Source organism: Xyrauchen texanus, chromosome 21, assembly GCF_025860055.1.
Source record: "Xyrauchen texanus isolate HMW12.3.18 chromosome 21, RBS_HiC_50CHRs, whole genome shotgun sequence".
NCBI classification, from domain to species: Eukaryota; Metazoa; Chordata; class Actinopteri; order Cypriniformes; family Catostomidae; genus Xyrauchen; species Xyrauchen texanus.
In genome coordinates this window covers 10,026,549-10,603,264 of record NC_068296.1, presented here as the reverse complement: position 1 = coordinate 10,603,264, position 576,716 = coordinate 10,026,549, and the positions used below count along the sequence as shown (strand labels likewise).

General features: G+C 39.3%; 1 protein-coding gene and 1 pseudogene across 1 annotated transcript; both read left to right on the top strand.

Moving 5' to 3' along the window:
* Positions 1–258,656: 258,656 nt before the first annotated feature.
* LOC127661993 (kin of IRRE-like protein 3) lies at positions 258,657–504,565 on the top strand. The gene is made up of 16 exons (XM_052153000.1): positions 258,657–258,876; positions 410,615–410,764; positions 424,425–424,574; positions 444,436–444,593; positions 453,362–453,512; positions 463,999–464,104; positions 472,115–472,263; positions 472,387–472,514; positions 473,319–473,445; positions 487,979–488,079; positions 489,216–489,414; positions 493,148–493,255; positions 494,789–494,872; positions 495,323–495,432; positions 496,085–496,171; positions 502,166–504,565. Exons 1-16 carry the CDS (start codon positions 258,834–258,836, stop codon positions 502,634–502,636), a joined length of 2,322 nt encoding a protein of 773 aa, XP_052008960.1. The 5' UTR covers positions 258,657–258,833; the 3' UTR covers positions 502,637–504,565.
* A 27,477-nt stretch (positions 504,566–532,042) lies between these two features.
* LOC127661292 (uncharacterized) lies at positions 532,043–538,308 on the top strand (annotated as a pseudogene).
* Positions 538,309–576,716: the final 38,408 nt, after the last annotated feature.

Sequence of the window (576,716 nt, the reverse complement as noted above, 5' to 3'; positions counted from 1 at the left end):
AGTGTGTTTTGTCACCTGAGAACTAACAGTCCATGGTCTCCACCTCTTTTTTTTTTCCTTTGAAAACCACATCTTTCAGGTGTATTTAGTAGTAACTGTAGTATGTGGAATGTAATTGTTTTCTTTTGCCAGCTAATCAATGTGCCCAGAGATACCAATAAAGACTAAAGGTGACCCATGCAAAGTTAACACACATCATTGCAGTCTTGTGAATTAAATATATGACTCTCTATCCAAACATATCTATACATGTAATCTCATGTGCTATCTCTTTTTCATAAACACAAAAGCATTAGCTTGCGTTTTCCTTATTTGAAATGACCTGGCCCGTGAGGGATCTCTGAACCTGCAGGTGAAATTGTTGCCCATGTGGCAGTTATGTCAGCTTATTCACCATAATCTCCGAGACTAATAATAACAAACCTCACATAATATGTTTTATGAAACTCTGAAAATAACATTGACAGCATCCATCTTCAAATATTATATTTTAACAGGGGAAACATGCCATTGGGTTTAACACCAATAGAAGCTCAGAGCATATATATATATATATATATATATATATATATATATATATATATATATATATATATATATGTACGTACATATATTCTTCTGTATCTTCCTTAGATCATTTTGATGATATTCTTTTGCATTCCTGTCCTTGGGTGGAATGACCATACATTTTTTCTCAGAAGGTAAACCGAAGTCCAACTCAGAAGATAACAGGGAAACAAAATGTTCAGCTCAAGTTTTTATTGAGCCAAAACTTTTCCTTTGTGAAACACATATGAAATTACAATCAGATACTAATGCCATCTCAAGATATGCGGTGTTAATCCATTGGTATACAGTGGATTTGAGTGTGGAGAGCTAATTTCCCTCACTGTAATAGATGAAAGAGTTTGAGCGGCACCGTGTCACAGGCTGGGTGATGGAGTGTTATCGTCTCAGCGTGACTGGAAATCAATCACCCCATCTGACATCCAAGGCACACACCATTGGCCAACAATGGGACAGCACAAACTTGGGGTGGGTTTGTTTATCTGTAACCATTTATCAATAGCATGACATGTTTCCTGTAGTTACGTTTTAATGAGATCATACCATATATGTTATTGTATTTGTATTTTATATTTTTTATTATTACATAGTAACTTATGTCCATTTTCCATCATCTCTCAAAAATGTGATGTTTTTGCTGCTGTGACCTTAAGATTCTACTGTATGTAAACACCATTTTCTGCATGGGAAATGAGAACAGTGCTCACACAAAATCTCTGGGTTTTCTGTCAAGTCTAATATAGTTTGCATTGTCCTATCGTACAATAACAACTTTGACAGGACCCAATGTAAAAAGTAGTAACCTACAATTGCTACTGCCTGATATAACCCTGAATTTATAAACCTAAACCCCTAAAATAAATCTAAGATAAACCCTTATATTTGTTGGTGAAACCTAATGTGAAGCACATTCAGAACAAGCCATTTTTTCAGCTTGGTTTCATAAAGTGCTACATTTCTGAATGCTACAGTATGTTTTCATAGTACAATGAATGTACTATTTTATCTCAATTACTATCAATATTATTTTGATGAGCCATTTAAAATTGTCTTGCTCCAGATGTGGTGTCCTGGTACAATATCTCTAAATTTTGCTATATCTGGGGTTAAACATTATCATCCTTTCTTTTTACTGATTGACTAATTCATAATTCATTTTTATTTTGTAAAATTTTGAATGAAAGATCATTACTTTGAGTTATGGAGACCCTATAAATATCTCCATCATCAAAATAAGTGCACTTATTGCAAGCTATTTAAACAGTTTTATGGCTAGGGAGAATGCAGGGCTAAGCGTAAATCCTTTACCTCTTCCTGTCTCTCTTCTGTTTGTTTGTCAGCATGGCAATTAGGACCTGTGCTAACAAGACGGACAGCAAGTATGAAAAAGTATGACTTTTTAGGCGACACACTAATGGACATCCCACTGGGACAAAGTGGATCTGTGCCACGAGGGGGAGGGTGTCTGAATAATCGGCCTCCGCCTTGGCCTTGCTGAGAGCCTGGGGAATGAATCAGCACAGCTGGGAAGCAGGCATCAATGGACCACTCTAGGGAACCATTCCTTCCTCTCTCAAAACCAGAGATAAATACATGCAAGTGAGAGTACAAAAATGAGAGGTTGAGGCAGATGAGAGGAGATAAAATGGATAAATGCTTCCTTGATTTGCTTGTTTATTCTTTAATGGTTCTTGCTTTGGAAGGAAGCCGAGTTTTTTAATTTGTTTTTCCCTACCTAAATTACTCTTTAGTCTTTTAAAGAAAAAAAAGCACTTTACCTAGAACTTTGTGTGTAATGTAAAGGCTGTGGTTTATCTACTAATATCTTTGTAATTACATTATTTTTTTGTATTAATACCAAACATATTTCCCCCTCATACCTGAAATGAAAGAAAATTACTCCCCTCAGGATTTCCACTTTAAAAAAAAATTCAGCTGCTACAGATTCAGGTAGTTTACGATTCCTTTCATATTTTATGTCTTATAATACATTTCCTGAGGGGAAAAAAAATGTTCTCCCTTAGTGTGCCGACAAACAACCACTCATGTTATAAGTTATTCCTAATATCACAAAGACAACATTCTGTTTAAGTTGTATGTTTAAGTTCTAAGTTTTGTCACAAACAAAATGGTACACCTTAGAACAAAGGCAATGAAGCATATTTATTGGGGTAAGTTGTCACATGAATATCTTTTTTTATAACTTTTTAATTAAATTGACTAATATATATATATATATATATATATATATATATATATATATATATATATATATATATATATATATATATTATATTATATATATATATATTATATTATATTATATACAGATTAGTTCCAAGTATGCAAACTGACGCCATTAGAAGAATACGGTGACTTAAGGTTTGTATAACTTTCTCTTGGTTATAAACATGAGTAGTGTCTTGTTAAATGTCGACAGCTGAAAATTGCCCATTTGTAGAGTGTCCTGATCATTAGCTTTATAGCTAACCTGGCTGACTGAATGAGTCTGCTATTTTAATTTTAACAAAGTTTCTTGACTGAAATGTATCATCAAAAACCTTTACTCTTAATGTTACATGGTAGATCCAAACAGACACACTAATAGACTCTACAAAAGTTCAGTAGTACAGATAGTGTCTTTATAAAACATGAATCATATTAGATGATCTTAAGTGCACAAACCATAAAGTAATACCCTATATTACACAGTGTACACGATCTGCTATGCCAATAATTTGGTGTTATGTTAATGTATTTAATAAAAGCAGTTGTAAGATAATATTTATTAGAATTTTGCATTTTAGCACTTTCGTGTGAATGTTTTAGGAGGTCCCTTTCTATAACACAGCATCATGTTTTGACAGTGATAATTGACTCATTGGTTATTGCTATCTTATTCAGATGTGTACTGCCCGTCAACTTTGAGCACTTGACTCACCTGCTCCAAAACTCAGTGGTTCCAGCTCCAATACAGGACACATTTTAAAATGTGTTATATGAGATTGTTTATTTTTCTGTCATGTCAGATTTCTTATAAGTTACAATGTCATGTCTTGAAATTAAAATGCAATACAAAATTTAAATAAACCGTGAAATGAAATGAAAATTCTGTCATTTAATAAAGCTCACACTCATGTTTTGTTTTAAAAACCTGTGCTATTTAGTTTCTTCTTTGGAATATGAGTCTGTTGGCTTTAAAACAGGCATGATTTTTTGGTTATAAATTACAGGTTATCATGCATGTAACTAAAAAGACAATACATTTGAAGAGATGAATACATACACTGGAATTGAACTGGAGTGCTGGCATTTTGTACATGAACATCCTCATTACCACGTCATGGTGTTGTGTCAGTTGTCTGGGACGGATACGCCTAGTAAGGGTAAGAGTATTCTGCACAAATTATTGGAAAGAAATAACAGTTACACGTTAAAAACAAGTCCATTACAGTATAGAAGAGAACATGTTACACAAACAAGTTTGGTTCATGCAGCTTTGTGGTGTCTTACCACCAGTAGCACAAAAGTCCCACAACTGTTTCCATCTTTTTGTGATGTGGAGCAGTGAGCACCAGTTCCCCAGTATCCTCGTAACTCTTTTAATATTCTTATTATTACTATTATAATTGTCCTCCTGTATCTCACAGCCCATATACATCCTGAGTAAATATGTGAAACATGCATTGTTTTACAGGGTTAAACTTAAAAGCAGAGTCATACTTTATAGCTAGAAAGTAGCTATAAAGCTAATGATCAGGACACTCTACAAATGGGCAATTTTCAGCTTACAACATTTAACAAGACACTACTCATGTTTATAACTGAGGGAAAATTATACAAACTTTAGTCTTTAGTAATGTGGCCATTACCATTACCATTCAGTCCACTTCGTGTGTACATCTTTACACTAGATTTGTTTCAAAATTGACAAATGCACAAGAAGCGATCCACAAATAAATGTGCACGATTCACACATGTATTGTACTGGACCGAGTTACCTTTTTTTTATTTATTTTTTTATTTGTAAATCTCATTCTATTTATTTGTGAATTGACATTATTTTTGTGAAACTCCTAACATATATTTATAAATCTCATTATTTGTATTTGTGAAACAAATTTCTATTTGTGAATCTCTTTCCATTTGAATGTTAATAAGCAACAGTTCTCAGAACGCACACACAAGCAATGCAATATGACATATAATTATGCATTAACCCCGGGAAATAACAATGGAAATGTGAGAATACTTTGGATAAAAAAGACTTCACATTTTATGCCTATACAGAAATTTACTTCAAAAAATAAACCATGTAAAGGCCAGTATAATGGTGTAAGTTGTTTTCAAAGAGAGTACTTTGAAACAAGGAGCAACTGATGATATACTGTAAGCAGCATTTTCAGTGAAGGAGAGAACGATGACAATGAGGAGTTAGGAACAAGGACAGGTACAAATCTGATGGTAATCTGATGCTTCTCTCCTAATCATCCTGTCTGTCTAAAAGATAAATGGAGAGTGGGAGATGATGGACAGCTCCGTGACTTGATGTTGCTTAATGCTCTTTCATTGTGCGGCATGTCTGCATTAACTGACGAGTGTGCTGACATTCTGCTGATTAAGAGAGTCTCTGTATAAAACTTTCTCATCAGTAGGAACAGATTTGCCCCACTCTGTCACCCATTTAGAGAGTTGAATAAACTCTGAAGATTTACTGGCTCACTTTGAAATCTATTTGACATGCAAAATGTAATTTTTAAAAAGCTATGAAATGAATGTATTGTAATAATCACAGCAATTGCTAGAGTTGCTGTTTTCTCTCCCCCCAATTAAAGTCCTACCTTCATGGTTACATTGACATTTCTTCTCTTATTAATGTATAATTTATATAACAGATAGATTTGACCGTAAATTCTGATTGGATAAGCAGTGTTTAAAGCCACTTTAAAATATATGAAATATAAGGGGACATTGTACTATGAAAACATACTGTAAGTTTCAGAACTAAAAACTTCCTCCTTAATAGAAAAAGAGCATTTATTTAAACCAAGCTGCAAAAACAGCTCATTTGGAATTTGTGGAACTTGTGACGTCACAAGGACCAAATAGATCTGCATATGACTGCCTCTTCAGCAAGACATCAATGCAAATTTTTCGTCATTGCAACTTTGACCCTGCCCACTGGTGCTCTGTCAGTCTCACAGGTGAAGAGGAGAGAGATGGGCCTTTCTTGGGAAATTCAGCCAAAAAGGACTTACACCGGACACCTTCACGTGCCTGTCTGCATTTAAATGTTTTTCTGGTCTTTTGAAAAAAATGCACTACATGGACGTCTTCAATCGTTTGCGAGTGCGCTGCATTTTAACTGAGGTACAAGTGCAACTTTTAAAAATTGGACGTAAAACAGTAAGTACCCATTTCCACTGTTTTTTAAATGCCATGATTATTTGATAGTTTATGTTGCGCTTAAGTGTACAGTTTGATACGTTCAGGGTAAATGTTTTGGGCGTACGTTAAGTATTAACACTGGAATTGTAGTTTTATAATGTTGTGTTGAGTTTGTTTATTTTCTTTGGATTGAGTTTCAAATAGAGCTGTGTGACAGGGTGGAGGGCAGGGCCGGTCAAGCCTCCAAGAGGGATAAAGGCCGACTGCGGACGGTGGTGCGAGAGAGAGAGAGAGAGAGAGAGAGAGAGAGAGAGAGAGAGTTTACAGGCAGCTGTCCGTCATATGTGTGTCTTTGTGACTTTTGGGTTATGTTTGTCATTAAATATTATTTATATTGTCTCGCCTCCTCATTTCCATTAATTCCTTTACAAGCTGCTGTTAGCCAATCACAACAGTTGGTGTTTGCATTGAGGTCTCAAGCCCAAAATATACTTTTGGTGTGAATGCTCAGCGTCTGCATACAGTCGAACACAAGCCTGAAAAAGTGTACTCCATATGTGTGCATATACAGGCGTTTGGCACATGCAAGCTATGACTGCTATGAGATGCCGGACAATTTCTCTTCAGGAGTTTAGACCCATAAAGATGTCTTTATATTCCTTCAGACTCAAGTTTTACAAATGTAGGTATCTCCTGACCTCCTCACATACACACTCTTGACGTGCATATCTACTTTTGTTGTTTTTACCTTCATCTCCTGTTATTTACTGGTGATTATGTCTTCTTCTACACTCTAACTAAGATGGTTCTTCAAAGGTTATTTACTTAACTTAATAGTTCTATTTAGAACCATGTCTTCCTGAAGAACCCTTTTGTGCTGATATGGTTCTTTGTGTTGGGAATTAGGGGTTATTTATTCCTGCCCTTTTGGTTTTTTAATATAACAGTCAATAAGTTCTTTCAAAGCCACCATGTCAATGGTTGACTTACAGCACTGAAGTCCAGGCAGCTCAAAATACTGCCATAATGTTCTGAAAAAGGGGGTAATTTGGGATTTTGTGATTTCAGGTATCCCACCTGGGGTATGACCAGTTGTCTACTCTGATAACTGCATATGTCTGCCTAAAAGCTATCAGATTATCTATGTTCGCTATTAATTAATTAAATGTAATTTCTTTGCGTCATAGTTTTACAGTTAAAAAGCAGATACACTTTGTCTTCCATCTGTGTTCAGTGACGATTCTTCTTTCCGCTTCTCCACTAAGCATGTGAGGGATAAAGACTGAATTTGTGATCCATATAGAAATGTAAACCTCATTACTTGCATAGAGGGGCTGCCACTCAAATACACCAAAATACACAATGATTGACATTAATACATAATGGAGGATTGTGCGGATATTTTAGTGAAGCCTTCAGTTTTGTTTAGCCTTCGTTACATCTATTTTGTGTTTCCATAGGATGTTGTTCTTCCATGAAGGATTGGTTGTTAGTATGAAAAGCAAATACTCTCTATATAAAATATAAAATATTGTAGAATTTCTAGCTCAGCCTTAATGTGTGGAGCAAAGTAGGGGTCTGCTTTTTCATTTGCATATACATTTATTGACTCTTTCACATTATATATTTGTTGATGTATTTATTAATGTGAATGATTTATGTATTTTGAGATATTTAATCACAATAATTTATTAATGTATTCAGCTAATGTTTGCTGTAAAAACATTGTCATTTTTTCTATAATTTTTAATTGAAATTTAAATTAAAAGCTTACATCACTGAATGTCAACCTCGGACACCTCATTGCTCTAACTTAAGTTGTACATCTTAATTTAAATTTATTTAGGGATCAGTCATGCCTGTTCTTACTAAGCAGTGTTTACAGATAATAAATAATAATCTAATCAACATCTGCTAATGAATCAACAACAATTTTAAAGGAATAGTTAACACAGAAATGAAAATTCTGTCATAATTTGACCCATATTACTTTTTTATTATACAGAACACAAAAGGATGAATTTTGATGAACCCCCCCCCCCCCATCTATTTCAATACAATCGCAGATGATAGATACTCATTTCAAAGATTAAATAGACCCAAAAGTATCATCAAAGTTGTCCATGTGATCAGTGCGTCATATTCCAAGGTGTCTGAATTTATACGATAGGACAAACAACTGGGAATTTATTTACTTATTTATTTCAATGTTGGCATCTGTTGCATGTTAATGAATGTATTAGATAAGCTTGTTTAGTTGAGAACTTGTATTGTTTTTTATCAAAACAAGTTCTCGTAAAAACACGTTTGAGCTGCTGTGAATGAGCTCTCTCATAGAGCTCATGAACGTGCAACGGACACTGAGATTTTGGAAACTTTACTTGGAATATGAAGCACAATTGGCATAAACTTAAGATACTTTTGTGCACTTCGTTTGGCTTTAAAGTAAGCCACTGCCATTATACTGAGAAGACAGTCTGAGATATTCATTAAAACTTTTATGTTAAGCAGAAAAAAGTCATACAGGTTTGGAACGGCATGAGTAAATTATGAAAATGTTTTCCTTTTTTCTAAACTATCCCTTTAACCTGCCACCCTGCTTAAACATGCATGGACATAGTATTTTGGCATTGCTATGCGCAACGCATAATTTAATTTAAACTGATCTCAGTTCAGGAGACTCTGTGCTGTTAGTAAATGATAACATTTTACATATGGAATCATGTGACAGAACAACGTGGTGCCGAGTTTGGTACATCTGGTAAGAAAGTCTCTATAGTTAGAGTCTTTAGTTTCATCCAACATGCCATTTATAAAATTTTACCTCCACTGAGCTGTCTGTCTGCACTGGTCTCAGAACATTTTGAAATGCATTTTGAAACACCACACCTCTAAACACAATGTACACTAATGTGTACAATGTGTTTTCATTAAAAATCCCATATTTACTGTGTATTTTCATACTGATAATGTGTTTTCTTTCAGTGGCTTTATATGGATTTTGGATGAAAAAAACTGCATTTCAAACTGTTCTGAGTCCAGTGCAGACAGACAGCTCAGGTTAAATCATTCACTAAACAGGGAGAAAGGGAACATCCTATCCTGTAGCTTTCCTATTGTAATGATTACCCTGTCTTGTCTCTCTGTTGCCCCCTTGTTTTCCATCTTGTCACTTTTCACTTCTTAAGTTTTCACTTTAGTCCCTTATTTAATTCCATAGTCCACCCTGTCTCGTTTCACTGTTGCCCTCTCGTTTTCCATCTTGTTGTCACTTTAGTCCTTTATTTGATTCCACAACCCTCTGTTAGCGTTCGTATTCAGTGTTCCCTGCCCAAGTTCTCCGTTTGATCCTTCGTGTTTTAGTTAACTGTTTTATGCTTTATTTCCCCATCGTGGGTTGTTTGTTTGTGTTTATCTTCTGTTTATTCAAATAAAGCCTCAGCTGCGTTTGGATCCATAACTCCTCGTCTGCCTCGTTACTCCAACATTACACCTATGAAGCCAAGTGCATTCAATCCAAACTTCCAATCAAAAGTTAATATTCAGGTTGCAGGTGGTGTTTCAACCATTCAACATTGTTGGCAGACATGGGACAACTGTAGTCAGTAGTTAGATTCAGCATGTATAATGTATAATTTTATTCTAACATGGTTGTCAGATATTATGCTGGCCATTACTTGTATCATAATTAATTATGCTGATTTTGATTAGTAAAATGCTTCAGCACTGGCTATCACTTTCTTGTTTGACAGTGCAAAGAGAGAACAGTGAGATTTGGCCAAAGTAGAAAAAACATTTTAACATAAAAGTCAAATAAAGACAAATTATTTTTATTTGTATAGATTTTTATTTGTGCTCTTCCCAATACACATTGTCCAAAAGTAGATTTACAGAAAAATCAACTGTTATGTATGTAACGTCTCAAAAACATGAATAGCCAACACTCCTGGAAACATAATTAAAAATGACTCCCTATAGGTTGGTATTATTTAAAATTTCAAAACTTAGTCCTGCTGACCAAGTATGTTGACATAATATTTTAGGAAAACTATTTGCTAAAAATTAAAAACATTTTTTTAAAAGAAAATCACTTTTATTATTATTATTATTGTTGTTGTTGTTAACCTTTATTTAACCAAGAAAGCACACCAAAGAATGTTAAAAAGTTATAAGTTCAACACAACAAAAACAGACATAAGACAAAAATAAGACACATTAATGAAAACAATGGGCTACAATTACATAATCCAGCTTATACTGTGCACTCTTCAGTCACACAATATTTTATCATAGATCTTAATTCTACCAGGTAAAAAAGTGATTTAGATGTAATGTGTTCTGGAGGGAATTCTATGACCTAGGCGTAAAATAAGAAAAAGCAGTTTTACCAAGATCAGAGCAAATCCTGGGTACCCTGCAGAGTAGCCATCTAGAGGAGCAAGAATCATAACAGCTATTGATGAGTGACGAAAGATTGCACAAGTAAGGAGGTTGCTTTTTCCTAGCTGCTACATTAAGACAGGCCCTATTTTGATAAAAACCCAGTCTAACCTTCAGCTTCTTCACTATGTGTTCAATATGTACTCTTAAAGAGAGTCTATCGTCCACCCAGATACCAAGTACTTATAAGATGATACTTTTTAAATTGAGTCCCCTTCTGAAGTATAAATGCCAACAATATCTGAGGTCTGGGAGTGAGCTGTATAAAAGATCATACATTTGGTTTTCTTAGCATTAAGTACCAGCTTAAGATCATACAATGAGACTTGTAGCTTTTGAAAAGCAGGCTGAAGATCAACAACAGCCTGGTTCAGAGAAGAGGCAACTGAGTAGACTATTGTATTGTCTGCATAAAGATGCACTTTCTGACAACACTGTTGTGGTGGGCCTGATCTCTGATAATGACGAGAGGGCCTATCTGTAGGAGATCAAAGGTCTGGATGACTGGTGCCAGGATAACAACCTCCTTTTGAATGTCAGAAAGACAAAGGAGCTGATATTGGACTTCAGCACAAAGCAAGCAAGGAACTACGACACCATTATGATCAATGGGGCCACAGTGAAGAGAGTGGACAATTTCCGATATCTTGGCATACACATCTCACACGATCTGTCATGGACCTGCCACATTAACACCCTGGTGAAGAAGGCCCATCAGCGTCTCTACCTCAGGCACTTAAAATAATTTAAACTGCCCTCTATGGTGCTAAAAAACATTTACACCTGCACCATTGAGAGCATCCTGACAGGAAACATCACAGCCTGGTTTGGAAACTGCACAAAACAAGATAGATTGGCTCTACAAAGAGTGGTGTGATCAGCTGAGTGCATCACCCACATTCAACTACCTGACTTGCAGTCCATCTACAGCAAACAATGCTGGACCAAAGCTAGGAATATCATGAAAGACCTTGGCAATCCTAATAATGGACTCTTCTCTTTGTTGCTTTCAGGGAAACACTTCCGTTCCCTGATGGCCAAAGCAGAGAGAATGAGAAGGAGCTTCTTTCCCCAGGCCATCTGAGTCCTGAACCAAGGACAACACCAGGAATAGTTCCACTATACAACACCACACACTTGAAGCGATATTACACTTAGCATTATCATATTATATATGATTATTATTGTACATATAGAACATCACCTCTATAACATTAGCCTGTTGCAGGTCAACATTACAGCACAATTGCACTTTACCTTGCACAATGTACATATTAGTCAAACTGTTGCTTCTACCACCTCTACACCTGTCATTATGCTCTATTTCATATGCATACAGTATATATTTATCATAAACTGTGGGGAGAAAAGTCATACCAATAATTTTACTACATATCTTACAGTGTATAGTTATGCATGTGACCAATAAAACTTGAAACTTGTTGCCAACATAGCTGCAGATGTTGTACTATGAACTGATCTTTCACTTAAAATAGTATTGTTAGCCAATAATAGTTTAAATTTAGAGTTTTTTCTTGATATACTAGAATCTTGGCAAGAGTAAAAAGTTGGATACCTGGCGATAGTAGTTTAAATTCGAAGGGTCTCCACCCTTCGGTAAAGGAAGAACATAGGCAGCTTTCCAGATTTTAGAGATGGTATTAGTCTGGAGAATCTGATTAATAATTTGAGCAATCGGCTCAGCAATAAAATCAGCTGAAAGCTTTAGAAGATAAGGATCCAAATTATCAGGTCCAGGCATTATTTTAGGATCAATAGCATTGAAAGCTTACAGATCTCCACATTAGAAATAGGTCTAAATACAATGGGGTCCCTAGGTAAATCAGTACATGATAAAGATGTTATAAATTTAGAATTAGAGCTCCCGATCCTGCTACATATGCATTAAGAATAGACCCAGCTGATATAAAATGTTAATTAAAATGCCTAACAATTTCATCTTTACACTTCATTTCAGTTGAATTAACCAAAATGTGTTCAGGGAGGCCTAGAGTGGAACTGAGACATGATAATGAATGTATCTGTTTCCAGGATTTAGTAGGATTGTTTACATTTTCAGAAATAGATTTTAAGAAATATTCTGACTTTGATGTTTTAGTCAGACTTGTACATTTATTTCTCAGGACTCTAACGGAAGTCCAATCAGCAAGGGAGTTAGTTAGTGATTCTAGCCTTGGCCCATAAGACGTTTCTTTCCCTGATCAGTTAAGATCATTCAACTGTGAACCAAAGGTTGTCCCTCCCTGAGATCCTACATTTCGTTATATTGGCATGCTTATTACAAATCTACATGAAGGAACTGTAAAAAGGTTTCCAATATCTCTATTGTATAAATTATGCTGAAATGCTTGTTCTTCAAATCTTTTAAAATACCTTTAAAACACAACAAGGTTTTAACTTGGGTAATTTTAAGTTTCTTAAACAGGCAATGGCACAATGATCACTGACATCATTACAGAATACTGCTGTTGAGGTATATTTGTGAAGCACATTTGTAATAATGAGATCCAGTAGAGTGGGTTTATTAAGATCTTTTCAACTGAGCCTAGTAGGAGCATTAATACATTTTGTGAGATTTAAAGAATCACACAGTTCCTTAATGCAATCAGAAGCAGAGGATAGCCAATCCCAATTTTGATCACCCATGAGAATGAATTCAAAGTCAATTAGACTCAGGCATCAGAAAGATAAGATAGGGCTTCTTTTGTTGCTGACGGTGGTCTAAAACAGCCAACAACAGTAAAGTGAAGATCTTTAGATATATTCACAGCAAGCAGCTCAAACTGACTGGCTTCAGTTATAGACTGTGATATAGGGCTACAAAATGTAGATTTAACATAAATCGTCACTCCACCACCTTTACAAACTCTATCAGATCTATAAGCATTGTAATCAAATGCAATCACATTTATTTAACCAAGTGTCTGTGTGGCAGGGCGGAGGGCAGGCTGGGTCGTGATCCTACACACCCGGTCCCGTATTAGGCTAATTATGCCTCCGTGAGGTTTAAAGGTCGACTGCAGAGGGCTGTGCGGGAGAGAGAGATCGTTAGCGGACATGTCCGTCATGTGTGTTTGTGTTGTCTTTTAAGTTTTCCATTAAACTATGATTTATATCGTCAAGCCGGTTCTCGCCTCCTCCTTTCCCATCCTTTAACTGTTTTACATTGGTGCTGAAACCCGGGAAGGAGGAGGGATACGCCGTAGTAGAGTTCTCGCCACTACCATCCACCCCAACGGAGCAGCCGCGGCCATCTGCCGGGGACGAGGAGCCCAGCCACCTGAGCGAGGACGATGGCCGCCGACCGCGAGGGAGGAGGCGCTCCTAGCCGACCGCCTGGAGCGAGAGAACCGCTGCCATGGGCGGAGGAGTCGCCTACCGGCCGCTGAAACGCGGCGGGGTTTAAGACCGCCGACCGCGAGCGGGAGGGGCTCACTGCCGACCGCCTGGAGCGAGAGAACTGCTGCCAGGGGCGGGGAGACCCTTCTAGTCCCCGAGAACGCGGCGGGTGTTCCGTCCGCCAAGGGCTGGAGGACTGCCTCGGATCCGCCCGAGAGGCGCGGCTGTCGTCCGACAAAGGGTGGAGGAGTGGCCGAGGAACAAGCTGCGGCGTATCTGAGAACTGGCGAGTAAGTTTTTTTTTTTGCATCTCTCTCTCTCTCTCTCTCTCACTGTCGCTCTGCGTTGGCCTTTATCCTCTTTTTAAATTGTATAGTTTTTTGGGGGGTACTACACTGTTACAGGAGTACCCTCCCATTTTAATCATTTCTGTTTCCCTCCCTTGTCCCTCCCTCGTCCAGGTAGATGGGGATGACCTGCCGGCAGTCAGCGTGAAGCGCGCCCTCCCCAGGGAAAGGGGGATGTACGTCAGGCCGGGGCTCCCCAGCCTGAGAGAACAGGGGAGGAATGTGGCAGGGCGGAGGGCGGGGCTGGGTCGTGATCCTACACACCGGTCCCGTATTAGGCTAATTATGCCTCCGTGAGGTTTAAAGGTCGACTGCAGAGGGCTGTGCGGGAGAGAGAGATCGTTAGCGGACATGTCCGTCATGTGTGTTTGTGTTGTCTTTTAAGTTTTCCATTAAACTATGATTTATATCGTCAAGCCGGTTCTCGCCTCCTCCTTTCCAATCCTTTAACTGTTTTACAGTCTGATAAAACCATAATATCCATATCCGTTGTAACAACCCAAAGCTTTATCATGTACATTTTGAGAAGAATGGTATTAGGTACTGCTAGCTGAATATTAAGAACGAAAATAGAAAATGCACACAGCAGTCACATTAGGGTCTCAGAGGGTTCAAATTATATATATATATATATATATATATATATATATATATATATATATAGTAGTTCAGGTCAGTTTGTCCAGATACTCTAGCTGATCCCACAAAAGCTCAATGGGGTTAAAAACACTCTTTTCCAATTATCTGTTGTGCAATGTCTGTATTTCTTTGCCCACTCTAACCTTCTCAAACTATACAGTATATATATATATATATATATATATATATATATATATATATATATATATATACCTGTACATGTGACACTTTAAAAGCCCAAATTAAATTTTAGACATCTCATGACCGCAGAGTTCCTTATTGCAGTTGTTCCTTTAGTTTCTGACACTTTCCACTTTGGGAGGTTCTTACAGAAAAATATCTCATTTGTGTATTCTCCCACTCTTATTGGGCTGTACTTCACAAACACTCATGCTAACTAGCTCATTAAATAGGAAATATGTGTCGCAGGTAAAGGTAAAGTGTTATTTTTATAACAACATATGCAGAGTTTCTTCTGAACACATATTGTAAGAAATAGTCTTTACTATTCTCACAACTTCACACGTCAAAAACCTCAAACTCTTTTGGTATATTTATATATGTTCATTCCAGATGCATTGGTAGAGTTGGGTTATGTCTGTAAATCACCTAGATGACACTGATTGATTGACACAAAATTCTTCCTGCATGATCTAAACATGTCACAGAGCCTGTATTAAAAAATATATAAAAAAATCACCAGTCCCCCAATTTAATATTTTGTTTTTCAATATATATAATATTTAATATAAAAAAGTACACAATAGGTATGAAATAGCTGTTGATGTATGTTGAATGAAATGCTTAGCTTTATGTATTTTACAGTATTTACATGCCCCACAAAAAACTTTGTAATAATAATTGTTGTGAAGAGCATGTCTGGAGGAGCTGTCTGAGGAGGACCAGGAAGAAGGAGGAGCCTAACTTAATCAAAACTTATATATACAGTAGCATTGAGTTCAGGTGTTGAGTTTACTTACCTGCAGCAGAATGTTTGAGTGAAAATGTGAGTTTCTTTATGTTCACAGTATCTTAATGCTTGAAATAGTTATGTTAAGTTAGTATGATTATAGTTGTTGTACATTGTGTTAATTATTATCGGTTAAATCTTAGAAATATATATTTGCTTCCTATGTATTCAATTTAATGTATAGTGATAACACATGATATATATTCTCTGTTTAGGTAAAAAACAGTATTGTTTGTTGTCAGCCTCCACGGCCTAGACCAGCTACCACCTGTCTATATCAGCTTTATAACCTGCCATTACTTTGCACAGAGACTACAATAAACCACAATTTGATTGGGTTCGATTCTTCTGGTGTTTAATTTTGCCTGACCACATAGTGTTAATCGTATTACCTGGAAACCATCATACACCCTCTTACAGTCCTAAATAAGCAAGTATTTTACAATAATGCAATATTAAAATACTCAATAATCAAGGACTCTAATCAGATATTTGGTGTGACTTCTGGGGCAGTCATTCTTATGTTCAGTCACAAGGATAAAAAAATGTGAAGGAGCATCCATAGAAATTGGACATGCATCTTGTATTTTGGCACATATTTAAGCTAGGCTTAAACACATCATACCTCGTCCAACACAGCAACATTTTTTGTATCTTTCTTCCAATGTTGTAATTACAACTGTTGTAATCCTGATGAATTCAGCATTTATCTGTAAAGATATACAAAGACACACAATACAGTTCAAGACAGAGAGACAGGCATAAGTACCACTGTATGGTACTTACTTTGTAATCTGTGAAGCATGGGGTAGCAGCATCATGTTGTGGATGTGCTTTGCTGAAGGAGGGACTGGTGCACTTCATAAAATAGATGGCATCATTAGAAAAAGTATGGGGATATAGGGAAGCAACATCTCAAGACATCAGCCAGGAGGTTAAAGCTTGGTTGCAAATGGGTCTTCCAAACAGACAATGACCTCAAGCATAACTCTAAAGTTGTAGCAAAATGGCTTATGGACAACAAAGTAAAGGTTAGAGTGGCCATCACAAAGCCCTGACCTCAATCCGAATTTGTGGGTGGAAATTAAAAAGCGTGTGCGAGCAAGGAGGTCTACAAACCTGACTCAGTTACACCAGTTCTCTCTGGAGGAATGGCATAAAATTATTGTGCAACTTATTGTGAGAAGCTTGTGGAAGGCTACCCAAAAAGAGAACCAATTTGACAATATAAATAATAGTTTTAATATAAAATGTAGATAAAAAATACAAAAGACACAAACACACACGACAGTCAGCTAACCGTAAATGATCTCTCTCTCTCGTTACACCACCTTCCGCAGTCTGCCTTTATCCCTCTCAGAGGCTTAATTAGCCTGATAAGGGACCAGATGTATATAATCACGACCAGGCCACGCCCTCCGCCCTGTCACATTCTTCCCTCGTTCTATCAGGCTGGGGAGACCCCGGCATGACGTACCCCCCCCCCTTCCCTGGGGAGGGGCGTGCCTTCCACCCCGTCTGCTGGCAGGTCATCCTTGTCTACCTGGATGCGGGATGGGACAGAGGGAGGGAAACAGATATAATTAAAATACTTCCTGTAACAGTGTAGTACCCCCCAAAAAAACACTGTAAAATTTAAAAGAGAGGGCAAAGGCCAACGCAGAGCGGCAGGGAGAGAGAGAAAAAAACACACTTGCCAGTTCTCCGATACGCAATAGCTTGGTCCTTGGCCACTCCTCCACCCTCTAATGGATGACAGCCGTGCCTCCCCGGGCGGATCGGAGGCAGTCCTCCAGCCCCTGGGGGACAGAACAGGGAAAAGAAGGGGTCTCCCCACCCCTGGCAGCGGTTCTCCCGCTCCAGGCGGTCCGCAGTGAGCCCCTCCCCGTGAAGGAGGAGGAGAAAGACTTCTGTTTCTATGTCTCTGCTCATGTACACGACCACGCAGGTTATTTCCAAGTCTCTGTCCATGTTTACGAACACGGAGGTCGTTTCCAAGTCTCTGCCCATGTTCACGACCACTGAGGTCAGCTCCAAGTCTCTGGCCATGTTAATGAACACAAAGGTCATTTTCAAGTCTCTGTCCATGTTCATGACCGCAGAGATCGTCTCCGAGTCTCTGTCAATGCCCACGACAACAGAGGTCGTTCCCAAGACTCCGTTCATTCCCACGACCATGCCAGAGTCTTCTCCATACCATGTCACCGCCACGCATGAGCCTGCTCCATCCCATGTCATGCCTCAGCTTATTCCACACCAGGTCACAGCCATGTCTGAGTCTGCTCCATGCCATGTCACACTTCAGCCTGCTTCATGCCATGTCACAGCAACACTACAGCCTGTTCCATGCCATGTCACAACAACGCCTCAGACTGCTCCATGCCATGTCACAGCCATGCCTCGGCCTGCTCCATGCCATGTCACAGCCATGCCTCACCCTGCTCCATGCCATGTCACAGCCATGCCTCAGCCTGCTCCATGCCATGTCACAGCCATGCCTCAGCCTGCTCCATGCCATGTCACAGCCACACTTCAGCCTGCTCCATGCCATGTCACAGCCATGCCTCAGCCTGCTCCATGCCATGTCACAGCCAATCCTCAGTCTGTTCCATGCCATGTCACAACTAAGCCTCAGACTGCTCATGCCATGTCATAAGCCTGCCTCTGCTCCACAGTCCAGCCCCGACTCTGCTCCACGGACCTGGCCAGCCTCTGCTTTATGGTCCAGGCCTGCCTCTGCTCCACAGCTCTGCTCGAGCCTCTCATGGCTCCGCCCCCATGGGCTCTGCCCTGATCCCATGCTCAACGCCCTGTCATGCCAGACCACGCCCCACACCTTATTTGTCCCATGTCAAGTATTTAAGCCTCATGTTTGCCATTGTCCATTGTTAAGTATTGTATGTGAGTGTAGCTGTTTATGTTAACAGCTTGTTATTCTTATTAAATAATATATTAATGCAATACATTTTCATTCTATTTGTCATTTTAATATTTATAAATGTTAATATAAAGAGTAAAGATGTTTTATCAAATGTACATTATTCTCTTTATTAGTTATACTTTAGTATCTTTAAACTGCAATACAAGTTGGGTTTCGTTTTTCGTCCAACCAAATTATCATAACCTACTGTACATGTTATAACCGCATATTTAAATCATCCACAGAATTATAATTTCTACTGTGTGCAGTCTCCTGAGTTAAAATAATATCACCTCGGTGAATTATTTAGTAGCCTAAATAAAGAATTATTCAGCTTAATGGCAAAATTCTGAATACATATTAATAAAGAGTACATTCTAAAATGTATCTGTATGTTTTGCCTCTCTATATGTTATGATATTTTAATCAAGTAATGATTTTTCAAAAAGTAATTTAATTCATTCAGCATTAAATAAAGCATTGCTGGAGTGAATAATGCAGGAGTGAAAACTGGTATGTCTCTCTCGCCTGACAAGAAACCTTAAAGGGATAGTTCACCCCAAAATTGTAATTCTCATTATTTACTCACCCTCATGAAATCACAGACGTATATGACTTTCTTTCATCTGCTGAATACAAAATGAAGATTTTTAGAATAATTTCTCAGCTCTTTTGGTTCTTATAATACAACTTAAACATGTGTGGGTGTGTGTGCTACATAGTTTTGACTTGTCCCAGGCTAGATTTAGAATTGTTTGTCTAGTGTGTGTAAAACAGTGTTTCACTTTTTTATTATTTATTTCTAAAGTTTAGCATTGTTTGTTTGCAGTGTACTGAAGTTGTGTTTAATTTCGGTTGCCCACATGATTATCTTTGTTGCAATAAGCAGCATTAAGTGTGTCCAACTGTTTTCACTTAATGGCTCGTTATATATTATGTATATATTTGACGTGAATGCTGATGTGGAAGCGGTAGCCCTTGTGTAAAGCCTTCCTGTTGTGAAGACCAACTTGTGTAAAGACCAGCGAGTCTACCTGTGCAAGTCCACCAAGCAAGGACACTGACAAGACCCCCCTCACCATAGCACTTAATTATCTTTTAATAAAAAAATGTTCTCCTATATTATCCTTCTACATTCTAATATGTTTACTTTACAAATAATATGTGCCTTCAAGCACATCCCTGTTATTTGTTTCAGACAGTTTATATGATACAGACACAAGACATAATCAACCCACTCAACCTAATGTAACACGCCTCGTGGCTAGAACACAACCCCACTCTCAAACTACGAAATATGCAGATGAGCATGAAGGTGGTGCACCACTCTAAAATTTGGACCAGCGATCAGAAGACTAGACTCGCTCAAGAGACCGTGTGAACAACAAGGGGAAAGAATCAAGGACACACTTGAACTGCGTTAGAACAGGTAAGTATATTTCGAGGAATTGATAAATAAAATAAAGCAATATAAGAATAATAATAGGATAAGACAGTAAAATTTCAGAATCTTATCACAGAACTCAAAAGAGGGGAAAAAAAACAATAACTAATAAGAAAGACGGCAAAAAGTTTGTTCTGGACAAGTGAAAGTGTGACTTCTTTACACCTTCATCTATGTAGAGTTAACTCCTATTTAGGTTCAAGCTAATAAATTTATCTAATTCACTTCCCTTTTTTTTCACTATCTATATAAGATAAGGCTAATTTGACCTATTTATAGTATAATAATTTAATTTTAGTAGAATAATAGAATAATTTAATTCTGACTACAGTTAAACCTAATTTTAGCTATGTTTAAATCTAATTCTAGCTACAACTTTTTTTTCACCCAATTACCCTTTAAATCCTCCTTTCAACTCTCGTCACCTTAGAGACAAAATAGGAAACAAATGAGAAAAACCAATACAATATTCAATCAGAAATATGAAAAAATATAAAAATGAAAATGTAATGAAAAAAAAACCAAAAGGACTTGAAACAATCAAAAAGAAATAACAGCAACGGGGAAAATTGAAATCACACTAAGTCCAATTTAGTGCTCAACCAACAGTGTCAGTTTATACCAGGTTACAGAATTTCAGCTTCAGTCTGATGGTTCTTCCGCGAGATCCTTCTCCCGCAATTCAGGCTTAGTCAATACAGAAAGAACCGTGTGCACAGTCCTACCACTCAGCTCATTTCCTTGATCAAGACTCGGTCCTTATATGGGCATGGCTCACCAGTTCCCGCTCACAATGGCTTCCTTTCTGATGTGCAACGGGAACAATACACGATCGAAATCTTCGTCAAACTCGTTCAGCATCCAGGAATGTGCAACGTCCGTCTCAGCAAATGGACATGGAAAGAGGAAATATAATAAAAGTGTCCAAAAAGAAAAAAAAACAAGGGAAAGGGGGAAAAAAAATAAAAACCCAACCAAGAGTACTCAATTTCTCGATTATGAAGGTTTTCAAAGGCAAACTCCTACTTTAGGCCCGAATCCTCTGCAGCCTAACGTGCAATCAGTCACACGTTCACCCGTACTCATTCAACGATAAAACTCAATCCTCACTTTAGCTTCAAAGTCTCTCAAAAGTTATTTCTCCAATACAACTGATAGTTATTCTCGGTTCTAATTCAAATTTCATCTCTCCTCAGAATCAAACCATCCGCTTCTCGAGATCGCGCCATCTGCTCTCTCTCTCGCAAGGAGTGTTTTTTTTTCCTTTTTCCGTTTTGGCTCCACCCATTAAGGCGGGGCTCATTCTCTACTCATCAATTTAGAATAAAATCTAAATGAATTTAAATTTATGCACCCTCATTTTTCCTCTTTCAAGATATTTAATAAAATAACTTTACATATATTCATGTTAAGTGTCAGTGTCTTCTTTTCTTTCTTTTTTTCCTTACGTCAACAATGTCTCTTTAGTAACCTGGGTTACACCCTCCCTCTTGAATATATGCACGTCCCGCTGCATCTGCATATTTTGGGGTTGAATCACAACCACAGGCGCATCATCAATAGAAGCAGCATTCCTCTCCTCCAAAGTACTACTGAATGCTACACTCAGACCTTGCAACAGAGATTGAATCACTACGGTAAGTGGATTCCCTAACTGTGGATACTCAAGCCTTTTTGCAGGCCGTCGCTCTCTTTGCGAACGCCTGGGAATAACTCCTTCCTCGAACTCTGTGTCATTCTCTCGTTCACTCTGATCAACTCCAATATTCACAGTTCCACTCAGAACTGTATTCTCTTTAGTTCTACTCTCAACCTCACAATCAATTTCTGTTTCAGCCTGCTGAGAAGGAAACTCAGAACAAAGATCAAATCCTGGCTCTTCCCTCACCGGAACCTCTGAATCAACACAACCAGGCTCCATCTCAACAAGAGGAACTTCTACTTCTTCAGATTCGAGTAAGTTCTTTCTCACAGATTCCACTGGAACTTCCTCTGAGAATCTACAGGTAGGTATACTTTCTCGTACAGGTTCAACGACAGGTAAGTCAACAGAGACATTATGAGGATTGCGGTAGGGTAAGTGTCCAGGGCTCACTAGAACTCGGGTTTCAAAATTCAACATATCCCCAAATGCAGGATTAAAGAATTGATCAGTATCAGACTCATATTCACATTCAGACTCTGGTTCTTGTGAATCATCGTTACTCACACAAGCTCTAGTTCTGGGCTTGCAACCCTTTTTCTCAGATTGCTTCTCACATTGACCTGGTTGCAAAAATCCACAGGGCAACAACAAATCACGATGTACCGTCCTGAGAGGACCACTCTGCCCAACAGGTCGAATAGTGTACACCGGTAAGTCTCCCGCTCTCTTAACCACTACTTGAACACCTTGCTCCCACTTGTCAGCGAGCTTATGCTTCCCTCGCAACCTAACATTGCGCACTAGGACCCTGTCCCCTTCCTCCAGAGAAGAAACTACCAAGCGTTTATCGAACCTTCCTTTGTTACGCTCTGCTAGCTTAACAGAGTTCCCCTTAGCTATCTCGTAGCTCTCTCGCAGTCGATCTTTCAAATCTTTCACGTATTGAGAATGCGATTTGACTGGAACTTCTGCCGGTAGACCAAAAGCTAGATCCACTGGTAAGCGAGGCAATCGCCCAAACATGAGCTCATATGGAGCGTACCCGGTCGTGTCGTTACGTGTACAATTGTATGCATGCACTAAGGGCTTCACGAACTCTTTCCATTTAGACTTCTTCTCATTCTCTAGCGAACATTTGGAGAAGCGTCCGGTTGAAACGCTCTACCGGGTTACCCCTGGGATGATAGGGCGTGGTACGAGTCTTATGAATACCTGCTACATGACACAACTCTTTTATTGTACGAGATTCAAAATCAGGTCCTTGGTCACTGTGTAGCTTCTCAGGGAACCCATAGTGCACCAAGAAGTTGTCCCACAGACATTTTGCGACGGTACGAGCTGTCTGGTTCTGAGTCGGTATCGCAACGGCGTATTTCGTAAAATGGTCCGTGATGACTAATATATTCTTAGTGTTACTTTGATCTGGCTCTAGCGACAAAAAATCCATGCAGACCAACTCCAGCTGCCTACTGGTCTTGATGCTGACCAAAGGAGCTGCTCTGTCTGGGGTCTCTTTCTGCGCACGCAACGCTCACATGTCTTAATCTTCTTTTCAACAGTCTGAGACATCCTGGGCCAGAAGAATCTGGACCTCACCAAGTCTAAAGTTCTCTCAATACCTAAATGCCCCATGTCGTCATGAAGACTGCACAACACTAACTTCCTGAGTCCAGCTGGCAGCACTAACTGATAGTGAGAGACTCCTTGTTCCTGTCTTCTCCTGTACAGCACTCCATTCCTTAGTTCAAGTCGACTCCATTCCCTCAACCACAATACCATTTCAGGTGTTTGACCCCTCAAAGTAACTGGCTTAGTCCCACTCTTCATCCACTCAATTATTACTCCAATCTCTGGATCTTTCCCTTGCCACTCTGCTAACTCCGCCTCTGAGAGATTGGGAAGGTCAGGTAGACCATGCTCGGCTTCGTGTCTTAACTCATTCGGCAAAGCATCGACACAATGAGTGAGGGACTCAACCAACGCAATTGAAGAGTGTGTCAACCCCAAATCTTCAGGTAAACCAATCACTTGATGTCGCTCACATATGGCTTTTACTACATCTGCCATGAGAACATCAGACTCGTTTCCAGGATCCGCAAGGTGGTGAAGTGTAAACTGCTCGATCCTTTCTCTTTCTTTCTGAGAGATTAGATCATCCAAGAGCTCACCATGCGGACGCCGGGAAAGACCGTCTGCATCCTGATTCTGACTCCCAGCCCTATATTGGAGCTTAAAGGTGTAGGTCGACAAGCTAGACAACCAGCGGTAACTGGTAGCATCAAGTTTCGCGGAGGTCAACACGTATGTTAGGGGATTGCTGTCTGTTACAATGGTGAAGTCTACACCATACAAATAATCATTGAATTTGGCTGTGACAGCCCACTTTAGTGCCAAAAATTCAAGCTTATGTGCTGGGTATTTTGCCTCACTTTTTGTCAGTCCCCTACTGGCAAACGCTATCACTCGCATCTGCCCGTCCTGCTCCTGATAAAGTGCCGCGCCAAGCCCCGTAGTACTGGCATCGGTGTGGAGCGTATACAGGAGCTTGGGGTCAGCAAATCCCAGGACAGGAGCAGAGGTCAGTTTAGAAATGATAACATCAAAGGCATTCTGACATGCAATAGTCCAACGATCACCGAACTGCTCTTTAGTGTTAAAGTACTCGCCCCCCTCTTGTTTCCCACTGTGGCCCCTATGAAGTGGAGGGTACCCTTCAGTGAGTCCCGTGAGAGGTTTGACTATCTTCGAGTAATCACACACGAACCTTCTGTAATACCCTGCGAAGCCTAAGAAAGCTCTCAGCTCTTTCAAATTTGTGGGCCTTGGCCAAGTCTTTAGAGCTTCGATCTTAGCCGGGTCAGTCTTTACCCCGTCCCTCGAGACAACATGCCCCAAATATTTTACTGATGTCTGGAAGAAACGGCATTTCTCAGGTGCCAACTTCAACCCATACTCTTTAAGCCGATCGAGGACCTGTACCAACCGCGACTCATGCTCTTCCAAGGTCTTTGAAAAAACTATCAAGTCATCAATAAAGACTAATACCTGCTTCCTGTGGAGATCACCCATACACCGCTCCATTAATCTTTGGAACGTACTTGGCGCATTTGTGATTCCCTGAGGCATCCTATTGAATTCCCAGAAACCAAGAGGGCACACGAAAGCAGTCTTGCACTTATCGGCCTCATCCATCTCAATTTGGTAGAACCCAGACTTTAAGTCAAGCACTGAGAACCACTTTGAACCCGTAAGTACCGAAAAGACTTCCTCTAAGTTGGGTAGAGCGTACGCGTCCTTGATCGTCTGGGAATTCAGTTTACGAAAATCGATGCAGAGCCGTACTGAGCCGTCTTTCTTTCGGACTACCACTATAGGCGAAGAAAAAGGAGATTCAGACTCACGAATGACTCCAGCAGTCATTAACTCTTGAAGATGCTTCCGGACAGCATCGATGTCTTGGGGGTGAATCGGACGTGCCCTATGCTCGTCAGTTAATCTGATTTGGTGCTTCACTTGACCCGTATGACCAAAATCAAGATCGTGTAAAGAGAAAACTTCAGGCATGGAATTCAACCGGTTTGAAATTCGCTCCTTCCAGTCTGAAGACAAAGGAGAATCTCCAAAATCAAAGGTAAGATTAGCAAAGGTAGGTGCTGGTGATTCTACTCTGATAGGATTCTGGGCTGCGTTCTCTATCACTTTCTCTACAGCATGTATCTCCGCAAGTACAGCTTTAGGAGGGATCGTTATGTCTGTCTGAGTATCGTTCTTAAGCAAAACTGACAGCTGAGGAATTCGTCTAGACGGCAATGTGTGTACACAGCTTGCAACTGAAAGACCGCTTAGTGATGGGGTTGATGGTGGTTCAAGAGTTACCCATTTCTCCATACAAGGCTCCCAAAGCTGAACATAACCATTCAGGACTACTGTGTTCCCGGCAGGCACAACCTCGGGGATACTCCCCATCAATTTCACATGCCCCAATGGCTCACTGCTAGCTTGTCTCCATCTTGCTTCAAGGACATTAAGCACTGCCTGATACCCATGGAGATTCAAACAAGGATTATTCTGCCTTCCTCTAATGCAGTGGCCATAAAGTACATCCAGGGAGTTGGTACCTACCAGAACTTGCGACAGACTTTTTAGATCCGGAACTACCAAAGCTAAAACTTCGACTTCTGCACCTACAAACTCTTTCGGGAACTTCAAAGCCAGCTCGATGTAACCCAAATACGGCACGGCTTGCCCATTGGCCCCCTCTACCTCCAACAAATTTTCCAACGACTTCAGCGGGTGATCAGATAGATGTGACTCGTAGAACGACTGAGGAACCGTAGTAACTTGAGATTCTGTGTCTAGGAGACAATTTACTACTTTACCGCCGATAACGATCTGCGCAGTGCACTTTACTCCTACTAACCCCTCCGGCAGGTTCTTTAAAGGTATCTTAAGCTGATTGTTCGTGACAGGTGCTTGCTTACAACACTTAGGGCGGGTTCTTTTACATCTCGTCTCCGTATGCCCCACTACAGAGACATCCCTTAGTTTAAAGGCAAAGAGGAATTCCCATGCATAGAGTCCCACTGAGCCTGTTGCTCTCTCAACTTACAGCGCTTTTCCTCAAATTTCAGGCGATTTACCGGATTATCGCAGGCAACAGCCAAATGACCATCCTCTCCGCATCGAAAGCAATATCCGGGACGAGGTCGATTAGTCGTTGGTTGGGCCCTTCTAACATCTCGGCCAGTATCGGGTTTCAACAAATTCTGAGGCGGGAAAATTTGAGGACTACCGGCCGCCCGAAAGTGATCTCTAGAATTCTTTGGAGCAGCATTCTGAGCTTGCAGTTCAGCTACCTGTCATCGTAAGTTAGCGACTTCTGAACTATCTGAATGTTCGCGCTTTACTTCTTGAGTCATGGAAACTCTCATGGCGGCTACCTGAGCGCGCAACTCTTCCACTACTCCCCTCAAAACGTTCAATTCTGCTTTCTCAGAGCATCCGCTCTGGCGTTTCTGATCTGGATTTCGACTTAGAGTAGCAAGTTGAACCTGAACTTCTGCAAGTTGTTGTCTTAGAGAATCGCTTTCAGAAGTGCTAGTATTTGGTGTCTTATGTGAATATACGACACTTGCTGAGTGGCCGCTCGTGGTTTCGGGTAAGCAACAGGAGTTTTCGACAACCCAAGGTGCTTTCTCATTCTCTCTTCTTTGGAGGTACGCTTACTCTCCTCTGCTCGGATTAACACAACCAATTCAGCGAAAGTGGGTGGCCGGGTTCCGCTCTTCCCTAACTGCAGGCTGTCAATGAGACCATTATCCCAACATCCACTCATAAACTGTTTCAAAAGACAACGGTCATGATCTCTCTCCGCGATGCCTCCCCTCTTAATCGTCGAACTAAGAAGAACTTGCAACCGATGCAAGAAATCTGACGACTTTTCACCTTGGTTCTGCAAAGTACCCATGAATTTGGCCAACAGTTCGTCCCCATCCTCTACGGAACCATACACTGATTCTAGAATCTCTAGGTATACCGCAAGCAAGGCTGGAGGTCGCACATGCTTCACTACGTCTGCGGCAGGAGATAATAAGCTATCTAAGATCCTATGTACTCTTTGTAAATCGGAAATAGCCGGGTCACTTAGCAGGAGTTCTACACTTACTCGCCAAGTGTCAAAATCAGGTTCATTTGGAGGGCGAGGGCACCTCCCTGAGAAATTCCTAAGGCGAACTGAGGTTTGTTGTAACATTGCAGCATCAGCTGACTTCACTATGTGCTCTACTACCATTCTTTGAATACCCAGTGGGTCTACAACATTTACGGGGAAGCTCGAGCTAGTAGTCACTGTGACACCATCAACGGTGGTCTCTGGATCTGGGAAGGCCATATGGGCCATCCGTCTCTTGGTTGGGTTTTTGGATTCTAAAATTCGCATTCCTACTGTTTCTGCATTGGACGACAAGGGTATCGGAGAACGACACGCTTCTACACTACTGAATTAATCACAGCTCACGTTTCGTGCTCTTTCTGGAGTACAGTTAGTAGAGCTGGTGCTCCAGCTTGGTAGTTTTGAAGGTTGGCTCTCTTAGTGGACCTGTAGCTTTGTGGTGTTGCAGTGTTGGCATTGCTGTATGTTCAAATGGAAATCTCCACCCATGCCATACCAATGAAAACTTTGCCACCCTAACGTCTTTCCTTTCCCCAAATGGCCAGACTGTGGAGGGTTATGGTAAGCTTCTAACACTTCTGCTTGCAGTCAGGATGGTACGAGCAGCATCAAGGAAGGGCTGAGTCCTCCAGGTCTTTCCCAGTGGTAAAAGAGGACATCTTGATGTGATTCAATTTGGGGCCAACACAGCCAGTATTTTGTCACTGCTGGACTTTGAGTGTGACTTGCTCCTTTGTGGGAAGGATTCTGCTATTTTACAGGATGGAGAGATCAGGATAAGCTTTTTGTTCTTGGGCCAGGCATTTGTGGGTAAGATTTTCTCACCAGTTCACATGTGGGGCGCTGGACATCTCTGTAGCTGTCCTACATTCTTCACCTGTGTCAAAGTTCTTAGTGTCATTGTCTTTCTGTGTTTCGAACTCAATGTGTCTTACTGCAAGTGGTACTACATCATCCACATCTTCAAACTTCTCCCACTGTTCATGAAGCCTTTGGAAATGAAATGCTCATGGTAAATCCAAAACACTCATTGAGGGTCTCACCATCACATCTTGACATTGCATCAGCTTTCGAATGGTGTTTTCCAGCACTGTGCTCAATGTCAAAATTGTACAGGTTCAGCTGTTCCAGCCAATGGGAATGTTGTCCTTCAGGGAGTTAAGGCTGTTTTGGTTGGTGCGTAAAAGGAACTTCTGGCCAAACAGTTAGTGTCTGAATTGCCTGTTGTAGCAGACAATTGCTAAAAACTCTCGTCTTGTTACACTGTATAGTTTCTGATCAGCGTAGACCCCAGGCTTTGGATTGTCATCCTTGCCCCACTCTAGATATTCACTTTATGGTGGTAGCATGGTGTTTGTCTCAAGGACCACTTGTGCTATGTGATAGCCTGTTCCATCACCCCCTATGATCTTGGAAGGAACTAATTACTCATAAATGAAGATTAAGCCGCTAGTGTGAATCATTGCATCAGGCCCAGCAGGACATGGTCACGTATTGGAGCTACAAAACCTTCCCATTCTGTGCTCAGGTACCAATTCAGAATTTAACTTTTTGTCCACCTTGTAGAGTATCCAGGTCAGGTTTGGGGAATGTACAATTAATTTCAATGATTGTAATCAATGATTAATCATACGGTTTGACCCGGATAACAGTACATACAAAAATGCCCCAAAAAGGGCTTATGTAGTCCAAGAGTCTGCTTCAAATGTATATAGATAATTAAACACAACAAATTATAATTAATTAGGAATATACATTATATGCAGACAGGCTATATTAATTTTAATAACACCTTAATGGAATTGACCCGTAGGCTACCGCAATCAGTCAGTTCGTCCAGCGAACTGCTTTGCTAAATACTCCTGATCAATTCCCTTGAAGGTTTATTCTTAGTTATAAGCTACTCATCAAAGCACGTTAACTTACTTTGATAATATCAGCTCGTAGCTTTAGATCGCACATTAAAGAGGATTTGTTCTATGACCAACACACACAGACAACCAAGCATATAATTGGGTTTAATACAAAGAACTAGGATATATCACAAACTCAACAAACAAACATTTAACATAGAATAAACATAAAATACGCAAGATAAACACAGTAAAAGCAATAAGGAAAATAGATGGATTATTATAAGGATAGCCAACTTATTACAACAATTAACCCTTTAAGAGCCAGCAAATGGAATTACACACTTTAACGCGTTTGGATTTCAGATGAAATAATACTTGCAAAATGGACCTTAGTGTGGCTGAGCAAGACTGCGTGTATGTCGTATCCTCGTGGCGTTCTTGAGACGGAGGATTTCGGTTCGGTGTTTCCAGAGCGTGGAGTTGAGACTCACTTGAAGAGAGAGTTGAAGGGTTGTTCCAGAAGTTGCAATGTTCAGCAGAAGAGAGAGAGAGGGGTGCCGGGGGGAGTCCAAGGGGAAGGCAGGAGAGATGAAGTAAGTTGGGAGTTGGGAGCAGCCAAGAAGAAGGAAGAGATAAGAGAATGAAGGGCCAGTGTGGATGCAATTTATAACCTTAGAAAACGTGTCCCACCTTTCATTGGCTCGACCAATAAGATGGGTGGAAGTTCCAGGCGGGAATTTGGTTTATTGCTCTTTGTTCTAAGGGTGCTCCTTGGTGTGCACCCTGGAGGGGTGGTAGCCAATGAAGAAACTAGGAAATATTCTTGTAATACTAATATGTTGTTGTTATCGACATATCATGTACACAGTCATTTCGATCTTGAAAATACCAAGTTATAGAGACCAAATGTGCCACACATATGATTTCGGTTAACCATAGTATGCAAAGTCTGAAACATTAACCCATTAGAGTTTGCAAGAAAACATAGACCAAACAACATAAAGGGAAATCATGAGATGAAACATTAGATACATGTCAATACATTTATCACATGGATATATATATATAGAATATATAGGATTAAAAGGGTTCATTTCTCCTTCTCAGTAAGAATTAAGTGAGAATCAGTAATCTCTGCACATTCCTTTGGAGGTCGTAAAAGTCTCCCTTATTTTGGGCATGAGATGGTCCCTTTGTCCCGTCAAGGCTCATTTGCATGACCGGGTCATGCAAATGAGCTTGAATAACTCAAGCATAACTTGCATAACTGCATAACTTGGCTTGAATAACTCAAAAGATGGTAAAACATAGCAGAATACGTTTTAATGTGACCATATATATATATTCAGCTAAGTCGTAAGGTTTAATTTGATACCAAGAAACGTATATTTAATACACTTAAAAGTGGATATACATTTTAAGACCCTTATTTAAAGCTCCAGAGTTTAACTAACACAACTAAACAAACTTTTACTAGTTTAAACTAACATCAGAAATACACAACATACAGGGATTAAACGTATTTACTTAAAAATAAACCCTTCTAGGTTTTAAAATGAAAGACACACATTCTGTTGCCAACTTTCCACGTGCCTTTTCTCACATGGTAAAGCACGCGGTCCCTCTGTCAATAGCTGGAGTGTCTCTTTGTCAATAGCGCATTGTGCTCGTGGAGACTAGTTGGCGCTATTTCCGTGATTAGGAGTTTTAACAGTGGGTTCTTTGTTATTCAGAATCTGATGGGTTAATGATTATCCTTCATACGCTACAACCTTTACTGTTCATGTCTTTCCCTAATTATGCATTATGGAGACATGTCTGTGTTAGGGCTGTCTGCTTACTCGGGGGGAACTGCTTATACAAGGTCTCTGAGAAAACTATTGCTTCAGCTCCTGTGTCTATATCGGCTTACACTGGAATGCAGATCACATTTGCATTGAGAAGTAAGCTTGGGCCTCTACTCGCAGCACATCCCACTTGTGGTGTGGGGGACTGGCTTCTCCAGTTTGGCCTTGTTCGAAGCAGTTATATGCTTTGACTGGGGTTGTGTGGCGGGGTTGACAGCCTCACATACTGCAAAAATATCCTTGTTCGCCACAGTGATCACATGAACTTGTTCCAACATGACTGGGGATTGGGGAGTAGGATTTAGTCTATGTTGCACCATGATGTGTGGGAGACTGTCCTCACCTCCTTTCCCGATTTGCATCCTCCAGCTTTCTTGGTTCCATGGCCACAGAGCTGTCTAGCTTTGATTGCAGCTGCTCCATCTTTTTCATCAAGAGGTTAAACTGGTCAGCATTTACATAGTTCTTGCTAATTCTTTTCACTGTTTCTGATAAGAGTGCAGTCTTCTGGGAGAGAAGGGCAAGCTGATTCGCAGTGACATAACTTGGACTGTGCACCCTGCATGTGGCTGCTGGAGTGTCAATGGGCATGTCATCATCATCTGGTGGCTCGATAATTGTGCTCGTGGACCTCTACAAGTCGTTGTGTCTTCACTAATGAGTGAGGATCCCTGTTCATTACTTCATAAGCCACTTTCTGGTCACTCTTTCAGGAGAGGGTAGTCCTCTCGAATATTCTCAGGAAGTGAACATATGTACTTTATTACTGCCCTCCTCAGGTATTCATGTAAATAATCCACACTATGGGCTCTGCTCCAACCATACTTTCTGGCCTGCCATTCAAATGGTTCAGGAAAAGATTCCCAGTCTCCACTTCCATCATTTAGCAAGTTTTGCTTTAGGACCTTCTTGAGGAATGGGTTGGCCCTGATGATGAGGAGTACTAGGTCTTTGCTCAACAGCATAGGTAGGTTGCAATTGCTGGGAGCCATGCTCACTGCTTCAGAACCTCGTACCTGTCTCTATGGAGGGGGCATTTCTGGTGGGACCCAAAGTACACACTCTCTGTTGTATGACTTCTAGCTCAGTAGCAAATGGTCCACCAGTGTTGCATGACCTCTCTGAAGCCACTAAAGGAAAGGGCAGATCAGAGTAAGGCACCCGTCTCTCTATCTTTGACTGTAGTTTGTAAGCGCTCATGTGTATCCCACCTGGGTGCAGTGGACATGGATATTTGTGGGGCTTTGGCAAAACTTGCAATATGGTTGAATATTGGAGCCATCATCATTTGCAGTTGCTCATTATACTTTTCTTGATTTTCGAGCATTGTTTTTAGCCAGTCTGGAGGTTTGTCAGGATCAGAGGCTGCTGCCATTGCTCCATGGTGTAATTCTTCTACTTTTTAATTATTTTTTTAATTCTATGGATTTTTTTTTCTTCTTTTTTATTTTAAGTCAAATATATTAATGGACGTCCTCATAGGAGTATTTTGATGATTCTCATCTGGCATCAGCGTTTTGGAAGAAGGGTGAAGCCTTTATGCTGGTTTCACATATTCTCAGTGAGCGGGACATGAGCGGGCGCGAACAGCGTATTTTCATTTCGCCGCCCGTATTAACAGATTACAACCTTCACATTGCATCGTGAGTTGCAAGGTAAAGCATCCCAGAAGCATCCCAGAGCAGTGAGCGGAGAGTTTCGGCGGCGAGCCTATTATTTCTGCACGGTTCATGCTGAACTCTGGGTGCAGTAGAAAACCAAAATAATCAGGAGATTTTAGAAAAGAAATTTGAAATTTCAGTCTTTCCCCAATCAAGTAGATAGGAGCTGTACTTTTATGCTGCTTGTTTAAAAAGAAAATATCTACCCAGCCTGCCAAATAGCATTCCAAAAATGACTGCTAAGTGGACTGGCTTGTAGAAAATGACTTTGCTATATTAATTAATCATGACCAAGTAGACTGATAAACAAGTGACATGACTGCCCACCATTGCTGTAGGAACCTAGAAAAGAGATGCGGCCAATGTGAAAGCCCAAACGCAATTGTTGCTCAAACCTCGTGCATGCCCCGCTTATGGAGTATGAGTGAATCCAGCGTTATCAAGCTATCTTTGAACTGCAATATCCACCACTGTCATATAAGTATACTTTGTCAATGCCTGATATACCTCTGGATTAATTCATGGAATTGAAAGCGCATCCAGATAAATCCTGGCTTCTGACTCCAGTTGTCATGCAGTTTATTCGAGTAAATAATGTGTGGAAACGAGCCACGACAAGAGGATACTTTTACAGAATTTACTGAACTACTTCTGGCATGGATGTAAGTCACAGTTTACAGTACACTCACCAACAGTATGACGTTCAGTTATACACACTGTGTATTAGGTTGATGTGTCTAATGGGCACTCTTGGGCAGCTTTTCCAACCGTGCAATGGGCATGCAAGCAACCTCAATAACTAAACGTGAATGTGTAACTTTTCACTCCACTCTAAGAATAGTGTAACTAAGCCAATAAGCAGCAAGAACAGGAGAGCGATAGATGGGGGACTTAAAGGGGCCCATGTTCTCTTTACGGCTACAACAACAAAAACATTTAATGTGGTGTGTAATTTCTGTGCTACAAGAGTCACCAAAATAGATCTGACAAACAGATAGTCCCACGCAAAGTTCACTGTTTCTATGTTTGGTTGGTTGGGATGTGCAAACAAACAGAAAGCTATGTTGAATATACCACAGTTTACACTTTTCAGGAGAATCAGCCAACCAATGCCTTACTTATACAGTAGTTGTTTCTGCATATTATGCTGCAAAAGTATTCATTATTGTAGTAACAATAAAAGAAAAATACACACATTACCTTTATTAGTATTTCCAATGACAATGATGCAGACTATCATGAATGGTGGCTATTTCACAGAGACAGAATGTTACAAGAAGATCCCTCAGTCCAGAATCCTCTTCAGGTTTATATTATTTTGTCTAAATGCAACCATTTTGTTGATTAATTTTAATGTGGCTAAAGGTAACAGGTGTTCAACAGAGTTAAGTGGCAAACTTACCAGCCTTAATTTCAGAAGAGTGTATTGTGCTTTGAGTCATAAACAATGTTTCTATTATCCTCTTCAGCACTATTTTAAATAGCTCTTATTAGTTTAATTGTTTTACTCAAAAAAGAGAGGGTAAGAGAATGAGAGAACACGATGGTTTAATAATGCTCTGTAGCTCAGAAGGTTCTCCCTGGCAAAAAAACACCAGAAACCACAAACCCATACTTGTGCTGGTCTATCAGCCTCTATGTCTCTCTCCATCCCTCATTCCTTCCCCTCATCCCATATTTCCTTCAGCAGTATATTACTGACTCCCCTCTCTGCACTGTAGTCCAATATGAACATATATTAAAAAGGCAGTTGCCCAGGTGAGAGCCCCTTAGCAGTGGTTCGGACTCATAATTCCTCACATCGCAACATGTCTGCATTGCCACTGTGAAACTGAGCCTTAATTACATTATACGTCATCTTTGGCACCAAACTGCCACCCTTGGCTGGCGCTGTTGGCTGGCACCCTTATTTTGCTCGGGGGGATGAGCTAGAGGGCTTAAAGAATATTGAAAGAAAGAGAGAGAGATAGAGAGAGACTGGATGGAAGGGAGGATACACTCCCACATATTACTGACACTTTCCACAAATAGGGTAATTGAAATGGTCTGGAACTAAAAAAAACTAAGTAAATAAATAAAAGTATTCCTTTTTATTTTTCAGCACATGAGGTTCAATAAACATAAAAATTAAACAGCCACATTTTATAAATGTAATATAAAAAAAAAACTACCACAGCACTTAGCTAAGCACCTGTTTGTCACTATGCACTAGGGGTGTAAAGGTTCTCAGTAAAAAAAACGAACCGTACGGTTTGCCACCCATGTTCGGGAAGCATTGGCACCGCGGTCGGCTCACCTCAAGTTTAATGACGAATCTGGAGCACAAGTTTTGGTCAAGAAATCAAAGCGTCAAACAGACAACCTCCACTAATGCACCTGAATGGATCTGTAGATGGACACGCTCCGCCTGTGTTTCATGTGGGTCAGCTTGCACTCAATTACAACAGCGATGGTCAAAAGATATTTACAAAACAGGCATTGTTTTTAGACATTGCTCGACATGAGTGCTGTAGTTGCCAAGTGTGCTTATAATACGCAACATTTGGCTTCTTTTTTTTAAACAATCTTGGGTCGAGGGTTGTGTTTTTTGGGGCTTGTTTTAAAAAATAAGGTTGCTTGTAAGGAAATATTATATATAGGGCAATATTTTTACATTTATGGTCGCTGTTTTATCCAGTGCATTGATTGACACTGTCTTCTCACAGCCTCACAATAATATGAGTGCTGTAGTGTAATTCTCCCCCCCACAAATACACACGTGGACCTATCCCGCCCCCTCATTGGAGAAAAATCAAACGATGATAGTTAGTAGAGTAGACATAGAGACAGAAGTACATTTCCACAAACAATGCCACCAAAAATGTAGTCCAACTATAGCAAAAATAACAACAAAAACTGGGAACAGGATAAAAGCCTAAAGACTGGATAGGTCAAGTGGTCAGTGATCAAAATAAAGATATGTGCAGGTACGGCCTACCACGGCTCCACCCCCGAAGTCATCCATGGCTCTGCCTTCCACGGCTCCGCCCTCAATGGCTCCGCCACCTGAATCTTCCATGGCTCCGCCTTCCACGGCTTCGCCCTCGGAGTTCTCCATGGCTGTGGTCCTGTGGCCACCTCCCAGGCCTCCTGACCCAGTCCCCGTCCTGTGAACACCTCTCAGGCCTCCTGACCCAGTCCCTGTGACTGCCTGTTTGCCCCTTTTGCCCCCCTTGGACTGCCTGTTTGCCCCTTGTGCCCCCCTTGGACTGCCTGTTTGCCCCTTGTGCCCTCCTTGTACTGCCTGCCCCACCCCGAGCCCCCCCTTCACTCCATGGACGATTTGTTTTTTGTTTTTGTGGGGTTTGTTTTTGTGGGGTTTTTTTGGGAAGCGTCTAGAATCCGCTCCTTAAAGGGGGGCTATGACACGATTCACTGTTGTCTGCCCTGTGTTTCTTCCTTGTCATCTGTCCCGGACTACACTTCCCATATTCCCTGCCCTCATCACTGCCAGAAGTACTTCATTGTTCTCACCTGTGTGTCATTTAATCATTATCCTTTGTGTATTTAAATCCTATTGTTTTATCATTCATTGTCAGTTGTTGAATGTATGTTCTTGAATGTATGTTTCTGCCCGTGCCCTTCGTGGATGTTTTCTCTTGTTTATATTTTGGTTTCCCATCGTGGATATTTTATTTGTTCCCTGTGTTTTTGTTATATACCGAGTTACCTGATTTATCGTCTAGGTTATGTATGGAGGGAACGAGACGTTGTGTCAGAGAAGCGACACTAGGGGTCTCTCTTGAGCGCCGATATTCACCTCTGGACTATGAAAAAAGGCCAATGAGAGTTGGCAACCAGTATTTGCATGTCCCGCCCCCGGACATACGGGTATTTAAGTGGCGCAAATACGGGAGTTCATTCAGGATTTTTCTGAGGAGCCGGAAATGGTCCGGCCACAACAGTGGCTCGGCTCAGCGACGTGGCAGGGGAGACACAACGTCTCGTTCCCTCCATCAGGGAACGGAGGTTACATACGTAACCTAGACGTTCCCCTTCTGTCGCTCTCTCCACGTTGTGTCAGAGAAGCGACACTAGGGGTCCACTTATAAAAGTGCCATGCGCTGAGCCGTGTACGTGAACTGCTGATACGGGAGCGAGCAGGTATTCTTACGTGCAGGACGACCAACTGTATGAGGCTGCACGTACCCTTCCCCAATGCCCCATTTAAGCCTTCAGGATTCCTTATCGTTACCCTGGAGGGGAACAAGGTGCTGGCCGCCAACCTGGGAACGGGCCAAGCCTGGCCGGGCCTCTTTTCTCTCTATGTTTCTCGCATAGAGCAACTAAGGCCGGGGCCCTTACATGCATTGAGGGAAGGGGGTCTTAGCCCTTATTCAGGGCGGAGAAGACCCTGCGGAGGCCACGTCTACCCGAGAGGGGAGGCAAGTTTAAGTGGCAAAACCATCAGAGGCCTGCTTAGGGCCTATGTGGAAAAGTCGGTGCAGTGGTGGATCCAGCCTCATAGAGGGGGGAACATACAGCACGGCAGCCGAGGCAGCCATGACTGCCTAAGGGAAACACGGGAGTCAGCTCGCCAGAGGGGACAGAACCGTGGTGTTACACAAAGGGGGAGTCCGAAGGAGGCCTTACCTGTGGAGCACCTATACCAGTACAGGGTAGCTTGCGGTACCCGCAGTGGTTTGGGTCAGCGAGTTCCTCCGCTGAACTGCGACCCATGAGGGCTAGGGAGGAATCGACCAGTGTCCCAAACCTGAGATCTCCTGGGAATGAAGGCGCACTGTTTCCCCTGGTTAGGGGGAAGGGCGTTGGTGCAAGCGATTCACCCGGTCAGATCGTGGGCGTGCCACCGAGTTCTACGGGCTCGGTACCTGAGAAAACACGGGACGATACTGACTCAACTCGGAGATTGTAGAATCTCGCAAAAGTGTTAGGTGTTGCCCAGCCCGCTGCTCTACAAATGTCTGCTAGGGCAGTGCCTCTAGCCAGTGCCCATGAGGACGCAACACTCCTGGTGGAGTGAGCTCGGACCCGCAAGGGGGGGGCACGGCCTGGGTGTGATAAGCCAGGGAAATGGCGTCGACAACCCAGTGGGCAAGTCTCTGCTTGGAGACAGCTTTCCCTTTCTGCTGTCCCCCACAGCAGACGAGAGCTGCTCAGAGCGTCTGGTGCTCTGTGTGCGGTCCAGATAAATACGTAAAGCATGTACTGGACACAGCAGTGAAAGGGCTGGGTCTGCCTCCTCCCAGGGCAGCGCTTGCAGGTTCACCACCTGATCCCTGAAGGGGGTGGTAGGAACCTTGGGCACATAGCCCGGTCACGGTCTTAGGATCATGAGAGTATCTGCCGGACCGAACTCCAGGCAAGCGTCGCTAACAGAGAATGCATGCAGGTCCCCGACCCTCTTGATGGAAGCGAGCACGATCAGCAGGGCAGTCTTGAGAGAGAGGGCCCTGAGTCCAGCTGAGTCAAGCGGCTCGAAGGGGGGTCTCTGGAGTCCCGTAAGGACGACCGAGAGATCCCAGGAGGGGAACAGGTTAGGCCGGAAGGGAGTTATCCTCCGGGCACCTTTTAGGAACTTTTAAGTCGTGCTTACCAAGAGACTTGCCGTCTACCGTGTCGTGGTGGGCCGCGATAGCGGCGACATACACCTTGAGGGTGGAGGGGAACAGCCTCCTCTCCAGCCTCTCCTGAAGAAACACGAGCACTGACCTAACTGCGCACTTCTGCAGGTCTTCGGCTCGGGAAGAACACCAGTCCGCGAACAGATGCCACTTTAGAGCGTAGAGATTCCTGGTAGAGGGGGCTCTGGCTTGATTGATTGTATCTATGACGGTCGGTGGTAGGCCGGCTAGATCTTCTGCATCACGTCCAAGGGCCAGACGTTGAGGTTCCAGAGGTCTGGGTGTGGGTGCCAGAGCGTGCCCCGTCCCTGAGAAAGAAGGTCCTTCCTCAGGGGAATTCACCAGGGAGGGGCTGTCGTGAGGAGCGTGAGGTCCAAAAACCAAGTCCGGGTAGGCCAGTAAGGGGCTACCAGAATGACTTGCTCCTCGTCCTCCCTGACCTTGCATAGCACCTGTGCAAGAAGGCTCACTGGGGGGAATGCGTACTTGCGCAGCCCCTCAGGCCAGCTGTGTGCCAACGCGTCTGCCCCAAGGGGAGCCTCTGTCTGGGCATACCAGAGTGGGCAGTGGGAGGTTTCTTGGGAGGCAAAAAGGTCTACCTGAGCCTTGCCGAACCGGTCCCAAATCAGCTGGACTGACTGGGGGTGGAGCCTCCACTCTCCGCCAGGCAAGCTTTGTCTTGACAGTGCGTCCGCTATCACATTGAGGTTGCCGGGGATGTGAGTGGCGCGCAGTGACTCCAGTCGCTGCTGACTCCAAAGGAGGAGACGACGGGCGAGCTGTGACATGTGGAGGGAGCGTACTCCGCCTTGGTGGTTTATGTAGGCTACGACCGTGGTGCTGTCTGTCCTGACTAGGACGTGTTTGTTCCGAATTAATGGAAGAAACTTCTGCAGGGCCAGAAAAACAGCCAGCAGCTCTAGGCAGTTGATGTACCAGCGCAGCGGGCCTCGGTTCCACCAGCCTGCGGCTGCGCGCCCGTTGCATACGGCGCCCCAACCCAATTTGGAGGCGTCGGTTGTGACCAGAACGCGTCGGGACACCTGCTGTAAGGGTACTCCTGCCCTTAGGAAGCAGAGGTCTGTCCAGGGTTTGAAGGTTTGGCGGCAGGCAGAGGTAAATTTTATGTTGTGCGTGCCATGGTGCCATGCTCGTCTCGGGACTCGAGTCCGGAGCCAGTGCTGAAGTGGTCTCATATGCATCAACCCCAGCTGCGCGGCCGCCGCTGAGGATGCCATATGCCCCAGGAGCTGTTGGAAACATTTTAGCGGGACCATGGCACCTGGCTTGAAGGAAGCGAGGCATTTCAGCACTGACTGAGCACGCTCGTTGGAGAGACGTGCTGTCATTGGGACTGAGTCTAACTCCAGACCGAGAAAAGAGATGCTCTGGACCGGGGAGAGCTTGCTCTTTTCCCAGTTGACCTGAAACCCCAAACGGCTGAGGTGGCTGAGCACCTGGTCTCTGTGTGCGCATAGTAACTCTCGGGAGTGGGCCAGTATGAGCCAGTCGTCGAGGTAATTGAGTATGCGTATGCCGGCTTCTCGGAGCGGGGCAAGAGCTGCCTCTGCGACTTTCGTGAAGACGCGAGGGGACAGAGACAGGCCGAAGGGGAGGACTTTGTACTGATACGCCTGGCCGTCGAACGCGAACCTTAGGAAGGGGTGGTTTTCAACATTTTTGGGCTTAGTGGATATTTCGGATTTCAGGTTTCTCCCTGCATATCCACTAAGCCCAAAAATGTTGAAACAATCGTGACAATACTAACTCAGTTTCTCGGTCTTGATTTCAAGAAGTGTGTAGGCATTGGAACCGATGGCTGTAGTACCATGGTTGGAAGGAAAAAATCAGTTTATACTCACCTTTTCAAAAAGAAAAACTTCAACTGCTTAAGTGCATGTGTCATTATTTTCAACTTTGTGCCTTTGAAACACTGCCTTGCAATCTCAAGCTTTTAATTTCACACTCGCAAAACTGTTTTGCAAAATTTACCAATTAATCATTCCCGGTGATGTACCAGAGACCAGATGTACTGTGATCCTGTGAACTAACTGTACCTGGAGTTCAAATGCCCATCTTACATTACTTTTCTAGAGTAACCATGTTGTCCCAACTCGAAACTGTCAATGCATTCTAAATGCTGGATGACGCAGCCAATTAACTTCCCCTGTGTGCTGTTAATTTTGGGGTGCAGTTTACTATTACTCTTGGAGAAGCAAAGCTTAACTGCACTATTACAACATACATGAAGAACAGATACCAGAACTTCCTTCTGGAAGCAGCAAAGCAGGTTCAGAATTGGCTCCCAGAAAATGTCAATACCTGGAAATCAATGGCATCATTTAGCCCATCGGTGATTCTATCACAGAACAAACAGTTAGTCACATTATCCATGCTGAAAATGTACAGAGGTGATCTTGGGGCCCTAGATGCAAAGTATCAGACAATCAACTTCCAGGAATGGTAAATAGTAAAAAACACTATAGAAACAGCAATGTCCTCGGCCATTTTAAACAGTATGTATCCAATGTGGAACCTCCGATAAAAGGTAAGCACTTGAGTTCTGTAATAAATCAGTCTGTTGTGCTCTCAGCATGAACCTTAATCCTGAAGTTGTCCGTTTAAAGCCATTTAAAGATATTTCCTAGTTTTGTTAATGTATTAGTTATACGAGCGATCACTGAGCACAGTTCTATGTAAACAATGACGGATTCACTTTATGTCATCAACTGGCTCATATCATATTATATACACACAAAAATTATATTTTGCCACCACCTGCTGGCTAACATATGTAATTTCAAAAATAAAGCAAGTAATTCCTAACAGATAAACTTTAGTTTAGAACAGCATGAACGTGGAGTGATACACACACACAGTAAAGATATATATATATATATATATATATATATATATATATATATATATATATATATATATATATATATTAATCTATTATTACAGGTTATAACAAAAAAACAAGCATAACATACTCATATATACTAATAGTATTTACATACGCGTCTCACACAAGTACAAAAACAAAACATAATATTTTAGAATTTATGTGCAGAAATCTGCAAGTTATAAGCTCTAAATCTTTTATAAAATAAAAATATAAATGACAGAAGCCCGCAGGGCACAGCATCATGAGCACAGCAGCATGCATAAACTGCCGCCGGTGTCCTCTCTTCTCTATCACGTCCAAGTCATTCTGCCCTGTCACTACACAAGAAATGTAATACTCTGGTTTTCTGCATATTTCATTATATTCTGGAAAGGAGCTGTTCAGGTATGAGGGAACCGTCTGAACACATTTATCCGCTATCAAACTTCACTTATTTGTAAGGTAGGCAATGTTTTAACTGTGTCAAACATTTAACACAATGTAGTTTCACCTATATTTGCGGAGATCTTATTTTCTTACTACAATATGCTACAAAGGTACATGTTACAAAAACAAACTTTTGAAATACCTTAGAAAGATACAATGCCAATAGTGTCTGAAAATAATGGGGACTCGGGGCAAAAATGCCACCAAAATTGACAAAAATATAATTGAAATTCCAAATATAGGGACAAAAAATTCACATTCAACAAGTTCCCGTATTTTATTTATAATATCTGATAGAGTTACAATTATATACATGGTGATCTTCTTTTGATTTTTCACTGAACATAATTTTTTTCTGTTCTGTCTTGCCCTGGAACCATTAGCAGCCACGATAAGAAAGGATGATGATTTTCCAGGGTTGGTGGCGATGGGGCGGTCATCAATTTTAATGACTATACACATTAAAAATTGGGTTCTAACCAGTGTAATGATCACCAGGCAAGCCAATTTAAGGGGATGGAAGTTGGCTGGAGTGCCCCCATTTCAGGAGTGGTACACGGAGATGGGGAGGGTGGAGGCATTTGAGGAGGCTAGAAAAGTGGGGAACTTGGATGCCTTTGTTGGGATATGGGGCAACTATTTCATTTTCTTTCTTTCGGGGAGTGGGAGTGAAAAGAGAGGTATAGCTGTAAACATTTGTGATTATAATTATTTATTTATTTATTTTGTGTGGGTATTCTCATGTGTGACCACAGGAAAGTTTATTGGGGGTCAGGATTGGGAGGGGTAGTGGTGGGGGTTAAATGTTGATTATGTATATACATTTGTTTATTGTGTTAATCAATAAAAAACGTTAATCAAAAAACTTGAAGTTAAAAAAATCAGTACTTTTTCCACCACTGTGTAACAGGCAATTATAATATTGGGATTATTTTTGAAGCTGCGGTTGTTTATTTGTCTTGCGAGAGTTGGTAATACTGCTGTATAGGCATCAAGGGTTCATTTAAAACGTGCATCCAAATTCTGGATGATAACCATCACTTGGTGATCTATTGTGTACATATCTTGTGTAACATATTTGGCGCTTATGCAATCTCTGAGATAGGTGTCTGGTCCATTGGAAATGGAAAACGTAATTGAATTTACATAAACAATATAGAGCTTGACTTTTCACTCAAAAAAAGTTTTTACTCCACTAAAAGTTAGGTTTAAAGTTGGGGAGTAGTGTTATTGTAATGTCAATGTCAACGTCAATTTTATTTATATAGCACCATTAAACACATCCAGGGTTGACCAATGTGCTGCACAATAAAGAACAGAACAATTACACAATACAGTATAATTACTAAAATACAGTGCATTAAAACTTCGTCACTGGTTATATGCTAAATCAAAGCGATGTGATGGTGCAGATCTAATACAGAGGGCCAGAGCATTCCAAAATCTAATATCATTAGAATTCATTTAAGATCACGTTCCATTAAGGTTGAGAGTTCTGTAAGTTTACTGTCATTGACATGCGGCAGCTGACTGAAAAAGTTGCGGCTATGTGCTTTGGATGAGAGGACTGTTTTACCTGCTCTTTCTTATGGTTCTGGGGTCTGAAGAGAGAAGGAATTCGTTTTCTGGCATGTACAGTAATAGTTTTGATATACTGCATTTAGGCTAGATCTTGTTTTGTTGGTGTGGGTTGCGGCCATAAACAATAACACGTGTTCAGTTTCTATGTAAAGATCCTGGTTAATTACAAAGATGCCTTGTGCTTCATTTAATATAGAAATGCTACAATATGCATTCCTGTTACTGCTTCTATTACATAATATACTAAAAAATACAACTTTCTTTTGGCACCACTCTCTGGATATTTTTTTCTGGAAACTGGAGCTCACATGCAACCATATGTTCAACAATATTTCCAGCTTCGGTCACTGAGTAGTTCGAATTTCAGTAAGTACAGACAGATTTCAGCACCAGACATTTCGGCCTACTGTTTCCGAATTTGCAGTGGGTTCAGTCTGAATCTAGAGTTCTAGTAATGGTGATAAATAAAACAAAATTTTCACTTTCAGTCATAAAATGTCCACATTTGAAAATGTTATTATTTTTTTAATGTAAATAAAACAGAAAAGGTGTATGCCGTTACTCTTATTCATTTAGTATTCACTGCTGATGAAACCTAATCCACAAGAAACCTTAAGGTTTCCACAAATTCTGACAGCTCACCTAGTCAATGTTTGACAGTGAATCAAGGACTGATTCAATACACTAGCAAATAATTGTACATACAGTGCACACATGATCGTTGTTAAAATTCTCTGATATCTTCAAAAGAAACTCTTTCTCCACTCCGCTAAATATGATTCCTCCATGCTGGAAGTGCAGTTGTCAGAGAGATTACCCCACAAGTGACTCTATACTTGCCAAAGGAGATCATCTGTCTACCTTCCTCTTCCTCCTCCCATCTGTACCATCATCTATTTTTACTCTAATCTTCCCTCTGTCCTTACAAATACCCTTACATTTCAACAAAAGCGTTGCCACATCTTCCCTTGCTTCTCTCCTCCCTAACCATGGTCCTGTTCTGTAATAATGTGAGTGGGAGGTTTGAGTTGAGTACTGTATTTACCGGCGACATGCTGCCATTGCTAGCTCACTAGCAGGCTGTGTGGAGCACTTAATCCATTCTCTGTAATTAGCCATGATGTATGTTTGTGTTCTGGTTCGGTCACAGAGGACCCCTAAAAATACAGCGAACTAGAAAACTGAGCTAAAATGGCTGCTTTTGGAAGAGTGAGTGTGGCTGAGAGCTTTTGTGTTGTGAGGGAGCGATATTGTACTGCTGTCTAAGTGGATGTGATTTTGTCAGACGGGTTTAAAGGTTAGGGTCAATTCCTCTCCAGGTTAATTGAGTTCTGTGGCATCTGTTTTCAGTAGTGGACACGATTCAGGCTTTGAGACAACAAACAAACCTCTCTGTTGCAAGTGTTACCTAATGGGTTTTGTGAAAGTAAAATTATTAATAGTCATCTGCTACAGTGATATATATTGCTTTATATAACCATATATTACATAGGGTATCCAATGTAGGAAATTAGTGACTTTGCAGCAGTGCATTTACAACTGCCACCATTCATCACAATTAAAATGTAATGATTGAAAACAGAACGCTAAATGTAATGGGCAGATTTATATATTCCCACATTTATCCACCAGTAATATGTAGGTAATTATATAATTGATTTAGCTGCGTTCGACCACCCAGGTGGCAGCTGTGGCTCAGGTGGTAGAGCAGGTCGGCTGATAATCGCAGGGTTGGTGGTTTGATTCCCGGCCCACACGACTCCACATGCCGAAGGGCAAGACACTGAACCCCAAGTTGCTCCCAATGGCAGGCTAGCACCTTGACTGGCAGCTCTGCCGCCATTGGTGTATGAGTGTGAGGGTGATTGGGACACAGTGTAAAGCACTTTGGTAACCTCTAAGGTTAGCAGACTTTTTACCATCTTCTAAGAATTATAAATGACAAATGATCAGATTATAAATATGAATAATAATGATCCACCATTAAATATGTAATACAACAGGATTGTTGTATCTGCTCACAGTTTATATGTAAGGCATTTTCTTAATAAGATTAATTCACTTATTGAAATAATTAAGGTGATCACTCGGCTATGCTGAGTTGATATGGCGCGTTTGTTAACTCTTTAGGGTAATACTATTCTCAAGGCCATTGAAAATAATGTCAATTGCTCTTTGAAAACAAACAAGACTTTATTTCTAATCTACAACATAAAACTAACACAGACAAACATGAAAATCAGGTTGGTAAATTACTAACTGTAACTGAGTAAATTTAACTTTCTGGAGTCTATAGACAATGCTTTGAGAACAATCTATACTTCATTTAGTATACCTCGATTTGCCATTGGGTTACCCAAAGTATGTAAATAAAACACTAGCACTTATGAAGTATGTAGATGTATTTGCGTTTCGTTGTCTTTACTTGCATTGCTTTGATTCTATGGCTGTGTCAGTAGAATGTTCTGGTTATTCCATCGATCTTTTGGACCTCTGTTAAGATCGTGGACTGGAATGATGAGGCAGGGTTTTTAAGCCTCCAGCAAGGGAGACTTGTGACTCCCGTCACATGTGAGAGTAATAGAGCAGAGAGGGAGAAGAGCTTCCTCAGCACTTCTGAGCTTTCCTGGACTCTACATTTACATTACTCTACATTAGAGCCCAGAGCCAAGAAGGCAGAGGTGGAAGAGATGAAGAATAAGAAGAGAGGGTTTGTCCTTGGCAGGGAGGCTTTGTACTGTTGAGGTTGGCCGCACCCCAAAGATGTTTTGAGCCAATCAGAAGTGTCTTCAGATACCATGTGATCATATCCTTGTATGTCTTTCTGAAGATGATTAATGAGTCTTTGTCTGTGAATATTCCTGTTTCGTTTTATATGTCGGAATCAACTGAATATATCAAAACATAATTAACTTAAACATTCCTGAAATGCAGAAAGAATCTCAATAGTAAACATGATGTGCTTCACCATAAATGGTTACCATTCTAGTAATATGACATGAATAAGACAAGATTAAATATTATACATATTTGAAAGGTTACATCAGGCTACACTCATTTGTTTAAGACAACATTTTACTATCAAAAATAGACTGTGTGTTGTGCAGTGTAGAACAATACAATAAAGTATTTTGATAGTATAATACAGAATTGTCCCGTATAATACGTAAATGTTCTACTTTTGAGGGAACAAAATTGCGTTCCCTTTGAAACCTGTACGGGTCTCCATTTGTTATGTATTTAATCCTCTTATACCCAACACCCATCTGCTGAGAATGTTTCAAAAACTGAGAGAAAAGGACCTGAAACACCGGTGTTTCAGTGCGAGTTGTGTGAGATATCAGCTGTTGATATGTTACACACAAAAAAGTATGTTTCTGGTGTATTTGGTGGAATACTGGAAATAGTCTTATGGCTTGATTGTAATGCTGTCAGAAATATCGTATTAACCTGCATAAAAAGTGTAATGCTTTCATTTTTCTTAATCATGCATTTACCTTTAATACAAAATAAACATTGATGTGAAGGGTGGAACCTTTGTCATTTGTCCGCCTGGTGTCATTACACCGACACAGATTTCTTCTACCAAGAAGAGCCTACAAGCTTAGAAAAAAAAAAAAAAAATAAATAAAAATCAGAAAAACTCTCATAACACGCTAGTTTACTGTTATGCTCTCTCTAATGATAGTGCCGTGGAGATTATCTCAGCAAATAAAAGAATCTCTGACAGCACTTCCCTGTCAGTGATAAAATGACAGAGAAAGGAGTTTGATGTACAAAACAAGCCCAGATGGGACTTTTGATAGAAATCAAGTATTTTTCATCCTATATAAGACACATTTTTGTTTGCAAGCATGGTGAGTTCAAAGCAGTGAATCGATGCTGGCATTGATGCTCTGAATGAATGAATGAATTAATTAATGAATATGCAACCTATGTGGGAACTAGTTCTTTCAGTTAGTCAAACTCACACTTAGACTTTGGGAAACATTTAATGTTTCTTGAACTATCACAAAATTCCACATTATTGTGGAAGGCTTTGTTTAAAAAAAAAAAAAAATAATAATAATTTGATTGTACATATTGTTTTGTTTTCTTTCCTAAGATGGAAATAAGTGAATTTTGACAAGAAAAGAAGTATATATAGTAACATTTCAGCACTTTTAAAATCTGCGATTAATCGTGATTAACTACAAAAACAATTATGAATTTAATCGTGATTAAAAAATGTATCGACTGACAGCACGACTTAATTGTATTATATTTTTAGCAATGTATGACGATGAGCAGGTCGCAACAGTTTACCAATCACTACATATATTTTAAAAGGTACGTTGTCTATAATAATTAATTTGTCAGTTATACAAGTGATCACAGGTCATAGAGTCATTTTCAGAATTATCTGGCAAGGCTAGGCATGGTGTATATTTTATATGGTTAAATCATAAGTACTGGGACTGGGGTAAGGATCTCATGACTAATTATCGTCCGGAATAAAGAGTCATAGTAGTGGCATTGTTTTATTCATTGTAAATCAGGAGGATCTCTCAAGGGAAGCTGGTTCACTCTGTCCTTTATTGCTTGTGACCTCTGCACCCAGGGGCCTCTTTGCAGAGATGGTCTCATATAATAGCAGTGTCAGGCCAGAACCATTAAATGTGGGGGTATTTCCTCAGAAGCATGAAGTTCTGAAGTTACGTGCTATCTGGACTCTTTTTTTAGTTTTATTGGTCAACTCTGTCATTACAAACCCCCTAGTTTGATCTCCTTCGGCAATTTAGACACCATGGATGAGTTTTTATGACTCTCTAATGGCTTGGTGGGATATCACTCTGATCTGTGGAATGTGACATTGTGTTCTTTTGATGGCTTTGTTCGTGGATAATCCTAATCCAGTAATAATCAACAATATGCACATACTGAATTGCTTTATTTAAATTGATTTTATTGAATGTGTTTTTGCATGTATTCCACAAAGCTGGGGAACTAGCATTATGTAAAGTGACGTCATTACACGATGATGTAAAATAACTGCTGAATAATTATTTTTAACTGATTAATTAAAACAAATCGTCTGAAAGAACCGGTTCATGTAAAAAATCTGATTTCCCATCACTACTTGATAAACTATTTTTTGTGTGATATGCATACATGCATGCATGGAAACAAAAGTGTGTACACACAGGTTTGTAGACAGCATACAGTAATCACAACATAATCTCATGACAATTCGTAAGAATACTATGACATGGCAAATTTGTAAGTACAGGTAATTGTGCAAATTTGTTCATATGAAATTGTATGACTTATACACCAACCAATTACATACGCTTCCCTCGTCTCTTTCAAAACCCTCATATTTATTCTCCCGTCATACACAAAATGTTTTTATCAATACAATTATGGTCAAAGGTTAACATTTATTGTTAGGTTAAGATATGCAGTTTGGGTTTAAAATTACTAAATATTTCACAAATGCACATTCTGAATTCAGAAGTTTTGCATTCATCCGTCGTACACAAAAACAAACAAACATCTGGGTCTACAAGGACAAGATTATGTGATAGTGTATAAGTTGCCCATTTTTAGTGTATAATGTACAATTTATAACACATTCACCATCTCGTACTATGCTTATGAATTATCATGAGTTTGGAATGGCATTTTGATCATGCTATGGAGCTGCAAAGCATCATGGAATGTGACCAAATACATCTGAAAATATGTTGAGATATTAATTTTTGATTTGTAGCTAGAGGCAAAAGTTTTCTTATGCAAGCGTGTAGGCTGATCATTTTTGAATAATCACTTCATTACAAGTCCATGCCTCCAAGGTCTACTGCATTTCCTCCAAGTAAACATGTTTTCTAAGGGGACTATTCTAACATAAAATGAAATATGAAACTTCATTCTGCTTTGACAATAACAGCAATGTCAGGCATGCAAAAATAAATAAAGAAATACCTTCTTGAATAAAGTAAAACAAAATATAAGAAAATACAGAAAAATAAAAGCAATATTTATACAATTAATATATATGAAATATATTAATAATAAATGTTAGCTGAAGCTCTCAAGCAAATGCAGCATTAATGGAAATGTTCTAAAGAAAATGAAATTTACAGTGGCTGACTGTGCTTATCAAAACATGACATTAACAGCTGGAAGTTTGGTAGGTTTGTTTCAGCACAGCTTCCCATGGATAATCTGAGTAGTTGTTCTCATGTAACATGCATTATGTGTTATATAGCACAACATTTATTGAATAAAGTATTTTTCATTTCTGCATTTCACTGTTAGGTAATGTGAAAATTGCAAGTGTAAACCATCTTTACGCTCACCATCACATTCAGCCTATGGAGTTTAAAAATCTAAACACTGGTTTATGCAAGATGGCACCGATAATAAATCTGATATTACTCTTTCGTCACAGTTTGGAAGCTTTGAGAGTATACTGCAGATCCAAGACTAATATATATATATATATATATATATATATATATATATATATATATATATATATATATATATATATGCGATTAATTGTGTTATATAGTGCGATTAATTATTAAAAAAAAACAACGGAAGTAATCATGTCCCCAGACCGATATATTCGTAATATTCCTTCCATCAGAGCAATTCAAGCGGTTATACAGAGAACAAACCACACTCACTGACAAGAAGACAAAACAAGATGAGAACACGTTCTTGAGGTAAAACACTGCTTGATGGAGAGCAAATATGAACGCAGGGATATCAAAACGTGTTTTTCTAAGCTTCAAACTATGTTTAAATTGACCCAGCGACCTAAAACAGTATGTTTATGACGCGATGCGAACGAGATGCTCCAAAAGTATCTGACACAGGTGTGTATTGATGCGTCCTTAGAAAAGTCCTCATAATAAATGTGTCACGGACTAATTGACAAATTCAGTTGCAATCTGGATTGTGTGAACTTTAGGCGAATGATAGGCAGATGACATAAGTTCAATAATATGGATATAAACAAAATATTGCATACTAAAGGCACTTTCTGGTAAAGGGTCTTTTTGGTAACACTTTACAACAAGGTTCTATTCATTAACATTAGTTAATGCATTAGATATCATGAACAAACAGTTAACAATATATTGTTTACAGCATTTATTAGTCTTTGTTAATATTAGTAAATAAAAATACAATTGTAAGTTCACATTAGTTCTTAATGCATTTACTAATGTTAACAAACACAAATTTTGATTTGAGAAATGAATTAGTGTATGCTGAAATGAACATGAAATAAGATTAATAAATGCTGTGAATGTATTGAGCAATGTTAGTTCATGTTAACTAAGGTTGTTAACTAATGTTAAAAAATGGAACCTTATTGCAAAGTGTCTTTTTTAACAATATGTGCCATATTGGTGTAATGCATTTTAATTATCTATATTATTATTTTTTAAGAATATATATTTTATTTATAATTATTTAAATATAACTATTTATAAGTATTTAATCATTATTTATTGAATTATTTTTATTTGAGTGGCTTTGAAAGAAAATATTTATTTATGCTGAACAATTGCGAATAAATTTTAATCGACTGACAGTCCTAATATATATATATATATATATATATATATACCCCCTATTGAACATCAAGTCAATCTTGGATTAAATTAAGAGATAGAAGCAATTGAGACAGCCTAAGCAAATTTGGAACAATTTGATGCTTGGCACATCCTATCTGCCATCAACCAAGAAAAACTGTGTTCAGGAGTACCTAGGAGTATTGGTGCTGTTTTGAAGGCAAAGGTGGTCACAACAAATACTTTGTTTACTGCACTTTGCATGACATTAATTGATAAATGAAAACTATTTATGGCAGACTGCATTACATGCAAAATTTTTCACCAGTGCCTAAAATTTGGCACAGTACTGTGTGTGTGTATATATATATATATATATATATATATATATATATATATATATATAGATAGATAGATAGATAGATAGATAGATAGATAGATATAGACACACACACACACACACACACACACACACACATTACATAATGCAGCTTAAAATAACCTTATATACAGGTTGATTTAGTGATGTCAAATAAAAATTTTTACTTTGATATTGTAATATTTTTAACAGTTGGGAAAAAAACATAATTTAGATGTGAACACATAAAGCACAATGTTGGTTAAAGAGGTCATGTCATGCGGAATCAAATATTCCTTGATATTTTGACATATAGGAGGTTGTTCTACTTTAAAAACATAATGTAAATTAGCTCATTTATCTTCTCTGTTAACCTAACTAATTCCTTACATTTATCTCTTGTGAATCCTCACTGCTGACAGAAGAAGCAATAGTAAACATGTGGCATGTAATGCAGGAAAAAATAACATGAGCTGATGCCACATCTTACCACAGTTGTTTGTTGTTATGGTTGTTCTTGAGCGGTGAGGATTTGAGATCAAAATGGTTCCTAATCAGCAGATGTTTGAGATTGATGCAATAATCTGTGTAAAACACAGTATAGAAAACACATGCACGCAGTCGAGATGCAAGATGTAGACAAGTGGAAAAAAGAGGGAAAAAAACTAGGGAAACGGGTGCGCGCGGTATAATAAACATCAATTAAACAGTAGAAAAGTGGAAAAACCTGAAGTACGATGAAGTACAAAACAATGAACATATAAGAATAAGAATAAGCAATGCTAATCAGGCTAGCAAGCTGCAAACACTCGTGTAGCATGCCGTCAGCAACAGAAACAGGAAGTGATGTAAATAAGTGAAAAGTCAACAACCATCAGGAGTGGGTCATATCGTATATGATGCTATATCAAAACAAAACTGTGCCCGTCACAAAAAAGCTCAGACCCATTTAATTTTCAACTTGACTTTTGCATTTCTTAGTAACCTGATGTTTTGCTGTACATTCCCGTTATGGGTGATAACAGTAAGCCCATTTTCAGAGCACTTGTTATTGTAGCTTGTCACACTATGACAACCCACTGTACATCTCAACAACAAAACTGTCCGTTTCCTCAAGGTTTAAGTGTTGCCTTCATCCAATAGATGCTTCAAGATCTCGACAGCTTTTTTAACGGGATTTGTGTCAAGGCTCTTCGACAGGCAATTTCAAGCAATCCCATATTTGTTGTTCAATCATTCTGTGTGCACTTTGGCAAGTGTGAGAATCTATTATTCCATGGTAAGATGTTTCAGTTGCAGAACAATGAGCAGAATATTTTGCTAGCTTTGTGGATTTCATGTTGCCCTGGACACATTTAAGCCCCATAGTACTAAAAATGGCAATTGAATGTTGGCTTTATTTTTGGCACCCTGTTTGAGCTTTATTTAAATATGAACAGTGTAGGGTTTCTTGGTTCAGGTTTGGGGAATGTACAATTAATATTAATGATTGTAATCAATGATTAAACATACGGTTTGAACCAGGTAACAATACATCCTAAATTGCCCCAAAACAGGAGTTATATAGCCTAAAAGTCTGCTTCAGATATATATATAGATAATTAAACACAACAAATTATAATTAATTAGGAATATACATCATGCAGACAGGCTGTATTAATTTTCAGAACACCTTAAATGAATTAACCCATACCGCAACCAATCAGTTCATCCAGCAAACCACTTTGCTCGATACTCTTTATCAATTCTCCAGAAGGTTTATTCTTAGTATAAGCTTACTTAATCAAAGCATGTTAACTTACTTTGATAATATCAGCTCGTAGCTTTAGATCGCACATTAAAGAGGCTTTGCTTTATGACCAACAAACACAGACAATCAAGCGTATAATTGGGTTTAATACAAGGAACTAGGATATATCACTACACTTAAACAAACATAGAACACATTTAACAACAAACATTTAACATAGAACAAACAAAGTAAAACAGTAAGGAAAATGATACCAAACTTGTTACAACAGTTAAACCTTAAGAGCCAGCCAGGGACTTACACACTTTAACGCATTTGAATTTAGATGGGATAATAATTGCAAAATGGACCTTTGTGTCGCTGAACAAGACTGCGTGTGTGTGTGAATGTCCTCGTTGCGTCCGTGAGCTGGAGGATTTCTGTTGGTGCTTCCGGAGCGTGGATCGCTTGCTGTGATTGTGTTGAGCTTTGTCCGAAGACAAGGAAAAGACTGAGATAAACGCCAAATAAAACAAAAGACATGTCTGACGAGAGTCTGAAGAGAAGTTGAAGAAGACTTGAAGAGGTTCAGAAGAGAAAACAAGAGAGAAGTGTAAGAGAGACAAGAGAGGACAAAGAGAGCACAAAAGAGAGAGTGATTTCACACCAGATCCTGACTTTAAGGTAGGGAGGTCACGCCTCCTTTGGGAGGAATGTCCCAATGAGGCTCCTCAGTTTTGGCGCGAGAAGGTTCCCTTTGTCTTGTCAAGGCTGGTCATTTGCCTAATTTATGACAGGGTCCTGGATGTGGTTTGAATCACTCAAAAGATGGTAAAACATAGCAGAATACATTTTAATGTAACCTTATATATATATTCAGCTAGGGTGAGTTGTAAGGTTTAATTTGATACCAAGAAACTTGTATTTGGTACACTTAAAAGTGAATATATATTCTTAGACCATTTATATAAGCCCCCAGAGTTTAACTACACAACTAAACAATCTTAACTAGTTTGATATAATAGCAGAAATACCCAAGCATACAGGAATAAAACATATTTCCTTAAAAATAAGCCATTTTGTGGTTTTAAATGATATGAGTGTATAGATTTTCAGTGTGTAGATGGCGATATCACGAGTGTCTCTGGAGAGGCTCTTTGGGTTGTAAAAACGTCAAGAAGCATTCTAACTCCCAGACTTGCTGGCACTACCTCGTGATTTAGATGGGGAGTCACAGGGTGTGGGGGTTTTAGGATCCTTCGCAAAAATGTGTGCACTGCATTCATAATTAATGAGTTCATGATTTTCCGTTCATACTCTACAACAGTGAGATGCAAACTTCCACAAGAAATTGGCTAAAACATATAATAAAGACAATGGTCATCTAGGAGAATGTGGTGTTCTGTAAATATTCAATACAAGATATAAAGTCACTGATTCAGACCCGCCCATGGACAGTTTACAGGTCTTCTGATGGATATTGTCCACATAACAGCAAGAATAAGTTTTAAACACTGCATTAGGAAACAATGATGTGTTTTCAAGAATGTTACTACAAGCAATTCTAAAATAAAGGGGCTGGATTTGTTAAAGTTTGTGAGATTCAAGGTTTAACTGTGTGTGGTTAAACCAACCACATACAGTTTCTTTCGAATTGGTTGGTTTTGGGATGGAATAAGCTGAAACATAGACAAAAATGTATGTTGATACTAAATAATCTGGCACTACAAGATTACAAGACCTCTAAATTAAACCAGGAATGTATTAATTTTGGGGCTGTGAGTTCTTCTAAATTTTAGAATGCTAAATATAATCTCAGTTCCCCTTCTGTCACTGTCTCCACGTTGTGTCGAGAAGCGACACTAGGGGTCTCTCTTGAGCGCCGATATTCACCTCTGAACTATGAAAAAAGGCCAATGAGAGTTGGCAACCAGTATTTGCATGTTCCGCCCCCGGACATACGGGTATTTAAGCGGCGCAAATACGGGAGTTCATTCAGAAAATTTCTTCGGAGCCGATGGTCGTGTCTGCAACTGCTGCATACTACACACCGAGTTCCTGTCATCCCTCTGCTGCATAAATGTTGGATTCCACGGTGCACAACAGCGGCTTTCTCCTGTTTGCACGGCTGTGCATTCCTGCCCCTGGGCGCATCGACAGTGCAGATTTAAAAACTCTCACGAGTTTTTCCCTAAAAGAGTGATTTTATTTAAAAGAGTAATTTCCTCTAAAAGAGCAAAACACAGCGGCGTTGAACGTCCTTCTAAGGGGCGTCTTTATAAAGATGCCCTTCCGCCCCTGTGTTGTTTCTGGATGCGGTATGTCTAAAAAAACCCGTCCCTTTGGTGCCCCTAGCACGGAGTTTAGAGGCATGGCTTTCACTGCCCAACCCGTCACGCTGGCTGCACCGGACCATTCGACTCGGTTACGCAATTCAGTTTGCCAGGTCTCCGCCCCCCTTCGTGGGCGTAAATTTTTCCGCAGTACACAGCCAACATGCCCATTCCCTGCGCGAAGAAATCGCCTCCCTTCTATTAAAGGACGCGATAGAGCCTGTCCCTCCAACCGAAACGAAGAAGGGTTTCTACAGCCCTTACTTTGTTGTACCCAAGAAAGTCGGCGGCTTACAACCGATCTTGGACCTTCGAGTTTTCAATCGGACCTTGTCCAAACTCCCGTTCAAAATGCTCACCCAGAAACAAATTCTATCTGGTGTCCGGCATCTAGATTGGTTCGCAGCGGTAGACCTGAAGGACGCGTACTTCCACGTCTCAATTTGCCCTCGACATTGACCCTTCCTACGGTTCGCGTTCGACGGTCAGGCGTATCAGTACAAAGTCCTCCCCTTCGGCCTGTCTCTGTCCCCTCGCATCTTCACAAAAGTCGCAGAGGCAGCTCTTTCCCCGCTCCGAGTAGCCGGCATACGCATACTCAATTACCTCGACGACTGGCTCATACTGGCTCAGTCTCGAGAGTTACTGTGCGCACACAGAGACCAGGTGCTCAGGCACCTCAGCCGTTTGGGGCTTCAGGTCAACTGGGAAAAGAGCAAGCTCTCCCCGGTCCAGAGCATCTCTTTTCTCGGTCTGGAGTTAGACTCAGTCTCAATGACAGCACGTCTCTCCAACGAGCGTGCTCAGTCAGTGCTGAAATGTCTCGCTTCCTTCAAGCCAGGCGCCATGGTCCCGCTAAAACGTTTCCAACAGCTCCTGGGGCATATGGCATCCTCCGCGGCAGCCGCGCCTGATGGGGTTGATGCATATGAGACCACTTCAGCACTGGCTCCAGACTCGAGTCCCGAGACGAGCATGGTGCCGCGGCACGCACAACGTAAAAGTTACCTCTGCCTGCCGCCAGACCTTCAAACCCTGGACAGACATTTGCTTTCTAAGGGCTGGAGTACCCTTGCAGCAGGTGTCCCAACGCGTTCTGGTCACGACCGACGCCTACAAATTGGGTTGGGGCGCCGTGTGCAACGGGCGCGCAGCTGCAGTCCAGTGGAACCGAGGCCCGCTGCGCTGGCACATCAACTGCCTAGAGCTGCTGGCTGTTTTTCTGGCCCTGCAGAAGTTTCTTCCGTTTATTCGGCACAAACACGTCTTAGTCAGGACAGACAGCACCACGGTCGTAGCCTACATAAACCGCCAAGGCGGAGTACGCTCCCTCCACATGTCACAGCTCGCCCGTCGTCTCCTCCTATGGAGTCAGCAGCGACTGGAGTCACTGCGCGCCACTCACATCCCCGGCAACCTCAATGTGATGGCGGACGTGCTGTCAAGACAAAGCTTGCCCGGCGGAGAATGGAGACTCCACCCCCAGTCGGTCCAGCTGCACCCGCACCCAGACCTCTGGAACCTCCATGTCTGGCCCCTGGACGGGATGCGGAAGATCTAGCCGGTCTACCATCTGCCATCGTAGATATAATCAATCAAGCCAGAGCCCCCTCTACCAGGCATCTTTACGCCCTAAAGTGGCGTCTTTTCGCGGACTGGTGTTCTTCCCGAGCCGAAGACCCGCAGAAGTGCGCAGTTAGGTCAGTGCTCGTGTTTCTTCAGGAGAGGCTGGAGAGGAGGCTGTCCCCCTCCACCCTCAAGGTGTATTTCGCCGCTATCGTTGCCCACCACAACACGGTAGACGGAAAGTCTCTTGGTAAGAACGACTTAATCGTCAGGTTCCTAAAAGGTGCCCGGAGGATAGCTCCCTCCCAGCCTAACCTGTTCCCCTCCTGGGATCTCTCGGTCGTCCTTACGGGACTCCAGAGACCCTCCTTCGAGCCGCTTGACTCAGTCGGACTCAGGGCCCTCTCTCTCAAGACCGCCCTGCTGATCGCGCTCGCTTCCATCAAGAGGGTCGGGGACCTGCATTCGTTCTCTGTTAGCGACGCTTGCCTGGAGTTCGGTCCGGCAGACACATTGGTGATCCTAAGGTTCCTACCACACCCTTCAGGGATCAGGTAGTGAACCTGCAAGCGCTGCCCCGGGAGGAGGCAGATCCAGCCCTTTCACTGCTGTGTCCAGTACGTGCTTTACGTATCTACCTGGACTGTACACAGAGCACTAGACGCTCTGAGCAGCTCTTCGTCTGCTTTGGGGGACAGCAGAAAGAGAATGCTGTCTCCAAGCAGAGACTCGCCCACTGGGTTGTCGATGCCATTTCCCTGGCTTATCACACCCAGGCCGTGCCCCCCCCTTTGCGGGTCCGAGCCCACTCCACCAGGAGTGTTGCGTCCTCATGGGCACTGGCTAGGGGCACTGCCCTAGCAGACATTTGTAGAGCAGCGGGCTGGGCAACACCGAACACTTTCACGAGATTCTACAATCTCCGAGTTGAGTCAGTATCGTCCCGTGTTCTCTCAGGTACCGAGCCCGTAGAACTCGGTGGCACGCCCACGATCTGACCGGGTGAATCGCTTGCATCTAGCACCCTTCCCCCAACCAGGGGAAACAGTGCGCCTTCATTCCCAGGAGATCTCAGGTTTGGGACACTGGTTGATTCCTCCCTAGCCCTCGTGGGTCGCAGTTCAGCGGAGGAACTCGCCGACCCAAGCCACAAGCTACCCTGCACTGGTGTAGGTGCTCCACAGGTAAGGCCTCCTTCGGACTCCCCCTGTGTGTAACGCCACGGTTCTGTCCCATCTGGCGAGTGGACTCCAGTACTTCCCTTAGGCAGTCACGGCTGCCTCGGTTGCCGTGCTGTATGTTCCCCCCTCTATAGGCTGGATCCACCACCGCACCGACTTTTCCACATAGGCCCTAAGTCAGGCCTCTGATGGTTTTGTCACTTAAACTTGCCTCCCCTCTCGGGTAGGCGTGGCCTCCGCAGGGTCTTCTCCGCCCTGAATAAGGGCTAAGACCCCCTTCCCTCAATGCATGTAAGGGCCCCGGCCTAAGTTGCTCTATGCGAGAAACAGAGAGAAAAGAGGCCCAGCCAGGCTTGGCCCGTTCCCAGGTTGGCGGCCAGCACCTTGTTCCCCCCTCCAGGGTAACGATAAGGAATCCTGATGGCTTAAATGGGCATTGGGGAAGGGTACGTGCAGCCTGATACAGTTGGTCGTCCTGCACGTAAGAATACCTGCTCGCTCCTGTATCAGCAGTTCACGTACACGGCTCAGCGCGTGGCGCTTTTATAAGTGGACCCCTAGTGTCGCTTCTCTGACACAACGTGGAGAGAGCGACAGAAGGGGAACGTCTAGGTTACGTATGTAACCTCGTTCCCTGATGGAGGGAACGAGATGTTGTGTCTCCCCTGCCACGTCGCTGAGCCGAGCCACTGTTGTGGCCGGACCATTTCCGGCTCCTCAGAAAAATCCTGAATGAACTCCCGTATTTGCGCTGCTTAAATACCCATATGTCCGGGGGCTGGACATGCAAATACTGGTTGCCAACTCTCATTGGCCTTTTTTCATAGTTCAGAGGTGAATATCGGCGCTCAAGAGAGACCCCTAATGTCGCTTCTCTGACACAACGTCTCGTTCCCTCCATCAGGGAACGGAGGTTACATACGTAACCTAGACATTTTTTCTGTATCCACAGTATTTTATAACTGTTTTGTAAGTTTGTGTAAATGCAAATAGTAAATACACATTTGCAAGTTTTGTGATCCAGAGTGTCCCTGTAGTATGAGGAACAGCGAAGGTATCAGTAATCATGCTTAACAAATTACAACCAAAGGTGGGTAGAGTAGCCAAAAAATTTACTCAAGTAAACGTACATCTTCAAAAAAATTATTACTCAAGTAGAAGTAAAATACTAACATAAATAATTACTTGTGTAAGAGTAAGAAAGTATCCAATTAAAAGAGTAGGCCTACTCAAGTAGTGAGTAACTCGTTACTTTCACAAATGTCATAATGGACGTTATTTACCCTATATTCCATTACATAAAACACATTTAACATGTATTACAGAATTATTATTTTTATTATTATTAATGGAAATTCTGTCATCATTCACCACATATAATCCACATAATACAAAGTGTCACACTGGTTTGGAACAATATGAGGGTAGAGGAATGATGACAGGATATTAAATCATGGCTGAGCTATAACTTTAACCCACTGGGGTCTGAGGGTGTTTTGGGCCCTGGAGAAGTTTTGACATGCCTTGACATTTGTGCTTTTTTCAGTTGCTTAAAAACATATTAACGTCTAACAGCTAATGTCTGATAACACTGTATTCAGCAGGGCTACAATAATATGTGAGCAACATGTGTGTACATGTTTGTATTTTTGAGGAAATAACGATTATGCATGGTTTTTTGAAAAGACACATAATAAACATTTGTCCACAAACCTTTTGAAATTGAAATGTTGTAGCCTAGAATTTCTGCTACAAAATGATGTGAAAACCATCCTGATCACTCATTCATACAAAACAATATAGTAATTTAGAAACTTTTAGTGTTTGAAAGGTCATATGCGAGGAGGCGTGAACTATCATGAATATTGATTGTAATGTGAGGAGACTTAAAAGTTTTAAATTTAAAGAAGAAATCTGACTATACATTTTAGACCTACATTACCGTTAAAAGAATTCTCTTCTGCTCACCAAGACTGCATTCATTTGATCCAAAATACAGTAAAACTAGTGATATTATGAACTCTTGTTTACAATTTAAAGGAACAGTTTTCTATTTGAATATATTGTAAAATGCCATTTGTGATCAAAGCTGAATTTTCAGCATCATTACTGCAGTCTTGATCCATCAGAAATCATTATAATATGCTGATTTTCTAATATGGGCATATTTAAAGTGCATTTTACTAATTTAACCTGAACACATATTTGTAAGCACAAGCTTTGTTGGTGATAATGTGGCAGCATAAACACTAGTTAAAATATAATCTAAACATTCATATTATTTTTATACCATATTACATATCATATTTATATTATACAGCATACAATTTAAATACCTGCTTTAGCTTGAAACAGCATTTAAATGTAACTAAAACTTGCTTATTAGGACATATTTCAAATTTCAAACAAATTACTTACTCATCCGATATTGAATCCTCAGCTGGATCAAGTCTCTCTTCAAAATGCAAACTTTCATCGGAATCCTGCTCTTCTTCTGAGGAACATGTTAACGCTTCGTCACTATCCAGGAGCTTTCTCACCTGTGTATCATGCAATCCTCCAAATGCACAGAAAAGTGAATGAACTAGATGTTTTTAAGGCACAGTCTGGGGCGTTTACCATTTGCATTGATTGCCTCAGCACATTATTGTATGTAAATAGCACCATCTGCCCGTGGCTGTGATCACATTAGGGATAATTAGCTGAGGTCGGGGGGCCTGGGAGGAGGCCACTGGGCAGGGACTGGGTCAGGAGGCCAGGGAAGAGGACTCAGGACAGGAACAGGGGCAGGAGGCCTGGGTGGAGGCCACAGGACGGGAACAGGGTCAGAAGCCCTGGGAGGAGGCCACAAGACAGGGACCGGGTCAGGAGGCCTGGGAGGAGGCCACAGGACAGAGGCCAGCTTCGGTGGCCTGGGAGGTGGTCATGGGCCAATGGCCGGTTCAGGGGACCTGGGAGGTGTGGCCACTGGGGAGCTGGCGGAGCCGCGTGAGGCGGAGCCAAGGAGGACCTCTGAGGCGGGCAGTCGAAGACTTGGGTGGCGGCGCCAAGAGGAGGCATAGGCAGGGCCGCAGGAGACCCTGGGGGCGGAGCAGAGGCAGGCAGAGCCATGGTGTACCCTGTGGGCAGAGCCGTAGAAGGCTTGGGAGGCGGCGCCGTGGAAGGCTGGAGGCGGAGCCAAGGGAGGCTCGGGAGGTGGAGCCGGGGAGGCGATGGCGTAGAAGGCTCAGAAGGCGGAGCTGAGGGAGGCTCAGGAGGCGGAGCCGAAGGAGGTTCTAGAGGCGGAGCCCTAGAAGGCTCTGGAGGCTCTGGAGGCGGAGCCGTAGGAGGCTCGGGGCTAAGCCCTGGAAAGCTCAGGAGGCGGAGCAGAGGGAGGCTCTGGAGGCTCAGGAGGCGGAGCTGAGGGCGGTGGCGCCGTAGACAGTTCTTGAGGCGGAGGCCTGGAAGGCTCCGGGGACGGAGCTGAGGAAGGCACAGGAGATGGAGCCAAGGAAGGCTCAGGAGACGGAGCCGCTGGAGGCTCTGGAGGCGGAGCCGTAGGAGGCTCTGGAGGAGGCTCGGAAGGCAGATCCGTGGATGGCTCGAGAGGCTTGAAGGGTAGAGCCCTGGGAAGCTCGGGGGGCTTGAGAGGCGGAGCCCTGGAAGGCTCGAGAGGCTTGAGGGGCAGAGCCCTGGAAGGCTCGAGAGGCGGAGCCCTGGAAGGCTCGAGAGGCTTGAGGGGCGGAGCCCTGGGAGGCTCGAGAGGCTTGGGGGCGGAGCCCTGGAAGGCTCGAGAGGCGGAGCCCTGGGAGGCTTGAGGGGCGGAGCCCTGGGAGGCTCGAGGGGCTTGAGGGGCGGAGCCCTGGGAGGCTCGAGGGGCTTGAGGGGCGGAGCCCTGGGAGGCTCGAGAGGCTTGAGGGGCGGAGCCCTGGAAGGCTCGAGAGGCTTGAGGGGCGGAGCCCTGGGAGGCTCGAGAGGCTTGAGAGGCGGAGCCCTGGGAGGCTCGAGAGGCTTGAGAGGCGGAGCCCTGGGAGGCTCGAGAGGCTTGAGAGGCGGAGCCCTGGGAGGCTCGAGAGGCTTGAGAGGCGGAACCCTGGGAGGCTCGAGAGGCGGAGCTCCGGAAGGCCCGAGAGGCTTGAGTGGATCGAGAGGCGGAGCAATCGGAGGCTCTGGAGGCGGAGCCGTAGGAGGCCCCGTAGGCGGAGTTTCAGGAGGCTCGAGAGGCTCTGGGGGTGGAGCCGTAGGAGGCTTAGGGGGCGGAGCCCTGGTAGGCTCGAGAGGTTCAGGAGGTGGAGCCCTGGGAGGCTCGAGAGGCTTGAGGGGCGGACCCCTGGTAGGTTCGAGAGGCGGAGTCCTGGAAGACTCGAGAGGCTCGAGAGGCGGAGCTCTGGAAGGCTCGGGAGGCGGAGCTCTGGAAGGCTCGGGAGGCGGAGCTCTGGAAAGCTCGGAAACTCGGATGGCTGAGCTCTGGAAAGCTCGGAAACTTGGATGGCTGAGCTCTGGAAAGCTCGAAACTCGGATGGCTGAGCTCTGGAAAGCTCGGGAAACTCAGATGGCTGAGCTCTGGAAAGCTCGGAAACTCGGATGGCTGAGCTCTGGAAAGCTCGGAAACTCGGATGGCTGAGCTCTGGAAAGCTCGAAACTCGGATGGCTGAGCTCTGGAAAGCTCGGAAACTCGGATGGCTGAGCTCTGGAAAGCTCGAAACTCGGATGGCTGAGCTCTGGAAAGCTCGGGAAACTCGGATGGCTGAGCTCTGGAAGCTCGGGAGGAGGAGCCCTGGAAGGCTCGAGAGGCGCTGGCTCTTGGACGGTCACGGCTATTGGCACTGGCACTGGCTCTTGGACGGTCATGGCTACTGGCACTGGCTCTTGGACGGTCAAGGCTTCTGGCACTGGCTCTTGGACGGTCGTGGCTACTGGCACCTGCTCAGGGACGGTCGTGACTTTGGGCACTGGCTCTTGGACGATCGGGGCCACAGGCGCTGGCTCAGGGACGGTCGAGGCTACAGGCGCTGGCTCAGGGACGGTCGAGGCTACAGGCGCTGGCTCAGGGACGGTCGAGGCTACAGGCGCTGGCTCAGGGACGGTCGAGGCTACAGGCGCTGGCTCAGGGACGGTCGAGGCTGCAGGCGCTGGCTCAGGGACGGTCGAGGCTGCAGGCGCTGGCTCATTGACGTTTGAGGCTTGCGGCACTGGCTCATTGACGTTTGAGGCTTGCGGCACTGGCTCATTGACGTTTGGGGCTTGCGGCACTGGCTCATTGACGTCTGAGGCTACAGGCTCTGGCTGGGTTACCGTGGTTGGCGAGGATTCGGGCTCGCTCACAGTGACATGCGGGTGCTCTAGCTCGCTCACCGTGACATGCGTGGGCTCTAGCTCGCTCACCGTGACATGCGGGGGATCTAGCTCTCTCACCGTGACATGCGGGGGCTCTAGCTCGCTCACCGTGACATGCGGGGGCTCAGGCTCGCTGACCGGGGCTGGCGCGGGCCGGGAGGCGGAAGCCCGTCTTCTTTCCCTCCTCCGGGCAGACGCAGTGGGCCGCGCTGGCTCATGGAAGGCGACTGGCGTGGGGGCAGGCTCGCTGACAGGTGGGGCTGGTGTGACAGGGTGCGGTGAGCTGCACGCTAGTAGGGTCATCTCCAGGTAGTCGCGGAGAGTGCTGCCGGGCGTTGCCTGTGGGATTTAAGCTATCCCTGAAGAAGACCATCAGCGCAGAGTCCGGGAAGTCAGTAGCGTTGGCCAGGAGGAGGAAGTAGCAGCGTGGTCTACGAGCGGGTAGTGCTCTTGCTGCAAATTGAGCAGCCGACATTTGGCTCGGATAGCTGCTGGATCCATGTGCGGTCGATCGTTCTGTAATGTTGGAGTAACGAGGCAGACGAGGAGTTACGGATCCAAACGCAGCTGAGGCTTTATTTGAATAAACAGAAGAGAAACACAAACAAACAACCCACGATGGGGAAATAAAGCATAAAACAGTTAACTAAAACACGAAGGATCAAACGGAGAACTTGGGCAGGGAACACATACCGGGTTTACACCAAACAACGATCGACAAAGACAGAACAAAGACACGGGGTATAAATACACAAACATAGGATAGGTGGCCAATGAAAGAACAGAACTCAAACAGGATAACAAGGTGATTAACAGAAACCAAAGGCAAATTAACAAGTGCAGGTGTAAACAATGAACAGTGAGCACGAACACTAACAGAGGGTTATGGAATCAAATACGGGACTAAAGTGACAACTAAAAGAGATAAGGAAAACAAGAGGGCAACAGTGAAACAAGACAGGGTGGACTATGGAGTTAAATAAGGGAACAAAGTGAAAACTAAGTGAAAAAGTGACAAGATGGAAAACAAGAGGGTAACAGAGAGACAAGACAGGGTAATCATTACAGCTACAAAATGATGTGAAAACCATCCTGATCACTCATTCATACAAAACAATATAGTAATTTAGACACTTTTAGTGTTTGAAAGGTCATATGCGAGGAGGCGTGAACTATCATGAATATTGATTGTAATGTGAGGAGACTTAAAAGTTTTAAATTTAAAGAAGAAATCTGACTATACATTTTAGACCTACATTACCGTTTAAAAGAATTCTCTTCTGCTCACCAAGACTGCATTCATTTGATCCAAAATACAGTAAAACTAGTGATATTATGAACTCTTGTTTACAATTTAAAGGAACAGTTTTCTATTTGAATATATTGTAAAATGCCATTTGTGATCAAAGCTGAATTTTCAGCATCATTACTGCAGTCTTGATCCATCAGAAATCATTATAATATGCTGATTTTCTAATATGGGCATATTTAAAGTGCATTTTACTAATTTAACCTGAACACATATTTGTAAGCACAAGCTTTGTTGGTGATAATGTGGCAGCATAAACACTAGTTAAAATATAATCTAAACATTCATATTATTTTTATACCATATTACATATCATATTTATATTATACAGCATACAATTTAAATACCTGCTTTAGCCGAAACAGCATTTAAATGTAACTAAAACTTGCTTATTAGGACATATTTCAAATTTCAAACAAATTACTTACTCATCCGATATTGAATCCTCAGCTGGATCAAGTCTCTCTTCAAAATGCAAACTTTCATCAGAATCCTGCTCTTCTTCTGAGGAACATGTTAACGCTTCGTCACTATCCAGGAGCTTTCTCACCTGTGTATCATGCAATCCTCCAAATGCACAGAAAAGTGAATGAACTAGATGTTTTTAAGGCACAGTCTGGGGCGTTTACCATTTGCATTGATTGCCTCAGCACATTATTGTATGTAAATAGCACCCTCTGCCCGTGGCTGTGATCACATTAGGGATAATTAGCTGAGCCAGGAGAAAGTGTACATCGCTTTGTTTCATACAGATTACATTGCAGTAGGATATTTGTTTTAAATTTGAATTGTTTTATTTAAAAGTAGACATTTTAAGCTTTCTTTAGACATATGTTTCATGTTTGTGTGATAAGTATTTGCGGATTTTCAGTTCAGATATATGCTCGCAAACACGGAGACTGCTGAAAGTTCACCCTTTTTAATTTCTTTATTTTGCAAAAGCACAAGGTTTTGTTGTTATTGTGAGTGTACACAAATAAAAGTAGACCCTTTATAGTCTCTAATGATGTCTTACACTTATCTGTATGCCCCAAAATAATGGATAATTTTATTTTTTGTTTCCGCTGTAATGACAATAAAATCCAGCAGGATGATTTGATACTCCAAAAAGCACATAAGGCAGCATAAATGTAATCCTTAAGACTCAAGTGGTTAAATCCATATCTTCAGAAGTGATGATAGGTGCGGGTGAGAAACGGATCAATATTTGTAATGTTTTGCTAGAAACCAAGTGGCGATATGCAGAGAAGAATGTGAATCACAAAAACACAAGTTTTCTTTTCTGAAAAAGAAATCTGTTTCTCATCCACACCTATCAAATCACTTCTGAAAATATTGATTTAACCACTACAGTCTAATGGATTGCTTTTATGCTGACTTATGTTTGTTTATTTAGCTTTAAAATTTTGCCACCCATTCACTTGCATTGAATGGACCTAAAGAGTTGAGAAATTATTCTAAAAATCTTTATTTGACTTCAGCTGATTAAAGATAGACTTACACATCTGGGGTGGCAAGAGGGTGAGTAAATAATGAGAATTGTAATTTTTGGGTGAACTATCCCTTTGAGGGCTCTTGTCAGATCTGGATGAATTTGTCAATAAGAAGAGAGGCTTGGAAACATTTCTAGCAATTATTACAGTGAAAATGTGAAAATGTCCCACAAGGACATAATATATAATCCTGAAATATAAATCAAAGCAAGATCAGTTAATTTCCCACAATCCACCACGGGGAAGACATGCAAGCTGGGAGTTTACTGCTTCAATCCTGCAATGTTTTATTTCATGCTGAATAAATTAAATTACTTTTTGACAAATCATAACATGATTAAATTAACATAATAACATATAGAGAGACAAAACATACTGATACATTTTAAAATGTACTCTTTATTTGATAAAATGTGTTTAATATTTATAGTAGCACACAATATATATTAAAAATGACAAACATAATGAAGATTTATTGTATTAACATATAATTTAATAAGAATAACAAGTAAGGCCCAAGTTTTTTTACATTTCTTATGTGATGTTGTTTCTACGACAGAGCTCCGACTCTCACCTCCAAATTCACTAATTTTGTTTACTTACTGCTGAGATACAGTGCACTAACTGACATTCACTATATAGAAAATAGTAAATGAGTGAACGATTGTGCACACAGCCAGTCCGCCTGAAGTAGCTGTGATAGTTTCCAGTACCCCCCCCCCCCGAGGGCATAAATAACGTTTATGACATGCGGGTCGTGGGATAGAGCGCACTGATATATTGCTGCACTGATTTAAAAATGTACTCTTAAAAATGTATGTCTTAAAAGCCCAGTTACGGTGACCAAGAAATGCCCATCCCATTAGACAGAAAAGCCCATGTTAGAATTAGAGCCAAAACTTACCTAAGCGTGCAGCCTTAAGTTGGAGCTGTGATTTTATTCTTGAAAAATCAGCTTGTCTTGATGTTAAATGAAGGCATTGCATGATGAAACTATTCTTTATTTCACTGTGTGCAGCGAAGAAATTGTTTCCCTTTGAAGAGTTTGATGCTGCTGCACTGATGACTTGAGTGACAGTCTGTGATACCGAACTTCCGCTCACGTAAAAATCCCATTCAATAATCTCCCAATAAATTACACATCAATTAAAATTAAACCCAGTAATATAACTACAGTAACGCCACCCATTCTAAAGAAGTAAAAGTAAAAAAGAATCATTAGAAATTTACTTGAGTGAGAGTAAAAAGCAACCACATTTAGCACTACTCTAAAGTAATTTTTCCCCAAAAAGTTACTCAAGTAAATGTAGCACGTTACTACCCACCTCTGATTACAAGTCACAAACATCAACTACTGTATTTGGTCTTGTAAAAAACACAATATACTGTATATTCATTTAGAAGTGCTACTTTTTAAATAGGCATAGGCACTAAAAAACTATTTATGATTCTGAGTTAATCACAAGGCTCACTCTCACATCATCTCCCCTGAATAGTGTAGATGACTTAGTCACTCAGCTGGCTTATTTCTCCATGCTTATCTGGAGATATTCTCCTCTCAACTGACTCCTTTCCTATCCTAGTAGACTGACATGAAGATATTAATATGAGAAGCTTTCTATTTGTTGTCATGGTTAATAGTAGTGGGGAATGATTAATTCCTGTCATCATGCTCCATCAAACTTCCCAACTTCTTTGAAAAAGTTGGAATATCCACAAAAAAGGCAGACGGGCAGCCATGATCTGCCTTTATAATCTGTTACAGAGGGAATACATTTGCCCAAACGCATACCATAACTTTATTAGCATATCTCAGTGTTTGATTTTCAGATACTGATATTGCTGGGTTAACTAAATGTGCCTCACTGAAGCTATCAAACGTTATTCTCTGTCAGAACTGCTGTAAATTTACTAACAGTCAGTAAGTAAGTCAGTATGTTTTTTCAACATCTAAAGTACTTTCTGATAGATCTACAGGTTCTGGTCATATAATTAGAATATCATCAAAAAGTGGATTTATTTCAGTAATTCCATTCAAAAAGTGAAACTCAGATATTATATTCATTACACACAGACTGATATATTTCAAATTTTTATTTCATTTAATTGTGATGATTAAAAATGACAACTAATGAAAATCCCAAATTCAGTATCTCTGAAAATTAGAATATTACTTAAGACCAATACAAAAAAATAATTTTTAGAAATGTTGGCCAACTGAAAAGTATGAACATGAAAAGTATGAGCATGTGCAGCACTCAATACTTAGTTGGGGCTCTTTTTGCCTGAATTACTGCAGAAATGATGCGTGGCATGGAGTCGATCAGTCTGTGGCACTGCTCGGGTGTTATGAGAGCCCAGGTTGCTCTGATAGTGGCCTTCAGCTCTTCTGCATTGTTGGGTCTGGCGTATCGTATCTTCCTCTTCATAATACCCCATAGATTTTCTATAGGTTTAAGGTCAGGTGAGTTTGCTGGCCAATTAAGTACAGGGATACCAAGGTCCTTAAACCAGGTACTGGTAGCTTTGGCACTGTGTGCAGGTGCCAAGTCCTGTTGGAAAATGAAATCTGCATCTCCATAAAGTTCGTCAGCAGCAGGAAGTGCTCTAAAACTTCCTGGTAGATGGCTGCGTTGACCTTGGACCTCAGAAAACACAGTGGACCAACACCAGCAGATGACATGGCACCCCAAACCATCACTGACTGTGGAAACTTTACACTGGACTTCAAGCAACGTGGATTCTGTGCCTCTCCTCTCTTCCTCCAGACTCTGGGACCTTGATTTCCAAAGGAAATGCAAAATGTACTTTCATCAGTGAACATAACTTTGGACCACTCAGCAGCAGTCCAGTCCTTTTCATCTTTAGCCCAGGCTAGACGCTTCTGACGCTGTGTCTTGTTCAAGAGTGGCTTGACACAAGGAATGTGACAGCTGAAACCCATGTCTTGCATACGTCTGTGCGTGGTGGTTCTTGAAGCACTGACTCCAGCTGCAGTCCACTCTTTGTGAATCTCCCCCACATTTTTGAATGGGATTTGTGTAACAATCTTCTCCAGGGTGCGGTTATCCCTATTGCTTGTACACTTTTTTCTACCACATCTTTTCCTTCCCTTCGCCTCTCTATTAATGTGCTTGGACACAGAGCTCTGTGAACAGCCAGCCTCTTTAGCAATGACCTGTTGTGTCTTGCCCTCCTTGTGCAAGGTGTCAATGGTCGTCTTTTGGACAGCTGTCAAGTCAGCAGTCTTCCCCATGATTGTGTAGCCTACATAACTAGACTGAGAGACCGTTTAAAGGCCTTTGCAGGTGTTTTGAGTTAATTAGCTGATTAGAGTGTGGCACCCGGTGTCTTCAATATTGAACCTTTTCACAATATTCTAATTTTCTGAGATACTGATTTTGGGGTTTTTCATTAGTTGTCAGTTATAATAATCAATTAAAAGGAATGAACACTTGAAATATATCAGTCTGTGTGGAATGAATGTATACATTATCCAAGTTTCACTTTTGTTTTAAATAAATCGACTTTTTGATGATATTCTAATTATATGACCAGCACCTGTATATCCATATTGTTGTATTTTAATTATGAGTTGGCATTGTGAAATTGTTTTTTTGTTTGTTTTTTGTTTTGACCTTTGGTGGGCAGTTTAATCAGCTCATCAGTGTGATAGGGTAACATTTTTGCTCTTCGCCATGAGCGGCATTTTGACACCAGTTGCTCCCGGCAGCATAGTGGTTCATCCATTACTGCCCAGAAACAGAAAAAAAAAAAAGTTCAGTTACAGAATGATGACTATTTGAAATCCTTTTCATTAATGAAAATTCAAGGGGCGTGTTTGTCACCATATTTTGATACTGACCTGTCTATCTATTAATTTAGTCCATATAGTTGTGTAACAAGTTAACAGTTGTTAGCAGGTCATTATCGCAAAATACACCTGCACAAGGTGACTGTACTTCATACCTTATGTTAACCGTCTATAAATATTGATTTATAAAAGGTTAATGTGTTAATAAAAGTGACAGTTAAGGAAATGTTCTTCCCGCTGAAGTACTGCCAAGCCATATTGTCAGCTACCGCGAATGTGTTGTCTTGTCCAAAGGTTTCACCTCTTCTTCTTATTCTTTCTATTGTACAATACTTGCTGTTCATTGTGCCTGTGTGTTTATGTTTTGCATGGAGGCAGTGCTCTTGATTTTATTTCCACAAGCTTCAGGTTGACTGGCTGCAAAAATGTTGCATGACAGTGAAACATTGGGAAACGTCAAAGGCAGTCATTAAATGTGACATCTTCCCTCAGTTTATAACCGGTCAGTGTGACAGGCTCACAGTTAGGAGGGAACGATCAGCAACAACAGTCACTGAGTGTGCCACCCCCAACCAAATCGAGTTGTTCTGAGTCTGCTAGTGTGAAACAAGCTTAAGTAAAAAGTGTATTTTAGAGAAAAAAATGCAACCTTTAAATTGCTCTGACCATTATTTAATGCAAACACAATTACTTTCTGGTTCTTACAGAACTACAACCGATGTCTCGAAGGTTGCTTACACAACACGCTATCAGTAGCGCACTTTAAAAGGTGTTCACATTCAAAATGATGCAAAAATGCAGAGGATGCTGTCTGTAATTATTTTAAATTTTCTCTGTAATCATGTTTCAGTGGTAAATGTTCATGTATTGCTCTTTGCAGGTTTGAATCTGCAGAAATGTAATTACCAGAATAGAGCTTTAATGAGGCTACACAACACCATAATTTTCAAGTTGATGCTTTGAAAGTGTATTTGCATTTGTGAATTAGAAATAAAGTGCTATGCTTTTATAAATTAATTGTTAGTTTTGTGTTCAGCTCTACCACAACTGTTTCCTGTGGTGAGAAAGCTATACCCCCTTTTTTTCTGGCATGGTCTGACAGGATTTGTGTTGACCAAAGAAGACACATCAATTAACAGTGGACCTTGTAATTAGGTGTATGTTGTATTGCTGTGTCTATCAGCAAGGTTGTGTGTGCATTGGCCTCTTACTCGTGCTTGCTTAAGAGCAGTAGAACTATAACACGTTCAGATCAAACACACAACAAGCTGACTACAAGTCACATATTGTGCATGCCTCCCCCTGTGACTCATTACTCAATCCACTGATGCATTGCCACCTGTTGAATGTTTAAGCACCATAAAGAACCAACATGGGTACAGATCATCCGTGTCAATCGAAGGTAGCAGGAGACTCCATTGATGGGTCTGGACTCTGTTTAGAGGATGGGCTCCCTTCTAAAAACCATGTTGATATTCAATTGCCTGCATGTGGTAGTGACGTCACTCTGCTTACATTTAATATATAATTTACCATCTATAAATATAATTAATGTTAACAAATGATATATCTTTTCAAAGGTCTAAGGGTTCAACATTGATATTAGATCTCTGTTTCACTATAGCAATGCTCCAGAAACAGCAATTTAGTTATTTGTGCCAGGAGTACAAATTAAAACATTCAATATCAAAATGGGACTTCATAGCTTTGTTATGAAAACACGATCGCCAGATGAATCCAGTTCGCCACACTTGGGTCAATTGTCCATAACAAGCGTTCATTGAAAAACATACAATAGCACTTTTTGTCCAAAAAAGTGATACATCTGAGAAATATTGATATATTCTCCATTGTTTACATGAGATCTTGCCTGAATTACCCTTTGTCATCGTTCTTCAACAAACTATGCAATCTGAGCAGCATTAATGTTGTAAAACTGCTTATGATATTATATATTAGAGTCTCATAAACAAAACGAGCCTGTCTCCAAAGTCTATTTTTAAAAATGGGGTGTAGTTTTATCAATAATAGGCAAGCAGTGCAGTTAGATTTTATGTTGACTTGAAAAGCGGAGCCTTAATTTTACTCTGTATGCCGCCACTGATTTTACAGGGAAAAAAGCTTGCAGGAACCTAAATTTTTGATAGATCATCATCAAATTTGAAACATAACTTCTTTAGACTTGTGGCTTTGAGAACATTGTATTTCTGGGCTGTCTTGGGACTTTTATTAATGTTTTTTTAGATTAAAAACAAGTTCAGCACAAATATTTCCATTACTATAAACTTCAGCTTCTCTAACTTTAAAAAAATAACTACATACTTTATATGAATTCTGGGAAATAAAGACCAAAGTGTCTTCTTTCAAAAGACACTACAACTGAGTCCATACTCCACAGGGTCCAGTAAATACAACCATTTAAGTTCAGGTATAAAAGGGTGTGTGTCACTGATCTATATATATATATATATAACTGGATTGCGCATGGCATCGCCGCCATCTTTGTATTCCCTAACATTCTGTATTCCTATCTCAATGGGAAATCATCTGTTTTGGTGAGTAATTTTTACCCATCCAGTCACTTTAAAAAAATTAAAATAAATAAGTCTGAATATACAGCATCACAATGCAATCTTCCTATACATGTAATTGTTTTTTTTAATTTGGACTCCCCCTGCTTCATTCATTTTCATTTTCCCCCTGCTTATTTAAGTGTGAGCGTGTTATGTTACTCTTTATTGCAGCAGCATTACGTTCAGTGGCGCATGTGTTACTTCAATAGAAACGAGTTTAAGAAAATGAGGTAAGATATCAGTAGACATTTTCAAACATATGTTTTGCAGGCTTTAAATTTGTTATTTTGAATAAATAATTATGCTTTGTAACATTTGTTTACGTTGAACATTTATTGTGGTTATTTTCTTAGGCTAACTGAATATGAGCTATGTAGCTAACGTTAGCTTAGGAAAGTAACCACAATGAATAACAGTATAACTCATCAAGTTAGCTTTTTTGGTCAAGTTTAATGATTATTTGCATATCAAAACCAGTGATACAACTGATGAATATAATGTGGGCTTGTATTAATTGTCTGTGTGTGTGATTTGTACATTTTGCAGTGCAGGCGTGAATATGGCCCTGCTCACAGGCATCATTTCTAAAGTGGTCAATTTAATTGACAAGGAGCACATGGATATTGTAGAAGATAAACAAGGTTAGTTTTCAGCTTGGATTTCAATAATCATCCAACTGAAAAGCTGTATGAGGAGACAGTTTTCAGCCTGCTTCACTGAAGTGCTGTTTTAACGGAGTAAAAAATATTAAACTATCTGTTTTTAATTGCAATGAATATACTTTTGCAACATGCAGTATAACAATAGTTGTATAAAATGACTGTGTTTCAGATAGTTATAACTTTTACTGTTAATAAAAAAGTTGACCCTAAAATATATGTAAAAATCATATACTCAACCTCATGTCCTTCCAAATCCATGTTAGTTACTTTTGCAGAACCCAAAAAACGGTATTTTGTATTCCATATAAGAAAAGTAAGTGGTGAGCAAAATAGCTTCTTTTAGTCACCATCGACTTTAATTATATGGACAAAAACATTCTTTAAAATATCATATTTTGTGTTCCACAGAAAAAGACATACGGGTTTGGAAGGACACAAAGTTGAGTAAATAGCTGTGTGTAAGTTCTTACATAAGTTGGGAATAAAGTTCATAGTAAGGGCTTAATAACAACTAGTTAGTTTGTAACTAAGACAGTGCTTAATATGGTTGCACTACCTGCTCTTAACTAGTAGGTCATAAACTCTCCATAAAGTGTAATCGCATAATATTACGTTTACCTGTATTATCCAATAAGCAGCCTTCATATTTGTACATAGAAGTGTTAAAAACCCATGAACTTCAATTTGATCTTGTTAAGGTTGATGTTCAAACCTTGTTTGTTCACATAACTGTCAGCTGTAATAAATTATATTCCCATTAATATATGACACATAATAAAAGTGATTTAATAAATAGTATATTTGCCCTGTGTAAATAACAATATATAGGAACTGTATCTAAAATAAATAAGGGGTGATAGATAAATAAATACTAATACAACAGGCTGGAAAAACAGACATTTATTCAGTTCATATCTTATATATTTTTAATGTGTTGAAACTTGACACCGTTCGACTCACCCTGAAAACTGCACCGTTAGAACGGTTTCATACTGAAGAGATGCTTAAATGAAAGGTTTTTTCTCTCTCTCGTAAATGTCAACTTCATACTGTATGTGGAAATGGTTGATGCCTGTCACGCAAAACATTAGCTCATTGATGTCATAAAATATCAGTCTGCTTTTTTATTCCAACCGTTACTCCTGGTCAGAGTCTTCCGTAAATATTTAGTTCATACGTAGGGTTACGTTCTACCTAAGTGTCATGGTGCACCATTCAAATATTTAGTAGTGCGTAAATGACTTAGTGCCCATTTATGCCACAACTAAGCTAAGTTGTAATCTTTATATCATACCTTTTTTTTTTTTTTTGCAGTACAAGCTTGAGTTTTCCTAAGCCGTTTGGAGTAAGATGCAACACATGTTTCCTTAGCAATGAACTGGAGTTTGATGTTTGTGCAGCTTTCTGCAATACACTTTGACTATGAAGATGTTATGGTTGTATGGTTCTAGGTTGAACAAGTTTGCCTCAAGTTCCTTGAATGCAGAACCACCGTGGAGTTCCAGAACCTTTGTTGGGACAGATATGGGCCTTGTGAGTGTGTGCTGTTGAAGAAATCTCTCAGCTGTCCTGCAGAATTTCAGGACGCTGTCTGATGGTCTTATAAGTCCACCTCAGGACTTCATGTCGATCAGTGTGTTCATCTTGGGAGGAGCTCTTGACATTGAGTGCTTATAAACAGGTAATGCACTGAATGTTCTTCGTAGTTGTTTTAACTGCAAAGCCTGCTATGTACACCACCACAGCCTCTTTGAACATGGACAAGCTGGGAAGACTTACAGTGATGTTTTCCTCTGTGTCTTCTGTTTCAGGCTGAACGTCACTGCCTGAAATGCCAGGATATCAGAAGGTGTTGCCTCCACAGTACCACTGTGCTATCCAGTGGAGAACAGTTACCACTAGCTCTGATGGCATGTCTTGCTACCATTGTTTTGAAAGCTGATTTAAATTGTCTTGCTGTGGGATTGTTGTTAAATCCATAAGCAGATCTGTCCCCACATATCTTCACATTTTTATTGTATTGTTCAGTTTAATAGTCCATTTTTGTGTGTACTTGGAAGTTTTTGTTATTGAACAAATATACAGTATATGTAGGATTTCCTTAAGTGTGCATATGTCAATAAACCTATTTCTGTCTATATTGATTTAATAGATCAAGGGATTGTTGAAATAATTAAATGTTCACAAGCTGGTATGTACATATTCCAGAAATGTAAGCAAATGCATGGATAATTCCATTAAGTAAAGGTAAATTCATGTATATACTACATACTGCATATGAACTTGTGTGTGTATATATAATACATTTTTATTTTGAAGAGGTACTGTCTAGATTTTTGTCGTTTTTATTAACAATCACTGATTTCAGTGATTATAACTTTAAAACCTGTTGATGTGCATGCACCCCTCCCCCTCCCGGAACTGTTGTCACTTTGCTATATAGTCTAGTAAAAAAGAGTTAATAATGTTGACAAATTATACAGATGGGTGGCATCAATGAGCATCAACAGGTTTAAACTATGAAGGCAGAGAAACATTGCATCCTGTAACAATCTATAGATGTGGCTATTGCATACATTTGCTTTAAAAAAGGTCATTTATACACTTTGATGTTGTAGTTTTACAGTTGATTATTAAAGATTATAATCGTTATGCCCACTCTATATGGGGATAATGACTCATTTGTGCTTAATTTTTACAGTCTGTATAAATCACAACCTGTGGGCACTTTTGCCACATCATTTAGTGAGTGTTGTTTCGCGGTTAAACTCTGCACATCGGGTCCTATTGAGAGTTTCGTCTATTTGCGGTCGATGCCCTCTGTCAGTAGGGAATAGTAAAATGGCCACCAGAGCACTTCCGGTGGCTTCCCCTACTGCTGGCAGTTTAGAATTCTATGAGCAATCCAGTTATATATAGATCAGTGGGGTGTGTATCAACAGGTCAATGACCATTTAGATTATGTTTTTCGTTGCGAGGCAGTATAAGGATTTAAAATCTACCAGGGTTGGGGAGGTAATACTTATCAACTGGCCAACACATGCTATTGCATGTTGTCTTTAGTTCATTTTTGTTTATCTAATTGTTAAAAGGTTTGTTTAATAGCTGCTTTCTGTTGTTTGGAGAGGCAAACCTATGTGTCATAAATTATAGTTACTATGGGTTACTGTGGGCCAAAGTGAATCATGCACCCTTGGAGTTTCTATATACACAAATTTAAGTTGGTGTGGCACAGTGGCTGCTAATCAAATGGTTGCTTGTTCAAGTCCGAAAAAGAGTAAGCCATGATCCATGCTTGCTTGGCAGGAATTATTGATGTTCAATGTATTGATGTTTCTTCCATCAAATTAATACTAACCTGAAGACTTGAATTAATAATTTATTGGCTTGTAGACAACTGAATCATTTATTGGTGTTGGGGGTTTATTTCTGGTCTGTGCAATCTCCCCACCCATCCATGCAGCCATACAGGCACGGAGCAGGTAGAACTACGAATAAACCCCCCATGGGTAAGAGATCAGATCCAGAAAATTTACATTACAAAATTGTAGGGTTTTCACATTTCTTAAGTGAAATATGGTACAATAGATAATTTGCTTAATATAGATTAGATAGACCCTTGATAGAACTTCAAATATAGCAAGCTGGTAAATCAAGAATAAGCCAAAAAGACATTGAGGATAGACTACAATAGATTGTCAGCCTAGGTTTACACAGCACACAGAATAACAAGAAAGATTTTTAGATAACTAAATGCAAAGTTATCATACAAGAAGTGGAGTTGGAAATGGTGGAGGGTGTTAACTGTAGCTTGCATCCATGCAAAGTAAAGCCAGTTAAGAGAAAGAATGAAGGGATGACTTAAAAACAACTACTTTGATTGGAGACTGAATTGACTTGCCTGACCTAAAGCTATGCTTGATTATTGAACTTCTGGAATGAATACAAGCCTGAACATTCTGACTCCATCCAGAGCTTTTTTTATAGATAATTTCAGCCTTGTGTTATGATGTGGTATATTTGTTAATACAGTTTTTTCAGTAGTGCCATGGGGTAATATAAACATGTTTGAATTAATGACAAAGTGTCTGATGGGGATGGTGCTTGTCAGTAATTTGACAGAAGGGGTTGTATTCAGGGTACAAGAACATTTTGCAGTTTGTCGATTTCCTGTATAATCATGTTGTATATTTTCCCATTTATAACTGCCTTTACACTACATGGTGACTGCATGTTAACTTTTGTGTGCAGCCAATTGAATATAATATACACAATGAGTATAATGGCAATGGCAAAGTGGCTCTGATGCAATATTCCATTGAAACAAACTAAAGCCTAAAACCTAAACTTACTTAAAACGTCAACACTATTTATTTATTTTTTGCTGACTTTCCTGATATTTCTTTAAGGGAGTGCAAATCTAGTTTTGTATGATTCCTTATCTTTTTAGAGCATAAAGGCAGTATGAAAACAATGCATTTGGTTTCAGGTCAGCCTGCCATTCCATGAGCAAAGCTTTATAATTTACTTTTCTCTGTGAAATCAGTCCTCTGGGATGTCTTCCATGACTGACAGAGTCATCAAGAGACCAGCCAGAGCACAGAGCCAAAATGGCACTGCAACATTATTGAAAACCTCGAACCTGCTGTCATTTTTTGACAGAACCTAAAAATAGCATCAAGACCAGCATCTAACTTTTGATTCCCGGTTTCACTGGACATGGCGCTGATGAGCGAGTGACATTTGAGAGCAATTTCCTTTCCCTGCTAAAGTTCAAGTGCCTGCATTACAAATTTTCAGAAACTAATAGCATTCAAAACCAGCCAGAGAGTGTTAATCTACAGCAATCTGATGGTGGAATAGTGACCACCCAGATTAGGGGACCACTAAATTTAAGGCTGCATGATCAGCATTTGAAAGTTATAATAATAATAAGGTATAGCTAAAACACATGCACTTGACAATCCACAAACACAGCCAACAGATCCACAAATGCACACAGTAAAACACAAATGAACTCAACTGATTCACACATCTGTGGTGCATTTTTGGATTGCTGTATACGTATGTGGATCTTTTGTGGGAATTTGTGGATTGCTGTGTTTCTGTGTGTGTCAGGGGTGATTCTAGACATAAAGCTCTACTGGGGCACAGGCCCCCCATTACTCTTATTGTTTTTTTTCTTTCTTGAAAGCCTACTGTGTGCAAGAAGTGTGCAACACAATGCACTATACAAAACCTTGCATAACCCACTGAATAGTATACTGCAACAAGTACTGGGAAAGGTAAACATGTAGAGATATTAATCTTTATGAAAATATTTATTTAAGTATCTTCAACATATTGTACATGAACATTATCAACATGTTTTATGGCATAAAAGGCATACACTGTATATGCAAATAACAAAACCAGAGAAAACTTTCTTGCACATTTGCATTCTTCTATATTACACATTAAACACCAGGAAAACCTCTGTCAAGTAAGTCTATGGAATTGCTTTATCCAACGTCAGGCAAAACGGCCTCAGACGAAATGGCTTTAGACAAAAAGTCTCAGAATGAGCAGAGTTGTTCGCTAGGCAGAGTTGGTAGCTAAACTGGCTGAGTTTATAAATGCAGAAGTGTCATTTCTATAAATTAATAACTAGCTAGCTAACATAATTGGTGTAAGTTTAAACTGATGTTTGAAACTCATTAAGTTTACTTGCAACAACAACTCAAAACAAGCCAAAATATAGTCCTTTTATTCGCTAGTTAATTAGCACACAGCAGTCAAAGTTACTGCCAACTTTTTATGTAGTGTCCTAAACTAGCACTAGTGAATTAAATTAATTTAATATCAGAAAGATTGATCAAAGACAGTACTACAGAACACAAAAATGTGTTTATTTTCTCTGCAATTCCATTGACCTTGTTTTCCTGAGACTTGATGCTTTTTCATCTGATGTCTGAAACCTGACCCTGAGGATGTAGTTTGTTTATCATGTAGTTTGTTTACCTCCCACAAACTCATCTCTCCTTTCTGTTTCCTATCCCTGCTTCATCCAAATAATTTTCTGATGTCCATCTGTATACAGGAGCCAATAATGTATGTCAAAATATGACCATCGGTTTTATTTAGAAACTTACTTTAGTTTCATCATGTTTTCATAGTCTAACTCAATTCTGACTTGTGTACCGACACCTAGGTTGGGTTGCACCAGCTGTGCGTAAGTTCTCACGTAAATTAGAAGGTAAAGTTCACATTAAGGGCTTACTAGTTAGTTTGTAACTAAGACAGTGCTTAATTTGGTGGCACCACCTGTTCTTAAGGTAAGTCTTAACTAGTAGGTTGTAAACTCTCCATAATGTAATGCATAGTCGCATAATATGACGTTAACCTCTATTGATCCAATAAAAAGCCTTCAAATTTATACACAGAAGTGTTAAAAAGCAGTGAATTTAAGTTTTATCTTGTTACAGTTAATGTTCAAACCTTGTCTGCTCATGTAACTGTCAGCTGTAATAAATGATATCCCCATTATAATATGATACGTAATAAAAGTAGATTTAATAAATATTATATTTGCCCTGTGTAAATAACACTCTCATAAGTTGCATGCCAGACAGCCAAAAGACACAATATTACACGCAGCTTTATGTTCTTTATAGATTCTGCACCAGCTTTGGTGGGATTATCTGAAAACTCCTCTGAAACTACTTTTAAGCATTTTATTTAGGGAGAAACTCAGTGGGTATAAATATTTATGGTGGTAAATTAGATTGTCCTCTAAGGACAACTAACAAAGTACTGTATATTGCATGTGGTTGCAATTGAAAGAATATGGATTGTAGCATACTTTAAATAAGTGTTTGTATTTAAATCCACTAATTAGACATGTTGGTTATTCATCAGCACATACACACGGGTGCACACTAAATTACACATGCCACCCATAACCAACTGAACAATATCATATGAAACAAATGAGTCTGTTGGCAGACTCTATAACCACATCCATACATCCATAAATTAGTTGTACTGGTTGGATCCCCTATTATGAAGATGAAAATATTCTGCTTATTTTTTTAAATCATTATTTTCTTTCTGATTCACATTCTTTCTGAAACACTTGATTCTGATTGGTCATTCACAGTATTCTGCAGTTATGTATAACTATTATTATTTATTTATTTATTGTATAATGACCACTAAACTGTATAATAGACTACCTGACAACCAATCTTTGCATTTTCTGAATGTTTAGGGTTCTGTACATTTTAACAGCTTTCCTCATCCTTGTAAAAACTCTACACAGCTTCCATGACAAAGAAAATGTATGTGTGTCTCACAAAACTTCCCAGACAATTCAGCTGCATGATGCAACTTTCAATTTCCTTCCAATAAGTGAAATAATCGCACCCATTTCCTGATATCCTGCACCATTTATTTTACCGTCACCCTTATTGTCCTCTTCACTTGGCCCAGTTTGAGTCTTTCTTTTAGTTGTCTTTGCAGAGCATATTCTGCATGCATTAGAATGAAAATGATCTCAGAACTAATATTTAAAAAGTTATGCAACAAAGAGAACTGAAATTCATACAACCCACTGAGAAGCACGCAAACTCAGATGGAGTCTGCATGTTGATATCTATTTGTATGGGGGGGATGTGGTGCATAAATTACCCTCTTAACTATTTCTTTAGTTTTGTTTTTGAGAAGGCAATGCAATTAGGCTGAGTTGTTTGTTTTCCAATGTGATTTCCAGTATTTGGTCAGATCCAATCACAATAGCCTTTGGATCAAATCTACATTAAGAGACCCTATCCATAATCTGATCCATCCAAATGCCTAAAGGACATTTAGAGTCAGAACTTCTGACTGTGCAGTTGAATCATTTGCAGAATGCATAAAGCTAGAAAGGAATGTACTTGTTCAACCAGAGGTGTCACTAGACTCTTTGGACTGTAATATTCTGATATGTCCCAATACAATATATGATATATTAATGATAAATCTTTGTTTGATGAGGGAGATTACCGTATACCAACATGTAAAAAAAAAAAAATATCCTTACAATATTTCAACAGTCTTGTTGTGTGTCCTTTATTTTCCATTGGCTGTTTAGAATCAGAATGATCAATGCCCTTTGAGTCTTGAGTCAGTTATTTTCAATGAATTGGTAAAATGGTTTAACAAAACGGTCTGAATCGGTTCACAGTGTAGTCTGAGTCATTCAGACAGCTCATCATTTGAGGTGGTTTCTCACTTTGTAAAACATCAAAGGATATTTTAGGACACAGAGAGCAAGCAGAGTGCAGGATGAAGTGGCATATCTACAGTATCTTCAATTTATTAAAACAAAACCTGCACCTGCATCCTTTCATTTGTCAGCAATGAAGAAAGTCTTTATGAAATTGAACAACTCTGTGTGCAATATGTGGACATCTCTATTCTGGATGTAAAAACATTTTTGAACCAAAAGAGTCTCAAAACACTAACACAACATGACATACATACACTTTAATAAAATAAAACAAAAGTACCATTATAGAGATTATCGGAAACATAAGCCTACTTTTGACTACCATGGTACATAAATAAGGTTAGCATGTATCAAGGTATTACCATATGATACCATTACTGATAATTTGAGAAACTTCTGAAGAAAACTATCATGTGGTTAAGTCTTTAAAGTTCAAATTTGCTAACTGTGTGAACAAATATAGTGGGATATGCAGTTTTTGCTAATCTGTTTATGTATGTTTGCTGGATCAATGTGAATGTAAAGTTGTACAAATGTGTTATGTTAAAGATATGCAAATAATACATTTAACAAGTTAAATCATCTGTAGCCCATAGATATATTATTACAATACAACAGTACTCAGGAAAATGTGAAAAGAAAAAAAATGACTGGTCTTCACTGAACGCTTTGGTGGTGTATTAGCAAAAATAATAAGAAAAATCTCTGGAAGACCATTAACAAGGCACCCCTAAAAAATGCACCTACACTTTTTGTTTTTTAACTTGATGGGGGGCCTGTGCACCAGTACTGATAAACGGCTATAAACATCTTAGTCAGCATAAACTATAGGCGTAATGCATTGTGTAGCCTTCTTTAAATTAGAAATTCAATAAAGCTTTAAAGCTTTAATTCCAAAATGATCTTATTATTCATAGTATTTATACATATGGTTTATATATATGGTTCTAGTTCACATACATTTTCATACATATGGAGTGACACTAAACTGTACAATATCAACATACCAACAGTGTCTAAAATAAACACTCTTATACATTTACAAATCCTTTGGGGTTCATGGAATTAATTGATTGACATTAATTAAAAACAAATATTGAAGCAGTAATGTCATTTTCCTAAATTATCATTATAATTCAGGAATGTAAAGAGTTCAAATGACTGTGTATGAGTCAAATGTATGTGACTTAAGAAAATAATTCATTACCCTTACTTAATTGAATCTGAGAAAGTTTTTACAAGCCATTTAATTTTGTTTATTCAGATTAAGTCATTTTCATTCCAATTTTTAATTTCCATTTCCAATTTTCATTTTACATAGTTCAATTAGGTCAAATCAATACACTATTGTAGTTTTAAATCAACTTTATTAGGTTAGTCAAACTCAATTTAATAATGCTTAATTGATGCTTAATTATATGTCAGGTAAGCAAGATTAAGGACAGTGAAACTTTTGCAATGCCAATTTGATAGTAACTGCTTATGGAGATAAGCAGCACTAAAATCAAACATCACCTGGAGCTGTATGTGTAAAAATGATCAGAAATGCTCCTAAGAATAGGCTTAAGCTTTGACTTAAAGTGTCAAACAATTCTTAGCAAAGGTGTAAGAGTGAGAGCTTTTTATAAAGATGCTAAAAGCAACTTTCAGCAAAGTCTAAGATTGATTCATAGGTGCTGACTGAGGTGACACTTAAGTGTTTTAAAATGTCTACAGTGATGTTGACCCAAAATGACCGCTTTTAAAGTAATTATGTCTTTCTTGCACTTTTGGACAAGTTGTTTTGCAAACTAGGAATGCAAACTTACATGACATAGAGTTTATAATATTGACAAATAAGAATAAATCAGTAAAATGTAAGTTATGAGCTGGAGCTAAACATCTCTCAAGCACACAGCAGAAGGAATATGTTAAATCACCTGACAACTCACACAGAAATATGAGCTTATCAAAAATGTTATATAGTGCTTGCGTCGGGATCTTTTCAGATGCATCACTGTATGATTTTTCAAATGTCTTTTTTTTCCTATCAAAATATGTTTTTACTACTGTAAAGTGGCATCACAGATGGGGGTTTGTCATGCAAGTGCAAAGATCTTCAACTAATCATAATTTAATTAATTGTAGATTATTTTCATCATTGATTTTTTTTATTTTTTATAATTTAGTGATTTTTAGATTGTATTATTTAGTTGTTGCAGCCCCCTGAAAGCTTAGACTGGTAACCCATAAATGTTTTCAAATGCTTAATTCACATCCATGAGATTCAGTGTATTCATTAAATAAAAAAAGACCTCTCCCGCATTCTTAAACAATTTAGGAGCTGAGTATCTTAACACTTATGAATCACACATATTCTTAAATCTAGGAATAAGAGTAAAATTATGTAATTCTCAGAATTTCTACACAATTAAGATAAATATTTATGCTCTAAGCGCCTTAATACATACATCCCCTGAATGTCAAATTCCATCCTCAACCTCAGCACAAGCACCAATCTTCACCCCAATGGTAGGCCACTCTATTTAAATACCAATATAACATTAAACATTAATAAATCTCCTCTTATTCTAATTTTCCTCAAATGCATAAACTAACATACAAAGTATTTACATACAAAGCATGCTGGGAAATGGAGCTGTCCTGCCCAGTTTCATCAAATTCACAAAAGTTTATGTAGTCCAAACTCAAATGGATTAATTAAATGTAAATTTTACAAATATAATTGTATAGAACCCTATGAAATCAAGTTGTGACAATGTTCTAGAATGATGTTGCTTTAGTTCATTTGAATTAGGTAAATTGAACAACTTGCAAAAATCCTTTTTTTTAGTGTAATAATGTGAAGGAGATTTTCCTGGAAATTCATACAAACCACTGACAAGTACACACACTGGAATATGCATTGGGGACAATTTGATAGATAAATGATCCTATAAACAATCTATTTTGTTTTGTTGAAGAGAAAATAGCAATTTGTCTGAGTTATTTGAGTCTCTGTGTGATTTCCAGTATTTGGTCAGATCAAATCACGGTAGTCAATGGAACAAATCTACATTAGAGATCCCGTTTGCAATTTGATCCATGCATTTGTCTACATGGGAGCAGGATCTGGGAACAATTCCAGTTTATTTCATCTCATAGTATTTGCTTTGATATGTTAATAAAAAATGTATTATTACTGTAGTCTAAAATAATAACATGCATTCAATTTAATTACGAAAGTGAGAAAGGTTTTCAGTCTTCTTTAATATTCATCACAACATAATATTGATGCTCCCTTGACAATCCTTTTTTAACTAGGCCAATTATCTGTCCAGAAAAAGTCATTCACAATGTATTTAAAAGCTTGAGCCTTTTCTATACGAACAAGTGTATTTTGATTGAAACTGCGGAGTCACATCCACAACATTTGAGTTTAAGGGGTCCTGGGTAGCTCCGCGAGTAGTTATGCTGACTACCACCCCTGGAGTCGTGAGTTCGAATCCAGGGTGTGCTGAGTGACTCCAGCCTGGTCTCCTAATCAACCAAATTGGCCCGGTTACTAGGGAGGGTGTAAATTGTGGTTGTGATTAGTGGTTCTTGCTCTCAATGGGTCACATGGTAAGTTGTGCATGGATTGCAGAGGGTAGCATGAGCCTCCACATGCAGATTCTCCATGGTGTCATGCACGACGAATCACGTGATTAGATGGATTGACGGTCTCAGAAGAAGAGGCAACTGCGACGTGTGCTTCGCCACCTGGATTGAGGTGAGTAACTGCACCACCACAAGGACCTACTAAGTAGTGGGAATTGGGCATTCCAAATTCCAAAGTTAGGATCAATTCTATGTTGCTTCTTCAAAAGTAATTAAATCATTAATGGATTTTTTTTAAAGAAACCACAATAGTAATATGCTCAAAATAATTAAAGGGTAACTAAACACCTGCTCAGAGTCTGACTCCACCCACTAGAAATATTTGAAAATGCAGGAAAAGTGGGCAGACCCGGCGGGATAGAGGAACGAACCGAGTCTGGGGCTGAGCGGGGGTGGGGGCACCTGAGACTCGTAGTGACGGATTAATTGACAGCTGCTGTCAGACTCTATGTCATTATTATTCCTCACACGGTCGCAAGACGACATGTACATGAATCTGGCGTGGTGAGCTGGAACCTGCTTACGTCAGCTGTCACCGCTTACATCACGAGTACCGCAACAGCCAATAGGAAAATTCAACTGCAGTAGCCACCGTTCAACCTGAAGAGGGCAGCACTCAGACGTTTTTACACCATATATTGTAGAATTAAAACACTTTATACACAAATGTCAAAAAAATTACTTGAATCAATGACCAGTACTAATAAAGCCCCATGCTTACAGATCATTAACTAAAAAAAGTTGGTTTAGGGTTTAGTTACCCTTTAATTGTTTTGATTAGGTAAAAATGATATCATACAAATTAGCTCAAATAAATTAACCATGATGAGTATTTTATTTTCACAAAATATACACATTTTATGTAACCTGAATTGTTTAATTGATTTGATTCTAATGAACTTTAAATTTGGAACTTAAATATAACTGAAACTGGGCACTTTCCCATCATGCTTTGCATGAAATGCAACAGGGAGAGTACATTTAAAATTAAATGTTGTATATTAAGTGTATTTTGCTAGATGAGTGTAAAGGGGGGAGACATTTTAGTGTTTAATGTTTTGTTGTGCTATTTAGAAGAGTTTGTTATTTTGGAAAAAACACTTAGGGAACCAAAATTGCTTAAAAAATCTGGAGAACTGTTCTATTTTTGTATGATGAGTGCTAAAAAGTATAAGTGACAGTTCCCGATTGGGGTTACCATTATTGTGAATGATGGAGTAAAAGGTTGAGGACATGTTTCAGATTTTCAACCTAGGGCTGTTAGATTCCAGAAATTTGGGAATCGACTCTGATTCCAATTCAAGACTCATATTTTTGATTAATTTTTGATTCTGAAAAAACAAAAGGTAAAGTTAAATCTCAAAATAAACAGCTCACCAGCATTCTTTGCACTGTTTATAATATCAGGAATGACATTTACTATTAATAGGTCCATTCTAAAATTAAATCAGGGCCTTTATGCACATACCAAAGAGCAATACCTCATACTAGCTCCACAGTACTTAAGTGACCTTCTACCACATCTCTTCTATATTCCATCATGTTCATTATTATCGCAAAATTCTGGTCTGTTAATAGTTCCTAGAATATCAAAATCCACAAAAGGAGGTAGATCCTTTTCATATTTGGCTCCTAAACTATGGAATAGTCTCCCTAACACTGTTCGAGATGCAGACACACTCTCTCAGTTTAAGTCTAGACTAAACACTCATCTATTTAGCCAGGCATACACCTAATTTATCCTTCAACTCACAATTAGGCTGCTTTAGTTAGGTCTGCCGGAACCAGAAACAGTGATCATGATTTATAAATCTGCAATAAATTGAATGGCATCTATGCTAATATTATTTGATCATATGCCATTGCCTGAACCTAAGGGTCCCATAATTAGCATTCCTCATCTTTTGTGCACAGACTAGTCCCCACTGTGCACTGATCAAATCAGTCATTACTTCATATCTGTAACTGACATGTAAAGAATTCTGATGAGAAAGATCACAGTTCAACCTAATGATATTTCTATTCATTTGTCTGAGAACATTATCCTAGAGTCTCAAACCAGTGCACATTCTGTGGACATGTTAATTGCATGTACAGCAAAAGTCATTTATGCGATATCTTGGAATGTCGACAGTAGGGCGGTATTCCTTTATAAATGTATTTGTTCAGTGGAAGATGGGCATAATTCAGTTTTAATATTGGTTATAAATGTAAAGGAAAATGTACAGTCATTATCACAAAATAAACACCAGGGTGATTAGGACGACAATGCAATGTAGAGGAGCCTTTATTTTGCGATAATGACTGCACAATATCACGTATAATGCTGCTACTCACTAAATATATGTGTTAATGGACATGAACTATCGATTTGAGTTGAAATAATTGAAATGATCACTTGTACTTTTTCGTACTCATCATACAAAAATAGAACAGTTCTCCAGATTCTTTCAGCCATTTTGGTTCCCTAAATGTTTTTTCCCCTATTATTTATTTTGTATTTATTTATATAAAAAAAATGTCACGTTGTTTTCCTTGGGATTTCAAATCCTTCATAAATGTTGTATAAGCTTTAAACCAAACCAACCAGATACGTGGTGAATAACAACATCATAATCTTTGATTTGAAGCAAAAAGTATTTGAAAATCGGACAAAAAGAAGAAGGTAAATGACTGTACAATTGTGGTGAGAAGCAGAGCATCTCAGAATGTTATTCTGTGATGCGGGTTGGTGCTGTTTTAGCGGCACGAGGGGACCTACACAATATTAGGCAGGTGGTTTTAATGTCGTGGCTGATCGGTGTATAAAACTATTGATTTTAAGTTGTTGGATATAAGTATAGAAACAATATATTTAAAACCAAATTGTATTGCAAAATATTCAGATGTATATAAATAAGTAGCTAGAGTGTAGAGGGTGTATGGAGACATTCACCGTGCATGATGAAAGTGGGCGGTTGCTGCTCAACTCATTTGGTGCGCTTTGTTGGCCACAATTTTCTGTTTGGTGGATCTTTTCTTTTTGGGATCATGGAAAGTGTAATTCTGCTCCAAGAATTCCACTATTAAACACAATTTTGTTACAAATAAAGTTGCAGACTGATGGCTTCAACAGAAGTACAGGAAATACTATCGATTTACTACCAACAGAGCACATGGTAGGTTTGTATTTAAAGATGTTTTAGTTGTTGTTAAAAATCAATTCATCAGAAAATTAACAGGATCTTTACCTCCTGAGACAGAAATGTTCTCTATATTGACCGCAGAATGCTGTAATTGGCCAATCAAAATCAAGTATTTAAAAGAACCTTGTAATGATTTTAGTAAACGTAGCAGTCTATGTCAGACTCAGCATCAGCTACTGTATATCACAGATATTTACGTTTGATAAAATTATCATAAGTTGTGGTTTAAAAACAATGTCACTTACAGGATTATAATGGACTAAAGCCTAATGCAGCTCTTTGTTAAGATAAAAAGGTAGCAAACAGTTCAAGGGAAAAAGGAAATAAGATTTCAAAAGTAAAAGCCCATCTAAAAAATGTACATGCAGACACACAATCATGCATAGAGTGTACACTCACATTGCTTCACACATAATGACCATTGTAAATCTAAAGACTTCTGCTGTGAAGAGCTGAAATTCTATCTCTCCATGGAAGAATGACCCGATAAGCCTGTGGAGGTGACTTATTGAACACAGCAGGAGTTGGAACTCAATATTAATCCATTCATCTTTACAAGGACAAACACAAAGTGAGAAAGAAGAAACTGCATTTTTGTTACCTGCAAAATACTTTCACATCATGTGATATGATAGTAGAGAATGAACATTTGGTTTTGTTTTTCACAATATTTTAAAGGAATAGTTCACAACAAAATGACACTTTTGTCTTATTACTCTCTCGCATAATCCAAATGAGTTTCACTTTCTTTTTCTGTGGTACACAAAATATGTTAGAATGTTAGGGACCACCTTAGACCCTATTCACTTTCTTTTTATATAAAAATAATAGTCAACAATTTTTCAGCAACCAAAAAAAAAGAGAAAGAAAGGATCAAGGTGAGCCAAGCTCATGAATGGGTGGGTGGCCGGTCTGCATGGTGTTTATATTCTAAAAATGCCCATCCGATTGATCATTTTCTCACTTATTACAACACAATTCAACAAATAAATAAATAAATTGACATAAAATATTGATTTTTGATAGAGGCAGCTGTGGCTCAGGTGGTACAGCAGGTCAGCCACTAATCGCATGGCTGGCGGTTTGATTCCTGGCCCACATGACTCCACATGCCATAGTGTCCTTGGGCAAGACACTGAACCAAAAGTTGCTCCCAATGGCAGGTTAGCGCCATGCATGGCAGCTCTGCTGTCATTGGTGTATGAGTGTATGAGTGTGTGTGTGAATGGGTGATTGGGACACAGTGTAAAGCGCTTTGGTAACCGCTAAGGTTGAAAAAGGCGCTATATAAGTGCAGACCATTTACCATTTGAGTTCAAATTATTTGATTAGCCTAATGGTAGAAATTGCAGAGAATAGTGCAAAAGATGACTCACAATACCTGGATGTCTGGTCTTATATCATATTATTGCCAGATAAAATATCAGACCGCTGAATACTATGATTGACCAATTCGAATCGAGTATTCCAAAGCCGTGTATTAATAAAATGTTATAACTTGTTCTGCCTCTGAAACAATCTACTTTTTCAGCTGAGGTCACAAAATTCCTCTTTTCATCCTCTCTCCTCCAACAACCTATGCTCCATTCTGGTATATAATGCCCATTTATTCACAAGCCAGTCAATTCCAGAAGGGTAAAATATAAGAAATAGTTCAAATTATAGAAGTAAAATGGGTTGTTTCCACGTTGACTCTAAGTTGCTGAAGCCTCTACCAGTTTAATGGCTTGACGTCAACATCAAGAAAGTGAACGTGAAGCTGAAATAAAATACTTTGGTTTGTATAACTGCAACTTTGACACAGATAAGAAAGTCTGGAACATGTTTTTTTTTTTTTTTTACTATTACATTTGATCACTGTCAGTAAAGTTTTTGGTTTGTTTTCTCCAATTTTCCCATGGAACAGTTCCAAATGAATTGCAATGATATGCTCTTTAGTCAGTCTATTTAGGGCTAGACTGAACTAAAACTGGCAGAATCAGCAAAGAGATCAGCATTCAACTCTAGCATCTATTTATAAAAATCAACTCATCTTGTTCAGAGTCATGATGCGTGTAATACTGGCAAACCGCTCGCTCCTATTTCAGATCCCTTCACAGCAAGCGTCCTTCTGAGCCCTAATTATGCCTGGAATCCAGAGCATACATTGTTTTTAAATACAATCAGAATGCAGTGTAGCCTGTGAGTTCCACTGCTATCTCTCAGTTGGACAATCAGTGTGGGTGCAGATGCTTAGACGTGGATGGATGGATGGGATTTCTTTTTTTTTTTCAATTCGTCCCAGACGTGAGAATTGCCAAGTTCAGCTGAATGACAACAAACCCAGGGCTTCAGAGGAACACAATGGCTGCATTGTACTGCAGTCAGCCCCTGCTACAGCACTGGGGGTCTTGCCAATTAGGTCAGAACTGTGAGAAAGCTACCTCATCATGATTAGCAAGCTAAATCACCCCTCCTAAAACTATTAGAAAAGACATTGAGAGGGAAGAGGATTTCTCATAGGAGACATTTCATCTGTGAAAAGTTGAAAAAGTTCACAGCACTAGATTTGCTTATGAGATTAATTGTTTAGCTTTTCCATGCAATAATTTAGTCTACTAAATTTAGTTAGATCATGTATTTCTACATGATCTAACCCTTAAAATTATGTTGGTAGGTTAAACCTATTAGATTAGAGGTCTGCTACCCTGTTCAGTTTTATATTTAATGAAAAATAAAGCGTGCAAACAGATAAGTTAGGGGCAGTTTACACCAAACCTGTTTTTGCGGGCATCTGCACGGATTTTCTTTTTACATCTCTGACCATTCTTATATATATATATTAACATGTGTCTTTGTATGGATGTCTTTATTTACAAAGCACGCTTTACTGTAAGCGAAATGCGCTGCATGTTCTGCAGACAAACGAGATGGTCTAACATGTAGCTACATTCATTTAAATTGTTACAAGCCAACATTCTTATGAACTGAATGCAGTACCGCTCACAGGCTGACAGATATTTTAAGCAAGTGGAACATGAACATTTTCTGTACTGTTTATGACAATGCAGGCAGCATTAATCCAGCAATTGCAATGTATGCATTTTTGTTATTCCTGTTTCATGTCAACTGCTTGAATATTGTCTCCACTCCCATACTCTCCATTTACATAGAATTGGACTTGTCATAAACATCGCTGGACAGTATATTTTGGGTAATTTCATATGGTAAAAACTGACCTGCCGTATACACGTTCAAGCCCATGAACAAACCTCCCACTCTCGTCTTCAAGACAATAGCCTGCATTATCATCCCTATTGACCGTTTGATCTACTTAATACAAGGCCAAAATCCTTACTCTTTACCATAGCACTGGTAAACATTCTTGAGAAAGTATAAGATGCAAAATATCTTGTGCTCTTTTCCTATTTGCATACCTATTATGAATGCCCTTTATATATGTTCGGAACATGACTGTAATAATAGCCACTACAATACATACTGAATACAGCAGAGTATACACTGAATTCTCATTACATTTTATTTTAATATAATATTAATAAGTGAAACAGTAGACAGTATTCTGGGATAAATATTCAGAATAGAATGCTAACTGAATATTGTCAAATACTGCATAGGGCCTATTTATTTAATTTTATTTTAACATATATAAAACAAATGTTTTTACATATATAAAACAAATATTATTAAACGTGTTTCGAACAGCAGTATGCTACATTGCGGTCTGCTCTTTCACTGCACACTTTGGCAAATGTAGTAGGTTGTACATTACAGGTATATTGTGCACAGAATACATACTGTAGGATACTGCAGCAATAGTTATAGTTGTCTGCTATTTTATTTTGAACATAGCCTATGACACATTGTCATTTTCATGCTCACATTTTAAATTAAGAAGTGACTGTATCACACTGATTATTATTACCAACTGTCTGTTAGCTCAGTAAAAATATTATTAATTATGGACCTTATTAGCCTCATGTTAAAAGTGGGTTAACAGAAAGCAATGATTTGAAAATTAAAGAATCCTTGGAGATGTGCTACAGTTGCGTTAACAGACATGTTCCGTGGCGTATAAAGTGCCATAATCACAATGATAGCAGCTGTTAACTTGAGTCATTAAGTTGCCAGTAGATTAATGAAATGATTCATGTTTGTTGGTCCAGTGATTCTGCTCAAGAAAATTTATCTCATTAACATTCCCTATACCCCATATTTCGTGATGACCACAGAGAAATTAAATTAATTCTGAAACTTTCACAGAGAATAACTACTTTACAATACTAGAACTACTAGAAATTATAAATAGAATAAAACTTCATAAGATTTACAAAGTTATTGATGGCAAAGAAAATAATAAAAAAATCATTAGACAATGGCAAAATTGACAACTGCAGAGAGAGAAAAAAATACCCCCAGATATTATTTATTTATCTTTGCTTTCTAATCAATATTTACCTTGGGCATATGTCACTTATAGCTCATATACATTGCTTTGGACCTCGGTGTATCCAAGTTAAAAGGGAACACAAACACACATACACATATATTGGCAAAGCTCTAGACAGCAGAGCAAAGGTTTGTTTGCTTAACTTTCATTCAATGGTTCTTGTTTTTCTATATATGATATTCTTGGTTTTATAGATATAATCCCTGAATAAAAAAATAAACTATTCAAGACATAACTTTTACAAATCTAAATCAAGGAAAATTCTGTATACAGCAATCAAATATTTAGAAGTGTCATGTGTGAATAATCCTGATGAAATGCATCAGTATATCTGCCATCTACAAAGAAAACCCAGATAAATATGGCTAGACGTGTAACCTGATATATCATCTGGACACCTCCTTAAGGTTATATTCTAAAACTACATTGATGTAAAAAATAAAAATAACCATATATTGGGTGTGGGTGGCTAAATTGCATCTTAAGGAATGAGTAGACTATTTTTTTCTTCATGTGAGTGAGTGAGTGAATGGTTGAATTAATTTATCATTAGAATTTACATTATACATTTTAATTAAAACAAATGTATTTTAGAGCAGATAAAAAAAGGAAAAAGACTATGACTATAGAGATTTCCATGACTTTCCCTATAAAGCCGTGCATATAAAATGTAATACACACAAAGTTTGATGGCTCCTTTTTCACTCTCTGTTCCAGCTAATGAGCCAAACAACCTATGATATGTAAGTTTCACGTGTTTATGGCACCATCTAGTGGTTATTTGTGAAACAAATTTGCTTTCAATGTTTATATCAATCTATTTAAAATTTAGGCGACTTGAGTGAAAAGTGAGTCTTATTTTGGGATAAATAACAGCTTATTTTTAATAAAGTTAAAGTAACCATGATGATCATATTGTTACTGATATTTTCAAAAGAGTATTTGAGGAATATAAGCAATTTATGCTTGGTTAATTTTTATATTATTTTATTGAAACCCCCCCTGGGAAATCCATGTATCAAATCTGACACAACAGGTTTTTGAGGTGTCTCTCAATCACCATTACATTCCATTCATTCCCACAACACATATAATAAAATAACAATAATAATTCACAGACCTTTGAAAATTCTGATATATACATTTTAAAATATATATTTAACTACTAATATTATTTACATATATGCAGCCTGCTGTCATTATACAGTATATTTCTCTTTTATATCTCTTTTTTTCTATTTTACAAGCAATTATGATGTCATCTTGGTGGTGGCATAGTGGGCTAAAGCACATTTACATTTACATTTATGCATTTGGCAGATGCTTTTATCCAAAGCGACTTACAGTGCACTTATTACAGGGACAATTCCCCCGGAGCAACTTGGATTAAGTGTATTGCTCAAGGACACAGTGGTGGTGGCTTTGGGCTTCGAACCAGCAACCTTCTGATTACCAGTGATGTGCTTTAGTCCACTACGCCACCACCACTCCATAACTGGTAATCAGAATGTCGTTGGTTCGATCCCACAGTCACCACCATTGTGTCAAGGCACTTAACTCCAGGTTGCTCTGGGGGAATTGTCCCAGTAATAAGTGCACTGTAAGTCGCTTTGGATAAAAGTGTCTGCCAAATGCGTAAAGGTAAGGTAAATCTTACCATAAGTTCCTTATACAAATCAGAAACAAATATAGTGTTTGGTGCAACCAAACAATTTATTTTTATAGTTTGTCTAATGGTACTAAAACAGTTTTATTACCATTTTTATGAATTTTTTTTCATATGTTTACAGGGTTAATATTTTAATCATGATTCTCCAAGCCTAAAAATCACAAATTTAAATTCCCTGACATTTCCAGGTTTGCTATGACAGTGAGAATCCTTAATTAAATTAGAGGACTAGAACTAACTGTAGACTAAAAATAGATTGAAAATGTAAAGTTTAGTTAAAAATTAATTCATAACTTGTGTGATAGACATATGGCACCTAGCAATGCTGAACCTTAGTAGTCTGTATTATTGCCTCGGAGAGCAAAGGCCTCTTATAGTCAAGGGAGAGAGATTTGTACTTATATATTCAGCTGTATTGATTTTGCTTGCACTATAGCTGCTTATTGATATATCCCATGGAGAGGCAACTCAGACAGTCCTTACTGGGGAAACAGCAAAACAGCAGTGTCTAAATCTAGAGATCAAGCATTCTGTGATACTGAACTTTAGGGTGCTTTGACACTAGCACTTTTGGTGCACACCAAAATCCACTTGAAAAGGTGGTCTGGGGTATGGTTCATGGAACTCCAGTGCGGTACTTGATTATTGATTATAATTATTGATGACGTATAATTTGTGCCTTTGCAGGCTTCAGATCACATTTATTATGGTATAATGCATTTCTCATACCAGCTTGTGTCAAAATAAATCACCTTCAGAGAGCAGCTCACAGTCTTCACATCTCTTGCAACGCATCTGCGGGCTCGCGGCAGACAAACGCTAATATTCTTCACATCATTGCAGATTCAATGCATCCATGGCAGGCAGACAGACATAATTTTCGTTTTGTGCATGTAAAGTTTTGGTGGTAAATCCAAAGAGATGAATTATTCAATAACACAGCGAAGCTGACTTCTTGAGTTATTGCCTAGTTACAGTAGTAAACAGCTGCCGCATCATCAACATGAGTACAAACTCATGTTGATGATGTAATCGGACTGCAGTTCGGACCCAAAAAATATGTGAACAGAGACCAGCGAGGGCAGGGAGATGGGGAGGAAATGAACTCGGGTTCGGTCCACGCATTATAACAAATTGTGAAAGCACTTTTAAACTCTGCGGGCTACGACACTGTATGTGTGTGTGTTTGGCTTGTTTGTGAGATGCCTGTATTCTTGCTATAGGCCAAAAATATGATGTGCTATGTAAGCCAGTAGGTTAGCCAGATATTAGCTGCTCTGTGGAATATAACAGCAAAATGACATACAGCAAATAATAATTCTATCTGAAATTGCTCTGTTCAAAAACCTAGTAAGCTGCTTATGGAGGCAGAATTTTAAGGCATCATAAGCATGCTACCAAAATGAAAGTTATCCCATAAGGTAGCCATCTTCAATGGAAATGTTGATTACAAATCTAATTATATTTCTTTCACTACTGAAAAGTATCAACAAAAAATGCAGTATTTAGTTTAATATTTCATTTGAGTGGTGGTGGTGTAGTGGTCTAAGCACATGACTGGTAATCAGAAGGATGCTGGTTCAAGCCCCACAGCCACCACCATTGTGTCCTTGAGCAAGGCACTTAACTCCAGATTGCTCCGGGGGGATTGTCCCTGTAATAAGTGCACTGTAAATCGCTTTGGATAAAAGTGTCTGCCAAATGCATAAATGTAAATGTAATAATAAAAATAACCAATATGTGTGTGTGTACTATGTATTTGTATCATATCATCCATGCTCTGCTGGACCTTTATGCAGCCTTTGACACAGTCAACCATCAGATTCTGCTCTCCAACATTTCTTTGCTGGGTATCTCTCAGGGTGGTCCTTAAAGGTAGCCTGGAGAGGTGAGGTTTCCAAGCCACATCAGCTACTTCAGGGAATAGTGCTTGGGCCACTTCTCTTCTCTCTATACACAACATCACTGGGACCCATCATTCAGGCACATGTTTTCTCATACCACTGCTATGCCAATGGCACACAACTCTACTTGTCTTTCCAGCCCAATGACACCACCGTGACTGTTCGAATCTTGGCCTGCCTGGCAGACATCTCAGCCTGGATGAAGGAACACCACCTGCAATTCAATCCAGCCAAAAACGAACTCCTGGTCTTTCCAGCCAACCCTGATGTTGAACACAACATCACCATGCAGCTGGGTTCGACTACAGTAACGCCTTCAAAAACAGGAAAATCTAGGGGTAACCATTAATAACAAACTAAATTTCACGAACCACATCTCAAAGACCGCAAGATCATGTAGATTTACATTCTACAACATCAGGAAAATAAGACTCTTCCTATCAGAACATGCCACTCAACTGCTTGTTCAGTCACTTGTCATAACTGGACTACTGTAACGCTCTCATTGCAGGCCTCCCTGCATGTGCAGTTAGACTTCTGCAAATGATCCAGAATGCAGCAGCACGTCTGGTCTTTAATGAACCAAAGAGAGCACATGTTACACCACTCCTTGTCTCTCTCCACTGGCTACCGGTTGATGCACGTATCAAATTCAAGGCTCTGATACTGGCATACAGAACAGTCACTGGGTCTGCTACAACATACCTAAAATCATTTCTGCAGAGCTACACGCCCACTAGAAGCCTGCGGTCGGCTAAGGAATGTCGCCTTGTTGTACCAACACAAAGAGGCACCAAAACACTTTCTCTGACTTTCAGCTTCATCATACCGCATTGGTGGAATGACCTTACAAACTCCATCTGTTAAGCAGACTCACTCTTCGTCTTCAAAAAATTACTTAAAATGCATCTTTTCCAAGAGTACTTAACTAGTCACTAAAAAAAGAAGAAAAAAAAAACATTTTGCACTTGTATGTTTTGAATACTATTCTGACGCTTGTGAAACTTTGTAATATGGCACTTTTGTACCACTGTCTCCTTAAGATGATTTGCTTATGTTTTCCTCTTTTTTAAGTTGCTTTGGATAAAAGCGTCTGCCAAATGAATAAACGTAAATGTAAAAATGTTGTATACCTAATAGACTATAGATCCATTAGCTTAGCAACATGCTAACGTCAAATTCCCTTGAAACTGACTGCCACTTGAGTCTCCTGTGTGGAGTGCTATTTCTGTGACTTGCTGCCTATGTAAGGTGCTTTAAATCGGTCACTTGAGATTTCATGATGGTTAGGACACTGCCTTAAGTTAGCTGTTTATGTAGGCAGCAGAGAGTAAGGCAGCGGACTAGGTTTTGGAATAGTACTAATGTGTTGGTTGACTCTGATAATGTGATGAACCAGGAGAAAGCAAACAGTTGCAGGCTTTAGTTTAAGAAAGCAGATCACTCTGTCCTCTTGGTCCAAGGGTACAAAACAGTGCTTGAATCTTGCATGATCACTGCATTGCATCTGCATTTGTAGATTAACACAACTTTTTGATTCCTCTCATTGAAGGTGTGCTCTTAGCACGTTTGCGTTGGTTGCATGTGAAGTCAGCTGGAACATGCAGCAGTTAAACTGTAGAATCAATAGCCAGGGATGTGAGCTGGAAAATAAGGCTTCTGTATAAAACCAACAAAAGAACTGGAAAAAAAAAATAGTCTGATTTGATGCATTGGCTTTAATTATGAATTATGTATTGCAGTGGTCCCTTTCAAGTCAAATGTCCTTGTTTTGCTGTCTAAGAGTTAAATTGCATTAATTAAACAACATTAGGTATTCAAATGCTTTTAAGTTTTGGTGATAATTAGTTTGTCATAAATTACATTGCTTGTAATTGGCACTGTGGTGCATGTGTGGAGGGAAAGGGGTAGAGAAGTGAGAATGGAAAATGTATTATTATTAGTATTATTATTATTATAGTAGAGTCAAGTACATTGCTACACTTTAACAACAAATGTTAACTGAAATTTACCTGCTAACTGGTTAACTGTAAGTTACCTTACCACACTCAGTGAAAAATATATTAGATTTTACAATAAAAGGTTGTTCAAATTATGTTTGTTTTCTGTAAGAATACTATCTGCTATGTACATTGGGGGTTTAGTGTTACATTTCATATTGTTTATTTTTTGCATTATTTTAGTGTCACGTTTGTCTCCCAGATAGTTTTGTCTTTGTGTGAAAAGACAATTAACATCATACTAAGTCCAGTAAAAATAAATAAGTAAAATAAAAGTTATATAAAATTTTGGTGTGACCACTGTTGCCTTCAAAGCAGCACAATTCTCCGTACACCTGGACACTGTTTTTTCTTGGTTGTTGGCAGATAGGATGTTCTTGGAGAATTTTCCACAGTTCTTTTATCTATTTAGGCTGTCTCAATTTCTTCTGTCTCTTCATGTATACCCAGATTAACTCAATGTTCCGTGGGGGGGCTCTGTGGGGGTCAAGCCATCTGTTACAGGGCTCCCTGTTCTTCTATTCTATTCTATTTACAAAAACAATGTTCGGGAGACAAAATTTGGATATAAAATGCTGCCATTCGCAGTCTTTTAGTCTTTTAAACACTAATCAGTTAAGGCTGATTTCTACTTCTGCATCGAAGCTACGCTGTGGGCTACGCCGTTGTTAAATAATTCTGGAGAAAAGCATGGCAGGCAACATGCACAATAAATAATATGTTCCTTAATACAACATACTTTGATGAACTTGTTAAGTCTGGCCAGCAAATAAGGTGCATTAGTGACAGTATTGGCTTTCTGTCAGTTTTCACTCTTCATATTGTAAGTGAATCAGAGCCATTGTGCTTGTTTTTTCGTCAACACTTTTATGTCATCCAAATCTTTTTCTACTTTCATGTCATCAATACCACTGTTACTTTTCTCCTGCCTGCATCCTTTTTTTCCCTAGTGTCTCCACATCACCACGTCTATCTGTGTCTTACACTGTCTCCACAGTGCCAGGTTTCGTGAGCAGTATTCTGGTGTGAGGGGTCCTGCATCTTGGGATCTGGGGAGCTACTGATCAGCTCTTTATCACAATGAAACAGATTCCTCCCTCTCGCCCAGGGCTTTTACTGTGGGGCTAGATAGAGAGAGAGAGAGAGAGAGAGAGAGAGAGAGAGAGAGAGAGAGAGAGAGATTGGGATATGAGACCATCCTTAATTTGTCTCTAAGTCACAAATTCCTTCTAAAATGCACTTATGTTAACACCTGCATGTGCACACACTCATACAAAAACACATTAACATTCACACACTCTCCCTGGTTCATGAGTCACATATCAATGAATTTAAGTGTACCTTTACCACTCGCCGGGGAACTTGTTTCTGCTTTCATCTTTCTGTATTTGTATAAGGATGAACATGCTGTCTAAAATATAAACTTCATCTCTTATTTAGCTCTCCTCAGCAGGGCCATGCACAGACAATTTAAATCAGGCAGTGGCCTAAACTTGACTACAGATAATCAGTTTAACATATATGTTTTATCAATATTCAGTTAACTTTTTAACTAGTTATTGGTTAATATCCAGTCTAACATTAAATGTCACAATTTGGTGGGACTCTATAGGCCCTGATATACTCTTGATGAAGTCATTTTTAGTTCCCCATCATGTGTCGAAGAAGTGACACTATTGGTCTCTCTTGAGAGCCTTTTGCATCTCTGATCTATGAGAAAAGGCAAATGAGAAATTGGCAGACAGAATTTGCCTGTCACGCCCCTGGACATACAGGTATAAAGGGAGGGAAATGCGTCTGTTTCATTCAGGATTTTTCTGAGGAGCAGACAACAAGGTTCGGCCACAACAGTGGCTCGGTTCAGCGACATGGCCGGGAGGACACAAAGTCTCATTCCCTCCATCAGGGAATGGAGGTTACATCCGTAACCTAGACGTTCCCCGTCTGTCCCTCACTTTGTCGTTGTGTCGAAGAAGCGACAATATGGGTCCAATTTAAATAATGCCATGTGCTGAGCCCTGTACGTGTACTGCTGACACAGGAGCGGGCAGATGTTTTACGTGCCAAAGTGACCAGCTGTGCCAGGCTGCAAGTACCCTTCCCCAACACCCCATAAAATCGTCAAAGCCTTATGGTTCTTTCCCCCGACAGGGGAGAACAAGGCAACGTGCCAAGCATGAGAGAAGGCCGTGCCAGTTGCGCCGTTTCTCGCATAGATTTAAAGCAGCTGGGGCAATCTTAACGCTATCATACGCACTCGTGGAAGCCGATCTTTCCCAGTTTTCCTATTGTTTCATGGGGGAAAGGGGGGACACAGCTTGGGTGCGATAGGCCAACGTAATGGCTTCCACTACACAGTGGGACAGCCTCTGTTTGGAGACAGCGTTCCCTTTCCGCTGTCCACCAAAGCAGACAAAGAGCTGCTCAGAACGTCTAAAGCTCTGCATGCAGTCCAAGTAGATACTCAAAGCATGTACCGGATACAGCAACGAAGGGGCTGGGCCTGCCTCCTCCTGGGGCAGCGCTTGCAGGTTCACTACCTGATCCCTGAAGGGAGTGGTGGGAACCTTGTGCACATAGCCCGGTCGCGGTCTTAGGATCCCGTGAGTGTCTGCCGGACCAAACTCCAGGCAGGTGTCGCTGACAGAGAATGCTTGCATGTCCCCCCTTTTGATGGAAGCGAGCGCGATCAGGAGGCCCGTCTTCAAGGAGAGGGCCTTAAGTCCGACTGATTCTAGCAGCTCGAAGAGGAGTCTCTGAAATGCCCGAGAGGACCACTGAGAGATCCCAGGAGGGGAACAGGCTTGGCCGGGAGGGTTTTAACCTAAGAGGGCCTCTTAGGAACCTGATAACTAAGTCATGATTACCCAAAGACTTGCCGTCTACTGTGTTGTGGTGGGCTGCGATAGCAGTTACATACACCTTCAAGGTGGAGGGGGACAGCATCCCCTCCAACCTCTCCTGCAGGAATGAGAGCACTGACCTAACTTCCCAGGAAGAACAAAGTTGCCTGGTAGAAGGGGCTCTGGCTTGGTTGATTGTGTCTACGACAGCAGGTGGTAGATCAGCTAGATCTTTCGCATCCCGTCCAGGGGCCAGACGTGGAGGTTCCAGAGGTCTGGGTGTGGATGCCAGAGTGTGGCCTGTCCCTGAGAAAGAAGGTCCATCCTCAGGGGAACTTGCCAGGGAGGGGCTGTCGCAAGGAGTACGAGATCCGAGAACCAAGTCCGAGAGGGGCAATAGGGAGCCACTAGAATGACTTGTTCCCCATCCTCCCTGACCTTGCACATCACCTTTCCCAAATCAGCAGGACCAACTGGGGGTGAAGCCTCCACTCTCCACTGGGCAAGCGTTGTCGTGATAGCGCGTCCGCTACCACGTTGAGGTTGCCCGGGATGTGAGTGGCACGCAGCGACTTGAGTCACTGCTGGCTCCAAAGGAGGAGATGACGGCGAGCTGTGACATGTGATGGGAGCGTACGCCGCCATGGCGATTTATGTACGCTACTATGGTGGTGCTGTGTGATCGGATCAAGAATTCCCTGAATTAGCAGGAGAAACATCTGCAGGGCAAAAAGTACAGCCAACAACTCTAGGCAGTTGATGTGCCAGCGCAGCGGGGCCCGTTGCACACGGTGCCCAAACCTAATTTGGAGGCATCTGTGGTGACCAGGACGTGCCGGGACACCTGCTGCAAGGGGACTCCTGTCCGCAGAAAGCAGAGGTCTGTCCAGGGTTTGAAAGTTTGGCGGCAGGCGGGGGTGATGAACACATGGTGCGTGCAGTGGCACCATACTCGTCTCGGGACTCGAGTCTGGAGCCAGTGCTCGCTTTTTCACCACTGAGAACTGCTGGCCGTACCACTCTCCGATGCAGCGGTGAGCTCATCTGGCCGTGAGGCGAGCTGTTGTTACCTTGAGCCCGGACGGAAGTCAACGAGCATGCCGGGGGGCGGGCTGTTCGCGGGGACGTACCCGGTGAAACAGTGTCCGCTGCCATCCCCAAATCGCCTCCATCGCCAGCTGGGTCATCCTCAATCCCGTGGTAAGAAGGAGTGACGCAGGGGGCGGCTGGAGTGGCATTCCTTCTGAGGAAGGAAAGCCGTGACCGCAATGGTGCCATGGTCACGTTCTCGCAATGAGAACATGGGCCATCCACAAACGTTGCCTCGGTGTGATCGCTGCCCAGACACACGAGACAGCGTCTGTGGCCGTTTCTCATAGATCAGAGATGCAAAAGGCTCTCAAGAGAGACGCCAATTGTCACTTCTTCGACACATCGTCTCGTTCCCTGGAGGTTACTTCCCTAACCTAGACGTTCTTCGCTCAAAGCTAAACAGAAGTTCAAAACAGTCTGGCACACTGCTGGGGAAGGTATTAAGAGGAGCATTTTGATATGCGAATGTACAAAACTACATCAAAGTATACTTTATTCGTCCCCAAGGGGAAATTTGATTTGGAATCCATGTTGCTACATTTCACTGAACATTAAAAATTACACACAGTCCACACAAACACACAATAAAAAGACATTCAATCAATGTAAACTGCTATTAAAAATTGCACTGATACAGGCACAGATGAGTTCTAAACCTATTTAAATTACAATGTGGAACTCTGTATCTTCTCCCAGAAGGAAGCAATTCATACTGTGAGTAAAAGAAGTGGAATGGATCACTCAGAATTTAAGTATGCACTGCTCATATAGAGATTGGAGGATGTGGTGCTCTTTCTGTCCCATCATTTTCATTGATGTCTGTAATAAATGTGTTAACTTAGATTTCAGTGTCATAGAAAGATTCCCAAACCATACAGATATTCTGTACCCTGCAATACTTTTTAAAAAGAAACAATTTTCTTATAAACTCCATAAAAACAAAGTCTATGTAAAAATACAATCTCTAATGCAGACGAGCACAAACACAAACCTATTCAATGTGTGTATTCAAATTGAGTGATCTATTTATATAGACACCCAAATACTTCTAGGAGACAAATAAACTAACAAGTCATACCAACATTTAACAGTTAACAAGCATTGATTAAACAATACAAACATAGTTTTTAAAAGGGCAATATATTGTTTGAATCATTGGCCTGCAATTTATCAATCTGTCCGAGGTAGATTTATCATAAGGTCTTTTCTAATGATGCGTCTATGTAAATAAGCCTATGCTTTAGATGGACTAAGAAGGATAATTTAATGTCAGTCAGTCATTCTTGCAAATGAACCCCCTTCGGTGTAAAATCTTGATACAGATTGACCGTACTGTAAATTCAGTAATAGTAAGTCGAATGTTTTGCTAATGAAATTGGTCTACACTTTACGAAGTTCAAACAACTGCCCGCAGTGGCTGAAGCTGGAAATGTTGTTGTGCATGTGAAATCTCCACTTTCTGGGTGTAATGTTCACTGAGATGTGGCAAAAGCGAGTTGCAATTTTAGTTCTAAATTATGTAATACACATTTTTCTTTCTCAATTTTAATGGTTCAGCTCATTTTGTGGCAACTTTGTACTGAGTTTGAAAAATATGTTTGGAACTTTTAAACAATGCTTTATCCTTTAATTTTTGTAAAATGTCATCCTCCTATATTTGCTTGCAGTTTAATTGTGATCTTGTGATTCTGATTATGTGATTTTTAAAGAAAGCATACAATTAATTTGTTCCCACAGCAGGTTTAAGGTTTAAGACTACCACATATGAGTACTGAACAATGTGAAGTCCACAGCTTGGGTCTTTTTGCCTGTACAGACACCACCATGGGAATAAATTTGGAAGGATACTTGTATAACTTCCTCCATAATTGCCTGCAACCTACAGGGACTGTTATTTCTAAGATTTAGCAAGAGAAATTTGACAAAGCATCAAGAGTGAGCATGTTTTTCACCATACAGCTTCTTTGCCCCAAACAGGCATTACATTTTAATTGTATTTTTAACACACCAACTTAGAAACTCCACAAATGCACAATATCTTTCATCTACCTGAGATCTAAACACAGGGATGGCAGACCTAAACTGCAATTAGTGAATGATAAAATATATTTTAGTTTTGACATGTGGGTTTTAGTGTCCGCCTGTTTTTTATCATGGTTTCTTGCCATGGTCCCTGAGGTCTCTTACCATCTGGTCAAGGTCATAAGGCTTACAGCATAACTTACTACTGGACTGTTTTACTGGGACACTGATACTTTGGAGACATTACATTAAACACATGATGCTGTACCAACAGATGTGGCATACTCTACTGCCAGCAATACAACCCTGCACTTCAAAAAATATTTGTATTAATCATAATTTGTGTTTTTTTTTCCAGTTATAACTCTTAGAACATTCTTAAAACAAGACAAACTTAATTCAGAATTGGTGCTATTTTAGTGCATTTCTGTCTCTATACTGTAGAAGCCATTGCTTGGAAAATGGTAAATAAATTGAGGGAAAAATGCATTACATAAAAGTATACATATAATACAGTATATAATATACATACATATATATACATATATATATATATATATATATATATATATATATATATATATATATATATATATATATATCAGACCAAGAGAAACCAGATGAGCTAAGACGATATCCCTGTGCTGAACTGACAGTTCTTGAGACTGCTAGTATCAGCCAGGCGTCTATGTAATTCAGAATGCGGATTCCCCGGAGTCGCAAAGGTGCCAGTGCTGCATCCATGCATTTCGTGAATGTGCGGGGTGATAGGGCTAGGCCGAATGGAAGAACCCGATATTGGAAGGCTTCGCCCCTAAAAGCGAACCTCAGGAACTTCCTGTGTTGTGGCAGAAATTTTATATGAATGTATGCGTCCATGAGATCGATCGTGACCAACCAATTGTTATGTTGGATTTGGGACATGACCGTCTTGATAGTTAGCATCTTGAACTTGAACGCCCTGACTTAGCGATTCAAACCTCGAAGATCTAACATCAGACGTAACCCCCCACCCTTCTTGGGAACCAGGAAGTATCTGCTGTAATAACCTGACTCTTTCTCTAGAAGGAGAACATGTTCTATGGCCCCTTTGACCAAGAGATTTTGCAGTTCTTTACACAGTAGAAATGCTTGCTCCAGTTTCACGGTAGTGGAAACCACGCTGTTGAAATGCAGTGGACGGCGAACGTATTGAATTCTGTAGCCTTTTTCTACTGTTCTTAGGAACCACATAGAAATACCTGGCAAAAGTTTCCACACTTCCAGGTTCTCTGAGATGGGTATTAATTTTGACATTTCCTGTTGAGGGAATGTCGAATGTTCCGTGTCCTGGACTAAGGCAGGAAGTAACGGTACACCTAACACTCTAACTCTCGAAACACCAGAGGCAGCGGTAATGGAGAGGATTTGTGTGGGTAGTGGAAGTGGATGATACATGCGCCCCGTCCCTAGGCGGCTACCCCCACAAGGTTAACAGAATTTTTTTAATTAATTCAAAATTGAACCGGTAGCCAATGAAATGATGATAAATGCTAATATGATCATATGTCCTGGTTCTAGTCAGCACTCTGTCTACTGCATTTTGAACCTATTGAAGTTTATTTATTGAACTCTCTGGACATCCTCCCTGTAATCATTACAATAATCTAGTCTTGAGGTCATGAACACATGGATTAGTTTTTCGCCATCAGCAAAGAATTCTTGTATCGTAACTTAGCAATATTTTTAGGTGGAAGAATGCTGTTCTACAAACATTGGAGATTTGATATTCAAATGACATATGGGTATCAAACATAACACCTAAGATCATCGCTGTTGAAGACGATGTAACAGTACATCCATTGAGAGTAAAATTATATATTTTTTTATATTAAAAATAAAGGTATTTGGTCCAATAACTAGTACCTCTGCTTTGTCGGAATTGAGTAGTAGGAACTTTCTGGCCATCCAATCTTTGATTTTAGTGATACACTCTGCTAATTTGGAGAAATATAAAGTTGGGTATCGTCGGCATAACAATGGAAACGTATTCCATGATTCCTTGTGTGTAAGTGTGTGTGTGTGTGCGTGCGTGCGTGCATGTGTGTGTGTTTGTGTGTGTATGTCATTCTTTGACTGTGTGGGAATGCAGGGAGAATCCTTGAATTATATGCAGAAAACAAATGTAATCACATTTCTGCAGGTTTGGGTCCAGCCTGATTATGACTATTAAACTGCACCTCCTCTTTGTCTTGTTAACAGCCAAAGGCTTTCATGAAATATTATAAGCGGGTGGAAATTTAACAGACCTTTCATTACTTAGTGTGTTTTGGCTAGGGAGCTGTAAATCATCTGCCTCCTTGAATAATAAACAAGCACGAAGAGACGAATGGGCCAAACAGGGCACATATCCTGGGATGTGTGACAACTTGGGGGACCCAGACTGTAGCAGGCATAATAAAAAAAAGAGAATAAACCAAACCATTTTCATTTTCTTTTAAGCAATTGGCAGTATCAGTGGAAAAGTATCCCATAATAAATAAATTATATTGGAATGTGTGTGTGTGTGTGTGTGTGTGTGTGTGTGTGTGTGTGTGTGTGTGTGTGTGTGTGTGTGTGTGTAAAAGTTTACTGTTATAAACTGCAATATTGCTGAGCAATTGGAGGATGAGAAGAAACAGAGGAATAGGAATAGCTTCTATTTACTCATCACGGCAATGGCGTACACAGAAGGGGGGCAGCTCTGCCACATTACTGCTGTAAAGTCCTAAATATTACTCAAAACACAGTAAAATAATATAACAAGTTCACTTTATTTTACATTACATGGTACTTTCAGTATATTTACAGTGTACTAACCCAAGTAAGTACTGAGTAATATTAGGTAACTACATGTACTTAATATGGGTTAAGATTAGGGTTAAGTTTAAGGTTAGTACTTACTAGTAATTACTATAGTTGTTGTAATTATATAGTACGTAAATGTAGAACATTACTGCCAAATACTTTTATTCATATTTCATGATATTTTCATGGTACTCAAAGGTTCTTCTACAAAAATTATGGTTTTACCAGGCACATGTCAAAAACATGGTATTACCAAGGATCATGTCTTAAAAATAAAAAAATAAAAACATTTAATACCACTTTGTATTTTATACTACTTTTTGTGAGAAAGATAACATAATAGGCTATTAATTGTGAATTAAGCAGTGGAAAAATCAAGTAATACTCACAAAAAAATTCCTTAGCTATGAACAATAAATTTCTCATATTCTGGCAAGTACATAATGCTATGTATTTAATATGATGTAGCAAAATTCTAGAGTGCTCCTATGTCCTATGTTTAAACCTCATTATAGGGAGGCAGATTGCTATGGCACATGTAAAAAACGTGGCATTACCATGGACCATGTCTAAAAAAAACCTTTCAAAACCACTTATTGTGAGAAGGATAACATAATAGGCTATTATTTGTTATTAAGGAAGTAGTGGAAAAATCAAGTACAATTCATATGAAAACCTCATTCTAGGAAGTTTGCTTGGCTTTGAAACCAGAGCAAGAAAGTTACTGAACCGAATGAGGGCATGTCAATATTGAGACATTTGAGAAACTCTGAGAAAAATTATGATTAAAAGAGGTGCTACTATATCTGAGCAGGAGAACAGAACATTATTGTCATTGTTCAAGAAGGTCCTCCTTGGTATGGAAAAGCAGGTCTATAATACTTAGAGAGAGGTAGGCCTATCTTTTAGCATTCCTTTTTTCTGAATGGCAGTAAACCCTCCAATTTCTCAAGTCCAGTAAGTAGAACAACTAACTCACCTAATCCTTGAAACAGTATTTTCTAATTTGATCAATTGAAAATACAAACACACACACACACACACACACACACACACACACAAAATCCTGGCATTCTACGGTCATTCTGCATGTGGAATCAAACTTGTGTGATTACACTAGGCTGGGCTTAGACCTGTACAAACCAGTGCGATCTGTTTACCAGCAAAAGAGGCACTGAAGCGGAAGTCATAATAAACCAGCTGCTCAAATAGTCTTTTCAACATCACAATATCTTATTTTTTTATGTTACAAATATTCAAATTATCACCAAATAAAAGTTTAAAACTGTTACTATCGGAACACACTGTTTTGATGCGGCCATGTTTTGTGTATGTTGTCAAACAAAGAATTTACAAACTAGTCAGTCCACTTTAGCCTTCTCCCATTGTATCCATCACTCTCATTCTAATCACTTCTGGTGCTGGGAAAGTAGAAGGGCGAGGTTTTAAGAACCTTGTATGCTTCTATGACTCACTCAGAATCCTATGCTGCACTGCAGTGCAAACAATATGTCGGCATTCACAGCCGGCAGGCGCATTACATCTTATCTATCATTAGCAATCGTTATAAACATCTAAAAACCATATCAAATGTTTGATAATATATAAATTGACATTCAGTGCACCTGCTGTGATATAATACAGTATGTCCTCCAGTGCATCTGCTGTGAAGTGTAAATTAAGATACTTTTTTATTTATTTATTTTTTATTACAGCACACATTAAAGAAATCATGCTGGGGGATCCGTCAGTACAGGTGAAACTCACATACGAAAAGGTTAATCAAGTATAGAAATTACAAATATGGTGTATTTTTTCAGTAGCTTAGGTATTAAGTATACTTGCATGTCTTGCAAGTCACTTTACACTTGCAAATTAAATGTTTGTTGTAAAAATTGCCAAAAAGAAATGATATTCAGTCTATCGTACTTAATAACCGAGTAGTGCATGGAATAAATGGAGGTTATTCCATGCACTACTCGGTTGCTAGAAGGAAGAAAACTGGATCTTACCAGGGCAGAGGATGAAGTGGATGGCCCAGATGCACAACAGCAAAAGGGCAAGTACATAAGCATCTCTAGTTTGATAAACAGAGCTCCTCCCAAGTAAAACTGGCAGCTTCTATGAAGAGTGCATGCCAACACAAGTTTAATCTGCAATAGTAAAGAGAAGATTCTGGGTTGCTGATCAGAGTTTCAAAGAAAGAAAGAAATCTGCATCTGACACCAGCAACTAAGAAGAAAGGAGTAGGATAGGCAAAATAACGTAAAGGAATAATTAGCTAAAACCCTCATATCCACCCTCATGTCCACCCTCATGTGTTTTAATACCCGTATTACTTTCTTTCTTATGCAAAACACACATACACAAATGGAATTTTGAATAATGTGACTGTTTTAATTTCCATACAATGGCAGTTGATAGTATCTCACTTGAATGCAGTCACAAATGCATGAGTGAACAAGCTTCTCTCATGTACTCATGAACACTGAAATGAGAGCTGTGGCGGAAGTCAAGATTTCCATTGTGACACAACTTAAAATTATCAATGGAGAAGGAATGTAATGCTCTTGGTAAATTATGACAGACTTTTAATTTTTTGTGAACCATTCCATTGGATACAGTAAATGATTAACAACACCTAGATGGGATGTGTTATGGAAAGTATCGGATGCCTAAGGTTTACCTAGCTGTCATTGCTGCAAGTGTGGGTGTCTTGGATGTTTTGGTGAATACAGTTTTATTTGAAATAGTAATTTGTAACAAATATCTTTACTATAAATTCTATCAATATATAATGAAAAATTGGTGAATAAAAGTATACATTTCTTTCAAAAACTTAAACATCTCCTAGTGATTTATAAATGTTTTTCAATGGCCATCAATGAGAGCAACGGCCGTGCATAGAACTATAGGGTTACACCTTAGAAAACTGTTTCATTCTTTATACGTAGCTGGTTTATAAATATGTCTTATGTTAGTTACTCCTTTTTGGTGATTTGGTTATATGTTTCAGTGATTCATTTGAACTCCTGATCTCTCTCTCTCTCTCTCTCTCTCTCTCTCTCTCTCTCGCTCTCTCTCTCTCTCTCTCTGAGCTGTAACTCAGATTGCTCCACTGCCTCTGCATAGTGAATTTGTTTGTTGCTCTTAAAGCATTTAATCCTCTCTCTTTGAGATGGGGGAGCAGAGAGCAAGGAGAATGCGCTGATTCATTACATGCTGCGCTACAGTAACGTCTGAGCACTTTTTTATTTTTTATTTACCCAGGGTGTCAGAGATGTGCCATTTCCACTTTGAGGTTTCCCAGCTCTGATTGTGGTTCTTTCGTCAATTGTTTGTGTGGTCTGATGAAGTGCTATATGTATGGTGGCTCCCTCTCTTACACTCTGGGGGGCTGTGGAAACCTCCTCACTTCCTGTTTCTCCACTTTAGAATCTTAAAGGGTCAGTTCACCCAAAAATGAAAATTATCCCATAATAATTGACCCTCAAGCCATCCTAGGTGTATATGACTTTCCTCTTTCAGCCAAACACAATCAGAGTTATATAAAAAAATATCATGGCTCTTCCACGCTTCCACGCTGAATGGTACCTTCGATTTTGAAGCCAAGAAAAGTATATCCATCCATCAAAAAAGTAATCCATACAGCTCCAGGGGGTTAATAAAGGCCTTCTGAAGCGAAGCGATGCATTTTTGTAAGAAAAATATCCATATTTATAAGTTCTAAACTATAACCACTGGCTTCCGGTAATGGCTGTCCGCGTATTCACAAGAGAGTCGAGTTCCAGCATATGACGTAGGAGTAGCATAAGCTCTGGTGAACGCTATGCATATGTCATATGCTGGAAATCGACTCTTTTGTGAATGCGTGGATGGCCGTAACACGAAGCCAGTGATCCTTGAATTTCCTTCACTGTTTAAAATGCCGGAGGAAATTGTGGTTTCTATAGTGATTGACTCTACTGCAAAATAGGGAGAAATACTCCCGCTTGGACATTATTTTTCCACTGAGAAAGCTGATCTTCAGAAAGCTGACAGCATCTCTGCTTGGGAGTGGAAACAAGTAATCACTCCATGTCTCTCTCTCTCTCTCTCTCTCGCTCTCTCTCACTCACTCACTCACACACACACTCATATCCATCCTTGTTTATCCAACAAATACTTTTTTATTATTATTATATATTATTATTATGAGACGGCTGTGGCTCAGGTGGTAGAGTGGGTTGGCCACTAATTGCAGAGTTGGCGGTTCGATTCCCGGCCCACACGACTCCACATGCCGAAGTGTTAAGACATTGAACCCCAAGTTGCTCCCAATGGCAGGCTAGCGCCTTGCATGGCAGCTCTGCCATCATTGGTGTGTGAATGTGTATGTGAATGGGTGAATGAGATGCAGTTTAAAGCGCTTTGAATACTGCTAAGGTTAAAAAGGCACTATATACTGTAAGTCTAGACCATTTACCATTTATTTCTGAAGTTATATTTTTTAATTACTAATGGAGGCTTGGACGCATCATTTGGTTTGAACCAGCAATGGTTGTATATATATATAAGCAATATCACACGAGCAAGAGTGCGATATGGCCCTACATCAGCACTGCTGTGATTCGCAGCCAGTAAATTGCCCCTTTAGTATCTTCAATGTACTATTTGTCATTAGCATGTAGTGAAGCTAACTTTTTCACAAGAGCAGCTTGGCTGAAGCTTTACTACTATAAATTATGAGTATCTTGTACAAAGCAGCTTGCCCAAAACTAATAAGCACACATGTTTAAAATCAAAGAGCTACTGCCCAATCAAATACAGTGAAATTAAATTAAAAGCCCTGAATAAAAGAGGATTTAATGCGTGACCTCATTAGGACTGTTTTCTTGTTTGTTGTGTCATTTTTATTTGTGTATTAAAAGATCTTGACAGTTAATCACATTACCATACTTTTACTTGCCATCCTTAAACTAAAAGGTTTTAGTCATTTACAAGCATGGATGCATTTAAAAAAAAAATCTAATAATACAAAAAATTCAAGGCCTACCAGACAAAACTTCCCCAAATGTTTGCTCCTAACAAACATTAATTTTTGTGCTTACAAAACTGCACTTAAAATATAAGAGTTGCTGGAATTAATGGATGTCAACTGAGTTGACATGCCTTAGTTTAAACAGACTCTCTCTCACACAATTTGGCTGCATTATTTCTTTTTGATTTTGACTAACAGGTTAAGAACTACTGAGAAAATTGTGTTTTCATTCAAAGCTTTTACTTAAGTAAGGTCAAGTTCTGCCACAATTTAGGATGAAAATTAATTGTGTTAAAAAAGAGGCTCATTAGATACAGTATCTGTATGCATGCATATATACTTAATGATTCAAGGTTGAACATGATAATAATTCTTTATTAGCTACAATGAAGCAGGTGCTACAGTTAAGAGACTGTGACACACTTCGCAGATTTTGGCTGTAAATCCTTGAGCCATTACTGAGTACTGTGTATTTGCAAGTAGTTTTATAGGAAAGTACTAAACTGCTTTAACTAAGATAAACAAATGCTTCTTGCAAACTAAAAGATAAACAGTTACATATAATCTGTCATAGTCTGAGCTATGCAAAGCTTAACATTTTCCAATATGATTGGAAACGAGGGTAGACCTAACCTATCTATCCAATGATATGCTATGGTGGTATTTCAGGTGTAATGCAGGTTTTAAATGTAATGCAGTGTTCTATTAATTTGGTCTTATTCACAATGATTGGGTGCAAGTGTTGTCAATTATGTGTGGCAAAACGTTTTTATTGAATAACAACAGACATTTGTTTTTTACACTCATTCTAATGATGAATCTGGATTATTCTACGGGAGGGCTGGCCACATGCCCATATTAAGTTATTAGCATAATACGTAGCCAAACCATTTTCATATAAAGGCTTTAAAATGGTTTTACATTTTGTCATAAATTTAGAAAAATAAAAGTGCCAATTTTTTTTTAAACCATAATTTCTGCATGAAAATGTTTGCATGCTGGATTTTATGCACACTATGTTGTGCTATTTTAATCCATTGGAAACATGATAAGAATATGCTAAATGCACAAACCATGGTGGATGATGTTACTTTTGTTTTAAATGTGTGAGTCTGAGGATGCAATAGCTTGTCCTATGTAGAATCACGGCAGTGCTGAAGCCTATCAAAGTTGTCTCGGGCCGAAGGCAGGGACACACTCTGGACAGATGGCCAGTCCATCAAAGTGCTAACACACACACACAGACATACACATTCACACTCTCACCTAAGGGCCATTTTGAGTGTCCAGTTCCCTTAACCTGCATGTTTTTTGGACTGAGGGGGAAACTGGAGAACCCGGATGAAACCCACTTCAGCACGGGGAGAACATGCAAACTCCACGCAAATGGGGTGATCCGAGATTCGAACCAGAGATCTTCTTGCTATGAGACGACATTGCATAAACATAAGCTCATAGTGTCAGCCTAAAAGAAAATAAATTGTAAATATGTTACCAAACACAGCCTCAAATTTCACCACACAAGACCAAACACATTTCCTAAGCAAGTACTGATGACAGCAACCACAAACTGCTTATCCGCCAGGGCCTTCCAAAACACACATATGATAATGCACATCTCTCAGATCACTACAGCATGTAATTGTCAAAAAACATAGAGGACAATCAAAGCTATCCTCAAAACAAAGTGTTACGACTCTGTAGAACATATTTTATTGTCATTTCTTTTTTCTAACAGCATTATATTGGAGATAAATATCTATAGTCGTATTTCTAATTTCCATCTTATCTCCAAGTTTTAGTTTGAGAATTTCTCAGGAAAGAATTGCATCCAGTAATTACATTGACCTTCTACATCAATGTTCCCTTTTTTACAATATTTTTATGATAATAAATGGCACACAGTTTTAAAAGAGTTTGCTGACATCTGAAAATTGCCCTGTCCTTGTTTCGAAGGGCTCTGCTACTCTGCTTTAATAAGTGAAATACATAATTACATTCTTCAGTTACAAAACATTTTGCCCCATAATGGTTTTTCATATCTTATATTCTCTGGCTGAGTAAAACCTTGATGTAAAGATTGTTAAAGTGCATCAACCTATTAATTTATAAGGGAATGTACACTGGTGGCCAAAAGTTTGGAATAATGTATAGATTTGACTGTTTCAGAAGGAAATTGGTACTTTAATTAACCAAAGTGGCATCCAACTTATTACATAGTATGTAAAAACAGATGTAAAATAAACAGAACCATCACTATTTGAAAAAGTAATTTTTGATCAAATTTAGACAGGACCCATTTCCAGCAGCCATCACTCCTACATTTTATCCTTGAGTAATCATGCTAAATTGCTAATTTGGTTCTAGAAAATAATTTGCCATCATATAAAACACAGTTGAAAGATATTTGGTTCATTAAATTAAGCTTAACATTGTGTGTGTTTTTGAGTTGCCACAGTATGCAATATAATGGCATGTCTTAAGTTCAATATTAGGTCAAAAATGCAAAAAAGAAAAGCTTTCACTAGAAACTCATCAGTCAATCACTGTTTTGAGACATGAAGGCTACACAATGCTTGAAATTCCAAACATTGAGTGGACAAAGAAACACAGATATTGGACATCAGTTAATTGGAAAAGAGTGTTAAAGATCTTAACCCCATTGAGCTTTTGTGGGATCAGCTAGAATGTAAGGTGTGTGAGAAGTGCCCGACAAGACAGCCACATCTATGGCAAGAGCTACAGGAAGCGTGGGGTGAAATGTCACCTGAGTATCTGGACAAATGACAGTTAGAATACCAAGGATCTGCAAAGCTGTCATTGCTCCATGTGGTGGATTTTTTGATGAGAACTCTGAAGTAGTTTAAGAAGATGTGAAAAAAAAAATCAAATTGTAAAAGTAATTTTTCACGTTATTAATGTCCTGAATATATTGTGATCAGTTCACTTTGGTGATTAAAAATACCAATTTCTTTCCATAAGAACAAATTCTGTACATTATTCCTGCCTTTTGGCTGCAAGTGTATATACATTTTAAGTCTTTTAACTTGTCAAAACGTCTCGGGTTACATGTGTAACCCTTGTTCCCTGAAAAAGGCGGAACGAGATGTTGCGCTGCTAAGTGCTACGGGGAACAGCTTTCGCTGTGAGCCGAGCTGAATAATGTGTGGAACACGTCAATGAACATTGACCGGAATTTATAGCATCGGCTGATGTAATCATTAGATGCACCTGAGGCCAGGCTATAAATGGATACGTCACAAGGTGTCGTCAGATACTTCTTTTTGAAGAGCAGTCCTGGGACGTCCCAGTGCGGCAAAGCATCGCAACATCTCGTTCCGCCTTTTTCAGGGAACAAGGGTTACACATGTAACCCGAGACGTTCCCTTTACAAAAGGCTTCACTACGATGTTGCGCTGCTAAGCGCTACGGGGAACGCAATACCCACGCCGCCACACTTGGGGCTGTCCGGACACCTACGGTTGTGCAGTGTACTCACAAAAACGCGAGAGGTCTCAGACATGAGCTTGAGATGTCGACTCAAGGGCATAAGAGCCCAGAGTAGCAAAGCATCTAACCCACAAAGTTCGATGAATGTGTGCGAAGAGAACCCTATCGCAACACAAACTTGTCATAAAAACTGATGAATGTGAGCGGAGAGGACCAGTCTGCCGCATCACAAACTTGTTCAGGCATGAGCTGAGATGTCGACTCAAGGGCATAAGAGCCCAGAGTAGCAAAGCATCTAACCCACAAAGTTCGATGAATGTGTGCGAAGAGAACCCTATCGCAACACAAACTTGTCATAAAAACTGATGAATGTGAGCGGAGAGGACCAGTCTGCCGCATCACAAACTTGTTCAGGCATGAGCTGAGATGTCGACTCAAGGGCATAAGAGCCCAGAGTAGCAAAGCATCTAACCCACAAAGTTCGATGAATGTGTGCGAAGAGAACCCTATCGCAACACAAACTTGTCATAAAAACTGATGAATGTGAGCGGAGAGGACCAGCCTGCCGCATCACAAACTTGTTCAGGCATGAGCCGAGATGTCGACTCAAGGGCATAAGAGCCCAGAGTAGCAAAGCATCTAACCCATAAAGTTCAATGAATGTGTGCGAAGAGAACCCTATCGCAACACAAACTTATCATAAAAACTGATGAATGTGAGCGGAGAGGACCAGCCTGCCGCATCACAAACTTGTTTAGGCATGGGCTGAGATGTTGATTCAAGGACATAAGAGTCCGGAGTAGCAAAGCATCTAACCCATAAAGTTCGATGAATGTGTGCGAAGAGAACCCTATCGCAACACAAACTTGTCATAAAAACTGATGAATGTGAGCGGAGAGGACCAGCCTGCCGCATCACAAACTTGTTCAGGCATGAGCTGAGATGTCGACTCAAGGGCATAAGAGCCCAGAGTAGCAAAGCATCTAACCCACAAAGTTCGATGAATGTGTGCGAAAAGAACCCTATCGCAACACAAACTTGTCATAAAAACTGATGAATGTGAGCGGAGAGGACCAGTCTGCCGCATCACAAACTTGTTCAGGCATGAGCTGAGATGTTGACTCAAGGGCATAAGAGCCCAGAGTAGCAAAGCATCTAACCCACAAAGTTCGATGAATGTGTGCGAAGAGAACCCTATCGCAACACAAACTTGTCATAAAAACTGATGAATGTGAGCGGAGAGGACCAGCCTGCCGCATCACAAACTTGTTCAGGCATGAGCCGAGATGTCGACTCAAGGGCATAAGAGCCCAGACTAGCAAAGCATCTAACCCATAAAGTTCGATGAATGTGTGCGAAGAGAACCCTATCGCAACACAAACTTGTCATAAAAACTGATGAATGTGAGCGGAGAGGACCAGCCTGCCGCATCACAAACTTGTTCAGGCATGAGCTGAGATGTCAAATCAAGGGCATAAGAGCCCAGAGTAGCAAAGCATCTAACCCATAAAGTTCGATGAATGTGTGCGAAGAGAACCCTATCGCAACACAAACTTGTCATAAAAACTGATGAATGTGAGTGGAGAGGACCAGCCTGCCGCATCACAAACTTGTTCAGGCATGAGCCGAGATGTCGTCTCAAGGGCATAAGAGCCTAGAGTAGCAAAGCATCTAACTCATACAGTTCGATGAATGTGTGCGAAGAGAACCCTATCGCAACACAAACTTGTCATAAAAACTGATGAATGTGAGCGGAGAGGACCAGCCTGCCGCATCACAAACTGGTTCAGGCATGAGCTGAGATGTTGACTCAAGGGCATAAGAGCCCAGAGTAGCAAAGCATCTAACCCATAAAGTTCGATGAATGTGTGCGAAGAGAACCCTATCGCAACACAAACTTGTCATAAAAACTGATGAATGTGAGCGGAGAGGACCAGCCTGCCGCATCACAAACTTGTTCAGGCATGAGCTGAGATGTCGACTCAAGGGCATAAGAGCCCAGAGTAGCAAAGCATCTAACCCATAAAGTTCGATGAATGTGTGCGAAGAGAACCCTATCGCAACACAAACTTGTCATAAAAACTGATGAATGTGAGCGGAGAGGACCAGCCTGCCGCATCACAAACTTGTTCAGGCATGAGCCGAGATGTCGACTCAAGGGCATAAGAGCCCAGAGTAGCAAAGCATCTAACCCATAAAGTTCGATGAATGTGTGCGAAGAGAACCCTATCGCAACACAAACTTGTCATAAAAACTGATGAATGTGAGCGGAGAGGACCAGTCTGCCGCATCACAAACTTGTTCAGGCATGAGCTGAGATGTCGACTCAAGGGCATAAGAGCCCAGAGTAGCAAAGCATCTAACCCACAAAGTTCGATGAATGTGTGCGAAGAGAACCCTATCGCAACACAAACTTGTCATAAAAACTGATGAATGTGAGCGGAGAGGACCAGCCTGCCGCATCACAAACTTGTTCAGGCATGAGCCGAGATGTCGACTCAAGGGCATAAGAGCCCAGAGTAGCAAAGCATCTAACCCATAAAGTTCGATGAATGTGTGCTGAAGAGAACCCTATCGCAACACAAACTTGTCATAAAAACTGATGAATGTGAGCGGAGAGGACCAGCCTGCCGCATCACAAACTTGTTCAGGCATGAGCTGAGATGTCGACTCAAGGGCATAAGAGCCCAGAGTAGCAAAGCATCTAACCCACAAAGTTCGATGAATGTGTGCGAAGAGAACCCTATCGCAACACAAACTTGTCATAAAAACTGATGAATGTGAGCGGAGAGGACCAGCCTGCCGCATCACAAACTTGTTCAGGCATGAGCCGAGATGTCGACTCAAGGGCATAAGAGTCCAGACTAGCAAAGCATCTAACCCATAAAGTTCGATGAATGTGTGCGAAGAGAACCCTATCACAACACAAACTTGTCAGAAAAACTGATGAATGTGAGCGGAGAGGACCAGCCTGCCGCATCACAAACTTGTTCAGGCATGAGCTGAGATGTCGACTCAAGGGCATAAGAGCCCAGAGTAGCAAAGCATCTAACCCATAAAGTTCGATGAATGTGTGCGAAGAGAACCCTATCGCAACACAAACTTGTCATAAAAACTGATGAATGTGAACGGAGAGGACCAGCCTGCCGCATCACAAACTTGTGCAGGCATGAGCCGAGATGTCGTCTCAAGGGCATAAGAGCCCAGAGTAGCAAAGCATCTAACCCATAAAGTTCGATGAATGTGTGCGAAGAGAACCCTATCGCAACACAAACTTGTCATAAAAACTGATGAATGTGAGCGGAGAGGATCACAAACTGGTTCAGGCCTGCCGCATCACAAACTGGTTCAGGCATGAGCTGAGATGTTGACTCAAGGGCATAAGAGCCCAGAGTAGCAAAGCATCTAACCCATAAAGTTCGATGAATGTGTGCGAAGAGAACCCTATCGCAACACAAACTTGTCATAAAAACTGATGAATGTGAGCGGAGAGGACCAGCCTGCCGCATCACAAACTTGTTCAGGCATGAGCTGAGATGTCGACTCAAGGGCATAAGAGCCCAGAGTAGCAAAGCATCTAACCCATAAAGTTCGATGAATGTGTGCGAAGAGAACCCTATCGCAACACAAACTTGTCATAAAACTGATGAATGTGAGCCGAGAGGACCAGCCTGCCGCATCACAAACTTGTTCAGGCATGAGCTGAGATGCCTACTCAAGGGCATAAGAGCCCAGAGTAGCAAAGCATCTAACCCACAAAGTTCGATGAATGTGTGCTGAAGAGAACCCTATCGCAACACAAACTTGTCATAAAAACTGATGAATGTGAGCGGAGAGGACCAGTCTGCCGCATCACAAACTTGTTCAGGCATGAGCTGAGATGTCGACTCAAGGGCATAAGAGCCCAGAGTAGCAAAGCATCTAACCCACAAAGTTCGATGAATGTGTGCGAAGAGAACCCTATCGCAACACAAACTTGTCATAAAAACTGATGAATGTGAGCGGAGACGACCAGCCTGCCGCATCACAAACTTGTTCAGGCATGAGCTGAGATGTCGACTCAAGGGCATAAGAGCCCAGAGTAGCAAAGCATCTAACCCATAAAGTTCGATGAATGTGTGCGAAGAGAACCCTATCGCAACGCAAACTTGTCATAAAAACTGATGAATGTGAGCGGAGAGGACCAGCCTGCCGAATCACAAACTGGTTCAGGCATGAGCCGAGATGTCGACTCAAGGGCATAAGAGCCCAGAGTAGCAAAGCATCTAACCCATAAAGTTCGATGAATGTGTGCGAAGAGAACCCTATCGCAACACAAACTTATCATAAAAACTGATGAATGTGAGCGGAGAGGACCAGCCTGCCGCATCACAAACTTGTTTAGGCATGGGCTGAGTTGTCGATTCAAGGACATAAGAGTCCGGAGTAGCAAAGCATCTAAACCATAAAATGTGATTAGTGTGCGCAGAGAGTGCCAACCTGCCGCACCACAAACTTGTTCGGTGTCAACTCAAGGGCGTAAGAGCCAAGAGTGGCAAGAACATCCAAACTATAAAAGTTTAATGAATGTGCGCGGAGAGGACCAACCTGCCACACCACAAACTTGCTGCAGAGGGAGACCTCTAGCCAAGGCTTTAGAGGAGGAGAGCCCTCTGGAAGAGTGCACCCTAAAACCTACTGGCGAAGCTTGAACGCGCGCCTCGTAGGCCCGGGCAGTAAGGTCCCTCACCCAAAGTGACAACCCGGTCACGGCTTCAAAGTGAAAACTGCTGCCCTGACTTTATGCCACTAGCAAATGCGGTGGACATAATTCTGAAGGGCACAGACTGGACAAAGTCTGAGTAGTCTTTAGCTGCTCCGGCATTACAAACGGCAGGGAGCAGAAGGCTTAGAGAATGACTGGCCAAGGGTCGAGAAAGGCACCTTGGGCAGGTAGTCAGGGTGAGGGTGCAATGAATGCTCTTGGTCCTACCTGGGGCAACTCAAAACAGGCCGGCAAAAGAGACAGAGCCTGTAGGTACCCAAGTCTCCTTAGAGACGTAATTGCCATATGAAAAACCATCTTGAGAGTCAGAAGTCTACGAAACGCTGACTCTAGAGGTTTTAAAAAGGGGGGTCTTACCCTATGAAGAGGTCCTAGCAAGGATGCCTCTTAGAGGGCACCCCGCCCACTAAGGCATGGCAAACCGAAGTGGAAGCCACATAGAACCTGGCAGTGGCGAGGCAATTGCCCGCTGACAGTTCTTTCCACAGAAAATCCAGAACTGAAGCAAACTGGCAGTTAGCTGGTTCTGTAATTTGAACTTATTAGAAGGAAACGCATGCAGGCGCATTTGTGCCATGTATGCGCCACCACGATAAGCATCCCCGAGGGGGGGGGACTGGGTGACTCGGGGAGAAGTAGAGGAGACATTGCGCTATCAACAGAGGCGAAGCGGTCCTCTTCTGCCCTGTAAAATCTATCCAGATCAGTTCCAAGGGAGGGAGCCCTAGCACTTGCAATGGTCTCGATAACTTCAGGAGAAAGCCCTGTGAACCTCAGTTGGTACCCTACAGGGGCCAAGCATGAAAGGTTTCACAATTCGGGCTGGGGATGAATATGCCCCCTGAGCCTGAGAAAGAAGGTCCTACCTGTTCGGAATCGCCCAAGGCGAGCCGTCGAGGAGAGATATTAACTCCGAGAACCATATCCTGTTTAGCCAGTGCAGCACCATTAATAGGAGGCAAGACCCTTGCTGGTGAACATTGCCAAGACTCCCGGGAGCAGAGAAACCGGGGAAAGAAACGCATACAGACGCATTCTGGGTCATGTATGTGTTTTAACGTCCAGACCCAAGGGGCTGGGTGATTTCAGGGAGAAGTAGAGGAGACATTGCGCTATTCATAGAGGCTAAGAGGTCCTCTTCTGCCCTAAGATCTCACCCAAACTTGTTCCAAGTGGAAAAAGCCCGGCATTTAAAAGGTCTCGATAACCTCAGGAGAGAGCCCTGTGTCCCTCAGTTGGTACCCTTAGGGGCCAAACATGAAAGATTCCACAATTTGGGGCAGGGATGAAATATTGCCCTGTGCCTGAGACAGAAGATCCTTCCTGTTCGGCATCGCCAAAGGCGAGCCGTCGAGGGAAGAGATTAGCTCCGAGAACCAAGCCCTGTTCGGCCAGCGCGGTGCTATCAGTAAGAGGCAAAAACCCTTGCTGGCGAACTCTGGGCAACTACTACCTTAGGGTGGAGTTCTTAACTCCCCCGTTGGTATGGACCATAAATCTGCTCCCATATACGGGCATCCAGGGATATAACTGACCTGAGTGACAGGAGCTTGCCCTGGGCCCTAAAGAGAACCCAACGTGTCAGAAATACAGCTGACAAGAACGTGGGTCTCCTTGATGATTTATGTAAGAGGCTACTGCTGCATTGTCCACCCGCACCAAGACATGGCAGCCTCAGGAGGAGGTATTTCAGGGCCAGAAATACAGCCATCAACCCGAGACAGAGACTGTGACAACCGAGCTGACGACCCTCCTATCCCCTTAAGCTGGACGACCACTTAAGGCCGCTACCCCGCCCATCAGGGAGGCGTCTGTCGTTAGCAGCCTGCGACAACAAGACGCACCTAGAGTGGGACCCAAGGCAGAAAACCGGGGTCTGAACCACATAGAAAGGGAACGAAGCCTGAGGCACGTAACCCTATTTAGCCTAGGGGTTTTGGCCCTTGGAAGAAATCCCCTGGCTTTTGGCCACAACAAAAACGGTCTCATGAGCAGAAGGTCCAGAGGGATCACTGTGGACGCATTCACCCTGAGACCTGGAAATCATTGATACTGATAACAGTGCAACCTTGACCTAGCCTGACTTTGCTCAGGGTGATCTAAATGGACTCGATCCTAGCGGGAGACAGTTTTGCCCGCATTGAGATTGAACTCCATACGATGCCCCGATAGACAGTGTTCTGAGTGGGAGAGAGGACGCTTTTCTTGGCGTTGAGCCTCAACCCCAGAGAAACAGATGAGCTAAGACGATGTCCCTGTGCTGAACTGCCAGTTCCTGGAACTGCGCTAGGATCAGCCAGTCGTCTACATAATTCAGAATGCAGATGCCCCAGAGTCACAAGGAGCCAGCGCTACATCATGCATTGTGAATGTGCGGGTAAAAAGGGCTAGGCTGAGTGAAAGAACCTGACCCTGGAAGACTTCGCCCCCAGAAGTGAACCTCAGGAACTTTACATGTTGTGGCAGAACTTCTAAATGAAGTATAGAAGTGCGTCATAAGATCTATGGTGACGAGCCAAACGAGTTGTAGGGCTTGAGACACGACCGTCTTGACAGGCATCATCTTGGACTTGAACACCCACGGGTAGTTCAAGCTTTAAGATCTAAGCCAGACGCCACCCCTCACCCTCCATGGGAAACGGGAACTATTTAGTGTAATAACCTAACTCTCTTTCTGGAAGGGGAACACATACCATGGCCCCTTTAACCAGGAGATTGAGTTATATATTTTTTTTTACATAAAAAGAAATCCGGTTCACGGTAGTGAGAACATGCCGTTGAAACACGGAAAAGCGGCGAGTGAATTAAATCCTGACGCCCTTATAAGAAAATAATATATCCAGCAGAAGTTCCCACGCTGCCAGGATCTCTGAGATGGGTATTATATTTTAACACTTCTTGTTGAGGGGTTGTCGAGTGTTTCGAGTCCTGAATAAAATGCAGGAACAGCGAAAACACCCAACTGGGAGGAACAGCATAGTGTGCAGAGCAGCATAGTGTGCAGAGCAGCACCAGCCTGACCTGCTGCTTGATAAGCCCTTCCCACTAAAGTGGAGGTTGTCCTACAAGGCTTTGAGGGAGAGAGGGCTTCTTAAGTGACGATGCCGAGCCCGGCGAGAGATAGCCCATAGCGTCTCTTCGACCGGCGGCATCACTGAATACCGCCGTGCCTCAGCACCCACGACAGTCGAATATAATGACGTCGAGGGTATGTGAACACGGGAAGAAAATATATATATATATATATATATTTTTTTAGGGGTTCTCCATGAGCAAAAAAAGCTCTTAATGGAGGTTTATCAAAGAAGGGAAGGAACCCATGAGGCGTTCCCTTTCTTAGACTGGAAGATAAAATCTATCCCCTAATTTGGAGCGTTTGGGGGTCTCTTTTTCGCGTGGCCAGACCAATCTGGCAACCGCACGAGTAACAACATCGAGCAGTTCCTCCGTAGATTTTTTATCGCGGACGGAAAGCTCGGAGGCGGGAAGAGAATAGCGATCCACCTCATGATCCGAGAAGCGTCGAGATCATGTGAAGAAACAGCTGGGTTTGGGGAGAGAGTGAGAGAAAGGGATCAACCCGTCTCTTGCTCCTCAGCCAAAACCATGCAAGAGCCCCACGAACGATCTTCTTTTCGAGAGTGCTGACTCCCGGAAGCAAGCGAGGCGAGCACGACGCACTCTGCCTGTTAAAGCAAATCGCAGTGCTCGCACCCACCCTGCTGCAACACGAGAGCAGCGTGCTCCCAAACAAACAGTAAAAACTGATGTGCGTCGTCAGAAGAGGGGAACACGCACCGTTTGCGGCTTTCAGTCATTCCCTCTTTTTTTTAGAAATATATATATATAATATTTTCTCAACAGAAGAGAAAAGAGAACAAAGAACAAAGTTCACTGCACACTGTCTAACTGATTCTAACTCCTAACAGAGGAAAGAAAGTTTTGACAGGGTGTGTGAAACACACAGAAACAGAATCGCTCTGAAAAAAGAGTTTCTGACGACTCCTGGTGACGTATCAATTTATAGCCTGGCCTCAGGTGCATCTAATGATTACATCAGCCGAGGCTATAAATTCCGGTCAATGTTCATTGACGTGTTCCACACATTCAGCTCGGCTCACAGCGAAAGCTGTTCCCCGTAGCGCTTAGCAGCGCAACATCGTAGTGAAGCCTTTTGTAAAGGGAACTTAAGTTTTTCACAAATTTGTAATCATCTTCTTGCCCTCACTAGTTCATTTAGGTCCTGCAGCATGATAAATACATTTTTAAATGTACAAATACTGCATGAGCAGTGTTGGGAGTAACGGAATATATGTACCGGCGTTACGTATTCAGAATTATGAGTATCTGTATTCCGTTACAGTTACACTTTAAATAGTTGGTATTTAGAATACAGTTACATTGTTGAAATCAATGGATTACATGACGATACTTTTCTGTTTCACGAGTTTATTCACTCTCTAAATAAATTAAGGCAACTCTTTCCCAGAAGCCCCAACATGAAAACCAAAAAAAAAAAATGCGCGGTTTGCCGCTTGCGTGCGTGATCAGTCAATGGAGTTGGAAGAGGATCAGCAGGAGCTAGAGATGGACCCGGAACAACAGCAGAGCAAGAATGCATTTTTATCTTGGAAATTTAAACAGCACTTCACGTTAAAGAAAGAGAAGGGAGGGGGACGAAATATAACTGTGCAGTGCAACCTCTGCTTGCCAGCAACTAACCTCCTTTCAGCATCCAGAGACTCCACCTCCAACCTCAAGAAACATCTTAAAGTAAGTTTTTTATTTTTATTTTTTTTTATCAACGTTAGTCGTCTGCTGTAGTTTTACTGGTCACCTTGCTATTTTATAGTTATATCCGGTAGCTACCTGCTTAGTTGACGTGCGCGACTTACTTCACATTCTCCTATGTGCTGATTTACTAGCCCCAGAGCCGTTGAAAGACTGACTAGCCCCGTTTCACATGCTAGTTAACATTAGGGTGACCATACGTCCTATTTTTCCCGGACATGGCTTCTTTTTTTACCTAAATAAATGCGTCCGGCCGCCCATTTCTAGATCGCCCAAAATGTCGGGGATTCGGCTTTTGCTTTACAGTCGCCATTCATTATGTTTACACCTTTTGTATCAATCGGACTGAATTCATTCAGATCGATGAAACTGAATGTAGTGTTTACATGAACGCTAAACAAGTGATTGGTTTGATAGCGACCTAGAAGCCCACATAAGGAAAGTAGGCCTATACAAGAGAACATCAGAAGCACTGAAATCTTTTTTTTTTTTTTTTTTTTACTGAAACAGTTTTTTCTGTACATTTTTTAATTTTCTTTTAACCAATGGCCAAGAAAAGAAACTGTGTCATGTAAAAGGTGTTAAAAGCTAGACTTTTTTTATTATTATAATTTGTTTGTCATTATTCTATTGTTGCAGGCAAAAAGTTGAATGGAAATTATAATATAGCCTAGTTGCAAGGTCGTTAATGCATTTGTCAAGATATACATAACGTGTTTAAATGCTTCCACGTGGTTTTAGTTGCATGCATGTAATATGCATGCTTCTGTTGTTATAGCATACTCATACCACTTGGCTAGTAAAATGGGTTCAGGATAATGCTACAACAATTTCAGTGTTATTAATTTGTGCTCTTTCTGTCTTTCTTTATTTCAGAGGAAACATTCCAGTGTCTTGCAAAGAGCAGAAATGGCATCAGATGATGGTGGTGAACAAAGTGCCATGCCAACCCCACCTCCTCTCAAACAAGCAACACTCAGCACCTCAGCAATCACCCAAAGGAAAGTAAACTCCTTGGTTCTTGTGTTCATAATTGCAGATGTGCAGCCCTTTTCCTTAGTGGAGAATGCCTCATTCCGTGAGATGATTGCAGGAATTAGTGGGGGTAGGACACCAATGTGCAGAAAAACATTGATGCAGCGCATTGAAAGGGGATCTCAAAATATGAAGGAGGCACTTACTGAAACACTTCAGGATGTTCAAACCATGTGCACAACAGCAGATATATGGACGGCTCATCATAGGAGTTTCATGGGAATCACGTGTCATTGGATTGAGCCAGAGACATTAGATCGAAAGTCTGTTGCTTTGGCATGTGAAAGGATAAGGGGCCGCCACACCTATGATGTCATTGCTGCCAAAGTTAGTCAGATTCATGCAGAATTCCAGATCCAAGGCAAAGTCAGTGCCACAGTCACTGACAATGGTAGCAATTTCGTTAAGGCGTTCACTGAATATGGAGCGTGTGAAATGGATGATGAGATGGATAGCACAGATGATGTGCAGTTTGCTGATGTCTCTGCAGTTCTTCAGGAGGAGCAAGAGGAAGAAGAGCTAAACTTTTTTTTGCCACCTAACCATCGATGTGCTGCGCATACTTTGAATCTTGTTGCCACGACTGATCTTGACAAAGCTGCCTCACAGGGTTTTTCTCGAAAATTATACAGAAGTGCAATGTCTAAATGTGCGGCAATCTGGAATAAGGCTCATCGCTCATCAGGTGCTGCTGAAGCAATTGAGGAAATTGCCCAAATGAGATGTTTGGTACCTTCAGTGACTAGGTGGAGCTCAGAGTATCATGCAATCGAGAAGTTGATGAGTCTCACTGAGAGTCAGCTCAATGGAATCTGTGACCAGCTGAAAGTGGCCAAACTGCATCCTCAAGAGACGATGTTTCTAAAAGAGTATATAGCCATTCTGAAACCTCTTGCCTACTCAATCAACCTGCTCCAGGGAGAAAAGAACTGTTACTTTGGATACATAGTTCCCACCATTGTCAGCCTAAAAGCCAAGTTAGCTGAAAAGTTGACCCAAGTGCAGTTCTCAACCCACATCCTCTCAGCTGTTATAAAAGCCATTGACACTCGATTTGGGCAGGTGTTGGCCTCCCATGAGGCAAGGATGGCAGCTTCCACCATCCCAAAGTTTCGACTGTGGTGGCTTGCTGATGAAGAGGGGGGAGCCATTAAAACAGCAATGGTCCAAGAGACTCGTCTTCTTCATACAGAGCCTTCTGAGGATGCCGGCACCACTGTAAATGCAGGTAATCCAGAAGATGACAACTTCTTCACTTTTGAGACAACACAGGTGACAAGTTCATCAGCGGAGGAAGAGGTGCGGAGGTATCTCCAGGATCCAGACAAGTCATTGGCTTCATTGAAGATGTATCCACGGATCAGATCCCTCTTCTTAAAGTACAATACTACTCTGCCATCAAGTGCTCCTGTCGAGCGGCTTTTTAGCCAGGGAGGACTTATTTTCACTCCACATCGTAACAAAATGACAGATAAGCACTTTGAGCAGGCTCTCCTGCTGCGATACAACCGACCCTACTGGAGTGTTGACATGTAGGTAGATGGCTCAAAACATATTGGTCTTTAGGTTCACAGGCATTAACAGGCAATGCATGTCAATTGACAGTGTCATTATTCTTGTAAAACAAATTGTCTTTTTTTCACCTGACATTCATATAAAATCAACACCTTACATGTGAATGTTATGCAAATGTTATGTTCAACTTTGACATTTTGGCTAGGTTTTTGCTGCTAGCCTTTGTTGATACATTACCAATAAGTAATGTTGTTTTTTCAATATAACATGGTTTCATGTGGGTAAAATTGTATTTGGTGGCGTAGTTTAAAAAAATACAAATTATTTCTGGTGCTTTTATTTAAAGGTGATAAGTTGCAACACCTATGCGCTTAGTTGCTCAGTGGGTTTTTTTCTTTCTTTTTTTTATATAATGGCAAATTCTGTACAGACAGAATATTTTATTTGTCTATTTTCACACTTTTAACAGCTGAGTAAATAAAGAAACTAAAAAGGTAAAATTGGACAATTCTTCTCTTTTTTTAACCAAGCAAAACATATTTTGCATAAACATACCCTTATAGTCTTTGTTCCTACAGCAAATTATAATATATTGCACTTTCAGGGAGACTTGAGCCTAACACATTCAGCCATTTGGAAAAAGAAAAACACACCAAATTAGGCCTGTTTAGTAAGCAGGATTTGATGGCCGCATTCCTGCACTTATATAATGCAATTCAATGTAGAAGTAATCCAAGTATTCAGAATACAATACTCAGATTGAGTAATGTAACGGAATACGTTACAAAATATATTTTTGGGCATGTATTCTGTATTCTGTAACGAAATACATTTTGAAAGTCCCAACACTGTGCATGAGGTCATAAAGATGCATGTAAAATATTTATGTAATAATTCAGAAAATGTGGTAAAAATAGTTTTAGAGCGTAGAGTCCATCCACTTTGTGCAATGTTTTGTTATTGATAAAGTGAACATGTGTATATTTCCATTTAAATTGCCTTGTATTGATAAAAATGGTGTGCATGATGATGTCATGCTTAAAAAAAAACACTTTGTTGCGTAAGTTTATAAATCTGCCCTTAAGCCATTTCCATAGAGAAATGTGTGTATATCGCTATTTGTGTACCTTTCGCCTTCCAGATGTCCCCAATTTATTTCCCCGAAGTCTTTGTAAAATGGGGAGAGTATTGACACAATTAATTGAAATTAGCCTGCTTGATGTCATTTTTATTTAATAAATAAATGCAATCAGAAGAGGAGGAATTGCAATCAAAAGGGAGAAGTTGCCCTTCTGATAGGACTGTAATATTGGTCCTAATGTTGCACCTATCACAGGCTGCCACCGGTTCCAACCCTAAAGCGAATTGTCATGGCCCCGTTCAAGCTGGCAACCTGCACCAAGTAGTGGGGAAAACTTTCATTCTTAGTATAAGGACCATCCATCGATGTGTATATGATGTGTGCACAGCTATTAAAAGAACAACTGATGCTGTGTAATATCAGGGTTTACATATGATACATTCCTAATATTCGATAGGCCAATTTGAACAACCCTCTAATCTAAAGCATCGCCATCACAACTGCATTATGTCCTGGATATTTGTACAGCAACTTTTAATGACAAACTGAACTTGATTGTCATCTAAAATGTATTTAATGTCATTATGCAATTTACAGTTTCTGAAGAAGCTCAGCAAATACGAGGTTAACGAGGGTTCCCCGTCTGTCGCTCACTTCGACGTTGTGTCGAAGAAGCGACACTATGGGTCTCTCTTGAGCGCCGAATATAGATCTGATATATGAAAAAGGCCAATGAGAAGTTGGCAGACAGTATTTGCATACCCCGCCCCCGGACATACAGGTATAAAAGCGGGGAAATACGTCGAGATCATTCAGAAATTTTCTTCGGAGCCGATGGTCGTGTATGCAGCGAGCTGCGAGTCACACACTGGTCGTCCAACCTCTGAGTGCGATTGCTGTTGGATCTACGGCGCATATCAGTGGCTTTCTCCTTCTCTGCACGGCAGTGCAGTTTGCCCCTGGGCGCTTCGACAGCGCAGTTAAAAGAGTTAGTTTCTCTAAAAGAGCAAATACACAGCTGGCGTTGAACGTCCTTTTCAGGACGTGTCTTTTTAAAGACGTCTTTCCGCCTCTGTGTAGTTTCTGGATGCGGTTGATTTCTCCCCACCTCTGACGGTCATAAAAGCTGCCTCACGTGCCTGGGCTGCGATCACACGCAGGCAGCGTTTTATGAATGGTTCATGTTCTCAGTGCGAGACACACATGTGATCCTATGACCACGACCAGGCTACGTGTCCAAGGTTCCTACCACGCCCTTCAGAGACCAGGTAGTGAACCTGCAAGCGCTGCCCCGGGAGGAGGCAGACCCAGCCCCTTCGTTGCTGTGTCTGGTACGTGCTTTGCGTACCTACTTGGACCGCACTCAGAGTTTAGACGTTCTGAGCAGCTCTTTGTCTGCTTTGGTAGACAGCGGAAAGGGAACGCTGTCTCCAAACAGAGGCTTTCCCACTGGGTAGTGGATGCCATTTCATTGGCCAATCACACCCAGGCCGTCCCCCCCAATTAATTTGTTCTCCATGATACGAGATATTTGCATTGGCACTGCTGAAAGTGTCATGACACAGATGTGTTTGCACCATCGGATCTGTGCAAGTATGCCATTAATACCAATCCATAACAGTGCGAGTAATGCTTCTCATACAATGAATTGGCTTTCATAGATGTATACCTTGTCGTCAAGATTAACACAGGCCAAAAATTGGGGTAAATTCTGTCATATGACACTATTTTGGAATTAATGCAAATTTTCACAACAAAAACTGTTTCCAAACCAGTTTCTTTTGCAAAATGTTAAGGTCAACATAGAGTTCATGCACTAAAGTTAAATGGAAAAATATTATGTTGACACTATAATCGCAGGCAAATTGATTACAAGGTGTATCATCATCTAGTTTTTAGTGTCAGCTTGTCAGTAAGACTAACAAAGCAGTCCTGTTATAATACTGTCATCTGTGTGCATCTTGGGAGACGGAGCTATTTTCATATTTCTCTGCAATAGCACACTGCCTCTCAATTTTTTCCAGCCTTGTCTATCTCTTTCTGCTTTCTAATATTATTTGTGAGAGCTTACTCAGTTTCCTTAATTGGCTTGTGCTGGCCTGCATCTCCATGACTTATTGATCTCTGCTCCGAGCTTCCACTTCAACTAATCATTTAGCAATTTAAATGTTTGTCTTTGACCAGAAGGCTACATCTCAGTTGAGGCATCACTTCAGAGTATAGGCCCAAAGGACCCACGTACGTAAAATGTGGAAGTTCTGTTTTTAATGTAAGGACTTGGCAGAAAAATGCCATCCAAGACCTCTGGCTCCCACGAGTTGGAACTCATTGTGCCCTGATGGAGTATGCTTTCTGTGCTAGCGAGCCCTGAGTTGAACTGACCCTAGTGAATACTTTATTTCCAGACCTACTGGCCCAGATGATGGGTTTTTCCAAATGGCTGCATGTAGTCACAAAAGTGCAGTCCAGTACGAGCAGGCAGAAATCAGTGATGAGTCACCTTTTTCTGACACCTCTATGTTTTCTATCTCTCCTTGGCATCTCTCATGAAACGATGCATAACTGAACATGTATTGATGAGTAGCCAGGAATATCTAACCAGGCACTAATGTTGCAAAGTGGTAGGTTCAGAATTAAATACTAGTATATTGATATCACAAGACCTATCAAAAGATATTTGTGACATAGCCTCATTGCTGCATGTTTATTTAAAGAAAGAGGAAGGAGACAGACCACTCAAATAAATGTGAGAAAGTGTAATGTTCAATACAGCTGCTGTAGGAACAGAAGTCCTGCTTTCCCTTCAAGGCGCTTAAAAAGAGGCATCACCTGTATGTTTACTCTAGAATTCTGCAATTGCAAATTCTATTTTTAAATAATATTTAATTTTAGATGGACAGGGAAAATAAATAAGCTGTAGTCAGAGGATTGTTAGTTAGCTGAATTGGAATTAGCCTCATTGACGCTGCCATAAAAACGTAGAGCGAGCCTCTTCTCAGAGAGCCGGCTTCTATCTCCTTGTGTGCAAACACACTGGCATCCTTGCAGATCCAGGAGCAGAGCAGGGAGGGTCTGGCCGAGTTTAAATGCATGCCAGACCCACACCCCCAGCACGAATGAGATTCTACGCCAGGGGATTGGAGCATGCGTAGCGGAATGATCCACCTCTCCCTCTCATCATTGTAGCCCGTCTCTTAGGGACATCCTTCAGCGAGGCTCACGAAGGGAGTTGGGAAGGAGAAGAGGCACATAATTAATAAGCCTCATTGGGACAGGGGATGATGAGGCACACCTGAATTGGATGGAGCCTCATCAACGCTACCATAAAATCAAAGGCCGTCTCTTGCTCATCCTGCCACAATATTTAATTTTAGATGGACAAGAAAATAAACAGGCTGGAGATGCTGTACAACACAACATAGGGGCAGCATTTTAAGTCCACTACATGTGTCACATGCACGTTTAGGGAGCTACAGTATCTGGTTTTGTGCAGTCTAGATTTGTTTTTTGTGTCAAACTTGCCAGAACTCGTTTTGACATCTGCTCTAGGCTTGCTCTTGATATAGCCTAGTCTAGAGAAAGAAAAAAATTATAATCTGAAGCTACACTTTTAATAAGTTGCAAACTACATTGAAGATATTTAAAGAGGAAAATAGTTTAAATAAAAGTCAGTGAGAATATATTATTTATTTAATTAACCTCGTTACTGGAAAATCTACACCATTGTGAAATAGCTGAGCTATTTTAGAATACCATAAACTACTGAAGTATTAAATAACATTGATAGATTTAGTTAGTAACTCCCAAACACTGTTTATTACTTGTAGACTGCTACTGATGGTGCTACTACAGTATATTATTTTAAGTGTTGGATATTCTTTGTACAATTGTGCTTTCCACCATTAAATAATGATGTTAGTAATTAGGTTACTCGAGAATGTTGCCAAACATATTATGAAATAATATGCCTATTGCAAAATGTTGTATTCGGGCTTGCATCTTGTTTGTGAAACGCCTACAGAATGTTGTGCTTGTATGTGTCAGGGATTTAGGGGCCTTCATAAAAAACCTTGCATATTGGCCTGACTTACTATGCCACCGCGAGTACACTAAAGATAGCAGAGGTCCGGGAATATGAAAGAGGGTTGCTGAAACCTGTGTCAACATTTGCACTTATGCTCTTCGTGAGATTTGACTCAGTGATGATGATGTGTCCCTGAGCTCCTTAAGAGGCTCTGGGTTAACAGGCTGATGTCTACAGCATGCCCTCAGAAACATAGCTGCTGCCTTCCATCTTATTACTGTTAAATGCATTCTGTGCTCTTCTGTAGACATCTCAGAGCCCTGTTTTAACCTCTCCAATTATAGGGTGTTCATTAAAGAGCAGGTTTTCTGTTTTTCAGACTGACCTGGGAGGAACTGGGTCAGTTGGGAGCTTTATGGCCATTAAACTGTATATGATATGATAAAGACAGAAAATAGCACTTACCGAATGAAGGCGAGAAATGAACTGTGATTCACATGCTGTCCCTTATTAGGGACATAAACTGAGAATGATGGTGGAATAAACAAAACAAAATTGTAATTGTCTATTACTTACCAATTGATTCAAATGCCCCAAGCACTCTTTATTTATTTATTTATTTATTTTAATAATTTTAATTAGGACAGACCATTGTTACAATGGCTAATTGTCACACTCTTTACTCCAGTGACTATTTCTAAATGTTTTTTTAAAGGGAATAATTCACTTATAAATAAAAATATTTAATTATTTACTCACCCTTGTTTTTCCAAACACGTATTACTTTCTTTCTTCCATGGAACACAAAAGGAGATGTTGAACAGTGTAATTGCTATTGAATAGTGTTATTTTCAGGAAAAAATTAACAAATAGAAAGTTAATTGAAAGTTAATTGAACACAAATTATGCCATGATCTTTTGTGAAAACCAATTATGGTGACTTTTTATAGCCTATTATATGCTTTGTCACAAAACCAAACAGTAAAACAATTATGAAACACAAAATTCATGAAACAGCAAACATGTAATATCAAGCAATTGCTTTAGCCAAAATACTGGAAATACTGTAAAATTATGAAAAATACCCTTGGCCTACAAATGTATTTCAACTTTTCAGTAAAAATCAACCTTTATAATATAGTTGACCCTTGCCATGGCTTAATGTATGCCAGTATGGTTTTATTGTGTCCACTTGGGATTTTATTTTAGAGTACAGAATTTAAAACAAAATTATGACAGCTTTGACTTTGTAATGACTTGTGAGGGACAGGAGGAGCAGGCAGACAGGTGTGTCAGATCCAAACGCAGTTTATTACAGAATTGACAAGATAAACAAACACAGGAACAAATAAAAATATCCACAAGGGGAAAAGGAAACTAAAATACAGGCTGGAACACAGGAGGGGTGCAGATAGCGAACATCCACGGAGGAAGGGGTATCCGCGAACGGGGAAACATGAACAGCAGAGAAATCCGTGGAAGAACTGGCAGACTGCAGGGAACATAAACAAGAGCGAACAGAGAATTACACAACGTAACCATGAAACATGAAACGTTAACGCACGACAAAGGGAAGGGAAAACAGCGGGGTTTAAATAATGAGACACGGTAATGACAAAATGATGGACAGGTGCGGACAATAACACAGTGATGGGGCCGGAAAGGACGGGAAGAAGGGAAGTGTAGTTTTTCACAGAGACAGTGAAACACGGGCGGACAACAAGGAAGACATGACAGGAAGCGTGAGCGGTGAGACAGAAAACACAGAGCAGACAACAAGGGAGCGTGACGTGGACGTGACTAGTGACGGGTGAAACAGAAAACATGGTACAGACAACAAGGGATCGTGACACGGAACGTGATGAGTGACAACGGAGAACACGGACAACACGGGATCATAACAGACTTTGAGTTTGAAACTAACATACAAAACCAGGCATACACCTAATTTATCCATCAACTCACAATTAGGCTGCTTTAGTTAGGCCTGCCGGAACCAGAACCAGGTATCATGATCTATAACTCTGCAAAGCAAATCAATGGCATCTACGCTAATATAATTCTATTATTTTACCTGTCTCAACCTTGGGATTCCTATCCAACTCCGTTCCTATTTGTGTCAGACTCCACTGTGTCTCTGAGTGATCAATACTAAATGCAGCCGGTGCCAGCCAGACATCACTTCAGTCTATTATGATGGACTTCAGGGGATGCACTGATGCCAACTCCAACCATAAGTCATGGGATACTTCATATGCCACTGCATGAACCTTGGATTTAGGATAGACCTCACCGTAATGAACTGCCGGTTGAACTGTGATGAACCACACTGATCTCTGCCTGCATCACCTTTTATAATTATGGACTTCTATCTTAAAATGGAATACATAGACTAACAATTAATTGCCAACAAAACCCTTCATCAGCCAATTAACAAAGGACAATGCATCTAAAGTATGTGAACTTCTGCTGTTAGTCCAGTATGAACTTCAGAGACATTAGTCATTAATATTACATTTCATACAAAATCTTTGTTTAAACACTGGCCTTTAACACTTACTTAGTTTACTAATTTTAAACCATGATACATAAGTAATATTGGCATTATATGCATGCTGGTAGCCAGAAGGAACTGGTCCCCACAGTGAGTCTGGTTTTTCACTAGGTTATTTTTCTCCATTAACCAACATCTTATGGAGTTTTGTGTTCCTTGACACAGTCGCCTTTGGCTTGCTTTCTAGGGTTCTAAATACAATTATAATTTAATTGTAAATTGCATATAATAATAAATCATCATATTTAATCAAACTACACAATAATGCCTCTAAGACTTTATAGATATTACAGTTTTATTTTGCATTAATGCATGAATTTCTGTAAAGCTGCTTTAAGATGTGTGAGGTGAAAAGCGCTATACAAATAAAAATGACTTGACTTGCTACAGTACCAATGAAATATATCACTTTAAACAATGTCCCCTTGTGACTATTACGGTAACCCACCTGGTCTCTATCACAATTTTATGTTGTCTTACTTTTTATGTTTCACTCTTTAGGCTTACTGAAACATGTTACCACACACACAGCAATGATTCGAAAATCAGAAACAGTTAATATAAGTTAAACCATGATGAATGATTAAAAACGGCTCTAACTGGAATCATAATTTTTCAAAGACTTACTAAGATCTCATGCATATGAGATTTGTATATCCTAATTCCCAGCCTCTGGTGACAAACATGGGCAATTTAACAAATCAAGCCTTACTGTCTCTGCAAATGTTTTGACTTGTAATTACCCAGACATCCTCTCTTTTCCTCACCCTTTATCCAAATGTTGCCAATATTTCACCCAATTAACCTCAGCACTCGCACAACAGCGTTTTAAGTGTGTTTATCAGTTTGAAATATGAGAGTATAATAGACATGTATGTGTGTGTACAGTATGTGCTTGTGAGTATGGGTGCTAAATAAAAGAGCATATTTAAATAAACCATGCCTAAATTGTTTACAAATAAAGTGCTTGATTGATGGCTGCAACATTTATAAAAAAAAAAGGTTAGACGCCATCAATCATACCTGCTCAAACTAGAGTGGACAGACAAAAACAAATACATACATACAAACTGCCTCTCTCTCTCTCTCTCTCTCTCTCTCTCTCTCACACACACACACACACACACACACACACACACACACACACACACACACACACACACACACATGTTGTGTTTCCATGTTTTATGGGGACTTTCCATAGACATAATGGTTTTTATACTGTACAAACTTTATATTCTATCCCCTAAACCTAACCCTACCCCTAAACCTAACCCTCACAGAAAACTTTCTGCATTTTTACATTTTCAAAAAACATAATTTAGTATGATTTATAAGCTGTTTTCCTCATGGGGACCGACAAAATGTCCCCACAAGGTCAAAAATTTCGGGTTTTACTATCCTTATGGGGACATTTGGTCCCCACAAAGTGATAAATACACGCTCACACACACACACACACACACACACACACAGAGAGATATAAAAGCTTTTCATTTTTAAATATCCACCCCAAATCCTTCCAAAACAGTCTACATATAGCCGACTTCAGTTATTTAAGGAAAATGGTTTACTCGATAAACATCAAATTAATTGCTTTGAAATTTTCAAGGGACATGAATCAAAGGCAGGAGTGGATACAAAGTAAATTAAAATCACTTGACTGGATGAAATACTAAATTAGCCTGAAACACAATGTTGTAACACATTTGACCTTTATGCCCCTGAGCTATGAAAAACGGACTTCAGTCTATGCAAAACAGGGTATCATCATCACCCTAAAAGGGTGGGAACGCAATTAATGAAGCTGACAACCCTATCTAGAGTCTTATGTAATTATGTTCTAAATCTGCTCCCTAAAACAGACTGCTATTTCTTATACATATTTTTATACTATAAAATACACATATGCTCTCACCCATGAACAGTAACATTTTCAAATGTAGTATCATCTGAAATGGAACACTAACATTTTTATAAAACACTGCCTTTTGTGATTCACAGAGATATCACAAGTCTTCAAGTGTCTTTGAATAACATTCATGAGTCATATGAACTACTTTAATTGTGTTTTTATGGTTCTTTTATGTCATTTTTTGAGCTTGACAGTAAGAAAACGACTAACACACAGTATTGGATTTGGATCGGACTCGTCGGACCGATACCCGATCCGTCTAAAGGATTCAGTCTCGGAGCGGATACCGATCCTGGTATCGGATCGGTGCATCCATAATTATATTTTTAATGAAACTGCTCAAAGAGTACTTTAAGACATTACACACTTTATAATGTTCTGTAAAGCTGCTTGAAACACAATACAAATAAACTATAAACTATACACTACACAAATAAAAATAAAAAACTACCATTTATCATATTTAAAATACTTATTTTTGCACATTATCATTGCAAAGCTCATTCTCCAGGTGTCCAGCTTCAATGTGTCAATGCCACATCGAAATAAATTTCTTAATTTGGACGGTCCAGGTGGATGCTGCACACTGGTGGTGGTTGAGGAGATTCCCCCTATACTATGTAAAGCGCTTTGAGTGCCTAGAAAAGCGCTATATAAATGCAAGAAATTATTATTATTATTAATTTGCATCAGAAGTTCACATCAAATCATGCAAAATCAAAAATACTAAAGTTTTAGTATGTAAAGAAGTGCACACACCTGTTCAATCATACAAACTCTGCTGAATATCACGTCAGTGCTTCTATTAAAAATATCTATTACAATTTTTGTCAAAAGTTTCCACATTTAGAAAAATGTTGATCGATTCTCATATGTTTACTAAAAAAAAAAAAAAAATCTTTCATGTTTTCTGGTAAATTATGCCTTCGGAAAAACATTTAGCTGTGAAACTCATATGTGTGTTGTATAATTGGGGGATCTTTTTGGGGGTTAAGAACACAACAACGGGTTCCCCCACACAAAGTTTTGCTTATGTACACTACACAACTTTCAAAGACATCGGATTGTGGTACTGTTCATATAACACAACAGTCTCTCTTGTCATGGAAGTTTTAGTGTTTTCAAATTACACGAGGAATCGGCAACAGGGGTGAACACATTACAAAACATTTCACTATTGACGAATCCCCAACGACTCTGCCTGGACTCCAAATTACATTTCACAAAAGAGTACAAGCGAGAAGTGATACGAGAATTACACAAGAAAGAAAACAAATGCATGATCATGTTATGCATTTCAGAATATGAAATGTATGTTTTTAATCACCTAAAGGCTTATTGGATACAATATGAATAACTACCTCCTACTGACAAATTTATCTATTTGCTTACCTGACTGTCCAAGAGAATTGGCTATTTCTCTCCAACTCTTCTCTTTCTCCACCCGGTTGTGGTACAGTTCAGATGACACATCAAATCTTGTGCTCCTGCCAATGTTTCACAAATTGTTCCTCCATTTCTTCGGTCCAATGAGACTTTCTTGATACCGTAGACATGCTAGTTGATGTTCTGTTGCAGGTACATCATGACTCCTCCCACTGAAACTTCCAATGACCCGTTTCTTGCTCTCTCATTGGCTGTAGGTCAACGCTGCAGTTGTAGTCAGTCAAAACATATTTCACATAGCACAATTTGGAATCGCAGACAGGTCCAGATATTTAACATTCTAGATATCTCGCTGACATTGTTCATACATTGCGTTCGTCGCTCCCGTGATCGAGCTCTGATTTGCCTACGATTTCAGGCTTTTGTCGCCGATCTCCACAAAACTGTCAGTGAGCGAAGATCAGGCTTAAAATCGTGTAGTGTAAACTCGGTATTAGGGCCACCAAAACACTAGGACTGACACTGGTAGTATCCAGGGTGGGTTTACGATTTCTGAGGCCCTAAACAACAGACAAAGCTGTGGCCCCATTTTGAAAAATGTTGCATAAAAATTACATAAAATTTATTTTAAATCATCATCATTTTAAATTCATCCTATCAACCATTGTAGCCAAGTACATTCAAAATGTTTAATGAAATAAAAAACTAGTTCAAGATAAATTGGCTCTGTGGCTTACACTTCTTAAATCATAATCAGTGGTGTCCAGAAGTGGGTAGAGTAGCCAAAAACCTTACCCAAGTAAAACTACAATTACTTTAAAAAAATTACTCAAGTAGAAGTAAAAGTAATAATGTTAAATATTAAGACAATATTCAATAAAAAGAACATTCAAGTAGTGAGTAACTAGTTACTTTCACATAAATCGTAATGGATGTTTACTCTCCTATATTCCAGTACATGATACAAATTTAACATGCATTTCAGAATGAATAATAATAATAATAATACTATTAATACTATTGTTATAATATTATATTATGAATGGAAATTGTAATCATTCACCACCATGTTGTTCCAAACCCATATGACTTGTTTCTTCCAAGCATCAAATTAAAGGGACAGTTCATCAAAACATTTAAATGCTCTCTCAACCTCATGCCATCCCAGATGTGTATGACTTTCTTTCTTCTGGAGAACACAAATGAAGTTTATCTTAACTCTGTTGGCCTAGACAATGCAAGTGAATGGTGACGAGAACGTTGAAGCTCCAATAAGCACATAGAGACAGCATAAAAGTAATTAATACGACTCGCATGGCTGCGGTATCAAGAAAGTCTCATTGGACCGAAGAAATGGAGGGAAAATCAGTGGATCATTAGCAGGAGCACCAGATTTGATGTTTCATCTGAACTGTCCCACAACCGGGTGGAAAAAGAGACGAGTTTGAGAGAAATTGCCAATTTACTTGGATAGTCAAGTAAGCAAATAGGTAAATTTTTCAGTAGGAGGTACTTTTTCATATTGTATCCAATAAAAGATATGATGCCTTTACACATTAAGTAAAAGCGATTAAAATATCTCATATCACTTCTCGCTTGTACACTGTATGTCTAATTTGGAGTCCAGGATGAGTCGTCGGGGATTCGTCAATTGTGAAATGTTTTGTAATGTGTTCATCCCTGTCGCTGATTCCTCATGTAAGTTGAAAATGCTACGACTTCCTTGACAAGACAGACAGTCGTGTAATATGAACAGTACCACGATCTGACGTATTTGAAAGTCATGTAGTGTGTAGGAGCAATAACAGAATAACAAAAAATTGTGTTAAGCAGAAAAAGGGATGGCATGGGGGCATATTTGATGTGAGAATTTTCAATTATGAGAAAATTATTCCTTTTAAGACGGTTCCTCTGGAACCTCCACGTCTGACCCCTGGACGGGACATGGAAGAGCTAGCTGATCTACCACCTGCTGTTGTAGACACAATCAAACAAGCCAGAGCCCCTTCTACCAGGCAACTTTTCACCCTAAAGTGGTGCTTGTTCGTGAATTGGCATTCTTCCCGGGCTAAAGACCGACAGAAGTGGGCAGTTAGGTCAGTGCTCTCATTCCTGCAGGAGAGATTTATCCATCAGGGAATGGAGGTTACATCCGTAACCTAGACGTTTTCAGCAGCATGTATTTTAGACCAGTTCAATTGATTCTGAATACTCAAGCGATGTCTTCTGGATTCAGTTGATCATACAATTGCTCAGGTGGTTGCTGGGGTATGCTGTCAGCTGTGCCGTGCTAGTCACCTAAACTGGTTAGAGTGTGCTGTCAGCTTGCGCCATGCTAGTTTTATCTAACTTGGTTTAAGCCAAGGAAAAAAAAAAGCGCAAATTTGCTGTCCAGGTGCCGCATCTGCAGCATCTATGGGTCGACACTGCAACAGCACAAATGTGCTGTCAAAAAAAAACTAAAAAAAACTGCAAGCAGTGCAAATGTTCTTTCCAGGTGCTGCAAATGTGGCATCTTAGGGCTGAGCAACTAAACCTAACGACACTGCAAGCAGCGTAAATGTGCTGTCCAAGTGCCTCAACTGCAGCATCAACAAAACAAGTTAAAATACAATTTTAACAAATTAAAATAATACTAAAAACTAGATAAACTAGTCAAACCCCAGTGGGAACACATTTTTAACACTAGGGATACACTGCTAGCTACACGTGACTGAAATTCACCTCGCTGCAGCCCACATGTCTGGCAGTCAGATCTGCTTGTTGGGGGGAGGGATCATTTTATCTGCTTGTCTATTTATTTTCTTTCAAAGCAGCTCGGGGGATTTTATGTTTGGTAAGTAGAAGCAGCATGCTTCTCTATCAGCAGCAGCAGCCGTGCAACAGCAGCATCATATTTACTCATGTCAAGTAGAAGCAGCAGCTGCAGGTAGAGCAGATCAAGAGCAGCTTGGTCTCTGACAAGCCATATATGTATATATCATGCCATATATGTATATAGAATAGCATTTGGGGTAATTACTTTACCTGCAGTGGTTATTGTTCAATTAATTGTGCATCAGGGATAAAGGAAGCTATCCTACAAAGCTAAGCATAATTTCCAAAATGCTAATATGCTCTACCTGCCTCTCTCATTATGCAGATTACTGAGGCTAATCTCTTGTCAGGTCTTTCAATTCTCAGCTCAATCCCTCAACCACCCATCCTCTAAATGTATAAGCTGGGTACTTCTTTTGAAGTTTCTTAGCTGAAATGTGTGTCATGTGAGTAAAATACTGAAATATGCTGTGACTGCCACTTTTCAAAGACCTGCAACTATCTTTGTTAAAAGGTATTTACTGTATTTTTTTTTTTTTTTTAACAAGTGTTTACCTGTACTAAAGATACTTTTTCTAAACTCTTAACACAGCAACACACCTATATCACACAATTAGTCAAATAGTAAATGTTCTGCTCAAAACCAAATTTTGTTCATTAAATACCAACTGTACATATCAAAATAAAAAAATTAAAACCTTTCTCTGCATACACTAACTCTATGGCAAACCTGACTCAATTCTGTCAAAATAAGCACGTTTTCAATCCAGCAGGTCAACCAGACCTTCCTTATTTGTATTCAGTAAAAAATGTCTCTGTAAGCACATAAGTCATTAAACATTTTCAAATAATGCCTTAAAAATTTAATTTCTAAATTACCTTTATTTACTTTAAACATGTCATCAAACATGCCTCTACAAGTGATAAAACATGTGCGTTGGCATGGAAACTCACATACACGCAAATTTGCGCTTTTCAGATTAAACTGGAGCCGAGTGATACAACCCAGAAAGCTTTTTCAACTGTAGAGTTTGTTTGAGTACCTTTATGACAATAATGAAAACATGGACTGAACCAGGAAAAATACTGCAGGTAAAAGTGAAATTCATAATGGTTATTTAGTTGTCTCCGCGGAATGATTATACTGTAGATCTGAAACATTAATAGGTTTCTGATTAAATTATATCAGACTTTGGGTCAGTAAATTAAATGAGCAATTTCTCATACTTATTTTGTGTTCAGTTTTAAAGGGCATATTAAGTTATCCAGAAAAGAGCAGTGAATGTTTTTCTCTTTTTCAGTGTTGTTGCTTTTTTAAGATTCCATAAAATTTTATATGTACAAATAAAATGCTATATAAAGGACTGTGGTTATTTATATAATAATTTTTATATTAGTAGATACCATGTGCCCCCTTTGTTTTTCCTTGATATATGTAAAGCATTATACATTTTATCTGGACTTGAAAAGCATCAAACGATCATGTGTTGTGCATGCACTCTTTATATGTACAGCTAGGTTTAACCACAGATTCAAAAAATAAAACATATTTGTCCTGCATAAAGTGATATTTTGTCCAATATATATATATATATATATATATATATATATATATATAAATAAAAATAATAAAACACAATTCACTCAACGGTGCTGTGGTATCACGTTATTAGATTGAAAAAGTTCCGGGTCAAAAGCCTACTCGTTGTTCTGGCGGTTCTGGTTGTTCATCACTTATTTCAGGCATATGCAAAATCTTAAAACAGATAGGTTGACATACGTTGTATGCCTGCTTATGCCTTAGACTACACGACCAGAAGCTGATTCTCTGATTTTATAACACTAACTCTAAAAGGCACTGATCCCTCTTGTTTGAACAAGTCTTGTGATGGCGCAATCACTTATCTGCTTGTCTTTCAGCATTTATAAATGTTTAAATTTACTCACATGAGCAGTTTCTTGTTTTCCCCAGTAGAGACAGTCTAATCATTCAGACCACTTTTTAATTTTTTTTGTTCAGTTCAAAGGAATCAAATTTAAAAGATTTGACTCAAATGGTTCTTTCAACGTATCACACATCATTATCGCCAGTCTGCATCTATTTTTGCACATACTGCTGTTATTTATTTAGAATTTTTTAAGGTGTTCAGTCTCAAAAGTAATGAAAGGGTCTGACAAATTTATAGGAGTATAAGTTTACATTTTTTCTTCAAAATGTAGTCAAGTGAAAGTAAAAGTCCAAAGAAATATTTATACCCAATGAAGTACAAATATTAAAACACTGTACTTTTGTACAGTAACAAAGTATTTGTACTTTGTTACTATACACCTCTGCCGGCTAGTGAGATGCCAGTTTTAATACAGTATACAGCAATAAGAATAATTTTAGGCTCATTTGTTGAAATAGAAACCATTTCAAAAATAGAAATGCCTGTCGCTCGTCGTGTGTCACAGCTGGTTTGGACAAAAACTCTGATCAACATGGAAAAGATACCTTTTATTGCATGTCGTGGCGTCATGTCGTGTCTGATTAGGACACTGTGTTAAGTAGCCATATTTTTCATTACGCAGGGGGCAGCCACATTTGGCTTTTCAAATGGCTTTTTGGCACATTGATCTTTCAAAGTTCTTAAATTTCAGTCTGTTCATCACACAAAGTGATTGTATAACTTCAGAAACTTGAAGAAATGTATTGGAGTCGCATTGACTACTTTTACTGTCATTTCATAGTGTTTATTTTATTTATTTATTTATGGAGCTTTGCAGCCTATATGTCACTATTCACCTCACAAGTAGTCATCTTGTATTGTACCACACTTGTTCACATTCTAAATATAAAAGGAGATAAATGGTGAGTAGAGAGAGAGAGAGAGAGAGAGAGAGAGAGAGAGAGATTATTAAGATCACATATATAATGTGTTGCCACAAATGTGTAGCAGAAAGGAGCAGGGCCTATAAAGTAGGGAAAGATAATTAAAAAAATAGACAAAGAGATAGACCCAAAGAAAACTCCAAAACCAATACCTCAAGGGCCCTAGCAATCATACAAGGGATTGTCAAGACACCAATGACAACAAATTTACAAACAAGCCCACAGTGCAAAATGCCTCTGCCCATGATGGATTCCTCCAGCTGGACTGATAAGTTTGCTGTGGTCGGCATTCTGTGAAAAACACAGCATTTTTTAAAGGGTGATGAGAAAATACAATCCAGGAGTCTGATGCATATTGCTGGAAATACTCTAGTCTAAAGCTAGAACAGTGAGAGGGCTTTATTTATATAATGAAAGATACTCAAAGTGCGTGTTAAGGCATGATCACATTATCCTTTGCATTACTTAATTCTGCAGGCAAAGAAGGTCTGAACAGATGCTAAGCGAGTTTAAAACCCCCCAAAATGACTCGGCAAGCATCATCTTTATGCTGCTCTGAAAGGCCGTCTGCGTGTTCACGAGAGTCAAGTTCCGGCATATGATGTAGGCATTGTTTAAGCTCCGGTGAGACGTGACGATTTCAAAATCGCAGCAAATACAGCAATATTACTGTATTTTGCCTGTGGAATTTCATTGTGAAAAGGAAAATATGGCCATCATGTATTACTTATTGTACGCCCAATAAGTAAATTAATAAATATTTAAAAAATTATTATAATAATAAAATACAAATCTTAACCCTTTAATTTAAAACAACAATTTTGTTAGGGTTATAAAAAAAGACTAGCTAGTACAGTAGTTATACTATATAGTAGATTTTTCACACTAAACACAAGCTTTTTAAAATGCATTTTAATTTGGAAAGAGTGCTACTTACATATCAATGGTGGTACTGTTATATTTAAGTAAATATACAGTACATAATTCATTTTGAGTAAAAAAATTCAAATAAAATCCTGTTCACTTTCATTAGAAATGTCCTCACACATATCTAGGAATCAGGATCAGGGCCAGTAAGCAACTATTTAGCAATGTCTTAGCAACCACATAGCAACACCTTAGCAATGACCATTATTAATCCAAAACAAACTGCATAAATATAAGCAAGTATTATACAAATGCAATGCATTCCTTTTATTATTGATATTATTATTATTATTATTATTATTATTTACTTATTATTTTATTCATTATTGTAGAGAATCCAAAGGCATTTTGACCACATACACAATTAATTTCAGACCTTTTTGTTTAACTCTTAAATGGGTCACAAATGACCCAAACATCACTGGAGGGTCAATATTGCTTGTCCTAAAAATCAAAAAATCCTTAAAACAAGCTAAATTTACTTGAGAAGCAAACTTGTGTAAAATAATTAGACATGTTTTCAGAGAAAAAATATTGAATTCAGTTTTATTTTTCTTACACAGTTGGAAAATTGACATTTGCTTGTTTTAAGCATATCAAATATAATTAGATTTATGCCAACCGACTACCAACCAAAGAACAATAAACTTGAAGACAAATTTCCTTCATGCACCGGTTGTTCCTTTTGTTGAAACTACAGAATTAGGCCCTTTTGCACCTATAACAGTTCTTACTCAAATGCACGTCACCATGGACACTCCAAAGTAGCTTCAGGTATCCAGCACACAACCAAAATTTGTGTACTGTCTCCTCTGAGACAAGGACACGCTTGGGCAAACAAATATACACAATTAGGAGATAGACTGCAGACAGAGCAACAGAGAAGTGTGGATCTCTGGGAAGGAAGTGAAGGTGTTTTTGAGCACTCATTATACTGCTGGCAGACAGGGTCAGATCATGTGCAAGAGTGTGTGTGTGTATGCCTATGGTCCGTAGAAGCTCATTAGCACAGACAGGAAGGCTTCAGTATCGGGCGGGGTGTACACGTTATAAGGTGCTCATTATGGGGTGTCAGGGATGGGCCTGCATGGGAAAAGTCATGTGTCATGGTGACACCGCTGTCAGAAAGAGGTAATACAAACATGTAACAGGTCTATAGTCAGAGCCCTGCTGTTATTTAAAATGTATGCAGCTGGCACCCCCTACAATGCAAAAATGACAACATTATACCCCTGGAAATACCCATAAAGGACCAAGTTGATGGACTGAGATCCATAGTGACAGTGTGTCTTTCTCTCATGCCTTCCGACAGTGATGGCAAATGAAAACATTGTTGCCATGAGTCGGGGCCATGAAGCTATGGTCAGACATTGTTTGCTTTAAGCACAGCATATAACATAGAGAGTGGGTGATAGAGGCCCACTAGCCTTTTGTTCCCGAATTTGCAACAGAATGCTTGGTGTATCCACAGAGACTTGCCAGGAAACTATCCAATGGGATTGCTGGCATGCCTAAAAAGAAGCCAATTAAGATGGGCTGAAGCAACTTGCTGTTGGGAAGTGGTCCAATTAAGCTGACAGAGCTAAAACACCTCTACACCAAGTAAGTGTATGGAAAGCAAGATTGGGGTCTTTGTATAAAGGGGGTGTATTAGACAACTCAACAGACCCTATGGGGTATAAACTGACACAGTGTTCTAAAGAGGCCTCTACTAACTCCAGGAAACAATAGCCAATTGGATCGTCCATTGTTTAAGAGTTTCGATGTTTCCTGCTTTTTGCTACTTTTTAACTTTCCTGCTAACTCGTGGAATGGACAGGCTATCTCATGTAGCGAAGAACTTGCAAGACCCTGACAATTAGCAGGGAAGAGCTGCTGGTGTAAAACAGAAGCACCTCATAATCTTTCTGGTTTTACCAGCGCAGATCTTGCATGATGTTCCTGCATTCTCTGATGTATTATTCATTTGACTTTTTTTTTTCCTCTAATGATGGGTAGAGGCTCCCTGAAATAGGAAAACGCTCGTTATGCTGTCATTGAATATAGATCACACCTTAAAGAGAGGGCATGGAAGCAGAAAGTAGCAATTGGCAGGAGGGGGAGCAAGAAAAAAAGGACTGATAAGGACGAAGTAAAGACTAGATAAAGAGAGGACCAGTGGGTGAAAGAAACTTGGCCAAGGGAATATTACATCTCTAAAATTGGCTTTATAAAACATGGTGTTCAGATTAGAGAAATATTTCAGAGAGCATGAGCTGAGATTACAACTCAATCCTAACGTTTCTGCATAAATTCATTACAGTATCTATCCAATCCCAAGATTATTAGACCCCTTATTTCTTTTTATGTTTTTTCCTTCCTAAATTCCTCCTTCCTTTCTTTATCTTTCTTTCAATCTTTTTCATTCATCATTTATTTCTTTCTTTATTTCTCTTTTATTCATCCTTTCTTTCTTCTTTTCTTTGTTTGCTTGTTTCTTTCTACCATCTCTGCCTTTTTGCTTTCCTACCCTTTTCCTTCATCCTTTCGTCTTTCTTTATATATATATAAAGTTGTGGGGACACTCCATACTTTTATATCATTGTGGGGACACTCCATAGACTTTATATGGTTAAAGTCTATGGAGTGTCCCCACAATGATATAAAAAGAGATTGAGAAAGAGGTCCAATTTCTGGGAGTCAAGCTGGATAAATCAGTATTTCTGAAATAAGACTTTAAAATTGGAGGTCATTAATGAGCCTCTTTAATAGCACTGTTTTTAAATTTAATTAACCACTGCAAACACTTCAAATCTTCCTTTTAGTTTTATGTTCACAATTGTTTCTCCATATAATCTTCTTTTTTGCCCAGCAGAAGTAAATATTTGTATCCTTGTGCATTTCGAGGTTTGAATAATAAAATGTCAGAATTACACTCATAATTAGCTGGAAATGTTACCTTTCATCTGAACTCAAGAATATAATCCATCATAAATAAGATTAGATGTACTTACAGTCTGTTTAGTTTCCGAGAGTTTCATTTGGTATTATACAGAGATGGGGACACAAGTCGCCTTTTAATAGTCTTCCGACTCGACTCCAGACTCAATCTAAAATTACTTCAGACTTGACTTGACTCGGCACAAATAACTTGTGAAAATGTTAAAAACCACTCAAGTCTTTTAATCTTAACTGTGCTTATCTTTTAATAATAATAATACAAATTTGTGTTTAATTTGCATGCTTTTATTACATATGCTTCACATTTTATCATGTGTCATGATCGATCGGACCCTTATCATAGAATTAAATTATGCATTATTGCGTAAACCCCGAAATGTGATTAGAGTCCCATGAAACATGATGGCACCCCACATGCCATTTGTGCTCGTGCCCACTTTTGGTTGTGCCCTCAGAAGCAGAAACTTCAAGAAGAACACATTCTCAAAGGTTAGTCATATTAATTAACACACAAAGCTAGCTAATATTGTACCGTCGCAAACATTGTGCATTGTAGCTACATGGCTCATTATGATCACTAACCAGTGGTTACGTCAATTTAAACCTAGCGCTTCATTTTAGCGTGTGTGAGTGAGTGAGTGAGTGAGAGAGAGAGAGAGAGAGAGAGAGAGAGATTTTTCCCTTATTTTAGCATCTTGCAATTAGCACGTGTACAGTTTTGTTGCGGACTTAAACAGCTGGCAAGTTTTAGTCAAAATTATACCTAATGATACTGCATGGCATTGCTAGTCTGCGTATTCTGAGCCTTGCTGAACTGACAGTTTACAAAAAAACAGTTAAGAATAAGTTAATTAAGTCTGTAAAAATCATAAAATACAAAAAAATGAATAAAAATTAAATTCAGGTATAATCCTATCATAAATGTATAATTTTTAAGTAGAGTTTTTTTATTATTATTTATATACACACTAAAAAAGATGTAACGTTTAGTGACTTGAGACTTGACTCGGACTTCAGATGAAAGAATCATGAACATCTCTGGTATTATCCAATAATGAGAAGCATTGGCACTAAAGCTCTAATGTATGAGGTAAAAAGGGATCTATGGACATTCTTGAAGGTTCATAGCATGGTGGTTGAAATGGATTTGAATTGTTTAGAAATAGCCTTGATTATCTTCGCTGCATTAAATAGGCTTGGCAGAGGTGATATAAAGTAACTTATTCATAATCTAGTATATGGGACATTTATATTGTCCATTTCATCATATACTGTATCATAGACTCTTGTAACACAGGTTTCCTTCCCTCTCTCCATCAAGCTGAAATCCTTTTTTAACCAAAGCTCTAAACCCTTTTCTCAAAATCAAAGCCCAGATCAGATTAAGGGGCTTGGGAGAAGACTCCCTCGGGGGGAGTCATTGAGGTGATTGCTGCCACCCCCTCCAGCTAAATCTTTTCAAAATCACATTAATCCCTAGAGTACAGTGATGCAAGACAGACCCCCTATGAACTGCTAATTGTCATATCAGCCACAAAGTGCATTACGGTGTTCATAAGCACAGATGCCAAAAACCACTTGGAGTGTGCAGAACAATGAAATGATCAAGACAGGACCTTCCCGGCGGGGCCCTCCATGGTTCTTTATCCAATCGGTGAAGGATGTCTCTTGCGTTGCTCGTCCAGAGGAACTCATTGATTTAACAATGCTTCTTAATTTCCATCTCTGCCAGTCATAACGATCGAGGAAATGGTTATTAGACATTTGTTAATTTGGTCTCTGATTCAGACTTCATCCAACCAAAGGAAGATAAAAAAAGATCATCTATAGTGGAGACCAGCCCAGTGATACAAAACATTAACATTCAGCATCAAACATGATGAGATTCTTTTAAGATGAGGAGAAATATACATAGTATGGCTGTCACCTGCTCAGTGCAGTGGTATTGCTATACTGTCATCTTCTGAAAGCTCTAACTAGGGTGGGATTAAAGAGACTGCTAGGCTCCGATAAGCCTGAGAGCTATCCATTTATTGGGTGGAAGAGGGGTCACAAACATGGGGTTTATCAGAAAATGGAATGGATGACACCTTAGTTGGACACTTCTTTCCATCCACATCTCACTATCACACAGATACATGCTTGACTAAAGCAAAAGGAGTGTTTCCTGTTGTGAAGAGACTTCACCCCTACATGGGATGATATCATTGGCACATGGACACGTGTTCCCTCATTCTATTAAATGGAGAAACAATTTCCTTTTCTGGCCAACTGTGCATTCATTTTGGTTTTTAAAGAAATTTTATTAAAACGAAAAGGGAAGCTTGATTTTCATACAATTATCTATCAATTTATCCATCCATCCTTAGCACTGTGACAATGTGAATGAGCTTTGCTCATGCAATCATGGTGGTGCAACGGATGTTGAGATTTGCTTTTGTGTTGTTTATTTTGTGTTGTTTCGCAACAAATACTATCGTATGCCTTCAGAAGTCTTGCACAGCATTTTCATTTTTGGGTGAACTAGTCCTTTAAGTCATAACACATTTAGTTTAGCATTAATTTAACTCTTTAGCAGTAATTTGAGGAGCAACGTTTAAAAGCAAATTTGCTTATGCAAAGAAAAAAACAAAGATCTGAGTGCACATATGTGCTTCCTCAGTTTTGAAAAGCACTAATTTTAAACAAATATTCGGCAAAATGCTGTGATTGATTCAGGGTGTGTTCACACTTGGCAGGTTTGTTTCTATTAAAACAAACTCTGGTGCAATTGCTCTGTTAGTGCAGTTCATTTGAACAAGTGTGAACGTTGCCATCCGAACCTTGGTATGCACCAAACAAGCGGACTGAGACTCCCTGAATAGTGGGTTAATGGAATGTGGGTTCAACAGGAGTGTGGAACAGTGCCACATAAAAGAAGCTGTGTCGAATTGGCAGCTCCGGAGAAGTTCAGTTTCAAAATATACGTCATAAAAGCTGTCCAATCACATTATGACCTTATCCTTATGCTTAATGCTTATGTATCTTTAGGTTATGTGTTAAAAATGCCAGTGTGAATGCTAAGCAAACCAGGACTAAATGTATCTGTGGCAGGGCACCAGTGTAAAGGGATCAATGGAAAGGAGGACGAGAACCGGCTTGACGATTTAAATCATATTTTAATAGTAAAAGACAACATAAACACACACACGACGTACATGTCCATTAACAATCTCTCTCTCTCTCTCGCACGATCCCCTGCATTCAGCCTTTAACCCTCACAGAGGCATAATTAGCCTAATACGGGACCGGGTGTATAGGATCTCGACCCGGACCCGCCCTCCGCCCTGCCAGAGTATCATTTTCTGTTTTGGTCCGGACTAACAGAACCAAGAGAACCGAACAACAAGTGTGGACATACCTTTAGATTGGTTGCCTTCAGCTTTAAAAAACAATCTGTTATGGCTGAAGTTTTATTCTCAATAATTATATACTCTGTCTTGATTTTGCTGTTGAATGAAAATCATCTTGCTGGTCTCTTGCAGGTTTTGTGATAAATTGTTTTAGTCCACTGAGTGATCAATCTCTTTCCTACTGGGATTTTGCTCAGCAGGACAATCACCAAACTCTTTTTAGTACATCAGCAGACTGGCTGTCCTGCTACCAGCCAGTAGGATGCTGTGATGAGGTGGAGTATTTGCCAGTAGAGCACAGTAGACTACATTTTCAGCAATTACTCAGAAACCACAAACCGTTTGTCCAGTGTTAAGTTGACAAATGTCTGGAAATGAGTCAACGTTTCAGCATCGAGGATAATGAATGGGAAAATAAAAAAGACAAAGAACTTAAGAAATAGACATCAATAATTTTAAAATGAGAAAAAAAGAGATGCAACGGTTAAACTGTATGAATAGCTGAGGATTATTTATCATGGTGGAATACAACATAAGATATAATGTAAAAAGGCAAGCTTTCATAATTTAGTTTTCTTTGATTCTGTCAGTTTAACTTAAGTAAAAAAAAAAATTAATAGTCTGTGTATAAGGGATAATGTAAAGTTAGCAGGTCATTATTGCTAAATAAACCCTAATAGGATGATCAGGACCCTGACATGAAGAGGAGGGATCTTGTATCACTCTGAAGGGATTTATTTAGCAATAATAATCTACTGCCTATACATTATCCTGCTTATTGTATGGCTACTTACCAAATAAATAAATTGACAAAAAATATGTATTTGAGTTTAAAGTATTTAATTATGTAAAATTAAGGAGACTGTGGAGTGATTGAAGGGACAAGCAAAGCTAAAGAATGTAGGATATTGGTTGCCTGGGACATTTTAACAGTTTAGTTAGCAGAATTCTGTGACTGACCAATTAGAAGTATTCCAGAGAGCTATGATGAAAGATAACTCATCACTCTGTTTTCCCCTACAGTATTAAAATATGTCTTACTATGGAGATAACAGTATCAAAACATTTCACAAATGCACATTCAACATGCACGCAACGGATCCACATATTCACACAACAATCCACAAATGCATGCAACATATCCATAAATGCACACGACACTCCACAAATGCATGTAATATACCCACACTTAAACGCACACACCAGGCGCGTCACTAGACCCCTTATAAATCTGCTGTGCCCCAGCAAAAGCTCAAGTTTTAACAATTTACTTTATTTGTCAGTACATTCATTTAGATTGATAATCCCAGAAAAAAAGAAATGGATCTATCTAAATGCAACACAGTAACCCACCCAATCAATGCTTGTAAAAGTAACGCAATTTAACCGAAAACACAAATCTGAAGCATGCTTGCAGAAATCCATTACTGCTCTTGCTATAACCAAAGCCACCGTAGTGCGCACAGCCACACACACAAGTCCAGGTGGCGGTTGCACCAGCTATACGTACGTTACAACTTAGTGTTCATTTACGCCACATCTAGGCTAAGTCACAATTTACGCACTACTATATATTTGAGCATTGGACCATTAAACTTAGATAGAACGTAACCCTACGTATGAACTAAATATTTATGGAAGCCTCCGACCAGGATAAACGGATGGAATAAAAAAGCTGACTCATTTAATGACATCAATGTGCTCATGTTTTGCGTGATAGTTATCAATAATTTCAACATATATGATGATGTTTACATTTACAACAGAGAAAAAAAAAACTCTTTAAGCTGTCTCTTCAGCATGAAACCAATCTAACGGTGCAGTTTTCAGTGTGCGTCAACCGGTGTCAAGTGTCAACATATACGAAATATATAAGAAAATAAAATGAATAAATATCTATTTTTCTAGCCTGTTATATTAAAATGTATGTATCACCCCTTATTTATTTTAGATTCAGTTCCTATATATTGTTAGCAGCTTTGCCAAAATGCATAATGATAATGAGCACCTAATGCAATGCCGTATGTGCTTTATGTGATGAGGAAATGGAGCTGAAGTGGAGAGGGGGGAATTTATCAGAGGAATGAAGGGAGGAGCAAGGATGAGCTTCATTCATCAAAAGGAGTCAGAGGACTATTCACTCTATTGTCTTAGGCTGACATTGTCAAATCAAGTCATAGCATTTTCACAACACACATAGTTTCAAAGGAGCTTTACAGGAAATCATTCAGTAACAAAAATGAAACTGTAATATCTATAATATCTTACAGTGATCATTGTGTAGTTTGATTAAATATGATTGTAAATTGTGTATAAAAAGTAAATAATAATAATTTTATTTGTAACTGTGAGCAAGCTAAATAAAGCTGTGGCAAGGAACACACATCTCCATAAGATGTTGGAAAATTTAGAAAAATAACCTTGGTAGAAACCAGGTTCACCGTGGGGGCCAATTCCCCTCTGGATAAACAAGATGAATATAATGTCAATATTAGTTATTTGTGTGCAGTGCATGTCATGGTATTTGAACTATAAGATCAATGACTAATGTTTATGAAGTTCATCCAGGATTAACTGCAGATGTTCACATGGATGCATTGTCCTTTGTTAGTTGGCTGATGAAGGATTTTGTTGGTAATTAAATGATAGTGTATTCCATTTCAAGAGTGTAGTGCAGGCAGAGATCAATGAGGTGCATCGCAGTTCAACCGGCAGGTCATTCCGGTGAGGATCGGTGGGGTCCATCCTAAGTCCAAGTTCAGGAAATGGCATATGAAGGATCCGATGCCTTAAAGTTGGAGTTGGCATCAGTTTATCCTCTGAAGTCAAAAGACTGAAGTGATGTCTGGCTAGTACCGGCTGTAGTTTGTCGTCATCACTCAGCGACACGTAGCAGGGGAGATTGATACAAAGCAGGAATGGAGTTAGATATGAATCCCGAGGTTGAGACATGGAAACAAATAGAATAATATTAGTGTAGATGCCATTAAATTTTAGGCAGAGTTATAGACCACTAGATTATTCGATTTGAGACTCAGGGGGTGGAGACAGAGGTGGAGCGGGCGGAACCATGGGAATTTGAGTCTCAGATGAGTGGGTGGAGTTACTGGAAGAAGAGTGAGTGGAGCCACTAGAGAAGTGCACTGTAAAGCAGTCAATGGAAAGGAGGAGGCGAGAACCGGCTTGGCAATGTAAATAATATTTTAATAATAAACTGAAACAAACACACACACATGACGGACATGTCCATAAACTATCTCTCTCTCCCGCACAATCCTCCGCAGTCGGCCTTTATCCCTCTCGGTGGCTTGATTAGCCTGATTAGGGACCGGGTGTGTATGATCACGACCCGGCCCCGCCCTCCACCCTGCCACATGCACATAGCCACTGGAGGCTTGGAGGGGCAGAGCTATGGAACGCTCGAGGAACTGAACAGAATTTGGTGACTGTTGAGGCTTCAGGCGCTGGCTCTTGGACAGTTGAGGCTTTGGCGCTGACTCGTTGGCATGGGCACTGTGGCAGGTGTGGGCGCTGACTCATTGACCGCGGCTGGCGTGGGTGCCAGCAGTGGCACAGGGTTCCCGCCATACCCCACAGTGTAAGGGGAGAATGTGAGCCTCAATGCTTAGTCAAAGAATTGAACAAACTAACCTGGCAGACATGACTTCACTGGCTCGTCAAATCTGAACCGATAACATTCCTTGTATTCAGAATCTCCCCAATTGAGAACCTGGGTGAGACCCCAGAAATGCTCGGTATACTGCTCGATGGTCCCCTCTCCCTGTTTGAAACCAAACAGAACAAAAGCCACTAGATCCATTGTAGAGGTCAGTTGTTCTGTAACATTTGTATGAATGAGGAGGATCTAAGTCCAGGCTTTTATTCATTAAACTCAGAAAACTAAACACATGTAAATCCAAACCATAACCAAAAAAACAAACCACACATCCAAACAGGTTTAATAACTGACCAAGACAGAGGGAACGAGGGCAATATATACACAGGCAATGGAAACACAAGACAATGACAACCAATGAAAGAGTAAACTAATAACAAGATAACAAGACTGCTAAACAGGAACCAATAACAGAACTGATAACAAGTTAACAAGACAATAAGCCAATGAGAACAAGCCACGTGAACATGAGGGAAACAGGAAATCCCATAACAAGACAAGAAATACAATGAACTTCAAACTAAGAGTCTTAAACTTAACCTAGCAACTTCTAGTGGCTGCTAAGGAAAATGTCCCAAGTGTTACAGACACATAGCAACACACACACATACACACACACACACATACACACACACACACACATATACACACAAGGACTCTCCAATTACATATTTATTTTTATACTCCATGAACTATAGATTTTTCTCAATTGATTTTACACGTTTCTCCAAACTCAGGCCAATGCTCTCAAAACAGTTAACAAAGCCATCTGAACACATTGTAATCGCCCTAAACAGATTGCACATCTTTCTTAATTTTCTTAAAACACTACACACAAATTTCTCTGATCCAAGATTCATGCTCTCAAAACAGTTAACACAGACAACTAAATTAAATTCATATTCTCATATTCACATGTCAGGTTGTAAAATCTATTCATACTGATATCTGCTGTGTTTGTAAAACACACATTAAAGAAAATTAAATTTACTAAATTATTCACACAGCTATCATGACTTAGCAATCTAAAAAGGGTCAAATATAAAAATTCAGAGCAAACAAACAATGAGGAAGTTTAGAAGAGAAAGAGGAAGAACAAGATGAAGAAGAGGTAGAGTGGATAAAGTAAGAGGAAATAGGAGGAAGAATATATGAGAAAAGGGAACGGTTTTCTCAACTCTTTCAGGGGTGAGCATTGAAAGAGTTGAACAAAGACCACCTGGAGATGATGTAATAATTATAGTAAGTAGAGAGAAAGAGGACAGCAGGGTGGTAGAGTAAAGATGACACAGAAGAGGCTCAAATTAACTGAGAGTCCCTCTACAGTAATTGATCACATAATGAATCACAGTCTCTCAGAGACACACAAAGAGTTCAGTCAAATGTGAGCAGATCTACAGTGAATTCAATCTTAACAACAACAACAAAACAAAAAGAAGATGGAGGAATGGAAGTGGTCTGTATGCCACAATCAATGTCCACAGTTACCATGTGTGCTTACAGTGCTGACTTAGCTTCATACAATCTACTGTACTGTAGCAAGACTGCTATTTTTTTATTTACAGTATTTATTTTTCACATTAAACGCCTCTTTCTAGAGGAAGAGCACGAACAATTAACAATTTAGAGAAATTTTACGCAAACAGGTGGAAAAGGGTCTTTATTTTGGATTGATAGATAAATGTGTTATTTCAATAGTAGAGTTGTGTGTCTATTGCTGAAAATTATGAATTCAAAAGAGAACACATCTATAGTTTTGATGTAAATATTTAATTTTTATAAATGCATTATCAGAAAGTAATACGTTGCTTCATTATGTTGTGAAATGGAATTGTTCTGCAAAATTGAGTGTCTGTTTTGTCTGCCTTGCTCTGTGTTGTTTTGAGAGCATGCATTATAGTTTGGAGAAATATATAAAATCGATTGAGAAAAACTGTATTTGAGCACATGCGCTACCCCCAAGAACACATCTCTTACAATATTATTTACTTTTCTTACATAAGTCTTATGTATTTCCTTTATATAAAGGCTGTCAATTTAACACATTAATTCAATGCTATTAAATCTAAAAATGCGTAAACATGCATGCTATAATTATGCCGTCCATACATGACTTCCATTATAAGGAACATTTCTACCATTGGAGCGATTTAAGCTTGACATACCACCATGTGCTGCAAGATGAGACCAGCACGTAAGCCTTTTATGGTTTAATAATCACTTACGAACAAATCACAATTTTGATGTTATTTTGATAAAATTTTCAGCCCTGAAAGATTGTAAAATTTGTCTGATGAGCTCTTCGGAAATTTAAGGGGACAAACTAAAAGCACATTAAAGTCATTGTGATATTTAAGATATTACTTAATTTTAGATCGCCAGCAAATTTTGTGCCTTGCACTGCCCTACCTATGTTTGCTCTTTGCAGGTGACTGTGTTTGCTTAGTTTTAGAAAGAAATCACACATATTGATCAGAAACTTTGCCCTCCCTCACTTCACACACACTGTCTCGCCTGCTTGAGGATCGAGTGAGATACAGAGGCATGTTCTCGTATCTCGCTCGGAAGGATTTGAGCACTAACATAAACAATTCAAATGGCGGAAAATGTATATGATATAGTATCTTAGTTAATGTTCCTCTTGACGAGTTCAGATTTCTGAGATGTACACAATGATTGGAGACTGCAATGGACCCATCCGATTTGAACTTGAAATCACACTGTGCACATTTTAATTCATAATGTTTACACTTCATCCCTGTGTTGGTTGGATAATCAGTCTAAGGAATATGTTTTCTATTATTCAATCAAATTCATTATTTGGTTTGAAGTCATTATTCGTGGCTTTCCAAATAAGGTATTCATGCTTAGGGCATGTACCTACTGAATAATATTTCTCATTAACAAAGCAAGAGGTAAACAGTTATTCAAAATATTTCGTAATGTTTAGTCTTGTTTATTTATACCTTTCGTTAAAACATTTAGTTAAATGTGGATGCCTATTCTTACGGTGTGTTCACATACAAGGTGAATCAAGCATTACGCGTGGTACGATTACATACAAAGTCAATGCAAAGATGCGAATAGACGTGAACATACGTGTATTTGCTTAATTCGCTTATTGTTGTAGCGGTGTGTTGTCATCCGGAATAGTATGACACAACAACAAAAGACATCGCTTGAAGGAAAGTGAGTGAGGAAGTTGGACTACCTGGTAAGTTATGAAAATATGTGTGTCTACTTGATTCCAGCTATTGGCTGTACTTTACTATGAACCAATTCGTAGAAGCCCCTCCTCCTGTCCTTTTCCAGAAGAGAAGGTGGAATACTCACGGGTTCGCGTTACTCGAGCGAACGTGATTTTAAAGACAAATTTATAATCCAGCGGTCAAACTCACGCGAGCAATGCAAGGCGAAAATTTTCTTTGCGTTGAATGTGAAGGCACCATTAGGCTGCATGTGGATTTAATTTAATTGTATGTGTTATTCTTGAATGCTAGTTGTAATCTTTGCATACAACTGGATGAAAGTAAATCAATAAGCACCATGCTGCAGTCTTGACTGATGGGAAAGTGTACGTGGGAACAGTCTGCCTTTAGTTTCTGTTTTGTTTTATTGCCAGGAAGAAAATATGTAAATTCCTGTCCAATAGCTAAAGGGGATCTGTTCTCTTCAGTTTCCATTAAGATCATAGAAAGATATGGATCTCCTGTACAAATTGCAACTGCTCTCACTGATTATAAACTGATCAAATAATTCCAATTGGCTCTGCCAAAATCTAATAAACTCGACCCCTGTGGCAAACCATATTGATCTATAGGCTGGAGGAGAGGAAATTAACCCTGGCCCTGCAAGACAAAAGGTTTTTATCAGTATTAATGCACTCATGCTTATTATCATCAACCATTACATTTCCGAATGTCTACAGAAGCTTTGTTGGTGGTTTGTGGTTTTTCACATTCAGTTACAGAATGCTGAGTAAAAGAGAAATGGGGTATGAGTACAATTTAGTGCTTCCTCCAGAGAAACTATGCTTAAAGTCTATTGCAATCCCCACCATTACAAGGCTACATAAGGCAATATACCTTTAGTTTCATATTGAGTCATATGGTTGAGACAGCACCCCCTTCTAGATACAGTATATATGTTCTGCAAACGATTTAAACTACTTGTCCTTCAGGCAAACATTGTGAGAGTATACATATTTATAGTACACTGAAGCCGTGTGACAGAAAATAAAAGCCCATGAGTAAGAAGTTAAAGGTTAATGAATTGGAGTGACAATAAGAGGTGTGATAGCCATTTTCAAAGGCGTGTGGGCAGAGTGCTGACTCTTTATGGATAAAGGCTTGAATTGAAGCAATTTCTCTCTCTCTCCTCTCTCTCTCTCTCTCTCTCTCTCTCTCTCTCTGGTTCATGCTGGGAGTTTAGGGAATGTGAGCGTCTCACGGGTGAGAAGAGCGTTTCAGGGGATAGTTTTCTTTACTATTCTCGGTTATTTAATTATATATATTGTTTTTCCCTTTTCTTTCTTCTTTCTAAATATTTATGTTTAGTTCTAATATTTAATTTGTTTTTTTTCTAAATAATTTGAAGAGTAACAGGCGTCAGGTAAAAGTTTTTCGGCCTCGTGGCGGAGGGCTGGGATGGAGTTTTCATCTCTGTCTCTCCGCCATGGAGTCAGGTGTGTGCCTGACGCCGGAGCGGCGGTTGAGGACGTGCTCGTGGCAATTGGGGAACAAATCGGGTTTGATAATATTATATCTGCATCCAGAATGAACAAGGCCGTGGTGGTCTTTCTAAAGGAACAAAGCTTTGTAAGCAAACTCATTGTAAGCGGCGTTTGGGTAAGTGAAGCTTTTGTTACGGTTTCTCCGCTGGTTTCACAGTCGACAAGGGTAACAATATCCAATATTCCACCATTTATTCCCAATGCTTACATTGAAAATGAACTACAGATGTTCGGGAAATTGGCAAGTGAAATTAAATTAATTCCGCTGGGTTGTAAAAACGAAGCGCTGAAACACGTAATGTCTTTCAGACGGCAGGTGTTTATGTTTTTAGAATCGCCGACGCTCGATATCTCCTTCCGTGTCAAACATGAAGATAAATCGTACATGATTTATGCAAGCACAAACAATCTAAAATGCTTTGAGTGTGGTAACTTTGGTCATAAGAAAATGGCATGCCCACATAAAATGCAAACAGAAGACAATACAAATAAAATGAATGAAGTTGAACAGGCGGACGCCGGCGAAACGGGGGATGTAAATAAAAGTAAAGAAACAGAGACAGACAATATAACTGAAAAAGACGAAAATGTAAACAACAAACAGAGCACTCATGAACAAAGTGATTCTACTGAAAATCGAGGACAGAAGGTACCGAGTGAAAAAATGTCAGGGAAAAAAAGGAGAAAAAAAATAATTGTGATGAGGAAAATAAAAGGAGGAATTGTGAAGAGGCTGAGACAAGTGACGCAAAAAAATCTCATCTTGAGGTTTCTGCTGGTACTGATGTAGATACAGTTGAAGATTCACTAGTAAACACATCTCTGTCTCAGCTATCTGAAAACACTGATGTGACAGAAGTGATATCTGATGATGATGATTGCATTTCCGAAATGTCAGATATTCCCTCAATTTCCAAAATATCAGATATTCCCTCAATTTATGATGATGATCAGCTATACATGGTAAAGGAGATTAATGAGTTCCTTGATGAAACATTTGGAAGAAAAGTAGATGTGAAGGATTTTTTCCCTGAAGTAAAGAGGTTCATGGTTTCTGTGGTAAAGATACAAAAGACTGTAAGTTATGAAGAGTTAAGTAGAAGAAAAAGATTTCGATTGAAAAAAATTGTAACAAAACTGAGAAAAGAAGGTTTTTGAGAACTCTTTATAATTTACTTATGAAGAAATCACAAAGGGTGAGCTATCTGTTTCTTTTTGTCTTGTCCTCTTTATTTTTCCTTTTTCTGTCCTATTCTTTCATGGAGAGCCTTAGCATAGGATCCATTAACATCAACGGGGGAAGAGATGGTAGGAAAAGAGCATGTTTGTATGAGTACATACAAAATAAGAATATTGATGTAACTTTTTTACAAGAGACTCATAGTGATGTGAAAAATGAAGTGGATTGGAAAATGGGTTTTAGAAGTGATTTATTTATGAGTCATGGTTCAAATGTTAGTGGAGGAGTTGCTAATTTATTTTCAAAGAAGATTAATATAATCACTGTTTCTGTCAATGAAATAGAAAGAGGACGAATTTTGGCCATTCATGTAAAAATAAATGGGTTTGTTTTTGTTTTTATTAATATTTATGCTCCAAATATTGGAGCAGAGAGGATCATTTCTTTTAAAAAGTTACATGAGTTTTTAAAAAAAAGCTGTGATGAAAATGTTTGTTTGGTTTTAGGGGGTGATTGGAACTGTACATTAAATTTTACTTTAGATCGCAATGGAGAAGAACCTCACCCCTCTTCTGCAAAGGTTTTACACAATGTTATTAGTAATTTTAATTTGGTCGATGTATGGAGACTGCAACACCCAACGGTTAAACAGTACACATGGTTAAAGATTGCTCATGATCATATTTGTACTGCCAGTTTAGACCGTTTTTATATCAATAAGAATAATAGTAATCGAATTTTAAAATCTACAATTTGTCCAAATGGGTTCTCTGATCATCATTTATGTATCATTGAAATAAATATAAAGAAGTCACAAAGTCATAGCTATTATTGCCATTTTAATGTGAAACTGTTACAGGATGTCCTTTTTTTGTGAAAAATTTGATGTATTTTGGGTTGAGTGGAAAAAACAAAAAAATAATTATGATGACATTGTTCAGTGGTGGGATGTAGGTAAGACACAAATTAGGATATTTTGTCAAAATTATACATATAATTCAAATGGTATGATTAAAAAAAAAAGTATCTGAACTTGTAAAAGAGATAAAACAGATTGAAAGTGAGTTAATTGTTGGAGATACTGTGACAGTTGGGAAGTTGGAAGGGAAAAAAAAGGCTTTAGCCTCTTTGTTCCATGAGAAAGCAAAAGGAGCTTTAATTAAAGCTCGGTTTACTTCTTTAAGAGAAATGGATGCACCAAGCTCCTTTTTCTTTAATCTGGAACAGAAAGAAAGGGAAAAAAAATGTATGTTACATTTGAAAGATGTAAATGGAATTTTGAAGTCGGATCCAAATGAAATGAGAAAAATGGCTTTTAATTTTTATATGGACTTATTTGGAAAATGACAATGCGATGTCAGATGTATGGAAGATTTACATACAGACTTGTCAAAACTTTCTGAGGAACAGAGTAAAAAGCTTGACTCTGCCCTCCAGCTAAAAGAACTGTCTGAAGCAGTTAATAAAATTTCAACTGGAAAAGCACCTGGAATAGATGGACTTCCGGCGGAATTTTATAAAAAATTCTGGAACTTAATGAAAGATGATTTTTATGAAGTTTTTAATTACTGCTATCAACAACACGAATTGCCAACTAGTTGTAAAAGAGCGGTTTTATCTTTATTACCCAAAAAAGGTGATCTTGGAATGTTGAAAAAACTGGAGACCTGTGGCTGTTTTATGCACAGACTATAAAATTTTGGCAGTGTCTTTCAAATAGATTGAAACCTTTTTTAGAATATATTGTTAATGAAAATCAAACCTATTGTATTCCAAACAGAACCATAATGGACAATTTGTTTCTTGTAAGAGACATAATAGACATTGCAAGTATGAACAGAGAAAGTGTGGGAATGTTTGCCATTGATCAAGAAAAAGCCTTTGACAGAGTTGGTCATTTTTATTTGTTTAAAACGCTTGAAGCTTTTGGGTTTGGAAAAAGTTTTATTTCATGGATTAAAATATTATACAATGATGCATCTGCAATGCTGAAAGTTGGTGGAGGACTTAGTCGGCCCATTCCAATGTTAAGAGGAATCAGACAAGGATGCCCATTATCTGGGATGTTGTATTCTTTGGCTATTGAACCTTTACTTTGTAGATTAGGAAAAACACTACTAGGGTTTTTAGTTGAGCAAAATGTGGAAAGGCCTATTAAGTTTGTTGCCTATGCTGATGATGTCACAATTTTTATTAAGGATGAGAGAGATGTGTCTGTTTTAAAAGATTCATTGAATGTTTATGAAAATGCCTCATCAGCTAAAGTGAATTGGGAAAAGTGTGAAGGTTTTTTTTGGTGGAGAAAATATAAAAAAACACCCACCAGTACTTCCAGGTGGTGTTAAGTGGAGTCAGGAGGGTCTGAAAGTTTTAGGAGTTTTTTTAGGAACTGAAACATTTAAGATTAAAAATTGGGAAGGAATGGTGGAGAAGATGTGTAGCCGGTTGTCTAAATGGTTGTGGGTGCTACCACAGCTTTCCTATAGGGGAAGAGTTTTGGTTGCAAATAATCTAGCAGCTGCGGCACTGTGGCACAAAATGAATGTCCGGGATCCTCCAAATGATCTTGTTCACGAACTACAGAAACGATTAGTGGATTTCTTTTGGACCGGACAACACTGGACTAAAGCTGCCATTCTTTTTTTACCAGTAAATGAAGGTGGACAAGGACTAATAGATATTAAAAGCAGAATAAAACTTTCAGGCTGCAGGCAGCACAAAAGTTACTGTACTCAAATGGAAGATGTTGGACTGACACCGCAAAAGCCCTTTTACATAAAGTTGATGTTTTTAAATATGATTTGCATTTGTTTTTAATGAATCTTACAGAAATGGACTTAAAAGACACATCTGCTTTTTATAGAACAATTTTAAGAACATGGACTTCAAACTTCCACGTGAATAGAAACCTGTCTTACTCTGAACACTGGAAAAACAATGAACCACTTTTTAATAATCCTGTACTACAAGCAAAGGTGCTCAACACTAAAAGCCTTCAGAAAATCATGGCAAGATCTGGATGCACATGGATAATGGACTTGAAAAACGATGATGAGTGGAAAAGCCCTGAGGAAATGTGCAATCTGACAGGAATAAAGTCTGTCAGATTCATGAAACGTAATGGATGAGATCTTCTTTTTTTTTTCCTGCTGTCTATCGACAAAAGTCAGGAGAGGAGGACACGAATAAAGAAGAGAATGAGATACAGGAGGACAACTTTCCAGAACTCATTGTTTCAGCTTTGGTTGAAGAGGAGCCACAAGAGGAATCAATCCTTTCTTTCTGGACTCCAGAGCTTCATGGCTTCAAAGAGACTTAAAAGAAAGCGTTATATCTCACAAGTGTAAAAGTTGCTCATCAATCACTTTTGAAGGACTGTAAAGAGACAAAGTGGTCAGATTTGCTAGGGCCAAACTCTTCTCCTAAAAGGTGCTGGAGGTCATTGTATAAATCTCCCATTGAAAAACGAACTGCAGATCTACAGTGGAGAATTATACATTGGGCAATAGCTACAAACAGACATGTGGCTCACATCGACCCCACTGTAGAGAAGAAATGTCTTTTTTGTGATCGAGAGGAATCAATTGATCATCTTTTTTTATACTGTTCAAGACTGAGAGGTGTTTTTCTGATGTTAGAAAGCTGGTTTGAAAAACTTGGTGAAGATTTTAAAGAAAACATTTTTATTTTTGGTCCAAACTATAAGGCTTCAGACAGGCGAAGAGTTGGTTTAATTAACTATCTAATAGGCAAAACAAAATTGGCAATTTGGGTAACAAGGAAAAAAATGATAAAAGAAAATGTTTTTGTAGATCCAGAGATAATTTTAAGAGCTTTTGTGGCTTCAAGGATCAGAGCGGAGTTTGTCTATTTTAAACTGACTAAAAATATGGTTTGTTTTATGGAAACATGGGGTTTTAGTGAAGTTTTGTGTACTATAAATTATGAGGATAACCTAATTTTACATTTTTTATTTAATTTTAATGTATTTTTTAAATTAATTGTGGTTGTTGTAATTTTTTGAAAGAAGAACAATTTGTATAAATAAAGAGGTATAAACGTCAACGTCTCTCTCTCTCTCTCTCTCTCTCTCTCTCTCTCTAAACCTAACTTTGGTTCGTTGGGGGTTCATTGGTTTCATTGAGTCTCTCAGTAAAGGTCAGTTAAAGAGGCCCTATTATGCTTTTTGGGATTTTACCTTTCCTTGTGTGTGTAATATAGCTGTTCCACTTCTGTCACTAACTCGATGTTGTGTCGATGTAGTGACACTAGGGGTCCCCCTTGAGAGCCCCAAACAACTCTGATCTTTGAGAAAAGGCCAATGGGAATTGGTGAGTGGAATTTTTACGCCACTCCCCTGGACATATATGTATAAAAGGAGATGGCTTGCAACCACTCATTTAGATTTTTTTTTCAGCGAGCTGAATTACTCTGCCGATCCATTAACCTCTGTATCCAGTGAAGATGTTGTATTTAAGGAGCATTACAGCGGTTTCTCCCACTCTTGCACCGGCGTTGTGCAGAGAATGCCCCTGGGCGCTTCAGCAGCTAAAAGAGTATATTTTTCCTCATAAAGAGTATATTTTCCTTACTAAAAGTGTGGCATTAAGAAGCGTCTTTTTCAAGATGCCTTTTAGTTTCTGTATTATTCTTCGTTGTGGTCACGGCTGTCTTTCGTCAGAGGGAAAGCCACCCCACTCCACCCTACAGGTATGAGGCCAAGTCAGTTAGTACTGGGGGCGATTTGGGGACTTCAATGGGAGCTTATCCACTCTGGGTTCTGGGTTGGGACCTCGGGCTCGTCTCAGGTCGGATTCGCGATCTCATTTGGAGCTTGCGAAGAGAATGACTTGTTGATAGCGGCATCGAAAAGCGGGCTCGTCCAGTTTGACATGGAGGACTCGGCTGAGCTCCCACCCTGAGTTGCAGGCTGACGCGGAGCTGGCGGACATGCTTGCCTGGGCAGCTGCGAGCGTCGGGCTGGAGTGGAATCCTCTGCTCCCCCAAAACCCTCGCGGCTCAATGATTGGTTCCTGGGGCCCGAGCGCTGCTCACGATCGCGCCCAAATGTTATGGCCCTAACCAGGTTCACAGGCTCCTCCTCTCTCACTACCCTTGATGGTGGGGCTACCAGGGGGTACTCGGCAATTCCCCAGGTGGATCAGGCGGTTGCGGTGCACTTGTGCCCGCACCGCACCATCACCTAGCAGAACCGACAGAGGTTCCGTCCAGGGCCTGTAGGCGCGGGTGATGCCTCCACCCTGCATGCCATGGCTCTCCTGCAAGTGCACCAAGCTAAGGCACTCAAATAACTGCACGAGAGTAGTCCTGACCCGGGATTGATGGAGGAGCTGTCCCTCTGGGCGACAAAGGTCTCGGTCAGGCAATGTCCACCCTGGTGGTCAAGGAGTGCCACCAGGACCTGGTCAAGTCAATGGAGAATGACAAGGTACTATTACTTGATGGAATATTTGGTGACACCATCAGAGAATTTGCCTGGCAGTTTTTATGGTGAGGAAGCAGATGGAGGCCATCCAACATATCCTCCCCCAGCACAGCTCAAGATCCTGCACTCTGTCTTCTTGACGCCAAGGGCGTCCCCCTGCAGCGACAACATCAGATCCGCCACAGCCCGCCCTAGCAGGCCAGCCTCGGTGTAGAACTGCCTGCAGGACGCAGATGCCACTCGTCTCATGGCCGGCCGTCAAGAACCCAAAGAAGGCTTCGAAGCACCCCTGAGACAGGCAGCCCAGAAAGTCAGGAGCTTGTAAGTGCACCACTCCTTTCCTCGGTGGATGGCTGGGTGGAGATTCCTTGTTTACATTTTCATATCATTTTGCCGCACACCCAAAGGGCTGCAGTTCAAACATTTTCAATAAAATAGCGGTTTCCACACTTCCTGGTTCACACAGTTGGTGTACACAACCGCCGGGCACTGTTCCTTTTTGGCAGGTAGGACTTTGGAGGTGTGCTGCCCCGTGCTCCCTATTATTTTTATTATTATTTTTATTTTAGTTATTTTGAGCCACTCACATCCCGGGCAACCTCAACAGCACAGGACCTGTTCACTCCCAGGGAATCCTACCACTGCTCTGGTATGCCCTGACAAGGATCCCCTCGGCACAGATGTGCTGGCACACAGCTGGCCCCCGTGGCTACACAAGTATGTGTTCCCCCCAGTGAGCCTACTTGCACAGACATTGTGCAAGGTCAGGCAGGATAAGTAGCAGGTCATCCTAGTACCACCTTACTGGCCCACCCATACTTGGTTCTCGGACCTCATGCACCTTGCAAATTCCCCTGAGGAAGGACTTTCTTTCTCAGGGATGGGGCACCATCTGGCACCCACGACCAGACATCTGGAACCTCCATGTCTGGCAATTGGACAGGACGCAGAAGATCTAAGTGGCTTACCACCTGCAGTGGTACACACAATCACTCAAGCCAGGGCTCCCTCTACGAGGTGTCTGTATGCCCTGAAGTGGCATCTGTTTGCTAAGTGGTGTTCTTCCCCACGCAAAGTCCCCCAGAGATGCACAGTCGGATCAGTGCTTTCCTTCCTCCAGGAGAGGCTGGAGAGGCGGTTGTCCCCCTCCACCTTGAAGGTGTATGTAGCTGCTATATCAGCATATCACAATGCAGTAGACATTAAGTATTTAGGGAAGCACGACTTGATCGTCAGTTTCCTGAGAGGTGCTAGGAGGTTAAACCCCCCCAGATCGTGTCTTATCCCCTCATGGGACCTCTCTGTGGTCCTTTGGGGCCTACGGGAAGCTCCATTTGAGCCCCTGGAATCAATCGAGCTAAATACACTCTCTCTGAAGACTGTCCTCCTGACTGCGCTCACTTCCAACAAGAGGGTATGGAATCTGCAAGTGTTCTCTGTCAGCAAATCGTGCCTGGAGTACGGTCCTGGTTACTCTCATATGATTCTGAGACCCCGACCGGGCTATGTGCCCAAGGTTCCCACGACCCCATTTAGGGATCCGGTGGTGTACCTGCAAGCGTAGTCCCAGGAGGATGCAGACCCAGCCTTGGCATTGCTGTGTCTGTTGTGTGCTTTGCACATATATTTGGATCACATGCAGAGCTTTAGAAGCTCCGAGCACCTCTTTGTTTGCTTTGGAGAACAGCAAAAAGGGAGCCCTGTCTCCAAACAGAGGATCGCACACTGGGTCATTGACACCATCACTATGGCATATCATGCCCAGGACGTGCCACCCCATATTTGGTTTTACGTGCCACCCCATATTCTAACCACCCCCCCCCCCCGGGGCTATGAGCCCACTCTACCAGGAGTGTGGTGGCCTCCTGGGCCCTGAACAGTTGCGACTCTTTAGCAGACATCTACAGAGCAGCGGGCTGGGCAACACCCAACATATTTGCAACATAATTGCAAAGATTGGCTCAACATATCCGGGTTGAGCCAATCTTGTCCCGTGTGTTGTCAGGTATGAGCAGGTAAGTTCCGGGACAGCTGGCTGGGTGTAACGTTTGTGCATAGTGCCTTTCCCCTCCACTGAGGTGAAGACTTGCACTTTTTACCCCTAGTCATGTTCACAATATCGTGGACCCTCCTCCTTAGCCCTGTGGAGGCGAGGTTACAAAGAAACTCACTGTCAGCCCAGTACATGTGCTATTTAGGCCCTGTACTGTGGTAGGTGCTTCACATGTGTTGGTTGCCCGCAGGTAACCCCTTGTGATGTAGGTGCGAGGGGTGGCTGTGGCTCAGGTGGTAGAGCGGGTTGGCTGCTATTCACAGGGTTGGCTGTTCGATTCCCGGCTCACTCGACTCCACATGCCGAAGTGTCCTTGGCAAGACACTGAACCCCAAGTTGCTCCCAATGGCAGGCTAGCGCCTTGCATGGCAGCTCTGCCGTCATTGGTGTATGAGTAACCTCTAAGGTTAAAAAAAGTGCTATATAAGTGCAGACCATTTACCAAGTGTCTTCCTTGGGCAGTTCCCTCTGCCCCTGGTCACTGTATATATAGAACTACTCCCCCCTTGTGTAGGACCTACCACAGGACTTCTCCACGTGAGATTCATCTGACAAGACTCGGTAAGACCATGCAACGTATTTCCACTCAAATAGGAGCTGTGTGTTGCAACACAGTCATGTGTGTACAGGGAATACAGGAGTGGGCTGACAACACAGCTCTGCAGAGCTCCAGTGTTGAGGGTCAGTGATGAGAAGATGTTGCTGCCCATTCTAACCACCTGTCATCTGCTTTACAGGAAGTCCATGATCCATCATCCTATGGTGTTGAAACACTGGTGAGACTCGCGCTGCGCATGCAAGCCATTCACACATCAATCGCTAATCAACTATTTAGCCCTTTTCAGTGAATCACACCTACAAAATAATATTAATAATTTAAATTCAGGTTTAATTTAGATTTTGAATAACACAATATGGGTTTATGTTTTCTATTTTAATTGTTTAATGTAATTTTTAATTTGACCATGATTTAAGGAGGGTGTACCTGTATGCTGGGTTGGAAATATGAAGGATTAATAGTGATGTTTTGAAAGCAAAAAGAAACAATTGAAACATGGAATGTAGGCTGTCATCCGTGCAGCCTGACCAAAGCAAAGGCACGTTTACTTGAGAAATTAACCAAAAATGATGTGCTGTCGGCTTGTGATGTGTGAATGGCTTGCATGGGTATACTGCAGTCTCGTCACATTATAACTTTATGTTTAGCCTCAAATTCAGCTCATGAAAATATGCTGTGTGGTCATGAGGAAGGATTACATAAAGCTCTAGATTGAAATGCATGTGCGGAAATTTATATAAAACATTGTGTGTGATTACCCCTCCACGTACCAATGCTGGCATGTGTGCCATAGTTTGCCGACCCCTGTGCTACAGTAAGACACAAATTCAGAGTGGGAAGCATGTCATATTTGATCACATATATTAAAAGAGCCCTATTAAATTACTGATACTGGTATTCCCAATACATAAGTAAATAAGTACTACTCTATTTGGCACATTTTCCAAAAGCAGAATTATTTAGGTAGTAGGTTTAAATGTGAGCCTCGGACCACTCTTGGGGACTTGAGAGTCTTTGAGTAGATTTGATTCCTTTTGAAGACTAATTAAACAAAAATGTAATGTAAATGTTTTTAGAAACTTTCTCTAAGCAAACGTTCGAACAGGTACATTTGCACCAGTTCGCTAATAATTCTACATTCGGTGTGTTTATGTTGACTGATCTTAACTGACTGAACAACGTAAACAAAATTAGCTGTCGGCCTCAAAGTAATTGGAGCTCCAGGTCACATCTACAGATGACGTGGACCAATAGCAGTAATAAGGTGTTTAGGAGCTGGTAAGAATCGATCCTAATAGTTTGCCCAGGTGAGATTTTGCAAACCACTGAAATTATGCAAAAAAAACATTCTTAAATTAACTTTCTGAAGTAGGCCTGGGTAGCTCAGCATGTAAAGATGATGCCTTTCACAACTGAAGTTGCAAGTTCGAATCCAGGGCATGCTGAGTGACTCCCATCAGCCTTCCTAAGGAACCAATTAGCCAGGTTGCTAGGGTGGGTACAGTCACATTGGGTGAACCTCCTCGTGGTTGCTATAATGTGGTTCTCGCTCTCAGTGAGGCGCATGGTGAGTTGTGCGTGGATGCCGCAGAGAATAGTATGATGCCTCCACATGTGCTAGGTCACCGCGGTAACGCGCTCAACAAGCCATGTGATAAGATGCAAAGATTGACTGTCTCATTCAATTTTTTGTAACTGAGATTCATCCTCCGCCACCCGGATTGAGGTAAATCACTACACCACCACGAGGAACTAGAGTGCATTGGGAATTGGGCATGCCAAATTGGGGAGAAAATAAAACAAATAAATAAAAATACAAAAATCCAAAAACCTGCATCTTATTCACTAACCACTAATTCCATTTTATTCACTAATCTTATTTACAAAAGTCAGTGCTATTTGTTTGCCTCAATTAACGTCACACTAACGTTTGAGGAAAGAAAATGTAATTTATTTGAAAAGAGATGTTTGTATACATTTTCTATTAGTATTCCAGAAATAATGATCAAATGATCGAGAAGAGCAGTATAACCGGTATATATCCAGATATGCTGTGTAGGTGAGCACACTTTCAGCATTTTAAAGAGGCAATTCAGGTGTCTCAATTGCAGTTGTGGAGCGATGCTGTACAGTTCCAACATAGTAGGCCTATACCAAATTGGGGTAGCCCTTGCTGTATTCTTCACTACCAAGCACTCAGAACCGACCTGTAAGGTCTGGAATTTTGGCATTCAAAACTCAAAAAAGTTATTGGGCTCTTTGCACCCTTACCCATTTCACATAATTCCTTTACGGAATCAGGCTCTAAAACAATACAGGCAGCAGATGTGCATAAAGAGTGCTATCATCATTCTTTGTAAAAAACCTATTGAGTGTTTCACCATTCAGGTGTTGCAAAGTTTTCCTCTTAAAGCATTCACAATTTGTTTAGACTTTGTCTGACAATTTCTAAAGCAGGAGCCATGCAAGCCGTAATCCCTCTGTTTCCTGGCAGGACGAGATGTGACATTTAGATAACACATTAAGCTCAGCAGGCTGCTGCATTGCCTGAGCTCTCAGTGCATGCATGTCACAAACAATGACCATTATTTCACTAGTGGTGAAAAAATTGAAGAGAGTGTTGCTACATTTTCTCATCGTCCTTGGTGTACGCCTGGTTCTTTCTGTTTTATTTAAGAAGAGATGTAGATCCCAAAGGAGCAGAATGTTTTAAGACTATGTGATTAATGAAACATTGATCATAAATTTTGTAGGAGAACAGGAAGACTTGTCACTTTCTATTTAGACCCAAGAGGAGGGTAGAGACAGAAAGAGAGATGGTTGAGCGGGGGTGAGGATGGATGTCAGGGGAGGTTTGCAAGGAAGAGACGTGTGGCTCAAAAATATAAGCCTTTGGAATTCATAAAATGTTGACTCTTTGAAGAGCTTTGAAGGGGGCCTTTATTTTGCAGCACTCTAAGATTCTTCTTTTTCTTTCCTTTCACTTATTTTTTTGCAAAGCTTAGTGAAGTTTGAGGGTGTATGGTGTGGATATCTTGGCACCGCCTGTCACTGGCACTGGACACTGCAATGTAACAGGAACTAATAACACAATTCTTAGAAGCCTTTCACATGGGTAGTCAAGTGGACACACATTGACAGGAAGTGTGGCACACAGAAAGCTGTGATGAAGGTTTTGCTGGGTTTGGGTCTCTAAAAAGCTTTTTACAGAGCTTTTGCTCTGTGAGACTGGCATCAAACACCTCCCGCTCTCTGCGGAGAAGTCAGTGATGTCAGTGTTTTGTTGTGTTCAAAAATGGAAGTCAAACTGGAATTACTTTTGTTGTTAAATATTGGGGCTAATTTTCATACTTTTAACCACAGTGAATATTTTTCAAGGTAGACTTATTTTTGAAAGTCAATTTCTGTGTAGACACAGACCTTAAGGATATTGCAAAAAAAAACTAAATAAAAAACATAATGGCCATTGAACACCTATTTACCTTTAGTGACAAAATGCCCTGGTAGCATTGGCCCAGTGAGGTAAGTTGTCACAATGGAACCTGCCATTAAGCAGAATATTATATAACCAGCTACATTTCAACTGTAAAACAATTATAAAATATAAAATTCAAGAAACAGAATTTTATAAATTTTATAAAACAACATACCATATACACAAAATCTCAAAGCATTATTTTAGCCAATACATATGATAATAAAAATATTTTACCTAGATCGCCTGACCACCACCCATGGGAGAAACCGCAGGAGTCGGGTGCGCTGCTATATGGATGGCAGTGAAGGCCGGAGGACTTGACGGACCAGACCCAGGTGGCAAAGGCTAGCTCTGGGGATGTGGAACATCCACTCACTGGGGGAGGGAGCCAGAACTGGTGAGGGAGGTGGAGCGCTACCAGTTGGATCTGGTGTGGCTTACTTTGATGCACATTCTTGGCTCTGGATCCGTACTCCTGGATAGGGGATGAACTCAGTATTTATCTGGAGTTGCCCAGGGTGTGAGGCGACGGGTGGGTGTGGGAATACTTACGAGTCCCCAGCTGTGCGCCGCTTTGTTGGAGTTTACCCCGCTGGACAAGAGGATAGCCTCCCTATGCCTATGGGTTGTGGGGGAACTCTGACTGTTGTCTGTGTATATGCACCGAACAGCAGTTTGGAGTATTCTGCCATCTTGGAGACCCTGAATGGAGTCCTGAATAGGGCCCCAGTAGGGGACTCCATAGTGATGCTGGATGACTTCAACATGCACGTGGGAAATGACAGGGACACCTGGAGAGGCGTGATTGTGAGGAATGGCCTCCCCGATCTGAACCAGAGTGAATGTTTATTGTTAGACTTCTGTGCCAGTCATGAATTATCTATAATAAACACCATGTTCAAACATGGCCATAAGTGTATGTGGTACCAGAGCACCCTAGGACGAAGGTTGATGATTGATTTTGTAATTGTGTCATCAGATCTGAGGCTATATGTTTTGGACACTCGGGTGAAGAGAGGGACGGAGCTGTCAACCGATCACCATCTGGTGGTGTGTTGGGTCAGTGGGTGGGGAAAGACTCTGGGCAGACTTGGGAAGCCCAAGCGAGTAGAGCAGGTGAAGGGGGCCTGGGATTATGCCCATCCAGTCTACATGTGTTTTGTGGTTTTTGAGAATTGGGGCAGCGGTGGCGGTATTGCACTCGCTCTATAGCAACGTTGTCACAAAAAAAAGTTGAGCCGGAAGGCAAAGCTCTCAATCTACTGGTCAATTTTCATTCCTACCCTCACCTAGGGTCACGAAGGCTGGTTTATGACCGAAAGAACTAGGTCGCAAGTACAAGCGGCTGAAATGTGTTTCCTCAGATGGGTGGTGGGCTTCTCCCTTAGAGATAGGGTGAGTAGAGCCACTGCTCCTTTGCGTCGAAAGGAGCCAGTTGAGGTGGTTTGGGCATCTGGTAAGGATGCCTCCGGGGTGCCTCCCTAGGGAGGTGCTTCAGGCCCGTCCAGCTGGGAGGAGGCCTCAGGGAAGACCCAGGACTAGGTAGAGAGATTACATCTCAACACTGGCCTGGGAACGCCTCAGGGTCCCCCAGTCAATGCTGGTTAATGTGGCGCGGTATAAGAAAGTTTGGGACCCCCTGCTGGAGCTGCTGCCCCGCGACCTGACTTTGGATAAGTGGTTGAAGATGGATGGATGGATGGATCAAATATTTATTAATTTATAAAATTTTAAACACATGTGACGACCCTAAAAAATATAAACAAAAAACACTTGTCCTGAGAACTCTTTAAAACTTTAAAATCTACTTTCATTACACCCTTCTGTTCACCCTGAATATATGCCAATGTAATTTTATTGTATTCCCTTGTTTCCCCAATAAATCTAACACAAATATGATACATTTATTGTTTCTTTTTATTTTTTTCTTTATATATATATATATATATATATATATATATATATATATATATATATATATATATATATATAAATTTTTTCACATTTTAGAATAATAGTTAAGATCTATGGGAATTAAGTTCTGACTAAACAAATTTCAAAATGAATCAAAACTGTTTTATATTTTAGCATCTTCAAATTAGTCACCCTTTGCCTAGAATTTGTCAAGTGTTACAAATGTTTTGACCGGTAGTGTATATATGTATAGACTACCATTCAAAAGTTTGGAGTCACTTGCCTGAAATGTTTCTCATGATCTTAAAAACCTTTTGATCTGAAGGTTTGAAATGTTTGAAATTACATTTGTAGACAAAAATATTAATTTATTTTATTACAAAACTAAAATGTAATAAAAAAAGCTTTTGAAATTGATGACTTGGACCAAATAATAAAGGCCAATTAGTGCCTAACATAGATGGGAACTCTTTCAATACTGTTGATACCTCAAATAGTTGATTGAGAAAATGTCAAGAGTACATTTCTGCAAATTCTAGGCAAAGGGTGACTACTTTGAAAATTCTAAAATATAACACCGTTTTGATTCATTTTGGATTTTGTCACAATATAATTCCCATAGATTTGATGACTTTACTGTTATTCTAAAATGTGAAAACCAAATATATATATAATTAAGAATGAATAAGTGTTTCAAAACTATGGTCCTAATAAAGTGCCTCAAGGTTCCACGTGTTGTGCATTCTGAGATTCTATTCTGCTACTCAATGGTTATCTGAGTTACCGTAGCCTTTCTGTAAGCTCAAACTAGTCTGACCATTCTCCGTTGACTTCTCTCATCAACAAGGTGTTTCTGTAAGCAGAACTGCCGCTCACTAGATGTTTTTTTTTTTAACCATTCTGAGTACACTCTAGAGACTGTTGTGCGTGAAAATACCAGATCAGAGTTACAGAAATATTCAAACCAGCCCATCTGGCACCAAAAAAATGGTGACGGTCAATATCACTAAGATTTCATTTTTCCCCCATTCTGATGGTTGATGTGAATATTAACTGAAGCTCCTGACCCGTATCTTCCCTGTTATCTGTTGTAGACCGTTCACAAGATAGAGATGCAAGACAAAACGCAACCCACACAACCTACGGCCGCTTTTCACTTCAACACCTGCTCCACTCTCGTTCTCAGTGGGACTCTGGAACTGCCAGTCTGCTGTGAACAAAGCTGCCTTCATTCCAGCTTTCGCCACAGTCCTCCCTCAGCATCCTGGCACTGACAGAGACATGGATACGTCCTGAGGATAAAGCAACACCTGCTGCTCTCTCCAACAACTTCTCCTTCTCCCACACCCCTCGACATACTGGTAGGGGAACAGGTTTGCTCATTCATAATAACTGGACTTATTCACCACAGGCTTCACTATGTAACAATACATCTTTTGAATTCCATGCCATTACTACAATGCAACCCACAAAATTACATGTTGTTGTCATCTATCGCCATCCAGGTCAGCTGACAAGCTTTCTTGAGGAGTTGGATGTCCTGCTGTCCTCCTTGCCAGAGGATGGCAGGCCACTTGTGGTTCTTGGCGATTTCAACATACACCAAGACAAGCCCCAGGCCATTGAACTGAATACTCTTCTGGCCTCATTTGACTTGGAAAGACTACACACCACAGCAACTCACAGATCAGGCAACAAGCATTTTTACACATTTTTCACCACCTCAAATATTCTTGTTACACCTTTACATGTCTCTGATCACTACTTTGTTCAATTCAACATGATTCTCCCATCCATTGTAAAACCAACTCCACCTTTGGTTTCCTTTCGCCGTAACCTCCGTTCCCTCTCACCCTCTTGCCTTTCCACTGATGTCTCTGCCTCTCTTCCCACAAGAAATGTATTTTCCATGGTTGATGTAAACACTGCCACAGACACACTTAGCACTACTTTAACAACCTGTCTAGACAACATCTGTCCTCTCTCCTCTAGACCAGCACGTACTACACCACCCAGCCCCTGGCTGTCCATCCTACCTGCACTTACACACATAATTAACACATCTCTTCTTGCAGGCAATTTTCCCACTACATTTAAGCAGGCTCGAATAACCCACTGCTGAAAAAACCTGCACTTAACCCCACACAGATAGAACACTACATCCCATTCATGGCAAAAACACTTGAAAGGGCAGTTTTCAATCAGAACAAGCTGCTGGATGACAATCAGTCAGGCTTCAAAAGTGGACACTCCACTGAGACTGCCCTGCTGTCTGTCACGGAGTCGCTGAGACAGGCGAAAGCTGAATACAGATCATCCGTTCTGATTCTGCTGGACCTTTCTGCTGCCTTTGACACAGCCAACCATCAGATCCTACTCTCCATCCTCTCTAAACTGGGCATCACTGGAACTGTGCTTGGCTGGTTCAACTCCTATCTCTCAGAAAGGTCCTTTGAGGTTTCAGTTACTTACTGGGGTACCTCAGAGATCAGTGCTTGGGCCACTTCTCTTGTCCATATACACAACATCACTGGGACCCATCATCCAGTCACATGGTTTCTCTTACCACTGCTACGCTGATGACACACAACTCTACTTCTCTTTCCAGCCCAACAACACCACAGTGACCGCTCGAATCGCTGCCTGTCTGGCAGACATCTCATCCTGGATGAAGGAACACCACCTGCAACTCAACCCAGCCAAGACCGAACTCCTTGTCTTTCCAGCCAGCCCTGCTGTTGAACACAACATCACCATGCAGCTGGGTCCAACTACAGTTTCGCCTTACAAAACGGTCAGAAATCTAGCGGTAACCATTGATGATGAGCTAAATTTCACAGACCACATCTCAAAGACTGCAAGATCATGTAGATTTACACTCTACAATATCAGGAAGATACGACCCTTCCTTTCTGTACATGCCACACAACTGCTCGTTCAGACACTTGTCATAACTAGACTAGACTACTGCAACACTCTCATTGCAGGCATTCCTTCATATGCTATTAGACCTCTCCAAATGATCCAGAATGTAGCAGCTCGTCTGGTCTTTAATTAACCTAAGCGAGCACGTTACTCCACTCTTTGTCTCTCTCCACTGGCTGCCGGTTCATGCACGTACTAAATTCAAGGCCCTGATGCTGGCATACAAAACAGTCACTGGGTCTGCTCCAGCATACCTAAAAACATTTATGCAGAGCTACGTTCCCACCAGAAGCCTGCGGTCGGCTAAGGAACGTCGCCTTGTCGTACCAAAACAAAGAGGCACCAAAACACTTTCCAGGACTTTCAGTTTCATCATACCACGTTGGTGGAATGACCTTCCCAACTCAATCCGTGAAGCTGACTCACTCTCTATCTTCAAAAAACGTCTAAAAACTAATTTTTTCCAAAAGCACTTAACCGGTCACTAAAAAAAAAAAAAAATCATATATATATATATATATATATAGAGAGAGAGAGAGAGAGAGAGAGCGAGAGAGAGAGAGAGAGAGAGAGAGAGAGATATTTACATTTCTTGTTACACTTAAATCTGTTTGGAATACTATTCTGATGATAGTGAATCTTTGTAGTATGGCACTTTTGGTACCACTGTCTCCTTAAGATGATTCGCTTATGTTTTCCTCTTTTGTAAGTCGCTTTGGATAAAAGCATCTGCCAAATGAATAAATGTAAACGTACCTAGATCCAACTCTATGCATTGCACTGCTGCCACACGATTGGCTGATTAGATAATCACATGAATAAGTAGGTGCACATGTGTTCCTAATAAATTGTTCAGTGAGTGTATATACTGTATACTGTATGAATGTTTTTACTTAATTTATTCATTTGTTGTGCCTAAACATTAAATTGATCCATCAAACATTGGACTTTTGTAACATAAACAGTGTTGCATAAGCTGCATGTATGTTATTTTATTTATTTTTACATTTATCTTGTGGGAAATGTATTTTTTGCTTCTGAGAAACAATAACATTTTGCTTTCAATGACAGCCCAGAGCTATCTGGTGTTTTAGCCCTACACAAACAGCAAATATTGCAGGAAAGACACTGGGAGCTGGAGACCCGCACAGTATTGATGCCTTTGGGCAAAACACTTGTGTTTTGAATGGGTCTGGAAGGGGAGAGAGGAATCCAATAAAGTTAACATGGCAGCTGCAAGGGCTGTGAACTTCCAGTGATTTCACAGCTCCAGAAATTTGACAGTGGTGGCACCATTGAGTGACTGTTGATAACATAGCTGTGCACTTTCAGCGAGAAACAAAACTAGTAAATGCCAGCTTGGAATACTAATGCGGAGTACAGTCCACAGAACAGAAGACAGACTTGATTGCTATGTTTCATGTTTGCTCATCACACTTGCATGCACAATCACAGTTTTGTTCTTATACTGTATCCTCACCCTGTATGTTTCTGAATGAGGCTTGTGTACTTGTTTAGGCCCTTGCAAAAGTTAGATAAACACGTCAAAGCACACACACACATAACACTTGAAAGTCTACTCATGTCCATAGCAGAGTTTTACCCCCCACCCCCCAGGCAATTTGAATCTATTGACGCACTAAGCGCTAATGAAAAAAAAAACTGAGGGGAAAAGAGCAAGAGGATTGAGCATAAAAAAGAGGGAGAGGAGGAAAAACTGGGAGCAGAAGGTCTCATTCTAGTTTCATCAGCAATGAGTCCTGATGAAAGTGCCTTTGAGAAACTGAGAAGGCCTGGAGCTACTTTTGATGAAGATAGCCATCAAATGGCTGCCATTGTCAGGGGGTAAATGGAAGGCTGAGCATTAATCTGGTGTGGGGTATCGGTGGGCAAATCCAACTCTCTTCATCCACCACCCCAGTCTTTTCCCATTGCATTCAACCTTTGGGATTCTAGAACAAAGGGATGGATGGCAGCACCAAAGCCAAAGGTCACTCCTATCCAGTGCCATTTCAATAATTTGGCATGGATTTTCTTATCCATTCTAAATCAGTACCAGGCCCTACATGCCATCAGAAACAGAGGACAGCCATTTCCATGGTCCCAGCTGCACTTCTGAGCCCATGTGAAGTGGCTCCGTCATGCCTAGCTGGGTGGATGATATCAAAGGGCCAAGGTCAGGAAGAGTTCTTCAAACTACACAATGATGCAGAATTGCCAGCTTACACTATGTAGAGTCCATCAAACAAAATAATTATCTACTAATATACATGGTGAAATACAGTCAGTTCTGTTCTGATGACGGACACAGGAAGTAGGAGAAAACAATGCTAAATGTAAATAATAAAATGCTACTGTAATAGTTAAGGATGGGGAAGGAGGAGACGGGATCCAGCTGACCAGTAAACATAAAGTTTTAATGTCACACTTAAAACAAGCATGCATCGCATCCGCGTGTATCTCTCTCTCTTGAACTGTCACCTCTGGCTCTCCTTTATCTCACTCTCCCACTGATCAGCTGTTTCAGCGCTGGCCTGGCCACGCCCTCCTCCTCTTCTCGGGGAGAAGCTGCCCTTCCAGCCCTTCTGTCAGCCGGTGATCCATCCCACCTCCTGTGAACCTGGGAGATATACCAGGAGAGGCGTGGGGAGAGGGAAAGGGTGAGTGGAGATACACAAAGACAGAGAGAGAGAGAGAGAGAGAGAGAGAGAAGAACTTGTTCGCCAGCTCCCAGACGTGATGCCGCCCGGTACTCAACCATTATTTATCATGCCAGCTTACTCCTCCCCCGGCAGTTGGCATCGAGTTCTCTGGCCCCTGTTCGACAGAACTGCTCCTCCACTTCTTCGGTGGATGGCAGGAGAGTTCCTCTGACTCTTGGCAGCTGGCAGCGACCCTTCTGTCCACGGGCAGACGGCCTCAGCTGCTCCCCTGGTGGATGGCAGCGGCGAGGATTCCGCAACAGCGCATCCCTCCTCCCACCTGGTTCTCAGCACCACTGTTACAGATAAAGATGGGCAAGGAGGAGGTGGGAACTGGCTGACCAGTAAACATAAAATTTTAATGTCAAACCTAAAACATACATGCAATGCGGCCATGTGCGTCTCTATCTCTCGAACTGGCTCCAGCCTTCTGATCTTATCTCATTCTCCCACTGATCAGCTGATTCAGCACTGGCTGCGCATCATCATGGCCTGGCCACACCCTCCTCCTCGTCGTCACAGCTACAAACCTATAATCATTTACCCTGTCAGAAAAAAAGTGCAAAATTTGTACCTTTAGGGGTACAATGGCTTGTCACTGGGGAAGTACCCTCAAAGGTAGATTTGTGTACCCTTAAACGTGGGTACATTTACATACCCTTACAGCTTATACATTTTAAGTGTCAAATATGTGCCCTTGGTGACTAACTTGGACCTCAGTGATGTAATACTATAATGTACCCTTGGAAAAGGTGCACATTTGGCCTTTTAAGGGTACTGCCCCAGTGACAACCACTTTGTACCTTATGAATGGTAAATTTGTACTCAATAAAGCATATTAAAAACTGACAACTTGACATTTAATCACATTTATTTAATAACATGAAACATTCAATAATTTCACATTTTTGTTCACAATGTCACAGAATTAAAACTTTAATAATCTCAGAATCACAATTTGTCATTAAATAAGGTAGAATACATATTTTTGTTTAGCCATTTCGCTTTAAAAATATTACTACATTACTACATTATACTATATTATTTAATTTTAACTTAAGAATCCTTTAATACTCACCCAAAAATACATTTTAAGAGCACATAAGAGAGGTTTTAATGAACACAGGCTGTCTTTTCAACATATTGGCAGTTGACAGTACCTCACTTTAAAGCACTTTAATGTGATCAAACTCTTGAAATGAGATGCATAAGTCACATGGACTACTTTTATGACATGTTTTGGGTCCTCTAAGCTTTAAATTGAGCCTCTATCCACTGCCAATGCATTGAAAGGGGTTGGGCTGTGATTTTCAATAAAAATATATCTCCTTTTCTGTTCCCGCATTAGAAAAGAAAGTCATACAGGTTTGAAACACCATGAGGGTGAGTAAAATTTGTCAATTTTTTCGGTGTTTATAGTCTCTTCTGGAACACAGGACGTCTTTGAGTGATTCTTGACTCATATCTTTGCAATAGCACATTGCGGGTAGTGAGCATATTTTTCATATAAGATGGAAAAAGTCATGTTAAAAAGAAAGTATGCACTGAAGGCTGCAATTGCCCCCTCTTTGATTCTTATTCCCCTGAACACCATCCATTTGATCTGGACTTGAACCATCCTGGTGAAAGCCATTTTAATATGGTGTATCAGCATCCACTGTAAGAGGAAAACATAATGTTAGAACAGTATAAAAAACTTTCCAAGCTTAATTTGCTATGACAAAACTTACAGTCCATCATTCTGATGAATCAAAAACATTTGTTTGACAATATCTACTACTCATATAATCTACAGTAGTGCCACAGTAAATACCTGGACGATCTTCTGCAAGCATCTTCTCTCTTGCATCAATGTATATTTTGGCCAAAAGTATTTTCTTGGTGCAAGCTCATGCACAATACTAGCGAAGCCCTCATTGAAGCACTGGACTGTTGATGAATGGATTCGGTCAATGTCATCACATAACTGAAAATAAATGATAGTAATGGAAATTTAATCATTCACATTAACTTTATATTAAAGTGGTCACAGCATTCTTATAGAAATAGTTCACCCAAAAATGAATATGTTGTCCTAACTCACCCTTATGTTGCTCCAAACCTGTATATATATTTTTCTTCTGTGGAACACAAAAGGTGAATGTTTGAAATTTCATATTGTTTATTGGCCATAATGTAAGTGGATGGTGACTTAAATAAAGCTCACAAAGAGGGACAAATACCATAAAACCACAGTAAAAGTAATCAGTGCTACTTAAACTATATTCAAAGTTTGTTCACAGGATGCAATGAGAAACAGTGAGATTTTCAGTTCTTTAATGCTTTAATTTGATAGTAAATAACAACTTAAATTATGTTCTCTTCATCAAAGTGATCATATCACTACAGAAAACCTGAAATACATCAACAATTGTACTATGGTTTATGTCCTGCCACCACAAATTCACCTTTTGTGTTACAAAGAAGAAAAGAGTTATGTTGGTTTGTAATTATATTAGGGTGAGTAAAAGACATAATTTCCATTTTTGGGTAATTCAAAATTCAACAACTTTTCAGCAATATAAAAATATTGAAATGCCCAAGTGACAGTGACATTCTGTTCCCCTCTCACTTTCATGTCCCCCTGGTCTTTACAATGTTCTAAACCCACGTGCTGCACTGACATCAATCATGTATTTTAAGCTGATAATTGACATACAATTACCTGTGATATTACTTACACTTCTCTGCCATGAAAGCATTTGCTTCTTTAACAATAATTTCTCTTGTAGCATCTTGCCATTCAGTACATGCAAAATATTAACATGTTCCTCAAAGGTGCATCCTCATCAATTACAACAAACTCCTGTTGGAGCCAAATAAAAAGTGCAGAGGAAAATATTTGTTCAATCTCAAAAGTACAAAAAAAAGTTATATCTGAACTTAAATTTTGCAACCACTATACACCATCAGAGTATAGATACTCTGATACTCTTCAGTAATAAAAGCACTATACAAATAAAAATGACAACATTTTTCCTGTAAAACATTATTGTGCACTTGGCTAGCTAATGTGTTATACTACAGCAATCTACTCACCCCTGACACAAACCTGTGACAGGCTCTTTGCAGTTTCTTCAGACCGTACGACTGTGCCCAAATTGCTCCTTACTTCTCTCCTCCTCGAGAATCAGAGGTACGCTCTCCAAGAGATTTGTGCCAAGTATGCTAACAAAAACAGAGAAACATAAGCATGATCAAGGACTACCGGCAATAAATGTCATAATACTTGGATTTATTGTGACAATACTGTGGCTGGGGAAGCAAAAGTGTAATAAATCAACAATGTTTTTCAATACTTTGGGCCTTCGGAATTACCGCTGGCATCTTTCCAACTATAATCGCACATATTAAAAATGATATTATTGCTCGTGGATGGAGAACAATCATAGCCGATACACACTTGCTATGCACCGGCCCAAAGCACCAGCTCTCCGGCGTGATGAGCGGTGCCAGTGCTCTTCTTCTGTGCCAGTGGATGCACACTGTTACATGCTAAATATGTGGTGCAAGAAAGCGGTTCGACAGACTAATGTGTTTAAATGAACAAAAGATGCCAAAAAAAAGTCTTGAGTTGTAGTAGCTTTGGTATAAGAAGAAATATTGAAAATGAATGCAAACATGAGGCGTAATGACCGCAACTCGATTACCAATACGGGGTATGCAATAATTGTCAATAATTCGACAGTCCCTCATCAATTATTCTGTACTAAACTGAAGTAAGAAAACAATATGTTGGCTTTCACAAGCCTGTATAATTCAATAAGTATTTTGGCAGGAGAGCAAATATGATTAGCACGCGAACACGTTTACGGCCGTCAATGGAAATTACTACCTACAAACACATTACAATTGGACAAATACATGAAATACGAACAATAACAACACTTACATTTAAACGTACCTCTGAATTTATGTGATTCTACAGTATCTTTTAGGTTCTTTTAAATTGAGGAGAAGATCCTCTGTGAACAGTCAGAGATCCATCATCTTGTTGTGAGCGTCGGTCCGTGCACATCCCAAACTTCCCGCGCACAGCACATGCGATGCGTAATTCCCATTGGACAGTTTGAATAAAGCCCTACACTGTGAAATTACCTCTTGCACCTGCAGCTCTTCAGTTTTTCTTGTTTAAAAAAGTTTGTATTAATTGTGCATAAGAGTTGCACTCTTCCTTAAACATCAATTAAACTTCCAAATGATCCAAAGGTTAATGATTTTATTTAAAGAAACAGCTTGTTTATTTTATATGGGATAAAATGGCATTGTTTGAAATTTAATTTAATTAAATTTTGTATATAAAATAAAAAGAAATTATCTTGACACTCTAAATATAAACACAAAAAAAAAAATGTCACCTGTTGTATGTGACCAGAGAACATGAACTATTTTACTATAAAGATTTTATTTTTATAATTTATTATTTAAGTTTATGTGGTTTTGGGTGATTTTCATTTGCGTGTTTATTGAATTGTTGAGATCACGTATGGAACAATTAAGTGAATTTCATGCACTTGAAGGGTTTGGGTTTGGCAGCCTTGAACGAAACCATCCCCCAACAGGCAAATAATTTGATCACAGTATTTTGTACTTCTTTTGGGGGAAATGGTAAATACATGGACCCTATGATGGACAGAAATGTATTCGTACCATATCTATCCCTAAAGAGTGCATATTAGTACCTTAAGTTTTGACCCAGTTAGTGTACAACCACATAAGCTGTACCCTATGTGATCCCAAATGGACCCCTTTTATTTGGCAGTGTAATTTCATTAGAAAGAAAGAAAGCAGAATATAGCAAAAGGATAAATATGTTTCTCCAGAAAGTACATGCTGTTTTGAAACAATGTGAATTGTGAAAAGAACTATGCAAATAAAAATTACTTGAATTTGAACCCTGAAATTGTTGGATCTGTGGAGTTCATGATTACAACATTTACACATTCTTATTACCTTACAATTTCACAGACATATTGTTGCATTTTTTGTTTCAAGCTAGAAATGCACTGGCCAAAGCCAAATAACTTACCTAACTATGTTCTTGTCTATCACATTACTAATCTTAGTGATTTATTACTAAGCAGCCAGACACAGACCCTCATATCACTGCAGTCTATGTATCAAGAGAATAAAATAATGTGGCTGGGATTTGATTTGTTATTCAGAAGCCCAGCTTCATTTGCACAACAGAGGCAGCAATGTTGGAACTGGCATTGATTTCTTTTGATTTATCTATACAGGGCATTACTGGAAGTCTGTGTTCATCGAGCCCTACAGACGCTCACCTACAGTTTATGAAGGAAGAGCTCTGATCCCTAATGAAACACAAGCAAATCAGCAACTTCTGTTTATCCCCAAATGCTAATTTAGGGATTGACAGGCTCAATAATATCAAGCCTCATTCTCCGCTTTTATTTGATAGTCCACCCAGAAATGAACATTCTGTCATCATTTACTCAGCCGCATGTTGTTCTAAACCCGTATATCTTAAATTCTTTCATGAAAAACAAATGGAGATGATATTAGCATCAGTCAACATCTATTTTAATTGTGTGGCAAAAAATAACAAATATTAAAAATGTAATGAAAGTTGGGGGGTGGGGGGGTGGGGGGGGTTCTCTTTAAATGAATGCTTTGCAATATTCTATCATCACCAGATTCTGTTTACTCCCATGTTGACCAAGTTTGCTTTAGTTACTTGAGTATAGCTCTGGGAGCTTCGGCCTAGCACTCTGCAAGTCAGGGATGGGAGAAAATGTTTAAACAAGTCAAACCAAATGTGCCTGTAAATAGATCTAAGCTGTACTATTTAATTTAAGATATTTTTATTGCAAAATGGTTGAAAACTGAAGCAAAACTCTGCTAGTAACTGGAAACATTAGCGAGAATTACTGCACAACTCTGATTAGCATTCACATCTCGTCAGGAGGCATGAATGCGTTGTAGATAAGGAAGCATTGATGTGGCCATATCAGAGAATCTAAACAGCAATTTTATTGTATGTGCCAATCTGCTGACAAACTGGAATCCGCTTTGTGCAATATTGACATTTTAGTAAATGCAACAATGAAAAAAGCATTTTCACAGAATTGTGAGCTGGGCAATATAAGTACAGGAGAATATGCCACATAAATTTAACTTTAAATGCACCACCAGAACTGGCTTCACTGTTTCTACTCTATTTTACCTTGAACAAAAGCACTTATCCCTCAACTGACCTTGTGCGTACAGGTAAAAAATACAAAGTTCCAATAAACCTAGTCAGGTTGTAAACACTTTTTTCTTTGCACCCAGATATTTTTTAATCAGTAGTACTTTTCTTTTATTATATACATATCGTAATTTTTCCACTATTTCCTTATTCAGTCATAATATCCTATTATTTTATCTTTCTCACAAAAAGTGCGATGGTATTACAAAGTTTTTAGAAATGGTAAAGACATGTTTTTGACATGTGCTATAGTAAAACCATGGTATTTTTTATGTACTTTGGAGTACCATAAAAATATCATGAAATATTAACATAATAATCATTCAGTACCATGGTATTACCCTGGTTACACCACAGTGCTTTACAGTGCTAATATATTTTGTGTCTCATCACTCGTCTCTTTACTTTCTCTCATCTCTGCTCCCTCACTTCATCCTGTCATCTCTTTCACTCTGACCTCATCATCCCCTCTATAGAACTGACACTTTCTATAGTACTTTTACTTAATTTCCTTTCATATTTATGTAATGTTATTTTACTATATTCTCTAATTTAAATGTAGAGCCTTATAGCACAAAGAGTTTTTGCAAATTAAAATGAGAAATGTAATTCTTTCTTGAAGCGCCCTTCAACAAGGCTGTTTGCAAAGGGTACATTCACACAGTAATGCCATGTTCATTTCAGAGTACCTACTTCAAGGACTCTGCTCTTCATAGCGAGTAGGACATAGGAATGATTAGTTAATTTAATAACAACTTGCCAAAACTATAGTTTGCTAATAAAAAACCTGTGGAGTGGTTAAAAAAAATTGGGATTCAGAATCACGTTCTTGTACGTCTCTCTCAGAAGGTTTTATACATTAACATTCCAAAAAGCATTACTCATTAGAAAAATAAATACATAAAAATAGCTTGCTACTGGAAAACACTGTTGTAAACATAGCTTAACTAATGTCACACTACTAACAAGTTTAAGTTAGTAGCATTGCTACTTTTAGTTACTTACTCAATAACAATTAAAAAAATACCTTCTGATTACACAACTGTCCTGCTTCTGATAGAGTTTTAATTCTGTTACTATATACTCATATAGTAACGGAATATGAGTTACTCCTCATTTCCATTGACTGCTTTACATATTTATTTATTCTTTTAATGGGATAGTTCACTAAAAAAATGAAATCTTTGCCATAATTTACTCAACCCCATGTAGTTACATCCCCATTTCCCATTGTTTTATTTCTTTCATGAAACAAATGAGGAGCAAAGGATGAGGATGATTTCTACCCTATATATAAATTAAATGCAAAAACTAGTAGGGAGCTGCAAAAGTAATTGTCATGAGTGTGATGAGCAGATGAGTCTTATTTCAAAGAATTTTTTACATTGTAAGCCTTGTTAACTTGCTCTTGAATCTTGTATGACTGAGTGTGCAATTTGAGAGCAGATTAAATCAGCTTTGGTTTTTGTTTGAGGTCAGAATGCTTCAAAAGCATATTTTAGCTAATTTGTCTTATCCTCCTGCTGTGTCTTTCTGCACATATGTAACATTTCCAACTAACTGCTGAGTGGCATCTAAGCAGGTATTTCATGCTTTACCACATATTAATGTGTTTGTTTTGAAGTGCGATCAGAGGGTCATTAGGTAAGAATGATGAATGGTGCCATCCTCTTGTGGTAGGCTGGCTGTCGGATTGACAGTTCAGGATTAGAGACTATATATATATATATAAACTCACTGAGCACTTTATTAGGAACACTATGGTCCTAATTATGTGGCCAACATGGTCTTCTGCTTTTGTAGCCCAGGTGTCTCAAGGGTCGATGTGTTGTGCATTTGCAGATGCTGTTCTGCTCACTACAATTTTACAGAGTGGTTATGTGAGTTACCGTAGCCTTTCTGATCACTCTTACCAATAAGGCAATTTCGTCTGCAGAACTGCTGCTCACTGGATGTATTTTTTTATTTTATTTGGCACCATTCAGAGTAAACTCTAGAGACTGTTGTAAGTGAAAATCCCAGGAGATCAGCAGTTGCAGAAATATTCAAACCAACCCGTCTGGCACAAACAATCATGCCACGGTCGAAATCACTTAGATCACATTTTTCCTCATTCTGATGGCTGATGTGAACATTAACTGAAGCTAATCAGTAACTGAATCCCCATTATCTGCATGATTTTATGGATTGCACTGCAGCCACATGACTGGCTGATTAGATATTCACATGAATAAGTAGGTTCTCAGGTGTTCTTAATGAAGTTCCCAGTGAGTGTATATGTATATGTACTGTACATATGTGGCATAGGGGAAGAGAACTTAAGTTGTTCATAAGTGCTTTTTTTCTGTTTTCAGATGGGATGTGGGATACAGAAGTGCACAGTTATGTACTGGCCCCGGGGAGTCTATTAACAGGTCAGGTGGTGGTGAAAGGAGCACAGGCTAAATTCATTAACACTCACCAGCTACCACCTGTATTGAGCGTGTATCGAGCGATGGGACAGGGAGCTTTTCGATGTGTGTGAGATTCCACCGTTGTCATCAGATTGCCCTTAATTCAAGCTGATATGTCATCTTTTGACTTTACATTTTTCACCCGTTCATTCACATTGTCAGACCCTCTGGCTTTCACATAAGAGATGCCATGAAAATAAGACAAAAATGTGTTTGAACGTTTTCTGGTCAATAAACATTAGCCAAACATGTATAAAGTTAATGTGATGAACTATACCTGTGGTTACTCTGATTGGGAAACTTTAGAAATGACTCCAAAAATGGTCTTTGGACCAGTTGGTTAAAGATTAATTGCAAAAATGTCCCAGGAAAGTGAAACTACTTCTAAAAAATGGTCTAGCAGAATTTGTTTGCAGTTTTTCTTTTCTTTACCTTTATATCATCTTTTTTTAAATCTAATGCCATTAAATAGATGCATTTTTATGTGTACAGATATTTTGGGAGGCAATGGCAGGTTATAATTTTATAGTAACCAATTATTATTTTCAGTATATGCTTCCTTATCTTTCATTTTAATTGCACCAGAATCACCATCATTATTAACATCATCACTCTTCAAAACTACAAAACGTTGTATTTTTCACTCTCTGTATGTACTATCCTAGAAAAACTATGTGAATCTGCATGTATTCAGTGGTAGAATCAACAAATGAGGAAAAAGTTTGGAAAAATGCTAAACTGTTCTAAACATTTAATCAATTATCCACAACAGTAAACTTTTACCACAATGTATTTCCTGATATAGAACAACCCAATTTGACACCTTGTGTTTTAATGAAGAGATAATGAGCTAATCAGTATAATAATTAATTAATGTTTGGTATGAAACACCTCATTACAATGGCAATTAATCATAAACCTTCTTATATTTGTATGAGATAATCATCTCAAAATAATGTGTACTTAAGCATGACCAGCAGACATAACATCACACTTTTTTAGTGCCCCAAAAGAAGTACTTTATTTGAACGTAATTCAGATACAAATTATTTATTAAACATATAATGTATACAGACACAGATTCTGGGTCTTATCCTGTTACTCAATCTCTTACCTTTTCCCCAGATTTGAGAAGATCTCAAGTCTCGTCAGTAGCATTGTAACATTGCAAGTTACAATGCATCCACTCTAAGAGATCAACCAATGAAAATTAACCTTATGTCTCACACTCAAGTAATACCACATCCCGATGGCATTTATCAAATTTTACTCTTGAAATTTCCCAGCTTGGCTTCTGAGTTGACTCAAAAACCAATGCCTTTTAATGTAAACTATTACGGATAAACATAAATCTTTGTATGCACTGTACAAGTGTGCATATGATAGATGGATGGATGGATGGATACATAATTTGCATAGATTTGGCATTATCCATTCTTTTGTCCATCTTTCCACCCACCCAACTTTCTATATATCATTATTATTATTTCTTTTTAATTTTCTCCCCAATTTCAAATCCCAAACTGGCCTGGTGACTCGCCTCAATCTGGGTGGCAGAGGACGAATCTCAGTTGCCTCCGCATCTGAGACCATAAATCCGTGCATCTTATCACGTGGCTTGTTGAGACATAGCATGTGTGGAGATATAGCAGGTGTGGAGGCTTCACGCTATTCTCCGTGGCATTCACGCACAACTCACCACATGCCCCACCGAGAGCAACTGACATTATATCAACCACGAGGAGGTTACCTCATCTGACTCTACCTTCCCTAGCAACCAGGCCATTTTGGTTGCTTAGGAGACCTGGCTGGAGTCTCTCAGCATGCCCTGGATTCGAACTTGCGACTCCAGGGGTGGTAGTCATCGTCTTTACTTGCTGAGCTACCCAGGCCCCTCTAAATATAATTATTAATAATATTAGCATTTTCCATTTCTTACACTGTTAGATGGGGAGAAGGTTGCTAATCATCTAAGCACTGTAGGTCTTACATACAGTATTAAACCCTTTGTGTGTGAGGAACTATGTATGAACTCTGAAGGGAAAAGAGAGTGATTATTTTGCATGCAGAGGCTGTTGTTGATCTGATTTGTGCTGTTTTAACCTTAACACACAGTCAGTGGAAATCTGGGCCTGGTGACTACTTTTCCAGCTGTTTTTAACTGAACCGTATTTGAACCCTGAAATAATCCAGTTGTATCTATTATATTAGCAGACTGATCTCATGGGAAAATCGGTGACATTGAAATCGAGGTTGAATTTTTTTTGGTCTGCTAAAAACGGTTTAAGCTTTCTGAACTTACCCAGAGTGTCCAAAGATGGAACTACAGTTGAGCGTATGTGCAACTTTGCACAACACATGAGCCAACAATATACAACTAAACATTCACCACATGTTGGTGCTTGTCCAGAATTCTCCATATGTCTGTGTGAATTATGATATGGAAAAAAATCTGAACTAACATGCTGATTTACAGTGTGTTTCCCAATGTTGGCCCTAGAACACTTTGTTATCTCTCCTTTTCATTTGCATTATGTGCAGAAGCATGGTAATTGTACAATTATACACATTTCTAAAGGTCATAAAGCACATTTACATCTAATATTTTGATGATCTATGATACTCTTTTATTAATAATTAATTATTCAGATGAAATTATGCATATATGAATTATATATTTTAAAAAAATCATTTTTTTTTATTATTATTTATAGTGGTTTTGTACTAAAATGAGCAAACTGAAGCTGACTGGCACATCACCAGCAGGCATGAGAGCAAAGCAACTTTATACTAAAGATGCAGATGCTTGGTAAAAGGATAAACCACCATGAACAAAAAGACTCTTTGGCCTATTTTGATGGCTTTCATCAAATATGGCAGACCCCGTTCTCTCTGGGGCCGTACAGTGTTAAATATGAGGGAAACGCTTTACAATAACATTACATAAAAAATCATGAATTAATACCTGAATTAATAATAACTTCCACATAAACGTATGATGAGTTAAGGAATGGACTAATCAGGAACTGATGAAGAGCTAAAAGTAACTACAACATGAGTCACATGGATTCATGCAATAATAACTTGCACCTTAATTACATATTAGTACATGTTTGATAGTTAATGCATTAATTATAGGAAATAAACTAAATCAAATAGGCTTGATGAGAAAGAATGTGAAGTCCTTCAAACCTGAATTTAATGTGCAAAATGTATTATGAAAAAAAATATGTATAATTTTTCATGTTGTCCAGTTCGCCACAAACATCACTGGATGACGCAGGATTATTCTGAATAATTTACATGGCTCATCCTTATCAAATGTTCAACACATTAAAGGAATAGTTCTACCATCATTTACTCATGCTCATGCCATTTCAGATGAGTCCGACTTTCTTTTTAGAAGAATACATCAGCTCTGTAGGCACATGCATGATGCTAGTGAAGTTCCAAAAGCACATAAAACAGCATAAAAGGAAACTGTATGACTCCAGAGGTTTAATCCATGTCTTCTGAAGTGATGCTATTGGTTTTGAGTGAGAATAAACCAAAATGTAAAAACATTTTCACTGTACACCTTTCCAATGCAGTCTCTAGGCACAATCCTGATTTCAAGCATGATTACAGTGCTTGCAGAGTGCTTGATGGTGCAAGGAAGTATAACCGAGTTTGAAATCATGATGGCCAAGGAAATTTATTGTAAAAAATGATTTCTATTTTGGTCTGATCTCACCGAAAACCGACTGGACAACTTTAGAAGACATAGACTAAACCATTGGATTCGTATGGATTACGCTTATGTTGCATTTATGCTTTTGGAGCTTAAAACATTTGGTCACCATTCACCATTTGATGGACAAACAGAGCAGATATATTCTTCTAAAAATCTTTGTTTGTGTTCTGCAGAAGAATAAACATTTTCAAAACAAAGTTGAAAGCTGGGAATAATATGATCTCTAACAATCTTGCAGAAATCAGACCAAAAACAAGTCGAGTAGGGACAACTCCAAACTAAATGAAAAAAAAATTCCTCCTGCAGACAACAAAATTTTAAGCCCTAATTATTATTATTACGAATAATTACTGGTGGCAATCATCAAAGGAAAAGTTAACCCAAAACTGACATTTTTAATAATTTTAATAAATTTTCATTAATTCTTTCATGCCATTTCAGATGTGTATGACTCTCTTTTCTTCTGCAGAACACAAACAAAGATTTTTAGAAGAATATCTCAGCTCTTTTTGTGTTCTGCAGAAGAAAAGAGAGTCATACACATCTGAAATGGCATGAAAGTGAGAAAATTATAAAAAAATGTTGGTTTTGGGTTAACTTTTCCTTTGATGATTGCCACCAGTAATTATTCTTAATAATAATAGGGCTTAACATTTTTAATCGAATTAATTACATTGTGTCACGATTAATTAATCACGATTAATCGCATATACAAATATTTGCTGAGAAAGCCCCTTATATAACAATAATTCAATATATAATGATTATACATATTTAGATCAATATATATTTATACATAGTTATCTTTAAATATTTAAAAATTATATATATATATATATATATATATATATATATATATATATATATATATATATATATATATATATAAATAAATAAATAAAAAATATTTATATTATTAAAATGCATTACATTCTTAATCATTGATAAGACAATACAAAAATCGGCTTTAGAATACAACGTATTGTTTACTACCATATTACTGATCATAAGTCAATCATTGGCATACAGTTCACAGCAATCCATTTCACAAGTGAATTTTTCAATCAGTTGGAGATTTATTATGTGGGCTTGTTTAAGGACCTGTCAATGAACACCTGCGTCAGACATTTTATTTTTATTTTGTATTAATGCTTACAAAACTTTTACATCTAAAGCCAAGAGGTATATTAAAACAAACAACAACAAAAAGGAAAATAAACAAATAAACAGTTTAATAAAAATATAAAATTGTTTACATATTTCAATACACTTTACAGCTTTCGTGTTACTCAAATTGGAAATTGTTCTTAGGTATTGCTGAACCTCTGAATTAAAAATTAAAACTAATGGTTTATAACCACCATACTTACATTTATGAATACTAAACTTTGTCAAATAATATTCCTTATGAAAAGACATGTCATAGCTAAAAAAAAAATGAATATATGATTTATATTCTATTATTTTCTTTGTAAAATAAAAACAAATCAATACAATAGCTTATAAAAACATCACCAAAGTGTATTTCAATGCATAGTAAAAACCTTAGACATGTATGAAACACATACAAGCCTACCCAAAATGGCCAAAACGGTTAATAAAGAATATGTACATTCGCTAAACTGTGGGAAAACAAACTGATTTAGAAAGCAATATTTGTTTTACTGTGAGCAAAAATATCATGCAGTAAAACTATAATGAATATATTATGCTGTAAGATCATTATGAACAAATTCTCCTAAAAGTGGGCTGCAGTTCACTTAACGGTCACGTCATTAACAAGGGTTTCTGAATTTTGCATATTGCACCTTTAAAATCAGAGATTTCATAATATAAATTTTGACAACGTAATCTGCAGTATTTTAATTAATTGTGTTATTTAAATTGAACGTATTAAGTGCTAACATCAGCATTTTTAGCATTTCAGATTTGTATGGTGAGGTATGTTTAGATTTTCTTTTGAGTCTGTATATGTTTCAAGAGATTGCATTCATTTAAAGCATCTTGGTGGAAGATTGATACTTTCTGTTTTTTTTTATATATTTTTTTTCTTCTAACAAGCAAATACATTTTTGTTTTATATATATATATACAAATATATATACAAATAGTGGTCTTTATTTCACTGGTACAAATGGGTAAAGTGCGTGTGCATCATATCAAGCCATGAATCCATGACTTGTTCATTCATCAACATGTCATGACTTTACTTGGTGGGGCACATCATTATTATCTCATTGTTGGCTTCTCATGAACTATCATCAACTGATGACTTGTTAATGCAGCATCATGGTTTGACTTTAATTTGTGGGGCACATCATTATAAACTTACTCTCAACGTCACATGTACTACATTAGTATTCATCCCAGTTAAATTACATATCATTTAGCATCATTTGGTTTGACATGAAGTAAAAGCTGAGATATGGACATGGTCTGCGAATGGATGACGAGTGAACTGAGGTAGGCTCAACAGTGGAATGGTGAGTATGAAGCGAATGGAATGGAGAATCACACAGAACAGGTTGAGATCAATTATTATTATTAAGAATAATTATTAGTGGCAATCATTAAAGGAAACGTTCACCCAAAATTGAAAATTCTCTCATCATTTACTCACCCTTGTGCTCTTTTTTTCTTCTGTAGAACACAAACACAGATTTATAGTAGAATATTTCGGCTCTGTAGGTCCATAAAATAGTGAATGGTGACCAAAATGTTTAAGCTCCAAAAAGCAAATAAATGTAGCATAACAGTAATCAATATGACTTCAGTGGTTTGATCCAATTCTACTAAAGTTTTCCAATTGGTTTTTGGTGAGTTAAATTTTTTTTACAATAAATTACCTTGGCCATCATGATTTCAAACTCGATTACACTTCCTTGCACCACCTAGCACTCTGTGCATGCGTCAAGCACTGTAAATTGTAATTGAGCTTGAAATTATGATTGTGTCTAGAGACTGCAATGGCAAGTTATACAGTTTATTCTCACCCAAAACCGATAGCATCACTTACGAATACTTGCATTAAACCACTGGAGTCATACAGATTACTTTTTTGCAGTTTTATGTGCTTTTTGGAACTTCAAAAATGTGGTCCCCATTCACTTACATTATGTATTTTATGGGCCTACAGAGATATTCTTCTAAAAATCTTAATTTTTGTTTTGAAGATGAAACAAGTCATACACATCTGGAATGGCATGAGGGTGAGTAAAAGATGAGAGAACTATTGCTTTAATGTGTTCAACATTTGATAAGGATGATCCATGTAAATTATGCAGAATAATCCTGTGTCATCTAGTGACGTTTGTGGCGAATTTAAAGGCATCAACAGTTGTAATTATGTAATAATGTAATTATGAGCATTTTAAATTATGCACATTTAATTCAAGGTTAAAGTACTTCACATTTTTCTTATAAAGCCTGTTTGATTTAGTTCATTTCATAATGGAAATTAATACATGAACTATCAAAGATGTACTAACACATAATTAAGGTGGCTGTTATTAAAGCATGAATTAATATGACTTGTGTTGTAGTTAATATTAGCTCTTTATGATTTCCTGATTAGTACATTCCTTAACTCGTAATTAATTTATGTGGAAGTAACTATTAATTCAGGTATGAATTCATGATTATTCATTTACAGTTATTATGAAGTGTTACTATTTTATTTAGTTTATTTTCTAATGTTCATTAATACATTCAATATCAAACATGTACCAACATAATTAAGGTGGCTATAATTATAGTATGATTCATATGACTCATTTTGTAGTTCATGTTAGCTCTTCATTAGTTCCTGATTAGTCCATTCCTTAACACATCATTAATTAATGCAGAAGTAACTATTAATTCAGGTATTAATTCATGATTATTCATGTACTATTATTATTAAGTGTTTCCAAAATGAGAATATGAGGTTAGAGGCTGTAGGTGAATTTTGAAGTAGACAGTTGAAGTGATGTTTTTATGCAATGAAGTATATATGTTTTGGTTAATTTTTAAATTACAGTTAATTAAAGGCCATGCTTGTGTTTGGCAATATCAGAGAGCACATCACTTGGCCTGCATCCTCTGTGTCTTCCAGTCATTGATTTAGCAGAGCCCAATTAATGGGAAGGCCTTTGATAATTCATAACTTGGCAAGGATGGATTTTTCAGTCAGCCTGTTTCCAATGAAGCATTCACAATATAGGACATCATTACAGAGTATTGAACATTGTCAAAGTATTTTTTAATTAGTCTTCCATTCTAATTAGTAGATGCTCAGTGCAATTTATAAATTATAACTTCTCTGACATATACATTTTCCAAATGGCAAACATTAGCTACTTCAAACAGCTGACTGTTTCCTTGTTCACATTTGTAGATTCTCTTCAGTTTTATTTTCTTAAATAGAGTGTGATAGGGTGATTTATTTGATTCAGTGGCAAACTCTCTCTTTCACTTTCTCTCTTTTGTATGTTGCCTGCATCAGCACAGCGCAGTATAAATGCTGCCTAGTTACCTAATGACTATGAAACGAGCCTGGCATCTCTGCATCTTTGAAGAAGCTTTGGCCAATTGACAGTCATCTGATCAAGCATAAAAGAAGAAAAGAAATCTGCAAAAGCATAGCCATGATTTGTATGCACACTGTGTGACATAAGAGAGAGAATCTATTGAACAGATTTAAACCGGAACCTTTAAAGTTTTACTTTCAACACTTCCTAATCTTGCCCAATTTCTTTTTTAGAAAAACAATTACAAAATAATGGCTTAATATGATGCCATATAAATGCTAGTCTGTGTAGTAGTATTGCTACTAAATGTCTGCTCTATTGTGGTGTTTCATTGTTCCTTTTGATATTTTTCAGAGCACTTTGTAAAATAACCTGAGACCTTGGTTAAAAGAGGACTGCCCTATTGAAACAAACCCATTTTGGCCTGCAAATTGGAGAAGGCTAAGAAAAAAAAGAGTTTCATAAGAGTCTGGTGCACACTCTTAAAATAGGGGTTTAGCAGAGAGAGCACAGAGATAATTAGCCATTACTGTGACCTTCTTACATTAGGTAAGGCGAGCCGAAGACAGAGACCGGGAGCTGGGAAGAGGTTATTGCTACCTCAACATTTCATTCTCAGAGAACATGCTTTCTCTTCTTATCTGCTTCAGGGGAAAGAGCAGTCTGGAGACTTTGACTGTAAATAACTTCCCACACTACTGGATGACAACAGATATAGAAGTGCCTAAGGATAAAATAAATACCCTTGGGTCAACCAAGACATTGAGCCAAAACGCCTTGGTCAGCCTTGCTGTGTAGGGAATGGAGAAAGATAGATACAGATTATGGGTGTAATGGTTCTCTGTAAAAAAGAAATAACCATATGGTTCGTCACCCACAGTTTGGTAAGCATTGGCTCCGTGGTTCACCTCAAGTTTAATGATGCATCTGGAGCACAAGGTTTGGTGAAGAAAACAAAGCATCAAACAGCCAGCACAGTTACAACCTCCGCTAATGCACCTGTATGGCTCTGTAGATGAACACACACCACCTGTGTTTCATGTGGGTTAACTTGAAGACATCACAGTTCTGCATGAGTTATGTGTTGTTGAAGAAGGCAAGCGGAGAAAATTACCTGCTGATAGAGAAGACCCCTGCATTTCTCCTTTCTTTTCTTTTTAGAGTCAAAAACAACAGCGATGGTAACTAAATGTTCACAAAACAGGCACTGTTTGCAGACATCACTCAGCGCAAGTGCCGTATATTGGTAATATATTTCAATCATGAGTAACCATTGGTTAAACTATGGTTACTGTTGTAAAACCATGATTTTTATTAAGAGCACAACTATTGAAATATTTACCAAATAGAGTATTCTTTGGATTTGGCAGTAATATTTTTTTCTGAACAAAGAAAATTTGAACCATACCAAAACCATGACCCTAAAACCATGATACAAACCGAAATATGAGAAATTCGAACCATTACACCCCTAATACAAATATTATAGCCCAAAGTAAACCGCAGTCTTAACGCAAACACAGTGGCTGCGTACAGTCGAACATTCAGTCTTTCAAAGTACACTTCATTTGTCTGTGCACGCATACACAGGTGTATGGCGCATGACCGTTACGACTGCTCTGGGACACTGGACTATTTTTCTTCAGGAGTTTAGACCCATAAAGGTGTCTTTACACTCACCGAGCACCTTCTCACCCATGCAATTATATAATTAGTCAATGATGTGGCAGCAGTGGAATGCATAAAATCATTTATATATGGGTAAGGAGCTCCAGAACTTACCTGTATTATATTATATTATCTGTATTTGTATCTGTATCTGTTCATTTGTCAAAATTGTCTGTATCTCTCTATGTATTCAGATAGAACCAGGTGTGGGTGGGGCTTAAAACTTACATATATAGTTTCTATTAATAAAATATGCCTTGTCAACACATTCTCACCCCGACTCGTCACATACGGACGCTTCGGGCAGTTTTGTCACATATTGCCGCGCCGGGTATACCTTTGGCGTCATTTTTCGACGCGCAGGGCAGTCCCATAGACTTCTATGTATCTCCGCGAACCGGAGCGTGTAGCGTTGAAATGTCACGTAAGCTCACACCACGAACGGGTGGAGAGTCGAGACCCAATCAAAAGGAATAGGCTGCAATGGCCCTCCAACTGTTTTTTGATGTTTAAAACCCCGGACACGGCGTAAAATGACGCCGTTCTACATATCTCCGAACCGGAGCGTGTAGCGTTGAAATGTCACGTCTCGGGTAAGCTCACGCCGCGAATGGGTCGAGAGTCGAGACCGCAATCAATAAAAATCAAAAGGAATACGCTACAATGGCCCTCCAACTGGTTTTTTATGTTTCAAAACCGGACGCGTCGTAAAATGACGCCAAAGGTACACCTTGTATATGCCTTTTTATAATAATAGTCTAATAATAATAATTATTGTTATTATAAAAAAATATAATTTTTAAAAAATTTCTTACGTTTACTCTTAAGAAATATTGGCTGAACGGATTTGTTGTAATTTTGGATATGTTTATTTTCATCATTGTCTCCTGTTGTTTAGCGGCTGTTACAACTTCTTCTAATGCTTCTTTATGACAACAACAACTGGGAATATTGGCACCTTATGGACCCACTTGTGACAAGGTAGGTGAAGAATGAGGATCTAAACGCAGCTTTATTTACAAAAGAATAAACAAACTAACTCAGAATATAATGAAAACAAAACACAGGGACCCAGGAACAGAGCATCCAACAATACATGCAAAGACTGACAAAATAAGCAGGGGAAACAAGGGCTTAAATACACAAGGTAAAACAAGAAACACATGGGGAAACAATCAGGGAATGTGGAAAACATGGGGAAACAATCAAGGGAAAACCAACAAAGGACTACAAAAATGTACAGGAAACAGGAACTAAACAAGAATTACAATATAAAAGACAAGACCAAAAACCACAGGGAAGGATTCGGAGCAAAGGAGCAGATTCCAGATGCTCCACAAAAAGAAAAGAAAAAAAGCTAATTGTCTATGGAGTGTAAGGGAAAACAGGTGGTTCAGGGGGGCATAAGTGGCAAACAGGCAGTTCAAGGGGGCACAAGGGGCAAGGAGAGTAGAGGAACATATCAAAACAGGGAGGTTTAAAACTGAGATGAAGGAGGAGGGAGTGAGGACCAAGGGGACCAGAGAAGATCAGACGGACAGCCAAGGGAACAAGGAGACCAGAGCAGATCAGGTAGAGGGCCATGAGACCAAGGGGACCAGAGCAGATCCGGCAGATGGCCAGGAGACTAAGGAGACCAGAGCAGATCCGGGGGGTGGCCAGGAGACCAAGGAGACCCGAGCAGATCCGGAGGATGGCCAGGAGACCACCTCAAGGTGGGGACCGGGTAAGGAGATCTGGGTGGTGGCCACAGGGCCGAGACAGGGCCAGGAGGCCCAGAGGGCGGCCGTAGGACAGGGAACAGGTCAGGCAGCCTAGGAGGCGGTCTTAGGGACGAGACTGGGTAAGGAGGCCTGGGAGGTGGCCGTAGGGCCGAGGCAGGATCAGGAGGCGGTCGCAAGGTCGAGGCAGGGTAAAGAGTCCTGAGGGAGCAGGCGGAGCCACGGGAGGAATTGTCTCTGGGGTAGGGGGCGGAGCCGTGGGAGCCGTCTCTGGGACGGACGAGGCAGGCAACGCCGGCTATGGGACGGACAAGACTTCCAGCTCGTTGGCTGTAGCAGGCGTGGGCATAGGCTCATTGGCAGTGGCAGGCATGGAGGGACGAGCAGAGGAAGTCTTTTTGTGCCACAATTCTGCGTACACAAAATAATGTTGGGTGCACAAACAATTTTTCTGCATGCGCAAGATGATATTTTGAGAAAAAAAAGCATACATTGCTTTAAAAATCTTACTTTGCTTTACAAACTTTTTGTGTGCTCAAAATATCATCTTGCGTGTGCAGAACATTTTTATGCGCTCAAAATGTCATCTTGCGCATGCATAATAAAGTTTTCTGTGCTCAAAATATCATCTTGCATATGTAAAAAAAATGTGCGCTCAAAATATCTTCTTGCACAAACCTTTATAGAACATGTAAACTTTTTTGGAATAAAGTCTTAAACAGAAAATCACCTTAATCTTAAGATGTGAAAATAAATGTGGTCAACTTTTAGAGGTGAATAGATGAGTTCCGCTGTGAAATCATCACTTCAGGTCAGGAATTTACATTGCGCTGAGGTTGGTTTATAAATGAACACATGGAAATCATTATGTGTGAGTCGTGTGATACATTAATATAGACATTTTAAGGAGTGGGAAATGTAGCCTATATGATGTAGTGTCTTAGTTAATGTTACTCTACAAACTGAGTCGAGAACGTGCCCATCCAATATGAAATCACACAGTGCGCACTTTCATTCATAAAGTTAACATATTAGTAGGCTACTAATATTGACTTCACAGACTCATAATTTTTTGTCATTTTTAATTTTTTTTATTTAAAATGTTGCTTTATCTTTGTGGTTCTTGGATAATCAGTCAAATAAACATTGTTTCTGTTATTCGGATGAATCTGCTATTAGTTTTAAAGTCATTATTTGTGCCTTTCCGAATAAGGCATTCGGCTTCGGGCACATCCCTAGTGCAGAAAAACAAAAACACTCAAAATATCATCTTGTGCATGCAAAAGTTTTTGTGAGCTCAAAATATCATCTTGTGCATGCAAAAGTTTTTGTGAGCTCAAAATTTCATCTTCCATGAGCAGAAAATGTTTGTGAGCAAAAATATAATTTTGCGTGTGCAGTATTGTGGAACATATATACTGTAACATCCAAACTCGTCTAACTGAAGTTTAGACATAAGAGTGTATTACCAAAGTAGTTACTTTCCTTTAAAAGGTTTATCCCATCAAAACTAACACCTGATAGACTCAGAATTACATTTATTAAAAAAGAGTGCCCTTAAAGTGAGATATGTGTGAGATCAGATACTGCACTGATATTATAATTTAATAATGTAGTTATACTTGCAAGAAGCACTAATACATTCTATCTTTTTGTACGCTGTCTGTAGATGATCTTATTACTATATATATATATATATATATATATATATATATATATATATATATATATATATATATATATATAGTAATAATATATCTGTAGCCAAACATTAGCATTGAACAATTAAAATATATTGGCATTGAAAACATTGAAATTACAAAGAAATGCATTTTGGATGTTTTATTTTTGGGTCTAAATAAAGATTCTGATTGCTCACATTTTCTAAAACCCTTGCTCTTCTATTTAATCACTATTAAAATATATAAAAAAACACTTCATTTTGTATCTCTGTCTATGACTATTCCATTATTAGACAATTGGTGACAATGCTGATTAGTGAATGGCACATTATGAAAGTAGAAGTAAAGAAATAAGTGTAAAAACACTTTTGTTTTGGTCTGAGTGCTGTTAGGGTGAGGTATAGGGTTAAGGTTAGAATGCAATGTGGACAAGATATGCATGAACTTACTCTTCATGCAAAGAAGTGAAATAACATTTTCAGTACTTTGCTTAGGTTCAGGCTTTGGGTTAGGAGAATATTAATGTTATTAATACTCAGATGCTTAATTTGTATAATGCTTACTCTTGTCTTGTGCAGTGTGTCATGCAAAGCTGTAGTTCTAGTTTTAGTCACTGGTGACCAGTTCAGAAATTTTGAAGACATAGAATGTACACAGAAATGTAACCTTCCTGTTGCTTATATTACCATGAAATGGGTTTGGCTGAATAGTGTAAACACACTGGCTCAGTGGTGCTTTCACAGCACTACATGTCAACTTTTGGCTCAGCCTCACGGGAGGTCCCCCTAAAGGTTTTGTAGGAGTAGCACACCGCACCAGGACCTTATAAATGCCACCCTGCAAACTTCATATGAAATTGAAGAAGGAACAAGTGTGATGTCATGGCCAAAACAAAAGTGTTTTGGAGTTAGTTTCGCCAGGGCAAACATTTAGGAAAACTTCTTACAGGCTACTAAAGACCTTCTTACTGCCATTGGTCCATGTCATGGGTAAATGTGACATGGAGCTCCACCTACTTTGAGGCTGACAGCTAATTACGGTTATGTTGTTCAGTCAGTTAAGATCAGTAAATATAAACACATCAGCATGCAGAGTTATTAGTGAGCTGGTGCAAACTTAACAACATCTTTATAACCATTTGCTTGGAAGCATTTTCCAAAAAAAGAAAAAAATACATCATATAATTTTTTTAATAACTCTACAATTGGAATTTAATTTACTCAAATACTCTTAATTACCCATTCCCTCTTTTGTTTTATATGCTGCTTTACTCATGTGCCTTCTGCAGCAGAAGAAATAGTGCATATCATTCTGCGCATAGTGTATAGCGCATTAGTGCAATGAATGCAAAAGCATTGCACATTAAACATTATCTTCTGCATATACATAATCCTCGAGTGGATAATACAGCTTCTTTTACTGATCGTGTTAGGATTGTACTCATAGAATGTTGGCTGAAGTGATTGATAACTCATTTTAATATCACATGCGTTGATGTTTTACATGTAGTCTTGAGTGTCCTCATATTTAAATCTACCTCTAAAACGCCTCCCACAGCGGTGTGGTCGATATCTGAATGTTTGCAAACAGTATGTCATTGCTCAGCTATTTCAAACTTCTTTTTACCACTGAACGAAGAACAAAAAAAATACTTTTATGCAAGTGTGCTGGAGCCTTAAGGGCTGCCGATAAGCAAAGTTTTTGCTCTAAAATTAAATTTTTGCTCCAGTGACGGTTAGGTTTATGGTTGGGGTTGAGTTTGAACAAATGTGGAATCCTATAGATGGTATTACATCATTAACAATTAATAAACATTTAGCAAACCATCTAGCTTTGGTCACTGAAGACAATTCAAGTTTCAGTAATAACAGACTGATTTCAGCAGTAGAACTTTCATCCTACTGTCGCCAAATTCACAGTGCAATCATTCTCGAGGATGGGAGCAAGGCGGAAGGGGCAGTAAGAGTGAAACTCTTTTGCAATTCCATTTGTTGCTGCTGTTATACACTTCACCTATAATGCAATATTTACAAGGTTGTACTTTACCAAATATTTTTCAGTAATGACAGTAATTTGACTGGTTTTTAGTGAGTAAGGCCAACAAGGATGCCAATCTACCAAAGAGGGGTTAGATTAGAATGGTTTCCAAATCCTTTCTCATATAATATATAAAAGCACCAGTCTCTGCAAACATAAGAGTTGAGTCTTCAAAACACAACTACTTAAAACCAATAATTTTGGCCCTTTCTCTTTTTCTTTCCATCCTCTCACCATCTCTTCTCTTGTTCACTCTTCCTTTAAAATAGCTGTGAAAATGGTCAGATTCAGGGTTCTTTGGTCAAGCTCTCAGGGGAATAAAAAAGAAAATAATTTTCCAGCCGCTGTAACATTGCAGAATTTAACCCCCTAAAATGATAGTACAAGGTGGATTATAGTACATTTTTATTAGGAGGAAACTGATTTCCAATTTAAATGTAAATAGGGCCTTTCTTTCAATTATTAAAATACTGTACTACTTATGGTGGATGAGAAAATTTTAATGGGCCACAAACTTTGAGAGGATTCCTTAAAATGAAGGAAAGCCTGAACGACACCACAAAGTAAAAATTTAGAAAGAAGAAAGTGAGAGTGAGTGAGAGAAAGAGAGAGAGAGATAGAGAGAGAGAGAGAGAGAGATTTTTGATTTTTAGAAAAACTTTACTATACAGTAATCATTCACAGAAACTTTTACACATTACTTCACCTCAATTCATCGGAAAATATTAAAGCATTGTTTTCAACTTTACAAAGTACATCTCCATAAGTCCAGATCTTTTCAAAATCCCATAAATTTTTCATATGTAAGTAAAAGGAAAAATCATGCTTAATTCTCGCTTTTACAAGCCCTTTAAACACACTCACTACATTACATTCATTTCCATGTTCAATTTTCTGTTTTCTACTTGCATAAATAGACATTTTTGCTTGACCAATAATATAATTGAGCAAACGCCCCATTTTTCTCTTTGTTTTTGAATCCCTAAAACCATAAATAAACACATTTATATTAAATATTTCACCAAAATCATTAAAAATCCCTTTCAACAATTCAAACAGAGGCTTCAACCTCCCACAATGTGCAAAACAATGAAATGTTGTTTCCCTCTGTTCACAAAAACACAGTTTTCTTTTACAAGCGGATTAAGAACGGAAATAAAAGCATTAACGGCAATAATGCCATGCATAATTCTCCATTGCAGATCTCCAGTAAACTTTGTCAATGGTGGCTTGTATAGCGTTACCCACATCGGCTTAAAACTAGAATCCACACTTAAGTGACACCGCCAAGGATTGTCAGAACGATGCATCAATTGTTCCTTATTCAGCACTTTTACACACATTTTATAAAAACTTTTTCCACCAATAAACATAATATTTTGGTCCTTCCAACCTTTTGACATTGTTAGAGGACAATTAGTATCTGTATCTGGCAAGTCTGGAGAAATCCTTATTACTGGAAATAAGTCCTCAGCATTTGACTCACTTTTTAATGTTGAAAAGTCATAGAGAAGCATCCATTCTTCTTCAGATAATGAGTCTCGACATTTTTCCAACATCTGTCCAACTATTCTTTCGGACCGAAGTCCAAGTCTTTGAGTCAATGCAGCAGAATTACTTAAATTCCATGCAGTCACTTCCACCAAGTCCTTCATTTTTACAATCTTCTCATTCTTCAATCTTTGTTCAAACCATGGTACTATTTCACAGGACAAATTCAAACAAGATCCGTTAATCAGTGGTTCTAGCATTAACCAATGCAAAGATTTTCCATCAGTGGACTTTTTTATTTTCATCAAACTCCATGATTTTCGAACACCTTCATAAAAACAGGATATTTCTTTCAAACCCATTTTTGAAGAATTTGTCCAAAATAGTTCTCTCTTTAGTCCAAACTTTCCGACCACACTTAGAAGCTTAAAAGCTATATTTGTCCAAGACATTTTTTGATACAATAGTTTTTTAACAAACTGCAGTCTAAAAGCGGCTTTCCGGCTTGCAAGGTGTATTAATCCTTGTCCTCCCTCCTCTACAGGAAGGTACACAACACTCTTTGGAAGCCAATGCAATTTGTCCCAGAAGAAATTAACAAGAGAGGTTTGAATCTTCTCTAACAAGCCCACTGGGGGTTCTAATACTGCCAGGCGATGCCATAACATAGATGCCACTAAATTGTTAATGACAAGAATTCTCCCTCTAAATGACATTTTTCTCAAAAGCCATTTCCACCTCCCCAGTCTTCCTTGAACTCTTTCAAAAACATTTTCCCAATTCTTTTGCATTGTGGTCTCATCACCCAAAAATACCCCCAAATACTTAAAACCTCTATTTGCCCATACCATCCCACCAGGCAAAATCGGGATTTCAGCCCTCCAATCACCCATTAAAAATGCTGAACTCTTTGACCAGTTAACTTTTGAAGAGGAAATTTTACCAAAATTTTCAACAATTCCTGTTAGTCTGTTAATGTCTTGTTGATCGTTAACCAAAACTACTACATCATCGGCATATGCTGACATTTTTACAGTTAAAGCACTATCATATTTGAAACCACAAATACACTCCCTTATTTGACTTAACATAGGTTCCAAAGCAATTGAATACAACATACCGGACATTGAACATCCTTGTCTGATTCCTCTTCCTACCTTAAACGGAGCACTCAAGCCACCATTGATCTTCAATATGCTTTCAATGTCATCAAAAAGGACCTTTATCATTTCTATGAAACCAGGAGGAAAGCCAAAAGCTTTAAAAGTATCCCATAAGTAACAAAGTTCCACCCGGTCAAAAGCTTTTTCCTGGTCGAGTGAGACCAGGCCGCACTTCAGGCCAAAAAGCCTAGAAACCTCTAAAACATCTCTAATTAGTGAAATGTTGTCCACAATCGATCTTTCAGGTATACAATATGACTGATCTGTGTGTACTATCATTCCCATCACTTCTTTTAGCCGGTTAGCCAAGGTCTTTGATAAGATTTTATAATCAGCACACAACAATGCCACTGGTCTCCAATTTTTAATTTCTTTTAAGTCACTTTTTTTTGGGAGCATGGTTAAAACTGCCCTTCTACAGCTCTGTGGCAGCTTTCCTCCATTTAAGCTGTCATTCAAAACTTCAATCAAATCTTCTCCCAAAAACTCCCAATAGGCCTTAAAAAAATCAACAGGCAAACCATCAATTCCTGGTGCCTTGCCATTTTTTAAGCTTTGTAAGGAAACATATAACTCCTCCTTTGACAAAGGCTTCACTAGTTCTTCAAAAGCGTTTTTAGGCACCCGAGGAATATCTTTATAAAATTGTTGTGCCATTAACTTATCTTCTTTATACTCTCTGGTATAAAGCTCTTCATAGAACTTAGTTGCTCTTCTGCGTATATCAGCAGTTTTCCTAAGTTCTTTTCCATCCTCAGATCTTAAACAGTGCATTAACCGACTTTGGCCATTCTTTCTTTCCAAGCTAAAAAAAAATCTGGATGGGGCATCCATTTCAGCTATATTCTGAAACCTTGATCTCACCAGCGCCCCCTGTGCTCTAACTCCAAGCAGATCAGCCAACATTGTTTTTTTATTTTTCAGTGCCTTAAAATTATCTGGATTGCCTACGGCCCCACATAAATATTGAAGCTCCAAAACTTCAGATTCTAAATTTTTTATAGATTTTATGATGTCCTTTGACACATTGAAAGCATATTGATTACAAAACTGTTCGATTTGAAGTTTTCCTGCATCCCACCATTGTTGCAATGAAATAAAATTTTCTTTTTGCAATCTCCATTTTTCCCAAAGATACCTAAGACATTTCTTAAAATTAGAATCTTCAATAAATGCACAATTAAAATGCCAATAAGCGCTTGTAATTTTTATAGAATTAATAAACACAGAAGTAATCACCATAGAATGATCTGAAAAACCTACTGGACATATGTGACAACTTTTATAGCATTGAGACTGAAACTTATAACAATAAAATCTATCCAACCTTGCCAAAGCAATGTGATTTTCTCTTACATGTGTCCAAGTGTATTGTCTTATATCATCATGCAAGTTCCTCCAGACATCACAAAGTTCATTTGATTCAATAAGTTGCAACAATCGCCTTCTTGAAGCGTTGTGAGGCTCTAAATGATTTCTATCGATGTCATCGGCAGTACAATTAAAATCTCCACCAAGTACCAAATAACACTCTTGACATTGCTGAATTGTATTAGCAAGTGTGTCTAGAAAAATCATTCTCTCAGATGCATTGACTGGGACATAAACATTAATCAATTCCAAAATAATCTTGTCATATTTTGCTGTAACTTTTAATAACCTTCCTTTCACTATCTCTTCTACATTATAGGACTCTGGCAAGAATTTTTTGGAAAATAAAATTCCAACTCCTGCACTAAAAACACTGTTATGACTTAAGAAAATCTGGCCATCCCATTCTTTTTGCCATTCTACAGCATTTTCTTGCGTGCTATGAGTTTCCTGTACAAATGCAATATCTATACCTTTAATTTTCAAAACATCATATAATTGTGCTCTTTTAACAGCGTCTCTTGCTCCATTTAAATTAATGGATGAGATTTTAAAATTACTCATTAGAAGAGAGCAAACCAAAAGGCACAACACATACACATTAATATTACTCCACCATTTGATCACTTTCATTTTGCAATATTTGAGAACTCAATTTTTGCACAATTTTCTTCAGCCGATACACATCTGGATTTGACAGACAATTTTCCCCTCTTCGCCTCATCGCCATTCTGGCTGACTCAATAAACATCGTCTGATCAGAAAAATGGTCAATGACTTCAACATTTCGCTTCCCCTTAGTGGATTGTAGAAAATGTCTTATTCGCTCCAAACTGTAGCCACTAAAGTTTTCCAGATTTGAATTAAAGAGAGAATCGACAGTTTCTCTTTCACTGTCTGATTCTGAAACCTCATCTGCACTACAGGACTCCCCACTAACTCCATCGTCAGTTGCAACACCATCCTGCATTTTCTTCTTAGATTTAGGCACAATTTCCCATTGATCTGTTTTTCTCTTAACTATTGGAACTTTGAAAATTGTCTCATCATCTCGAAAAAGATCTGCTTGTAGCTCAATCAGATTTACTTCATCACTTCCCTGCGTTTCATTCATATTCTCCTCTACATTTCCATTCACCTCTACCTCGTCAACATTTTTCCCTTTCTCGCCAGCTACAAGCACCTGTTCTATTTTATTGTTCCCCAAATTCTTTTCCTCCGAATCTCCTCCCACAGTGCTATTTTCCTGCATTTCTTTCTCAGTGCATGAACGCATTAAGTGGCCTTCCTTACCACATCCAAAACACTTCAAACTCTCAGTTGTCGCAAAAATAACGTAGTCAAAACCGTCAATCCTAAACTTCAGAACAATATTCAAATCCTCTATATCGCTCTTCAGCACTATATATACTTTTCTCCTGAAAGAGACAACATGCTTCAATAACGGAGACTTACAACCTAAAGGAATCTTTCTTATGGTTGAGACAATCTGACCATGTCTTGAAAGTTCCCTCTCTAAAATTTCGTCCTTAATGAAAGGGGGCACATTCGATAATATCACTTTCTTCGCTGGATTAACCAGAGGAAAAACTTTCACAAAGCTGTCATTCAGCGTTATCCCTTTCTCAACGACCTCATTTACTTTTTCAATCTTATCCAAAAAAAGGACAACAGCACCGTTCATCCTAGAAGCAGACCGTATACTGTTATATCCAACAATTTTTCCGATCGCTATACTAACCTCCTCCACTGAGCTCTCAGTTCCAACCGGCACTTTAATACCATGCCGCCGGGTGAGCTGGGCAAAACCCGCTCCTCCCGAACTATCCATGGCCACCAGTTTAAGACTGGCTAAGCCTCCCCTATCCTACTCTCCCCCCCCTACAAACACACACAATACCAATTTCAGCAAGATATAGCAGAAGAGAAAGAAACCAACAGACTGTAAAAATTAAGAAGAAACTTCAGCCACGCTCCGAATCACCCTCCACTCTCGCTCAACAGACGCTCACACATGCGCAAACGCGAAAAGAGAGAGAGAGAGAGAGAGAGAGAGAGAGAGAGAGCGAGAGAGAGAGAGAATGAGGCTTAATAATATCTTTATTGAACCAATTACCTTTTTTGTCTTAAACAAACCACTAAAACAAATCTACAAACACATCCAATTCATTAAAATAAATAAAATACAATTTTAAAAATTTAAAATCAACACATCATCTTTTCCAATTTGACACTCTTTTTAACGGTCTGATGAGCAACTTTAACACATAACTTACAGTGCTTTTTTGTTAATGTCCTCTCTTTTGTTAATGAACTCTCCCATCTCTGGGATCAAAAGGATAAAATGTAATGTCCAATCCCTTGATTCTCCTTCTCCGCAGCAGCAAAGACTTTAATGGATGGAAACTAGTATTCTCCTTGCCTTTCCTGTAACAAGTAACATTCCAATGCCTCCCTTCAAACACCAGATAGGGCTGCCCGAACCTCCTCCAATACCTGGTTTAGAAAGTGCAGAGATCGAATTCCAATATCAGTCTGTAGTGATTCTGCTGTCCTCCATCTACCACCATCACTCAGATGCCCCAGCTTGGTGTATCCAACTTTCACCAAACAGCTTTCTACAGTTTTAGAAGACAAGATTTTAGTTCATATTAATGGATTATAGAAAAGTGGTTCATTCATAACCCAATCCTTTGGTTGTAAAATGTCTCTATGCAAAACAACAGTCTTCTTCCAAGCTGTTATCATAGACTTATAAAATGGTGTTAAATTATTCAGTTCCAGTTCATTCAGTTGCAGTAAAAATAACTGTTTATCATAGCCTAAACCAGATGTTTTCCGTAGAAAAGCACAAGCAACTTTGGTCCACCCAATGTTCTGCTCATATAATAATCTCTGTGCTGCCTGTAATCAAAAAGTATTAATACGACTTCTTATATCCACCAGGCTTTGTCTCCGTTCTTGCACTGGTAGATATAGTGCCGGCCTAGGAATCAATTTTTGACCAGACCATAAAAAATTCACCAATTTCCTCTGAATATATTTTATGGTATCCTCTGGTGCCTCAAGCACATTCAATCTATGCCATAACAAGGAGGTAGCAATTAAGACTCTACCCCTGTAGGATAGTTTGGGTAATAGCCAATTCCATTTAGACAATTTAGCTATCACCTTTGCCAGTATACCCTTCCAATTCTTTCTCTTATAACCATCTGTACCTAAAAAAATCATAAATAATCATTCACTCTTTGTCCAGTTAACCTTAGCTGAAGAAGATCTTTCATAAAGTTTTGTATTTCTACAAAGTGTCTGAATATCCTAGCCACCCCCTATCTTAAGCAGAACTGAAGCCCCTTTGTACAGTAAGTGTTTCCATGAAACAATATTATCCCCAAAACCAAAAGCTTTTAAAACATTGAAGAGATATCCATGTCCCGCATGGTCAAAGGCCTTCTCTTTTTAGATAAAAAAAAACAAAATTAAGATTATTGCTAATAGATATGTCAATTGCATATCTCATTAAGAACAGGTTATCAATTATTGTACAGAGTGTTTGTTCTGTTTTTACCACTACATATTTTTTTAAAGTCTATTAGCTAAACACTTGGACAGTATTTTATAGTCCAAGCACATTAGAGACACAGGGTGCCAGTTCTTCAACAGGTCTCTGTTTTTGGGAATGAGTGACAACACAGCCCTCTGACAGCTACTTGGTAAAATACCCATACTAGAAACATTCACATATTATAAAAGTCTTCACTCCAAAGGTTTTATAAAACCCAGCTGGTAAACCATCAATTCCAGGTGCACGTCCTGTGGAAACAGCCTTTGATAGTTCATCAAACAAAATCATAATTTCCCATGACACTTTATCCTCAGATTTCAATTTAGGGAGATCTCATGATAGCTGGTACATACTTCCAGCATCACAGTATGCTTTTCCAAATAAATCCATGTAAACCCCATCCTTCTCATTACAATAGGATCTGAAGTAACTGTCCCATTTTCTCTTCTGAGGTGAAACTTATTTTTATTTTGAGTTACCTTATGTTCAAATCCAAAAGAAACAAGTAGTAGGAGCATCCATGTCTTTAATGGAAGATATTCTACTTCTAACTAATGCATCTTTCACTCTTTCCTCCAACAGAGACCTCAGCTCCAGTTTTCTTTTTTTTTTTCATATTTAAAGTACTCATTAAAACATAATCATTAACATCAATCACTCTTTTTTCTATTTAATTAATTACATTCTCCAAAGTTCCATATTCCTCTTTACAATGACAGTGGTATTATATGAAAATTGCTGACAAATACTTCTAATATGTGCTATCCCCAATTCCCACCATTAAGTCAAGTTCTCAAAACTATTTTTCTCTGTCTCAAATTTTCCCAAAAACTACAAAATTTGTCAAAACATTCTTGTCACTTTAATAACTTTACATTAAAATGCCAATACAACTTTCTAAAATCTAAAGTCACCATATGATGGTCAGAGAAGCCATTTGGAAATATTTGAGTACTTTGAGTATTACTGTCTGATTTGCTAATATATAATCTATCTAATCTGGCTCCAGTAACTATAGAATGTAACATTCTAATCCAAGAATACTGCTTAGTCAAATTATTTTGACTTCTTCACACATTAAATCTAAATAATTTGTGATATTAAGGAGCAGTGCACCAGATTTTAAATGAGTTTCCTCCCCATTCATAAATAATACAGAATTAATTGTACATTGTTCATGATGCAAACCTATATTCAGAGCGTATACATTAACAGACAGAAAGTTAAATTTCTTTATTTCTGCCATAACCAATCAAATTCTGCCTTTTTCTATCTCAACACTTGACAACATTTTTAAATCTAACGACTTTGAAAAAAAGAATAGCTACTCCTGCACTAACATTTGTTCCATGACAAAGTTTACATTATCCTTCCCACCATCTATACCACTCTACTTCATTATTACTATCAGTATGTGTTTCTTGTAAAAATATTACTTTAACATTTTTTAGATTTATAAATTCCAAATTCATTGCTCTCTTGACTCTGTCTCTCCCCAATTAACATTCAAATATCCTACTTTTACAAACTCCATAAAAAGGTTACAAAAGAGTGAACAAAGAGACAGAAAAAAAAAACAGTACAGCAAAGACACCCTCAGTGACTTTCAGATATTAACTGTGTTTTTCCCTTTCTTAATTTCATGACAAACTTTTTCAAGCAAAATCTCTTCCTCAGTTTATCCTCTCCTACTCTTCCCGTCCAGTATGAAAACGAAGCTTCAACTTTCTTAACATCGGCAAATAAATTCTTTACTTCTATTACTTTCTCAATTGTCTCATCCAAAATGTCATGTATCTCTTCCAGTGAATAAACCTGTTCACATCTTCTCTGGGAAAGATCTGACATATCAGACACATCTGACAACCCCCCATCCTCATATTCTTCTTCATTCATTTCATCATCACCCACTTCCAATGATTGTTTGTCCTTTATGCTCACCATCCCTGCAGCATTCAGCTGTTCTATACCATCTGAATTCACCCCTAAAATACTTTCCTTTCTTTTCACTCAGTCTACCTCTTGAATTCCCTTTAACATCGCAATATTCTCAACTATGTTTAACTCTATTCTTAATCTCTTCATCTTTAGAAACTTCAATGATATTACTCAAGTTCTCTGCACTGATCTTATATGAATTCTCCTCAACATATTTCTTTTGACTGACTGACTGATCCTCAGTTTCCACTCTTTCTTCCTATGTATTTTCCACGCTCCTATTCAGAGTATTGCTTTGAGCTACCCCACTCTCTGCTTCCTCTCTATGTGGACAGGACAGTCTTATATGCCTGACAGAACCGCACTAAAAATAACACACTTCCCCCGTGCTCGCATATAACATGTACGACTTTCCCTTGTACATACAGCGAAAGGATACGTTCAAAGTTGGCGTATTCAAAAACATAAATACCTTCACGGCTTCAGGGATTCATTTTTGCAACCAAAAGGCACCATCCTAACTCCACTAACAACCTTTCCAAACCTGGATAACTCCACCAAACAAATTTGTTCCTTCAAGAAAACTATGACAGCTTTATTCATCCAAGACGCTGAAACAATATTTTCATGTCCCATGCGTTCGTCTGTATCCAGAAACACATCTTCCACCATCACTCCAGCTTGAGTGACGCATCTAATGCCATGTCTAAGTGACAGAGATGGCATCCGCACATTAAGTGTGATGCCATCTCTACACTCGCAAGCAAATTTTTAATTACAATAAACTCGAATTATACTCAGGCAAACTTTATTTTCTAATTAAGTGCTCAAACAATATATTAAATTATACTTGAAGATGATAGAAAATACATAGAAACTTCCCTTCACCGTGCTTTCGCTCCCAACTTCCACCTCCCAGCATGCATGCAGCAGACAGAGATAGAGAGAGAGAGAGAGAGAGAGAGAGAAAGAGCTTCCATTTCTATATAGATGTAATGTTTAAAGGTGCAGTATGTAAGATTCAGAAACCCTTGTTTTTAATGACACTTGTGGCCATTAAGGCAACCTATTACTCGTGCTTGAGCTCATTCACACACTCCATAGGGACGTGAGTGAGCGAGCATCGACCAAAACATAAAAGTAACTTACAAATAGACTGAAATTGATTCATCGACATCGTGCGGACAGATCAGGTAGCATAAATAAAATTACATAGTTTTGATTATTAGTTTCTACAAACTTTGAGACTTTATATTATATTTGACACTCCAGTGCTGGAACAGGGCTAAAACAGTGTGGATATAGGTCTGACTATGCTAGACTGTAGTTTGAAGTAATCACTTATCTTTGCATGATACATTGACGGTATTTATATGATAGCCTATGTCGGCGTTAGCTAGATAGCCAGCTAAATCAATAGCTGTTAGCTAAATTTGGTGGATGATGACAGTAGCTATTTATAAAATAGACTGTACATTATAAATATGTTGACAAAATTCAGTATTGATGGGATTCAATCACAACTGTCATTTTGATATATTGATGTGCTATTGTTTTATAATAATAGAATGTGTATGTTTTCTGGATAACCAAGTTACGTAACACTAATGAATGGGTATTTTCGCATTATCTTGAACAATGTCTAGCATTGATTTCATGTGTTATTGTAGTTTAGCTAAAATTACACAGATCAATCCTTATGGCACTATATTTCATATGCTTTGCAGTTATATAAGCTTACCTGTCCAATCATAAGAATGCCAATTCAGGGTGATTTTGATCCCCAAATCTGAATGAAGTTCCCTCCAGGAATCAAATACCCTGCCGCTGTTCACTCTAGCATCGCTCAACCACGATCACGTTCCCGCTTAGCCAGATGGGATTCAGTAGATAAAATTATTTATATTTGTGTGGGTAGATGGTGTTGTGCTGGGAGCCGGCCGTTTGCTGGATTCCATCTCTAAAATAATGTTACCCAGTGTTTGAGTTTGTTGACGCTCTTGAATAGTGGAAGAGAAGCACTGAGGCAAAGCTCTCATGAGCGCGTATAAACGTCACATCCTTTGGATTTTCCTGGCAAAAGCGAACCGCTCCCTTTGCATGAAAATCAGTCTACAGGCTTTAATAGACAAACTAGTAAGTCCGGGAAGGGCTCATTTTTTAAGTTGCGTTACAAGCCGTTCACACATTGGCAAAAGAAAGCGAATATTACATGAAAATTGTTACATATTGCACCATTAATGAGAGGTAGATAAACATAAACAAAACATGACCAAATAATGACAAAATTAGCACAAGAACTTGCTTATGTTTTCACGAAACTATTGTTTTTTTGTGTATCAATGAGCATTTGTCTAATCTGACAAGCAACAATTGTTAAGACTCTAACAATTGAAGAGGCACCAACAACCATATAATAGTAGCATAGAAATAGCTTAACAGTGTAAATAAAATACAATAAATAAATAAATAACACTGAAGGTTCAAATAAATAATTTTTTTTCTAATCATAAGCAAGATTTTATCTTGATAACATTTCTAAAATATATTTGACAGTGAAGCTGATGTACAGAAATACTGATATCAGTCACCTTTCTGAAAATTGCAAGTCATCTTTGTGAAAAAACAAAAGGTTAAAGTTTCAATATGTCTGCTTGGTTTCGATTAAGTCAGAGGAACATAATAATAGGTTAATTTCTCTTGGACCCACATATAAAGAAAATGAAGTCAATTTCAAAATAAATTCCATGTTAAATGGTTACTTCACCCAAAATGAAAATCCTTTCATACTCACCCTCATGTTAGGGATTGACAAACTCATACACCATTCATATCGATGTTATCAAGTTGATTTGTTGTTTATAATCAGTACTTATTAGATAAGGAAAAGTTATTGGGCAGATTTAAACCAGAGCTTTAAAATGTTTTCATCCAACACTTCCTGGACTCTCAAGATACTTTTGATAAACTGCTCCTTTAAAAGTGTGGCATGTTCACCTACACTCTTGGTTAATTTGAGGAGCTGTGATAGATCCCTGTTTGGTTCCATAACTTTTATGTTTCTATGTTCATGGATTCCATGAGAGCAGAGTCACTACCTCATGGTTTGTTCACAAAAGGGCACATGGCAAAAGTGCACACAAGCAAGGAACACCCAAACACACAAGTACTTCATAACTTCACTTTCAAAAGCACTAAAAGTGGGAGACAGAGAGTATTTTATACTTTTATATTCTCATGTTCAAATGTCCTCTTAAATGCTTGTTTTATTTTATATTGTATAGTGTATATTGTTATTATAGTTTTTATTTGAGTTGATTCATTACCTGGCACCTTATTTCAATTCTATCTTTATTGAACTGACTCTATCGTTATTTGTTACTATTTTATTATTATTATTTGTCTTGTCATCTGTTTTGTGTATTAATGCTTTGGCAATATTGTATGTAAACACAGTCATGCCAATAAAGTACTTTTAAATTGAAATTAAATTGAGTAGAAGAGGGGAAAAAAAAATACCACAGAACCTTTGTTTCTATCGGGTCTCAGCACAATTACTTTTTTTTTCTAGAAGAAATATAAGAATTGGAGGCTAGTCTAAATTGTCAGCATAAACATTCTAAATCTGAGGCATTCATAACAAGTTTGGAGGATGTTAAGAACTTGCATTCTCCCCAATATCAGTTCAAATCTAATTACTAGCACCAGTGCACATTGGAGGCTAATTGAAGTGTCACTCAGTAGACTAGTGTAACACAACTTCCCATCGGCCAGAGGAAAGAGAATCATCTGAAAATGTACCATTCTCTGTCTGGTCGCGTATGGTCTTTGATTGCTTACAGCGGGGAGTCTTAAGTTCAGAAAGCACAGCATGGTGGAAACATAATCTTGGAGTAGATTATGAATAGAAATGAATTAGCAATGTTCCTCAGCAGTGATCAGGAGAACTCCTCTACAAAATGTCTCAAAATCTTTCAGATAGAGAAGCAGAATTAGATGCAGTTGACAGAATATAATAAGGAGTTATTAGTTGGTAATAAAAAGTTACTGGTATGTAAATTTACAAGTTGAGACCTTTGAGTGGATTCAATTTCCTAAAAGCATGAAAGTTTGACTTATTCATATATATCATCTATATTTGAATTTTCATAGATAATGACTAATGGGAATCCCTGCTAGCTGCTTGATAAGGAGTTCATAGGTGTTATAAGCCTGTCTGGATCCCATAGAAAACTAATTCATCCTGTCTGCTCAGAGAGAGAGAACAAACAGGGCCTCACATAGTTGGTGGCATTTCCTGATTTTCACAGAAGTGCTTCAGAAGTGCAAAGCAGGAAAAATTGAAAAAGAGAAAGGCATGTTTGCCGGTTATATGTGCCTCTGTGACTTTCCATTGGAGGACAGAGGGGTCTTTCGGGCCATTAATCAGTACAGAGACAAAGGCACGTGCTCTACCTCGGGTCTGTCTCACCACCACATGGCTCTGACCCAAATAAAGCTCTCATTGATCCAGAAGAGCCCCCTGTAATCCCTCAAGATTACAGTCAACTGAAAGTAACCAATATATTTGCAAACAGAAAGCCACTTACATTAAGGTCATTTTCTCCAGGAGGAAGGATAATAAATGGACGAGACACTGTGGAGTAATAGGCAGTCACACAGACACTCTCACTATCTTGGACAAGTAAAACAGAAAGATCCCTGCAAAAAAAAAAATTATAATTTTATTTGCTAGTTTTAGCAAAATTATCATACAAAAAGTGGACAAGTTGCTACCACACGTTTTATTACCCTGAAATCAACCCCATTCTGCAGAGTTACTGACAAGTGTAATCTCTCATCAGACATCTTTGCATTAATTCAAGTGCATTTACCATTTACTCTGGCTGTTAGCGTGTTGCGTCAGCAGCCTAATAGTCCCGGATATTCATCCCTCTTTGAAACCAGGAAGTAATCATGATAGCATAATCTATAATAAGTATGATTCAGATGTTCCATTTTCCCCATAAGATTAAATTTTTACTCCAGGGACAGTTTCACTTTTGCCGCATCTCTGTCAACATTTCACACAGAAACTATAGCTCACACATGCTCATTTGTTAAAAGTGAACTATGTAATTTCTGTGCTACTAGTGGCACCAAATGGAATTACAAAATTAAAGTATGTATTCATACAACCATTGCCAAAACCCCTTAGCCTCATCAAGCCCTTTGGCACTCTCTGCTTGCCTATGAACAAATAGGTCATACTGAATAAGAGGTGATAAACGTTTAACGTCATAATGAACAAGACCACTATTACATAAACACACTGGACAGAAAGTGTGGCAGAGGAATCAGGTCATCCGATAACATCGCTGTATTGAACGGCAGCTGAGTGTGCGGGGGATCCAGCAAATGAGGTAGGATTGTTCTTCTGGTAACTAGTAAGCATAACAATACATATTCCTTACAAACTTCACAAATGTATCTGAAGCTCTGCAGTAATGAGTTAAATTGTGTGGCAATGACTTGAGTGTAGCTTACCTGTCAAAAAGCAACCCGACATGTTTGGTGTCTCCATCGAACCACAACAATTACCTCAAAGTCATCCAGCTTATAAATGCAACACCAATGTTCACTCTGGTTTTACTCCATTCTCTGTCTCTGTATCATTTAGAAAGTCTTCGAATTTTGCTTAATTTATTTTCCTCTGTTCACATCTGCCATGTATGTTCTTATTATAGTAAAATACATTTAAAATGATTTCATCATTAACTCATTGCTTCATCATTTTATTTTAATTTTGCTTGCCATGGGATACAAAGTAAGTTTTCAGAATTATGGACCTACTGCTCCAAAATGAGAACAGCGCCATAACAAATATCATAAAAGTAATCCATGCTATTTGTGCATTGTATTCCTTATCTTCAGAGGCTGTGTTTGATGACTTTGTCTGAGGAACAGATCCAAATTTTAGTATGTATGCAAAAATCATCATCCATTCTCAATAACACTCACTAATTTAACAATTGCCACCTCATAAAGTATTACAATAGCTCTGACTTGCATGTCTTTTGTGACCGATTGCATCACGCAAATGTTTGGATGTATATTTGTGAATGAATCAATTCAATTTTAATTCAATTTTATTTGTATAGCGCCTTTCACAACACACATTGTTTCAAAGCAGCTTTACAGACGATCAGGCATTAACAGAAGATAAAACTGTAATGTCTATAATGTTGATAAATCATCATTGTGTAATTAGATAAAATACAATTTTTTATCGTGTTTAACAATTAGTAATTAAATAATAATTGTATTAATAACCCCAGTGAAGGCGACTGTGGCAAGGAACACAAAACTCTATAAGATGTTGATTAATGGAGAAAAATAACCTCGGGAGAAACCAGACTCACTGTGGGGGCAAGTTCCCCTCTTGCTAATATCTTGAATATAATGTAAATATTACTTATGTATAGTTCAAGTCATGGTTTAAAATGATTAAACTAAGTAAGTGCTAAGGGTCATTGAAGGGTTTTGTTGGCAATTGTTAGTCTATGTATTCCATTTCAAGAGCGTAGTCCATCAAAAGACAGAGGTGATGCAGGCAGAGATCAGCGAGGTGGATCGCAGTTCAACCAGGCCAGTAATTTCGGTGAGGTTCGGTGTGTTCCATCCTAAATCCAAGAGGTTCAGACAATGGCATATGAAGTATCCCGTGTCTTATGGTTGGAGTTGGCATGACTTTACCTTCACGGAGTGAGAGGATTCTGAGAAATGAATACCTTCAGTTTACTCTGTTCCCCACACATAACTATGGCTTTAGAATACTTTAACTACAGCATGAGTCATTTGGAATACTTTCATTGTATTTTTTATGATTATAAAAAACTATCAAATAAATTATCATGACTGTATTTTAATTAGTTACAGGACATAATGTCTATAGACCTGTCGCCCTGATGTCTGTGGTCATGAAATCGTTTGAGAGACTGATGTTGGCCCACCTGAATGACATCACTTGACCCTTTCTAGATCCACTTCAATTTGCTTATCGAGCAAACAGGTCTGTGGATTATGCAGTCAACATGGGATTGCACCATATCCTGCAACATCTGGACAGACAAGGGACATATGTAAGGATCCTTTTTGTGGACTTCAGTTCAGCTTTCAACACCATCATCCCAGCTATACTCCAGACTAAACTACACCAGCTCTCTGTTCCCACATCTATTTGTCAGTAGATTACCAGCTTTCTGACGGACAGGCAGCAGCTTGTGAGACAGGGGAAATTCACATCCAACACCTGTTCAATCAGCACTGGTGCCCCCCAGGGATGTGTGCTCTCCCCGCTACTCTTCTCCCTCTAGACCAATGACTGCATCGCCAAGGACCCCTTTGTCAAGCTGTTGAAGTTTGCAGACGACACCACTGTCATCGGCCTCATTCGAGATGACAATGAGTCTGCGTACAGAAGGGAGGTTAAACAGCTGGCTGTCTGGTGCAGTCAAAACTACCTGGAACTGAACACGCTAAAAACGGTGGAGATGACTGTGGACTTTAGGAGGAACACTGCAACACTGATCCCCCTCATCATTCTAAACAGCACTGTGGCAGCAGTGGATTCATTCAGGTTCCTGGACACTACCATCTCACAGGACCTGAAGTGGGAGACCCACATTGACTCATTTTGAAAAAGGCAGAGGTTGTACTTCCTTCGCCTGTACTTCCTTCGCCTTAGGAAGTTCAACCTGCCACAGGTGCTGCTGACACAGTTCTCCTCAGCAGTCATTGGGTCTGTCCTATGCACTTCATTAACTGTCTGGTTTAGCTGGTTTGGTTCAGCTACGAAATCGGATGTCAGAAGACTACAAAGGACAATTCAGACTGCTGAGAATATAATTGGTTGCCCCCTGCCCTCCCTTCAAGGACTATACACTTCCAGAGTGAGGAAAAAGGCTGGGAATATATATATGTATATATATATATATATATATATATATATATATATATATATATATATTCTTTGTTGGGTCTCATGTATTCAGATACAAGACAAAGGCAGGCCTAACACAGTCGTAATGCCTGACTGAGGCCCACAAACACAAAGTCATGAATCTTACTGATAAAAACTGCACCAAAATCAAATAAGGGGACAACAAAACAGACTACAAATACCAAGAAGTGAAGTTCCAAAGGATTGAACTCTCAACTCCTATTGGATGAGGCGCTCAACAGAACGACCCCTCAATCATAATGTCATTCTGATTAGAAATACCTTGGAGATCCTTCTGAGCATTGCTTCCAGTGACTTTGCATGCCACTCATCGCTGTTCTCAGGTATAGCCTCGTTACACAAGGAAGTAACTTATGACTTGAAACTGCAGCCATACAATCTCGCTGGATGAGTTGAGATTATTCTGTTTTCCACCGAACACTTTAACGGATTCGAAGGAGACCGCTGAGCAATCCGCATCTTCATCCGTTTGCCAGCAGAAGTGAAGAAAGAAAAATCCTCTTCGCTCTTCAACCAAGTCGACGTTGCTGATTTGCTGATGAGTAAGGAAACGGCCTCCCGTCATCACCGTCATCGAGGAACCGAGTCGGAGTAAACGACGGATGAACACACATTCCACCTGCGTCCTCACGCAATCCAAGTAAGAGGTTAACATCTGGGCAGAGATAGAATATATAGGTGTGTTATCATTGTGTATCAAGGTTATTGCTTGTACAGTTTATGAACCGCTAAGTTAGCTCATTGCTGCTGTATGGTTATCACGAATGCGATTTTACTGTGTTGTAATCCAACCACGTTGGACTGTTGTATATTTACGCCATCGCGGATGAGACCGGCAGAGTTTAACCGTTAGATAATCAATGACCACGGAACAGGTTACGAGCCGCTCACCGCGTCTCTGAGTGATAAACTGACAGCTGCCTTCTCTCCCATGATCGCGAAACCGGCTTCGGTACTGCCACTTTACTCTCTCTCGCTGTCGTACTAACCGCACACACAAGTGACCCCTCACAAAAATTTGGCTAGTGGATAACTTGGTGAGAAAGCTCAGCTTTGTCCCCAAGTTATCGTACAAGTGTAGAGATGCGGTAAACGGGTAGACGCCATTAACCGGCTTCTCTCCGTCCACATTCACGGCCATACTCTCTGGCCAGAAATCTTGTGTGACATACTCTCTATGAGAGTCACGTCTGCCATTTTGTGCATGTCACTCCACACACACACACTCACACACACAAATCATACATACATTCCTCATGTGTTATATGCATATTTTGGTTACTATATCTAATCATGTCACTGTTTAGTTTGTAGTTGGATGTTGGAAGTTTATTGACTGCATTGTATTGATTATGAATTGATATTACTGCATCAATATACTTTGTTATATTTCCAAGAGAAGTGTTTTGGTTTGGTTTGCATACACATGTGTCAAAGGCTGGCAGGGGATGCCAGTGCTCGTATTCAAGCCTTTATTGTTCCCTTTTGAAAATGTATGTTCTCCGGATGTTGATTTTCCTAAGAGAACATTCTAATATTGAGACTGTTATACTGTCTGGTTATTAGTCCCTGATTCCAGGGTGGTGCCCCAGCATATTAATCCTTCTAATCAGTGTTCTATTGATTTTAATAATTGATAATTATCTATGATAATTATTAATTATTGCTAACAACCAAATCTGTTCCTAAATGTAGAGCCCTACATCTTATTGTGTATTGTATAAATGCTTGTATATTTCTTAAAAAATTTGAATTATTATCTATGTCTTGTTAATGTTTTGTATTGTTGTGCATTGGAAGCTCCTGTCACCAAGACCAATTCCTTGTATGGGTAATCATACTTGGCAATATAGCTGATACTTATTCTGATTTGCCTGTTACATCTTTTATATTGTTGATAAGTATCTAAGTTTAGGTGTAAAGGTAGGGTTAGGAGTTCAAACATATCTATATCACAGTGTAATGTAACTATTGTGACTACATTCACCTGCCTGTTACATGTTTTATTTGTTTATATGTGGTCAGGTTTATGGGGTAAGGGTTAGGATAGAGGATCTAAAATATTGATTTGATAGTATGTGGTAACTAAACTAATATATTTGTACATAAACCTACTGCCGTTAAATACATGTGATACATCTGCTGATCGCCATGGCTATGACGGAATCATTCGAACTGATATGAGAACGCAATGACAAAAACTTTGCATGATGAAAATTTGTAAATATTCTCAGGTAATTAGGCTGTATCACAGAGCTAAACTGTTTTTAATTGTTATAACTTATATCAGCAATGAGTCCACAAAGTGAAGGTTGTTTTCTTCTCCTTGAGCAATGACATTCAGAAATGTGTAGTTATTCTCATATATGTATGTACAAACTCATTTTGGGAATGCTAAAATGGAGTTCTTTCCCAGCATCTTAATGCAACAGTTCACACCTGCTTGCATAGGCACAGTCATCCTTCAGACAAAAAAAGAGGTTTCTCCTCTGAAATTGTGATTAACAATGCCAGGCAAATCAACAAAGAAGCAATCCACACAATAAGGGCAGATGCAGTAAGAGAATACTATTGTTTATCTCTGTATACGTTCCAAAATAAACAACCGTGAAAAAGGGAAAAACAATAATCTGTCCAGATGCCACCAACTGCTTAATATATTTCAAAGTCCTCTCCAACTTAATCAGAAAAATTACCCAGGACATTTATTTTTACTAATTTAAAAATATGATTATAATTTCTGGTGGTGCAATTTATTGGTGCCTCACAGAAACCAAATGGCAACATTGTAATGTCACAAGCCCAAGTCACCTTGAGATATGAAAAGGCCAAATAGAGTACATGCACAGGCCTTCATCTCTTAGATCTAATGAAATGGTTTCAATTGATTAACATTTCTCTAACAACCTTAAAATTTAGACGTGGTCTTCACTTCATAGTGTCTGTGCAGGTTTCCCCAACACCCCCAGCCCCACATCAAAGACTGTCTCCTTTAATTTAACCAGCTGATTTAAAGGGTAACTTATTCTCTATAAAAATGATCAATGCAATGAAACATGTCATAGCAACATTACTCAGGCTTGAAACAGATACTTGATTGTTGTGGCCTATTATCCCTTTAAGTTCGGATGGGCCTGCAGTTGAAAAAAGAATAATAATAACGTCTAGGATACGTATGTAACCTCTGTTCCCCGATGGAGGGAACGAGACGTTGTGTCAGAGAAGCGACACTAGGGGTCTCTCTTGAGCGCCGATATTCACCTCTGGACTATGAAAAAAGGCCAATGAGAGTTGGCAACCAGTATTTGCATGTCCCGCCCCCGGACATACGGGTATTTAAGCGGCGCAAATACGGGAGTTCATTCAGGATTTTTCTGAGGAGCCGGAAATGGTCCGGCCACAACAGTGGCTCGGCTCAGCGACGTGGCAGGGGAGACACAACGTCTCGTTCCCTCCATCGGGGAACGGAGGTTACATACGTAACCTAGACGTTCCTCTTCTGTCGCTCTCTCCACGTTGTGTCAGAGAAGCGACACTAGGGGTCCACTTATAAAAGTGCCATGCGCTGAGCCGTGTACGTGAACTGCTGATACAGGAGCAAGCAGGTATTCTTACGTGCAGGATGACCAACTGAATCAGGCTGCACGTACCCTTCCCCAATGCCCCATTTAAGCCATCAGGGTTCCTTATCGTTACCCTGGGGGGGAACAAGGTGCTGGCCGCCAACCTGGGAACGGGCCAAGCCTGGCCGGGCCTCTTTTCTCTCTATGTTTCTCGCATAGAGCAACTAAGGCCGGGGCCCTTACACGCATTGAGGGAAGGGGGTCTTAGCCCTTATTCAGGGCGGAGAAGACCCTGCGGAGGCCACGCCTACCCGAGAGGGGAGGCAAGTTTAAGTGGCAAAACCATCAGAGGCCTGACTTAGGGCCTATGTGGAAAAGTTGGTGCGGTGGTGGATCCAGCCTCATAGAGGGGGGAACATACAGCACGGCAACCGAGGCAGCTGTGACTGCCTAAGGGAAACACGGGAGTCCACTCGCCAGAGGGGACAGAACCGTGGTGTTACACACAGGGGGAGTCCGAAGGAGGCCTACCTGTGGAGCACCTATACCAGTACAGGGTAGCTTGTGGTACCCGCAGTGGCTTGGGTCAGCGAGTTCCTCCGCTGAACTGCAACCCACGAGGGCTAGGGAGGAACACCTGCTGCAAGGGTACTCCTGCCCTTAGAAAGCAGAGGTCTGTCCAGGGTTTGAAGGTTTGGCGGCAGGCAGAGGTAACTTTTATGTTGTGCGTGCTGTGGCGCCATGCTCGTCTCGGGACTCGAGTCCGGAGCCAGTGCTGAAGTGGTCTCATATGCATCAACCCCAGCGGGGCGGCCGCCGCGGAGGATGCCATATGCCCCAGGAGCTGTTGAAAACGTTTTAGCAGGACCACGGCGCCTGGCTTGAAGGAAGCGAGGCATTTCAGCACTGACTGAGCACGCTCGTTGGAGAGACATGCTGTCATTGAGACTGAGTCTAACTCCAGACCAAGAAAAGAGATGCTCTGGACCGGGGAGAGCTTGCTCTTTTCCCAGTTGACCTGAAATCCCAAACGGCTGAGGTGGCTGAGCACCTGGTCTCTGTGTGCGCATAGTAACTCTCGGGAGTGGGCCAGTATGAGCCAGTCGTCGAGGTAATTGAGTATGCGTATGCCGGCTTCTCGGAGCGGGGCAAGAACTGCCTCTGCGATTTTCGTGAAGATGCGAGGGGACAGAGACAGGCCGAAGGGGAGGACTTTGTACTGATACGCCTGGCCATCGAACGCGAACCTTAGGAAGGGTCGATGTCGAGGGCGAATTGAGATGTGGAAGTACGCGTCCTTCAGGTCTACCGCTGCGAACCAATCTAGATGCCGGACGCCAGATAGAATTTGTTTCTGGGTGAGCATTTTGAACGGGAGTTTGGACAAGGTCCGATTGAAAACTCGCAGGTCCAAGATCGGTCGTAAGCTGCCGCCTTTCTTGGATACAACGAAGTAAGGGCTGTAGAAACCCTTCTTCGTTTAGGTTGGAGGGACAGGCTCTATCACGTCCTTTAATAGAAGGGAGGCGATTTCTTCGCGCAGGGAGTGGGCATGTTGGCCGTGTACTGTGGAAAAATGTACGCCCACGAAGGGGGGGCGGAGACCTGGCAAACTGAATTGCGTAACCGAGTCGAATGGTCCGGTGCAGCCAGCGTGACGGGTTGGGCAGTGAAAGCCACACCTCTAAACTCCGTGCTAGGGGCACCAAGGGGATGGTTTTTTTGGACGTACCCGGCGGGGCAGCGGTGCGGAACAGGTAACGCGGCGTCACTTGCTCCGCGTATCCGGCAGGGGGCGGGTTCGTGACTGAGGAGGAGGTCTGATGCTGGCGTCCTCTGGACTCATCTGAACCGGCTGGCCGGGGAACAGTCGTGGCGCTGAAGGTGGGGACACCGCATCCATGGAGCCGGGACTGTTGAGGCCTGAAAGCAGAGTGCCGTGAGAACAGCATTTCCGGGCCATGTGCCCCAGAGACAAAGGAAATAGCTCTTTTATTGAGAATTTGGGTACCGCAGCCCGTGTTAGGGGGTGCAGCAAATGAAAAAACAAAGGATTCTCCTCCCGGCCCTTCACCGGGGGACGGAGCGGTCTTACCACCTCCGGAGCTAACGTCTTGGGCTCTGGGTGTGTTGTCTCAGGAGCGCCTGGGAGCCTTCCGGGTCCTCGAGGGGGTCCGTGAGACAGGGGGCGTGCGCTTCCCGTGGTTTGCTCGACGCTGGGGCTGAGAGCTGGGCCTGGGTTGAGGCGGAGCAGGAGCTTGCCTTCTGGCCGCGGGAGGACACCCTCGGCGAGCAGACGGGGCAAAGGCCGTGGCGGCAGGCTTGCGGCGAGGCATGATGTGAGAGATGGCCTCCGTCTGCTTCTTCACCGTGGAGAACTGCTGGGCAAATCCTCGATGGTGTCGCCGAAGAGGCCGAACTGGGAGACAGGGGCGTTGAGGAAGCGAGTCTTGTCGGCTTCACACATCTCGACCATGTTCAGCCACAGCTGACGTTCGTGGACCACTAGCGTGGCTATCGCCTGCCCGAGCGCTTGCGCTGTGACCTTCGTCGCTCTCAGGGCGAGGTCGGTCGTTGAGAGCAGTTCCTGCAGCGTATCGGGATCAGGGCCACCCCCGTGCATGTCGCGTAGTGCCTTGGCTTGGTGGACCTGCAGGAGAGCCATGGCATGCAGGGCGGAAGCGGCGCGTCCGGCGGCGCTGTAGGCCTTCGCTGTCAGCAAGGAGGTTGCTCTACAGGTCCGGGAAGGGAGTACGGGGTGACCTCGCCAGGTGGTAGGGGTACCGGGGCATAGATGGATCGCAACCACCCTATCCACCTGGGGAATCGCCTCATACCCATGGCGCGCTCCGCCGTCGAGGGTGGCGAGGGCGGACGAGCCTGTGGCGATGTGACGAGTGGAGAGGGGTGCTCTCCATGAAGACGCCAGCTCGTCATGCACTTCCGGAAAAACGGGACCGGGGAGGCGAGGCTGTGAGCGGCGCCAGACCCCAGGAACCAGTCGCCTAGCCGTGATGGTTGTGGGGAGGATGGAGGGTTCCAATCCAAGCCCACGCTGTTGGCTGCCCGGAAAGCATGTCGGTCATCTGTGCGTCAGCCTCAGCCTGGGCGCAGGCCCGAAGCGGCAGCCCAGGGGAGTCCTCCGCATCAGATAACACGCCCTCGATGCCGCGGCGAGCTCATCTGCTTCCATCGCAAGAGGGTCGGCAGACTGGCTGTGAGGCGAGTCACCACTGCCTCGAGCACGGACGGGAATCAACGAGCGTGCCGGGTGCGGGTGGTCCGAGGGGCATACCTGGCGGAGCTGCACCCGCTGCCATCCCCAAATCGCCTCCATCGCCAGCCGCGATCGCCCTCAATCCCGTGGGAAGAAGGAGCGACACGGGGCGGCTGGAGTGGCTTGCTCACGGTTGTAAGCAAGCCGCGATCGCGAACGTTGTCATGGTCATGTTCTCGCTGTGAGAACATGAACCATCCACAAACGCAGCCTCGGTGTGATCACTACCCAGACCCCGAGACAGCGCCTGTGGTCGCCGGAAGCGGAGAGCACTCTACCGCGATCCAGAAACAACACAGGGGCGGAAAGGCATCTTTAAAAAGACGCTGCCCTTAAAAGGACGCTCAACGCCGCTGTGTTTTGCTTTTTAGAGGAAATTACTCTTTTAAATAAAATCACTCTTTTAGGGAAAAAACTTGTGAGAGTTTTTAATCTGCACTGTCGATGCGCTCAGGGCAGGAATGCACAGCCGTGCAAACAGGAGAAAGCCGCTGTTGTGCCGTGAGAATCCAACAGCATGCAGCAGAGGGATAGCAGGAACTCGGTGTGTACACGCAGCAGTTGCAGACACGACCATCGGCTCCGAAGAAATTTTCTGAATGAACTCCCGTATTTGCGCCGCTTAAATACCCGTATGTCCGGGGGCGGGACATGCAAATACTGGTTGCTAACTCTCATTGGCCTTTTTTCATAGTCCAGAGGTGAATATCGGCGCTCAAGAGAGACCCCTAGTGTCGCTTCTCTGACACAACGTGGAGAGAGCGACAGAAGGGGAACTACAGTCTTAAAATAGGTATATCAGTTTAGAGGCTGTAATATACAATGTGTGTTGGCATTATGACTAGAACTGAACAAGTGCTTTGACTAGAACTTAACAAGTGCTTTGAAATTTGCAGACAAATAAAAAGTGTTCTGTTTTGATTGCAGATTTTATTGTAATCAGAAAAACATCAAACTGATCAAAAAGCTATGTGTCATATGTCGCTTCAAAGCTCTCAAAGAGTAGAATGCAGCCAGCCTATTTGTTTTAATTGCAATTGTAGTATTATACATGCAGAAGGATTTAAACAACATGATTTGAATCTAGGAAGAATCCAATCTTAATCCTGGAATTCCACAGCATCAAAAATGGAAAGACTTCAGATGCCAGTAAGTTTCACATCTGGCCAATAAAACTGACAAAGAGACTTGTCTACATCCCATATGACTTGAAAACTTCTCTGCAAATAGGCCCTAAGTTCAAAGGTCGAAGCAATAAAAGACAGAACCACACACTCTTAGAGTTCTCGAGAGACTCGGGACAAACAAGATTCTGTCCTCGTATACCAGTTATATATACCAGTTTGCTACACTTAGACTCATCAGATCACATGACATCATGATCATGGTTCAGCAAACAGCATCTTATAAAGCACATTCCTTAACCCTCTGGGGTCTGAGGGTGTTTTGGGCCCTGGAGAAGTTTTGACATGCCTTGACATTTGTGCTTTTTTCAGTTGCTTAAAATCATATTAATGGCTAAAGTCTGATAACGCTGTATTCAGCACAAACTGGGCTACAATAATATGTGAGCAACATGTGTGTACATGTTTGTATTTTTGAGAAAATAATGTTTATGCGTGGTTTTTGAAAAAACAAAAATTTTAAGTCACTGAAATAAGGCCATATAACACATACTAAACATTTGTTCACAAGACTTTTGAGAACTGGATCTTGTAGCCTAGAGTTTTTGCTACAAAATGATGTGAAAATCATCCTGATCACTCATTCATACAAAACAATATAGTCATTTAACTTTTGTGTGACAATTTTAGTGCTGAATGGCAATATGCGTGGAGGCGTGAACTATCATGAATATTGATGTGATTTACACCTAAGGACACAAAGACCACTCCTCTGGGCCTATCAATGAGGAATGTGACAGAGAGAGAATTAATGTGAGGAGACTTAATGATCAAAATCAAGTTTTAAGTTAAAAGAAGTAATCTGACTATATATTTTCTTTACATAATGACTTTATTTAATTTTAGACCTACACTACCATTAAAAGAAGTCTCTTCTGCTCACCAAGACTGCATTTATTTGATGCAAAATACTGAAACAATATTGCTATTCTGAACTCTTTTTACAATTTAAAAGAACAGTTTTCTATTTAAATATATTGTAAAATGCAATTTGTGATCAAAGCTGATTTATAATCATTCTGATTTTCTAATATGGATGAAAAGTGTTTACCTCAGAGTAGGGGGCGTGTACATTTGCATTGATCATCTCAGCACATTAGCGTATGAATGGCGCGCTCTGCTGGTGGGTGGGATCACATTACAGATAATGAGATGGACCGGTAAAAACGAATCGGTTACTAACGTAACCTCGGTTCTCTCTAGATGAGGGAACGAGTATTGCGTAAGCTAGCTTACGCTACGGGAAAGATTCATCTTTTCTGAGATATTGAAGCCAAAAAATTATCCTTAATTTTGTATCCATTGTCAACGCAGTGCGGCAGCTGCAGACCTTGAGCGGACTAGCTAGCGAGCTCATTGGTTGCTCTGCGGCAACTGCTGCAGCCTATAGACGAGCTTGGGCAAACTCAAGCATCCAATGAGAGGCGCCCGCGCTCACTGCATCAAAGCCCGCCAAAAAGGGCGTGACTAGAGTGCATATAAGCGTAGTTCGTAGGCTGGAACCCTGGTTTTCATTGAATGAAGCTTAAAAATCGCTCGTGGCGCTGAAGCACGGCCGGTTACGCAATACTCGTTCCCTCATCTAGAGAGAACCGAGGTTACGTTAGTAACCGATTCGTTCTCTTACGAGAGGTTCTCTCAGATATGCGTAGCTAGCTTACGCCACGGAACCCTTTGTCAACGCCGCGCGCCAAGCATCCACTGCATGAGCCCCAGGGAATTAAGGGGACCCGGGGAGCCCTTGTGAGTGGGGAATTAATATTTGGCCGGCAAGAGTGTGGGCCAGTGTGTGTGTAGTACATAAGCACATAGACAGAGCGGTGGTGCCGGTCTGTGTGGACTGTGTCCCATTAATGCAGCTCACCCGGGAGCTGTAGGCGATTAAACCGCTAGCAGTTTAGCCTGCAGAGCGGGTACTTCCAGATTGTAAAATCTGACAAAGGTGGAGGGGAAGCCCAGCCCGCTGCCACACATATGTCGTGAATGGAAATCCCACTGGACCATGCCCACGAGGAGGCCATGCCTCTAGTGGAGTGAGCCTTAATGCCTAGCGGAATGGTAGGTCTTTTGACGCCGCGACGCTGCAGCAATAGCGCCCACTATCCATCTGGACAGTGTCTGTTTCGAGGCGGCAGACCTTTGGTGCGCCCTCGAATGAAACGAAAAGCTGCTCGGAGCTTCTGAAAGATGCGGAGTGCGCAGTACACAATCTCAGTGCTCTGACTGGGCAAAGGAGATTGGCGCCGCTCGCTATCAGATGCTGGTAGCGCCGACAAGGAAATGATCTGTGCTCTGAAAGGAGTACCGACCACCTTGGGGACGAGTCGTGTCTAGGCTTTAAAATGACCTTGGAGTCACTTGGTCCAAACTCAAGACACGCAGCTGACAGATAGCGCGTGAAGGTCTCCCACCCGCTTGACTGATGATAGGGCAGTTAGAAAAACGGTTTTAAGTGAGAGGTGTTTCACATCCACGGATTGAAGCGGTTCGAAAGGGGGCTTTCATAGCTTCGAGAACTATAGAAAGGTCCCAGATAGGAACCGATGGGGGCGCAGAGGGTTCATCCTTCTAGCTCCCCTGAGGAAGCGGATGACCAGCTCGTTTTTACCCTGTGACTGGCCATGCAGGGGTTCAGCGAATGCCGCGACGGCCGCCACGTACACTTTGAGCGTGGATGGGGATCTGCCCTTATCCAGCATCTCTTGTAAAAACACTAGCAGCGGCGACACCCCACATGTCCGTGGGTCCAGGTCTCTGTCGGTGCACCATTTTGAAAACACAGACCATTTTGACGCATAGAGTCTTCTTGTGGAGAGGGCTCTAGCGTGTATGATGGTGTTTATTACTCCTTCTGGCAAAGCGACGGGTAGTCGCTGATCACCCACGCTGTAGCCCAGCTCTGGGTGGGGATGCCAGATCGCTCCGCGAGCTTGCGAGAGGAGATCTGCTCTCACTGGGATGGGCCACGGCGCTGTCAGTGACAGCTGCGTAAGCTCCGGAACCATGTTTGATTCTCCCAGCTGGGCTATGAGGAGCACCGAGTGGCGCATTTCCTGATCCTCTGCATTACCTGTGGCAATAGCGAGACGGGAGGGAAGGCGTAAGCGGGCGGTTGGGCCAGTCCTGGGCCAGCTGGCCCTCGCTGAGAAAAATATTGGGCAGTGAGAGTTCTCTTCTGACGCAAAGAGGTCTATCTATGCTCTGCCGAATATGCGCCATAACGCCTGGACTGTTTGAGCGTGCAGGACCATTCCCCTGGGGAATATTGTCTCTGGACAGTCTGTCTGGGCCGCCGCTCATGTGGCCTGGCACGCGCGCTGTCCTCAGTGAGCGCAGGTGGCGCTGGGACCAACTCAGTATGCGTTTGGTCAGATGGAAGAGGTTCCTGGATCTGACAACCGCCCTGACGGTTTAGATAGGATACCACAGACCTGTTGTCCGAGCGACCAGGACGCGGTGACCCTGAATGATCGGGAGGAAGCGACGCAGCCGCACTCGACCGCTATCATTTCCAGACAATTTATGTGAAGGAGCTTTTCCTGAACTGACCATAGGCCAAAAACCGGAGAGCTCTCGCGAGACCGCGCTCCAACCCGTGTTGGACGCCGCCTGTCGAGATGACTTTTCGGCGAGATACAGCTCCCATCATCACTCCCCGCTGATACCACTCGCCACTGTCCAGGGCTGCAGAGCTTAAATACAGGTCTGAGTCACTCTGATTGGCTGGCGCCTGTGGCCCAAGCCCGGCGAGACGCCGGTGTTTAGCCAATGCTGAAGCGGCGATGCGCAGTAAACCCAGTTGAAGTACTGCTGCGCTGAGGCCATGTAGCCTAGCATTCTCTGAAACTTCTTCAGAGGTGTGAGGCTGTTCATCTGAAATGACGCCGCTAGTCACTGCACAGGGCGCCGCTGTGTAGATAAGCGTAGCCGCCATTGCCACTGAGTCTAGTTCTATTCCAAGGAAGGAAATTGTCTGACTGGGCTGTAGTGAGCTCTTGGTCCAATTGACTGCAAGGCCCAAACTGTTCAGATGACTGAGGAGAACTGTCATTTGAGACAGAAGCTCCGTGATGTGATTGTGCCAAAATCAGCCAATCGTCCAAATAGTTCAGAATTCGCGAAACCCTGACTCCGAGGGGTGCGAGCGCCAGGCCCATGCACTTCGTGAAAGTACGGGGTGCTAAGGACAGGCCGAACGGAAGGACGGTGTATTGATAAACCTGGCCGCCGAGGCTAATCTCAAGAATGGCCTGTGACGGGATTTATCTGAATCTGAAAGTATGCATCTTTCAGATCGAGAGAAATAAACCAGTCCCCTGGCGCACATGCGCGAGGAGTTTGCTGGTTGTAAGCATTTTGAACGGTCTTTTGCAAGCGCTTTGTTCAAAACCCTGAGATCTAATATTGGTCTGAGGCCGCCGTCTTTCTTGGGGACAAGAAAATAACGGCTGTAAAACCCTGACTCGCTCAGGGAGGCGGCAACTCTCTATGGCCCTTTTGCACAGAAGGTTTGTTATTGCTGAACGAAGCATGCACGCTAAGCTTCCGTGTTCACAGTAGTTTCGAGCCAGCTCTGAAGCAAGGAGGACGGCGATCGAACTGTAGCAAATAGCCCTGTTTTATTGTGCTTAACACCCATTCGGATATCCCTGAATATCTTCCCACGCTTTGAAGCGTAATGTTAGAGGGTGAGTGGCCAAATCGCTTGATTGCCGCGACACAGCGCTGAACAGAATGTGTTAGCGCGCTTACTGTGCTTATGTTGGACTGCTCACAGACAGCATGGACAGGCTGTTCTGTGAGTGACTTCCCAATTGAGGTGAATGGGGAAAGAGTCACGCCTGTTAAGTGATACGCAAGCATAGTCACGGGCACGGACTTACATACAGAGAAGTGTTTGCTGGCCGTGTGACAGAGCGGGCAGAGAATGGGCGCCGCGACGTATTCGCGGAGCGCATTTATTGACTCTAACACTCGAAAGTGGTTCGTGAACCGCTTTTGAGTGTGCTCTGATGGGGACACGGAACGTGTAATGCTTGTGTGTAGAGGTGAACACTGGATTGTGGGCACATTTTCTACACATAAGGCTGGTCGTGTAACAGAACGGCCAGAGAATGGGCGTGCGCACGGATTCGTGGGTGCGTTTATTAACCCTAACACTCGAGCGGTTCGTAACCGCTTTATGTGAGTGTGCCGTGATAGGGCCACGAGATGTGTAATGCTTGTGTGTAGGGGTGAACACTGGATTGTGGGCACATTTTCTACACATAAGACATGTTTGCTCTCTGGTATGGACACGGGATGTGTAATGCTTGTGTGTAGAGGTGAACACTGGGTTGTGGGCACATTTTCTACTCATATGGCATGCTTGCTCTTTACCAGATTTATTTGGGTCGCCGTGAAAACGGCGTTTGAGCGCAGGCAAGCGGGCATTAACACCGGCTTGTTGGCTGCTGAATCTACCACTGTAGTAGCCTGAAGGAAGGGGACTGACAGGGGCTAAGCTTTGACGGTGGTCCGCCGCAGCGGGACTGATCCATCGCTTTGTCAACAAAGCTAGGAGGACTTCGGTTGTTCAGGTTTCAGCGCAATTCTAGTCCGAGGCCCGCTGGGGCGGCGGTCTCGCGGCGGCTGTCTGAACGCTGACGAGGGCGGCCGCCCTGTCGACGCTGAGAAGTCTGGCTTTGTTGAGCTGGGCGCTGTGAAGAGGCTCGTGCAGGAGGCTCACGTGGGCGGCCTGCAGAGGAGCTAGCGCGACGAGGCAGAAAGAGATTCATGGCTTGTGTGGCTTTTTGGACCTCTGAAAACCGGTCAATGATACCACACCGCGGAGCCGAAGAGACCGGATGGAGAGAGCGTTGCATTGCGTTAGCCACAGATGTCTCTCGGTCACAGTCAGCGCGGCCATGCACTTCCCTATAGCTTGGGCTGCAGCTTTGGTAGCGCGGAGGGAGAGGTCCGTAGCACTCCGTATGTCTGCAACTGCCTCTGGATGCCTGCTTTCCTCATCCCACTCCCGCAGAAGGTCCGCTTGGAGGATCTGTAGGACGGCCATAGAGTGCAGAGCAGATGCAGCTTGGCCAGCGGCAGAATAGGCGCGGCCAACACAGGCGGAAGTTGTTCTGCAGGCCTTAGACGGGAGCACTGGTTTAGACCGCCATCTCGCGGAGGGCGGGCAAAGGTGTGCTGCTACCGCATCCTCGACCGGAGGGATGGAAGCGTAGCCCTTCTCAGTGGCGCCGTCCACCGATGACGTGGGATAGGACCCTGGCCGAGAAAGGCGCGTTCCATGATTTGGAAAGCTCGGCGTGGAGTTCCGGCAGGAAGGGAGCGGCCCGGGTAGTGGTTGCTGCATGGCGGCGGCTCTGTAGAAAGCAGCCGTCAAGTCTGTTGGGTGCCTGCTGAAGGGGCGGTGACCACTCGACCCCGAGGCGGTCGACGGCCTGTGTGAGGAGGCGTGTTAGTTCCCCTTCGACTCCAGCGCGGTCCTGCTGGATTCCTGGGCCGAGGAGGAGGCGTGTGAGCCTGACCACTCCTCGTCCGAAGCCATGATGGAACAGCCCTTATCCTCCGCTTCTTCGTCCGAGATGGCAGCAGAGCAGCCGCCGGCGGCAACTGCGCGGCCCCAGGTGGGCGGGAGGGTTAAGTCGATGCTCGAGGGATGGGCTCCGGCGAGGCAATCGCTTCTACCACTGTTTCCGCAGCCTTTGAGAGCGGCGCTTTTTCTGCGCTGCTGAACGGAAGGTGGCGCGGCGGCTTCGGTCCTGAGCGCTTTGAGTCGAGCCCGCAGGGTCGACATCGGCAGCTCCTCGCAGAGATCACATCCGCCGGGCGAGGGCGAGCTCTGCATGCCCCAGTCCCAGGCAGAGAGCGCAGATGATGTGGCGGTCTCCAGTGCTGAGAGGAGCGCGGCATGAGGCGCAAGTGGAGCGAGGCATCTTAAAAAGACGCTCGTACTCTTTTGTGAAGTTCTTTAAGAACTAGCTTGCTTTTAAAAAGGATACGTCGCCGGATGGCATAGCTCGCAGGACGGCTGAAGGTGGCGAAGCCGGCCGCCTTCTTCGAGCGCTGTCCACGCTTGCTTGATGCCCCTCGAACGGTGACGCGGCTTCCGGTTCAGTGATGCGAAGAGCTTCGTTGAAGAGATGAAAATCAGGGTTCCAGCCTACGAACTACGCTTATATGCACTCTAGTCATGCCCTTTTTGGCGGGCTTTGATGCAGTGAGTGCGCCGACGCCTCTCATTGGATGCGAGTTCGCCCAAGCTCGTCTATAGGCTGCAGCAGTTGCCACAGAGCAACCAATGAGCTCGCTAGCTAGCCCGCTCAAGGTCTGCAGCTGCCGCACTGCGTTGACAATGGATACAAAATTAAGGATAATTTTTTGGCTTCAGTATCTCAGAAAAGATGAATCTTTCCCGTAGCGTAAGATAGCTTACGCAATACGAGAGAACCTCTCGTAAGAGAACTGTACATCTCTTTGTTTCAAACAGATTGCATTGCAGGAGAATATTTGTTTTAAATTGGAATAGTTTTATTTAAAAGTAGACATTTTAAGCTTTCTTTAGACATATGTTTCATATTTGAGTGAAAATAATTAGCAGAGTTTCAGTTAATTTTTGTGACGTGTTTCTGAAATATGCTCGTGGAGACAGAGACTGCTGAAAGCTCAACCTTTTAATTTTCTTTATTTTACAAAAGCACACGATTTTGTTGTTATTGTGAGTGTACACAAATAAAAGTAGACCCTTTATAGTCTCTAATGATGTCTTACACTTATCTGTATACCCAAAAATGACGGAGTATTTTAAGTTGTTTCTGCTGTAATGACGAAAATATCCAGCAAAACGCGCCGGCGCGTTTGCCGACCCCAGAGGGTTAATCAAGAAACATCTCACACAATCACAATACTTTACTGATTTAACCTTCTAAAATGTACAGAATGCATTTAAATCCACAATGTATTCAATACCTAGGCTTGCTAAGTAATTCTGACAATTGCTTTGAACTGTGGTAACTTGTATAACTGACAAATTAATGATTATAGCCTGATGTACCTCTTTAAAATGAGTGTAATGTTTTATCCATGTTGTATAACCAAGGAATTAACCAGTATGATTTGTAACCAGGGATTTTCATGTTTTGTTACCTACATGTACCATATTAATGAAAGAATGTCAAATTTGGTATGCAAACGCTTGCTTAGATACATGGAGGAAGCTGATGACAACAAATATCATGTCTCTTGGACCATTCTCAAGATATAAAAGTTCATGATTAAAGAACAGTTTTCTATTGTAAAATGCAATTTGTGATCAAAGTTGAATTTTCAGCATCATTACTGCAGTCTTCAGTGACACATGATCCTACAGAAATCATTATAAAATGCTGATTTTCTAATATGGGCATATTTAAAGTCAATTTTACTCATTTAACCTGAACACATATTTGCAAGCACAAGTCCCGAGCTTCCTTGGACCTCACATGGCATGGATCGGGTTCCAACGAGATCCAGAGAAGACCACGAGGGAAGAGTCAGAGCAAAGTCTGAGCAGTCAGACGAGCAGAAGATGAAGCGCGTGAAGACAGAAAAGGAAGAGAGTGTGTTCTTCCTGTTTTGAAACATTTGAACTGAAATTGGCCACATTCCCAAAGGTATCCTGTGCCAATCAGAAGTGACTTTTCAGTGTCAGATGGACGATTGGGCTGTCCTTTCTGACAGTTGATTTTATGGTCCTTTGTTCTGGAGTCTTACAAATCTCCTGCTCAGAAATAGTGCATATTTAACGAGCCTGTCTTCTCCACTGTGTCTGTCGATGAGTCCATCCAGTTCCCTGTCCAGTTCCCAGTGGCTGTCGACAAGTCTGTCCAGTTTCCTGAGGCTGTCGATGAGCCTGTCCAGTTACCCGTGGCTGTCGACAAGTCTATGCAGTCCCCTGTGATTGTTGAGGATGCTCTCCAGCACCCGGTGACCATGGATGAGCCTGTTCAGTCCCCTGTGACCATCAACTATCCTTTCCAGTACCTAGCAGCTGGCAACCAGCCCTTTGCTCAGTCCAGTAGCCAACACCCATCAGACACCAGTGACCAGTCTGTTACTCAGTCCAGTTTCCAGCATCTGTCAGACACCAGCTACCATTCTGTTGCACAACCCAGTGGCCAGCACCCTTCAGAAACCAGCCTCCGTTCTGTTGCTTATCCAAGTAGCCAGCACCCATCTGACACAAGTCACCAGTCTGTTGCTAAGCCCAGTAACCAGCACCCATCAGACACTAACCAACCAGTCTCCAGCAGTCTTTGATCAGTCTAACCCAGTCCTGTCTCCAACAACTACTGACAATTCTGCGGCCATCAACACCCCACCTGTCCAGTCCTCTGGGGCCCCATCTCATTCTGATCTGTCCTGTGCTGCCTCTTACCTCATCCCCTGTCCAGTGGCCTCCCTTAACCTATCTTGCCTCCAACCAGTAGCCACCACCAATCCCATCTGTCCTGGGGCCAAGGATTTTCCAGTGCAGAACTAAGCTCCTCGTCCCTGGCCTCCCTATCCATCCAGGTCTTCGGGTTCACCTCCGGCTCTGTCCTGGAAGCAAGTCCATCCAGGCCTCCGGGTCCTTTTACAGTTACGCCATGGTCTTCATGTCCACACTCAACCTGGCCCAGACCATCCCCCTGGTCTCCCTCACCCACCCTCCCTAGGCCAATTCATCAGTCATGTTGGGTGTGGAAGCCAAGAGGCATCTGTTGAAGGGGGGGGGGTAATGGACTGTAATGGTCCTTCTCTCTCTGGCCTTCTGTCTTTGTCAGTTTTTCATCTGTGCAAGTTTGTTATATGTCTACGTTTGCTGTGTGCTCCCCCAACTCCGCCCCCTCATTCCCTTGCGCATCAACCCTAGTTTAGTCCTCATTATGTTGATTGTCTCCACCTTTTTCATCTTGTGCATTATCTGTATATATTTTGCTCCCTTTCTTATTGTGTTTGTTGTATCGTTTCATAACCCTGTCTATTGACCTATGCTCATATGTTTCTCCTCTGTTTGGTTTGTTATCTTGTTTATCAGTTTGATATCATGTTTAGTTCTTTTGTTCTCATAATTTTGTGTTTCCTGTTTGTTTTTCTTTTGTTTAATAAAATAATTTATTTGACATAATCTTGCATTTGGGTCCTGCTTACAAACTGTGATGAAATTATTTTTGTAATGATATAACTTTTGATTGCTTTGTCATATCAACACAATTTTATTCATAGCTGACATGATTGGGAACAAAATCAAAAGCAGTTTTTCTGAGCTAGCTTATTTACACCCTGGGATATATAATGCCAGACAAATAAGAAAAAAAGTATATTTTATCTCCTTTTTGTGTTTTTTTAGCAGTTTCGTAGGCTAAGAGTATCAGAAATTGTCATAATATAACAAACAGTTTATTTCATTTAATATTTTTTTTTTCTTCTGAGTTTACATTTCTTTCTCTGCTGAGCCTTATATTTTAGGTATGACACTGAAACAGGAAATCTTTAAAAATATCCACAGAGCTTAGAGGGTTAAATAGACATATTCTAACTGTAACAACACTCTCTAGAAACAGTAGAATTTGAATGCAATATGATTTTAATGAGAAGTAATAATGCATATGTGATTTTGAAAGTTTCCTCTAAGTTCCCTTTTGCTTTTATAAACTATTGTATGTGCCTCCTTATGCCAGTGTCTGTTGTGAAATGCACGTAAAATGTTGAATAAAGATGAAATGTTACAGAGTGTGACTGTTTACCACTGATGATAATTATGCCATTGTTTGAGTGACATATTTTAAACAAAAGATACTCTGTACATTCAAATTCAGATGATAAAGAGAACACGAATAGAAAACACACACTAAAAAGCTATTTATTCATGTTGATGACCCCAAACTCTTAAAGGGCTGTGTCTCGTGATTCTAGTAGCATGCCCTCATTGTTGCGATATAGTGAAGTCTATGCAACACTGTTGTAAACTAAATAAATAATGCATTGCTATACGAGTAACACATATCAAGCTGCAATTAGTTAATAGCTGACTCTAACTGTGATTCTAGTAAGACAAGATAAAGAGAGGGGGGGGGAAATTGCTTTAAAACATATATTTCAAGTAACTGCTTTGATGCTGTTGGTAAAAGGGACACAATTAAATCTGTCAGAGCGTTATGTGCTTAGCACACACAGAACACATTATCCACACAGTAACCATTATTATTATTAACAGGCTTATTATTTGATCACTTCTGATATTGTATGACTGGCTTATTGGCAACAATAAGAATAATAAGGTTGTGACATATGCAAGCAGAACGACTTGTAAATGATTTTAAAATAAATAATGGAAATTATTTATTGCATTCTCGTGCATTTTGCAAAGCAAATTCAGAGATAATATGTGTTTACGGCCCATAAATAATTTTTTATAAAACTTTAGCCTGCATAGTTCCTTCTTTAACTGATGTATTAAAAAAAAGAAAACATTTTCATGAAAGATATTTTTATTTCTTCCTTTGTGCATTTGGGCTGTTAAAATGTCCTAGCATTCCTTTTAAACATTCTTATTATCTCCAGAATTGCTTGCATATACTGTATATGCAGCTACATTTTCTATGACAGTGTGTGTGTGTGGGGGGTGGGGGTGGGGGGTGGTATCCAGAGAGGGGTGAGGTATCCAGAGATCCAGCATACATGCTGCTCCCCTTTGCATTTCCAATTGGGACCAGTGGCAAAATACTTCTGAAGTGAATGCTAATGTATGTTAATATCAAACTGAATCAGCAGATTTCACTATATTTTGCTTTGATGGCATACCGTGCAAGCATCAGCATTTTCTTACAGATTCCTACCCACTATCCATGTCAAACACACATACAGTATAACCAATAACACACACACACACACACACACACACACACACACACACACACTCAAAGTGTTGGGGCCGTAGAAGACTTCCCCATTTTCAAATCTCATTCACATCACACTTCACAAAAATGGGTGGCAGTACATGTAAGAACCAATGAGGGTGATTTCTTTTCTTCAGTCTTTTTCTCCTTAATGGCATGGTCCTATTTATCCTTGACGAAATACATTATTTCAATGGGAATTCACAAGTTCAAGTTTGAACTTTGACAGGCAAAATCGCTGCATTGAACAAAAGGAAATTGCTTGGTTTGGCAGTGACCTCTGTGTGGGTGATGCTTCGTATACAGCTACACTGAATATTCTTAATGGACAAGGATATCAATTTTTTTTTTAACATCCCTCTCACAGAGTATAAAGTGCAGCATTAAAAAGAGGATGCTTGGTTGATTTGTTTATTTGCTGGATTTACACGCTCTCGCCATCCGCTTCTGCTTACGCCTTCTTCACTCGCAAAATTTCAGTGCGCAAGTGTAAATATGACCGCGGCTTAAGCCTTGTTTATACTTTTGCCTGTTTGATGTGAACATTAATTAAAGCTTCTGACCCGCAAATGCATGATTTTATGCATTGCACGATTGACTGATTAGATATTTGCATAAGTAAATAAATGTACAGGTGTTCCCAATAAAGTGCTCAGTGAGTGTATAAGATGATATTATTACTCATGTTCAGAAAGCAATAGATTACATATTACAAGACCCAGAGTGGAAGCTTTCTAGCATTGTTCATCCCCTCCGGAATGCTTATGTAGAGAAAGATGATTTCATGGGTGCGCAAGATTCAAATTGGTTAAGAGGTCTGTCTTTTCCTTGCATAACACTTCCGCATTGAGCGTGGGCTCTACTGCCCCAACCAATCACTAAATAGCACCAGAAATATTTTGTATTTTTCTATTTTTGTCATTGGTCGAAAGCAATGGAACACGCTGCAAACGAGAGAGTCAGAGACATTACACAATTGAGATATTTAATAAAAAAGATATTTTTGTGCAATGCATAGGCTTTTAGTGCCAGTCCATCTGTCCATCCATCCATCATATTATTTTGATGTGGATTTTGTAGTTATTGCATTTTCACATCAAGTTATCTATTTTAGCATATGTGCCAAACTTGTCTGTCACAGGACAGATCATATTCTAAAAGACCTGATTTCAGTCATAACTCAATGTTGCATTTTGCCTTTGAAGGGCAGTATAATTGATAATTACATTTCTATTTCACCACTTGTAAAGGGGTATAAGGGAAAGGAGGAGATGAGAACCGGCTTGGCAATTTACATAATGTTTTAATAATAAAATGAACCAAAAACACACAGAGCAGCTGCCTGTAATTCTCTCTCCCACTCGTACTGCCGTCACCTGCTGCCTTTATCCCTCACGCGCCCCCATCAGGCTGATTGGGGAGTGGGCATGCATTGTTCCATTATTAATCTTAATCAGAAAAATTAATGAGAAATAATCATCATCATTTAATATACAGTGTAGAATAATTACTTATTTAAGCATTTCCCATTTTGTTCAGATTTTAAGTTCTTAATCTTATATGTGATTGATCTCCCCATTTATTATATTTCCTTCCACTCATCTTTGTATTATTCATTGATATTATTTCTCTCCACTCCATCCTTGCATTGATGTGTGCTCTGATTTGTCCTTGTAATTTGCTTTCAGGCTGGAAGTCTATTGCTGTAATTTATTTTTTAATAATGGTAGTATACCAATAATAAGTTTGTAAGGACCCATTTCAATCTTATTATTATGTAGAATTTTAATCTGTTTATTTATTTTAATAGGTATTTTTTAATACTTTTTAATAATATATTTTATATAGGGAATAAGTGTATCATATAGGTGTAATGGGTCTTATGAGCTTAACAATTACACCATGTTACACCAATTACAGACATGCAAACACATTGGATGTTACAATCATGATCCCTAATTCTTGGGTTTAATACATTTAAAAAAATCTATATCTATTTTATAATTTTTTTTTTTTCAAATGGGGCATAACCAAACACAATTGAGAACCACTGCCATATGTTCAAATCCAAAGAGAAAGCTCTTATTCCTCCACTTCAACAATATTTTCTTATCTATTGAACTGAAATTGAGAAAATTTAAGACACAGTAATAACATCTCATTGATCTAAATACCAATACTTTTAAAAAGATATGGCTTACTGTAATTCAAGCATGTGCTTAATATATTGATCTACCTGTGTGAAGTTATACCTGTTCTTTATGCATTTATGCTTGTCAGAGATTGGAACAATACATGTTCTAGACAAACCCATGATTCTATTCTCCTGGAAGGGTGCTGTTTAAAGTAAACATATAGTCAAATTAAACTTTCTTAATGCACATTCCTGTTTTTCAGCAGTGCACAGTATTCTAAGTAAGCAAATGTTTGTCTTTGTATTCAAAGTCAAAATGAAATAACTTGTTCCTGGTTTAAAACAATTTTCCTTTTCGACTGACAATATGCATCTCTCTTACATTTAAACCCCTCCCTTCCAACCACAGGCACTATTCTGGCAAGTCCCACTCTAAATGTGTTCATTTGATATCTTATTTCATTTGAAAATATGTCAGATAACTGATGTAAATTGGGTTGTGAACAGTGTTTTTATGTGGACTTTAAGTTTTATCAAATAAGAATAAATGTACAGAATTTAATGTACAGGAAGTTCATCATTCCATCACCTTTCTCCAATCCTTAGTCTGTATTTCAGTGTTGTGACTATTAAATCAATTTTATAAACACTTAGTAATTTAAACTTGAAATACATTTTCTGGTCTAAATGTGAAGTATTACAAACTTGACTTATGCTAATGCTTTGACCTGTGTATCAGGCTTTGTCTAGATGCATTCTGCTGACGTTGGTGTTTGTTTGCTTATAGGTAGATCAGGGACAAGGAGGCAAATCTATACAACCTTTGCATGTTCTGGCCCTGTTTAGTCTCCATTTGTCCTCATGGTTGAATGGAAATGTTAGTCAAATCATGCTAAATACCAACAGTCTTAGTTTAAGGGCACCTGCATTTGCAAAACCATCATTTGTAACCAAGTTGTTGGTGTTTTGACATTTTAAATGCAGACTTTACCTAAAAAACAAAACAAAAAACGGCATTGCTAGTCCAACATAGTCTCATGACAAGTTGTAATAATTCCTTTATGATGGCAAAATCATAAGATATCGCTTGACTTGGCTTGTACAAAAAGGTATGTTTTTATTTTAAAATTTTATTCCCAAACAGACCAACCAACCGACAAACAGAATTTAAAATCAATAAGATACAATGCAACCCATACAATGTTTGCATAATGCAAGCATAAAACCAGCCTCCTATCTAACACTTTATTTTCAGAAAGGAAACATTTGTGAATACATTTTGATCTAGTTAATTTCGAAGCTGCATCAGAAGCTGATGCAATGAGAAAACCTCCAGGTGGTCACTAAAACCTGAAGCCTTATAGAACAATGCCAATGTATTAGCTGATTGAGCATGATCAGTGCTCTATGAAGAGCTGTGTCATGTGCTTCTTATAAGTATCCGCTTGGTGCCATCACCTAAAGTTTTCTTCACTACAAGTGCACAATCAGTCAGCATGTGTTCTAGCAACTCACGCCAAAGCAAGCATTATTTTTTCTCCCTTTTGAGTGGTAACATGTTAGAACATCATTGGAACCAGTGTGACGTAAAAGAGAAAATTCATAAGCGGATTCCCGCATTGCCACGGCATTAGGATGACAACGTTTCAATGCTTGACTCTCTCCCCCCACCCCACACACACACACACACACACACACACACTTTAATGGGCCTCCAAAGATTATAGCCATATGAGCATAGAGTGCAAAAAGAAACACATTTCCTAAAATAGTGATGCAACTGTACTGTTCTCCCCTGTCTCCTTTAGGAGATTGTGAGGCTGTGGAACTCATCTGGACCGTTTCATGGATGCCTTTGTTTTGTGGGAGAAGAAATGCGAATTGCTCTCTCTATCCTCTAAGATGGTGGCATGAATCATCAGAGACTCCAGTCACCTGAGTCATGGGCTGCTCTCACTGCTACCATCAGGCAGGCGGTATCGCAGCATCAGGACCTGCACCAGCTGACTTCATGACAGCTTCTTCCCCCAAGCAATCAGACTTTTGAACACTTGATCTCTCACGATCAATATACATGTACACTGCAAATTATTAATCTTATTATCTCACACTGGTCTGTCATAAATGATATTCTCTGCACAATACAACTACTGTATATATATATATTTTTTATTATTGTATGTGTATTCTATATTGTGTGTATTGTTTACTGTACATTGTATATTATTATTGTGTTGTGTAATTATGTGTACATTTGATATGTAAATTGTGTTGTGTAAATATGTTGTTTATTGTAAATTGGTATATATCTAGTCACTGTCATGACTGCTAGGTTGCTCGGAACTACACACAAGACTTTCACCCAGTGTCGCACTTGCGTGTGACAATAAAGTGAGTTGATTTGATAAATGTCACACTCCTAGTTTCTTTAAGCAGTGTGGGTTCCACACACACTGGTTTTGTTGAGTTATTGTTTCCATTTTGATGTATTGGAGTAAAAGTTGTAATTTTTGTACAAGCCAACTTACTTCCACAAGCCTTAAAAAATGGGCATCACCACAACTTACCAGTACTTACCGACAAACACTGAATACAATGCCTACTGGCTTTTTCTTGCAGCACACTGCAGTACATTGCGAATATGGAGGCTCAAGTGACATAAACAGACATGTCACTTTTTATTTGCCTCAATGTGTGACTGGCCTGTCATTCATATTTAAATCTTTCTTTCTGCTGGGGAAGATTCCACAACAGGCTTTACTTAATTTAACGTCTAATAGAAAGACAGCATTACCATTTGGATCGTGATGTACTGGAGGAACAAGTCAAGACTCACATGGCTGTTCCCTACCTCTTTTTTACAATCTGTTTCATGCAATCTTCATGGATTTCATTCTCTATGTCCCAGTATCATTGGAAGAGCCAGAATCTGTGTTTATTAGCACCTGTTCTCAGCAAATTCAGCTTTGCCCATACGTTTGTTTTTTTCTAAATTATATTATCTCTTCAAGAACGTCTGACATACAGCTATGCGTTGCCCACCTAATTCTACTCAGAATTACTCTTCTGACTCTTACTTTACCTCTTTCTCTTTTTTTTTTTTAGGTTGATGCTCATTTTGTTCCAGGTAATTTTTTTAAAGGTGTAGGCTTCAAAAGTAACTTTGCAGCACTCAGTCATTAAGGCAGTGAGTGGAGAGAGAAGGAACAGTGTAAGTGTTGAGATGAAGGCGTGAGAAAGTTCAGCATAAATGAGATTGATTGCCTCACCCTCCCTATGCGAAAACACTTCAGCTAACATCAAGATCAATCTAGCATGGCAGCGTTCAGGGCTTTTGGGTTTTAGGAACTTCACATTTAGAGCTTATAAATTTTCTTCTGACACATTTATTTGACTGTTGCTAATAGAGGGAATTTCAAAGTGAATGGAAGGGTGAGGGGATTTTTGTTGTATTAGGACAATCCCTTTAATATTGCATTGCATTTCACAATTCCAAAATTATAAAATGAATAGATCTGGTCCTGTTTGCTGATTGGTAAATGCAGTGTTCCAGCCCTGCTATAATCCATGTTATCGTAATTACAGGAAACAGTTATGAAGTAAACAACCTTTTCCAAACCTGGCCCTAACCAGCATCTCCCACATGAGGACATGTGGTAACAACTAGGCCACAGACCAAACACTTTAGAGTTCAATTCAGTATCTGAATTTTCAAACAATAAGTCATGATTGCTGCGTATTAAGAACTTGCAAAGTTTTGCTTCGCTATGCGCTATGTTAGACTGAACCAATAATCTGATCTCAGGGGAAACACATCTGTAGCCTGCTTAGCTCATATGTTCATCTTTTTAACCTCTGTCATTTTACCACGTGTTTCAGGATTTTCTGCTTTGCAAAGAACATATGCAAAGATTTCCAGTGGAAATGAGGATACCCGGACTGAAACACACTTCAGCTCTTGAGTCCACACCCGCTCTGTGCTGGAAGTCATATCTCTTGAGCACAATTCCTCGGAACACTCCAGTACTAAACACAGCGTGCGCCCAGCTGATGAGATTACATCTTTCCCTACTCAGGTACACGCTTTGCTCTCGATCTCCTTCTTACTTCCCACACCTTTTTACTTTGATGACTCCATCTTATATATACACTATCAAATCTGTTAAATATGTTCCCACTTTATCCAAGGGTCGGTAACAACAAAGGCTTGTTTGTTTACGTTTCCCAGCTCCGCCACAGTACTGTTTCATCTGTGTGTATTTTACCTGTTGCTGCTGGGGCCTAGCTCGAGTCTGTGTTTGTAGCCTGCTTGCTTTTTTAGCATCGCTTATATATCTGTTTTCAGCCTTTAATCATTAACATCTGCCATTTTTCAGCACGCATCAGGTTTTCCCCCGCATTGTTCTCTTATATCTATTCAACTGCATGCATTTTCCACGTGCTTCCGCTTTCTGTTTTTATCAAGATTAAACTGCGTGCATTTTCAGCACGCACCCATTTTATCCTCTGTGTTATACAGATTATTGCATCGATCTCAAAGCACGGCTGATCAAGAACAACCAACAACAACAAACAACTGCAGTAAGTCATGGCATCCGCTCATGTTATTTCTTCCTGCATTGCATGTCACATGTTTACAATAGCCTCTTCTGTCAGCAGTGAGGGATTCACATGTGATAAATGAAAGGAAGTAGTCAGGCTGACGGAGACGGTTAATGAGTTAGAGACATGCATCCAAACAGTAGTGGAGGTCAGTGAAAAAGAGAAGCCATATACTGTTTCGGATGTGGGCAGTACAGAGAGCAACACGCACACTTTGGTTCCAGCTTTAGATCCCCCACAGCAAGGATTTTGGCTGATGAATTGGTGGCATACTCCCTCAGCAAAGTGACACCACTCTCCCATTCCTGTAAGGGTTTCCAAATGATTCTCCCAACTCAGTGATGCACCCACTGAGAATTATGTCAAAAGAGCCCTTGTCATTGGTGATTCTATTGTAAGGAACGTGGAAATAGAGACTCCAGCTACTATTGTTAAATGCATTTCGGGTGCCAGAGTGTCTGACATCAAATCAAATTTACAAGTGCTGGCTAATGCTAAACGTAGATTTTCTAAAATTGTTATTCATGTCGGCACTAACGATGACCGGCTTCGCCAGTCCGAGATCACTAAAGATAATGTTAAAGAGGTGTGTGAATTTGCAAAAACGATGTCAGACACTGTAATATGCACTGGTCCCCTCCCTGCTCATCATGGTGATGAGGTTTATAGCAGATTAGTGTCACTGAATGGCTGGATGCCTGACTGGTGTCTGGAGAATAGAATAGTATTTATAGACAATTGGAACAGTTTTTGGGGTAGACCTGACCTGCTAAAGAGAGACAGACTCCATCCCTCCAGGGAAGGTGCTGCTCTCCTCTAGTAATTTGGCTCAAAGTCTTATTAATGATAGTATTACTAACTGGGGCCCAGGTCAGGAAGCAGACAAACTGGTTAAATCGAACGTCTGCTAGCTGCCTTGAGACATCACACAAGTCACATAAACTACAACACATAGATACTGTATCACCTAGACATCTCAAAGAGACTGTGTCTGTTCTCTGAACTAACACAAAACCCTCACTAAATCATTTAGACTAAAATGTTTAAAGGTCAAACTTAAACATAAAAAATTGGACCTCTTTCTACCAAAGCATAAAATGTAAATTTAATTATTACTGATCTTAGTTTGGATGTGTTCTATTTGACTGAAACTTGGCTTAAACCGGATGAATATATTAGTTTAAATGAATCTACTCAGCCAGGTTATTGTTATAAACATGAGCCTCGTCTGAAGGGTCGAGGAGGAGATGATGTTACAATATTAGTCTTTTGAGCTAATAATGCTTAATGTGACACCACCAGATATATTCTAATCAAATTACCAATGTTTGTAGAACAGCATTCTTCCACCTAAGAAATGTTGCTAAATTATGACACATGCTCTCTGTTGCAGAAATAAACTAATCAATGCGTTCATGACCTCAAGACTAGATTATTGTAATGCATTACTGGGAGGATGTCCAACCAGATCTATGAATAAACTTCAATTGGTTCAAAATGCAGCATCCAGGGTGCTGACAAGAACCAAGAAATATAATCATATTAGCCTCATTTTATCATTGTTACATTGGCTACCTGTTAAATTTCATATTAATTTAAAAATTCTGTTAACCACGTACAAGGTTTTGAATGGTCTAGCTCCACAGTTCTTAAGTGACCTTCTACCATGCTATATTCCATCACGTTCATTATGATCGCATAATTCTGGCCTGTTATAGTTCCTAGAATATTATAATCCATACAAGGAGGTAGATCCTTTTCATATTTAGCTCCTAAACTGTGCAATAGTCTCCCTAACACTGTTTGAGATGCAGACATGCTCACTCAGTGTAAGTCTAGACTAAACACTCATATGTTTAGCCATACATCTAATTTATCCTTCAACTCACAATTAGGCTGTTTTAGATAGGCCTGCCGGAACCAGAAACAGTGATCATTATCTATAACTTTGCAATAAATTGAATGACATCTATGCTAATATTATTTTATTTGTTTCCCAGTCTCAACCTTGGGAATCCTATCCTGAGGTCACCACAACCGGCTGGATCCAGGTCCATTCCTGCTTTGTGTTGGACTCCACTGCTACATGTTGCTGTGTGATGTAGTATTATACATGCAGAATATTTGAAACGACATGATTTGAATCTAGGATTTAGCCAATCTTAATCCTGTAATTCCACAACATCATAAATTGAAAGATGTTGGTGCCAGTGAGTCACACATCTGGCCAATAAAACTAACAGAGACTTGTCTAGATCCCATATGACTTGAAAACTTGCGAAGAGGCCCTAAGTTCAAAGGTCAAAGCAATAGAAGACAGAACACACACTCTTGGAGTTCCCAAGAGACTCTTTGAACGTTGGTAACTTGTATAACTGACAAATGAATGAGTATAGCCTGATATACTTATTTAACATGTGTGTAATGTTTTATCCATGTTGTATAACCAATTAATTAACCAATATTATTTGTAACCAGGGATTGTCAGGTTTTGTTGCCTACATGTATAAATCCATGAAAAAAATGTCATGTTTAGTATGTAAGCGTTCGCTGGCGTATGCAGAGAATGCTGGTGACAACGAATATCATGTCTGTTGTACCATTCTCAAGATATAAAAGTTCATGATTAAATATGCTAAATTTTTGAGCTAGTGATTTGTAAGAATCTGAAACAAATTACCATAAATCAACTTTCGGAAAAGACAGCCGAGTTGATCATGTGACTCTGAAAAGTCACTTCTGATTGTTGCAGGAAACCTTTGGGGATGAAGCCAATTTCAGTTCAAATATTTCCAAACAGGAAGAGCACTCTCTCTTCCTCTCTACTCTAGTCGTCTTCCCTTGCTGCTTTTCTATCCTGCTCTTCGGACTGCTCAGACTTCGCTCTGTCTCTTCCCTCATGGTCTTCTCTGAATCTCATCGGAACCAGATCCATGTAATGTGAGGTCCAAGGAAGGACTAAAAGTCCCGAGGAAACCTCTCACCCTCTATGGTCCATGAGAAGGCCTCGCTTCAAAGCCAACCTCATCATTCATACAGACAATAACTTTTCGATCTTACAGAGGTCCAAAACATCGACGGAACAAACATTTGACCAAGACCCAAGCAACACAATAAATGCAAGGAAACACCACAACACGCAAGTACATCTCCAATATTGTGCTCAAAGTGCTGGTGTATTTGTTAAAATACTTTGGGTAATCTGATAGCAAATCGATGTAGACTCAAATAAGGTTAATGGTTCTTAAGGTATTGTCAACTGTAGGGCCTTGCCCAATCAAAATGGCAGTGGAGACCACATGGCCCTTTGTTCTATGATCAAAGGTGAGACATTGAGCTCGGTTTCCCAGAGTCCTTCACAGTTTCACAGCTGGATGTGAAGTCCCACCCATGGACCCAATCTCAAACGCCATTGGTCTTTGGACCGATGACATCATCTTGTCAACAAAACTAGCGGACAGATTTTATTTCGGCCTCTCTACACCCAGATTCTAAGCAAACGGTTTGAAAAGAGACATACGAAGGAGTTCACCTCCTTCTGGACAAAGGACAAAGAGACCATGTTTTTCTAACCTCACCATTTGGCCACAGTAGATTAAGATTAACTTTGTTCCAGTCTAGTAGTATACGAATTACAACCAGATCTTTAATTTTCACTGCAAGACAACAGTGAATTTATTTAGAAAATGGAAAGTCGACCAGCTTCCATTCTCCCTCGTTTTCTATCAATGTTGACCATCGCCTGCATTTCTCTCCATCACCGGACCCGAGGAATAAAGCAGAGATGCGTCTTTTCACTACCAAATATCCGACAGTGATGTCTATTACGTGGTATTCAGAAGATTAACTAATGCCAATTCCAACCATTAGACATGGGAAACTTCATATGCCATTGCCTGAACCTCGGACTTAGGATAGACCTCACCAAAATTACCGGCCAGGTGGAACTGCGATGTACCTCACTGATCTCTGCCTGCATCACCTCGGTCTAATGATAGACTACTCTCTTGAAATGGAATACATCGACTATCAATTAATTGCCAACAAAACACTTCATCAGCCAACTAACAAGAACAATTGCATCTATGTGAACTTCTGCAGTTAATACAGGATGGACTTCAAAGACATTAGTCATTAATCTTAGTTCATAGAAAATCTTTGTTTAAACACTGTCTGTAACGTATGACCTTGTCTTGTTTTACTGTTTCCCCTTTTGTTTTCCATTTGTTTCACTTTTGTTACTCCATAGTCTTCACTTTTGACCCGTCTGTAACTCCACAGTCTTGTTAGCCCTCGTGTTCATTGTTCATTGTTTTCACCTGTCCTCGTTAAGTTTCCCATTGGTTTCTGTTCATCACCTTATCATGTTATTTTGAGTTCTGTTTGTTCATTGGTCCTTTCTTGTATTTATACCCTGCCTGTTTGTTCAGTCACTGTCGATCGTTGTTTGTTATGGAAAGTTTGTTTAAAGCCTGCTCTGTGTTCACTTCCCGAGTTCCTTGTTTATGTTTATTTCCGATCGTGGGTTTTCCTATGTGTTTGTTTATTTAATAAAGTTACTGCTTGTGGATCCTCAACCTTTGTCTCCCTCGTTGTCCTACCGCTATTCGTGACAGAACGATCGACCGCATAAATGGATCCAGCAGTTCAACGGGCTAACTTTCTTCTACTCAACCTAAGACAAGAAGACCGTCTGATTGAAGAACATGTTAGCGTCTTCCTCAAGCTGGCAAATGTCTCGAACTTCCCGGACTCAGCCCTGGTGGCCTTCTTCAGGGGTAATTTGAACACTTCCTTGAAGGAGCGGTTGCCACAGGACACGCGAGGCTGGACTCTCTGCGACTTCCTTGAGGAGACGTTACTGGTGTGCGGCTCGCCACTCACTGTGGGCGTTGCTGAGGAGGACTTTACCTCACCACCCACAGGGGAGACCCTTCAGCCATCCCTGGCGCTCCCAGTCACACCAGCTCCACGTGTAGCCGTGACTGTCCAAGAGCCAGTGCCAGTAGCCGTGACCGTCCAAGAGCCAGTGCCAGTAGCCGTGACCGTCCAAAGGCCAGTGCCAGTGGTCGCGCCCATCCAAGAGTCCGAACCCCCCAAGCTTTCGAGAGCTCCTCCTCCCGAGCTTTCCAGAGCTCCACCTCCCGAGCTTCCTAGAGTTCCGCCTTCCGAGCCTCCCGAGCTTTCCAGAGCTCCGCCTTCCGAGCCTTCCAGGGCTCCGCCTCCCGAGCCTTCCAGGACTCTGCCTCTTGAGCCTCTCGAGCCTTCCAGGGCTTCACCTCTCGAGCCTTCCAGGGCTCCGCCTCTCAAGTCTCTCGAGCCTCCCAGGGCTCTGCCTCTCGAGCCTCCCGGGGCTCCGCCTTCCAGAGCTCCACTCCTCAAGTCACTCGAGCCTCCCAGGGCTCCGCCTCTCGAGTCTTCCAGGGCTCCGCCCCTCAAGCCTCTCGAGTCCTCCGCGGCCTTTCTCCAGAGACTCCCGAGCCTCCTATGGCTCTGCTCCCCGAGTCTCCAGAGCTTTCTACAGCTCCACCTCCAGAGCCTCCTACGGCTCCACCTCCCGAGCCTCCTACAGCTCCGCCTCCCGAGCCTCCTACAGCTCCGCCTCCCGAGCCTCCTTCGGCTCCGCCTCCCGAGCCTCCTACAGCTCCGCCTCCCGAGCCTCCCTCGGCTCCATCTCCCGAGCCTTCCAGGTCTCCGCCCCTAAAGCCTCCTGAGGCCCCAGAGCCTCCCTCAGCTCCACCTCCTGAGCCTCCAGAACCTCCCTCAGCTTCATCTCCAGAGCCCCTCTCAGCTCCGCCTCTGGGACCTGTCCCTGTCCTGAGGCCGCCTCCCAGGCCTCCTGGACCTGTCCCTGTCCGATGGCCGCCTCCCAGGCCTCCTAGACCTGTCCCTCTCTTCTGGCCGTCTCCCAGGCCTCCTCGACCTGTCCCTGTCCTGTGGCTTCCTCCCAGGCCCCCTGAACCTGTCCCTGTCCGATGGCCGCCTCCCAGGCCTCCTAGACCTGTCCCTGTCTTCTGGCCGTCTCCCAGGCCTCCTCGACCTGTCCCTGTCCTGAGGCCGCCTCCCAGGCCTCCTGGACCTGTCCCTGTCCGATGGCCGCCTCCCAGGCCTCCTAGATCTGTCCCTGTCTTCTGGCCATCTCCCAGGCCTCCTCGACCTGTCCCTGTCCTGTGGCTTCCTCCCAGGCCCCCTGAACCGGCCCTGGCTCAACGGCCATCTCCCAGACCACCCAAACCTGTCCCTACCCGGTGGACGCCCTCCAGGCCACCTGACCCGGTTCCCTGCACACGCCCCCAGGGACTGCCTAATTGGCCCCGTGTACTGTCTCTTTTCCCTTTGTGCCCCCGTGGACTGTTTAACTTCCCCTCGTTGCCCCCCTTGGACTTCCTGCCTGTCCTCTGTGCCCCTTGGACTGCCTCCCTGCTCATGTGCCCCCCCGGTCTGTCTGTCTGCCCCCGGTGCCATCATTTTGTTTTCTATGGTTTTTTGTCTTGGGTTTTGTTTTTTCGTTTTGGATCGTCTGGGATCCGATCCTTAGAGGGGGGGATATGTAACGTATGACCTTGTCTTGTTTTACTGTTTCCCCTTTTGTTTTCCATTTGTGTCACTTTTGTTACTCCATAGTCTTCACTTTTGACCCGTCTGTAACTCCACAGTCTTGTTAGCCCTCGTGTTCATTGTTCATTGTTTTCACCTGTCCTCGTTAAGTTTCCCATTGGTTTCTGTTCATCACCTTATCATGTTATTTTGAGTTCTGTTTGTTCATTGGTCCTTTCTTGTATTTATACCCTGCCTGTTTGTTCAGTCACTGTCGATCGTTGTTTGTTATGGAAAGTTTGTTTAAAGCCTGCTCTGTGTTCACTTCCCGAGTTCCATGTTTATTTTCCCATCGTGGGTTTTCCTTTGTGTTTGTTTATTTAATAAAGTTACTGCTTGTGGATCCTCAACCTTTGTCTCCCTCATTGTCCTACCGCTATTCGTGACACTGTCCCTTAACACTTACTTAGTTTAATAATTTTAAACCATGACTTGCACTATACATTAGTAATATTGGCATTATATTCATGATGTTAGCCAGAGGGGAACTAGCCCCAACAGTGAGTCTGGTTTCTCCCAAGGTTATTTTTTCTCCATTAACAAACATTTTATGGAGTTTTGTGTTCCTTGCCACAGTCGCCTTCGGCTCGCTCACAGGGGTTATAATTATTATTTAATTACTTATTTTTTAAACACAATTCACAATCTTATTTTATCAAACTACACAATGATGACTCTAAGACATAATAGACATTAGAGTTGTATCTTCTGTTAATGTCTGATCTTCTGCAAAGCTGCTTTGAAATGATGTGTGTTGTGAAAGGCTCTATACATATAAAAAATACTTGACTTGACATCTGTAGTGATGACTTGACATTTCAGTCCACACAGTCATAGATGATAAATCCATATTGGTTCAAATTTAAAACATCTGATTCAGTGTGTACATTGTATGTATCCACTACATTAGTCCAGGATTTGAGCAAGCATGTTTGACACAGAAAGCCATACTCACAATTTTTGTTTTCACTACAATATTTATTTACTTAAAATAAATGTGAAAGGCTTCAAAAGTGAGGAATTCTTTAAAAAAAGGGATATTAAATATATATTTTAAGGAAATATATATTTAATATATTTCTTTACTTTTTAAGCCAATTCATGTGTATGTTTGATATCTAACCACATACAAATTTATATATATATATATATATATATATATATATATATATATACCTTCTACCTCTAAGAAGATCTCAAGGCCCACAATTTCAGTGAAGCTTACACATAGTCAGCTTCTCTCAAGGATAAGATGTGTTTACTGGCATTGCCAAGCCTTTTCACATTAAGCATTTTTTTTTTTTTTCAAAGAAAGATAGATTGAAAACAATTTTACTTAAAGGAAATAATATATAACCCACTTTTACGATTGACTAAACAAACTGTCATGGTGAGAACTTTGCATTGCCATTTTTTTACTGTACTAATGTTACTTTCTATCTCTTAACCCTACCCCTAACACCAAACGTAACCCTCACACAACCCTTTTTGATTTTTTAGATTCTCATTAGCTAAGACATTAGCTGTGTCTCAAATCACACACTATAAAATGTACACTTAAACCACTACACTTCTCAAAGTGTAGCATTGTCTCAAATGGAACACAAACTTTATTTTACTACATGGAAGCATGTGTTTTACTACATGGAAGCATGTATTTTACTACATGGAAGCATGTGTTATCTCAACTAATGTACATATCCACACAGTGTGGGCTAATGGAAAACCATTTAACTCACATTTGTAAGGTGCTGTCTTCACTGATGTTTTGCTAGTTTCTACAAAAAACATTTCAGACCAGCATCGTGGCCAGGTAACACTTTTGCTACATAGGGCAAATGTCCAACATGCTACACTGTTATTTTGGTTAAGAAGTACGTCATCCGGGTACTCGTACATTACATCTTGATGCATTTTTTTGCATTAACATTTTACTTAGCACAGCTATTATTTAGTATCTTAACAAAGCCATTTTCTCATTGGGACAGTTGGCTGGTCCCCACAATGTATGTGATTTCATATTTTACCATCCTTGAGGGACATCTGGTCCCAGCAATATCAGCAAAACCTGACCCACACACACACTTATTTTTTTGTGAGGCTGCAAAACAAACCAACATTACTACCTCTATATAATTTACATGTAAACTAAATAGAATTCTTAGAACATGTTGTTCTTTCCCTCTGTTTTTTCTGAATAAATGCACTTTTCTTAGGTCGAGTCGAGCAGAGGTAGAAGGGAAAAGCATCATGCAGTATTTAGTGTGTGAAACAGACTTGCTAGCAAGCCATGCATTAGTGAGATTAACAACAAGCGGCGGACTTGCCATAGGGAGAACCGGGACTTTTCCAGGTGGGCCAGCCACAAAATGGGGCCAAACGAGCGGCGATAAGCTGAAACGGGATGCTGCATTATGCTGAACGTGCCACAACTGGCTGAAAAGGACAGCATGGGCCGGTTTCATGAAAACATGAAAATATTTATCATTATGAATTCATTCATTCACTTCTATATATTGTTGCAAACTGTTTAAGAATAAAGTGGTCCAAGTAACAATGGCAATATACAGTTCAATAGTAAAACAGAAATGTATACACTACATTTAACTGTTGAGGCCGATGCAATAAAGTTTTTTTTAAATGATGTCCCAACTTTCAAGTCGAAGCTTTAATCTTTAATTTAACTCACAGTTTACCACTTGTAAATAGGAGTTCTGTGAGGACGTGGATACATTTTTACATGTTTAAATCTTGTAATTATGGTAATTCTGACCTTATGCAATTGCACCATAAATATAATTATTTTAATACAGAAAGTATAAAAAATAACAAACATAAAATAGTTCAATACAATAAAACAAATTTACTATTTTAGGCATTATTGCATTTTTTATGTTGATTAGAGTATTGCATAGATAACTTTAAATTCTTAATATATATGTCTATAAAGATTAATGGAGAGAACATCGTGTCTCCCATGTATCATGCTTGATGAATGATTTTTGTATGACGTACAAAGTTGGTGTCAATGTAGAGAGTTCCAAATCAGTCATTTATGTGGATTGTTGTCCTGCAGACCATTGACCATTTAACCATTGGTTTATTCTTTATGAAGTGATGACCCAAAGATCCAGTTCACCAAGTCTTTCTTTCTTTCTTTCTTTCTTTCTTTCTTTCTTTCTTTCTTTCTTTCTTTCTTTCTTTCTTTCTCCAAAGATTAGCTCACATTCCCAGCCTCTTTTTACAACAATGTTGTTCCTCTTGAACAGGTGGGTGGAGCTTCGGAGCAGCCTGGCCCCCACCTTCCCCCACTCCTCCACTGTGAGAAAGAGCGAGAGAAGTGGAGGGAGGGGCGGGGAGGACAGATAGCCAGACTGATTCTCTGAGCTGGAGAATGGATCAGCAGTGTGTGAGAGCATGAGAGAGAGAGAGAGAGAGAGAGAGAGAGAGAGAGAGAGAGAGAGAGCGCGAGAGTTTATGATCCCCCAGCATGCACATTATCAGAACAGTATCACTTCAGTTACCGTAGGACAACAGACCAGATTGCTAAGACAGCAGACAGACACTTAGCGACTGAAACGCAAGAAGAAGAAGAGGAAGAACAGACAGGCAGATCACATAGAGCCTCTCTTTATAAAGAGGGCACATCGGGGGACGGACAATAGCAGCCAACCAGAACACTGTGAAGTTTATAAGCCTCACTTCCTCTACTTGGTACCTCTGAGGTCACCTCCCCTCCAAAGTGCTGAGATGATCCTGGAGGTCTGCCTGATGCTGTGGCTAACAGGTCATGGTAAGCTGCCTGGTCTCTTCGCTCTCCGCTGTGTTGTGTTTTGTGTTAGTGGTCAGTGTGTGAGCAAGGACTCTTTGGGAGTTAAACTCTGTGACAGAGAGGGACTCTTGGGTACCAGCTCTGAGGTTTCGGCTTTGTCAAACAGTGGCAGAAGTGTGCTTTGAAGTAGTTGTGCTAATGCATGGCATCTTGCTTGTCTGTCATTTGTGAGTTTCATTGAACCCAAAATTACAAGATCTTTGAACTTAAATTGGTTTTGTAAGTGTCCCCCTAAACTCAAAGCTTGTAAGGTCACACTGTGTCAAGCCCTTGACCGAAGGCATGTCAAAGGGCATTCAACTCACAAAGACAGGCATTATGGACCGGTGAGCGGACACAACGGACTCTTTCTCACCTACACCAGAGCAGTGTGGCAGTTATTCTTAGACAGAGTCTGTAAACAGTCAGGCTTAGTATTGGCTGATTTTTTCTTGCTGCCAGGTGGTTGTCTTTGAAAAACAATTGGAATCGGAGGCTGACACAGAGACCCCTGAGAGGGGACGGCAGCTTGCTTGCTCCCTCTGTGAGGATGTGCAGGCAGTGAACAGCTCAAAGCAGAGCTCTGGCAGAAACTCGCAAGTGCTAAATAGATAGAGTTCATTTTTATGGAGTTATATTTGTGCCACAATTCTTAACGCACAACATTATATTTAAATCAAATATTATTTTGAGCATGCAAAAAGGTATTTCGCACACAGAGTGTGTAGAGAGGAAAGCAAAATGTAATAATTCTGGGAAAATTCACATTCAAATTAACTTTATTCAAGCACAAAATAGATTTTTGTTTGCTCAAAATGAATTTAGATGACACATTGCTTGATACAAAAACTGAGTTCAAGCGTGTGCAAAATAACTTTTTGTGCACTCAAAATATCATTTTGTGCATGTAGAAAATGTTTTGTGCCCTTAAAATATCAACTCGGGCATGCAGAAATGTTTTTGTGCACTCAAAATGTCATCTTGCACATACAGAACATTATTGTGCACTCAAAATATAATTTTTACTTGCAGAATTGTGGCACATATATAACTCCACATTATGTCCGCCTCTACAGCAAGCAGTGACCCAGAAATGGAAGTTCAAATAAATCCAAAAGCATTGAGCCCCGAGACTTTATTTGAGCCCCTCATGCTGGAAACCACCAGCAGCTATTGCGTAACAAAGTGCTGATTGCACAAAAAGTGTGAATTTTAATTTAATCATGTTGTGTTAGTGATTTTCTGTTCTGGCAGTCACGTAGCAATGCTCTGTTGACAGAAGTAGTCAGAGAAATGTTTTTCTTTTGAAATTCCCTTTTTCTCTCTCCCACTAATTCTGACTTTTTTATTCTCTCCACGGTTATCACTTATCGTACACAAATCAAAGCCAAGCTGAGATGGCACAGCAAACTTAATGACCTGCTTATCGCTCAACTTGTTTCCTCTTTCCGACTCTCATTAAATCGTAGCGAATAACCCTCACTCACAATCTGATAGCAAGAGTAGTGTGTTAGTGTTACCCAAGTGCAAATATATAACTTCACATGCATATACCCAAGCGAAAGCTCTTAGCAAGAGAGCATGGGACTACTTTAAGCGTGACAGTGGGAGAAAAGTATGGGGTGCTCTGGTTCTTGTTTAGTAGATCATGCCCCGGGAGGCTGTCAGCTTTATGATCTAGTTTTATAGCGGTGTTAGTGTGTCCTGCCATGTATCCAACAAATAGGATTTGTTTTTCATTTTGGATATTTTATTTACGTACTGTATCAACTGAGATTTTTTGTTTTTTTATTTCTGTTTTTGAAGATTGGATGGAATTATTAATTTAATGATATCTTTCACAGAGATAATGGAAACAAAAACTGACTTAAACCGTGACTATTTTACAGCCGGCATAATGAACTTTCCATTCCCCAGAGGTGTCAATTTCCAATGGTGAAATAAGTTAAATAATTAATGATGGATTTATGAAATAAAATATTTAATTAACTGGTAATGTGGTGGTTTAACTCATATGAAAGCTCTTAGCCTTTGACATCATCATTATAAATGCTGAAGATTTTTATGCAACATGTAAAGGATGCACACTACCGGCAATAGAAATGTAGTCAGACACTTGGTCTGATCCCCTTCCCATCTTTAAAGCTTTCAGTGCACAGAAAGCATCAGCAGGCGAAGTGGCTTTGTTTTGATTTGCAGTGCAGTTGAGCTGAGCTGAGCGAGTTATATAAAATAAAAGCAGCCCAGACAAGTAAATAAGAGAAAACTACAGCCATTCCTGTTGCCCTGCTCTACCCCAGGGGGGTGGCAGTTTCCCCGAACCTAAATTGTGTATTACCAATTATTGCTGTTTATGGAGCCAAGCAGTGGCAGCAAAAATAAATATAAGAAGAAAAGAAAAAACTAGTGGAAAAACATGTTATTTATATTTATTAAGGAGACAAAAAGAAGGATGAGGAGTTGTGCTTGTTTGTGTGTATGTTTGTGAGGTTGACAAAAAGTTAAATAGCTGCACCGGAACCTTAGAGAGGCTGTATTGAGTTTTTGTCAAGAGTTGAGGGTATATGTAGGGCACTCTCGCTCTCTCGTGAGCACATACATAAACTCACACCTAGTGACAAGCCCTAACTGATGGCGCACAGCCGGACAGAAGCTCACCCTTGTGAGGCACAGAAAGCTGTTGCACCACAGGCAAACCTTCTGTCTGCAAGCTCATCTCTTTATTTGTCTCTGTCTCTCTTATTTTTGCACATTTACTTGCTCTCTTAGTCATTTTCTGGGAGGCATCACTTTGTCTAATTCCCTAACTCGTTCTATTTCCACTTTTTAATTTGTCCCTTGGATGGAAATGTTGTATTTGTATCTGTTTTCTGTGACTGTGCTTGTCAGAAGGAAAATCAAAGTGTTTTTTCATGGAATTTCAGCAAAAGATCTTGTAAAATACATTATTTTTGACAAAGGACTCAATAACATTACAGAGTCTCATTATATGTTAACCAGTTTTTCTCTTCCCCCTCATGCTCAAGTCCACTGGGGGCAGTGTCACATAGATGTAAGGACGTATTCAGTATCTGTCTTTGACTATCCATATTTCTCTCTTCCTTCATGATTCGCTCCCTCCAGCCTTCCTATTGCAGTCTTGTTGTGATAGATGAGGCAGACGCCCTTCAGGAGTGTCAGGTGTTTAGCCCCACTGCAGCCAAGAGCGTAAGCTGTGTCTTAACCCTAGGCAGAAGGTTTTAGTGTGTCCGCTCTTTCTCTCTTTTGCTCACTAAGCCGCATCTCAGCAGGCTGGAATTTAAAATGTCACTTTTGGGTGTTTTTAGTCCAAATCTCAAGTACAAAAGGAATCAAACATCCCTTATGTCTTTCATTCTCAAATGTCGAACAATTTTCCCTTGACTGCTTACTGGTCAGACTTAGCAAATCATTCTTTGTAACATCGCAAATCCTTTTTTAACATGGATGTAAACCAAATCTGATCAAATGTAATGGATTTTTAAATCTCAGTCTATTTCAGGATTAATTAATTTCATATTTATTCATGACATTCATATTTTGTCTTAGGCAGGGAATTGTTCACCCTTGTATTAAGCTTTATGTACATTGTTCATGGTTGCCCAATTCCAAACTACTTAAAAGCACAGTCAACCCAGAAAAGCAAACACATATCAGTATTCTTATGTCCTTCTTGCTGTCATACTTTATCAACAGCCGAAGCCGAAACATTGATGCCAGATCTGTGTACTGATACATTCATATATGTAATTCACTGAGCTGTAACTGCCTACTTTTTTTATTGTTCCTTGTGTGAGGTCTGACCCACTTACTATAGACCAAAAGGCTCTGACACATTTAATATCACCTCTGGCTAGATTACTCCTAAAGTAAACCCTGACTACTGCATTTCCTGGAGAGAGGGATGTTATTTTATTGAAATAATAATATTGTTAATGAAAACAGAGATAAAATGCAGTTTTTTTTATTGTTATTATTTCATGTATACTTAGTCTACATTGTATCCAAGATTTCACCATTGGGAAAGAGCTTTAGATTTTTAAAAAGTGTGATCTGGAAATGCAGAAAGGAATGGAATCTTTAAAAGTCATGGAAAAGTATATAGTGAAAATCTGTTGTTCTATTTATAAGCTCCGAAATATAGCAACTGCTAGAAATTGCTCTGTGAGAGCAATTCCTATAAAAAAAAAATTGTTTTAATTAATGTCCAGTAATCATAAATGGCTTGGAAAAGTAATAGAGGAGCCATGAAAAACTCATTGGTCAAAATGTATGAGAATCCTGAGATTTACTTTAATTCCCAATAAAAGAAATGTGATGTACTGTAGTGTGTAGGTGTAATTATATGTCTGTCCAGTGATTTGTGTAAAAAACATTCTTTGAGAATTGAGAGAGAGTGTTTTCTCTCATTTCAGTTGAGTTGTTTGTACCTCCCAGATTCAGGTCAACAGAAGATGTCCATTAATTTGGCCTTGATTCCTGCAATCCAGTGAGAGCAGCTTTCCTGAGAAGCTCTTTGCATAAACAAAATGTGTTTACTGGACTTTATTAAGCTGCACCAATGAAATCGGTGCTCTTAACCACAGCCAAAGAAACCAATCCCCCCTTCATCCCTCTCTTGATGAACCTGTGTCGGGTAGAGAGAGGGTCAGAGGGCAGGGAGGGTCAGCCTCTCAGGAACACTACAAGGATTATGCCACAGATTATGGCAGAGATTAATGCCATGCAAATTGTGAACTAATGTGTGGACACAACAGTGAGAGAGATGTTTTTCCTGTTTTAGCTGGCTGCACACTTTACTGCTAACACAGAAAAAATTGAAGCTAGATTTGCATTTTCAAAAGGAAATGCCAGTTCTATCAGAAAAACTTGCAGGCTTGGTAAAGTTTACATATTTATTTGATGAAATGATATTGAACCACAGAATAGATATTATCTTTTGGTTTAAACCCCGACTGGTGGTCCTATGAGATTTCTATTCGAACTGTCAGATCCTGGCAGAGATATGAGGCAGCCTACCTTCTGTGCAGGACGGGACTCAGCTGATGGTGGTGGGGAGGGAAGGTTGCCATGTTAGCACACTGAAATAGCAAAGAGGTAGATTAAAAACAGGCTTTTAAAGCAATGGCTGATGTATGATTGGCTAGGAGCTAACTAGATAATGGCGTGATGATGTACAGCTGTGAGTCTCCAGCTAGAACTATGCTTATACTTACATTGATTTTAAAGCAGCAAAAGAATAGTGTTAATTGTCATTACATTCAGTGTGCATCTTGTTTACTGCAGGCTTGGAATTAACACCGTGTAAAGGTGGCTTAAGATGGTTAAACAGCTGTAAGAAAGACCAGCCCAAATGAATTTCAGTATGCAAATTGGTATAAGAAAGAAGACCAATCAGAATTTAATTTCAGATCTTGGAGATTTAAGTAAAACTTTTTCAAACGTTAATTTAAAATTTCATAGAAATGTAAGCGCAGCGTATTTCTAGCGGAAAGACTAGCAGCTATACATCATCGCACCATTGGCTCCTAGCCAATCACATGTAAGCCATCACTTTATAAGTCTGCTCATCAAAATGCTGTTTTAGTGTGCTAACATGACAACCTCCACCACCCCACCACCACAAGTTGAGTCCCATTTTGCACAAGGTTATGCTCATCACACCTGCCTCCTATCTCCGGCAGGATCTGATGGTTCCGAGTACAAATTCTTCGGACCGCCAGACGGGGCTTTCGCCAAAGAGAGACATTATATTCCTGTTTTAAGTTCATCAAATAAATGTAATTTACTCAAGTCTGCGAGTCATCCTAATAGAACTTATGAAAAGTATACAATAATTATTTTTTTAAAATCTCTTATAAGGCACACATCTCGCACAGCAAATTTTGTAAAGTGAAATACAGCCATCTCAATGTGTATCTGCGCAATAGTGAATTTCGCACGATGGACTTCCAGTGGAGAAAAATTTCCCCTCACAGATTTTGCATGGAGTTCAAGTTTTGTGAACTTTGTAAGGTGAATTCTCAAAGTTGACCAGTCAGAAGTTGCTTAGTTTGGCTGTGTGTTCAAACAATATTCACCAGGGGTGGACTAGCCATCGGGAGCACTGGGCATTTTCCTGGTGTAATTTGGGTCAGCCCACTGCAGCGCAAGAACTAGCCCATCCTACAGGCGACATAGGCATCCGCCCTGGGCTCGAACATGGTCACGCAGAACCTGTAACAGAGTGAGAATTCAATAAACTTAGTAAGGTTAAAACAACACAATTGCTTTTATTTTGAAATCATACAATTCATTTTATTTTGAATTTGCTTACACAGTGGCACGATATCCATATGCCCGTGTTTCCTTTGTAACTCACATAGACTTCATTATTTGACATAAAATCACAATAATGGTGACACCCAAAAACAACATATTAGGGATAAGATGAGCTCTCAATAATCACAAAATGACAAATAACTGCAAGTTACAACAATTTCAATAACAGCAACATAAATATAATCGGCAAACAGTAAAGCTATGAGCAGTACATAGTAATTTGGAAAATGTATTCATATCGCAAAGCATTACTGGTAGCTGAAGTGCAGTTTGCTGAATAATGCTCACACCTGGTAAAAATGCAGAAAATAAGTCAAATAAAAATATTACTTAGTGGCTATTTGAGTCTTTGAAGCTTACTTTGTATATGTGTGTAAATGTAAGTATGTTTGTCTGTTAACTGTGGGGGGCTGCCATGCAGCACCAATTACAGTAGTGAGCCCTAGCATGCCAATATAAATGCTAATAAGTCTTTAAACTTGTACTCTGGGAATCATGGATTGAGAAAGCACTTGAACATAAGGTGTGTACCTGCCATTACAATTATGAAACCGCACCGTTATGCACCCAATATTGTACAATGGGACCTGGGACATACTCTCCAAATTACTACAGACAGCCTGGTTCCAAATATTCTGGATCCAAATGATTTTCAAGAGTTTTGATTCTGTGAATGGTTCTCTAAAATGTTAGCACATTTGTGAGCTTGCAGTCTGAATTGAATGTTATGAAAGTGAAACACTGAATTGCATTGCAAACTATCCGTAAATGAAATACTCTTATTCTGTATGAATAAGTTTTAGAGTTGGTAAAAAAGATTAACAAATAACTTTTTTTCTTTCTTTCTTTCTTTCTTTCTTTCTTTCTTTCTTTCTTTCTTTCTTTCTTTCTTTCTTTCCCTCATTCTGCATCTGTCTGTATGGGAAATATTCCAAATGTGTGGCAGGTTAATTAGAATGTTGATCTATGAAGCTTCTGGCGATTTTCAGTGATTGTGGTATTGGCCTACAGGGGACATCAATTCAACTGTGAATTACATCTCATGGTGGTGATAGTAACAGTAACAGACATTTGGCATTTAATCAACCAAATGTCATCAGTGTGACAAAATCATCATAATGTTAGTATGACATCTTCATCTTGAACTATATCTAAACAATAAAAGATTGTCAACACTACTTTAGATCTTTGGAAAATCAGGTATTTATCTCGAACACCCCTTAACATTAATCTTTTTTTCATTTTAATTCAAAGAGGACAAGGATGGGTTGATAAATTATAAACTATTTTGTTTTATAGGTTGGTCCAATGGAAAAAAAAGAGGATTTATCTGCATGCTCTGAACCCAGTTTTGAATTCAGTGAATGAAGGACTTGGTTCTCCATACAACTACATGTCCTTTATTCTTTTTTTTCCTGTTTTTGGTATCATTGTTGTGCAGGAATACATTTTACCTCAGTTTTTTCTTTGTCCTTTTGAGTTTCAGAGTGCTTCTCTGTGAAAGGGTAAACATTGTAAGCCATACTTTATTTAGCCAAGGCTTTTCTGTGCATTATGATTTGTATCCTGTTGAATTCCTTTAATGTGTATATCATTTATCTATCTTTTTATCCTGTGATGTATTTATACATATTTTACATTGGTACTCTGAGAGCTTTGACTTCAAATGGAGTTTAATTGTGTGGAGTTATTCCATGCCAGTACGGTGGTTTGAAAAATGCTAATGTGCCATCAGAGTGACTAAATGATTTGCTACCTTTTCAAATGTGCTGGCAGGGGTTTCAATCTTGTTGGCTCCTGGGGCCAATTGACAGTGGTCTCCGCTCGGTCCTCTGAGGATATTTGCTCGAATCAGTGAGTCGGGCAGCAGGCGCTGGCATGCTGTGCTATTGCTTGGCCACAACCCAGCTCCCCGTGGACCTGCCCTTGCTGGGCTGCAAAAAAAAAAAAAAAACAAAAAACACCCCTCCGAATAAAAATCACCCCTTTAAATGGATTTAATCAACTCCTCAAAGGCTCTTTTGGAGCCTGGCTGAACAGAGAGGGGCTAAAATTGGGGCACAGAAGGGCCTATCTGTTATTGGAAATGGGGATTTGAGGCACTGCTAGGGTCTCAGGTGCTAAAGTTCAGCTATTGGATTAAGAGCAGAGTGCCCCTAAAAGAAAGTGCAGTATATTGAAGCCTTATCTTAAGTGATAATGTTACCATGAAGAGCAGTATAATAGCAGAAAAGTGGACTGCAGCCATATAAAAGATATGGGTCTGAAGTAGAGGGGGAGATAATAGACTGTAAGTGTTTTTGCGGTCAACACATTACATGCACAAGCCTTACAGAGTGCTAGGTTGGGGTATTTTTATTAGGATGTTGGGGTGAGAAAAAGAACATGAGAAGGAGAGAGGGAGACAAATGCTGGGCCACTGGAAACAACCTATCAACCCACATTTTTAACCAGAGAGCAGTGTGACTAGCAGTTTTAGACTGTTTTTGTCTTACTCTTTCTTTGTGTGAGTATGATTACTCTGGATAGTACGTGAGAGTAAATACATGAACTAAAAATATTCCTTTGTAAGCCTTTAGCTGGGCTGAGGTGGAAATATGAGGAAAAAAATGGAGGTAAAGAAAGAAAAGGATATTGTTCCATAGAGAGCTGGCTTTAGGAGGGAGAAAAATAAATGCTTTGAGGTATTTAGGAAAGTCATCCTCTCTAGTTTTCCAGCACAACTACAGATCATTTTTTTTTTCTCCCTTACATGGCTATGTTATCTAAATGTTTTCTGCTTAAGAACACCAAAACACAATACCTATTAAGGTAAACAAACTATTCCTTCACAAAGCTGGAAAAGCTCAAAGTGAATGTGATTGCTGTCACAAATGAAAGGTAACTGAAAATTGCAAAGATAATCCATTCCACTGACACGCCTGTCTTTTTGTGTGTTGACGTACCTGTAAAGTGTGTGTATGCCACATGGTGCACGCGGATTTTACTACCAAAGTTTTACAGAAAAGTTTGTGATTTATTTTTACATTATCTCCTGAATGAAGATTAATTTACTGTAGTTACTAATTTAATTTGTAGTTATGAAATTGAGTAATGTTATTATTTTATTTTTCCAATATGTTTTCCTATCCCTGTTTGAAAACATTATATTATTTTTGTAGTACCGTTTAGTGGCACTAGAGGCTCTGAAGTGATGCTTGAGTGAGCAAGACATTCATTTTTACAAATATATCTTGGTTGGATTCCTCCGTCCTAGATTCCTTATCTTGTCACCTTTCCTCATTTCCCAAGAGGGTGGAGCTAGCAAACGAGGATAGGATGCAAGGAAAGGAAACGAGGATGCACAATTTTAGAAATTAAAAGCACCCCATGTTTCTCCAAGTGGACTAAAGAAGTTTCCTGAAACCTCCAGGATTTACCCAGTCGGATACATTTTATCTGGCAGTTTGTTAGTCTGATGGTATTAATGGAAAACCACGTCAGTGTGACTTTTTGATATGAGCATGGAGGCCAATTTAAAAATGTAAGAGGGAGATTACATAAATCACGATGTTGCTAGAAAGTAACCAACAACACCCATGTTCTCTCACTGGCTAGAGGAAGGTCTGGATTGGCTCAGAAACAATCCCCATGTGTGTCATCAATGTATGGAGTAAACTTTGATTTATCAATCAGTTCTAGTAATTTTTACTTGTATAGTGCCTTTCACATCGTTTCAAAGCAGCAAAAAAAAATACTCTTTTGGAGTTATTTATTTATTATTGTTTATTGATTATTTTATTTTCGTTTATTTATATTTTTATAATAATGGTTGACAATCAGCTTTTTCCTTGAATTATGAATTCCAAACATACAATAGGCGCTGTTTTGGTGGCACAACGGGGCCCTACATAATATTAGGCAGGTGGTTTTAATGTTGTGTTAAACGGATCAGAACACTCTGCCTTTCAGACATGGATATGGTATACATACAGTGATAAAGACACATGCTACAAGTGCTAGAGGACACTTTGATGTGTCAGATACAAAAGCGACTTTCAAGTCTTCTGCTTGGTTTCCAAACATGTGACTGTTATCTTGTAAACCAGCAGACAAGGCAAACAAAGGCAGAGAACACTTTTAGTGTCCTCAGTGCAAGATGAGAAAGAAAGAAAGAATGAAAAAGATAGAGAGAGACAGAATTATGGGGTCTTTTTATGTCTGAGCCTGTTATGATGTCCTCAGTGAAAAAGGCATCTACATTCTATCACCTCTATCGCGCTCATCATTCTGGCACCGCTGAGGTAAAAATGAAAAACCAGACGCCATCAAAAGGCTCAGGTGCAATTAAGGGGGCAACCATGCTGGCCATGTTCAGGAGAGGGGCGGTACCCTGGTGTTCCTCAGCTGTTATGAGAGAGGATGATGAATAGGAAAATGAGCAAACCGAACCCCAATCCTGCTCAAAGGAAAAGTAAAATAGCTCAAAGTATGGCAAATTTAAAGATAGCAGACGCTTCCTTTTAATTGCTTTTAGAGCTTTTGCCTAGCGGTAAGCGCACATAATCCAACATTTCTACTGAAAACATTGCTGGTGTGCTGTATCCACCAAACTTCTTAACTAGCTTAACCAGCAAGAGCTCCCTGGTCAACCAGCTCCATGAAAAAAACTTTACGCTGGTCTAACTGCAAAAAAACAGCTCTAACTAGCAAGGGATTTCATGCTGATTTGCTGGTGTCCCCACCAAGCTTCTTAAATTGCTTAACCAGCAAGAGTTCCCTGGTCAACCAGCTCTGACAGAAAGAGCTCCTTTTTTTAACCAGCTTCATTAGAAAAAACATTCTGGTTGACCAGCATTTTTGCAGGTTTGGAAGATAAACGTGTCTATACTGTCACAAGCTACACCAGAAATAACCAATCTAAACCCACTTGGGAATTCCAACTGGTCTAAGCTAGTCGATCTGCTGTGGTGTGATGTTGTTCCTTAAGTCTATTTCTTTCAATACCCTTTGGTGATCAAATTTCACAAACGTAAACATCATAACACAGCATACATAACATAACATAACATAACATAACACCATAAGCAAACGTGTGATATTCATGACGTAGCTGCTATTCCCTTGACACAAATGCTTAAACCAGATAGCGGAAAGATAAAAATAAGGGAGAGCTAGAGTTTTAGATATATACAGGTATATATATATAAGATGAAGATGGTGGCGAGATAAGGCAGCAAACAAACAGAAGTAGGCAAGATAAAAAGTAAGAACTGAAGTACAGAGAGATCGAGAGAAAGAGGGACTGGTTTCAATGGCTGATGGAATTCTCAGAGCTGAATTAATGATGTAGCAACAGAAGAGCTGGGCCCAGTGGAGACCTGAACCAGATTTCAACCTGAGATCCCTAGAGGTAGCAGCCACACAGCATGACAGTGGAATGGGCCACAGCGTCATTATCTAGCCCCTAGCAGGACTGCCGGAACCCTTTTCATCACCACGCTTGCTCTAGTGCTCCCCTGCTCTGAAATTATGTATCTCAGCTTGTGAAGGCTCCTTTCCAAAACCTTGTGAGTTGTATTGCAGTCTAAATGCCTACAAAGGCAACACTCTGACTGAATTAAACATTTTAAGTGACCGTTGTTAAACATTCTACTGAGGCAGCAAGTTCGAAATAGCGCTTCTCGTGCAAACTGCATGTGAGACTCGAGTTTTCCGTTTGCATGTGGCTAAAGAAAAAAACTTGATGCTCTAATAAGCAGAAAAATAACATAATGCTTTATTAAAAAGGTTGTTTTCATTGAGGTAAATTATTACACAGCTGTCTAGAATACTTGATTCTGATGGTGAAAATTGTCATAAGCAAAATATATTTGATATTTCTGAATAATGGCCACACTATATTATTATGGAATAAAGTGATGTTACACCATACTTCTCAAATTACAACACAATCTCTACAAGTAAGCTAATAAGATCATTTCAACTCAAATCAATATTTCACGCCAGTTAATTTATAAGTAGTCTTGTAATAAGCGGATAATCAGCAGACAGACGTTTTCGCTATTTGAACACCAACAGATCTGATTCAAACAGAAGCAGGAATTCAGCTTTTTCTAGAGACTTCTTCTCATGTGATAATTTCAACTCAAATCATGAAATGCCAAAAGAAGGTATTTTAGACCATTCTTATGCTGCATATATTTTAGAATAGCCTTTACAATAGGAAAATGTCTATTATGACTTACAGTAAATGTTGTTAATTTTGGAAGCACTTTGGAACAGAGTTAGAGTTATATTATTCTGAAAAAAAAAGTTTCTAATAAATTACAACAGACACAAGCCATATGAGAATAAAGTTGAAATTATTACGCAAAAACTGAATGTAATGAAAAAACAGAAGTGAAGAGAAAGAAAAATAAAGCATGAGGATGAGATTAGGAAGCAAGAGATTTAAAGATGTCAGGTGGTGGGGACCCAGCTATCACAGAGGCAAATTACCCACTTTGAGAAGGGAAATGCGTTTTCATTCCCGTCATTGCTTGAATTGAAAACGGATTAAAAATTAGTCCACATTACTCAAACCCCATCCCTCCCTCTGCTCTGAGGAAGGCACGCTCCACTAGTATGACTGCGGCTGAAGAAAGCCTGCAAGCATATGTCATTAAAATGCTTAGACAAGTGGAAGAGAGCAGGGGAGATGGCAGTGAAAGGGAGGGCAGAATACATTATGTCGGGGAGGGACTGTCAGACAGAATCAGTCACTCCCGCTCCAGAACCTCCTGCAGTATTTACAGGTCAGAAGAGGAGAGGGACACCCCCATGTGCAACCGAAGCTCCTCCTGAGAGAGATAATGTGAGAGAGAAAGATAGAGTAGTGGAGGACAGATAGAGAGGTGGCCAGCATGTTCTGGCCTGTACAGACTGTACACTGACAGGTGTGATTATTGTTGTCTCTAATTGAATGAGAGAGGGGCTGTGGGCTAAACGGGTCAGCGAAACCTGCTGCCATGGTGTAGAAGGGTTAACCGGTTTTGCTGCGAATGGCGGACAAATAGACGCAAATAACTTAAATAGAAGGCCTGAAGGGTCTCCAGGGGTCTGCTTCAATATTTGATGGCCTTACATTTACTGCAGCAGAGCTGCATGTAATTGATCTCACATTGTTTTGCAACAGTGGATCGTGGCACAGATTTGGATCCAATGGGATAAGATGTACAGTGCGAAGGACATTTGTTTATATATATATATATATATATATATATATATATATATATATATATATATATATATATATATATATATATATATATGTTTTATTAACTAAATAATAACAACTTACCCATAGGAACATTGTATTACTCAGAGGCTAATATATATATATATATATATATATATATATATATATATATATATATATATATATATATATATATCAAGATATCAAAAACCTTTTAAGGCCCATCTCAAGACCTTATATAACAAATTCTTATAGTTCATTGAAGGATAGTTGCACCAGTCATCTTGCGAGTCATCTTTCCTACTTCTCGTATTACACCGTGATCCCTACAATTAAGCTAATAAGATCAATATCAAATCAATATTTCACGTCAGTTAATTTATAAGTTGACTTGCAATAAGCAGGAAAGTTAGCAGTCAGACGTTTTCGCAATTTTAACACCAAAAGAACTGATTCAAACCGGATCAGGAATTCAGCTATTTCTAGAGACTTCTTATCATATGAAAAGATATTTTCAGCTCAAATCGTTATTTTATGTCCATTAGAAGGATAGTTCACCCAAAAAATTTAATTCTGTCACAATTTTCACACTCATGTTGTTCCAAACCCATATGACTTACTTTCTTATGCAGAACTCACGAAGATCCATCTTAAAAATAATAAAGATCCATCTTATAAAATCAATGGAAGTTAATAGTGACTCATTTAAAGCTTAACCCAAAATTATCAGGAAGTTGCCATTTTGTGTTCTGCATACTTTTCTGTTCGTTTAAGAGAGTATGCTTGAAGTGTAATACATAAGTTATGGAAGGACTGACCTGTTAAAACTCTTAAACCCTATTTTATATTTGCATAAATCCTCTGATAAATTGATAGGAATAAAGATGGAGGGATGAGAGAAGCTATAGAGGGAGATAAGGTTTGTGTGAGCATGTAAACAATGCTGTGTATGACAATGCTCTCTGCAGAAACACAGTACGAGTAAAGGTGCCACTGCGAGTTTGTCACGGCCAGCGTAAACTTGTAGAGTGAGGAGGAGAGGGAGAAAGTGAGAGAGAGAGTGAGAGAGAGATTTTCCCCGGGCCCCGAGACACTGTCATTCTGATTAAGTCACACAGAGCAGAAAAAAAGAGCTAGGGAAATCAAATCAGTGCAACACCGCAGAACGCATGTGGCGAAACATGGATAAAAACAACCACAGAAAGGGAGATAAAAGGATGAAAGCAACATTACTGTGTCGGTACACAGATATGGACTCTTTTCTGTCCAAGAAGGTCTTATTGGGGCCACTGCTGTGTGCAGCTGTCTCTCCATACTCAGTTTCTCAGCTTTAGCTTTCAGACGCCTGTCTGACACTTCTTTCAAAAGTTCAGCAAACAAAATGTGACAGAGACTGTCTTCTGCATGCCATTATTTCCACCAAATGGGAAGATGGCTAAAGCTCTATTGAAATTCTTGAGGCATTTCTGGTTAATTTAAACAGAAGAAGGGAGTTGAAAAATATGTCATTGTAAAAATGCAATGTACTGTAAGAGATTCCCATAAGATATTGCTAAAATAACTAACTTTGACAAAGCTCAGTTTGAATAGAAATATATCAATCTGATATATTATTTTTTGTTTGATTAAAGTGGTAGTAGATAAAGTAGATTAAGTTGTAATTCTGTCATAATTTACTCACCCTCAAATCATTTCAAACTTGTATTTTTTTTCGTCACAAAAGACATTTTAATATATATTGCAGTTTATCTTATCAATAAAATGGCAGTTGATATTGACTCACTTTAAAGCTTAAAAAAGGACCAAAAATTATCCAAAAAGTAGTCCATGTGATTTGGGTATCATATTCCCTCTAAAGACATTTGATAGGTAATAATCTTGATGTCCGATCATGATTGCTATGACATAAGGCATGTACTGTATTCATGCAAAAACTTGCATTGTTTTTAGCACTACTTCACCAAAAAATTACTTCAATTTCAGGTTCTTTCTCAAAAAGAAAAATTGTATGTCTTCAGATGACTTGGAATGTATTGCATGCAGGGCTGGTATTGGGAGCCCGGGGCAACGTTCCAGATCAAACTGGTTAATTTTTTAGGGGATTGTAAAGGATTTCTATCTTTTATCCACTTGTGATGACGAGGTACACATTTGAAAGGGGTGCAAAACCTCTAAGGGTGTCGTTCTTTTATAAAAGCCCCTGACTACGCCACCCTAGTAAATGTACCAGGGAAATGCCCAAATGACACATAGATTAGAATTTCTTAATTTCCTTACTCTGCTATAACATGTGGTGCAAGAGGACGAAAAACCGGCAAGGGCAATCAGTCAACAAATCACACACACACACTACTACTGCAACAAAATATTTTTAAATGCTAATCCAAATGAGTGAAATACCGCAAGACTTCCAGCAGCACATACCTTCAGCACATGAGAGTGTGGCACAGGTACAAAGCGGCCAACCAACAATGACATCACACCCGGGGGCCCGCAGCTGCCTTAATATACCCCTCCGTAATAGGACACCAATGATCTACACACACATAAGGGGCAGGATAATCAAACCCAGGGGGAGAGATGCAGCAAAATCATTTTTGAGTTCTGCGCATAAATATATTGGGATCTTCTGCGTCAATCCACAAATGCCTTGACAGACACACATAGGGGTTTACCTATTTTACTGTTCAGTCAATGTCGACTGTATTCTTCCTCTACCCTGTAACTGGATTCACCTTTACATGTGCTAAACATTTGATGATTTTCAGAGCACTTAACTAAGACGTAGCCATTGAAAATATCCTACTGTTTTCTTTAACCTTAGGACAAATGTATTTAAAAAGGTGCTCTTAAGTAAGGGGTAAGCAAGCAAAGTGGACACAAGTGTGCATTTATTGCTACATTTCTTACAGTGATTGCAAGGATTTGTTTTGCAGACAGTTTAAGTCTTAGATTTATTATCTACTTTAAACTTTTAAAGAATTGTATGATACTTTTTTTTTTGTTTCTCCCATTGAGCATTCAAAATCTAACCAACAATTTTGGCATCAAAGAAAGGCTATTTACACAATGAGGCAAAATGCTGTATATTGCTATTGTTGAATTAACTTGAATGTGGCTCATCCAATCACAGTTTAAAATTCAAGCTATCTACTTTTTATTATTATTCTACACTCAAAGCAGTATGACACTATTAAGCTGGAAACTAGGCTTTTAATAACGGCTCTGTGCCCTCAAGCATAGAGGAAAATACGTTTTCAATCCTTGGTCACACAAATCCAAGCACCAATGATTTTTCATTGCTTTATGTAACGTTGCCGATTACATGGAGACTGTTGTAGAACATTGAGCCTTTCTGAAGAACAAAGGTGCTTTGATAGATTCTTTGAGACAGACACACAGCAAGCATTCACATTGAGCTGTATTAAGTGGAACTCGTGCAACTTTGATAGTGAATATTTCATCCAGTTTTGACGTTAACGTGATAAATTTAGATAAAAATAGACACGTCTTTTGTCTTTACACATGATTCTTTGTGTGTGACATGAGGGGGTATGGATGGAATAAAAAAGGCTCCTCAAGAACACACGCACAAATAAACAATAATTGATTTGTCAATTGGCTTACTCTGCAGGGACGTATTTTTAGATGTTGTCTCTTTGTTGGACAAAATAGAACTTCCCATAGGAAAGACAAATCACAAATAAGATCTCTTAAATGTCTTCTTTGTTTCTCCTAGACAGAAATTAGGTTACATGGAGAGTAAAGAAGTCTCCTGCAATTAATTTGAGTCTACTGTAAATGTATCTAAATTTAATCTAAATGTATTTCTCCTGATGTATTTTAAGGGAACGTCTGAGAAAAAAAAATGATAATCTCCATTAATTATCATGAGCCATGAAAGAGCAACATCTAAACAATACACTTGCTCTTGGGTATTGTCCTCATGGTATAAGCATGCAAAAGACTGAGAATATGTAATCCTAGCAAGTAAATATTATTTTCACACTCTCGCAATGATTTGACATCATGGTGCACTTGAATATTATATGCAATAACCCACTGAACAACTCTACAGGGCGAGAGTGAGTAGGAGCTAGAAAATCAATGTGGAATTTACATGTATCTGCTTTCTGTTAATACTTATTGAGAGCAGCACCAATGGTTACTTGATACTAGTACCAAAATGACTGACACCTCTTTAGCTCTGGACATGTACAGTAGATTGTGTGCAAATAACCCGCAAGCAAACATAGTGTGCATAAACCTCTAAAAACCAAGCAATAAATAGAAAGGTCAGCAGGTCACTTTTTGATATTTTCATTACATTCACACATTTGTTCGATGCTTTTATCAAAAGCAGTTTGCAGTGCATTCAAAGTATATCATCAGTAGTTGTGTATCCTGGGAATCAAACTCACAACCTTGGCATTGCAAGCATCATGCTGTACTAGTTGAGCTACAGAAGACTGGAAAATAACTGTCCTTGTCTAATTTCTTCTAAAGGCATTCTATGACATCGTCTTTCACTTTTGTAAGCGCATCTAACAAAATGCTTTAGATAGCTTGGCACAGCATTGTAACTAACCATGAGCTTCAAGGCCAATGCCATGCCCTAGGTCAGGGAAAATACCTTGTGGCTGGATATTTGTGTCACAGTGACAAGAAATGAGGTCAGTAACATCTAAATTAGTTTGTTTGTGTTGCGGGTGTTGAAAAGGGAGTCAGCAGTTAACAACAGGGTGACTGTAGGATACGAGACACTGAGGTGATGGCCATACGAATAAACACAGCAAGTGAACAACTGATGATGTGAATTTAGCTATACTGCTTTAAAGAGACCAACAGTCTGCTTTATATCTAAAGAAGCCCTTTATATCTAAGGACACACTTTGGGATTTTTTTACAGTACTGTACTTTTTGTTGTTGTTTTATGCTGCTAAGCATATGAAAAATATGATGATTATTTCACAAAGAGTGGACAAGATGAACTTTGAAATGTTATAATGATTGCGATGCCCCTATAGTGTGCAGAATCAAGTACATTCCAATTTAAGGTCTCTTTACACCATGTTCATGTTTTAAAGTAAAAAAAAAAACAGCAAAAAAACAAAAAAAACAATAAGTAACAATGCACTCTTTTACAGGCAACATATTGAAGTCCAAATAATGAAGTGCCAACATCTGTTGGAACATTGGAATATTTCAATTGTTCTGAATGTCTAAGCTTTTACTCAATTAAATGTAGAAGAATTAAATTAAAGCTTAAGCAACAGTGTTGCATGTCAGCAGTCATCTAACATGCCATATGTTCGCTGACTAACACTCATCTTTGTTTAATACTGGCCTTCAAATGTTATCAGGCAGATTACTCAAATTCCAGCCTGACAACTTCAGGCATTGTTTAGACGACAGCACATCATTCTCCAGAATCCACAATACTTTAACACATTAACTTGGTATAAAGAAATAATAATAAAAATAAATAATAAATAATACACACCAAAAAAAAGTCTTGGTTGAGGTGGAAGAAGCAAACAAAAATAAAGAAAACATTTTTGCAACCTTGATAAAAGGTACGTACATAAAGGAACAATGAAAATGTGTTACACTGTTTAAGATAGCCTTGTCATTTCAATGAACACAATGGCAAAGTCAGCATTCACTTTTTGAACTAAACTAAAACACCACCAAGAGGCTGATCACACTGTGAATTCAGAAATCATAGGTCAAAATTCTTCTCCTTAAATCAGACTGTGCTTACCGAAATTCAATGCATATGAATTCAACAGGAACTCTTACCCCTAGCCCAAACCCTAAACCCTAAACCTTACAATTAGTGGAATAAAAATGTAATTTTAGGGCAAAAATGCAACCTTCAAATCATGCTTACCATTGTTTATATGAAAGTAACCATAATTCATGTCTCAATGAGTGCTCATGCAAAAAACCTCTATCTTTAAATTTAAAGTCTGATGTGACTAAACACCATTAAAGTATAAAACAATTCATACTAATACTGATGCTGAGTTTTCGTCATCTCTTAAAAAATATAAATAAATAAATAAATCGATACCTGGACAAATATTTGGCATCCAAACAATGGAAAAAATACCAAAGCAGCCTCCAGAAAAATAGAAACAGAAACACCACACTGATGTTTCTGACTCAAATATGACAGACTTTTTAGAAATGCTTCATTGTATTTTAAAAACTTTTTGTGCATATTTGAATTTTCCTGTAATACCAAGGTTGTTCAAATCCCAGGGAACACAAATGCTTAATAAAATGGATATGCTGAATGCACTGTAAGTTGCGTTGGATAAAAACAATGTATGAATTAATTAATAAAAAATAAAAAATCATAATAAAAACATAAAATGCTGAAATGTGTATGACTAGGCCTTAATCAGTTAAGACACAATACTTTCTTAATTACATGGATGCACCTTAATGTACTTCACTTGACATTATCAAAAGGTAAAAGGTGGTAAAACAAACAATGATACTGCATTACAGTGTTGCTCACTCAGCTTTATAGATCTATCACAAGACACCATGTCCCTCTCCACCTGACAGAGACAGGTTATGGGCCAATTTATACACACACACACACACACACACACACACACACACAGGCACACACACTCTGTAATAATATATAGTGCAGCCCATGTACGGAGATGCCTGTCAAGGCGACATTCCAAGCATCAATCAAGCAAGTGTCACTCTGACTCTGTCCTGTGCTGGAATCTCTAGATCAGAGGAGCATAGCCAGCTCTGTAGATGGAGCTAACTAAGTGCTTGTTTGTGCTCTGTCATTCTGTGTCAGACAGTGGAAAAATCTATTTACTTTCCACCTGTCATGGTTTTCAAACTGAGGGACTGTACAGCGTGTCGGTAAACAATGTGTCCAACATGTCACATTTTGTTTATTTGGTATTCAGCACTGTCTACAGAAAATCAATGTTTTCTGTTATCAGAAATTAACTATATTTTTATAACAAATTACTGATTTGTTGTTAATGAACAAAGTTAAATAAGGATGTAATAATAATGATCTATCAGGATTGGTTTTGTGAGATTAAGATTCACTTTGTCTTTTTTGGGATCCCAGAGACAATAATGATGTCAATGCAAAAATAATAATTTCAATTTTGAAATAAATTGTTTTCCTCTGACCTTGTCAAAGGATAGCTGGCATATATTAATGAAGTTTTAACCCTTACAAAGTTCTATTTAAAAGTATGAATGCACTTATATAGCTGAATTCCAATATACTGTAATAACATTTATGTTTGGGGACAGTTTGATTCCAGAAAAAAACATATAGTAGAAAAATACAACAAAAATAGCCAAAAATAGGCAACTGGCAGTAGTGTATCTCTATAGTGTGCACAAAAAATACATTTATTAATGTTTTATGACAGAAATCTTTGAGACCCTAAACACAAGTGCTGTATCAAGTTTTACATTTTTTTACATTTGAAGCACGTTATCAATTTTATCCAAAGATTAAGAACATTCAAGCAGTATCAACCTGAAACTTCAATGTTAAGTATGCTTTTTGAGCTATTAAAAGAGCTTTGGAGCCTCAAAGACAACAAACAAAACACTCGGGTTAATTAACACTATCTTTAAAAGATGCATACTTTCTAGTGATCATTAAATAAACAGTATTAACTGATGTGTTGATTGTACTGGCTGCCATGCACGTAACCATTAACCATCTGTTGTGGGTCTTATTTTCTCACAAGGAAAGAGATTAAGAAACTGTGTGCATGTTTAGTGATCTGTATTAACACATTATTTTTGAAGGTGTCTACCCTGCAGTTTTCAAGTTAACCTCACACAGCTCTTAAACAGAGATTAGCAGAACCCATATATAGCTAAGACAGAGAGCAGATTACCCATTTAAAATGGCTGATGTGTGAACGACTAAATGACCCCTGCGTGACCTGGTTTTGGGGTGCAATTTTGTTGCACATGGGAGACCATCCCATTCATAAGCTTAAGACTAGACCAGAAAAACATAGTTGTCCTGCATTTGCACCCAGATGGTTTTGATAAATGTGACAAGGAATTAGTTCAATCTATTAAAGAAAAAAAAGGCTAATACTAGTATACAGGTGATTAATTTGTGGAGGCCAGAGAGTTGATAAAATAGAAGAAAAGGTGTGAGAGAGAGAGATAGACACATACAAGAGGAGATGGGCAATTTAAACCATTTCCATTAGCTGGCTGGGTTGCAGGGGGATTGGGGTTTGATTCAGTGTCCGAGATGAACGAGGCATGTTGGGGAAATGAAACGGGATGATGAAGATCAGTGACAATGCAGCTGGATAATCATGCTCAAATCACAGCCATCTGCTCTCAGTCTCCCTTGCCATCCACGCACACGACAACCGCCAATCCCATAATCCCCACAATCTGCAGCAGGCCGTTATAATCCATAAAGCAACCGTCCCACCAACCATTACTGAAGAGCAACCCCCCTTCCCCTCCCCCCAACATTTCCACCATCTTTTCAAGCACTTAACCCAAATCCCCCTCATCCACCCCTCTAACACTCCAGAACCTCAAAGACTGTTATCCCATTACCTTTGACACCACTCTGCAGTATGGTTCTTAATGGCATCTGAGGACATGCAGGTCTTCTACTGTTGATTAAATTATATGTGTGTGTGTGTGTGTGTGTGTGTGTGTGTGTGTGTGTGTGTGTGTGTGTGTGTGTGTGTGTGATTATAACCCATTCAGATCTTTTGTTTGTAGAGGATTTTTTATTTGTTGTAAGCAGAATATTGAAGAAAAATGGGAATAATAATAAATATTGCTAAAGGTGTCACAAAGGTTTATGCTGAAGCTGATACTTCTTGGGATTAAAAATAAACAAAATAAAAACTTTCAGATTTACAGGTTTATCATTTGTATTTTGGTGATGTATACACATTTTACATTTAGAATATTTTACTATGTAGAAAGTCTTGCAAAAAAAATTTTATTCTCTGTTTTATTTCCATAAATCTACTGTTAACCTCACAACAACCAAAAGAAGACCAAACATATGTACAAATACATCCATCCATCCATCCATCCATCCATCCATCCATCGTCAACTGCTTATCCTGTGTACAGGGTCGCGGGGGGCTGGAGCCTATCCCAGCTAACACTGGGCGAAAGGCGGGGGACACCCTGGACAGGTCACCAGTCCATCGCAGGGCCACACATAGACAGACGTACACTCACACTCACACTCACCTCCACATCCACATCCACACCTAGGGCAATTTTTTTTTGGAGACACCAATTAACCTAGCCTGCATGTCTTTTGGATGGTGGGAGGAAGCCGGAGTACCCGGAGAGAACCCACGCAGACACGGGGAGAACATGCAAACTCCACACAGAAAGGCCGGGGCAACCAGGGTTTGAACCCACGACCTTCTTGCTGTGAGGCGACAGTGCTAACCGCTGCACCACACTTTGCCAATGTGTACCGATGTCTAGATATGTTAACAAATGAGCTGCAATTCAAGAATCAAAAGACTTATATAGACTTACTCAGCAATCTTAAGAAAAGTTCAGCTATTTTATTATAAGTAGTATTATAATATTCCTTTTGCCCCATTAGTATCAAACATTTGCAAATAACATCAGTGTCCTTGGGATCACCTCATGCACAGTTATTTAGTTTACTGTATTTCTGGTCAAAAATGGCAAACCATATTGATATTCAATATAGTAAATGATGCACTGAATAGTCAGTTCAACCGGTTTAACGGCCGTTTCACACATACTCCGTTTGCAGTGCGTATGCGGTGCGTATTTTTTTCCGTACCCATGTTAACAGGTTAGAGCTTTTACACTGCACGCGGATGCAGTCCGTCGATCCGTTCCAGTTGCGGTGCGTATACAGCAGTGCAGCGATCGTTTACGCACCGAGTCTATTTTTGCTGTGCTGCACCGCACTGAATTAAAGTGGCAGCGCATTGTTCACATTAAAATAGACATAGAGTGACAAGAAACTGTAATCATTTCATCATATACGCATAATTTCAGTTAATGTGTTCTACAGTTACTAAATTACAGGGTCAAGAAAAACAAAAAAGAATGATTATAGACCCAAAAGTTGCAAAATGCCATCCTATATGATTTTTTACCCTAAAAAAAGACAGAGTGAACGCAAATGCATCTCATTCTTCTCCTTCTTAGCAACAGATACAGCGCGATAGCTTTTCTTCAACTCGAACTACATGTAAAACAAAGAATCACAATGATTAAAATGAATTTTCATACTGTGTCAATGCCTTAAACAATCTCAAATTTAACGTTTGGGTTTAAAATCAAAATTCCTTACACATTTTTGATTTTGTGGCACACAGAAACTGCGGATCAGTAGCGCACTGCAAACGCAACATATGTGAAAGCACTATAGGGCGTGCTGCTCCTGTACCCTATACGCACTGCACACGGAGTATGTGTGAAACGGGCGTAATTCAGCAGCTATGATACAGCTCGTAGAGTTCAATTCGGTTAAACTTCATGCAGGACCTCAATAATTTAATTTAGCTTGATTCCTTGTCAGACTTACTAAATGAGTGTGGAAGACATTTCTTTCAAATAAAACATGTAAGATCTAATTTAGTCACAGAGGGGTTCTCTGAGGAATTCTTTCTGGTAGTGTTGTGTTGGATTGGATGAGAAATCCAAATAAGAGGAAGGCTCCAGGACCACAGGATGATGAATCCAATCAACACACAAGACTGCTATTGGGATTTTGTGACCGAGGGTAAGGTCAATGACCAACCCCCTCCACTCCACCCAGCTTACAAAATAAACCTCTAAAACCTGAAGAAATGGAAGAGACAAAAAGCAATTTCCTTTGGCTCTGCACCAGCAGAAAGTTTTGTGGCAAAAGCCTGGAGAATGATTTCAAGGACAACAAAACAATTTTGCCTTCACATTTGTTTGGTCCTCTGGCATCCTACCATCTAAATTCAGTGTTGTTTTGTTCTTGTTTGTTTGTCTTTTTGATGTTACAGGCATGCAATACTCAAGAGCCAGCTGAATAGTGTCAGACCCTCCCCATCCAAAATGGCATTTTTGTGACCAAGACTTTCTTCTTGACAAAAACACACTTATGCCAAATCTTTTCACAGTTGGATCCCTTTTTTGTCTCTGCAGGGACCTAGATGCCGTCTTGTGGCCTGGCGGGCAGCTCTAGGCCAGGGCCCTGGAGTTTTGCATATGTGAGGGGCTCTCTGAGAATGCTTATGGCCCTATCCTTAATTTTCTCAGCCGGAGGAATCTTTCACCGACTGCTTTTATTTTCATAGTTAATTTGTTCACTGAAGCAGTCTAATGATTTTTGGCATTTTTCTTTTGGGTGCAAAATATCACTATTCCTTTTCTTCCCTACAACATCCATCTGGCTGAATAGAACATTTCACTATTAACAGTGATTATTTAAACTCTTGAATTGCAAAATGTTTGCATTTTTAAAACTGATAGCACACAAAAAAGCTGATCTACTTAGTAGTAGGCAGAGTTTTGCGTCTTTTAGATGTGCGACATTGCGTGTTTAGTCAGTTTTTGTAAATTCCTTCTATGAATATTTATTCTGAGGCATGTCTCTATACAGTTCAAAATAGGGCAGTGTCAATGCAAATAGATTATGTCTGCAAAGTGATAGATCTAAACTGAAAGTAACATTGTTCTCTGTAGCACAATTGTTATTAAAAGTGTTGCATAGTGGTTTTCTAATCAAGAGATTGTAATATCGTATACTTCTAAAAATAAATACACAAAAAAAAAAACATGGTCACACGTACCAATAAGGTTGTATTTAACATATGTTAACTACATTAGCTTTAATGAACTAACAATGCACAATACTTGTACAGCATTTATTAATATTTTTTTTAAGTTAATTTCTGCATATTCTTACAGAAATACTATATACTGCATGTAGTTAGATCCGGTCCTCCAATCTGATAGCTCAGACCCTTAGCACTGGGACATTTTACTGTTTGTAACTCCACAAACAAGAGTGTAGTAGTACAAACGAATGTGAAAGATCAGTGCACATATGTGAGAGCAGCTAGATGTGTGAATTTTTATTCATCCCTGTGACATTAAAGATTTGAGCCAGCGTGTGGTGACAAAAGACAGTGTGTGTTATGAGCAAGTTGAGTTTACATTGCTTCTTTGAAGTAATCCGGAATTGTCTCTCACTCCACGAACACTCGGATTACTAATACACAATAGCTGAGAAATAGAGCTAAACTAACAGCTTCAGCATTATTGCCAATCATAGCTGAGAATCGCGATAGACGAACAAACTAAGGGCGCCTACCTGATACTCAAGTTTCCGAGTTAGGAGAAGATTTAAACTTTAAACATGGTGGAGCATATAACGCTCTTTCTGTCGGTGTAGTTCCCCAAAAAATTAAAAAATTAAAATGGTTATACCCCATGTTTTCTCTTCGACAACAAAACACTTGAACATGAGTGATATGCTTGTAGGATAATTCTGATAGCACATATGTTATTATCACTCCACGATCGGATTACTGCACTACAGCTGAGGAGTAGATTATATATATAGATTATATATATATATATATATATATATATATATATATATATATATATATATATATATATATATATATATATATGGATATATACACACATTTATACATTCTACATATATATATATATATATATATATATAGTATATATATATATATATATATATATGATATAGATATAGATATAGATATATATATATATATATGAGAGAGAGAGAGAGAGAGAGAGAGAGAGAGAGAGAGAGAGAGATAAAAGATTTTCTCACTAAAGTAATTTTGGTTCTGTCCTTGACTCATAATATACTTGAGGAATGCATCAATCCTCCCTATATTTGTCAGTCTTTCTCTGTATATATTGTTGGGCAGGATACATCTTTGCATTCAGGTTAATTGTTCTCATGGGGTTTCAAAGATTTAAAAAATGAAATCAAAATGCCTCCTCACTAGGGTGAAACAAAGTTGCGAATGTTGTCTTCTAAAGCTCTTATAAAGAAGTTATTGTCCTTGCCTGACAAAGGAGCGGAGAGTGAAAACAATTGAGCTTCCATTTCATTCATCCACCTTGTGTATCACTTAAAATGGTTAGAGGGACAAGAGCCTAATGTTTTTAAGACGGTTTTTAACTGAAGTAGCCCAAGAGGTTTGAAGTTAAGTGGGATTAACAGAATAAGGGAGAACACTGGCATATTTGTTTACGGATTTCTCGAGTCTCTTCTTTATCCTTAAAGCAGTGTCTTTGAGGGAGAGAAATAGGAAGCATTAATGCTCCCAGCCAAAGCTCGATGAAGACATTCAATATTTTTTGACACCGCACTTAATTCCTCACTTTGCATACCTTCATGCTGAGCTTTCAGATCATACCACTTAGTTGGATCCAAATTCATGCTTCGAGCCATTAGAAATCTGGATCATGACTGCTTTGTTTTAATACTCAGTTATCTGTTTGCATGCTTACATTTGTGTTTAATGATGTTTTCCTAAAGTTTATGTTTTGAACTAGTTTGTCCACTAAAATTAACCTTACAACAATGCATCTTGTGCTCTTTGATGGCAACTTTGGAGTAAAAGCCAAATGGATATCAACAACAAATGACCCCAAAAACACCATAATGCTACAAAGAGAGATTAAAAACTAAACCGAAACATTGAGATAAATGTTCAACTGACTATAAACATTTCACATTGACACCAATCTGAAACGTAGATCTACAACAGAGAGTTGTTATTTAGTGTTGCCCATCCAAGGTTTGATGTGGCCAGATGCTGTGCCCCCTTCTGAACCAATCTGCCACTCTGAGCTGGATGAAAGGATCAGACCCACTTAACAGCTATATGTAAAAGATGGCACAGACCCAGCCTGCATTTTTGAGCTGGATATACTGGTGTAGTTATAGCCAACCACATGATTATGCGTGGCTTTTTATGATAAGCAGCTTTAGCTCATCAAATGGGAAGAGCGGATGAACGTAAGTGCTAACATCCCTCTAATAAATGTATTATTTGATTTTCAACTGCCTCTGGCTAACACGTAGGCTTTAATGCTTTTAGTAAGTCATGCTGAGAGAAAGAGATGCTCTGAGTATGAATGGAGTGGCGATGGCTGCTTTGAATGTGATTCTCACACATAATTTACAAAACTTCTAATCAGATAGTGGACATAGATCTTCAAAGAAGACTACTATTGAAAGAGAATACTTTTGAAGAGTAAAGATGAATCTGCATGATTCCTTGAGTAGTGAGATTTTAGACAACATATATGTCAGAAATTCCTTCTACATCAAAGAAAATGTTTCCATCTTTTATCTAATTTTGTTAACAGCTTCCCTACTTTTATCAAAAGATCTTAAAATACTGAATACGTCTTGGTTACTTTCATAACCTCCATTACCTGATGGAGGGAATGAGACGTTGTGTTGATGTAGGGACACTAGGGGTCACAATTGGGAGCCCCAAACACCTCTGATCTTTGAGAAAAGGCCAATCGGAATTGCTGAATGGAATTTGCAAGCCACTCCCCCGGACATACGGGTATAAAAGGAGCTGTCTCGTATCCACTCATTCAGGTTTTATGCTAAGGAGTCGAGACAAGGTCCCGGCCATTTCAGGTGGTAGTTCAGAGTTGTGGCAGGAGGGACACAATGTCTCATTCCCTCTATAATGGAATGGAAGTTACGAAAGTAAACAAGACATTCCCTATCTGTCATTCTATCGATGTTGTGTTGATATGGTGACACTAGGGTATGCTATACGAAATGTCACGACAAGCTGAACTGTGTTATGTGGACTGGCGGTGCGAGATGGGTCAGCTGTGGTGTGCCTCATAGCCAGCGCACCCAGCCGTCATGTAACCTCCCCCAACACACCTACAAACATCGTACGGTCCCCTGCACCTCGGGGACAATTTGACTGCCAAAAAAATGGGGACAGGCTGCCCTAGCTGTGGCCTCTTCCCTTTTTTCTCCCCAAAAAAGAATGGAAATCGTTCAGCTGGGGGCCATAAGTGTCCACGTCAGGGAGGTGTCCCTTCCGAAGGGGAAGACACCACAGAGACCACACCCTACCTGAAGGGGAGATAATTGTGTTGAAATACATCACATGGTTTGACCAAGTTTTTTTCGGCAGTGTCGCACGTGGATAAATACCCATGGTAAGTCCTATCCAGAAGGGAGGAGCTCTACAAACACGGTGACGGGTGGCAGAAGGATCTCTGCCCAAAGAAGAAATGGGTTTACTAGCGGTGAAACCATCTTGTGGAAGATACATCACACAGGGTTACATGCAGGCAACCAGCACATGTGCAGCACCTACCCCAGTACAGGGCCTAATTAGCACACATACTGGTCCAGCAACGAGCTTATCCATGCCTTGTCAGCCTCCCTCATCTCAAACAAGTTGAGCCAAAGGTGACCTGGACAACCAAGGTGGACATCACCTACCTGAGAGTTCGTGGCGTGACCTTTGGCGCCCAGAGGACAAGAACGGTATCCAAGCGCAGCTCCTTCATCAATCCCGGGTCAGATCTGGCAGCGCTCTGTGTCATCTCCGTGTCGCCCTCCACCGGGACGACTACACCCGAAGGTGAGAACGCTGTCAAGTCCTCGGCCCCGAATGAGATCGAGAACTCCCCCTGAGATGAACCGGCGGTCTCATCGCAGAACTTGTCCAGGGCAAACGTGCGTGCTGGGGAATGGGAGGTTCATGCTAACCGTTGCAGCCTCAAACCCATAGGTAGAAGGACCATGGCTGGGAGCCACTGGGGTGGCTTTCCATCTGAGGAAGGAAAGCAGCGACCGCAACGTTGCCATAGTCATATTCTCGCAGTAAGAACATGACTCGTCCATGAACGCCCAAGCACGTGAGGCAGCGACCGTGGCCGTTGGAAGCGGAGAGGTAATGTCTGCAATCAGGAATTATTTCTTTAAAAAGATGCTCTCCGTGAGTCCCAATCTTTTAAAAGAAAATATATAATATATAATATTAGAGGAAGAATATACTCTTTTAGACTACTGAAGCATGTTCTCAGGACTCCACTGGTGCACAAGGGGGAGAAGGAGCTGTAATGTGCCATCAATCCAACAGTGTTGTAGAGGTGAATGAAGTGACGGAGGAAACACAATCACTTGGCTCCGAAGAGACAATCTGAATGAGTTACTGCGAGCCAGCTCCTTTTATACCCGTATGTCCGAGTCACTACATCGACACAAAATCAGGGACAGACAGGGAACTGTTGTTGATCATTAAGCTTATGCTTTTGAAAATAAACTTTTATGAGGACTTGTCTGATAGCATACATTAGGCTCAAATGTGAAAATGAATACTCAGATCAGCTTACAGATTGTTGCTTATCCTTGAAAAAATCCCTCTGATTAAAATTATATTGGCTATAAGATTACATCACAGGGCTCTGGACAACGTTCCTGGGGTTGCCCCCAACACAGATGATGGCCCTGCATTGAAAATATTCCTAGGTACTGTCTTGGAATGAAAAAGCAGGCAGCATCACTCAACAGATATGTCCATTTGAGGTACAAAGTGCCATCTGTTTAAGTGACTGTCACAACTGAGTGAGGAGAATGAATGAATCCACACTAGGAAATGGGATTTCAGTGATAGTAATAACACTTGACAGATACTGGAGCCAGATAGCATACTTATCTCAGTATTATGTGAAAAGGAGTAATTTTCAAAGATTTGAGTATGGAGTGTGTCTATGTGTGTTGGGCATATGTGATTGGAATAGTTGTGAGGTTTTAGTAACAAATCATGGCTGACCCAGCACTGCTCTCAATACTAATAGCCGTTTGAAATCTAAGGACTATCAGCTAACTTTCATTCATATTACTCTCTCTCTCTCTCTCACAGGCAAACTAATAAACTCTCCAAATGTCCGTTACTGCTCTGCAATTTATCTCAATCTTTTCATCTATAAAGAAATACAGACAGACAGACACACACACACACACAGAGAGAAATGGAGAGGCAAATCTTCACAATGGACCTTGATTTCTGACAGTTTTAAGATCTCTATAAAACTCTCCTCTTCCTTGAAGTTTCCAGTGCAGACTAAAACATAACTACTCAATGTTTCCTTTTTTTTTTTTTTTCATTTTTTTGCATATATATATATATATATATATATATGCAGCTCTGGAAAAAAATTAAGAGACCACTGCAAAATTATCAGTTTCTCTGGATTTACTATTTATGGGTAAGTGTTTGAGTGAAATGATAACTTTTGTTTTATTCTATAAAGTGCTGACAACATTTCTCCCAAATTCCAAATAAAAACATTATCATTTGCTTTTGGATGACTTGGATGGCTTGCGGCCATCCATCTTCCTCTTGATCACATTCCACAGGTTTTGAATGGTGTTCAGGTCTGGAGATTGGGCTTGCCATGACAGGGTCTTGATCCGGTTGTCCTCCATCACACCTTGATTGACCTGGCTATGTGGCATGGATCATTGTCCTATTGGAAAAAAAACACTCCTCAGAGTTGGGGAATATTGTCAGAGCAGAAGGATGCAAGCTTTCTTCCAGGATAACCTTGTACATGGCTTGATTCATGCATCCTTCACAAAGATGATTCCAGCCTTGCTGAAGCACCCCCAGATCATCAACCTATATCCTGTAGTGTATGTAACGCTTTATTTATATAGCACCTTTTAAAAACATTGTTTACAAAGTGTTACATGTGCATATGCCTTCACAGAAATAAAAAAAGATAAGAAAAACATGCATACATACGTTATATTAATACCCAGTCCATCACATTACATGTCAGTCCTTATACTTTTAAATGACTTGACTGACACTATCTGATTATTAAAGGTTCATAGCCAGTAACGCTTCTGTTCTACCCGCTCCATACGTTACTTGAACCAGCATTTCCGGCAAGGGAGGTGGGTGCACTAACAAGGAGGCTAAAGGCTACAGTCTCTAGTGTCAGTCAATAGTGCACCTCTGGAGGTCAGGAGAGTGAGGTTTATACATATTGCACCGCTATCTATCAGCTGGCCTCCATTTCATTCACCCCCTTAAACCTCACTCCCATCCAGGTCATGGCACCACTGTGATGCTCCTATTTTACGCGCTCCATACTGGACTCAAACCAGCATCTCCAGCATGGGAGGAGGGTGTGCTAACAAGGAGGCTAAAGGCTACAGACTCTAGCGTCAGTCGCTGATGCACCTCTTGAGGTCAGGAGAGTGAGGTTTACATATGTTGCACAGCTATCTATCAGCTGGCCACCATTACAAAAGCATTGTTGTCGGGTCTCCGTTGAAGTGGTAGCACTCATGCTCAAACACATTAAGTTAGAGTGCTAATGTGGGTGACTCACGTAAAAGTTCAGCTATTTCTGTATTTTGTTTCCTTCTGGAGGCTTAAACAGAGGCAGCCTCAGCAGGGAGGTGTGCTTTCACATAGATATAATCTAGCCACCCTTTCACGTGCCTCATTAGTTAGTGAGCAGACCCTTTGATTACTTGTTAAAGTTAATTGTCATTCAATTAAACAAGGTCAACATGCTTGATAATCTGTTCATCAGGCTGTAGAAGAATTGTTTTTTTAATATGCTCAAAAGGACAAAACAGGAAGCTTGCATGTGCCCTGCGGATCTCTATTTCAGGCTGGCAATGCAAACACAGCACAGGTATAATCCTTAATCAGTCACTACAAGATTGTACAGTTGGTAAAGAAGACATCTCATATGGTGCCTGTCCAACTCTTCATCTGAAAAGTCAAGTTGCCCAACAGGGAGCAATTGATCTAGGTTGTCTGTGCCTCCATTGTCTCAGCTACATTTCCTCACCAACACAGATTTAACAGCACAGGAGATTACATTTGCCCTGATATCTGTTTTCAAATTCCTAATGATAAGAGAAATTACTTGGTAAATAACAAAGACATCCAGCAGATTGGCTTTCAGGGGAGACTCTCCCCTGCTCTGCTGCGTAACTCTCTCAATTAAGACGGCAATTGTTTTCACTTGATTGAGGTGCAGCAAATGAAAGGGTGTGTGTTTGTGTGTGTGTGTGTGTGTGTGTGTGTGTGTGTGTGTGTGTGTGTGTGTGTGGGGGAGGGGGATTGTTGTTACGAGGAGCTAGTGTAGGTCATGTTAGAGGAGACTCTAATAAGTTTCTTTGTAATACTATACCATCACAAGGCATGCAAATACACACACACAATGCAACAACAAAGTATCTTTGCAGACATTAGTTATATGGGTCAGTGCCCAGGCTCTTACAAGTATCTTTCAAGTCATCCAAAAATGCATATGGGGGATGAGACATCATCTCTGAAGTTCACTCTTACTGATATGTCTGAAGCCAAAGAAAAATGGAGCCTTATCTCATTAAAACTATGCATCTATTGCAATATTTTTGCAAAATTATATTATGTGGTTCCTTCCATGTATGTCAGCATGTCCAAGATGACATGTCCTCAAGTTACATTTTCTCACAAACAGATTAGGTTTTTAAGGTTAATGCAACAATGTTAACTCTTTCATACGTCCCTAACTGGGCCCTGCAGAGTAGTGTCACACATACTATGTGTTTCTGCAGCAAGCCAGTTACGTTACAATCTTCCATATTCAAAGCAGCTCTCACACCAACACAGGCTGCGCTGGTCAAACGTCTATTATTTATATTTGCACAAACTGTTACTCATACAGGCTTTCAAACCACAGAATACATTTATTTTATATACATACATCCAACTCATCACCAAAGTACCACGATAACAGTTCACATGTTGTATACTGTATGTACAGCCATCATATCTAAATGCGATCTTCCCATGCACGCAGCCATGTCTGCTTTAGACCTACTTATGAAAAGTATAAACCTTAAACCTCAACCAAACTTGTATTATCATAAAAAGCAATAGTGACATGAAAAGAACCATTTGCTGAAGCAACCACATATTTGGCACATCCATGACACTTTTAGCTTATGTCTTGTACAGACTGGTCAGGGCGCACCACTAGTGGAACACTCATTCGATAGCATTTTTTGAGGAAGAGGGCGAGTAGTATGTGTTTATGAATCGATAATCTGCACTTTTACTTGTGATATGTGAGAGGAAACAAAAGTCATTGTTGTTGTAGCAGCTCATTTAACCAGGAAACTGCGATGATACGTACAATGAGCAACAAAAAAATCATTTTGCAGAAATGTAGGTATAGTAACCTGTTTCTATTGCAGAACGGGTTAGAAATAGGACATCCAGACAATCCTGATTGGCTTTTCTGTTTCTCACTTTTAAGAGAAAAAAGAAAAAAGAAAATAAATAATTTCTATGCTGCTTGCAAAACAAACCAACATTTTTTGTCAGAATATACTATTATAATACGCCACTTTTGTATGACCATCAATTAAAGGGTAACTAAACCCTAAACCAACTTTTTTTAGTTAATGATCTGTAAGCATGGGGCTTTATTAGTACTGGTCATTGATTCAAGTAATTTTTTTGACATTCGTGTATAAAGTGTTTTAATTCTACAATATATGGTGTAAAAACGTCTGAGTGCTGCCCTCTTCAGGTTGAACGGTGGCTACTGCAGTTGAATTTTCCTATTGGCTTTGCGTGCCGTGACGTAGCGGTGACAGCTGACGTAAGCAGGTTCCAGCTCACCACGCCAGATTCATGTACATGTCGTCTTGCGACCGTGTGAGGAATAATAATAACATAGAGTCTGACAGCAGCTGTCAATTAATCCGTCACTACGAGTCTCAGGTGCCCCCCGGCTCAGCTTCGCACTCGGTTCGTTCCCTCTATCCCCGCCGGGGTCTGCCCACTTTTCCAGCATTTTCAAATATTTCTAGTGGGTGGAGTCAGACTCTGAGCAGGTGTTTAGTTACCCTTTAAGAAAAATGTACATTAATTAAATGTTTTACAAATGTATTGTGACATGTTGCTGTGCTTTGTGAAGGTAATAAAGTCAGTCTTCTGACCAGCATGCTGTGATCTCTTTCTTCGATTCTTGTTCAAATTCACACTCAAAACTTTAGATAGAGTGAAAGAATAATTTCCTAAGACCAGCGTGTGTATATATCAAAGATAGTACTGGAGGATGGACAAATGGATCAGATTCGGTGTCTTGCTGTCTTTCTTCTCTCAGCCAGACAGGAAATATTGTTGAAACCGTAGTTTACAAAATACATGAACAGCCTTAGTGCCTCATTCCTGAGTTTGGTATCCTGATTGTTTGGCAGTTGAGCTGTAATTGGACTGTATTGGACTTTAATGGTCTCTTGTGCTGTCTAATGGGATATTGTTTTGCTTCACCTGCTAAACATTAAAACAGAATGCTATACATTATTGGTATACTTACAGTATACTTACAGTTTACTTACATACTAAATATTCTGAATTAGTACATACTCTGTTAATTCCATATAATTGTGTCTCTACCTTTAAAATATGTCAAACAGCTGATGAAAGAGGTCTCTCTCTCTCTCTGTCTACTTGCTGCACAGATTAAACTGGTGCACTCAGCATGAAATTAGGAATCGATTATTGCAAGTCCCGTGTGCTTGGTTAACCTCCTTCAATGTGTATGTGTGTATGTGTGTAAGTGTTTAAGGGCACAAACATGCTGCCCCAGGTTACCAATTAGTTCCTTTAAATCTGTGCAGGTGACACCTCTGTTTAAAGATTTACCCTGACCCCAAAGATGTTGTGAGCTCAAGAACCGACATAGGTGAAATTGCTCTCCTTTTTAAATCAACACTAAGGGGTCCTGTTCTCTCTCAGCACATAAACAACTGTGAATTCAATTCAGATGAGAAGCTCCAGTGCTCCTGACTGGATTGCCATAAGAAACAAAAATCTCTTTAATATGTGGATTGTTTCTCCGAGACATTTATTGAATCTGGACAACACATAAACATGCAACACATGCAGCAGTTAAACAGCATATGACAGCAATGTATGACAAGCTGAGAAGGATAAAAATTTATTAGATTACATATGATAATAAAACTGATTAAGGGAAAAAAAATACATCTGAGTACATCACAAAGGGGCTTATAATTACAAATACACAGGCACAGTGAAACTGTCTGATACACGAAATATGAGGCTAATTGAAACCACTTGTGACCTACAGCTGAGAAAGCTCACACAGACTGGGAAGTAGGGATGGGCGCATAGATACTGCAGGATTGATACATCTATACTCACAAGGTACTTTTTTGGTATTGATTCCTTTAAAAAAATATTGTTAATAAAATTATAGAAATACAAAATGTGGGTTTCTGCATCATTTTCAAATAATTTATTTTGTATAATGTTTGTGCCAATACACCTCTGACAAATTTAGCTGGCACAAACAGTCACACACTTCCACCTCAAACTGAGAGAGATGGAGAGAACTGCAGAAAGGAAACGTAGCATGGTGTGAGTCTGCTTTTCACCTGCAACATTTGTGACAAGAAAGTGCCACACAGCAGCAACACAAGTAAGCTCTTCAAACATTTACATGCAACAAACCCTGAAAGTTATAAGGAGGCTGAACAAAAAAAGATGATGACCATACTTCCAAGTCTCCCGCACCACCCTCTGTGGTGTTATTATTCGGTTCTTCCACCATAGCATCTGACAAGCTAAAATAAGTTCAAATTCAGTTGCAACTGCCAGAGCACAGACTAATCCAAGCAGTAGAGACACGGTGGAATTCGGTGTGCTACATGCTGGAGAGACTGTATGAACAATGACAAGTGGTTATAACAGCACTTTTCCTTCTTGGGAGAAACACTTTGTGCTTGAATAAGGGAGAATGGTCCCATATCAGCCAAGCCATTGAAAACCTCAGGCCCTTTGAAGAGGCCATGAATAAAGTTTCAGCAGAGCAGGATGTAACCATTTCTAAGGTCAAACCTCTGGTCTCTCTTCTCCAAAGAGCAACCATGTCTACTGGACCGAATGGTTACACTCTGGCTTCACAGTTTGCAATTCAATGCAAGCGGTGCTTTCAAAACATTGAGCACAACTATACTCTTGCAGCCAGCACCTTTTTGGACATTAGGTTAAAAAACAATGTCTTTTGTGAAACTGGAAATGTGGAAACCATTAAATCACGGCTCATCAGTGAGATGCAAGCCCTGGGCAGTTGTGATGGTCAGGCAACAACCAGTGAACCCTCTGTTACTGCATCTACTGACTCTATGGGAACAACCTTGTCAGTGCAGCAAGGGTCACCCGCTGCAAACACTGAAAGGAATGGTGCAGACTTTTCAACATACAAGTGAGGATAATGGCAGGAGTTTGACATACATATAATGGATTTTCAAGGGAATCGCACAGCAAATACAGATGCATACATTGAAATGCACAGATAAATGGAAGAAAAATTTACCCCAAGGAGTAAGGACCCTTTGCTTTTGTGGGGAAAAATTTCCTGCATTTCCATTTTTGTTTATTCTCAATATTTGTAAAATTTGTATTTGCATATTTATTCGCATTATTAAAATATTTATTCACATTATTATTTAATCACAATATTTATGTAAATTACAGGATTATTTATACACATATTAGTACAAACATTTTTATTTAATTGTTCTCATATTTGCTTTTTAAATAAATGTGTTATTAATGGCCACGATTTGTCATGTGATTTGCCTCTAAGTTTAATGATATTTTCTTTTTTTTAAATGATCATTATTTGTAAAAATCGCATACCCATTTAAAAAATAATCAGTATTGGTATCGTTAATATTGTAACAAAAAGTATCTGTAAAAAATTAGCATCGCCCATCACTACTGGGATGGAGCAAAGAGCCACAAAAAGTCACACAAAAAAAACAGAAAAACATCCAGGCACATGAAACACCAACCATTCCAGTCACAAGACTACTCTTTTCAGAATTAGAAATGAAAGAGGTTTGCAAAGCCTCTAAACACTTATTGGAATAACATGCCTGTTACATGTTATATTGATTTAGTGATTACATTTATTTTATATAAATTTTTACACAGCATTTTATAACTCACTCTTTTTTTTTTATTAATTCTTGTAGATCACTCTTACACTCCTTTCCATCTACAGTACTGTGCAAAAGCCTTAGGCACATAAGATGTTTCACAAAAGCATTTGTCTTAAGATGGTTATTTATCTTCAGCTTTAGTGTGTCAATAGGAAATATAAATGTTAGTCTCCCAAACATTACTTTTGCGAATAGAAAAGATTAGAATAGAAGAACAGGGAGCCCAGATGTCATGGCCCCCACAAAGCCCCCCACTGAACTTCGTAGCTGTCTGAGATTAAATATAGAGACAGAAGCAATTGAGACAATAGATAGAAGAACTGTGGTGAATTCTCCAAGAAGCTTGGAACATCCTATCTACCAAAAAACAAGTAAAACTGTGTACAGGTGTAAATAGGAAAACTGGTACTGTTTTAAAGGCAAAGGTGGTCACACCAAATATTGATTTAAGTTTTTTATGTTTACTGGACTTTGTATGACATTAAGTATAAATGAAAACTATTTATGGCATTATTTTTGAAGACATCCTCACAATGCAACATTTTTCTTAAGTGCCTAAAACTTTTGTAAAGTACTGTAGGTCCACATAATTAAATTTAATTATTTGCATACAAGTTTCACATCCATAGACATTCAGAAAAGTCCAACAACCAACTAAACAAAGTAACACTACAACCCAGACAAGACCTTCTGGTGCATATTCTGGATCAATCTAATAACTGGTTTAACCACCATCCCACATGTGGTTTTGACAGTTAACGAACCACCCCAAGTATAAGGTGCTGTAGAACATTGTGCTAAATGAATAATGGCTAAAGTGTCAGCGTGTACATCTGTGTTTGTCCATGCGTGTAACATCAATGTTCGTGTCAAGATCTGTTTTTGATTCACAAGTCAAAAATCTGTAATCTGTCTCAAAGTTCTGTCCATTGAGGCTTGTAGTATGTGGTACAGTCACGGTAGTAGGTTGTTCATCTACATTTAACTGAATAGAGTCAGATTCAAACACACTTACTTCCACAGAAACTTGAAGTTTAGACACCCATGCCACAGATCTGTCATCTGCTTCATTGACAAACAATCTCAGCTCTGCATTTTCACTCACAGACTGACTTCCTCGCAAGAATCAACTTCAGAAACCTCATTCTGAAGAGGCAGGAATTTAACCAGCATTATAAGATTCCCATGAATGACTTTCTCAGAACCCGTTGTACATTTTCTGATGTGGTTTATATGAACTGCATCATTCATCCATGTCACTATGTAGATGTGACTCTCCCATCTATCAGCAATCTTCCTCTTACCACACTCTCCCCTATTGGCCAACAACACCCTGTCACCAATGTTCACCAGAGCCCCTTTGAGCTTTTTGTTGTAGAGATTTGCTTGTCTCTGCTGTTGTTTGGAAACTGAGCAATAGGCAATTTCCATAGCATCTACTAGATCATCTTTGAAGGAACAAACATACTCGTCATAGTCAACTACCTGATCATCAAGGAGTACATAGTCAAACATCATGTCAACGGGCAACCTGGGAGTCCTACCAGACATCAACTGGAACAGAGGAAAACTTGTTGTCTCATGAATTGTTGCATTATAACAGAAAGTGAGAAGCCATCTGTGCTTCGCTTTCCGTGGAAAGGCACAAAACTTGTTGCCCAGCATTCAGTTGAATCTAAAAAACGTTCCCATTACCCATTGTTTGGTTTGGTTTCGTATGGAACTTTTAAACACCAGCAAGCTGAAGCATCTCAGAAATCAGGCTGCATTCAAAATTGTCTCCCTGATCAGAATGCACTTGCTCTGGAAAGCCATAGATGCAGAAGAAGTTGTCCCATACTGTAGCTGCTTTGCAACCACCTTTGCAGATTAGTTAGGACAAAGGTAAGCTTGTGCCAGTTTGATAAAAATGGTCTGCTATGACCAGTACATCTAGGTACTTGTTTTACGAGTCTTCAGCAGACCAGAAATCCATGCAAACCAGCTCAAGAGGTCTTGATGTTTTGATATTCTTTTAAACACCTGCAAGCTGAAGCATCTCAGAAATCAGGCTGCATTCAAAATTGTCTCCCTGATCAGAATGCACTCGCTCTGGAAAGCCATAGATGCAGAAGAAGTTTTCCCATACTGTAGCTGCTTTGTGACCACCTTTGCAGATTAGTTAGGACAAAGGTAAGCTTGTGCCAGCTTGATAAAAATGGTCTGCTATGACCAGTACATCTAGATACTTGTTTTATGAGTCTTCAGCAGACAAGAAATCCATGCAAACCAGCTCAAGAGGCCTTGATGTTTTGATATTCTCAAGTGGAGCTCTTGCCTCAGGCTCTGGTGATTAACTGACAACACATCTTCTGTGCAGAATCATACATACTCCCTTACATCCTTTTCCATCCCTTGCCAGTATAACAGACATCTGGTGATGTAGGGCTTCTGTGCTGACCCTGTAGCTGTACCCTGTACCCATGCAAGTGTCCACGTCAGCAAACTAGCAGTTGGGTTTGACAAAGACAGACTTGGTTGATGAGTTAATATATTTGACCGGTGTACAGCCATCCCCCCATAAAGACACAACTATCCGCTCTGTCCATTAACAATTAGAGAAGGTTCAGAGAAACAACAATCAAACACTTTCATATGTAGATCACACACTCCCAATGGGCTTGTTTTTAGATGACCACAACCAATCAGAGTGAGCATTGTTGGAAACACATCATCTGGGGTAAGTACTTTTGCTTATTTGATTTTGGACAGGCCTTGTGTACTCATAGTACAGGCATTGACCTGCTCTCAAGCATCTTTGCATCATCTATGTGAAGTCTCTGCACATTCTTAAAAATTACTCAGCCACCACCACCACAGCGTAGTGGCTAAAGCACAGGGCTGTTAATCAGAAGGTCGCTGGTTCGAACCACACTGCCACCACCATTGTGTCCTTGAGCAAGGCACTTAACTCCAGGTTGCTCTGGGGGAATTGTCCCTGTAATAAGTGCACTGTAAGTCGCTTTGGATAAAAGTGTCTGCCAAATGCATAAATGTAAATGTATGTATTGTCAGCAACAGTGTCACAAAACTCTGAATAAACAGATGCCACATCAATATCATCACAACTAGTGGACAATACATATGGACACCACTAGGCCCCTCCTCATGTGGGCCATCTATTTTCCCTGCTGACCAGAGCCAGCACTACTTTCCTGGACATGTGCTCTCTGGGCAGAACAAGCTGATGCTCTGTGGCTTGAGGAATGATAATTAAAGCACAGGCGGTTTATATGACAGTGCGAAACAGTATCATAATTCGTATCACCACATACTTCACATGCTACATTTTGTTTAGTTCCACCACCCCTTACTTTCTGCTGTGGTCTGTATGATCATGTTGTGTGCTGTTAATAGTGTTGTTTCAGCAGGTCAAAAACTGGTTTTGGAACCTCACTGAGGTTAATCAGTGGTTTAATCCCCAGTCCCACCTTCACTAAATCACATGCTCTGCCCTGCAACTTTCTCAGAACTTCATCAGCTTGGTCTTTTAGAGGCACTTTCTTAAGTGCAATTTTACTGTCTCCACCCACTCATCAACAGAAATGTTCTCTTCCCTATCACTCCTAAAGTAAGGAGGCTCAGTAACATCTTGCTTAACAAGTAAGCAAACTTTTGACAGTTCACTCATATAAACAGTCAAATCCCTTTGTTTGTTTTGATCAAAAACCCCAGACTCTAGAAAGTTGACAATTTTCTGGCCAATACTGCTGCCTATCTATTTCATTAATCAGGTGCACTGGCACAGAATTTAGATCAGGGAATTGTACAGAATCATCAGAAACAGCACACGACTGAAACATAGTAGGTGTCTGCACATTAACACTTCTTGTGTGGATAGGGGTTGTAGAAAGTGGACAATTTTATCTGATGTACCTCCATGAATCTTAGTACACCTCTCCCTCTACCTATATTCATCTGACTATCAGAAACATCCATATCAGTATCAATTTAATAAAAATCTAAATACCACTTGCACACCCTTTTTTTTTTTTGCAGTTAAATAAAATAAAATCAACAATATCTTTTAAGAAAAAGGGAACACTTTAGAATATCCCAATACAAGAATTGTAGTTCTCAAGATAATTAATTCAATTCAAATACGAAGGTATTTCGGTCCATAAAACACTTAAGAAGTTCTAAGTAATTGAAAATAGTGTTTAAGATCCTTCAATAACTATTATTCACCTCAACCTCAAAGATATTTTAGTTCACAATTCATATCATGCTCAAATGTCGAACCTCTCATCCACTCAGTCATGTTGCTGCAGAACACACTCATATACATATAAACCCAGTCACTCGTCCACTCCAAGCCAGTCCCACAAAGAGTGAACCAGTTGAAGCAGTGTGTTATCTGCATTGAGTTTTGTTGACAATAAATCAGAACTCCAAGATCCTTGCTGACAGGTCCTCATGTATGTAATCTGGACAACACATAAACAGGCATTTGAGGATTTAAAGAATTAATAAACAGCAATTAAACAGTGCGCGGTAGCAACGCATGATGTGCTGAGAAAGCTCACGCAGACTACGGACAATATGTTTTCACAGAAACTTAATTTAAAAACATTTAACAAAAAAAAAAAAAAAAGTACCAAACCAGGACAACACATAAACAGGCATTTGTGGACTTATGCAGCAATTAAACAGCATGTGGTAGCAATGCACGACGTGCTGAGAAGGATTAAGGAAAGAAAAATCAATCAACAAAATGCATATGTGTACATCACAGAAGGGCTTATAATCACAAATACACAGATATATATATAGAGTGAAATCATCTGTTACACAAAGTATGAGGCTAATTGAAACACCACTTAAACTCTTGTGACCTACTGCTGAGAAAGCTCATGCAGACTGAGAAGGAGCAAAGTGTGCAAACCCCCCAAATCAGCATGGTGGCGAGAGAGAGAGAGAGAGTGAGAGAGAGAGAGATGGCATGTGGGCATGGCAAGTGGAATCACAAAATATTCTCTTCTAAATGCACACCTGCTATATATATACAGTATATAAAAACATTTTTTTGGTTTTGCTGTAATCTGCGGTAACAGCCTGTGAGACACTCATTCTCACTCATTCTTAGGTTCAGGATTTATGTAGTGTATGTGATACCTCAACCCATGTCTGCCACTTTTTTCATTTGTAATGTAGCAGGGCAATGCACGTTCTTAACACGTCAAGCTATTTTCAACTTCAAAGCGTTTTCTCTGGCTTCAGACACAACATTGTGTGGCACAGAGCCAATATACTTTACAATAAGTGGAGTCTTTGAAATGACCCTGAGGGAGGAGAAAATAAGCTGTAACGAATAAAGAAAGGAGTGAGAAAGGAAGGGGATTCATGGAGATTTAGTGTGGAAAGTGTGGCCAAGCCTCTTGAAAATGAATTTCATCTCTCTTTGGACAAGAACTGCTCTAATTAACACCATGTAAAGGAAGAGCAGCCTGAAGCAGCCAGCCCCTGTGAGGAAGCCTGGGAGATAAAGGGTACAGTGGGGAGGGGGCATTCTAAGTCATATCCTGGAAAAGATCAGAAAAGGTAAAAAAAGCCAAAACTGCTCAGAAAAGCAAAGCCAGCATTTGGGATGGTGATGATCAGCTTACAACCTTTATTAAAGAAAAGCAGATAAAAGCTGAGGGGTCACATCTGATGACAGACAAGAGGTGGCAGACAGTATGTTTTTTTTTTTTTTTTTTTGGGGGGGTTAGCTATGGGGTGTGAGGTTTAATGAAGAGCACCTACTGTGAGGAGCTGGCAGGCAGTATTAGATCAGGTTTCTTCTTTAATTAAAATATTTCAGTCTTTCAGCACCACTGTACTTATACTCTTGTTGACACTGTGAGAAATATAAATTGTACATGCTGTATTTAGTTTGACATCTAACTCTGTATGTATGTGAGTTAAATATCTCAGTTACAGACGTAACAAATATCTAGGACTGTCGTATATGATTTTGTCCCTGTACTATTTCGGTATCAATAATTTCTTGTCCATGAGCATGCGAACATTAATGTCACTTTTTTATTTGTAGTTCTTTGTTCTATGAAAGGTTTAAATTTTATGCTTGCTGTAATAAACTCTGAGTAGATTGAATATAGACACTGTGTGTGTTGTTGTTCCTTCTACTTACTTCGCGAAGTCTTCAGAGTCTCAGACTCACGATTGCACATCACTGGGCATGAACATAGAAAGACGGGACCAGGGAATTGGAGATCACCACTAGATCCAAAATATTCCTGACAGACACCAATAGCTTGGTGACAAAGCCTCATAGGTAAAGATCTAGGCCAGTAACCAAAATATTGCAATTTGAATCACACAAGGGGCAAGCTTTAAGCTATTAATATTGTGCTCTTGAGCAAAACAATCCACCCTAGGTTGGTTGAGATGTACTGTGCGTATATGTTCTCCTCCTTTAGGGTCAGTTAAAAACACTTAGTTCCCTTCCGAGGGAACTCGCACTGCGTCGTTGAAAACGACTCTTTGGGGAACGCTCCTTAGCGTGCGCCTCTGAAGTATGAATGAAACTATTCCAATCTTGATTGGTGTTGCGTCATGACGTAACATGTGACGGCATAACCGGATGCATAAAAGTGACGCCGGCACACATACACATTAGCTTTCGCTCTTCAGCAAGCGCTCTATGTATATTGTTTGTCTTATTTGGTGTTGTTTGTCCTATTTAAAAGAATTATGGCCACCAAGCAGTTCAAGAAGTGCGTGCACCCCTGCCCTCGTTTTATTACGGGTAGGGACACGCACGATTTGTGTGTGAACTGTTTGGGAGCGCAGCACGCACAGGCAGCTCTCGAGGGATCTGCCTGTGTAAGTTGTGAAGCACTACCCATGAGAGTGCTGCGCTCCCGGTTGGCGTGCTTTGATGAGCACGGTCAGGCTCGCGTTCCCCACGGTTCTGGTCCCGCGTCTGTTGAGGCAGCGCGGCGATTGAGATCGTGGGGTTCGCAGCGGATCTTGCAGATGAGAATGAGACTGCTGCGGCACTTTCTCATTCTTCATTTGAGGATCCCGAGCCTACTGTGAGTGGTGCAGAAGCCCGCGTCGCGGCTTCTTCTGCCCACGATCAGGTCCCAATGCTCGAGCTCTCTGCTTCCGAGGAAGTGGAAATGCTCAGCATTGATGCGGACGACCGTGAGCAGCCAAGCACGCCGGTTTTCGGCCAGGCTTTTGAGGAGCTGATTCAGGTTGTGACGCGTGCTGTGGCCAGACTTAACATTAGCTGGCCACAAAATGAGCAGGGAACGCACGTCGGAAGCAAATTAGACGAGCGTTTCCTGCAGCACGCGTCACAACCCCAGCGCCGGGGTTTGCCGCTTTTCCCCGATCTCCACAAAGAGATCTCGAGATCGTGGGATAAACCACATTCGTCCCGTGTCTCCACCCCCAGTGTGGTCGATTACAGCGACGTTTTAGGGGCACGGGATATGGGCTATGGGAAGATGCCTGGTGTGGAGGAGGCTTTAGCCGGTTACCTCTCTCCTGAGTCGGCATCTTCCCTTAAAACCCCGGCGCTGCCTAGTAAGCCCTGCAGAGATACATCTGCATTAATAAGCAGGGCTTACATGGCGGCAGGTCGGGCTGGTTCGTGCCTGCACTCAATGGCGATTTTGCAGGCGTACCAGGCCGATCTCCTGAAAGACTTAGACGAGGGGAGGGGCCAACTCCCGAAGATATCGCGGAGTTGCGCAGAGCCGCAGATCTGTCTCTCCGGGCAACTAAAGAGACGGCCCGCGCTATTGGCCGCTCTATGGCAGCTATGGTGACCACGGAGAGGCATCTGTGGCTAAATTTATCGGGAATAAAAGAAAAAGACAGAGCTTTTTGCTTGATGCCCCGCTCTCGCCCTCTGGCCTGTTCGGCGACGCCGTTACATCGGTCGTCGACAGGTTTCAAGAGGCGAGGAAACAATCTGCGGCGTTCAAGCAGTTTCTCCCCCGTAAATCCAAGTCTAAGTCAAGTAGGGTGGGGCAAACACATCAGCCCCAGCCTTCAGTCAGCTCCTCGCACCGCGCTGAGCAAAAGGAGAGCGTTTCCTCTAGAGCCCCTCCTCCAGGAGCTTGGCAACAGAGGAAACGCTCCCAGCGGAAGCCCTCCAGCCAGGGGGCCGACCTGAGGGACGTCCTTAAGGCTAGGAGGGCTTCGGGAAGAGGTCCTAACCGGGGTGTTAGAACCTCGGAGGGCTGCCCCCGCTGCAGAGCAACCGAGGTTGTTCTCGCAGCGGAGTCCTCAGGAAATCGGTGTTGGTTTCCCGCCGTCTCTGACGCTTCGGGCCACACCAATCTCCAGCGAAAGCACACCGTGCCGTTCGCGTCAAAAAATAAAAAACACACATCAATTGTGGTCACAAGCACTGTATCGACCAAATCCTGCCGGTATCCCGCTTCAGGAAGTCGAGAACAGTGCTCGAAAACACTCGAGACCAGCCTCGAGAGGCTGGTTCCCTTAGTAGATTTTGTAGAGGCATGGAATCATCTTCCCAACATATCTGCATGGGTCCTGCATATAATAAATTCAGGGTACAGACTGCAGTTCGGGCACCGCCCCCAAATTCTCTGGGGTGGTGCAGACTACAGTGGTTCCGGAGCAGGCTCAGGTGATGGAACAAGAAGTGCAATCTCTGCTGCTGAAGGAGGCCATAGAACGTGTTCATCATTCAGACAGGGAGTCCGGTCTTTACAGCCGGTACTTTATAGTTCCAAAAAGGATGGGGGTTGAGGCCGATTTTAGATCTCAGAGTTTTGAACCGGTCTCTGAGGAGGTTCAGGTTCAAAATGCTTACTATTCCTGTCATCGTGAGTCAGATCAGATCCGAGGACTGGTTTGTCACGATAGATCTAAAAGATGCCTATTTTCATGTATCCATCCTTCCATGTCACAGGAGGTTCCTGAGGTTCGCTTCGGGGCGAAGCTTACCAATATCGGGTTCTTCCGTTCGGCCTAGCACTATCTCCCCGCACATTCACCAAATGTATGGATGCAGCTCTTGCTCCACTGAGACTTCAGGGCATCCGTATACTGAATTATATCGACGACTGGCTCATTCTGGCCCAGTCTCGAGAAATGGCGGTTCGGCATCGAGATGTCGTTCTTGGCCACATTCGAAGTTTGGGGTTGAGACTCAACACAAAAAAGAGTGTGTTACAACCATCCCAGTGCACAACGTTTCTGGGCGTTGTGTGGAACTCTGTTACGATGCAGGCACGCATGTCTCCTGCACGTATCGAGTCCCTTATGGCGATGGTGTCCGGGTTAAAGCTAGGCCAGGCCATCACTGTAAAGCAATTTCAAAGACTGCTGGGCCTCATGGCAGCGGCATCCAACATTGTACCGTTGGGCCTTCTACACATGAGGCCCCTCCAGTGGTGGCTGAAAGCCAAGGGGTTTTCCCCCAGCGGGAATCCATTTCGTATAATCAGAGTAACGCGCAGGTGCCTTCGTTCTCTGCTAATATGGAAGAAACCTTGGTTCCTGTCCCAAGGGCCAGTGTTGGGAGCGTCATGTCGCCGGAAAACCGCTTCGACAGACGCCTCCCTCACTGGCTGGGGCGCGGTCATGGACGGCCGCTTTGCCAGGGGTCTGTGGCAGGACCATCATCATTCTTGGCACATAAACTGTCTAGAGATGTTGGCTGTGTTCAGGGCTCTGAGGAGCTTCCTTCCAGACATCAAGGGTTACCATGTCCTAGTACGTTCGGACAATACATCAGTGGTAGCTTATCTGAACCGACAAGGAGGACTCAGATCGCGCCCTCTGTGCAGACTGGCGCATCAGATAATTCTTTGGTCCCAAGGGAAAATACTGTCTATCAGAGCAATGTATATTCCGGGGTTCAGAATCAGGGAGCAGACATCCTGTCGAGGCAGGGGCTGAGGCCCGGGGAATGGAGACTTCATCCAGAGGTGGTGAAGTTGATATGGGACAAATTTGGACCATCAGAAGTGGATCTGTTCGCGTCTCGAGAGACGTCCCACTGTCCACTTTGGTTCTCCCTCTCACATCCAGCCCCACTGGGGTTGGACGCCATGGTACAGGCTTGGCCGAGGCTTCGCCTGTACGCATTTCCCCCGATCGCTCTGCTCCCGGGAGTCCTGGAAAGGGTCCGCCAAGAGGGCATCAGTCTACTTCTGGTTGCCCCCATGTGGCCGGCCCGAGTATGGTTCTCAGACATAATTTCACTCCTGATAGCTCCGCCATGGCAGATTCCTCTGAGGAGGGATCTGTTGTCTCAGGCGGGGGCACAGTCTTCCACCCTCGTCCAGAGCTGTGGAAACTGTGGGTCTGGCCCCTGAGGGGGTTCAGTACCTAAATGCTGGTCTATCAGCGGGGGTGGTTGAAACCATACTTAGCTCTAGGGCTCCGTCTACTAGGAGATTATATGGCCTCAAGTGGAATGTGTTCTCCACTTGGTGTAGAGAACATGAAGTAGATCCAGTTAACTGCCCGGTGGCTTCAGTTCTGGAGTTTCTTCAAGATCGTTTCTCTGCGGGTCTCTCCCCTTCCACACTCAAGGTGTACGTGGCTGCCATTTCGGCGTTCCATGCACCACTGAGTGATGGGCCTCTGGGGAGGCACCAGCTGGTCATTCGTTTTCTCCGTGGTACATGGAGGATGAGACCGACAACCAGGTCCAGGGTTCCTGCCTGGGACCTGGCGGTGGTTCTCGAAGGGTTATCCCTGGCCCCCTTCGAACCCCTTCAGTCGGCTTCGCCCAAGGACCTGACGCTCAAGATGGCTTTTCTCTTAGCTATTACCTCTCTAAAGAGGGTGGGTGATCTTCAAGCCCTGGCAGTGACGCCAGCTTGCTTGGAGTTTGCCCCTGGCGGAGTTAAAGCCATTTTACACCCGAGACCTGGCTATGTGCCTAAGGTGCCGTCTAACACGGCACGGTCTACGGTCCTGCAGGCTTTTCATCCTCCACCTCATGTGTCGGCAGAAGAAGAGAGGCTCCATTTGCTCTGCCCTGTCAGAGCTTTGAGCGTTTACCTCGAGAGGTCCTCTTCTTGGAGGAGGTCGGACCAACTGTTAGTGTGTTTTGGGTCACCTAAGAAGGGGCTCCCTGCCTCGAAACAAACCATTAGTAATTGGATTGTTCAGGCTATTATCTCGGCCTACAAGGTGCGCAATTTGCCTTCACCTTTGGCCGTGAGGGCTCATTCAACTAGAGGCATGGCGTCCTCTAGGGCTCTCTTATCGGGAGTACCCCTCCAGGAGATCTGTGAGGCAGCCGGTTGGGCTACCCCGCACACTTTCATCAGGTTTTACAGTCTGCACCTCCCTAGTACGCCTGGCGCACGTGTGCTCTCGCCCTAGCTGAGTGCCTGAGTTCAGTTTCACCCTAGGGCAGGCCTTTTTTCGGTGCGTGGCCTAGTGGGCATTCGTTCCCCAAAGAGTCGTTTTCAACGACGCAGTGCGAGTTCCCTCGGAAGGGAACGTCTCGGGTTATGACTATAACCCTTGTTCCCTGAGAAGGGAACGAGACACTGCGTCGTCCTGCCACGCCCCTCAAGGCCTGAGAGCGGCTTGCTTCATCGCTAGGCTAATGTGTATGTGTGCCGGCGTCACTTTTATGCATCCGGTTATGCCGTCACATGTTACGTCATGACGCAACACCAATCAAGATTGGAATAGTTTCATTCATACTTCAGAGGCGCACGCTAAGGAGCGTTCCCCAAAGAGTCGTTTTCAACGACGCAGTGTCTCGTTCCCTTCTCAGGGAACAAGGGTTATAGTCATAACCCGAGACGTTTTTTTTACATTTTCCAAAGTAAAAAAAATATGACTGAATTTAAATTTTTGAGTAAATTATCCCTTTAACATGGTGCTATTCAATGGCAGCCTTGATTATGTGGGGATGAATACAGATCCTTAAACGTGCAGTAAGCGATTCCTGAGAAAGACTGTTGTTATTTCAACTCAACAGACATAAAAACACACACCTCCCTTCAGTGCTCCTTCAGAAGCTCAGCCCCCCAAATTCATGCACGATGGCATAATGTTGTGTGGATCTGTCCAATCCACTTTGTTTAGTTTCCCATTTACAGAGCCAGGGCTGTGTACAAACACCAGATATGTTTTCAGTGTGCAAACAGAACAGACAGCTAGCGAACCATGATGAGATATTCATGGAATTTGACAAAAAGTGAATTGGATTAAAATGACTTACTCCACATTTAACCATTCGATTTGTGTTAGAATACTCTGTATTCATTAATTTATAGATTGGCTGGAATTGTTTAGATCTTTGTAGGATCATATTTATGAAGTGGTCTTCATCATGCAACATGCAAATAGACCTGGATTCAAGTTCTACACAAATCTCACACTCTCTTTTCCTACACTCACTGCCCAACAGAGTTCAACCTATGGTCAACAATTTGCTTAGCCACTCTTCCAACTCCACACTGTTTTCAATGAGACACATAGAGAAAGCTCAAATGACATGCTAGTGTGTTGCTTCCTCCTATACTCTTTTACTTGTCATTTATGACAAAGGGAAGACTAATCAGAAGTTGCCCAAACAGAAAATGTTCATTATTTTTGCCATTATGTAAACCCCATTGTATAAACCCCATTGTATTTCCTGACACTGTGAGTTATCTTACTGTCTCCCTATCTTTTTTATCACATTGTCACACTCTTCTCTCTCTCTCTCTCTCTCTCTCTCTCTCTCTCTCTCTCTCTCTCTCTCTCCTTCTCATAGCCTTTCACCATCTAGTCAAACTCAAGAGTGGTATCTCTTGAAAGGCCTTGCGGTCTTTCTTGGAATGGAATGGCCACCCTCTCTCTGTTTTTTTGCTTGATAGAATAATTCCTCCCGTGCATGGCCCTGATATTTGTCAGCTTAAAGGCTACAGCGGATTCTGTCTGTCAGTTGCCGTGACAGCAGCACATGCTTATTTGCCCTGCTATTTTGAGCAGTGATTGACAGCTGGACAGGCTTGACATTCTCAGCCGTGCGGCAGAGCCTGTTATTATATGAACATTAACATTCCGATAAACACATGGTTCACCATTGAAAAAATAATTACACACCATCATTCTGCTGTCTGAAAGAGGAAGGAGTACTGTATGCGCATATGCATTTGCGTGAGTGTTTGTGATGTGATTCTACACGTGTGAATGGGTGAACTTTTTTGTTTTATTTGTTTTACTTTTCTTAACCAACAGCCTGAACATTTGATCTTTCTTTTTCCAAATGGATTCATGCAGTTAAGCATATCTGCCCCCCTCCAAGTATGATGCCATATACATGTATATGAAAGTATCTGATTATAATTCTATGAGTTCAATTTGTATGTTATTTAAAGGAATGCAACATCCCCTGGTGTGACTGATACTTTTAATAAAGTGAGCACCCTTTCTTTGCTTTCTTGTTACACATTCAGTTCTGCTTAGTGCATTTCTATTTCAGAGACCGTAAACCCAGCCAACTGTTTTGCTTTTCAAAGAGAAAAGAGGTTCTGAAAATGCACAGAGCCCGAGATATAAAACGTAGCGATGCGCAGATGAGAAGGAAATAAAAGTGTATTCAAAACCAGGAAATACCACTGAGATAGTGAGAAAGAACCAGTGTGCTGGGGCCTTGGGTAAATGGATTCAAAATGGAGTTTAAAGGAGTCAGTGAAGCCTGTACAGCTAAAATTCAATTTCTATTACTGGCACTGATATCATTTACTATTGATGATAATGGGCTGAATAAGTTAATGAAGTTCGGGGACTATGAGAATCATCTGCATTGCATCTTTTCAGAGTAAAAACACTCTTATTGTCAGCTGTTGAAGTGAAACTCGTCTTGATAATGACTGCACTGAATGAAGCTCTAACCAACTAATGCTAATCACTTAAAAGTTATATTGTAAACTTTACAACACAAGACGTTCAGGACATGTTAAGGACTGAAAAGTACCCTCATCCTAAAGTGTTATTTTATGGGTTTTTACCAAGGGGTCAAGGCTTGTCTGATCAGAATGGGCGAGTTAGACCCTACTGGTTGATGCTGTAACTACACAGTCTAAACAAATATCTAAAAGCATCTACGTATCTCCTTTGACAGCCATTAAACCTTTTGCATGTGAATTTTTCCTGCATTGCCAAATCCCCCAGTGTGAGTTCTTTAATGCATGCTGTTATTCAAAAATGTCATCTTACAGTTCACAGCAGATGCACTAGAGGACAGATTAGCCTATATTATATTAGAAACAGATTAAACATATATATTTTTTTAATGTTTAGAATGATTGGTCATATTTGATAAGATGCGATCACAAATGGGAATGCTGGGTATAGCCACCATGTTGATTACATTGCAATGCAGCATGGGATTCTTAGTTTGCTAAGCATAGAAGGTTCTAAAATCCTAACCCTTCCAATTGTTGTGCCATAAGTGGTGAGAATGAGTGATGAACGGAGCAGGAGAATGTTCAAGTAGATTAACTATTTTATACATTCTTTATTTGAAGTCAGAAAACATGCCCACATCTCTGCATCAAAACAGTCAGCTCTGACAGAAACAGCATTTAATTTTGTGATAATTTAAATGTTTGTAACATAAAAAATAAAATGATTTTGAGATGTTGAAAAGAATATTTGAGCCACTGATTCATTATGACAACCTCTTCAGTCTCTCTCTCTCTCTCTCTGCTTGTAAACAGCAGCACAAATGCAGATCACACCGGTTTAATCGTGTGCCTTTGAGCCCAGACTAGTGTTATCATACGGGTTTGATCTTACTTGCAAAGAGGTTCAAAAGTAACCATGCATTGACGGCTAATAATATTTTTGCAAGGGTGAGGGTTAGGGTCAAATATTCTGCTACTGGTCCAAAATTTCCAAACACTGCCTCAGAGGCTGAATTTGGAAGTGTTATTGTACCTATGAGCACGTGTGAGCTCCAGTTTCCAGGTGAAATGTCCACAGAGTTTTTAGCTGTAAATGATGTAATACAGTCAAGAGGAATGCATATTTTATTGGGTCTACCTCTAACCCAAATATCAACCCTTAACCTAACCGTCAGTGGAGTAGTGATTTGTCAGATGACATTTATGACTCACAAATGTCCATGGTTCCAATGACATGAGCAAAGAAGGCAGATTTCAAATCATGTACTTCTGAAGGGGAATGGTTGCGGATAACATTTTTTTTACTTCCATGTGGTTTAAATGAAGAGTTAATGACCTACGATGCATCAGAAAGGTGACTGTCTCAAATATCCACTTCTACACTGCCCAGTACCTCGCACTAGTGGCTTGTGCATCTATATGCAAGAACAGACACAAGACAACATCTCCACATCCTACTACATTAGCATTTATGATGTGGCAAATATCCTGGCGTCAGCATGGCTGCCTCTATCTTACGGCCCTGCTGAGAGAATGAAGCTAACAAAAAGACGCACGTAAAAGTTGCAAGCAAAGCAGGAGGAGTCAGCTTACAGTTTTTTTTTAAAAAATAAAAAAGTATAATGCAGTGAAATGAAACAATATTGAACCTCAGATGAGAGGTGACTGTCCAGCACTGTTTGTGTTTCTGTGTGTGTGCTTATCCTTTTTCTGCATAGAGTCAGCTCTCTTCCTTCTCTTTCGTATCCCCACAGTCCTCTGAAATCTCTTCCTTCATCCATCCACCTTTCTGGGGATATTCCATTCTATACCTCCAACTCTTTCACACGGCAACGTGAAGTACTGTGCATTAGCCTGACTGGTAGTCTGCTGTCCTGAGGGAACGCTCACGGAGAACTGATCTTCCCAAAGGCAGTTGTTCAGTCTTTCAAGGAGCCCATAATGTGTAAACCAAAGGTGGTCTACACTATCTACTCTCGGTGTGCTCTCTGAAAGCAAGCTGTGTTTTCTTTCATCATAAAGGGCCGCCACAGCTTAATGTCTTATGGATGAGGCTCTGGCCACTCATGGCTAGTCTCGCAATGATATCTGGTCATCATTGCAGCTTGCTCTTGCCAAAAACTGCCCATTTTGACAGGAAGAGACTGTCTGACTGACATGTAAAGTGACATACCACAAATTGTATTTTTACATGCCGTTTATGGGCAGATTTTTCTGAAATAGATTATACTACAATACTAGACTGCAGTGCTAAAATACATAAAGTCAGCCAGTCAGATAACAAAGTACTTTATTTAAATTGTGTGTGCAATATGCCTAAAATGGTGAGTAAACAGACTGTAGAAGGTCCATGAAGCTGCCATCTGAGACCCATTGCAGAAGGGAACACACGCACATCTCTGAGATGTCTGTTTAAGAGCATTTCATCTGTAACGCATCACATTCTAATTAACATTTGATAAACATCTTAAAATTCCTTAATTTTAAATCAAAAACATCTCGAAGACATCTTCTGAATGTTTTTTTTTTGCATTTATTTGAGAAGCAACCTAAAAAAAAAAAAAAACATCTTCCAGATGTAAAGAAACACATCAAATAGACAATTAGGTGATGTAGGTGCAGGGCCGGACTGCCATAGGGTGAACTTGTGGGCTGGCCGCGATAAGCTGAAACGGTCTGGCACTTGATGCCAAACGGGCCGCGACAGGCTGAAGATGTCCGCAAAATGGTACTACGATATGCCAAAAGGGGCTGCAATATGCAGAAAATGACAGTTTTGGGCCAGTTTCTATGTAAAATCTAGGGCCAATTTTTCTACTTAGTCCGCCCCTCTGTAGGTGTGCGCTCAGGTTAAAGAATGAGATACTCTGTGATACCCAGTCACTTTTAGGACCTTTCATTCAGAACAAGCATTCAATTATTTAACCTTCCTGTGGCTTTCAGATGCATCTTAGTATTTTTCTTTTTGCCTGTCTCCCTTGTCTTATATAAATGGCCTCTTGTCTCTTTAAATACTCAAAAAACAAAGCCAGCTGTCACCTCTGCTTTTTGAAGTTCAGTATCGGGCAGGATACAGACCATGAGATCTTGGTGTGCATCAGCTAAAAGCAGCCATTGATGTGCCCCGCTTGTGTGCTTCCTTTACACATCGCTCTTAAAGCAGTAAAAGTAGAATGAGGGAAGGAAAGAAGAACATGTGTCCGCTGTTTGTTGATGAGTGCTCTGGGAGATGATGATGGTGTTTGGAGGAACAGGGAATTGACAAATTGAAGCTCAAGCTGATTTAATTAGAGAGAGAGAGAGAGAGTCAGAGAGAGAAAGAAAATAGTGTTTGAAAAAAATAGTGAAAGAGTGAGAGAGAAAGGATACATGCTGGCACAAGCTAAAACCAAGCCAGAGGTAATTAATCAGTAAGAAATGTCCCAAAAAGGAGCTGAATCCCTTAGAAATGCATTTTCTGTGTTTAATAGCTTGCAATTGATTCGTAGCCTTTGAATTGTGTAGGTCCTGTGAGTATAGGCACCTCTAGCAGGAGCAGACGCAGTGTTGCGAGATAATCACGATTTTGAACCGGATTCAAAGAGTCTGTGTGGGTTTGTGGGAGTAGATGAAGCCCTTGTGGGCAATTAAAAACATAAAATATCTACAATCTTTATAAGTTTATGGTCCCTTTCCACAGAATTGATGTTTGTCAGAGAAGCACACCCAATTTAAACACCTCAATCTAATTCTTCTTCTTTCGGCTGCTCCCGTTAGGGGTTGCCACAGTGGACCATCCGTGATCCGCATATTTGACTTGGCTCAGGTTTTATGCCGGATGTCCTTCCTGACAGAACCCCAATGGCTGGAGGACTCTCAATTTAAACACCTTAGTATGCCTGAAAAAAGATTCAACACCTTTGGCATGTAGGGCATCAGGTGTCCCTGAGCCAAACCTGGCTGTGTTCTTAAGCACCTCTCCTGCTGTACTCTGACCTGGATTACTGAGCTGGCAGAGACATAGAGTGGCTATGTCTGCCAATAGACGGCGCCTGTGTGCTTAGAGTGTATATAGCCCACTCCTTTGTCTGTCTGCCCCAAAATTACCCACATTGGGCCTCCCATGGGCCCGCACTTTGCCCACTCTTCATCTCCCATTTTTTCACAGGCATACCTTCACCAAAAAAAAAAAAAAAAAAAAAACATTTGATCATTTACTCATCCTAATGAAGTGTAGCTCTTTTCCATAGAATGAAAGTGAATGAGACGGACACTGGTCTAGCTCTAAAAAAAAATCTAAACATTGTAAAAGTAGTCCGAATGACTTGAACGCTATATTCCAAGTGTTTTAAAGCCATATCATAGCTTTGTGTGACGAATAGAGTGAAGATTAAGTTATTCACTGATAATATGCCACTTCATAGTTCTCATAACGAATTTGCGCTTCAACAATTTCAAATTTGGCGCAAAACGACTGGTTATGAAACACTTGATATCTAATGGTGTTTGGTGTTATCTATATCAAACATGGTGCAAAATATCTTTGTATGAAATATTTAAATATACTCCAATGTAACGCCAATGAGATGCAGGATTTTTTGCAGGATCTACATTTCCTGAATCTGTTCCATGACTCAACAATTAAATACTTTCCATTTTTGGATGGACTATTCCTTTAATTTGTGTGTGTGTGTGTGTGTGTGTGTGTGTGTGTGTGTGTGTGTGTGTGTGTGTGTTCCGTCTTAAAGATGTCTGTTAGTGTCTAATGTATTTTATTGATTTATTTTATATTATTTTATTTCCTGTGAGCTCTTGTCTCCAATTTCCAAATTGGAAATTAGTACACAATAAAGCCTAATTCATGCTGCCAATTTAAGAAAATTCTATTTCATTTTTAATAAAATAAATGGGGAGAAATAAAGGATTGAGAGAGCATGAGAGAGAAAGTGATATCTTACTTAATGACAAGTCTCTCTTGATAAACTTAAAGGAATAGTTTACACAAAAATGATAATTCTCTCATCATTTACTCACCCTTATGTTCTCTCAAACTCATATGTAGGAACACAAACGCATCATATTTTGATGGAGATATGATGTCTGTTTGGCCATACAAAGCAAGTGAATGGTCATCAATTTGTCAAGCTCCAAAAAGGACATCAAGGCAGCATAAAGGTAATCCATAAGACTCCTTTGGTTTAATCCATGTCTTTTGAAGCGATCCAATCAGTTTTGGGTGAGAATCTGTCCTTTCTTCTCAACCAGTTTTTTTATAGAACCAAATTGTTAGGTGTGATCAGGTTCATTCTCATTTGACTAGGTCAGCTGATGATGGTCAGATGATGTTGCCACGTCCAAATTCAAATGCTTTAAAGAGAACAGTTATTTATCGTGCCATTAATCATTGGAACAATTGTCCATTGAATATACGTAAAATGAATGGCAAAGTCTCTTTCAGGTACCATCTGAGAATGCACTATTTAGAATTGTGAGTAGGGAATGTATGAATGTAATAATGATGGTAATATTGTAATAATTTATTCTGAATAATTTTTGATGATGTTTATAATGATGTCTACAATGTTTTATTGTTTTTAGATGATCATTGTTATGTAATTTATGTACTTTTATTTTTATTTTTCTTGTGGACCCCAGAAAGACTAGCTTCTCACTTTGGTGACAGCTAATGGGGATCCTTTTAACAATAAACAATAAAAAATAAAAATAGACCAAAATGTTACTGCTTTTTCACTATAAATCTTGCCATTGCAGTCTCTATGCAAAATCATAATTTCAAGCTCAATTACAAGCTTGAATATTATATCTTCAATTGTAATGCAGATGAAAGAAAGATTATATTTAATAAGATGACATAAGGGTTCAATCTTATGTCCATACCCTAAGCCATTCAAATGCACTGAGGAACAAATTTCACCCTAATTGCTACAAATCTCTTGCATGAGGTAGGTGTAAGTGTACAGTATATGTGTGTGTGTTAGTGTGTGTGTGTGTGTGTGTGTGTGTGTGTGTGTGTGTGTGTGTGTGTGTGTGTGTGTGTCATTGTGTGTTGTCAGAGAATGACTCATTCAGATGCATGTTTTGGCAGAAGGCTCTTTAAAAGCCAAGCCATCTTCAGTATTCTTATTTATATTCTTATTTCTGGATCACAGGGCAGGAATCGAAAGAGCAGTGTCTACATTACGAATCCTCGGATTCACACACATACAGACACAGACACAGACACACACACACACAGTAAAACTAGACATATCTCTTATCCATTTTCCATTTAGCTACTTTTTTTGTTGTTGTTCGTCGGCAGGGTTACAGACCGTGACTAGAACATTCTAGCACTTTTCACTCTGACATTTACAAGTTATTATAAAACAGTTCAAGCATGATGATTGGTCAACACAGCATTCCAGCAATGCAAAAGCACACAATATAGTAACAGATATGATGCAAAACACCTGTTTATCGTGATAGAGTGTATATCACTGTGCAGCACCAATAGAATAACATTATGTTATTGTTTACTTGTCAGGGACTATATCTTCTAGTGGAGTGGTTCCCAATCCTGTTCCTAGAGACCCTCAAACACTACACATTTTGAATATCTCCCCAATAAAACACACCTGATTCAACTCATCAGCTCATTAGTGGAGACTCCAAGTATTTAGTATATGCTTAACTACTATACAGTAATATACATAGAAGACAAAGTGTAATTAATGTACAAACTTCATTAAAGTAATCTCCGATGTTTAATTAGCCAGTCGTCCATGCATGACTGGCTTCGGCACGTCTCTGGGTAGCAAAATGTTCAATATTTTTTTTATAGTTTACTGATGTATACCTGATAGGGCATTTGTACATTATCAATTTTGCTGATGGTACACTCTGCTTTTGGGATGGTGAAGCTGAAGAACTCATCAATACATTGATAACAGCCATGCTGAGCAGAGCACAAAGATTCAGTTTAGATTGCCAGTACACACATTTCTTTACCACACTATTGATTGGTACCGCCTTAAACACTGACTGTAGAGAAAGGTTTTACACACAGACACACACATATGTGCTGGAATAAATAAAAAAAACTGTGTTTATGGACCTCCTTTGCTTCTTTTTAGAAGGTGAGCAAACTCTGATCATTGACATCTTGTTGAAAAGCCTAGCATGAATTTCCATGCTGGTCCAGGATGGTTAATGGTGGTTAGTGCTGGTCTAGCACAACATATCAGTGCAAAACTTCTGTCTGATTAAGCTGGTTAATCAAGGAAGTTTTGCTGGTTAAGTTTGTTAAAAACCCTGATGGGCACACCAGCATACTAGCATCCCATCCCATAGTGTGTCTGTTGGTGTCTCTTTCTCAGTCTATAGTTAGTATCCATTAACACCCCCTTTTTTTTTTTTTTTCTTTTTCTTAAGCCCACACTCTCTCACTCCATCAGAGTGATGAATCTGCCTACCTTCTCAAGGAGACCATGTCTACCTTTACATGCACATGCGGATGGTTTACATGCAGTGGGCATTTTGTGTTTTTTAGGGTGATGTGGTCTGACAGGTTGATTAAAGCAGGTTAAAATCTACTGCTGCTGTCACTCAAAGCTTTGACATTTCTGTAATGAGGGGTCAGGGATAGAGAGATGAGGAAGAGGGCAGGGCTAGAACCATACACAAGAGCTTAGAAACAATCTGAAAAGTGTTGGGAACACATTATGAACCTTCCTATTTTCACATGAATTAATTAGGTGATGAAATATTAACTCAGTAGCCCTAACGTAGTTGCTGTAAGGCAGGTACAGTAAGTTGGTGAGTGTTTCTACTTAGTCTTATGGTCACAATGGATGGTTATAATTTTTTCAGCATGATCACAAAGGAAATCGACAAGCCACAAAATTTTAATTTAAACTGAAATCAACCCCATTCTGACAAATGCCTATTTGCGCCAATACACATAATGCATTTTTGTTTTGCATGAATTCAACTGCATTCACTTTTCTATTTGGATCTACTGATGCCACAGAAACATGGGTTCTGGTGCTTTGGAAACAAGGAAATAATCACTAATTGCTGATTCAATTAGTAAACAACCTGAAATTGTCCACACAATGAAAAGAAGATTTTGGTATTATGGCTTCTGTTGTGTTGGACTGAAATGCTAAATTTGTTGTCAATTACAGCCACCTTATGTGCTGCTCTTGTGGTGGTTGACCTTGGCTGTAATGATTGTCTCTCTCTGACCACTTTCTACTACAACTGTGCTAGATTGATACATACCATTCACTGCCAAGGAGAGTAAAATATGTCTGAGTGTGTGCTTGCAGTCTCCCATGGCCCAAAAGTTGAAATTAAGTCTCTAGTTTTATGGTGAAAGTCATTCTCACTATATGTGTCTCTCTTGCTCTCTATCCCACCATTTTTGCAGACTGTGCCATTTCGCAAATGAAGCACATTGTTACCTCATATAGAATGAATATATTTGAATGCAGCTTCATTATTATGGACGTAGCATTTGGTCTGGTAATGAAGGTTTATTTCTTTTCACACCCCCATCTCCTTTTTCTCATATTTCCAAATGAATTGTGCAGTGTTATGACTGCAGTCCAGGATAGAAGCCATTGTTTTAAAATCCTCAAGTTAGCTTTAAATAATAAGCCCAATTAAAAGTGACAAGGGGGGCCTACTTTAAAGCTTATAAGTACAGTTAATACAAGCACAAAAAAGGCCTGTTTAGAAGTACAGTTAATACAAGCACAAAAAACCAACAACACAAGATACATATAAACCAACAATAGTTCAGCAAAGGCTATGTACCAACTGCAAAGTGCTAGGAGTGAAAACTGCATTTATTTGCATGACCAAATCCTCTAAATAATGTGTTTTCAAACTTTTTTTTTTACTGGGGACCTTGGGTTGGCTGAGAATCTAGCTTGGGGGTACCTAGATTGGATTCAAATTCTTTAAGTACTCTATATATAATTCCTACAAACTTTACTCCTTATGAGTAAAAAATAAAACAAAAAATCACTCAGAAGAGAAGTGACAATCAGAGCCAGCTGTAGTGTGTGTACATAGCCAAAGTAGCTTTTCAACAAAGAAAGAACCAAGCCTAACACAGGGGATGCTGTATAACTGGCCATTTATGCATGTCGGGCTAGTTTGAGTATGTCTGTAACAACTGATCTCCAGGGATTTTAATGCAGAACAATCTCTAATGTTTCCATGCAATCTCTGAAATGTTGTATATGTTTATTGACAGATCTGTATCTGTCAGTGCAGAAGAGCTGCAGGTCTGCTATCAGCTGTAGTCTATAAATAATCCGCTTTCTGCTTCATTATAGGAATGGAATCCACTACATCACTAAACTACACTGCTCTAACAAATCAATTATGATTGGAAGTAAGAAATATAAACTAGATTATGTGTATTTTGTCCTGTTTACCATTCTGCATTTAGGCGCTAATGGCTAATGGTACATGTGGTCTTGGAAAATGTTTCATATAACGATGAGTTTTAAAGTTATCATACTCAAATTTTAAATAGAACTTTATAGCAATTTATCAGACTTGTGGCTTTAGCTCCAGTGTGTTTCTATGCCCAAATAAGTATTATTTAGGCTATTATTTTACATAAATATGTTATGGAAATAACTCAATAACTTTACAATCAATTTGAGCTTTTCTAACAATTTATCCTCATGATATTTTATTAATTCTGACTTCTGGACAACACACTTTCATGTGTCTTTCGTGCTCATTAAAACATTTGCCATTTGTATACAGTGGAGGGTTGAGTTGTGAACAGACCTACAGTATATATATCAAAGCCTTTGAGTGAAATGATAGAGGGATGAGATATGAAGAGGAGGAGGAAGTAGTTGAAGAATGAAAAAAAGACCACAATTATATTTGAAATACAAAGGAGTGATGAACTACAGCCCTTAAATTTTAAGTTGGAATTTTTGGCTTGTGGTCAAAACTAGAGGGCACAGGTTAACAGGTTAATTCCCCACCAATACAGATATTTAAGACATTACTGCATGTATGTTTCTGTGGGCTGCTTTGAAATTATGTGCATTGTGAAAATTGTGTGTTGTGATTACATATAAAAATTACTAATAGGCATTTTGACCCAGAAGCGTGTTTCTCCACATAGCATGTTTGCAAATACACATGTGAGTGTTCGAAAGCAACCGCCTGTCAGTCGAACAGCGTGCAGGTATCAAAATGAGTCAATACTCTGTATTCTGGGCATCACTTACATAGATACATATATATGTGTGTCAAAACACACATTTGCATGCATATACATGTTCAAAAGCCCACAGAAGACTTTAACTTAAGGTCATAAACTGAAATACCACAGAAGAGAATTATAAGTATAATAAATAAGTAAATTGAAATGCTGAGAAAAGAGGGTGATGTGAAGTGTATATTCTACGCATACATCAAAGAGATGGATCCCATGCCTCTCCGTCATTTATTTAACATATGGTACACATAAAACACAGAGACATGAAAGATCTCTTTGAGATGTAGACACACAGATCTAATGCCTTGTAACTTTTTCCTGCTTTCTAAGGGGATTTACATTTTTATTCATATCGGTTCTTTCAGTTCCTACTTTTGCTATTTTGTCCGGATTTCTATTTTCATGGTCTCAGCCTGAGCAACACCGAACGCATAGCTCTCCATACAGACAAAGGTAATCCCTGAAACTCTGTGAATTGGAAAGAGAGAGCGGGATTAAGGCTTCCATGCTCATTTCTTTCCCCTAGTCTTAACCAGACATCTCCTGGTTGGTGTAGTGCGGCTAGGGATTGGGCAGAGTTGGGGCAGCACTGCTGCTAGATTTCCATGTATTAGTCCAGTATAACTTCTTTCATTCCTCAACGATTCAAAAGGGGACTTGTGGAACGAGGGAATTTTTCTCTTCCTAGTCAGAGCCTCGGGTTGGCTTATCAGGGCAAACAGATGCGGAGTGCTCACGGGACCTCATCAAGCCGGCTCTGGGAAAGGCCTACCTACTGGCACTACGCCATTACCATGCTGCATCCGCATCCGCATCCCCATAACCCTCCCCACACTCAGGCCCTGGGACATGCAACCCAATTACCTGACTCCAAAAAAATCCACAGAGGTAAGATTGAAATTATGTGAAGCTCCGCAGTGAACAGCAGTACAGGGTCCACATTTATTTATTAATATCAGTTTATTTATTTGCTTGCGTTTGAAAAGGTGGCATCATGGAATTGTGTCAGTGGTACTGTGGGGGGTAGCTGCATGGTGGCGTGAGTTATGGAGGTAGTTTGCTCTGTTACATACTTCTTGAAATAGCTTTGGCAGTTGAAATATAAGATGGCTCGGAGTGTGAATGCCATAGGGGATACACTATGATTAGAAGGAGAAGATCTAATGTGAATTTAGAGCTGTGAGGCTAAAAAACAGGATTGTGTGCATTGCAGTGTGAACGTACGTGTATGTGTGTCCTTTCGAAGTCGCCCTCTATCATTCTCAAGAAATAGGGTGCAGGGAAACAAATAATTTTCACAGGGTCTTGCTGTTGCGTGCTGCTCGTGATGGAAGATTGGAAAATTGGCTGTTCCTCAACCTTTAGAAGTTCAAAGATTCCTCTGCTTATTTTGACCTTCGTCTTGATATCCATTGTTAATCAGGACATCAAACGAGGGAGCCACACACATTTCAAGGCAGATTTGTTTAGTCGTGGGCAAACAGAATTGTCCCACTTTTGACCTAACACACACAAACACGCACTCAAGCATTTACAGTATAAGTCCCCTTTATTTCTATTTCCCTCTCTATATAAAAAGTTTTAGTTAATCACAAAATGTTATGTTTCAACTGATTTGACAATTAAGTCAAGCAAGCTTAATTTGTTGAGCATTTGTATTTTAGTTTTTTGAGGTTTAACCAAGCAAAGCCTAGAGAGGGGGGAAAAATAAATGAAACTAATTGATTAAAACTGTGAGACAGAGCTTTATGGCGTGTTTTATTTATTGTGTGAAATTTATGTGTGTGAAAAAGCACTCTAAATTCTCAACAATTTTGTTTATACGTTATGTGTGTGTATTTATGCCTCTCTAATAGGTGCTAATTGTGCACACGGAGGGATTTTTTTTCTTCTTGTGCATGATAAAAACACTACGTCGTCAGATGCTCATACAGTATCTAATTAAAATGGGGGTATCAAGGAAATATTTTCCCATTATGTGAGTAATGCAAGAAATTTGCCCATAAATTTCAACATACTGATGAATGGTATTAGTGCTATTTCTGAACAGCTTCCTTTGTGAACAACGGCACACTCACTGTAGGCTGTTTATCACAGAGGGCTCGTTAAAACATTTGCAGTGTGTGTTCAGTGGAGAGTTGAGGTGTGAACAGACCTACAGTATATCCTGAAGACTTTGAGTGAAAGGATAGTGGGATGAGATATGAAGAGGAGGAGGAAGAAGACAAAGAAGGAACAGTAGTTGAGAAGGGTACTGGAAGGAGGTGTCAAATTTGATTTATTAAGTGCAGCTCTGTCTCTGACTGCTTCTAACTTGTCAGTCGCCACATAATGGATGGTACTCACACCTCAGTGCACAATGATTGGCTTTTTTTTCCCTGGACATGGAGAGCAAGGTGCGCCTCTCCAATCCCTATCTATTCTCTTTTTAATTAATTCATTATTCTTGCATGCACCCCGTTGAAACCTTGGATTTGGTGGTGCTTGATAAAAGATATTTGGCACTGTGGCCTATTCTTTACTCTCTGTCTCTCATGCATCTTACCACCTCCTAGTTTTACTCCGCTAAACTCTGTTAGTCTCATAAAATATATTGGTTATGTTGGCCTACTGTTGCCGACCCAGTATGGTGCCATTAATAAGCATCTGTCTCTGGCAACATTGACCTTGGAACTCTACCACCATGTTCAAATCAAGATTTGGATGTATTTCTTAACCCTGGAAATGAACACAAAGTTTTAGGATTTTGAAAAGTTTAAAACAAAGTCAAGTTATGATGTAGAATGAAGAAGAAAGCATGTCAATTCTGCACTAATTCTTGGTCATTAATCAAATTCAAGCAAATTTGTGTCATTGACAATGTTAACTCCTTCAGACAAAAGGTCAGATTTACATTTACGCATTTGGCAGATGCTTTTATCCAAAGCGACTTACAGTGCACTTATTACAGGGACAACCTGGAGTTAAGTGCCTTGCTCAAGGACACAATGGTGGTGGCTGTGGGGTTTGAACCAGCAACCTTCTGATTACCAGTTATATGGTTTAGCCCACTACACCACCACACACCCCAGATTTAATTGCTTCCTTATGAAGCATGCAATATGTTTTTTGGAACATTCTAAATTCATGCTGGACAATATGGACCATCAGGTTTTGATCAAAGTTTTTTGATCAAGGCACGCTCAAATGTATGCTGTCACTGAAGCAAAAGGGGTGGAGGTGTTTACCAAATACTAATTAATTCTGAAATTAATGTACACTGTATGGCCAAAAAATGTGGACACCTAAACACCCATAAAACAACCATATGTTCTTGTTGATAATTTAAGTTCAAGATCATTGGTATGAATAGTGAGTTGATCCTCTCTAACGACTTCCACTCTTCTAATATGGCTTTCCCCTAGATGTTGGAACATTGAGCATCAGTGAGATCAGGTTCTAATGTTTGATGATGGGCCGGGCTCAAATTCAATGTTCCAATTCATGCCAAAGGTGTTCAGTGGGGTTCAGGTCTGCGCTATGTGCAGGCCAGTCAGACTCATTCATTAATTTCTATTTGAACTTTGTGTACAGGAATATTGTTATGCTGGAACAGAGAAGGGCCCTCCCCAAACTAATTAAACAAATGTGGAGGCACATAATAATCTAGGGTTTCACTAGAGATTCTTATCTAGAATGTATGATGTAGCATTAAGATTTAACCACTAGAATCACAAGCCAAACATGTTAATTAAAAGGGGTTTCCACCTACCTGTACTTTTGACCATATACATTTTTTATCCCACTTCTCAACTTACTGTAAAGTGATATGCAGATAATTAAATTTGTAATATAAGATGAATGTTGTAGTACATTAGAAAAAATATATATATATATATATATGCATTTTAACTAGAGGTCTTAAAGTTTTGGATCCTTATGTATGTGTAAGCTGCTGAATTATTTTAAATCCTTTGTAATTTCACAGAATATATACTGAGAAAGAGACAAAGTGCAGCGATAGACAAAAAGTACAACAGAAACAATTACTGTATGAAAATTGTTCATGTCAGAAGAAAAGGCTTCGCATCTAGAAAAGAATAACTCTTTACTCAGCACATCCCACAGAAAAAAAACAAGACCCAACAGATCCCAAGAGAGTATCCAACATCACTCATCATCAGATCATATTCTTCAGATAGTCAAGGCATGTGAAGGACCAGATTTGTATTCATCTTAGAGCCTAATGCCTGCTGTGTTTTAACAGAATACAATATCAAATTATATTTTTGGGGTCATGTGAATTGATGAAGAACTCATCTCATGCCATAGCTCCAGTGTATTACATTAAAATATAAAAGTTGCCCTGGTTGCACTCCTTTATGATTTCATAATAAATAAATATATAAGAAACAAAGAAAGCTTTGGCCCACAGGCCCTGGTTTGGGCATCTCTGGTTTACAGCCTCTCATTTAATGAGCATTAATCTTTACTCCATTGAACTATAATGGTAGGTATTTTACTCTTGTATTTGTTAAATTATTGAAAGGCACCGAGAGTATAATGCAATACTGATGGATGGATGGAAAAAAATTATGGATGAACAAAATGGATGAACAGAAGGATGGATGGATTATTAGTACTGAAACTGATCATGTCTTTGCCGCATTTCAGAAGAAATTTTAGGAGAAGCTGTGAGTCTCATGGTGTCTTTAAGTAATCATCACCGCTTAGTTCTGCTCAATCACATAAATAGTAATATGGACCTATTAACAGTGAGCCTGAGATATGGGGACATTTAACAAGGCGATTTGAGACGTGTTAGCTGATGTTGTGTAGTTAGGATGGCAGGCGTCAGCGTTACATTCTTGAGATTGATGACACTTGACACAGCTGCAGATTTCAGGAAAGGTTTATCCCACTAAAGCAGCAGCAGTGTGGCCCGCCTCAGGGTCAGACCTTCCCTGCTACCCCTTGTCTCTCTCTGTCATGAGGGATTAAAGATGCCTTCCTCTGAATGGGAGTGGACATACAGAGATGTTAGCACACCATGCTAAATTGTTGTTCGGATATGACCTGCCTCTTGGACAGGAACCTTTCATCTATGGTGTATTTTCTATGTTTCATTTTATTTAATTGTATTTCTTTATTTTTTGCAAAAAGTCAGCAATATCCAAACATATTTTAATTAAGAGTTGTTGTTTTTTTGTATAAGAGAATTCATTCTGGTGTATTCCCTGGATTTTCCCTTAAACAAGTGTGTATAGTAAACTATTGCTACGCCAGAAGAAAAAAAACAAAACATGGACAATGTGAAAAAAGTCACCAGTTTCCATCTGTACCTGCTTACAATTGAGTAAGACTCCATGTGATTTATGGGCTCAGTAAATATCATCACATCCGATTTGTTTTAGGTGCCCGGGCAGGGTTGAGAGACATTTGAAAACATCACACTATGCATTGTTTATGCGTAGACCTGCACCTAGTAAAAGGACAGAAATAGGAGAAAATAAGGAAAAGAAGGGTGTTTTGTAAGAAAGTGTTATCGATTTGAATAAGCCAAGCACTGAGCTAATGGGGTGCATCATTTTGTTTTTCCCCGCTGTGTCAACAATCTATCACCTGTCTGTCAGCTGGCGAGCAGGGCTGTGCGCCATTGTTTGTCTGATTTATAGAAAGTGTCACAGAGGGAGCAGTTTGTCATTCACAGGTGTCCAAAGATCACAGTCTGCAATACTACAGCATCTGTATCAGAGCAGAGTAGGATGGACAGAAAGAATGTTGAGTGATGTTTTATTAAAGAGAGTAAAATAATCAATGTGGCACACAGAATTAGATCAGGAAAGAACTGATCCTTCCTAGTTATGTCCAGTTCGTGAACAAATCATTCTTTTGAACCGGTTCTTTTTAGTGAACGAGTGGAACCAGTTCACCAAATCGACTGAATCATTTGAAACAGTTTGCGTCTCGAGTCAACACTGATCCACAAGTTACTCTATCTTAACCTGTCTCTCGGATGTGCCTGACACTCCGACTCTAAATTAGCCGATAACCGGGAGTAATATGATCCTAGAACTGGTGATATCTGCTTTTGCCAACACTTCTTTGCAATGAATTTGCAATTCCAACTAATTCACAAATCAGACCGAACGCTTGGGTTGCAACAGTTCTCGCATCACCAGCACGAGTCGCTCATAACAGTCCTCGGGTCAACAGTACACTGAACTGAGAATCGCCTCTTTCATAGGTGTCCGACATACTGAGAACAGATGAGCTGCTGACATTGATCATGTGTGTGATTAAGGGGCGAAATGTCTGTAGCAGAAAGTATAACAAATAAAACATTCTGCAAATATGTTTATGACTTGATTGTATTACTATTTTATTAATGTATGATAAATAATGGATAATCCGGTCACAACAGTTCTCATGTCAACAGTACACTCACTGATTCGGGGACAGCACTGCAGCTCTCGAGTCAACAGTACATTGAGTCGCTTGCAGCGGTTCTTGAGTCAACATTACATTGAACAGAGAATCGCCTTTTTCAGAGGTGTCCAACATACTGAGAACCGACATACTGAGAACAGATGAGCTGCTGACATTAAACATGTGTTTTATTAAGGTGGCGATATGTTACTTGTGTATTTTGCTGAACAACAGAAAGTGTAACAAATAAATTATACTGGAACGTATCAACGTATGAAGATGATCCAGTCTACAGTTCTCGAGTCAACAGTACACTGATCCGAGTTGTGATGAGCTGGATCAGGGTTTCTATAAAAAGTATTTAGACATGTGTAGAACATCCATGTTTGTATATAGTGTCAGTATTGGGAGCTTTAGGTGCAAAACGTTAATGTAGGGTGTGTTGTAAAATCACTGAATGACAATAAACACACTTATTATTATACTTAATTAAATAAAATGTAATAATCAACAGTATGCACTTACATGTGGCTTTATTGAATGTGTTTGTGCATGTATTCTACGACGCCGGCGTATTAGCATTATGTATAGGGACGTCATTGTGCGATTACATAAATTAAATGGTGAATCATTTTTTTAACCGGTTCATTGAAACAAACTCATTTGCAGAAAAGAATCAGACTTCCCATCACTAATCCTTCCCATTATGGTCCTGTTTCACAGAGCAACCTTCAAAAGCATCCTCACTTCCTTCATCACAGTTTAGTACCCTAATGTTTCCCCACTCAAAAACCAAGTAACAGAGAGAGATCCAGTCAGCTGTCACCTACCATCCATCTAAGAGCTTTATAAACTGAGAGCCTTAAGCACAGCTGGTGAGATTCCCTCTGACTCGACCCTCCCTGGACATTACCACTCAGAACAAGAACGTCCCATCACCATGGCAGCCATCCACCTTCTCAGTGGCAGTCCTGATGGAACACACACAATTTTTTTTACATCAAGTACAATTACATAACGTATATGATACTATTGTCAACTTTTTTCCCTGTAGTACTACAAAGTTACAAATGTGTACGTACATAGCTCCTCATTGTTGAAACACAACAAGCACACATTTTTGTGTAATCCGTTTGTGAAAACATCTTGCTTAAATGTACACATTTTTGTATGTGCATAGGGCCTCATAAAATAAAAACGCATGGAACAAATTTCTGTATAAATCATCCATGAATCTTTTCTTGAGTAAAATTATGAATTATTTGGGTGATCTGAGGGAACTGAGGGTACTATTACGTATCTTATAGGACACTATTGTCAATTCAACAACATTATTTTTCCTTGTAGTATTACAAAGGTACAGTACTCATTTATCCATACATAGGTTCTCATTCTTTAAACATGAGAGGAACTCATTTTTTTGTAAAAGTTTTGTGGAACCATCTAACGTTATTTATTTATTTATTTTTACATATACAGACCCTCATACATGAAACATGCACAAAACACATTTCTGTGTAAATTGTTCATGAAGCTATATTCTTGTGTAAATCCTCACATTCTTTGACTGTGCATAAGGGCTCTTACAAGAAACACTTACAAAACGAATATCTTCATCATTTGTTCAAGAAACTATTCTTGCATACATTGTGGCGTTCTTTGTACCTACATAAGGTATCATTCATGAAACACATGTAGAACACATTTCTGTGTAAAAAGTTCATAAAAAATATTCTTACGAACATTTTTTTGTTCTTGTGTAAAGACGGGCCTGATTTATGAAACACCATTCTTAGATAAAACTATTCTCACTGTGAAAAAGTATTTTACAGATGAATTATGGAAATTTGCTCTGCTAGTGTTGCATGAATGAGGCCCATCATGTACATATAATTTAAGCTTGTCTTGCAATGAGCTTATTGTGTGTTAAAAGTGTTGTCCCACATGAATACACTTGATTATCAACATAAATTTGAATGTATTCTTAAAAATATGCAAATTATGTAATTCAAATTCTACCAAGATCAACATTTCAACAAAGTCAACAGTCATCTTTTTTCACCCTGTTTCTGTGCGTTAAGGGTATCAGTAAGTATATATAAATCTCCAAACATAAATGCAAACTCAGGAAGTGCATTGAGTGATTTGTCCAATTTTTATGCATTTCTTCTCCTGTCAAGCCCCAGGTGAACAACTATGCACACACACACACACACACACACACCCATATACTGGCTGGCTGGCAGTGCGGAGGGGTGTAAGCGTGAGTGTCTAGAAGAGGTGCCAACAGATGCTACAGCTTCACACGTTCAAATCATCCATCTTGTTTTTTTTTGTTTTTTTTTATTTTATTGCCATTTCCCTCATTTATCTGCGACACTCTGACACCCTCAGCATGCATCCCTCTCTTAGCTGGGATTCTTTCACAGCATAGTAACACACCTGTTAGCTCCCCAAGCTTTATCCTGTCAGATTTACTGCCGTTTCTACTGTGGGGTGGATCAGGTCCAAGTGCTGTGGCTCTTCACTGATCAGAACAATTTATCAATGCAGAACACAGGGCAGATTTAACACAGACATGAAAGTGTACCAAACTGCACACACTACAATTGCTGTTTGTGTATTTATGTTATGGTCATGATATTGAGCTAATAACATAACAAAAGCAAAACACTGAATAAAGTATATGATATGGCATTAGCTTCCCTACCTACATTGTGCATAATGTCTGGTTAGTCTGTTTTGCTCAGCTTTCAGCCCCAGAGCAATTCCTCAATACTTTGAGAGATTTTGTTGTGACATTTGATTGTGACAGATCTGCAGTTTATTATAGTGAAATGGATTACAAAACATCTGTGAAAGGCTTTCCTGCTTGTAGTATTGCAAATGTCCACTAGAGGGCCAGTTCAGTGTGAGTTACATCAAGGCTTTTAAGAAGACTGAAAAGAGTGACCACTAAAACCAATTTTTTAAGTTAGCCTTACATCCCTAATTTGCCCAATGACAAACAGCACTGGCACATTGGGAAATACTTCAGTAAGTTATGCCTCCAGGTGTTGTTATTAAAATGAGTGTCTACATAGTTGTTTTTTTTTTCATCCAGCTACGCAGAAGTTGCTAGAAGAAAAAAAGAAATTGTGAAACATGATGCAATTTCATTTGAAAGGCAATTTTTTGTTTGATATGGCTTCACTTTACCCCTCACTGACTTGGTATTTACTCATAGGCAGCTATTTAATTAACAAGAGGCAGCCAAGTGCTTCCCAGGCAAATGTGGCAGTCCCTTGAGGCTGGGCTCGAAACCTGTCTGGATCCATTTGTCCAGAAACATGTGTTCTGTGCCAGTCCACTGCACGGCACATTAAACCATTACTGGAGCAGCTTCTTAGTCAATGCCAACACCTCCAGCATAGAGACGGAAACTGACAATAATATGTTATAATAGCATTTCTTTTCAGTACCCCCAAACCCTTAAAGGTATAGTGGTAACACTTTATATTAATGTTCCCTTTTCTAAATGTTTGTAAAGGGGTTCGCTAGCGGTTTAAACTGAAACGTAGTTTACAGATGCATAATAAATCATTTATATGCAGTTAAAACAACATGCAGAAAAGGGCAACCTTCATCCAATACTTGCTAACTAGTGGCCATTTAAACATACATGTTATAAAATGCTTTATAGAGACACTTATTCATACCATGGATGGAAATTAAGTGGGGCTTGGGGCAAAAATACCAATTAAATTATCAAAAATGCCACCAAAATTCAAAATAAGGGGGCAAAAAATGAGTTCCTATTGTTGGTTTTATAATATCTGATATAGTTACAAATATATACATCGCAATCTTCATTTGAGTTTTTGCTGACCATTATTTGCAGAGCACCGTCCTTTTTGCTGATGTTGCTGAGTCTACCGAGTCTAGTGGCGGATTATCGCACCATCAATACACACAGACACAGACACTTTGTTCTCTCATTTCGCATCAGTTTGGTTTCGGGCTCCCGCATTAAAATACATGACCAAAATATTTGGAAATACGTGAATGAGCAAAAAAAAAAAAAAAAAAGTTATCCCAGAATGTGTTTCAGTCGCAATGCACATTATGCAGTGTAGAGATCAGGCAAAATATAATTATTGAAGCATCCCTGATGATCCCAGTTCATTGTAACTGAAATATTCCCAAATTAATTGATATTGAATCAAATTAAAATTGGAATCTAATTGAATCAAATTCAATTGAGAAATCAATGTGAACACCCAGCCCTACAAATATTAGTTGTTGTTGATTTAATTTTATAGGTAATGGCTTTCAGTATCTCATTATTCAAATTGGATTAATTGATCAAATGTAAGTATTTGACATTAAATGATAGCACATAACACATAACACGTTGAGTCATTGTGTAAGGTTAGAAAATGTTTTCCCTATAAGTGGGTTGGTGCAAATACTGTCCCTTAATGGAACAGTTAATTTCTGTCCCTGATTCATACTTTAATTAAAAGCAAAAATAGACTATATAGTGAGAATAAAAGAAGGGGATAGTGCCATTTACTACAATCTGCTTTGTGTTTATATTAATTACTGTAATGTCTTGACTCACTTGCATTGTTTTTGATCGTCATGCTCATTCACAAAGTACTGTATATTATATTACAAAGCCTGATCACCATTGTACAATACTGAACTTGATGTACATGGGTTTTAAATGCTGGCAACTCCTTAATACATGCTTAATATCCATTCCCTTTACTTTAGGGCACATTTTCACAAGTTACTAATGTTGAATAAGTGTTATTAAGCATTTATAAAAGATGAGGTACAGTCAAATGACTAGTTATGCATATTGTTATATTTGTATACAAATGATTTATAATGCATTTGTAAATGACTTATTAGTCATTAACAAACCCTTTTATAATACCTTAACAAAAGGAACATTGATGTAATGTGTTACTGGGATAGTTCAACCAAAATGTAAAATTCTATCATCATTTACTCATGTTGTTTCAACCCTCTATTATGTTCTTTCTTAAGTGGAACACAAATTATATGTTTAGCAGAACGATTGACAACCTTTTCCATAATATGAAATTGAATTGTGAATGAGGCTAACATTCTGCCTTACAAATCCTATTGTGTTTCAAAGAAAAAAAAGTAAGGCATATAGGTTTGGAACCTCATGAGGGTGAGTACATGATGATATATATATATATATATATATATAAAAAATTATTTTTTTGTAAACTGTTCCATGAACGTTTAATGTTGTTGTTTGGTTGATTGCTTTGGGATGGGAATATGTCCACAGGTGTGTAAATGTTAAGAAACAAACTGAGAGATGCCAAGTTCTTTAGACAGGTGAAAATGTCTCTGTGGATTGGAGAGGTCAGATTGTTTATATGCTGTTCTTGACGCTCCCATGAGGCTTCGTGGCAAGATCCAGCTGAGTGTTCCATTAGCACAGGAGTGCACTTTGACACAGGCGCACTGATCAAAATAACACTTATTAAGCAGGAGAGATCACACACGTTGTCCTTGAAAAAGGGCTCGCTCTCTTGTTCGGGTGTTCTCTCTTTACTTTTTCTTCTCTCCTTCTTTCTATCTCTTGTGATCGCTCTCCTTGTCTAATCCAGTGCAATTTTTCATCCAGGATATTCACCACCTGTCCTCCTTCCAATGCTTACCTCCTCTCTCTCTCCCACATCCTCAAACACACACACACACACGCACACGCACACACACACACACACACACACACACACACACACACTCAGTTGCATTCGATATTCGCTGTTGCTTTGACCTCTTGCCTTCAACCTCTGTTTTGAGGAGCCATAACTTTATGGTTGCCAGTTTGGGTGAATGGTCTGCCCTGATTTTGCACTGAGATTGCCTCTGGCCAATCAAGGGCAAAAATCTATAAAAATACACTAAGGTTAACCTCAATTGAAACATTAGCTGAGATGGAACCACAATTGGGTGTATCGCACACTCATTGACATCCAGCTGCTTATAAGCACAATGGAAACACAATTGATCATGACAGGGTTCTTGTAGCTCAATTAGAGCATGGTTTTGATTCCCTGGGAACACACAAACTGATAAAATCATATAAAAAAAACATATATTTGCCTTAACAACTTATATCAAACATAGCTGATGTCACACATAACTCTTACTTTTTAAACCCCACCTCCAACCGCCTGGCTCCATTCTGGCTATGCCTACTTAAAACCTTGTGTAGACAACTCCCACTTGTCATGTTTTAATCAATTTGTGGATAAAATCAAGTCCCAGTCTACATTTTTCCTCAGCCAAACTACCCAAAATGTTAAACCTAAATGGTTAGAAAAAACAAACAAATGTGAGATGAAAAATGCTATTGTTGAAGCAACCACATAATTTGTGATGCTTCAACTGAAACTCTTAATGACTCATAATCCAGTCAAATGACTCATAATCCAGTCATTTGTATCACAAGTGAAAAATGATTGCACAGGAACACGCTTCTAAATATAGTTGATTAATAAATAAACATGTTTAAATGTATTGACTTAAAAGTTATGAGCTATAGTAAAAGTGTTTTGATGTCATAAGATAGCATTGTGCTGGCATTACTCATACCAGCACGACAAATAAATGGTTTAGAACATTGGTTTTGAAGCATGTAGACAGCCTCAAACCATTACGGCTGATAATCTGCCCTTTTACCTGTGATATGTGTTCAAATTAATTAAAGTTGTGAATAAAAGTGTTCATTTCACCAGGAAACTGCCACGGTAAGTACAATGCACAATGTAAAAATAATTTGGCAAAACTATAGGTATAGTTATGTGATTCTATTGGACCTGGTTGTTTTTATTTTGTTTTGTTTTTTCTCGTTGAGTATTCTGTTTCTCTTGGAAATACTTAAGATTATAGAAGTGGGGTCCTGGGTTGCTCAGTGAGTATTGACGGGGACTATCACCTCTGGAGTTGTGAGTTTGAATCCAGGGTGTGCTGAGTGACTCCAGCCAGGTCTCCTAAGTAACCAAATTGGTCCGGTTGCTAGGGAGGCTAGAGTCACATGGGGTAACCTCCTTGTGTCGCTATAATGTGTGGTTCTCGCTCATGGTGGGATGCGTGGTGAGTTGTGTGTAGATGCCACAGAGAATAGCGTGGGCCTCCACACGTGGTATGTCTCTGTGGTAAAACGCTCAACATGCCACATGATAAGATGTGCGTACTGACTGTCTCACATATGGAGCCAACTGAGATTCGTCCTACTCCACACGGATTGAGGCGAGTCACTACACCACCACGAGGACTTAGAGCAGATTGGGAATTGGGTATTCCAAATTGAGGAGAAAACAGGAGAAAATAAAATAAAATAAAAAGATTTCAGAAGTGAAATTGCAGCAATTATATAAGGAGCATTATGTCACCCCACCTTCATCAACATTCTACCTTTGCACATGTTTTTCTCGACAATCCAATTATTTATACTTAGGATGTAAGGGGTCAGAGGGATCAGCAGGGAGTGTGCCAGAAGAGCCTAGTGATAGTAACTAATTAGCAGCAGCTGCTGATGGGAGCATAGTGTGGACGCTGCCAGAGGTGTCTTGACAAAATTATCAAACGCAATTAGAGGAAGACAGGCAGGTTTTTCAGCGATGAATTAGAACCCCAGGCTAGCTCTGAGAATAGCATATGTGCAAATGTGTGCTTCCACACCTGTGGAGAGCTTAGAGTGTGTGCTGGCTCGGGTGTATATGCTGTTAGCATTTTCATTCAGGTGTAGAATTGTGATATTTACAGAAGTAACCCCCTGGTTGATGATCCAAAGAGAGTAACTCTTTTTTTTTTTGGGGGGGGGGGGGATTTAGAGGTTGTGCAAATTAGTAGACTAGTAGAATACCACTTGTGGATCACATGACTTCAGGTAGGCTTGCTCTATATAGTAACAGCAGCAAACAAATTCCTCTGTCCAAAACAGTAATTTATTTTGTATTGTGAACTGTAATTGTAAAATACATTTTAAATTACAAGGACATGAGAATGAAGTGAAAGCTTTTAAAGATGAATAGCACAGTAGATTTCTAAGATAGTCAGAGTTCATTCAGAGTAGAAATGCACTCATACAACATTTGTGCGCCAATACGATATACAATTATTTAGAACAACATCTACCGACACTGGTATTTTGGTGGTTTTGCTTTTTGCTACCTTGTTTCAAATAACTAATAATTAATTACACAACTTCAAATTAAATGTAAATAATACATTAATTATCTGGGTCTCTACATCTCAACCATGTTTCAGAGTAACTGGTCTCAGTTATAAACAAAACACTGAAACTAAAAGCACATTATTAACTCACATTAAAATTCTAAACTTACATTAACAATTCTGAATAGCCTCTTGTTAGGCTCACATTTTCTTCATTTATTTAACATTATTTCATCACATTAATTGAATTCAAATTAACTGAATTTAGCTTTAACAAATTCATCATATTCCTTGCTGGATTGAGCTTAAAGGTGAGCAATCAAACTGGACTTTTTAAAAGTTTCAATGTAGTTCCACCTTATTCTAGCAGTGCAACGCTTACAAACTGCAACTCGGCTGTCAATGTCAACCAATTCAAAGTAAGTGGTAGGCTAATTGGCAAACATGTTTTACCACTCCCTTTTGACTGGAAATAATGTGCCCTGATCATTGGCTGTTTTTAAATAATAACGTCCAATAGTGCAAGTAATTGCTTTTATCTTACACCGATGTTTGACCGATAAATTTGCGCATCTCTAGAAAGAAAGAAAAAAATTCAAACCACTCTAAGACCCCTGAAACTAGTCGTCCAGAGGCTGAAAATATAAACGAGTGGCCATGGGACATTACTGTTTTTACACCACTCATGACAATGTAAGTATCAACGGAAATATGCAAGCTTTTGTTCTCCAGCTGGTTATCAGACCTCTGTCACTGCATGACGTGGGGCGAGCCACGAGTCATTTACATATGGTAAGCACAGATTCACCAACCATGCAGTGGACAGTTCAAAATCAGTAGCCCAAGGCCTAGTTTGCACAGATAGCATTAATGTTTAACATATAACCAAATAAACACATATATCTGCATACAGACTCATGTGGGGGAGCCACCCTTGCATTAGCAGATGGCTGAGTAGGAAGGGAGGCCTGGTGTTTAGCCAGCTATGGATTTATGGCCACGTCCAACAACTCTCTAGAAATTTTCATCTCTTTCTCTATCCATTTCTCTTTATTATTACCCTGCTGTGAAGTTACAAAGACTGGTCACACTGTAAGTGTGGAGGAAACTTTAAAGGTGAGAGGAATGGGTAAGCTCAGCAAGGGATATCCAGCTGCTGCCAACCTCTCTCCCCTAAGCTTAAAAATCCCAGCTCTTAAAAAGCTCTGTTATCTTGACTAAAACCAAAAATCAGGTGAAATTTTTTTCCTGTTGCTCAACTGGCAGAGCATAGCACAAGCAATGCCAAGATCATGGGTTTAATGAGCATAGAATGCATGGACTGATAAAATGTATCTTGAATGTATTGTAAGTCACTTTGGACAAAAGTGTCAAATGCATGCATGTAATAAAAGACAGAGCACCTTAGACAGATACTTCAACCATAACAAAAAAGAAATAAGAAAGAAAAGTCTGCATTTATTTACCCTCATTTTGATCGCAAATTATTTTTTAATTTTTTTTAAGAATTCCCTGCATGGTCACTCTTTTCCATATAATGCAAGTGAATGAGGACTGGTCCAAAGCTCCAAAATGAATGAAAAAGCACCCACAAAAATTGTGTTCCATACCATTCATGCAACTTCTTCTGAAGTTATACAAAAGCTTTGTGAAGGAACATACTTAAAACTACATGAGGATGGTTTAAACAATGAAAGCACTTTCATTTTCCTTTGAATAATTGCCTTAATTTTCCATGGGGGCGTAAGTGAAGCTTGCTAGCTGTTACACCTGCTGCAGCCACCATCAATAACCAGGTGTGAGTTTTGTTTATTTGTGTATGCATGCATTGCGTCTTTGCACGTCACTGGGAGTACTGACACACGTTTCTGCTTTAGTGCGTGCATATGCAGACAAACTGGATTTTGACTGTGTGTGTGTGTGTTTAAGTGTCTATGAGAGCGTTTGTTTCCCAGGTGAGACGCTGGCTGCTGTTGCAGCCCATTGAGACTGGGTGGGTGTTGCTGGGTCTGGCAGAGACAGGAGAGTAAGAGCAGATGTGAATTGTCAAGCCTTGTGTTTGGTTCATTAGCTGCTCTTCCACTTGCACTAAACACAGCTGTCGCTTGGCCCAAGGAGCAGGGGTGTGCGGTTGTTTGTGCAAATGTGTGCTGGAACCCTATAGGTCAACCTACATATTAGTTTGCACCATTGAGCACACAACTCTGGCATTGCATTTGTTTTGTTTTGTTTTTGTTTATTACTCACATTTTTGGCAATGGTCAATAAATATTCTCGTATTCGTTTGGCCTGTGAACTGTTCCACATACAGTATTTATCTCAAAAGCGACCTATCTGACTCTCTGTGGCATCCCAAACACACTATTTCTTAACCCAAAAAAGTGTCCTCTAATGCAGTAGCTCGATAAGTCTTTAGTGTAAATATTAAAATAACTAAAGTTACAGTTTTACAACCATCCACATGCAGCTGGTCATGTACAGTATGTGGGCTGCTAACAGACATGTTGCATGTTTGAAATCAACTGAGGGAAGCCAATAGACACTTTTCTTTATAGTACCAAAGTGGTAATTTGGGTTGAGAGCATTCATTCTTAATTATTTTCACTACAGAATACAAGTTGTTATTATTATTTGTAGCTTTCTATGATGCTAAAGGCTATACTGGTTAGCATTTATCATAAAAACATCCTTTATTCTTGTAAAAACACCCAAACCACAAAAAAGCACACAGACAAACCATACTGTATATTGTTGCAATTATGTATTTATTGTATTCAGTTTCCCCTGCCAAAGCATGGCACACCGCACTTTTTTAACCGTAAAGCCACATATCAGTGTAAACATAAGAACATACTCATGCACACACTAACATATACGTACACACAAATAAATATATATATGACTAATTTTTGGAGTGTTTAAAAATGTTTTTGAGCAGGAGAGGGAGGGAGCTAAAACCCTTTTGGGACACCCAGTGCTACTGACGGCACAAACTCACTGGCAGAAGTACGGAAGCCTGCACTCTAGTGTTGTTAATGAAATCCCTCCTGCCTAATTATGTGACAAAGCACAATATGTTTGGGATGCACTCAGCGCAGCTCCTGACAGGCGCTAAAGAGCCATCGACAGCTAAAGAGTAGCAGAGTAGACACACAGACATGAAGAAAGGCAGTGTAGTAGGGAGAAAAACAGAGTAAGAAAGAGAGAGGGGATGGGAGAATAAGTTATCAGGCCATATCACTGAAAAAATAAATGTCTCCTTGTACATATGTCTTAATTTGACAAATGCTGTAGATCATGGCTCTCTAGTCCAGCAGTTGGTAGATAAGTCAGGCAACATACTCCACGCATGCAATCAGTTCATTCTTGTCTAATTACCTACTCTTCCTAAATTACTTATTGAGTCTCTTCCAAGAGCAAGGTAGGTTATTACAACAGATCTAAAACTCACAGAAAGCTCATTTTCATTTACTTTCTAGTACGAAAAGAAAACCAATTTCACTTTCTGAAGAAGTGTATGCTTTTCTGCCTCCCAATAGACATTCATTTTGTGGAGCACAACACAGGGTGACTTGACCTATAGAACATATCCAATCATTGGGTATGGCTCAGAGTTGGTGCAAATATTATAAGTTAGATAAGGAGGTAAACTGGTAAATTCAAAGTCACAGACCTGTAGGATATAGAGGGATAAAGTTAAAGGTTGATAAAGCTACAGTAATATACCATCAAAGATCAGGCAGCCTTGCTGATGGAGGGCTCTGTAATTGAAAATATCTCGTTTACACAAAGCACTTCACATTGTTCTGCCACTAATGGCTCTCATATGAAGAAGTCATTTGGAGTTCATTAAAAAGTGATTAGCCCTGAGTCTGATGGGGAAGCAATGGTCACGGATGCACGTTGGGATCATCAAAACAGTGCCTGACTCCATTGAGGAAAGACAGAGTGGGAAAGAAATTGAGAGAATGTTGTGATGTAGCATTCCAGAACGGGGTTAAGGAAACTGGGGAAACATGTCAAATGTTGGCACTGGGGTTAGTGCCCGTGCTTTTGCTCCTGTCAATAGTCCCTCACTGGCCATGTGAGGAAAAGCGATAGTGCTTTTTTTCTGATTACGATTGTCCACTAGCTTATTTTTGACCGACACTGTCAACACCACATAAAAGTGTATGAAAATGTTGTTAGCATTATCCTAGATCAATGTAATGCTGTGTAGTGTTGGCTGTCACTTATCAGTGGCAAAATGTGTATCTTTTGTTATTATTAACAAACTCACCTCCAGTGAGCGGCAGTCCAGTGGATAGAAAGGCCTTGTTGATGAGAGATGTCACTGGAAAGCTATGTAACTCAGATAAACACTCTGTACAATTGTAGTGACCAAAATAGCATCTCTGAATGCACAACATGTCGAATCTTGAGGTGTATGGGCTACAACAGCAGAAGACCACGTCAGGAACTTTATTAGGACAATAGTGATCCTAATAAGGTGCTCAATGAGTGTACAGTATGTGTGTGTATGAATGTGTTTATACATATATATATATATATATACACACACACTGGCATTTGGGAAAACAATTTGGGACTTATTTTGAAAGAGACGTTATGTCTAGGTTGTGAATGTGTTTTGAGAAGACCTTCCTGCTGCAAAACATAAGTATTGTAAGGACACACTGTTTGGCCATTACTCTAGTTGAGTGTGCTTTAACACCAATTTTGCAATTCGCACCCTGCGACTCGAAAGCCAGGGTGACTATATCAACGATCCAGTGAGAAAGTCTTTGGTTGGAGATGGACATCTTTTCGTGCATCCTCCATAGCAGACAAAGAGATGGTCATACAGTCTGAACTAGCATGTGCACTCAACATATATTTGTAGCACTCGCAAGAGCATAACAAATGGAAGAACTGTTCCTCATCCGCATCATATTGCATAAAATGTCTCATAGCCTAAGTGTTGCTGAGTCACGTGACATAGTGCTCAGCAAATCTATCCACAGAGCCTCTGAAAAGGCCGGCTGGGCACACCAGAGTATCAAATAGAGCAGCTTTTCCCACATCACACAGTTTTGTAAGGGTCAGCCAGGTGTGACAATCCAAAAACACCAGGTTGCTAATTGACTTGCCAAAGGCCTGTGCAGTGAATTTCGTGGCCACTCGCCAGATGCAGCGAGACACATAAAATCATCCCCAGCATCAGAACCGTTGAACGTGACAAGGCTGTGCACTCCTGCAGACGGTCGAAGCTTGTCACGCACAAACTGAATCGGTATAGACGCAGTACATGGAGATTGGAGATTGAGGGGCTCACGGGGCATGACACGGCACGGGGGCCACCTCAAATTCATCCTGCTCAACATTGAGGCTCTGCTGTGCTTCCTCGTGTGATCCCTCAGGAAGTCACAGAAGAGGTGTATGTTAGGGTGCGTGAGGCTGATTCTGCCTTCAGAATGAGGGCGATTCACGTCTTGAGACTCATGCCCTCTCAGTGCAGGCAGTCTGCATGGGCGCGTCCCAGACAGTGAATGCAGCTCTCATGCTGATCTGACAGCAGGATGTGTCCCTCACTTAAAAAAACACTTACGGAACAGCATCTTTATAAATACGCTAACATATATATATATATATATATATATATATATATATATATATATATATATATATATATATATAAATATACAAAATAACACAATAGCTTATAAAGATACAAAACTCCGATATTAGAATTGGCATTATTGTAGAAGGGTTTTAACTTTGTAATTTAGAAGGACACACCCATATGCGTCAGCAAGACACAATGTCAAGTGTACTGAATCGTAAGGGAACATTATTGTATATCAACTTCTTTTCACCTTTGTTACATTTTATTACTGTCTGGACAAAGATTTAACCACTGAATAGCAAAAGGACAACCTTGTTGGTGATGAAGGGTGCAAGGATGAATTAAAAGGATCCACTTATGTAAACTCAATGGTGTATCCACCAAGAACAAATGTAATTTAGATGGTCCCTGGCTTACAAAACACTCTGAAAGGTGAGAGATGAAATTCTCTTGTCCATTCTAATGTCTGATATTTTTTTTTTAGTCTGCCTCGCAAATCAGATTTTATTTAATCTACCTCAATTTTATTTGATTAATTTCTCAAACAACACTGTTTGGATTTGTACAGTACATCCCTGTCATTTGTCTGGCTGTTTACCCCTCCCTCAACTTCTGGCCATCTTCACACACTGAGCATATAATTTTCTCTTCGAATCCTTTGCCTCATTTATCTTGGCAGAGGACAAAAGAGTTGATCCATAACAGGCTGTGCCCTGGACTGGATTAATGAGGTATGTGTTATGCTAATGTCACCATGGCAGGAGCAAAGTGTGATCTCCCGCTGAAGAGATATTGGAAGATGTATGCATGGATACCATTGCCACCAGGGCCAGGCATTACAGTTTTCTGCCACAAGGATTTTGATTGGCTAATGCACAGCTGAGGGATAATTTATTATTATTTTTTATTATTTTTTATTTTTTTTTTCAAATATAAGGACACACTTCTGAAGAGAAGTGATCATTAGCAGACTTATGTGGTTAACAGCTATATTTGCTAATGATAGCATTCTTGTGTCAGTTTTCCATGAATATCCTACTGAAAAATAACATCTTAAGCCAGCCTTAAGCCAAGGTTGTTTTCTGGTCTTTGTTGGTTTAAGACAGTCTCTCAGCCTAGCAAAGATGGTGTTTAGCAGGATTAGCCAGTCTTCCATCTAGTTTCCTAACTGGTTAGCTAAAAAGTGCCCCAAACCCTGTTAAAACCATCAAAACAGACCAGCATAACAAGCTTGGTCAGGCTAGGAGATCAGCTAACCATGTTAGGCTGGTTTAAGCAGGTTTTTTTTATTAGTTAACGTTTACTGCAGTAAATCCTACTGCATTCTGCTTTTAGGATGCACTCAACGTATTTCTTGCTCTATTTCATGCTCTACAAACATAAAACACTCAACACCAGAAATCAGCAGGTTGGGCAACAGGAGCCTGACTAACATGTGATGTGGTTTATTGTGTTGTCCCTCCTCCTGCAGTGCATAAACACCTCAGCCCTATGAAGTAGCCTAGGGGGAATTTGCCATCGACCTCGTAAATAACTTTCTCACCTCTAGTCAATAAGTAATTCCAGGTTACCCCACTATCGAACAAAGTAATCACTGTGAAAAGTGACTGGAAAAGAGAAATAGTCTGTGGTTTTGTGGTGTGGCCCACTTTCAGACTCACATGCTTTCACTGACTATATATACACACACACACACACACACACACACACACACAAACACACAAACACATACACACAGCTGTAGTGTGTTGTGTTGCGGAGAAAGGAGCCCTAATCTTGTTGATCTGTGCTGCTGGCTGAGAATCCGACAGGTGTGTGTGTGTGCATCCGGCCAAATTTGGTGTATTTGATAAAGATGTCAGATTTAGCTGATTATAGCTGAGATTGGGAAACACAGAGAGAGAGAGAGAGAGAGAGAGAGAGAGAGAGAGAGAGAGAGAGAGAGAGGAGTTAGGTCAGAGGGAGTCACTTTCACTGTAACAAACAGGAAAGGTGGAGCTCCAGTGACCAGTATCTCTCTTAAACACTGCAGGAGTTTAGCGCAGATTAATTACTAGCGCATAATTGTGACGGCAACCTCCGGCTGGTTGAAGTGTCTGGTTTAATATATTATTTTTATGAGTTTCATGTATCATCTTCATAAAGATCTGGAAATGAACTCTGCATGTGTGCATGTACACATTTGCAAGTCTGGTGAGTGGATTGTAAATTATGGGGCTCAATTTCTTCTGTCTTCATGCATTAGTATGCGCTTGAGACAGCTATACAAAAGAATCATGACTTTTCTAACAGTTCAGTTTTTAAGATCAGTATCTGATATTGCTTTTCTAAAGCCTTTCTGAGACCAGGAGACAGGGAGCAATTGAAAACATATTTTTACCATTGGTGGAGATTTAATCTCATGCGTACAATACTTTTTTATTTTTTTATTATTATTATTATTTTTTCCACAGCATTTAGCTTCTGAACTGTGCAAAGGCAATACAAAATTGTTGCTTTTTATTTTAAAACGTATTTAAAAAAACAACTACTTTATTTTAAAACTGGTCAATTTACAACTCAAATTGATCATGCCATCTTGATTTGTTCACCTCAAGAACAGGACATAAAATATGTGCATGTTACTAAGGTAATTTACTGGTAATGGCTGGTTAAAGATGGTTAAACTGTTCTACCAGCTTGGCTAAATTGATGTTCAGCTGGTCTCAGAGCCTGGTGAACCTGGTGCTTAGATGGTTTAGATGGTCAGCCAGCAGGTTTCCCAGTCTGGCCATCTGAAGTGCCAAAATCCCTCTAAAACCATAAAAAAGCAGCATAAACAACATTACCAGGTTATGAGACCAGCCAACACCTTTTTTTTCAGCAGGGTCTGCAAGTGTTCTGCACATCTACTCAAAGATTCATATGACAGCCCTATACCTATAATTTGTCCCTGGTTTGTTGCAATAGAACAGTATGCATCTCCTAAAGCCCCCGCATGCCACGTCCTCTTCCTTTCTGAACTGCTAATGCCCCTGAGACAAGACTTATATCACAAACACCTCAGTCTCAAAATATAGAGCTGAGACAAGACAAAAATGAGAAGTGTGATCGACTTCCCTTCTGTCTTCCAATCAGCCTCTCAAGATATCAGACTCACTTGATGAGACATTCAAGTTTGTGTCAATAGACAATAAGCTACTGTCCAGGGGTCCCAGGAATAGGGGTGAGAGAATAAGTATTGTGAATTCCCAGTAACCTCTTTACATTTGTACTTAAATTGACTAATTATCTCCACCAATTCATGCCGCTGCCATGGAGGCAACCAAAGAGATGCAGAAAAGAGCCCTAGTGATATAAAAATAAAATAAAAGCTTAAAACAGTCTAAGGTGGTATGCTGGTCTCCCAGCATGGCCAAGCTGGTCAGGCTGGACTGGTTTTATGGTTTTAGATGGATTTTATTCACTTGTCAATGTGGGTTGTTTAGTAAACCCGACAGAGTAGCTAAACACCAGCTTGGGAAGGCTTGGAGACTAGCCAGACCAGCTTAAACCAGCTACAACCCACACACCACTTTAAGCTGGTTGATATAAGTAAATGAAAAGGTGTGTGGCAACCATAACAGCACACAAGCTCTCTGACTGTCAGGAACAGCAATGCTGTGATGACAGCAATGAGGTGCTATCTCTCATGCTTGCTATCGCTTCTCTTGCATTCTTATCTTGTCTCTCTCTTTCTCTCTGTAATGATGGCGCCACAGTTTGAATGAAAAGAGACAAATCCACTAAGGGACGTTAAAAACATGTCCAACTTAACCGGTGCCATCAACAGCTCTCTCAAATGCATACCCCATCATTAATGCTAACGCTAATGGCTACATGCACACAAACACACTCTCACATAAACATACACACTAGTGTGTTGTGTTCAGAGACATATTAAAGACAATTCCAGAGCTTTTGATGTATTCCTGGAAAACGCTGTTGAGGGGGAAAGTTTAAAAGGCACACGAAATAGAGATAGCGATAGAGGATGTGAAAGTGTTAGTGAAAGAGAAAGAACACACAAAGGCAGACTGCTTGAAAGCCTATTAGAGAAGGAAACACACAAAAGGCTAGGAATAGCAGACAGGTTCCATTTTAGCCTGCTGCTTCGCATGGCCTGCTCATTAAGGGCCCTGCGGGCAAAGGTTTTTACAGACAAGCATCTGACAAGGTGAAAAGAGCCAGGCCTCCGCTACACAGCAGCAGGCCCTTCAAAAGTGAAGGGAGAAGCCATTAGTCTTCCCACAGCCTTGGCTGTGAAGTGAGCCTAACCAAAGCTGAAAGGCCCGTCACACTTTCAGACCTGAGCAACAAGCACAGGTGGTCACAACAAGCTGCCAGCTTTTGATAGGTCAGAGACAGAGGCATATCATGGTATATGAATGTTTTGTCCTTAAAACGAGTGAATGGACAATATGTTGCTTTTTGCCAGCTTTTTGCTCTCTCTCTCTCTGTCTCTCTCTGTCTCTCTCTCTCTAATCCTTATGGTCGCTCGTTTGTCAAGAAAGCCATGCTTGCAAATGAAACCTGGCAGCCTTTCATTTTGATAGATGTGCAGAGGACAGTGTTTGTGTGTGTGTGGGGGGGCATATTTATGTGGTTTACGAGGACAATTTTTTTGGTTACAAACTGGTAATTACAAGGGTATTATGCTATAAATGTGGTTTATGAGGACATTTCTAGTGTCCCCATAATTTAAATAACATAAATAACACGCTTAAAAAACATATTAAACAATGTTTTATTGAACATGTAAAAATGCAGAACATTTTTTTTGTGAGGGTTAGGTTTAGGGGTTGTGTTAGGTTTAGGGGATAGAATCTATAGTTTGTACAGTATAAAAATCATTATGTCTATGGAAAGTCCTCATAATGATAGGTAGACCATATGAATTATTATTGTTATTATAAAAATATCAATAATAATAAACATCAAAATCTAAATAAATCATCCAAGTAATATTGTTCATTAACTTATCTTTAGGCTATTTACAGTTGCATGTAATTATATGTTTATATGAATAAAATACACTATTTAAAATAAAATAGACACTAACATTAAATAAACAGTTAAATGAACATGATGATGCTAATAATAATAAATTGCAGAGTGTATGATAATAATTATTGTTATTTTTAAATTATTATTATTATTTTATACCACACGGCTGTTGAATGTTTGATTATGATTGGCTAACAGATGTTCTAAGGTGTTATTCAGTAAGCCAAGTAATGAAGTATTTACAGGTCTTGACAGCATTATGGTTCAATATTACTTCTCTACATTATTTCAGTTATTTCAAAGAGTCATACAGTCTACCACAGCAAAACAAAAATGACAAATTAAACAAAGATATCGGATAATAAATCGGATATGAATGACAATGTATATAATATCCAAGATTGTGTCTAGAAAGCATCCTTGTGCATTCTCTCACCCTCTCTCTCTTTCTGTCTCTCACACACCCACACTCTCACATACACACACACGGACACTCGCGATGTGCGGTGAGGTGCTGACTGAAGAGGTGTGCATTCTATGAACTTAGCAACTGCAAAGCTCCATACAAGAATGCAGATGCTACATCCTGATGAAAAATAATTCAATAGTCTGTTGTCAAAAATTCTTTACATAATATTAGTTTTTTTTCTTTACTCTCTGCAATTTGATAAAAGAGACTACTGTTAAATAAATAGTTAAATTAATGATGATAATAATAGATTCAGAACTATATATTAATATGAATATTATATTTATTAACATTAAAGTAATGATGATAATAATACATTTTCTGCCAAGAATTATAATGTAGTCTATTTGCGGTTGCCAAGCAATGTACCAATTTGGCATATTAACGTTTATCAGCATGTTACAACACCTTTAAACTTGCCTCAACCAGAATTTAGAGTCAGAACTATATATATATATATATATATATATATGTGTGTGTGTGTGTACTTTTGTCAGGGTCTTATATTGTTTAATTTAGAATCTGTATTCATTTTTTGTGTTACTGCTTATTTGTGTTACTGTGCCATTACTGCTTATGTGAGAGGCTTGGAAACAAAACATAAAAAGAAAGGTAGTGGCATCCACTTTTAAGCCAGCACAACTGGTAACTTACGTATGCTTGCAGTGACTGAATCAAACTGGCTGTGTGACAGATGTTGTATTCCCAGAATACCCTGTGGCTCATTAGTGCACTGCAAACAGAAAACATGCAAAAGTTAACCTGCTACTTATCACAAACCACAACTCTGACCTTTTCACAGCTGGAGTTTATGAGTGTATAGAAAACAAAACTCACTGGCATGGCACTAGGGTGGTTATGCCCTGGTATGTGTTCGGAAGGGTGTACTGGGTGGTTGCTTACTGGCCCATGTTAAAAGAGCTCCAAGTATCTATGATATTGTGGTCCTGACTGTAGATATGTCTCATGCCTCTCCCATACAGATATCTGATATATGGCCATATATGAACATATATGTTAGATATACTGTGTGGAAACTGCCATTTTTGTATTATTGTGTATTATTGTGAAATGCATGATCCATTTATGTGTGATATTTTATATAAGTGAAAGCCCTATATATGAACATATAGTTCACATATATGTTTTACATATATTGGCATATCAGACTTCTGTATGGAGACTTGTGTCTCTGTAGAACAAAAATAATCAGAATCATAATGAGCTTTAATGGCAAGTGTGCTCACGTACACAAGGATTTATTCATTTATTTATTTTTTTGGAGATAGGAAAAACAAGTAAGTGCACACAGAACATTACAGTGAGACAGAATATTAAACAAGGTAAGAGTATAAAAATATATATAAATATATATATATATATATATATATATATATATATTATATATAAGAACTGGTTATATACATATAACATATAAATGGGCGTTTTTCAATCAATTTTCTAAGCGGGATGGGCATTTTTCAACCACTTTACACGATTTGCCTACTACATTGAGATTCCCTATTTTCACTGGATAGTTGAAAATGCCCATTCCGGTCTGAAAATGGCCACAGACTGGGAAACACCCATTATTGGTCTGCAGATATCTATAATTCTCTCTATGGGCTAATTCTATGTATGTCTATGGGATTTAAACACACATTTTATTGTACACCAGCCTAAAAGTCTCATTGCATAGTAAAAGAATAGCTCATGATTTGATTCATCATTCATGTCTGTAGCAAAAATGCTTTATTGCAATCCCAATCCCTAAGTATGACCAATGGTAAAAGAGATGTATGACTTAGTACCTCTAAATATGCAAAAAAATTAATAATAGTAATAATAATAATATATATATATATATATATATATATATATATATATATATATATATATATATATATATATATATATATATATATATATATATAGGAGCATTACAAAGTGTTTTTCAGTTAAAACGCAATAGCTGTATGAATAAATGTGGCATGGGGTTTCCTTTTGAATGTAAGTCATATTCTTACCTTCACCTTATCTGGATACTGCTGTTAGACTGAAGGCTCCCAAGGGTATTCGGAGAATGGGTATGGAGAAAAAAATACTTCTTGGCTTTCTGCACAGATAATAACTTGTTGGGGTACAAAAAAATCCTAAAAAAATCCACCACACACACACACACACACACACACACACACACACACACACAAACACAGTTAACCTCCCCTGACTAATTAACACTTGACGGACACAAAGACTGCACATAGGTTTTAAAGTTTGCAGATATACTCTATGAGGCTGATTTGTACTGTAAATGAGTGTCCTTTCTATATACTGTGAGCTCAGAAGATAGAACTCTCTATAATAATAATAAGTAGACTTCTAATCTGACACTGTCTGTGTGCAAACTTGTGTTGATTTGAAACTTTTAAAGATGTTTTTGTCAAGATTTTACCTGATTATACAATTATTAAATAGACACAAAACAAAGAAAATACAATCAGCAACAAAACACGTGGTTTGTGTTTCTATTCAGCTGAAATTTCCAATTAGCGGAGTGAAAACAGGTTTAGCACATCCCATTGTGCAGCATTGTCAGCACCTTGTATGCATCCTTCAAAAAAATATCCACAACTGCGCCCACATCTCTCTTTTTTGTTACCTAGTCTGCACTTTCTGTTCTTTTCTAAGCTTATTGATTGAGTGACAGAATAAGCAAAATGTGCCTTCAGCTTGGGTGAAAAAGTCCTCATCAAATTAAGATCAGCATTGAGTCTCCAATCATCATTTTTAGACATGTTTTTTTGACAGGATGCAGTGCTTATATGAGCTTATGCTTAAGCGAGCGTGCTTATACAGACAAATTGTGGCAGGAAATAAACAAACCCAGACTGGGAAGGTTCACTGATTAAATCAACTACAGAGTGGGTTGCTTACGTCTGTAAGTACATGAATGGTTTTAAAAATACAGACCATAACTTGTCCGCCCTCTCTCTTTATCCACTTAAACGACAAATGCTAGATTAGTGCACATCATAATGACAAATCAGACAAAAATAAATTGAGTTTCGAGAGCTGGGCCACATTTCCCTCATCACACACCTCTTTCTATTGTTAAGGGCTAAGGGGCTTTTTGTAAATATATTTGATTGGAGCCATTAACAGGGGCCCACAGGGCTTCAGTGGCCCCCGGCATATCACTGTCAACAAACAGAGAAGGCTTTTCTGATAAAACTGATGTTGTGTGAACAGCAGATTGTGTTAGTATCCATGTTTTATGGAATAATGCTGCCCTAGTTGTTCCTATGATATTTGAAAATGGTATAAGGAAACAGACCCATTCTTTGTGAGTCACTTTCATTTACCCAGAGGGAAAGAAAAGAGTCTGTATAGAAGAACTGAACTTGTGTGTATTGAGGTCAAGACACTGGAATGAAACTTGTGACAGAAATGCCCAACTGAGCAAATCATAAAGGCTTCAGTACATTCAGTGATCTCCCCAAAACCTCAGGCAATTATGGAAGTGTAACATCTGAAGATCAGTGTGTGTTGAAGATGTGCATAGAATCAATCCATACAGTACATTGAGCAAAGGTCTCAATAATAGATGAATGGGATATGTCAGTACTAGGAGTGGGAAGTAAGAGTAAGTTATATATATATATATATATATATATATACACACACACACAACAGTTAGCTCTGAACCTCAAATCTGATTAGACAAGAGACGTTCCATGAGCACTGATGGTCTGACACCATCAGCACTCGGACACTTCACTGTGTGTGTATCACTCCACTTGGGTTCGACATCCTAAACTAAAGTGTAAGAGCAGTGCATATCTGTTATGAGCTAATATAGGCTGTGTCTCTTTTTATATACATTTTTTATTACATTAAATGTTAGCCAGCAGGTGGTGGCAAAAGATAATTTCTGTGTGTAATATGAGCCAGTTAGTGACGTGAAGTGAATCTGTTTACATTGTATTACTTTACAATAAGTCATTGTTTACATAGAACAGCGATCCGTGAACGCTAATATTACTACTACATTATTAAAGCATGGAAATAGCTTTAAACGACTTTAAACTGACAATTTCAGCATTAAGGTCAGCTAAGATCACAGCTAAGAGACGCAACAGACTGATTGATTACAGAAGGTGCTTACCTATTACCGGAGTTCCACATTGGATTCATACTGTTTAAAATGGCGGAGGACATTGCAGTTTCTATAGGGAATGGCTCTTGCGCACCGGCTACTACTGAAATAGAGAGGAATACCCGTGCTTGAATGGCTATTTTACCACTGAGAAAGCTGACCTTCAGAAAGCTGACAGCATCTCTGCTTGGGTGTGGGAATAGTTGATTGCACACACTCCGTCACTCTCTCTCTCATACACACACATCCATCCATCCTTGTTTATCCAATAACTTGTTCGAAACAGCACAAGCAGAAGTCCCATGCTGCTTCTAAAGCTCAATCATCATTCCTGTCCCAAAGAAATAAAAAAAATCACAGAACCTGTCACTCTGATGTCTGTGGTCACAAAATCGATTTGCTTATCGAGCAAACAGGTCTGTGGAGGATGCAGTCAACATGGGATTGCATCATATCCTACAACATCTGGACAGCCCAGGGACATATGCAATGTCCTTTTTGTGGACTTCATTTCGGCACAGGAGTCATTCAGGTTCCTGGGCACTACCATTTCACAAGACCTGAAGTGGGAGACCCACGTTGACTCATTGTGAAAAAGGCCCTGCAGAGGTTGTAATTCCCATGCCAGTTGAGGAAGTTCAACCTGCCACAGGCACTGCTGAAACACAGTTCAACACAGAAGTCGTAGAGTCTGTCCAATAGTGATGGGCATTCTGGCTCTTCTCAGTAAGCTGGCTCATTCGGCTCAGATCACCAAAAAGAGCAAGATTTTTGGCTCCCAAATGGCTCTTTAAAAAAATATGTTTTGTATTTTTTCAATATCAATAGTTTTTCAATTCGATAGTTTGACTATAATTGGTGTGAAAACAATACAAATTAAATTACTAAATGAAATCATACAGTACCTTAACCATAATTTTATAAAAACTTAGGACACTAAAGAGACCTTTCTACTGCATGGAGGCATGAGAACTGCAGATATGGCCAGTACAATAAATTGCAATGTCTGTACTGTGAGATGCACTACAGGGAGACAGGAAGGGCAGCTGATTGTCCTCACTGTGGCAGACCACATGTAACAACAACTGTATTGGGTGTATTCATTTGAATATCACACCTGTGGGACAGGTACAGGATAGCAACAACAACTGCCTGAGTTACACCAGGTGTGATGTACCCCATCAGTGATCAGACTGTCCTCAATAGGCTGAGAGAGGTTGGACTGAGGACTTGTAGGCTAATTCTAAGGCAGGTCCTTACCAGACATCATTGTCGTCTATAGGCACAAACCCACCTTCGCTGGACCAGACAGGTCTGGCAAAAAGTGCTCTTCACTGACGAGTCATGGTTTTGTCTCAACAGGGGTGATGGTCAGACTCATGTTTATCGTCGAAGGAATGAGCATTACTCCGAGGCCTGTACTTGTGAGTGGGAACAATTTGGTGGTGGAGGGTCCGTCATGGTCTGGGGCGGTGTGTCACAGCATCATTGGACTGAGCTTGTTGTCATTGCAGGCACTCTCAATGCTGTGCGATACAGGGAAGACATCCTCCTCCCTCATAAGGTACCCTTCCTGCAGGCTCATCCTGACCTGACCCTCCAGCATGACAATGCCACCAGCCATACTGCTAGTTCTGTGTGTGATTTACTGCAAGACAGGAATGTCAGTGTTCTGCCATGGCCAGCAAAGAGCCTGGATCACAATCCCATTGAGCACATCTAGGACCTTTTTGATCAGAGAGCCAGGGCTAGGGCCATTCCCCCCAGAAATGTCTGGGAACTTGCAAGTGCCTTGGTGGAAGATTTGGGTAACATCTCATAGTAAGAAATGGCAAATCTGGTGCAGTCCATGAGGAGGAGATGCACTGCAGTACTTAATGCCGCTGGTGGCCACACCAGATACTGACTGTTACTTTTGATTTTGACCCCCCTTATTCAGGGACACATTAATTAATTTATGTTATTCATATGTCTGTGAAACTCAGTTTATGTCTTAGTTGTTGAATCTTTTATATTTTATGTTCATACAAATAGTTACACATGTTAAGTTTGCTGAAAATAAAAGCAGTTGAAAGTGAGAGGACGTATCTTTTTTTGCTGAGTTTATGTGTATATATTTATGCATGTATGTATGTATGTATGTATATGTATTTGTACATAGTTGGGATGATACTAACTTTTCTAGTATTTTCAACATAAATGGGAGATTGAGATTGGTCTATAATTAGCCAACTCTCAAGGATCAAGCTGTGGTTTCTTGATAATCAGTTTAAAAACTGCTATCTTAAATTTTCTTGGGACATGCCCTAAGGATAATGAGGAGTTAATCATATTGAAAAGAGGTTCTGAGATTGCAAGAAACACCTCTTTTAATAGCTTGGTTAGTATTGAATATACATGTTGTTGAGTTTTTCCTGCACTATGACAGCAAAAGATTGAAATTGCTCATGGGGAATAATATGAGACACTGTCTTTTGAGGTGCTATTGCAGACAGTTGAATGATTCCAATTTTGTTTAAATTTTATCATTAAAGTAATTCAAAAAGTCATTAATACTGTGCTGCAATGGAATATCTGGTTCAGATGAAGCTTTATTCCTTATTAATTTATCTACAGCAATGATTGGTTTGGTTATTTTCTATGAGATTGCTAAAATATGCATTTAGAGCTTTTAGAGCCTTTCTGTAGTTAGAGAAACGATCATTCCATACACCACGAAAGACCTCCAATTTTGTACTCTTCCACTGGTGCTTAATTTTTCAGGCTGATCATTGTACCACAGTGCTGGACATTTCTCTTTTAATTAATCGAAATGGGGCAACAACATCAAGAGAGCTAGAGAAGACTGTATTGCTACTGTATATTTTCTGTGATTACATCAAGTTCATCTAAGTGTTTTGGTTTCATGAGCATTTAAGGCAAATCTGGAAGGTTATTAGTGAAGCTATCTTTAGCTGAAGATTGAGCAGAACATCTAACTGTTTCAACAGCTGTATGGTATATAATGTAATACCACTTAGCCCTATACAGTGCACTTGATAGATACGTACAGTAATAGTGTCACATCCTAACAAATCTTGGGTCTAATGTATTATTTGGTAATATTATCATAAGCTTCATCAGAGAGACATAAAGCATCACTTAAAATCATTCTGCATGTCATACCTGTTCGAGATATGAGATGAAACCCGGTGTGACACTTTTGAATTATCTGTTCCTGCCTCATCTAAAACAAGAGGAAGACAAAGAGAGAATGAATAGTAACCAAAAGTAACCAAAAAGGCAGAAAGGACTTCATTTATCCCTGAGATGAAGGGTTCTTCAGTCTACCTGAAAGCATTGCAGAAAGCATGAAAGAAAAAGTGTGAAATTCTTCATCAAAAATGTTTATACATTCATGCCTTCTGAACACATAGATTTTCTTCAGTCAGTAAAAAAATCCATAAACAGAGGCCGATGAATCGAAACTTTGTACCGCATACATACAAATGAAGCTAACTGCCTGAGCAGCACTGCTTTAAAGCTAAATAAAGGTTTTATTTCATGTCTGTGCTGCTCTCTTTTCAAAATAGATGAGGGATGTTTGCGTGCATATCTGTGTTGTGGTGTTGCATGAATATGTGCTCCTGTATTCTCCCTCACAACCCCTCCCTCCTTTAGCAATCACAGCTTGTAAGAAAAAGGTTATTGTTACACTATTCATAAGAAAAAGTTTGAGGAATACTAAAGAGGTTGGGTTTTAACTCGACAAAATGAATAAAGTAAAGAAGGTGGAATTAGGTCCCGGTTCACTAAAGACCTGAGGTATACATTTAAGGGTTAACTAACCTGAAAACCCCAGATGGTGATATTAACACTGAATTACAGTATGATTGCTAGGGTTCTGAATTTGCCCATGTGGGTTTTAATGCTGAGTGCGTCTTAATGGACAGATCAAGCTCAAAAATCTGCACTCCTACAGTTTCATTTAAATGCTGCGTATCATTACTGCGAGCAGGCTTGAAAAGCAGCATGTTTTTCCATCTATGAGAGGAAGAAAGCTGGTACAGAGGTGCTGACTCTCTTTTACTCTCATCTAGTGTAGCCTTCAGAAATATCAGACACAGCAGGCACAGACAGTAGCATAGACAGCAGACATATGTGCATAATACTCTCTCTCTCTCTCTCTCTCTCTCTCTCACACACACACACACACACTCTCGTGCGCATGTGCTGAGTGTGTGAAGGAGCTGAGTGTGTTGCTGGGAGCAAATGTGATTATTAGTGTGTTTTTCTGTAATTTCTTTATATTTCCCCTCGTTAGATCATTTTAAATCTCAGCAGAGGAAAGAAAACAATATAGTATATATTTTGATAATATAGTGTCGTTATAATGGATGAACAAAGAAAGTGTGTTGTTTTTAAAGTCTGAATTGCTGATAAATCAGTTTACTGTGAGAGGGACTGTGAGACCTGTAGCGATTTTATGCACTGATTATAAACATTTTTCAAAATGTCTGGCTAATAGATTAAATATTGTGTTGTCAGTAATGTTGCATAAGGACCAATCACACAGTATAAAAAATTGATCTATTACAGACAATCTTCACTTAAAAAGGGGTGTGTTTGATTTTGCTTATTGCAGTAATGTTAATATGGAGTTGTTAGCTTTTGATCAAGAAAAGGCATTTGACAAGGTTGATCATGTGTTTCTGTTTGATATTCTGAAAGCTTTTGGTTTTGGAGACAATTTTATATCCAAGATTAAACTTCTATATAACGAGGCAACGTGCATGATAAAAATGGTGAATTAAGCATCCCTATAAAAGTAAATAGAGGAATTAGGCAGGGCTGTCCTCTCTCAGGTCAAATTTACAGTACATTTACACATTTGGCAGATGCTTTTATCCAAAGCGATTTACAGTGCACTTATTACAGGGACAATCCCCTTGGAGCAACCTGGAGTTAAGAGCCTTGCTCAAGGACACAATGGTGGTGGCTGTGGGGTTCGAACCAGTGTCCTCCTGATTACCAGATTACCAGTTATGTGCTTAGACCACTACACCACCACCACTCTAGTGTTGTAAATACTACAGTACTGTAATCAAACCCTTTTTGTGTAGATTGAGGAGAGAGTTATTTGGTCAACTGGTCAATCCCTTAATTTTCATATTCAATTCTCTACATATGCTGATGATGTCACAGTTATAATCTGAGAGCAAAGTGACATTCAGTTGCTAAAAGAGGCTTTATAGTACTATAGAAAAGCATCCTCAGCAGTTGTTAACTGGGGTAAATGTGATGCTTTGTGGTGTAGAAGAGATTTTAAAGGTCCAGCAGTTCCTGGTGGCATGCAGTGGGGAAGAACAGGTTTTAAATATTTAGGGGTGTTTATAGGGAAAGAAGAGTATATATTAAAAAAAAAAACCTGGGATGGCCTTGTGAAGAAAGTTTGTGCTCTGTTGACTCACTGGAAATGGTTGCTACACCAGCTGTCCTATAGGGGGAGGGCCCTGGTCTGTAACAATTTGTTTGCATCTTCATTATGGCATAGAATGGCAATACTTGAGACTCCTGATGATTTGGTGAGAGGAATTCAGCAGCGACTAGTGGATTTTTTTCTGGTCGAGACAGCATTGGTTAAAAGCGGCTGTGCTGTATCTACCTATACAAGAAGGAGGCCAGGAGATGATTGACATCAGAGCAAGAATAAAGACCTTCAGAATTCAGACGGCACAGAGACTGCTCTACGGGTGTGATAAATAGTACAAAATGTCTTCATATTTTCTTTAATATTGCCAAAATTATTCACAAATGCAAAAAAAATTTCCTCAAAAACGGTGGTGCATAAGCTCAGGTCAATGAGGCCTACAATCAATATGTTCCAAAAATAAATACAAAACTTGTGCTAATTGAAAGAAACTAAGTTGGCAAAAGATCTAATCCAATATTTGGTCCTAAAATAGCATAATGAGAGATGTATAAGCAATTTTTATAGGCCGGTAAATCTTGACTGGGAAAACCAAATTAGATAAAACATTTTAGGGTTAGGTATCATGAACAATTAACAATATATTTTTTTTACATATTTTATTAATCTTTGTTAATGTTAGTTAATAAAAATACAACTGTTCATTGTTAATTCATGTTAGTTCATAGTGCATAAACTAATGTTAACAAATACAACTTTTGATTTTTAAAATGTATTACTATATAATGAAATTATTATTAACTAAGATTAATAAATGCTTAACTAATGTTAACAAATAGAACCTTATTGTGAAGTGTTACCAGTTAGTTAAGGACAGCAATGAGTAATGTGCTGTTATTTCGCTATAAAGACACCTACAGTCTCTCTGTCCCAGTTGTTGAAGAGACGTGTTTGACAGGCAAATATGCTTTCCTTATTGTACTCAGCACATATCACTTTAGAAAATAAAGAGAAAGAAGTGGAGCAGAGACGGCATTCCAATTTTCACAGGCTAATTAGAATGGCGGACATCCAAGCCTCTTAGTCATAAAACAGACCAAGTCATGTCATTGTTGTCTGCTGTAATTCTTCTTCTTTATTATATTCGTTGAATAATTGCAATATGTGTGTTATAGTCTTTTGTGTGTTTTAATTTTCCTGACTGGTACCCATTTGAATTCAAACCATCATGAATCAACACAACTCCAAAATATTCCCCCAGTAGTTAGAAGGTCTGAAGTATGTCAGTATATTTGTTTCAAGTTTACCACTGTTTGTTTCAGTGTTGTGAAAGACATTCTCCTTAATGAGAAGCAGGGGTGTAAACAGTAGGATGAATTCAGGTAAATTTGGCCACTTTCTGATTTTCATACTAAATCACCCTACAGAGTAATTCAACGTTAGTTGTAAAATTTCTAATTGAATAAATACTTGAGTCAAACATGAGTTTGCACAATTAATTGTGCTCCAAACTTTGAAGAAACCTGTTTAATTACAATTTCCTCAGTGGACTTACTATGTAAACTGAAACCTATGTTTATAAACCTATAGTTGTATTTTTTTTTCTCAAACCCGAAATTGTTGCAATGTAAATTTAGCAGAAGTGAATGTATAAATGTACAAGTATACGTGTTTATAGACTGACTGACAAACATGTTCGACCATGAGTGAAGTTTTTACAGATGGTTATTATTAAAACACATTGCTTTAGACTCTATGTTGTGGTAACTGATGATGTATTGGCTCTGTAAAAGCACATTATGTTTTAATAGGACAAGTTTAATTCATAATGATCAAACTAATTTGTATCCTTAGCCTCGGAAATAGAAGATAAAGACATGATGTACACTCACTATGGTCCTAATAAAGTGTCCAACGTGGTCTTCTGTTGTTGAAGCATATCTGCCTTAAGGTTTGACATGTTATGCAGTCTGAGATGCTATTCTGCTCACTACAATTGTACAGAGTGGTTATCTGAGTTAATCTGGAACCAGTCTGGCCATTCTTCTTTGACCTCTCTCATCAACAAGTCGTTTCCATCTGCAGAACTGTCACTCACTGGATGTTTTTAGTTTTTGGCACCATTCTGACTAAACTCTAGAGACTGTAGTGTGTGAAAATCCCAGGAGATCAGCAGTTACAGAAATACTCAAACCAGCCCGTCTGGTACCAACAATCATGCCACAGTTGAAATCCCTGAGATCATATTTTCCCCATTCTGATGGTTGATTTAAACATCAAATGAAACTCCTGACCCGTAGCTGCTTGATTTTATGCATTGCACCTCTGCCACACAATTGGCTTAAAGATAATTGTATAAATAAGTGCACAGGTGTTCCTATTAAAGGGGTCATGACATGGGTTTTTTTATTGTATTATTATGTTCCCTTAGGTGCAATTATAGTATTAATATATTTTTTTTTAAGAAAAACTTTTAAAATCTAGTGATTTATGACCTTTTCCCACCCTGTTTCTCATCCTCTGATTCAAACAGTCTGTTTTGGGGGCGTTTTCCATTTAAGACTTCAGTGTTAACGCCCACTGTTATGATTGGCTAACGTCAGTGCCTATGTATCAATTATTGACGCCCCCAGCCAGAACAATATGCAAGTAAACTAAGTAAAAACACTGTGATTATTCATAATGAATGAAATTGCGCTTTAAAAAGTAGTTTAAAGTTTAAAATAGATTACTTACAGTTTGCGTCGTCGTTGTTCCCAGAATAGTCGGCACGGACTTATCTTTGAGCAACAGTTTTCTGGCAAAGCCAGCATCATATTGAGATTTGTTCTCAAAACAGTCATCCTTAAAATGTACAGAACAAACGCTTAAGTTAACACTGCCGTGACTGGGACGTCCGCAAAAAATAAACTGCATCCATTTTTACCTGACGTCTGGATCTTTCGGCAGCTTATTCAGAGGTTTTGTTTGACCACAGCCAGGAACAGCACATCTGTGTGGCATCGTAATTTTCCTGTGCACAAGTAGTCTCTGTCAGAGCTCGCTGTCCATCGACTGAACACTTGTGAGGCGCACGGCGATACTGAAATGAGCGTAGTTGTCTTGCGCTTAAAGCGTAGTTATCTTGTGCTGGAGGCGGTCATATGCAAACGCTGTTACGTCACTTCTAACCGACACGTCACTTCTAACCATGAATCCAGAACGAGCTGTATTTTGAGCTTGATTAAATAAATGATTCGTTTAGAATGGGGAGGACGTCTTAAAATATTAAACTTGCAGGACGTTTTAATGATACAAAGACCTCTTATATACCAAAAGATCAAGGCAAATTTGGTTTCTCATGTCATGACCCCTTTAAAGCTTAGTGAGTTTAAAGTCCCACTATTATTCTTACATATTTGTTGTTATCAAAGTGTCTCTTAGAGTAGGTGTCTTTTTCTTCCCAACTCAACCTCTCTGACCATGCTCACACAAGCCTCAATCTTTCTTCACTTTTTATCAAAGACTTTGCTTTTGTCAGCTACGTGTGTTTTGTGTAGGGATGTGTTTACCTGTCCCTGTCTGAGTACAAGCAACACTTTGCTGCAATGTTCATTCCCCCTCTAATTAATTAGATGTCCAGAATACTTTTTTTTTTATTATTATATCTAAGGACTTTGGCTTGGGGGACAAAAGAGACCTCGTTGCATCTGACTCACTCTATTGTCACATTTGTGTGTCACAGCATGACTCTGTCACAGCTAAACTAATTGGATGAAAAAAATGGAAACGTACACGGAGAAGCAGCATGGATTTTGTATTTTAGTGTGTGCATTAAAGGTAGCATGGTAAAAGTCAGCCATAGCTATATTAATTCATATATGATAATTAAGTCACACTTAATCATGTTCCTCTCAGCAAAGAGCAAAGGTTTCCCCCAGCTACAATAAACATCTTTGAGCCTATTATGCAATAAATGTGCACATTCATTTCAAGATAATCAGGCACCGATTTTCCCAAGGTTACTTATGTACCCTGTCTTCTTAGCGGCTTCACTTTTCTGTGTATCTTTTTCTCTTTCTTATGCTATCTCACTCTCATCTACCTGTTAATACAGTTACTTGACTAATTGCCATAACTTAATTGTACATGTTAGGCTCTGGCAGCTGATCCAGTAATGGGGACAGAATGCTATGTTCTCTGTGTGCTGAATAATGCAGGGCCTCGGACATGAAATTGGAATTATGTGTGACTCATTTTGGCAAGCCTAAGAATGGGAAATCCTGAAAAGCTTCTACACACCTTTACAGTATATGGGTGTTTTACATTTGGTTTGATTGCTTGATCCAAACCAGAGTTCAATTTCAATCCTCCCCACTGCAGATTTATTTTCACATTGTATTTTTGGGTCTGAACCATGATATCCTCTTGAACCGCACCCAAGACCTGAAGTATGCTATTGCGCAATGCTTTCACACCAACACATTTACCCAAACTAATGTCAAATGGACTGGTCAGCACTAAAGTCTCTAGTGTCAAAGTGCCCTATGTATATCAGTATATATGCATGTCATTACATATCAGTAGGGTTTTGGAGATGTCTTGCCTCTGCTACTAGATGTCCAGCCTCTGATGTAGATTCCTCTTCCTCGAATCTGGTTGAACAGGAGGAAATAGTATCAAACGAAGCCTGACTGCCAAATGCACAGCACTGAGTTAAACTAACATTCCTCAACTGGTCTGACAATCGGCCCAGTAGATTCTGAGCATTAACAATAAATAATAAGTCATGGAAGGATAATGGCATTTAAAGTAATGACTCACTCTCTGTTTAATTAAGCACATAGTTAATTAACATTATGTCATTATGTCATGGAACATTTGTATAGATTTCAGGAGTTCAGATGTGTGTAATTATGTTTTAAATGCAGCCTATATCAAACAATTATCAGCCATTACAAACAAAATAAAATCAAATATGGTACAGTGATGTATACCATGTTATAAATGATTAACATGGTAATAATATACTGTAGTACTCCAAGGTACAATAAAACAATGGTATTATCATGTTACCATTTCCAAATCAAAAAGTAAAAAAAAAAAATGAAATAAAGTCAAAAATAATTAAATAAATAAATAGTTAATTTAAGACTTCAACCCGACTTTGGATAAGCGGTTGAAGATGGATGGATGAATAGTTAATTTAAATAAACATGAGGCTTTAAGATTAGATAGATCATATAGATTTTACTTTTAAGTAATATATACAATGTACATGTCATAAGCTAAAAGGTAAACATGAGGTGTAAGAAGGTAGCTAAAGTAGCGTTTCATTCTTAATTTGGTTGGGAGTTCATGGGAATACCCCACTGTGTGTTTGTGTGTGCAACTGGCTAACTGGATAATAGTAATGCAACAGAACAGTGTTAGCAGTCCACTGTCCAAACACATCCATCACATCCCATCACACTGACACCACAACCTGCCAGCCTCCTTTCCTGTTCGTTTCCAGAGGACCACACACACCTGTAAACCGCATACGGCCTGCACTATCACTTATAAAAAGCCATCTGGAAATAAGTTTTATTTTGCTTTTGCTTACAATTCAAAAGCCATAAATATCTACCACAGTAAAAGCAATTTAAATTCTCTGAAGTATATTTGTTTGTATGATCAATAAAACCTGATCATTTTTGTTTGTTTGTTTCCCAACAACTTGGCCAAACTCACAAGAAACTATCGAACCTGAATCCATTGCAGAATGAAGCCCTAATCAAGAAAACCCATAAGAGTTTATTTTTGCTAAACTGCATAGTTTTTGTTGATTTATTAATGAAAGAGTCAGTCCACTAATGAAAGTTGTTCTCATCTCTGAACAGTTTTTTTTTAATAATATATTAAACAGCTAGTATGGGCTGTAAACAACCATGGGTGAAAACAGCACAGAGATGAAAATGAACAAAGGGTTCAGGTAGGAGCTAATAAGTTTGTATAGATATGTGCCCTAGGCACGTTAGCATTGCTCTAGTGCTTTGTTTACACATGCAATCCTTGCGGAGACAAACTTTGTGTTTGTGCATCAAAGATTTACGCATAACTTTGTGTCAGGCTTGCTGTTTTTCTAGCGAACAGTGAACTTCATGAAAAAAGACAACTTCATAATTTATGGTTTATAATAATTTACTCTCACTTTGCTTAGAGCCACTCCCTTTGTCTGTAATGTTATTATAGTCCGTGGTTACCTGCGGGACTTGAATATGTTTACCCTTTCAGTTCTCACAGCCTCAGGGAAATACACACCTGACTGTGCACACAAACATAGAATTTGATTTGAAGATGTAAAGAAATATGCACGACTACAAAGGAATGAGTATTTTTTTTTGTGAGAAACCAGTGTAAGGCTTAAAGCCAAAGCATAATAAAAAATGTGGCTGGTTAACTGAACCATATTTTGGCCTCCTCACCGCACATAGATGTAAATAATCAAAATATGGAATGATTTTGTTAGTGTCAAGAGTCTTGGTGTAACATATATATATATATATTTTTATTTTATTTTTTTTTGTGTGAAATTGTGATGTACAAACAATGCAGCATATGGCTGTGTTCTTTCACACCTCTTCAAATAATGAGTGGCCGTAGAAAAATGCCTGTCTGATGTGAAAATCCATTTACAATGACAAGAAAAGGAAAACAAAAGCAAACTGTGAAAATGAAAACCATTTTCCAACTTAGAAACTTAGGGGAGAACCTGGGTATAAGAGAAGCACAACAATAGATCAATAGTTGCTCATGCTAAGGGGTAAATGTTGGCCATCCCAGGGGGAGACAGGCCTAGCGCACAGGGTGGAGGTGGACTAACCACTCACTGGTTCCACGATACAGCGGGAGCATGAAAATAGTGTTTTTCACAGCATTGCTTAAGGTTCTGTGTCAAGTATGAGTGGGGTGACTCAGGCCTGACTCACTGCAAAGTCTAAGAAAGACATTGAAATATTGATGTAGAAGATATCGCACAACAAAATAAAAAAATAAAAGGTTCCTCTAACAATTATTAAATTGTCACTGTAACTGTCTAACAGATTATTCACATATTACATATCAATGTTTTTAATTTTTTTATAGCTTTTAGAAAAAAAATGGAAAAGATAGCAAAATTTGCCTCAGTGAGCTGCCTTACCAAAAAATGCTGCCATGTTACTATTAGACAAAGACTGAGAGTTGATGCCAGACTTTATTTAAAAAAAAAAAAAAACTTTATTTAAAAAGAGTATTTACAGGGACTCTCTCTTCAATATTTTCTATGGGCTGAACTGCAGTTTAAAGAGTTTTTGGATCATTCCATGGACAAAATATATATAAAAAAACATCTTTCCAAGAACATTCAGTAGACAAAAAGATGGCATGCATGTTTATACCATGCATGCCATTCAAGAGATGGTAAGTCAATCCCTCACAGCCTCGTCATTCCCGTTAAATATGGTGCTACCATAAATAAAAGTTCCTCTCGCCAGCCTCTTAAATATTTTTTTTTTACCCAGGATACAAAAACCTTTTTAGGGATATGCATGAATACTCAAATATGTGCATGAGCTTAAGAACGTATTATGAGCCTATTTATTTATTTATGTTCTAGTTCACTGTAGGTCAGAATATGTACTACAGTACATACTATACACTGAAATGGCTAATTTAATTATTATTATTATTATTATTATTATTATATAGATCATAATAATAAAGCTTTAAATTCAACCAGATCAATCACATTCATTCTATTTAAAAACAAAATTCATGTATAGAACTTTGGATAACATTTTAAGGTTAACTCAGTAATCTCCATGATGGTTACTTCAAATATACCAAGTGAACACAACACAGGATGGGTAACACTAAATAGAACTGTAAACACAATTAAAATCCTTATAAAATAATTATGACCACTCATCAAAAAAAATTAAATAATCAGATTTAATTTAAATAATTTCAATAATTTTGTTCAAACACAGAGAATACATTTTAAAAGAACCTATAATTATTGAGTCAAATATAAATATAAAATGAAAAAAAAAAAAAAAAAACAAACATGTTTTTATTTAATACAAAGAAAAACGTTTGATAACAATTTACTAAGGGCCAAATACATTTTTCTTTAGTGTGTATATATATAGAGAGAGAGACAAGAGACAAGGAAGAGAGAAAGTCAGAAATCCACAGCTAAGGTCTCATCTCCTTTCATTAAGTGAAATATGTGACCCTCTCTGGGGAATCTTTGCAAATGGTATAAAATACAAAAGCAAATACAAAGCGTTGACGAGTCGAAGGTTGATTGGTAGAGCAGAGAGAACAATTAACTGTTGAGGAATTACATTTATGAGGGTGGGATGTATGGTAATTGCTCTGTTTGTATCTTTTTTTGGCCAAATTTGTATCACTTCACTCTCTTTCAGCTGTTAAACTTGTCAAAGTCAGTTCTGATTGAACCTTTCTTGCAGTCAGAATCCATCACTTGAAGCAGACTGTTTATTTATCCCATGATTACACAGTATTACAGACAGTCATGTTCAAATGTTGTCAGCTTGAGGAAACACCCTTGACAGTTCTTTTTTGGATTGTCTTGTCACTAAGTTAGTGACAAGACAATCCAAAAAGAATGTCTCAGATATTTCCTGTTCTTTTTTTGACTGTGATTATGCAAGGCCAACACCAAGTGTCCAATTGTTGTGTGTGGCCTCTCGGAACAGCTGGACGCCAATGTGGCCGCACTCCAAGAGCATAAGATGACACCAGCAGATGGTCAATTAGACCTCATAATTCCTAATTGTAAATTATGAGACAGGTGTCAAATTAGGTATACCTGCAAATTATTGTGCATGGTCTGTTAGCCTTTTGTGACAGTGTTCGGTACAGAGAAAGGCTTGGGGACAGTTTTGCAGCTAGACTGCAACATAATTTTTTTCAGAGCACGAGCAAGCCTGTGGAGGACAGTTGTGTGGATGGATGGTGCGTGCGCTAGACTACGATGACATTTGATGACTCACACAAGGTCAGTGTCTGCAAGGCGCCACGCAAGACGTCTCGTCTTTATCACACTCACCTCCTGTCTGCCTCCCCGTCGGGGTCACTTTCACTTAGTCAGGGACGCTTTGGACAGTTGGTTGTCCTTCCATCTCACCATGTCCCTGTTACACTCTGTCTGAGATACAAATAGCTCTTCCTATACTTCAAGAGTCATCAAGTCCCCTCCCATTAATTACAGCAAATCCCTCATCCTCAAGGGGTACACAAAAGTCTTGCTGTCCCAGACATAGGTAAAAACACAGACGGGACACACCGCCCGCAGTCTGTCATTAAGTTACAGCTGCCTCCAGCCTGCCCTTGTCATCCTGACCATCTCCGAGTTCCCTGTACTCTTCTGTGATTGTCACATTGGCTCAAAGGATGGTGGGCTGGTAAAAGACCTGTTCCATCTGTCTGTTACAACCTCTGACAGCAAGTGTGTATGGCTATATTATTTTACAATGGCAGCACTGTAACCTCATTAACCCCGTTACTGGTTGTCAGTAATAAAGCAGGCGACTGGAGGTATTATGGCTCCAGGCAACCAATTAGGGCTTTTTGACCCACTTGTTGAGCAATTTGTCATGGTTGTGCCACTTTCAACTTCCATGAATGAACAGAGAGAAAACAGGCCCACCCACAAAAGTAAGTTCAAATGGATGGAGAGATTTAGAAATGTGTATTACTCAAACAAAGTGGCAAAGGTTGGGAACATAAAAGCTGAACTTTTTCAGGAGTTTGCTTAGTCTTTTTGGATGAGCGAAAGAGTTTGGATAGGGGTTTAGCAGTGCTTGCCCACACACTGTAAACACTGTCTGACTGATGTTTTCATATGTGTGTGCATGTTTGAGAGAAAGCTAAGACTCATCTCTGTGGGCTTGTTGGGGAAGGAACAGGACAGCCAGAATGTTCCATGTCCAATACATGTTAAGCTCAATCAACATCTTTTATAAAGATATCTAAAAAAAAATGTGGTTACAGTAAGGTACACTATTTACAATGAAAGTAAATGGGGCCAGTCCATAAACAATTAAATAAACACTGATTCAAAAGTATAGCCACGAGACAGTAAAACATTATACTTGTTGAGATATACTGTAACATATTACAATGGTAATTCTGGTAAATCCCATAATGATGGTAAATAACTGAATTTATCAGACTAAAATCATGTTAACATGTAGAATGGTTACATTTTCTAGCTTTACAAACAGTGTGTATTTCAATGTTTATGGACTGACCCCATTAACTTCCATTGTAAGTGCCTTATCGGTACCACAATTTTTTCGTAATCGACATTTTTACACAAATGCTGTCAGATGAGCTTGAATTTTACCTGGAATAGTCCTTTATGGTGCAGTTTACATAAAATAAAAGGCTGTATGCACCTTTCTGGGTGCTTCTGAAGCTCTGCGCATGGAAATGAAGGAGCAAACAGCTTTCCTTTTCAAGGGCCAGGTATTATTTTTAACAACCCTATGAAGAAATTGCCCACGTTGGGCCTCACTGGTCCTGCTGTTTCCAGCATATGGAGGTAAAATGATGCCAGAGGAGCAGCAAATGTTCTGTGCCCATCTGAGTCCCTATGCCATGACATACTGGCACAGCTATTTCTTCCACAGACCATAATCAGGCTAGAACACCACAGTGGCAAAGGTTGTGTGCAATGTAGGACGTAAAATTGGGAGGGAAAAAAAAGGGCAATTTTTCAGGTGCTTTTCCAGATTCACATACCTCTCCAATTTTGTGTCCAATAAAAAAGCACACATGCAAATTTCATACAGAAGTCACCTTTATGTACTACCAATGTAAATGCAGAGTAGTTCTAGTGGCAGGTGTACATCATTACACCATTAGTTAGGTAACCCCTAGCCAATCACATGCAAGCCATTGCTTTATAAGTCTGCTCACAATCCATCACATTGCTGTTTCAGTGCTCTAACAAGGCAACCTCCACCACCACACCACCAGTTGAGTCTCATTCTGTATGGGGGTAGGCTCCTCGCCCCTGCCTCCTATCTCTGGAAGGATATAACGGTTCCGAGTACTACAACTTCGGACTGCCAGACAGGGCTTACGCCAAAGAGAGACATTACATTTCTATTTTATATTCATTACATAAATGTCATCTGCCATACGCAGTCATATCTTCATAACAGAATATATATATATATATTAAATTATACAAATTTAGTCTTTGCATGCTTTGGCTCTCTCATGCAAATAGATGAACATTTTCTTGCATTCCTCCTCCCAGGATGCCGAGGGGCAGACATTAGGGGCAGACATCCATGTCTGTTCCTGGGCATGCCATCATAAAACAGACATCAATAACTATGAATGGACCAACCCATTCCCGGATTATAAAAACATACTATGTAACATTAAGCCATTATTTTGCTCCGGATGGTCTCATTTAATATCTATTCTCTTCTGCCTGGTCTAGCTTTTTTGAGGCATTTCATTAGCATGCCAAAGCCTCATGGACTGGTGCTGGCTAGTGTTTACATGCATTCAAGTGTGTTTGTGTGTGCATTTTAGAGTTTGAGATAGAAAAGTAATGAAGGAAGTTCCCTCAGCAGGGGAGATCTAGTTGTTGGCTGCAAGGCAAGCAAATTATTCTACTACAGGAGGTTTGGAGTTTGTTTTGGAAGGTGTCACAGCAATCCCTTTTACACACATCAACTGATTCACAGCCAAGTATACATACAAATGAGAAATGGAGAAATGCACTACAGCTACCTGCAAGACAAATTATGAAAAATGAGTTGCTTTGGAAATGAGGTGAGTACAATAAGAAGCATCTGTTGAAGGAAGGAAGCAGAAATCAGTCCAAGATGATGAAAAGTAAAAAAATGACAAATGCAAAGTCTTTTTTGGTCTTTATGTATACACACACATTCACAAAGACCACTGATTCCATTAAGAGGTTAAAGAGGCATAGCCATATTTGAAGTGTCAATAAAGGACCTGTGGAGTGTTTAGAGAAGTACATTTAATGTGTCTCCCATAAGTCAGGCTTCATTATTTCTTCGTGACTCTCAAACCTGCTGCATGCAAAGCCAGCATCGGCGTTAATCAACCAGCTGACCCGGTAAATTGCCGCTCTCCTGAGGGGAACACCTTCTCTCTCTCTTTCTCACTAAGACACATCTGTGCCCCCTCACCTGTGACTCAGAAGACCAGACTCTAATTGTTTATCCAGTAATTGGTCAAGCCCGGTCAGGTTAGCCTGTTTTGTGTGGGCAAAATTGTGCACATCCTCACATTATAAGTGTACCAATACAGAATCATTCTGTAGACTTCTGACAGCACCCGTTGAGCCCTTTTCATCTATCTCATCTATCTGTTTCCATCTCTTTAACTAATATGCATAAAGGATGATTTGTAGGTGTAGTTTAATATAGATTGATGTGCTTCAGCCCTGTGTGGTGCAGATATCCTCCTGGGCTGTGATGTTAAATGGTGTGTCACGCTTAGGTGTAATTCCGCGCATTCTTGCTCAGCTATGCCACCACAGTGGCATGACCGCGCAAGGTGGGACCCTGCTGCTGGCTCCAGTGTACTTACTCTTGAGTAGCCAGATTTCTGACTTGCTGCATAAGGTCTGGTCCACACTGAGGCTTTTTCTGATTAAAAACCACCCAAACAGAATATATTGGCTCATGGAGATACAGTACCCAGTTGCTAACGTTTTACAATGTAAGAGACTCAAAAGAAAAAACTGTAAATATCTTGATTTGATCCCACTAACCTTTGGGAAATCAAGGTACCTGGTAAACACAATTACCAGCCAGCCAATCAGAATGGAACTGGTGATTTCAGCAAACACTTGCCATTTTTGCATACAATATTATCTCCCATTGGAAATCTTTGCATTAAGTCAACGTCATTTTCCTTTTCCTGTGGCGCTACTAGTGCATTACGCCAGCAGCATCAGAGACGTGGGTTCTTGTCCTGTGGAAACCAGGAAGTAAACATGATCACATAATCAGGGAGGAGTGTGATTCTGAGGTTGCATTTTCAGTCTATGATTACATTTGTTCTTCACTGATGGTTAGGTTTAGGGTCTGTGTTTTGGTTTGGTTTGGGTCACGGCGTATAGTTAACAAAATATGCTTTCCTTTTAACTGTATTACTTAATTTACAGCTACAAATACATCTCGCGTTTGGCACCACTCTGTGAACATTGCACCCAGAAACTGGAGCTTGCATGTGCCCAAACATTCAACAACACTTACAGCTTCGGCCAATGGGGTAGTACTTTGAATTTTCCATAAAAACATACTGATTTCAGGTGAAGATCTTTTCACCTACTGTCACCAAATTCACAGTCTAATTATTCATACTCTCTTCCTTCCACTCGCTCTAACAATCTCAGAAGCTTCTAGACTTGCATCAACATCATTTGGTTCAGTAGCTGTTCTTGTGTTTTTCTCTGAGACAGAGAGCGATACATAAATGAAGGAAAGTACTGTTAGGTCCAGCACATGGCACAAAGAGTGTGGAAAGGCTGCTATGCTGTTTTCTGGTTGGCTGGTGGAGACAGGAAGTCTGTTTCAGCATAATCACACCACTGTGTTAATTCCAGTCGTGAAAAAAACCCATTGTAGTCTCCGTCATCATATTTCTAGGCATTCTCCTCAGCCTAGAAATATAGCAAGTCAAAGGTCATTCTAAGATTATTCATGCCTCTGTGCAGTTATTGAATCTTATATCAATGAAGTGATACTGTTGATCTTTACTCTACACTTCTGGCTCATTTGAGATAATTGTCAGTTATGATTGTTCCTTTCATGTGCGTTTGGCTGAGGAGCTAAGCAAATATAGATTTGCCTTGACAAAGCCTGGCAAACTATAATGCCCTCAGTAATGACTGACATTTCTCCATTTGTGTTACTAATTACTGATTTACACTGCCAACAATGGCTTCTGAATTTTTCTGAATGAGAGAGTCATGTGAAATTGTTTTTTTTTTCTTTCAGATTAACTTTCTTTTAATTGTGTTTTCTGTACTGTTTTTATCCATTATATGGTGTACCAGCCTTATCAATTGTATTGTACCACTCCATTTGATTACCGTTATGATATATTACAGGTATACATTATGGAAATTAAAGAATTCCTATGTACTATATTTACTATGAACCATGCGGACATCACAATGCAAAGCTCCTTCCTAATCCACCCAGAACATTTATGGAAACAAAGCTGTTGAAATGGAGTTGGTGGTATTGACATCAGCACATTCTAAGGGACAGGAGTGTGAAAGTGGTCATGCACAGCTAATTACTACAACTTTTTTGCTGCGATAAACCTGGACAAACATGATAACGGGAATATAAAAAAAACATAAAATGCTACAACAGTGCTAATTTAAATGGGAATTCACCCAAAAATGAAAATAGTGTCATTATATTCATGTTGTTTCAAACCTGTATGACTTTCTTTTGTGGGACAAGAAGATGTTTGGCATCCTCAATCATAATTCACTTAAATTGAAAAATGAAAAGTTTTTCTCCATACAATAAAAGTTAATTGTGACTCAGGTTAACATTGTGCCTAATATCCCCTTTTGTGTTCTATGGAAGAAAGAAAGTCATATGGGTACATAACATCATAAGAGTGAGTAAACAATGACATAATTTTAATTTTGGGGTGATCTACCACTTAAAATGTTCTTAGTCTTTACTCGATTTGAAATTATCTCTAACTCACTCTGTCTCTCTTTGTCTCATTGCATTCTTGTCTGTCTACCTCAGTCTCTCAGTTTATTGTTGTCTTTTTTTCTCAGCATGCTTTATTTATGGAGACTTTTCATCGTTGGCATGATGCCCGAGCAAATTGTCACTTTAGGAGCGCTCCCGTCTCGACTCTATGTCACTAAAACGCTCCGCCAGCACTGCCACTCTAAACCTTTTAGGAGCCATTTACTTGGAAATAACATAACACAGTCTGGCATAGGATGCAATTAGCTTGTCGCAGTAAGTGAGTGTGCGTTATGATGTTGCTTTGTGAAACTTCTGAGATTATAAATATGAATTTCCAACTTTAGAACATAGGTTAACAGTCTTGAAAGAAAAACACAAATGTGTTTATGTATGCTGCCTCACTCGCTAGAGTGAGAAAAATATAAATAAAAAAAATAAAGGATAGTTCACCCAAAAATGAGAATTGTTTAATAATTTACTAACTCTGTGTTGTTAGACAGACGTTAGGCTGAATTTTAGTCATTCACCTTCATTGCATCTCTCTTCCATACAATGAAAGTGAATGGTGTCTGAGGCTAATATTGTGCCTGGCAACTCCTTTTGTGTTCCACGAATGAAAGAAAGTCAAATGGGTTTGGAAAAATTAGCAGTGAGTAAATTATGATGGAAGTTAAAAAAAATGGTCAGTTATGATACTCTACAACCCTCCATACGGTATATATATATATATATATATATATATATATATATATATATATATATATATATAAAAGAGAAAAAAGCTGCCTCATGCCCAGCAAAAAACAAAAACAAAACAGACATCCCTCTTATTGACAAATGCATGGTATTCAATGCCATTTCATAATGCATTGATGCATCAGTCATATAGGTCTAATGGGAAAAAGTGAAGTGTGGTACTGAGTTAAATTACATTATAGAAAGAAAAAAAAAGTGAAAGGGTCAGAGGAAAAAGTATGGATTGAGCAAAAATAGAAATAACCATTGGATAAGATGAACAGCCACTTCGTGTTGGCCACTGCATTTGACACCTCCAGCCAAGAGATGTGGCAGCTTCAAGATTGATGCTCTGCAGAGTCTAGTTTATATTGGGTACAGCTGTTTGTGTGTGTTACACATAGGCGTGCATGCTGGCCTATGATGCCCATTGCACTCTTTGTGTCAAACAGCCATCAACAACAATGGCGTATGTCACTTCATTAACCTTCAGTCAAATTAATCTAACACACTCGCCATCCCATCAGCCCCTGTGGGGCCACGTCTGTGCATGCAGACTGGGGACGGTGCAACTTCCCTCCCACAGGCGAATATAGCAGCACTACAAATACTTGATGTAGAACTGATTGAGTTACCACTGCTGCACATTCTGCCACAGCTCTGAACAACCATAGGGTGCTTCCTCTAACTCCCAATCTGGTCTGACCATGCTAATGTGATTCTATCAAGGCCCACGCTGTTTCCAGCTGTTGATATGCTCCCACTTACAAAAGTGTCTGCCCCACAAGATCCTACTCTGTCTTCCCTTCTCCCTCTGTGAGGATTCAATGCTGCGTGGCTGTGCACAAACAAACAAGGCCTGATGTACAGGGAACATGATGTGAGATCCTCATTTCCACACTCTTTACACAGCGGGCTGTAGCCTCCGACTCAATAGCCTGGAAAAGCGAGAGGTTTAAATCACTGCTGTTTCTTTGTAGCACTGCTGGGTTAGTGATGCTTGTGAGCTAAATATGCACTTTTTTGGAAATATAAAAGTGTTTGTGGTTGTGAATGTTTTGAGAATGTGGCATGGTTATTTCTAAACTTCTTATTTGGTTCCGAAATTGTATTATATTGGATGTAAATGTATTTTTACACTTTAAATTAACTTAGTAAATAAACTAACTCTGATTTTTCTTCTCTTTTTCCTTTCATGTATGTCCATTGGTCATCTTTTGAACACAATAGGTGAGTAAACCTTAACTTAATATAAATCTGTGGAATCAATCTAATATTTGACACAACAAAGACCAGCTGAACATGCTTGCAATTCCCATGCTGGTCTAACCATTGTGGGGGTGGGATGTTGCTTGTCCTTTAAAATAGTAAATACAATATTTTTTTTTCATAAAGGCTTTAAATGCATTAAAGTTTTTTTAAATGTTACAGAAATTTTATAATTTTTTGGTTTAAATTATATGTTTGGGTTTATTTTAAGTTCACACAGTACAAGACAAACATTGTGTTTGCATTTCTAGTAATTTGCCTGATTCAGACATATTTTCTTTTTTTTTTGTGCTGTCTCAAAGAAAAGATTAATATCATTTGCATTTATTTTCATCACTGATGGAACTGTAAAATGGCATCAGCTAAAAATACACACGATTATTTACTGTCCTTAATTTGTCCCTCATTTATTTTTTCCCCCCATAGAATCTTAAAACAGTCTTTTCTTCAAGAATCCTAACAATGCTCTTTTACATACAAAAACACTTAATATTGCTCTACAGACCATCAACACCATGCTCTCAAGGTCCAAAGAGGAAAAAAAATAAAAAATTAATTTGTCCTTTTTGAACCTTGAAAGCTCCTGCTCACTATAAACTATATTTTTTAAAAAAATATATAAAATGTATATATATATATTTATGTACCAAAAAAAAAAAAGTAACAGCATATGGGTTTTGAACAACATAAGGGTGAGTAAATGAGTGAGTAAAAGTACATTTTAAATTTTTAGATGAACTACTCCTTTAACTGGTGTCTAATCCTCAAAATAAAATGGTCTCTTTTAAAAGAAGACTCTTATGAGATGCTGTACAAAATTCTGAATTAATTAAAAACATAAAGAAATTATTTTGAAAATCTTAAATTAAATTGTTGTTTTATTTTGAACTACCCCTTTACGAACTTGTACAAAGGTAGGGACATTATATGCATGCATGGTATTCATAATAAAATTGCTCATTGAACTTTTAAAGCTTGTTTGCTGAAATATTATAACTGTTTGATTTGCTAGCAAGCAATAAGAGTAAAGACACGAAGCTGAACAAAAAATACAAATACAAAGCAGCACATCAGAGCAGCATATAAGAAATTAGAGCCCCACTTCACTCCAATGAATCATTCCTCATCCCTAATTAAATCTCAAGAAGATCTGGCCACTCCAATAACTTTGCTGCCTTATCGACATCCAGCTACTGCTATCTGTGACTATCTGTCTTCATCACAGAGCCTTTGCTCCGAGCAAGAGTGTCCCTTTTAAGGCATGCAGACCTCAGCCAGGAAACAGTAATTAAAAGCCAAACATTTTGCCCAGCTGCAGAGACATATAATGTAAAATAAATGAGTGGTTTTCTTACCCGATCAGAGGTTTGGGTGAACTAGATGAAATTTGATTCAGGTGCTAATGAATCCAGTGCCATTCTTGTCACCATGTTTCAAGGTTTAACAGATTTGGACATACTAGCAATGTTAATAACAGCACTGACGCTGGTGTTCTAATAATCATGGCAATCGTGTTGACAGAATGTGCTGTGTCATTGATCAGAATAAAACATGGATTATCACTTGTCAATTTGGCACAATCAGACTAAAGCTATGTTTTTTTTTTATTAAAGCATGTTTCAAAATACTGTAATACACCTGAAAACATCTGTCTGTCTCTCTGTCTATCTCTCTCTCTCTCTCTCTCTCTCTCATATATATATATATATATATATACATACACAGTGTATAGAGTATATAGATATATAGACACATGGTACGTTGATACATTGTGATATTCTCATCACTTACACTATTTTATACCAAGGCACATTATGGGTAGTTGACTCATGCATGTTTAAGAGAAAGTGTATACAGTATTTTATTTTATGTGATTGGTCACTATTTCTTTTTATCTTCACTTCGTGTTATATGCTCCTTGTAGGATGCAGTTTCTCAATAAAAACAGCATTCATAATAATTATAAAGGAATTTGCAAAATAGTGTTTAAAACAGTTTTAGATGGAGGACAGCTTGTCACAACACTGTACATGTTAACTAACCATACCCAGATAACATGGTACTGAATGACTGCCATAATCATATAGCATGGTATTTACATGGCTCTCCAGGGTACTTCAAAGAATAGCATGATATTGTGATTGTAATTTTCATGGTAATACCATCATGCTTTTGTGTTAGTGGAAAAACAATTGTTGTTGCTTTATGTGTGAATTGTTTCACAGAGACACCAAGGCCTACAGTATACTGTGTACGCCACTAGGGAGTGACTCATATTCTGAAACATTTCAGTTTGAGACTGGAATAAAAGTCTCACACACATGAACTCCCTCTTTCTTTTCTTTTCCCTTTTCTCTAATCTTGTTATTTGAACTTGGCCAAATGTCTCTCCTTCTCCTCCGTGCTCTCAAAGACATAACAACACACATGCAGGTACAAATCTGCCCCTTCAAAAGGCCAAGTTGGCTTTTAAATGTGTTGTATTTGGTAGACAGCTTAATTTTACACTTTTATCCCTGTGCGCCAGGCTCTTGTTGGATGAGGGTAAGCTGTGTTAATTGGAGACTGAGCAGTGTGGTTATGTCACCTCCTGTCAGACTGGCAAGGGCTGGTTGGGTCACTAGCGAAGGTGGGGACAGGTCGGTTGAAGTTGTGACATCTTAATTACCAGAGAAAGGCTACTCCACTGCTACCAGATGCGAGTACAGTGCTGAACATTACATTTCTCTGTCTTCTTTAACCCCTATAGTTCCACTTCGGCTTTTGTTCTGCTCTAGATTGTGATACAGACTGTGATACGGTTATATAACATCAACTCAAAGATCATGCTTTCATATAGCATACCATTGAGTTCAAGCAGTGAAAAGGTTTTTAATAACTCTCAAAATCAGCTGAAATCAGCTGAAATCATAAACTCAACTCACAATTTCAGAATTGCTGGGATTTTGTGGTCACCGCATGTTGAGCTTTGGTGCTCATGTGGGTGACACATGTTCAAATGTGCCCTTCAACCTTTCCCAATCCGATTCCCCCTCTTCCACAATTACTTCCTGTTACTCTTTACAACGTCTGTCCAATAAAAAATGCAAAAGCTGCCCCAAAGCCATCCCTAAAAAAACTTCAACACACCATTAAAATGATTAAACACATTCTGACTGATTATGTTAACCATAGGCTAGCCACAAATTCAATTTTTTTTACTAAACCCATAATACTGCCACAATTTGACATAATTCAGAGTGAAAAATACGATATTCAATGAGGAATAATGGTGAGATTTTATCGATCAAAAACGGGGTATGCAACATTTAAAACGTATAAGGGTGCCACCCAAATGATGGGGGCAGGATGGGGGTTCAAGGGGGACCAATGTTGATATTGCATACACCACCATAAATCAAGTACTGTAGGTTTAGCTGCAGACTGGAGACCTCCAAATGGGATTGGAATCTTCAAAAGAGTGTGGGGTTACTCCTTAAGGGGGCATGGTTACACCAAACGAGGGTTGCGGCAACTCCAAAATGGGGAGTCACTTCCACTCACAGCTAGGTTTATCTTTAATGGCAGTTTGGAGCTCCTGTTCCTTTTTGGAGCACTGCCTGCAGCTTTACCCTTCTCCCATAAATGCGTAGCTTCAGCCCTGCCATCGGGAATTGATTAGATCATGAAAACTGGCTGTAATACCAGAATGTAGCCAAGTGGTTGGAGGGAAGGGGATGACAAAGTAAGAGTGATCTGTTAGCTAAAAGGGAAAGTAATTTCAGAAGCAATGCAAGTTAATATTTTTTTTAATAAATATGTAATAATTTATCAAAATGTTATGTCAAATTTTTTTTTTTTAGTTTAATTATATTTGTAATAAATTGTACAAAGAAATAGCTCAAAATAAGACCCAGAACATGTAATAATAAAATTAAAAAAAAATCAATTTTGATGACTTTAAAAAACAATGGTTAAAGTTAAGGTCAGAGGTGTTACTTTTACTTATAAGGACACTGAAAAGCAACATAACCAGGCAGAAGGACTGCACATGTGTGGTGAGGTTAAACAAACCCTGCAGGCAAATCTGGAGGTGTGCAACCTGTCCCCTTCTCTTAAATCATTTTGACAGTTTGGTAACAGGTATATTCCCATCCTTTTCTTGGGTATCACACTTTCACACTCAGGCCTGGCTCACTCTAGTCAACTGACAGGAGAGCTGTAGATATAGTGCTGGGCTGCCAAGAGGATTGAGTGGACTGAGATGGTGTGAGCATGGAGCCTGTGGCTGGAGGGCTGTGCTGGAGAAAGGTCATGCCGTCAGATTGGGACCCGTGTCCTGATGCAACTCCTGCTGACCTTTACAAACTAATGTTAGTCCTAATACAGAACATTAATACAGGAGAAAAATCACTACCCACTTCTCTCTGACTCTCAAGAGAAAGAGATAGGCCATGTCATGCCTCCGGTTCTTAAAGAGCTGGCATTATACATTGCATGCACAAAATAGCATGTAGACACCAGAACACAACAACTAACAGAACACATTTGTGCTTGCTAGAAATTTTAAAACCATGGGCATTAAAAGAGAGTAGGTGCTCCCTTTGCTGTTATAACGGTTCCCTCTTATCTTCCCTCTTAGGCTTTGCACTAGATGTTGGAACATAACTGTTGGGATTTACTCTCATTTAGGCTCAAGAGCATCATTTAGGTCAGGAACTAATATCGAGTGATAGTGCCTTGCTTGCAGTCACTGTTCCAATGCTTTCCAAAAGTGTTCAGTTGGGTTCAGTTCTGGGCTTTTTGCATGGCAGTCCAATTCTTACACACCAGACTCATTAAACCAATTTACTTGTGGCATCCTCTTACGGGGCTATGTGAAAAGTCACTGATCTCTCTGGTATACACCATTTTACAAAAAATACTTACACATACTTGACCATACACACTGCAAAAATAATAATAATAAAAATATATATATATATGTATATTAGGGCTGTTGATTTAATGCATTAATTATGTGCGATTAATTTTACAAAAAATAACGCGTTAAAAAATGTATCGCATTAGTCGCATGCCCACGGACCTTTTAAGGAAGAGTCCTGAGAAATGTAAGCTTGTAGTACCACCTGTTTACTCCAGAGGACAGTAAGTGAAATTTCAGCTGTATGAGCAACATGCAGTTTATACAGTGAAGAAAACACTCGAAGGAGCGCAAATGCGATCTAAGGGATCTCAATATGTGTTTAAAGATTGAGTATTAAACTATATTTAACCCATAACCCAAGACGCTACATAAGCATGTCTGACGCAGGTATAGATTGACGGGCTCTTAAACAAGCCCTCATAATAAATCTCCAACTGATTGACAAATTCACTTGTGAAATGGATTGCTGTGAACTGTATGCCAATGATTGGATTATGATCAATAATATGGTAGTAAACAATACATTGTATTATAAAGCCGCTTTTTGTATTGTCTTATCAATGATTAACTCTTCTGCTACAAGAATGTAAACATTTTAATTATCTGAATATTTATATATATATATATATATATGTGTGTATATACATACTCAATATATAATGATTATACATATGTATATCAATATATAATTATACATAGTTATCTTTAAATATTTAAATATATATATATATATATATATATATTTGTATTTTTTTATTTATATATATATATATATATATATTTAAATATTTAAAGATAACTATGTATAATTATATATTGATATAAATATGTATAATCATTATATATTGAGTTATTGTTATATGAGGGGCTTTCTCAGCAAATATTTGTATATGCGATTAATCGCGATTAATTAATCGGCACACCATGTAATTAATTCGATAAAAAATTGTAATCGATTGACAGCCCTAATAAATATATATATATATATATATATATATATATATATATATATATATATATATATATATATATATTGCAGTTTACTGTACTTTAAGAAGTCAATATATGGTTTTAAACTCCACCATAATAGAGATTCCCAGAATGAAAGAATTCAGTTATCTCCATAGACCAAAACCACAGCAGTTGGAAGGGGTTTCAGTACTCATGTAATGTGGTTTGAGGCGAAGCCTTCGCTGTTATAATGAAGTACGGCACCTCTCTGGAGACGAAATCTGATGTTTATTGTTTCATCTGTTTTTCACCAAGCAACTCACCTAATTTCCCTTCTTGGCATCCCAGTATTCCCAACACACTCTTATTAAAGCCCTGCCATACTGCAAACATGGCTTCCCACTCTAATGGCAGCTCCCCACACCCCCAGCACTCTTCAATCAACAGCGATGCTGTGGGGGTCACGTGAAGAAACTGCTGGTAATGAGATTGCAGCAGCAGAGTTTTTTTGTTTCACAGGTTTCTGACTGTTGTTCAGACTTTAATTATTGCTAGTTGCAGCCAAGGGAGACTGCTGGTGCACCCCTGTGGCACACAGAGGTACACGGAAAGCCTTCTGCCTGTGTGAGGTAGAACCTGATCTCCATATAACCCAGAATTCTTCTGTTTGGCGGCCTCACGCCATCACATTAGTGCTAGCTCCATGGAGTAATTAGTAATTTAAGCCCCAGTAAATACAAAGTTTTATTTCTAACAAGTCAATGCTAATTTGTGAGAAAGGTGTTAAGCCCAAATATCTCGGTATGTGTGTGCACAAATATAAAGTCCAGTTATTGATAGAGTGATTGCTAATAACAGATTTCTATGGATAGCAGTGGTTAATAGCGTAGCACAGTGCCACAAGGCAAACACAGTAGATGGTGTTCAAAGCACAACAATTTTTTGAAGCAGAATTATAGCCCCCAGCATTGCTCATGGCAACAAAATGTTCAACAGCCTGAAAGAAATTGGGTCAAGGAAAAGTCAAAATGAGAGAAGTTTCCTGAAGCCTTAGTCCTACAAAGCAATGGACATCATGGAGCTCTGCTGGTCCCAATCTAGTCTTAATTTATTAGCTGTTAGATGTTTCACTTATGAAATCAGTGAAAGTTTCACAAAAAAGTAAATGCTTGTTACATACATTCAAATTATTTTATTTAAAAATGACTCGGTGCATGCTGTGTTAAAGAGGAGTGAAATGCCTTTACCTGGACACATAATAACAATTTCCTGGTTCCCACTTTAGCATATTCAGGTTGTTTTATTCATTTTTACATTTCTTTATTGGGTATTTTCTTAAATCTACCTTTTTTTTTTATCATATACTGCATTTGAAGCTAGCAAAAAGTGGTAAGGCCAGGAGTAGAATGAGCAGGAGTAGGTTAAACCAGTTTGTTTCATTGAACCTACCAAAATGTCACTTTTAGATTTACATTTCATCATTTAACATTATGTAAATACAGTATATTAGTAATAAATTGTAAATATAATTACAAATCAAGGTTCGCCATGTTTTGCATTCTGAGAACTACAATTGCACAGAGTTGTTATCTGAGTTACTATAGCCTTTCTGTCAGCTCGAACCAGTCTGCCCATTCTCTGTTGACCTTTCTCACCAACAAAGCATTTCAATCCACAAAACTGTTTTTTTGTTTTGTTTTCAGCACCATTATGAGTTTACTCTAGAGGCTGTTTTGCGTGAAAATCTCAGTAACAGAAATACTCAAACCAGCCTGTTTGGCACCAACAATCATGCCACTGTCGAAATCACGAATATATTTTTTTTCCCGTATTCTGATATGCAGAGTTTTTAATATTGTGCATCTTTGCACTGTTTAACAAGTTTGGTAATGCACAGTAAATTACATAAAATATTATTATCTGAATTTTCAGCAAGATTGCACTCTCTGTTCTATCTCCTTTTTCCTATTCTTTTATACTGGCAATTATTTATCCTAAGGAAGATGTGATTTTATGTTCTTTAAGAGGATACAAAAATGTGGTACTTTGAAATGCAAATGTGCGTTTGATCAAGTGGCATTTGGGAAACTTGTGTAATGATTCGTTGCATGTAATTTGTCAATTGTGGCAGTTTGAATCAAGGCAATTTTACTGCGAGGTTGGTTGGTTTTTAAAATGGGTTGCTGGTAATTATTTTAGACAATCGATTTTGAGCTGTAATTAGAGTACTAATAATGGTAAGGTACTTGCACTATCCTTTCCACCTAGTGAAGCCTTTAAAATATTCTACCAAGACCAGAGTCTAGTTATACCCAGGGCTGCATTAAGGTACTCTGGGGCCCTGGTGCTTCCCGTTTCACAGGGCCTTGCCAGTCGTCAAAATGGGGGGTGTTGGTGTGTTGATGCAGAAGGTTGTCACTCTATGTCCATGCACTACATGGACGGGTTTATCTGTTGTGCACCGTATCTGCGTCTCCCACTGAATGCGTTTACAGACATGTCCTCCACAAGCCTAGACTGGGAAGAATACGTGGCAGATGCTGATAAATTATATATATATATATATATATATATATATATATATATATATATATATATATATATATATATATATATATATAATTTATAATTTTATAATATATAATTTATATTATAAATAATTTGAACAAAGAAATGTTATGATGTCAAACTCAAATTTTCAGTGACATTGTTCTGCTGATAATTTTTTAATGAAACAAAAAAAGTTTTAAATTAGAAACATTTCCAATAGTGCTCTCAGACTTTTGGACCCCACTGTGACTATACTGTCCTTCATGAATATGCATGCAGATATTTTCACATTTACTATTCATGAGTGTAAACTATCACCTCCTCATATGCACTTAGAGAACAGGGAGCGCTGAGTAAAGGTAATGACCTGTTCAGTCTCATAAGATGGATTCACTTCACATCTTTCTCAACAGACACCTCACCCTGGAAGTGTGCTGTAACACCCTTCTGCCTTTAAAACAGCAATTTCATGTTCTCAATCACCCACACCTCTATGACAGAGCCTCTTCTCTTTTCTGCATCTGCAATACAATCAAGCTCCATGGCAGGGTGCCACTGACGTCTGTGCTTTGTAAGAGCGAATTGTCCTCAGCACTGGGCTTTTTAGAAGGTGTTGTGTAGACGTGTGCATGTGTAACCGGTCCTGCTTGACACGTTCCAAATGGGACTCGAACCCGGGAGGCGGGTATGCTAATGAAGATGCTAAAGGCTACAGCCTCTAGCGTCAATTGCTAGTGCACCTCTTGAGGCCAGGGGATTGAGGTTTACTCATACCGCACAGCTATCACGTACCAGCTGGCTCCTGTTACACATGTTTGGGGCAGCTTTTCATTAAACTCAAGAGACTGCATCAGAATATGTTGGAAGAACAACTCTTTATCACTTTTTCCCAATTTTCGTCTCTGCCAGACGCTTTAGAGTAGCGTGATGATGTGACATTGACCATTAGCCTCCTACATTGGTTCTTTCCAATTACACGAAAGTCTTGCCCATTATTCAACATCAGCAAAGGCATTAAGTATACATAAGACTGGGTGGTGTTTACATTGCTCAGCTTCTCTGTGTGGCTGATAACACGGTGAATGTCAGCAAAAGTATGCAATTGTTGAATATGCCACCTTGTAATGCACCCCATTGGCGAATGTGGCAGGAGAATGCGCTGTCTAAACATGGTTCTTATCTTATTGTTGTGCTGAGGAACATTATCGCTCTGACAACAATGACACTTAATGAGACACTAATGTCACAATATCGAAATGAGAGGGAAATAACTGGACAAAATGAAATGTGTATTTACAGGAATGTGAAGAAATAAACAAGATGGGGTTCACAGATCATTATGACATAAAATGCAATTGTTTATCAAAAATGTGTTGCATTTTTGTGTATGGGTGTTTTTTCAATGAAAAAATAATAAATAAATATGTGCTGGATAATAGGACTTGTTTTTAGAGAATATGTCTTGAATTAAGCTTTTGCACCCTATTAGCAAATTGTTGTTTAAGAAGAAATAAAATAAACAAATAAATTGCCTATTTTAGGTATGAGCTTAGTTCAATATATATTGTCTGAAAACATGTCTAATATTAGTAACATTTTATAACAAGGTTGTAGTCATTAGTTAACATTAGGGACCCACTTTATATTAGGTGGCCTTAACTACTATGTACTTAACCATTTGATACAATGTACTTATTATGTACAAACATGTTGTTGCATTGTAATTACATTTAAAGTACTTGCATTTGATTACATTTATAGTTACACAGTAAACTTGACCCCTAACACAATACTTACCCCAAAACCTAACTCTAACCCCTAATCCTAACCTGAACACTTACTCCTAAACCAACCCGTACCTCAACCTCAGTTGCAGCAAATGTGGGAATTTTGCAGAACAGCATGTAGTTACACAATAAATACATAGTCAAGTCAAAGTCAAAGTGTTTTTTTATTGTCATTCAACCATATACGGTTAATACAATACACAGCGAATCGAGACAACGTTCCTCCAGGACCATGGTGCTATATAAAACAACATAGGACAAACACAGAACCATATGAGACTACACAGACTAAATAACATTTCTACATGAAGTGCACGTGCAAACGTGTGCAAAAAATTTGAGACAGTACAATAATTACTAAAAGAACAGGACAATAGGCAAAGTGAGAGACAGTGAGAGACAGTGCAATGCCGACCAGTACACATGTGTAATTGAGTAGTGCAAAAAGATGACACTTTCTAAAAATGCCAAATGTAAACATAACATGCTATGAAATAGTGTTCTATGGACATAGCAGTCATTGAGGTAGCAGCCAGGTATAAATTATTTTATGTATTTAATGTTAGAACATAGTAGTTAAGGCCAACTAATATAAAGTGTGACCAACATAAGTTAACTACATTAGTTAACATTAGGGATGTGCCCGAAGCCAAATACTTTATTCAGAAAGGCATGAATAATGACCTCAAAAATAATAACAGATTCATTCTAATAACATTAAACATATTCGTATGACTGATTATCCAAGAGGCACAAGGATTAAGTGACATTATAAATAAACATATCTAAAATTACAACAAATGTATTAATCTGTGCAGCCAAAATATCTAAAGTGTAAACCTTATGAAGGAAAATGTGCACCTTGTGATTTTTTTGCATGAGATGCAACAATTTCTGAGTTTGAAAATTACATTTTAATTAGCCCTAAATCGATCAACAGTTTTACATCACTTGAATGAATATGACATTTCAAAAAGAAAAGTGTATGTTATTGATTTGTTTTTGTTATTAAGAACATTTTAGATTAATCAAAATGGAGTGATTGGAGTAAGTGGAGTGATTTAAAACACAACTTGGTTCATTTCAAAACATCCCTTCTCAATTTTCAAAAAAAAACAAAAAGCCTGGAACACTGTGTCTTTGTTAAATGTATTTAATATATGTTTGTGATGTCCCTTAGTTTTGTTTTTATTTATTTTCTGTTGTGTTTTAATTTGTATTTGTACTGTTTGTGTCAAATGTCTGAAAACTTGTTGATTTGTTTTGTATTTTGAAATTCATAAATAAAATAAAAAAAACATGCAAAGAAATTGTTTTGACGCACATCCGGTTTAAGCCCTGCCCACACCCGGTTCTATCCTAGTACAGATACAGATACAGATAATGGCGTCTTAAACAAAGCCTTTGCTTAATATTAATGTCATCATAAACTAACATATTAGAGTGCATTAACCGAGATTTATAAATGTTGTAAAAAATGTAATAAAAATAACATCACTGTTCATTATTAGTTCATGATACCTAATGCACTAACAAAAACCCCCAAAAAATACCTTTTTCTTCCAATTTGAAATGCCCAATTCCCAGTGTGCTTTTAAGTCCTCGTGGTCACATATTGATTCGCCTCAATCCGGATGGTGGAGGACGAATCTCAGTTGCCTCCGCATCTGAAACTGTCAACCCGCACATCTTATCACATGGCTTGTTGAGCGCGTTGATGCGGAGACATAGCGCATGTGGAGGCTCCCACGAACCACATTATAGCGACCACGAGGAGGTTACCCCATGTGACTCTACCCTCCCTAGCAACCAGTTGGTTGCTTAGGAGACCTGGCTGGAGTCACTCAGCATGCCCTGAGATTCGAACTAGCAAACCCCAGGGATGGTAGCCAGCATCCTTTACCACTGTGCTACCAGTTTAAAATGTGACATCCCGATCATGGCAGAAACAGCCAATGGAAGGAAGAGAAGACAGATGTGTGTCTGAGTGATCTAAAGAGGTCTACATCGGAGAAAATTTGAGAGACTCTTGGGCATATCTAAACATACATTTATTTTTAGTACACAACAGAACAGATAAATAATAAACGAAAACAAGCACAGTTTCACTGAAAATAGACTGTTGGTCCTGGAACAACATTCTTATAATCCAATCCAATTTTAGTTGCTTGTTCACCATCCACCTATCCTTTTGGTTTAGGTATATTAGAGGTATGGTAAGAGTTACAGGTAGGGCTAGGATTATGTCTTGTTTTTTTTTGTGTTTTTTTTTTTAGTTTTGTTCCAGGACCAACAAAAGTGATTGATCCAGGAATGTCTTACTTGGCAAAATAATGGTGACCCAAAACCCATATGTTCTTGTCGAACATTTAATTTCAAAATCATTACTGGGGAGTTGGTTTTCCCTTTGCTGCTATAACATCTTCTATTCTTCTGGGAAGGCTTTCCACTAAATGTTAACATAACTGTTAGGATTTGCTCTTATTCAGACACAAGAGCATCGGAGAGGTCAGGCACTGATGTGTGGTGATGTTTTCGGTCTCACAATCACCGTTCCAAAGCAGTTTCAATAGGGTTCAGGTCTGGACTTTGTCAAAGCCTGTCAAGTTCTTCCCCACCAGACTCTTTAGCATGACCCATTCTCCTAAAATGTAAGGAGATTGTATGTCTACGTGCTTGATAATGCAATGTCTGCATGTGCCAAGTGCGTTTTCTATAGAAAGGAATCTGTGTGCCCCTTCAGATCATCATCTTTTTTATTTCTCATGTTCTCTTTGTGGAACAAATTGTCAATTATTCCACCTTACTGTCGTTTGATCAAATGAAGACACAGGGATTGGAATCCTATTACTTTCACCACTGTCCGCATTAGTCATTTTATTTCACTAGCCGACATTAGCGGCAGAGTTTTCACATGCTTTCAATCCCAGACAGTAAGTCACAGGAGTCAGACACCATACAGCTGGCACACAAGAGCTTATTACCATTCCTCACACAGTTTTAAATGGATGCATTCCTGAGGTACTCCATACGGCCATGAAGATAGTTTGACTCAGATCTTCTCCAGTAAGCTTTATTCCTATGAAGTGGTGTCTCAAAGAGTGACATCTATTTTGAATTGAAATGTTACATGGACTTTTTCCATGGCCATCTTCACTCCCACATCGCTCTCTTCTGTTCTATCTCTTCTCTGGTTTGTCTGCCTTGGGCTCTTTTTTTGTGTCTTTTTAGTTATCTGTGAAAGAATTTCCCTGCTATCAAAGTGGCAGAGCCTCCCTCTCACCCTCAGGTTGAAGAGTTGTCCACAGTGGTGTTCGAAAACATCTGAAATACTGGAAGGCAAGCGCTTGGGTGCCATGTTCTGTTATTGTTACTCAAATAAAAATAAAATAAATTCAGAGGGTGTAATTCACTGAGAATGAATTGCACGAGCATGAGCACAAATTATTGCTGAACACATTTTGCACTCCACAATTTAAACAACATTATAGCTCATACAATACACGTTTTGACAGAAGCATTAATGTCAGTACTATTTATACAATTATAAACTATATCATTTCTGCTTTTATTCCTCTAAAAATTGTAATTGTAAGTGCCTCACTGTAAACTTATTATTGTTTTCTAAAGAAAAGGAGGGATGAGTTGAAATTTTCTTTCTGTTAATCAACATTATGCCTTAATGCAGTCGATCAGACTTACCTTGTATTGAACTTAGACTATTACTTTAAATTTACCAGGCAAATAGCGCTGGCTTTTTAATAAGACACAATCTATTATTAGCCTAATTTATTTAGAAAGGAGGCATGTTTACGCTTAAAAGAATGACAAAAAACTAATTTAATTGCACATTGTGCAGCCCTATACCAGTGAAGATAGCATATGGTTAAATTGGATTGCAAACTGTAAGAAATATTTTGCACTAAAATACAGTTAACTTGGAAGAAACAAGCATATATGCATTATAGCACCAAAAATGCTCAACTCTAACCTGAGAGAGAACAAAATTCTGCGTCATTAAGATGTGGACAAGAATTTGATGTTACAATAACATCTCACAAGATGACATGTTTACTGTCTTCATCTCACTGTTTGTCAATGCTGCCAATTGTTTGTGTGAGAAAAATCACTTATTTTATTCTCACTTTTTTCTTCGCTCTTCCCTGCTGAGAGATAGATTGTCATCTTCTGCCATTCTCAATATATGAGCCATCTAAGCGGGCCCCCATTTATTCATGCCATGCTGCTTAGTTACTCCCTCCAAAATTATAAATCAAACAACACACCTGTGGGCCATGCCTTCTTTGCTCAGCAGATGTTTTGGGAGTTTGCATGGCTGGTTGCTCTACCTCAGACACTTCCTAATATCAATGTTTTAAACTTATTAATTCTGAAAATAAAATGGCATCCCTGGCGTAAAAACAAAATGGCAACTTAAGAGCCATCACCAACACTTAAAGTTAATTGCTGACACAATTCATCTAGCCGATTTCCCTATGCAGCTTTTCTTTTCTACTGTAACAATTAAATGAAGGCGTAAAAAAGATTGCACTTCTCTTGAGTGGCTGGGGATCAGCAAGGCCCAGTTGACACACCATATGTTAATATCCCTTTGTAATGATGATGATAATCATGAAAGCATCTCTTGCTTTGATGATTCAAACCTTACTGAAACAATCCAACTTATCTCACATTTTGGACTCTGGTGTGCTGGTGTCCTGACTGGATTCTTAAAGGAATAGTTTACATAAATGATGTCATTATTTGTAATATAATTATTTGTAATATATTACATCACTTATATTACATATAAGTGATGTAATATCTGGGATGCATCACATCTGACTGTGCCTGAAGGTATGTGCTGTGTAATAGCATTAGTGGTTTGGATAAAAGCCTTTGCTATAGTAGTAATACTAGTTTGTGTGCTCTGTTAGATTTTGCATTTCCCCGTGCTTTAACATGCACTTACATCGTATGGTTTATAAGGTTGTTTCCTGTATTTGCTGGTGGTATAGTGATGTTTATGGGGCTGAGTGATTTGTTTGTATTTTTAGTAATGTGTAGCAGTTAATCAGCGATTTGTATGTACGCTGTGAAGTACTTAACCTTGAAGGATTGCATCCTCTGTGTGTCATCCTTTGGGTAAGTTTACTTCTCTTTGTCTTCGGCAGTCATGGCATTAGTGGGTGATTGCATGCATCAATAATTTGTTATATCTATTGTAGGTTTATTCGCGAGGCTGACGGGATTTCCCCATGTTGCTACGCAACCATTATTTAAGAGCACATATGGATAGTTGCTGTCTTGTTCAGTTATTGTTTCATTTTGAGTTGACCCTTCAATTGTTGAGGGCTTGTTCTATGTTATTTTATATATTTATTTTTGTTTATTGTTTGTTATTCGTTTTAGGGTGCTCAATACCTGCTTTATCGACGTCTGTAACGCCACCACGTAGCTGGGGTTATTACGTGTGTGGCCAAGGGTGAACCAATGTGTGCATTCTTGTACAATTGTCTTTCTTTTTTTTTGTTTTTGTATTTTGTTACTTTTGAGCCTTCGTCTTTTTCTTTTGTTCTGTTGCAGTTATTTATTGTGTGTCTTATTTTTTTTTTAGGGGCTGAGAACCCTGGGCAGAAAAGTTCTACCTCCCCCTAGTTGTTGTGGCATGCTTTATCATTGCGTGTATTCAAGGTTGTTGAGTAACGAAATACATGTAATGGATGACGTATTTAAAATATAAGTAACTGTATTCCACTACTGTTACAATTTCTATCACTGGTATTTAGAATACAGTTATATTCTAAAAGTATTTTGATTACTGAAGAGATTACTTTGCATTTTATTTTCATTTGTTTCATTTAATATTTTGTCCTTTCAGATGGAAAACATTTAGGCTATACATATAAATGACTCGATCCAAAGTGCATTTGAACAATGGTGAAACACTTTCTTATGATGTGTTTGTTACATGCATATGAGCAGACAGAGAAGTTTAAACAGAATAGACCCTTTCTATTAAAATAGAAATAAACCTTCTATAAATTGTCAATTTTACGCTAAGCTAAAATGTTATTTCTAGCCATTTTACATGCACATTGTATCAAGAAAATTCTCGTTAGATCATAATTTCATTTTTTCTAGTAAGACCTTTGATATTAGGGCAAAAATCATATCAATTCATTTATTGTTTTTCTGTAAAAATATCTACAAATCTTTAAAACAAAATCTATTTGATTACTCTCATTTTATAAACACTGCATAAGATATTTAGGTTTTTCAGAGAATGTGTTTTTAACATGTGTATTTTGTCTTACTGTACTGGCAGAGTTTTTTAAGTCAAAACAAGTGAAATCATCTACCAGCGCTGAAGAAGGAATCCGTTACTGACCTTGAGTAATCTAATAGAATATGTTACAAATTACATTTTACTGCATGTATTATGTAATTTGTAGTGGAATACATTTTAAAATGAACTCTCCCAACCCTGCGTGTAGTGTGTATCACCTTGACAAGTGCATAAGTATGGAGTGGTGGTGGCGTAGTGGACTAAAGCACATAACTGTAATCAGAAGGTCACTGGTTCGATCCCCAAACAATCATTGTGCCCTTGAGCAAGACACTTAATCCAGGTTGCTGCAGGGGAATTGTCCCTGTAATAAGTGCACTGTAAGTCGCTTTGGATAAAAGCATCTGCCAAATGCATAAATGTAAATTTAAATAAGTTGAATGCATGGTTTCAGACATTCTGCATCTCCCGGAAGTTCCGGGAGTCTCCCACATATTGATAGCGGCTCCCTGACACCCGCAAATTATATACAATGATTTTTTGTTTTTAGAGAGAGAGAGAGACCAGAGAATTTCTAGTAATAGATGGGTTTTGGAGAGACAGAGAGAGCGAGTGACAGAGAGTGTATCCTGATTAGTCGCTCTTCACCCCCCGGTCAACTGTAAAGTCTGCCTGCAGAGAAAAACGATTTGGGGGGTTTTGGAGCTACAGTACCTCCCTGAAATGAGCTTTTGCAGGGTGGCATGTCTGCTGTTGTGTGTGTGTGTGTGGGAGTGTGATTTTTCATGAATAAGTCCTCCTGTATCTGTCCTTTCTGCCAGTAAGCCTCAGCTAATTTTTTTTGTGGTTATTTTTTTAAATACATCTTTTGTGGTTTGAATTAAGTGACTCCTTTTACACATATGTATAAATATATATTAATATATCGTTTTTTCTATTTGTATTTTACACCCACATCTCTTGCCCTTATTTGGAAGCGAACCTGTGTGTCTCAGCGAGCTTTCACACTGGGCACATTTGCTGCGGTCCGATTCCGAGTGCGATTGTTCCCAGTGCCCCTGTAGCGTTGGTCTGGTTTCACACTCACTTGATTCTATCGAACCCTGGTCAATTTGCATTCATCTTAAGTCAGCACAAACATGCATGGAGAACACAATGCGACTCATCATACTTTTTGTTTAGTTTTTTGTTATTTTGGTGCCATCATGCACAGCAGAGTGAACGACAGAGACCACTGATGGCTAGGAATTAATTAGCATTTTTGTTTACACTGCACTTTTACTCGCGCTCGTGTCCAAGGAAAAGTTATCGCCACTGTCATCTCCTATTATACCCTATATTTATAACCTATAATAGTATTTATATAAAGTATTTATAAGACAGACAGACAGACAGACCGTATTTATATTGTTGATTGTACTTGTATGTCATTGTCGTGTCATTAATTTTGGGACTTTCAGGAATGAAAAATGCATGCGCAGGTTCCTTTACTTCCTAAATGAGTGCGCGTCCGAGTTGCTTTCACATTCACATGAATCGCGCTACAGTTCCATTGCAATCGAACTCAGACCACCTCCTACAGGTAGTCTCGGGTTTGGTACCACGGTGTGCTCCCCGGTCCACATGACAGCTTTCACATTACAAATTTTTCATGCAAACCGTGCTCTGTTTCGATCTAAACTACCGGAAGCTAAGAACTAGCACTAAGGGTGCTTTCACACTGGCAATTTATTCCCAATGTGAAATTCCCAGGGTGGCATAGTCGAGGATTCTTCTAATTTACCATTGTGCCACCTTAGCGCCACCAGCTCTCCACCACATTAACACATAAATGAAGTTCTTATAAGTTTTCGAAGTGTGCATAAGTGCTCAGGTGCATCAGCGGAACCCCAAAGTCTGATGTAGAGGGAAACCCCACTATTGCAGTGCAATGCATCACACAGTACACACTACTTTCGTGTCTTTAGCAGCTTTCTCACATTAAACGGCATTATGAACATGCAAATACGCTATTTTCATTTGATATCCATTTGATCCTTGCAGAAGTTATTACTCCACCCCCTGCGTAATGTCATTAACAACAGCTCTATATTGTTGAACCAATGTGGTTGGAATGGTGGATGCGCAACATAGTTACTACGGATTCGGTAAACAGTCATGACTATCCAGTTTATTTCTCCAACAATAGAATGTACTATGGTGGTTGAGCAGTGAGTTACATCTTTGTAATGGAAGCACACCCCTGGTGGACCAGCTTGACAAGCATTGCTGGTGAACAGTACACTAGTTTTCATGCTTACATTATCTAAGCCGGTATTTTCAACAGGAAAGTTCAACTGTTTTTTTGGTGACTGACAAAAAATATGCATCCATAGCAGAAAAATATTGAAAAATGTGTTTGTGACAAGGAGGAGGTCAGGCCGGGCCATGACCACACCCAATCAGGCTAATCAGCCGAGGAGAGGGATAAGTGCAATGGGATGCGGCAGTTCGAGTGAGAGAGAGCCACATGCAGCTGCCATGTGTATGTTTGTGTTGTGTGTCTTTTTGTTACATTAAATATTATTTTGATCATTCAGCCAGTTCACTCCTCCTTTCCCATTTTTAAACTGGTTACTGTGTTCACTTTTTTAAATGAAGGGAGCTCTTTTAAAGTAGTCTTATACAGATTTTTCAGCAGGATCTGTTTTTCAGGAGCATATTTTTCAGGATCACTTGACTGCTCATAAAACTGACAAATTGTGAATGTGTTTGAATAAACCATCTGCTTACATTTTCATAGATTTTTATTTTTGTATCTTTTTAAAGAAGATTTTTTAGCCACGTGTTCCCCTCCCCTGCCACGTAACAATCCTTTAGGGCTGTGTATTTCATACAGCTTTGATCTATCATTATACTTAATCTTCATCAATGCAATGCGCATACTGTACATTGTTCAAAGTTCAGTTCAGTGAACATCCAAAGTGCTCTTTTATTTTGTTAACTGTGAGTAAACAGAGTATCAGCACCAAGGTGATTTGTGTGCAGGTTACTTTTGCCTTACATCTTTTGTTTTAACATTGCAACATGAAAACTTATATTTAATAGCAAATTGATTAGGAATATAGTCATTTTTAACTAATCTTGATTATGCTTGGTTAGTAACTAATGAATCTGGTTGCATTATTCTTTTACTAGAATTACAGTTCACTTTTTGAATAAAGGGTAGATATTACATTGGAGCTAGAAACACTAAATTCATAGAGAATGTCATCAACAGTGAACAAAACCTGGATTAATAAAATTGCAGATGCCATATGACACTATGCCATTCTGTGGTTATGAAGCCTTGAAGCACTTTTATGGAATTATTTGATAAGATCAGGAGGAAAGACACAGACTGGGAAAAAAAATAGATTCAATAAAGCCTTATGATAGTTTATGCCACCCCTAATGCCCCTGTGTCTCTTTTTTCAGTGGCTTATGGGAAAAGCAAGACACCCCCAGGCCTTTTCTAACTGCCATTTATAACTTTTAGAGATCCCATCATCACAGGCGATCCATCTTTATTTTACCCCTGCAGCTGCCCTGATGTGTCTAATGCCCTGTGCAACTGGGGTATAAATATGCTGGCTTCCTGCATAGCTGATGTTTATTCCAACAGCTCTATGTTTTTGCAGTGGAGGAGACAAATCTTCATTAGAACGGGAGCCATCACGCCGTAACCAGGCCGGCCCCATCATGTGTTGGCTTATTTGTTTTTACTCGAGAATGCACGACAGGAAATGAGTTTGTACATTCAGATTAGGGGAAAGATAAAGAGCACAATCCCCCTTCTGATATCCTTCGACATAAACAGATACACATGAACACACACAAACAGAAACCTCATCTTACATTATCCACTGTCAGCATGCAATGTTTATTTGACTATTAATCTGTGGTAGCCAGCTGAGCCTGAAGGATCTTGTGTGTACATGGTGATAAACCATGCAAAGTTATTATGGGAGAGAGTTATATGTCCAGAAGTTTGAAATTATATTGAACTATTCATCTAATGATCCAGAAGGGGTAGGAGGAAGACAAGGGGCTCATCACATCCATTCAGGCTCCTGATAAACTACACCCACCCCCTACTTTAGAGACCCCTCAATATTTCAAAGGGACTAAATCTGTGACACATTCATAGCCTGTGCAGTTTGACTATTGAAGCCCACACTTTCACCCAGGTTGTTCCACACTTAACAAATCCCCCTGTAATGATTTCTCCAGATTTTTATCATCATGTAAAGGTCCCTAATGGGCATCCTTTTCAAAAATGCTTCTGCACCATCAAATGTAATTGACACTTTTCTGAAACGTCAGAGAATGGATAGAGATGAAAGCAATTACCATCTGCACTTTTCTGTCAGCACCATTTGGATTTCTGAGCTGCTTGCTTCAATCATATATATTCAGGTGCATTTCTTGCAGGTGCAAAAGTGCTTTGATAAGAAAGTGCTGCATATTAAAAGAGTTTTATCCATACTCTTGTGTGCATATCAGCAGATACCTAAATTTGCACACAAGAGTCCATCTTTGAAAGACACAACCTCTTTTTAATTGTTTTTAATGAGGAAAAAAACTATTTGAGGGTACATTAATGCTTCCACCTCCATCATAGCCATTTTTATGTTGTTAATGCTCAGTTCATTTTTGTAAAAATTACAATAATATAATAGAATACATGCAGTATTGTCTTGTTTCAGACATTTTCTGCCAAAAGAGCACGTTTTCTGTGTAAATACGTATAATAGTATGCAATCAAATCTTGAAATGTCATCTTTCCACATAAGTACACAGTCAAAATTCTCAGCTAATCAGAAAATTAGAATCTTAATAGAATCTGATCTATAGTGTTGCCAGCAACCCAGCTTTAAACCCTCACCTTCTCTGTAATGAATGAGCTCTTATAGACCAATTCATACAGCACTGACCTCAAATTTAATATGAATTATGCATTCGTCAATCTGAACATATTTTTTAGGTTGTGGATGGGCAGAAAAATTAATGGGAGAAATATGCAGACTGTAACAATGGAAATCCCTCCTTTCTGTTGAAAGAGCTAACTGCTTTTTGATAGAGGCATTTTTGTTTTGTGCTCTAGAACATGCATACGAATGAACTGGATCAAACAAAAAATACAGTTGTTAATGTAAATTGAGCTAATTTTTTGAATACAATTGGTGCCCACTTTTATTGCTGATTTAAAATATGTTATAGAAACTGTGGCAGACAAGCCACTGCTGTGTGAGTCTCTCTCTTTCTCTCTCTAACTGGCATCCCCGGCTCCTTTTTATCGCTCTCCTGGCTGACTGGACTAATTCAGCAGCAGGCGTCCATTATTACGGCCCGGCCACGCACTCCTCCGCATCACACACCCCAACATCCGATTCAGGCCAGGGAAACCTCCAGCCTGACCTACTCCCCTCTCCATTCCTGGAGAGGAGATGTTGCCCTTTCAGCCATCCTTCCACCTGTCTTGCCCACCTCCTGGGAATCTGAGTAGGATGAGGGCAGGGAGAGGGGAGAGAGAGAGACATAGAGAGAGAGTGAGCGGAAGAGGCAGAGAGAGAGAGAGAGTGAGAGAGAGGGGAGAGAGAGGAGAAAGATAAAAAAACACTGGTTCCCAACCGTACTGCCACATGGTCCCCAGTCAGCTGCACTGCCCCCTGGTGGATGGCAGCAGGTTCCTTCGCCCCCTTGCTTGCGCCTTTTGTCGGACGGCAGCGGGCTCCTCCACCCCCTGGAGGACAGCAGTGGCGAGGACTCCATGACAGCATGTCTTCCTCCAGTTCCAGGTTTCAGCACCAGTGTGGCAGACAAGCCTCTTGTTCATCAGGAAAGGAAGAAGCAGGAACCGGGTTAACAACCAAAAACATTTTTAATAAACAAAACAACATACAACTGCTTTCTAGCATAAAGCAAAAGCACACACACACACACACACGAAACCTGCTGCATGCATCTCTCTCTCTCTCTAACTTGCGTCCCCAGCTCCTGTTTATCACTCTCCTGCCTGATTGGGTTGATTCAGCGCTGGGCGTCCATCGTTACAGCCCGGCCATGCCCTCCTATACGTCACAGAAATGTAATCTCAATAAATGGTTATGGAGATTTTGGATGTGGGATATTCCTACTTATAATCTCTGATCTCTGAACATAAAGGCACTGCATTGCCCAATGCTCAGAAGACGTACCAGGAAACAATAATGCATGTCACGCTCCTACATCTCCAAGTTCGATGTCCGACTTCAAGTGGCATTCCATTGTACTTTTTCAAGTAGGAAGTTGGATATTCAGACTTTCCGAGTTAAATAGAACGCAGCGTTATATGACCTTTGCCTACAAAGAAAGTAGCTGCCCTGGGGTGTTAGCAAGATGGCTGCCAAGTAAACTTTCTTGCCTTAAAGGAACAGTTCACCCACAATAATTATAATTTTCTCATCATTTACTCACCCTTATGCAGTCCCAACTTATATGACTTTATTTTTCCTGTGGAACACAAACAAATATATTTTAATAGAGATATGATGTCTGTTTGTCCATAATATGCAAGTAAATTTTCAAGCTCCAAAAAGGATCCAAAGGCATCATAAAGGTAATTCATAAGACTCCAGTGGTTTAATCCATGTCTTCTGAAGAAATCCAATCAATTGTCCAAAATATCAAAATAATTTCACTATAAACCTTGACATCAGCGGTCTCCTTGACGATCATGATTTCAAGCTCAATTACACTTCCTAGAACCATTCTAGCACTCAATGCATGCGTCTAATGCAAGGAAGTGTAATATATCTTGAAATCATTATTGTGCCTAGAGATTGCAATGGCAAGATATAAGTGCTGTCATCTGATTAACATTTCGCGATTGCATTTTTTTTTTTGTTTTTGTAGATAATCATGGTTAATCACAGATTTTGAAAGTGCTGAAATTTGACACTGTATATACTTTTTTGGTCAAAATGTATTTATTTCCATCTTAGGAAAAAAGCAAAACAATAAGTAGCAACATAATGCTTTATTTAACATTTTCTAAACAAAGCCTTTGTTAACGGATCAATGGAAAGGAGGAGGCGAGAACTGGCTTGACAGTGTAAATAATATTTTAATAATAAACTGAAACACACACACACAAACTATCTCTCTCTCCCTCACAATCCTCTGCAGTCGACCTTTATCCCTCTCGGAGGCTTGATTAGCCTAATACTGGACCTGGCCTCGCCCTCTGCCCTGACACATTCCTCCCTTGTTCTCTCAGGCTGGGGAGCCCCCAGCATGATGTACACCACCCCCCTTTCCCTGGGGGAGGGTGTGCCCTAAGCCCCGTCTGCCGACAGGTCATCCCCGAGGGAGGGGACAAGGGAAGGGAAACAGAAATAATTAAACTGGGGGGTACTTCCTGTAACAGTGTAGTACCCCCCCAAAAAACACTGTAAAATTTAAAAGAGAGGGAAAAGGCCAACGCAGAGCGGCAGTGAGAGAGAGAGAGATGAAAAAAAACTCTTACTCGCCAGTTCTCTGATACGCCGCAGCTTGTTTCTCAGCCACTCCTCCACCCTCTATCGGATGACAGCCGCGCCTCTCCAGGTGGATCAGAGGCAGACCTCCAGCCCCTGGCGGACGGAATGCTCCGCTGCATTCTCAGGGAACAGAAGGGGTCTCCCCTGCCCCTGGCAGCGGTTCTCCCGCTCCAGGCGGTCGGCAGTGAGGCCCTCCCCGCTCGCGGTCGGCGGTCTCAAACCCTGCCGTGTTTCAGCGGCCGGTAGGTGACTCATGCGCCCCTGACCACTCCAGGTGGTCGGTTAGGAGCCCCTTCTCCCCTCGCGGTCGGCGGCCATCATCCTCTTCCAGTCGGCTGGGCTCCTCGTCCCCCGGCAGATGGCGTTAGTGGCGAGAACTTTACTACGGCGTATCCCTCCTCCTTCCCGGATTTCGGCACCAGTGTACAGGGATCAATGGATCAATGGAAAAGAGGAGGAGAGAACTGGCTTGATGGTGTAAATAATATTTTACTAATAAACTGAAACTTAAACAGACACACAAACGACGTACATGTCCGTAAACTATCTCTCTCTCCCGCACCATCCTCTGCAGTCGACCTTTATCCCTCTCGGAGGATTGATTAGCCTAATGTGTAGGATCACGACCCGCCCTCCGCCCTGCCACAGCCTTCCATAATTTTAAAACCAGATCTTCTGAATTGGGCCAGGAAAACATTTTATTTGCTTTATTTATTTAGTTTTTGTATAAATAAAATAAACTCAACTCAAACTTAATATAGGAATGCACTAAATTATTGCCAGATGAAGTAACATTAAATGTTTCCAAAAGTCTAAGTGGGAGTTTGACTATTGGGAGTGCACTATAATTGAAAGCGCTAGTCTCCACATAGGTTGTTTTTTCATTGTAATGGCATTCTCCACAATATTAATCTCCCAGTAGATTTTGGCTATCCGCTTTCCTACAGCAATCATGAAGCTCCATTCATACTTCACATCACAGCGTCGAGTGCACTTTGAACTCGCTGGTGTGCCTTGCACAGGCAGAAAAACACTTGAATTCTATCACAAGCTTATTATGTACATCAAATAGCACTAAGAGCTCATTTCATAAACCTTATTATCACTGACAAAGAAGTGCTGTAAGATATTATTTAATTTACTGAGATAACAACCTATCATAGGAGAGAGTACAACAGTACCGCCCATAGAATGTCTATGGGACCGACCGCTGCTTTATGATTTTTTATTTTAAGCTTGAAGGCTCTCTTGGTATAATGGCTCTGGCGCTATGGTGTGTGCGTCAGTCTAATGACTCCGGGCAGACACAATACAAAGGTTCCGCCCTTCACACCAGTGTATGTGCATTAATCGCAATTAAGAAAAATTCAAGCATTAAACTTTTTTAATTAGATGCATCCGTTAATGCATTAATTCTGACAGCCTTAAAAATAATATAAATAAATATAGAAGTAAAATATTTTTAATATAGCCTTATTGTGGGTAATGATGGTTCAGGCTTTCAAAGCTCAGATTAATTGTTGATACTCTCACTACACTTCTGCTGCATTGTCCAATTAGTGATTGCACAGCAGATAATTATGAGCGTCAATCAGGGCACGCACTTTGGAGCAGAATGCCGTGCGCAGATTAGCGAGGGCCACGAGGGATTGGCGGGTACCGGCTAAGGCCAGAAGCACAACTCTGTCCCCCATGGGAAAGGACTTCTTGGCTGTCAATCATATAAAGCTCTTCCTCACAAATGCATCCAGGTCAAGGTCTGGAGAGTGATTTAAGAGATATGAATAAAGAAGTGCTGGGTGGCTGTAAATAAAAATACATGACAGGATGATGGGAATATAGCTTGAGATGGTAATGAAAAACAAGATGGCTCTGGATCTTTAGAGAATGAGGGGTTACGTTTATCCACGAGAATCCAGAAATTGATATTGTGGTCACAAAGATATATTTACTTCACTGATATTCTGGGTATTCAATATGTAATATTTCTGGCCCACACATTAGGGAAAATGCACCCCTTGATATAGTTTTTTCATTGACCGATTCTTACATTTTTACATCCACTTTTTAGACCCTGTCCTGAAAAAGTGGTTACATTCTGCAGACAAAGATTATAAAAAATAAAAAATATTACCAAAAATTTTTTTTTTGCTCAAACTGCTAAATAATATTGGATTATGTACATATATTGCAAACCCATAGGTAAGGTTCCTTTTGATTGTTTTTCTTTTTTTTTTTTACTAACATTGAAAGAAGTTTTTGTCCTTGCTGTAGTCACTTTAGCTTGATCACTGGGGGCTTTAAGACATTATGGCATGATTGTCTATAAATCTGCTTTGAAACTATGTGTATTATGAAAAGTGATATTCAAATATAAATGACTTGAGTGTAGACAAACTTATTTTTCTCACTAAAAACATGAAAATTGTTCATGTTCTTGAGTTCATATTAGTTTTTCTCATTACAATCAAACAGAATAAAAGTGCTATTGTTTAAGTTACTTTATTATAGAGTTCTAATTGTTGTTGCCAATATGTTCTGTTGTGTAATTTATGAATGTATAAGTTTGAGCAAAACATTTTTGGGCAGTGTTGTATCATATTGTATTGTGAGGCTTTGTATTGTATCTTGAAATGTATGTATCATTACACGCCTACGATATAAGTATTATATTTTCATATGATGTCTGAGGTAAGGTGTTTGTTTACATTTATAATGCACAAGTCAGAGAAAGTAGGTTCGCTGGTTAAAGGCATTAATTCATGCACATGGGTGCTGAAGATTTAAGTGAATGATACATAGAGTATGCTGCTTAGATAAATACAGGATTCATTTGGGTGCAGCTAGGGGAACACAAAGTGTTGATTGATCTGGCCATCAGCTTCAGCACAAACAGTAGAATTCAATTAGGCTGCATTTGGCTCAGACACCATTTTTGTTTGCATTCGCCTGGGTCCCAAGGTCTGGATTAGCCAAGCTCCAATAGGGCTACCTCTGTTATTATGCCTTCAAATAACACTGTTTAAGCCAGCAGGTACATGCTGAAACCATTTCTGCTGTTGGTCAAATTTGTCTGTCTACCACAAGGGGCTTTTCATCTTTGAGCCAAATGACATTGAGCCTACAAATGTAGTGCATTGTGATTTTTTTTATTATTTAACCCTGGTTCACTCTGACTGCATTGAGAGAAGAAAAAAAACAAATAACAATAATGGTGTAATTTATTCATTCCTGTCCATTTCTAATTAGTCTAGGAGCGATACGGAGGACTGTCCCGGTAGTAAACAGCTAGGATTAGGAAACAGCACTATTGTGCCATTGGCTTAACAAAGGCTTCCAGTGCAGCATGTCCTGTGGGCGCTGAAGTATAATTATGCCAAAAATGACGATTTTGGCATAATTTACTCACTGTCATTTATTGTCAGCTCAGTATTATTTTCTTTCTTCTGTGGAACAAAAAGGATGTTAGGCAGAATGTCAAAGATGTTCTTTTTGACACAATGCAAGTGGATGGTGATTTATAATGCCAAGCTCCAAAATGCAAAAAGCACAATATAAGTATCATATACTGAATATGAGGTCCATTTGTCTCATGCATTATATTCCAAGTGAAGCCAAGCTTTATGTCAGAAACACTGCATCATGCATCATGATTGTTTCGAAGTGCCTTTCGATTTATCCTGTTTGGAATTTAGAGAATATCCTCCAATGTATCAAATATGGTGCATTTGGCACAGCTTTTACCTTGTGATGTTTGGTCATGAGACATTCAAGAACCAATGGCCATTTGGAACCATTATTATGCTCCACAACACTTTGTAGTCCATTACAATACTTTAGCAGAGGTGAGTATTATCAGTAAAAATCTCCTTAAATTGTGTCTGTTTCGCAAACAAAGCTGTCATATGTCATACTTAGAAAATAATTTTAAATTTTTTTATATTGACCACTTTTTTCCACATTATTTTGCCCTTTTTAAATGGTTGCATTAAAAATTAACATCCACTTCTGTTGTATGGAAAAGAGGCACTTGGACATTATGCCTCGTAGTCGCATTTCCTCGTGTGTTTTACAGAAGATAGAAAATAATACAGGGATGAGTGACATGGGACATGACATGTGTGAATGATGACAAAATATGTATTTTTTGGGTGAACATTTCATTTAACCATGCCAACATCATATCAGTGGCAACGACATACACCTGGGCTGTGGCTGCAACATTAGTGTGCGTGTGTGTCTCTGTGAGTTTGATTGTGTGAGTGTGTGTGTGTGTGCATTTCCAGCTGAGGTGCTGTACAACCACTGATTACTCTTCTCAAGTGGCTTTGCCATACTGCCCTGAGAGTCATTTTTGCCATGATTCACAGAGGGTGAGTTTTGAAATCGTTGGGCTGCCACATCTCTGTTATTGCCAGATGAAATAGAACAGTGGGTTTGTGGACTGCCAGCGCTATTGGATGGTAAACAAATAATCACATGAGTCAGATGAAAACATTACAGAGACTATAATGATCCGTGGCTTCACTCTAAAATAAAATCATTAATAACGCACTTACATTACATATTGCTGCTACATTGATAACATCAAACTTCAATGGTTTTCATCAGGTATTCTGACCAAACATAATGACATGTCACAAGATCCCATATTAGTTTGACATAATCAACACCAATGCCATATTTAATGTATGGAGTTATCAAAGTATTTTTTTTTTTACATATTACTGTGGTTTTATGTTAGGGATGTGCCCAAAGCTGAAAACCGTATTCAGAAAGGCCCGAATAATGACTTCAAAATGAATAATGGATTCATCCGAATAAAATAAAACAATATTTGTATGACTGGTTATCCAAGGGGTACAAGGATAAAGCACCATTATAAATAAATATATCAAAAATGACAAAGAATTTATAAATCTGTGAGCCAGTATTTCTAAATATAAACTTTGTGAATGAAAATGCACACATTGTGATTTCAAATCAGATGGGTGCATTTTTAACTCCGTTTGCGGTCTCTTAATTGTGCGCTTCTGGAGCTTATCGTAACATCAAGATATGACATAATATACACTTTCCACTGCTTGATATTTCTTTGTTAATGTATCCCAAGATTCACACGTGATTTCCATGTATTTATTTATAAATTCCTGACCTAAAGTGATGATTTCTTGTCGGGGCCCGTCTATCATCTTATAAAGTTTACCATATTTATGTCCACATCAGAGATTAAGGAAATTATCTTGTGAAGACTTCATTTAAAAAAAAAAAAAAAAAACTTTAAAATGCTCCATAAAGGTTTGAATGTTCCATAGAGTATTCATCTATTAGGAATATTCCTCCTTATGTAAAACGAAGAAACTAAAACATGCTCCATCTTTGTTTCTTCTTCTTCTATAAACTGTGCTAAATTGGAAAATGTTACGTGTTCTTGACCTCTGGTAAGGCGCTTTATAAATGTAACATCATTACTTTTATTATTATTATTATTTAACTAAATAATGGTGTCTTATCATAAAAAAAAAATCCTGATAGATTTACGGGACTTCCAACTGTTTGTAGGCTATATTGACTTTATTTTAATTTATTTAATTTCACTGAATTCACTGAAAAATGTGTGCTTGACAATTCACATTTTTCTTGACATCTGCCTTCAGAATAATTATGTTATACATGCACAGAAAAATTTAAATTCAGTTTCATGGCGATATTAATATCAGAAATACCAGGAGAAACCACAGTTATCAACATATTCCACAGTTAATGTAGCCTACAAATCCAGCTTCATCTGGTAAGCAAAAAAATGTAAAAAGATTCTATCCAAATACAGAGAAAGATATAGATAATTGTGTCATATGAACAGATACAGATACAAATAATGGTTATGGTGTGGTTTAAGATTTGTTTGTCCTTTTTTTTATTTTTATTTTTTTTATTTATTCACTTTCATTAAGGTAAATAAACCAAGTGATGACTTTTTATTTTATTAATTTATTTTTAAATACAATGAAAATAGAAAGTTGTACATGTTTGGAGATATGCTAGGGTGAAAATAATGACAGAATTTTCATTTTTGAAAATGCCATGGGGACATAAATGCCATCTGTACATCTCTTCTTTAGTATTAGCCAAATTGTTGCTCTCACATCTGCAACACCCCATAGACATGAACATAACAGCAATTCTCTTCGGGCTCTTTATAATTATCCAATTGCAACAGATATTTACTGACATAAATATTAGTTTTCTTTTTAGCTAGTGAAGGTGAAGAAAACTCCTGCTGTGGCCTCATCTCTTTCCATCCCATCTGTTCTACTATCATTTATAACAGCTAAAACTAAATTAACTCAACCCTGATACATTGACACCTAGATAATTTTATTTTTGTGGTTAAAGGGATGTATTTATTTATTTTATTATTATTATTATTATTATTCACTCTTAACAGATAACAGAAATTGCAGTCAGGAGGTAGAAATTCTGATTAACTCCCTGCTGGGACCTTTAATTGACCTTACCATTACATTCTTAAAGGGGTAGGACATGTATGGATAAAATTCAAGGTTCTGATACAAAATGTACTACCTTTTTTTTCCTCTAGATGTTTGTTTAAAAAAGAAAAAAATCAGTCCTTGGTTTGATAAAAACTGTACTCAATCTGTTTCCAATAAAAAAAAACTGTTTACAAGGACAAACATTTAATTCGATACAGGTTTAATAGGGAACTCATCATTCTGTTGTGCTTACTTTACACTGAACAAAATATTTTGTTTACATATTAATTCAACATTAGTTTTAAATATTATGTAATTTCATAAATTGTTACCTGACAGATCATCCGCTCAGTGTTTGCCTCCCTTTTAAAAAAGACAGACACATCAACAACAATAATTGTATTAATGCATACCTCTATTTTGAAATCAGATCCAGGTATCCAAGTGCATGAAATGCTTAAAGTGCATAAAGTTCTACTCTTAGCATTTGAAGATGTACTTAACACAACTAAACACACAGTAAGGCTCAGATGTAGCCTAGAATGTCACAGGCAGTGCTTGATCCAGTTGTAAAAAATGGGCACTACATATGTATAAATACTTCACTTACAATGAACTCCATCTGTCTAGAGTCCAGCGTTTGTTAACCTGAATTGCATGTTTTAACTAGGGCTGTCGATTTAATGCGTTAATTCAGTGTATTTAAAATAACGCGTTAAAAAATTTACACAATTAATCGCCCCTGGACCGTAATAAGGAAGATTCCTTCCTGAGAAAAGCAAGCTTGTAGTACCACCTGTCTACTCCAGAGGGCAGTAAGTGAAACTTCAGCTGTGTGAGCAACACACAGTTTATACAGTGAAGAAATCAACCCACCAGTAGACAGAACAACACAAACATGCGTAACATTAATGCATTCAAAACACTTGGAGCGCAAATCCGAACTAAGGGATCTCAAGATGTGTTCAAAGTATTAAACTATATTTAACTTGACACAGTGACCTACAAATGTTATGTTTATGATGCAACGCACACGAGACGCTACACAAGAATGTCTGACGCAGGTGTAAATTGACGGGACCTTAAACAAGCCCTCATAATAAATCTCCAACTGATTGACAAATTCACTTGTGAAATGGATTGCTGTGAACTGTATGCCAATGATTGACTTATGTTCAATAATATGGTAGTAAAAATGCATTGTATTCTAAAGCCGCTTTTTGTATTGTCTTATCAATGATTAACTCTTCTGCTACAAGAATGGAATGCATTTAAATTTTCTGAATATTTTTTATTTATATATATATATATATATATATATATATATATATATTTTTTTATTTTTTTTATTATTATTTATTTATTTATTTATTTTTTTTAATGTTTAAAGATAACTATGTATCATTATTTCATTATTATATATTGAATTATTTTTATATGAGGGGCTTTCGCAGCAAATGTTTGTAAATGCGATTTATCGTGATTAATTAATCGGGACACAATGTAATTAATTCGATACCATTTTTTTATCGATTGACAGCTCTAGTTTTAACATGAAGTGGGGATATTCAGGTTTAACAGCATTCAGATTTAACAGGGTATGGACATGTAGGAGGGTGGAGAGCCCCTCAAGGTAGTGCCTGCAGTGCTAACAGACCCCACCGACTGAACTCAACCGAAGATCATGTCTGGAACATCAACATCCAGGAACATACATGTTACACCTGGCCAGGTTTCCTTCATCTCAAAAGACAGCTATGCTATATGTTATTGGGGATTATTGTCTTTTCACTTATTATCACAGTGAATAATGTATTTATATGGAGGATTAGTGTCACTTCTGCCAACACCTGAGTCACAGCATTAAGGCTTTACGATTTTATCAAATATCCAGGGCCACTCTTGTCCATATAATGACAATGAACGAGGACTGGGTCTGTCGTGCTCCAAAATGAACAAAAAGGGGATGCTTGAATCAGTGAGGTGAACACATGATTAGTTGGATTCAAGAACAAATCAGATAGGATGTTTTTGTGAACTGGATCAACCGATACATTTAATATATGCAACTAAAAACAACCACTTATTCACTAAACGGAAATTGCTACTTCTCTCAACATTCTAATGCATGGACAAATTCACCTTTCATGTTAATCGAAAGAAGGAAAGTCATACTGGTTTGAAACAACATTAGGGTGAATAAGTAATAACAGAAATATCGATTAAAAAATAAATAAAAATGTATTCCTTAAATCTTTCATAATCAGTAATGCATAAGCATATCTGTCTTAACACAGTTTGTTATTGTTCAACTGTCTTCACCTTGCCATGCATTGCTTTGGCAGACTGGGGTATTATCAAGCAGAAATACTGTATGAGAGAAAGTGGAGGAATCTGTTGTCTCCACCTCAGTGATCTCCACACATGGCTGCCTGTGCAGCTGGTAGTCTCGAATGGCGAGAAGATGATGGTGGGGGGGGGTGGGGGGGGCACTGAAGCACAACGTTTGCAGATGTGACCAAACCGTTGCGGAGCTCGAACGCGTGTGAATTCCTCCACTGCATTGGACGAACTTGAGCACCCAAACTCAACTCTATATTCTTTACCTATTTCTCTACAACTCCCCTTCAATGACCTACTATGTTTTCCTGCCGCTTGAGGTGGTTTGGAAGAAATAAAATGGGCCTGTGTTTAGCCGTCCAAGTAGATGCATAAAATGGTGCAATGCTGTAAATAGATCATGAGGAAAGAAATGTTAACCTTGCTGACAAAACCTCTTACCCTGTTGATGTCATATATATAAAGTATGATTCATACTTTGTGATCACACTGATAAGGATGGTAGTAGACACTTTTTTGTAGGATCCTTGTGATACTATGCTTTTTATGCAGTTTCAGTTAATGATTACAATTAGTGAGCAGAAAAAAATGCTAGAACTATAATTTTTCCATTATTTATCCATTTATTTGTTACAAGGCCTGATAAAGACTGTGCTACATACAGTTTGGGTGAGAAAACACCTTGTCTGATGGTCTCATCCAGTAATGAGATGCCATTTTTCACCTCTCAAATGGCATCTCATCTTTGGATGAGACCATCAGACAAGGTGTTTTCTCACCCAAACTGTGAGAAACTGTTTTTTTTTTTTTTTTTTTTTTTTATTCTGTGGTGTCCAGAGACAGTAAAATAAAAAAAGTAAAAGTCTCATTAAAAAGTTAAATTCCTGAAAAAAGTAATGTTGACTAGTGCAGAATAATCTTTTATTGTTATTTCTTGAAAAATAAAATTACAAAATAAGCAGTGAAACAATTGTGTTTTAAAATATTCTGAATGCTCTTGTCCACCAAATAAAAATCATTGGGTGTAACCAACATGAAGGTTTATGTTGATCATAAAAATCATAAAACAGAGCAAATACATTTTAGACCCTCAAGGTCTAAATGTGAAGTGTGAAGTTTTTAAAAACATCTGATTTTTATTTTGACATTTTTATGAAAATGTATTAATATTTGTTATTACGAATTTCATATTTATAAAACAAATAATAATAATAAAATTACCTTGACAAATGTGTTTGTAAACTTTTTGGAAATTAATGATTACATTACTCGTATGTATACAAGGTGCAAATAAAGTATTATAATACTTTTTACTTGATGGTTCACCACATGACAATTTTAAAGTTTACATTTATTTTGTTGCAAATGCTAATGGTTTTAAAAACAATTATGAAATCAAATTGGAAACAAAGATTACATTTCTGAGAACTTGACACAAGTGTTTTAAACTAGATTTTTAAAAGATTTCTAATTTTAACACCTTGGACAACAATATTTGTCAATGACCCATAAGTACTAGCACCAACCCACCCACCCCAAAAAATAAATAAAACTAAAATAAAAAAAAACTATTTTGACTACACCATCCCCCTTCAAAGTTTTTTGTAACTAATTGTTTTTACAAATCGACCACTGCTTATAAGCTGCACATTCACGCAGTGTAATGAGCATCTATAAACAATGTATTTTTAACATTACTATTCTTTTGTTTTTACCTAATAATTGTATTGTTAGGGGAAAAAAATCAAATGTGAAGAGGCTATTAGGCAAGGGTAAGAAGTAAGCGAACAAAGGCCTAATAAATACCTTATAATTCTAAACAAGTCTGTATCTAGTCCCTTATATGCAGAGCAGTAGCAAGGTAATATGGGCCCCATGACTATATATTGCTCTGGGCCACTTTCCTATTAAATAAAATACAGATTAGAATTTGTTGTGGGGCCCCCTGTAACTTTGGTCCTCTAGAATCATTACCACCTTTCAACCCACTAGCTGTGGCCCTGCTTCCATTTCCAATTGTATGTCATACTGTCTAGTTTCTGATCCATAAAATAGTGTTACCAAAAACTTTGAAAATATTTTAAAGAAAAAGTTAATCGAGTTCATCGAGGTTCCTAAAAAAGCAAGCTCTCCATTTCTAGCAGCTACTTTTTATATTTGATAGTCCACTTTTTGTCATACTAATTAGCAGTAAGGATTAATAAAAACAATTGTCCTTGATCATTATGATTAGCAATGTGTTGCGATCCAAGTCCACAGAGGATTAGTCATAGCCTAATTGGACACATTTGTGATTGTGACCAGGGTTGTAGCTGACACTTGTGGTTGTGGTTTGGGGAAGTAGGGAGTATCATAGGTTAACAAGTGCACTGAGCAGAAAAAGTTTAGAGGTCAGTCAATTACCATACAGAATGGACAATAATACATATCTTATTGACGAAGAGAGAGACAACATGTACTGAGAACAGGGGAGGAGAGAGAGAGACCATTCATCTCCGCTCAGCATTCAAAGGCACGCAAAGACCCGACATCTCTCTGCAGCCTTGAAGCAAGACTGCTGTAATACACAGAGACAAGATAAACTTCTCAGCCTACAATATCTCCCAGTGTACTGAGTAATATACAGAGAACTAACACAGAATACACCCACAACCATCCACATACAAATAAACCAGCATACAACAGCAGAGAAAGATGGAATGAGATGCAATGTAGTGTCCAGGCAAGCCTGCTAGGCTTCAAAGATGAAGAGCCCAATGTATTTGCAAGACTTCATAGTACATATTTTGCAGTTGTTGATTTAATAATGGCTTGTTGGGGTAGCAGACGCTGGATTCCGGCAGGGAGAATTTGTAGAAATCAATCTGCGGACTCATGTTTAGCTTTTATCAAGCCATTCATCACATTCTACTGGAGGCAGGAAAGAGGTATGACTGATTTGTTTACTAATCCATAGAATTCATTGCATTGAAGACATCCTGCTGTATTCTAGCAAGTAATTATTTCCTCCCTTTGTGTTTAATTTAACATTTATCTAGAAAATGTCATGTTTTCTAGGCATCAGCACTTATTTCAAACACATGCACATTGCGCACACACATTTATGAATCAAAATAAAGACTTGTCATTGACACCGACTGTTTTCAAATAAAGCTAATTACTACAGACTAACCCTAACACTTGAAATTGGAAAAAAAAGTATTTTGTACATGCTATGCTGAGTGGGTGATACTAGTACTGACCAGTGCGAACCCCCATCAGATATTTTTTGCATCAATTCAAACTTGTTCACCTTTACCTCTTGTGATATTGTCCCACAGAAACCAGGAAGTAATTGCGTTCACATTAACAATGGTGAGCATGTTTCTGAGGTTTTACATTTTTACTCTTAAATTACATTTATACTCTACTGACTATTAGGTTTGGGTGTGGGATTTGGTTAGGGACTAGGTTTTGAAAAATATGCTGTCCTGTTGACTGTATAACATAATTTACAACTAAAAATACAACTTGCTTTTTGCATCATCCTGTGGACATTGCACCTCAACAACACTTTCAGCTTTAGACACTGGGGCAGTGGTTCAAATTCTAATAAGCATGACTGATTCCAGCCACCAAACTTTTTACCCCCTGACGCCAAATTCCCAATGTGAATTTACAATTTTTTTTGTAAGTGGTGGGCAACCTCAAAATAAAGTTTTGCAGAGTTCAGCAAGACTACAAATAGGACTCCAATTATACAGAACTGCCAGCAAGAAACTTGTCTTATCTCCACTGAGACAACTCAATGCAATATTGATAGCTGATATGTCAAACCATTGTATTTGTGAGCATGCATGCTTGCATGCGTATGCAACATGCGCCATGTGGAGACAGAAAAGTAAATGGATGAGTTGCACAAGCTCGAGTCGACAGGAAAGAAAAACATCCCACATATTTTTTTAATATATCAATTGTTTCTCTTTGACAGCAATGATATAATTTGAGAATAGGCTTTTGATTTACATCTCACTGGATTTTTCTCCTAAGAAAAAAATATCAGATAGCTCACATCTTCCCTAGAGTTTAAGAAAAGATTTAAAAATAATATTAACTGTGCTCAGATTTGCCAAGATAGCAAAGTCTGTAAAAAAAGTCACAGATTTCAATATGAACTTATATATTTTCCATATCTGCCAAGATGCTATCCACATTCATTTTATAACTCCATACATTTATTGTGTCAACAGTCTCATTTGAATCATTTTCATTCCCCATATTACATATTAGGGTGGAGTTGATACTTAAATTAAACATAACTGAGAACTCAGTTATGTCTCCTGACCTCTGAAAGAGCAACCTCTGAGCAGTATAATTTCCTCTAGGAGAAAATTACGTGGTGCTCTCATAGAACAGGCTCATCACTTGTTAAATTCAGTTCATAAGCCTCCCGTCCAATAATACACATATCAGACTGTTTTCCCCGGTGTTTAAATGTTACAAAAACCCACTGAGAATGCTGCCATAATTGTCCGGCTCACCAAGTGAGCATGCTACTGATACCCATTGATCACTTTTTGTCCCCCTGTGGTACAGTACTAACGTACAAGGAGAAGCAAAGTCCTTATACAACATATTCTGTAGGCGGTGCTTTTTGTACTCTATTCTCCCCTTCGTTGTCTTTATATCTATGACACCTTCCTTTAAGAGACATCTTGTGGGTTACTGCTGACAGGATTCATGGACCACTCATGTCTAATGGGTTCAGTGCTCAACTCCAAATGCTTTTTTATATTTCTGTTTGCAAAATATAGAGCATTGAGGGGCTGGAGAGAGGCCCTCAGAGGACTTCAGCATTGAGTCTTAATCACCCATGAGTGATTGAGAGTTATTCATTGAATGAAGTTCCTCAAATAAGGTTATGTAACATTTAACAATTTTTTTTATGCAGCTAATATTTTAAGACATATGTCTTTATGAGGAATGAGCTTGAAATGGTATGTTGTTGTGGAAACATTGGAAATTACCTCTCTCTTCATACCCCTATCTTTGTCATTGCAGGAGTGGATGCGGTATTCTCGCAGCAGCCTCAGGACTTAGTGGTAGTGGCTGGTCAACCCGTCACACTACCTTGCTCCATCCCTGGTTACCATGGCATAGTGCTGTGGATCAAAGACGGCCTCGCTCTGGGTGTCGGAAGAGACCTTTCAGGTAACACACAACATTGTCATGAACACATTCAGTTTTTGATACACTGGCTACCTTGTGATACTTCCTAGCAACCCCTACTGAAAAGTCTGGTATATGTGCACTCAAAACACTTAAACGCTGATAAAGATCAGTTTACTTAAAATAATTGAAAACATACAGTAAGAAATCCACATTTGTATGAGACTTGAACATCTCACTGGAACACCTCACTGGTGTCCAGTGAGGTGTTCCACAGCCTACTTCAAGACCTCCACCATCATCCCCGTCCCCCAAAAAACCACAGGACTTAAGGACTTCAGACCAGTCACCCTGTGGTAATGAAGTCAATTGAGTGCCTTGTGATGTTCCACCTCAAAGCCATCACTGATTCTCTCCTGGACCCACTTCAATTTGCCTACAGAGCTAACAGGTCAGTAGATGATGCAGTTAACATGGCCCTCCGCTTCATCTTCCAGCACCTGGACTCCTCAGGAACGTACGCCAGGCAGTTGTTTGTGGATTTTAGCTCCGCCTTCAACACCATCATCCTGGCTCTGATGCAGGACAAGCTATCCTAGCTGATTGTGCCTGACTCCACATGCAAGTGGATCACAGACTTCCTGACTGATAGGAGGCAGCATGTGAGGCTAGGAAAACCTGTCTATGACTCCCAGACCTTGCACTTGTTCCCCTCAATGTTGTGTTCTTTCCCCTCTACTTTTCTCCCTGTATCCTAACAGCTGCACCTCCAGTAACCAGTCTGTCAAGCTCCTGAAGTTTGAGGATGATATCACCATCACTGGGCTCATCTCTGATGGTGATGTGTCCACCTACAGGTGGGAGATTGATAATCTGGTGACCTGGTGCTTTCAGAACAACTTGGAGCTCAATGATGTGAAGACAGTGGAGATGGTTGTAGATTTCAGAAAGAACCCAGGCCTACCCACCCCCATCATCCTGTGTAACTCTCCAGTTCACACTGTGGAATCCTTCCTCTTCCTGGGAACCATCATCTCCCAGGACCCCAAGTGAGAGCTGAACATTAGATCTCTAATTAAAAAAGCACTAGAGGATGCAGTTCCTGCAGCAGATGAAGTTCAGCCTGCCAAAGGCAATGATGGTGCACTTCTCCACCTCCATCATTGAGTCCATCCTCACCTCCTCCATAACCATCTGGTATGCTGCTGCCCCTCCAAGGTCAAAGGCAGACTGCAGTATGAAATTTGTTCTGCTGAGAATGTGATTGGCTGCAACATGCCAATTCTCCAGGACCTGTATGACCTTGAGGTGGGCAGAAAAGAGTGTGGCTGACCCCTCCCACCCAGGACACAATCTCTTTGAGACACTACCCTCCGGCAGGAGGCTACGGTCCATTAGGACCAAAACCTCGTGCCACAAAAACAGTTTCTTCCAGTCTGCAGCTGGCCTCATAAACAAGGCCTAGGAGCCCCCTGATACTGTCTCTGATCCCACCTCCATAGAAACTAAACGTTACATTAACATAGTTTCTACACCTTTCTTGCGTCAATGTTAAGAACATTTATCTGGTCTATTGCATGTTTTATTATACTTAAACTGTGAACAGTGAACAGTTGCACATTATATGGTTCATTTTCTGCACATTCCAGCATAACTGCACATATTTTGCACAACTGTACAGCTCCTTTATTAAAACCAGTCAGTTTACTTTTTATTTATATATTGTATCTTAAATATAGTTTATTATTTATATGACTATGTTTATTGTTATTGAATGCATCAAACACCAAAGCAAATTCCTTGTATGTGAAAACATACTTGGCAATAAAGTCAGTTCTGATTCTGAATTCATCGGATTATGCTTCTGAAATGTAAAACATAAACAGGCATGCACACAACACTTGTGCATATTGGATAAGCCAGTAAGAACTTCGGAGAAGGTGTTTACATGCAAAATCGGCATAATAGGCAAAAATCGATGTGTGCCTGTTGTTGTTTGCTTACACCATTTATGTTCTACCCAAATAAAGTAAAACCATTTAAGCCATTTTCATGATCTTACACATTGTTGGCTTATTAAGAATATTTGGTGTAAGAATATGACTATTTTGTCTTGTAATCCTGTAAAAATATCTAAATATCCTTAAAATTATGCTTTAAAAGTTTTCTGAGGTTATTCTGAGGTGCTATTCTGCTCACTACAGTTGTACAGAGTGGTTAACCAGTCTCGCCATTCTCCGTTGACCTCTCTCAACAACAAGGCATTTCCATCCGCAGAACTTCCGCTATCTGAATGTTTTTTTGTTTTTGTAACCATTCTGAGTAAACTCTACTAACGGCTGTGTGTGATAATCCCAGAAGATAAGCAGTGAACATTAACTGACGGTCCTGACCCATATCTGCATGATTTTATGCAGTATACTAGGCATCTTAACTAGCTTAACCAGCTTCACGAGAAAAATCATGCTGGTCAATCACAAAGCCTGCTGTGTAAAATATGGCTTTGCTAGTCCACCAGCTAGAACAGCACCAAACAGCACTAACTAGCATAAACCAGTATAAACAGCCAGTGATGCAAAAAACATCTATTTAATGTATGTAATGTATAGGGGCTCCACTCATAGGGGGCATAACACGGTTCACTTTGATATTGCATACACCCCTATAAAATTATAGTTGTGGCACTGAAACCAAGACCACCATGGGAATTCATGCTGGTCTAAGATGGTCTTTTCAGCAGGGAAATTGTTACATTTAATATTTAAATATAAATGATTTACCAGAATAACCATGTGAAAGGCAAAAGTGTCCACAGCTTCAGCAAATTTGATTACATTTTACACTTCAGCTAGCCTAGTCTTTATCAGACTCTCAAACAATACAATTGTTTTTAAACAAGGCTTATGATAATTAAGGTTGACATAACTTTAAAACACAAGTTTAAGCTAGAGGGTGTAATTGCTATATAAAAACCATCCAATTGGAGTCAGGCATAGAAGGACAAGAGGACAAGAGCATCTAAAATGTTAAAGTACTTTTATCTGTTAATAGGATTTGAAGTGTGTGACTCTTCCCCATTAGCAAAGTGCTGCTTGTTTTGCCAAGTTGATTGCTTAATTTGCACTAACAATCATTGGATTCCCATACCATTTGCCAACAGACCTCTGAAGAATTTAATCTTATTCATATTAATGATGGTCTCATACAGTTGGTCCCCCTTTATGACATTTACAGTGGATTTCATGAATTACAATATATGAAATCCTTCCATGTTGGACAGAACCGATGTAAGCATTATTTTTAAGGAAAAGTACAGATCAAATAAATGTCTAGATACTGGCATGATTCCCTTGACTCTGCCTGTGATGATGGGTCTCTTAAAGGGAAAATCAATGTTTCACTCAATTTTTCCATCACAGTTACACCTCTACTTTGAGCCCAGGGATGCTTTCAGTGCAAAGCATGATATAATGCCCAGTTGGCCTCTTTAAAGTTGCTGGGCTGATCCTTAAAATTAAATATCTATTCCACTGGAGATCGCAGGTATATTTGCCTCTGACCTTCAGTTGCGACTCTGTGCCATGTTTGGCACTGATAGTGGCCTTTAATTAAACTCCAGTAGGCAACTGAACCCTGATAAATCCATCTCATTCCAAAGTTTGTCATTATCAGGCTCTTGGGAATCAGGTCCTGGCAGTGTAAACACTAAGAAAGGAGCTTTAAAAGTGGTCAGACAGCTAGAGAGGGAGAAGTGGAGGTGGGATGGAGGGTTTGGGAAGGCGAGAAGAGGTTCTACGCTTCTGGGACTTGCGATTATGAGGAGAGAGACAGAGAGCGGCACTTAACGGCACATCAGCTGCAGTTTAACATTTACACCTGCGAGACGTGAGCCGACCCAATCCAAACCGAGCCAGCACCATCCAGCTCTTTATGTGGATCAATGGTGGGCGCTCAGAGGGCCATGAAGCATTTCAATGAAGTCCTGTGCTCTCACTCACTCTCTTTTTTTATGGCATGTGGAGATGATGAGAGCCAGTGCTTCAGACAAAAGACCACTTTAAAACCAAGCTTTGGGTACAAGGGTGGAATGCACACTGCACAGCACTGACATGAATGACACTTTACAGAATAAAACTCTGCACAGCTGCTCCTTTTATCAGTCTTGTCTCCGTCAACAAGTAATGCTGCGGCTAATAAAGAAAATTGACGCATCTACGACTGTGCACTCCAAGCTAGCAGCTGCACACATAAAAAAAGAGGAGAGTACAACAGCTTATACAAACGCAACACATATTCATACAGTAGAAGAGGTTTGTCTCAATGGCTCATTCAGTACTGTTTCTGTTCACAAGAGCATTGATTAAAATGAGATCTCAAACAATATGTTTAATAAATTGGCAGACAAAAGAGGCTGACTCTTATCAGTCCCTGCATTCTTCGCGGAGGTCCTTTCACTTGCGGTTTTAATTAAAGGCATCAGCTCTATGCTGCTGCAAACACACAAATAAAAGATATGCATATGCATCATGTGTATTGCTGGTGCAAGAGTAAATGTGAATATCTAAACAGAATGGAAGTGGGAGACAAGACAGTAAAAGGCAACAAGCATGGACACAAGAAGCAGAGCAGCATGCTGATTTCAGTTTTGACACGTTGTTTTATTTATACTCTTGGCATATCAGTAACATTAGCTTGCAGATTTGTGCCGCTCACTTAAAAGTCAGTGTTTTGTGGGACACCAAAAAATAAATATATATAATTGTTGGTACAAACATACATTATATATATATATATAAATAACTGGTCAAATGTTTTGAAATACATACTCATTCTTTATTATATATATATATAATTTTTTAATAATAGTAGTCAAATGTATGGAATTTGTTTAGTGACAACATAATTATCATAGTTCCATTTATGTTATTTAAAGTTGTTACCCTTTGCCTATAATGACATGTACTCTTGACATTTTCTCAACCAACTTCTTGACGAATCACACTGGGATGCTTTTTAAACAGAATTGAAGGAATTCCCATCTATGTTGGGCACTTATTGGCTGCTTTTCTTTATGATTTGGCCATCAAATTCAAAAGCTTTTTTTTTATAAAATTAAAATAAAATAAATGAATATGGTGGTACAATTATATTTTTGTCTACAAAACTAATTTCAAACATTTAAGCATACACCTTCAGAACAAAATATTTTTAATATCATGAGAAATTTTCAAAGTTTTGTCCAGTAGTGTATATAGAAGCTTGGTAACACTTCACAATATGTTTGTATTCATCAACTTTGGTTAATTCAATGATTAACATTTTGTAACAGTGAACAATACATTTATTGCATTTAGTTGTTAATGTGGTTAATCTTGGTTAATTTTAAAGTAATATTTCACCCAAAAATTTAATAATAATTTATTCACCTTCATGCCATCCCTCTGGACTTCTTTCTACCTGCTGAACACAAACAAAGATTTTAAGAAGAATATATCAGCTCTGTAGGTCCATAAAATGGTGGTCAGAATTTTGAATGGTACAAAAAGAACATAAAGGCACTTTAAAAGTAATCCATATGACTCCAGTGGTTAAATCTGTATCTTAAGAAGCAATATGACAGGTTTTGTGAGAAAAAATTGAAATTGTGTGAGATCAACAAGTTAAGCTCATGCTAGAATACTCACTATTTCAAAAGTATAGCCATAAGATCTAAACAATATGCATGTTTTATGCATGCAACAATATGATTTTAGTGTGATAAAACCACTTATCTCTTCTGTGTTAAATTAAAGCCAATTTTACAACATCGAGTAAAGCCCGACTGAATCATGCAAGTTTCGGTCTGCGCTGTACCGGAGCTTTGGTGCATGTTGGTATACGCTGCGGCAGTTCACGCGAAAGCACAATTCATTCGCTGAGCACAGATTTGCGAGAAGGTTACGGGAGGCATATTTAGTGCTTATAAGGCGCAGAACGTGGGATGAATAAAATTTAATTTGATTCTGCTGTGGACAATCACCAAAATGACTATTAAAAGATACGGAGTTACCCGCCACTGCCGATTTCTACCCGCATTTCACAGGTGTGCAGGTGTTAATGTCAAGCCCTGCTGATACTGTAGAAAGACTGGTATTGTTATTATCTACTGGGTTGTCACTACTGGGTTTTGAAGTACCAATAATTTTGCCAAATATGCCAAAGTTTTGGTTTCTTGATCCATGGTATCCAGAATCAGACATAATGGAAGAGATCTGTAGTCGTGTATGTAATTAACACATATTCCCTCAACTATTTCCTCAGCTCGAGGCATCAGGGAGATACACTTACTCATCCTCTTGGCCATTAATCTCTGTGTCACATCTCTATTCACGGCCTTTTCCCCCTTCCATCGATCCAACATAAAGACTAATCCCTTCCTGTCCTGATGGATTCATTAACTCTAATGGGGCTGTTTTATATTGTTTGCTTTGGTTGATGTGGGTTGTCTTTGGGCTTCATTGTGATCAATGACTGAGTTATTTCATTCTCTGACATCCTCTGCTGTGCATTGCTTGGGCATTTTGCAGTGAAGCATGCATAATTTATATAATGAGATATTAATCAAAGAGATATCTAGAGAAGAGATGAAATGTTTATCACACTGAACATCCGGATACAAGGAACAGTCATTGGCTTTATAAGTCATTATATTTGTATTCTTGAGCCCAGTTCAGATAATGATATAGATGCGTGGATGTAATCTTTGGATCACAGTTAATCATTGTTTGTATTTGGACTGAAGTAGCAAAATATAGTCAGTCTTTGTGCAAAGACGACACCACTTTAATAAAGTATCACTGCAGGCTGTAAATTCCTTCTGATATGAAACTCATGTAGACCTCAGTTTATTTTTTCTAGGGACTCTTTTGTCTATGGAACTTTCTTGGTAGTTCTGCAGCCTAATATTATTGGTTCAGCATGTGTGCCGTAGTTAAATTGTAACTCATGATTTGTTGTGGCCTTGGTCATCCCAATTAATTTAGTATGCATGAGTTCTTCCGAGACACGTATTCTCATGAGCTTTGCTAGGTCAAAGCAGTACATTATAATATTTTGCATATTACCTTGACTTCATAGTACTAGGTAAGAAGCCAGTGCATATATTCTGTCTATATCTGAGAAATAAGACCTCATGATTTGCAGCTAGGCATTTAGTGGCAATAGATGCTACAACTGAACAATCAATCTCTCATCAGGAATTAACACAGTATCGAACCAAGTCAATAGCTATTACAATGACTCAGTCTGCTTCACTTGCTTTGACTGACTGTCGCCGTAAACAGTAGCTAATTGATTTTGCTATGTTCACATTAAATGCCTTAAATTCTATTCTGACGGATCCCAATGGAGATTTTTATTGCATAGAGTTTGCTCTTTCATGACAAACTGCTTCTTCTCACTCAAACAAATAAGGACATTTCTAACACCACTGCTCCAAGTATCACGGAAACCTGGCTGAATTAAGCCATCCCGGACAGCACGTCATCTGCCGTGCTTCCAGCTGTTCAGAGTGGATTGCGTTGCGGAATAATTGTGGTATATGAGAGGCAGTGGAACATGCTTTTACATCAACGAAAGTTGGTGTACAGATGTAACAGCGTTGAAGAAGGTGTGCTGTCCTAATTTAGAAGCACTCTTCAACAACTATAAGCCTTCTACTAACCACAGGACATTTCCTCGTTCATTCTTGTGAGTGTTTATATCCCGCCACAAGCATGCATGAACTCAGCATTGCAACAGCTGGCTGATCACATCACAGACATGAAGCAACAACACCCAGACTCACTTATTATTATTATGGGAGATTTTAATAATGCTAACCAAAATACAAACCAAAATACAAACAACACATCACATGCCCCACCAGAGACTGAAATATACTAGACCACTGCTACACCACTGCAAAGGATACATATCACTCTGTCCCACGTGCAGCTTTAGGACTCTCTGATGAATGTCTGGTTTAACTTCTTTTTTTTTTTTTTCTCTCTTTTTATTATTTCTTTCACACATTCAACATAAAATAAATAAGAACAGTAATTGACAGGACAATAAAAAAATAAATAAAATAATTATTATTGTTTTAACTTCTTCTGACCTACAAGCAGAAACTTAAATCAGCTAAGCCTGTAGTAGGGACTGTAAAGAGCTGGAGTAATGTAGCAGAGCTGGAACTACAAGACTGCTTTAAATGCACTGATGGGAGTGTTTTTGAAGATGCAGACACCAATCCGTATGAGCTCACAGATACTGTGACATCATACATTAGTTTCTGTGAGGATATGTGCATTCCTACTAGGACATTTTTATTATTCAATAACGATAAACCATGGTTTACAGGAAAACTCAGACAGCTTCATCATGCCAAAGAGGTTGCTTACAGAAGTGGGGATAAAATATTGTTCAGCCAGGCCAGGAACACACTAAGGAAATTAGAGTGGCTAAAATGCTACTCTGAAAAGCTGAAAAAATAAAACAATCCAGCATCTGTGTGGAAAGGCACGAAAAGCATCATCAAGTACAAGACACCTCCCCCTCGCTCTTAGAGAGTCAACTAATGGCTGATGAACTGAATATGTTTTACTGCAGGATTGAATAGCCCAGTGTCACACCCCTCCCCTGCTCTGATCTTTAATTCGCACACACAACAACACCTTGTGGAACCCTACTCCTTCCTCTGCTGCTACTCAATCTGCACTTATGATCTGTGAGGAGGATATGTGCCGGGACTTTCAGAAACAAAAGACTAGGTCATCTTCAGTCCCAGATGGTATCTCAACTGCCTGTCTGAAAGTCTGCGCTGACCAACTGGCCCCCATCTTCACACAGAACTTCAAAAGATCTCTGGAGACGTCTGAAGTTCACTGCTTCAAATGCTCGACCATCATTCATTCATCATCTGTCCTCAACAGACCTAGGTGTTATGCAAGGATCCTATGTGTGATCATGCCTTATCTTCTCTAAACCAAACTGACCCACCTCTCCTTGCCCACCCAAATCTGTAGATGGATCACCAGTTTTCTGTCAGATAGGCAGCAGCAGCTTCTGAGACTGGGGAAACTCACATCTGGGACCCTCACTATTAACACTGGTGCTCCTCAGGGATGTGTTCTCTCTCCACTGTTCTTCTCCCTGTACACAAATGACTGCACTGCAGTGGACCCCACTGTCAATCTCCTGAAGTTCACAGACAACACCTTTGCCAACATTGCCCCCATCTGTGACTGTAAAGAGTACATAAAGTTGGGAGGTTGATCAGCTGCAATCACAACAACCTTGAGCTGAACACGCTCAAAACAGTGGAGATGATAGTCGACTTCAGGAGAAATTCCCCTGCAACCCCCTTTGGTTCAGCCACCAAATCAGACAGAAGGAAACTACAATGGACAGTCTTGACTGCTGAGAGGATTATTGGTGCCCCCTGCCCACCCTCCAAGACCTGTACATCTCCAGACTGAGGAAACTTCAGAGAATCACTCTGGACCCCACGCACCCAGCCCACTTCCTTTCTGAACTGTTGCCCTCAAGCCGGCGCTACAGAGCAGGCTTGAGGGAAACTGAGTGCTAGGACATCCAGGCACAAGAACAGTTTTTACCCTCAGGCCATTTTCCATCTGAACAATTAAACTGCCTCAGAACTCCCACATAGTCCAATAGGCCCTAATGTAAATACATATCTCATGTACATATGCAGATTCACATATTTAATTCAATGACTGCACATACCCCTACCTTGCACACACATTACCACTTGCACATGTACATACGCCATTCTGTTACATGTCCTATTTATGTTGTGTTATGTCTATTTATACTCTTATTCTTTGTATCACTGTAATCTTATGTGTGCACTTGTTTCTCCTATCACCAAAAATAAATAAATAAATTCCTTGTTTATGTGAGAACACTTGGAAATAAAGCTTATTCTGATTCTGAAATGTCACACTTTTGATTTCAGAATTTGGCATCTTGGCAAATCTTAGCACATTTTAAGACATTGTTGAGATCTCTTCTGAAACTCTATCCTATACACATGAGGATACTAGTGTCTTTTTGCTTAGGAACAAAATTTGAGAAGTAAGCATCCATATTATATAAATTTAATGTCGTTGATGTATAGGATAAACAATTAAAATTTTAATCAGATATCATTTCAAAATTTTCTTTTCTCCAGGTATTCACTTGCACGGCTGCAGATCAGTTTTACGTTGGATGTTGGAACTGTTTTTTGTTTTCAGATTTGAAAAGATAAAATGCTTAATGCTCACCACTAGAAAAATAAAACTCCAGTCTATATTACATGTAGTCAAATAATTGGGCTGATGACTGTACATCATGTTGGTTCAACATAGCATTTCCATTAGCTTTTCTTCTTATGAACATCACTGTATAGCTTTCCAAAGTGCTGATAATTTTAGTCTAGTAAATGATGAGGGTACAGGCTGTTTTGATGGGTTATTTAATATTTGTTTTTTGGGTTACCTGTCTTTCTTCTGTCTCCCACTCACTTAATAGAAATTAAAAGCTGTATGTGGGCAGATAAAACACATTGCACCATAATCGACTGCTGCTCTCTCCTCAATAGGAGACACTTCATGGTCTATTAAAAGTGAATGGGATCCAATGAGGCAACAGGCAATAATTGGCATTTTCTGGCACAGTGATTTCAACAGTCAGGCTTAAGGACTTAAAAGCTATTAGTCCAGAGTCTAGTCCATTTTTCACTCTTTTCTATAGCAATATGTTAAAGCACATCCCTCTTTCAAGCCTCATTGCTGTAGATTACAGTGATGGCTGTGGTAATAGCACTGTGGTAGAGTGCAAAAGTAGGGTGGATTTCGAACCACACAGCAGCACTTGAAAAGATATAGGTGATATCAGAATGCCCTCTCAGTCTTACTACAGATGACACATTTCTAAACAAATGGAGTCTGTTATATAAACCCAATCAAACAGAAACCATATTCTGCTTTTCAAACCTTTCTGATACTTCAAAAGTTAGAGACAGATGTCTCTCCAAAAACAGGAAAGGTTGCTTGCAACGAGTGTCCCTAGTGCACAAGGGTGTATGGCAATTATGAAAGAATTCTCTGGAGCAAAAATGTATTATATCGATGGATTCTGTGGTGGAACAAACCTCCGCTCCCTCTCGCTATCGTTGCCCCACCTCTTAGTGCTGTACTTCAGCCTGGCTCACGACATGAGTTGAGCAGGAGAGTGAGAAGAGGTGCATAATTAATAATCCTCATACTTACAGTGGTGAATGAAGCACACCTGATGTGAATAATGCTTCATCACAGCTGTCATTAAAATATAGAGCGCACCTCTTCTCAAGGAAGCTGGCTTAAAAACTCCATGTGTGCATATACTGGCATCCTCGCATGCCCAGGATCAGAGCAGGGAGGGTAGGCCGAATTAGATGAGTCGCCGTACCCGGGCACATTCCACTCTCAGCTGCCACAGGCCAGGGAAGACAGGCCACCAAGGACACTGGCTCCCCATGTGCCGCAGATCCAGGAATGGAGCATGTGTTGCCGTTGGAGCCTGCTCAAGCATGTGCCATTTTTTGGACACTTCCCCACCCTTCACGGAGCCCTGTTTCATTGCGATGTCACCAGATTCCCCTTTATTTTGAACACCATTCCCCCGGACCCTTTATTTTCTCATTTTTTGGACAATTTATTTTTATTATTGTTTCAAATAAATGCCTCTCCGAGGCTTAACGCGACACCCACTGTGTCTCTTACTCACCCTGCCACAATGCTGTAAAATCAATATTCTGCCACAGGGTATTCACTGGTAGAGATTCAAACAGCTGCCCCATGGTGACTTAAAGCAGGAGCTGCAGAATCACTTTGGAAGGTGAAGATTTAGCCACATAAAAGGCATACTGAATTAAATTGAGGGGAAAAAATACACATAGCTTCTTTCTGCAAATAAATAAGCTGAGATCAGCTTCTAACACTAATAAACCCACATCTCACTTCAGCCATCAATTACTGTCTTGCCTTGGAAAGAGAAACTGCACTAACAGCGATGATATTACTTTAAGGTTCTCATTGGAAATTGCAAATCTCTAACAATTAGGAAAGTATCTTGCCTCCGGAGACCCTTCAAAGGCATTCATATTGAGCAGTTGTGAAATGTACCGTAAAGCACAGCACAATTAAATGTACCCTCCCCTACTTTACATTTCCTACAGTGACAGAATTAGCTTCTCCATTCACTCCTTATGCAAATTTGGCCCTAATAGTCTGCTGATGTGAGGTCGGTTCTGCTTGCTGTTGTAAAACAGTCCATTTTCCCTGAAATATATCCTGCTGATTGATTATTAAACCACAAATGACCTTTCCTCTCCATCAGCGGAACACATCTTAATCTTCTTGGCCCTGTGTGCTGCTTACTAATTAGCCTACTACACCTAGACATCAGCAGCACACTTGAAGACCACGCTAGAACCACGCTAGTCTGATTAAAAAAAAAACAACAGATTGCCTTACCTCAATCAACAAAACATCTCACCTCAATCATAAGAAAGTTTCACCCCAGTCAGCATAAAGACTAAAACCTCTGCTCATCTTTCATTTATTTTCTAAAGGTCATGACTGTGTTGTTGCACTAATTCTTGTCTCACATAGTTTTTTTGTTAGTGGTCCTGAGAGACTCAAGTGGTCTATTATTTGTGTTACCAGTAGAAGTTGACTTGGACATAGATTGTAGAGAACATAAAGTAGGCAAAACGAAATGGTTCTTTTTGAAACGCATCAATGGAAATCTCCTACTTAATTAGCCTTGCTAGAAAGCTTAGTTTAAGTAGTCATCCAAAGAATATACAATAAATTCAACTGATATCCTTTGATTTCACAATAGTTGCAGACTAATAGTAGCTCCCTGTGGCATTTAGGCATTAGAAAAATCGACTAAAAAGCCTATATCTCTATGCTTTAATTCAGGTGTTAGGTTAGTCTAAGGTTAATTCTTTATCAAGTTTTAAATTAACAACACCTACTCCCATACCCTAAACCTTAAACCTAAATCTAACTGATAGGGTCATAAATAGAAAATGTGAAAAAATTGCAGTAAAGGAAACACAACATTTTGTGATGCTTCTATGACACTTTTGAGTAAAAATCTTAAAATGTCATAAGATAACATTGAGTGAGGAACATGGCAAAAAGTGTTAATGAACATGATAGGGCGTTTTCCAAACAGCTTTTTTTGTGCCCTCAAATGGCACTATGGGAAGGTGTCAACAAGACACAAAGGGTACATTCGTACAGTAGTCATGCTTACTTCAGAATGCCCACATCAAGAGCTCTGTCCTTTGGAGTGAGTAGGGCATAGGGATGATCGCTATTGACTGGAATTTGCCCATAATCCACCGTTTTACTTGTGATTTGTGTGAAAGGTATTAAAGTAATTGTTGTTTTAGCTCCTTTAGTATTTACAGTACATTTCAACAGGAAACTTACATGATATGTACAACAAGCCATGTAAAAATAATTTTGCACAAATTTAGGTATAGTAACATGATTTTATGAAACCAGGTAGAGATTATCGATCTAGAATCAGTTAGAACATAAATGCACTGAAAGCAAGTTCAAAATTGTCATTATATTAAAACTCCTCAGGATGTTAATTGGTCAGCTCCACTGTTTTCCAGGTTATCCCCGTTACGCTGTGGTTGGGGATCACGGATCTGGTGAGTACCACCTGCGGATCCAGAAGGTGGAGCTGATGGATGATGCCGTGTTCGAGTGCCAGGCCATCCAGGCTGCCATAAGGTCCCGTCCCGCCCGACTTACAGTCCTAGGTTAGTCACAATTCCAGCATATGTAAAAATCAACGAAAAAAGTCCTGCCGAAACCTTACTGTGGCCACAAAAATTGTTTGGACCAGTTTTGGACTTGGACCAAAATTGTTAGATCCATAAGACATGGTTAAAAATTTATCAATTTCATTGAATTAGATGCAAAATACCAAATGGCATCTGCAAATAAATGATTTCTCAGAAAAAAAATTCCCTTTTCTAAAAATAAGTGTTTTTGTGCATTCTTTATAATAAATGACTTTTTAGGTTTGATAATTTGTTATAATGCAAATACATTCATGCATTTTTAGGTGTTGCTTATGTGGACACAGTATTTGCACATGCATCTTTGATACATTCTTGAATGTCTGTGCAAATCCAATTCATGTCCTTTTTTTAAAAGAGAAAATTCAATGTAACTTTTCTATTTCTTTTATATATCTTTCATTCATCTATCCTTGAGCTTGAGTGCAGCTGACAATAATATACAGTGTAAAAAAAATATTTTTCACTGACCAAACTCCTATGCACTATCGTAAGTTTGCAGTTTTAATTTCCTGCTGCAAATATCACCATCTTTATTATTAAATCATAGAGGTCATTGAATCTTAATTAAGTTTTATTGGGTTATTATTCAGCATTGCTGTTTCTGCGATATTGGACAGCCTCAGTATTATCGGTGCCCTGGCTGTAATCAACCTTCAAGCAGGTTTATCTGCTCTAAAGATAGACCAGCACCCACCCACACACACCCAGCATGTTATAGCTCTTCCCCTGCAACAGTGGGCAGAACTGAGGGTTACTGGGTGAGCACTGAGTGGGGTTGGGTTTGGGGTTAGTTAATAGAAGGGGTGGGGTAAGCCGTAGAGCATATCTTCTCAGCTGCCGGAATGTGATCCGCTTTATTGATCTGCACTAATGAAAAGTGAGAATAATGACCTGCATAGGAGGATGTAGTAAGGGAAATTAGAGGAAGAAAAATAAAAAAATGTGTTCTATGGTCTCCCCACTGCTCTCACCTACAAATAAGACTTATTTGTTAATTATAAAAGCCTTAGCATGGATCAACACACTGTCACCTAAATTCTACAACTACAGGTATCTGCAACCACCCTCTATGATCAGTGCTTCATTATAGATATTTTTTTGATTTAGGCAAAAAAAAAAAAACAAAAAAAAAACATTGGTGGATGAATTTGTAGCAACGTTACATACTGTTTAGTTTATCATCATTCTCTCCTGCTATGATCATTATTAAATGGGCCTTAATTTGTTCTGCTTTAAAACAATGGGTGATGATAACGCTAATTATCCACAATGAACTCAAAACCAAGACACTCAAGTTCATTTCGGATTATTTGAATTTCCTTTCAAGTTGGTCACCAAGGTGTAGTGGCTTTGTGATATGTGTGGAATTTTTGTATAGATTTTTTTATGAGACCAGATAAAGATTTCAAAGAACTTTCATTTCTCACACACTTTTTTTACAACAACCTCACACTTAAAGGTTATTCCTGCGGCACCAAATGCAATTGCTTACTATATTTCTTTGAAAATTATAGAATGAAGAAACAGAATCTTAAAGGTCTTCCTTCATGAAATAATGACTTGTTGGTTCAATCAGAGCACCTTAAAATAGCGTGTGAAAGTGAAGAATTTAGAACAGAACTAATTTACTATTGCAGACGTACATGTGATAGAATAGAATAGAATAGAATAGAATTAGGGCTGTCAATTTAACATGTTAGTTCATTCAGTGCAATTAATTATTTAAAAAATAATGTTTAAAGAATGTACGCAATTAATCATATCCCCAAACCATAATAAGAAATATTACTTCCATCAGCAATTCATGATTGAAGTACCACCTGTTTTCTCCAGAGGGCATTAAGCAAAAATCTAGCTGTATAGGAAATGTGCAGCTTATGCAGAGAACAAATCACTCTCAGAGAGATCTGACACGAATACGTTTTTGCGTTCAAACTCATTTTGATGGAGCGCAAATTGGAACGCATATGTCAAGATTCACTGTTGTCTGCCATGTGTTTCTCCCCTGTCATCTGTTCCCAGACTACACTTCCCATAATTCCCTGCTCTCATCTCTGCCAGCTGTCCTTCATTGTCCTCACCTGTGTTTTATTTAGTCATTATCCTTTGTGTATTTAAAGCCCTTTTGTTTGTATCATTGGTGGTCAGTTGTTGCATGTGTTTGACCTCTCTTGTGTTACCTGAGTCCATGATAGATGTTTCCTGTATTTTTCCCACTGTGGATGTTTTCTCCTGACCCAGTCCCCATCCTGTGGCCGCATCCCAGGCCTCCTGACCCAGTCCCCATCCTGCGGCAGTTGCCCAGGCCTCCAGACCCAGTCCCCACCTTGAGGTCATCCCCTTGGTCTCCAGACCGTCCCTCAGATCTGCTCTGGTCACCTTGGTCTCCTAGCCGTCCGCCTGACCTGCTCTGGTCTCCCTGGTCCCCGGCTCCATCTTGGCCCTGCCTTCCTATCTTTGCCCTATTCCCTCACCCCCCCATGGACTGCCTGTTTGCCCCTTGTGCCCCCCTTGGACTGCCTGTTTGCCCCTTGTGCCCTCCTTGGACTGCCTGCCCCCCAAGCATCCCCTTCACTCCATGGACAATTAGTTTTTTGTTTTTGTGTTTTTTTTTGGAGCGTCTAGAATCTGCTCCTTAGAGGGAGGGCTATGTCACGATTCTCTTTTGTCTGCCCTGTGTTTCTCCTCTGTCATCTGTTCCTGGACTACACTTCCCATAATTCCCTGCTCTCAACTCTGCCAGCTGTCCTTCATTGTCCTCACCTGTGTTTTATTTAGTCATTATCTTTTGTGTATTTAAAGCCCTGTTGTTTGTATCATTGGTGGTCAGTTTTTGCATGTGTTTGACCTCTCTTGTGTTACCTGAGTCCATGATAGATGTTTCCTGTATTTTTCCCACCGTGGATGTTTTCTTTGTTCCTGTGTTTGCCAGTTATTTGTATGTGTTTATCTTTCCATTCAAATCCATAGCCGCACCTAGATCCAGCTCTCTCTCTTGACTTTTTCTTAACGTTAATGCAGGGACCTCTTTTTCTTAGTTTCAAATTACATTTAACTTGACATCAACCTAAAAACGGTATGTTTATGATGCGATGCAACCAAAGTGAGTTGTTTCAGAAGCATAATTCTGACACAGGTGCACAGTAACGCATCCTAAGACATGCCCTTATAATAATTCTCGGACTGACTGATTACAAAATTGATTGCTGTGAACTGTAGGCCAATGCTTCGCATATGTTTAATAATATGGAAATAAACAATATTTTGGATTCTAAAGACACTTTTATATTGTCTTATCAATGCTTTTTTTTCATCTGCCACAATTATGTAATGTGTTTTATCTAAAAAATTAATTATGATATTATATATATACAAATTATAGTATATATATATAATAACTTTACTTAAATAACCATTTACAATTATTTAATTATTGTAATTTGAGGGAATTTCTCAGCAAATATTTATGTGATTCATTTGAATAATTAATCGACATACCATGTAATTAATTTTATTAAAAATTTTAATCTACTGACAGCCCTAAATATATTATAATACATTATAATATACAGTAATTTAAAAGCAGTTCAGGTTGGCTGGGTTTCAAAAACAACAGTGTAAATGTTAGATGGACCAATACTAAATTTGACCACAATGAGAGACATATTTTAAGTATTTGAAAATATTAGAATATTTAAAAGATAATTTTTCATGTCATTCATAAGTTTTTAACGTCTTAAAGAAAATCATAAATCCCTTATTTATTATATGATTCTAAGTTACAATTGACTGAAGGAATAAATAACTCAAGGTGTATGAAGCACACAAACTTAAGAATTATGATCATTTATTGTGAAAGCACTAAAATAGAAAACTAATCATCATAAGCGCAATTATCTGTTTGACAATTAAACATCAGCCAAATATCTTATCATGACAAACCTAGATAAAAAAAAAAAAACAACGACATATTTCATCCTAGAAAAATTACACACATCACCGTTAAGCCTCAAGCTTTTGGAATGCATGGGTGGCTAGATCTTCTAGCCTGTGCTTATAATATATGCTAGCATTGTTGCAGAGTGTTCTCTGGGCTGTCATTTACAATGTCAAGATGCCCAGTCTGAGCAGCGTTGATGACAGGAATCTCCCCTGTATTCCTTACCTGACAGCTGAAGTGGTCCCTCCGTCCTCCCCATATCAATTCATGACTCAGCCTTCCCTCACATACTGACTGAACATCTGCTGAAGACTGGGACAGGTGTACTCTCTACAGACACAGAGTTCACAACAGTCTGGATCAGCCATTCCTGCTAAAGGCTTTGATATCTGATCAAGCATTGAGAAGTTTAGAAAACTGAAACTAAACTCTATGCATTATCGAGTCCTGCATACAAAACAGATGATTGCTAGGCGGAGTTATCTCTTGCCCTCAGATGAACCTCTGCTTTTCACCAGTCTCTCAAGTACTTCAAATATAATTTATAGAGTTTTAAATGACCTCTGTGACCTTGGTTTAATGCAAACAAAAAACAAACACATTCACACACTTAGACAAATACAAAAATACATACCTCATCTCTCTCAGATGAACCTCTGCTTTTCACCAGTCTCTTAAGTACTAAAAATAAGATTTTTAGAGTTTTAAATGACCTCTGTGACCTTGGTTTAATGCAAACTAAAAATCACTCTAAATTCATACTGTTGAAGTAGAAGTTTACATACACTTAGGTTTTAAGTCATTAAAACTAATTTATTTAACCACTCCACAGATTTGATTTGGGCAAACTATAGTTTTGCAAGTTGTTTAGGACATCTAATTTGTGCATGACACAAGTTATTTTTCCAACAATTGTTTACAAATAGATTTTTTCACTTTTAATTGACTATATCACAATTCCAGTGAGTCAGAAATTTACATTCACTAAGTTAACTGTGCCTTTAAGCAGCTTTGAAAATTGATGGCAAGCCTATCAGAAGCTAAATGGCTAATTGGAGTCAATTAGAGGTGTGCCTGTGGATGTATTTTAAGGCCTACCTTCAACATCAGTGCCTCTTTGCTTGACATCATGGAAAAATTGAAGGAAATTAGCCAAGACCTCTGAATAAAACAAAAACAAATTGTGGACCTCCACAAGTCATCTCGGTAACTGTTGTTACCTCAGTTTCCTGAAGGAGAGAACAACACATTGTGTCAATGTAGTGACACAAGGGGTCACTATTGGGAGCCCCAAACACCTCTAATATTTGAAAAAAGGCCAAGGGAATTGTGCATGCCACTCCCCCGGACATATGGGTATAAAATGAGCTGGCTCGCAACCACTCATTCAGCGTTTGTGCTGAGGAGCCGAGACAGGGTCCGGGACATTTCAGCGGGTAGTACAGTGTTGTGGAAAGAGGCACACAATGTCTCGTTCCCTCCATCAGGGAATGGAGATTACAAAAGTAACCAAGACTATCTGTCACTCAATCGAGAGTGTGTCGATGTAGTGACACTAGGGTTCCCTATACAAAACACCACAACTAGCTGAACTGTGTTACGTGGGCTGCCGATGCAGGTGCAAGCAAGCCACTGCTTGCATAATAACAGGTGCACTCGGTCTGAACGTAGCCTCCCCCCATGCAAAGAAAATGTCGCATAGTTCCTCACACCCTGTATCTACAATGGGATCTTTTCTACTTTTATCTACTTTTCTTTTTTTCTGGCTGGGGCCAAATGTATTTGCATCGGGGAAGGTGTTCTTTCCGAGAAGGAAAAGACACCGCAGAGACCACATCCTGCCCAAAGGGGAGGATAACATGTGGCAGATACGTCACGTGGACTTACCAGCTGCACGTGGAAGAGGCACCATTGTAGGTCCTACCCGGAGGGGAGGAGCTCTACAAACGTGGCGACCGGAGGCAAGGGGAGCGTTGCTCAAGGGAGACGTGGATCTATCGACAGGGAAACCGTACCATGGAAAATATATCACATGTGGAGCACCTACCCCAGTACAGGGCATCCTGGCACACATACCTGGACTGGACATCAAGGGTCCACCATGTCGTGAACTCGCATGGGGGGAAAAGCGCACGTCTTCCCCTCCCGGAGGGGAAATGCGCTGTACACAAGCGGTACACCTGGCCAGCTGCCCCGCATACTTACTTATTTGTACCTGACAACACATTGGACAATACTGGCTCAACCCAGAGATTATAAAATCTTGTGAAGGCATTGGGTGTTGCCCAGCCCACTGCCCTGAAGATGTTTGATAGAGAGGCACCATTGGCCAGTGCCCATGAGGATGCCACACTCCTTGTGGAGTGAGCTCATCATCCCAAAGGGGTGGGCATGCCCTGGGCCTCGTATGCCAATGCAATGGCATCCACAATCCAGTGGGCAAGCCTCAGTTTGGAGACAGCATTCCCTTTAAGAGCTGCTCAGAGCACCTAAAGCTCTGCGTGCGATCCAAGTAGAGGTGCAAATCACACACTGGACACAGCAACGACGAGGTTGGGTCTGCCTCCTCCTGGGGCAGCGCTTGCAGGCTCACCACCTGATCCCTAAAAGGGGTCGTGGGAACCTTGGGCACATAGCCCAGTTGGGGTCTCAAGACCATGTGAGAGTACCCCGGACAGAACTCCATTCAGAGTGATCAGAGTTAAACATACAAGATTATACTCAAAACATCAAACATTCAGCATCAAATATACGGTTTAGTTGTACAAGAAAAGTCACAGTTTCTAAACTAAATCTGCCCAGATATCAAGCCTTACTTGGGAAATCCTGTGTGATTTCAGCTGGGTTGTCCGTTTGAATTCCTGTTGCGTTGAGCAGTCAGGAGAAAACGATCTGGAATCGGTCCTTTGTCTTACGCTCATCAGCAAAAAGACGCATCTCTGCTTTGTTCCTTGGGTCCGATGATGGATAGAAATGCAGGCAATGGTCAAAGTTTATAGAAAATGAGGGAAAAGGGAAGCTGGTTGCCTTTCCGTTTTCTAAATAAATTCACTGTTGTCTTGAAGTGAAAATTAATGCACTGGTTGTAGTACGTATACGACTAGACTGGAACAAAGCTAAGTTAATCGTACTCTACCATGGCCAAATGGTGAGGTTAGAAAAACGTGGTCTCTTTGACCTTTGTACAGAAGGAGGGAAACTCCTTTGTATGTTTTTTCAAACCGCTGGCTTAGAAGCTGGGCGCAGAGAGGCCAAAATCAAATCTTTCCACTAGTTTTGTTGACAAGATGACATCATTGGTCATAGGCCGCTTTTTGACCAATGAAATTTGAGATTGGATCCATGGGTGGGACTTCTAATCCAGCTGTGAAACTGTGAAGGACTCTGGGAAACAGAGTTCAATTTCTCACCTTTGATCATAGAACAAAGGGCCATGCGGTCTCCGCTGCCATTTTGATTGGGCAAGGCCCTACACCATGGTCATGTTCTCGCTGTGAGAACACAAACCATCCACGAACACTGCCTCAACGTGAGGCAGCTCTCGTGGCCGTCAGAGGCAGAGAGATAGCGACCGCACCCAGGAACTACACACAGATGGAAAGGCATCTAAAAAAGACGCTGTTCGTCAGTGCACAATCTTTTAGAGGTAATATACAATTTTTTCTGCAAGAATTTATACTCTCTTAGCTGTCGAAGGTGCATAATCTGCATCAATCATGCAGAGAGGGAGAAAGCCGCTGAAATGCAGTGTATATCCAACAGCATACACTTCTCGTCTGTGAGGTGAATGGAACGGGAGTGGAACTCGCTGCTCAACACCGCTCGGCTCCGAAGAAAAAATCTGAATGAGTGGTTGTGAGCCAGTTCCTTTTATAACCTGTATGTCCAGGGGAGTGGCATGCAAATTCCACTCGCCTATTCCCATTGGACTTTTCTCAAAGATCAGAGGTGTTTGGGGCTCCCAAGAGTGACCCCTAGTGTCACTACATTGACACAACGTTGAGTGAGTGACAGATATGGAACTGGATTATCCTTGGGAGCAATTCCCAAATGCCTTTAGGTACCACCATCTGAATCATTCCAGCAATTTATTGTGAGAAGCTTGTGGAAGGCTACCAAAACATTAGACCCAAGTTAAACAATTTAAAGGCAATGCTACCAAATACTAATAAATTGTATGTGAACTTCTGACCCATTGGGAATGTGATTAAATTAATAAAAGCTGAAATAAATCATTATCTCTACTATTATTCTGACATTTCACATTCTTAAAATTAAGTAGTGATCTTAACTGACCTAAGAGTTTAAATGTATTTGGCTAAGGTGTATGTAAACTTCTGACTTCAACTTGAAGTTTATACAATTCTAGAAGACCTACATCATCTAGTATGTCCACTGTGACATGAGATTGTAAATCCAATCAATATAGACTGAACCCATGAACTTTGCACACTACATGTGCTGAACTATTGGATTGTTGAAGGACCTCTGGAGGTCAGCATTGCTGAATTTTGTATGGAGACAGGAAAAGAGCAATTCTTCTTTCAGTTGCACCCTTGCCCTTTAGACTAATTATATATTCCTCATGAGGTTCATCCTCACCATCTCACATGCCCTTGCAACACTAATCTTAGTGTCCATCTCACGAGAAAATGGACTCTAGACATAAAGTAATGTAGCGAGACCAGTAGGACTTACTATTGTCTGTGGATCTGTGGAACATCTTTTTTTGTTCAACAGAAGAATGAAATTCAGGTTTGGAATAACATGAAGGTGAGTAAACAATGAGAAAAAGGTAATTTTTGTGTAAATTGCCCCTCTAAACATTGATATTTTTGATCAGTTCTCTGAACCTCTCTCTTAAACTAAAATTTGCTCTTTCTCCATTGTCACAATGGTTCTCATTCAGCTTCCCTAAAATAAAAAATAAAAATAAACAGTGGAGATCCAAAGTAATAACATGAGTAGTCAGATGATCATATGCCTTACTTTATCTTATAAGTCCTGAAATAGCCCATTAAAATATTTGCTTTACAAGAGATTAACTTCTTTTAAAATACAAGGGCTAAATGTACCCCAATCATTTCTCATTTCCACAAATGCATAGTTAGAAATTCATAACTAATGTAATATCAAGTGTCCTTGTGGGAAAAATAGATACTTATAGATAACTCTTGGAATTTGTATTACTTTGCATTTTGGAGTCTCAACGTCTAAGCCTATCATTTGATAAACAGTTTCAAGGCATAATGATTATTAACTTTTAATTGAAAATCATGAGATGCGAGAAACCGCTCAACATCCATTGAAAAACGTAGTGCTTATAGTCTTATGAAGATAAACAAAGGTCATCAACTCGAATCCAGTTTGCATTTACCCACAAGTGTGATGCTGTGTAAACAATTAAACTCCATTTAATTTCCTCCTTAGTGAGAGAAGATATTCTAAGTGAGCTACATATGAATTTATGCAAACAAAAATGCTAGACCAAGCAGTAAAATATTTCATGTCATATGAATGCAACAAACCATAACGTATAAACTGTAAACTACAACATTGGCTTGACCAATGGTGTGAGTTTGGGGTGGGACTATCAGTTTGTATCTACAACCAATGGAATACTAGGGTGAAGTTTCTGGAATATGTTTGAAAACATATTTGGTTATGCTAATGAAGCAGAAATTAAAGTATGAAATTAAAGTCCCATTGTCAAAAATCACCGCAATTGTTGTGATCATTCAGAACTTTCTAAATCCCATCTATCTGGCATACCTTCATATTTCTTTTTCTGCGTTTTTGTACGATTGTAGATACAGTTACTGATTCTTACTAAATCAAATGTTAGTAACTAAAATGATTAGTGGGGTTGTGTTCCATTATGCATGTGAATTTGCACATACAACTTTGAACAAAAAATCATGCAGATGTTATTTAAATGGATGATTTGTTTTCCGTGGAGTTCCACCCTGCTGGGCTGTGACCTCAGACACATCTGCAAACACACTTCTGAATATGATCTTACAGATGTGAGTTTGTACATATGTTTGGCTACTTACAAATGTCATGTTGTCAGTGCTTAAGTGATATAATTCATATTCTAACCTGTTGATTAAGGGCAAAGAGACATCTTTTGTCTTTTATCATCTATTATTTCATCAACAGCAGACCACAAAGCACACACAAAATCACACTCAGAATCAATCTGTTTTGCTGGTTTTAAAGAGGTTTTAGTCTTGGTCAGGCTGGGCAAAAAATTTAAAGGAATGTCTAGAAGTCTTACTGATTCTTTATCCTTTCAACACCATCATAAACACTTCAGCTTCCACCCACAACCTTATCACAATCTGATCCTACCATTCCTTTTCAGGCAGAGGGTACCCAACCATATCTTATTACTCCCTCTCTTTTCCAACCTACTGCATGTTCAAAGGCCATGACAATCCTCTCAAAATAAAAAATGGGTCTCCCTGTAATGGTCACACCAAAACTCAGCCCACATGCACCCCCAATGCCTCAGTATCTTTTTTTTCCTCCACACTTTGATGCTTATTCAAAAGGTAAATCTTATTTCCTTTCCATCTCGTTTGGATTATCCACCCCTGATTCCATTCCGCTTTAACTCAGACAGGTAAAGTCTGTTTAGAAGGGAAGGCAATCTGGCTGGGCATCACTCATGCATAGAGCTGTTGAAATACATTCAGAATCTGTCAAGTAGAGAGAAGCAAGCATAATGGGGAGAAAGAATATGGATCTTTTAGTGTTGTCCATACAATTCTGCCTCCTGCAAAGCAACACATTAGTGACAGCGCTTTGAAGGGAGCTTTGATTTGGGCCAGTGAGCAACGTATGTCACTTGTCTCCTTTCCTTGCATGTTTTCGAATTCTACTTCATAGTCTTTCTTTGTATTTTGTTGCTGATCATTCTATCAAACCCCGCAGCATCCATCTGAGCAGGTGATGGGAGACATTGCTGAAGCAGGCAGGCCCCCATTGTTGTGCCAGACATGTCAGTGGAGAAAGAAACATTGCTCTTAGATCTCACCATTCAGTTCCCACCAGATTGCTTTCACCCATGGTCAAAACATTGCTCCTCTAGCTATGCACTGGATTTGAGGCCATATCACCTCACTCGTCCAAAATCTTATTTTTGATGTCCAGAACTGGAAATGAACCAATATATCCTCTACTGCAATTACTAAGGCATCAAACCCACTCCAGAAAAAAAGAACATGTCTTTCTGTCTCTCTAATGCCCTTCCTGTAGCTCCTAGAACTGAAACATTGCCCATCCAATTGATTTAGAAACCTTTAAAGGATCCAGTTGATTGAAGCAATGTTTCAGTCCATTTGGTTTGTTAAAAATCAATTTGCCTGTGTGTTATTTATTGTTTTCTTCAGCCACACATTCCAAATAAAAAGTCTTGTCACCTTGAATCAGGTCTGCTTCAAGACCTTTCTGGCTTATGCAGTACTTTTTGAACTCAGTAACTTTTATATTAATGAATATGCTTGTGTTGTAATTCAAGAAAGTACACCAGGAAAAAAAATTGGCATGGACAAGTTTAGGGACTTAAACAAATCAGAATGGTCTCACTCCATCCAGGTTGGTAATATTACAGAAAATATGTATGATAAGCACATTTGCAATCCCTCACTGAACAATGGCTAATTTTAGCTCTCCATGATGTAATTTTCCTGCAGTTACATGTCATTTACGGATACCTTTCCTAAGTATTATAGACATTATAATTTGTGAGTAGAACATCACTTTTGATGGAAAGTGACATTGAGGGCATAGGAAAACATGTTTTGTTTGAAATGTTTTCATTAGAGGAAAGGAAAAATAAAGATACAAGATTTCATAATAAATGTTTTATATGTACAGTTTTATATCCTGTTTCATCCTGTTGTGTAACGTTTAAGTCCCTAAGCGCTTTGGTAACCTCTAAGTTTAAAAAAGCGCTATATAAGTGCAGACCATTTACCATATATATATATATATATATATATATATATATATATATATATATATACAGTATATACATATTATATGATGTTCAAAGGATAGTTTGTAGTTTATCCAAAAAAAACATAAACTTTATCATCACCCTCACATTGTTTTAAACCTATGTGCCATTATTTCTAAAGTTTTATATGAAATACTATATTTAACAGATTTTTCTGGGTGCTCCTTTTATACAATAACAGTGAGCAATGTGAACAAAAAAGCATGAAAATTTTTTCAGAAATGTTGTCCATCCGACATTATAAATTATTGTTATATTACAAATCTTCTGAAGCCATACCATAGCTTTATGCAAGAAAATAACAGAAATTTAAGCCATAGTGTGTTGTTAACTATCAAAGCAGAATATGCTTGAATATTGTATGCCCACGTATAAATTATATACAGGAGCTACTGAGGAAGGGAATATTTTTTGTAAATGTCAACTTACTGTATATTTTTGTCTGTTCTTCAAACCAAGCTATTGTTCCCTGTCTGTCACTCACTCAAATTTGTGTTGATGTAGTGACAATAGGAGTTCGATCTTGAGAGCCTAATCACCTTTGCTTTATTCACAAAAGGCCAATGAAAATTGGTGAGTGGAATTTGCATGCCACTCTTCCCCCAGAGTATAAAAGGAGATGCATCACTCCAGAAAATTTTTTCTTTGGAGTCGAGCACATGTTTTTGTGTGTTCGTCCTCTCACCTTGCTGTCAGTTGGATCTACGGCGCATTACAGCAGTCACCCTTGCACGGATGTGCTTCCCCTGGGTGCTTCGGCGACTGAGTACACACGTGTAAAGAAAAGAGTATATTTTCAAAAAGAGTATATTTCCTTCTGAAAGAGCTCACACAAATGGCTGGCATCTTTTTAAAGGCAGGCTGCTGCGAACATCGGGCTTGAGTGGAATTCAACGTCCTGCCCTGAGCGTTCACGGCTAGATGATTGGATTCTGGGCTCGGAAGGTAACTCACGGCCGCAGCGTTTCTTCCCAGAAGTGCGTGAGGAGCTCGCGAAGTCATGGAAAACACCCTTAGCCTGCTTGTCAATTCTGACTAACCTCAACGGTGGGGTGGCTGAGGGATTTGTTGAGCTTCCCCAGGTAGAGCGCACTGTTGTGGTGCATTTATGCCTGCAGGACGCAGCCACCTGGAGGAACCGACCAAGACTCCCTTCCAAAATGTGTAAGTTTTCTTAGTCCCTAGTGGCGAAGGCTTACAACGCCGCGGGTCAGGCTGCCACCACCCTGCATTCCACGGTCATCCTGCAGGACCACAAGGCCAAGGCACACAAAGATTTGCACAAGGGTAGCACCGACCAAGACCCTCTCACAGAAAAGTAGCACCACCTGCCCGTAAGCCGGCTGCCAGAAACTTTGAAGCGGCCCTGTGACAGGCGACCCAGAGATAAGGTGACTTGCTGGCTAGACACAGGCGAGTGCATGGGACCCACGTGCTGCCCTGGGTCACAAGGTAAGTATTTTAACATCGCCGGTTGCCCCGGTACCCAAATTGTCAGCAAAAGAGCAGTTTCCTCATTTCCAAGAGGAAAGAGGACAGCGTTGCCACTGAAACAATTTCAGAGACTCCTGGGGCATATGGCAACCTCGGTGGCAGAACCCCCTTTCGGGTTGATGTATATGAGACCACTCCAGCACTGGCTACAGACTCGAGTCCAAGGTAGGCTTGGCACTACGGTACCCAGTGCGTGACTATCACCCCGCGCCTCCTGGATGGGAGGCCCGACTTGATCACCAGGTTCCTCAAGGGGGCGAGGAGATTAAATCCTCCTAGGCTGCGCCTAATTCCCTCTTGGGATCTCACTGTGGTCCTACCTGCCTTACAGAGAATCCCCTTTGAGCCCCAGGAGCAGGCCGATCTCAGCACTTTGTCTCTGAAGATGGCCCTCCTGGTGGCAGTCATTTCTATCAAGAGGGTGGGGGACCTACAAGTGCTCTCTGTCACCAGCAATGCCTGGAGTTCAGGCCGGCTCACTCTCACGTCATCTTGAGACCTCGGCCCGGTTACATGCCCAAATTTCCCACTACTCCCTTTCGGGACCAGGTGGTAAACCTGCAAGCGCTCCCCACAGAGGAGGAAAACCCGGCCTTGTCATTGCTATGTCCAGTGCACGTCCTGCGCATCTATCTTGACCACACGCAGAGCTTTAGACGCTCTGAGTAACTCTTTTTCTGCTTTGGAGGTCAGTAGAAGGGGAAAGCTGTCTCCAAACAGAGACTGGCCCATTGGATTGTGGATGCCATTTCCTTGGCTTACCAATCCCAAGACCTGCCATGCCCCTTGGGAGTCTGGGCGCACTCCACAAGAGGTGAGCACTGTCAAGGGGCTCTCTAGCGGACATATGCAGAGCAGCGGGTTGGGATACACCCAATACTTTTGCATGATTTTACAACCTCCACATTGAACCAGTTTCAACCCAAGTGTAACAGGGTAACAGCAGGTAGGACGGGCGGCCGTTCGGGTGTATCGTTTGCACTTGCGCCTTTTCCCTTTCCAGGTTATAATGTGCGCTATTTGTCCACAAACAGTTCCCCATAACTGGTGAACACTCTTTAATATCTTAAGCAATATTCGGTTGCAAAATGATTGTGATGAGTGATGCTGCCAGGCCAAGTACCCGTGGTATGCCACTTTTAAATTGAGCCTGCATACTTCAGCTCAGTGCCCCTACGTGATAATTCCCCTTCGGAAATCCAGTATGATGCGTTTCCAATGTTCGTTATCCCCTAAGGTGAATCCTCTGTTTCCCCTCGACAAAGCTGAGCTTGGCCACTGTTGCTGTGTATGCTCTCCATAGATAGGGTCCTCCCAGTGGCTTCATTCCATATGTGAACTTCCCTGTCAGTTAGTCCATGTGAGGTATTCTCCACATGTTAATCTTTCTCTGGTAGGATGTGGTCTCCATAGTGCTTTCCCTCCTGGAGAGGGAATAGTGCTTCCCCAGCACTATCCTAGCTGGTGTTCGGCAGGATACAAAAATCAGGAAAGGCCACCGCCTGTAGACTCCTCGGGTAAGTGTCTCCTCCCACCCTTATCAGGATCAGGGACGCCTTACCTAAATTCACTGGAATGTCACGACGTGGTCGAGCACTTGCTGCAAGGCACTCAACAGCTTGCCTGTGTCTGCTCTAAAGATCGAACCCCTATTGTCGCTACATCGACACACCATCTCGTTCCCTCCATTAGGGAACAGAGGTTACATCTGTAACCAAGACATTTTGGTTCAGAACACTTGGAATATACTGCATGAGTATTATGGACTACGTTTATGATACTTTCAAGGTGTGACTGTCACATACAGTGTCATTCATTCATTGTATGGAAAAAGGAAACCAGGAAAACCCATCACATTTGTTCCAAATTCAACCCTCTTCCAAACCAATGGCTGTAAAAGCTGTTGATCTCAAGAAAGACTGGTAGAGGTAATATAAGTATCAGGACAAGCAGGACAGAAATAAATAAATGGATTGGTGAGGTTTTCCCTTTAAACAGCCAAGTGGACAGTGAAAGGATTGCAGCCCACTAGCCAGTAATTAAAGAGGAGTGATCAATCCGCACCGCTGACCGTCTCATGAGAAATCTATCGAGTGACTGCGATAAAGCGCTAATTTGTAGCCATTAGGGGAGGCAGAGTTAGCAAACAGCCTGGTAATGATGATGGTTAACATGGCTACAGGGTTGCCCTTTGTACCGCTGTCAAACTAAGTGTCTGGGAGAGCTGAAATTAGATAGAGAATGTCTGACAAAACCTCAGCACCACGGCCTGAAATAATAGCACCTTTTATTAATGATCAGTTCCATTTGAAGAACATGGACACAGCCATCAATAGTGACATGCCACAGTGTTAAATACAAATATGGGTCTGGGCTGCTGAGGTCTGCTGTTTGAAGTGAAGAACATTTTGGGCCCACAGACTTGCCTTAGATCCCCAAGCTTTCTCTCTGAAATATTGTTTTTTTTTAGTTCCACATTAAGAACTAAAAGAACCCTTTTGAGATTAACATGGGCAATATATCTTTTAGTAATTGTATGAGATTACATTCATAACCTAGTCTGCCAGGGGGAAAAGAGAAAATATATTTCATATTCACTGCTAAAACTGCAACATAGAGCTGTGATGTAGCTGATATTGTAACGATGCTGGCGCTGGCAATAACAAAGACGATGATGGCGATGATGATGTGATGAACCTGAGTGAAATAGTATCAATAAACGTGAAAACAAAAAAAAACCTAACTACAAACATGAGAAATAAACATGAACTTGAATCGACTTAAAACTTGACTTGACATAAACATGGCTTCACATAAACACGTTACAAAACACAATACCTGACAAGGGACAATGGAAAACATGAGGGCTTAATTACTAGAGGGACCATTTCAAGGTTCCTTATATCACCACGCTGTTGGAATATTTGGAGGACCTCAAAAATAAATAAATAATTAAATACACAAAAAAGGGACATGATTTAAGGCATGCACAATCGTAATATGAAGACATCTCATCTTAATCCATAAACATTACACACAAAGTCACAGTACTTCGTTAACCCTCTAAAATGAACATAATACATTTGGACCCATAGTGTACACAATACCTAGATTATTGTGAACATTGATAAGGACAGACCAGTTGACCACTTGACTCTTAAAAGCCACTTCTGATTGGCTCTGGACAATTTTAGTTCAAAATTTAGGCCAAGATCCATATTGTCATTCCTACCAAAGAAGAACTCTCTCTCAGTCTCCTCTTCTCTCTTGGTCTCCTCTCTTCTTTGGCTTCTCTTGCTTCTTCCAGTTCCTCTGCACTCTTGCCGTCATGGCTTGCAGCCTCCATGCCATGTAGATTCCAAGGAAACTTGGGATCCGAAGTCCCGAGGAAGCCTCTCAGTGAATTGTCAATTATCAAAATCAATATAATATTAATAAGGATTAATATCACTGGGGCACCACCCTGGAATCAGGGACTAATAACCAGAGAGTAAAACAGTCTAAATATTAGAGCTTCTCTTAGGGAAATCGACGACCGGAGAACATCAATATTCAAAAGGAAACAATGAAGGCTTGAATCAGAGAACTGGCATCCAGTGCCAGCATTTGACACAGGTGTATGCAAACCAAACCTCTCTTTGAAATATAACAAAGTTTACTGATGCAGTAATATCAATTAATAATCAATACAATGCAACTTCCGACTTAAAACTACAAACTAAACAGTGATATGATTAGATATGGTAACCAAAATAAGCAAATAACGCATGAGAGGAAGGTATATGTACGTGTGTGTGTAAGAAATGATGCACACAAAATGACTCTCGTGGAGAGTACGTCACACGCGATTTCCGGCCAGAGAATATGGCCTCGAATGTGGGCGGAGAGAAGACGGTTAATGGTATGTCTCTGCTTGTACGATAACTTGGGGACAAAGCAGAGCTTTATCCCCAAGTTATCTACTTGCAAAATGTTTGTGAGGGGTTGCGTGTGTGTGTGCAGTTAGTACGACAGAGAGAGAGAATAAAGTGGCGGCACCGAAGCAGGTTTCGCAATCGCGGGAGAGAAGGCAGCTGTTACCGCTGTTAGACGGCTCGTGAACCGTCCCGCTGTCTTTGATTCTTTAACGGATAAACTCGGTGTGCCTTGTCTATAACAAGCATTCATTGAAAAACATCCAATAGCACTTTTTTCCCATAAAAGTGATCAATCAGTCTCATCCGTAAATACACAACAGTCTAACGTGGTTGGATTACAACACAGCAAAAATCTAATTTGTGATAACAGTACGTAACATTAATATCTTGAGTATTATTAGCAACAATGAGCGGACTCGGCGGTCCGCAATCTGTACAAGCAAAAACCGTGATACACAAGAATAACACACTAAAATCTCTGCCCAGACATTAACCTCTTGGATAGCATGAGGACGCAAGTAGGATGTGTGTTCATCTGTCGTTAATTTACTCTGTATTGATCACTTATTTCACATCTGTCGTTAATTTACTCTGTATTGATCATTTATTTCACATTCTGTCACTTATGACAGAAAGATAATTACAATTCATCAACTTGTTTCATGTTGTATGTGTTAGATTAGTGTATGTTTAGAATAGCAATAAAGTTTATCTGTATTCAAAGATATATTGACTGTGGTATATTTTGATAAATAATCTCTTCCCTGTTTTTAAAAGATTTCACTTCAAATCTATACCTAAATATTTGTGATATTATTTTCAATAAGTCATGAGAATAATAGTACTCAAATAATTGAATTAATCATAATTCCCTTATTAAAACTTATTCCATACAATAGAAATTGTGAGATGATACAACGAGACGTATGACAAATTTAATGGTGGAGAATTTTATTCTGACAAATAATCTAGTTATTTGTAATTTATCTTTCTTATAATGGTTGTCGAACGTGACTAATTCCATTATACATTTCCTTACATAACAATGATGTAGAATAAGGACAGTTTAATTAAATTCCTAGCTCACTTACTGTTCCTACAATGGTAACACTTCACAATAAGGTTTAATTTGTTAACATTTGTTAACATGAACTAACATTAAACATTACTTTTACAGCATTTATTAATCTTGTTTAATGTTAATTTCAATATAAAAACATTAATAAAAGTTATGTTATAATTAGTAAATGCAGTATGTACTAACATGAACTAACAATGAAATTTGGTATTTTTATTAACTAGCATTAACAAAGATCAATAAATGCTGTAAAAATATCTTGGTTAGTTAGATTATATAGTTAGTTATATCTTAGGAGTTAGTTGTATGTTAGATGTAATTGTTAGTTCATGATACCTAATACATTAACTAATGTTAACAAATGGAACCTTATTATAAAGTGTAACACTTTTTAAAAGCTGAATGAAACTCGTAATGCCATAGGCAAATGCTGAACTTTCCTTTTTTCTTGCTAATGAAAGACCACAGACATGTAAGATTTTGAGCAACCCCTTGACTGTAATTATCTTTCTCTGTGTGGTGACCTCGCCTCAGTGTGTCCTTATTCTCTATTTCCCTCTCTCACTCTCTCTCTCGCTCTCTCTCTTTCTATCTCTGTCTCTCTATCTCTACTTCTCACTACCAGCCGCTTTGATTTTTTCTTGCCCCAGATCAGTTCAGTAATGAGCGTGCAGGACAATCAATAATTCACTGGAGTTTGAATAAAACCCAGGATGATCAGGCTTGTGTGTGTGCTAAAGAGAGAGAGAGAGAGAGAGAGAGTAATCATTGCCATTCATGAACCTGTTTTCTGCTGGTTTTAATGTTCTTCACACAATGTCTCCTGCCTGCTCTTAGATTGCCTCTTCGCTACCTCAGCCATATCTTGCTTTTTGCTCCTACCCCATGCTGCTATTATGCCCTGCTACATGTTCACACTCGGCTGCTCCCCACTCTGACTCACACTGTGATAATAACGACTTCCACGTACATACAAATCACACCTGCTCCCTTTAAATGCAGATAAAATTATGCCACTCAACTATGATCAAACCTCAATCCTAGACGCTCGGCCCACACTGTTTAGTTAAGAAAATCATCAGATCTTCTAAAGTGTTTTCCACTTGCAGCTTTTCTCTTCCTGTGTAGAAGGTCTGAACTGATCTAAATTAAAATGTGCAGACAATGACAGTGACTCGCTAACCTTCAACTGTTGTCTATGTCTTAATGATTTTATTCTTTAAGGACACAAGGTTAGACAGCTTTTTTATACCCAACCTCCCATCTATCTCTTCTTTCTCTTGGTGGGAAAAAGACATCTGCCATGCCTCTGCTCCTGACTGACAAACTCAACTTTACTTTTTTTTCTCTCTCTTCCATAGTTCCACCGGAAGATCCAGCCATCATCGGAGGGCCTGTGGTGAGCCTAAGAGCAGGAGACCCTCTCAATCTGACCTGTCATGCAGATAACGCCAAACCCGCCGCCTCCATCATCTGGATCCGAAATGGAGAGGTTCTGAATGGAGCCACGTACTCTAAGGTAGGAAAAGACTTGTATGAGTATAGCTCATGATAAATTGAAACATGATAAATTGAAAGAACTTTTTAGAAGAACATAATTGTTTTTATAATAATTAGTCATGTCATGACCATGTAAATGTGTTAAATCCTGCAATTTCATGATGCACATAAGAAAATACATGAACGATATCTATGCTTAAGTCTCTGAGGATTAAACCCTCAATAACAGATTCCCTATAGACTTCCATTACAAGTGTTACAGTGAAAGTGATTGGTGTTTGTTTTAACAATCTGAGGGATGTCAAAATTATTTTCTAGAATACACCAGTAAGTTCCAGCCCTCAAATCTGATTGAATGAGAGGCATTTCAAGATTGCTGAATATACAGTCCAACACCACTGCAAAGCTTTCCTATTTACATCACTCTGCTTATTTTTGTGGCACTCCAAACTATAGTAATGAGAGCATCCAACATCTGTATGTTCATTTGTATTTTTCCTAGAATATTGTATTTATAAAAAAGACATAGAATTGTATAACAGCAAGTTTCACTTTTTACTTTTGTAATTTTATTTTAAGGTAAAACATATATATGAAGGTTTTATAGAAGTTTGTATAAAATGGCCACTTGTCATGAAAGCCATATGTGGCTGTGATTGCCTGCACCATCTGCACTCATTCGCTTTAGCCCTTAGCTCCATTTGATTGGATGAAAATCCCTGGAAATCCAGCCTCTAACTGGAATGACAGAGACATGTTTGTCCTCCTTGCCCTATAAAATGTGTCAACACAAACAAACAGATGGCAAGATAAGGCAAAGCCATATTGTTTTTCTAGAATTATATTTTTCCCTGAATGTTCCACTTAGAAATGGTGTTCCTTACTCATAAAACTGATGCCTGTGCATGTGTGTACTTGTTTGTATCTGCATGTGTGAATGTGTGCATGCAGCTTCCATATCAAGCCAAGATCCATATTGTCATAATGCTGTTAATAATCATCCCACTGTGTAAGAAAATCTTAATATTAATCTCAATTTGCCCCACCAATCTTTTGATTGGGTCAATCTGAGGTAGCACCCAAGTAATCAACACAGCCACATAGATTTAATATAAATAAAGAGCTCTTGCTAGATCCTTTTGGCAAACACCACCCCTCCCTACACCTGATCCGATTATTGGCTGTTTCTAAAGAGCAGATAAACACCATTGATTTGGCTGTTGTAACTGAATGCTGTATTGCCCATCAGCAAACTCACTTTGGGAGGCGTTGCTAATCGGAGAGTGAGCATACAGTTTTTCATGGTTAGAGTAGTGATGGGAATGAGGGACAGAGTGTTTTGATGTATGGAGGCAGTTGAGCTTTCTCATATCTCTTTTCATGCTATTAAAAAGCAATGCACTCAATTAAGTCACAATCACTCAGCCTGAATAATGGGAATGGGATAAGAGGGAACTCTCGCACACTCCTCCTTCACCAAATCCATAATCGGGACAAATGGAGGCCAATGTCTAGATTAAATTTGCAGTAAATATGTCTTTCCTTAGGACTGCCATTTCTGCAGTGGAACTGTTTATGATTCAAATGACTAATTATGTGTAGTTCGTCCATTGTCGAGGCGTGGTTTTCTATTGGCCTCTGAATGTCGTTATCCTATCAGCCGCAATAAAATACTGATAGAGGTGTTGTAGATCTATGATAAGGTTCAACAAAGGCAAAGCCGCACAATTATCAGATAGATGGAAGGAATTCAAAACAGGTCAGTGATTTGAGGGTTTAGCATTGTCTATAGGGGCAAAAGGACTGGATTTTTTGGATTGCACCTTAAAATGTCTGTCTATTGAAAAGAGCACAGACTATGATGCACAGTATGGGACATATGGAAGTTGTCATTCTTGCCATATAAAATGTTCCTGAGTATGATAACAAAAACAAGAGCAGCTGCACATCCACCTCCAATGCCTGTTCCTAATTGTTCTTCTATTGATGTTTAATGTTGGTTAATCAAGTAACTTCTGGTGCGTTGCGCCACAAACACACTGGATTTTGTGGCTGCTGTGGCTTGGGGCCAAGTCTAAAAGCTCATATCTCATGATCTCATATGTTTTTCATCTTGGATGTCATCTTCCTTATTGTCTACGATAGACAGACACTTTTGGATATTGGTTCTTCAATTGCACACCCAAAACCGGACTTTGAATTCCTCAATGCTGATCAGCTGTTTTCAAACACGGCAGTGGAGACCTTTGTCTGGGCCGCTCGGCCATCGAAGCGTAGCCATAAAAGGGGAGGGTGGGCATCCTTGTCAGACTGACACCATGCTAATCAACCCTCACTACCCAGCATTCTACTGGCAAACATTCAGTCTATGATCAACAACTCTTGGTGCAATCAGAGGAACGTACATTCTAACAAGTCTTTCTGCTCTCCTGATCTGGAATACCTCATGCTTCTGTGTTGACCATTCTGGCTACCGAGGGAATTCACAGCGGTCATTATAACAGCTGTTTACATCCCCCCACAAGCCGACACAGTAAGTGAATAAGTAAGCAGGAATCCATGCATCCTGAGGCTGTGATTATAGTGACCAGGGACATAAATAAAGCCAAATTTAGGACAATCACACCAAAATACTTTCAACATGTTACATGCACACAAGGGTACCGGAATTTGGACCATTGCAACTCGCCTTTCCGGGATGCTACAAATCACTCCCCCGCCCACCATTTGGCAAATCGGACCACTGAAACAGGAAGCACACACTCCTAGAACGATCCAGTGCTGGTCCGACCAGTCGGATTCTATGCTACAAGACAGTATTGTTTACATGGACTGGGAGATGTTCCAGTTATGCCAGTTGTGCCCTCCACAAAATCATCATAGCAGAAAAATGCCAGTACAGGAACAAGATTTAAGTACAGTTAAACACTCACTCAAGAAGCATATAGAAGGAAATATATATCATCACAGACTTCAAAGGGGAAAAACTCTACTATTAACACCACTCCCTCTCTCCTGGAAGAGCTTAATAAGTTTTATGCTCTTTTTGAGGGAAACAACACCACCCTCTTAGAGAGAGCTAAAGAGGTTAGTTTACTCACTGCTTCTGTTCTCCAATCCTTCCAGCGGGTGAATATCCACAAAACCATGGGTCCAGATGGCATTCTGGGCCACATCATCAGAGCGTGCATTAGCCAACTAGCTGGTGTTTTTATTTTCAATCTTTCCCTCTCCCTGTCTGTGGTCCCTACATGCTTTAAAATGTGTACCATTATGCCTGTACCGAGGCAATCCAAAATCACCTGTTTAAATGACTGGCACCCTTTTGCTCTGACCCCCATAATAGCAAATGCTTTGAGTGGTTAATCAGATATTACATCTGTTCTGTGCTGCCTGCCTCACTAGAACTACTGCAGTTTGCTTATTGCAGCAACTGCTCCACCGATGATGCCATAGCATACACCTTACAGACTGCTCTCTCCCACTTGGTCTAAAGGAACAGCTATGTGAAAATTCTGATAGTGGACTACAGCTTTGCTTTCAATACAATAGTGCCCTCCAAGCTTGACATGAAACTCCTGTCTCTTCCTGTCAGGAAGACAGCAGGTGGTCAGAATAGAGGTTTTCACGGGCCTTAAAATGAAACCCGAACCGACCTGTAACCGAGACCCTACCAGGCCTGAATGATATCATCAGATTTTAAGCCTTAACCCGACCTGAACACAAAATCGCTTACTATCTAATTTCTTCTCCTAGCAAGTACAGTTGCAATAGACATACAGACAGACAATAAAACATACAGTTTTGACAAGGCACAACAACCCCTTAGTACACTAGAGCAGAAGGGAAAAATGCATTGACTTACCATTTATTTGCAAAAATTTCACATGGTGTAGAACAATCTGGAATAAAGTGAAACAATGTAACAGTCCCCTCTATGCAGCCTAAACTTGTTTAGAATTTTGAATCTTTGTGACACGACCTGCGCTAAAAACAAATCTAGATACAGCGCAAAATATGAAACAGAGCTCAGGAGTCTCAACATGCTTTTTTTAAAATGTTAAGTTCTTTTTAACTTGGCATGATTTTTATAATGTGCCAGTCCTGCACGAGATGCTGGATAAAAAGCGAGATGCTGTGCAAATGTCAAAAAATATTTGTCTGTGAGTGAGTGCGTGTACGAGTAAGAAGTTCGGTAAGCCTGTTTATTTTTTTATTCATTACAAACCCGACCCGAACCCAAAGTCCTACTTGAAAAACTCACCCAAACCTGGTCCGAAACCCTTGGGGTTCTCGGGTCCTTTCAGGCCCAGGATGGGTTGCAGACCTCTTGGTCAGAATGTGCTGTAACATCTCTTCACCGCTGGCCCTCAACACTGGAGCCCTGCAGGGCTGTGTTCTCAGCCCACTCCTGTACTGTTTGTACACACACGGCTGCATGGCCACACACAGCTCCAACGGCATTGTGAAATTTGCAGATGACACTACAGCGATAGTCCTGATCACCAACAATGACGAGACAGCCTACAGATAGGAGGTGCACACCCTGAAACAATGGTGCCAGGAGGACCACCTTTCTCTCAACATTAAACGATTAAGGAGCTTGTGGTGGATTTCAGAAAACAGGACAGAAATTCCTCTGTGTTCATATCACGGTCGGTTCACACAGGCTCATCAGCTCCTCTTCTTCCTCTGGCGACTGAGGAAATTTGGTATGAGTACCAAAATCCTCAGTTCATTCTACACATGCACTGTGGAGAGCATTCTAACTGGTAGCATCTCCATCTGGTCCGTAAATAGCTCCGCCCTCAACAGCAAAGCTCTGCAGAGGGTGATGCGAACTGCCCAACACATCATTGGAGGTGAGCTTCCCTCCCTCCAGGACATCTACACCAGGCAGTGTATGAGTAAATCTTGGAGGATCATCAGAGACTCCAGCCACCCGAGCCATGGACTGATCTCGCTGCTACCTTCAGGCAGATGGTATCGCAGCATCAGGTCTCGCACCAACAGGCTGCGATACAACTTTTATCTGCAGGCCATCAGACTGTTGAACTCAAACCAGAAACAACATCACTGCATAAACACACCTCATCATCCCATTCATTGCATTTTATAAGTTATAATTTACACTGATCTCAGATTGAACATGTTACACAGTATGTCTCATGCCCCACCAGGCATAAGTACATTCCTGTATTAAATACTGCACTATCATAATTCTTCTGTGTCCCTTGGCACTCCATTTGCACTACTGTATACTGCATTGCTCACCCTGCACTCGATCACCCTATCATGGTATTGTATTATACACATTGTATATTAATATATATCAGTATATTTCATATTTTTATATTAGTTGTTGTGCACTGTACATTGTATATTATCTATACATTGTGTCTGTGTGTATCTGTGTATATTGCATATGTTTATATTGTACATATTCTCCATGCGTCTGTTGTGTATTTTGTGTTCTGATATTTGTTCACACTGCATTGTTGATGAGCATCCACTCAAGTTTTTCACCTCCTGTACTCTCGTGGATATGGCGTTGTGATGATAAATGGATTTGATTTGATTGATCCACATAGCATAGTGGCAGTGTATTTTGCACTGGCAGGCACAACTCATATTTTCTCTCCCTCCTTTACAAACCCTCAAAACTTCCCTGTTGCCTCCTCATCTGTCTCTCAAATTTAATTTGACCCCCAAGATTTCTACTTTGCATGGATTTTGTATAATTAGTGGAGGCTTTTAAATAGTAATGACCACTATGAGAGAATTTTTCTAATTAAATTTAATATCAAACTAGATGTGTCAAATTGTTTTATGTGGCTGAGGCTGGTAGCATGGAGAGTGTATCCACAGTAACGCAAGCTTGAATTTGTTGCATTTACAATTTTCTTTGACAAATTTAGCTTCTCCTGTTAATGTTGAAAACATTAGTATGCCTCCACCCCTCAACTTCTCTTCACCACCCCCCCCCCTTAATTAACCTTCTTGCAGTTTTGCCACGGAAATTAAAAGTGGGAGAGAAGAGAAGTAAAAAGGCATTTAATTAATTGCCTCGTAAAATGGTGGAAATTAATCAGAACTCGAGGTGCAGGTTTAAATTAGTTAATCAAAGAATGGCTTTTAACCCCAGGAACAGAGGCAGAATTATACACTCTTTATTAAGGGAGATTGGAAAACAAAGCAGCAGAACACTTATCACTCTTACAGTGAAATTAATATCTGGTAGTAGGCAGTGAAACGTACTGCATGGTAGTGGTGGTCTTCAGTAATTGTGCTTGATTTTTAACACACCTTCCTGTGACAGTCTGTCTTTGAAAATGTGTTGAGAAACTTCACAACAGAATACTAATGCTCCCTAAATTATTAGCATTAGTGTGCCTGGAGGTTTAATCATCATATCACTACTGCTTTTTTTCACAAACATCATCATTCATTTCACAAATATTTGTATCTGCAGACTACAAAAGAATGTTTACAGACATTTCCCCACCTATAGATGAGGTTAGCATACTGTAGGCACTTTCTGTTTCAATTGTGACATTTGACAAGGTACAGGCCTATTTGACATACATATACTGTACATCTGAGGCACTGTGCCTTAAAACACATTTCTGTTTTTAAGATTTTTAATTCCATCTCAGGCCTCACTCTTAAGCTGCTTTCTCCTGTGCTCTTGATTTCCACTCTTCACTTCCAGTAGAGAAAGCTGACATGCTCCAGGCAGCACCGGCAGAAATTATCCATTTGTAATTTAGAGCTATTTTAGGCCAGGCTCATGTTAAATGTTGAGTCTTTGGCTGTTTCAGGGTCCCATTCAAGATTAATAACTTCAGACCGGCCCTGAGCAATGAGGGAAACAATCCGGACTGTGTCAGCTAAGATATTTAATTGACACATTCTGCGGCTGACAGCTTGTGTCTTTCAGCTGGTGAGGTGAGCACCTACTCGGTGAAGAAACAGCCATTACTCTCAGCTGTCTGAAAAACACAATATGAAATTGTACAGTATGGAATGGTCTACATCTGATGGAATTCCTTGATACCTAAAAAAATACTATCTATTTTGTTGGTGGAACTCCTCCAGTATAATACCTATATTAGATTCATCCATCTATCCATCCATCCATCCTTCACCACAATGCAATGACCTATGAGGATCTGTAGTTTAATATAATTACCTATAGCATGATGCAGTAAGGATTATTTGGTTTCCAAAAAGTCTCTTTTGATTATCCTATTGTAAGAAGAGTGCAGTGTCTGGCGTTGATGGAAATGTATCTTTACCAAGGTCCAAGGAGTGTTTTACATATACTGTATATGTTTTCTCATCTCCTTTTCTCATCCTCTATTCTCTCCTTCATTCTTTTGCTTTCTCTGTCCCTCACCAGCACTTTTTCTCTCTATCGGTGGGTAGGTGAGTGTGAGGTTTCATTACAACGTTTCAAATTGGTAGCAAAAAGAAAAAAAAAAATGAGTTGGTAATTACTACTATTAGCGAGCTCCCTGTCACTAGCCTGTGCAATGACATGACTAATCATTAGCGAGTAACTATTATGGCTCAAAAGTACATTTATTCTTCTAGATTCTTTGGGAGTGCTGATGACATTAATACATGGACTTATAGAGACACAGATGGGGTTTTGACTTGCCTCCCACACAAGTCAATGCTTCTGGCATTAAAGGGCCATGAGAGCTACTGTGGGGGGTTGATAAGGGGAGATTTTGCTTGAACTGAGAAAAGATGGAACTTTCTCTTGCATAAACGAAATAATATTTTGTGTAACTCTTTTTAGGTGGTAAAACATAAAAAAACATCAGAAAGCAAAGCATAAAACGTTGTTCTGGATACCTGAAATTCATAACATCAGTACATCCCCCATAGATCTGAAAGTAAATCTAAAAAGATTGTATTCTTCCTTTGAGGGCAACTGCATGTATAGGCAAAATACATCAAGGTGGCTCAATGGGTGTTGGAACAGAGCCTGTGAAACAGAGAATACAGCAGAAAGACAAAGTGAGAGATGAAGATAGAGTAAGTGAAAGAGTTATGTCTTGGGTCTTATAGCCTAATGTTTTAGAATCCATCTTTCCCATTTGTTTGCAACACAAGCCAGTGTGAGTGCCTGCTGAGATGGCCAATTGATTCTAATGGGTGACTGTCATCTTCGCCATGCTGGTTAGCATCTCTTTTTCTGAGCCATCTCAGTGTGACAGGGAGTGTGGATTCTGTCGAGAGCTTCCAGATGGCACAGAGCTCTGCGCTGGGCATGCAAGACCAAGACTATGATCACTGGAAAAGATGATTAATTTCCTATGTTGTATACAATATGACACGCACCAGAGCTTCACTGCCCAACTAAAAAGGAGCCCCTAAAACAAGCTGTTTTTTTTTTTTTTTCTTAAATCAATCGGTCCATGAACAGAGTGCTGACTATTTGTCTCTATTTGCCTGTGGGCAGCAGCATAAAGGTGCCATTTTGGCCTTGAGATTGATTTTGAATGATGGTGTTTTTTGTTGTCTTTCACCCTCAATACCCATGGCTGAAACTGAGTTTGAAAATATCCATTTAGCTTCCTTGCTTAAAAGACCAGCATATGTTGTGTTTTGGATGCTGGTCCAAGTATGGGATGCCACCTGCTAAATCAGCATCAAACCAGCACTATCAAGCATAAACCAGCTTGGAACCACCTTAGAATTTGGTCTTTTTAGAAGGGGTTTCTTTTATTTTCCTCGCTGAAATCCATATACCTCCAATCTTCTTTTTTTCCATAGACTCTTCTTAGAGATGGACGAAGAGAGAGCACCATGAGCACCCTCTACATTTCGGCCTCCAACATTGAATCTGGACAGAAGATCATCTGCCGTGCCTCCAACAAGGCTGTGCCCAATGGCAAGGAGACCAGTGTCACTATTGACATCCAACGTAAGTGATGCAACACTCAGAGTATTCATTTTTAATTGGCATGATGCCTCTTTGGGTCATGCTCTCCACTGTGATACTCAAATCATGTGACTTTCAATTATGATGGTCAAACACTAATTGCTTGCTAGATTCTCATAATTAATTGAGATTTGCTCTTTCAGAGAGTGATATTAGAGTGAGTCATGAATTGAGAAAATGACTGCTTTACTTTTCAACCAAACCAAATCACTTTGCTCCTTTCTGGTATGCAATGCCTATTTTTCATAATTTAATCAACAATAGATGATGTGGTGGTGGGGGCGTGGTTAAGCGCTGGTTTGTGAATGGAGGGCGAGATCAGGAGATGAGAACAGTATGGATCATCACCTGGCAATGATTGCCTCTAACAGCTGTTTGTCAATGCAGTGAGAGTGGAGACGGGCTTTTAAGAGTGAGCCAGATGCCAGTGAGGGGGAGAGTGTTTCAGAGTGTGATATTTGTATTATGCTGAAAAGACTTATTTGAGTGTGTCCACTGAAAAGTGTGCTTTATAGACTGTCAAAATTGTGGGAATTAAAGCCCCTTTTGAGTTGGATTTCGCCATCTCCCGCTTCCTCCTTGCCACGAAAACTAAGAACTTTGCTACTGATGTATACACTAAAGCCCCTTCCTTCTATAGTTGAAAATTATGTTTAATTCGGAAGTACATAAGGTAATAAAAGCAAAATGGGTTGCAAAATGCGTTTAATATAGACTTTAAATTGCTCACATTTCACCCACTCATACCTCATCAGAGTTTTCTCTGTTAGTTCATTCAGAGGAAACCTCCACTCTGGAAGTTGTAGAGAATGCTAAACAGTTTTTTTTATTCAAATTACTCAAACCTCCATCAACACCGTTAACTATGACTAATAAAGTAGAACATGCTAATTAGAGAACCATTACTGGTGACAGCTCAATTGTGCAACGTTATGCGTCACATTTTGAAGCACAAAAGTGAGCTGGGTACAGGGCGAGTTGCTGTGGAGTAGCCATAACAATTATTAACATTTGTTGGTGTTGCAAAAGCCTAGAAGTTAGCTTGGATTTGTTTGGCATGCAAGGCAGAAGATAGTAGATATAGCATCTATGGAATAGCTGATGTTAGAGGTGGGAACAAGCACTATGTCTCAACCTTTCTTTAAGTCTATCATAACAGGGAAATACTGTACAAAAAACAAAACAAAAAAAACAAAACATGTCCAGTTAACATTTTATAATTTTAACCTATATATGTTCTCGACAGGTTATGTGAATTTCACCCTTGTTTATAGTACATATACTGTATACATTATATCATCCCTCTCCACTTATTTCTAACTCTCTTACTCTCTTTTCCCTAAATGCTCTTTTGGCATGCAGAAACACTTTACATTGCACTGCCATCCAGATCTACTCTCCTACTCCACCTTCTGTGTTTTAATTTAACCACACGAGAAATCAGACCTATGATAATTTAACTCAGCAGTAACAAGGACAAATTCACCAAGTCTTTGCGCTGTCTAATTTCATTACAACACTCTCACATCCTCTCCATGGGAAGATGGAAACATTTCAAATGTATCACTGAGACTAAGCATCTTGTTGCAAAATTCTGTTAAAGAAATAGTCCTGAGAGAGAGGCAAGTGAATGTGGAATGGGAGCCGTGCAAAAAGGATCATGAGGTTTTCAGAATGACATGCAGTCATAGGCCCAGTACACTTTTGAATGACTAAATAAATATCTGTCCGAGAGGGCCATATTTACATTGCCCTCCTGAGTTGCAGTTCTGCAAAATACGAAACAGAAGGGATCAAATAAAGACGGTGAATGGGAAGCAATGATGGCAAGTATCCTCCTTTGAGTATCAAACAATAGCAGGTGTTTAATGAATAAGTAATGGCGGTATTAGCAGGTGGGACAGTACTAAGGATGCAAACCTTCATCATCTCAGATGCAGAAGGGTAGGAGTGTTTCCACAGGGGCATGTTCCAGGCCAGAAGTGGGGCTGTGTAGCCATGCAAATCAGTTAATATTGATGAAGGACAGCTGTCTAACAGAGATAATTCCAAAGGAAGTGAACTAAGCATTTTATATAAATAAATTAGGCCCTTGCATAATTATATGAAAAAGTGTGTAATTTTTGTGCCAGTCAACTTGCCGAAATGTTCCTACCACACATTTTGCCCTGCCCCATCTTCCATTGTAGACAAAGAGAAAGTCCCGCCCCAACCTTACGGTGATGGTTTAACTGGAATTTGACTTGTTAGTGACCATAAAAATAAAAAAATAAAAGTTTTAAAAACTCCACTAAATGGCATTATTTAGACTCTTGCAGAATGTTACCTACAAGTGTCTTACTTATGGTAATATATGCACATAAAAAGCATTTTATTATAAAAAAATAAAATTAAAATAATAATAATGATTGCATGCTTCAAATATTAAGACATAAGACCTTTAATGAATATGGAAACTAACAAGCACAACTCTCTTAAATTCCAAACCAGGTAATTATTTACTCCTACAGGATACCTACACGGCAGTTCATAAAATAAATAATTAAGAAAAAAAAGATAAATAACAATATATTTGCCATTTCAAAATCACAGTAAAAAAATATGTCAATGAGAATAGAAGTGCAGTACCCAGACACTACTTTAACCAGGGTAACACAAATGTAAAAAAAATAAAAATAAAAAAATCAATAAGCTTTATTTTATGTGTGTGTAGCAGGATCGATATTATGAGTGCAGTACTTTGAACATGTTGCCATGTACAGACATGGAATCGATGAGTGACCCCAGGTGAACGAAAGATATTCTTCCCATCTGCCTGTTTAAAGGAGTGACAAAAGGTTAAGATGAGAACGAGAACCTCAAGAAACAAAGAAAGAAAGAAAGATGGACATTGAGTGAATTGATGGATACTAGATGAAGAATTTGATATATTACTTTAGCGGAATGAAAGTTTACTAAGACATTAACACTCACAGGCTGGCAGTTCCCCTGAAATGCCAATTAAGGATAGAGATGTGTGTATGGTGTGTGTGTGGGCAGGTTTGGGTGTTTACGAGGACATTTTTTTAGGTTACAGTAATTACAAGGGTATTATGCTATAAATGTGGTTTATGAGGACATTTATAGTGTCCCAATAATTCAATTAATTTAAAAAACATACTGAACAATTTCTTTTTGAAAATGTAAAAATGCAGAAAGTTTTTGTGAGGGTTAGGTTTAGGGGTAGGGTTAGCGGACAGCATATATAGTTTGTACAGTATTAAAATTATTATGTCTATGTAGAGTCCTCATAAGAATAGCCACACCAACATGTGTGTGTGTGTGTGTGTGTGTGTGTGTCCACACGTCCATCATCTAAAATGCCCACTCTAGCTATTGTCAGTCCTCATTCAGAGTTCACTAATTGACCGCTTGGTTAAATGTGATAATGTCATCGGCAACAAAAGTAATTAAAGGCTTTCTGTATTTTTCCTCTGCTGAGACAATTCTCATTCAGATCAGCACAGGCCTCTGAGACAGCTACTCTCTTTCAGTCAAAATGAGGCCTAAATGAGACGGGTCCAAATATTACCTACTGCATTACTTTACAGCTTTAACTTGTCCAATTCAATGTATGCCTTTATTTTCATCCCTAGTCATTAAAGACCCCATTTTAACCTGATATTAAGATGCATTTCATGTGATCCAATCACATGTGGTCAGCCCTAAATACTCCCAAGGAGATGAATAAATGCGACCAGGTTTAAACAGCCATGTATCTCAACTGACCACGTGATTGGATCACCTGAAGCGCATCTTAATACCAGGTGGAAATGGGACCTAAATGCTCAGGATTTACATTTACCTCTGCAATGTTGCTAAACTTAAGCTTCAGGTTAAACCTCAGATTAAGCAAAATGGCATCAGATATAAAATATCAAACCTTTTGCTATTTTGCGGTTTCAAAAACTTGCTAATATGCTATTTAATGGCAGCTCACCTCGTATAGTGTGACTACATGCCTCACTGTTTTAAAATGAACACTTTATTTATTCCTGAGCAATAATGGTGGTAAAGTTAAAAGCAATTTTCCCCCAAAAGACTTTTATGCACGTATACAGAATATGACTTTCAAAAATAAACCTCCCCTAAAAAAATGATATTCCTTTATTGTGTATGCGGATAGTCCAACACTTGATGTGAAATCTCTGTGTCTGTTTTGTGGTATTGATTCAGTAGAGTTATTGAGATATTTTAGATCCCTCCCTGCGCTGACACCAGGCCATCATCACTCAATGAGAACAGCTGGCAGAGAGAATGGAAATCAAACTTTAAGAAAGTGATAGAAGCAATTTTCTTTGGCACCATCCAATTAACTCTGGCGAAGTTGGCCAATTGTTCCAAACTGCCATCTGCTCTTTGCTTTGAACCTCCGATCAAAAGCTGTCAGCTCACCACTGTTCCCACCAACCCAACCCAACCCAACCCCTCCCCCCATCCCCTCCTTTTATATATATATATATATATATATATATATATATATATATATCTCTTCCAAACCCATTGTTTTGGCTGTCATTGTTGCAAGGGAGTTCAAACTTTTGTCCTTTGTGATCTCTCTGTTGTGAAGCCGAAGAATTAGAGGAGCTGCATATTGATGGCCTGTTTTATTCAACAGTCCAGAGAGATTCAACTCATGCATTTATACATCAAAGTGACAAACATACTCATTTATAAAGACACTGACACTGTCAGCCACTAGATTTGGGGATCACTGGGGTCTTTTCGTGCTCCTGCCAACCTGCCTTCTAAGCTTGGGCCTTTGTGAGGCGCTAGTCAGTCCTATAGGACCAAGCACTCATTTCATTATTTAAGATAGAACGCTATTATCAATCTTCAGTGTTGTCATAAGTAGAAGACACTTTTGATGGCTCTTTCCTCCCTGAAGGGTCACTCTCAAAAGACTTGAAAGAAAATCATGATATGTTTCTAAACAGTTGAAACACTAAAAGAATATTAACATCAGAAATGTGGAACTAATATAAAGCAATGAGCCATTAGAGGATGTGCATTACAAGTAATTTCAAGTAATTTTTATTTGTATAGCGCTTTTCACAAAACACATCCTTTCAAAGCAGCTTTAACAGAAAAAGCTGTGATATACCATTGTCTTCGAGTCGAAATAGAGCAGTTTAATAAAAAAAAAAAAAAAACATGATTGAAAATTGCACCCTAATCTACATAATAGAAAATAATTATGTTTATATTTAGACCCCCAGTGAGCACACAATTCCAATGTTTAAACAAATATATTTTGTATTAACTGTAAGGTTAATGACTAAAGTCATTTTTGGCCGATGAAGGCTGCCACTAATTTATTAACTATATTGCATTTTAAGAATGTAGTCCATCCTTTGACCAAGGTGATGCAGGCAGAGGTCAGTAAGGTGCACTGCAGTTCTGCTGTAAGCTTGTTGCAGATTATTTTCTGGTGGAGTTCATTTTATGTCCAAGTTTCAGGCAGTGTTCAGTGAAGTATTCCATGTCTGATGGTTGGTGCTCGCATCAGTTCATACTCTATGAAGTCCATCGTAGTAGACTGAAGTGATATCTGGCTGGCACAAGCGGCAGTTAGTCGCCATCACTCAGCAACACATAGTAGTCGGACTCAGACTGGACCAGAGCTGGTACTTGGCAGGCTCTGGTAACCTCAGGATATGTATCCTGAAGTTAAGACGGAAACATATAGAATAATATTAGCATTGATGCATTCACTTTAAAACAGGATTATAGAATATGAGAAGTGTTTTTTGTTCCAGCTTACATAACTAATGCAGCATAACTATGAGTTGAAAGATAAATTATGTGTATGCCTGGCTGAAAAGATGAGTCTTTAGTCTAGACTTAAACTGAGAGAGTGTGCCTGAGTCCCAAACCGTCTTTGGAAGACTATTCTTTTTGGTCCAATAATTAGTACCTCTGTTTTGTCGGAATTTGAGTAGAAGGAAATTTATAGCCATCCAATCTTTGATATCATTGATACTCAGCTAACTTGGAGAATTGTGAAATTTTGTTTGGTTTTGTAGAAATATAATTTTTGTATCATCAGCATAACAGTAAAAACGAATTCCACGATTCTTTATGTCTCCCATGGGAAGCATATATATGGAGAAATGAGAGGCCCTAAATCTGATCCCTTTGTCACTCCTTTCTTTAGTTTGATCTGACAATTCCTCGTTTATACAGACAAAGTGGTTGTGTTCAGATAAATAGGACATAAACCAAACTAATGCCTGTTGCTCATGGGGAATAATATGATACACTGTTTTCAGAGGTGCTATTTCAGACAGTTGCATAATTCCAATTTAGCTTCTGATGATTTCAATTTTATCAGTAAAGAAATTCATAAATTCATTATTACTATGCTGCGATGAAATATCAGGTTCAGCTGAAGCTTTATTCTTTACTAATTTATCCAGAGTACTGAACAGACATCTAGGATTATTGTGGCTATAGAGTTTGCTCAAATATGCAGACCTCTGAGCTTTTAGAGTCTTTCTTTTTCTAGAGACACTATCATTCCATTTACCACGAAAGACCTCTAATTTTGTACTCTTCCACTAGTGCTCCATTTTTTGAGCTGCTCTCTTGAGAACATGAATGTGACCATTGTGTACCATGGTGTGTGGCTTTTCTCTTTAATTTTCTTTTATTGAAGGGTGGTGACACTATCAAGAGTGCTAGAGAAGACTGTATCTAATTTTTCTGTGATTACATCAAGTTCTTCTAAATGTTTTGGTTTACTGAGTATTTGAGACGAATCTGGAAGGTTATTAGTGAATCTATCTTTAGTGGTCGAAAGAATAGTTCTACCCGACTGATAACGCAGTTTAGTTTGAGTGACCTTTGCTAAACACAGCATACAAAAGACGAGGTAATGATATGAGATGTCATCACTCTGCAGCAGAATTTTTATATTATCAACATTAATTCTATATGAAAGAATTAAATCTAGCATATGATTATGGCAGTGAGTTGATCCTGTCACATTTTCTCTGAAACCAACAGAGTACAATGATATTTAGTGTCTGGGAAGATACTTTGAATATGTGGCTTGGCAAGGTACTAGCATTTCTTAATCTATAGCAGGGGTTCTTAAACTTGTTGACTTCGGACCTAAATATATAATTTTGTGCTTACCTGGGACCCACACTCACAAAAAACTTGTAACATGATTTGCTGTTCAAATCAAATCCCATTATTGCCACTCAATCATATACACAAGTGCAACAGTGGGTAAACATAATTTACAATAATGTAATAAATAAATAATTACAATATTAATTAATTTACTCACTTTTTCATAAAATATTTTTGACATAAATCTTACATAAATAATAATTATTCTTTTCAAAACCATTGATAATTAAACATTTTTACAAGCACATAAACATGCACACTCTTGAATTGTACAAAAAAGACACTCAAAAATGTTTAAATAAATAAATACTCTATACTGTATACCTATTTCTTCTGCATATCATTACGGTCTCTTAAAGTCTTTACTAATTCCCTGATTTACTTGAAGAACTGATTATCGTCTTATTCTGAATTTTAACTGCTTTTTCTTTCCTGCGGGAGGTGCTGTATGAGGAGATGTCATCTTATATTGTTATTCAAAGAGACTCATTACTTTGAAGTTGCCACCATAACACACTGCTCGCTTTTTATAACATTTACAAAACTGGAGTATACAAAACCGACACAAAATAATTAATCTAGGAATTTGTCTTCTTTCTGTTTGTCATGTTCCATGTACATCTGGCGAGTGTACATGGAAACCGCAATCATGAGGTTGAGTGACAGCTCATCTGACTCACTGCATATCGTGGAGAGAGAGAGAGAGCGTGTGCCTAATCATTGATTTTGCTTAGTGAAGGTGAAAGACAGTCTCGGTCAGTGCAACAGCATGGAAGAGTGGACTGAAAAGTGAATTTGCTCTTAGCAATTTAATTTAATCTAACTCAGGAAATTATTGCACATTTATTTAAAAACATCACCACCCAACATGTATAGCTATGTGACCCAATTTGGGTTGTGACTCATAGTTTAAGTCTAGCTTATCTAAATGCTACTCTTCTAAAAAAGTAGTTACCTACAAACTACATACAAATATTAGCTAATTACATTGAAACTAATAGTGTGCAACAGTCTGATTCTGAAAGTAAAAAGTGAATTGATTTTTAACAATATCTTGCAAACGTTTAAAGATAGACATACCGTGAACTCTGAGGATGTTAATCGATGGTGTATGCCTCTTTTGAAGCCATCAGCCGTTCTTCATCTTAATAAAAAAATAAAAAAATAATAACAATAATAATATATATATAAAAATAATAAAAAACTACCCATGATCATGAAGGGAATCAGAGAATTCTGTTGAACATAGCACATCAAACAAGCTCTGCAGTGACTGCCCACTCACATATGTATATAGTGGAATTTAAAAGCAGCTTTGAATGTGTCTAATCAGAATTTAAGAGTCTGAACTAGCCGTTTTATTACATATAATATGCATTAACCAATACACGTGCCTACAGACACACACCTTCTTCCAATATCCACTCACCTCTCTGCATACCCAATTAGCCAAATCAAAAACTTTACACATGTCCTGCTGGTAACTGGGAAGCACACAACACAGACCTGTTTGTCTGTGGTTACTCTGGGATGTCCCTATAGGCTCAGGAATGAGGTTTGGTTCTGTGCAACCAGAGGGCAACCTGAAACAGGTGTGCGTGTGTGTGGTCAAAAAAGGCAGATGAGGTATAGAGCAGCACCTGTAACACCCACTGGGATCCCACTTTGCACAGCTGTGCTGCTGCCGGGCACATACTGTACTTCTGAGAAAGCATATACATGTGCACACACACACATACACACACATGTTGGTACTCCTATCATTATGAGGACTCTCCATAGACATAATAATTTGTATACTTTACAAACTATATATTCTATCTATATATTCTATCTTAACCCTACCCCTAAATCTAACCCTCACAAAAATCTTTTGGCATTTTTACATTTAAAAAAAAAAACTTTGTCACACACACACACACACACACACACACACACACATGTTGTGTTTCCATGTTTTATGGTGACTTTCCATAGACATAATGGTTTTTATACTGTACAAACTTTATATTCTATCCCCTAAACCTAACCCTACCCCTAAACCTAACCCTCACAGAAAACTTTCTGCATTTTTACCTTTTCAAAAAACATAATTTAGTATGATTTATAAGCTGTTTTCCTCATGGGGACCGACAAAATGTCCCCACAAGGTCAAACATTTCGGGTTTTACTATCCTTATGGGGACATTTGGTCCCCACAAAGTGATATACACTCACACACTCACACACACACACACACACACACACACACACACACACACACACACACACACACACACACACACACACACACACACTATAGCAGTTCCCCAATGAGACTCCTTCTTCAGTGCTTGCCACTGTCCAGTTTTGGCTAAAGCACAACAATTAGGACTCCTTTCCTTTTTGAGCCTCCCTTTGAGACCTGTAATGCTGTTTTGGTTGTATTCCGTTGTTCTTGTCAGTTATCAGACAAGGAAAGCATAATTGGAATTTATTGTGGACATGTTTAATTTTTTTAAATTCTGTATTAATATTGAATATTTGAATGATGTGTGGTAACGTTAGAGCCTGTTTTAATTATTGATAATTTAATTTGTACTTTGATTTATATATATATATATATATATATATATATATATATATATATATATATATATATATATATATATATATTTATTTATTTATTTATTTATTTATTCATCATTTACAATTTGAGAACAAGATTTGTGGCTACAGAGTTACATACAGTAAGTCACAAAATCCAAAACTTTTTAAATCAGATATAATCATTCTGTGTCTTGCCTAGATTAAAATCTTTGTTTTTCAAAACATAACTTTAATGACATTAGTGTCTTTAAATTTTGTTATTTTTCTTTGGTACATTTTTATTATGTAGTTTGGAAAAAAGGAAAGGCTTAAAATAAGTAACATATTTAGTCAAATAATTAAAATGTATAGAAAAATGTATTGTGGAAATTATCGCCTAAACAGAGTGTTTATGATTAAAATCCCTGTTTAAATGCTATTATGTTCTACTCTTTTGTAGTTATGGAATGCTTTGTGATTAAATCACTTTTCCAATTAGTCCTTATGTACAAAGAAATCCAAGTATACAGCTCATTAGTCTACTTACAGTGCTTTAGTTAGTCTGCTTTGTTGTCTGATTTTAATGTCATTTGATGATAATTGAGTTAAGATACTTTTTATTATTCCATATGCTTTTAATTGATCACATGATGTGAAATTGTTGGACGTAAATCTTCACCAATTTGTTAAAATGCAATTTCTTGCATTTGTCTTCCTGCAGACTTGCCTTTGGTTAACCTATCTGCGGAGCCGCAACCAGTTTTGGAGGGAAACCTTGTGAAATTTCATTGCTCAGCTAAAGCTAATCCACCAGTCAATCAATACAGGTAAAGTAAAACAAATCCCCTTTCCCATTTGGAGGAATAGTTTACCCATTAATTTTAATTATGTCATAATTTATTTATCCTCATTTTGTTCCAAAGCTGAATGAGTTTCTTTCGTCCGTGAAAAAAAAAAATACTGTATATTTTAAAGAATACAGTATATTGGCTCCACTTTTCCAAATATTGAAAGTAAAATGTAACTAGGTCTATCATGCTTCAAAATGACATAAACCATCATAAAAGTATCTTAAAAGTGTTTTGTATGTCTTTTGATGCCATGCGAAAGCTTTGTATTAGAAGCAAACAAAATGTAAGTAGTTATTAAACAGGATATTCTTCAAAATATTTGCTTTTGAGTTCCAATGGTGAGTAAATGATGACACAATTTTCTAATTTGTGTGAACTACTACTTTATGACCAAAGAATTTAGTACATCTCTGGAGGTCCATAATAGTCATGAATCTTTTGAGGATTATACGATTGAACTAACTGTGATTCAAATTGATCATCTGACTGGCATGTCACTGTGAAAGTTCTGGCATTTGTAGCAAATATTTTTAGAACTGTCTCAAAACTGAAATCCAGTATCTAAGCTGGCAACTGTTCACTGTGTCTTAGCCAAACCGAGGAGTGTGGTGCCACATCGGGCATTCAAATCAAAGAAAAGATGTGTCTTTCTGACACACTGATCCAATATTCAAGAATAAGGTTTCCTGTCCTCTCCAAACAGATGTGAATAAGGATGAAATGCATTTATTTCCTTCAGATGTAACATTGGCATTGTGGAGGGCCAATAGTGAGACGATTTGCTAGAACAAGCTTTTATGTGTGGGCTTTAAAACTAGGTGAAAAATAAGGGCAGTAAAATCAATAGTAAAGGGAATTGCTCAGCAATGCATTTAGATGGACTGTGGAATGGAACGGATGTACTATGCAGTTGCAGGTGAGCAAACAAAGTTGTTTTTGTGGGATAGATTTTTGCCTTTTTAAATGACAGATACTGAATTCAGACATACCAGTGTTTGATTACCCATAAGATTGGAGGAGATCTCAGCTTCTGTCATGGCAGAATGAAGAACACATTGGGTGTTTTGGTTTCGCACCTGACTAAACAATGAGATGACCAGTTTCTGAATTCTTTGGGCACTAAAGAATAACAGCACAGTGTTTCAATTTGGAAGCACAACACACAAAGAGTGGCATGACAATGCCTCTGAAAACCCTGGCCAGAAATATTTACACAATGTATTGGCTTTGCAAGACATCGGGATACCTTGCCATTTTACTTTGTTCTTTTCACCTACACTGGAATGTATTGTATTTTCCAGAGCTGGAAACTCAAGTCTGCGACTCAGATTGGAGACGCACTTAAGTTCCCAAAAATGACACACGACTTGACTCGGACTGGTAAACAATTGACTTGAGACTTGACTTGGACTCAAGATCAGAGGCTTGTGGAAAACATGAGTTATTATCATGTTTACATGCATTTTTGTAACATATCACATGAACAGAAAAAATGTCCAGGAGTGAAGAGGTGCCGCTCACTCTCCCTGTGAGCTGTCTGACTCATTCCTGCAGATCGGTTCTTTCTTTAGTGGGCAAAGCTGATTCAAAAGAACAGGCACAACAGAACGACTCGTTCATTCATTGAACTATTTAATATTAATTATAAAGAACAGGACTTTGCATGTGGCGTTTACTCAGTGTAGACTTTTTTATCTTTAGATGCTTTTAAAGTATTGAACACGTTTGGTCTGAACATTTAAATGGAAATCTAAGACTATTATCTGCGAGTCAGTGTGTTTCTATTCATAAATTTATAGGCAGTTTACCTTGGATATATTTCCTTGAAAGTATGTTCTTTATCTACTAGATTTATTTGTACTTTTATTCCTGTAAGGTCTTTGACATTGTTTGTTATCCTATCACATCTGCAGGAGGAAAAATCCTATTGGCTACAGCTAGAGAAAACAAAATAAAATAAAAGGAGAGAGAAAATATCAGCAGATCTAAGCTGTAAAAACTCCACCATGCAGAGTGGAATCATGGAACAGGCCACTGTATTTAGCCAGCATTATTACACACTGTCTGCTCAAATCAGATTAAAGAAGACAGCCACTCTAGAATGTGCAAAGGCTATCCATCTTGCTATGGGCCCTGTAGCAAGTTCTGACATTGATCTTGGGGAATTTAGTGACATCTCGCTAGTGAATTTAATAAGTCTCTTGATTGACACTTGCCTTGATGACTTTCACTGTGGGAGTGCAATAAAAATATCAGAGCCTGAGTTTGAATTAATTATATGCTGCCAATGTGGACTTAGGAACGATGGTGCATTGACAAATCTCTGACATTAACATGATTTTGATGACCATTGAGAGACTAAAGATGTGGAAATGCTATTATTGTGGTGCCAAGATGATGTGGCATGGTGACAAGTGGTAAGTTCTCAGAGTCATGTGTATTGAGATGGATCATTGCCAGTCTGGTTCATTATATGAAATGGGGGGCATTAAATGTTTTGGTTTGAATTCTAATGTCCATTGTATGAATGGAAGCAAATGGAGCACAAAGCCTAATTGGCCTTAATAAACATAACATAATCAAAAATCATCTAAAAATAATCAGATTACATTACCTTAAAACGTTAATGTAAAAGACTACATTACACAGTTTTATAAAAAAAGATAACACAATTTTAGTTGTGTAATTTGGTCAACAGTAGGTTGAAAGTTCTGCTGCTTAAATTGGTCTGTACCACTAACCTTAACCGAAATTATAATCACTGCCTCCAGTGATCGAAGCTGGAAGTGTTGTTAAAAACATGGGCACGTGTTTAGTTGTAAATGACTGTCCCTACCACTTAACCCAAACCCAAACCCCAACCTTAAACCTTACCATCAGTAAAGTAAATATGTAATTTTAGAGTGAAAATACAGCCTCAGAACTGCACTCAGCATTGTTTATGTGAACATGATTGCTTCTTGGTTCCCACAGGACCAGAACCCAAGGAGCTTATCAGTAATTTGGCAGAATTATGTCGATTTTAGGATAAATTAACTTCAGAAGGCAACATGGTGATTTCCCATGTAATCGTGTTGAATTTGTAATTAGTACCAGACTACATTTCAGAAGCAATCTACACAAAATTGCATATATAGTCACTGAGCACTTTCTTAAGAACACCTGTACAATTACTTATTCATGCAATTATTTAATCAGCCAATTTTGTGGAATAAATGCATCAAATCATGCAGATACAGGTCAGGTGCTTCAGTTAATGTTCACATCAACCATTATCAGAATGGGGAAAAATTTAATATCTGTGATTTCGACCTTGGCATGACGTGGAGTGGCAGTGTAGTGAGCAGAAAAGAATCTCAGAATGCACAACACGTCAAACCTTGAGGCCGATGTGCTATTATAACAGCTGAAGACCATGTTGGGCACTTTATTAGGACCATAGTGTTCCTAATATAAGTGTTCAGTGAGTACAGATAGCAAGATTAGAATAGATTAAAAACTAAAAAGACATGGAATAAATGCTAAAAAAGTTACATTTTGATTCCAAGGAGTCTTTAAAGTCAGCTTCTTTATTAAATATTAGCACTGGGAATTGCCACCCACCTCCCGATTTTACATTACAATGTTATTTACTTGTCAATGTGATATATATTGCAATTTTTAAAGTATTGCAATTTGATATTTTAACATATTTAGCTGTGTTAGCTTCTTTTTCTCAGAAAGAAATTGAAGAACAGTTGTGTCTAATTGTTTCACTCTTTGATACAGAATTTTCAGGTAAAAAGTAGGAATTGCAAAACTACCAATCTAATACTACCAATCAACTATTCAGTGCATTATCTGAGCTATTAGTCAACTAGTCTGTGTTCAGGAACCCATGTATAATCAGGCTGTGTAACGTACAAGCTACCCAATCAGATGCATTTCAAAGGGATATATGGATGCTTTGCACAGCCCTTTAAAAGAGAAACTAATGGATATTCAACAAATAATAGGCTAAATAACTTTAACCTCTTATCCCACAAAACTAATAAAGTTAGAAAAGTAAGAAACACAAAAAGCTCCAATACAGAGCAACACAAAACTGTTTATGCAACTTCAGGAAGTAGAATGATATGACAATGTAACCAGAGAGCTTGAAGTTGTAGGGTGATCCTCGCTCTTCATTCAGAAGTGTACAGCTGTTCGATTATAAATATTATGTGGGTGCAACATATAGTTCACAACACCCAACTGTTTGATGAACTTTTTTATTGCTAAACTATTCATCAAGGCCATGTCAGACAGAATCAGCAGAATAACTCCTGACAAATCTCTGAAAAAAACTCTCCATGACGCCTCACAATTAAACCTGTGGATTATGAATAATAACAGGAATATTATTCCCAGCAGAGGATTTGACGTCCGACAGTGAATAAGCGGTGCTTTGATGGCTGTAACAGTGGTGGATTAGAAGACGACATGTAAAGAAGAGACAAAACTTCTCTTGAGAGAAAACCTGTTTGTGTAAAGCTGCACAAATATAGCTTCCTATATTTATCTATCAATCATATTAGCGTTCAGCTAAAGTGTAATTTTTTTTAAGTAAACAAAATAGTATCTTTCATCTGGGAGATGATTTAAAATTGTTTATCTCAAGTATCACGATTTGTAAAAGAAAAGTTATTTTTTTCCCAACCCCTAAAAAAAACCGAACATGCCCTTTGATTAATCTAACAAATAAGCAAATGTCCTCCCTAATTATACCCATAACAATTATGTTTGAGCCATTGTGCTTGTAAGTTGTCAATGTTTTGTCAATAGTTAAGCCTTGCTGCATGTCTCTGTTGATGTCTCCTAGATAGCTGATGAAGAGGTTTTTATGGTGGGCTGCTTGCTTTGCTCACTGAGCGTTTGAAGTGCACACACGGATAAGTTGTTTGTTTTCCATGACCGCTCCCCAGTGATTCTCAGATGCAGCCAGCCATGATTCATCAACCAGGGAACAGCATGCAGAAAATGAACCAACAGCAACAGATGCAGCCAATATCTCAAAACAGAAAATTAAACTCTGTGCATCTGTCCTGCTGGCTGCGAGATAGGGCAATATGAGTCCACGTCGTGATGTTCTCATAATGGAGTGAACAGCTGCTTTATTGTAACCTAGAAAGTGTGCATAGCTGGAGCTGAAGAGAGGGATGGGGAAGACAGCTTCATCATCTCGTGCACATGTCCCACAACACTGAGATGAATATTGAAATGTCATCTCCACCAGTGCAAAAACTGATATATCAAATATGTCAAAATCTTTTTTGTTGTTGATTGCACATAAATATTGCATGCCTATCACGCCTTTCAAAAAGATCCTCCAGAGACAAACATGCAATGTTTTATTGCTTCTGTTATTTTTAATTGGGAAGAAAATATGTAAGCATTTTGACCCTAAACTTTGCTTGAGCATTGACTTCTTTCAAAGGAGTCTTGCATATTTTACAAAAGCTTACACAGGTGTTCTACTGGGCTTCCATTGGGATGTCATGTTTGTTCTATTTAAAAGACCCTGGTTGAAGCCCAGCAGAGCCACTCTGCTCATGGATGTTTGGCTCTCTATCTATGTGCAGCGCTGATTCCTTCAGCTCTGGCAAAGCTAACCCACCATTTGGGTCTCTCCTGCGGGCCAAACCTCCCAGTCTGGCACCGTGTCAGCTTTAAACCAACATGATGCACTGCTTCTGTACTGTCTCTGTTTTATTCTGTCAGAATACTAATTTTAGTGGTAATTATTCCACACAAGCATGACTAAAACTAAAATGTAAACTGTTGCTGCTATGATGGCAAAGCTCTGGCAAAGTTCTGGCCTAGTACTCTATAACTGCCTGTTGCCTCAAGATTTGAGAGGCTTGTAAAGGGAGCCTATCAGGAGTTCTACAAATATGGTTTGTCATTATTACTTTACACTATAGCAAGTTGTGCCCTTGAGAAATAGGATTTGAATTAATTGGAAAGATGTGCTGCTTGTTGCAAGGAACCACAGCTAAGACTGATCATAATAGGAAAGTGTGTGAATACAACTTATGTAACTCAAAGGAATGTTCTGCGCTCAATACACATTTGTATTTATTTATTTTAAAAAGCTATGGATATCAAAATATTTTTTCTTTTAATTGACATTATATCACAAATGTTGTCAATTGAGCTTAATTTGTATTGAACCCAAAACATTACTTTAAAAACTTAAATTAGTTACTTATAAAAGAACAAGCTTGATAAACCTCATAGCCTCTTGTGATTTTAGGCTATTTTCAGTTGAATAAAATTAACGCATAGTTAATTTTCATATCTGATTGTAAAGCAACTCCTATAACAGCTTCAGGTGTAATCTATATGTTGTTGTGTGAAAAATAAAAACACCTGGCAGATGTTAAGCAGGTGACTGCTGCTGTAATTGCACATAAATATAAAGTTACACAGTGCTGTGTATTCTTGGCCCCGCAGAGCAATTATGTTGAGGACGAAGGTTACACATGCACCTTTCTGGCCTAATTTTTGGAAGCACAGGTGTGTCTGCGCAGATTTAGCAGACTGTTCTAAGCTGCTTATATTAACAACATGAAACAGGGCTCCTCAAGCATACTAGCTAGGCCAATTACAACTCCTCTCTCTTCTTGTTTTAATTTATTCAGGAGGGAGACTGTTATCATTTAAATGACACTCTATCGGAGCCCACAGATGGTATGAGTTAGTTGCAGAGGTAATGAATTGTGCACTCACTCCCACAGAGCAGGTGAATTGTGGAGTTTTGGCACCGTTTGACTGGTGCAGGCTGCTTTGAATGTAGCAAGATGAAAAACTGGCTTCGTAAAGCGATGTTTCTCTCAGGCTCTCCATAGCGAGGAGTTAACGGGCATTGAATATACTAATATCTAAATATTTTCCCAAGTGTCAGGCTGTGACACCCATTCTCCAATGGCTTTGGCTTGTACAAATTCATCCCATCATAGATGCCAACAGAGAGCCATCTACTGCTACAAACTAGACAGAGCAAGTGACACACACAGAGAGTTATTACTGTGACAGTATGGGAGAAAATAAGCACCATCTGAAGATGCAACCCTCCAACATAAGCAAATGGTTCCTTTATGGGAGGGGGGTGCATTTGTTTTCTCTAGTCTGGCTCCATTCTGCATAATAAATGTGTTGTTGACTTGGTATCTAGGCAAGAAGCATGCTGGAGTAAGCAGAGATATCTCACGTTTATGATTTTTCATATAATAATAAATAATAATAATAAAACAAAATTAAAACTTGGTTTGGAGAAATTGGCTCCCAGGGAAGGTGCTTGTCGGTCCTGCTGCTGGCTCCCAGGGAAGGTGCTTGTCAGTCCTGCTGTCAGGGTCTAACCACCTACAGACAGGCAGCTATTGTGCCTCATTGATGACTATGATAAAAGCAGATGGATTAGAAGCCATATCTTCCTGTTATTGCCATCCTCTAAAGTGGGTTCCACATTTCTGTGATAGCATAAGTCTAGCAAGGACTCAATATGTTGGCTCTTTCTGTTCCATTAAAGAGAAAGTTTGCCTTATAGAGTTAATGTATTTTTCTAGACTTGCAGATCTGATTTAACAAACTAACTCAGGATATGTATCACATCTTACCGGAGTACCACTGTGACCCACCAGAGGTGGAAACTAGATCTCAGATAGATAGAGAGGCTTCAAATGTAAAAATTAAGTATATATAGGGGAAGTCAAGACTAAATTATGATATATTTCTTACATCAGTGAAAGTGATTTTGCCAAAGTAGGACATGCTCCTGAAACAACATATTTTGTTAGTCCTAGAACAGTATTGCAGTATAATGTAGTCCTAATTCTTTAAATCCCTAAGCATTGCATACCCCCAAAATTAGAGGGTTGATCAACTCTTCGTTGGTACCTTATCTTCCTTGGCTATAGTGGGCTTTTTCATATCTAATTCTATATCATATCTATCTACTGTTTGAAGGTGGGCTAAAGGAGGAAGTGTGATAAAGGAAGTGTCTGGAGACACTTATGAGGTCATAGTGGACCACTCGTTCTTTACAGAGCCAGTTTCCTGCGAGGTCACTAACCCACTAGGGAGCACCAACATCAGTCGCAATGTGGATGTCTACTGTAAGTTCTCACTGTTATTTCAAAATTTGGGAATTTTTCCATGCAAACATTAGCAAAGCCCAACTAAATAGATGAATCTTATCACCTTTAAATAGATGTTATAACCTGGTCTGTTTTCTCCAGTTGGACCACGGATGGCTGCAGAGCCCCAGTCTTTACAGGTTGACCTGGGATCAGATGCCATTTTCAACTGTGCCTGGACAGGAAACCCCTCTTTAACCATTGTATGGATGAAAAGGGGTTCTGGAGTGGTAAGTTGTGGCCCAATGTTTGTCAAATTATCAAACTGTTTGTCAAATTAACAAACATTCTCTTCGCTCATTTCAACATTCTGTCATGAGGATTTGTAGATATTTGATTGTGCACTATGTGGAAATCGTAAGGCTGATCAGTAAGAAAAGACATAGCAACCCAAGTCAGAACAACCTGAAGGTCTGTGCCAAATTAGATGTATGCAGCTTAAAAGCTCTGGGAGAAGTTGCAGGCAGATATTTTGGTCTTAGATAAGGGATTTTGAAAAAACCCTTAGCCAAGTCTGTGGAATAACAGCCAACATATTAATACATCACTAATCTAATAATAACATGCATTGCCTTTTATTTATGAACATCTCATGAGCAAAATTGCAACATATCATGTCCCATTGTTTCATCTAAAGACACAATGTTATTCCAAGGACATTATGATACTGTGTTTAAATTCAGTAGAGTATCTTGATGCCAAGAGAAAACATCAGGGGTTTTCAGGGTCATCTCAATCCTATTACTTGCTGAAGGATAGTGCTGCTTCAGTTCTGGGTTTGTCCCTATGCTGACACAAACATGGTGAGAGATCTGCCCTGCTGAATGTAGTCTCATTTCCTGGGTGGCTATCACCTACCATCTCCCATGTTCACACATACCTCCACATCTGACCCAAACTGGATTTTAATAATTGAAAAGGAGGGCCTTTTTCATGCTTAGCTGCCCATCTGTGAGTTCTGGTTTGTTTTGGGTCTGGCCGTAGCTCCACTTTCGCTCCTTTTTAATGTCTTAATCTTTGACATTTGACCACAGGTGCTGAGCAATGAGAACATCCTGACAATGAAAGCTGTCAGGCAAGAGGATGCTGGGAAGTATGTGTGCCGTGCAGTGGTCCCTCGGGTTGGTGTGGCAGAGAAGGAAGTCTCTCTCACTGTAAATGGTAAGTTTGACACTCTTCTGCAAGGTCTTGCATATAGAGGGTTAATGTATTTAATGTGGATCTGATACACATGTATTTATTTATTATGTTAAACTACTTGTATCCCAGCTTAATATGCAGAGTAAACTGTCAGTAAGCCATTTATAGGTTGATTTCACCTACAAGTGTAACAATGTGGCTATGTACTGCTTTCATAGTGCTTTTATTTAAAGACCCTGTGAAATAAAAATGAAAAAGAAATTGCTGCTTTAAGTCCATATATATTAGCTATCTAATAAGGTCATCTAAATGCTTGTGTACTTCTAAATGATGACAAAATGTGTTTTTAGAAGATATAAGCATTTGAAATCTGCAGTCTCTGTTTTCTGGCTAAAACGATTCAGGAACACCAAATATGTTCTCACATCCATGAATACGATTATGCCAATTTAGAAAGTGTTGCTTAATTAACATATTTTGTTTGTTGAGGAACAACAATCTGGTATGACAAACATAGTTCTAGCAGGATCTCTAGTCCTAACCACAATTGGCCAATGAGAGTTTGACTAGCAGGTTTAAGGGGTGTGGCTTTATTTGATTGCCATAAACTTCCCAGTAATTACCAACAAGGACCACATATACATAAGTAAGTTGCAAGAAACTGAAAATTCTGGTAACACTTACTTGAAATTAGACCAATTTAGGCATTCAATCTTGACTCTGATGTAGAAGTTTGATGTTTACTGTTCTGTTGAAGACCTGCTGTTTCTCTTGGCCAATGCTGATTATATTCAGTAAGAATGGTAAGAAGTGTTGTTACTTAGGCTATGACAGACTAATGAACACCGGAGAATAGCAGGAGACTGGCTCCTCTCAGATAAATGACTTCATTACAGCCCCTTGATATTCAGGCAGCATGCATTAGCCACATGACAGCTTTCATTCGCAAAATCCAGCACGGCTTTTAAAAGCGCCTTTCTCTCCGAAGCTATTTGCCATGGGCCACAGCTTTGACAGAAGCAGAAAATAAGAGATGTTCAGCCAATGTGACAATTGTGTCTGCATTGAATTATTCCTCTGCACATGAAGATTCGCTAATGCAGTTTGGTCCTGTGAAATAAAAGGAAATCAATAAGGAATTGTTAGGACTGATAGTATTAATATTCAAAGTTAGACATTTATTTTAGACCCACAGAAACCTCAGGAATAATAGGAATTACAGATACCATCCACTGTCATCAAGTACATGCTGTTCTTAATGGGAACAGTTAAAGTGTATCTCTGTTTTGCATTCATTCTTGTCTCCTAGAGAGTTCAAAGATTGCCTGAAATCCCAAATAAATACTGTCATGTTGCTTGTTGCTTGTTTTTTTTTTTTTTTTTTTTTTTTACTTTATTACAGGCTCTAGGCCCAACAACAGGACATACATCACAAAAAAAAAGCTGTAAACAGCTTAGCCTGAAGTCATGTTTATCTGCATGTAGAATTTCTTGAGGTTTATGAAAAGATCCAACACTGCATCATGATATCACTCTGTATTAACCAATTTATGCCCACTGGCAAATAAAGTTGGCGTAGGCTCTACCACACTATTTCCATCTGTAAAAAAAATGTAAATGTGAAAAAGTTTCAATAAAAATGAGAAAGAATGCTACCATCGAATATAACACACATCAGCTTTAATAAATCTCTGGGGGAAGAGGAGGGGAAGGGCGCTATACCCAAGCGATACACCAGGCCAGTTGTTCCGTATTACCAAACTCTACTTGTTTCTACCAGGTTTGAACCTGATAAAACATGGGACAAAACCGGCTCAACCCGGAGATTGTAATTATTGGGTGTAGCCCAGCCTGCTGCTCTGCAGATGTCTGAAATGATTGTTTCAAATTCACATGCATTTGGGAGATGAGACCGATCACTACACATCTTCCTCATCAACGCATGCTCCTGATGAGCAGCTGCACTTCACAGGCATTGACGTGAAGAGTGACTGATGACCATAGCATTGTGTCTAAAGTCTGTGAGAATGACAAAGAAAACAAGAACACAAGATTAAAAGAGAAATTATAATTGACTTATATTAGCTCATTCCCAGTCCTGGATAGCAAGACCTTTTACTAAATGACATTAGATCTGGTCTAGGTTGCATTAAGACAGATTAAAGCTTTATAGATGAAGAAAATGTTTTCCAGTTTTGAGACAGAACAGACTGTAGGCAGTCGATGGGTGTGCCGTCTGAGGCTCAGAATAGGTTGATTCTCACTTAGTCACATGAAAGCTAATTTATGCTAACAATTAAATGTACGCATTTGAATTTGTCATTATCTTATTACTCCCAGTTGCATGTCACTAGACCCCAGAGCACCTACTAAGACTCAGCTTACTGACAAGAGAGTCCCAGCATTCTCCCAGGCCTAGTGTAATTTAATTATAATCAAATAGCTAGCAGGGGACACCGTTTGTAGAAAACACACTAATGAATACACCCCCCCACCCCCACACACAAACCCACACACACACCCCACCACATGAGATTTAATATCTGAATGTGTCTGTATGTTCATGTATTTGTCCTGCTGCTTGTGGATATAAAGCAAAGTTTTTAATTTGTTTGTTTTGTACTTTACACTTTGCATTTTTCTGTTTGGCTCTGTTCCAAAACCTAGTGAGTTGCATGCATAGGCTGTATTTTAAGGCACAGAAGGCACATTCCTGATGCGAGTTCCAAAAAGAAGGGAGCCTTGTTATGCCTTGGCCAAATTAAAATGCACTGTTGTGTTTATTCTTTGTGGAGAGGGCATAATGCATTGCAACATCAGTAAAAGATTGATAAATAAAAAAAAAAGAAAGAAAAAAATCTATCCCAGATGGTGAACAAATAGAGACAATTTTTGGTATTATACTGTATGCAAGGGATAATCTACAGTCAGCTGGTCACTATAAAAAATAATTAAACCCCAACAGGGCGATCATGACCCTGACGTGGGTTTTTTTTGCAACAATGACCAGCTTACTGTACAGTATCTGACTTATTACATGGGCACTTGCCAAATAAAAAATTAAATGGACATGAAACATTGATTTGAGTTGGAAAATATATTATTATGTGAGAAGAAAGAGACAGCAGAATCTTTAGCTGAATTCAACCCCCAGTTTGTGTCGAGCACTCTATAAGGTGTTTATATTGTTTATGTAGTCTGAATACTCATTATCCCACTATATCTCTTAATATATCTACTTGCCAAATAAATAAATAAAAGGACATTAAATATTGATTTGAGTTGAAACTGGAAAAGAGAATGAGAAAAGGATAGATTACTTGCAATACCCGTACCAGTGAAATATCACTTATTCCCTGGATATGTGGTCATTATTCAGAAATATTAGACTGCTGGATGGCATGATAGACCAATCAAGTATTCCAGAGAGCCTGCAATACATATAATTCATTCAATACTGAATATCTAATAAAAATAAAAATATATATTTTTTAATCTATTTTAAGTACTTTGTTAGCTCAGCAATATGCTAACACCAAACTCTTATAAAATGAGAATGCAATGAGTTTCTGCCTATGTAGGCAGCAAGGCAGCTCACTAGGTTTTGGAATAGAATGGTTGTTTATAAGCATGCACACATTTATGTGTGTAAATGGATGGATTATGTTTGCAAATTTGTGTTTTGCCAAGGAAATAAAGCCATAATGGAGTAGTCGTAAAGTACATCAGGGAATCGTTTATGTTAGAACAAAAATGTGGCTAAAAAAAAAATAAATGTGAAGTGGTTTGCTGGCACTTGATATAAAATAAACAATAGGGCGTAGTTTGCCCTAAGGTTCAGGTAGCGATAGTCCAGGGCCTGGAATTGATTGCCGCATCTGCGGGCAAGAGGACACACAGAGCATGCGCTATTCATGAAAATGGTCTCATTCCTCTTGGAGTACTGTAATGGAACTATGGAAGTGGTGATGAGGCAAAACACAGTAGGCGACCAGGCTTGCCCTCTCACATGCTACAAACTGTGATTCATTTTCGACAACACCTTGGGCCATGCACTCTTTTAGGGTACGGTTGGAGTTAGCTGCAATCCAAAAGACTGATAATTGCACAGATGATGTTTCTCAATAACATTGTTTATGTGTGCCATTTTTAGTGGCATGTAAACTCATTATTGGGTTAATGGAACAAATGTGTGCATGAAAGCGTTCATGTATGTACTGTCTCCGGCAAAAGTTTTCCCAGTCTAGAAATGGGATATATGTGTCCCTGTGGAAGAGTTGCTGGTTTTGGTTTGTGCATATTTTTTGGCATCAGTGTATTTTAATCATATGCAGAAATCCCACATATTCATTAACGGAGTAAGGGCAACATAACTTTGGCTATGGATACCCCAAGCGCTTTAGTTCTTGTTTCATATATGTCCGAACTAGCACAGAGAGCCTTCTTAAAGACGGAAGGGAGTGTGTCTGTGTGCAGTTTCGGGCTCACCTGCAGCTTTGTGTGCCCCGTATGCTTTTTAACGTAAATAGCTAATAAAATATTGATGTATTACCAGTACACGGCACTTGCGTCAAGCAATGTCTGCAAACAATGCCTGTTTTGTTAATGTTTATTGACCATCACTGTTGTAACTGACTGCATAAAGAAAAAGTTCCCAGACATAAGATTTAAATGACACAGGGGCTTCTCTCTTGCAGCTTGCCATTTTGCCAACTAACGTGTGCAGAACTATGATGTCATCAACTGATTTAACATGCTAACAGTTAATAGGACAGATTCTCCTGTAGAAAGCTGAACCATGTGAAACACAGGCAGACTTTGTCTATCTACAGAGCCATACAGGTGCATTAGCAGAGGTTACAACTGTGCATGTCTATTTGGTGCTTTATTTTCTTCGCCAAACTGTATGATCCAGATGCATTATTAAACTAGAGATGAACGTCAGAGCAAATGCTAACCTCATGGTTGGCGATCTGTACAGTTCAATTTTGTTTACAAAGAACTTTACACTCCTAGTATTGGTGCACATTTTTAACCATTTTAAAACACAAAGAGATGAAATATGCATGACTAAGTGTACTGCATCAGCATGCATGAGTGTGATTGTGTTTGCACATATAAAAGCCAAGAGAAACTACTAATGGAAAATGAAAGCTGAAATAGGCCTTATTTAAGTGTCCCTATGTGGCTCTCCATTTTTATATAAATGTGTTGGTCTTTTTTCTCCACAGACATTCATACCCTGAGAAAATTAGTATTCAATTTCCATGCCAGCTTGCAGATAGAACAGATCACCACAGATTAATGATTTGGCAAATGAAAGCTAGTGAAATTAATGGTGACAGTGGTGCAGAGAGAAATCTGTGGTGCTTAGCGCAAGGTTAATAATTTAGCTATGCTAAAACCTAATTTTCAGAGAAAAGCTTAATCACACGGCGACATGGTGTTGGTTAGTAAACTTTATTCATGAAGCTAAATCTTCTTGATAAATTGTAAATGATTGTAAGATTGATAAAGGGATATACATTAGATAAGATTAGGTTGCCTGCTACTTTGGAATATGATTTAGAGACAGTATAAGGAGGAGTAGACAAACCACTTGTAGTGAAATTAATGGGAGAAAAGAAACTATAGTGGCAGTAGGAAAGTCCGGTCCCTCAGGTAGTTTTGAAATTGAAAAAACATAGAGTCTTTTCATTTGTCTTTATACACTTACTGAGCACTTAATTAAGAATACTATGGTCCTAATAAAGTGCCTGACATGGTGTTCTGCTGTTGTAGCCCATCCGCCTCAAGGTTTGATGTGTTGTGCATTCTGAGATGCTATTCTACTCTCTGCTATTGTACAGAGGGGCTATCTGAGTTACCATAGCCGATCTGTTCGATCAAACCAGTTTTGGCCATTATCTGTTGACCTCTCCCATCAACAAGTCTTTTCCATCCACAGAACTGCCACTCAACTGGATATTTTTTGTTTTTGGCACCATTCTGATTAAACTCTATGAGTCTGTTGTGCATGAAAATCCAAGGAGTTCAGTTGTTACAGAAATACGCAAAATCACTGAGATCAGATTTTTCCCCATTCTGATGGTTAATGTGTGTGGCACCGGGGGCGTGGTCAAGCGCCCATCCGGGAGAGGAAAGCGGTAAGGAAACACCTGTCTCTAATTCCAGTGAGCACGAGGAGAGCGGCACAAAAAGCAGACACAGGGAGACCGGACAAGCCAACCCAGTGCGCTTGTATTGTTTTGTGGTATTTTCTGTGAACGGTTGTGAGACAGACGGCAATTAAAGCCTTACCATTTGTTGAAGCCTTGTTTCCTGTCCTCCTTCCCGTGAGGGTTCTGCAATGTGTATCTGCATGATTGTATTCATTGCACAGCTGCCACACGATTGGCTGATTAGATAATTTGATGAATACATAGGTGTACAGTTGTACTAATAAAGTGTTCGGTGAATATATATATATATATATATATATTAGGGATGCACCGAAATGAAAATTCTGGGCCGAAACCGAAACCGAAAATCCAGGATGCACTTGGCCGAAAACCGAAACTGAAACTTTTACCTATTTAAAAAAAAAAAAATTAATCAATAAAAATTAATTAATCTGAATTGAAAAACTACAAACCAATAAAATAATCACACTTTTATTGAAAGTAACACCAAAATTGGACAAAAAATATATTAAAACTATATTAAATATTATTCTTTCAGTTCTGTAAAAATCAAATTTTACAGATTTTATTAACAATTATCCAAATAATGTAAAGTTTTAGAAAACTATTATATGCAAAACAACAGTCAAGTAATGAACTTAGCTAGCATCTTTCAAAAAGTTTAAATATGCAACAGTAATTTTAATTAAAACAAAAGGCAGAACACAGAATGGCAGAGGGCCTCTATTCCACTGATCTATATATAACTATAATATATAATTATATATATAGATCAGTGCTCTATTCTGTTTATGTAAACGTATGCACACTTTAAGTGAACATTATTGTGCAAAACAGCAGTAATTGAACTAAATCCAAAGGCAACTGTAAACGACAGATGTATCCTCAAGTGAAGAACAAGTGTAATGTAATTGCTTTACACATCATATTGGACCGCTTTCTATTTAAGTACAAGTGACAGGTTTCTCTTCAAGAACAAAAGTTGCTAAACTTTCTGACAGTCTCTCCTGTCAGAAAGCTCATCAAGAACATGAGATGCTGCACTGAATAGACTCTCACTCTCTGTGCTGGTGCTTGGGCAGATAAATACCTGTGCGCAATCTGCGCAAGCAAAGGAAAGCGGTCTTTGTTTATACGCCCGTAGTCAAGGGGATTGTCGCTTCTGGCGTAGTTCAGATAAATACGTCTCAAGTTGTGGTGTAGCTGCGCTAGTTGTGGCATTTTCCTGTAGAATCTCTTGCTGTACTCTGTATATATATATCTTGAAAGTTCTGCTGAATAAACACTGCAGATCGCAAATTTGATGTCCTTATCAGAAACTTTGAAGAATTTCCACACCGCTGACATGATCGGCCTTTGTTTGGTAGCGCTGTGATAAGGGCTAGATCGATCCAGAGTGAAATCTGAGCACTGAGGGCGAGGCGAGGAGGTATATATTTTCGGCTCATATTTTCGGCCTTTTTTCTCTTTCGGCCGAAAACCGAAAGTGCCGAAGTGCCATTTTCGGCCGAAAATTTTCGGCGACGAAATTTCGGTGCATCCCTATATATATATATATATATATATATATATATATATATATATATGTTAACACCCATAGTCTACATATGTGGGTATGTGGCTCCATCTGTTATCTGTGTAATTACATACATGTATCATGTTTATGTTCAGACTTATATTTACTAAAAGAGGTAAACATCATCCTGTAATTTAGGAGATGCTTTTATCCATAGCAAATTACAGTATATTTATTACGGTGACATTTTTTGAACCACTTATGTATTCAAGGATCAAAAGAGCATATTGCAAAAATATGGTGCCTTATTTTAATACATGTATTATTCTTTTTTTTATTTTTTATTTTATTTTATTGGTGATTTGAAATATGTTATTGAGATGTAAGCTTTGCCAAGAGATTTGCTACATTTGAGACTTCCCCCATTCAAGTAGATAGCACATTTACTTACATGCCCATTACAAAATTGCTGGCTGGGGGCATTGCCAAGATGGCTGCTGAGTGGACATACTGTACTTGCCTTAAATTAATAGTTCACCCAAAAATGAAAATTTGCTGATAATTTACTCTCCCTCAGGCCATCCTATAGTTTCTTTCTTCATCAAAACAGAATTTAAGATTTTTAGGATTTAATTTCAAGCCTCTTCCTTTAAACAATTCAAGTGAATGTACTCTTTTTGACGGTCCAAAATGCGTATTTAGGGTGCATCAAAATAATCCACACGACTCCAGTCGACAAATAAAATTCTTCTGAACCCAAACAATTATTTTTTTTTTTTTAAACAAAACAATACATATTTACTTTTTAACTACAAATGTTAGCTTCCGTACATCTCTGTGATGCACACTCATGAGTGGGATGACGTAAGCTCGTTTGCAGGGTTGGGAGGGTTACTTTTGAAATGTTCTAAAGTGTAATTTGTAATGTATTCCATTAGATTACTCAAGGTCAGTAAAGTATCTTCTGAACTTCTTCAGCATGGGTAGATTTTTTCACTTGTTTTGACTATAAAAACTCTGCCAGTACAGTAAGACAAAATACGCATTTTAAAAATACATTGTCTTAAAAACCTAAATATCTTATGTAGTTTTGTTTCTAAAACAAGATAAATAAAAATGTATCTTGTTTTAAGGATTTTTAGATATTTCTGCAAAAAAACAATACAAAAATGATTATCAGGAATATGATTTTTGCCCTAATATCCAAAGGTCTTACTAGAAAAAAAGAAATTATGATCTAACATGAATTTTCTTGATAAAATAAATATGATTGTGCCTGGTAACTTGTGCATGTAAAATGGCTAGAAATAGCATTTTAGCTTAGCGTAAAGCTGACAATTTTTACAAGGTTTATTTATATTTCTTCTACTCCAAACTTTCTTCAAACTTACTTCTCTGTCTGCTTGTATGAATGTAACACATCATAAGAAAGTGTTTCTCCACTGCTCAAATGCACTTTGGATTGCATTATTTATATGTATAAATGTTTTCCATCTGAAAGGACAAAATATTAAATTAAATAAATGACAATAAAATGCAAAGTAATCTCTTCAGTAATCAAAATACTTTTTGAATGTAACTGTATTCTAAATACCAATGATTTAAATTGTAACTGTAGTTGAATAAAGTTACTTATATTTTGTATTTTAAATACATAATGCCGTTACATGTATTTTGTTATTCCCCAACCCTGCTTGTTGGTAAGGAATGGAGGAAGCAGGAAGCGCTTCATTGTTTACAAGAGAAACTTGCACAGATTAAGTTCCATTCACACACCAAAACAGTCCAATACCATCTCAAAACAAGACAACAAATAAAAATTTAATTTAATTTCCTAATAATAATAATAATAATAAAAACATCACTGCAGTAAATAACCATACTTTATTTCAGAGCAACGCAGAAATATATAGGCTATATGACTGTCAGGAATTCAAGCCACACAAGTTGTAGTTAGTGAAACCAAGTGTGAGAGCATTTACTGAGATTCACAGGATTTACAGCGTTTTTACACAGTGAGATCAATGGTACAGCTGATATCACACTGAAGAGAAGCTTCTCAAATTCACAAGGTTGATGTCCACAGAACTGAAGAAAAGGTAACAGTTTAAACAGCAGTGTAAGCACTAAACATATATTGACGAAGATCAAGAGCAAATACAGACAGGTAAAAAAACCACGGTCAAACTAGAGTCCTTTGTGTGAGAGTTGGCAGTGAAGTGGTGTGAAGGTGAGTTATTTATGTAGGGAGTGATGAGCGAGTGAATTGAGTGCAGGTGCGGTGAATTAGAAATCGGGTGATGAGGAGCTGAGTGTTGAGGGAGGTGCAGAGCCTGAGGGAGGCGTGACAGTGACACATACCTGAGTTTGTTGGAAAAACAGCACAGGCACAACTGATGAATTCAGATTTCAGCCCTTTGTTTCTTTCGATGGTCTGAAATCCTCAGGGGTAAAATGTTCACTGCACACCCTCCGATATTTGAGAGAATGTAGGGGTGTACTGATATCTAGGTCCAGCATGAAATGCCAGAGCGTCAATCGCTCATGATCATGTATAGGCAATTGTTGAAAAGTTTATATTTTTCCCTGTGTGCATTTTCATTGGGGTTTCCGAAGGATGAAGCATCCAGGATACACACATTAAATGTACACTTATACAAATACAAATCTATATCAAATACAATTAAACTTTTGTACTGCGCTGCTCCTCTTGTAAAAAATGATGCGCTTCCTGCGTCCTCCTCCACGCGTGACCTTTGAGCGCCCTTCACAGAGATGTACAGAAGTGAACATTTGTAGTTAAAAGGTATATAAGTGTTGTTTTGTTTCTAAAAATAATCAATCCTTTTGTTCAAAAGAAGTGAATGTACTCTTTTTTTGGTCGACTGGAGTCCCAGTAACTGGATGCACCTTAAATATGCATTTTGGGCCGTCAAAAAGAGTACATTCACTTGCATTGTTTAAAGGAGGAGGCCTGAAATGAAATCCTAAAAATCTTTAGAAACTCAGATACATCTTGGATGGCCTGAGGGTGAATAAATTATCATAAAATGTTCATTTTTGGGTGAACTATTCCTTTAAAAGGACTTTTATATGAAGTCACTTAAGGGCTGCCCCATGCTAATCCATTCATCATGATTTGCGTTTGCCCCCTCCTGTTGCAAACCTATGCCCTGCAATCTCTCTCTCTCTCTCTATCTCATCTCATGCAGCCTCCATCCTTCACATTCCCCAGGGAGTTCCTTAAACCAAGCATTCTGAGGATGAGCGATAAAGCTATCTAATTATATTCCTCATTTAAAGCCTGATCTATGGGCTGATTTTTTTCAGAGCCACCAAGGTCTGGTCTGGCCTCACCTCAACCAGCAGGGAATTATCTGAATGTATTTAACATGCACATATACATCAATACACACAATCTACATTCTTTTATCATATTTCATCCTGTGGATTGGGTTTGAGAGATATAAGCAAATATGCATATTGGAATATTTTTTTTGTTTTTTTGTCGGTAACGAAATGCACTATATAAGTGATTTATCATCCACAGCTACTGTGGATTATGACTTGGGTTGCAAGCACGTAGTATGTGCATATTAACAGCAAGGTATCGCTGCAGAACTAGCGTCTAATAAAGGGGTGTGATGTGTAGTATTCCCCTACTCCAGCCTGATATTCTCCTCACTACAGCACTCCATCTGCTTGATGCTCATCAGTATGCTAATTTATTCTAATAAGGGACAGTTAATAAACTGCAATTACGAATTGGCCAAGAGACGCGTTGCATACGATTGGCAGAAGCATGATTGGTGGATTGGTTTGAATGTGTGTATGTTTGGTTTTTGTCAGGGGTTGTAGCTCATTAAACAAGAAGCCATTCTGTTGGGGGGGGGGGGTGTTCTCTTCAAAATATTTTTTTTCCATCACTGGCACTATTCTGATAGCAGCCCATAGAAACGGACTTGCAGTTGGCACGTTGAATGTTATCTCCTTGGGACAAATCAGGCTTTCCTGAAATCAGTTCTTTTCAAGATTGGAAATGAAGACCAGAGCCTTGCTCCCTCAAACTTAACACAACTCTTAAATAGACAAGCCCACAAGAGACTCCTTTAAAAGTCTGCCCATTCAAACCGAACACAATGCTGCACTCTCCCTTTTATGTCAAAATTCGAACATGGTACTGCAAGGCCTCAGTGCTGTGCACTTGATTGGCAGATCTGAGATGTGACATTGTACAGATGAGATTTGCAGCATCTTTAGCCTTCTTGATTAAAGTTTTAAACCTCTCCTTAGGTGTGAGCAAACATAACCTACGTATTTGATAAAGAGTGTGCATGTCTGCTTCTGTAATTTTAATGTGCAGTATTTCAGCACAAAATCCTGCACAAGTGTCACAACATGCATATTTAAAATAAGTAATTGTTATTCTTTTCTGACAAGATGGGGCTTATATCTAAAGTATGCAAAAAAAGGCTGATTATAGAATGCATCGAATTCATAAACATCAGTGTTGTTTTACTGACATAAACAACAAGCTACTACTAGGGCTGTTCGATTCCAGAAATGTTGGAATCTACTTCGTAGTGTTGGGTTTGAGTCCACCTTAGTTGAGTCTGAGTCAAGTCCGAGTCTTTAAACAATCGAGTCCGAGTTGAGTCAGAGTCCACAAGGGGCCGAGTCGGAGTCAAGACCGAGTCCATAACTGACCGTGTCTGAGTCCGAATGAATCTCAAATAAATTCAATTATTTGTTGCTTTTCCCCTCTACTCAAACATAGACTAAAGAAAGTGAAAGCTTAAACCTAAATCCCTGGTGAATCTGTGTGCGTCTCACAGCAGCTGCCACAGAATATACAAAAAAATAATAATAACTATTGATATTTGCTTGAGCGGCAGCCGCGTTCGTCTGCAATCAGTCTGAACTCTTTAAATACTCTTCTTTAACTGCAAAAACATGGATATTAATAAATCTGTGTCATACATTTAACAGAAGTTTAGGTTCATACATAAACTTCGAATAGTACGTTTATTATAGTCTAAAATTAAATTATAAACAAAACATTTCACTGCCTAAAATATCCTAATATTTTATTGTGCATGGTTGAATGTTGTGAATGGTGGACAAATGCTGTAAAAAAAAATATTTTAAGCAGCTCATCAATGCTTTGAAGACAATCAATAATAATAACAATAGCAATAACGCCTGACTATTTAAAAAGTTATACAGTTAATTCATCAAGCTATTAAGGAGCAGTTCAAGTTGACATCACTGCGTGGACCACAAGAGACTTCAGACGCCTACATGTGCAGATAAATTACACCTAAGACTTAATATCCAATATTAATACTATTTTTATGAATTTTTATTTTGGTTGGTGACTTGACTCAATGAAGTTCTTGATTTTAAGTTTTGAACCACGATGAAACGCAATACGAGCACCGTCTTGGCTACATAAACACCACACACGATTTTACCAGTTGTCAGGTCCTGTGTCATATGAAACTGCCGCATTTAGTTTCTATTACATTGGATACATACCCGTCTTTATGTTTTCGTCATGCCAGCCTCCTCGATAGTCGATGTTATTACAGTAATCTCTGCAGTAACATTCAAGTGTATTGACGGACTGATGAGTGTGCTTGTGCAAGTATGTGTGCGTGTGTTTGCTTAAACACAGTGAAACAACTCTGGCTACATCTAAGAATTCAGGGGCTAATACAGCTGCATGTAGACAGAGATGTGTTCATTAATTTCTGATTTGTTATTTATTTTTCATTTTTTTCATTGCATCACAAATGTCATGGACTCGGCTAGTCCCAAAGGCTTGAGTCCAAGTCAAGTGTGAGTAAAAATGCATCCGAGTCCGTGACAAGTGGAAGTCCATTAAAATTGCACTCTTGAGTCCAAGTCCAAACTCGAGTACCCCAAGTCTAAAACTACGATTCCTTGTTTTTGAAATCGATTTAAGAGTTGTTTTCTGACTCATTTCCTCGATTCTAAAAACAATAAAAAAGGGAGGCTTTGTGTGGAGGCAATGCTACATTTCATAATATACATTGCGATATAAGCATTCTTTACACTATTTATGATAGAGTAAATGAAAGATGTTGACATTTTCTATTAACAGATCTATTCTAAAAATAAATATAGGTATAAATGCACATCCCAACCTACGAGTCAACTCTCGATTCTAAATACCTCTGAATCGAAGAATCAATTATTTTTGGAATTCTTGCTATAACCATACATCAAAGCTGGTGTCAAATTAAAGGAATTTTTAAAGGAATGCCTGTGAAAATGTTATTGTGATCATAGCAGCAGTAATTATTCAAATGATGATAAAATGATGAACATATCTCCCTAATATGTAGTCAAGCACACTTTTGTTTTTTAAGAGCAATTCATACTTTATTCCCAACTCCGAGTACTGTGGATATAATCATAATCAAGAAGTTCTGTAAACCTTGTGTGTCTTGTACTAGAGTAACTTATTTAGAAGGAGTAAAGACAGGAAATGTATATTCTTCCACTTTCCTGGGTGCCTTACTTCAGTAACTCATTCAGAAGCCGGAAAGTGCAATATAAATTGTTAGATGAAATAGACTGTTACCTTAAAATATTGCATATAAACACCCAAAAGTGGGGAAACCCAAATCTAAATAATAAATCCAATGGTGTTGTACTGATTCCCATAGAACTATAGGCTAATAGGTCTATTTTAAGAGATGCATGTTGTCTTCAAGTGCCCAGTCATAAATAGTTTAAATGAAATTTATGTTACGCTCTTGCAAACAGGAAGCAGATTAGCACAGTTCTGAGTATGTGATCAGTGACTGCATGTCTTCTCTCTTTTCAGGACCTCCAACCATCTCCAGCACACAGACCCATCAAGCTCCTCATGGTGAAAAGGGACAGATCAAATGTTTCATACGCAGCACGCCACCCCCAGACCGCATTGTGAGTAACTCAGTTCTGTCTTTCTCTCTCCTAGTGACTCAGCTCAGACAGGCTTGCAGCTGTTGAGGGGGTTGTTGCTGTTGTCACATGGCTTGCGACTCCATTAGTCTCAGTAAACACAGTCCAATAATGTACAACACACTCATGAGTTTAATAAATGAAATTGCATCTCAAATCATTTGTTTCCTCTCGATGAGTAAACGGGTATTAGACATGGCAGGCTTACGCCCCTAATTTCTCATTTAATGCATGCTTATGCCCTGTTACCACAGATCCAATTAGGATTTACCACTCTTAGATAAACTGTCTCCTCTCAAGGCCAATTATTGATGCATTACACACTCTACATGTGTATGTGTTTGCGGCTGTGTGCTTGGAAGTGCATAGGTAATCTCTCTGCACTGTTTACTCATGTGGCTTCGCTTTTATTGGCACGCTATTTTTAAATGTCAGCTGAATGGGAAAGACTGCTGCTGTGGTCCAGTATAAACAGCAATAACTTTAGAAGTGTAAGAATGTCCATAAATCCTTCCTGTGGCAAAACTAGTACAGTATTGTGCTAGCAACACCAAGGTTATGAGTTCAAATCTCAGAGATCCCATAGAAAAGCAAAATTCAAAATGATCTTCAAAATATATTTAATATCACAGTTGTTTCTCTTAGAAAGCAATGAGATTAAATCAAAATAAAAAAATAAATAAAGTATATTCTTCTAGGGTATATATTCTGAGAAAACAACCTAATATCAAAACTGTGCTCACATTTGCGAAGATACCCAAGTCTGCAATCAAAAGTAAAATATTTAACTTATAGAAAGATTTTTTTACCAGATTCCTAGATCAAATTATATTAGCTATGATATCCACATTAGTTTTATAGCTCTATATACTTACTGTATAATAACAAAGTTTAGTTTGTGTCTATTGTTGTTTCTCCTACAGAATTTTAAGAGAAACATCTGGAACACTTAAATGAAACATAATTTAGAGCTCCATTAAGTTTCCTGAGCTATGAAGTGACAACCAATAAAGCCAAGTAATAAAATTGTTAGTCGTTTTGGAAGTGTCAGCAAATGCATAAATGTAAAATACAGCGGTTGGAAGCAAGCATGGGTCTCTTTTTTTATTCTCTATCAGGCCTGGTCATGGAAGGAGACTGTCCTGGAGTCCGGGACATCAGGCCGTTACACAGTGGAGACAGTAAGCACAGAAGATGGAGTGCTGTCCACCCTCACCATGAGTAACATTGTACCTGCAGACTTCCAGACCATCTACAACTGCACCGCATGGAACAGCTTCGGCTCTGATACAGAGATCATCCGCCTCAAGGAACAAGGTGGGAGCCAAGGTTCGGCAGGTTTCAACTTCTCTTCTTGCCTGTGGTAGTGTAGTGAGGTACAGTGATGTAAACATGGTGTGTGGAATGTGTAGCCTGTGTAAGAACAGTGTGTCCTTTTTAGTGTGTTGTCATCATTTTCTGCATTCTTTCAATATATCAATTTATACATTTTAACATGATTAACAAGTCATGTCTATTTCACATGGATCCATTTTAGTTTATTTCTAAAAGTCTAAAATTTAGAATTTGTATTCAGCTTTAGCTATATGATTGTTTTTCTAGTCAACACCAATAATAATTACACATTTAACTGCCAACCGTTAAGTTGAATAAATAATTTAATAGCACATTTAATTTGCAACATTGCTACAGAGATACTGTACATTTTTATCTGCCCATTATATAAAAACTAGTTTTGCCACTTCAATGGCTCATTAACACTTATGTTTGGGTTCTGAGAGACCCCCAAGAAAATATTGCAGTATCGGGTTGATACTTAATGACTTGTCCTAATCTAATGAAAACTGATTATAAACAACAGTTCTAAACTTTCTCCAAGTCCATCACACATTATTCATGAAAATGTTAGGCTGAATTACACTACACAAATTTTAAAATATTAAGCACTTACCAACTTTGAAATTAACGACACACAAAAACAGGGCATCACACGCTACTTGACTGGAAATCACACACTACTCGACTCTGTCAAGTCAATCTGATCCAATTTTATCACAAACTTACATGGAAACAGTGTTGCCAGATTAGTTGGATGTTTTCTAGACCAATAATTGTTGAAACTATCCCGAATGTGTAAAAAAAAAGTCAAAATAATGTACACGACATCGAAGCGCATTCTAACCATAATGCCAAAGCACAGCTATTACAACTTTACCAACACAAATAATTTACAAAATGATAAAGGGTAACACTTTACAATAAGTTTTGTGACCAAAATTTGTTAACGTTAACAACATTAGATACATTTCTTAACAAAGAACAATACTTAAGCATTTATTACTCTTAGTTAATGTTGCTTTCAACATTACTACAATATGCAACATACTAATACATATTTAAAATCAGAGATTGTATTTAACATTAGTTCATGCACAAAGAATGTAATATAATGGGCAGCTGTGGTGGCTTGGCCACTAATCACAGGGTTAGCAAAAAGGCATACATTCTCAAGTGCAATTTCTCCATTGGTTTGCAAGAGTGTCAAATGGACATGGAAAAACAAAACTCCACAGATAAATCATGACATTAATAATTTTTCACCACTTTGTCATTGTTAAAATTGCGAGTGTTTTTAAAAGTTAAACTCCACTTGAGTGTTTGTTCACCATTGCCGTTTATTGAGCTTTGTGCACTCAATTTCCATTGGCTGCTCACCATATAAGTTGTGGAGCATAATACACTACAAGATTTCCTCTGTAGTTGTGGATAGTCAGCTCAAACATTTTTCATATCCTGAGACTAGATGGAATCATAGTCTGAGGGTACAAAATCAGAGCCTGCACCTATCATATATTACGTGATTTTGTCAAACTTGACTGGAGCCATCAAGTGTCAACTAGTGCCGACGAACACATACTCAGCCCAACTGAAAATCCGGGCTAAAATCTGTGTTAAAGTTAGGTAGTGTAATCCATCCTGTCCATTAGTTATATTTGGGGTCTCATGATTAAATACAGTGAATTTCCATATGATTTTATAATTGGTGCACACACTGTAGCAGTTCAGTCCTATCAGCTACCATTTGTTTTCTTGTATTTTTCTACATTTTATCTTTTGCAGGAGTCAAACTTACCCAAAAAAGAAGTATTGCATAACTCACATTTCTGAAATGTCTAGGTCTTTGTTCTGATAAATAAAAGAAAAATAATTGAACCTTAAAGCTTCAATATTGGCTGACAATTTGTAATAAACTCAGGCTTGGTGGTGGGCTTGAATCCATTTGCAGAAGTTTAATGAATCCAAATCAACATGATGGTCAAAAATACAGGTAAAGGTCAAGGATCAAAAATAGACAGTCCAACTTGGCAAACAAGAAAGAAACATGAATCCCAAAAACGTGAAGTCCATTAAACAGGCAAAATGTCATAACATGAAGCAGTCACAATGGCAATGCAGAAAATGCTCATTAAGGCAGGTAAGACTGGTAATACTTCAAAGTAACAATGGAAAGACATGGCTTTTTATATATTGCAAACAGGAAGTAAATGTAGAAGAAAATAGAGTGTGATCAGTATTGAGGTGATTGGAGGAAACAGATGTTATATAACCCCCCCCCCCCCCCGGGTGTCCCCTTGGTCTGGGTGGTCAGGGTGTGTTCAGTGGAAATTGTGGATAATGGTAGGATCCAGAATGTCCCTGGCAGTTAGCCAAGATCTCTCCTCTGGTCCGTAGCCCTCCCAGTCCACCAAATATTGCTCCTGGCCCCCTATTCTTCTTGAATCCATGATTTCCTTTATCAAGTATGCTGGGGCTCAACCAATCTCCAAGGGTGGTGGAGATTCAGGTTCTGTGGTTTCGCGGCCAGATGCAGGGTGGACTGGTTTCATCAATGATACATGAAATGAAGGAGGAATCTGGTAATTAGCAGGAAGCTCTAGTCTAAAGGTCACAGGATTTATTTGTCTGATGATATGAAATGGACCTACCTACCTGGGACTGAGCGTCCTGCTGGGTAGCCATAGATGCAGGTCTCTTGTGGAAAGCTAGACCCTCTGGCCTTGTTGTTAGTTGGGATGGGGGCATCTTCGGTGGTCTGCCTTGATCCTTTGAGCACAAATGGAACGTTGGAGCCTCATATGAGAGCTGTCCCACACCTGTTCACTCCTAATCCAGTCATCTACTGCCGGTACCACAGATAATTCACCAGACGAAGGGAACATGGGAGGTTGATAACACAGCACACATTGAAAGGGGGTTGGTGTGGATGAATAAGTTAATTAATTTTGGGCATATACTCCCCATGGAAGGATTTCACTCCACTTCTGTTGTTCACAACTACAGTATGACCTGAGGTAACTTCCAATCTCTGGGTTCAATCTCTCCACTTGCCCATTAGCCGGTGGGTGGTAGCCTGAGGTTAAACTGACATTTATGTCTAACTGTTATGCCGACTGCCTTCTATTGCCACAGATTTGCAAAAAAATTAAGGAGGTAGCCTACATCAAGCTTTGTGTAGGTACAGCTCATTGACTGACAAAGCCACTCATTACCATTTAGCTGCTAAATCTGGGCTCAGTCTTATAATTTAAATATACCAACAACAGCACAAATCTCGTATTAACCTCAGCCACAGCCACTCAAAGACACACAGGATTGCCAGAATTCACACAAAGTATGGTGAGCGATAATGACTGATGTAGGACTAAGTTTGTGCACATTCAAGACATGTTATGTGCATGCCATGCAGTAAATGTGTGTGATAATTGGCATATCTGCAGATTGATATGCTTGAAGTATAGGTACCTGTGTTTACCCTGCAAGGCAAGGTGAGGTGTTAATTGTCTGTGCTTGTTCCTTTGACTGAACGCCTTTGAGGTGCAAAAACGTTTTTGACACAGCATTTGACATTCCCATTTGTACAACACTTGTGCAGACAGGAAATGTGTTCGGGAGGGAATGATAGTATCTGTGTTGAACAGTTATTTTCTGGTTCCACTTGTCCTGCCCATGCTGTGTTATTGTAGAAGGCTATGTTTTTGTTGTCCACCAGAATCTCTCCCTGTTGCTGTAATCATTGGAGTGGCAGTTGGTGCTTTCGTCGCTTTCATCATCCTCATGGGAACCATAGGAGCGTTCTGCTGCACGCGCTCTCAGAGAAGTATGATCTTTCAGCCAATTGTTTGCCTGCACGTCCATCACTGGAATATGCTAAGTGCTCCTTAGTCAGAGACAGATCAGGGTGTTATTCATGTCACTTCACAGAAACCAAGCCTTTTTTTCTATTTCTTTCTTTTTTGTTGAGTGTCTGTGTTTCTTAAACCGAGCGCACAATATAATACTGAAGCTTGTTGACCTTTCATGTTTTAGGTAGCGATAGAGCAATATTTTTGGCAATTTTGAGATTATCAACATGGACCGTTGATGATATCCATTTAGCCCATTTCCAGAAATATTTTATATATATGTACATTTTTTAAATGTTTTATATGGTATGTACATATCACAGCATTTTTCTAGTGAAATGATCACCAGAGGTGCTACAAAACTATTACTTTTATTTCCTTTCACACAAATCAATGTGTGATGCGAAAGGGCAGATAATAAGTACATAAACAATTTTTACCCTGTTCAATATATTTTAACATTTGCATGAAATAACTAACAAAATTATAAAGCTTAGATCAAATTGCGAAGTAGCTGATAACTGGTGGAGTAACTGATAAGAGTGTTGCACTTATGAGGCAAAGGACTGTAGTATGAGTCCTGAAGAGCACATGAGACGAAAGTGTCAAAGAAGCACCATAAAATGACATGATTGCTTCAGCAATTGCGATATTTGTCACATTTGCTCTTTATTACACTATTGGTTAGGTTTAGGCTCAAGGTTTTGAGTAGGGAGATATGCTTTGTTGATTTCAAACTCGATATATCATTAATCTTAAAAATGTCATCTATTTGAGAGAAAATATAGCTTGCTTTTTAGCTACTCAGAGAACATTTCACCTCAGAACGGATGTGATACATGTAAGGAGCCAAGCAATATAATTTTGCAAAAATGTTTCCATGGTCACATAATTTTTATGAGGTCTGATTATAGACCATTTCAAGGACGTAAAAAATAACAAAGGAATTACAATGATACAGCGCATGTCTGATCCTAAACATTTCCAGTAGCGGCATCTTTATAACCTAAAACTGTAAAAAACAAAATGACTAGAACAATGACGAACAGCCAAAGAAATAGCAAAAGAGCACGTAAACGAGGCAGTAGGAATCAGGAGCCAAAAAAATTTAATAATAAAATAAAAAGTAAAACGGCTCCGCAACCAAATGAATGATGTGATCTTTAAGCTGTCTTGTGCAAATCATTGCAAAAAAAAAAAAATGCAAACTATTCTCGACAATCACAACCCACATTGTCTACGAATTTGAATGAGAACAATTTTTGAGATATTAGCTACAGTTTGGAAAAATAAAAACATCTTTTGATTTGCTTACACCCTTCAGTCTTGTAAGACGTGCTTGGCTTCGTTCGTTTTCATTTTACATCAACCATCCATTCTGATTATCAACAGAGAAAACATTGCATCCATGTACAGATTTAGAATAACGTTAAGCAGCTAAATTGAGCTTGCAGTACAATTGTTGGTGGCATTACTAGTGTTGAGCATGTTGTTGTTGTATGCCACAGAAGACACTCACCTGGTTATGCCTACACTGCCTACCTCCATCTGTGCTCAGCAGAGAGAACATGCAAGCAAAATTAAGACAGAAAGTAAGACCTGTTACCTGACCGTCACAAATTGTTTAAATACATTGTTCTTCAATGCGTCAAGATGTCTCTATGGTTCCTCTTATCTTAGCTCTTTGGCAATAGATTTAAGGTACTCTTACATGTATTTAAGTTGCTGTAAGTGATTTCAGCCATTGTGCTAAACTTGCTTATTTGCTAACCACACACTGCTAACTGCTCTGTCCAAAACCTTGCCTTCCGAAGAAGCAACATTTTTTGTTGTTGCTGTTTTAGCTATTAACAGAGCCTAGGGCTGTCATAGAGACTTGTCAGAACATCTAATTCAGTAATGTATGTTAGGTGTAAGGAACATTTATGAGTGAAATTTCCACTTTTAAAGGAGCTTACAGCACCTTTAAGGCAATGTGAAGTGACATGGTATAGAAATTACAGTTATTGACAAGACTAGAGTAACATATGCTTTCCTCTCAGATCTCAAAGGTGTGGTATCAGCCAAGAATGACATTCGTGTGGAAATTGTGCACAAAGATCACAATGCAGCACGAGAAAACGAGGAGCACTCTGCTATGAAACAGCTTATGGTGAGTCACTATCTGTACAAAAAGTAATGTTTAAACACCCCCTCTATATTACCCCATCAGCACCCCCAAATCAACCAGCTAGCTTATTATGCTAGTCCCTGTCACATCCGTAGCTAATGAATGCTAATCATCCCCACCCCAACACTAATAGTGCCTATCTACCTTGCCACTGCTAACATCAAACTCATGAATAATGTAAGATATGTGTGAGAACCCAGCTGGCCTGGAGGCCTATATTCAGCCTGCATTTCCTGGGAGGACATTGGCATAGCTACATGAAGCCATGGAAATGCCAGTGATCAAGTGGTCCTTATCTCCTGCAGCCCCTCTCTGAAAACACACACTGCCACCATCTTTAGGAATTTCACTCACAGCCATGCATGTCTCCGAGGCCCAGAATCACAGTTCTGTTTGAGGCTCTGGATGTAAAACATAACACAATACAAGATATAGAAGTTAGAATGTGAGGCTACCTCATAAAAATGCTGTTTACTGGCAAATTTTTGCTAATGACATGAAACATATTAATAGAATTATAATTTTTTTTTTCTTCATATCATTTAGCATTTTGGAGTATCAAAATGCAATTTGAGGGGAAGGGAGAGAGTAATATAAAGGTGAAAATGTGTATGGGTCTTTTTGTATTTCACAGATTGAACATGGAGAGTTTCAACAGGAGTCTGCTTTGAAGCAGCTTGAGGTACTCCAGGAAGAGGAGACAGAGTATCAGCACATCAAGGTATGCATCAATGGAATCTGAGGGAAAAGATTTAAGAAAATGTAAGAGAGGTTGATAAGTCCCACAAAACACATCCCATTAAAACGTTTTAAATGTAGAGTATAGTTTGAAACCTCTGCATTAATGTGACCTGGAATTAGCTGGCTTGTTACAATAATGTGGAGTGGTGGTGGCGTAGTGGCTAAAGAATAGGGCTGTTAATCAGAAGGTCACTGGTTCTAACCCCATGGCCACCACCATTGTGTCCTTGAGCAAGGCACTTAACTCCAGGTTGTTCCGGGGGGATTGTCTCTGTAATAATTGCACTGTAAGTCGCTTTGGATAAAAGTGTCTGCCAAATGCATAAATGTAAATGTAAATTAGTAAATGTAATAATGTATATATGTATTTGTCTTAGGATATATATATATATATATATATATATATATATATATATATATATATATATATATATATATATATATATATATATATATATATAAATTAACACAATTAATCGCACCATAATAAGGAAGATTCCTGAGAATGCTTGCAGGAATCTGTTTACTCCAGATGGCAGTAAGTCACATTTCAGCTGTATGTGCAACGCACAGTTTATACAGTGAAGAAAACACTTCAGTAGGCAGAACAACGCAAACTTCTTTGCACTACATTCTTGTGTTCAAAACACTTGTAGGAGCGCAAATGCGAACTAAGGAATCTCAAGATGTGTTTAAAGATTGAGTATTAAACTATATTTAACTTGAAATGGAGAACTAAACAGTTTATGTTTATGACACAACACACCCGAGACGCTACACAAGCATGTCTGACTCAGGTGTAAATTGACAGGCTCTTAAAGAAGCCCTCATAATAAATCTCCAACTGATTGACAAATTCACTTGTGAAATGGATTGCTGTGAACTGTATGTCAATGATTGACTTATGATCAATAATATGGTAGTAAACAATACATTGTATTCTATTGTCTTATCAACGATTAACTCTTCTGCTACAAGAATGTAATGCATTTTAATTATCTGAATATATTTGATTATTTAAAAATATTTAAAGAGTTGAGTTATTGTTATATGAGAGGCTTTCTCAGCAAATATTTGTATATGCGATTAATCACGATTAATTAATCGGAACACAATGTAATTAATTAGATTACAATTTTGAATCAATTGAAAGCACTAATATATGTATGTGTGTACATATATATGACAGAATGAAAGTGTTAATGCATGCGATTAATTAAAGTTTAACGTGTTGATATTTTTTTTTAAAGCAATAAAGCATTTACCATTAATACAGCATAAACACCGGAGTCATTAAACTGATGCACGTGCCACAGCGCCAGAGCCCTTCTACAGAGTGTGCCTACAAGCTAAGCATAAAATAGTATAACGAGTCGGCGCCGTAGACATTCTATGAGCAGTAGTTTCAAAACACGCTAGTTGACTGTTAAGCTGTCTCCTATGATAGAGCCGCGGAGGTTGTTATCTTAATAAGTAAAATAATTATGACAGCATGACAGCGCTTCCCTGTAAAATGTTGGAGAAAGGACTTATTAACAGCCGCGGCCCATGCATTTTAAGTCTAGGCCTTCAGTGCGATTCATGCCATTAAGAAAACACATATTCACAATGAATAAGACACCGTATGTATTGCGTGGCAGTCAACTAATAATACCAATTGACATTTAAAAAAATGCCCATGTACGAAAGCCAGAACCAAAGAGGTCTAATACCATAAAAAGCTCTCTAATAATATTTGCGATTTAAATTTTGCTTGCAATACATTTAGTTTCGTAAGGTTACATGATTTCTTTTCAAAACTCGATCTGACTCTGAATGCTAAAGCAGCCTAATTTACACTTAGAAAACTCCTGATGTTGCTATAACAATGCAAAAAGCACTTATCAATTAGCTTGAAGTGAAAATCAGTCCTTCTTTCCTGTTTAATTAATCAATCTCGAGATCATGCAGAACATCTTATTTTTTAAATCCATAAGGATCTCTTTCTCAACGGCAATAACAGCAGTGATGGCAGTCGACTATCTGACTTTAGATGCCTATTCACTTGCACTGTTGAGGGATTCTGTGGAAATTCTGAAGGTCTGACAGGGTGGAGTCCAGACCCACGCCTGCTTCGGTTAAGGAGCATGGCTTCGGGCATGTCATCTGTGAATTAGATGTCACAATTTGCTTGTTTTTTGTTATTAATTTGTAGATTAATTAGGAGTGGAAAGCGATTGGAAATACATAAGAAAAAAGGTCAAAGAGAATGAAAGGATGAAAAAATATTTATTTATTAGACGTTACGCCAGCAGAGAAGGCTTTGCTGGCCCTGACAAATCGCCACTGCCTATTAACATTATTTGATATACAAAACATGCACAGATGGGACTTGTGATAGACATCAAGTATTGTTCAGCCTATGTAAGGCACATTTAAATTACCACTGAAGCACACCAAATCTTAACTATCACCAAAACGCAGAATGAGACGTCTTTGTTTGCGAGTGCTTTTCATGGTGAGTTTAAAGGAGCACAGGTCACTGGCGTTGCTGTTTTGATGCGAATCATGAACGCAGCTTCATGATTGTTGCAGGAAAGTGGACAGCCACAGTCTACCGGCAGAATATTGTGCAGGGACACACATTCAACATGGCCTTAACATTGCTTATCAGTAAAATAGGGTAGGCTATGTGCAAGTTTAAAATACTCAAGACATGTTTTCCACATATATATCACATTACAACTTTTTTATGTACCAATATATAAATAAATACAACTCAGACCAATATATGATTTTGCTAATAATGTGTTGAAAGGCAATCGTTTATAAAATTGGTAGCCTATATTTTAGTCTAACCTTCCTGTGATGGGGAGGGCTTGACTTCACTGCTTCAAGCTGCTCATTCAAACAGATAAGGAAAATAAAATGTGCACTCCTACAATAATCTACAACGTATTACAATATAAACAATTAACAGTAAACAATGTCATATTTCATCAACACTATATCATCATCTTTAGCTGCTCATTAGAGATCGCTTGTCATACATTTTCAATTTGGCTTAATGATTGCGAAATGCTCTGAAACAACTGGAAAAACTTACAAGCCCCTGTGCGCTTAGAGAAAATACAGCAGTGCTGCATTTGTTTAATTAAATCATATTATTTTGAAGTTTGAAGTTATTGTATCATTTAAGATATTTTTTTGACCTATAATTTTGGAAAACTGAATATGACATTTTAAGACTTTAAGGATCTGCTGGAATCCTGATAAATATGCAAGCTATGTGGGGACTAGTTCTTTAGATTAGTCAAACCCCCACTTAGACTTTGGAAAATGTTTAATGTTACTTGAATTGGAGATATTTTAGTGCATTGACTTTATACTGTGGAAGGCTTTGTTTGGAAATGTTACTAAAGCTATATATTGCTATTTATTGTTTTGTTTTCTTTCCTAAGATGGAAATAAATGAATTCTGACAATAAAATAAATATATATATATATATATATATATATATATATATATATATATATATATATAGTGTCAAATTTCAGCACTTTTAAAATCTGCAATTAATCATGATTAACTATAAATGTGATTAAAAATATTAATCAATTGATGACATTTTATATATATATATATATATAAAATGTGTGTGTATATACACTCACCTAAAGGATTATTAGGAACACCTGTTCAATTTCTCATTAATGCAATTATCTAATCAACCAATCACATGGCACATTGCGTCAATGCATTTAGGGGTGTGGTCCTGGTCAAGACAATCTCCTGAACTCCAAACTGAATGTCAGAATGGGAAAGAAAGGTGATTTAAGCAATTTTGAGCGTGGCATGGTTGTTGGTGCCAGGCGGGCCGGTCTGAGTATTTCACAATCTGCTCAGTTACTGGGATTTTCACGCACAACCATTTCTAGGGTTTACAAAGAATGGTGTGAAAAGGGAAAAACATCCAGTACGCGGCAGTCCTGTGGGCGAAAATGCCTTGTTGATGCTAGAGGTCAGAGGAGAATGGGCCGACTGATTCAAGCTGATAGAAGAGCAACTTTGCCTGAAATAACCACTCGTTACAACCGAGGTATGCAGCAAAGCATTGGTGAAGCCACAACACGCACAACCTTGAGGCGGATGGGCTACAACAGCAGAAGACCCCACCGGGTACCACTCATCTCCACTACAAATAGGAAAAAGAGGCTACAATTTGCAAGAGCTCACCAAAATTGGACAGTTGAAGACTGGAAAAATGTTGCCTGGTCTGATGAGTCTTGATTTCTGTTGAGATATTCAGATGGTAGAGTCAGAATTTGGTGTAAACAGAATGAGAACATGGATCCATCATGCCTTGTTACCACTGTGCAGGCTGGTGGTGGTGGTGTAATGGTGTGGGGGATGTTTTCTTGGCACACTTTAGGCCCCTTAGTACCAATTGGGCATCGTTTAAATGCCACGGCCTACCTGAGCATTGTTTCTGACCATGTCCATCCCTTTATGGCCACCATGTGCCCATCCTCAGATGGCTACTTCCAGCAGGATAATGCACCATGTCACAAAGCTCGAATCATTTCAAATTGGTTTCTTGAAAATGACAATGAGTTCACTATACTAAAATGGCCCCCACAGTCACCAGATCTCAACCCAATAGAGCATCTTTCGGATGTGGTGGAACGGGAGCGTCGTGCCCTGGATGTGCATCCCACAAATCTCCATCAACTGCAAGATGCTATCCTATCAATATGGGCCAACATTTCTAAAGAATGCTTTCAGCACCTCGTTGAATCAGTGCCACGTAGAATTAAGGCAGTTCTGAAGGCGAAAGGGGGTCAAACACAGTATTAGTATGGTGTTCCTAATAATCCTTTAGGTGAGTGTATATATATATATATATATATATATACACATACACACACACACACACACACACACATGCATACAGTACTTTATATATGCGTCTTTGTGTGTCTCAAATGAGCTATTTTCCACTTTAAATGTATCAACTGTATTAGCAAACTAAAAAAAAAAAATTGTTCAAGAAGTATGTTTCACTGCCACCTCTATCTGCTCCCTATGTGTAGATGAGTGTGTAAAATCAGCAGTGTGAGCAGGAAAAGCAGCGCACAGATACAGAGTGCACACAATTCCTGCCGCCTGATAAAAACAAACCTGACAACGCCTTTCTCGAGTTGTCACAGAGAAGTCGCCTAACGGTGATTATCGTCTCTCCCCCGCAAGATCCTTCCTGTACATCCACTTAAAATGGTATCCACGCCATGGCACCTGTTCTGCTTCTTAGCAACTGTGCCCAGATAGCACCACGACAACGATAGAAGCCATGGCATCAAGTTGCCTCACTTTGATTATTTCTTTCCATGCAGGATTTTAAAGACCAGAATTCTGAAGTCCAATTAAAGCTGAAAAGAAGACTGAGAGCTGTTGCAGTAACACCAGATTGTGTATTATGATAATTTAACTTAATTAGCCTGGAATAATATTTTAAGATTCCTACTAAATATGGCCATATTACTTCAGATCTTATCTTTCTGTTTGCTTATTTCTTGCCTTCCTATAGTACCATCATTTTTGTTTCAGAGCATTTATAATGAAACAGAATAGATGCTAAATCTCCAGTGGTCGCCAAGTCTGTGCTTTTACTGGTGGGCATTCCTTCTTGACCACTGTATCTTTAACTGTTTTATGCGGCGGATCACTGTCTGCAATCCCATTGGCAGCTCTGCTCAACATTGCCACATCACCAACGTTCAAAATGTCACTATGTCACCATGTCAGCTCTTATGAAAAAGCAACACCTTCAGGTCACTTTGTAGCTAAAATACGCCGTCAATGTGAATTCTCTTTTAAAACCATTATTTTTCATTTGATTATTTGTTGATTATAGTGATTTTACTGTAATCTTTTGAGGTAAAGGATACGTCTTTACACTTGTTGACATGATCTGTATGTTATTTTTCCTCAAAGGATCCCACTAATGGATACTACAGTGTGAACACATTTCAGGAGCATCATGGAACACCAACCATCACAATGGCAGGAAACCAAGCCACGGAGATTCGCCGAGATCCTGGCACGGCCACCACCGGCAAGCAGCGGGTACCAACAGGAATGTCTTTCACCAACATCTACTCTACCTTGGGTGCTGGGCCCAACCGCCTGCATGACTACAGCCAGCGGTTTGTGCTGGGCATGGGCAGCAGTTCCATCGAGCTGTGTGAGCGAGAATTCCAGCGGGGATCGATGAGCGACTCCAGCTCTTTCCTGGACACACAATGCGACAGCAGTGTCAGCAGTTACAGCAAGCAGGATGGCTACATACAGTTCGACAAGGACAGCAAGGCCTCAGCCTCCTCCTCATCCCATTACTCTCAATCATCGTCCCAGAACTCAGATCTTACACGGCCCCTGCAGAAACGTATGCAGACCCATGTCTGACCAGGACTGGCTATAGGTGGACATAAGACAGAGCAACCCAGCTCTGGGTTTGGCCAAAGGGGTTTGAAACCCCCCCAGACAAGAATCAGGAACCAATTCAAGCACATCTAGCACACCAGTTTCATTTTATCCTCTACTTACTTTGCTTGTATTTCTTCCTCATATTTGTCAAACTCTTATTTACAGCTTATTTAAAGCCTTTCCATTTTCAGAGACTTGCTTGAGCCCATGGACTACCTTTCCCAATGCCCTAAATGTCTGGGCCAAAAACTTCCTCAAACAACCATGTGCCACAGTGATGTTTCTTGCCAATGTAGAAATATACAAGGACCTGAGAACTGAACCAGTGTTCTTACTTAAGTTCCCTTGACAGCTTTGAATGAGTGAACTTATCAGAGGGAACACATAGCAACGGGGCTTGTAAAAAAGCATTAGTATTTTAAGAGAGCTGATGAAGGCTACTCTCCTAACCTCTGTAGTCAATACACTCCATTCCATTATTTGAAGACAATGCTCTGTTGATCCTGTACAGTTACGCATAAGTTGTATGTACGATGTCTAAATGCCTCTCCTTTAGCACAGCTAGCTAAACAAAAGGATAAAAAGAAAAGTAAAAAAGGACATGTAGGAGCTTAATTAATAAATAATGTCAGTCAGAATCTTTGGATTCCAGTCCAAGGTTGTTGAAAATGTCAGATTGAAAATTGTTCTGAGCTGTCAGTTTTCCATTCAGATATAATATATATTTGTGTACTTTATTGTTCTTTCTTTCTTACTGAACATTCTTTATTTTCAAAGTTTTGTGTTTTTCAAACATCATGGATTATAATTACTGGCTATTGGACTTGACACTGGGAACTGAGATGATTATTTAATCTATTCTACTTTGCCTTAAGGTGTGCCGACATTCCAGTCAAATATGTGGCAATAAGAGGATTTTTTTTAATAGTAATATTTCTGCAGGGGTTTGGTTTGGTGTGGATGATGCACTGATGATTGGAACAATAATGTTGCTTGGATTTTAAAAAGAAAATATGCACTATGTATTATGTCCTGTTATGTGAAGTCAAATTATAATGCTTAAAATCATCCTTCCAATTCATAACATGTCATCATAGCTTGTTACACAGTGCTAGATACATTTTTCAAATTGCTTTTTTATTGCATTTAAAACAAAAAATTAGTTCACAGTAAATTAAGTTATAGATGACACAAATGTACATTTTGCTCTGCTTTAAAACTTCTGTCTACTGTGGTTGGCATTGGACTACATTGATACTCTCACTGTTATAAGTGAGCAAATTGTGTACATTTTTGGAATGGGGTGTGGGTGGTGGGCATTAATGCTTATTGTAAGTGTATGTTCTTTTCTTTTTTTGACATTGCAACCTATGGAACTATTAATAACAAGCACTTCTACACTTGTATGATAAAATCGCTCATAGTCTCCAATCAGTGTACTGAAGAGTTATTTAAAATAACAAAGATCAAGCTAGCACTGCAAATTACATGTGATGTGCAGAGAGACACAATCAGATATTTAAAACCATAATCTGCAACCATGTGATATCAGACATTTGGCAGATTACACTGCTTGATAAAGCACATTTTCATGGCAGGAGTTGAAGCTCCAAAACAGGAAACCAGTTCTATCTTTTTGCTAACTGCACATCCATATACATATTTTTGTCTGTAATTAAATGTTTTGCATCATTTGCAAAGTACGAATATGCTTGGGGTCTTCACAAATGTTTGCAATTCTATGACTTTTGCCACAAATCCAATTATTTTGGTCCATCTACTTTGCGAAATGACGCATCAGATTTGGATGCATACAATTGATTAGATTATTTGCTCTAATTCTTGAGGCATTCAATGGTTTAGGTATTTGTATCCGGAAATATTCAGACAAAAATAAACAAATAATAAAAAATGTGGCAGCATGTCTCCAGTACTAGAGAAAGGAGTACAGCCATTATCTATGTGGTGTTATATTAAGTGGCATAATTGGATGAAATTGCCATTGACCCCTTAAAACAAGGTTCAGACTTGTACTAGAATGTGCAGCAATTGTGCTTAAACCAAATGATACCAAAACGTCTCTCACTACCAATGTTTTCTTAGGTTATAGAGCTCTGAATCCACATTTAGGTGATTAACCCCTCTGGTCTGACTCTGTACTACCTCACAACTGCACAAACACAGATTGGGTATGAAAGCTCTCAGAGTGTTTGCATATAAAAGCTTCCAACTCTCCACTCTTTTATCTCCTCTTCAAGTTATCTCCCAGTCTCCCCCACTCATAAAGACAAATATGACCAGAGGCGATTCCCTCATAAAAAAAACTAGAAGCAACTTTGTGAATCTCTCACTTGAACTGTGAAGATCTTGAGGTTTTAACCCAGAGGAAGAGTTTTGATTTGCACCAACCTGACAATCCCTCCCTGCCATCCGAGTACAAGAAACACTGCAGGCGTGACACAACTGAGTCAGTCAGTGCTGTAAGCACTTTATGTATGATTATATTTGTGGAATTTCAATGGGTTTCATACATGAGTGCTGTTGGATCAGTACAAATGATTGGTGCCCATTGTGAGGCTTAACCACAACACTTGCTACACTGTACTGTATATAAATCCCTCATGCTCTCTGTTTGTAATTTTGTAGTTATTTTGCTTTGTTCCTCAGTCAATTTGAGAAGTAAAGGGCAGAAAACAAATTGTGCCATCGATACTGCACAAACGATCACTCTTTATTTGATTTCTCTCCACTGACGCCATTTCCAGTGAAGCTTACTTTAGCTGAGCAGTTTAAAATTGAGTGTTCACATGTGACTTACCCTGGGCTATCTCTCAAGGAATAAACAATTTCCTGAAAGGTATGAAGTAGATCTAAAATGTACCAAAACAATTTTCACTTCATTAACACTGTTATCAATTTTAGATGTGGACTTAAATAGTTACGGAGGCATATCATTCAGAGCTTTTTTCATATATGTTAAATTAATAAATTCTAAAATAATTTGTCTAAAATGTTTGTTTGGCCTATATGGTGTGCATTATGGTTAAGTGATGGAATACTTTAATGATATTCTATTATATTTATTTAATTATGGATTATGTTCAATAAACACATTTATAATTTTTTTTACATTTTTTTTATTGGTGAATAATTTTGGATAATGCTGCCATATTGCAATCATTATTTTTTTTCCTTAAAAAGTAGCAATTTCTCTTCTAATTACATTCATGTTTCTTTTATGAATTTACATATTTATTCGATTACAAATTATCAATCAATCTCATTGATGCTATGATTCACAATGTTTTTCAGTTGAGGGTGCTATTGTGCCACTGTTGAATTTGACAGCCACAGAAACATACAACACTGCTTTTTTACTCTGTTTTGGTCTCAAAATTATCTTTCGAAGGCGGGGTTTGAATGAGGAGGTGTGGCTAATTCAACTAATCAGTCACGTGAAAGCTCCAGAATGCTAAAATCACTTACAAGTACCTTTAAGTTATTATTGCCCTCAAAAGCCTTTTTTCTGAATAGCGAGAAAGTGTTAGAAAACGATATAATGATGTGATGGCCACATTAGGATAATGCAATACATAGTGCTGGACAATGAAGAAAAAGCAGTTACCCCTTAAACATGGCACTCTACTTGAATTAAGGGCCACTGTGTTAATTTCCACATTGCAATGCTAATAAATCCATATGTATATTAATTATTTGGCATGAACATATGAGATGGCAAATAATGCCATATGGAATGGTTTACGCAAGTTGTTACAATCTTAAAAGATGGCACACTCCCCAAAATGAGTTCAAGTGTTCTTCTGTCACCATTTATGCAAAGAAGCTCCTAGTATGTGATGGAATCAGAGTGGTGGCAGCACTCAGTGCTGTTCGTTTACCAAGTAGTACACCTCTTATCATTCAGCCTGGTGAGTTTCAATGCCTTCTCCCACTGGACCACAACTCTTACCTACCGCAAACAGTGAACTGCCATACGCTTATAACCAAACCAAACAGATGAACAAATACCACTCCAGATGATAGGGCAGGGTCTTTGTCAGGCGGACTACTGGCTGTTGAAACGTTATGAATTCCCCTCTTTTGACAATACTATATAGTTTTGACAAGCCTCTTATAATAATATAAGAGGCTTCTCCGTTATGGTGATCCCAGAGTTCAAGTTTTGTTTGAGGACGGTAATAATCGAGACTGCATAGGCAGATTAATTAGTAATCATTTATGTACCCTGCGGACACATTGCACTGATTTGTGCTGTTGAAATGTTTAAATTAGATTTTGAATTCCAGATTTGTAATGTGTACTCAGACAATTGAATGGCACTGGTGATGGGCAGCTCTCTCTAAAATGGTTTGTGACACAAATGTGTTATCTTTTTTTCATGTCACAAGCACCTTTAACATAAGATTTGTTTCAGTGACATGATAAAGCCATAACAAAGATGGTGTGTACACAGAGGTCTGGAATAACAATTTAGCAGTGCAAGCACTGTTTTCTTGCAGTAACTCTCTCTATCAGTGAAAGCATTCAAAATATGTATTATACCTGTAATGGTCATTGATCTTATAATGATTTGGCTCTGTATATTTCTGAAAGTAAACAATAATTATGAAAAGAGTTGTGTCTAATGTCTTTATTTAAACCTGTGTGTGTGTACAGGTTTGGGTGGTATACGAGGAAATGTTTTGTATACTGATCTTTTTATATAAATGTAGACTTTTATTTACACTGAGGGCCAAAAAATTTGAATAATGTACAGATTTTGCTGTTTCGGAAGGAAATATGTACTTTTTTCCCACCAAAGTGGCATTCAACTGATCACAAAGTATAGTCAGTACATTACTGATGTAAAAAAAACAGAACCATCATAATTTTTTATCAAATCTAGACAGGCTCAATTTCCAGCAGTCATAACTCCAACACCTTACCCTTGAGTAATCATGCTAATGTTGGGTGCTAAGTTCAGAAGTGGGATTGGTTATTAGCAATAATGAATAATTATCTAAGATAATCATTAATTCTTAAAATCAATAGAACATCAATTAGAATCAATGTTAGATATTTAATCCTTTAAATAAACAATCATCAAAGATAAACATCAATTATCAAATTCAATAGAATATAAATTATTATCAAATATAATTATTAATTATTAAAATCAATAGAACATTGATTAGAATTAACACTAGCTTGCTGATCCTTCAAATCAACAATAATCAAATATAATGATCAATTATCAAAATCAACAGAATATTAATAAGGATTAATATCACCGGGGTCACCACTCTGGAATCAGGGACTACTAAACAGACAGTATAGCAGTCTCAATACAGGGTTGTTCTCTTAGGAAAGTCAACGTCCAGAGAACATCTATATTCAAAAGGAAAACAATGAAGGCTTGATTTCGAGCACCGACATCCCCTGTCAGCCCTTGACACAGGTGTACACAAAGAAATACAAAAACACAGAGATATCCCTGAGGCTTTTCTACTCCTGATGACATCATGGATGAGGGGCACGTTCTGTCGTGCACCTCATCCAATAGGACTTGATAGTTCGATCCTTCAGAATTTCAAACATAGATGTAAAGTGAGCAAGGCTTCATGGGATCTGTAGTCTGTTTTGGACTCCCTTTATTTGATTTTGCCGGGGTCATTATCAGGGTGTGTAGGCCTCAGTCAGGCTTTATGATTATATATAGGCCTGCTTTTGTCTAATATCTGAGTATCTGAGGCCCAACACTAAATTGCTAATTTGGTACTAGAAAATCACTTGCTATTATATCAAACACAGTTGAAAGCTATTTGTTTCATTAAAGGAAGCTTAACATTGTCTTTGTGTTTGTTTATGAGTTACCAAAGTATGCAATAGACTGGCATATCCTAAGGTCAAAAATGGCAAAAAAGAAACAGTATTCTCTAGAAACTTGTCAGTCAATCATTGTTTTGAGGAATGAAGGCTATTCAATGCTTGAAATTGCCAAAAAAAACTGAAGATTTCATACAAAGGTGTACACTACAGTCTTCAAAGACAAAGGACAACTGGTTCAAGGACAAGAGGATAAGTACATTAGAAATAGACTTCTCACATGTCCTCAGCTGACAGCTTTATTGAATTCTACCTGCTCAACACCAGTTTCACATACAACAGTAAAGAGAAGACTCAGTGGTAGAGGCCTTATGTGAAGAATTGCAAATAAAAAGCCACTTTTGAAACAGAAAATCTAAAAGAAAAGGTTAGAGTGGCCAACGAATCACAGACACTGGATAACAGATAATTGGAAAAAAGTGTTATGGATCTTAAACCCATTTAACTTTTGTGGGATCAGCTAGACTGTAAGGTGTGAGAGAAGTGCCCAACAAGTCAGCCACATCTATGGCAATTGCTACAGGAAACAGTTCATTTTGGTTTTACAATCTGATTGGATGGAGATGTCCCATGAGGACTGATGGTTTCATGTAATCAACACTCGGACACATCACTGCGTGTATCATTCTGCTTGTGTTCCTGCCATTCTAAACTAAAGTGTAAGAGCAGTGCAGATGTGTTAAGAGTTAACTGTCTCTACATTTAATTTTGTGACATTACATATTTTAACCAGCAGGTGGAGGCAAAAGAACATTTATGTGTGCAATATGAATCAGTTGGTGACGTGAAGTGAGTCAGCATCAGTCAGTGTTTACATTCATCAGCACTACATGATCGCTCGTATAATTGCTACATTACTAAAGCTAGGAAATAGCTTTAAGCTGCTTTAAACTAACAACTTCAGCAATGAGTCTCATCACAGCTGAGAGACACAACAGACTGATTATTTACACAATATCAATTTACTGGATTTTGCACATTGGAGAGGACAAAAATGGCGATTGCGTTTTTTATTGTGAAAGACTCTTGCGCACCAGCTACCATGAAATAGGAAGGAATACCCTCGCTTGGACTGCGATTTTTCCACTGAGAAAATAGGATGAATTTCACCAAAATTACATTATCTTCAAAAAGCTGACTATTGGGGCTTTTCCACTGCACGGTACAACTCAACTCAACTCTGCTTGCTTTTTGGGGGTTTTCCACTGTGGATGGTACCTGGTACTTTTGTAGTAGCACCTCGGTCGAGGTTCCAAGCGAGCCAAGGTCCGGCAGATCACTTGATTGGTCAGAGAGAATTGTCACTACCAGCATCACTGGATTTTCGACAAGGGACATCAACCTAATAGATTTAAAGTTAGCTACAGCGATAGCAGTATAAATTTTTCACGCAACTTTCAAATTGTAAAAACAAATGGCTGTGCGCAAAACCCTGCCATGGTCAATAAACGAGGTGCAGACATTCCTCTCTTTAGCGATGAGCGAAACAAAAAAGTATTTCAGGAAGTGTCTCAGCTGTTGGCCGCACACGGCTACCAATGGACATACCAACAGTGTAAGGAAAAGAAACTAAAAACTTAAAAGTGACTATATATATATATTAAAGAATTTGGATTTTGAGTTTTTTTTTCATAAACAATACAAATATGGACTGGAGTGCTGTGTGCTTTCCACAATCTCCCTGCCTCACTGTCAATATTGGCATCCAAATTTTGGTAATTCATTTATGTGTAGCATGACTAGTATTTGGACAGATGGACAAATAAATCTGATGCAGTTTTACTCTCCACTGATCTTGTGGACTGGGGTGATGGATAACAAAGGCTTGTCTCTGTTATGTATCCATGGGTTATGGGTCGTATTTTGTGGGTTCAAAAGAAAGCGTGTTAACATAATACCAATTTACAGAGCAAATACAGTAATTTGATATAAAATGGTTTTGATTCAGATTCGATTCCAATTATTATACCTGTTAAATACATCTGTGGTGGCAAAAAATTGTTATGCATTACACCTGAAATTCCTTTAATCAAATTAGTTTTTACATGTATATTTAAATCATACATTATGTTCATACATCCATCTATTCCCTTTAACAAGCCAACAGTACACAATTGCAGTGTAAACACATTCACTGACAATTCCCTTGTTGTATTTGTATGAATTCCAACAATCTATTGTTTTCAAGACCATTGCTTGCTTGCAGTGTAGACATCACTGTAAGCTTGATAAGTAATTTATGAAAACATGAGGAGACCTAAGTTTGCATCTCAGGAATAAACACATCTGCACAAGGAAATAAACCACACAAGCAAAAATGTACATACAAACATGTACAGAGAAGAGTCTACAATGATTGGGATCAACTGTTTTTAGAAGTGAAATGCATTCAATTTATTTTGAATATGTTTCTGTCTTTTAGAAGAACACAAACAGGAATACAAAGCTCCACAAAAATCACATGACATGTTGTTCTGGGTACATTGGCAAATACACTGTTGTCGGATTACTACTAGACAACAAAACAGCCTCAGCATTAAGGCTTATTGCAGCTGAAAGACACAACAAATGAAGATATCACACATGCTCAAGGTGCTTACCTACAGGAATTTTCGCATTGGCAGTAGAATTCAGGTTTAAACAACATTCAACATGGCGGAGGAGAGAAACAATCCAGCTACCATGAAATACTCAGTGAAGACACCACTCGGACAGCTATTTTTATGTAGAGAAAATGATCATCAGCAAGCTAATTAACACTAAAGATGAGGAATTGAGTTAAACAGCTATAGCTTTATTGTTCATCTCTGCTAGGGAGGCATGACAGAAGCAGGTAATCAATCAATCACTCTCTCTATCTCTCCCTTTCGCTCTCTCTCTCTCACACACACACACACACACACGTCTCTAATAACTTGTTAGAAACCGCCCAAGCTGTTACTAGTTCTAAAGTGACATTTTCAAATTAGTAACAGAGGATTGTGCGCATCTTTTCATCTAGCAACAGCAGATCCTGATCGGTTGTGTAAAAAAGTAGTTCCATGCACAAATGTGTTTTTTTGTGACGGTCCTTAGTTTTTCCTCATTGTTTTATTTACTTGTTCGTTGAACTGTTGTATATAAGCAATGTCGCAATCGCTATCATGCTGTATTGCCCTAAATCAGCATGGTTGTGATTACCTACGGCACTCAGCCGTGAATCACAGCAGTGCTGATGTAGGGACATTCAGCACTGCTTAACAAACCACATTAAGCTGGGACAGGAGAAAGTATTTTAACATTGAAAAAATAACACGCATCATCTTTCATGATGCTTCACTAAGATCACGTTGCTGAGACAAAAAGCCATAAAACTGCCTAATTATTTGTCATTTATTTAACACAGCTGTTTCAGCAAAAGTTTGTTGTGGATGCCAAACATCTGTCTTGATAAAACAGTATATGAATTTAAGATTAGACCTCCTTGTGGCAAAACTGCACACAAAAGGGGTTATTTGGTTCCTGTGTCTTCAGTAGCCTGGAAGAGAATCAGCACTGTTCCCGCCATTTAGAAGTGCAACTGCTGTTTTCCATCTCAACTCAATCTGAGTCACGTCAGTTTGCAGTCATAACAGCCAACTTCATGGTATGAAATAGAACAGAAATTCTAAATAACTTTTCCCCAAAATGGATCTTGGTTTTAAGGGGAACTGAAAATCGAATGTCTTAGTCACTAGTGTCCTCAGGATTGAAGATTAAATGTTAGGCAAAGATAAATCCCTCCCTCTTGATTGCTGGCTGTTGGCCGTCGGAATCCAACAGAGCATCTTAAATGGATTATTGATCTGATGACCTTTTCTTAGTTTAAGGTTTTCTCTTGTTTGCTTTAGTAATGTTGACTTAACTCACACTATAGACAGTGTGATTCATCAAACACTAGCTTCCAACATTAGACTATTAATAACCTGCCCGTGTTTGTCTAATTTAGACAGGTGATGCAGGAAAGGGAGGGATGCAAACTCTCCTTAATTCCTCCTGCTATATTCCTTCACATGCCGTGGAACAACAGACATCATGGTGTTATTAAACATTGCAGTAATAATAGTTTTTATTTGCCATTTGGAGAGGACTGTATTAAACAGATCCCATTCTGCCAGTGATTCATTGGAAAATTGATTTACGAGACATTTTCAAGAACATAATAGCCCCTTGTCCTTTACATTTGAAATTAGACCACAAAATTAAATCCATACTTTTGTAGAGGTAAAAAAGAAATACATAAACAAATAGAGAGTATATATATATATATATATATATATATATATATATATATATATATATATATATATATATTTTTTTTTTTTTTGTTACTTAATTTTATTTTTTATAATGTGTGTTTTACAAGGTATGCAGAAATGTTCAGTTTTGGTTGCCCTGATTTCAAAATGAATTACTCAATAGCACTGTCCGGTTAATCGACTGTGACCATTTACGTAACAAAACAGCTCTTCAACTGGATTTGCTTGTAATTTACTGTCTGTGAATGTATTGACATTTTGTAAATACTGGTGGGTTTGGGAGGACGCATTGCAATTTCCAGGAGGAAGGGTTCCAACTCAGAGCCTCAGATTGCAAAGGAAACTGCTGCATACCATTATAATTTGCTAATTGAAGTTGCATTTGCACTTCAACTAAGAAAGCTTTTTTCAAAAGGTTGGCTTCTCTAAATTGCTTTTTCACTTGAAGAGCGAAATGGAATTTCAGGGGCTGTAGATTCTTTCATGAATGATTTGTGATTTGTCTGAGTGCTCAGTTTAGAAGTAACTAGCATCAGGAATGTTTGTGCTCAATGCTCGTGACAAACAACAAACAAAACGTTGATTATAAGATGAGAGAGATGGAATTGTCACATCAGAAGTCATCAAAACAGGCTTCAGATTCTATCAACTTCAACACCGAAGTGTGATTCAACAAGTTGAATATGAAATAAAGACAAAATAACTATGATTGGCTGCCGTCAAAAGAACAAGATCTTCTAAACACATGAGGCAAAGACATCACTCTTCAATTACCCCTCTGCACTTCCTTTTTAGCAGATTTATCAGAATCAGCTTTATTGGCAAGTATGCTTACACAAACAAGGAATTTGTCTTGGTGACAGGAGCTTCCAGTGCTCAACAATACAATATAGCAACAAGACAGAGATAATAATAAAAAATAAATAAAGATAAACATTTAATAGAAATAATATATATATATGGTGTGACAGCATCATCACTCAGATTATTCACTGTGTGTGTATCACTCCGTATTCATGCTGTTCTAAACTAAAGTGTTCTGTTAGGAGTTTCTGGCTTTATTTTTGAAATTACATATGTTATCCAGCAGGTGGTGGCAAAATATATTTTTGTGTGTAATATGAGCCAGTTGGTGACTTAAAGTGAATCTGTTAGTCATTGTTTACATAGAACTGCGCTCTGTGATCGCTGTATTTCTTATACATTACCAACGCTAGGGAATATATTTAAACAGACAACTTCAGGATTAAGGCTCATGCTGAGAGACACAACAGACTGATTTATTACAGAACTTAAGTGCTTTGCAGGTGATTGCACATGCTCCATCTCTCTCTGTCTCTCTCTCTCTCTCTCTCTCTCACACACACACACACACACATCCAGCCGTCTATCCTTGTATATCCAATAACTTGTTAGAAACAGCACAAGCCATGATACTATTTCTGAAGTGAACTTTTTGAATTAATAACGGAGGCTTGGACGCATCATTTACCAGCAATGGCAGATTCTGATTCGTAAGAAAGTAGTTCCATGCACAAATGTGTTTTTATGACCGTACTCGGTTTTTCCTAATTTGTTTAAATGTACTTGTTCATTGAACTGTTGTATATAAGCAATATCACACTTGCAATCATCAGAACTACTGTAATTAACTACGGAACTCGGCCTGCGGCCGAATCACAGCAGTGCTGAAGTAGGGCCATATCACACTCTTGCTTGTGTGATATATATATGTATATATATACATACATACACACACACACACACACACACACACACATATATATATATATATATATAAAAATACAGTTTTGACTGCACCAGACGGCCAGCTTTCAAACTTCCCTTCTGTATGCAGACTCATCATTATCCAGGATGAAGCCGATGACAGTAGTGTCATCTGCAAACTTTAGGAGCTTGACAGAGGGGGTCCTTGGAGGTGCAATCGTTTGTATACAGGGAGAAGAGCAGTGGGGAGAGCACACATCCCTGGAAGGCACCTGTGCTGATTGTACATGTGCTGGAAGTGAATTCCCCCTGACTCACAAGCTGCTGCCTGTCCATCAGAAAGCTGGTAATCCAATGACAGATAGACATGGAAACAGAGAGTTGGTATATTTTAGTCTGGAAAAGAGATGATGGTGTTAAAAGCCAAACTGAAGTCCATAAAGAGGATCCTTGCATATGTCCCTGGTCTGTCCAGATGTTGCAGGGTATGACGCAATCCCATGTTGACTGCATCATCCACAGATCTGTTTGATCGATGAGCATATTGAAGGGGATCTAGAAAGGGTCCAGTAATGTACTGCAGGTGGGCCATAGATTTCATGACAATAGACGTCAGGACGACGGGTCTGTAGTCATTAAGTCCTGTGAATTTAGGCTTCTTTGGGACAGGAATGATGATTGAGCGTTTGAAGCAGCATGGGAGTTTACACTGCTCCAGTGATCTATTGAAGATCAGTATGAAGATGGTGGCCAGCGGGTTATCTGGAAAGCTGGTTGTGCTTTCTTTGTCTTTTGTTTTTGGAAGACACGACACACCTCTTCTTCACAGATCTTAAGTTCAGATTGAGTAACAGGAGGGGGGAGGAGGGGTGTTGCAGGAGGTGTTGGTGTTTGTGTGAAGTGAATGTCAGAGAGGAGTAGCAATTTAAGTAATACAGCTAACATATATGGTATGTTATTCATGCTTTAACATAATTTTTGAGTCCTAGTATGTTTAGAACAAAAGTGAAGCAAAACATAGGCTAGAGTTAACAATGATTTATTTGTATTTTTTTAAGTCAATTTTATGTTTTATTTTAGTCAATTATGGACAACTGACAAGCATGATCCTGGTGAAACAGGAAGTGCTATTTATTAATTCTCAAAGTTTGGGTACGTTACTTCAAATAGTAATGTAGTTTAAATCATTACTGTGTATGGAAAGAAGCAAGTAAGATACTTTAGCTTATTTTTGCATTTTACAGTGCCTTTCTTCATTCACTCTCTCACGCACAGCACGCAGAAATAAGTGAAGCCATGTAAAAAAATATTATTTTTTATTTTTTTGCCATGAAAATTGGTCTACGCATGCAATTTTCTGTCAATCTTTGGAAAAATCTGTGAACCTAACCCCAGCACGGAAAGATTCTGTTTAACAAAACCCCTTAGCTCCATGTATCTGTGACCCTCTCTAACACTGCACTTCTCCTCTTGCCAGGCTGAACCAGGCTGTGCCCGTCGGATGTAAATGCACCAGGGTAAGTGAGAAAGGATCTGTGGATCTGACAGATGTGGAGGGGTAATCATGTGGTCAGACAGACCTCATCTTCCACCACTGAGGGGTGAAAACGTGACCTTGTGTGCCACAGTGACAAGACACTGTGTGTGTGTGCGTGTGCGTGTAGTGTGTGTGTGTGTGTGTGTGTGTGTGTGTGTGTGTAAAGACCCTTGTGTGCTCTTTATATCTGTAAAGAGCATTTAGCCAATCGGTCACTGCTGATCATGTCAAAGGGCTTCTGGGTGCATTGAACTGTGAATGTCTGGGCTCATATTGTCATATTTTTGGTTATGATGAGTTTAATAATCTTAAATATCACTGCACTCGCTTCTATGAGGGGATGCATACTAGACATGTGGTGTAATTAGCTGTCTTATTTGGACTGTCATTAATAGAATTTGCCCTCTCTATGTAGCCTGTGTTGGGGTAGCTACTTTGAAACTATAGATTGCCAAGCTGCTACTTACTACATTACACTGTAACTAAAGTCAAGCTACTCTTTTAAAGTAATTTGCTACAATCCAAGTTGCTAACAAAATATTCCAATGCAATATATAAATACCTTATTCACAGTCAGCCATGAATAATTTATTCCAGTTTTGAAAAAAGTTAATAGTATTTGGCATAAGATCTTAAAGGGCACCTATTATGGAATTTTGAAAATTACCTTTCATGTAGTGTGTAACATACAGGTGAAACTCGAAAAATTAGAATATCGTGCAAAAGTTCATTAATTTCAGTAATTCAACTTAAAAGGTGAAACTAATATATTATATAGACTCATTACAAGCAAAGTAAGATATTTCAAGCCTTTATTTGATATAATTTTGATGATTATGGCTTACAGCTTATGAAAACCCCAAATTCAGAATCTCAGAAAATTAGAATATTACATGAAATCAATAAAAAAAAAGGATTTTAAATACAGAAATGTCGGCCCTCTGAAAAGTATAATCATGCATATGTACTCAGTACTTGGTTTGGGCCCCTTTTGCATTAATTACTGCCTCAATGCGGCATGGCATGGATGCTATCAGCCTGTGGCACTGCTGAGGTGTTATGGAAGACCAAGATGCTTCAATAGAAGCCTTCAGCTCTTCTGCATTGTTTGGTCTCATGTCTCTCATCTTTCTCTTGGCAATGCCCCACAGATTCTCTATGGGGTTCAGGTCAGGCGAGTTTGCTGGCCAATCAAGCACAGTAATACCATGGTCATTGAACCAGGTTTTGGTACTTTTGGCAGTGTGGGCATGTGCCAAGTCCTGCTGGAAAATGAAGTCAGCATCTCCATAAAGCTTGTCTGCTGAAGGAAGCATGAAGTGCTCTAAAATGTCCTGGTAGACGGCTGCGTTGACTCTGGACTTAATAAAGCACAGTGGACCAACACCAGCCGATGACATGGCTCCCCAAACCAACACAGACTGTGGAAACTTCACACTGGACTTCAAGCATCTTGGATTGTGTGCCTCTCCATACTTCCTCCAGACTCTGGGACCTTGGTTTCCAAATGAGATGCAAAATTTGATCTCATCAGAAAAGAGGACTTTGGACCACTGAGCAACAGACCAGTTATTTTTTTCTTTAGCCCAGGTAAGACGTTTGACATTTGAAGCCCATGTCCAGGACCCGTCTGTGTGTGGTGGCTCTTGATGCAGTAACTCCAGCCTCAGTGCTTGTACACCTTTTTCTTCCACACTTTTCCCTTCCACTTAACTTTCTATTAATGTGCTTTGATACAGCACTTTGAGAACATCCAACTTCGTTTGCAATTACCTTTTGAGGCTTTCCCTCCTTGTGGAGGGTGTCAATGATGGTTTTCTGCACAACTGTCAGGTCAGCAGTCTTCCCCATGATTGTGAATTCAACTGAACCAGACTGAGAGACCATTTAAAGGCTCAGGAACCCTTTGCAGGTGTTTAGCTGATTAGATTGTGACACTTTGAGCCTACAATACTGAACCTTTTCACAATATTCTAATTTTCTGAGATTCTGAATTTGGGGTTTTCATAAGCTGTAAGCCATAATCATCAAAATTATATCAAATAAAGGCTTGAAATATCTTACTTTGCTTGTAATGAGTCTATATAAAATATTAGTTTCAACTTTTAAGTTGAATTACTGAAATTAATGAAGTTTTGCACGATATTCTAATTTTTCGAGTTTCACCTGTAGATTTAAGTGAACAAAAACATCTTGCAAAGTTTTATATATGAAAGTTCACCGTAAAAAAAGTTATTGTCTCTCAAAAGTAGGAGTCAACTCTTGAGTCAATATAATGAATCGATTTTCCAATGAGTCATTTTCCTTTTCGTTGTGACGTCAAGACGAATAGTTATCAAATTGGCCGCGCCCACTCATTGCGCGCGCAGACACCAGGGAAAACTTTAAAACATCATGTCGACAACAAGACGCTGTGTTCTGAAGTGCATATCAAAACCTTTTTTTCACTGCCCAGGGACGAGCATGTGAAGAATCAGTGGCTAGAGTTTATATTTACAACTATACCACACAAGTATAGCCCGAAACTTGAACTGTGTTCGCGTCATTTTAATGACGATTTACGAACATGAACGCTTTCAAGTGTGGATTCGCGAGCCGGTTGATACTGAAGGAAGGTTCAGTACCAAGTTTATTTGGATCAGCTTCCTCCTCCGAAATCACAACCTGTAAGTATTATTAATTATTGTTGCTTTTATGTGTTTTTTAGCATGCTTAATAAGTATTTGTGTGTGTTGTGTAAGTTATGCTCAGCGCAGCTTCTAGGTCTCCAATGTCAGTTTTTTTGAAATATGTGAAATGTTTGTCGATATTATTGGAGTTGTCATAAAGAATAGAGCAATAACTTGTAGTAATGCAGTGCTTTACCAATATGTTTATGCGTTGGGCTAACGCAAACAATAACTGATTGGGTGTTTACCACCGAACTTTGGGCTATGATCGGTAACATAAATCAACTCAAATTCCTTCTCTGATTTTGATTTTTTTACTACAAAACGGTGATGGGCGTTCCGTTTCCGACAATCTCTGCACAGAGTATACCAATCACAACTGACTGGGTCATCTGACCAATCACCGCAGATTAGCGTCACGCAAAGGAGGTGTTTGGAAAAATGAGTCGTTGAACGAATCATTTGGGAGTCGGTGAGCAAATCAGGTAAACATAAATGCATATTATAAGACAACAAAAGGGTTTTTTGTCATTGCATGCATGTAAAACTGTTGTTGGGGACTCCCAAAACAATATTAGGAACATTTAAATGCCATAATAGGTGCCCTTTAATATGTTGACGTTATCTGTTCCATGCAAAATTTAAAAGTGGTCTTTTAGGTCACTGATATGGCAGCTCATGTAAGTGTACATAATTTTAAACATTTTAAAAAAGTACTAATAAATGTTTATTTCTAAAATGTATAACATACTAAGTATGGAAAAAATACTGAGTGAAAAATAAAATCCTGGGTTATCCTGTTTCATGTTTCACGCTGTTCATACTATACCCTGTGTTAAAGGAATAGTTCACCCAAAATTAAAATCCTCTCATTATTTACTCACCCTCATGCCATCCCTGATGTGTATGACTTTCTTTCTTCAGCAAAACACAAACAAAGATTATTCAGAAGAATATCTCAGCTCTGTAGGTACTTATAATGCAAGTGAATAGTGATCTGACATTTGTAGCTCCAAACATCACATAAAGGAAACGTAAACTTAATCCAAATGACTCCAGTGGTCAAATCCATATCTTTAAATGCAATGTGATAGGTGTGGGTGAGAAGCATTTTAAAATGTTAATACTTTTTTTTAAACTCTAAATCTCCACTTTCACTTTCAGATATGAAAGTATGTAATATTGAGTGGAGAATTAGATTAAAAAATATGACTTACATTTTTATCTATTTCTCACCCACACATATCATATAGCTTCTGAAGATACAGATTTAACCACTGGGGTCATATGGGTTACTTTTAATGCATAAATTATGCAAGAATTTTCATATTTGGGTGAACTATCCCTTTTACAACTGATCCTGAGTATTCATGTTCCAATGTTTTACACTGTATATTTGTAAACCCAGTTTAATGTTATTATTTGTGGTGTCAATAACAACAATTGGACAAATACAGCTCGTGGCAGACAAGCAACCTGTCAGTTGAGCTCCTCTTCTATGGAAATGTCGCCAAGCAAATCTTTTGTTTGTCTTTAGTCTTCTGAAATATGCCACAAAATAGTGTCTTTATCACGGCAGTTATCGTGTTTGCCATCACAGTTCGACACTTGATGGTTTCCCTCAGACGGAGAATGTAAAGTACAAAGTGCATGAATATGAATGAGGTAAGCACGGAGGCATTACCTGATTGGATGTGTGCTGATAAAGAACTTTCTGAATTATTCTAACATTGTATCATTTCACATTGTATATCTAAAGCAGGGTTTTCCCTGCAAATGCATAGCTAATCCTACTCCAGAGCAGGGTTTCATAATCCAGGGTAAAAAAAGCTGTTATAGTGCCCTTTCGAAATGACATGTGTATAATGTTGCTTTACCCGGGTTAAAAGCAGGGTTTATAAGACACGAACCAGGGTTAAAGACCTATAGAGTTAGATGCTTTTTGCACACCGTTGCAAATAGTGGCAGATGCTATTTGGACCCCAAATTATATACTAACATACAGTACATCACTGCAGCATGTGTATTGTGTTTATTCAGAGTCCCACAGACACCCTACACCAACCCCTAAACCTAAACCTAACCCTAACCTTACCTTACAAAAAATGGTTTTAATACAGTAACCATTGTATAACCATGGTATTTTGTAGTAAAACAACAATAACAACAAACATTAACATGGTTACTATATTAACACAATATTACTGTAGTAACACAATTTTTAATGAATTTTAATTTCATTAAAACTATGGCTTCCACCCAAAAACATGGTTACTAGAATATTACAATGGTAAACTCATGATTAATTTACCCAGATCAAACCTTTCTCTCAACTGCCTAACATCCCCTTTCACCATATCACTGCGAGGAAATCAAACTTTATATTAATTTTTATGTATTATTATGAGTAGTATTAAATAAAATATTAAGAGCCAAAAAAAGGAAACAGGATGGAAAAAAAGTGTGACAAAAGGCAGATTTGAACCCTGGTCATCCACATGAAAAAAAAAGCACATCCACACTGTCATTACACTCCACACCACTGCAGCAACACTAGGGGCACAGTTTGTCATCACAAGACATGTTTCCACAAGACTATTGGAATGTAAATAGCCATGATGTGTGTCAGGTGCTATTTACACCTAGTGCAAATAGTAATCTGTTTATAATTTAATCAGAGGCTTACTTTTTTCAGTAAACTTGAACATATAAAATACAAATACATAATACAATACCAATAAATAAAATATGTGGTTACTCAGTCCATATTTATTTATGCAATACAAATTATGCATGTCAATAAAGTGTAATACACTTCCTTCATCTCATTCAAAATCAGAATGAGCTTTATTGCCAAGTATGCTTACACATACAAGGAAATTGTCTTGGTGACAGAAGCAAACAATACAACAAGACAGATATAATAAAAATATAGAATACAAATAAAAAGTAAATAATATAAGTATATATAGAAATACACAATAAGACAATACTGTATATATCATGACCACAGACATCAGAGCGAAGGGTCTGTAGTAATTAAGTCCTATGATTTTGGGTTTCAGCACAGGATTTTAGACAAGTGGATGAAACACCACCTGGGCCCTGTGCTTTCCTTGTCTTTGTTTCCAGAAGACCCGACACACATCCTCTTCACAGATCTTAAGTGTAGGTTGAGTGGCAGGAGTGGGGTGGTTGCAGGAGGTGTTGCTGTTTGTGTGAAGTGAAGGTCAAAGCGGGTGTGGGGTGTGAGACTGGGCTTTTCAAAAAATGGTGTCTTGTAGTTAGTAATGTCTTTCAGGCCTCTCCACACTGATGCAGGGTCATTAGCTGGAATCTTGTTTTTCAGCTTCTCAGAGTAGCTTATTTTAGCCACTCTTAATCTCTTTTGTCAGTGTGTTTCCTATAACATTTTATCCCCACTTCTGTAAGCATCCTTTTGGCCTGACGAAGCTGCCTGAATTTTGCTGTAAACCATGGTTTGTCATTGTTGAACATTAAATAAGTCCTAGTAGGAATGTACATATCTTCACAGAAACGGATCTATCATGTCAAAGTATCTGTGAGCTCGTCCAGGTTGGTGTCTGCAGCTTCAAAAACACTCCAATCAGTGCAATCAAAGCATGCTCTGGTTCAAACCCAATGTTTTCTTCTGTGGTATACAACAACGATTTTCCTATTAAAATCATGTTTAAGTTTAGGGTTCGAATAAGGGGTTAAACTTTATGGTTAGGTTTAGGTTTGGGGTTAATCAAAATCGTAATAACATTGTTCATTGGTTCGTTTATTTTTCTTTACTGGAGAAAGAGTCATACTTTTTTGTACAATCCAACAAAATTTCACCATCTCACATTATCATTACGAATTGTCATGAGACCAGGTTGTTCACCACTCCAATTTTGTGGCAAAAACTGCATAAGACATATTTTCTTGTTTCAAAAAGCAAGGAAGTTGCTTGCAAATTGGTTCTTTTACATGTTTTTACAACTTTACACCTGTGGAAATCGGGTGGAAATTCTAAGTGAGAACCTTTCCTGAACACACAAGTAGTCAAGTCAAGTCATTTTTGTTTGTATAACGCCTTTCACAACACACATAGTTTCAAAGCAGCTTTACAGAAGATCAGGCATTAACAGAAGATACAACTGCAAAATCTATAAAGTCTTAAGAGTCAATATTGTGTAGTTTGATAAAATACAATTGTGAATTGTGTTTAAAAATAAGTAATTAAATAATAATTGTATTTATAACCCCAGTGAGCAAGCCGAAGGCAACTGTGGCAAGGAACACAAAACTCCATAAGATGTTGGTTAATGGAGAAAAATATCCTTGGGAGAAACCAGACTCAAAGTGGGGGGCCAGTTCCCCTCTGGCTAACATCATGAATATAATGCCAATATTACTTATGTATAGTGTAAGTCATGGTTTAAAATTATTAAACTAAGTAAGTGTTAAGTGTCAGTGTTTAAAACAAAGACTTTGTTTGAACTGTAAGATTAATTTGAAGTCCATCCTGGATTAACTGCAGAAGTTCACATAGATGCAGTTGTCTTTGTTAGTTGTCTGATGAAGTGTTTTGTTGGCAATTAATTGATAGTCTATGTATTCCACTTCAAGAGTGTATTCCATCATTAGACCGAGGTGATGCAGACAGAGATCAGTTAGGTGTATTGTAGTTCAATCTGGCTGGTAATTTCATTGAGGTCTATCCTAAATTCAAGGTTCAGGCAATGGCATATGAAGTATCCCATGTCTTATAGTTGGAGTTGGCATAAGTTCATCCTCTGAAGTCCATTGTAATAGACTGAAGTGATGTTTGGCTGGCTATCAGTCATCATCACACAGCGACACGTAGCAGTGGAGTCCAACACGAAGCAGGAATAGAGCTGCATCCACCTGGTTCTGGTGACCTCACGATAGGAGTCCCGAGGTTGAGACAGGGAAACAAATAATATAATATTAGCATAGATGCCATTGAATTTATTGTAGATTTATAGATCACGATCAATGTTTCTGGTTCCGGCAGACCTAACTAAAGCAGCATGCTGAAGAATAAATTAGTGTGAGTTGAAGAATAAATTAGATGTATGCTTGGTTAAATAAATTAGTCTTTAATCTAGACTAAAACTGAGCGAGTGTGTCTGCATCTCGAACAGTGTTAGGGAGACTATTCCATAGTTTAGGAGCCAAATATGAAAAGGATCTACCTCCTTTTGTGGATTTTGATATTCTAGGAACTATTAACAGGCCAGAATTTTGTGATGGATCATGACGGAATATAGCATGGTAGAAGGTCACTTAAGTACAGCGCAGTTGTACAAACACTTAAGTACACAACTTGTGTGCAATTATTCTAATGAGACCCACTGAGTGCACCTTAACTCTTAGCTAAACTTGCATCATTCTTCTTTATTTTTTGTGCATTTGAAAATGATTGTTGGACAATGGAGTTCAATACATCAGCAGTCAGTAACAGTCCTGAAGTTGGTGGCATTCGTGCACAGTTCAGAATAGTCATTATGTAACAGTGGATGCTGCTTACCTCTGTGACTCTTCAGATATCATTGTCTCTTTTTCTCTGCAGTGTGCTTTAGTCCTGCTGGTTTGAAGGTTCAGTGACAGTAGGAGTTTTAAATTTGACTGATGTGTGGAGCAGCCTTTCACAGCAGTGCTAGAACTCCTGTTAGAGAGGTTAGTGATGAACAGAGTGAGACACTCTTAAATCTCCATGTGTTTACACAAACATGTAAAAAAAAAAAGTATGCTATCTTCCAATCAGCTTTTTTCAGCCTTGAGGTTAAAGCTTTGTATGAGTCATCATTGCCCTCCTGTGGCCTGAGCTGTTATGAAATCCACTCATATACAAATCTACCAATATGCAAAAGTATTCAGACCTTTAAAAGGTTTGTGAAGAAACAAAACAAAACAATATATAATAATTTACTCACTCTCATGTCATTCAAAACCTGGATGGCTTTTTCTATTCCATGGGACACAAAATGTGATTTCTTTTTAATTGTTTTAAGAATATCCATTTAATATAAGTGAACGGGTACTGAGCAGGTAAATCACCAAAATAAAGTAAAAAAAATAAAAGATTAAACAAGATTTAAACAAGAATTTGAATGTAGTGCACAAGTTACAAGGACCACTTTTATTATACTTTTATGGTACTTTATTATTATTTCCGAGCTTGACAGAATAAGTGGAAAAAGAGGCCAGGATATTTTTTGCATAAATGGACCCTTTGTGTTTCACAGAAGAGAGATAAGGACACTAGGGCAAACTATTGCTTAAAGCAATTCTAACATTTTACAGAATATTCAACAAATGCTAATTTGAAGTTCTGAGAAGTTTTATGTTGAAAACAAACAAACAAACAAACAAACAAACAAATTAATTGAATCATCATAAAAGTATGCTTTGCTGCAAGAGTGTACACTGATGAAAAACAACTCCACTAATTAGAACACAGTTGCTTTATAACTGTACTCTAACAATGAATCATTAAAGGGGACATTTAATTTGTGTCCAAGTGTTTGGATTTATCAGTAGGTACTGTTAGTTATCAAGAAGTTGAAGCTACAACAAAACACCCAGGCTGCCTAGTCAAGGTCATTCCTCAAAACTCTCTGTGCGAACAAGAAGGAGTCTTGTAAGAGAAGCCACAAGGGAGGGTAACACAAATGAGGCCATTACTCAAAAAGAACTATTGAAAAATGTCTGGAGTTTCCAAAAAGCACAACAGCAACACAATTGCGATGCAGAAGAGGATTTATGTGGTCAGATGAGATCAAGAGCTTTTTCAGTTAAATTTCAAGGTGATATTTGTGGCAATGACTTAACATCATATCTATAATGATATATAATTGTAGAGAGATATGGGGTGGCAGTGAAGCACCATGCTGTGTGCTTTCTTTTCATCAGCAAGGAATGTCCATGCTCTTAAAATAAAAGCAAGCACACAAGATAATGAAATATGAAAATAGCCTGCTGTAAAAGAACATTTATAGTCTGCCAATAATGTTAAGATCATTTAATCTGCATATTGTATTGCATGTTGCAGAACAAGTAATGATGGACTTGAGTGCTGGGTGATATAACACAATATCTCATTCCTTTCATCTGAAGCAAAACTTTTCATTTATATGCCATCAAACACTCACATCATCAGCAACACTTTCTAAAAATACCTTTATTTGCTTCATAGAGGAAGTTACCCTACCAGACTCAACTCAAGGTCTGCATTTGATTTCTGTGAATAAAACTCTGCTTTCCATCTGCGCTACCCATGCCTGAACTATATTTGCCATTTCGACCTTTGGTGAAATGGATTTGTCAGCCCGACCTGAAATCTCATCAATATCGTTGCACTGGCTGGAGCGGGGGCCGCTCTCCTTCTATTTTAGCACACATTTTCCCATTTACAGAGTACAAAGGTAAAATGGTAAAATTTAAACTGGTGTTCAGTCAATACACAGAAATATCCATCTCTAGGTACTCCTCAGCCTGTAAATTGTATTGTATGAGATCAAGATAGTATTAATGTAAAATATCTCAGCTCTACAAACAATTCAGAATTGTCTGTAAACAACTGCCTGTACAGAATACAAATAATCATCCGTAACCATGAAGGCATTTAAAAGACTTTAGCATTATTTTGGCTATCAATAGTGGCTACATTACTTTAACAAACCCAGGAATGCAAGCACAAAATCTAATGTCTTGTCGGCCTGTACGCTTTAAAATGCTCAGACAGAATGTTAACAGTAATTTGTCTTTTTAATATATCCTGTAAACCTTTTAGTCTGACTTATATCGTGCCGGTCCATTTTTTGAGAAGTCGGACTAACAGACTTTGATAATGCAATTGTAACTTGGCTTCGTCCATCATTTATACACATTAATCGGTCCACAACTGGCCTTGTCTTGTTTGCATGTTCGGAAAGAGGTGTATTTAATTCGGAAGTTGAACAAGATGGCTCAGATGCAATAGCCCACCAGATTTTGACCGTTCAAAATATTCCCAAAAAGTGCAAAAATAGTCGGAAAATTGTGTAAAATATATACAAGGTGCAAGATTTTTTTTTTTTTAGAAAAAATGTAATTACAATATACAGTACAGAGCAATTGACTGAGCTCCTTCCACAACAAGGTTCAGAACAAAGTCTTCTTAAGCTTTCTGAAGTCTATGCAGACACTGAGGGACCTGTCCTTAATTGGGACCAGGGCTATTGGACTACTCCACTCGCTCGTCAATGGCTCTATCACACAGAGGTTCCTCATGGTGGGAATCTCTGCCTTTATTGATGCTACAAGGCTCTCTGGTACCCGATATGGCCGCTGCTGAATAGGAGTAGGGTATTTCAAATTTATGTTGTGCAGACTAGTCGAAGACTTAAAACATCTAACGGTGACATGTTTCAATCTTGTAGTGTGCGCTTGGATTTACTCTATATCATAAACACACACATACTGTGAGAAATGCACAAAGAAAATCTAAAGTTGATCACATTTTATTGTACTTTTGTTCAATTGTGTTTTCTTGGAAGAAAATCCAATATCTCACAAGAAACACTATCAAAGTCTCACCTGGTGGCTCATTCAGTCCGGAAAGGACTGAGGCCAATACTGAAAGGTGAGTAGAAAGCTCCAAAGATTCAATACAGAAAAAGGACAATCTGGTCTCCTAGGAGAATGTGAAAGATAAGAAAGCAAACAAGAACAAGAGAGGCAGAGGTTCACATTTAGAGAAGCTCCGGTGGTGTTAGATGTGAAAGATGAAAGAAGAGGATATACAAGGATCAAGGTTCCTCGTCTCTGTGTAAGAGTGCCTGTGTGCATTTTGTTGAGGGTAAGTGTATATCTGAGAGTAACCATTTGTTGGCACTTCCCTCAAATTTTCATGCTCAAAAGTGTGTTCTTTGCTTTAAAAAAAAAAAAAACTTAATTAATTTGGCTTTTGATGGGACATGAGATAAATATACCCATCCCCTTAAGCAAAAGCCATGTCATTTGCCTGCACAGACCTTCAGGTTTTCACCACCATATGTTAATCACTCTTTCACACTGAAATCTTGAGGCTTATTGCACATGTTCCGACACATTCAAGGAATGGGACACTTTACACATGAGCTTTGATATGCAGTTAATTAAGTTCTTGCCCATGAAAAGCATCTCAATCTGTCACATCATCAGATCTCTCAGTTTCATTTAAGTTAGGATGTTGTTAATGTAGACAGCTGTCCATAAATGCACTAGAGCAGAGCAGGGGTTTTCAAACTTTTTAATGCCAAGGACTCCAAATATGAGTATTCCCCTGTGAGGAACCCCATTCCTAGAATGTAAAGCCTGCAATACAGTGTTAATCTCGTCAACAAAATGACTGCCAAAAATGGTAATTGACAAAGGGTTTTTCTTATTTTGTAGAGATGAAAAAGATGCATCATGATGATAACTCAACAATATTAATTAAAACATTCTGTTGACGAAAATATGATGAGAAAAAAATTATATTGCAAGATATTAATAAACAGAAGAAGAAACATACTGAGAAACATTAGTTTTAAGAGAAAAATAACATCTAGAAAGAATTGATTAATCTAAACCAAATCCCCAACTATTAACATGGGGATTCCCCCGCTTGAACTGTCGAACACTGGCAAAATAAACCACTTTACAAACATGTCAATTAACCATGAAACATTAACCATGATTTTATAAAGATATCATGTTGTTTCCAAAATTAATTAATGGCTTTTATATTGTCACTGTACTAAAACCAAAGCAAAACATTATCTGGAAAATGTACTCTGTATTGACTTGACTGCTGAAAGTTGTTTTCCAATTAATGGTTGGCAAACCCCATAAAACATTACCAATTCAATTCAAATTTATTTGTATTGCGCTTCCACAATAAACATTGCTCCAAAACAGCTTTACTGAAAATATTGCCTTACAAACCCTGTTATCAAGCTAAAGGTGACAGTTGAGAGATTAAACTCTCTAGAAAATTACAACATAAATGCAAACTATTCTTGAATACATATGCATTCATCTGATAGGATGGAGAAATAAACATTTAGAATGTCCTTTTTTTTTTTTCACAAAAAATATATACAAATTTGAGTAATTCTTACTATTAAAAACTAGGATTGTCAAAAGAATAAAAAAAAAAAAACAATTAAAAAAACTCATTATTTCTTTAGAAATCAGAAAGAAAATTCCACATTTCCATCTATATTCATTTATGCAATACAAATGACTAACATATGTAACCTGTAACAAGCTTCCCTCACCGTGTTCCAAACTCTTTTCTTCCATTCTCCACTACAGTTTTTTTCCCTATTAAAATCATGGTTAGTTTTAGGGGTTGGATAAGGGGTTACAGTTTATGGTTAGGTTTAGTTTTGGTTTGGGCACACTTCATGGTAACATCGTTTGTTGTTTTTTGTACGAGACAACCCCTACAATTTTTAAACTTCTCATGAGACCAGGTTGAAAACCGGGTTGTTAAACATATTCAATATTTTAGGATATCACATTAACTTTGACAGTACTTAACCCTAACAATACTTTTTGTAAAACGTATTTTACGAATTGTATCTAATTTTCCGTGAACCGTCTAAAACCTCCTTGTGGCTCAAACTGTGAAAGTTTAAGGGCTTTCACAGTTTGAAAGCCTTAAACTCTCTCTCTCTGTCTCTCTGTCTCTCTCTCTCCCAGTCTCACACTCTCTATTCCTCACCCATGCAATGAAGCAAAACAAATTAAAAAAAAGTTTTCTCTCTCTGTAGAATCAGGTTTGTGTGTTCTCCGAGGTCAGGGGAGGGTAATCAATACCTAAGAAGAAGAGTTGAGCAGCCTCACTCTCGTACAAGGACATACTGACCATCCTTGAGTTAAACTTCACACTTACAGAAGCCTCTACACTCTACATTCACATACATCTTCAGACTGGGCCTGACGTTATGGACTCTGGAAATGAAAAACCAAATCTAATATAAATAGATTTAGGAATGTTAGCATATGAACGCTCTAATAAGTGATTTGCCACAATGTATAACCAATGAAAGTGTTATTTATAAATATAAAGGTTATTTATTATTACTTTGAATGATTCTGAGTAGAATTAAGGTCACCGCATACTGGAGGTATTTTACTGCAAGCAGTGAAAAGATCATGCCTGTCTTTCTGTGGAACCCTTAATTAAAGGTAGACTGGTCATTGTATAATTCAGGATGTATAAGAGCTGACAGACAGCTATGCTGTCATGGCAATACCATTCATGAGCATCAATGCTAATTACCAGAGTCTCTAATGTCTCACATACTAGCAAAGGGGAAACTCTATTTAAAGTGATACCTGAACAAACACATTTATTACCATATAGGTTTCTACAAACACACTTATGTAGCAGGGTATTTGTAAATTATTATTATTATCATTATTGTTTTTTTTTTTTAAAACACTGGATTTCTGAAGGCTAAAGTGAGGTCGCAGTAAAAATGTTTTCTCATTCTGCAATTTTTGTATTTATGAGGGGTGTCTGACAGTAGCCTTGAGCTGTTACTTTGTACAGCTACAATAGGAAGAAAAGAAATGTCATGACCGTGGAATTGTCTATGAATTTGTATGCATGCATATTTCTGGGTGAAAAACTGGTATAATGTGGTATTCATAATGTGTTTTTATAAATGAGTGAAATCAGCACAGCCTGCTATGTTTTGAAATCCCCTTAGCAATGCAATGAAAAACTAAGCAGTTTTTTTAAAGTTCAAATATAATTCAATATTTATCTATGTATTAATTTGTATTCATTTATGTACTTAATTGTTATGCCTGCTAAGGTTTTACCTAACACATTCATTTCAATTAACAATTGCCGCACTTTTGAGTATAGTATTTCAGAGCAAAAAGCCTGCATTTTATTCACTAACTGTCTGCAATCCAGAATCAGCACTCACCTTGAGTATTTAAATTAAGTAATTGTCATTCTTTTCATCACAAACAAGCCTCTTTTCCAAGTCATCTAGGTTTATAGATTGGACCTTGTTCACAAAACTCAGCACTATTTGACAAGCGTAATTAATGTTGCAATAACACCATTCACAGAAAGCAGGCAGTCAATAAAATTTTATTAAAAAGAGTAAAAGTTCTGTTGATCCTAGCAGAAGTAGTTCTTCAAATAATGATCACGGAGAAGAGCATTTTAACTGGACATACTTTATATCCATGTGTTGTATATTTGAGCACAATTTCAGCATTTTACATAACCGAGCACTCAGAACCGACCCGCAAGATCGGAAATTGTGCCATAAATAGAGTGAAACACAATTCTTTTCCAAAGTGTTTGCAACATTAACTGATTTGCATATTTAATATTCTAGTGAATACGGTGCAAAAACAACACAGAGAGTGCATGCAAATAAACCATGGCTTTAGAAGCCTGTGACAGGGCGGAGGGCGGGGCCGGGTAGTGATTCTCCACACGCGGTCCCTTATCAGGCTAATCAAGCCTCCGAGAGGGATAAAGGCCGAATGCAGAAAAGAGAGATCGTTTACGTGACCCTTTCCGCATTCGGCCTTTTTCCCTTTCGGAGGCTTGATTAGCCTGATAAGGGACCAGGTGTGTAGAATCACCAGCCGGCCCCGCCCTCTGCCCTGTCACAAAGCCATTCACAGTGAATTCTACCAATGAGTTCTGATTGAGTTAACATAATGCTGTGGTCAGATCCAGCCTTGATGCTGTGCTAGTGCTTGCTTTTCCATCTTGCCCGAGACAGGCAGGATTACACAGCGAGTTAGCCCACGTCTCAACCTAGAGTTCGACCTTATCCCTCCACAGCACAGCACATCTTTTCATTGCTCTGTGACCAGCTTCACCTTTTTCAATTTCAGCCACAAAACAAAAAATAAAACAAACAAACAAACAAAACAACAACAAAAAAAAAAAAAACGCAAAAGAGAGAAAAAGCAATTAAAGACTTAAAAAGAAGAGAAAGGTATTGGCTGCTCACTCAGGATCCTCGAAGGACATTTTATTGTGACACTTTCAAACTACCCAGTCTTCCTCAGCTTTGCCACAAAAGTTTGTGATTAATAAATGGTAGAAACAGCAGTACAGTTTGAGAAAAAAAAACAACAATCTATTTGGGATTGACATCTTGACTTGGCACTGCCTACATCCTTTGTATTCATGACTATGAAGAGGCACTTTGACCTGTTGTGGCAAATCAGGCTTACATCCCTAACTATTTGCCCCAGGAGGTTGATTGGAATAATTGGTATGTTGATGAGCATCCTACCGGTAAGTACTCTCCAAATAAGACTGCACAAAAATACACTTGCACACCAACACACTCATTAATGAACTCATACAAAAGCAGAGCCCTTCCACAGCCAAAATTACATATATATTTAGAACCAACAGTGGTGCTCAAATGGTTTTGCTTATGATTTTATACTTTTTATTGTGTTGGCAACACAGTACCAAAATTGTTAATCATACAAAATTTTAAATAAAATGTTCTTAAAATCAAATGGAAAATGTTTTAATATTTCCACAAACTGCATAGGCACAACACTTCTCAAAATTATCTACATGGCATATCTTTCAATGATGTCATGATCTTGGCAGCCAATAAATACCACAAAAAATATATTGTTGAGATCCCAAACCAGGTCTACTTCTTCTTGTCTAACCCCCCACAAGGGGCACAGTTACAATTTTTAAAGCAACTGTTCAACAGGTAGAGGTAGGGTTGTACAGTATAAAATCATATCTATGGAGAGTCCTTGTAATGAATGTGCGTGTGTGTGTGTGTGCGTGTGTGTGCGTGTGCGTGTGTGTGTGCGTGCTTGTCTGCTTTCAAAACTACAAAACTTCACTTGCTTGTATTTTGGATCTCAGTTCAAGTTTATTTTTATAATATTATAATGAATTATAATTTTGAGGATTTGTTTTATACATTAGTAATATATTTCTGTCATATTTACTTCAACTTCAACAATAAAAGTGCATTGTCAGCCTGTATTTGACAGTTTACCATGTTCCTCATTACAAAATCTGTTCAAATGTTTCTGTGATATTGTCACGAATTTTAGATTTCTATTATAACTTTAAGCTGCTTCAAATGTTTGTAATAGGTAAACCTGCAGCACTTTGCCTTCACAATGCATGTGAATTACTCTGAGACCACTGAAAACAGTTAAGACCGCCACTGCCCACCTCTGAAAAGTAGAATTCAGAGTTGGCATTATATTCCTAGTGAATACTTCACAAGTCAAATACATTTATTATGCTGACCAGAAGCAGACTGCAATCACCATTCTATATTGACTTGAGCTAGAGATGAAATATGAACGTTGGCCAAATACTCTCTCAGGCCACTGGTATGTCTTGTAAGCAGTCGGTCAAACTGGAATCCCCTGTGCCACTTGAAAGACTTTTCACTCACTCTACATCACCCTGTGCGCTTGTCACCACTCTGTAAGATTTACTGACCACAGATCCTATGATATCCAGTGACCCAAAACAGCATCACACAAGCCTGTGTAAAATTCATCCAGCTCTGTCAATCCACATGCTCTTTGGCACTCCCCACTGGGCTCCAGAGCCAACGACTGAAATTTCTCCATATCTTGTAGTGTGTGGTTGGAGTGCCATTGTCCCATTGTTTAACTTTATTGGCACATATGTTGACCTCAGGCCTAATCAACTCTATAAAGGTTCTGTAAGGTACCATGTATTTTGTATTCCTTGCACCGAGTTCTTAGACTGTGTGCACTGATCTAAAAAGGTCAGAATTGCACATACTGTAATACATATCTCCCAGTAACATAGAGTACGTAACACTTGCTTTTATGTAGTGTTATAACATAACTTATAATTAAAAAAATCAATGTTAAAAAATAAAGTTCTGTACAATGTACAAGACACAGAAAAACATATATGTTTAGACAAGAAGTATTAGAGCTTTATCCAATATTTTATATGGATTACTTTTTGTTTATTATTATTAGTAGTATATATATATTTTTTTGTCTTCTCAACTGAAGTTATGTCTTTTGCCAGCTAGTGTGAATACGGCAATAGTAGGTTGAAAGTTCTGCTGCTGAAATCCAAACCACTGCTCAAAGTTGCTGAAGCTGGAAGTGTTGTTGAACATATGGGCACGTGAGCTCCATATTCTAGGTAAAATGTGCAGAGTGGTCACAAAAGAGAGTTGTATTTTTAGTTATAAATGATGTAGTGCATTCCAGTGTTTCCCAACCTTTTTTGCCTTAAGTACCCCCATGCACCATCAGTCAGTCTGAAGTACTCCTTCATTAACACAAAACCAAGATGTGACCTAAAGACTAAATATAATTAAAAATCATTATTAACATTGATTATTATTGATCAATCACTATAGGTTTGATCTGTTTACATCCCTTTATTCATTCGATAACCCATAAGATTCGGATTCAAGTCCAATAAATGTGGGTACATTTCTGATATAATGGCTTTTTTGCTTACATATGAAAGAAATGTTCCCTCAGCTTATGCAATTAATCATACAGGGACCTTCTAACTTGGTAACTTGTGAATTATACATTTTGCAAGTTTTGATAATTCTGGCCACAACGCTTTTTTTTGCATGTTCCATGGCCTCCATCAATAAATATGATGTCTTGAAAATGCATATTTATAATGCATGCATATGTTGTATTACATTTTATTGTTTACATGCATATTTTGTACTATTTACAAGTATTTATACTGATATGTGAAACAAGAGCTAAAACAGTACTGTCTTTTTGAGACTATCGGCAGTTCATCTGTAGTTCAACAACGAGATAGGACATGCATGTTTCTTTAGTGCATTAGTGCTATCTGTGATTACAATTAATGTGTATTGCACAGATTAGGGTTGTGTCGGTATAATTAATTATCGATATATCGTTGTACTTTTTCTCATGATATTATATCAAATTTACATCCAAATATCACTATTTATATTAAACTATTTGGGTATTCATATCATGTAAACACACAACAAACGTGGCAAACTTTTACCTCCAAATCAAGTTAATGAGCTCGTATGAGCAAAAACGTGATGTTTTGAGCTACATGCGCTTCATCAGACATCAGTATATAACTGAAATATACCCCATTTAATTGGAATTGGAATTGATTAGTAATCTAATCAAATTATGATATTGTGATGTATTGCAATATATTGAATCATTATATTGAGGTGCCAAGTGACCCCCAGTTAGTTTCAACATAGCAAAATACAATTCTTTTCACGAATCCCCCTGGAATCTGCATATTTTATTAACTTCCAATATTCTTTTTTTTTTTTTTCAACCCTAAACCTAACCATCAGTGGAGTAAAAATTTAATTTTCCCAACCTCCGAATCACCTTCATTATTTATGTTAACGTGACTACTCCCTCTACTCTTTAGGTTAGGGATTAGGTTTAGTTAAATATGAATTGATGATGTAAAATTCACGAGTATTATCTTCTTCTCAAAGCAAAAGCCAGAACAGCGCCGGGTGAAGTGGCCTGCCGCTAACAAGAAGGAGTGGCACCAGTTCGATGAGGACCTCGATAAGATCTTGGAGTCGACATGCAAGGGGAATGTTGAACAGAAACTCCATACCATGTGCACCCTCACAATGGGTATAGGCGCAGAGCGGTTTGGTGTTACAGAAAAGTGTGGTACATCTACTCCATCACAACCAAACCGGCGAGAGGTAAAGATCAGCCAGCTCAGACAAGATCTACGATCCCTGAAACGTCAGTACAAGGTAGCAAAGGAGGAGGAGAAAATGGCCCTGGCAGAGCTCAGAGCGATTGTAAGGAAGAAGCTCACCACACTCAGGCGGGCCGAGTGGCACAGAAAAAAGGGAAAGGAGCAAGCCCGCAAGCGTAAGGCATTCATCTCAAATCCCTTTGGCTTCACTAAGAGACTCCTGGGACAGAAGAAAACCGGCAACCTCACGTGCTCGGCAGAGGAAATGAACCACCACCTCAGTATCACATTCAGTGACTCTGCTAGGGAGCAAGACCTCGGCCCCTGTGAGAAGCTCATCGAACCTCCAGAACCAGCGGCCCAGTTCAACATCTCCGGGCCCATCTTGAAAGAAGTGAAGGATGCGGTAATGGCAGCAAGATCAAACTCCACTCCTGGTCCCAGCGGAATACCTTACAAGGTCTATAAACAGTGCCCAAGGCTCCTTTTACGACTCTGGAAAATCCTGAAGGTGTTCTGGCAGAGAGGGAAGGTGGTTTCCCAATGGAGATCAGCAGAGGGGATCTGGATACCCAAAGAAGAGAATGCAAGTACCATCGAGCAGTTTCACATAATCTCGCTGCTCTGTGTCGAAGGTAAAATCTTCTTCAAGATCGTGTCACAACGGCTAATGGAGTTCCTCTTGAAGAACGGGTATATAGACACCTCAGTGCAAAAGGGGGGAGTCCCGGGAGTACCTGGATGCTTAGAGCACACAGGAGTGGTGAGCTAGTTGATCCGGGAGGCAAAGGAGAACAGAGGAGACCTTGCCGTACTCTGGCTGGATCTTACCAATGCCTACGGGTCTATTCCCCACAAGCTGGTCAAAGAAGCACTGACAAGACATCATGTGCCAGAGACGATCCGCAACCTTATTCTGGACTACTACAACAGTTTCAGATTGAGAGTTTCATCAGGGACGGTAACATCTGCCTGGCAACGGCTAGAGAAGGGTATTATCACCGGCTGTACAATCTCCGTACCACTCTTCGCTCTAGCCATGAACATGATCGTCAAATCAGCAGAGGTGGAATGTAGAGGTCCCATGTCTAGATCTGGTACTCGGCAGCCACCCATAAGAGCCTTCATGGATGACATTACTGTGACAGCAGCTTCAGTTCCCGGGTGTAGATGGCTTCTTCAGGGGCTCCAACGCCTCATCCTATGGGCAAGGATGAGTTTTAAGCCAGCCAAGTCCAGGTCCCTGGTTTTAAAGAAAGGCAAAGTGGCCGATAGGTTCCGCTTCAACTTGGAGGGGACACAAATTCCTTCAGTAACAGAAAGACCAGTCAAGAGCTTGGGGAAGATCTTTGACAGCGCCCTGAAGGACACAACCGCGCTCCAACAAACCAGAAGCGACATGACAAACTGGCTCACGGCAGTCGACAAGTCGGGGCTTCCAGGAAAGTAAAAAACCTGGATGTACCAACATGGAATCCTACCAAGGCTTCTCTGGCCCCTTCTTATATACGAGGTACCCATGACAACGGTAGAAGCACTGGAGAGAACCATCAGTCAGTTCCTCAGGAGGTGGTTAGGACTCCCACGGTCCCTGAGTAACATCGCCCTCTATGGCCATTCCACCAAGTTGCAACTTCCCATCAGCAGCTTGTCCGAGGAATTCAAGGTCACACGTGCCCGGGAGCTCATCATGTACCAAGATTCCTCCGATGCAAAGTCTCCTCAGCTGGAATCTGTGTTAAGACGGGAAGGAAGTGGAAGGCACAGGAAGCGGTGGACAGAGCGGAGGCTCGGCTGAGGCATGGTGTCTTGGTTGGCAACGTGGCAGTGGGACGTGCAGGCCTGGGCAGTTTCCCTAAGCCACGCTATGACAAATCAAGAGGGATGGAGAAGCGTCAGTTGGTGCTGGACGAGGTGCGGGCAGAGGTGGAGGAGGACCGCATGACCAAGATGGTCGGTATGAAACAGCAAGGTGCCTGGACTAGGTGGGAGAACGCCGAGCAGCGCAAGATCACCTGGGCAGAGCTGTGGAGCTCTGAACCACAGCGCATCAAGTTCCAGATCCGTTCGGTGTATGATCTTCTACCTAGCCCATCCAACCTACACCGCTGGGGCCTGGTAGACTTACCAACATGCCAACTGTGCCAAAAAAGTGGCACACTGGAGCACATCCTCAGCTGCTGTCCAAAGGCTTTGGGGGATTGGCGGTATCACTGGCGACATGACCAGGTCCTCAGGGCTCTTGCGAATATTATCACCACAGCAATTCAGAGCAGTAAGAGTCAGCAGCCCTCCAAGCAAACCATATCCTTTGTCAGAGCTGGAGAGAAGGCACATCAGCAGCCACGCTCCCCAGGCGGGCTCCTGGCCAATGCAAGAGACTGGCACCTTCAAGTGGACCTTGGAAGGCAGCTCAAGTTCCCGAATCACATCACGGCCACTTCACTCCGCCCAGACGTGGTGATTACATCGGAGCCGACCAGGCACGTGGTCATAGTGGAGCTTACTGTCCCCTGGGAAGACAGATTGGAGGAGGCAAATGAGCGTAAGAGAGCCAAATATGCAGAGCTGGTGGAGGAGTGCAGGAGCAGCGGCTGGAAAACACGCAATGAGCCAGTGGAGGTCGGTTGCCGGGGCTTTGCAGGACAGTCGTTACCCCGAACACTCAAACTCCTTGGAGTTAAAGGACAACTGTGCAGGCGAGCCATAAAGAACATCTCTGAGGCTGCCAAAAAAGCCTCACGATGGTTGTGGATCAGGAGGGGGGAACCGTGGAGTAGCACGCCACTTGGACACAGGCCGGGGACTGATCACCCCCGGCTGGGTCGCCCGGGCGAGGGTGTCTGTTGATTAAAGACCCGAAACACCTTTTGACCCCGGGTTCATCACTGATGACGTGTCCAAGTAGCACCAGAAGGTGTATGTTAGAACAAAAATTAGTGTCACCATTCTACTTCTTTCTTCTCGAGACTGACAGTTGAGAATTTACTATGGAAAGACTGACAAAAATGTATTAACATCAATGTAATTTCCATATTGTATAATTAAAGGCAAAAAATATCATTACATTTTTAAATATATATAATGACATTGTAATGCAAATGTATAGCAGAAATAGTTATTGATAATAAGCTATGAGTTGCTTGTGATGTTAAATTAATGAACTGCAATCAAAGAAGTTAGACTAAAAAATGTATCTTGTTTCCATATTTACTGTAATACACTTCTGATTTTTGTTTTATGGTGATTTATAAGATGGGAGACATATTGATCAAGCACACCCAAGTTAAGTTTTTACTGAGAAAGCAATAATTAATGCACGTTCCCTCTGGAGCACACTTTAATAAGATGCCTACTGGCTCTCTAACATTTGTGTGGGAGTGTGTTCTTAAGATGAATGTTGGCCATCATAAATAGAAACCAGAGATATGTGCTTATGTAGGGAGGACAAAAACTGTGTTTGAGAGAGAGATAGTGAGAAAGAAAGAAATAAGGAGATAGAGCATCTCTTTAGACCTCTGCCTGAGGAGGTTTATGTATTTCACATTCATTATTTTAATACAAATATTTGAGCTATAATACAAAAATGATCAAAGACCATATGTTTGACATTAAGTGTGGATTGGGAAAATGCTGATTTTCTTCAGATATCAAATGCTTTAAATCATTTTCTTATGTGGGTCTGAACAGAAGGGAAAACTTAATTATTTAAATTACTGTCTTACATTTATAGTTTGCTGTATGCACAGCATCATATGTGGATTCTAATTAGAACTCCTTGAAGTGTTTTGTTCTTATGAAAAATTTTTAGTCTTTATATTCTCTTAATAAAATAAGTTGTCAAAAGAAGAAACTGCATCTCATACAAAGAAAAGACTTATAAGTCCATGTCCAGTTCTTTGCATACAAGTTTTTCAACATTGTTCTTGAGCATCTAAGTTCTATCAAAGTTGAAAGATGCTAGTTATCAATTCAGGCCAAGAGGCTGCAGTAAGATGTGAATAATATATATATATATATATATATATATATATATATATATATATATATATATATATATATATTCTTCACTTATTTCCCTGCTTAGCTCTGCTAACTTCATAAAGTATACAACCCCAATAACAAAAATGTTGAGACAGTATAAAAATGCTATTAAAAACAGGAGTGATTTGTAAACTATATTCACCTTTTTGCAATATTGTAAGCACTACAACTACACAATATATGACATTTTACCTTGTGAATTTCATTTTTTTTATGTACAGTCATTTCAAATCAGATGATTGCAACAAGCTCCAAAAAAGTTGAGACTGTGGCAATTTAAGACTAATAACAATTTGACGAACTGAAATAACAAGGCGATGTGAAATGTGAGATGTTAAACAGGTGAGGCAATTGTGTCATAATTCTGTATAAGGAGCCTCCAAAAACAGTCTAGAACTTCAAGAGCAAGGATCGGTCGACACTTGTCAATTTACCAACAGATACTTCAGCAAATAATCCAGCACTTTAATAACAATGTTCCCTAAAGACAAATTGGAAGCATTTCCCCCTCTACAGTGCACAATTCAGTTAAAAGATTCAAGGAATCTGTTCAAATCTCAGTGCATAAAGGGCAAAACAAAAACCACTTCTGAATGCGCATGATCTCCAATCCCTCAAACGTCACTGTCATAAAAAAACATAATTCATTTGTATACAAGATAAGACTTTACTACGCAAAGCAGAAGCCCTACATCAACACTGAAGCACTACCTACTTCTCTGGTCTCGGTCTCATCTTAGATGAGAGTAGAACAATGGAACCGTGTTTTTTGGTCTGACATGTTCACATTTCAAATATGTATTTTAAAAACACATCCGCCATGTTCTAGAGCCAAAGAGGAAATGGACCATCCAAGCTGTTATCAGCGTCAGGTCCAAAAGTCAGTACCTGTATGGGCCAGGGGTGTGTCAGTGCCCATGGCATGGGTAACTCAAACATCTGTGAGGGCACCATTAATGCAGATATGTACAAATTTCGGAGTGACATATAATGTCATTCAGCACCATCTTTCCCAGAGATGTCCGTACATTTTCCATCAGGACAACTTCAAACCACATACTGCCAGGATTAGAAGTGCATGGCTGTGCCAGCAGAGAATGTGGGTGCTAGACTGGCCTGCATGCAGTCCTCACCTGTCTCCAACTGAGAATGTGTGGCGCATTATGAAGCGTGCAATACGGCAATGAAACCCTGTATAATTGTGCAGCCGAAGACCTGAATAATGAATGAATGGGGATTCCACTTTCTAAACTTAACAAACTTGTGTCTAGAGTGCCCAAATTCTTAGTAAGTGTAATAGAAATGGTGATGTTTCACAGTGGGAAAACACTTGACTGTCACACATTTTTTGGAGCGAGTTGAAAATACAGATTTGAAATGACTGTACATTTTCATAAAAAAAAAAAACATACAATGTAATTCACAAGGTAAAACACCATATAATGTGTAGTTGTTGTGCTTTCAATAGAGCAAACGGTGAATATATAAATTATTAATTTTTGTTTTTATTAGCATTTTTCATATTGTTCCAACTTTTTCAGAATTGGGGTATCATCGCTATCGCAAAAGTATTTTCTAAAGTATTCTCTTTATATGTATATGTATATAGGGCTAGTCAATGTTTTCCTTATGCTGCACACAGTTGTCTCTAATTCCATAAACTGTTTTGGTTTTTACACTGCGTATATCTCTTGGTTAATGTATTTTTAAACCCCAGGACAAGAGCACATGTAGGGAATAAAGTGACGTTTCATGCTTGTAATTTTGTAAGGGGGTAAGAACTGCTTTTAACTCTAGGATTTAAATCCTACTAACATTACAGTGCCAAAGATATATAGTGTGAAACAATGGGGTGCTAAAATGTTTAAATCAAATCAATCAATCTAAACCTGCATTATAATGCTTATCTTATTAAATTTTCATGCACATATCCATGTGCTTTGTCATAACAACATTTACACAGGGCTCCAGACTGAAACTAAATGATTGCATTTTGCAACAATTTTTATTGGTTGCACTGGTGCCTAACATTTTCAGGGCAAATTTATATCTAATATTTCAAGTTTATTGCCATGATGACGTAACACTGTAAACCCTAATACGACCATTAAGAGGACGATTTAAACAAATGCACAGCTCACATAATACACAAGTTTCAACAGAATAATTAATTTAAGTGCTTTTATAATATTAAAGCTTCACATTTCTGCCTTTAAACCCTCCAAAAACTGGACCAATTTACTTTTATTCAAGTGCTTCACAGTAACATTTATTTTTGCTTCTTTTGTGGTAATCATTATGCTACAGATTCTGTTGATTGAGCTTAACTTGTATTGAAACTGAAATATTCCTTTAAGCCATATTTAAACATGTATGAATATGTTTGACTTGTATAATCAAATACCAAGTGACACTTATTTTAAAGAAATATAGCACAAATGTGCTTTAAGCAAAACATCTATGCATAAAAAAAAAGGTTGTTAGGCTTTAAATTATAAAATATATTATAAAACATTGAAGAAAAAAAATGGGGGACCCACTTTATATTAGGTGGCCTTTACTACTATGTACTTAACCATTTGATATAATGTACTTATTATGTACATGCATGTTGTTGCATTGTAATTACATTTAAAGTACTTGCATTTAATTACATTTGTAGTTACACTGTTAACTTTACCTCTAACCCTAACATAACACTTACCCCAATACCTAACTCTAACCCCTAATCCTAACCTGAACGCTTACTCCTAAACCTACCCAAACCTCAACCTTAGTAGCAGCAAATGTGGGAATTTTGCAGAACAACATTTAGTTAAACAGTAAAAACATAGTGGTGTATGTATTTAATGTTAGTACATAGTAGTTAAGGCCACCTTACATAATGTGTGATCAAGTTTTGTGACACTGTTTTCGAACATTAGTGGAACATGTCCATAGCTAAACTTTTGCAATGACATTCATACATTTTTACGAGTGTCCAAAAGTGTCAAAATACATTCTTGTATTTTTCATCAGCATCCACAAAATTGGATTTTCTGTAGTATCTCCATTTTAAGACAGTGCAGATAAGCAAAAAGTTTCATGCTTTGCAATCCAATATTAAAATGACCTCAATGAACTCACTGTTTCTTTCATAGGTCATGGTGTGAATAAGATTGTGTGACATCCCACACGTTAAAAACCCTCATCATGCAGATCACACCACTGAGAGAACACAGGCCTCATTTCCTGGGACTGATGCAACATGGGATATGCTGTTTGGAGTGACATGTTGCATCTAAAAGACATAGGCTGTGGTTTTCAGCCTGCGTTAGAAACAACATAGACATCTAAGCTCTATGACTGAGTCAGGTGTTACATATGTTAATGTAAGGGGTAGCTGAAGACTCATCAGAAAATGAGAGTATAGATTTCATCACAATTATGATCAGTCATCACCAGCCCATGTGCTGTTCTACAGAGTGCCCTTTGCGAGGTGAGAGAACAAGTCAGTGTATCAGATTTGAAAGTGTCTGGTTGGTTGTAAATACAAGCTTTGGTTTTTGTGCTCACACAATTTTATTTTGGTCATACACTCCACAGTGACTACACCAGTCAATGCAGTTGAGTTGAGACCAGTCAAGATAGGGTTTAAGAAGAGGAAATTTAACAGTATCTTCAAAAACAATTCTGAACACAAAAGGCATTGACACAATTATGGAATACTGAATTTGATTAAAAAAAAAAGAGAAGAAAAAATAAGAAAAATCTGCAAGATTTGCAAAGTATTGTAGGAAAGACCGGGAACATCCAAACCTTTTTTTAATAACTCTCAAACTACTACCAATCCTCCTGACATCTTTTAGTATAACAAACATATTTATTTGCAGATAGTATTATTTATCCTCTTATCCTTCACTTTAAAGAGTGTGCGCATCGCACCAATGCAGTACCATTTCCATGAGTGAGTGAGAGAAAGAGAGATAGAGCAATCAATCCCTCTGTGTCCAATGGTAATGCCTGAGACTTGATGGCACCAGTGAAGGCTGGCCATAACAAAACCTCTACTGAATTTACATTGACTATGGTGAATCTTGTAAACAAATGCTGAATCATTTCCCAGAACAAAGACTTTATTTTAAGAGAAGAGAGAGTGAACTTTACAGCTGCCTATAAATACTCTGTCACCTCATACTGTATGGCTCATTTTGAGCAGCGAGTAATGACAAAACCTGAGGTAGGGCATTTGCCATTTTCTGTTGGCTGACCATTGTATGGTTTTGACTTTTGGTAAATGGTCTGCACTTATATAGCACTTTTTTAACCTTACAGGTTACCAAAGTGCTTTAGACTGTGTCCTGATCACCCATTCACACACACATTAACACTCATACACCAATGACAGCAGAGCTTCCATGCAAGGCACTAGCCTGCCATTGGGAGGAACTTGGGGTTCAGTGTCTTTTTCAATGGTTCACTTGTGGAGTCGTGTGGGCCCGGAATCGAACCACCAACCCTGCAATTGGCAGCCGACCGCTCTACTACCTGAGCCACAGCTGGCCCTTTTAACATCATTAGCTCTGTAGCTTATGTCAGAGCAGCTTCTCTTAAGCTAGATTTACTCTTGTTTGATTGATCCCATCCATTTAGTTGGCCGAACGGTGAGAAAAGTTGAAAATTATTGGATTTTATGCAAATCAATATGAAATTATATTGTACTGACTTACCTCCTATCGCTATTGTAGTCAACCCAGCATCTTTGGATGAGCTATGCTAGCTCTCATGATCTGAATTCAGTTTCAAGTCTTCAAATGTCTTGTAAAATTTAAATATATTTAATTTCAGCAAATCTTTTCTAAAACCAGCAAGTGTTTGATATTTCTGCTTGAAAAAATTACTGAAACTATTAATCAAAACAGTTGCTTATTTCCTTTTTTTAATCAGCTAATCATTGCAGCTCTAAATATGTAATGTAAAAATAAACAATTGTAAGCCTTTGTCACATGGTTATATGGTATTGTGTTGTTTGCGATTTCGGGTAGCACTCTCTTTTTTCACCATACATGTGATTTTTTGCATCCCTGAAAAAACATGTTAAAAAATCATCCTGGTTACTTTTGTAACCTCCGTTCCCTAATGGAGGGAATGAGACATTGTGTCGATGTAGTGACACTACAACCTCCTTCGCAGATTCAACCACCTCGTGCCTCTAAGGAACATGATGATCAAGTCTTGCTTCCCTAAATACTTACCGTCTACTGCATTGTGGTGTGCCGATATACCTACACCATATTTCTCCTGGGGTCTTTGCGTCAGCAAGAACACTACTTAGCGAACAGATGCCATTTCAAGGCTTACAGGCGCCTGGTAGAGGGAGCCCTAGCCTGAGTGATCATGTCTACAACCGTGGGTGGTAGGCCACATATGTTTTCCACATCCCGTCCAAGGGCCAGACGTGGAGATTTCAGAGGTCTAGTCGCGGGTGCCAGATGGTGCCCCATCCATTAGAAAGAAGGTCCTTCCTCAGCGGAATTCACCAGGGGGGCTGTCATGAGGAGAGTGAGGTCCGAGAACCTAGTCTGAGTGAGCCAGTAGGGTGCTTCTAGGATGACCTGCTCCTTGTCCTCCCTGACCTTGCACAACGTCTGTGCAAGTAGGCTCACTGAGGGGAACTCATGCATGTGTAGATGGGGTGTGGGAACTTGAGCCACGCCGGGGCAGGATGTGTTGGAAGGCATCTGTCTCCTTCTTAACCATCGAGAACTGCTGGGCAAAGTCCTTGAAGGTGTTGCCAAATTAGTCAAAATGGGAGATGGGGCGTCAAGGAATCGTATCTTGTCAGCCTCCTTCGTCTCAACCAGGTTGAGCCATAGGTGGTGCTCCTGGACCACCAGGGTGGACATCGCCTACCAGAGAGACTTCATCGTGATCTTAGTTGCTCGGAGGGCGAGATCGGTCACTGAGTGCAACTCCTGCATCAATCCCGGGTCAGGACTACCCTTGTGCAGTTCTTTCAGCGCCTTGGCTCATGCACTTGCACTCTGGGCCCAGGAACCAATTGTTGAGCCGCAAGGGTTCAGGGGGGAGTGGAGGGTTCCACGCTCACGGCTGTCTGGTCAAGCCTGGACACCAGCTCTGCGTCAGCCTGCGACTAGGCGACCGCACCTGAGGGTGGGAGCCCAGCCGAGTCCTCGCCGTCAGACTAGACGAGCTCGCTCTCCAATGCTGCGATCCCCCTTCACAAGCTCCGAATGAGATTCCATGTACCCCCTGGCTGCCCCACCGTCAAGTGCAGAGAGAGCGGAGGAACTCGGAAGCCAGGTCCGGGTAGTAAAAGGTGCCTGCCACGACTTTGTGAGTTCCTAATGCACCTCTGGGGAGAATGGAACTGGAGTGGTGCACAGCTGTGAGTAGTGACATATCCCAGGTCAGACATGATACAGGCACCAGGCACCCCTGGAGCAGATAGGGTTAAGGGCCTTGCTCAAGTGCCCAACAGTGGCATCTTGGTGGTGCTGGGGCTTGAACCTCCAACCTTCTGATCAGTAACCCTGAGCCTCAACCACTGAGCCACCACTGCCCCTACTCCTAGTTTGTACAGTATAAAAATCATTATGTCTATGGATAGCCCCACTAACGTGTATGTGCGTGTGTGTGTGCGTGTGTGTGTGCGCGTGCGTGCGTGCGTGCGTGTGTGTCTGTTTATTTTAGTTTTATTTTATTTATTTTTATAGCTATGGCTCAAATTATGGTAGATCTAATCATGTTCTTATAAACTGGCATTTTCCTTCTCTACAAGCATTTGAATCTAGTGGCCAATGATGGCACTCCCTGTTTCTTTCTCATGTCAGGCAATCAGTTTCAGTACATTTCTCTATCTGCCATATCTATCCCCCTACCTCCCATCATATTTATGACCTCTTCTTATCTCTTATTTTGTGGATGGTGGATGGCCTCTATATGAGTCACCAGTGCCCTCTCTTGGACCACAATAATAATAGGTCTGTAAAAGGAAGACAGGAGTAGTAGCAGTTGTGGCTGATGTTAATGCTAATTGCCCTGCATGCCTCATTAGACTGCAGCACTTAAACAAAAAACAAGTGCAATGAAGAGTGCAAAGGTGAAGCAGGGATTGGCAGAGTGCAAAGAGAAATACTTTATTTCCCATTCTCTTGCTTCTTGGAGATTGTTTTTGAACCAGCTAATCAGGCTTTCTGCTTTTATACTAAAATAATATTCTGGAGTAAATAATCTTCGACATAGCATCCTGTCCAGTAACACAGAAAATACCTATCAGCCACAACATTAAAACCACCTGCCTAATTTCGTGTAGGCTCCCCTCGTGCTGCCAAAACAGCTCTAACCCATCAAGGCATGGACTCCACAAGACATCTGAAGGTGTCCTGTGGTATCTGGCACCAAGATGATAGCAGCAGATCCTTTAAGTCCTGTAAGTTGTGAGGTGGGACCACCATGTATCTGACATGTCTCAATCGGATTGAGATCTGAGGAATATGGAGTCCAAGTCAACACCTTGAACTCTTTGCCATGTTCCTCAAACCATTCCTGAACAATGTTTGCAGTGTGGCAGGGCGCATTATCCTGCTGAAAGAGGGGCAAGTAAAGGCACATAAAGGCAGCATAAAATATATCCACAAAAAAAAAAAAACTCCAGTGTTTAGTCCATGTCTTCTGAAGTGATCCAATAAGCTTTGAGTGAGAAAAGACCAAAATATAACTAACTTTCAAGTCAAGTCATGTAATTTTTTTTGTATAGCACTTTTCACAACACACATCTTTTCAAAGCACCTTCACAGACGATCATGCATTAACAGAAAATGAAACTGATCATTGTTTAATTTGATGAAATTGTGAATTGTGTTTAAAAATAAGATATTAAATAATAATTGTATTTATAACCCCAGTGAGCAAGCCGAAGGAAACTGTGGCAAGGAACACAAAACTCCATAAGATGTTGGCTAATGGAGAAAAATAACCAAGGGAGAAATCAGGCTCACTGTGGGGGCCAGTTCCCCTCTGGCTAACATAATAAAAACTGTATATGTTGCCATTGCAGTCACTAGGCAATGATATTTAGATTGCTTACACTTCCTAGAGCTTGAAGCAAGCACAGAGTGCTAGATGGCCCTCAGAATTGTAATCGAGTTTGAAATTATAATCGCCAAGAAGACTACAGATGTCAAGATTCATTGTGAAAATGTGTTACATTTTGATCTGTTTTCACCCAAACCAGATTGGATTTCTTCAGAAGACATGGATTAAACCTATGGACCCACATAGCTTTAGATATTCTTCTAAACATCTCTGTTCACATTCACATCTGGGATGGCATAAGGATGAGTAACTGATAAAATAATTTACATTTTTAGGTGAACTATTCCTTCAAGAATAGTGGTCTTGATTAGACCCGAGCACAGGAAACAGTAGTAAATCAGTGCGTGTTGGTGAAAAAATGTATTCTTAAGCTTTAAATGTACTTCTTACAGAAGGACAGAGACTCTGTATCAAACTCTTCTATGCAAGGAGCTAGGATTGTTAAAAGTACAAATACTTTGGTTCCAAGTCGATACTAAAATAACCATTACCACTGTTAATGCAGTACCGGTAGAACAGAGCACCAAACTCAATTTGTTTTTGAATGTTCATACACAAATTTGACATATTTGGAAGAAAATGAAGACACAATTAATCTTATTAAAATTGTAATACTGAGGAATAGTGTGAGTATAATACTGCAAAATTATGCAATTTAAACAAATATACAGTCTGCATGTGCTGCTTGCTTTACAGTAAATGTGTGATGCCGCTCCTATGTTAAAATCACCACTTTAAAAGTATTAAAGAAACAACGCGCTGGGCGTGTTGTAATAATTGGATCATTTTTATTAGTAATAAAGTTAAAGCTTGTAGTGCCTCCTGAAAATGTTATGACTATCATTAAATTGTTGCATTTTGCACTTTAATAAATCACTCTGACGTTTTGTGTTATTTAATTGCTACACTTATGTAAAAGTTGGTAGATTGTAAGATTAGTCTGTATTGACAAGTATTTTCTTCATAATTTGCCTTGTTGTTTTATGTTGGCAGAATATGATTCAATAAAAAAAATAAAATTAAAATAAATAATTAAAAATAAAAATATCACACTAAGACTGTTTATCCAGAGGTGTGAAACTACCTTTGTCAAAATAAAACCTTGATTAAAATTGCAACCAAAATATGTATGTGTGTGTATGTATGTATATATATGTATATGTAAGTGTATATATATGTGTAGTGTACATATATATATATATATATATATGTACACTACAGTCAAAACATTTGAAAAACTTGACTGGAATGTTTCTCATGATCTTAAAAATCTTTTGATCTGAAGGCGTATGCTTAAATGTTCAAAATTAGTTTTGTAGACAAAAATATAATTGTGACACCATATTAATTTATTTCATTATGAAATTAAAATTTAATAATAATAAAAAAAGTTTTTTGTAATTGATCACTTGGACCAAATAATAAAGAAAAGGAGCCAATTAGTGCCCAACATAGATGGGAACTCCTTCAATACTGTTTTACAAAGCATTCCAGGGTGACACCTCAAGAAGATGGTTGAGAAAATGTCAAGTGTACATTTCTGCAAATTCTAGGCAAATGGTGACTACTTTGAAGATGCTAAAGTATAACACTATAATTTCTTTTGGATTTTGTTTAGTCACAACATATTTCCCATAGTTCAATTTTTGTTATTCCATAGTTGATGACTTTACTATTATTCAAATATGTGAAGAAAAAAAAATTATAATAATACAAAATAAGCGATTCATCTCAAGGAGACAGTAGTACGAAAAGTGCTGCATTAAAAAGTTTCAATTGTATCAGAAAAACACTATCCAAGGCAGATTAGAGTATATATATATATATATATATATATATATATATATATATATATATATATAATAAAGAATGAGTAAGGGTTTCAAAACGTTTGACCTGTAATGGTTGAGCAGTCTCCCATCCACCAGAGGGAGCCTTCACCGGTTCAATTCTGAACAATGTGACTTCCTGTTTCCTGCCATATCACTTCCTGTTGGTCATGTATATAAGCAGTGCATTCAATTCTGTTCAATTCTGAACAATGTGACTTCCTGTTTCCTGCCATATCACTTCCTGTTGGTCATGTATATAAGCAGTGCATTCAGACACCCATATTGCGAATTATTGCCAGTTCATCTGCCTTACCATGTGGTTTCCATTGCCTATTGTTTGTATCTCATGTTATGACCTTTTTGCCTGTTTAACTGGATTACGTCTTTTGGATCATTGTTTTGCTTTGTTGCCTGTTTGCACTGCCTGCCTGCCTGCCTGCCTGCTATTGAATTATGCCTGATATCGAATCCCTGTTATTTTGACTTTGTCTGTCTGCTCAATACCTTGTATTGTTTGACTGTTTATTGTCTTTGACAATAAAGAACCTGAGTAATGTACATATTTTGCTGTTTCGGAAGGAAATTGGTACTTTAATTCACCAAAGTGGCATTCAACTGATCAAAGTATACAAAGTATAGTCAGGACATAACTGATGTAATGTAACAGCACCATCACTATTTGAAAAAGGATTTTTTTTTTTTTTATCAAATCTAGACAGGCCCTATTTCCAGCAGCCATCACTCCAACAACTTATCATTTAGTAATCATGCTAAATTGCTAATTTGGTACTAGAAAATCACTTGCCATTATATTAAACACAGCTGAAAGCTATTTGGTCTGTTAAATGAAGATTAACATTGTCGTTGTGTTTGTTTTTGAGTTGCCACAGTAAGCAATAGACTGGCATGTCTTAAGTTCAATATTAGGTCAGAAATGGCTTTCTCTGGAAACTTATCAGTCAATGAGGAATGAAGGCTATACTGTGCTTGAAATTGCCAAAAACTGAAGATTTCATACAAAGGTGTATACTACAGTCTTCAAAGACAAAGCACAACTGGCTCTAACAAGGACAGAAATAGATATGGAAGGCCCAGATATAACTAAACAAGAGGATAAAGATAAGGACATCAGAGTCTCTAGTTTGAGAAACACATGTCGCCTCACATATCCTCAGCTGACAGCATCATTGAATTCTACCCACTCAACATCAGTTTCATGTACAACAGTAAAGAGAAGACTAAGCATGCCTTATGGGAAGAATTGCAAAGAAAAAACACTTTTGAAACAGGAAAACAAAAGAAAAGTTTAGAGTGGGCACAGAATTTGGACAACAGATAATTGGAAAAGAGTGTTATGGATCTTAACCTCATTGAGCTTTTGTGTGATCAGCGAGACTGTAAGGTGCGTGAGAAGTGCTGACAATACAGCCACATCTATAGCAAGTGCTACAGGAAGTGTAGGGTGAAATGCCACCTGAGTATCTGGACAAACTGACAGCTAGAATGCCAAGGATCTGCAAAGTTGTCATTGCTGCACGTGGAATTTTTTTGTTGTTGTTGTTGTTGTTGTTGAGAACTCTTCGAAGTAGTTTAAAAAGTTCAGATTTTTTGTTTTCAACTTGTAATGGTAATTTTTCATGTTATTAAAGTCTTGACAAAACATTGTGATCAGTTGAATGCAACTTTGGTGAATAAAAGTACCAATTTCTTTCCATAAGAGCAAAATCTGTACATTATTCATATTCATAGTATTCTTGCACTCTAATCTGTCTTGGATAGTATTTTTCTGATACAATTGAAACTATTTAATGCAGCACTTTTTGTACTACTGTCTCCTTAAGATTATTTTCTTAATTTTTATTCATTCAAGATGTATTATTCCTCTTTTGTAAGTCACTTTGGATAAAAGTGTCTGCCAAATGAATAAATGTAAATGTCTGCCAAATGAATAAATGTTATCGAGAAATTTGACTAGTATTTGTACCGACTTCTGAAAGTTTGGTATCGTGAAAAAGCTACAAGGTGCCATGTTTGGCCTTTAGCTGAGCCAACACAATCCACTCAATGAGGGACAACTCATCCTCTTCATCTTCAGCAACAGAGAGTTTTAAAATAACCTCCCTCTGGCCTCTATTGTGAGCCCTCCACTCCTAGTTCACCCTTATTGCTTAATGTCACAGTTATACCACTGGCTACTCCTTTCATGGATTGCTAAATGGTCTTTCACTCATAGACCATATTCCAAAGTTTATCTCCCCTCACATTATTGTGCTGTCTCAGGCAGGCTTCAGCCTGGCTCAAAGCAGATGGCAGATTGTCATAATTAAATCTTGGAGTCCGAAGCTCAGCTGAGTGGAGTAGTCTGGAGTTTTTCACTGAACGACCCCTCCGAGCGGCATAAGACAACTACAGCTGCTCATATACTCTCCACAACCCCTGATTTAAAGGCTTATGGAGGCACCTTTGACTTTTGAAGGACTGTGGTAGAAATTGAAATCTATAAATGTTGCATTAAAAGGCCCACGTACGATCCTCAAATCATATGGCTCAAATCCAGAGTCTGAGAGCAAAGGTGTGGAATGTGTATCACTTCACTGGAGAGCTTTAAATTACAGAGCACTGGACTAGGAAAGCATCTGCAGAATACCCTGTATTGCTAAATGCATCTTGAGGAACTGGCACATATAGCAGGAAATTAAGCTACTGTAAATTAAGGAAATTAAGCTACACCTCAAAAATGGTTCTGACATACACAGTCCGTATACACGCGAAGTTTGTTATTTCATAATTGCAATAAATTAATATTTAATGTAAGTATGTTGCATGTCAAGTATACATTGGATATACATGTTATTTTCGATCATCTATGTATCTAGAACATTTTGAATTTGAAATGTTTTGTTTTACTTCAAGATGCAATGGGAAATCAAACTAAACTGACATGATTTACTGTAATTAACACCTTATAGAAATATGGGATAGTTCTATTCTGTTCATGAATAGAACACCTTACTGAGGTGATTTTAGTGGAAATGTTTGTTCCTACTCCTTAAAAATTTATTATTTTTATTAGGCTCTTAATGATTGAAGGCATCTCTATGGAGTATATGAATATCTAAAGGCAAACATGTCCGGTTTGTTTCCTAATATTAAACATCATTCGAACAGACCATATATTAGAGGGGAAGACAAATTTGCTCATAATTTGTCCTAACTTTAAATCCCATTATTCTACTTGCCTTTATGTTTTCCATAGTTCTTCTATTGTGGCATTTGTAATGTAATAATGACAGGTAAGACCATATATTCTCCCTGATATTTGAATGTTATCACTCTATGGCCATGTGCTACAAGAACGGGTTTCATGCCCCACCCCATGCATTAATGTGGCCCTAGTCACATGCCATTTACAGCTCTGCCAATTTGGCCAAAAATTGGCTAAAGAGTTTCCATGAAAAAGTTTTCTGAAGTGGGTTAAACTGGAAATGGAGTCCTACTAGATGGCAAATAAAGTAACATGTTGCCAATTGTGAGGAGTTGCCATGGAGAGGGAACAGCAAGACTCTTGCATACGTAATCACACATTCTGTGAAAATGGCAGTTTGCCGTCAGTGATATTGGTTAGGAGAATAATTTCTTTATTACCTACATGCACCACTGTCAGCTAAGCCTTGCTTTATTGTAATGATAGATGCTTATTTATAGTTTGGAAAATTACCTGTTCCTCTATTGAATCAAGAACATTCCCATCAGCATTAATATCACAATACAGTTATGTTAAATACCACACAAGATTCCATTTTAGGCAAAAATATGTATGCTATTCACCTTATGCGTCAGAGAAACTAGCGCACAGCCATTTCAAACATTTTGTCTTTGAACTTCCGGTCTGGAAGTTGCTTTATAGAAATCTATGGTGTAGGGCTCACAGTTTATGAGCAGGTTTGGTTATTAGCAAAAATGAATCATTAATATTCAAATCAATGTTAGCTTTAAATTCAATAGAATATTAATTATTATCAAAGATAATCATTGATTATTAAAAATAATGGAACATTGATTTGACTTAACACTAGCTTATTGATCCTTCAAATTCAACAATCATCAAAGATAATTGTCAATTATCAAAATCAATAGAATATTAATATGGATTAATGTTGAAGGGGCACCACCCTGGAATCAGGGTCCAATAACCAGACAGTATAACAGTCTCAATATTAGGTTGTTCTCTTAGGAACATTGATCTCCGTAGAGTTTCAATATTCAAAATGAAATAACGAGGGCTTGAATTCGAGCACTGCCATCCCCTGCACATGTGTATGCAAAACAAACCAAAACACTTCTCTTTTAAATATAACAAAGTTTATTGATAATATAATATCAATTAATAATCAATACAATGCAGTCAATAAACTTCCGACTTTCAACTACAAACTAAACAGTGACGTGATTAGATATGGTAACAAAAATAAGTGTGTGTGTGTGTGAGAGAGAAAGAGAGAGAGAGAGGTTGGGAGGAGGACAATATCGTCAATGTGCATAGCCCTTGGGAAACCGCTAAGAACACCGTTTGGTTTCGTAGCCGTAGTTTAGTGGCTGTATCATGGCGGTCGAATGACAAGGACATCGGTGGCTGATGTGTTAATGTGCCAGCGATTGCCTGCTCGCTCTACTCTAGTCTACCATTTGTCTTTGACAGACATGCTACCTTGACACCTTTTTCAGGGGATTTGGCTATTAGGTCGCAGAGGTAGTTTGTCACCTCTCTAACAAAGGGGTTGCTTTGACAAACCCAATGAATGTCCTTTGGCTAGGTACACGTTTAGGTTAGGGATAAGGTAGAGCAAGGGGTTCTCCTCGCTGTAGGCGAGTGTTGAAGGTGTTTTGAGGTGAACGTGTGTTACCTCTCTGAAAACAAACATTCAATAAAGACTTTAGTCGGTATATATTCTGCCTAGTTATGATGGTAGATTAAGTATAAATCCTATTTCGAGGTTCTGAGGATTTACATGGATGATGGCGACTTGTCCATCTGAGGCTGGCGAACTGTTTTCTGGACCAGGTCGCCCAAGAAGGTCAGAAAAGGAAGGTGTGGTGTATTAAGAGTGACTGTTTTGGGAAGCAACTTGGGCTCCCCTGTTCCCCTCTCCCCAACCTACAGTAAACTTTGGCGTTAGTGGGAGGTGGAACATGTAATACTCACGTGGAGGCTCATGCCTCTTCTGTGTTATGGTGAAAGCAGCTATGGTAGCGGAGGCTTTGTCGATATACAGTGAACACTCTTCACGTAGGGCTTTACACATAGCAGTCTAGAGGTCTCGGGTACCAGTCGGTAGTGTTAGCATGAACACATGGACACTCCTTACCGTGGTCTTCCATATAAGCTTGAGTTTTTCAAGCGACAAAGCATAAGGCAAGTCAACCAGACAGAGCTCAACTTCTCTGAGATATTCGTCGATGTTTGAATCTCGATTACTCGGGTCAAAGCATTCTATGTCCCTTGCGAGGGACTCGAGTTGTCGAATGCGCAAGCCTTGGTGTCGGTATGACCGTGTGTCGTCAGAGTCATCCGAAGCATTATAGTCACTCAGATCGCTATAGCGATGAGGACGACTTCCTCGCTTTCATGGTGGGGAAGGAGTCCAGTCGACGCGTGGGGGTGGATTCCAGGTTGTGTACAGCTCCCATGCTAATGGGATCTTGGAGCTGTTTACACAACTCTGGGCTCTGAAGTAATTTTCCCCCCTCTGTGCTGTGGAATAAGTCGGTTTGAAACGCAAGGTGGCATGACTGAAACCTGACTGTAGGGGGCGACTGTAAGGAGGGGCACCTGTGTCCAACCAGCGGGATGCTGGAGGAGCTTGAAAGGCATTTAGGAGGATGAAGTCAGAGACTGTACCACTAGGGGCAGCTCAGCTCCTAGCATGTGTTGTGCTAAAGAGGTGGCCCTCTTCGATGTCAGATGTTGTGCTGTGCGTTTCAGCTGCACTTACTTGATCTGACTCTGCTCTTAGCTGGGTGCGCCTAATTGCTTGGCATAGGCTGATATTTTCCCTCTGCACCGCTTGGTAGCTGTTCTGCAGCTGGGCAAGCAGGGCCTGGTGCTCTGCGGTTTGCAGTTGGGTTCTGTGGTGATGGAGGAACATTTGACCCACGATGTCCAGAATTGAGCGTTTTGGCTTACCGACCGGGTTGTTGACATAATCAACTAGTTCCTGCAATGCTTCATCACAACGACTAATATCGTAGCCGTTAAGGTTATCTATCTCCTCTACGGAGAGGCGGAGGACAGCAGCGACCACACCTTGCAGTGCTGGGTCGTCTGACCTCTGAGGAGCTTCAGCTCCGGCCACGTGAGGTGATTGGTGACTCATTATACTGGGCAGTACAAATGCTAACAACACAGTGGCTCTGATCGCTTGTTGAGTTACAGTTGCTGTACACACTCAGGTGAGAGACCTTGACCTGTGGCTTATGAGTTACTGTTATGTAATGTTTCACTGTTATGCAATTTCACTGCGTTCTCTCCTTGGTGGATGTCACTAAAGTGACCTCACCCCACACTGTAACATCTAGGTGAAATCGTTAGAAGTTAAATAACAACAACAGCAGGCATTGAGCAGACTATCGTAAATTTACCAACTCCTAATTCACTCAAAGAGCACTTTCACACCACACTGGCTTATGTTTGGCAAGTCGTGAGAAGTCAAACAGAACCAAACTTTGAAGTAATGATTCAAGTTATTACTTTGGATTCCCATGCATACACACTGTGACAAACTGGCACATAAGAGGTCTCACACAGGGCACCATTTTATGTAGGGCTCACAATTTAGGAGCGGGTTTGGTTATTAGCAATAATTCATTAATTATCATAAATAATTATCAATTATTAAAATCAATAGAACACTGATTAGAATCAATGTTATTTTTAATCCTTTAAATCGACAATCATCAAATTCAATAGAATATTAATTATTATCAAAGATCATCATTAATTATAAAAATTTATGGAACATTGATTAGAATTAACACTAGCTTATTGATCCTTCAAATTCAACAATCATCAAAGATAATTGTCAATTATCAAAATCAATAGAATATTACTTAGTATTAATGTCGATGGGGCACCACCCACCCTAGAATCAGGGACTAATAACCAGACAGTATAACAGTCTCAATATTAGATTGTTCTCTTAGGAAAATTGATGTCTGTAGATAACATCAAACAACAATGTTTGGAAACAACAAAGGTTTGAATTTGAGCACTGGCATCCCCTGCCAGCCTTTGACACATGTGTATGCAAAAAAAAAAAAAAACACTTCTCTTTGAAATATAACAAAGTTTATTGATGCAGTAACATAAATTAATAATTAATAAAATGCAGTCAATAAATTTCCGACCTACAACTACAAACTAAACAGTGACGTGATTAGATATGGTAACCAAAATAAGCCTATAACACATGAGAGGATGGTATGTGTGTAAGGAGTGACGCGACGTAATGTATAATGGCTGACGTGACTCTCGTGGAGAGTACATCACGTGAGATTTCTAGCCAAATGTTTGTGAGGGGTTGCGCATGTGTTTGTGTGTGTGTGTGGTTAGTACGACAGAGAAAGAGGAAGTGGCGGCGCCGAAGCCGGTTTCGTGATCGTGGGAGAGAAGGCAACTGTTAGTTTATCACTCAGAGATGCGGTGAACGGCTTGCGGTGAACGGCTTGCGGTGAACGCGTAACCCGTCCCGCGGCCTTTGATCCTTTAATGGATAAACACAGTGTGCCGGTCTCATCCGCGATGGTGTAAATACACAACAGTCCAATGTGGTTGGATTACAACACAGCAAACTCTCTTTTGTGATAACAGTTTGAGGCTGTCCATAAACTGTACAAACAATTAACCTGATCCACAAGAATAACACACCTAAATATTATATCACTGCCCAGATGTTAACCTCTTACTTGGATCGCATGAGGACGCATGTAGAACGTGTGTTCATCCATCGTTTGTCTCGGACTCGGTTCCTTGAGGATCGGGTGATGAAGGGAGGACTTTCCTCGATCTGTCGGCGGACAGTACGGCTGCTGATTCTCAGCGGGCTGGCAGAGAAATCAGCGACGTCAACTTGATTGAAGAGGGAAGAGGATTCTTCTTTCTTCACTTCTGCAGGCAAACGGATGAAGATTGCTCGGCGGTCTCATTCGGATCTGTTACAGTGTTTGGTGGAACACAGAGTAATCTCAACTTGTCCAGTGAGATTACTTTACTTCCTTGTACAACGAGGCAACACCTGAGAGCAGCGATGAACTGCATCTATGCATGGCGAGCAAAGTCACTGGAAGCAAGGTAAGGAAAGATTTTGAGGTATTTCTACTCCTGATGACATCATAGTTGAGGTGCGTTCTGTTGAGTGCCTCATCCAGTAGGAGTTGAGAGTTCGATCCTTTGGAATTTAACACATTTGTAAAGTGAGCAAGGCTTCTTGGGATTTGTAGTCGGTTTTTGATTTTTGTTTGATTTTGGTGTGGTTTTCATCAGCAAGATTTATGACTTTGTTTTTGTGGGCCTCAATCAGGCTTTACGACTGTGTTAGGCCTGCCTTTGTCTTGTATCTGAATACATGAGGCCCAACAATGGTGTTGATGTCAAACTGTAATTAGCTAGCAAGGTGGATTTAAAGGATATAAATTTGCCAAAAGTCGTCAATTGGAAGCAGAACGGGAGGTTTTAAAACAACAATACTTCATTTATAAATCCACAAGATCCAACCTTCACGATGTGGATGTACTGTTATGCCTCTTTGCTCACGAAACTCCATAAAACAACACAAAAACATTGAAAATATCTCTGCATGACACCTCTGACCATCTTCTCATATCAATCATCCAGCATATTATAGTTTAGGTGAGCAGATTTTTTGAGTGTTAAACCAGGATGGTGGAAGGGGTGCTAATATATTTATACACACACACACACACACACACACACACACACACACACACACACACACACACACACACACACACATATACATGTGGAAATGTATATATTCCGTTTACAACCATTTTAAACACATTTAAGCTGTTTAAACATGTGGGTTGACAAATTAAAACATTTCAATGTAACTTACTTTAATGTTATGAACTTGCATGTGTAATAATACGAGCTGTCATTGTTTGAAATCTCATGTCAACTACATTTTTACACAAATTAAGCTGAATCCTAATCAATTAAGCAGAATAACACACATAACAATAAAACCCTTGTATCATGAAAAAGTGAATTGTGTCATAACTGTCTGAATGTGAACTGCCGTGTGTCGGAAAAACAAACATTTACAGTGACAGAAAAAACAACTTTTTCAAAACAGCATTATCACGTATAAGGGGTGGTGTAGACTTACACATCAACTCTTGGTGAAAAATACTTTCTGTGCTCCCACACATAATCCATTTTGATTGACTGTTCTCGGTAGCTTCAATGCAAAATGAAGGTTAAGAGACAAAACACGGAAGCGTGGAGCGCTGAAAAGGGTCTGGGCTGTATAAGGTGAAAAGCATCACAGATAACCTATTGATCTCGAAACACTTTTGCAAAACATAACTTATGTTTCGACATGTACACATTGCTACAGTTTCAGATGAAATTAGCATTATTGGTCAGAAAACTTTTACTCTCATTCAGACAAATAAAGATTTGCGGTGAAAGCTATGGGTGAAGTAAGATCTTGAATGCATCCTAAGTGGCTTAAATGCATCAGAAACTATTGTGTCAAAATCATATTTAAATGATAGGTAGGGGTAGGTATTACATAACATGCATTTCTGTTGGTTGTGTTGATTGACGTAAAACTACTATATTTTCCTAAAAAAAATAAAAAGTTGCACCTGAACACGTCACACCTGGTCAAAACTACACTTTTGAGAGACAGGGTCGAAATAAACTCTTGGGTTAGGGTTCATTTTCTATTTGGCTGGTAAATTTCACAGTGTCACATTGAATTTCTTTCAATGCCTTTGTCAAATTATGAAATTAATTTAACTCATTCTTGTTTTGTCCTCAGGAAGGCGACGTAGGCCTTCAGTCAAGGTCACGGGTGTTTGCCGTTATTACTGGTGAATTTTTAACCCTCATGTTGTGTACCGGTCATTCTGACCCAAAGAGAATTTGTGGATAATTTTGGCAATATTAATAAAATGTGAAAACATAATGTACTATTTATCACACTAGTGTGCTTTAATGATTAACCAGAAGGTTTGTTTTGAAATGCTTTTATTTTGTACAAAATGGCACAAAGTCACACTTGTGGTGTTCCCGGTCAAACATGACCATTGAAAATGAATGGGGAGATCAAAAATAAGAGATAAATTAAGTGTTCAGGAGCATGTTCATCATGTTTATGTGAACCTGCACACACACACACACACACACACACACACACACACACACACACGTGCACTAACACACACACACATGCACACACAAAATACATAATCTCACGAACATGCACAAACTCTTTTGAGTATTTCATGCTTTCATTTTCACAGAGATGAACTCTATCCTACCCTGAACTGCATCCAACATCCATTCATCCATCCAACACACATGCACGCACACACACACACACACACACACACACACACACACACACACACACACACACACACACACACACACACACACACACACACACACACACACACACACACACACACCAGAACTGTCTATGCCCCACAGTGACCCCTCTCCAATAGAATAAATAGAGTTGTGGTGGTCCTGGTCAAAATGACCTGCGATTGAAATTGAAAGGAAAAGGGCACATTTTTTGGAAACAGGGCACAAAGTAACAATTGTGGTGTTCCCTCTCAAATCTGACCATTGTGACAAAGAAAACTGGCTTAAGCTTATTTACACTGTCATATAAAGGAAATTTCATGGAACAAAAATATATTTTCTAATCAACAACAAACCAAATTAACAAACACCTGGTGTTTTTGTGTCCTCGTGCACATGACGGACAATAGCTTTTTGCATGTGTCTTGCAAATGTGTGCTCTGCATTTGAAACATACAATGCTTAATGAAAGAAATATCATCAACAAAAGATTATATTGGAGAGGGGTCATTGTAGGGCAAAGACCAGGGCCGAGTCTAGGCATAGGTAAACTAGGCACCCTAGAGTGCCACCTGCTGCTGCTGCAATGCAGAATAGATGCATTTCTATGCCCAGCCTTATGTTTGAACAGGAGTACTAAATCTAGAGCCCTGGTATAGGCAAAATACATCTGAATACTGCAATTAAAAAATGTTACCGTCTCTATGAATGATGATTTTATCTGTTTGTAAGCATGTGTGTTTTGGTGTACAGTGTGTTTGTCATCAATTATGTCATACATTAGTGTAAAAAGTCACTTTGGACTTCGATGGACCTTTTGGATGAAAAACAAAAAAACTTGACTTATAGGCAGGAAAATTATTTGGATATATTTTCGCCTTTCTAACCTCATTATTGTACTTCAGTACAATGAATACATGTATGCAGTCAAAACATTTTTCCATAAAATAAGGTTGCATATACAACACACCTAATATAGTGTACAATAAAAGTACACCTAACCCATTCAATCTAGTGCACTACCTTCATGTTCTTTAAAAAAAAAAAAAATGAGCCTTTCCTTGCTCTATTTACTTCTCTAAGCTAGGTGAGATTTGTATTTCAGCACTTATTATATTGTTGCCCCTTTTATTGGTTGAATTGCTTCTATTGTTCTCCTCATTTGTAAGTCGCTTTGGACAAAAGCATCTGCTAAATGAATACATTTAAATTTAAAAGATAAAATACACCACCAAAATACACCCTTCTCCTCATTACTGTGATGTCTAGGAAAATATGAATCATGACATCTTTCATTCAGTCTCTGCAGGACATATTATTGATTTCTTTATTTGTCATTTCTTTCAGCCTTGCTTCAGCACAAGATGCAGCAGGCGAGCAAGGAAAGGGGGCCAGTGGCATTCTGTCTCAGAGCAGTAAGCACAGTGATTGAAAAGTGCAGAAAAGAAGTCTTTTCAATCAGAATGTGAAGGATGCTGCTCATTGTACCTCTGCCATGCATATCCAATAAGAGATGCAGGAATCACAAAATAAAACACACCTTGTTTCACAGCAAATAACTACCAAGGCCTGTCGCATCTGACACGGACACGGCTTTAGCTTGAATTTTTTTCTTAAGCATTCTGTTTTTTGTTTTTTTTCATCTTCTCTCTATCTTCCTTTCCTCTCTCACTCTTGCCCCATCTCTCCCTCTCTCGCTGTCAGTTATTCTGTCTTTTATTGTAAGAGCATGCCGTAAAAGGAGGTATGGATTAAATAAACTATTTTCTACAAGCACAGCACGTTCTTCATCTTAAAACAGAGACAAACAATTTCATCTTTGCTGCTGAAAGCATTACGCAGCTGTTTAAATGCTTATAAATCCTATACAATGCCACTATACATGTACACGCAGTACTTTAGAGTCTTATGCAAATTAATCTGTTCAGTGATTTATGAGAAAGACATAACTTCGTGTGAAAATGAGGCATTTGTTTGCTAAGTACTCAGCATTGATGAACCATTGAGGGGTGTGACTAGAAAAATGACGGATCTTTGAATAAATTACCTTCAAAACCTTGCAAATGACTGATGCATCTTGTTAGTTTGAGATTTGTGAAAAAAAGCTGTTTTACATATCTCTCTTCCTCCGTCTTTCTGCTGTCATACGTTATTCTACTCCCCCGATGAAGCACTGAATACTACAGACCGATATGAATGTTAACGCTGAATATTAAACTATTACGCACCTCTAGTGCCATCTGTTGGTAACAGAGAACGGCACTATTATCTTACAGCACCTTGCAGGGATGTGATATGGTTTGTAATTATACCGCTTTGTAGGGAACAGCTGTTTTTCATCATTTGATGTTTGCTATTCTTTTAATTTAAATAAATTTGCAGCAGCTATTAAAATGCCTAATTTGTTCATTTGGACAAGTTAATAAAGCAAACATGTTCAAGAATAAACAATCACTTGTAGCTCTAAGTAGCAAGAATTAACTAGCAATGTTCAATACTCTTAGCTAGGTGTAATTTCAATGTGTCATATTATTATATATTTTTTTCCCTTAATAAGTTTAACTTACATTGACAAAACCTTTAGTGTAATTATCCTGTGTGCAATTTCCTAGGCCAATTTGTCAATTTTAAAGAGAGATTTATAGCTTTTAAATCAACTATGTAATACTGCTGCACTCTCCCATTCTCTTATATTCCATTTAGACTATTAACACTAAACTTCAACGCAATCAAAGGGTTGTAAACCACAGATCTGAACACTTGCAGTTTGTCCATTTAACACATGTACTTCAGGATGATACCAGACTCATCTGCTTCATTTTGGGGTCTTGATCACCCTGTCAGGGTTTATTTAGCAAAAATGACAACCATTCAAAGGTGTTTATTTTATTTTATTTTTTGGCCACTACAAGCACCTCCCCTCAATCATTTCAAGCCTCAACTGATTTCTGATTAACAGAACTTATAATATAAATGACATTACAAACCATACAAGAACACAGCAAGGGATTTCTTCATAAAACGCACACAAACATAAAACATGACATAACACTTGGGGTATAATATACCTGCAAACACAGGAAAAATTCCATTCTTTGTGTATTTTTGTATTGTGTACAAAGCATGTAGGCCTTGGCATCAGCAGGTACCTGTTATAGCAGAAGTTAATTACCCCATTATACAACACTTAGAACATAATTTGGACCAATATGTGACAACAACTTCTCATACTCAAACATATTACAACAAAGCCTATATTTCCTATTAAGTTAAATGAAACCATGAGATGCATAGCCTACCTCCCCTCAATAATTTTAAGCGGCAAATACTCGGGAGAAGATATACAGACGAACTCTTAAAGCAGCAGAACGCAATTTTCCAAAGCCTTCATTAAGGGTTCTTTCACATTAGCACTTTTGGTGCGCACCTGGGGTCGAATGACATCAAAGTTCAGTTCATTTGGATAATGTGAATGCTGTTTTCAAAACACAGGTGCGCACCGAGGAACTTCAACCGGGTCTGCTTGAAAAGGTGGTCTGGGATACAGTTCATGTGAACTCCAGTATGGTTTGCTGCTGATATGAACACAATCATACCAAATCGCTGAAGTGAACCGCTTGTGATGTATAATTTGCATCTTTGCAGGCTCACGAACACAATAATTATGGTGTAATGCATTTCTCCTACCTGTTTGTGTCCAAATACACAACCTTCAGAGAGCAGCTCACATTCTTCACATCTCTTGCAACGCATCCACGGGCTCACGGCAAACAAATGCTAATATTCTTCTTATCATTGCACATTCAATGCATCCAGGGACGGATTACCGACCAGGTCAATGGGGCAGTGCCCAGGGGACCTTGACTACCAGGGGACCCTTGATTGCCCGGGGGCCCTGATCTAGTTTGATGATCCACACGCTCGAAAACCCTTTTGGGCATGAACAACGAACACCCTACCACCACTACGCAGCCCCCCCCCCCCATGTCTACATGTCAAAATTACAGTATTACTCAGTTAGCTTGCTAATGATAATGGAATTTTGGTAAAAATCACAGTGTAAAAAATTACAACATGTATCAACTGGTTGCTAATATACAGTATAAATTAATAAGCAAGCATTAAGTTACCTGTATTTAGATAAATTAATAAAAACTGTAATTTACTACAGAAACCGTAAAAAAAGCACTACTGTATAAAGGTCTATGTAAATAATTAATAAATTAGACATAAATGATTGCACTTAAGTAGGTGAAAAAAGTATTTGATTTACAAGAAAAATATGGATTTTGAATTAAATAACCTGAATCAAACATTCAAAATTAATCATGTGAAACTTGATATAACCACAGACACCAGCTCCAGAGCAAAAACACAGAACAGGGGATAAACATACTCATTATTTGCTTGCAACCTTATTGCTGATTTTCACAAGTTATTATGTTGGACTTTCTGCTGAAAAGTGTCATTGAAAATGAATAATGCTTGCTATTTCCATTATTTTCCAAAACGATAAGTCAAGCTGTTCAACACATGTCATCTCATCCTAGGCATCCTAGGTAGAAGAAGGATGGTAATGGAGTTTGTTAGCTTTTCAGGGATAATCTGTATAGTCTGTATAATATACACAACACCGCAGAGATCACAAGTATAGAAGAAAAAAATCTCTTCCACTCAGTTTAATTTTGCCAGGGCCAAAGAGGGGTGAAAAGTGGTTACAATTTCACAGGTCCAAGGGGGCCCCACAACACATTCTAAACTGTATATCTTATTAGGAAAGGAGCTCAGAGCAATATTCAGACAGGGGGCCCAAAATACCTTGCTACGGCCCTGAATTCTGCTAGATCTGAATTTCCAGAAGCATTTTGAGGCGTTAAGTTGAATGTAATACACAGGAAGTTACTCTGCTATTACATCATAAAGATAAATTTTTTTATTTCAGAAATTTCCAGTGTTTTTAGTTATTGCAGAGGAGACATATGGGAGAAATCCATCAATTTTGGTGGTGACATCTGAAATAACAATTTTAAGTTGTTAAAAAAGGCTTTGTTTCATAACATATGAAGAAAAGTAAAAAAATATATATATAGTTTTACAAAGTCCTTAAAATACCTTAATTGCATGTAACTCTATACTCTTGGGCTTACAGTAAACAAATTACCTGGAACAGGGAAAAATATATAGCTATATTAAAGTATAATTCTAATTACTGTACATTTAGTGTATTTCTAACTAAGCTACTCAGGTGCAAATACAGCACATCTGTTGATAGTAATTGTATGTGTTCAGTGAACAGTGTGCAGATGAGATTACTGCCGTATTATGTGATACACTAATGATCACATCTTCCCGTTCATCACAGTTGAACAGCCTTATTTCCCATTGAAATCTTGTTTATTCTTTTCAGTGGATTTTCCTTATATATATATATATATATATATATATATATATATATATATATATACAATATCACACGAGCAAGTGTGCAATATGGCCCTACATCAACACACAGCTGTGCTGATGTAGGGCCATATAGCACAATTGCAAGTGTGATATTGCTTATATACAACAGTTCAATGAACAAGTACATTTAAAAAAATTATGAAAAAACGAATACGGTCATAAAAACACATTTGTACTTTCGAATCAGAATCTACCATTGCTGGAAAATGATGCGTCCGAGCCTCCATTAGTAATTCAAAAAGTTCACTTCAGAAATAGTATCATGGCTTGTGCTGTTTCTAGCAAGTTATTGGATAAACAAGGATAGCCGGCTGGATGTGTGAGTGTGAGAGAGAGGGAGAGAGAGAGAGAGAGAGAGAGAGAGAGATGGAGCGTGTGCCACACCCAATCAGAGATGCTGTCAGCATTCTCAGTGGAAAATAGACACCCAGGGGTATTCCCTCTCTATTTTCGGGGTAGCCGGTGCACAAGAGTCATTCACTATAGAAACAGTGATGTCCTCTGCCATTTTAAACAGTTTGTATCTGTGGCAGCTCTATGATTTTACAGGGGGAGTGTAAACTGAACCACAGATTTACACCTCTAACATGCTCGACTACGCCACCCCAGCGGCAACATTACCAGGGAATCGCCTTTCAGAATGAGTTAAAGCACACAGGTTCGGTTACGGCTGAGTCAGGATCAGAAACAGAGGCGTAGTACAAAAAATATAATTTTATTAACAAATATTGAACAGCATGTACCAATAGTCAAGTAAAATTAGGGATATCACACACACACACACACACACACGCACACACACAGCTACACCTGCTCCAGGGCTGGGAACCACTTGCCTATCCTCAAGAAACCACGGCAACCACACGTGCACTCACACTGCACCCCAAATGTGAACCACCGCACGCGGAAGAGGAGACCGCCACCAACAGAGAGGAAGGCTCGTCCACACACACACTTAGATCTGGGTCCCCGACCCCCTGGAGAGAGAGAAAAAATACCAGTTAAACATACACACGTATTTTCCTAAAACTTGGTCCTCCAAAGAAAAAAACATGCAATCATAATTCACAACTAAGTAAATGCACAAACTGGGTCAAAGCTAAATTACTTAATGAACAATTTAAAATACTGGATCAGCAGTATTTACCCAGACACAAACAAACTCAAATAACCCACGAGAAAATAATAATAATAACAACAACAACACGACCGTGTTGACAGAAGCAAAGACAAAAAAAAAGAAAAATACACATTCAAGGCCAACCAAACTCAGGATGTTAAATAGACAGGGTCACAGAACTTGGCTAGCACAAATAATAAAGAAAATAGATGCACAAGAATGAATCAACCATTTCAATTGTACCAGATTTCATTCATGGACATCATAAAGAACCAAAAATAAAGAAATAAAAGGAAACATTAAAACACAAAGACTTTCCATCTTGACATTGGCTAGTGAATGGTCAAACCGTTTCGTGGATTTGTGGAGGAAAAGAAAGTTAGGTTGCCGAATCTGCGACACACCAGGCGGCCACCCCAGCAGACGTTTAAAAGTGTCCAGCTTCGGAACTCGCACGTAATATCGGCAAACGCCACACCACAGCACGCGAGCACTGATCACAGGCAAGGCGCCGTCGATCTGATGATCTACAGCACCCTGCTGAGTGAGATTCAGCACGCTTCGAGCGTCGTCATGCGAGGATGCATCCGCCAAATCCCAAACAATCAGAACAGCAACAAAGAAAGCAGCACTAACGACAGAGAGCAGCCACAATCAGAAAGCCCACTGCAACGTCTTGCACTCTGTCATATCACGGAAAGATAAGGAAAAGATTAATTAACCCACCCCATAATAACACGAGTAATAATAAAACCAACCTACCGGTTTAAACTTGCGGTACACCGATGATTCAACTCAGAACACTAAAACATCTTATTGCAACGCACGTCGCTATACTGTGTCACCGGAGTCCTCAGTCCACACTATAGGGGAAAGGAGCCAGATAAGTAAATAAAACTTTACTCAATATCAACACATAGAAGTACAGCCACAACTCCCGCTCCTTACCTGACAAAACACTTCCGTAACACGCCGGTAATGGATAACGTCACTCGTGACGATGAGACGCACATCCCAAAGATGCTACCGCGCTGCTTTTATAGTCCAACTAAATCATGCGAAATAGACCCGCCCTGTCATTATGCCAACGGCAATTACTAACAACGGCTACAATCTACCCCCCCTATTGTCGTCGTCGTCCCGACGAGGATCCAACCTTCCAAATTTACCATCTGATGACAAATCTAACACCAAGGCCTAAATACGGCTCCGATGGAGTTGGTTGCTGATGCAAGAGGACTACTAGCTCTTACCTCCCTTCCTACCGCTTGCGGCAAGTGATGCACATTAGGATGTCGTCCTGCCCCCATTCGTCTTGTTCTACGCAGGGTTACCTCAGGCTGGTCATCTGGACCTCCTTCGGTAGGTCCAGGTACCGGAACAGGACTCGTGCCACCATCACTGACCTCAACCTCTGCTGAATCAACTGTACCGGGAACGGGAACATCTACCGGCCTCAAAGGAGACCTACTCAAAGCAACCCCCTGATCTACTGTGGGAACTTCTGATACCACATAAACCAGGTCTCCCTCTATTGGCTCCTCCGCCTCGATTGCTACCGCAACTGGCGATTCAACCTGAACCTTAGGGAGGTCGAGTGCCACCTCTCCCTGGGCTCTGTGTTTCAAAGATGAACGATGGACGTGCCGTATCTTCTCCCGATCCTGCTCTGGAGCTATCGTATACACAGATCCACCCACCGGTGGAGCCTTAACAACCCGATATAAGGTGGAACTCCACAGATCATGTATCTTATGACGACCCCGGACCCCATGATCACGCAGGTAAACCAACTGACCTTCATACAACGGCAGTTCCTTGACCCGCCGATCATGTGTAACCTTACGCCGGTTTGCGGCCACCTGCAGCCTCTCTCGTGCACCCTCAAAAGCAACCCTTAAACGTGCCTGATGCTCCTCAACCCACTGATGTATTCCACCTGCAACTGGCTCTTGTACTCTACAGAGCAAAAAGTCAATGGGCAACCTGGGCTCTTGCCCAAACTTCTGATTGCAGTGCCACCGGCAACACCAATTGGAATATTACCTCTCCTCCATCTGGACGAAAGATTTTACGATGTAATAGACCTTCCTGCTCACTCAGTCGGTCCCATTGTCGAAGCAGCATCATGACAGGTTTAGCCAACTGTCGCCACTCTCTAGGCTCTGGACGTTGCCCTTGCTGCCAGAACCTCCTCACTTCCCCTATAACCGGGTCTGCCGCCTGCAAAGCAATAAGATCGGATACGGAACGGCTAGGCCACGCCTGTATAGCCCCCTGCGTTGCGGCCCCTCCTGACTCTAAAACCGCAACTCGCCTTAACAGCTCTGGAACGTCAGACCCCAAGGAGTAGCTACCTTTTCCTTCTGATCCAACCCCACATAACCGAGAAAGAGCGTCAGCATTCTGATTGGTCTTACCTGACCGGTAGTGAATCTCGAAATCGAATGCTGCTAACTCAGCGGCCCACCTTTGCTCGGTGGCCCCAAGCTTAGCTGTCGCCAGGTGACTAAGTGGGTTGTTATCCATACGTACCAGGCACTTATGGCCGAGCAAATACTCCCTGAACTTCTCACCCATAGCCCACTTGAGGGCCAAAAACTCCAAACGCATGGAACTGTAAGTAGCGGAATTACGCTCAGGTGGCCTGAGGCTTCGGCTCGCATAAGCGACAGGTCTAACTTTACCATCAAATTCCTGCGAAAGTACTGCTCCCAGTCCCACGTGACTGGCATCGACCTCTAAGATAAAGGGCTGGGTAAAATCTGCATAAGCCAACACTGGTGCTGTAGTAAGAACCTGTTTCAAAGCTTGGAACGCTTCCTCGCACTGCTCTGACCACACCGCGGTTATTTCCTGACCTCGCTTACTAGACTTACCTCCCGTTAACATAGCCACCACTTGGTGTAACGGGGCTGCCAACTTGGCAAACCCCTCTACGAAACGCCTGTAATAGCTGACAAAACCCAAAAACGTTCGAAGCTCTAACACGGTCGTAGGACGAGGCCACTGGGCTACAGCTTCAATCTTCTTTGGGTCGGTTGCCACCCCCCGAGAAGAAATCACATGACCTAAGTAACTCACTTCCTCTTGGAAGAACGCACATTTCTCCAACTTTACCTTAAGTCCCTCTGCTTTCAACCGACCCAACACTACCCTGAGTCGCTGCAGATGTTGCTGCACGGATGATGAGAATACGATAATGTCGTCAAGATATAACAAAACCGACTGATGCCTTTGGTCCCCAAAAAGTCGTTCCATCAAACGCTGGAACGTACTGGGCGCATTACATAGGCCAAACGGCATCCGATTCCATTCAAAGAGCCCGAATGGTGTACAAAAGGCAGTCTTCGGACGATCAAGCTCGGACACTGGAACCTGGTTGTAACCGCTGGTCAGGTCTAACGTAGAAAACCAACGGGCACCGGCTAAGGAGTCCAACGTTTCTTCAATCCGAGGTAACGGGAAAGCATCTTTGCGGGTCTTGGCATTGAGTTGGCAGTAGTCAACACACATATGGAGGCTGCCGTCCTTTTTCCTAACTAATACGATTGGAGAGGCGTAGGGGCTGCAACTCTCCCGAATAATCTGTGCGTCGAGCAACTGACTAATATGCGTTTTTACCAGCTCATATTCTGATGGTGGAATACGCCTATACCGCTGTCGGACCGGAATATCGTCGCTAAGAGGGATCTCATGTGACAAAAGATTAGTACAACCTACGTCTCCTTCATGGGTGGAAAACACATCTTGAAACTCCCGAAGTAACGCTCTGACCTGCTCTCGTTCCTCTGCGGTTAATGCACCCAACTCAACAGATTCAATCTGTTCTGGTATTACTGTGGCGGAGACACTACATGATGCTGCCTGGGTGCTCGCTATAGGAACCTCCGTTAACCCATCGGGTAAGTCCACCAAATACACCTCTCGCAGTGTACCTACTATAGTAGCGGGGTAAAGCACTACATCAACAGTCCCCACATTCACCACCGGTACATAAACGGTACCCCCAGTTACTCGCACCAGCGATGAAAAGGCCAATAAGCCTGCAGGCAGGAGGCTCTCTGGAGGCTCAAAAAGTACTGTACTACCCGTATACTGGGTAGAACACGTAGCTGCTACGAATTTGATAGTGCCGGCTGTAATACGACATGTACCACGTCCTCGTACTCTCACCTTACTGCCCTGTTCAGCAGTACGAATGACCCGTTGGCTTTCTTGGAAGGCATGGATAATCGTAGCATCCTGCATTACTGACGGTAGGGTATATAACATCGACCCATAGTGTCCGAAAAGGCCCTGGTAACAACGACTGAGCACATTCATTCCTAGAATACCCGGGGTATCGGAGCTACCCCCGGGGGGGATCTCGGACCACTAGCACGCCGCATTCCTGGACAAGATTACCGCAGAGTTCAATATCCACCTCCCAGTAGCCAATATAGGGAATCTCCAGCCCATTAGCTGCTCTGAGCTGCAGCCAATGGCACGACTGTAAACGATCCTGGCCCCATGGTTCAAACCTAAGCCAAAAACAGCTCTCGGTAATGGCTGACACCATGGACCCAGTATCGATCAGACAAGGCACAGGAATTCCCCCAACCTTAACAACTAAGTGTGGACATGAGGACACCAAACGGGACACAAGTTGATTATCATTAAAAACACGCAAGCCACGAGTTTCCCCTACCGGACTGTGGCTTCGCAGCCCGGTGGGAATTAGTTTTCCGGCGGTTGAGTGCTGGACACTGGCCTAAATCCACCAGAATCGGAAGCAAATGCCGGTGGCAAAGGGCGAGGGGGCTGTCGTTCACCATCACAATTTCGGGCAATATGACCGGATCGTTGGCATCTCCTACAAATTACGGTATTTGAACGAGGAGAGTGATCGCGTACGTGCACATTTTGATTACGGGACACAGCTCGAGTGAGTTGATCAATCTGACGTTGCTGCTGATGCAGCAATTCCCGCAGTTCGGCAAACTCACCCGACCGGACCCCATGATCCAAATCGGACCCTCCCCGAACACCATATTGAATGCCACTTATTAACGGTACCGATTGACTCCTACCCCTCGTACCACCCGGCATTCCCTCCCGTTCCCAGCGAATGGCCTCGGATCGCATATCCAACAACATTGCAGTGGGCTGTCGACGAACCAATTGTTTCAGTTCCCGACGGAGTGTATTATCAGACACATATTCAACAAATTGATCACGTACGACGATATCAGCATTGGGAATGGCGTGTGGAGCTTGACTTTTCACTTTATCCAACAAGCTCATCAGACCCAGGGAGAACTCTAGTAATGTTTCTCCCTCACGTTGCCGGCGAGAAAAGAACGCCTCCAGCAACGCAACGTATGAATCCGCACACCCATACACTTCGCGAAGAGCAGAAATGATCTTGTCAGGATCACTCCTGTCAGCAAGAGAACGATACTTAATTTCATCACGGGCCTCTCCTTCCAAATTATCATATATGAAGAAGGCCCGTTCGGTACGTGACATACTACGAGTGCGCATGCACGCTTGGACCTCTTCGACCCACTCATCGATGTTAACACCAGTCCTACCATTAAATCTTGGACAGCGTCGTTCTCTTGGAACAAACACGAATCGTTCTGATGCACCGTCACTCCTATCAGCCAACTGAGGCGTAACCGGTTGTGTCGCACTAGTAGAGGCAGCGGCAGGCTCACGGGAATCAATCGAAACTCGCTCCTGCCGCAGCCTCTCATTATCTGCCCGTAATTGAGCCACTAAATCTTGCATTTCCCGCAGCTCATCCTCCATGATGAAACACAAAAAAAGAAATCACTTACCAAACGGGATGACCAATAAAACAGCCACCACTGTTCTAAAGAGAGAGGAAAGAAAAAAAGAAAGAGGGAGAAAAAAACACCAATGTCTCAATCTCCTAACTAACAGCCGTATCCTGCCGACTGCGCCAGATTGTGGCAGCTCTATGATTTTACAGGGGGAGTGTAAACTGAACCACAGATTTACACCTCTAACATGCTCGACTACGCCACCCCAGCGGCAACATTACCAGGGAATCGCCTTTCAGAATGAGTTAAAGCACACAGGTTCGGTTACGGCTGAGTCAGGATCAGAAACAGAGGCGTAGTACAAAAAATATAATTTTATTAACAAATATTGAACAGCATGTACCAATAGTCAAGTAAAATTAGGGATATCACACACACACACGCACACACACAGCTACACCTGCTCCAGGGCTGGGAACCACTTGCCTATCCTCAAGAAACCACGGCAACCACACGTGCACCCCAAATGTGAACCACCGCACGCAGAAGAGGAGACCGCCACCAACAGAAAGGAAGGCTCGTCCACACACACACACACACACTTAGATCTGGGTCCCCGACCCCCTGGAGAGAGAGCAAAAATACCAGTTAAACATACACACGTATTTTCCTAAAACTTGGTCCTCCAAAGAAAAAAACATGCAATCATAATTCACAACTAAGTAAATGCACAAACTGGGTCAAAGCTAAATTACTTAATGAACAATTTAAAATACTGGATCAGCAGTATTTACCCAGACACAAACAAACTCAAATAACCCACGAGAAAATAATAATAATAACAACAACAACACGACCGTGTTGACAGAAGAAAAGACAAAACAAAAGAAAAATACACATTCAAGGCCAACCAAACTCAGGATGTTAAATAGACAGGGTCACAGAACTTGGCTAGCACAAATAATAAAGAAAATAGATGCACAAGAATGAATCAACCATTTCAATTGTACCAGATTTCATTCATGGACATCATAAAGAACCAAAAATAAAGAAATAAAAGGAAACATTAAAACACAAAGACTTTCCATCTTGACATTGGCTAGTGAATGGTCAAACCATTTCGTGGATTTGTGGAGGAAAAGAAAGTTAGGTTGCCGAATCTGCGACACACCAGGCGGCCACCCCAGCAGACGTTTAAAAGTGTCCAGCTTCAGAACTCGCACGTAATATCGGCAAACGCCACACCACAGCACGCGAGCACTGATAACAGGCAAGGCGCCGTCGATCTGACGATCTACAGCACCCTGCTGAGTGAGATTCAGCACGCTTCGAGCGTCGTCATGCGAGGATGCATCCGCCAAATCCCAAACAATCAGAACAGCAACAAAGAAAGCAGCACTAACGACAGAGAGCAGCCACAATCAGAAAGCCCACTGCAACGTCTTGCACTCTGTCATATCACGGAAAGATAAGGAAAAGATTAATTAACCCACCCCATAATAACACGAGTAATAATAAAACCAACCTACTGGTTTAAACTTGCGGTACACCGATGATTCAACTCAGAACACTAAAACATCTTATTGCAACGCACGTCGCTATACTGTGTCACCGGAGTCCTCAGTCCACACTATAGGGGAAAGGAGCCAGATAAGTAAATAAAACTTTACTCAATATCAACACATAGAAGTACAGCCACAACTCCCGCTCCTTACCTGACAAAACACTTCCCTAACATGCCGGCAATGGATAACGTCACTCGTGAGGTTGAGACGCACATCCCAAAGACGCTACCGCGCTGCTTTTATAGTCCAACTAAATCATGCGAAATAGACCCGCCCTGTCATTATGCCAACGCCAATTACTAACAACGGCTACATATCCAATGTGTAAACTCGGATAAAAGGTAAGCACTTGAGTTCTGTAATAAATTCAGTCTGTTGTGTCTCTCAGCATGAGCCTTAATACTGAAGTTGTAAGTTTAAAGCCGTTTAAAGCTATTTCCTAGCTTTGGTAATGTATTAGAAATACAGTGATCAAGGAGCACAGTTCTATGTAAACAATGACTAACAGATTCACTTTACGTCATCAACTGGCTCATATTACACACAAAAAATATATTTTGCCACCACCTGCTGGATAACATATGTAATTTCAAAAATAAAGCCAGTAACTCCTAACAGATACACTTTAGTTTAGAACAGCATGAACGCAGAGTGATACACACACAGTGAAGCGTCACACCATCAGTGCTCATGGACTCTCTCATCAGTCTCTCATCCAATCAGATTCGAGGACCGGAACATACTGTGGTATATATTTCATAGAAGTTGAAGCAAGTAAAAGTCAAAAGCATATGGAAGAAGCATTTGATCCTTGTTTTCGACTCTTGTTGTGCCAAATATATTATCTGTTTGTCTATATATCAAGCTTTTAATCTTTAAGACATGTATTATGCAGGTATATTATTCAATGTAAAAATCCTTTCTCCTATCTCAGGTCAATGTGCTGAGACAACTATAAGTCATCCACAGGTTTGTTTTCCCAAAAAAGTCACAAAAAAGGTGTGGCTCTGTAGTGCATTACAAAGAGTGCATTGTTGTTTAGTGGTCCGACATGTTGAATTCTGGCTTTTGGGACAGGAAAGTGTGTTTTTCCATTAATTAACAGAAGGGATAGTATGAGTATTTGGGAAATCGTTTAGGAAAGAATCTTTATATTTGTGATTCCATTTTGTGATGCTAGTGGTGCAGATATTTTACACTTCACATTTAGAGGTTCATTTTTAAAACAAGAAAGACTTGAGAGATGAGTGGTTGGTAGTTGTGATAAGACTATTAAATTTATATTATAAATTTACAATACATTTTTTAATACCTGACAAAGGTCACATGACCAAAACATTATATTAATCAATTATATACTGTTCGCAAGCAGAAGCAGTCTGCAGGATTTCATTCTTGTTTATTTTCTTCGGTGTTTATTCCCATACACCTGCTGATAATCTATTCTCAAAAAAGGATTTTAGCAGGTTGTTTAGTTTATGCAATTAAAATGCTAAAGCATTTAAACTATAGCAACACAATTCAAGAACATTTTGTTACAGCTTGATTTCATTGCGTTCAATCCAATTAAATTTGTAAAATGTAATAAAAGAACCTTTACTTAATCCATTTGATTTTGGACTACATGGATACTTTTTGTAGCATTGAAGAAGCTGGGCAGGAGATTTCCAAGATGGCAGTAGAAGATTTGTTCATGTTTAATATTCTATTATATTGATATTTGGAAAAAGTCTCTATTATGCTGGAGTTTTGGGGGTTGACATTGTGGTGAAGATTGAGGCTTGTGTGATTTAAATTTTCAATAAATGTTTGATTTGTGCAGCTTAGCTCTATATGCAGTTGCTATCAAATTGACAGTACAACTGTTTCACTGTCCTTACACTTGCTCAACTGGCCTACACTAATGATTAATACAATTTATTAAGTTGGAACAACATAAGAAAATGTATTAAACATTATAAAATTTAAATTTGACGAACCTAATGAAGTTGAGTTAAAACTACTATAGTAGGCCTACATTGATATGATTTAATCCAACTAAATTATGTAAGCAGAATGAAACTGTCTAAATTGTAATGAAATTGCTTGTAAAATCTTTCTCAAATTCAATCAAGGGTAATGACTTTATTTGTTCAGTGTATCAGATGTGCAGTAACTAAAATAGTAAAAACATATATACGTTTGCTAGATTCACGCTGTTAAAAAGGCGGAAATGTATCATCACAGTCTTTGAAAAGGGTCCATATCATTACGTTAGTCAATGAGAACAAAACAAGGAAAGAGTCTTTAATACAGAGTATTTTATGCAGCAGAACAACTGGCATATATATATATATATATATATATATATATATATATATATATATATATATATATATATATATATATACACACTAAAGGTACTACTGTACTAAGCTGGTAATGGGAAAGAACGTACTTTTGAGTAGGTAGTAAATGTATAAATACTGGGACAAACTACCATGTTATAAAATTGTGTCTTGATACAACAGCCACCTTATCACTATCCTGCTCATGTATGAGCTGGATATTTCATACTTTTAAGACTTGTTCAGTAATTAGAGTAGTGGTTAAACATCTACTATAATATAATAACATATCTTTGATTTATATGTTGTTTGCAAATTATTCAACTGTGTCAGATCACAGCTACTTTCAAATGGCTGTCAATGGAGAAACAGACTTTTTACCCA

What these genes read in the sequence shown, in the direction of transcription:
- LOC127661993 (XM_052153000.1), top strand. Translation starts at nt 258,834, where the DNA reads ATGATCCTGGAGGTCTGCCTGATGCTGTGGCTAACAGGTCATG. An exon ending in CCACCAGTCAATCAATACAG is followed by an intron (nt 464,105 to 472,114) that starts GTAAAGTAAAAC and finishes TACTGTTTGAAG; the next exon opens with GTGGGCTAAAGGAGGAAGTG. An exon ending in CTGCACGCGCTCTCAGAGAA is followed by an intron (nt 493,256 to 494,788) that starts GTATGATCTTTC and finishes TGTATGCCACAG; the next exon opens with AAGACACTCACCTGGTTATG.